The sequence below is a fragment of the Sus scrofa genome, chromosome 10 (assembly GCF_000003025.6).
Source record: "Sus scrofa isolate TJ Tabasco breed Duroc chromosome 10, Sscrofa11.1, whole genome shotgun sequence".
Lineage (NCBI taxonomy): Eukaryota > Metazoa > Chordata > Mammalia > Artiodactyla > Suidae > Sus > Sus scrofa.
In genome coordinates, this window is record NC_010452.4 from 278,372 (window position 1) to 765,958 (window position 487,587).

General features: G+C 43.1%; 4 protein-coding genes and 4 long non-coding RNA genes across 11 annotated transcripts; 4 read left to right on the forward strand and 4 right to left on the reverse strand.

Annotated features, from left to right (window-relative positions):
* LOC110255620 lies at positions 193,496 to 196,112 on the forward strand. Its single transcript, XR_002336168.1, has 2 exons — positions 193,496 to 195,632; positions 195,754 to 196,112. It is a non-coding gene; the product is annotated as an uncharacterized LOC110255620 (long non-coding RNA).
* LOC110255621 lies at positions 235,746 to 288,523 on the reverse strand. The gene is made up of 4 exons (XR_002336169.1): positions 286,122 to 288,523; positions 284,818 to 284,882; positions 237,919 to 238,006; positions 235,746 to 237,328 (listed from the first exon to the last, which is right to left on the reverse strand). It is a non-coding gene; the product is annotated as an uncharacterized LOC110255621 (long non-coding RNA).
* CDC73 (cell division cycle 73) lies at positions 296,704 to 389,247 on the reverse strand. The gene is made up of 17 exons (XM_021064289.1): positions 388,911 to 389,247; positions 386,064 to 386,169; positions 380,590 to 380,659; positions 378,551 to 378,613; positions 378,416 to 378,468; positions 375,169 to 375,257; positions 370,941 to 371,157; positions 367,076 to 367,174; positions 364,871 to 364,949; positions 363,332 to 363,396; positions 320,439 to 320,496; positions 313,929 to 313,964; positions 313,271 to 313,358; positions 309,323 to 309,484; positions 307,223 to 307,323; positions 300,757 to 300,898; positions 296,704 to 299,852 (listed from the first exon to the last, which is right to left on the reverse strand). The coding sequence occupies exons 1-17, from the start codon at positions 389,039 to 389,041 to the stop codon at positions 299,816 to 299,818; spliced, it is 1,596 nt and encodes a 531-aa protein (XP_020919948.1). The 5' UTR covers positions 389,042 to 389,247; the 3' UTR covers positions 296,704 to 299,815.
* Positions 335,093 to 345,216, forward strand: B3GALT2 (beta-1,3-galactosyltransferase 2). Of its 2 annotated transcripts, none has more exons than XM_005656775.3 (2): positions 335,093 to 335,834; positions 339,870 to 345,216. In XM_005656775.3, the coding sequence occupies exon 2, from the start codon at positions 340,588 to 340,590 to the stop codon at positions 341,854 to 341,856; it is 1,269 nt and encodes a 422-aa protein (XP_005656832.1). In that variant the 5' UTR covers positions 335,093 to 335,834; positions 339,870 to 340,587; the 3' UTR covers positions 341,857 to 345,216. The 2 variants fall into 2 exon arrangements, with proteins under 2 accessions (XP_005656832.1, XP_020919949.1); XM_021064290.1 differs by having other exon boundaries at positions 335,094 to 335,834; positions 340,466 to 345,216.
* On the reverse strand, positions 346,525 to 349,032 carry LOC110255622. The gene is made up of 2 exons (XR_002336170.1): positions 347,410 to 349,032; positions 346,525 to 347,105 (listed from the first exon to the last, which is right to left on the reverse strand). It is a non-coding gene; the product is annotated as an uncharacterized LOC110255622 (long non-coding RNA).
* On the forward strand, positions 400,934 to 411,519 carry GLRX2 (glutaredoxin 2). 2 transcript variants are annotated; one of them, XM_021063986.1, is made up of 4 exons: positions 400,934 to 401,039; positions 404,835 to 404,898; positions 407,414 to 407,590; positions 408,684 to 411,519. In XM_021063986.1, exons 2-4 carry the CDS (start codon positions 404,836 to 404,838, stop codon positions 408,813 to 408,815), a joined length of 372 nt encoding a protein of 123 aa, XP_020919645.1. In that variant the 5' UTR covers positions 400,934 to 401,039; position 404,835; the 3' UTR covers positions 408,816 to 411,519.
* On the reverse strand, positions 415,964 to 447,007 carry TROVE2. Of its 2 annotated transcripts, none has more exons than XR_002336171.1 (9): positions 446,829 to 447,007; positions 437,433 to 438,031; positions 434,573 to 434,793; positions 433,637 to 433,783; positions 433,251 to 433,388; positions 427,632 to 427,748; positions 426,565 to 426,678; positions 424,859 to 425,005; positions 415,964 to 423,633 (listed from the first exon to the last, which is right to left on the reverse strand). It is a non-coding gene; the product is annotated as a TROVE domain family member 2 (long non-coding RNA). The 2 variants fall into 2 exon arrangements; XR_002336172.1 differs by lacking the exon at positions 446,829 to 447,007 and adding an exon at positions 438,793 to 439,445 and having other exon boundaries at positions 421,715 to 423,633.
* UCHL5 (ubiquitin carboxyl-terminal hydrolase L5) lies at positions 447,317 to 483,262 on the forward strand. The gene is given in 12 exon segments (NM_001123210.1): positions 447,317 to 447,392; positions 456,386 to 456,449; positions 458,071 to 458,176; positions 467,242 to 467,367; positions 467,489 to 467,550; positions 467,630 to 467,666; positions 467,669 to 467,759; positions 470,208 to 470,271; positions 476,122 to 476,224; positions 477,304 to 477,417; positions 480,735 to 480,833; positions 483,218 to 483,262. Coding segments are annotated over 12 exon segments (987 nt in total).

Genomic DNA, 487,587 nt, shown 5'->3' on the forward strand with positions numbered 1-487,587 from the left:
ACAGGGAAATGGAAGAACGATGCTTCAGGTAAACGGAGGATGATGATGGAAGACAGAGCAGCAGAAGAACAGGAATATTTAAAACACACCAAGTAGGACAGTCTGGTGCCGCAGAAGAGTAGCACGTGACAAACGGAGTAGTTGAAACCAAACAGAGGCAGCCTCCTCTGCCAAGCAGGTGGATGCACTGAATAAAAACCCTGAGAAACATTAAGAACATTATGTCGGCAGCTGCGTGTAAGTCAGGCTAGGCCAGGAGAGAAGGAAATAGGAGATGTCTCTCATTCCAGGAATCATGATGAAGTAGAAAGGGCCACGACCCAATTTACAGTGACACTTGGTTAGGAATTCCCTAGTAAAATACCTTGAAAGATTAAAGACTCTGCTAATGTACTGCAATATGTTTTTAAAAAGAAGACTATTGCTGGAATCTTTGAAGTTTATTGACTGATGCTAAGACCTTGGGAGCTGTGATGAGACTCAGCAGTCTGTAACTCATGCATGTTCTGCAATAAGAAAAACATCATTCCAAACACACACACGCACACACGCCAACCTCACACTCGCGTTTGGTACTTGTTCTGGGTACCCATATATACTGATTTTCTAGACAGCCAGAGAAAGAGGCTCTGAACCAGTAGCTTCCTAGCACTTAAAATTCATAGCTACACCTTCAAGGAACCAATAAGAAAGGACATGTAAGTCACTAACAAAGGTCTGAGGCGTCCTGGGATGAAGTGTTTCTCATGTAGCAAAGCCCCCAAAGAGAAGAACACGGGTCAAAGGGTACACTGTAAATTGTAGCTTTGTGTGTGGAGAATTGATATCAGGAAAAGCCACAGTGGAGGTATGTCCACTGCTCCTAAGGTAGAGAAATGAAAAAAGGACTTGCTTTTACACGGAAGTGCTGGGTTGTCAAAGGTCCAGCTTTTTAATGAATGGGCTCAAAAGTGAGGTGTCTGTCCAGAGCGTACAGTGACCTGACTTGCATGCACAGTTTCTTGTTTATTTGCTAGGTTTGTGTAAGATGCTACTGGGCTGACTTGTCGTCTTACTGACTGGGAAGTACCGTCTACTTAAGAAGAGACCGAAAAAGGTGCTAGAAATTATTCTAAGAATATGCAGTAGAAAAGAGAGACACGTTACTTTGGAAAGTATACTCATAAGAATTAGACTCTTTTTTTCAAAGACAAATATGATGATTGGGTAAAAAAACCCAACAAGCCCACTCACGAGTGGCAATTTAAGACAAAAATACACATAAAATGAAAAGTGAGAGGCAAGTCAAAGACACATCAAGCAGAGCAATAAAGAGCACAACAATCTCTCCATCAGAAAAAGTCAAATTCAAGGCAGAGGTATCCTATGTCATAAAGAGGCTTGTTTTCTGCTATTAAAAATGAAAACTCTAACAATGATATGTCCTGAATGGCTGCATATAAGATACCACAAGATTAAGTATATACAGCAAATGCTTTTCAAATGCTGACAGCAGCACTGTAATAGACAACACACCATCCTCAGATAAAGACCTAGGGTCAGAAAAAAAATGAAGGTGCACATTTGAAAACTACAACTAATAAGGATGATTTCATAGATACTAACCTTTAAGATGCCTAATTTTGAGTCCTCCAAGCACTGACTATACTTCTTTTTAAGGACCTATAAGCATTTTGAAAACAGTGTTTAAGTACAAGAAAAATACTAGCTCAAGAAATGAAAAATATTTCAATGAAACAGCATAAAGAGTTTAATAAGATCTAAAAAAATAGAATAAAAAGCTTAATAAGATCCTAGTGTGTGTGTGTGTGTGTGTGTGTGAAATTATCATATGACACTATGGTATAAAATTGGAATTGCAAATATGAACAGATAAATTAATGAATGCACAATTCCTTAATTATTCTGGAAAACAAACTAGATCCTCAGTTACGTCCACATACAATGAAACATTTGATTAGTAAATTAAGAATAAAAAAATTAAACCAAAAACACCAGTAATAGGAGTTCCTGCTATGGCACAAGGGACAGGTGGCGTCTTTGTAGCACTGGGATACAGGTTCAATCCTCAGCCTGGCACGGTGGGTTAAGGATCTGGCACTGCCACAGCTGCTGTGAAGGTCGCAGCTGTGGCTCAGATCTGATCCCTGGTCCAAGAACTCCATATGCCATGGGGCAACAAAAAACCAGAAACAAAAGTCAACAAGATTTGTTTACATAATAAATTATTTCTAAAAATTAAAAGTGCTGACAAACTAAATAGCTAGTAACAGTACTCTGATAATTATAGTTCATAAGTACATTAAGGAGTCACCAAAATTATACTGCAGAAAAATATCTACTGCTAGAAAATATATATATTGAGAATAAGCAGATGTAAATGATATAGACACACACACGCATGTTGTATTATGTATTCATACACTTAAAAATGGTGAATATAAAATATACATATTTAAATTATAAGTATTATTAGTTATCTACTCTCTATCTGAATATGTGTATGACAACCATGGAAGACAAAAAACATCTAAGTATTTCAAAATAAGGTTATGCTATTTCTATGTGGCGAAATACTATGCAGGCATTAAAAATATGTCCTGGAGAAATGTTTATTACTATAGAAAAAACATTTATGAAGGGTTGAAGAAAAGTCAGGTAAAATCACACATCCAAAATGGGTCTCCCTAGGCTGAGGTCAAAGTGTCAGCCAGGCTGCACCCCTTCTGGAGAGTCCAGGGGAGAATCCATTTTCTTGCCTTTTCTGGCTTCTACTGACCACATTCAGAAGCTTGTAGCCCCTTTTCTATCTTACAAGTCAGCAATCTCTTTCTTCTTCCTCACTCTGCATCCTTCTCAGAACTTTTTGTGTCCCTCTCACATTTAGGGACACCCCTGGCTACACAGGGTCCATCTGGATAATCCAGGAATGTCTCCCTATTTTAAGGGTGATCACTAAGTGAGCAACCTTAATTCCATTTGCCGCTTTAATTGCTTGTTGCCACGTTAAGTAACACCCTCGACTCCAGGATTTAGGAGGTGGACATCTTTGGGGTGACCTACTGTCCTTTTTACTAGAGAGGACTATCAATATTTATAATCAATGGACATCTGTTCTGCTAACTCAACAAATATATGCTGAAACCTGGCTAAGTGATGGAAGTTAGTCTATGTCCCAGGGATAAAAATACCCAGCAGAATAGAAAGGCTTCTTCCAGGAGTCACAAGAGTCTTGTTACAGCATTACTTACCGGGTTTATTTTCCATTTATTTCTAAGTTTTGTTTGAGTGTGTGATACATAGAAAAATCTTGATTCTAATAGGTGAGTCTCTATTAATGACCTCAGAACTTAGTCACCCATTCAAAAAGCATTTACTGACTACTGCCCATGGACTGGGAACCGTGATATGCACTGGAGATTTAAAACATAAACCAGCAAGAAACAGTCTCTTTTCACATGCAGTCATTTAAAATGTCAAGATTTATGAATAAGATGACAGATCTGTTGCAAGTTCTGGCAAGAGAAGTTAGTACCTCTAAGATACCGATCAAGAAACGTATTATTCTGGAAAGCCTACTTGCACCATTGGGTAGTATTTAATGAATATTTTGAGAATGTGTGTTGACTTTTTTTAAAAAGCCTTTTACTCACATGTGTATATAAATACATGTATGTGCATATATATATAAATATCTATCCAAATAAATTTATATCTACATATTGCTTAGTGAAAGCTGAATCAAATCCCTGAAAACGCCACTAAAACTTTATCATGGAAATTTGATTTGAAAGCCAGTACTTCCATTAAACAGATTAGGCTTATTCTAATCTTAAGTTTTTCATATAATGTTGGTGGTGGTTTTCATGCTTTTCTCTTTCATTTTTTCTAAAAGTGTGATCTTCACTCAAGTTGGCTCCAAATACCCTTCTTCTGGGATGGGAACTGAGAATTCTACAAGAGTGAGATCATGTACTGAGTTTCTAACATTTATAAATAGGATTTTGAAGCAAGTCTTGAGAAAAGGATTTTCTATGCTCCTTTATCTCCCTCATCAAAGTATTATTAACAAGGTATAAGGAACTTCCTCCGCAATGCAAGTTTTTTACACGACAGTTCTGAAGGTCAGAAGTCAAAACGGGTCTCTGCCGAAGTCAAGGTAGAGAAAGTACACGTATTTATTACGAAGAGCTGTTCAACAGACTGGAGTGGAAGAGGACGGGGACCCACTCAGCCCAGCGAGCTTGGGACTTTCCATCATTTCCTGCATCTAGGGAGACCCTTCAGTCCCAAACAAACTGGGGTGGTTGATCAGGCTCGTTCTGTTCCTGAGCCTGATGAGGAAAGAAAGAGAAACAGGAGGGAGGAAAGGCAAGCGGTCACAGCGTCCAATAATAAAAAGAGGAGAATATGACGGGCAGACCTGCCACCTCCTAGCCTTGAGCAAAGACCCATTAGAGTCACCATGGTGGGGTCGTGTGGTCAGACAGAAAACTGAGGACTGCTTTCTCCAGCTGCTTTACCCTCCCTGTGCTGCACTCTGAGTGCTCTGGTACTTATAGTCAGTCATCAAACATTTACGTGCCTTGAGGGTACCTACCTAGCGCTGTACTTCGTTCCTGCCTTGCAGAGCAAGGAAAAAAGCTAACAGCTCTTGTCCTTAATTAGTTCTTTGACTAAAATAGGGTTCATCTCCAATTTCTGACTCCCCTTGGATTCATGGAAGCAAGGCTTTTACCCAGAGTGCTGAAACGGAAAGGAAAAAAATAGCATCTGACTGATTCACATACCCACCCAGAGGCTTCAGCATTCTGGCGGCCCAAGAGATCTTTAATAGCTCAGACCCTCTTTGTAACAGCAGTGAATCCTTTAAATCTAGAGGATTATATTTTTCAAAGATTGAAATGGGGAAAAAATCCTCTTTTTAAAGAAATCCTCCTAAGATACCATAAATCCAATAGTCAGTATTTTTGCTTGATATCCTAGAGTCAAGCTGGTTTATGTTCCTTGCCCAAGATATATGTTTACTTATATTTATCAAACATATCTGCCTAGAGACCCAGGTGTCGAATACATTTTCATCCCATCAAAATTGTAAATTAATTTTTTAAAACCGTTTGGAGGTACACTGCTTGCAGCTCCAGAACTGCTCTCCTAACACAAGCCATGCTTTTGCATCCTTTTATCCATCTGCACAGCTTGAGCAAATTGACAATTGGAGGCAGCCAGATCACTTTTGTCACAGAGAAGAAAAATGGTTACTTTTTATAAGAGAAAGGAAAAAAAAAAGCAATTGGCATCCAGCTACTGCATCCAAGAAATCAAAATTTTCTCACACTCACCAACAAGTCAATGACTGCTGACACAATCAGAAGACTGAGAAAAATCAAGACGTGGTTTCTGCCCAGCAGACCCGCAGAAAGCAAGGCCCTCGAAGCTTTGACGTGGGTGATGGACTGCCACAAAGAGGAGACTTCTGCGGATCATAGCCCCAAGGTCAGGGAAAAGACTGGTAAACCAAGGCTATGTCAGTTCTGGCTGCGCCCTCTGACCGCCAGCTGTTCTAGATCCCCAGCGGTACTGACAGATGTTAGGGCGGTAGGAGTATTTACCGTGCGGGTCTGAGACAATGAAATGCACTGCACGGTCCTAGTGGTTGAACAGAATTAAATAAACTGTAGCGAAACTATTTCTACAAGATCATGGACAAGTCATCTCGTTATGGTCTCTGCTTTCTTACTGACCAGGCCATTCATGCAACCAACAGGCCGTACGACCAACAGGAACGGTGCACCTGGGCAAAAGCGACTCAGCCATTCCAACAGTGAAGAGTCTTGAGAAGACCCAGAGCCATGTGTACATCCTGCAAAGGGTATCTTGTTTAGGATGCATTTGAGAAAAAAATGGCTACCTAACATTTAATACATCTCTGTGTATCTACGTGAAATTCCACATAAACCAAGTTTATCTTGTTTAGGATGCATATGAGAAAATGGCTACCTAATTTTTAACATATCTCTGTGTATCTATACGAAATTCAACATAAGCAAGAAGAAATACTGAGACCAAGAGGCATTTGTACATGCCTGCAAAGCTGAGGATGCATTTGAGAAAAAAAATGGCTACCTAATTTTTAATACATGTCTGTGTCTCTATAAGAAATTGAATATAACTTTAACAAAATCAGATTCTTATAAGACAAATTATTTTTTTAAATACTGTGCTAAGCTCTTTCATAAAAATGAAGATCCTGCATTAAAGAAAGTAGCATCGGGAGTTCCCATCATGGCGCAGTGGTTAATGAATCTGACTAGGAACCATGAGGTGGCAGGTTCGATCCCTGGCCTTGCTTGGTGGGTTAGGGATCCGGCGTTGCTGTGGGTCGCAGACGCAGCTCGGATCCCGTGTTGCTGTGACTCTGGCGTAGGCCGGCGGGGTGCCGATTGGACCCCTAGCCTGGGAATCTCCATATGCCTAGAAAAGGCAAAAAGACAAACAAAAAAAAAGAAAGAAAGAAAGTAGCATCTATCTTTTCTCTATATAACTCTCTGACAAATATTAGTCTATCTCACTTCAGAACATGTAATTATCAACAAGTAGATGAAGAAATTCTCCAAATTTGACTTGCTTTGAAACAGAGTAATACTTAAAGCATTTTAGAAATACGGTTTTCTGTTCTATCCTTAATAGCTTCCAAAAAAGATCATGAAGCATTTTGCCTAGTTCTATGTATATATATGTGTGTGTGTTTTATAGAGATATAAATAATTATATGTACAGTATATATAATTTTATTTAGGGACTCTGAAACATCAGATGGAAAGTAAATGGATTGGCAAGGAAGAGGCTATTCACACTGCAAAACAATGCTGAATTTTACATGTACACACACAAATGTCAACTTTTTAAGTAGAAAAATTGGCACATTATAAGGATTTACATGTGAAAGTAAATTTAAGCATTTCTAAGGCTCTTTGCTCTTGTGTCCTTTATTCATTTATTTTATTCTTTTATTTATTTACTTTTTGTCTTTTTAGGGCCATACCTGGAGCATATGAAGGTTCCCAGGCTAGGGGTCGAATAGGCGCTGTGACCACTGGCCTACGCCACAGCCACAGCAGTGCAGGATCTGAGCCACATCTGCACCCTACACCACAGTCACTGCAACACCAGATCCTTAACCCACTAAGCAAGGCCAGGGATGGAACCTGCGTCCTCATGGATACCAGTCAGACTCGTTTCCGCTGAGCTATAATGGGAACTCGTTTGTTTATTTTAGATAAGTGGCCCTCATGGACTGGCTTGGAGGGGAAGCCTGCGACATCTCTTCGCAGCTGGCATTAATAAAAGCGAATTTTATTTTTTGGTTTCAAGACCCCATCCACTCTCTCGTGAGTCTAGTTTGAGGCACCACAGCTGGAGTGGGATCAACTGTCTCACCTGCAGCTGTGGAACGGAGTGGGCAGGAACGTAACACAGGATTCCAGGTAAAGGCAAATGTCACAGGCCAAAGGGACACAGACCGAGAGCCAAAAACAGGTCCCAAAGCAAAGGGCTGGAACCAGGATTAGCCTCCTGGAGCCAGTTGGTAAGGGCGGGGTTGGGGCCCAGGAGCCAGAAGCTGAGCTGGGAAATGCTTCCAGTGTCATCAGTTCACACGGGGAAGATCCCAGAAAAGAAATGATGCCTATTATACATTTCCCAGCCTTTTTCTGTCCATTACAGAGTTGGGGTTCTTTTTCTCCTGAGCCTATGGCACCCTATCATCGTGGGTCAGAAACAAGACCTCTCTCATATGTTTTGTTTCCTTTGACCCTGTTTCCCAATATCCTCTTCTGTAGGAACCCCTTTGATGTGTTTAAAGGCATATTTTTGTTTGTAAGCATTCCTGAAATTCCGTATTTTGTATGTGTGTGTGTGAGCTATAGGTACATAAATGTTCACTTACATAAATGAAGCCTGGCTTTGTGTTTCTTCGTCTTCACCTTTTCAACTGAGAACTGTGCTTAAGCTCTATCCCTATGACTCTCTGTCCATCTAGCCCATGGTACTAGCTTCGGCTCGGTTCTCCATAAGGCGCACCCACCACGTTCCAGCCGTCACTGCCCCTGTAACTGACAGCCTCCCGCTCTCACCATCCCAAACAGTGCTGCCATAAACAGGCTCCAGTATGTCTCCTTTGAGATGTGAACGATTGTGGAACATGTGTCCAGAAGACTAGGTTGTATTCTATTTAACGAGACAATATTTAATACGGCAAGGTAATGCCTGGCTGTCATTTCACTATAGCCTCCTACCTACACCATGCAACAGTTTCGATATTACTCTATCTCTGAAAAACTTGGCACTATCCATTGCTGGCAGTGAAAGTGTTGGCCAACTGTGGCTTGTGGGCTAGCTGCCTTCTTTTAGAAATAAAATTTTCTTGGAACACAGCCAGGCCTATTCAGTTATGAATTGCCCAAGGTTGCCTTTATGCTACAACGACAGAGTAGAGAATTTTGGCAGAGGTGGTATGGTGTGCCAAGTCTAAAATGTTTACAACATGACCCTTCAAGAAAAAGTTTGATGCCCTCTAAGAAGGGACATTTCATTGTTGCTTTGATATTGATTTCTCTGATTCCTTGAGTTTAAGCATTCCTACAAACACTCAGGGTCCTCTGGTTTTCTCTTTTGTAACTTACTCGCTTGTACCTTTTCGTTCTTGGTTTTGGGTTTTTTTTCATTAGCTATTTTATTTATTTTTTTATTACTCAATGAATTCATTACATTTATAGTTGTACAATGACCACCGCAATCCAATTTTACAGGATTTGCATCCCACAAACCAGAGCACCCCCCCACCCCCCAAACTGTCTCCTTTGGAAACCATAAGTTTTTCAAAGTCTGTGAGTCAGTATCTATTCTGCAAAGAAATTTATTGTGTCCCTTTTTCAGATTCCACATGTCAGTGATAGCATCTGATGTTGGTGTCTCATTGTCTGACTGACTTCACTTAGCATGGTAATTTCTAGGCACATCCATGTTGCTAAAAATGCCGGTATTTCATTCCTTTTAATGCCTGAGTAAAATTCCAGTGTGCGTATGTACCACATCTTCTTGATCCATTCCTCTGTTGATGTGCATTTAGGTTGTTTCCATGTCTTGGCTATTGAAAATAGTGCTGCAATGAACACTGGAGTACATGTGTCTTTTCAAGTCATGGGTTTCTCTGGATAGATACCCAGGAGTGAGATTGCTGGACCACTGTTCAACAGTTTTGGAAGTCCTAGCCATGGCAATCAGAGAGGTAAAAGAAATGAAAGGAATCCAAATTGGAAAGGAAGAAGTAAAACTATCACTCTTTGCATATGACATGATACTATACCTAGAGAATCCTAAAGACTCTACCAGAAAACTGTTAGAGCTCATCCATGAATTTGGCAAAGTCACAGGATACAAAATTAATACACAGAAATCAATGCATTTCTATATACTAACAACAAAAGAACAGAAAGACAAATTAGGGAAGCAATTCCGTTTACCATCACATCCAAAAGAATAAAATACTTAGGAATAAACCTACCTAATGAGACCAAAGACCTGTATTCTAAAAACTATAAAACACCAATGAAAGAAATCAAAGCTGACACAAATAGATGGAAAGACAGACCATGCTCTTGGATTGGAAGAGTCAATATTATCAAAAGAACTACACTACCCAAGGCAATCTACAGGTTTAGTGCAATCCCTATCAAATTACGAAGGATATTTTTCACAGAACTCAAACAAAACATTTTAAATTTTGTTTGGAAGCACAAAAGACCCAGAATAGCCAAATACATCCTGAAAAAGAAAAATGGAGCTGGAGGAATCAAGCTCCCTGACTTTAGACTACACTACAAAGCTATAGCCATCAAAACCTTATGGTACCAACACAAAGACAGAAATATAGATCAGTGGAACAAGATAGAAAACTCAAAATTAAACCCACACACCTACAGTCAACTAATCTATGACAAAAGAGGCGAGAATATACAATGGAGAAAAGACAGCTTGTTCAATAAGTGGCACTGGGAAAACTGGACAGTCACATGGAAAAGAATGAAATGAGAACACTCCCTAACATCAGACACAAAAATACACTCCAAATGGATTAAAGACCTAGATATAAGACCAGACACACTATAAAATTTTTAGAGGAAAACATAGGCCAAACACTCTCTGACATAAAAGACAGCAACATCTTCTCAGATCCACCTCTTAGAATAATGACAGTAAAAACAAAAATAAACGAATGGGACTTAATTAAACTTAAAAGTTTCTGAACAGCAAAGGGAACCGTAAACAAAATGAAAAGACAACCCACAGGATGGGAGAAAATCTTTGCAAATGAATCAACTGATGAGGGATTAATCTCCAAAATTTATAAATACCTCCTACCACTCAATACCAAAAAAACAAACAACCCCATTAAAAAATGGGCAGAAGAGCTAAACAGACGATTCTCCAAAGAAGACATACAGATGGCCAAAAAACACCTGAAAAGATGTTCAACATCACTCATCATTAGAGAAACGCAAATCAAAACCACAGTGAGGTACCACCTTACACCAGCCAGAATGGCCATCATCCAAAAGTCAACAAACAGTAAGTGCTGGAGAGGGTGTGGAGAAAAAGGAACCCTATTACACTGTTGGTGGGATTGTAAATGGGTGCAACCACTGTGGAAAACATGGAGAGTCCTCAGAAAATTAAACATAGAACTACCATTTGATCCAGCAGTCCCACCCCCGTACCCTTTTGGATTTCTTTACTTTTCTTGTTGATTGACAAGAATTAAAATCTAGATAGAATTCCTTATGAATATTAAGCACTGCAAATATCTTCCCCATTCTGATGGCTTCCTAGTAATTCTGCACATCATAAAAACTCTAGAGAAAACTTTAATATAAGTATCAAATTAATCATAATGTGCCTTATGAATGGTGACTTTGAGGGTTAAGAAGTCTTTCTCCACAAGGTATTGATCTTTGTCAAGTATGTTTTTGTTTTGTTTTGCATTGATCAAATTAATCATATTTCTCCTTCAGTCTATTAATGCAGTGAACCCCATCAATTTTCTGAATTCGAGTTTCTATTAATTTCCTGAATTTTCTTAATTCCTACAGCTCTTTGTTATCTGAATTGACAGTTTGTATTTGCCTTCAGTTGTACTGACGTGTGCTCTCACACTTGGTATAAATCCTGATGTGGAATGCATGGCTTTCTCTACTGTAAGGGCACAATAATGTCCATTAAAAGTACAAAACTAGACCAAAGACTGTCACGGCCAGTGTGAAAAGGAACCCCATGCACTCCATTAGACCAGCTCTCAAAGTCTATTGTTAGTGTTCTGAGGATCAGCTTTACACCAAACTCAGATTTAAATGGAAAGATACCTAAACATTGCTGACTAGCATTAAAGACTACAGTACTGAGTTCTGCCGGTCATCAACATTTTTAAATTAAATAATCAGAGATGAAATTTTCCTTTTGATGCATCCTCAGCCTGTCAAAATTCAAATATGCTTTATGTTTGCCCCACTACTATTTTATTATTTCTATTAAACCAACATGAAAAACAATAATCCATTAAATGTTTCTGTCCGAAATAATTCTTGCCTGGCCATAACTCTCATGTGCAGATTTCCAAATAGCTTTATCTTAATTTTTATGTCACTCAGAGTTGTTCTCTTCCTTCTTTTTGAAAAGGTCATACAAGAGAAGTTTTCGTTGCCCTTTCTCATTACGTGTTATGCTCACATCGTAATTCTGGGGAAGAACCAAAGACACAAACAGCATTCCCTCCTGGTTTTGCCTGGTAAACCAAACTGAGTTTCAGATTAAGCAACGGCAATGAACACATGATAGTCTTAGTGACACTAAGACACTCCAGTCTACTAGCTCCACACAAACTCCTGCACTCTTTAGGCTTAAAAACTCTAATAACTACCAGCGTTATAAAAGTCTCCTACTTCTACGACAAAGGTTTATGAGCATTTCGTATCAACAACATTCCAACAAAAGGCGAGACACACGTGCTTTTAATGAAACTTTAGTAAGCAAGGTTTAGGGCTGAGATTAAATAGCCATGAAATTAAGAATTATACAGAACCTAACCACAAAAGCTATGAAAATATTCACTTGCTAGGTGAATTTTTTTATTTAATTAGGAAAAATCTCTTTAATTAGGTATGTCTACAATCAGATGAAACAGGTCAATTTCCATTCTCTGATAATATCTAGGAAATAAACATTTGGGTTTTGGTGAGCCCCTAAGATATTACATGGCTTAACAGACCTGTCTCTCTTTTATTTTTTATTTATTTATTTTTGTCTTTTTAGGGTCACACCCGTGGCATATGGAGGTTCCCAGGCTAGGGGTCCAATCAGATCTGTAGCTGCCAGCCTAAGCCACAGCCACAGCAATGCAGGATCTGAGTCATGTCTGCAACCCACACCACAGCTCACAGCAGCTCCAGATCCTTAGCCCACTGTGTGAGGCCAGGAATTGACCCCTGTGTCCTCATGGATGCCAGGCAAATTCATTTCCACTGAGCCACGACAGGACCTCCCTCTCCCTTTATTTTTTCTCTAGGCAATGAGCAGAGTCAGCTTGTGCTGCTCCAAATCAGTCTCGTGCCATTTCTTGCTTCTAGGGATTCTCCATGTTTTTAGGAAAGACAGGCCTGTTGCTCCCCTCAAGGCCATGCTAGATGTCACGGAAGGCCCCAGTTTCTCTTTATCCAGCCCACTTCTAAGGGTGATGTCTTCAGTGAACAACCTTGACAAATGAGATGACCTTCACCTCTGGACAGCCAGCTGGTTGTTTTTACCGCTGGCTCTAAAAGCAGTGGATTCCCCAACTCAGTGCTTCTCAGCCATGACACAAACCCACTTCATGCTTAGCACATGTCAGGGCTATACTGTGTCACTTCCATAGCCCCCGAGGTCAGGGTAACTCAATACCAAAAAACTGAAGCTCCTTTTGTACCAAGAGCCACAAAGTCCTTATTGCTGACCTGGCAATATTTTATTTTTTCCAGCATCCATGAAATAGTAATAGACCAACTTGTAAGCAGGGGGAAATCCGATTTATGATCATTAAATTTTAGATTTCTGGCTAAGAAAAGTCTCTTTTTAAAAGCTATAGATCTAGTATGAAAAGAAGCATGGGAAGTGCTTATATTTCTAGATGTTTTCATTCTCTGCCCGATTTAATGACAACACTTTTTTCAAGATGCTAAAGGACCTCTACCAACTTTAAACCACTTCTTTCTTGTTTCTTTCCACTTCCTCAACAGAAAAGTGCAACTTTAACCAGACTTTTAAAAGGAAAATAAAGCCTAAATCATAACCCTGAAGAGTTTTTCCTAAATTATTTGAATCACAGAGGCATATACAATAGTTCCAAAGTTCAAGATTCTCTGCTCAAGAAATCATTTAAGCCAAAAACATGATTCTTGGGGCAACAGTACAAGCTTAGAAGGTGGAAATGTCAGAAAAAAAATCAATAAAAGGCCATCCATAGAAAGACAGGTTTTAAGATAGGACAGGAAAACAAGAGAAAGGATACTTACTGAAGGCAAATAGAAGCTGATCTGACCTTACCAGGTGTCCAATAGGCCAAATGTTACAGAAATGAAGTTTTACAGGAAATAATGTTTTGAAGAGAAATTTGTCTTTCTGGGTGGGAACATTAGCCCAGAGGTGATAACGATACATGAAGAAGCATTAAAATTGTAATACAAATGTTTACTGTTGGAGCTCATTGATTTAACGAATAAATAGCCATTGAGCTTCTACTATACAATAAGAACTGCTTTAGATCAGAGATTAGCAAATGACCTGCTGGCTACTACCTGTGTTTGTAAATAAAATTTTACTGGGACACAGCCACACTTGAACACACATGTATTCTCTGTGTCTGTTCTCATGCTACAATCAGAGCTGAGTAATGGCACCTGAGATTATATGGTCCCTCAAGCCTAAAGTTTTTTTTTTATGGTCACACAAGCATCATAAGAAGTTCCTGGGCCAGGGATTGAATCTGAGACACAGCTGCAACTTATGTCACAGCTGCAACAATGCAGGATCCTTTAAGCTACTGCACTGGGCTGGGGATTGAACCCACACCCCTGCAGTGACCCAAGCAGCTGCAGTCGTGTTCTTAACCCACTGCGTCATGGTGGGAATTCCCTTAACATCTTTATTATCTGTCCCTTTACAGAAAAGGTTTGTTGATCAGTACTCCTGATAACAGACATCCTACATGAGCAAAACTAGTCACCCCCTTCATGGAACTCTCACTCTAGTGGGGAACAGACAATGAGCAAGTACACACATAAATACATAACACATTCTTAGATACTGGGAGGTGCCATGAAGAAAGAATGAAAAGAGAATATGGGAAAAGAAAAACTTTTATACCAATGTACAGGCACTCGCTATACTGAACAAATATTTCAAGGTAACGTGTATTAAAATCTACTTTTAAAAGGGTACATTTCAAAACTAAATTAATGCTTTTTTAAAAAATGATGGTCCACTAAGTTTCCTTTGCTAAACCAAACTTTGATGACGTGCACAGAAGAAAACACTTTATGGTCCAAATTTCTACCCAGTGTTGAATGACTGTTTCTCAAATAGAATGACCAGTAGAAAACTTTGCTGTCTTCTACATAAGGGGCTGGCTCCTGACACAGGGAATTTAAGGGCATAGATCCTAAAGACAAATTTCTATCAACGATCTTTAGAAAAGCTTAGTGATGCAGGTATGGGGGCAGACGGTATATGGCAAATCTCTGTATCTCCCTCCTAATTTTGTTTTGAACTTAAAACTCCTCTGAAAGAGTGTTACTGTCTTCTAAAAAATAGTAATAACTTAAGAGCTTATCTTGCGTATTTTTTGCCGAAGGAGGAAGCAATAAAGTCCCGGGTAGACAAAACCAACCCAGCTGCCCAGCTGGACGGTGGGAGAGGCAGGCGTGGCCCTGGGGTCTTTCACCCCCAAGACCTCCACGACCACACAGCCACACAAGAGGCAACAGGAGAGCAAAGCTCCCTGCCTCTGCCTTCTCCCAGCACTGATGCAGTGCTAGGAGATCTGAATTCTAGCCTCTATTTTGACACAAACTGGTTATTCATATAATTCTCTTGAATTGCCAGCTCACCCATCAGTTTCTGCATTTGTCCAGTTGTGGTCCCTTATCTTCAGGGGACACATTCCAGAGCCCCCGTGGATGCCTGAAACCACAGATAGGACCAAATCTATACTATGATTTTTCCTATACACACAAGCCTATGCTAAAGCTTGATGTATAAACTAGATACAATAAGAGATTAACACCAATAACTAATACAATAGAACACTTTAAAATTATTATAGTTGATTTACAATGTTCTGTCCATTTCTGCAGTAGAGCAAAGTGACTCAGTTATACATGTATACACATTCTTTTTCTCATACTATCTCCCGTCATGTTCTATCCCAAGAGACTGAACATGGTTCCCTGTGCTTATCCATTCTAAGTGTAAGAGTTTGCATCTACTAACCCCAAACTCCCCTTCCATTCCACTCTCTCCACCTCCCCCTTGGCAACCACGGGTCTCTTCTCTATGTGAGTCTGTTTCTGTTTTACAGAGAGGTTCATTTGTGCCATATTTTAGACTCCACAGGTGATATTACAGGGTATTTGTTTTTCTCTTCCTGACACTTATAGAAAAATACTGAAATAAAATTTATGGGAATGCAGCCTCTCTCCAAATATTTTACAGTACCATCCTCAGCTTTCTTCTTGTGAGGGTGGGAGTGATAAACGCCTAGGTGATGCAAAGTGAAGGGAATGACAGGGTGTTAGACCACCGACCTCCTAGAGAAATGTCAAGAGGCTTCTCTGCCTCAAGGGACCCTCATGGTCGGACATCAGGAGCAGACAAGGTCAGTGGTTGGGGACTCAGGGCAAGACAGAGCAGGATGGCTCAAGATTCCACCCTGCTTGCTGGTCAGAATGGCCCTCACTTTAAGACACAGGAGTTTTTCTTTTCCAGAATTTTCCATTTCACATTTTCAGACCACAGTGGACCATGGGTAAGGGAACCCTCTGCAAGTGAATGGAAGCTGTCCAGACGGAATGTCTCACGCCCCCCCCCCACATCAAGCACCCCAGGGCTGCTGCAGAGCACACGGTGAGCAGGCAGGGCTGCCCGCGGGCGAATCCTGACACGCTCCCTACTCGCCTTCAAACACAGCTGACCCTCCCACAGCCCAGGGTTTGGGACACCGAACCTCTGTGTCGTCGAAAATCCCCATTTAACTTTACACTTGGCCCTCTGGATCCCTGGCTCCGTATCGGCGAACTCGACCCACCGCAGACCACGTGGCACTGAAGAGCCTCCCCATCCGGGGACCCGCTCGCTGGTCAGAGGCTCCCTGCATATCCAGCTGCGAACCTGCTTAGAACCCTGCTGCGAGGTTCCCGCTTCCTTCTCCCTGTAAAGCGATGTGTATACAAACAACCTAGAAGAACCTTCTTCTCCAAAAGAGAGCCAAGTACTCCCCTCGTAGGACTGTTGAAAGAATTAACTTAGGAACTACGTAGAAAGCGCTTTGACCAAACCTGGCATGGGTGCTAACAATCAGGTCAGTTCCTTACAACTGGCTTTTTGCAAGAGGACGGGAGAGCAAGCGTTTACAGTATCTGAGCCGTGGAGAAGCGGGAGTCTCTGCAGACTGCCACTATGCCTCCGCTCCTTCTTTCTCCACACCTCTGTCTTCCTAACTGCAATTCTGGGCATGGCCTAGGAAGCAACACCCCCTTCCCTTCAACTCCTGCACGCAAACATTCCGTGTGTGAGAAGCCCTGCTAATTGGAAAGCAAGTCCTGAAGGACGCGAGGGAAGCAAGCAATTAACCAACAAAGGTTTTATCTGCGCGTCTGCTTTGTGGGCACAGCTTCCCGGTCCGCTAACGGGTAGGTCTGGGAGACGGCAAAAGCCATCTAAACTGTAAATGTCTGTGCAGAATACAGCTCAGCAATGGAATAAAACCCTGCACCATCATCGTAGAACGCCACAGGAAAATACAAACATTTTAAAATCTGCAACAATGAAAATGTTGATTACGGAAGGAGAGCTTTGAGACAATCGGGTCCAATGTGTAAAAGCCAGAGACGGGAGCACAAGGAGTACAGTAATTGTTTTAGGAAAACACAACATAATATTTGAAGTTGTTTGTTTTTTTGTTTTTTGTTTTTTGTTTTTTTTTTTTTTTTTGGCTTTTTAGGGCCACACCCAAAGCATATGGAGGTTCCCAGGCTACGGGTCAAATCAGAGCTGTAACTGCCGGCCTATGCCACAGCCACAGCCACAGCCACACGGGATCCAAGCCACATCTGCAACCCACACCACAGTTCATGGCAGCACAGGATCCCTAACCCACTGAGCAAGGCCAAGTATCAAACCAATGTCCTAACAGATGCTAGTCAGGTTCGTTAACTGCTGAGCCACAACAGGAACTCCTGTTTGTACTTTTTTATAGCTATGTTACTTTCCCTTACCAGGTGTTTATAAAAATCAGCGGACATCACACTCAGCCACCGAAGGTTTCTACTTAGCCACTGACCTCTGGACCCTCTAAAGACAGGAGGGAATTCACGTGGGACTCAGTGGTAACGAACCCGACTAGTATCCATAAGGACATGGGTTCGATCCCTGGCCTCACTCAGTGGGTCAGGGATCCAGCATTGCTGTGAGCTGCGGTGTAGGTTGCAGACATGGCTCGGATCTGGCGTTGCTGTGGCTCTGGTGCAGGCTGGCAGCTGCAGCTCTAATTTGACCCCTAGCCTAGGAACTTCCACATGCCACAGGTGCAGCCCTGAAAAGCAAATAATGATGATGATGATGATGACGACGACAGGAGAATAGCTCATCTAAATGAAAAGCCTTTAACCTACAAAGTTCTTTGTGGGAAAGAAACTCAGTGTTATAATATTTTTTTCTGGAGGTGTCACCATTGTGGTCCAACTCCCGGCTCTCCTAGGTAATAAGCAAAGAAGCGATCATTCAAAGCCCATACCTGCCACAAGTGGGTACATATTCACCCCATGACCTCCAAACTGCTTGGAGCTTTAGAGCCATGGCTTCTCACTTTGGCTCTTTTGCAGAGAAACACTAGCAACATTTGTCATCAATAACAAGTCCAAGGCCTGTGTGTCTGAAAAACTCTTTAATAATGCAGTGCTTCCTAATGATTTTACCAACAAGACAGGCATTGATGAATTTCAATGCTGACCTGGAGCAGCGCAGCCCACACGTCAGTACCGGACACTGTGCTGGAGAGTGGCTGGATTCATTAAGAGTCCAGGAAACCTCTCTCATTAGGTGAGAAGAAATGGGTTTGACAGCAATTTTTAAGGAAGGTTGAAAATATCACTTCCAGAAGCAAACTCTTCCCCAAAACTGGTATGTTCGCTGTTTAATCCCACTAGAAATGAATGCACCAGTTTTCATGATCAAAGAAATTGTCCATTGTGACTTTCAGTGTTAACATTAGCTAGAGAGTATCATAACCACTTATGGAAATATGATATTCAAGTGTTATAACACCAATTGTGAAATGCATCAGCAGCAAAGAATATGACACAATGAAACAGAGCGATACTTTCATTATTAAACATTAGAAAGGAAAGGTAAAATAATGCCTTCAGGTGTATCTGTTTCTATTTTTAAAACTAGGGTGAAAATTTTATGGATCCTGATTTGTGGCAGGGAAAGTTCCTAACTTTCTACGTTTTCTTTGTGGAAGCAGCTTTACATGGTCACTCAGATGGAAAGGTTCATGAGCTGACTCAACATCAAACCTTTCTTTTTAGCCATTCATAGGAATGGCAAAGAACATTGTTACAGTTTCAAGCCATAGTCTTGGCCTCTACATAATACATTTTTAACCTGGTTGTTTTTCCTTAAGTGCCAGCATGGTTTTCTGAGAGAAGAGGAATGACCTGCATTTTTAGATATTGTATATCCATGTAGCTACACCTCAGAATAAAAATAATTGCACCCTACAAAATCTATTATTATATACTATTTATTTATGCACCACTTGAGGACTATTGAACTAAATATGCATTTTATTTACATTATTCATTCTGCCTGGACCCTGGGAGCTTGGCAAGTATCTCTTTTCCACCTTCTCACTCTCCCCCTGTCCTAAGGGATGCTGAAAGATGGGAGACCACAACAGAAATACAAATGTATGTGCTTTTCAGCCCAACGGAAGGGCTGGCAATGGAACCCATTGTCAATAATTTCTCCGGTTCCATGTTCCATGGAGTTCAATTTGAACTTGCTAAGAGTGAAGCTGAGCAGCTGCCGTTTCTGAAACTGTATTTTGTAATTTGGTCACAATATCTTCAGGCACAGATTAAACCCCAAAGTGAGGATATATATCATTAAAGTTTGTTTTTAATCTTCCTTAACTCTTAGCACGTTGCCTTATTGCAGATAAGGAATGCAAAGTGTGTCTCCTGGCACCTGTGAGGGACCTTGAGGAAGCCTCAATGATGTCTACTGCCTGTGCACCAAGAAAATGCTAAGTGGAGAGAGGGGAGAGGCAGTGGGAGGGAGCGATGGGAGCAGGGATTGGAGAGAAAAAAAAAAACACAAAAGGAATCTAAATGAGAAGGACGAAAGCTTTAATCTGTTTTCATAATTAACACAGCTGTGCTATAATCTGATTTTTATTCTAATGATGCCATTTAGCTCTGCTCGGAATATTAAAAATGAGCAAAGTATAAAATTATCAATCACTTCTATCTGGGCTTTATTTCTTGGTCTTCTTTTAAAAAGAGAATGACCTTAATCCAGCAGTCATTCAATATATTAAGGTTCCCTGCTGTGTTGGTAAAAATTTCTGATCTGACGGCTCTACCCCAGACCCATTAAATCAGAAACTCTGTAAATGGATCCAGGGCAAGAGTGTTATTTCTTTTAATTCCTCGGGTGACCAAAACAGGCAACCAGAGCTCAGAAACACTGCTGGCAACCAGATGCAGCCCACTAAGGTCTTTCTTGGGTAAGGAGGGGAAATCAAAGAAGAGTCTCACCAAAAGTCTTTCAAAATTGTCTGCAAGTATTTTCTGGAAAACCATTGCCTGAGGTAAAAGCGCTCAACTCTCGAATAAACCTGAATGCATCTGAGCAATGATTTCATGGATATGAAATGATAATAATTGTTTGCCTCATAAACATCTGAGACATGCTGATAGCAGAAGGTTTGCTGAGAGTTCAAAACTAGATATTTCAAGCATGTACATGAAACAACTTGGAACACTGAACAACTTTTCATCTGGGACATGTGTCACTAACGGTAATTATTTTTAGAAAAACTGGAAAAAGAGATAGAAAAAGCAAGGAGGCTACTTTAGGTCTGCACAAAGTACCCCCAAGGCGAGCTTCCTTATGTTTCCCTTTAAGGTGTCCCTGGAGATGTAGCTACTCCATTCCTGCCACCAAAAGGACTTTGAAAGGGTGTGTCAAGTGCAAGACAGGGACTCATGAACGTGAGTTCAAGTCTCCCTATGGTGAACAGTGGCACCCTCAGTAACCGCCACAAAGTCTGATACGAGAGGCAGAACGTGCAGAGAGCAGACAGCTCTGGCAGCAGACTGCCTGCGGACCCTGGAAAGGTGGGCAATGCCTGTTCTGTTAGAAAACAAGGATGCTACTTCCCATCTCCTGGAAATGTTGTGAAGGTGAAATGTGCTTCTGACACACACTGCGTGCCCAGAACGGCTCCTGGGGTGTGCTCAGTGCTCAGAACAAGTGAATTCAAGATTTTCACTGCCTGGTCATTATCTAAGAATTGACGGATGAAAGGAGGAATGGTGCTTCCAGGTTTCAGCCCATCCAAATCTCTCTTTCACATTCATTCACCCCAATGGACACTAAGGACAACTTACAAATGTCAGGATACATCCTGAGGGCTGAAGCACAGCACGAGACCGGGAACACCAAACAGGAAAGGGACAGAGATGAATCTCCCGTACTTCTCTGTCCCCCGATGAGCCAGCCCTTCAGGGACCTGGACCGATGCCCAGACACTCCCAAAGAACTGCTCAAGTAGCATCGTTTCCAGCCCTGAAGAAATACAGAGCCCAGAGGTCTCCAGAACCATAAAAATACCTCAACAGAATTGTAACAGGCAAACTCCCAACTCTGCACCTGCCATGCTCAACACCCAGATCCGCTATGCAATGTAATTTATCACAGACGTGTATTCGTGAGATACTAAAAAACATGTGAGAACCATCATCTCCTACCCTCTACGCATGGGCCAATGGATCATTACAAAGGCCAATTCATTTCACCTCATTTAACGATGTTCATGGCCAGGTGGACCATGAGAAAAAAAAAAAAAAAAAAAAACTGATCGTTTTTGCATTATTAAACATTCCGAGTATTTAAGCAATTCCATGGCCAGTCTTCACCGGGTTAGGACATTGCCCTCCAAGAAAGACCCTCATGAGCTGAGTCCACCGTGAGGATCATTGCTCAGCTCTGGCCCTCACGGAGGAGGGGTTTTACGTGACACAGGGCTGCCCCACTGCAGTCAGGGACTATCCCAGGTCAGGAGCGCCCACGGTGGCCCGTGAGTGAAGAACCTGACTGCAGCGGCTCAGGTCCCTGCAGAGAGGCAGGTGCAATCCCCAGCCAGGCGCAGTGGGTTCAAGGATTCCACACTGCTGTGGCTCCGATTCAGTCCCTGGCTCAGGAACTTCCATAGGCCATGGGTGCAGACACAAACAAAAAAATGTTTAAAGGAGTATCCCAAGTATGTCGAAAATGGATTCCAATGCTGACACACCATAAAGCACATCAAAGAAAAATCTAACTTTAAATGCATGATCACACTTCTCCAATTCCCCTTTTCTCTCCCCTCCTGTCTACACATCCTAAGATTTTTTTCTATGCAAAGCTCTCCCTCCAATGCTGGCCCTAGTCACTGATGGAGACGGATTCCCTTTCCCATGTCACTGATGGAGACGGATTCAGCCTGCTCTCTTCCCCTTCATTTACTCTTCATTTCCCCCAACTCTTCGGAATGAAAGAGAGCCTAAGGGCTGACCTGCCAGCAGGAATTCTCCCTCTAAGTGATTTGGATGGCTGGGGAAGAGGTCACACAATTTCTCCTTTTTGGCTGCACCCACAACAAATGGAAGTTTCTGGGCCAGGGATCGAATCCAAGCTGTGGCTGCAACCTACCCCACAGCTGCAGCAAGGGATCCTTTAACTCATGGTGCCCCCTGGGGATCGAACTTGCACTGCCACAGAGACAGCCAGATCCTTAACCCACTGCACCACAGTGGGAACTCTGAAGAGGTAACGATTTTAAAGATAAGATTTTAAAAAAAGGGTTTTGCTACCACGGCCATAATCCCCCCAACATGGATAGTTGCAATACTTTAGAATTCACTTCAGATTTCTCCGCTGAATTGTTAAATACAGTTAGAAGCCTATAAATCCAGTTTATCTCTGTTATCAGATAAATAAGTTTTTTTCTCTTTTTTGGCTCAATATTTTAGAATTTTCATCTATAGTAACAAGAGCGTTTTTCTTCTTTTAAAACAGCACCTCACAGGTTGAAGTGTTGGATGGTTAGGACATTTATATAAAGCTCGTCCTCTCACTTGTCTTCCTGAAACTCTTCTACATCTTGTCAGATTTTAATTTAATCAACAGCCTCCCTTCATCGAAATGATTTATTCAAGTTCTAACCTCTTCATTTTTCAAGTAATCCCTCGCTTTTCTCTCAACATTTTGGAAACGAGGAACATGGGAAGTGTGAATCTTTTTACTTCTCCTCTCCTCCCCCAGAGTTTATTTTGGATGTTTTTCTTCCGCATTTTCAAGAAGAGATGGTCTATTTGTGCTCATTAGCTAACTTCTGATTGCTTAGCAATTCCCTTAGGCTGAGTAAAGATGAGCCTTTTTTTTTTCCCCCTGCAAACTTAGTTATGCCTCTTGCTTATCTGCCATCTTTAAGGTATTATGGGTGGAAAGACACACAGCAGAGGTGACAAAAAGAGGTGGGTCCAGAGTCCCATCCCGGCTCAGTGGTTAACGAGCCCAGCGGGTATTCATGGAGATGCAGGTTCGGTCCCTGGCCTCACTCAGTGGGTCGGGGATCTGGCGCTGCTGCGGCCGTGGTGGAGGCCAGCAGCTGCAGCTCCGATGGGACCCCTAGCCTGGGAACCTCCATATGCTGTGGGTGTGGCCCTAAAAAGACAAATGACAAAAAAAAGAAAAGAAAACGAGGTGGGTGCAAAAATAGAAGTAGTCACCGAGATTACACTTTTCCTTCTGACATTTTCCTGGAATGCAAAAGCTCCAGGTAGCACTCCTGGCATCAAAACATCCTCAGCATTACTTCTGACCTTACAAAAGCCCAAGAAGGGCTGAAGTTTACGGACGGATCCAGGAGAATCGTAAACACAGGGTGCAGAAAACAGATCGGGACACCCTCTTTGAATCCCAAATGATCTGGGTTTTATTTCCTAGGTTATGGTTTGGTTCCATGTGGGGCCCCATTTTTTTAATCTTATTTATTTCAAACCATTCTGCTTTGACTTCAAAGCCATGCCTCCAGGCAAGTTGTCACAGCTGCTGGTCTATCTGCGTACCTGCTATACACCTGATGGGTCGGTTACATTAGGGAAAGACGCCACATCTATGCAGAGGTGAAAATTATCCGATCATTTGACAGAGAGGCTTTTTTCCCTCCAAACGTCATTCTCATTTTCCTTCTTTCTCGGTACTACACAAATAGGCATCTGGGACAACACTGTCCCAGCCTTCAAAGAAATAATTCTAGCAAATCCCTCATATTTTCATCATAAAACATAGCAGAGCACTGAATAAGTATTGGGTTATTCTTTCTGAGTAAGAGCAGAGATTCAGGTATTCTGGCAAATGGAACTAGGTAATACTTCTTCCCAAAAGGACCCAATTTCTATTTTGTTTTGTTCTGTTTGTTTCTACACACAAGGCTTTACATGAAGAGGAAACAGATCACCATGCAAAGACAAGGATTTTACTGTATCCACAATTAGGTTTCAGATTAGATCACGTATAAGGGTGGGGTTCGGGGGCTCTGAGAGACAAGCCTCGCACACGAGAGAACTGAGAAATAAATACAGACTCTGGAATCACAAACCATAGCGGGCAGCGTGGCCAGAGGCAGAGGAGAATGGGATTCTCACACACAGGGCAGCAGCAAGAACTGGAGCCTGTCCTAATAGCTACAGTCACAGGAGGGGAACACCGAGGTAAAGAAAAAAGACTTGAAGTGGAGAGAGCTGTCCCACCAAACACAGACACTTCAGGGATGCCAGCCACCTGCCACCTGCCACCTGCCGAGGGGCCCCACAGGAAATCACATGACACAGAGGAAATCAATGTTTATCTCACTTCAAAGGCACTGCTAACTGTTCCTGGCACCGAAGAAGCTGAGAGCAAAAGTGACTGGGGTAAAACAGCAGGGATTTTGGCGGGGGCGGGGGGAGTGAAAGGAGAAGAGGTTGCAAAGAATTATGAGATTCTTTGGTGTCTGAGGAGACACGGTTATGCCTGCCCAACTAATTCACGAGGTTAACGTAAAGCCTCTCACATCTCAGAAACTCCCAGAAACACTCCCATGTTCTACTGCACAGACTGCGAGACTAGTGGAAGCCATCCATAGACCTGATGGGAACAGCCAAGTATCACAGAGGGATCCTCAGCTTTGAGCTGGATGCTGAGGGATTTCGGGTTTTCTCTTTTGGGGAAGGGCTGTGGGGTGGGAAGAAGGCTGCAAGGAGATATTTGATGGCCAGAGAAGAGGAGACTAAGAGAGAGGCTGCCCACTAAAGACGCAGGCTCCCATCCCAAGGGTCACTCCTGGCCAAGGCCATTTCCGGCCCCTCTGGGAGGGACCCTCTCACAGAGACCAAGGCAGTGGGATACGGGCAGGTGTGATGTACTTACACAGTTTCCACACTTGGTCCTCAAAACTTCTAATGCATTTCCCCCTCTCTGCCTTCTGAAAGTCATGCATTAAAGCTGGCAGTGATTCCATCAGCCTGTGTCCCTGAATACTCCAGAAAAGAGAATTACCACCCCTTTCCACCACCACCAAGGGAATTCATGTTGAGTAAGAAGTAAATTTCACCTGCATTAAGACACCGAGCATTTAGGATTCCTCTATTATACAGCTAATGTGAACAAAACAAAATAGTCCATAAAACCAATTTTTTTAATTACCATTTAATCCAAAAAGTGAACAGGGGATAGAATCTATTCTCTTTAAATAAATGCATAATATTTAAATTAGATTAAATCATAAATGATTCAAATTATAATGCATAGAAATTTAAACTTGAGTAAGTTTTAAATATAAGCCAAGTAGCAGAGTTCACTTTGTGGCTCAGAAGAAACAAACCCGACCAGTATCCATGAAAATGCAGCTTCAATCCCTGGCCTCACCTAGTGTGTCAAGGATATATACGTGTATCTGTACGGCAGAGTGACTATATATACACGTATATATACACACACATATATGAGACTATATATATATATATACACACACACACACACAAGGATATATACGTGTATCTGTACAGCAGAGTGACTATATATACATGTATATACACACACACATGTATGAGACTATATATATATACACACACACACACACACACGAGACTCCGTGTATATATGCACCTGGGTCACTCTTCCATACGGCAGAAATTGACAGAACATTGTAAATCAGCCAGACTGTAATAACAAAAAAAAAAATTTAATTTAAAAAAAGAGAGGCTCAAACATCCAAAAGATGACAAGTCAAATCACAATCCCCCAAAGGTTGGTGCCCAAAAAGGGGACCCTTGGACAGGAATGAACTATACAAATAAAAGCACCCAACAAAGAGAGATAATAAGGAAACTTTCCTGACTAGGCACAAGCCATGGGTAGAAAGACTAAAATCTCACCTGAGAATTCTTGACAAGAAGGCTAACTTCATCACGATGAAGAAACAGAATTTACAGCATGTCCAGCCCTCAAGTGGAGAACTCAGTTAAACTAATCCCAATGTGGGGGGTTCTAGATGCCAGGAGAACCCCCCTCTGGAGAAATAACCTCAACCCCAGACCTCAAAGAATTCCCACAGATAAGAAGCTCAGTCATTCTAAGCTCATAAAAATGCAAAAGCACAACAGGAAACAATGCTGCCTGAGCGAGACTCCACAGCAGAAATCAGACCCACAGAAACGACAGCGTTGACATCATCAGACACAGAAAGTTTGAATAATTTAACCAAAAAAGATGAAGAACATGACAACGGGATCGCAAACTACCAAACTATAAACCAGATGTGAAAAGCTTTAATGAAAAGTGTGATGTTAGAAACCCAGCGGTTAAACAACAACTTACTTGACACAGAAGAAAAGAAAATCAGTGAACTGGACAGCAGATGATATCACTTAGATGTGGAATCTTAAAAAAGCAAGCAAATGAACTCTTTGAAGAACATAAATGACTCGCAGACTTTGAAAACAAACTTACAGTTTCCAGGAGTTCCCGTCGTGGTGCAGTGATTAACGAATCCGACTAGGAACCATGAGGTTGCGGGTTCGGTCCCTGCGCTTGCTCAGTGGGTTAAGGATCCGGCATTGCCGTGAGCTGTGGTGTAGGTTGCAGACGCGGCTCGGATCCCACGTTGCTGTGGCTCTGGTGTAGGCCAGTGGCTACAGCTCCGATTCGACCCCTAGCCTGGGAACCTCCATATGCCATGGGAGTGGCCCAAGAAATAGCAAAAAAAAAAAAAAAAAAACTTATAGTTTCCAAAGGGAACGGGACAGGGCAGGGGTGGATGGGGGGTTGGGATTGGCACATGCACACTGTGGTATAGGGAATGACTGCCAAAGGGGACCTGCCGTATAGCACAGGGAATATTCCGTGATAATCTGTATGGGAAAAGAATCTGTACAAGAATGAATGTGTGCATATGTATAAATGAATCACTTTATTGTACAGCAGAAATTGTCTCATTTTAAATCAACTATACGTCAATAACACTTTAAAAGTGAAAAAAACAGTAAACCAGAAAAGGAGATGAAGATTAAATGCAGAATGTGACACAAAAAAAGACAAAGATACACGAAAATAAAGAATTTAGGAGGTTAGGAAACGTGATGTTTGGACTGAGAAAATCTAATTCAGATCCCTTCAGATTTCCAGAAAAAGACTCTAAAATGAATGGAGGAAAAGCACTAAGTCAAGAAATGTTGATGAGGAACCAATGGAAGAAGCCCAAAAATCTCAAGCCCGCTGAAAAGAAAGAAATCCTACCCAGACTTGTTATGGTGAATCTGAGGGAACAAAAAGATCTTAAAAGTCTCCAGGAAAAAAAAAGTAGAACAATGAGACTGAAAGCTGACTCCTCAAAAAGTGAAATAGAAACTCAAAAGCAACTGAACATAATCTTGGAGATAATGACAAAATATAATTTTTAATCTCCAAATGATTTTCCACAACGGTGCCATGACCACTCCATGGAGAAAAAACAATTTCTTCAACAACAAATGGTGCTGGGGAAACTGGACATCCCCTCACAAAAGAATAAAGGTGGAACCTTACCTTTATCCCATATACAAATGGATCACAGGCCTGAAAGTAAGACCTGAAACTTCAAAGCTCTTAGAAGCAAACATAAGGAAAAAGCTTCATGACATAACGTTTGGCAAGGATTTCCTAGATATGATACAAAAGCAAAGCTTTTTTAAAAAAAAAAGTGAAAACAAAACTAAAAACTCTGTGCAAATGACACAAACATCAAGTAAAAAGGCAACAATGGAATGGGAGAAAGTATTTGCAAATCGTCTCTCTGGTAAGTGGACAATACCCAAAATGCATAAAAATGCCTACAGCTTGGCAACAAAAACATGCTTAAGAACTAAAAATCAAGCAAAGGGCTCGAATAGACATTTCTCCAAAGATGACACACAAACAGCCAACGAGCATATGAAAAGACACTCAGCCTCACTAATCATCAGTGAAATGCAAATCAAGACCACAATGAGGCAGCACTTCACACCCACAGGATGACTAGTATTAAAAAGAACAGAAAATAAATGTCAAGGATACAGAGAAACTGTCGAGAATGTGAAAACGGCGCAGCTGCTATGGAAAGCAGCGTAGCAGTTCTTGAAAAAACTAACAGAATTATTCTATGACCCAGCAACTCCACTTCGGGGTCAGCCTTCTGTGCCCATCAGCTTCACGTCGCAAATTCAGTCAACCTCAGGTTGGTTAAGTCCAATGATGTGAAATCCATGAATACAGAGCACCAACTGTATCAATTCTTCCATGCCATTTTATAGAAGGGACTTGAGCATCTACAGATTTTCATATCTGCAGGGGTTCCTGGAACCCATCGTCCGCAGATATCAAGGGATGACTCTGTATCCAAAACAACAGAAAGCAGGATCCCAGAGAGTCACCTGCACGCCCGCATTCACAGCAGCATTATTCACTACACCAAGGCAGTAGAAGCAACCCGAATGCCCACTGACAGATGAGTGGATGAACCAAAACACAGTATGCACATAAAAGGGAGGATGATTCAGCTTTTAAAAAGGAAATTCTGGCAAATGCTTCAACATGGAGAATCCTCGAGGCTATTATGCTAAGTGAAGTAAATCCGTCATAAAAAGACAAATACGACATGATTCTACTTATATGAGGTATCTAGAACAGTCAAATTCAGAGACAGAAAGGTGGTTTCCCAGGGCTGGAGAGGGAGAAAGAGGAAGTGGCTGGTTAATGGATATAAAATCGCAGTTTTGGAGTTCCTGCTATGGGCTCAGCTATCCTGGACTAGTATCCAGGAGGACACAGGTGAGATTCCCTGGCCTAGCTCAGTGGGTTAAAGGATCTGGCATTGCTGGGAGCTGTGGTGTAGGTTCTAGACATGGTTCAGGTCTGGCATGGCTGTGGCACTGGCTGGCAGCTGTAGCTCCGATTAGACCCCTAGCTCCATATCCCGCAGTGCAGCAAGCAAGCAAGACAGACAGACAGAGAAAAAAAAAAGTTGCGATTTTGCAAGAGATTAGCTGAACAATGTGAATATTCTTAATTATTTCTAAGTGAACACTTTAGTAGTATTAACTTGGTAAACTCAATTATACCTGTTACATAAATTTTTTTTTTGTCTTTTTGCCTTTTCTTGAGCCGCTCCTGCGGCATATGGAGGTTCCCAGGCTAGGGGTCCAATCGGAGCTGTAGCCACCAGCCTACACCACAGCCACAGCAACACAGGATCCGAGCCGCATCTACAACTTACACCACAGCTCATGGCAACGCTGGATCCTTAACCCACTGAGTAAGGCCAGGGATCGAACCTGCAACCCCATGGTTCAGATTGGTTAACCACTGCGCCACGACAGGAACTCCCTACATAATTTTTTATGTTGACTACCATCACTCAGGTGTGAGGGCCCAGAATAATCAAGTACTCAAATATTCCAACCAATTATTTTTAGATTTTAAATTTTATACCTAAAATTTACACTAAAGATGGAGATACATATTACTTTATATATGTCTATATTAAAGAGTAAGAACACCAAGGAACCCACCACTATCTTAGGAAATAAAACACCATCGATAAGCCCCCTGTCCTTCTACCCGCTTCTCTCCAGAGTTAGCCACTCCCCTTATTTTTCTGTTAATTATTGCCTTTTCTTTATAGCTTAAACTCAAATGAACTTTTTTAATCAACAGCATGTTGTAGTTTTAACTTTTTGAATTTTGTAAAAACGAAACTGTCTAAACGTATACAAATGTATATGTGCATATACACACTTCCTGAAGCTTGTTTTGCTTCATCCGGATACACGCAGCCAGAGTTCACGTGTAAAGTATTTTCACACTACGCATTATTCCATTGCATGAACCCAACACAATTTATCCATTGCCAATGAAGATGTCTACTTGGCTTGTGACAGCTTCTTTTGTTCTGAAGGATATGCAGGTATCAAGTTTGATGTAATGGTCTCTTGACATACATGTGTAAGTTTCTAAGGTGTAGAGCAGCCTCTGAAGGTGTGTGTTTACCTAATATCTGAAGGAAATGCAAAATTCTCTTCCAAAATGGCTTTACCAATTGACACGTCCAACAGCTATCCGAAAGTGCTTCTTTATTTGAAAGGAACATTAGTGCTTTAATCACATTATCTAAAAATTCGTCACATTTTCCCTTTAAGGTGGGAAGCCTATTCTGTATGCCACAAATAATTCCTTTTGGTTTCTTTCTTTCCTGCTTGACATTGAATTTTAATTTATAAATAGCCTGCTTGCATGTGCAAATTTTCCCAATTCCCACACGTTCTGTGATTTTACAAGTTGTGACTACTGTGAATATATTCCCCTGTGACACTCTCTAAAATGAGGATCTGTTCAAAAAGTTTTAGGGTCAAGGCAGAATTACTGTAATGAATGATCACTATCATCTGGGAAGAAGATGAACATAAACTGTAGCACCACACCATGTTGCTGGGGTTTAAACAAACCTTGGTGTTTGGGGCTTCAAAAGGAAGCCTTGGTCTTTTGAGCCTCATCAGCCCACATGCCTGCCCCAGCTTAACTTAAGACGCTTGTCATCTAAGGTCTACTCCCAACTCGGCTTCGAAGAACCTGTGGGACTTTAGGAACGAGGAAGAAACTTGACCTCCGTATTGTTTGACTGGTGCAATGAATGAAAATAGTCTTGAAGGTCTTTTCCCTTATCTACAATCCCATGCCACTAGCGGGCACTTGACAGGTGAAATCCAACCCACAAACATATTTCTGGGAGGGTGAGGCGATTGATTAGACTTTCCTCCACTCCAGCTGAATGTCGGTAGATGAGTGTGCTCTCCGAGTTTTCTACAGGACCCATGACTTCCGTTAGATCCGGATCCAAAAATATTCATGTTCTCTTTCTCAGCTTGAAACATGGGTGTTTAATCCCTAACTACAGAAAATAGTTTTGGGAATGCCTGTTGTGGCTCAGCGGGGTACAAACCCAACTCGTATTCATGAGGATGCAGGGTCAACCCCTGGCCTCACTCAGTGGGTTAAGGATTCAGTGTCGCCATGAGATGTGGTGTAGACCAGCAGCGGCAGCTCTGATTTGTCCCCCAGTCTAGGAACTTTCATAGGCCGTAGGTGGGGTCCTAAAAGCAGAAAAAAAACAATTCTTATCCACTGAGAGACACTACTATTTACCACCGTAAGGACTAATGCTTTAGGGTCTGACACTTCATTTACACGACTGTTTTCATGTGCCCGACGGCCTCTGTGCCAGTCGGCCTGCTCCTGGTTTCGATGATGAAATATCTGGGTATCTCTGCATTGTTCAATGACGAGCAAAACAGGTGGCAGCTGCACTTGAATAGTCCACAAGCCCAACCTCAGATACTCAGTAGCCGTCTTTTTGGCCTCGCTTTGCGGAGAGGGCCAAAACTCCAGCTGCCAGCTTCCCACTGGTGACGGGTGCACGAAGCCAGGCTCTTGGGGAATGAAGTGGGACCAGGTGCTCTTTAGCAACTGCTTCGCTCTGCCCAGAACCGCTCTGGAAGCCGCCCCCAGACAATGCGGAGGAGCCAAGCCGAGCATATGCTCAAGGAGGGGGAGTCAGGAAACACCCAGGACGTCAAATCCACTTCTTGGCAGGAACAGCTCACCCTTCAGCCACATCTCCAACTTCTCTCCACGGGGAAGGGCAAAGCGAGGCCCACACAGCAGCGAACTTAGCGACAGACCCCAAAACACACCTTCCCCAGATACACGACCCCCCCCCCAACGCAAGGAAGTAACACCAGACATCTGCACGTTGGCACCGTCTCGACACTTGGCTCGTCGCGGGTGAGTGTGTTTATTTGCTGTTCAAGGATCGATCGTCACGCTCACCCACAGGCAGTCAACAGAACAGGCAATGTCATCAGCCAGACGGGCTATAACCATGACCACGACCTCCGCACGGTCGGCCGCCACTGTTTCTGCTCCCATTCTGGATGCCATTCGCCCATGGAGAAGGTTCTTTTCTGTGGGCGTCTGTGTCCACGAATGCCAACGAAATGCAAGGCACTGCTCGATATCTGAAGGAAGGACTTCCTTTATGCAAATTGTTCCAATTTTCCATCAGCCACCTACCAAACAGCGCGTTCACTGCCTACTTTCTCTCTCCCAAGCCTGCCCCAGATATCATGTTCAACTGGGCTAAAAATAACAGTATGGTTTTCAATTAATCAAATCAGCTGCAAGATACCATAAGCGGTCAGTCCGAGGCTGCTACACTAAGTCTCTTGAGTAATAATGGTTTTGCTGATAGAAACGCTCTTCCTGGGTCTCTAATTCAAGATGCAGGAAGGTCATATAGGAAGAGCCTCCAACCACGCACACGGAGCCTGAGAGACGAAATCTTCTGACCTCGGCATCATCCTTAATTCCTCCTTTTCTGTCTTCACACTCCCAAACCGGGACCTTGTGTCAGTTCCAAGAAAAATAACCCCGGAATCTGACCTCCTCTCACCATCTCCACTGCTATAATTTTAATTCAAGACACTGTTACTTCTCACTTAAACTAAAAGCCTCCTGGTGAGCTCTGCTTCCACTCTCCCCTTCCAGGGGTCCATTTTTGACTCAGAGCCAGATCATCTTTGCAAATCAAAAACAAGTTGATAGCATTACCCTGCTAAAATAATCTAGTACGGCTTCCTAGGCAAGGAAAAGTCAAAGCTAAAAGTATCACCTTGCTGACAAGGTCCGATAAGACATGAACCTGACTCCCTGACTCCCGCCTCTATCGCCCAACCTTGTTCACTGGCCTCTGACCAACCGAGCGTCTTTCGCTCCTTCCAACACACGTGGGCCATCCGCATCTCTGGTCTCTGCTTTTTCTTTTCCTTCAGCTTGTATCACTTCTTCTCGCAGCTCCTTCTCATCATTCTGATCTCATTCGAATATCACTTCCCAGAGAAGTCTTCCAGCACCAGCCTAGCTGACATAACCCCTTCAAGTTTTTTGTTTTAGGGCCACACCTTGGCATACGGAAGAACCCAGGCTAGGGGATAAAACAGAGCTGCAGCTGCTGACCTACACCACAGCCACAGCAACATGGGATCCAAGCCACATCTGCAACCTAGAGCACAGCTCCTGGCAACACCGGATCCTTAACCCAATGAGCGAGGCCAGAGATCGAACCTGCATCCTCATGGATACCAGTCAGGTTCTTAAACCACTGAGCCACAACAAGAACTCCCATAACCACTTTGTTGTTATTATAACTTTACCTTTTTTTCTTTACATATCTGTTGACCTGTTCTCCCCCACAGAACTGAACTACCATTAATAGGAACTTGCTGGAGTTCCCGCTGTGGCTCAGCAGAAACAAATCTGCCTAGTATTCATGAGGACACAGGTTCAATCCCTGGCCTTGCTCAGTGGGTTAAGGATCCCGCACTGCTGTGAGCTGTGGTGTAGGCCACAGATGCGGCTCAGATCCCATGTTGCTGTGGCTGCGGCATGGGCTGGCAGGTGCAGCTCTGATTTGACCCCTAGCCTGGGCACTTCCATATGCCATGGGTGAGCCCTAAAAAGACAAAAAAATAAAACAGGAACTTGCATTTTTTTTCCATTAAATATCATACCAGCTCATAGAGAGGTACTCGACACATAGTGTGTGCTCATGAAATGAAGAAATAAATGAATGACGTAACATCTGAAAATGTTTGTAAGAACCCATCCTCCATTTATTTCATGGGGTAGACTACGACCAAATTATAGGATCTTCTGGGGTCCTAACAAGCAGGATTATGTTAGAACATTGGGAAAATCCAAAAGAAGCATCTGTTTCACAAGAGAGAAAAAAAAAAAAAAATGCTGGAAGGCCCAGTAATGAGGGGTCATTTTTTAGTTGTTTGCAGTCACATCTTCAAATAATCGGCCTTTGCATGTTCGGGAGAAGATTTAAAGGATTGACTTGACCGTAGGCACTAGATATGTTATTTACGTCCTTTTTAAGGCTGTTTTCCATACCCCTGCACCCACTCCAAACCCTCTTGGCCTCCAACAGTATGGTCTGCGTGCCACTTGTTTGATTAAAATCCTCAAGACGGTGGACATTTTCCCTAAAAAGAGTTTCCATTTTCAAGTCATCTGGGGTGACACGTAAAGCTGGATGGAATGGGGCTCATTCCTCCAAATGCTCGGAGGGAATAAAGGCATAATTCTACAACGTAAGACACACAGCACAGCAGAAAAGCTCAGAATCCAGAGTCAGGAGTTCCCGTCGTGGCTCAGTGGTTAACAAATCCGACTAGTAACCATGAGGTTGTGGGTTCGATCCCTGGCCTCACTAAGTGAGTTAAGGATCCGAGTTGCTGTTGCTGTGGTGTAGGCCAGAGGCTACAGTTCCAATTCGACCCCTAGCCTGGGAACTTCCACATACTTCCGTTTGCTGTGAGTGCGGCCCTAAAAAGATGAAAGACAAAAAAAAAAAAGTATTTATTTTACTTTTTTTTTTTTTTTTTTTTTGTCTTTTTGCCATTTCTTGGGCCGCTCCCACGGCATATGGAGGTTCCCAGTTTAGGGGTCTAATCAGAGCTGTAGCCGCCGGCCTATGCCAGAGCCACAGCAACGTGGGATTTGAGCCACATCTGTGACCTACACCACAGCTCACGGCAACGCCGGATCCCTAACCCACTGAGCGAGGCCAGGGATTGAACCCGCAACCTCATGCTTCCTAGTTGGATTCGTTAACCACTGTGCCATGACGGGAACTCCAAAAAAAATTTTTTTAATAAAAATAAATTTAAAAAAAAGAATCCAGAGTCAGGTTGCCTATGTTCAACCATTTCAGCCTGGGCAAGTCATGTGACTGCCATGAACCTGCTTTCTTCTTGAGAACAGGGATAGGAAGAGTAATGCAGCTCCGAGGGTTGTTGTAAGATGGATCCATTGCTACATCTGGAAAGGGGCCGCTGGGCAGAGGCTGAGGTTGTCATGCAGCCAGACCTGGACACAGCGGATCGGCACTCAGCATCCTTCTGACTGGTACTTGTCCATTGCAGAAGCGAAACAGTAAATGCTACATACAGTCCCCAGACACCTCGGTAGCCCGAGTTCTGGATGCACACGAACCACCACCAGTGTGACTCACGATGAAATTCTGAATGCCTGAGTCAGAGATGATCCTGCTGCTGCTTGCGCTGGAAGTGAGGCCATGGAGTCCCTCCAAACTCAGCATTCTGTGTGGAGAGCTCTTCCCAGTGATGATGGCACGGCCACTGCCTCTGGCGGCAGCTGTGACTGTGGGTCCTGAACCAGGGTTGCAGTCCTGACCTGCGCTCCTGCAGCCCTCCCCATTTCCTGAGCACCGCATCTTCCGTCTTAAACTCCTTTCTGTCTGAGATACCTAGTGTGGGTCCTACATCTTGTATTGAAATCTAACCATATATTTAGTGATAATAACAACCAAATGTAAGACTGTATATTCACTATATGCCAAATATTGTTCTAAGTCTCGGCATCCACTGACTTATTTAATCCTCTAGCAATCTTGTTAGGTAGACGCTACGCTTATTCTGTTTTTTTAAGTAAAGAAATGGAAGAACCGAGAGAGAAAAGTGCCCCCAAATGAAAAAGCTACTAAGTGGCAGAGGCAGAAGTCAAACAAAGGCAGTTTGGCTCTAACGTCACACTCTTAACCATTTCTCACAAATACAACAGGAAAGTTATAACCCGGCTTCAGCAAGATTCTGGGAAACTTTCATTAAGCCCTTTTAAGAAATATATAATTAATAAAGGAAAAGGGGGGTGAAAACAGAACAAAATGAAGAGGATTCTAATTAGCATTTTAAAACTCAATGTTTACCAGTATTTTAAACTGCATACAAGAAGGTTTGACCTAGAGCTATTACAAGTAACACATCATTTTCATAATTAGATCCTTTCCACTTCAATTTTCTGCCATTCCACATGGCAAAAAGAATGGGAAGTCTCAAAGGGTTAATGAAGTGTAATTTTAAAGAGCTGTCGTACACGGGCTTCGGCAAATGTGCTATATGCATTTTCACCTCTCTGATAATTAGCAAGATGTGAAAAGTTGGAACACCCAAGTGTAAAAGTGCTACTGGGCATTCATGTTCCCAATTTTTTCTGGTTTCAATGATCATTAGGATGCAAAAGCAGCTTAACATTTTCATCTTCATAACTTCAGAATTTTTTAAAAAAGGAAAAACTAAATCAAGCCCATAGATTTTTTTTCCATGCTATGATAAAACATTATCCTTGCTGTATTACAGAGATGACCTTGAAGTGAGCTGGATTTTGAGAACTCTTTCAAAAATAAAACAAGGCACTGACTTGGAGGGTGTTGTTTGTGTGGCGCACTTTTTTCTGAAATTTATTTGCACAACTTTAATCTCTTGGATTGGAATCCGAAATCCCTGATAATTAAAAAAGAGAATTTGCAAGGAGATAACATTTTCTCCCTCTGCCAGATTGCCCAAGTAGCAGCCCGGCTGGGCAACAGCCATCATGGAGAATGATGCAGACAAGTCCCTGAATAGAAATGAAAATGCCAGCATGTGTTTATTCCTCAGCAGTAAATAAAATCCCTGTTATTCACACTGTCTAAAGTGCACCTCCCTAGGGAAACCCATCTTTTCCCCTGCGACTTCAGCAAGAGTTCGCATAGCAAGACGGCAGGTAACGCTGGGAGGGGACACTCCCCAAAACACCCTGGAAAAGGCTGGCTTCCCACGCTCCATCATGAGTCTATGACACACAGACAACCTGGCACTTTCGACAATTCTCTACATCAGAATTCTATACACCGGTTTATTGCGAAGTAAATTGACTGGGTTTTTTTAGACGCATCTGAATTCAGAAAAAGCACGCATTTCCAATAGAGACAGGAAACTATGACATGACCAAAGAGATTCCAGCAGACCCCCCCACTTTTTCGTTAAGTCTGTTTTTGTTAACCCCTCATCAAGCTTTATAAGGGGTTAAATTAAGTTTTTAATTTAAAGTTTAAATCCCTGTAAATCCATTCATTAAGTAAACATTCGTGGACTTACAATTTAACAAACTACGTTTAACCCCCCGAGCTCTGATTAACAAGGGATGAACGATGACCCCCTAGACAAAAGTAAAACTCAAATGCTCGAAAACTGGGTTGTGAGAATCATTGTACAACTACAAATGTCATAAAATTCACCAAACTAAAAAAATAAAAATAAATAAAATTTAAAAACCAAATAGCAACAACCCCCCCAAAAAAAACAAACCACAATGTTGTTTTACGGCGATGTACCGCATCATCAAGAGAAAATGTCTCATGTTCACTAGGCTGGTGGACGCTCAAAGACATCGAGGCTGCCCTGGTGTGCCTTAGACTTCCCCACGCACCTGAATAACCCAGCTTTTTGGAACAACTGGTGCGTCTATTCTAAAAGCAACAATTAAGGAAGGAAATACGCAAATCAGCCTCAGAAACTCAATCAAAACAAAACCCTTCTCAACCTGCAGAATTAAACAGTCCTTGCCTGTTATTGCCAGTGCCTCAAAAATAAGAGGGCTCCGAAGAGGGCAATGGCCTTATTTCTGAGCTGAAAAAATTCAGCACGGCATGAAATTCTATTTGAGAAGAGAATTCCACCTCTTATTGGATAAACAGTAGATAATGCCCCACTCTGCAGGCTAAGAAGCTTTCTGACTCCATTTGGCCACGGCTCTGTGCCATCTTTCCTTTAGGAATGATGAGTTTAGCCATTACAGATGGCACATCCTAATGGCGTATTCGCAGCAACCTATTGGTGGGTTTAACTGCTCCCTCCAAAATCTTACTCAGTGCCACAGAAGGACTCAAATGTACAATCCCAGGTCTTATATTTAGTAACTTGTTCTGTTTATGGTTTACTCACTGAAGACCCAGGGAGCAACCACCCTGGAAACAAGTAGCAATTTCTAAGAAATTATTCATCAGCAAGAGTTACTGACTTGTTTCATGGTTGCCTCCAAAGGCAAAAAAGGCCAACAAGCTCCATTTACCTCCAACAGGCTCCTCATTAACTATATTAACCATCACATTTACTCATGAAAACTATCATTAACCATGTGTTGGCAAATAACAAGCTGCCAGCAAAGAACATTAAGCAATTGCAGGAAGTCAAAATGCTTGGTCTAGGTCTTCAAAAGCTTCGCGTAAATGATCCTGAAGCGCACAGTGACAACACACTGGAAAAAAACAAACACAAAAAACTTCATCGGAGCTTTGCATCTTTTTCAGTATTGGTCTCTTTCACTCTTTTCTTGGTTCAACTCTTTTGGGACCACGTCTGTCTTTGCTGCTTTCTTGTCCTCGAGGCAGGTAAGCCCTGCATCTAAAGCGTTCACCATCAACTTCCCCAAAATACTTTCTTGTGTCATAGTCACTTTTTAAAAAAATTTAATGTTCTCGGAGGATAAATTTGTACCGGAGGGTAGTTGATTTCCAACGTCGTATTTGTTTCAGGTGTACCCTCTAAATGCCATTGCCATCTCTGTGACAGGCTATTCTCACCACTCCCTTCTTCCAACATCTACCTTCAACTTAGTGACACTACGTTTTTCTCCAATCCTTCTACCGCATCTCTGAACCTTTGCTGGTAACCCTCCTTGGTCCCACACATTTACTCAGGAAATCTCCTAAAACAAGCCCTACATCCTCGCCTTTACCGACTTATCTCCAAGGATCTTGGCCTGTGTCAGCCCCATGATCCCCTTCTGCATCTTCCTTCTCCGGACGTTAAAACAGATGTTGTTCAGATGCCTCTGCTCTTACCGTGGAAATTCCAAAAGGATAGAGGTTTCAGCCTGACAGGCAGGAACTTAAATGTCTGGACCACTGGCTCAGAACCAGGTGAACTCTGATCACCCTGAAGGCATCTTCGAATGCAAGGACTTCCTTCATGAGCTGGTCTCAGTGCGTATCTGTGTGCACACAGTGAGTCACACCACAAACCTCTCCTGGTTAGTCTTTAGGTATCCAGAAATGTGCAAACAATGAATTCTGTCTCCACGGTAAGACACTAACCATGGTCCAGGTGGCATTAAGGGAAGACTCCACATGCAACCCTGTTTCTGAGGGCAAGGCTCCTGTAGTCTACAACTTAAATTTTTCAATCCATTTTTTTTTTTCCTGGAAGTGAGAAAGATGAGAAGGGCACTGGAAACTTGAGGATATTTAATACGTTTCTGAATAATGACTTTGATAGATGCCATTAAAAATGAACAAGAATGAATGTATGCCGAAGGCTAGATTTCCATGATTCCATGCCGGTAACTGTTCATCATCCTTCCTCCCAGACAGGAGTCAACAGTTCAGCTAAGACCCTCTCTCTTGCCCTTGTCAAGCTTCGGCCCTGCTGGGGAACTCCCATTTATTTTCCCATTAAAATATTAGAGGAGATACTTAGACACATGCTTGCTCTTCTAAATAAACCACAGGTTAAGGGGGAATTTTGACCTAAGTGTGACTATTGAGGCCCATTCAGTGTTGCTGGGAAATTCTACAGAAAAGTTGGAAACGTCAGCCTCTACTAAAGCTATGTCTCAGAATTCTTCTTGTGATGCAAGGGGATCAGCAGCATGTTGGGAGTCCTGGGACTCAGGATCGATCCCTGGCCCGGCACAGTGGCTCAAGGATCGGTGTTGCCACAGCTGCAGCTTAGGTTGCAACTGTGGCTCCAATCAGACCCCTGGCCAGGGAACGCCATATGCTGCGGCCAAAAAAGGAAAGTCTCATTCAGAGGCTGAATCTCAACCCAGCTTCCTGAGAATCAAAGTGGAGGCTGCAGACAGCGAGAATGAGTTCTCTCAGCCTTCAGAATAGATGTGCTAAAGCTTCAGGAAGCTTAAACCAGAGGCTGGGGAAGGGAAGGCAACGTCATACGCACACAGGACACAAACGTAAGGCAGGATGTGATCACACTAAAAGGATACAACCTGCTCTCCAGCTCTAAAACTAAAACCCCCATATGTTGTTGCCTATTGGGGGCCTTTTTAGGATGGAAATAATTCCTGCCTCCACTACTGTTATGCTACATTTATACTGTATCATAGTTAAAATAGAACAACAATTCCTATGTATTAAATATTTTGCTAGACCTCTAGCACTGTGCAAATCTTTAAACGCATTTTTATTTCATTCGGCCACCAAGCTTCTAAGAAAGTAGATTCTATGGATGAATGAATGAATATATGACTCAAAAAGTCTCTATTGCTCGCCTTCTCCAGCCCAGGCAGGCCTGTACGGTATCAGAGCTCTAGAATGAGGACATAATGTAACCGGGCCTCTCGCTCGAGGGTAGAAAGGTTCACAAAGTGAATTAGGATATCGCACCTTTTGTCTTTACAAAGGTAGACAAGGTAGGTGCATTCATCCCTACTGCTAATGAAAACTTGAGATGCACACACAAAGATTAAGCGACCTCCGCAAAATTCACATTCTAGCTTTCTGAATACAAGTCAGGGTTCTCATTTCATTCTTACAGCTATTTAAAGCAGGGACAATTATTCTCCCTATTTTTATTTATTTATTTTATTTATTTTTTGGCTTTTTGCCTTTTCTAGGGCTGCACCTGCGGCATATGGAGGTTCCCAGACTAGGGGTCGAATCGGAGCTACAACTGCCGGCCTACACCAGAGCCACAGCAACATGGGATCCAAGCCGCATCTGCAACCTACACCGCAGTTGACGGCAACGCCAGATCCTTAACCCACTGAGCAAGGCCAGGGATGGAACCCGAAACCTCATGGTTCTTAGTTGGATTCGTTAACCACTGAGCCACAACGGGAACTCCTATTCTCCCTCTTTTATTATTTTCCCACTGTACAGCAAGGGGGTTAGGTTATCCTTACATGTATACATTGCAATTACATTTTTTCCCCCACCCTTTCTTCTGTTGCAACATGAGTATCTAGACATAGTTCTCAATGCTATTCTCCCTCTTTTAAAGTTTAAAAAAAAACAGCTTAGAGATATGAATACCACTTATTTGGTCATGCAGATGTTAAATCACAGAGCCAGCACTGCAACAACGTATCCACCTGACTTCAAAGCCCATCCCTTTCATTACTGTCATTGGTACAGAGTTACAGATTCTCACATGAAGACTCTGCGTTCAATACTGAATGGTGACAGTTGAAAGAATTAATGTGTTAAAAAAAATTTTTTTTAATTAAAAAAAGAATGGGTGGATATATAAGGGAAACCTACCTTAGTTCCCAATGATGACAAACATAAATCAATGCTCCCCGGTAGTAAGGAAAACATCAAAAGTTTTAAGAGCCAAATACTAAACATATCTTAAGAGTTATAAATCTGCCAGTTTCTTTGTAGGGATAATTCAGTATAAAGGTTTTTAATAAAATTATAAATGTTAAATGTGAAAGTTTATATCAGCAAACCTGTTTTTATGATACAATATTTTTAGTACCTCCATAAATACTTGACATTTTTTTCTTGAGATTTTATAAAAAAAAAAAAAAAAAAAAGATACTCATTTGCAACCAAACTTCAGTTTGTGTAAATCATTCTAGATGTTCCTACATTCTTATAGGCAGCCCATTCTGTTTTTATCCTTGTTCAGCAAAAGCCCGGATTTTGAAAAGCTCCAGTTCTGAAGTGTGAAGCTTAAGCTGTACTTGTGAAAGATCTCATTTAAAAAGGAAAAGATAAACATCTTGAAACTGAGCTAAGGGTTTATTGCCCATGTTCACCTTAAATTTTTAGTCTTTATAACCTCTCTCCTGTGGGTTTTTTTTTTTTTTTATCAATTCAGACAAATGTGATTAAAAAGAAAAATTTATGTAGTATAATGGCAGGTAGGCAATCCTTTTTAAGACTCCTAGAAACCAAATAAGATGACAGGCCAAAGAAAGCAGTCAGTCTTTTCATGATTTTCAGTTCATTTTGAAACAGAGACTAAATTCCGCTTTTAAGAGAACATTAATATTCATTCTTCTGCAACTGGCAAACTCTTAGGTCTGTTTTGTGAAGTCCTGCTCTTGACGTTGCCATGAGAGGTTTATTCCATGTTCAAAGTTCATCTCCAGACTGCTTCTGGCTTTCCAGTGTTAAAACGGGCAAATGATGCGATTGTTTGCAATGTGACAGCCTCCAGGACCCATTTTATACATATCAGCTGTTAGCACAGCCATCAAAGAGTGTTTTTCCTTCCTGTCAACCTTGGAAACTACTAAAAGTGTTGTAAAGGACAGGACAATTTCAATTCAGGGGCAAAAGAATTAGGAAAATTCAAGATTCCAAAGGAGACTTTTTCTGAAACAAATAGGGGAGGACAGCTAGCAAAGCATAAAACTCTCAAGGACAAGTTAAATGACTTTATCTTTAGCAAACATTAAATAATAATATACAACCTTATATTTGTGTGGTTTCTGATGAGTTTTGCAAACACTATTTTCTTTGAAAAACTATTCACAATTTCAGGTCAAATCGGAAGCGCTGTAATCTCATGAGGCTCAAAACAGTAATTTCTGCTTCCATGCTCTTTGCAAAACAAAATCCAACAAACAAACACAAACACATACTCACTATGCATGACCCTGTGCTTTTATGAAGGTTTCCCATTCCTGAAAAAGCCTTTTCTCTGCTGGACTCTATGGCAGGTTCCTTCATATCCCTTACACATCCTTAAAGGATGTCTAAAGCCTGTCTCCCCTGAAGGATCCCCCGCCTCTCGTCCACCGACAGAGTAAATCACCACCCCTTTCGTGCCCCCGTCAGCCCGGAGCGCATTTCTGCTCGGTTCTCAGTCCACCGTTTTGCATTTACGTGCCCGTGTGTGTGTCTTGCTGTCTAACAGGGCGTTCTCGAGGGCGAGAGCCGATTCTCATTTCCTCAGAATTTAGCAGGTGCAACACATACTGGCTGGAAGGAGGATGGGAAAGAGTTTCCACCATCAAGAAATTAAATATTTATAGCAGAAACGCATTTCAATCTACAATCTTAGGGGACCCATGGCTCACTTTTTCCTACACTGAACCCCGTACTGAATCTCAGTCAATTCATTACTTTTCCATAACAACAGTTTCTCTGAAGTTATACCTATTTTTTTTTTTTTTTGGTCTTTTTAGGGCCGAACTGGAGGCATATGGAAGTTCCCAGGCTAGGGATGGAATCGGAGCTGCAGCTACCAGCCTACACCACAGCTCGAGACAATGCTGGATCCTTAACCCACTGAGTGAGGGCAAAGATCGAACCCGTGTCCTCATGGATGCCAGTCAGATTCATTTCCGCTGAGCCATGATGGGAACTCCATTTATTTTTTAATTTACACCTAATTCTAAGTCCTTGGGGAAGGGCATGGGAATTTTGCCCTTGAGAGTCAACTGTCCTTGCGAGAATCCCTGAGACAACCTGTTCTGGCCTCGCCTTTGGTCTCTGCCCCCAAGAGCCTTCTAGGTCTGAGAGGGGACTCATTCTTCCTTCCATGCCAAGCTGAGACACAAGCGATCCTTCTTCTGCCTCCAACTCATGCTGGGCAAAGGAAACTCGGTTCTTTATGCCTCTGTAAGTCTTCCTGGGGGATAGAAGCCGAAGTCCCCCTTGCTCTGGGGTCTCTGAACCTCTCCAGGCTTCCATCACTTCCTCTCACACACTGCAGGGCGCCATCATGGACATCACTTGGAGAATAGCCAGAGTTTAAGGTCTCCTCGCTTCAGGCCCTCTTTCCCTGTCCATACCCCAAACAGGAAAATATTTACTGAGTCTCAGAGGCATGAAGCCCTTGCTCTCGCCACTTCTTGTCCTAGGTGGCAAGGCTCCCTAGAGTCTAGACTGGAGGCTATGGAGCCTTTTCTCTGCCTTCCAGAGCAGAGGTCTTTCTCTGAGGCCATGAGGCACCTGCAGTCACATCATCCTAATGGACACACATGGGGCAACTAGAAGGAACCAGGGAGGAAACAATACAGCGCCAGACCTAGAGTGCAAAAGAAAAGCCATGCACAGGTAAGTGAGCTTCCCTGTGGCAAGCTGCGCTGGCTAGGATCCCATGGCCGACGAGCTCCCAGAGAGCTTGAGCCAGGGCTCGGGCTGCAAGAACTCCATTCCTACTTGTTCTGGGTATCATTTCCATTCTCTCCATTCAGTCTCGAATCTCCAGTACCTGGGAAGAGTTCCCCTCTTCCGTGCAGCTCTGCCTCTGCTTCCTACACCAGGAGGCACAGGGCACTTCACTTAGACATATGGCTTTGTCACGCTTCCAAAACTGAGCCCTACACGGGGCTTGCCTGGACCTCTGAATGTGGTGGGTATTTGGTCAACTTAACATCGAGTCCTTGCTGTACCAGTAGATACCACGTACTGAGATCCCCTAATTGCTGGCATGTCCTGCCCTCATCCCTTTGACCTGCAGTTCTCAACTTGGTGTCTCAATACTTTTCGAATCTCACTCACATTTTTAAGAGATTAAAAATACAAAAGACAAGGAGTTCCCATTGTGGTGCCGGGGAATTGAATCCAACTGGTATCCATGAGAATGTGGGTTTGATCCCTGGCCTTGCTCAGTCAGTTGGGGAGCCTGTGCTCCTGTGGCTGTGGTGTAGGCCAGCGGCTGCAGCTCTGATTCAACAGCTAGCCTGGGAATCTCCACATGACACAGGTGTGACCCTAAGAAGCAAAAAAAAAACAAAACAAATACAAATCAAACCCCAGCATAAAATTATTTGACCTTTATCAAAAGTGATTTTTAAAAAAGGCTGATGTAACAAAAAGACATAAACCTCGAGCATTTGCAGGAGTGAGCACGAAGGGGACCTGCTGCTCCACACTCTGAAATACATGTTAGTCTGGTGATGAGCAAGCACCACTGCCCAGGCGGGTATAGACTATACAGCGCTGGCCTCTGCCTCATCGGCTCTGTGCCACTAACTCAGGGGGACAACTGGGCCATGGAACCAACTTCCAGGGAAAAGAGACTTGCAACAACATGGGTTTTGATTTTTTCCAAAAAAATAAATGCCGCTAGAAGTGGTACTAAGGTGATCATTTATAGCCTTATCCTGCATATGAAATAACGTCATAGTACATTTCCAATTTACATGTTCTGGAAGTAAACTCATACCCATTTTCACTGAATCCTCACTGACATTAAAAAAGTCATTTATGTTCATCAACTTTATAGATAGAGTACCCTCAGTTACTTAAAAAGTTTATTCTTCAATGTTACTGAATCACTGATATGTTACTAGTTAGGTTTGCTATTCTGTGATAATAATAAACAATGTAATTCAATCTTATCAAAAACAAAAAATTTTAAGAAAATCAACATATTGTATTTAGGAAAAAGTTTTAGTGAATGCTGAAGAAAGAAAGTTTGAGATTTTGAGATATACACTTAAACATGGAAAGCTTAGTTCTGGGAGTTGCCATGTGGACTAGCATCCGTGAGGACGCAGGTTCGATCCCTAGCCTTGCTCAGTGGGTTAAGGACCTGGTGTTGCCGTGAGCTGTGGTGTAGGTCGCAGACATTACTTGGATCTGATGTGGTTGTGGCCGTGGTGGAGGCTGGCAGCTACAGCTCTGATTCACCCCCTAGCCTGGGAACCTCCATGTGCCACAGATGCAGCCCTAAAAAAAAAAAAAAAAAAAAAAAAAAAAAAGCATTGTACTATACACTTTTCAATGTATCTAAAATATTCTCTCTGCCTATTACTATTTCCATGACAACGTCCACAAGTCCTTGCTTTGATCACATTCAAGTGCTTGAAACAAAGTTTAACATTCAAAAAAATACATCACTTCCTCTAGGTTACTGGGCAATTCAGTACCTAAGTTCTCCTATAATTGCACCTTTATAACATCCAGATTTTTTTCTGGGTGACACACTCAACACTCACCATTACCTTTTTTGTGTGTTTTGTTTTGTTTTGTGTTTTAGGGCCAAATCCATAGCATATGGAAGTTCCCAGACTAGGGGTCGAATTGAGCTGCACCTGCCAACCTACACCACAGACACAGCGACGCAGGATGCAAGCCCCATCTGCGACCTACACCACAGCTCAGGGCAACGCTGGATCCTTAACCCTCTGGGCAAGGCCAGGGATCGAACCTGCATCCTCCTGGATCCTGGTCAGGCTCATTACCACCGTGCCACAGTGGGAGCTTCCCCTTAACCTCTATTTAACTGAAACCTTTGCCTTTGAGTCAAGGCCTTTCATATTTCTCAGGAATGCTCAGAGACTGCTTGATACAAAATAAAAACTCATCAAGTATTTGTTAAGTGGAGGAAAGGAAAGAAACACCTTTTTCAAGGAGAAAAGGAAGAGGGAGTCAAGTCGATAGCCTTTCAAATGTCCCAAATGTAACTGAACTTTTAATTCTACCACCAGTGAAGCCCAGGAATTTATAGTTTTAATAAGCACACTAGGTGATTCTCACACCAAAGAGGGTTAGAGAACCACTAGCTCAAGAAAAGGTCATTTACATTCCTCCAGGGACGGCAGCGTTCTCCAGAGGAAAGCTGTTTTCTTTAGCCCTCTTCAAGCCAAATACATTCTGGGAGAGGGACAAACTACTTTAGGGAAGATTTTAGGTAAATTAATTTAAGGCAAATTAAATACTACAGGAGATAACATGCAGAAGTGAAGCCCAAAGTAGACTTGTATAAAAATAAGTGGCCTCTGTTAGGCTAAAGATTCTAAAAAGCCTTCCTACCTGAGGATACTGAGAATGACCATACATCCCAGTTTGCACCTGTTGTCCTGGGTACTGGACACTGTGCATTTATTTAGGATTTTTAAGTGGAATAGTATTATTAATAGTTGGGTACAATTCTGCTTTGTATACACAATTTAACAGTCTTACAAAATCTGAAAGATAGGAGTTCCCTGGTGGCCTAGCAAGTTAAAGATCTAATATCGCCACTGTTGTGGCACAGGTTCAGTCCCTGGCCCAGGAACTTCCGCATGCCACGGGCATGGACAAAAAATCCGAGAAGATAAACAGAGGCAACCAATCTATTTTCTTGGCCCGTTTCAGATGCATCATAACTAACCTCTCCAATTCCAGGATTGCATACAGGGCACTTGCTAATTAAACAAAATGTGATCAGACAGGAGAGGCTAGGAACTCAGCTAGAGGGAGAGGGTGTGGTGCTGCTTTCCTGCCAGCTGCCTGTACCATCCTGGCGGGATGTGCCACACACCACAGTCCATGTGCGTAGCATGCAGGAAACCAGGCCACTTCCAGGTGGTGAAGTCAGCGGAAATGACATTACAGGCCATAAATGCAGAGAAAGTGTGTGAAAAGCAGAGGCTAAGCAGTCCTATTATAGAGCATAGAAAATGCTGATGAATGCTCTTGCTACACAGCTTTATCTCTTATGATAGGATGTGAATGTGACATTACTTTTTTGGTTTGGTAGCCTTCTTCAGTCAATTTTTTCAGCAATCTTTTTTTTGTTTGTTTGTTTTTTTTTTTTTGGCTGCACCCACAGCACATGGAGTTCCCAGGCCAGGGGATCAGATCTGAGCCACAGCTGCAACCTATACCATAGCTGCACAGCAACAGAGGATCCTTTAACCCACTGCATGAGGCTGGGGATGAAACCTACATCCTGGCAGTGCAGAGACACTGCCAAGCCCATGATGCCACGGCAGGAACTCCAGCATCAATTGCTTTTTAAAAATGCATTATGAATGAAAATTTACTCTTAAATTTCCTTTTGGCAAGGAGATTAATGACAAAATCGAACCTTCACAAAATAACAGCATTTACCACCCAGCACAAGGGTCTACGGTGTTTATCACCAACCATGGGCGAATCAGAAGATATGAACCTGGAGAAGAACCAAGTTCAGCTTCAAAGGTTACTAACTGGTTCAATACAGCTATACTCAGGGGCAACAATTTCACACTCAACGGCACAAGATGAGTTCATGGATCACTCTTAGAAGGGTGACTTTTCATTTAGAGCAAATGCTATTCCTCTGAGATAATTCTGCTTCTTTTTTTTTTTTTTTTTTTTTTTTTTTTTAGGGCCATACCTCCAGCACATGGAAGCATAATTGTCAAATCGGAGCTACAGCCATCACGTGGTCTGACCTATGCTGCACCTTGCAGCAACGTCAGATCCTTAATCCACAAGGCCAGGGATGGAATCTGCATCCTCATAGACACTATGTCGGGTTCTTGACCCGCTGAGCCACAGTGGGAACTCCAATGTGGCTTCTTTTCAATTCTGAGTTGTTGTTCCAAAAGAAAACTGAAGCAATGGCTATTGATGTGTTAGTCCCATGAGTAAAAGAATAACTTTGTAAATCATTCTATGATACCCATCTTCCATCCTTATCGCTAGACGGTTTTTTAAATCAATTAACAAGGGGAGGGGGAGAAAAATAAGGAAGAAGAGGGAATTTTTAGTGAGGTGAAACGACTCTGAATGAAACTGCAGTGGTGGATACGTGCCGTCGTGCACTTGTCAAAACCCACAGAACAGTGCAACTCACAGAGCAAACACTAACATCCACTATACATTTGAGTTAACAGTGTCGCAATATTAGCATATGAGTTATAACAAATGTACCTCAGTAATGCAAAATATTAATTTAAAACATCAGTTGATTCCAGCCCACTGTGGCTCAGAGGGAACGAACCCAACCAGTATCCATGACGAGGCAGCTTCCATCCCCGGCCTCGCTCAGTGGGTTAAGAATCCTTCATTGCCGTGAGCTGTGGCCTAGGTCACAGACGCAGCTTGGGTCCCGCGTTGCTGTGGCTGTGATGGGAGCTGGCAGGTGCAGCTCCTATTCAACCCCTAGCCTGGGACCTTCCATATACTGTGGGTGTGGCCCTACAAAGACATAAATAAAAAAAACAGTTAATTCCAATAATGGTTCAAGCTCTTCATCCAACTTAAGAAATCAAGGTAAAGTTTTCGGAGATTCACTCCATAGAAGATAAAACAACTTTTGAAATTGTTGTGAATGCAATTGAAAGGCAGTTAAAAGTTAATTAAAATTCAGTTAAAAGTATTTGTCATAATAATGTGAATATATATTTTAGTGGACATTTTGGTAAAACACCATTCTTACTCCATCAAGAAACTCACAAGCAGAAATATATTTGGAATTGGGTGCACCTGCCTTCATAATGTCTCTTTTATTGTTATTTCCCCAACACAATTTTTTTTCCACTGTACAGTATGGTGACCCAGTTACACATACATGTATACATAATTTTTCCTCCCATTGTCATGTTGTGTTGTAAGCATCTAGATGTAGTCCTCAGTGCTATACAGTAGGATCTACATAATTTTTTTTTGTCTTTTTGCCATTTCTTGGGCCCTTCCCACAGCATATGGAGGTTCCCAGACTAGGGGTCAAATCTTAGCTGTAGCTGCTGCCTACGCCAGAGCCACAGCAACGCGGGATCCGAGCCGCGTCTGCAACCTACACCACAGTTCACGGCAACGCCGGATCCTTAATCCACTGAGCAAGGCCAGGGATCGAACCTGCAACCTCATGGTTCCTAGTTGGATTCGTTCACCACTGAGCCATGACGGAAACTCCAGGATCTACATAATTTCTAGCTGCACCTAATAAACGCGAAGAGTCTACCCGTAAAGATAAAACTGGGGGCGGTAAAAACTTACAGATTGCTTAAGACAGTTAAAGCGGAGTTAGAGAAGCGAAAGCTACAGCCCACAGGCCAAGACTGCCCTCCCCAGTAAGTGTGAGTAACATCATATTGGAACCCAGTGTGGTGGACAGAACTGTGTTCTCCAGAAAGATAAGATCAGTCCTGACCCCAAGTATCTATGCGGGTGACCCGAGCTGGAAATGAGCTCTGTGCAGATAGAAGCCAGCTTAGATGAGGTTGTACGGGGTTAAAGGGGGGGCGCTCACCTACTCAGTGGTGTTCTTCCAAGCGATGCAGAGAAGACCCGCAAGGAGAACATCATATGAGGACAGAGGCAGAGACTGGAGCTGCCGGAAGTCAAATACGGCCAACAACCCCCAGCAGCTGAGAGAGAGGCACGGAATAAACTCGCCCTCCGCATCCCCAGAAGGAACCCCCCCTGGCCAACATCTTGATTTAGGAAGACCAGCCTCCAAAAACATGAGAGCAAAAACTTCGCTTGTGTTCAGCCGGCACGTTTGTGGCACTTTGTTACAGCAGGTCTAGGGAACTAACAAGCCCTCTCACTTGGTTAGTTGTCTGTGGCTGCCTTTGCGCTGCAGTGACCAACTTGAGCAGTTGCAGAAGAGACCAGACGGCTAAGTCTAAAATACTTACTGTTTGGCTCTTGACAAAAACAAAAATTCGCTGATTCCTAAGGAAGAATAACCGACTATCACCAAATATTTTCAGTGAACTTGATGTTGAATACAAAATACATTCAGGAGTTCCCGTTGTGGCTCGGGGGTTACGAACCTGACCAGTATCCCTGAGGACGCAGGTTCAATCCCTCGCTCAGTGGGTTAAGGATCAGGTGTTGTCGTAAGCTCTGGTGTGGATTATAGATGTGCCTCAGATCCGGTGTTGCTGTGGCTGTGCCACAGGCTGGCAGCTGCAGCTCTGAGTCAACCCCTAGCTTGGGAACTTCCATATGCCACATGGGCAGCCCTAAAAAAAAAAAAAAAAAAAAAAAAAAAGACAAAAAAAAATACATTTCAGTAGGGCAGTCTCTCTCTTTTTGCTGACCACGAGCAACCAGATTTTAGCAATAATTGTGCCTTTGGAAAACTAATTTGTATATCAAATTACACTTCCAACACTGACTTTTTATATTTAATGATCAGTCATCTAGTGCCCAGGGCTGAGAGGGCACGAGGCAGCAGCTCAGGGTCTCCGGCCTCCAAGGCAGCCTGCTGGGCATGGGGTGAGAGGCTGAGACCTGCCCAGGGCTCTGGGGGTGGAAGAAGAAGGACAGGTAACCAAAAAAAAATGGTTTATCATCATTCATCTAAATGCTGGTTACCTTTTGTTTAAAACCAGTTTGAAACTTTTAATCAAAATACCTAATAAAGGGAGCCTCAAGAAATTTCAGCTTTTGAAGCTTTTAGTTAATTGTAATTATTGAAAACAAATCTTACAGAGAATAAGGATTTAAATTGGCCATATGCAACTAAGGAAAGGCTGAAAAAAAAAAACTAAATGATGAAAACTCAAAATGTGGGCAGGATTGAATTTAGAAACTTAAAAATCAGGCTTGAGACTACTCACATTACAGGAGGACTCTTTCATTAGACACCCTACTTTTATTTTTTAAATTTTTATTTCCAAACCTACAGAAAGACGATAGACCTAAGGTTCAAACATTTATCTGAATTTGGGGGAAAATGTTTAATCACAGAGATAGTTTTTAAATGAGATCTTTCTTCGAAAAATATTTGCAGAAAGGATTAAAGAACTAAACATAAGACCAGAAACCATAAAACTCTGGGAAACAAAGGCAGAACACTCTGACACAAATCATGTTTTTTTTTGGCTCTGTCTCCTAAAGCTAACAAAATAAAAGCAAAAATAAACAAACGGGACCTTATTAAACTTAAAAGCCTTTGCACAGCAAAGGGAATCATCAACACCGTAAAAAAACAACCCAATTAATGGGAGAAATATTTGTGAATGATATGACCGATGAGGTTAAAATTAAACAATGATGAACAGCTCAAACAACTCAATGTCAAAAAAAAATCCAATTAAAATAAGAGAAGAAGTGAACAGATATTTTTCCAAAGAGGAAATACAGATGACCAACAGGCACATGAAAAGAAGCTCCACATCGCTAATGATCACGAAAATGCAAATCAAAACCACAATGAGATTTCAACTCATACCTGTTAGGATGGCTATTATCAAAAGACAGGAAATAAGAAGTGCTGACAAGGATGTGGGGGGAAAGGAACCCTTGTACCCTGTATATGAGACTGTAAGATGGCACAGTCACTGTGGAAAACAACGCGGAGGTCTCTCAAAAAACTAAAAATAGAACCACCCTGTCACTCAGCAATTCCACTCTCCTGAGTGTATCTCTTAAAAAAAAAAAAAAATTCTAATTCAAAAACACACACTCCCTCCAATGTTCATTGCAGTATTATTTGCAATTGCCATGATACAGAAACAACCTAGGTCTTCATCAACAGATGAGTGGATACACACACACACACACACACACAACACACACACACACACACACACAGAGGAATACAACTCAGCCATGAAAAAGAATAAAATTTTGCCTTTCTGCCATTTACAGCAATATGGGTGGACTTGGAGAGCATGGTGCTAAGCGAAATAAGTCAGATAGAGAAAGACAGATGCTCCGTGATTATCACCTATATGTGGAATCTAAAAAAATATAACAAATTAGTGAATGTAACAAAAAAACAAGTAGACTCACAGATACAGACAATAGAGGACTAGTGGAAGGAGGAGCAATATAAGGGTAGGAGATTAAGGGAAACAAAGTATTATGTGCAAAATAAGCTACAAGTATATACTGTAGAACACAGCAAATTTAACCTATATGCTCTAGTAACTATAAACAGAGAATAACCTTTAAAAACTGGGAATCACTCTATTGTACATCTGTAACGTGTATAATGTTACGTATCAAGTATACGTCAATAAGTTAATTAAAATGTTTGCAAAGAAATATATAAATATTTGGGAGCCAAAAGGAGGTTGCCAGTAAAAATATTTTGGCTAAAATAATTATATACATTAGTATAAAAATCTAATTGAGAATGTCATTTAGCGGAATTTATTCTGAGATTATCTAATACCTATACAGAATTTACTCAATTGAAATAAGATCTATAGAGAAAGAACAAATGAAGTTGTCAATAAGTTACATTTTATTAACCTTAAAATGCAAGTCAATTTTATGAGAAAGTTAAAAATAAGCCAATTTAAGGGAAAAAATGCAATTTTTTTAGAAATTATACCATTGATACATTACAGAGAGATTCAAGGAAACATTAAACAAATATAAACCAGGAAGAATTCCCCTGCTTAGGTTAAATATTTAAATTCTGAGTATGAAGGGTCTTTTATTCCAATGGTATATACAAGTATACATTTTTAGAAAGAATCTTAATTTTGAAAATGTTTTTTGAATAAAACTGTATTTTAGGCCCACCAATACAATTTTTAATCAGTAAGTTAAAAATGTTTAAATGACATAATTTCAATTAGTTTAGGGCCCCATTTCACTTTCAAAAATATCTCAGTTTGGTTATTAATTATATAGCCACCCTATGTACAGTATTTTCTCATCTGTACAATTAGTTGGTTTCTCAGCTTCCCCCCAAGTCCTGCTTTTCTCCCTAATTCTACCCAACCCCTTCACTTGATAAGGAAACTGAGGCCCAGATGGGTAAGGGGCCAGAGCCCAAGCAGCAACTGGACCTTCGGACTCAGACAATTTTTGCTGTGTCATCTTATGTACAAAACTTGTAAGGCATTTTCCACCCAAAGCCATTTCTAATTGTCATCATTAAACCAGACTTGAATCTACAAACAACTTTCTGAATATTTCTGACTGATTTTAAGGCTCAGAACTATGGTAGCACCTTTTTTTTGGGGGGGGGGGCATGCTCTGTATATGGAAATTTCCAGACTAGGGGTCGAATTAGAGCTGCAGCTGCTGGCCTACACCACAGCCACATCAACACAGGAGTCGAGCCACATCTGCGACTTACACCACAGCTCATGGCAACACGGGATCCTTAACCCACTGAGCAGGCCAGGGATCGAACTTGCACCCTTATGGATACTATCTACCCAGATTCTTAACCCTGCTGAGCCACAACAGGAACTCCTTTTTTTTTGTTTGTTTGGTTGTTTTTTTTTTTTTTTTTTTTTTTTGGATTGTGTTTCAACTGTTCTATTTTAGCTGAGGATTTTAAAAAATTAAATAAATATCGTTTATTTTCCCAAGCTTCAGAACCTGTCATGCATCCCGTCTTGACTCGGGCACTCCATATTTTAAAGGAAATGTCTGAATATGTACTCAGCTCCATCATCTGGCCTAGAGGTCAATGCACCCTGCCTAGACTCTAAACACATAATTAGAAATACAGGAGTTCCCGTCGTGGCGCAGTGTTTAACGAATCCATGAGGTTGCAGGTTCGGTCCCTGCCCTTGCTCAGTGGGTTAAGGATCCGGCGTTGCCGTGAGCTGTGGTGTAGGTCACACACGTGGCTCGGATCCCGCGTTGCTGTGGCTCTGGCGTAGGCCAGTGGCTACATCTCTGATTCGACCCCTAGCCTGGGAACGAATATGCCGTGGGAGCGGCCCAAAGAAATAGCAAAAAGACAAAAAAAAAAAAAAAATACATTTATCTCAACAAGCTCAGCCTTATTGGATCCTACAGATGAACTAATTTGAATCATTTCTAACATGAAAAACCATTATCAGGCTTAGGTCTTCTTTCTGCTCAATCTAACCTTGCATTTCAGGAAATGAACACTGAGGGAGTTTAGTCAGGGACCCTTATTAAAACCCTAGATTGAAGCTTTTCTCGGGGAAAATATTTGAATAGAAACACACACTCTGTCATTCTGGAGGCAATATTTTAAGCCTGCCACAGTGACACGATAAAATTTAGTCCAGCTGAGTAAACTTGAATTAAAAAAAAAAAAAAAAAAGGAATCCACAAAGAGATAACCAAGAAAAGAGGAAAGGCATAATAAAATTTAAAGAGAAAGTATCCATGTATCTTGTCATTGAGAAGCTACACTTTTATACCTACTTTTTGTTACACCTGTTTTTGGTTCTCTTTGGCTGTGAAATAAATCATTACGAAACTCAGCAACTTAATCATTTAATTCTATCTCACTGTTCTGCAGGTCAAGAATTTCTGCAGAGCTTAGTCCAGCAGTTCTGCTCCTCGTGGACTGACAGGGGGCTCCACCAAGTGACGGGGCTGAGCAGGGGGGCTGGCCTCCCCACACCTCCTTGCAGACAAGGGACCAGACTCCATCTGGACTGTTAGCCTGAGCACCTACACATCTCTCCTCTCCAGGTCTCCTCGGGGACCTTCTTAAATTGTAGCCCAGGGCCACAGAGAGAGTTTTCCAAGAGGCCCAAGCAAAACTCCAAGGTTTGGGGGTATTTTTGTTGTTGTTATTTTTATCAGCTAACCTCAGAAGAAACTATCATTTCTCAATATTCTGGTCAAATAAGTCACTAAGACCAGCACAGATTCAAGGAGAAGAATTCAACGCTGATGAAAATCAAAGACTCTTTAGCCATCTTGAATTTTCTTCGAAAGGACTGGAGATAACTTGCAGGTTTTAAAAAAATTGGGAAAAATATTTTAAGCATTTTTAAACAGCAGGTCCTTAGAAAATGTGTTCTGTCCCTTGTCTTTCTGACTTTTCATGTTTATGCGTCTGAATAGGAGCCTCCCATACAATGATCCAGCCAAGTGGTGACAGCAAGCATTCTAGTTTCACCTGACTTCCGAGAAAACATATTCATAGTTCATATTTGGAGTTACGACATATTCAGTATCATACCTCTAATTATCACATCTTCTGTAGAATTTTTGTAGGTACTCTTATCAGAGTAAGATTACTTCTAAGTTTGCAGACTTTTCCCTATGGATATTGAACTATGACAAGTGCTTCTGCTCTGAGATATGATTTTTCTCATTTGTTCTTTGAACATGATGTGCCATATGGATTCCATGTCTAATATTTGCATTAATATTGAATTCCTGAAATAAATCCAACTTGCTCGTGCTCTACTGTTAAGTTCTATTAAAAAAGCAGCTTGATGCAAGTTCTAATCTTCCACCCAGGATTTTTGCATCTATGTTTCTGAGGGATTAGCCTGTAGTGTTCCTGTTTTCTAGTAACTTTCTCAGTCTTTACGAAGATCTTATTAAGAACGTATGTGGGGGTGGGGGTGGGGGTGAAGCTGTGAATTGGGTTACCCCTCTTCTTTTTCCCCTTCCTTCCTTTACCTTCCCTTTCCATCTTAAGCACTTTGGCGTAGTGCCAGGAAAGCATCCCATGGCAGCTTAGAGAAGACATCGGACTCCCAGCAGGAGAGAGGGCTCATCCGCATAGAGAGATTCCAGCACAAGGTGTCCGACTCTGAGCAAAGTGAAAAGGAGCATTTGCTATCAAATTTTAGCCTTTCTTCTTTCTGCTTTGCTCAAACACTTGAGACCATAGCTTCTCATCTAAATACTGCTTCCATGGGATCCCACAGCAATGCACACACACACACACACACACACACACACACTCGAGGCATGTGTTTGTTCCCCTTACTTTCTGCTTCTATTTGTAGCCTAGATCCCATTACAATGTGTTCAATTTCTGGATTATTTAAAATGTGTGCTTTTAATTTTTCTCTATATGGCAACCTGATTTAAGGATCACATAAGCTCCAAAGCTTTCATAATAACCAAAACATAAAGTGGCTCCAAAAAAAAAAAAAAAATGTTGCAATTCCCTCTCAGCAGTTGGTGGGCAAGCCCATAGTGGGGACGGCGCTAATGCACCAGCCTGTCCATTCTGCTGTTCTCCCAGTCTCTGCCATGTAGTCCACATTTGCAGGGCAAGCTGCCTCACCAACACAGCCTCTGCCTCCCCACCCATGGGCAGGGCAGACAGATAAAAAAGAATTAAAAACCATTTCCTTTTTTTTAAAACATGTCACCAGGTAGTTTTACCAGGGACTTCTACCACCATCTCCAGACCCAGGAGCAAGAGCAGCGGGACCTCTGTGTCCCTGCCTAAACCTTAGAGGGTTCTAGTCTGAGAGGAAGAAGAGGGGGGAGGACACTGGGAGTCATGAGCATTCTCTGCCATGGGGATTTCGTTATGCTCATGTTAGCCCTATTAACTTCAATTGCTTTGTGGGAATGGTGTGGTCTGGAGACGCTCAAACATGTGGAATACACTGATGGCACAATGGCCTCCTCCATGGTCAATTGATGTCAGTGTTTCCTGCGCACTTGAGAAGCACCTGTTCTCAAAGGCTTTGCACAGTGTTCCACGTGTGTCTACTAGATCGATATTGCTGAGTGCATTGTTCAGATCTTCTGTACCCTGATGTATCGTCCTCTCGATTTAACAATTCCAGAGACAGCTGTATTAATTCGCGTCTCCCACCATCAGGGTCAAAGTCCCCATTTTATTTGGGCGTCTGTCGAATGTGGGCTCCTGTATTGTGAAGCTATGATTAGGGGTATGTAAATTTAGTGGTTCTCTCTTCTAGGGGCTTGAATCCTTCATCAAGACCAAGTGTGAGCCTCCAACCACTTTTTCATTTGTTTTAAAGACTGCATTTTGTTATATTTGAAGAGTCGTGTCCCAATGTTTTATGTCTTTTGTAAACAAGACCTATTTTGCTTTTTAAATCTAGTCTCATAATTTTTGTCCTATACATGGGATGTGTTTTTCTTCATGGTGACTAATCATGTACAAATTCATGTCTAACTTTATGCTTTTTATTTGCTCTGCTTCACTGCTGTGTTTTTTTTTTTTCATTTGCCACTTTTATTTCAAGCTCTACCCCTCACTTCTTTTCTATTCATTTTTATTCTATTTTTATTCTCAGAGCTGCCCTGAAATAATTCAGTAAGCATACGTTAATTTTACAAACAGAGAATATTTTTATCCCTTCGGTAAATGATATGACAAGCTTTAGATGTTCTAATCTTTAGCTCCAGTGTGTCCCTATCCATATTCTAGTTCTTTCCTATTTGCAAGACTCACAGACCAGGCATTATTTTTATTTTATATCATCAGTGTTAGACAAATTATTAAAATATTTCTTTCCTAACCATTCCTGATTTGCATTCCTGATACTTTTTTCTGCAATAATATTTCTTCCTGAAGGATGAGTTTTAGGTATGCTCAAAGTTGGTAGAGACATACAATTTTATTTCTCTGAGAAATATATTTTGCTCATATTTTCAAAATTTTTATTTTATATTTGAGTATACTTTACAATTTTCTGTTAGTTTCAAGTATACAATAACATGATTGAATTATACATATATTCATTTTTTAGATTCTTTTCCCATATAGGTTATAGCAGAACACTGAATAGAGTTCCCTGTGCTGGACAGTAGGTCCTTGCTGCTTATATATTTTATGTGTGGTAATACGTATATATGTTAATCCCAAATTCCTCATTAATCCCTCCCCCATTTTTTCACTTTGGTAACCATAAGTTTGTTTTCAAAGTCTGTGAGTCTATTTCTGTTTTGTAAATAAGTTTGAATCCTTTTTTTTTTTTTTTTAGATTCTACACTAAGTGATATTATAAGGCATTTGTCTTTCTCTGACATATTTCTCTTAGTACTATCACCTCTAGGTCCATCTATGATGCTGCAAATAGCATTAGCGCACTCTTTTTTATGGCTGAATAATATTCCATGTATACATGTACCACATCTTCTTCAACCAATCCTTTGTTGAGGGACAGTCTTCTCATACTAGTCAAAATAGTCATCATCAAAAAGTCTATAAACAATAAATGCTGGAGAGGTTGTGGAGAAAACAACCCTCCTTCACTGTTGGTGGGAATGTAAATTGGTACAACCTCTGTGGAGAACAGTATGGAGGTTCCTTAAAAGACGAAATATAGAACGAACATATAATCCAGCAATCCCACTCCTGGGTATCTCTCCAGGGAAAATCATAATTGGCAGAGCATTGCGGTACTATTTACAAAAGCCCTTTTTCTTGAAAGGTAGTTTAACTTATTGGTATACCTTTTTTTGTCTCTCTTCTCTTAGCCCTGTAAAGACACTTCTGTGCTTTGCTGCAATTTGTGTATCTTTTACAAATTCTGCAACCAGCCCATCATCTTTTGTTTCTCCCTTTGGCTACTCTATAGGTTTACGTATCTACTTATCCTTCTCAAAGCAGAGTTCCAAAATCCGAGAAAAGCTGTCTTCCAGCAATTCTAGAAAATTCCCAGCCATCAGCTCCTATTTTGTTTTTTCTGTTCTCCTTATTCTTTCCTTCTGAAATTCTAATCATTTATAAGCTTCTCTTAACCTTTTTTAAAAAAATATATTTCCCATTGCTATTGACTCTACGTGTGATTAATTCTTTCTCTAGTTACGTCTAAACCTTTGTTTAAACTATCCAGTAAATTTTTCATTTCACTTACTGAAGTTTTCTCTATAAACTTAATATGGTGATTTTATGGTCTGATTGGTCATTTTTTTAATTTAATTTTTTTTTTTGGCCACACTTATGGCATATGGAAGTTCTTGGGCCAGGGATTGAACCCATACCACAGCAGTGACAATGTTGAATCCTTAACCCACTGTACCACAAGGACACTCCAATTGGCCATTTTTAATAGTTCCTATTCTTTGATAATCTTTGATTTTTTTCTTTAAACTTATTAGACATTCATAGTTTATATTGTGTGAATAGAATTCTATTGTTTGCCAACTCTGTGAATCGCGTTCGTAGTTCTCTCTTGTGACATACTCATCATAGTTTGTTTCTTCCTTAGTCTCATTACTACAAGCTCATCTTACCCAGAAAGTTACCCACAGAGTATTCTTGAGGTCTGGGTTTATAGTGCATCCCCAAGAAGTGGTGTTGGGGAGATGATTCCCTGTACATGTTCTCACATTTCTGCACAGTCCAGGCTTGTTGAAATAAGTACACTGGTAAGCTCGGTTAAAGGATAATAGTGAATTCCTGCATGGAGAGTGTAGGGCTCCAGAGAGGTCTAGAGACTTGTCTCTTCCACAGCCATCTGTGTACATTTCAGAGCAAAGATCTCCCCCGACCCTCAGGAAGGAGGGGCCAACATGCCAGCCACCCTCGACAAGCTCCAAGTCTCATAACGTTGAGGTTCCTCTCCGTGGTGCAACCACACTCCAAGTGTCCCCCTTATGGGGGAACTCAGCTTGGGGGACCAGTGCAAAAACGCTTTGTGAATAACAACTTGTTTTCTACTCCAGCCTCAAGGTTTCCTACCATAATATCCATAAAATTCTGTGGCAGTCCATCTTAACTGCTTGCAAGTAGGGTAGACTCTCGGACCCCTTGCAATTTCAAACTTAATAGAGCCCAGAACCACTTTAACCTAAATTTCCAGGTTTAGGGTTTTTTGTTTGTTTGTTTGCTTTTGGAACAACAGAGATCGGGTGAAGTTTGACTCCAGACTCTCATAAGGGCCAGTTTATGATTAGGAATCTGTGCAAGAGTTTGTTTTTTCCCCGACCCAGAATCAGACCTGAGGGGGAAAAAAATCCTTTTACTGTCTCCCACTGTGGGTCAGATGTTTTTATTCCTAGCTAACATACAATGTCACCTTCTGTGGATTCTCCCTCTATCTGAAGGGACTTCTAACTCGTATGAACCTCACATTTGCTCCCTGTCTCCTATGTAACATATGAAAATGTGGCATCTAAACTACTAAGGCTCAGCAGATACCTTTCGAACAAACATCTCTGCAGCCTCCTTCCCTCTCTTCTGGTTCTTGCTTTGTCGCCATTTATGGCTTTTAAGAATTTTACTTACTTTTCTACCAGTGCTATCTGTAATAAATAGAACTTTCTTCTCTATTTTGCCTTTTGTGTTCTATGTCATTCTGTTCAATGCTTTTAACAATAAGTTTTACTTACTATTGGTAACGTTATAAATTCTGATTTCTTTTGGTTGGAGAATGCCTGGCATTCTTTTGCTTTAGTGTTAAACTTTAATAATTTTGTGGGTTTTGTAAACAGCATAGATTGAGGTACATCTTATAATTTATACTCTCACACTGCGAAATTTAATCCATTCATATGTATTGCCATGTGTGAAATACTTATTTTCTATTTTTATATTGATTTTTAAAGTTATGATTTCACCTTTTTCCTTCTTTTTTTTTCTGGTTTAATCAAATTCCTCATCAATTGACCCTTTCCTCTGTCTCTGGAAATCCTGACAAACTTGATTTTACCAATTGTTGACTGCTTGCACGCCTAATCAAATACTCCAAGATGACTCGAAAGAAGATACCAACTCTTGTCTTCACCACGATGCAATCTATCTTAAACTCTGTCCCACAAATGTCTTTTCTCTCCTTCCTCCCCCACTTTAAGAAAATAAAGCCTTCCTCTCCTTTATCTTTCCCTATTCCTCAGCATTTGGAAGTTCTTTTACTTCACTCTCACACAGTAGATTTTACAAAAGTAGTTTAAACTTCGTAACATTTCCCTGAGTATCTCTCTAGCTTCATCATTTTTCCTTAGCACTCACTTGACCTCACTCATTTATATTTAATTTATAAACATGACTGGACACGAATACACGGGGACACCCAAAATCAAACGCATCACTCACTATTCTTCAGTCATCTTGCCTCAGCCTGAGATCTGTGGGTACATCTATTGTTTGATTAACGTCTTAAGTCGATTCCTTTCCTTAGACCCTTTACATGGGTGATAATATTAAGGTCGTCATTAAGGCTCTTTCATAAATACTCAGATTCTCTTCGTCCCAGTCACACCAAAGAACTACACTACCCTGCTCCCTTCGAACTGATCATGGCCACATGACTTGGCCAATGAAATGCACTGGTAGTGCTGTGTTACCTCCAAGCTCATTCCCTTCCCACCATGAGTGTGGTCATGTAAGTACTAAAATAGATCTTCCACTAACCTGAATCCCTGAGCAGAGGGACTCTTAGACGCTAACCCACATAAAATGTACAGCAAGAATATGGAGTATCTTTCTGTAAGTTCCCACTGCAGCTCAGCAGGTGGTGAACCCTACTAGTACCTATGAGGACCTGGGTTCAATCCCTGGCATCACTCAGTGGGTTAAGGATCTAGTGTTGCCGTGAGCTATGGTATTGGTCACAGTCCGGCTGGAATCCCACTTGGCTGTGGCTGTGTTTTAGGCCAGTGGCTACAGCTCCCATTTGACCCCTAGCCTGAGAAGGCCCACATGTCACAGGCGCAACTCTAAAAAGCAAACAACCAACCAAATAAATATACACTTTCCTTGTGTTAAGCCAGGGGGATGTTGAGACTGTTGGCACAGCCTAGCCCAGACTGCCCTAAATAACACGTACACTCTGAAATCTTTCATAGCCTCCAGCAGCTCTTTTTCCCTAACAAGTGAATGATTCCTAGGCTGGGTATAATTTTGTTGATGCAGTCCATTACTTTGTCATGTGTAAATGTTATTCCACTCTTCTTTGACTTCTATTATTCATCATGAGATATTTGGTTTCAATTTGGTTGTTGGTAAGATATCTGTTCCACATGTCTAAAGAAAGTTTTGTTTTCAATTGTTTGAATTATTGCCTCTGTCTATTCTATTTTCATCTAGAAGGCCTATTTCCTGTTAGAACTCATACATCCCTTTCCCATGTCACTGACAGCTCCCCTCATGGCCCTCACTCTCTGTTTCCGCAGTGTGCTTTGATGTAAATTCCTTGAAATTTATCTTACAGGTCATTCTGGAACCTCTACAGTAATAGTCTTCCAATTGTGAAGATGGAAAAATGGTGGCTTTACCTTCTAGTTTATTTAAATCTCCTTAAATGTTATTCATCCAAGTTTTAGCACATTCTCCAAACACTATTGCATTGGCAATGTCCTTGTTCTGTTTTATTTCTCTGGCTTCTGACCCTCCCTTAGATGCATTATTATGCTTCCTCAATGGCTCACTGACAACTTTTTTTTTCTTTGAAGTCTCCTAAAAAGCAGGAAACTTGCCAGCAGAAGAAGGTCAACGAATCTCTTCCTCCTGGCACCTGCAGTAGAAAAGCAGCCTCAGGCCTTGGCTGAAGAATCTTTCACGTGTTCTGCTTCCCTATAATCAAAAGTCTCAGAGGCAGGAAAGACTCAGCCCATTCATGATCCCCCCTGACCTCTTAAGGATCAGGGAACCACAGAATTCCAGAATTCTCCATACACAATGGCTTTACAACTCCAGGAATAAGCCTGGTCCACTGGAAGATAAACTTGGCACAAGGATTCTGAGAGTCCAACTCACCCCTGAAGCCAGCTGCCCACATCACAGTAGGCATCCAGTTTAAAATAGGTATGAAGTTTATGGCTGGCAAATAACAGCATCTTTAGCAAGTGAGAATCATCCTTTTTTTTTTTTTTTTTTTCAGTCTTTTCAACTTTCCTTGTCATTCAAGTCCTACATGAGAAGGCACTGCCTTTAAAGAGGCATTTCCTGATCATCCATTCTAAGATAGCTGTCCCACTGTCAACTGCTATCTAATCCTGCTGTATTATCTGCTTTTGTCTCGTTTGCCTATGAATGTGTCTATTGTTTGTTTTCTCTTGCAAAGATTGAAACTGTTTTCTTAGAATTCAAGTATTTCACTTAGAACAAACTGACGCTTTTGCTAAGGATAAAGACACGTGAAAGCAGAAGTGTGCGTGCCGGAATACACTGCCTCCGAAGCCATCAAATGAGGCCCAACTGAAGGATGGGGACCCTGGGAAAGCCAGAGGGCGGGGTGAGCAGTTACACAATTCCTCAGGTTCACTGAGGTGACGAGAGTGGAAATCAGCACTGCCTTTGCAGAGTTCTTCGCATCTGAAATTCACCCAATGGAAGATCATAATAACGCACATTGGAAGGAACAGTTTGACTATAATTCAGCTTACGGTGTTGAATTAACCGCACCAGCTCCAGGCACAGACATTTGTTCAAGATGCAAAAGCAGTTCAAGGATAAGTGAAATTTCAGTTGTATTAAGAATGGCATAAAAAAAATGGTAGAAGCATTATCCTGCGATTATCTAAAGCCTTTTCCTGACTAGTGCCTTCAGTTCTGATTACCACAAATCATAAAGGACACGACAAAACACTTTGCCAAACAGGCAGTGAAACTTATTTGAATATTTTTGTATTCAGCATTCTAAAATGCCAAAAAAAAAAAAAAAAACAGAGCTATTTAGTTGATAAATGAAAGGCCAGGTAAAATGACAAGGCAGAGTCATAGCAAATGGTGAATGGTGTAAGAAAAAAATGCAGAAAAATCACTTCTCCCAGTTAGTAAGGGTCCTCTCTTAGTGAACGTTAATCCTGAAGTCTTTGAAAACAAAAACTTTATGTAAATAACCTTTTATTTTCATTGTAGAACAAGATCAAAAGCCAGTCATTACATGGTACAGTGTTTTTTCAAAAAAGCTGTAGTTACAGCAACATTTTTTTTGAAAATGCTTCCCTAATACAGAGAATACAATCACTTTTCTGCTGATCATGAAGCATAAACTATAACCCCAATTTGGTGTTCCCCGATTTTCATGGACATACACACAGTTTAACTACAGAATACCTTCTCATTACTCTGATGCCCACATTCCCTGAGAGGTCACCAAAATCATGTAAGTATATTCATTATCTCCACGTTTACGTCACTCAACTCTTTCCGCAAATCTGCTAACACCAAACATTATTTATTGGGCTTTTGCCACCTGTGTTAAAAACGGAACCATTCTGACTTTACTCAAGTGTTAATGGGTTTTATCCTTTTTTATTTCCCAAGCATTTTCATGGCTTATCTTGACATTCTTAGAGAAAATGCCCTTTGGGGGAAAAAAATGTATTACACATGACTCAACCACAGTGATGCCCTTCTTAAAGCCATTACCAAACCAATACTATTATGGGCAAAGAAAAAGAAAAAAAGACAAAGCATTTAAATCACAACTCTTAGCAGGACTGTGCCCAGCTTTAAGGTATGGTAAATACAAAAAGAAACCGAGTGATCCTTATTAATTGTGGTAATTTCAGGTAGCATCAATACAACAGTCATCTAACTGATCTATCTGCTGCCCTCATCATTTCCTTCCAAGATGCCTAGGTTTGGGGGGTTTTTCCTAACAGATTGAGACACAGAAATCTTAGATAAATTAGCTTAGAATCCACACACTGAAAAAAAAGAGAGCAAAGAAAGTCTGAGAGAGTACCACAGCCGCAGGTGCAACTCAAGTCTCTACTCCAGACTCCTGCATTTGGATGATAAAAAGAAGAAAACTGCTAGAAGCTCTAAGAACTATCCACCAGATAATCATGACACAAGCGTACAAATAGGGTCCGTCTCAACAGCCATTCATTCAAGTGCAACGTGGCTGCCAAATTCTCCCGTTCTAGGAAATACTTATGAATAGCAGATAATGAATCGTTTGGGAAAACAGCCTCTAACAAACCCGTGATGTAAGTCATGAGCATCTAGGGTCTCTTGCTTTCTAGGTAAGAGGCTGCCTGAGCAATTCTGATGGTAGCGCTTCCAGGCTAGAGAGGCCCGTGGGGAAGATCACACCTAAGGTATCCTGTGCCCTGCCTTCGAGGGGGAGGACACGCTTTCAAAGTAACTGTGAAGGGCTCCCCAGATTTCCATTTCCCACATTATGACAGCTTTCCCACCTTGATGGAAGCAGGTCAAATGTTGGATAAAATATTTAAAATATTTAAAACACACTTTGCAAAAAGTGTTGCTGAGCAGGTAGAAAGGGAGAAAATCTTGAGATGCCAAAAATACAATAGAACTCGGTGGTGAGTGAGCATGACATAACCTTTCCACCGTTAAGTCCCTGCCAAGAGCTTCCCCCGATGGCAGCAGAGGGCTCCACAAGGGACGTGTGGACTTGGGCCCACCAGAAGACTACAGAGTTTCCCTAGAGAAGCTGCACTCTCAAAGCTCACTCCATCCTTCATTGTAAGGTCACAGAAAAAACACAAAGAAATGTAGTTAGTTTCCTATTGCCACTCTAACAAGTTACCACAAACTTAGTTGCTTACAACACAAGATCATTTTTTAAGTCTGGAGGTCAGACGTCTAAAATCAAGGTGTTACCAAGGCTGAATTCCGCCTGACCTTTTCAAGGGATAAGTGATTTCCTTGCCTGTTCCATCTTAGAGATGTACCATAGCACTTAGCTCCTGGCTCTTCCTCATATTACTCCCTCCTCCTGCCTCTCCTACTTTCCAGCTCTGACTCCTCCACTGTCCCTCTCATAAAGACCCGGACATTTATATCACACCACCTGGATAATCCAGAGTCATCTCCCATCTCCACATCCTGAACGAGAGCACACCTGCCAAGTCCCTTCTGCCACATGAGGTACCATTTATAGTTCCCAGGGATGAAGTCATGAGCATTTGGGGGGTGGTATCCAGCCCACCACAAGGTATCCAAGAGGAAGCTTGTCACTTCACTCAAAGAAAAACAACATCCTTTGAAGTTTACACTTTTTCACAGTGGCACACAGCTTGAATTCCCTCCGTGTGTGTAGCCCAGAACATTTCAGAGGGGTTGCTTCAAAGTGGTCACAGGTAGGGAGTGGCTACAACTGACTGGGAGGATCAAATGCATGTCCTCACTGGAGCCGCAAAGCATCAATCTAGGGAACATCTGAGACAAACAAACAGCTCCCAGGTCACGATAGAAAGGAAATGAAGAACCAGCCAGACTCCACAGAAACAACATCCAGCAAAAAATCAGACCAGAAAAATCTCAGCACAGAAAACCACATTTAACACTTTAAATGTTTAATTTGTTAAAAATATTTTTTTAAAAAACTGTATAGATATGAAAAAGGAATAAAGGACCATAAAGAATACCCAAGCAGATCCTTGAAGAACTTTAGAAATTTAAAAAAAAATTAAATTTAAAAGTCAAAAGATGGATTAAACAATAATTAGAACTGAAAAAATAATGATCTGAAGATATTACACAGAAAGCCGCTCAATGACAAGATACAGAAAATACTACAGTTATTAAAAGACCGGATGAATAAAGTAGTAAGTTCTAAAATTCAATTAACTAGAGGTTCATAAAGAGTCAACAGAATGTGAAAAAATATTGAAAGATATTGGCTGAGCATTTTCTAGGACTCATGATAAATATAAACCCCTGTGTTAATAAAATTTCAAAATAATAAGCTGAGAAATCTATACCTAAATACACAATAGTGAACATGAAGAGCATTGCGAAAAAGGATTTTACAAGTAGAGAGAGAAAAAAAAGACCATCTTCCAAATAACAGTCATTAGAGTGATGGCTGATGTCTGCAAAACAGCAACAAAATATATAAAGCAGTAAATGTCTATCTTAATGTGCTAAAGTTTAAGCCAACCCAGAATCCCAGAAGCAATAAAATTAATCCTCAAAAACAAGAACCAAAATAAAGACACTTTTAGATAAACTTTTAAAATTTATCACCAAGAGATCCTTAATGAGAGAACATCTGAAGAATTTACTTCATGAAAAAGAAATATGAGCCCTAATAGAATCTTAAAATTATAAGGAGGAATAACCAAGCAACAAAAGTGGTGTATATAAGAGTAAGGCAAACGACTACTGGCTGTATAAAAGAGTAACAGTAATGTCTAATTTGAGGTAGGGTAAAGATAGATAAAACAGAGATATTGAGGGATATACTGTAATTCTGGGAAGAAGCCATCTAAGGTAGAACCCTTGATGTTGGAGGAGAGTAAACACATTAATGTAAATTAATACAATCAAGAAGTCAAAATAAGAGTTCCCACTGTGGCTCAGCAGAAATGAATCCCACTAGGGAACCATGAGATTGTGACTTCAATTCCTGGCCTTGATCAGTAGGTTAAGGATCTGGTGATGCCATGAGCTGTGGTGTAGGTGGCAGATGTACCTTGGATCCCATGTTGCTGTGTTTGTGGTATAGGCCAGCAGCTATCGCTCTGATTCAACCCCTAGCCTTGGAATCTCCATATGCCATGAGTGCACCCTAAAAAAGCAAAAAAGAAAAACAGAAAAAGGAGAGTTCCTGTTGTGGCTCAGCAGAAACAAATCCAACTAGGAACCATGAGGTCGTGGGTTCGATCCCTGGCTTCACTCAGTGGGTTAAGGATCTGGCATTGCCATGAGCTGTGGTGTAGGTCACAGACATGGCTTGGATCTAGCATTGCTGTGGCTCTGGCGTAGGCTGGCAGCTACAGCTATGATTAGACCTCTAGCCTGGGAACCTCTATATGCTGCGGTTGTGGCCATAGAAAAGACAAAAAAAAAAAAAAAAAGAAAGAAAAAACAAATTAAAATAACTAAGAAAACCCCTTAAAAATAGACATAAAACATAAGTTTCCAACAAGCAGCAGCAAACACATGGAATGATATTAATAGAAAACTTCAACTGAGTAAAAATAAAGTAGGAAAAAAAGCAGGCAAGAGTGAGATAAGTAGAAACTATATAATAAGACAGCAGAAAGAAATAAAATCATAACTAATCACTGCAAAACAAAGTGAATTCAGCTCTCTACTCGAATTACAGTGATGTAATATTGCATGAAAAATAAAACCAGCTAAGGATGATATTCCAAACTTTTAATATTGTACAGTCCTTCAACAGATAAATAAAGAAGATAGGATATATAGGTAAACAGATACATAAAATGCAGTATCATTCAGCCATTAAAAAAAATAATAAAATTTGCCACTTGGAGCAACATGGATGGACTTGGAGAGCATTAAGCTAAGTAAAAAGTCAGACAGAGAAAGACAAATATTTTATGATGTCATCTATAGGTGGAATATAAAAAATACAACAAACTAGTGAATAAAACAAAAAAGGAGCAGACTCACAGATAGAGAACGAACTAGTGGTTACCAGCGGGGAGAGGGGAGGTGGAAGGGGCAATATAGGGGAAGGGGACTATGACATAGAAACTATTAAGTATAAAATAAACTACAAGGAACAAAATAAAAGGACAGCCCACAGAATGTGATAAATATTTGCAAATGAAGCAACTGACAAAGGATTAATCTCAAATATATACAAACAACACATGCAAATCAACATAAAACAAACAGGGGATTAAGATGGCAGAATAGAAGACTGGAGGTCACCTCTTTCATAAAAACAACAAAATTACAACCAAAAGCTGAATAACCTTCAACCAAATGGACTGGCAACTGTCAAAAAGATATCCTACTCCAGAAGACAAAGAGGAGGCCACATCAAGAGGTAGGAGGGGCAGTTACATGACATAAGCAACCCCATACCTACCCCATACTTTCTGACAGACTGGAAAGTAACTGTACCAGAGACCCACCTAGAGGAGTGAGAATTCTGAGCCCCACATCACGTCCCCATGCCAGGGGATCTGCCATGGGGAGAAAGATCCCCCAGAGCACCTGGCATTGAAGGCTAGTGGGTCTTGTGTGCAGGACCTCCACAGGACTGGAGGAAATGGAGACTCCATGCTTGCAAGAAGCACACAGGCTTTCATGTGCACTGGGACCTGGGGCAAAGCAGAGGCTCCATAGGAATCTGGGTTGGACCTGACTGCAGGTCTTGTAGAATCTCCTGGGAAAACAAGGGGGTGAATGTAGCTTCCAAGGTCCTTCCCCCACGATGAGCCACAGTCACTCCTTTTTTTTTCCCAGGAGATACTCCAGTACCTGCAGTCAGGTCTGACCCAGATTCCTATGGAGTTTCTGCTTTGCCCTGGGACCCAGTGCACAGGAAAGCCTATGCGCAGACTTCAAGGGGGGCAGACACCACAAGAAAGAGAGGCTACCATTCTACTGTCTGCAAAAAGGAGACCACACCAAAAACCTATACAAATGAAAAGGCAGAGAACTGTAACTCAGATAAGGGAGCAAGGAAAAAAAAACCCAGAAAAACAGCTAAGTGATCTAGAGATTATCAGCCTCCGGAAAAAAAGACTTGAGACTGATGATGCCGAAGATGATGCAACACTTTGCAAATACACTGGAGGCAAAGATGGATAATTTACAGCAAACACTGAGCAAAGAAATACAAGATTTAAACTTAAGCAAGCAGAGATGCAAAATATAATAACTGAAATAAAAAGTCCATTAGAAGCAACCAACAGCAGAATACAGGAGGCAGAAGAACAAATAAGCGAGGTGGAGGACAGACTAGTGGCAATCACTGATGCGTTACAGAAAAGTGAAAAAAGATGGAAAAGAAATGAAGACAGTCTCAGAGAACTCTGGGGCAACATTAAATGCACCAATGTCCGTATTATAGGGGTGCCAGAAGACGAAGAGAGAGAGAAAGGGACAGAAAAAATATTCAAAGAGACAAGAGTTGGAAACTTCCCTAACATGGGAAAGGAACCACTCACTCAAATCCAGGAAGCCCAACGAGTACCATCCAGAATAAACCCAAGGAGGAACACCCTGAGACACATATTAATCAAATGGATCAAAATTAAAGACAAAGAAAATACTGAAAGCAGCTAGGGAAAAGAAACAAATAACATGCAAGGGAAACCTGATAAGGTTATTGGCAGATTTTTCAGCAGAAACTCTGCAGGCCAGAAGGGAGTGACACTATATACTTAACATGATAAAAGGAAAAAAACCTCCAACCAAGATTACTTTCCCCAGCAAGGCTCTCATTCAGATTTGAAGGAAAAATGAAAAGCTTTACAGATAAGAAAAGATAAGAGAATTCAGCACCACTACATCAGCTTTTCACCAAATACTAATGGAACTTCTCCAGGCAGAAAGTAAAAAGCGACAACTAGAAACAAAAATACCACAAATGACAAGGCTCACCAGTAAAGGCATATATACAGTAAAGGTAGGAAATCATCCATGCACAAATATGCTACCAAAATCAGAAATCATGAGAAGAGGAAGGTACAAATGCAGGACACTGGAGATGCACTTGCAATGAAAAAAATCAACAACTTAAAATAATCCTAAAGAGAGACTCCTATATCAAAATTTCAGGGTAACTGCAAACCAAAAATCTACAATTGATACACACACAAATAAGAAAAATCAACTCAAATACAACACTAATTTAGTCATCAAACCACAAGAGGAGAGAACAGGAGAAGTGAAGAAGAAAAATGAATGTATACATGTATGTGTGACTGGGTGACTTTACTGTACAGTAGAAAATTGACAGAACACTGTAAAACAGCTATAATGGAAAAAATAAAAATCATCATAAATTTTTTAAAAAAGAAAAATAGAAGAAAAAAGAGCAGCAAAAACAAATCCAAAACAGTTAATAAATGGCAATAAGGACATACATATCAGTAATAACCTTAAACATAAAGGGACTAAATGTCCCAACCAAAGACATAGACTGGGTGAATGGATACAAAAACAATACCCATATATATGATGTCTTCGAGAGACCCAGTTCACTTCTAGGGACACATACAAATTGAAGGGAGAGGATGGAACAAAATATTCCATGCAAATGGGAATCAAAAGAAAGCTGGAGTAGCAATAGTCTTATCAGACAAAATAGACCTTAAAATGAAAACATTATAAGAGACAAAGAAGGACATTGCATAATGTTCAAAGGATCAATTCAAGAATTATAAATATATACGCACCCAACATAGGATCACCTCAATACATAAGGCAACTGCTAACAACCTTAAAAGGAGAAACTGACAATAACACAATAATAGTGGGGAATTTAACACCCCACTTACAGCAATGGACAGATCATCCAGGCAGAAAATTAACAAGAAACACAGGCCCTAAATGAAGCATTAGACCAGATGGACTTAATAGATATTTATAGGGCCTTCCACCCAAAAGCAGAAGAATACCCATTCTTTCAAGTATACATGGAACATTTCTCTGTAACTTATCACATTCTAGGCCACAAATCAAGCCTTGCTAACTTTAAGAAAACTGAAATCATATCAAGCATCTTTTCTGACCACAACACTATGCAAATGGAAACAAACAATAAGAAAAAAACTGCAAAAAACACAGACACATGGAAACTAAACAACATGCTTCTAAACAACCAATGGATCACTGAATAAATCAAAGAGGAAATTAAAAAGTACCTAGAAGCAAATGACAACAAAGATATGATACTCCAAATGACAACAAAGATATGATACTCCTATGGGATGCAGCAAAAGCAGTTCATGGAGGGAAGTTTAGAGCAATACAAGCCTATCTCAGGAAACAAGTTCAAATAAACAACCTAATTTTATATTTAAAGCAGCTAGAGAGAGAACAGACATGACCTAAAGTTGGCAGAAGGAAAGAAATCATAAAGATCAGAGCAGAAATAAATGAAATAGGAATGAAGAAAACCATGGAAAAGATCAATGAAAAGAAAATCTGGTTCTTTGAAAAGATCAACAACATTGATAAACCCTTAGCCAGACTTATCAAGAAAAAAAGGAGACTCAAATCAATAAAATTAGAAATGAAAAAGGAGAAGTTACAATGGACATTACACAAATACAAAGGATCATAAGAGACTACTATATGCAACATTATGCCAATAAAATGGAAAATATAGAATAAATGGACAAATTCTTAGAAAAGTACAATCTTCCAAGACTAAACCAAGATGAAATAGAAAAGATGAACAGACCAATCACAAGTACTGAAATTGAAACTGTGATTTAAAAACTTCCCACAAACAAAAGTCCAGGACCAGATGGCTTCACAGGTGAATTCTATCAAACATTAAGAGAAGAGCTAACACCTCTCATTCTGAAACTATTCCAATAAATTGCAAAGGAACACTCCCAAACTCATTCTATGACGTCACCATCACCCTGATACCAAAACCAGACAAAGATATCACAAAAAAAGGAAACAGGCCAATATCACTGAAGAACATAAATGCAAAAATCCTCAACAAAATACTATCAAACCACATCCAACAATACATTAAAAGGATTGTACATCACAGTCAAGTGGGATTTATCCCAGGGATGCAAGGGTTCTTCAAGATGCACAAATCAATCAGTGTGATACACCACATTAACCAACTGAAGAATAAAAACGATATGATCCTCTTGATAGATGCATAAAAAGCCTTTGACAAAATCCAACACCCATTTCTGATAAAAATCCTTCAGAAAGTGGGCAGAGAGGGAACATACCTCAACATAATCAAGGCCATATATGACAAACCCACAGTGAACATCATTCTCAATGGTGAAAAACTGAAAGAATTCCTACTGAGATCAAGAAAAAGACAAGGATGTCCTCTCTCACCACTACTCTTCAACATAGTTTTGGAAGTCCTAGCCACAGCAATCAGAGAAGAAAAAGAAATAAAAGGAATCCAAATTGGAAAGGAAAAAGTCAAACTGTCACTATTTGCAGATGACATGATACTATGCCTAGAAAATCCCAAATACTCTACCAGAAAACTATTAGAGTTCATCCATGAATTTGGCAAAGTCACAGGATACAAAATGAATACACAGAAATCATCTGCAACAAAAGATCAGAAAGAGAAATTATACTATACTATGTAGTTATATCATACTAACAACAAAAGATCAGAAAGAGAAATTATGGAAACAATCCCATTTACCATCACATCAAAAAGAATAAAATACTTGGGAATAAACCTACCTAAAGGGACAAAAGACCTGTACTCTGAAAACTGTAAAACACCAATGAAAGAAATCAAAGATGACACACATAGATGGAAAGACATACCATGCTCTTGGATTGGAAGAGTCAATATTATCAAAAGGACTACACTACCCAAGGCAATCCACAGATTCAGTGCAATTCCTGACAAATTACCAAGGACATTTTTCACAGAACTCAACAAAATATTTTAAAGTTTGTTTGGAACTTTAAAAGACCCAGAACAAACATAACCTGAAAAAGAAAAATGGAGCTGGAGGAATCAGGGTCCCTGACTTCAGACTATACTACAAAGCTACAGTCATCAGAACTGTATGGTACTGGAACAAAGACAGAAATATAGATCAGTCGAACAAGATAGAAAACTTAGAATTAAACCCACACACCTACAGTCAACTAATCTATGACAAAAGGAGGCAAGAATATACAATGGAGAAAAGACAGCCTGTTCAATAAGTGGTGCTGGGAAAACTGGACAGCCACATGGAAAAAATGAAATTAGAACACTTCCTAACACCAGACACAAAAATAAACTCAAAGTGGATTAAAGACCTAAATATAAGACCAGATACTATAAAACTCTTAGAGGAAAACATAGGCCAAACACTCTCTGACATAAACCATAGCAATATCTTCTCAGATCCACTTCCTAGAACAATGACAATAAAAACAAAAATAAACAGATGGGACTTAATTATACTTAAAAGTTTCTGCACAGCAAAGGAAACCCTAAACATAACGAAAAGACAACCCACAGAATGGGAGAAAATCTTTGCAAATGAATCCACTGACAAGGGATTTATCCCCAAAATTTATAAACACCTTCTGCCGCTCCATACCAAAAAAACAAACAACCCCATCAAAAAATGGGCAGAAGAGTTAAACAGACAATTCCCCAGAGAAGACATACAGATGGCCAAAAAAACACATGAAAAGATGTTCAACATCACTCACTCTTAGAGAAATGCAAATCAAAACCACTCTGAGGTACCACCTTACACCAGCCAAAATAGCCATCATCAAAAAGTCTACAAACAGTAAGTGCTGGAGAGGGTGTGGAGAAAAAGGAACCCTATTACACTGTTGGTGGGATTGTAAATTGGTGCAACCACTGTGGAAAACAGTATGGAGATTCCTCAGAAAAGTAAAAATAGAATTACCATTTGATCCAGCAACCCCACTCCTGGGCATCTATCCAGAGAAAACCATGACTTGAAAAGATTCATGTACTCCAATGTTCATTGCAGCAATATATACAATACTTAAGACATGGAAACAACCTAAGTGGCTACAGAAGATGTGGTACATACGCACAATGGAATATTACTCAGCCGTAAAAAGGAAAGAAATAATGTCATTTGCAGCAACATGGATGGACCTAAAAATTATCACTGCTAAGTGAAGTAGATCAGACAGTTAGACACCAACATCATAGGCTAACACTTACATGTGGAATCTAAAAAAAGGACACAATGAACTTTGCAGAATAGACACTGACTTATGGTTTCCAAAGGAGACAGGTTGGAGGGTGGGGCATGCATGGGCTGGGGTTTGAACTGGAAGTGCTATCAAATTGGGATGTGATGATCGCTGTAGAACAATTAATGTAATAAAATACATTTTAAAGAAGTATTAAAATATCATGAATAAAAAGCTTTTGAGCTTAAAAGAAATATGAATGAGCGATCACCCCGTGGCTCCATACTTAATGAAACAAACTAGCATCCAAACTAGCGACCCCCGGCCTTGATCAGTAGGTTACGGATCTGGCGTTGCCATGAGCTGTGGTATGGGTTGCAGCTAGCCCGCAAACCTCCAAATTCCAGGGGTGTGGCCCTAAAAATACCAAAAAAAAAAAAAAAGAGGAAAAGAAAAATACAAATAGATTTTTGTTTTTTAGGGCTGCACTTGGGGCACATGTAGATTTCCAGGCTATGGGTCGAATCAGAGCTACAGCTCCTGGCCTGCACCACAGCCACAGCAGTGTGGGATCCGGGCCATGTCTGCGACCTACACCACACTCACAGCAGCACCAGGTCCTTAACCCACTGAGCAAGGCCAGGGATCAAACCCACATCCTCATGAACACTAGTCAGGTTCATTTCTGCTGAACCACAGTGGGATGCCCACAAAGCAGTGCATTTCTAAACACCATTCCTTTTCTTGTAAATAGCTTGACTGAGGGTGTAATCGATATGCAACAAATTTCACACAAAGTGTACAATTTACAAAGTTTTGATGTGGGTACGTCCGTGAAGCCATCATCACAAGGAAATGAACCTCATTATCACTCCTAAGTTTCCTTGTGCCTCTTCCTGATCCTTCCCACTGCCTCTCTGTCCTGCCCCCATTCCCAGAAGCCACTCATCTCCTTTTTGTCAGGATAGCGAATAACACATACACATGACTATATCAAAAAGGTGATTAATGAGAACCTACCATCTAGCACAGGAAAATCTACTCAATTGTTTGTAATAAGCTATATGGGAAAAAAGAATGGATGTATGTATGTAGGACTGATTCACTTTGCTGTACACCTGAAACTCATACAACATGTTAAGTCAGCTATACTCCAACAAAATGAAGTTAAAAAAAAAGCACAGGTTAATACCTTTGCTAGTTTTCTCTAATACTCCTGAAATGAAAGAATAGCTGTTTACAAATGGGAGTAATCTTAGAAAAGTTGTCCCTCAGTAAGTGTTTATTCCGAAAGTTAAAATAAAATCTACTTCGTCACACATGGAGAACACATGGAGCCTGTGTTAACTGGGTGTGATTGACACAGCAAAGCACAGGATGAATTCAGGGGCATCAAAGCTGCCCGGCACTTTGGGGGCCTTGAGATTTCCTCCTCAAGTTATCTGATGAAAATCCCCTTCCTCCACAGCGTGTACAGATCCCTAGGTTCTGAGTGATAACAGGACAGAGATGCATTTATTTCCCTTTATTGTGCTAACTGCCAGGGCTTGGCTGCTTGTGTTACAATAAAATGTACAGGATAATTGCTGGCAGCTACACACAGCATTTTCCCTCTTTATTGGAACTATAAACCGTAAACTGTTCTTTCCCTTCTAGTTCTTGGATTTCAATTAGTTTTTCACTAACTGCTTTACAAAGAGCAGAGCATAGTATGCCTTTACTTGGCAAGAGTGTGAACAGTGGCATAAACATACCTGATGGCATGGGGTCCAATGACCCTCAGTCCTCAGCCAGGGAACACAATCTGGTCAAGGGTATGGTTCTGTAGGCTGGCGTGCTCCTCTTGTGCTACAGGACACAGACTTGATGAAGGGCAGGAAAGATGCCACCATCTTTCTCTGACTTCATTTAGTATGAGACTCTCTAGGGGCATCCATGTTGCAGAAGACAGACACCATACGATAGCACTTTTATGTGTAACATAAAATAGAGCACCAATAGGAGTTCCCTTCATGGCTCAGAGATTAACAAACCCAACTAGGATCCATGAGGATGTGGCCTTGCTCAGTGGGTTGGGGATATGGCGTTGCCGTGAGCTGCAGTGTAGGTGACAGATGAAGCTCAGATCCCATGTTGCTATGGCTACAGTGTAGACCAGCAACTACAGCTTCAATTCAACCCCTTGCCTGGGAATTTCCATATGCTGTGAGTGCGGCCCCCCCAAAAAAGGCACAAATGAACCTATCCACAAAACAGAAACAGACTCACAGACATAAAGAATAGACTTGGTTGGCGCAACCACTATGGAAATCAGTATGGAGATTCCTCAGAAAAGTAAAAATAGAATTACCATTTGATCCAGCAACCCCACTCCTGGGCCTCTATCCAGAGAAAACCATGACTTGAAAAGATTCATGTACTCCAATGTTCATTGCAGCAATATATACAATACCCAAGACATGGAAACAACCTAAATGTCCATTGACAGAGGAGTAGACAAAGATGTGGTACATATACACAATGGAATGTTACTCAGCCATTTAAAGGAAAGAAATAATGTCATTGGCAGCAACATGGATGGACCTAGAAATTATCATGCTAAGCAAAGTTAGACAATGAGACACCAACATCAAATTCTATCACTTACAGGTGGAATCTAAAAAAAGAACACAATCAAATTCTTTGCAGAACAGATACTGACTCAAAGACTTTGAAAAACTTATGGTTTCCAAAGGAGACAGGTTGGGGCTGGGGGATGCATAGAGAGTTTGGGATGGAAATGCCATAAAATTTGGTTATGATGATTGTCGTACACCTATAAATGTAATAAAATGCCCCAACTATAAGGCATAGACTGGCTGAATGGATACATTGTAAATAGTTGCCGAATTTTCTCTTTGTCTTTAATTTTGGTCCATTTGATTAATATGTGTCTCAGGGTGTTCCTCCTTGGGTTTATTCTGGATGGTACTCGTTGGGCTTCCTGGATTTGAGTGAGTGGTTCCTTTCCCATGTTAGGGAAGTTTCCAACTCTTGTCTCTTTGAATATTTTTTCTGTCCCTTTCTCTCTCTCTTCGTCTTCTGGCACCCCTATAATACGGACATTGGTGCATTTAATGTTGCCCCAGAGTTCTCTGAGACTGTCTTCATTTCTTTTCCATCTTTTTTCACTTTTCTGTAACGCATCAGTGATTGCCACTAGTCTGTCCTCCACCTCGCTTATTTGTTCTTCTGCCTCCTGTATTCTGCTGTTGGTTGCTTCTAATGGACTTTTTATTTCAGTTATTATATTTTGCATCTCTGCTTGCTTAAGTTTTAAATCTTGTATTTCTTTGCTCAGTGTTTGCTGTAAATTATCCATCTTTGCCTCCAGTGTATTTGCAAAGTGTTGCATCATCTTCGGCATCATCAGTCTCAAATCTTTTTTTCCGGAGGCTGATAATCTCTAGATCACTTAGCTGTTTTTCTGGGTTTTTTTTTCCTTGCTCCCTTATCTGAGTTACAGTTCTCTGCCTTTTCATTTGTATAGGTTTTTGGTGTGGTCTCCTTTTTACAGACAGTAGAATGGTAGCCTCTCTTCCTTCTGGTGTCTGCCCCCCCTTGTGGCTGAAGTTGGTAAGGGGGCTTGCTGTAGGCTTCCTGGTGGGAAGGACTGGTGCCTGTCCACTGGTGGGTGGGGCTTTGTCTCTGGGTGAGGTTAGGGATGGCTGTATACATAGGGGGTCTTTAGGCAGCCTGTTTACTGATGAGTGGGGCTGTGCTCCCACCTGGATTATTGTTTGGCCTGGGGCTTCTCAGTGCTGATGGGTGGGGCCAGATTTTCCCCAAAGGGCCACTTCTAGAGGATCACATGCTGATGAATATTCCCAAAAGTTTTGCCTCCAAGGTCCTTCACCCACGACAAGCTACAGTCACTCCCCATTTTCCCCGGAGATCCTCCAAGAACTGCAGTCAGGTATGACCCATATTCTATGGAGCCTCTGATTTTCCCTGGGAGCTAGTTGACATGAAAGCCTATGTACACCTTTCAAGATTAAGGTCTCTGTTTCCCCCAGTCCTGTGGAGCTCCTACACACAAGCCCCACTGGCCTTCAATATCAAATGCTCCAGGGTCTTTCTCCCAATGCCAGATCTGTAGGCCTGGGGACCTGACATGGGGCTCAGAATGCTCACTCCTGTGGGTGAGTCTCTGTGACAGTTACTTTCCAGTCTGTGGGCTTCCCACCTGGCAGGTATGGGGTTGCTCACATAATTGCCCCTCCTACCTTTTTATGTGGCCCCCTCTTTGTCTTCTGGAGTAGGATATCTTTTTGAAAGTTTCCAGTCCATTGGTTGAAGGTTATTCAGCATTTGCTTGTAATTTTGTTGTTTTTATGAGAGATGGTGAGCTCTAGTCCTTCTATTCCACCTTCTTAATTTCATCTCTCCCCATTTGTATTTTTCTTAAAGAAATTTCCCCAAATTGTGTAAGTTTGCCAAAACCTAGATCCCACTCCAGCAAGACAGCCTCTTATAAGAAAGTCTACATTTTTTTAAACTGAGGTATCGTTGATTTACAAATGTTGTCTTACTTTCTGGTGGCCAGCAACATGATTTGGTTTTGTATATACGTATATATTCTTTTTCATTTATTACAGGATATTGAGTAAAGTTCCCTGTGCTACAAAATAGGACCTTGTTGCTTATGTATTTTATGTATAGTACTTCACATTTGCTAATCCCAAACTCCTAATTTATCCCTTCCCCATCCCCTTTCCCCTCTGGTAACCACGAGTTCGTTTCCTATGTCTGTGAGTCTGAAGAAACCCTCTATTTACACATGTGGCTGCCACGGCCAACATGATGGATTTTTCTTCCATCCCATCTTCCCAATCTCTGATGAATGCTTCTCACCGGAATAACCAAAACAGAACCCTGCCGTCAAGGGTAGCTGGTAAATAGTTTCCCCGAAGTAGAAGGAGCAGAGATAGGAAGAGAAAATGGTACCGAAGTGCTTAAGGAGAGCCCGAAAGATAATGGTCCACTACACAGAAAAACATCACAGATCTCCAAGTGTTTTCTTCTCTTACCATCAACCAAAGTGTTGGTATTGATTGATAACGAATTAGTGTAATCACACCTTTTCAATTATATGTCACTTTATCATCCAGCTCATAAATTCATGCTTAAGATTCACTGCAAATATCAGCAGTAACTATAAAAACATCAGTGACATCTTAGCCCTCTTTGAAAACTAGTGGCAGGTCACCATCATAGTGAACAAGTACGACATGACAAGATGCCATCATAAAGCAACTCTATCCTTTCCCCCAACTCTTCCTTTCTCCTCATACTGAAGTACATCTCAGGTAAGACCCGAAGCTGTCTGGATGACTCTTGCATAACACAAAGTTACATCTAATGCCAAGAACATTCCCAGTTCACTATTTACATTTTCCAGTCCATGAAAGGGTCCAAACAGCAAATGTCCTCTAAAATAAGCTTCTTCCCAAACATGCATTGTTCTGTCCACTTTGAGCCAGAAGCCATTAAGGGTCAAGGGAGGGGCAAGGCAGTTTAATTCCAAGGCTTGGACTTTTTCCACCTCACAATTCAAAGCCAACTGTGGCTTCACAGCCTATTGGGTTGGCAGGGGGGAAGGAAAGGGGAGAGCAGGTGGCACAGGATAGCTCCTGCCTGGTACCATCATGAGCTGGAAGCAGCTTCTGGGCTTAGCTGGTATCTGAATCCAACACTCTCTCTTGGAGAACATTGCGAATTCTCTGGAGACTTCTCCAAATGATTCTCCCACCTGCTTTTTCATTAATACAAGTAATGCCCCTCTGGTCAGGGGCTTATGACGTCACCTTGCTCCTCCCCTTAACCCTCAGAGGCAGTCCTCTCAGAGAGCATCCTCTTGCCAGCGGCTAGGCCAACATCTTTACCAGGGAAGAGCAGCCCTGGAGAGGAGCAGGTCTGGATATTTATTAAAGTGGCCTTCACATTCTAAAACAGACGTCTCAGAGTTTGGTTGAGACAGATTTTCTGAAGGTATTTTTAAGACTCCAAACACTAGGACTTTTACTTGGTGGGAATGAGGCAGGAAAGATGCTTAAGACGGAACAACATTGGTCACAAGAAGCAGGAGGGCATGGGGCGCAATTTGGGGAGAGAAGTGGTTTCCCATGGAAAAGCAGCATGTAGTTGAAGGGCCTACGGGACCTTCAAAACAATTCCTGGAGTTCCCAGCGTGGCTCAGCAGAAACAATCTGAATAGCATCCATGAGGATGCAGGTTCAAGCCCTGGCCTCGCTCAGTGGGTGAAGGATCCGGCATTGCCATGAGCTGTGGTATAAGTCACAGATGCAGCTCGGATGCCACATTGCTGTGGCTGTGGTGTAGGCTGGCAGCTACAGCTCCTATTTGACCCCTAGCCCAGGAACCTCCATATGCCACAGGGGCGGGCCTAAAAAAGACAAAAAAAAAAAAAAAAGAATTCCTAAGTATGTCCCACAGTTGAACGGCAGCTTCACCAAGGCCTGCAATGGCTAGTTTGCTTCTCATAAAAGCCATGCCAGGACCAATTGCATAAGATGGTGACTGTCTCCCAATTTCTCCTCCCTCTTCTCTTCTCAACCCCACACAGACACGGCCCATGGGAACTAGAAGGAAGAAATGCAAAAACATGTGCCTAACCAGGCAATACCCACCTCCCAACCTCAAGATGCCAAAATTGTAGGAGAAATAATAAAACAGATCCTGCGGCCTCCCCGCGCTGGGTCCTCCACCCGGCAGGCAGCCCAGGAGGTGAGATTTACATCAGGTACTAGGAACCAACACACGTACACACAGCATTTACTCTATTTCAGGTGCTGTCCTAAATGCTTATGTGTTTGAAGTTCATCCTCAGAGACATGAGGCGGACGCACGTGGCCAGTGACTTTACATAACGAACAGACACAGCTACTGGGAAAAAGTCAGAGCTCTGACTCCTGCGTGCACGAGCCTATCTTCTGTGAAAGGCAAAGTTCTCAACAGGCAGGACTGGATTTTTATCAACTGAAAATCGTTGAGGAAGCAAGGAGACCTGTGCAAAATCGCCATACCAGAGAAGAGGGGGAGATTCGATAAAGACAATGAGGATTCTACCCAATATTCTGTGATAACCTATGAGGGAAAACCATCAGAAAGAGAACGGATGTGTGTACATGTTTAACTGAATCATTTGGTTGTACAGCAGAAATTATTACAACATTGTTCATCAGCTAGACTTCAATAAAACTTTTAAAAAATGGAAAGAACTTTAACCAAAAAAAGAAAGAAAGAAAGAAAGAAAGAAATTAGGAGCTGTGAATGAATGAATAAGAATGAAAGTTCATACTTGGGAGTTCCCGTTGTGATGCAGCAGAAACAATCCGACTAGTATCCATGAGGAGGCAGGTTCAATCCCCGGCCTCGCTCAGTGGGCTAAGGATCTGGCATTGATGTAAGCTGTGATGTAGGTCGCAGAGGGGGCTTGGATCTGGCATTGCCCTGGTTGTGGCGTAGCCTGGCAGCTGCAGCTCTGATTTGACCCCTAGCCTCGGACCTTCCATATGCTGTAAATGCAGTCCTATAAAGCAAAAAGTAAAATAAAATAAATCAAACTTCATACTGAATGGAGACTCTTCAGATAAAGTCATCTCTCAGCCTAGCTGGCAAACGGGCTTCACCAACCTCTTGCAATCCCGAGTTGTAGTCTCACTGTGGAACTGTCAACCACGGTCACAGCCCTGCAGGGCCAGAGCCCTACGGGGCCACAACCAGCCTCTGTGGTACCCAGTGTCTGCCCACATCTCCACCTGCAGCCTCTCTCCAGGTCTCTTCTTGCTCTGACCCTCACTCCTATCTCAGCTGCAGTTCCTAAATCCTGCCCCCTTGCTTAGGTGCCAGCTGATGGCCAGTCACCTTTGTCTGGAGCCCATTTTCTCACGGCTGTGCCTCCTCTCCACCAAAAATACTCCCTGGAGCCTATAATTTTCCATCTCCAATGTCCTCTCCTTTTCAACCTTAAGAACTGTGGACTTGCTATCCATCAGACTATACCATAACACTCTAGCACTAGAAGTTAGGGCAAATTTGGAGGTCAGGAGAGATGACTCGACCTAGATCCCAGCTCTGGAATTCAGCAGGATTTGTGAGCAGTAAAAAAGCCCAAGGACTTCTCCCAGGACCCAGCACGTCAAGCAGACACCGCTATTCCCTAAGCTTCTCTTTCATCCTTACGTCAGAAACAAATTTCCCCTGAATGCTGGAAACACCTTAGAGCACACCTCTGCTACATAAAGACACAACCCCTCAGAATCCTCAAGTTGTATTTACACAGAAAATATAAAAAGGGGCATCTCCCCCAACTCATGATACAGGCACACATGCACAGGGTGTTTTTTCAGTTAAAGTATGTCCATTCCTGGGAAAACTACAGGAATTACGGCGTGCTTACTACTTCTTGAAATGGAAAAGCTTGTCATTTCTTCTTAGAGACTTCCTTGCCACATCAAGAAAATTGGCTTCTCTGTTTTGAAACCATTCTTCTGAGACAGTCAGTGCCCGAACTCCTTCCCCCTCAGTATCATCTCGAGCTCAGGCCAGAAATCCGTATGTGGGTCCTAACTTTGGACATGCTTGGGGTGTTTGCATTTGCATGATCGCATCAGGAAATCTTTCCTCTAAGGACACGTACTGGCCTCATGGCGTATTTCCACTAGTGTGACACTTAAGCTGTTTTCCTGCCATGCAGATTCGGCTCTGTTCGTTGGAAAGCAGGTCCCTTGGCTGCCCTACTAAGCTCCCCCACAACCAGACAGGGAGAAGAAGGCAACAACTCTGCATTCTGCATGGTCTCAAGTGGTGCAGAAATCTGTTTTCCGAGGCCAAGGCCAGTCCTTTCATCGCTGCACCTCGACTTTGCCCAACTCCTATGCAGAAGCACATGCCAGCGTCATTAGGGAGCTGTCCACTGCAGCCAGGGACTTAAAGGGGGCTCTACATCGGGAACGTTATGTTTCCATTTCCAAAGAGTAAGTTTCCTATGCTTCATCAGACATAACGCCGACGTTAAAATAAACAGATTGGCACTATCACCTTAATTGCACCGCCTAAGAGTAAATATTGAGCACCGCATCCCACAGCTCTCTGACAAATGAATGCTTCCAATTTAGGATAGAATTTGAGCTTTTCAATTTTGCTATGTAACACTTCCTAGGCTCCAAGGAGAGAAAAAAAAATATGAGTCTTACTATGCCTATCAGAATATGAGTTGGTGACAAAATTCATTGCTTTTATATGTGCACAGCAGGTCCAGAACTGTTGAAACTCTTAAGGAAAGTTTTTGAATACACTGGCTGTCTCCATGTGATTTTTAAGACATTCAGGGCACTGCTGCCTCTATCGTAACTACCCAAGCCGCAGCTCTTACAAGAGTCTCGTCAGGATGACATAACTTACGTGCATGCCCCCTTCAGGTCATAAACTAACTCAAATGTCCATATAAACCTCTTTCGAGGGTAAGTGATTCTCACAAACATTGATCCAAATCTTGGCACATCCCTGAAAACTGCCATTTCTTTCTAAAAAATAAATAATGCCCTCAGTAAAGAAGAAAAGAATATATCATCAGAGGAAAAAAACGTGTGAGCTAAAAATCTCATTAATGCTTCGTGTGTTTTTACTGGTGTCAGGATTATCACACAATCAATATGGGGGAAACCCAACTTATTTGATGGGTGCAGCGGTTCCGTTAGCATCACAAAGTAAGCAAGGGAGTAACTTCCTATGCAAACTTTTCGGTGTGGAAAACTTCAAAACAAGGAAACCTGTTATATACATTCAGAGGATCCCTGCCTGGTTACAGATACGTGTATTTATCTCCATGGTGCCTCTTTAATTGCTTTGTAATTTAATGATGTTAACAGCCAAGGAGCCTTTGGGGCACCGAAGTGTGCCAGCTTTCCTGCACACATGAGCCTGGATACCACCCCTCCCTGGAAGGCCCCCCATCACAAGACAGGAACAGACAAAGCTGCTCCAGCAGCACTGAGAGGCCACCTTGTGAGAACACAATCTAGAGACTTCTGATCTTGCCATCTGTTTTACAAACAGGGCTTCCAGGTATGCGAGCACTAGAAGAAAGTTTCCAAAATGAAAATGGATTCAGAAGCCCTGCGGGTGGTGAAGGCAACTGTCCGGCAAGCATCACTGCCTCCACCTTCTCCCCCGCCTCTGTCCCCTCTCTCCCCTCCTCTCGTCACCACCAGGATGGATTAAGGTAACTTCACTCAGAGACAAGTCAAACACACCTGCCCATAAAACCCTTTGTTCCCATAGAAACTGTGCACGCCCCCTACCAGGAAGTCTTTGCTGTTACCATCTTACTATTCTAGCAGGATGGCTTGAATCACATTCCTGAAGTTAGAGTTCTCATTCATTTGCACCTGTCTACAAGACAGAAACAGCTCACAGACATATAACAGACAGACCTGCGGTTGCCAAGGGGGAGGAAGTGGGGTGGACGGGGAGTTTGGGGTTAGTAGATGCAAACTATGGTATTTAGAATGGATAAGCAATGAAGTCTTACCAGAGGGCACAGGAACTATATCCCATCTCCAGGGATAGACCATGTTGGAAGATACTATGAGAAAAAGAACGTATATATGCATATGCCTGGGTCACTTTGCTGTAGAGCAGAAACTGGCCCAACATTGTAAATCAACTATACTTTTAAAAAAATACAAAAAAGGAGTTCCCATCATGGCTCAGTAGAAACAAATCTGATTAGCATCCATGAAGACACAGGTGCAATCCTTGCTGAGTGGGTTAAGGATCCAGTGTTGCTGTGAGCTGTGCATGTCACAGACATGGCTCAGATCTGGCATGGCTGTGCCTGTGGCATAGGCCAGCAGCTATAGCTCCGATTCAATCCCTAGCCTGGGAACCTCCATATGGCGCAGGTATGGCCCTAAAAAGACAAAAAATAATAATAAAAAATACAAAAAAAGTCAAAAATAAATCAATCATACAGCCAGATATAGGACACTGAGTCATCAAACCTAGATTAAATGTCCAAAGGGCAGAGATGTTTTAAATATTTTCCTATTCTCCTCTGCATTACTAAAGAAAGTGTTACATGGCTGGATACCTATACCATTAATGATGAGAACTTGACTAGGATGTCACATTACAGCACTCCCTACAAAGTATTCCCATCAAGCATAATTATATTGGATTTGCTTAAACATCCTTTGAAAGAATTAGTACGTCTGTGTTAATATCAGTTTAGTACTCACAGTCCCCGTCGTGGCGCAGGGGTTAACGAATCTGACTAGGAACCATGAGGTTGCAGGTTCAATCTCTGGCCTTGCTCCGTGGGTTAAGGAGCCGGCATTGCCGTGAGCTGTGGTGTAGGTCACAGACGCAGCTCAGATCCCACACTGCTGTGGCTCTGGTGTAGGCCAGCGGCTACAGCTCTGATTTGACCCCTAGCCTGGGAATCTCCATGTGCCATGGGAGTGGCCCTAGAAAAAGGCAAAAAGACAAAAAAAAAAAAAAAATCAGTATAGTACTACTGAAGAATGCTAGGTATATACACTAAAAGTCTGAAAAATTATCCTGTATCACAATAGTTTGTATATAGTGAGGTGAGTGTGATAAAGCATTTAAAGCATGTGACTGGGAGTTCCCTGGCGGTGGAGCAGGTTACAGATCCAGCGTTGTCTTTGCAGCGGCCTTGGGTTTGATCCCTGGCCCAAGCACTTCCAACATGTCACAGGCACGGCCCACAAAATAAATCAGTAAAATGTGTGGCTAGAAATTATAAGCTTAGAATAAGCTTCACGTAACTTTAACCAGTAGAACTCCTTGTTGGGACTGATTTACAGTGTGTGAAAATTCCCACTTCTGCGTACCAAGTACAAAATCACAATCACTACATACATCAACTTTTGAAACACTGAACACTACGTTAAAAAGTTATTTAAATTTTTTAAATAACTTGAGATTTGGGATTTAAGATCATGGCTGTCAGGAGTTCCCATTGTGGCTCTGGGGGTTAAGGACCTGACACTGCCTCTGTAAGGATGCAGGTTGGATCCCTGGCCTCCTTCAGTGGGTGAAGGGTCTGGAATTACCACAAGCTACAGTGTAGGTCACAGATGCAACTAGATCTGGTGTTGCTGTGGCTGTGACATGGGCCCCAGCTGGGGCGCCAATTCTTCCCCTGGCCTGAGAACTTCCATATGCTGCACGTGCAGCTGTAAAACAAAACAAAGATCATGACAAGGCATCAAAACAAAAATGTATAGAATAAGAGATTAATTTCTATTATACACCTTTTTTAAAGAGTTCTTAAATGGAGACGTAAATTGCAAGTGACGGAAAACCTATCCCTAAAAACTTTATTATTTAAAAAGGAACTTGTACTCAGCCATAAAAAAAAGAATGAAATAATGCCACTTGCAGCAATATGGATGGACCTAGAGATTATCATACTAAGTGAAGGAAGTCAGATAGACAAAGACAAGTTATCATATGATATCACTTCGATGTGGAATCTAATTTTAAAAAGACACAAAAGAACTTATTCGCAAAACAGACTCAAAGATTTCAAAATCAAACTGTGGGTGGAGGGCTGCATGAGGAGAATGGAGTAACAGACACACACTACTGTGTACAGAACAGCTAAGTCCCAAAGACCCATACAGCACAGAGAAATCTGCTCAATATTCCGTAACAGCCCATAAGGGAAGAGAAAATGGATATGAATGTATCTCGTTCAATTTGATGTACACTTGAAACTAACATAACACTGTAAGTCAACTACACTGCAGTCAAATTCTAAAAATACGTGAAGAGGCACTAAATTGTGTACTTAGCAAGTCCAGCAATGGGTGAGTCTAAGGGTCCATGTTCTGAGAGACACTGTCTTCCTTGCCTGCCTGTGTTTATACTTTCAAGTGGGCTTTCCCAACAAGGTGAGAAGGATTTTAGCGACAACTTCAAGCGCACAGGTTAGCATCTGAGCAAGCTCAGTGCAAAGAGGGCACCTTTTCCTGATAAGCTCCAGCAAAGATTCAGGGGGTGGGGGGAGAGGGATGCTCGGTTAGCCAGGCCAGGCGCCGGAGGTGGCATCTACCCCATCCTGGCCACATGTACCCAGAGTGAGCAAGAGATGTTCCTCCCAAGAGGAATCCGGTCCTGCCCCCACCCAACAAGCAAAAACAGCGCATTTTCCCCTACATGAAACTGAAAACAGTTCCCAGACCTAATTCTAGCATGTGCAGAGGCTTCCCAACTTCAAAAAGCAATTCTCCTAAGTCAGCAGGGTGTCAGTTCAGTTCTGACACTACCACCCACGGACAGCCTCAGATTCCACAGGGAAAGGGCTGAGGCCCACAAGCCCAGCGTCCACTCGGGGGCTGGTGCAAGATCTCCTTGTTACCCATGCTTCTGACCGACGGACTGCAAGCTGGAGGTTTCAATGACCCCTTCTGCAGGTTTAATCATGTACTTGAACCGCTCAGAGGACTCAGGAAAACTTGTTTCCTCACTACATTACTGCTTTTTATTACAAGCAAAATATTAAAGGACATGAACCAACAGCTAGATGAAGAGACGCACAGGGCCAGGTCCCCAGCAACGGGACTTCTGTTCTGGAGCTTAAAGCCTGGCACAGTGCCATGAGGAAGAATTCTGGTCCCCACAGTGGAAGCTCTCCAAAGGCCAGAAAGTGTTCTTTCAGGTTTTTATGGAGGCTTTATTATGTCATCATGATTGACTAAGTCATTGGCCAACAGCAAATGATTCACCCTCAAGCCCCTCCCAGCAATCAGAGGCCAGGACTCAAAGTCCTAACCCTCTCTCTTCTCAGTGTTGGTTCTCCTGGTAGCCAGCCTCCATTCTCAGAGTCTCGAGAGTCATCTTAATTCATTTAACCCAAGACCCTTGGTCACTCTCACCACTTCGGAAATTTCAAGCGTTTGGGGAGCTGGGAGCCAGGAACTGGGGATGAAGACCAAATGGGAATGAAGGCCAAATACGCCTGAGAAATCTACTTTGGTCATCAGAATAACCCACCATGTGTTTCTTATACATCACAATACTGCAGTCTAACGCCTGGTCTTCCAACAGATTCATTGTAACAGCAAAACAAAAATCACACCACTCCAAAGATATCGGCACAGTTCACTCATGACTAACCATCCAGTCCATCACCCTAACTTGTGAAACTACCTCCCAGGGCGAGGCCACTCAGGTGTGAAAACTTCCACTCAGTGCAGTCAAGTTCCAGAAGCAGGAACGGTCTCGGCGGTACAGCATATGGGTTTACCTTTCACGTCTCAGATATAATCAGGCTTAGAGACAGGGTCATCTCTCACGCTCTGTGCCTCTTTTGAGGCATTAACATAATACTGGATTTCCCTCATGATATGACCCATGTATTCATTGCTTTATCCTCAGCTAGTATTTTTTTTTTTTCTTTTTAGCGCACCCATGGCATATAGAAGTTCCCAGGCTAGGGGTCAAATCGGAGTTGCAGCTGCCAGTCCACCCCACAGCCACAGCAATGCTGGATCTGAGCCATATCTGCAACCTACGCCACAGCTGGCATCAATGCCAGATCCTTAACCTACTGAGCCACGTATCAAACCCACATCCTCATGGACAGTAGTTGGGTTCTTTACCCACTGAACCACAGTGGGAACTCTCTCAGCTACTATTTTTCCTCCTATTTTTCCCAGATATTTCTATCTTTGGCAAGTATAGGAGGTTTGGCCACTGCTGGTCCAGCGGCTGGCAGCAATGCTAGTCTAGCAAATGCCTGCCCCTCATGCTCTCCTGTTCACACTGAGCAGAGAAAACCAGGTACACAACTAGTGGGCTGTCCCCACCACTAGACAACACAGCTGCATTCACTGTCAGCCCCAACTTTGCCAGACGGGGTGAAGGTACAAACCATCCCATCAGGCCCTGAGTGAAGCTGACCAAGAATTTAAGGGTGGCTACAGTTTCTTACGCTCTTGGCACCGTAGTTGCATCCTTGATCCTAGGACCACCACAGCAGGTATGAAAACACTGCGGTGATGTGGGGAAGACGTGAACAATCCCACCACCACCCTCGCTCATCCCTTCTTCCCCAAGTCCTCCCCCACCACCCTCGCTCATCCCCCCCCCCCCCCCCCCCCCCCCCCCCCCCCCCCCCCCCCTCCCTTCTTCCCCAAGTCCTCCCCCACCACCCTCGCTCATCCCTTCTTCCCCAAGTCCTCCCCCACCACCCTCGCTCATCCCTTCTTCCCCAAGTCCCCCCACCACCCTCGCTCATCCCTTCTTCCCCAAGTCCTCCCCCACCACCCTCGCTCATCCCTTCTTCCCCAAGTCCTCCCCCACCACCCTCGCTCATCCCTTCTTCCCCAAGTCCTCCCCCACCACCCTCGCTCATCCCTTCTTCCCCAAGTCCTCCCCCACCACCCTCGCTCATCCCTTCTTCCCCAAGTCCTCCCCCACCACCCTCGCTCATCCCTTCTTCCCCAAGTCCTCCCCCACCACCCTCGCTCATCCCTTCTTCCCCAAGTCCTCCCCCACCACCCTCGCTCATCCCTTCTTCCCCAAGTCCTCCCCCACCACCCTCGCTCATCCCTTCTTCCCCAAGTCCTCCCCCACCACCCTCGCTCATCCCTTCTTCCCCAAGTCCTCCCCCACCACCCTCGCTCATCCCTTCTTCCCCAAGTCCTCCCCCTCAGGAAGAGGTATCTACCCACTGGGAACCCCCCTCAGATGCCCTCGTGTTGAAAATGAGCCCACATTCATGAAGGCATATAATCCAGTCCTTGGTGCCTTTACCTCCTCCACCCCTGCAGTTTCAACATTTTCCAAAGGCCCATCCCAATTTCCTACTGAACTACTGCTCGGCAACAGTATGCAGCATGTGTCCACCTGGTGTGATCTCTCTTAGCCTGCTGTCAGGACACTGCTGGCTGCAGAGTGGGTCCCTGTACCTGGGGACGTGTCAAGGCAGTGGCCCAAATGGTGCAGCACTTTCTTCCCATCCTTCACTGCATTTTGAGCATTTGCATCTGCTGCCGGGCATGCAAAGCCCAGTTCAGAGGAAGCATGTATTCCTGCTAGGACGCATGATGGTCCCTGCGGCTACAGGCATGGGTCCAGCGAGATCACCTGCCAGCTCTGCGCAGAGCCTGTCCCTGGGGATCATCCTCAGAGCCACCTACAGTCTCTGCCCCCCCAGCCCCCCTCCACCATGGACAGAACAGTTCTTACTGGCATTTTGTGCCCTGCAGGGTACAAGGAACATGTCTGGATCAGCCCATCCCTGCACTGCCACAACCCCGTGTCCTCTCATTTCTTAAAGCCAAGTGGCCACCCCAAGGGACGGCACCGAGAGGTCCATCCCTGTCATGGTCTCCACTGTCCATCTACCTGCCCATAGGGCCAGGATGTTGGCTACGGCCAGCCGCCAGTAAAAACCCCAACAGGGGCTTCAACCCCTGCTCAGTCCTTCCACCACTGCTAGGAAAAGAGCCTGCAGCAGCATGTCATCCATTCACCTCAGAACTGCCACCCATAAGCCAAAGCGTCTCTGGTTGTTCAGTTGAGAGCCAGTCACAGGACACTGCCCACATGGCCGTTGGTCCCAGCAGCTCTGCAGGGGGGCTCCAAAGTTGGTCCTAGAGGAAACGAGGCCACCGGCTTCTGGGTACAGTGGAGGCCTCCTCTGTTCTCCTGGACAAACCATTTCTATTTCATTACAGATACAGAATTCTTCTCAGCACTGCTTTTTTTTTTTTCCCCTTCTCTTTAGGGCTGCATCCATGGCATATGGAGATTCCCAGGCGAGGGATCTTATTGGAGCTACAGCTGCTGGCCTACAGCACAGCTACAGCAATGCAGGATCCAAGCCACGTCTGTGACCTATTGCACAGCTGATGGCAACGCCGGATCCTTCACCTGCTGAGCGAGGCCAGGGACTGAACCCGCAACCTCATGGTTCCTCGTGGGATTCGTTTCCACCGCACCTCGACAGGAACTCCCACCGTCCTTTTTACAGAGTTTCTGCTGCATCACTCAAGACATTACAGTCCTCTCGTTCCATGATTTTATGAACGTCAATCATCAAGGCAGCCTCACGTAGCATCAATGGCAGGCTAATATCAGTCTCTCAAATGGTGGGTACCAGGCGGCAACCCCTGGGAATTTTCTGGTCCACAATCCCATCAGTTTCTGCTGGGAGGTGCTCACGGGCCTTTGCTATCAACTCCAATCTGCCTAAGTCGGGGTGGGATAAACTTCCAAACACAGCCGAGTGGAGTCGAAAGGGCCCAAAGGCATGGAGAGCACTACTGCCTCCTGCAATTCAGACACAGCCTGCTTTTGTTCAGGGTCCCCACGTGGACATGGCTTTCTTTGGGGGTGTCTTGTGGGGGCTATGTAAGAAGTGAAGGAGCAGAAAGTTCACGGGAGCCGGGAGAGCACAGCGAGCAGCTCTCATGCCCTCGGATGAGACAGCCCAACACAAAGAGGCCCGTTCTTCCCTGGTGAGGCCTCAGCCAGCCAAGAGCCACGGATTCTCAACTCCTTTTCTGCTCTACGAAAGCATCCTCTTACCTGAAAAGCAATGGGCCTGGGTATATGCACCACGGATTCACTTTGCTGTCCACCTGAAACTAACACAACTTTGGAAGTCAACTGTACGCCAGTAAAATTTATGGAAATAAAGTAAAAACGGAAAATTTTAAAAAAAAGCAAAATGGTAAAAAAAGAATGAGAGAAAGAAAGACAAGAAAGAGAAAGAGACAACGTGTTCTCCTTGCCATGCAGGGAATTGCAACGGTACCGGGTGCAGGCTTCAAGTTGCAGTTCTCTGCCGGTACCAAATCAGCCCATCTTTGAGAAATATCCTGCAGTCTATTTCAGATCAACAGGAGCTGCGCCGTATTTCCAGCCCTGGGATAGCCATTCTCCAAAAGCCAAATAAACCAAGTCAACACCGGGCTTCGCGTTTGGTCCCAGGGAGGCAGCCACAGCAGTTTCCTTCCAGCCACGTGTAGAATACCCCTGGGGGCTTCCGCCTGGGTTTGTTCCTAAGAGCTGTACACTCCAGCCAGGGCTCTGGACCTTTGCTGGATTTACTAGGCAGCCGCAGTTGGAGAGAGGCGTCACCGTTGCGTTAGAATCTGTTCCGACCTGCCCTTCGATCTCCGGTGTTATCAGAATGTGATCCACAGCATGTACTGTTATGCTGGCAACCAAACCCCTTCTGACAAAACATGACAATAAGCCGGCAAGTGCAGATACTCCTGTGGCAGCACAGGAAATGCACTGAGATCCTTCCCATGGGAAGGCTAACTGTGGTCCTGTGGTCCCAGGACCTTTTCTGAGACTGCGATAGAGATGGAAGCACATGCCACTGAAAACCAGCCTCATCAGCCTGCTGTATCGTCTGTGTGCTGAAAGCCCTGTCATGTCTGGAGCTGCTGAGGCCGTGGCAGCACAACTTTATTTAAGCCTCAGTAGTGTCCTTGAACCAGATGTCTTTTGCACAGGCCACCCAGGGCTACTGTACAGCCAATTCATTGGTACCAGCTTCCTGCCCTCTGGCCTATCATTAATTAAACGGCAATTCCTTTATGTCCACCAGGTGTTCAATGATGCTTTCAGCAAACCACCTGCGTGGGTGCAGGCGGCACTAGCAGTTTCTCTCTAGGATGCCCAGTTAAAGCTGGCCTGATGGCAGACTCTCATGCCTTCTGTTTTGCAATGTTAGGTAGAAGAAGAAACCCCCAGTCATACGCCATCCCAACAATGCATTCATGTGAAGGAGATGCAGCCGCCTCATGCACAATCTGCTCAGAAACCCCAATTTTCAACCAAACATAAGCCTGTTAACCACTGCCTGTCCATGTCCTCCCAAGCTAACCTCAGCCCCTGTTAAGATTCGCCAATGGTTTTTGGAATCACCATGCACAGAGCTCCTGGATCGAGTCCCAGAAAGATGCTGATCCCTGCCTGGGATCCAGTCTTGATTCATCTTCCCAAAGACTGCCCCAGGGTTTCCCGGTCAAGCTTCTCCAGTAAACATTGCCTTCCAGCTTTTCATGCTGCTAAAAACTGGGATAGAGAGAGAGGACTTATTTGGGGGACCCAGAGGGGTTCCCATTATTCCACCCAGTCTCTGAGTGCTGCCTCAACCCCTGTGCTTCAACTCTGTCGATGTCCACTGTGTTCACTCCTCTTCCACAAGCATCGGCAGATGCCCACTCTTCAAGGCTGCCCTTTGTCTCTCCCCTTTCTCACATTAAAGACCCACATGTGGAAGCTAAGGTAGCCAATCTGATAAGGCCTCTGGAACTTCTGTTCCGTTTTGAAGCAGTCACGTTACACTGGGCGTCCCTACAACAGGGCCCCCCTCCATCACAGCATTTACCGTAACCTGGAGGGGTGGTTGACCTGGTCATCGTAAAGTCACCCCCACATGGCTTGCAGACGAAGCCCATCACTCGTTTCATCTGGAGTGTACTTTTAGAGGAAATGTTGAGAAACCTGGGTTCCGAGACAAACACACTTCACGGTGGCTTTTGTCCAGACCACCAGGCTGGCTGCTTCCGTGTGTCTGGATCACGTAGAGCTGTGAGTGTTCCATTAACAAGCTGTGAGTCCTGCATCAGCCCAAACGTGATTCCACCCCTTGGCCACAAAACCCCCCAACCTGGTTACTCCCACACTCCCGTTTTGTCAGGGTCCTTCCGGAAGCTGATGCCATGGATCCAAGGAGCCCGTTCCTTCCCCGGGGGTCACTGCTTTCCCACTCTTGCCCTCTTTCTCTGTTAACCACCTTCTTGGTGACCAGAGGTCTTCCAGGTACTTGCTGTTGCCCTGTGTCATTTTTTCCTTTTCGAGGCTGTTTTGGGACACACCACCCAAGCCCTGACCAAGCCAAACTGGAGCTCCATTCAGCATCAAGGCCCAACCCAGGACATTCTCTCACTTCCACTTCGGCTCTTATGCATCACAATAACCAGGGAATTGTGTATTTAGCATGCCTATTATTTTATATCTTCTTATATACCCACTGAGGCAGCTCCATGAGAGTCGGTATCAGACTCCCATTTGGAAGATAGTGTGAGGGGGAAAAAAAAAAAGTGTATATATAGGGTCACTGTGACATACAGCAGAAACTGGCACAACACTGTGAACTATGCTTTAATAAAAAATTTAAAACTAAAAATGAATTCCATCTGTAACTTTCACCTTTAATAACTGATCACAACAGCTGTAGTTTCACACCATAGGTGACTAGGCAGCCAGCCAGGGATCAAAGGTTCCTCCCCTCCAGCCCTTTCATCTTTTCAAAAACCACCTGTGTCCTTGAGCCTGGGCTGATCTAGCAAACCCCACTGCCGACGCCAATTGAGGAGGGTTCCCAGTCCCAAAGTGTGTGTGAAGGCCTCCCCACACCAACGAGCAACTCTCAAAGGGCAGCAGGGTGTCACCCCAGCTCTGACATCCGCCCAGAGACAGAATCAGATCCCACGAGACCACCCTCCTCTTCAGATGCCAACAGAAAGCCCACCTGTCATCGGTGCTTTGCACCAACCAGCTCCACACTGGAGCTTCCCACAGCCCCATCCCTTCAGTTCAATAAATTCGCCAGAACAACTAAGAGAACTCAGGAAAATCCATTTACTTGCGAGATTACTGACTTTTATTATTCCAGGATATTAAAGGACATGCATCCACAGCCAGGCGAGGAGATACACAGGTCAGGTGCCAAGTCAAGGTGCTTCTGGCCTCGTGGGGCCTGGAGCAAGGCAGGAGACCTGCAGAAACTTTCTGCTGCCCAGACGGAGCATTTCTCCCCAAAAGGCCACAAGCTGTCCTTTCAGGTTTTTCCAGAGGCTTCATTACACAATCATGATTGGCTAAGTCACTGGCCAATGGTGACTGACCAACCTTGCCCTCCTCTCCCTCCCCAGGCATCAGCAGGTGGGACTGAAAGGTCCAACCCTCACATCACAGGGTTGGTTTCCCAGCAACCAGCCTCCATCCTCAGGCACTTCCAAACATCACCTTATTCCCGTAACTAAAGATACCTCTGTGGCTCTCAACACTTAGGAAATTCAACAGGCTTTGAGAGCGCTGAGCCAGGAACTGTGGATTTAGACCAAATATCCCTCAAAAAATCGACTTTGGTCATTGCAATGACAACGACGCATGCTCAACCATGAACCCGACAGCAGGGGCGCCAGCCCTTCCCAAGGCCCACCCCTCCCCCTCTGGCCTCGCTGTCTGCCCCCTGCCCCCACCTGTGGACTGCGGAGCTGGCCCGGCTGCCCGGTGTCCTCCCTTGGCCCTGGAGATCCTCTGCCCACAGTGGGGAGCTGCCTCTGGCCCCTCAGCATGGATGGCAGACCAGGCACCAGGCAAACCCTGCTGATCCTGCCCAGGGTGTCAAGAAAGTGCTGGCCAGACGGACAAAAATCGAGAATCTCTACAATGCCTGGATTAACAAAAGAAGAAGAAGAAGGACTTTTCATTAGGGCTCAGTGGGTTAAGAGCCCGACTAGGATCCATGAGGGTGTGAGTTCGATCCCGGGCCTCACTCGCTGAGTTAAGGATCCGGTGTTGTCGTGAGCTATGGTGTAGGCCACAAATGTGGCTCAGATCGCAACCGCAGCCCTGATTTGACCCCTAGCCTGGGAACTTTCAAATGTCACAGGTGTGCCCCTAAAAAGAAAAAAAGCAACAAACAAAAAAAAAAGAAAGAAAAGTCCTAGACAATTGAAACCAATCTCCATCTATCAAGACCAAGAACAGAAGTTTTATTCACCCACAGAGAATACGGAGGAGGCTCTTCGACAGAAAAATGTAAACCTTACCTTCTAGTATATCCCACATGAGCTAAGGCCTCAGGAAGGTTCTTAGAAAGGCCAATTTTAACGGCCCGCCCACAAGAATTAAGTCTGATCAATTACCCATAGAATTCCACTGGCTTTTCATTACAAACTGCAACTGCCCAAAGGCACTATTTCTCCTATGCCGTTCGCTCTAAGTTATATTCTCTAACTGGTATCATTTACGTCTCCACTGGCATTTTTTTGTTTGTTTGTTTTGAGGGCTGCACCTGCAGCATTCGCAGGTTCCCAAGCTAGGGGTCGAGTCGGAGCTACAGCTGCCGGCCACAGCCACAGGGGATCCAGGCCGAGTCTGCGACCGACACCACAGCTCACGGCACTGCTGGCATCCCCAACCCACGTAGTGAGGCCAGGGATTGAACCTGCATCCTCATGGACACGCGTCAGATTTGTTTCCACTGCACCACAACACCAGCTCCATACTGCGACACCCGTGTCAGGACAAGCACTATGACTCACCCATCATTTTCCTCTCAGGTAATGCTGTCTGGTACAGTATATTTTAGCCATTTATTATTTAACAAATATTTACTGATCTGCCTTGATAGTTAATATTATACAAGAAAAGATCTGCTGCTTTTTTTTTTCAGGCTTTCATCATTAGGTCCCATGAAGAAGAGAAACTCCACAAAGGAGCAAGGCGTGCAGGTGTAGCTGTCATCATCTTTAAGAACCACTTCGATTTTCTCCAGAAAAATAAAGTTATTTCTTTCTCTTACATTTGTACATTTGTTGCTTGATGGCTTGGAGGCTGCTTACAATACAAATACAAAAAAAAACTGAATTTGTAAGAAAAACAATGCATTCTTATGCTTTGAGAAGGCATTTTATAGCATCGGGATCAAAATGCAAATTGTAGTTATTTGTTCTAAGTGGTTTCCATTAAGACAACACAACTGTGAAACATTTTTCTCATTTTCTGGCCTCATCTCTACAACAGACACCTCGCGCCGTGAGACTCAGCGTCACGACGCAGCAAGTCCTCTGTGCTCCTCAGAGTTTTGCAGATGCTTTGTTACACTTTCCTAAAACCATTCTCACTCTGAATCCCTGAAACCCACTGTTATTCAGGCAATTAAGTTTAGATCAACGGGGCTGTGTAACTAGTCTCATTCACCTGCAGAAGCCGAGGCTCCACTGAACCATCTATCCCAAACGCTTTTTTCTCAGTCATCAGAAAGCTACATTACCAAGCAACCAGAAAGCCTGTGAGTCTGTCCTCTGCCTGCGGTCTGACCTTTCCCACTGGTCTATTTATAAGACCACATCCCTGCCCGCGTAGGTGGCTGAGCAACATCAGCGTGGACACGAGTGACCACACTGATGCTGAGCCCGAGCAAAGGCCCCTTCCCAGAACGGGCTCCCACGCTGGAGACGCCGGCCTTCAGTTCAAGGCCTTGGAAAATGAGGGACACGACAGAGCCCTGGAGCCGTTGAAGAAAGAAGGACGTGAAAGGGAAGGGGAAGCCACCCCGAGGACCTCATACCTTCCCTTAGGTCGGCCTGGCTGCCCCTTCATTGACGTCCACGAAAAGCAAGCACAGCCCATGGTCAAGAATCCCGGGGTGGGGGGGAGTCAATCACACACAGCATCCCCCCAGGCCTGACCGGCCCCAACCCAGGAGTACAGTCAGTCCAGAGTGGAAGAGGGGGTGCAGGCAGCTTGGCGTGGGGGTGGGTGGCAGGAGTGCTTGTACGATCCCAGTGTTTGGATGCTTCTGAAGATTCGCTACCCAGAGGTGAGTTTTCTATGAAAAAAGCACCACCACATCACTCCAATAGCACATCAAAAAAAACGAAGTCCCTCCATATTAAACGTTACTACACATTTGAAATTGCTTTCCAGGAAAATACTGTATAGTGGGACAGGAATTTATCTGTAGGTAGATAGATATGATCTTTAAGAACAAGACCTTTTTGGTGTGTGTCCTAGGAAACTTTTTCCCTTGAGCTTCCATTCTCTTTCCCCTCAAAGAGTGCCACTCACTACAGTCCTGTGCATTGTTCTGCACCAATACACTGAGCAGGTGACAAACGCAATTGGATTATGAACCATCTTATTTTCCTTTGATTATAGCATAGTCTCCAACCAACGACTACCGAGGGTATTTAAATGCCTTTGATGAGAATTCCAAGGGTCAGGACCTGTGACTCACATAGAGTCATTTCCAAAGCTTTGCAACTGCAAGTGGGAGTCAAACGCTGGAGTGTGCTTCTTAAACATCACCAGCAAATGCCCTCGGGGAACAGCCGGACACTGGGAAAGGTCATAACCCATCCTACCCTCCACTATTGTTCTGTAGAACCCCGATCTGGCCCTCAATATTAAAAGTAATGTAATCTAAGACAGAGGAACATTCTGAGAGGTAAGAGGAAAAGGAATCAAGTCACCCCCTCAAAAAGTTTGGGAAGCACATTCTATTCCACACGACTTTTCCAAGGAAATCCTCAATTTTAAGAGCAGCTCATGCATTTCGGCAGCTTCTCACATGTCTAAGAAGTTGATGTGTCAAGAAATGCCCTAAGGAAGCTTTTGAAAGTTTTTAAACCAACGTCTTCGCCTTTATCTTGATCTGCTGCCACCAGAATACTAACGATAAAATGTGAAAGTGACTGTGTTCCAAGAACTACACTAACGTGCATTTTATGTAAGTAGTTGCAGCAGAGACCACGAGGCCTGCAAAGCCATAAATATTCACTCTCCGGCTTCCTTGGTCTGAAGAAAAGCGTCGACTCCATCCTGACCCAGGCCAAAGACGTTTTCAAGATTCTCCCTGCTTCATGGCTTTGGTTAAATGTTGGCTGATCCTGTTGCTGGAAAGCCAAAGTCTCAGCATTTAAATTCTGCAGCTCAACCCCACTTGCTAAGAATCAACCCTCTCCTGTCAGCTCTCACATATTTACATGTTGCTGAGGGGGAGGAAAAAAAAAGGGGGGGGGTTCTTCCATGCAGCCCTTTTGCTTCTGCACTATAAACCTACCTTCCAAGGACTCCTAGGCTGTGGGTCTCATCTCACGTTTCTGAGGAAGGCATAAGGCCGCCTTGGAGCGCTCCCAGCTGTTCCCAATTATCTAACTGAGCAAATGATTAGGCAATCAGCCACTTTAAAGTCTATTTTTCATCAATGCAACTAGTAAATACAGCTCTAAATTTTAGTCACTCATCTCACTTGAAGGGCAAAGACCCCTCCATGCTTGTTCCATGGAAGCTGCCGTTTTCTGGGCCAACAAGCCCTTTCTAGACAAAAGCAGTAAAACACAGAGAAGGAACCCTCAGAGGGATGGAGGTGGCATATGGAGAAGAAAAGAGTGGAATTCCTGTTGATAATCGCTCCCTTTATCCCCTTCGGCAGAGCAGTTCAGTTCCTGCACCTGCCTGCCCTTCCCTCCTCTCTCTCTTCCTTGTTTTATCTTTTCTGGTCTCCTGGAAGAGCTGAACCAGGTATCTGACAGGAAAGAAATAGAAAACAATAGGAAAAGAATTCGTTTTGGTCCTTCTCTGCTCCAACCCTGGTCCCATCCCATCCCAAAGGCCGACACGGCCATATCTTTTGCTGTGAGATAAATTACAAGTTCAACATGAAATAGCACAAAAAGCAGCAACATGTCCTAGAGGGAGACTTCAGCCACATGCATCCTGTGGGCTCACTAATTAATACCCAGCTCCCAGATGAACCCATGGAAGCCATGAGGTCCAAACCAAAAGGAAATCACAGTTTTCCAACAGCGAGGCTAATAAATATGGAACTCCTGACCTCCTGCTTGAAGGTGCTGTCGATATTCAGATTGCAGGCTGGTCTGAGCAGCAACAAACAAGGTAAAAAGAGGCGCCGTGCATGGACCAAGAGGATTCGAGAAGAGCTCCTGAATGACCTTCAGGAGAAATGACCTTTAATTCTGGCAATCAAGTCTTTGGGGACCTTAGCTAGGATCCCTTCCACCAGAGCAAAGAGAAGCCGGACAGTCACACCCGCTGGAAATATAAGTAGAAACAGAATTTTCAGATCCAAAGGACACAGATGAAAGAATCAAGCTTTGAAACCTAACAACGGGAGGCCCCTTCTCATCCATCTCATTACACTTTTCCATCACTCGGCAACACAGTAACTAATTAAAGGTATAATTGAAAGAGTGGAGGGGCAGAGAAGGAAAGAGAAAAGAGGAGAGGAGGTAAGAAATGCCAGCAAGAATGAGCTGGAGACTCTTAAGAGTGGAAGGCAGAATTTGGGTTGCTGGCAAAGAAATTTAGTGGGAGAAAAGGAGAGCGTAGAGAGAGGGAGAATCCACGTTAAGGGGAGGTGGGGAAAGGACAAGAACCAGAGAACAAAGGGAAGGGCTGTACTGAATCCACAAGAAAACTGAGGGGCTCAGGAGAGAATTCCTGGAGCATTCAGCTAATCCCCAGGAAGAGGAGGAAGTAGAAACAACGGTGAAGGAAAGAAGAGATTAACCCAAAACTATGGGGCTACAAAATACTCGTTTTTGAGACACCACCAGAAATTTTACACCCACCGTGAAATTGCCTATGGGTGTGGTTTATTATTATTACTATTTCATTCAAGAAGAGGTGCTAATTTCCAGCATCTAGGTTCAGGATGGAAGGAGAGGATTAGGGCTAGGCTGAGACTTGAGATGCAGGTGGTGAAAATTCTGTAGCGTTCAGGAAAAGAGACCTCCTTCAACAGAATTGGCTATTCAAGCACAGTGACGGGGGAAAAATCATCAGATGTTGAGGAGGTGTTCTTTTAACATGAGAGTTTTCTTCTACAGGAGAAGAAAGCTTATTTACCAGTCCTTCTACCTCCAGCAAGAGCGGGAGAATGAATAATTGCCTTGTCTCTGTCTCTGTGTGCCCAGTACAAAGTAGAAGCTCATTAAATATTGATAGAATGAACTCATTTCTTTTACTAATGTTGTGAAATAAGTATCCTAAGTTAAAGGACATTTCAAATCCCAATCAGAGAGTGGTAAGCAGCAAGGAAATCTTTCCGAAGCTGTAACTAAAAAAAAAAAAAAAAAAGGAGCCAAATCATCTCTGAGAAACAATGCCTACTTGAACTCCTATGAAGTGTTAAGACAAGACCCTACCCACGTTACATATCATCTCATTTAATTGTCACAGCACACCTGCAAGTTGGGTATTATTTTCTCTCATCAACAGTTTAAGAAACAAAGGTTCAATGAACTTCCGTGTCCTCCCCACTGGTAAAAGCAAGGACCTTTGAGGAATGGATCATGTCCAGACTACAAACCCCACAAGACCAAAGGGGTTGGTCTATTTTGGTCTCTGCCGTTTCCTCTTAGAAAAATGCCAGCCACCAAGAAGAAACCCAGCAAATATTTACTGACTGTCAAGAAAGGAATGCCTGTTTATTATTAGACGGTGAATATGGCTAGCTTGGCCAGCTGGTCTTATTTTAAATTCACAAGGATTAACCTCCAACGCGGGCTCCTGGCCTTGACCTAGCAAACCACTTCCTTTCCATCCATTGTATTTATATATTCTATTGAAAACCTTGAGTCAGGGAGAGCTCCCTTCAAAAGGAGGGTAGGGAGAAGAAACGGTCGAATGTTGACCAGCCGGCAAGGTAAGGAAAAACCCAAAAACTCTGAGAAAGCGGAGCCAGGATGGCAGGGAAAGACCCAAGAGAACACAGTGCCCCAGAAGCAGAGAGAAAGGAGTATGTCCCAAAGGAGTGGAGGACAGGTCAGTTTCCCTCAGAAAGGGAATTCCAGACCTGCGCGTGGACGCACAAGCTTTCCCGGGGGAGCCCTCTCCGGATTAGGACCGGAATGAACTAGAGGACTCCGGCTGGTGCAGGGGGCTTGGCCAGTCTTCCGGGGGCTGGGGCAAGCCCTGTAGACACTGCCCCCGCACCATCCTGGAAGCAAGAAGTCAGCAGCCCCCCGGGCACTGGGCACAGCTGATCTCCAGACCACACCTGACGCTCAGCCTCCTTCCTCTCCTACTGGATGCTATTACCTTTGCCGTGGATGCTAAATTCCTCTCCTGGGCACCAGACCCACAGCTAAAGTCAAGCCCCCATTATCATCCGTCCAGAAAAGCGCCTGGTTTAATGGGAAAGCCAACAGGATTTGACCCCCGAAGAGCCACAGGACATAGCGAGGCGCCCACCCTGCCACACACCCTGTGGGGCCAGGCCTTGGGAGCTCCCCCTCAGGCTCACTGTGTGTGCTCCGACCACGGACACCTGGTGTCCCACGCCCTCTGCGTGAGCGCTGATGCCATCCAACCGCACCCTCGCCCAAGCTTCCCGATGCGGTTGCACAGGAGGCTCTCCCTGAGTCCCCCTGGGTCCTTGGGGGCTTTAACTCCGGGGCTCAATCCTTTGCTCCCCACCACCACCACCCCGTCGGTCCTAATGGTACGCGGGCTCACGAACGGCAAAGAGGACTCCGGCAATACCCTGTCATTTCAGCTCCTCGACCTCGTCCCCTCCCAGGAGACGGTCGCTCAGACACCCGCATCCGCTCGCTCACCGGCTCCTCCGACGCCAGGACCGCGCGCACCCCCGCGGAGCAGCCGAGACGCAGAGGCGCTCAGGACCGAGAGAAGAGCAGGGGACAGGACGGGGAGCTGGCCACTCACCCTCTGTACGGCTGGCGTCTTGGGGTCGCAGGCTGGAACCTCAGGGCTTCCGGTCGGGCAGCTACAGACGTAAAGGGGAGAAAAGCAAAGACCCGTGAGACCGGGGAGGACAGATGGGAAGCCACGGCGGCCTCTGCAGCCTGCAGGACACACACCTGCGCAGGGGTTGGCGGAGATGCAGGGGTGCCAAGGTGGGAGGGGTGGAGGCAGGACGGGGGGCCCCCCCAGCAGGGAGGCGGGGAGCAAAACAGCAACCACGTCCGGGCAGGGCAGACGCCTGCGGAGGCTGCTGAGCCGGCAGGACGCCCCAGAGTTGCTCCCACCTGCCCTAAATAGGAACACGCGGGAAGGAACCCTGGGGAAGGAGGTTCAGCTGGGCCAGACCGGCTCCTTGCAGAATTATTCTGGCCACCACTTGCATTCCCAGAAAGCCCGCCCTGGCCGCCAGCAACTCTCCCCGCAGCCCATTGTCTCCGGAGCTCTGCACCAGCCACTCTCTGAGCCCACTCAGAAGGGCCCAACAATCCATGGGTCCCATCCAAAGTGTCCTCAGCTTTCTTTTTATTGTCACAGGAGTTAATTCCTTTGCAAAGACCTGTCCTTGGCTTTGCTGCAAACGCACCACCGCTCCCACCGGCCGGCCTTTAAAGGGCTTCAAGTTCACCGGCCTCCCCCCCCAGGGCACGCAGAGCTCAGGTCTGGGCCCTGCTCCCTTTCATTCCTGTCTTCATGCTTCAAAGACGTCCTCTCCAGGTCACTCTCAGCTCAGGATCTTGCTCCTATCACATCCTGATCCATCACCACACGACCAAACATTTTACAAGGCAGTGGCTTAACACGAAAAACCACCGTTTAACTCACTCGTCAGTGATACGGTTCTCTGGGTTGGTTACCTGTTCTCAGGTGGGTTCACTCACAGCTGTGGGCCTCAAGTGAGATAGGTGGGAAGGCAGAGGCTGTGGACATGGATTTCTTATCCTCCAGCAGGCTTCCCACTGTGAACGTGAAGACTTCAAGACTTCTCAAGGCCGAGGGTCTGCATTATTACTGGACAAAGCAAACCACCAGGCCAGCTTTAAGACTGTGGAAATGTCCTCTCTTTTTATTTATTTATTTTTTTTTTGTCTTTTTTTTTTTTTTTTTAGGGCTACACTGGAGGCATATGGAAGTTTCCAAGCTAGGGATCGAATCGGAGCTGCAGCTGCCAGCCTGTGCTACAGCCAGAGCAACACCAGATCTGAGCCATGTCTGCAACTTACAGCACAGCTCATGGCAACGACGGATCCTTAACCCACTGAGCGAGGCCAGGGGTCGAACCCGCATCCTTGTGAATACTAGTCAGTTCATTACCACTGAGCCACGACGGGAACTGCAACGTCGTCTCTTGATGAAGGACAAGTTGTGGTGATATTTACAGTTTCCTGCACTGTTTTATTATTTGCGAAAAGACTGATGTAGCACAATCAGGGACAGGAGGCAAAAGAGACACCCTATCCATATTCTTTTATTTCGCCTATTGTATCAATATTCTCACAGAAATACGGATTACAGATATTTACCCAGTGTTGGTGCCATTGCGTTTTACTTTAAATACTGATCGAATCACATACTCGATGATCTACGTAGGGGTCGGCACACGATGGCCAACAGGCCAGATACAGACTATAAATAAAGTTTTATAAATGCAGCTATTTTGTGACTAAGCAATGAGGTGCTCCAGCCCAGAGAACTACATCCAGTCTCTTGGGATAGACCACAATGAAAGATAACATAAGAAAGGGCATGTGGGAGTTCCTGCTGCGGCTCAGCAGAATTGAACCAGACTAGTATCCACAAGGACGCAGGTTCAATCCCTGGCCTCGCCCAGTGAGTCAAGGATCCGGCGTTGCTGTGAGCTGCAGTGTAGGTCGAAGACACAGCTGGGATCTGGTGTTGCTGTGCCTGGGGTACAGGCTGGCAGCTCCGATTCAACCCCTCTCTAGGAACTTCCATAGGCTGCACCTTGCAGCTCCCCCCCCACCTAAAAAAAAGAAGGGAATGTGCATATATGTATGACTGGGTCACTATTCTGTACAACAGAAATTTTCACAACATTGGAAATCAACTATACTTTGATTTAGAAAAGAAAAAGAAAACGAAGCATTTTTGGAAAACAGCCGTGTTTGGTCATTTATGTATGTGCCGCTGTGTTCACACCACAACAGTGGGATAAGCAGTTGTACCAAAAATGGTATCGCCTGCAAAGCCTCAAATAGTTACTATATGGCCTTTTTACAGGAAAAAAAAATCACAAACTCCTTCCCGTTCCCCAGCATCATTTTCCATCTCTGAAGTAAGACACTGATTCCACAGAATTCTGAGACGTACTAGCCATCCCTCAAAGCCCAAAGGTTTATGTGAAATGACTGCCTCAGCAGAGCCACATCTGGTATAGGTTCTAAAACTGTCCTTGGCAGGCTTTTCCGACGCCATAGACAAGGAAACGTACATGACAATAGACCTGAAAATCACCTGCCAAGAACACTGGGAACGGCCGCCTCTTCAACCGGCACAAATCCTCAGTGGAGCGCCTAGACCTCCTTTTGCGTTATGTGCAGGATACAACCATTCCTCAGAGAGAGGAGGGTAACACTTCAGCGTGGGTCTGAAGCATGCTTGTTCTTCAGAATCTTCTGGGAAGGTTACGAAAGGGCAGATTCTCAGGCTCGATCCCTCGGAGACTGTGTCTCAGGGGTACCAAGCGGGCCCAGGACCCTGCACTTTTAACCTGCACTCCCTTGATGTGGATGCCGGTGGTCTACGCATCTCACTTTGAGACACTCCGACCTCCATCCGTGGAGGAAGGAGAAATAAATGGAGCTTCGTTAACCTTTACTTTTCCTCTCTTATTTTCTAGGAGGAAAAAGTGGTCCCCCCAGAGGGGAGCGGGTCATGTCCATTGCATTCTCAGGAGGATTCACTGCAGAGCCATTTGGGGGCACTTTGGAGCCTATTCCAAAACATGACTCTGCCGACTTCCCTTAGACTCTTTCTGACAATAAAATTTTTTAAACTGTCAAAACTTTGGACTTTGCTTGGCATCCTGAAGGGTACTCTGCTATTTCCCCTCTCCACCCCCAGAATCCTGTTCCAGTAATGGTTGCTGCCATTTTTCATTAAAAAAAACCAAAAAAACAGTGAAATGAAATGGAACAAGAATCGAAATTAGAGGACCTACATATGACACATCTAATGTGTGTATGCAAAGCGAAATTCTCACTGGTAACACAAGGGAATTGTATTAACCACTCTTGATTACACCTTAGAAATTTGACAATCTGTGACTTTCTGCTCTTTCCATTTATGTCAGGGTTGTAAAGATTACTTGTAAGTTTCAACACGTAAGATTTATTTGGGGAATAAAAGTGGACCAAAAAAGGTTTTCCTGGAGTTCCCATCATGGTTCAGCAGTAACTGACTAGTATCCAGAAGTACACAGGTTCGATCCCAGGGACTCTCTCAGTGGGTTAAGGATCTGGCATTGTGGTGAACTGTAGCATAGGTCACAGATGTGGCTCGGATCTGGTGTTGCTGAGGCTGTGGTGTAGGCTGGCCACTACATTCTGATTCAACCCCTAGCCTGGGAACTTACTTCCATGTGCTGCAGGTGAAGTCCTAAAAAGACCAAAAAAAAAAAAAAAAAAAAAAAACAGTTTTCCTATCACCACAAATATTGTACTGATCCTCAGTGGATGCCTATACAAAAAAAAAAAAAATAGAAAACTATACTTTAAATTGACATCCTTAGGAGGCAATGGCATTCTTTTTTACCTTTTAAATCCATGAGTAAATGTAAAGTTACACTTCATTATAATTTCAATTTTATATGACTCTATCACTGGAATATTGCTAGTGAAATTTGATGATAGTTTAGGCCATCAGCTCACCTATGAATAATTGAGATATCTTAGCTAGATGAATTCTCATTCTGTGTTGACTATTTTGCTACTACCATAAAGAATATTCAGGCAGAGCTATATGGAGGAAAAATGAGGAATTTTCTGCAGTCTGTTTGATAGCATAGATCTGGAAAGGCCCAAAATTGTTCTCCTTTTTTATTATTTTGCATTTATATAACAACTTAAATGCAACTTAAATCCCATACAAATTGGAGGCATTGGATGGATGCCTGAGAAATCTCTAACAGAACAGGTCTCAGAATGGAGCATAGATGCTCCTGTGATTAGGATTTTATAGACAAAGTCCATTGCTTTTTGCTGTTGGTTCTTCTTCTATCTATGTGCCCATATGCACGTCTGCAACAATGAACCCAGGGATTTCCAGCAAAGGCATCAAATCCTAGTCACAGAGACAAAGCACTGATAGGCTCTGGAAAGGACAGATGGATGTCACCCCCTCAGAGGCCATGGCATTCAAAGCAGATCAGCCCTGAACAAAGATAACAGCAGCAGCGGGAGGTGTAGCAGCCTCAGTTTCTCTACTGCTCTTCAGGAACCAGGTACCAGGCACCAGGCACCAGCTGAAGTATGTTACGTGCATCAGTCAGTCAATGTTTACAAAGCACAAAATCCCTGGGAGGAAAGTAGCAAATCCCCGGTGCAGCCATTTGGAAACAGGGTTGGGTGCAGTTAAGCTGCTGGGTCACGCTTCCATCTCAGCAAGAGGCAGAGCCCAAGAGCACATCTCAGCCTCCGTCTGTCTCCTCCACTCAGGGGCGTAATGACTTTCTTCTTCTCTGGAGGGTTCTCTCCGCTTCCCTCCCACATGCCCAGGATCACTCCTCCAGAGGCCCAGGGCCTCCTTCCAAACCATTTCTAGGAAGGGCTCATCAAACGCCTCAGCACACAACGGGGCCTCACAGGGGGCTGCTCTTTTCTGCCTCTCCCGTCACAATCACTTTCCATCCAGGTGTAACCGTGCCCTGGGGGCTCCTAGGCCCACAAGCCGCTCTGTTCTGCGTCCTCCGTTTCCGGCAGAGCCAGACAAAGGAGCACATGCTCTCCATTCCTTTTCGATTCAACAGCAAACCCAAGCAGAGTGGAGCTGAGCCGTCAGCCATCACCGGTCCTGGGGCCGCTAAACACCAGCTCTGAAAGACCATGCAAGCCTGCCTCTACCCTGATCCTTGTCTGCAGCCCTATTTTCCACTCCCCAAACTATAAAACCACCTCCTTATCCCTTCCAAAGGGGGCACAGTCGTTAAGCCATGATCCCGCTGGGGCCCCCTTTGCCTGGCAAAGCCGTAAAGCTTTTTCTCCTTCACCCAAAACTCTGCCCCCGTATCTCTATCTGGCAATGGCGCACAGAGGCCAAGTTTTGCCAACAAAGGTTCAGCTCTTTGCTGTCGGAAGTCTGGAAGCTACTTGCCTGATAAACATACTCCCGGTAAAAAAAAAATGAACGATGGAAAAAAATCAATATTAATGTGTTATCTAGTACAGTTACATTTTGACAGGATTCCCCAAAACACAATATTCCGTCTAAAGGATTCATTTGCATGCTGCAAAGGGCCAATGGTATAACTGTGAGTGTGTAAGAAGAGCTTAGAATTGAAACCAAGCAGGGCCCCATGGGCTCCTGGGCATGCAGGCCTTTCTGTGTCTCCTATTTCTTGTTTTTAGGGAGTAAACTTCCACCTCCATGACTTTCCCTGAATCCCAAAGGGCAGGTTCAAACAGGTGCTGATCAGAGAAGGGAGGGATGCAGAGACCAGGGAGGAGCCGCCAGAGACAAGAGTGAAGCCTTGGGGAGGATGCTGGTCCCTCCTCAAGGAATATCATGTCATATCTTTGAGCTCTTCTGCAGAAGTAAGCGCCTCAACGAACGGAAGATGGAAATGAAGCAGTCTACATTCCGGAAAGACCACCAGACCACCAAACACCAGCTTTGAAAACAATGCAAGCTTGCCTCTCCCCTGATCCTTATCTGTGGCTCAATTTTTTCTCTCCTAAAACTGGAAAACCACCTCCCAATCTCTCCTAAGAGGGGCACAGGCTTTGGGGCATTAGCCTGCTGTGGCCTCCTTTGCCTGGCAAAGCATACAGCTATTGCTTTCTCCTTCCCAAACTCTGTCTCTGCTTTTCTATTCAGCACCCGTGAGCAGAGGCCGAGTTCTGGCAATGAATGACCAACCATCCCAGCTTGCCCAGATGGAGGAGTTTCCCTGGACGTGGGAGATTCAGTGGGCTCAGACTGGACCATTCCAGGCAAACCACAGTCACCCTAGCTTCTCTGAAACAACTCCAGCGGCATCCCTGGAACGGACCCACTAAGGGCACAAAGGCCATACGCTGTGTTGTCCACCAATCAGACGTATAAACATGAGCTCAGGAGATGCTTTCGGAAGAATGGATGAGGATTTACGTGCGTGGCGAAAAACCAGAAGTACCTCCCTCCAAAACAGGCTTTTAAGATCACTCACCAAATTTCATCTTGAAATACTCAAGAGGATGCTGGTTACAATCAGGGGGCTTCTATCTGATTCCATCACACAGTGAGTGTGCAATTTCTTCTTTGTTCTCCCCTTGGGTAGCTTTCTGTGGAACCTGATTTATTCACCTATTTAAAATGTGTTTCGTATATGTAAAACTTATCTCCAAATTGAATTTACTAATGTCACATATGGCCACAGGCATACCTGCTCTCTCCCAGTATGTGGGGCTAATGAGACCAAGGCAGCTATATATTTACTCTGAAATTTTCAGCGAATTGTTATTTCAAGGTTAAACTCTCATACTGAGGCATGGTTTGTAATTTAGATGTGAGAAAGTAGTCAAGAGTGTCTCCATAAGAGAGCTACCCTTGAAGACGTTATAATAGCTGTGCCCTGTGCCTTCTAGAAATTCTTTTTTCACACATTATATACCAATGAAAATGGAAAATGCAAAGAATTGTTTTTAGACAAAGAATAGGCAGAAGCAGTGCAATTTTTTCCTGAACTTTCTTGAGCTACTTTGCCAGGAAAACACAGCACCTGATGGATTTAGAGCACGGTTTTCCTATTTATAAACTGGAGGGAGAAGACCAAACGGAGGCTGTCAACATACCAAGATCCACCCAAGCTCCAGACACGATGTCAGCTGACCAAACCAACAGGAAACACAGACGCCAGCATGGATCAAGGTCCCAGGACCAAGATAATTTAAGGAGCTGTTAAACCTCAAAATAAACAGAGCCGAAAGGACTGTTCAAATTCACACTTAAGGACCTAAATCCTCCTTCTCTGTTTCCCAAGCCCCCTTCTTGTTTCTCCCGGAGACTAGGTGACCTATCACAGGAAACCTAGCTATAAAAAAGCCCTTGCCCCAGGAGCGGGGAGCCTGAGCTCTCTCTGCTCGGTGCTCCCAGCCACGCTGTTGGTCGATGAACCTGCTTCCATCTCACTGCTCCAGCCTCTGTTTCTCTCCTCTCTGCCGAGCTCACACTAAATTTCCAGGAATAACAAAACACAAGCAACACATGGAGGAAACTGAATGTCCAATTTCAACAGTAAGAGATCTATAAACACTCTGATGTCTGTCTTATAAAAAGAACTGCCATTTCCAAGAACACTTTTTCAGGTCCCTGAGCCTCCCTTCCCTGATGCTGGTTTAGGGAAATATCAAGCAAGAGGGAGGGAGAGAGACAGTAGATAATTTCGTGTCTGTTCACGTGTCCCATCTGTAGCTCAGTGATATTGCCCCGTGGACGTGAGGCAGTGGGAGCTGGGCCAGGAGCGCCAGGGGCTGGGGAGGAGAGTGGGGGAGGAGGTGCAGAGGGTGGAAATTGTTCACTTCCTCCTGAGCCTGAATGCTCACCTCTCCCTCACCACCGCCCAATCGCGAACCCTGCAAAGGCGGTACTGTGCCATCCACACCAAATAACAGAGTGAATAATGAGGCGGGGAAGGCGATCCCGGCGTAAAAGCATGGAGCTCCTTGCATCGACCACCTCTTCGTATCATTTTATGAGTTTTAGCTTTTGAAGCACACTCGGTTTTCATCACTATATATGAAGTGTTGTGATTTATTAGATTTCCAGTGAGTAACTAGGGTTTTCCATTAAACAATAAACCACTGAAAGTTGAACACACGTCCTTAAGTCTAAAATTGGTAGAGGGGGAGCGAAGGGCAAAGGATACCCAGAACCTCTTTCATTTCTGCCAAAGGCCCTTCTTGCCCACTTTGCATCAATTAACACACATTATCTGCCATTCTGTGCTCAGCAACTGGGTCAACACAATGGGAGGAAAGTCACGTGAGAGAGAACTAGCCAAAGCTTACACTTCGGTCAAGCTGTCCACGTGCCAGGCAGGCTTCACGTGTATTGATGCAAGTTAATACCTCTTTTTTTTTATGGATATGTTTTTTTTTAATTTTTTTTTCCCACTGTACAGCAAGGGGGTCAGGTTATCCTTACATGTATACATTACAATTACATTTTTCCCCCACCCTTTCTTCTGTTGCGACATGAGTATCTAGACATAGTTCTCAATGCTATTCAGCAGGATCTCCTTGTAAATCTATTCTAGGTTGTGTCTGATAAGCCCAAGCTCCCGATCCCGCCCACTCCCTCCCCCTCCCATCAGGCAGCCACAAGTCTCTTCTCCAAGTCCATGATTTTCTTTTCTGAGGAGATGTTCATTTGTGCTGGATATTAGATTCCAGCTATAAGTGATATCATATGGTATTTGTCTTTGTCTTTCTGGCTCATTTCACTCAGTATGAGATTCTCTAGTTCCATCCATGTTGCTGCAAATGGCATTATGTCATTCTTTTTTATGGCTGAGTAGTATTCCATTGTGTATATATACCACCTCTTCCGAATCCAATCCTCTGTCGATGGACATTTGGGTTGTTTCCATGTCCTGGCTATTGTGAATAGAGCTGCAATGAACATGAGGGTGCTCGTGCCTCTTTTAAGTAGAGTTTTGTCCGGATAGATGCCCAAGAGTGGGATTGCGGGGTCATATGGAAGTTCTATGTATAGATTTCTAAGGTATCTCCAAACTGTTCTCCATAGTGGCTGTACCAGTTTACATTCCCACCAACAGTGCAGGAGGGTTCCCTTTTCTCCACAGCCCCTCCAGCACTTGTTATTTGTGGATTTATTAATGATGGCCATTCTGACTGGTGTGAGGTGATATCTCATGGTAGTTTTGATTTGCATTTCTCTTATAATCAGCGATGTTAATACCTCTTTAAAGGCACACCCCCAAAGGAAAATATTCTCATTATCCTCATTTTACAGACAAGGATATATTACGTCAATGAAAGCGTGAGGAACTCGCCCAAGGTGACAGCTCTAATAAGGAGGAGAACTGGGTTTTCAACACAGACACCCTAGCCCCAGCTTGGCTGCTCTAAGCCCCTCCCGTGGCTCTAAGAAAGGTGCAGCACAACGTTGAACACAGGCACAAGCACAACGTTGAACTCAGATTCACAAGCACAACGTTGAACTCAGATCGTTAAGAGGCTGTGGATCGATGAGGGCTCTGAAACTCAGGGCAGCCGCAAGATGAATCCCATGCACCATCCGGGCAAAGGCAGCCAGACAATAGAGCACACGCTGCACTGTTCCACTTGGATCAAAGAGCAAAGCCAAGCAGACTGGAGCTGAGCTGTCCGCTGTTAGGAATGGCGATCACCCTGGGACAGAGAGGCAGTAACTGCAGGGAAATTCAAGGAGGGCTTCCAGGTGCTATTCAGCATGGTTTGGTCCTGGGTGTGGATTACGCGGTGTATGATAACGTGTGAAAATCCATCCAGCTGGGTGCTTATGACATGTGCCCTTTGCTGTATGTATATTATATTTCAATAAAAGGTTGAAAGAAGAGGGAATAGGAGCTTTAGGTCACTCACATAAAGCAGGGAACGGTCCTCTCCTGGCTCCTATTAAGGCTCCCTCGCGTGGATTCTAAGGTGGGCCGTCCTGAAGGGTCCTATTCCCTATTATCCCCTCTCTACCCTCCTTTTTCTTTTTTCTCTTTAATCCTCTCTTGTCAGGAAAAAAAAAATTAAGGAAAGTGGCGTTCCCATTGCGGCTCAGGGGTTCAGAACCCGACATTGTGTTGGGAGGATGTGGGTTCCATCCCTGATATCACTCAGTGGGTTAAGGATCCGGCTTTACTGCAAGCTGCTGCGTAGTTTGCAGAAGCAGCTAGGATCAGGCGCTGGCGTGCTTTGACTGACTCCTAGCCCAGAAATTTCTATATGCCCCAGGTACAGCTGTAAAAAGAAAGGAAAAAATAAAAGAAGGGAAAGGTATTTCTACTTTCCTCTGCTACAAAGCCATTTGAATATCCGGTCTCAATTCTCTGAAAGGGTTACAAACGAAATTAAGAAGGATAAAGTTTCTGAACCATCAATAAATGAAGGCGTTGCCAGTGACTGACTAGCTTTCTCAAACATCCAAACTGAGGCATAAATCTGCCTCAACCTCACCGTAAGCCTGTCTTTCCTTACTCCTACATCTCCAACCAACACCAGAGGGAACTTGGCATTGGAAATTTGGCCGTTTGGGGGAATACAAAGAAAAGGAGAAATCCAGAATCCACATGCTGAAAGCCTTAAAAAAAATTTAAAAAAAAAAAGGAAAACTTCTGATATCTCATTTTCATGACTTGAAAACTCTCAGAATATTGGTTTCAAACACTGTATCTAGGTCTCCACACCACCCTCTGGACCTTTTGGGCCTGAGACACCTAATAATGAGAAAAGTAAGGGAAAAAACGATATCCTCAGAGAATGTTTCTAATGGAAACCCAGTTTTGACCACCCTACCACCTGCTTTATATCATTAACCTGAAGGAGACTATGAAGAGGAAGGGGTGGAGGAGAGACGCTGCTAATAAAATATTTAAGAACATCAGGAAGAACCATATCGGGCTTTTAGTTTACCCAGAAAAAGCATCTTCCTAAAGTATCAGTCGACCAAGATTTACTGTATTAATAAAATCACCTTCAGATTTTAAAGGTGGGAGGAAAAAATGCATAAAAGGCAGAGAGAGAACCTATTTTTAAAGTCTGGAAATGAAAGGACAAAACGTTCTAGAAGAAAGGCAATGCCAAGTATCTTGCTCCTTGTGGCAGCACAATTTACCCTGACCCTATCTCTCACCGGTGATTGGTGCTGAACACCAATATTTGAAAATCATCCAGGAGCCATACCCTAACGGGGCAGGAATGTCCACCTGTTATGTAAGACTCAGCATCCCTTGAAACAAACAAACAAGCAGCGACAGTCGTTGTGCAAGTCTGAACGACGCCTCCTCCACAATTACTGTTGCTATGGGAGATGACTGATTGATGGCAGAGGATGGAATTTACCATCTTTCAAATGTGCGTTTTCCTCTTGAACATCGAAATAATTATGGTCCCAGAGAGCCATGCATATTGCCCAATCTATCAGCAGTTTTCTCTGTGTTTGCCTTTCATTCCTCTGCATTTGATTGCTTCCGAAATCATGGTAGCAGAATGGAAAATACTCTTTCTATTTCCCAGGTGGTGTTCATTTGCGACAGATAAGCAAGTGCAATTTTCCCTATTACCCCAGCCAGGGAAAGACAGCCCTGTGCATTAGCAAGCTCCATAAATACAGGGCACAGACTCCACTGGGTACGCTAGCCCACTCGAAAGAGAGGAAACTGGGCATGAAGGATGGCTAAGCAGGCAAAGTCCGCTATCATCCACACCTTCTTGGAAAGTGACTGGACATCCTCTTTAAGCATTAGGAGTGTATCTCTTTCTAATTCTGGGGCCTATTTTCTACAGAGTAAAAATGAGATTAACACAAATCCCATGACTTTTGACCTAATTTAAAGTGAGAAGCTTGAATGATTGTTTCAGGAATTTAGGTTGTCTCTGTCTGCCTTTGGCTCCCCTACAATAGGACTTTTCTTTCCCGTCTCCTTCCCTCCCCCACATAGCAAACTAGACAGTTTTGAACAATGGGAAGCTGTTTTCTCTATGGCATTTCCTATGCATCCCTGACTGCGGAGGGGTCTGTGGAGGAAAATTCTTAAGAGTTTTGCAAGAAAATGTGAGCTGTCAGCCTCACTGATCTGCATAAAATCCGTCCTCAATCTCAGCTACTTTGCTTCTGTGCAGGGTTATTTAAAAGGTGGAAATAACCCGAAGGGGAAAATATATGTCTAGCTGCTTCACTTTGCTGAAAACGTGAAGCTCATACAACACTGGAAATCAACTACACCCCAATAAACTTTTAAAAATAAAAACAAAAGTCCAACCTCAGGCTTCTTTCATTCATATTTTGTTACTTCTATTTTTGGGGCAAGAAAAATTTAATTATGGAAAGTAGTGATAGTTCAGCCCGCTCTTTCACTGATCCACAGCACAGAGAGGCAATTTGGAGGAAGTTAAATACTCAGGGAAGATACTGCTCATCACTACCCCAGGAAGAGCCTCACCAAAAGAAAGATTTCTCTTTTCCTGGTGAATGTACCCGTCATTTTCAGAGCTTTGCAAATGCTCAAAAAAAAAAAAAAAAAAAACAGAGACTTGGGGAAAAATCACTCTCAAAGATGAAAATGCATGAAAATAAAGATATTATAATATTCTTAGAAATTAAGTGAGAGGCAATTCTTATCATTTTAGAAAGAAAATGCCTAGGAAATTGCATCTTCCATGAGACGGAACCCCTACAAATGAAACCATTTCGCTGGAAAATAGCTGAGTGTATGTCAGAAAACCGTCTTCGGAAATAATTCATGCATCCAAGAGCATTTCCAACTAGAAATATATCCCCCCACTTTTGATCCCACTTGAGGCAAAAGCAGTCTCAGGTTGGTGGCCGCATACACAATACCTCACTTCATCACTTTATACTTGGACCATAAATTATTATTAGAAAAATTCCCTAACCTTGAAATACAGGCTGTTCTGTTTGGGTAAATTTGTAATTTTTAGAAAATGCATCCACAGCAAAACTTAAAAGAAGAAAATATAAAAGCCCAAGGAAAGCATAAAGAATATAATCATGGGTAGGATACATGACTAAGGAAGAAGATAGCCCTAAATGCCATGTAAGCAATGCCACTCTAAGTGTCATCATTTTAGACGGCCCTTGGTTCATTTAAGCAGAATAAATCATATGTTTGCAGCATTCTTTTTTTTTTTTTTTCCTTTTTAGGGCTGCACCTGTGGCATATGAAAGTTCCTAGGTCGAATCAGAGCTGCAGCTGCCTGTCTAGGCCACATCCAAGCGGACCCAAGCCGCCTCTGCGATCTACCCCACAGCCTGCAGCATGCTGGACCCATAATCCACGGAGCGAGGCCGGGGATGGAACCCCCATCCCCAGGGACATGGTGTTGGGTTCTTAACCCACTGAGCCACAATGGGACCTCCCACTTGCAGCATTCTTGTCGGACACTTTTCCACGCTCATGTCCATGAAATTGGCAGGCTGAACCTCTGCCACGTTTTCAGGGGCTTGGGATTCCAGGAAAACCTCTAGCTCTGAGCTCCTGCTTCCTACACTCTTTCTTCACGCTCACTTCTTGCTCGTACACCTCAGGCATCCTCCTGTTCCTGCGCTGAACTGAACCAGACATAAAACTCTTTCTCTTTTCGCTGAGTGCCCCTAACAGAACAACTGCAATTTCACTGAAAGTTCAGGAGACAAAGACGCTTTACATCCGGAAAGGCAACCTGAAAACTGAAGTGCCCTCTCTCTGAGCTAAAAAGTGCTTTGGCGAATCATGGCCCTTTCTGGGCAGCCCCTCCCTCCTCTGTGGGTGTTCTCTTCCAAATTCTTTCCTTCCACTTTCAGAGAGGCTTTACTTCCTTTTCTCTGCCTTCAGACCTTGCACCGCAAGTCTCATTTGCCGCCCAGGAGTCAATTGTCCCGATGTTTTCCTTACCAGCGACAGTTCTGGCCCAAAGGGGATTCAGACGTTGCTCAGAAAATAATCGTCTCCCCCATGCCCATCTCGGTTGCTGGCCACAGCCTGGCTTTAAGCAGAACGGGTACTGAGATCATTCCCATGTCACATACAGAAATCCCAGGTTCTGAGAAACGAAGTCACTCGCAAGGTTCTCCCAGCTTTCAAAGACCAGAGCTCCGTCACCTGTGCCCTGACGTCCTCAATTCCTCTCAAGTTCCCTTCTGCAGCCGAAAATGTCGCCTCTGTACGTCGGCCCCGATGAAATCTCGGAGACAGAGTTTTGAGAAAAAGAAAGAACAGCTTTATTGCTTTGCCAGGCAAAGAAGGACACAGCAGGCTGACATCTCGCGACTATGTCCTGACTTGAGAGGGGATGGCAAACGCTTTATAGGTTTAGCTCCGAAGGCAGGGATACTGATTAAGGTGTCTGTTTTTCTTTATCCATAGACAGTCTCAAGGCCAGCATCCAAGGTGTCTGGTGACGGTTCCTGGTTGTCTTCAGGGTTCTTGTCCCTTGTCCTCCTCTCTGGAATGAAGATTGCTTTCAGGGGAGGGTGTTAGGGAGTCTTTCAATTACAAAAGAAAACACTAGCTGCAATATAATTCTAACCAGAAAGTAAACATGAGTCATGAGGTATTGGGCCCAGGCAGGAGGATATAGCATGCTGGAGATGGTCTTAACTCGTTTTTAGCTGTAACAGTATTTCCTAATCTTTAACTCTTGAGTCAGCCTTTTGAGACTGAGGGGAGGCCTGGGAGGCTACAGGAAAGGCCTTTTCCTTCAAAACACAAAGAGTTAGGGTCTGGTACATGGGTTCGCTGCCCCTCTGCCAACTGCCCTTTACCCTCCTCCCTCCAGATAAAGGCCGTTCTCCCTGGGAAGGATAATTCTCCTGTGACGCGGTTAACCGCGTAGCAAAGACACATTCGCGCTGTGGCTTCCAGACGCGCTTTGTCCCTGAATCGACTGCACAGCATCTCCTGGGGGCTTGTTAGAAATGCACCTGCTGAGGCCCGCTCCAGACCTACAGAAGCAGAACCTCTGGGACTGGGGTCCCGCCATCTGGGTTTTAAAAGTTCTTGCCAGGGATTCGGATGTTCTCAAAAATCTGAGAACGACAGGACTAGCTGCTCACTGAACCAGCGTCCTCTTCTCTCCAGGCAGAGAGCGGGACCTCATTTTCCAGACATGCTGTGTGGAGCTGATGGAATAGGAACAAAAGCAAATACACTATTTCCAGGTTGGCCCAGAAGCGTCTCCAGTGAGGGCCCGCCGCGCTCCTTCCCCTGCCAGTGGCTGTGCCAACCCTGAAAGGTGTGGAGAAAAGAGGCTGAGTCACCGGATGAAAGGAGCCTGGCCGTCCAGCACAGCTTGACAGAGAAGCATTCCACGTGTGTAAAGACACTTGCAGTTTGAGGTCTGTCTGTTCAAGCTGCCAGCATTGCCCTGACGCATGTTAGGCGAGTGGTATCTGGGGAGGGCACATCTCCCAGGATTCCAAGAGGGACATTAAGACATGTAGAGGCAGAGTTCCCGTTGTGGCTCAGGGGTGACGAACCGGGCTGGTATCCACGAGGATGTGGGTTCGATCCCTGGTCTTGTTCAGTGGGTTGAAGGATCCGGTGTGGCCATGAGCTGTGGCGTAGGTCACAGACGTGGTTCAGATCCCACATGGCTGTGGCTGTGGTATTGGCCAGCAGCTGCAGCTCCCACTTGACCCCGAGCCTGGGAGCCTCCATATGCCGCAGGTACGACCCTAAAAAGCAAAAAAAACAAAAACGCACAAAAAAACATAGAAAGTTACATTCCTCACACGAGCCCTATTTAGCTGTTGAAGAAAGACATCACAGAAAAAAAAAAATCCTTAAGTGTGGGAATAGGAACAAAACGGCCACAGGGGTCCAACTTACGACTGGTGGGGCAGGGGGCGGGTTATGAGAGAATGTGAGTGGGAAGAAGAGACACTCAGGTGCCAGAAAAAAAGAGGGGGGAGGGCAGAGGCTGTAACAACGGCAGCCATATGCCACTTCTCATAACATTTTGGACCACGTGGAGTCCACGGGTGAATGCACCTGCCATTGGAATAATAAATTGCGGCAATAAAATAATGTCAAAAAATTTAGCCGTGTTACAGACACTAACGATTATCTGATTGTCCAGTGATGTCCTCTCATCTTGCAGAGATTTCTTGAAATGCCCAGGACTCTCCGTGGCCGCACCAAGCCAAGAACCCAGCTCACCCCACTTCAAGTGGGCAATTTCTTCCCATCCTCTAAGATTTTTAAAGCGTTTTTAAACTTTAAGGCACTCGCTTATCAATCTCATTTCCCTCTCTTATATTTGACATGCAGAACGTACTACAGAGGTTAAGGACCCTGAACTTGGCCTGCTGTCAATAGTTTAAGAATTCTGACAGCTTTATTTTTTATAAAAAAATAAAAAATTTTTTTATGTTTTGTCTCTTTAGGGCCAAACCCATGGCCTAAGGAGGTTCCCAGGCTAGGGGTGGAATCCGAGCTACATCTGCCAGCCTACACCACAGCCACAGCAACACGGAATCTGAGCTGCATCTGTGAGCTACACCACAGCTCATGGCAACGCTGGATCTTTAACCCAGTAACACTGAGCAAAGCCCAGGACTGAATCAGCATCCTCAGGGTACCAGTCAGGTTCATTAACCTCTGAGCCCCGACAGGAACTCCCTGACAGCTATATTGACTAGATTTCTACCATAATAAGGGATGCATTTGTCCAGGAGAAGCTACAGGTAGAGATGATAATCGCCAAACCCTCTTTTTTCATGAGGGAATGTGCAAAGCCCAGACAGGGCTGAGAAATGAGACGGCTTCAGGGCCTAATGGAACCCTTATTGAGATCTCTTGATCCAGATGCAACACATTGATGGGCTGCCCAAATCCACATCTGTAACGTTCAGCCAGAAGAAAAAGTGTGGCAACACACAAAGATTCAGCCATGTTGCCACCTGTGATCCCAAGTTCCCAAAAGGGACGGTGACAGCTACTGGAAGCGTGTCCTTAACATGAGAGCTCAGGAGTGTGTGCAAGGGTTCACCTCGGTGAGATCCAGACAGCAACCCAGACTGATTCCACTTCAGAGTCACATGCAGTTTGAGTATCCAGGTTTGTCTGTTTGTTTTTTAAATGTCTTTACTTGTTTGATATTACGCATTGCCAACTGGAGGAAAGTTAGAGAAATAGAGAATTTAGGACACTCTTTTCTCTGATAAGGCTTTATTCCATCGGTCACCGCAATTTCCAACACTATCAGGGCCTGAGTGAATAAAATTAAACAGGTCATATATTAGAACATCAGCATAGCATATGGACTTGAGTTAGACTGGGTTCAAATCCCCGTGTTAGCCCTTAATGCCTGCTTCTTTGGGAAAGCCGTATAACTTACTTGTGCCTCAGTTTCTTCAATTATAGGATGGGGATAATTAACAATGCCTATTTCATAGGATTAAGTTTGTACTTTTTTAAAAAAAAATTTATTATGATTGATTTACCATGTTCTGTCAATTTCTTCCATACAGCAAAGTGACCCAGTCATACATATATATATATATAATTTTTCTCACATTATCCCCCATCATGTTCCATTACAAGTGATTAGATATATAGTCCCCCATGCTATACAGCAGGATCTCATCACGCATCCACTGCAAATGCAGGAGTTTTCATCTCTTAACCCCAGACACCCAATCCATCCCACTCCCTCTCCCTCCCCCGTGGCTTAAATATGGCACAAATGATTTATCTACAAAACAGAAAAGATCATGGATATGTAGGATAGACTCAATTTTGTACTTTTAATGCACTTAGAACAGTGACTGACACCTAAGAAGTGATACAAAAAGGTTTATTTAAAAAAAAAAAAAGATAACTTATACCTGGGGAGCTGAGTCAACCTGGGGGTACATCAGACTTCATAATGACTTAAAGGTTTCCGGGCAAATAGCATCATGAAATAAAGTTACTCAGACTGCCACTAGGTAAAAAGAGAAGAAGAGGCCATTTGGTTTGTCAAAACCAAAAACGGGGTCTGAATATTATTAGGAAAGTCTTTACATCCTACAAACCTCTTCAAGTAAATCTGTAAAAACCACACGAAAAAAATCATGTTTATACGTCTAAAAACACAAAATGTGAGAATGACCAATTTCCTTTATTAGCAGAGATATTTAACCTCAGGTTAGCTAATCTGTGCCACTTAGCAGCCCCCCCCCCACCAATTACTATGTATTCAGGGAGCGCAAACCAATTAACCTGAGCAAACATGAACAAAAGGTAAACCTCCAGAAGATGAAAGCCATACAGTGCTCCCCAAAATAAGTCCTCCCCGTGTGAACTACAATTTTCATTGATTCTCTCATTCCTCCGCCCTTAGTCAGAACGGCTAATCCAAAGGTGACCATTATGATTTCTATATAATGCTAAATGGTTTCTGGAGGATGTGAGAAATAAACAGAGCTAAATATGCCTATATTTAAAAAGCAGTCAAAAGGATGTACCACAGGAAGTCGATAAGTGAAAACCATGATGAGGAATGAAAAAGAATAGAGATGAATTAAAACAAAAACCACTTACCTGAAGAGACGGGAACAAAATAGCCACAATCACGAGAGTCTATATAATTTGTGGAGTCCAGAGCAAAAAGAACAGGCAGAGATCCTTGTTGAAGCTTATAAAAACCTTCAAGATGGCAACAGCAGAGCATTAAACCAAGCATGAGGCTTCCTGAGTTTGGGGCCCACATAAATGCATAGATTGCACACCCCTGAAGACTGCTGCTCATAGTGACACGAGTTTATAAGTAGAATGAGGACAAATAAAGATAAGCATATGGATTCAGATGAAAATCTAGTACTATTTAAGGGACCGGAAAGGAATTGTCAGAAAATTTGATAAATCATACTAGATTAAGGGAATGCCAGGGAAGAGAAAGAGAAGAATAGGAAAAAAAGATGAAAGAGCAAACGGATAAAGAAAGACCATAGAAATATGGATCCAAACATTTATCCAAAGAAAACCATAATTTGAAAAGATACATGCAGCCCAATGGTCACTGCAGCAGTATTTACAAGAGCCAAGACAAGGAAACAAGCTAACTGTCCATTGACAGAGGACTGGATAAAGAAATTGTGGTACATATATACAATGGAATATTACTCAGCCATAAAAAATAATGAAATAATGCCATTTGCAGCAACATGGAGAGAAATTAGTTGGAGAGGGAAAGACAAACATCATATTACATCACTTAAACATAGAATCTAAAAAAAAAAAAGATACAAATTGGAGTTCTTGTGGTTCAGTAGGTTAGGAACTCAACTGTATCCATGAGAATGTGGATTCAATGCCTGGCCTTGCTCAATGGGTTAAGGATTTGGCATTGACACAAGCTGGGGGGTAGGTCCCAGATGTGGCTTTGATCTGGTGTTGCTGTTGCTATGACTCAGGCTGGAAGCTATAACTCTGATTAGACCCTAACCTGGGAACTTCCATATGCCACAGGTGTGGCCCTAAACAGACAAAAAAAAAAAAAAGACACAAATGAACATATTTGCAGAACAGAAACAGACTCAGAGACTTGAAGAACTTATGGTTACCAAGGGGGACAGGTTGGGGGGTTGGGGCTGGAATGAGGGTTTGGGACGGGCAAATGTACACTGTGCTATATAGAATGATTGGCCAGTGGGGACCTGCTGTATATCACAGGAAACTCTACCCAACATTCTGTGATAATCTATGTGGGAAAAGAATCTGAAAGAGTATGGATGGGCATACATGTATAACTGAATCAATTTGTTGTATAGCAGATGTTATCACGACCTTGTAAGTCAGCTATAATACTTTTAAAAAGTAGTCAATTAAAAAAAAAAAGAAATATGGACCCAAAGAACCAAATCCATACTTGGGTCTCCATATCCAACAAACCATCAGGCTGGCAGTGTATATTCACTCCAAGGAAATGATGACTCCACTTACCCATGGAGCCTAATCAGAAGCAGAGGAAGGAGGGGTTAAGCAAATGGCAATGACTAGTGTTATGGAAAAGTTCTATCAAAGTCCCTGAGCAAGAAAACACCTACCTGTGGGTCAACTTAATTTTTAGGATAAAGATGACATCTGACAATGACCATCAGACTATCATCACCAGAAGAGTGATGGAAGGAACAAGGCATTTGAACATGAACAAACAAAAGTATTCATTACGAGAATCTCCCATTGTGGTGCAGAAGAAACGAATCCAACTAGGAACCATGAGGTTGGGGTTCGATCTCTGGCCTTGCTCAGTGGGTTAAGGAGCCAGCGTTGCTGTGAGCTGTGGTGGAGTTTGCAGATGTGGCTCAGATCTGGCATTGCTGTGGCAGCTGTAGCTCTGATGGGACCCCTAGCCTTGGAATTTCCATATGCTGCAGGTACGGCCCTAAAAGACAAAAAAAAAAAAGTATTCATTATGAAACACTGCCTTATATTACACAAAACTCAGGGGTTAGATTGCTATTATATAATGATAGCTAAAATGAATTGCCACCCACTGAGCACAGCTAGGCAGACAAAGAACAAATTCACAAGGCAGAATCAGTTCATAGTTCTGTCATGATTGGGAATCAAAATAATCAACTGCTGGTAGAAGTACAGGCTTTGATGTTTAAACGAAATTTCCAGTGTACATATATGTATCAAACAAGTTGAACCATTCAAGTCTATGACCTTGAAAAAATTATATATACTTGCAGCCTAATAAAGACGTAATTGGCCAGAAAAATTTTTAGAACCTTTTTTTTGTTGTTGTTGTCTTTTTTTTTTTTTTAGGGCCACACCTGCAGCATATGGAGGTTCCCAGGCTAGGGGTCCAATCGGAGTTGTAGCCACTGGCCTACACCACAGCCACAACAACACCAGATCCGAGCCGCATCTTTGACCTACACCACAGCTCACGGCAACACTGGATCCTTAACCCACTGAGCAAGGCTGGGGATCAAACCCGCAACCTCATGGTTCCTAGTCAGATTTGTTTCTGCTGCGCCATGACGGGAACTCCAAGAACATTGTTCTTGATGGATTATTTTTAACCTCCAAGAGTTTCTTGAGTTGTTGTTTTTTAGTCCCAATTCTGGAGAGTGTGCTGTCAGTTCTGAAGGTAAGACAAAAATGGAATTGTTTAAAAGTAATGACACCATAAGGGAGATATTACCTTGTTCCACGTGCTCATAATTTATAAATTTTATGGAATTAGAGAAATCTAGAACTGTCTACAATATCAAAGACTATGTAATGTAGCCTACAGCTTCCTATCAAATGGATGAAGAAAATGGGGCCCCAAAGGACCTTCTGAGGCCCATGTTTGGCCATGCATGGCGATGTAACCTAGCATGTCTTCCCTTGTCCAATGGTCTTTGCACACCACTTGGAACCATTTGGCAAAACCGTATGACCTTCTAGAAAGTCATTGACAACCACAGGTATCATCCACAAACATGCTGAATCATTACCATTTCTGAGAGGCAAGTCAGTCAGTGCTGGTTGTCATGGCAATAACTCTTCATACTCACAGGCTGGTGATTGCATATGTAAAATGCAGCCAACCCAGACAGGAATAAGCCTTATTAAAACAGCATTCTAAAAATGGCATGGCTTACCTGGTTTGCCCACTCTGAGCCCCAAATTCTTGACTGCAATTGTCATCTAAGTCCAATTCGATCTAGATATCTATATTTCACAATATCAGGAGATAGTCTTTGTCTGGGGAATTGAGGGGGGAAAAAAAGAAAGTGGTTGAGAATAACTGAACTCAATATTATGAGACTGAAATCAAAGAGGTTGCTATTTATGCATTAGCATAACTACCCAAAAAATCTGTAAATAAACAATGAGACTCTAATGTTGAATCCCCTCACTAGTAATTAATGAAGCCCCTAGCCTCTTACCTCTGTTTGCTTTTCTTTTATTGCCATTTTTTCCTGACCCCATAGTGTTCTTTCCCCATGCATCGATGTGTTACGGCCAGTCTGTGCCTGCCACCACTCAGAATTCAGACTCAAAATAATGCAGTTCTCTCTTACTATTTCCTAAGGAGAGGTTTTGCCCTGTACAATGCAATCTGAAAATAAATGCCTGGAGCTACCTACTAGAAATGCATTTTCTATTCTAACATGAAAATTTCATTCTCTAGGTTTCCACCCAAACCCTCTTTGCAAAGAGAGCAATTTCTCAATCAAGCCCAATGTAACAGAGAGAAGCAGGAATCCTCTGTGACTCCTTAAGTGAAGGCTAATTTTATCATCCAAAGATTCCATGATACACAAAAGTGATAGTTCAAATATTTAAAACATGTATGCAATGCTTCTGTGTCACAGCATGGTTCTCATATAAATCATTCCCCAGATAGAAAGGCATTTCATAGACTCCTGGGAAGATCCCAGTGAAATCAAGCAGCTCCCGACCCAGAGCAGCAACCAACTTGATACTTCGACCCGAGGACGTTTCCTCTCCTTCCTTATTTCATGCCGCAACCTTCCCTGCTGGCCTCTGCAATGAACCTCCATATAAGCTACCTGCATGCAAGATGCCCCTTAGCCTCTGCTTTCAAAGGAAGCCAGGCTAAGACATTCTCTCTCATCTAAATGATGTTTATATGGGAGGAAAAGGTTAAGCTATTCAACTGTTATTTTAAACATAATTTTTAACTTATAAGTAATTCCAAATATATGTGGAAAAAATGTACATTTTAGATGCATTTGTTTCTTAAAACATAAAACTTGTTAAAAGATGTACACTTTGAGTAACCAGAGAAAGCCACCTCAGAAACCCAATACTGGAGTGTCCACCATCCTCAGCAGTAACGAACCCAACTAGTGTCCATGAGGATGTGGGTTCGATTCCTGGCCTCACTCAGTGGGTTAAGGATCCAGAATTGCTGTGAGCTGTAGTGTAGGTTGCAGAAGCAACTAGGATCCTGCATTGCTGTGACCATGGGGTAGGCCAGCAGGTGTAACCCCGAAACAACCCCTAGCCCCGAAACTTCCATATGCCTTGAGTGTGGCCCTAAAAAGACAAAAAAAAAAAAGAAAGAAAGAAAAAAGAAAAAAAAGAAACACAATGGTTACCATAACAGATGTGGAATGGTCCCCAGCTGTAAAAACGTATGTGTGTGCCTTCGGTGTCTACGGGAAAACTTTCACCTATCTTGTCTGAATTTCATTGCCTGAGAGGGCTTTTCTCTGAAGCTACTGAGAGCCTGCTCCACCTAAGCAAAAAGTAGACCAGACATTCCTGGAATTAACCTGCTGAAGCAACCTTCAACCCATGACTGATAAGAGTGAGGAAGTAAGTAAGCTCCCTAGAGAAAGAGAAGAGAGGATGTAGGTACCCAGAGATGGTACAGAGGTAGAAACACTACTGTGGACTGAATCGTATCCCCTCAAAAAATTCCCACGGTGAAGCCATAACCACCAAGGCGACAGTATTCGGAGATGGCGCCTTTGCCGTCCATCAGGTTTAGGTAATGTCATAAGGGTGGGGCCCTCGTGATGGGATCAGTGACCTTATACATACACTAGAGAATTCGCTTCCCATTTCTGAGTGAGCAGGACCCTGCGAGGCCTTCCCAGCATGGACCCCCACTCATGACCTCCACCCGCATTTTTATCTATAAACAACTTCAGTCAAAGAATCAGTTTAATCAGAGACGTGAGAAAATACAGAGAAAAGGGAAAACAATCCAGCAAGACAGAATAATGAGAGATTATCCATTCAACAAAGCCAAGGACCCTTACTCAGTTTTTCTTCAAGGACGTGAGATAATATTCTGAGCCAGTCCTTGGAGCTGTTTTGCCAGTGCTGAAGCCCCACTGGTTGGAAGAATTCAAGTGTATGCTTCCCACAAGCACATAGACCCCTGACTGGTTGGTACCAGAAGATTGATGAGCTGACTCCCAATGACCTCATCACCCATCAATCAGGAAAATGTCCATGAACGGACCATGCCCTGCTCCTCAAACACTACAAGACTCCTCCCTACTCCCTCCAGGTGGGGCGCAGTCCTAGAGGTACTAGCCTGCTGTGTTCCCCTCTTTGCCTGGCAATTAAAGCTACTTTTTCTCTTTCCCCAAATTCTATCTCTGAGTTTCTATTTGGCATCAGTGTACAGAGGCAGTACCACCACACTTCCTGTATGTAAGGATACAGGAGAAAAGCAGCTCCCTGCAAGCCAGGAAGGGAGCCCTCCCAAGGAAAACGAATTGACCTGCACCTTGATCTTGGATTTCCCAGCCTCCAAAACAATAAGAAATAACTTCCTATTGTTTAAACCATCCAATCAGGAGTTCCTGTTGTGGTTCAGCAGGTCACAAAACCAACTAGTATCCATGAGGATGCAGGTTCGATCCCTGGCCTCACTCAACGGGTTAAGGATCTGACATTGCTGTGAACTGGGGTGTGGGTCATAGACACTGTTCTGATCTTTTGTTGCTGTGGCTGTGGCGTAGGATGGCAGCTGAGGCTCCAATGTAACCCCTAGCCTGGGGGAACTGGAACTTCCATATGCCCAGGGTGTGGTGCTAAAAAGCAAATAATAATAATAATAAGTGATATGAGATAAACCACCCAAACTATGGTACTCTGTTTCGTCAGCCCGAGCTGACTAATAACAGACGTAATACAGACATGTATCCCTCACCCCCGCGATGGGAGATCTGTGGGGTGTATTTTACACCCTTTCCCAGATTTCCTCTGGGATCACATGTCATTGGACCTTGGTAGGAACTGGCTCAATCATGAACCTTGTGCTGGCTGACTTCCCTTCCCCGTCTCTCTTCCCATTTCCTTTACTTGTGTTTCCTTCATTTCTGAAAAGATATATATATATATATATATTTTTTTTTTTTTTCCACTAGGAATCTGTCTCAAAATCTGTTTCTATGGGCACCCAAATGGAAACAGCTCTGTCGGTATGAAAATCTTTAAAGCACTGCCCTAGGTCATATCCAATGAGAACACGACTACAGAGCGAGTTCAGCGCTTTTCCCCACTGGTGTTAAACCAACTTAAATGAGATCCAAAAATGAGAAATCAGAGCTTAATTCACAAGAGGATCTGTGAGAAGAAATTCAGTATGCATGCCTGTTCTTAAAACAATTGTGCCTTAGTGCCTACATAGCTTAGGGCTAAATTGGAATGGGGATTTTTGTTTTGTTTTGTTTAGATTTTTTTTTTTTACAACCTCATGGTAAATTGCATTCACACTCCTAACAAACTGCTTGTTTTAAAATAGTTTTACCAAAGGAATGTGAACCATATTTTCTTCACTGAAGAGCAAATGAAGAAGAGTTAGAATGATCTCGACGGCCTTCTTAAGCTTTTCATCATAGTTTCTTCAAATGTCAAAGCCACAGTCTGAAGTATATATTTTTAAAATCCCAACGTCACCGTGTTTTGCTTAGGACCTCAACCTCACCTTTCCCCACAGACACACCATTTTCATGAAAGATAAAATTAAACCAAGAAATTTGCCTGAGGCAATGAGGTGGAGGGGCTAACTGACCAAGGCTTTGCCTGCCCTACATGAAGAGAAATATAAAGTTTCCTCTCTGGGATTCATCCCACTGAACTTAGTTTTAAGGAGTTCAGCCTTGAAAAACCTCCTGTCACCAAGGCATAGACAAGATTATTCTTTGAAAGCTTTTTTTTTTCAATCTCCATCCTAACTCATCCATGAATTTCCTTGGACTCTAAGTAGAAAGAACCCACATGAGCAGCATAACAGAAGAAAGTACCCAATGGGTAGGTCTCCCCAAAGATCTTATCCAAACCCAGTGACTGAAGATGGACTTTGATGATGGAATGAGATGGGAAAATAAGAAAAGTCACCATTATTCACTGGAGGGATGAGACTAGGGTATAGCTGCTCTCAATAAATCTCCAAGAAAAATATTTACAAATATTTACTGGCTACTTTCTATGTGCTAAGTACAGCACTAGTTCCCAAGAAATCAGTATTTTAAAATTGCACCTAATAATCTTCAAAAGGCTGACAAGTTATGGTAAAAGCAGACAACATAAATCCCAAATTTCATTATAGTTTATAAATTTGACCACCAATCTCCAAGAGCAGGCTCTTCGAGGCAGCCTCTCAATAAGCCTGAGATTCAAAGTGTTGGGATATGGTTTTCTCTCACCACAACTAAATAGAAAAATCCACCCCCCAACGACAACCCCTCCAAAATTTATAGCAATCTAAGGAGACATTTTTTTTCACCATCTCTTTATACAAAGGGATTGAAACAGAACATGTGATGAAAGGAAACAGTGTCAAATACTATAACCCCCTTGCCTGTAAGAAGATAAACTCTTCCCTTGAAGCCTGAAACCCACAAATTTGCTACATCATTTGAGGCCATGTGAATCAAGACAGTGTTCTCCTAGGTTCTGCTCCTCTTTTACCCCCAGTTCAAGAAGAAATTGGTTAACTTCCTTCTTTCCTTTTCCCTCCAGCTCAGGCAGAGCCTCTCCTTTTTCATCCCTCAAACTCTCTGAAGGTCCACAGGCTAAGCCATGATCCATAGAGTCTGTGGGACCAGTTTAGCACCTTGAATCACATCACGGACTACTGCAGACCAGACACCACACCAGGCACCAGAGATAAAGGAATGACGGGAAATTCTATCCCAAGACCTGGAGAGAAAGTCAATTGAGACATGCTTCCTTCCAGCACAAGGACTATGCTAGGATGGAGGCATGTGAAAGATCCCCAGGAGGAACAGACCCCAACAGAAGGGGGAAGAGATGGTGGCAGAAGTTTTCTGGGCGCCAGGGTAGATTTGAGCTGAGTCTTAAAAAGGGGTGAAGTTAACTGTGCATAGATGGGGTGAAGGATTCCTAGCGTGCTGCATTACTTCCCATCTTTAAAGTCTCCTGGAGAACTTGGATGAACCCCAACGAGAAAGAGTAAAAAGCAACTAAAGTCAGATGGTGAGGACTCAAATCCAAGGCCGGTAGCCGAAGAGCTCACAGAAACATGGTAAAGACAGAGGTGTAAAGAGAAACCCTGATTGGCTAGAATTGATACTCTTAGTTCAAATAAATCTCTCTACTCACTCCTACCTGGGCTGACCACTTGGAGAAAAAACAAGTCGTGAGAGGTTTGTAAAATGTCTTGAAAATGTGATGTTCCAGCTATCAACGTACAATACTAATTCCATGGAAGTCAGCAAGAGAGTCTTTCTAAACACATTTAAACTTTACCTTACTAAATACTGGGAGAATAGCCAGTTTTGCAAATACTGGCTGGCTGTACAGGTAGGGAGGAACTTGATTCACAGATGTGGACACATGTTTGAAAGGATATTGAAGCACTTGCAATTTTTTAATGGTAAACAATACTATACGAACAAACATCTTGTGTTCTATGCACTCGTGCAAGTTACTTATAAAACCAGTCACTTTTTTTGTCATTGTCAAGCCTTGAGACTCTACAGGACGACATACCCCTGCCTCCTGAGTAAATATATCATATAAGGACCAACCAAATTATAGAAGCAGTGGCATGCCTTCATCTCATCAAGCCATATGTATTTTAATCAACATACATCATATCAAAAACTGTCCGTATCCTTTATTGCATTGGCAATTGGAGAAAGAAAAAGATTCAAACACAAAATCTTGTCATATGTTTCTCCCTGCAGTGGGAATCGACTAATGTGTGGGCTTCAGCCCGGATCTACCATATAGATATAGATATAGAGGTATAGAGATATAATCTAAATTAAAAATAACAAAGTCGAAGTGATCTGGCCCATTATAATAGCATGTTCATCCTTGATTGGCCTTAATGATGTGAATGAGTCTCTACCCTGTGAAAGAGACGATAGCAGAGAAATATCACCCACGCCGAAGGGTTTAGTGGAAAGCAGCCACAGACTGGGAAAGCAACATTTTAGGATGTTGCCAAAATAAAGTTAGAGCTCCATACCCTAGACCCGGAACATATGAAGTCTATCAGTGGTAATAAATGCAATTAGGAGGTTAATGGCAAAAATGGAAAGCAATTTATATTTAATGCCAAATAAAGTGAATACACTGGCATCTAGGAAATGGTTTCTATCAGCCTTGCAGAAAATCAAGACAGTTTTAAGTCCACAGGCTGATCCTAAGAGTCATACAAGTTAGAAATTTCCCTAACGTGTCTATAGTTTTATCATCAGCTCTCATCAGTTTGCTTTAGAAACTAGCTAGCTGTTCTCAAGTAAATTCATACTCCATTTAGGGCTATGAACTGTTATAAAGGGCAGCAGTGTGGGTGAAAGTGTGGGCCAGCCCCGCACACAGGTAAAAGATCCCTTCCAGCACAAAAGACGCCAATGAATTTTAATGTAAAAGAGCATGAGAAGTTCACTGAGATGTTCTCCGATTCCGCACAGCAACTAACCTTTAAGGAACCTCCACTTACTGAGTGCTTGCACACTATTAAGGAAGAAAAGCCAAAATTATCTGGAATGGTACTGCCATACTCCAGCTCTGTATCTGCATGAGGCTGGATTTCCTTCCTATACTTCAACCAGAACATCGTAGAGCAGCCGATTATATGAGAAGCAGGTGTGAGAACCCAGCTATACCTTCAATTCAACCAGACACTAGGAAGAGTTGTAAAAACGTGAAGCAAAACTATTTTTTTAATAGCCACCTTTGTGACATATGGAAGTTCCCAGGCCCAGGGTCGAACTGGAGCCACATCTGCAACCTACACCAATGCTTAGAGCAACGCTGGATCCTTAACCCACTGAGGGAGGCCACGGATGGAACCCACATCCTCACAGACACAGCGTCGGGTCCTTAACCCACGAGTCACAGCAGAAACTCCAAGGGTACTTTTCTTATACAGCTTTTGTTTAGAAATTAGGTACCTCTCACAATAATACTCGTGTCAGTGCTAATGGGTTTATTATATTTAAATGAATTAATATTCTTCGATTTTCTTTTTTAAATCTTTATTATGATAAACCACAATAGACAGAACTAACAGGAACAAAAACTCCTTGGGCTTGTTATAATTTGTAAAGATTAAAGAGCTCCTGAGGCTCTGATGCAGTGAAGAGCTCATGTTTGACCCCTACCTGTGATACACACTTGCCTGACCATGAATCAGAATGGAACCTCTCAACATTAACTTGCTCATAAGGAAAGTGCTGATAATATTAGCTAATTCAGTGGACAGGTGTGCATTTTCAATAAAATATCTATAACAACAAATAATAATATATTAAAATATAAATATACTGTAGTTATGTTTATATATTATAAACATAAACATAAATGTTTTAAAACACAGTTTAGGAGTTCCCATCGTGGCTCAGCAGTTAACGAACCAGACTAGTACCCATGAGGTCATGGGTGCAATCCCTGGCCTCACTCGATGGTTAAGGATCCAGTGTTTCCATGAGCTGTGGTGTGGGTCGCAGATGCAGCTTGGATCGCGCGTTGCTATGCTCTGGGTAGGCTGTGGCTACATCTCTGATTGGACCCCTGGCCTGGGAACCTCCATATGCCATGGGTACCGCCCTAAAAAGACAAAAAATAAATAAATAAAATAAAATATAGTTTAATATATAAACATATATGTAACTATATGATTATGTTTATATATATAAGTCTCTGTTCTGTAAGCAGTGCTCAGTAAAAGAAAGTTTTTTTTTTGGGGGGGGGGCTTTTAGAGCTCTACCTATGGCATATGGAGGTTCCCAGGCTAGGGGTCTAATCGGAGCTACAGCTGCCAGCCTACACCACAGCCACAGCATCGCCAGATCCAAGCTGTGTCTGCAACCTACACCACAGCTCACAGCAACGCCGGATCCCCAACCCACTGATTGAGGCCAGGGATCGAACCCACAGCCTCATGGATCCTAGTTGGGTTCATTAGCCACTGAGCCATGAAGGGAACTCCTTTCTTTTTGGTTAAAGTACAGCTGATATACAGTGGTGTGCTCCTCCCGCCATGCAGCCAAGGGATTTGCGTATATACCTACACACATTCTTTTCTTGATATTCTTTTCCATCGTGGTCTGTCCCAGGAGACTGGGTACAGTTCCCTGTGCTGTCGTTAGGCCCTTTTTTTTTTTTTAGGGCCCACCCACAGCATATGCAGGTTCCCAGGTTGGGGGTCCATTCGGAGCTGTAACCATCCTACGTCACAGCCGCAGCAACGAAGGATGAGAGCCACATCTATGACCTACACCACAGCTCAAGGCAACACCGGATCCTTAACCCACTGAGCGAGGCCAGGGATCGAACCCACAGCCTCATGGTTCCTAGTCAGGTTCACTAAGGCTGAGCCACAGTGGGAACTCCTGCCCTTCCAGTTTAAATGTCATCTATTGCATCTATTAACCCCAATCTCCCCATTCACCCCACTCCCTCCCCTGCCCCTCAGCAACCACAAGTCTGTTCTCTGTGAGTCTGCTTCTCAAAGTTTTCCTTATTCCATCCCTAAAACACAGGCTGAGTATGTGAGAGACATGGCATGAATAGCACAGTATTGTAACATCCAAGAGACAAAGGATCTTCAAGAAAAGAGATTTATTCATGGGGTGGAAATCTGGAGGAAGCATGAGGTGGGTGCCTGCTTGGTGAATTCCAGAGAGGACAGTCTGAGAAACAGGGTGGTGTAGATGGCCAGCCTGTGAGGAGCTAAGATGCGGGGCCATGAGGACAGGAAGCCTGGGAGCATAACTCCCCTTTTGGAGCCGCCCAGGCAGCCTTGAGTCCTGGAGCGCCCACTCAGCAGTAGCCTTGCCTGTGAAACCCACACGGAGCAGCAGGGGAGCCCCTGCAGACCCCACGTTGCCTTGCAGTGGCTGATGCACGAGGACCCCAAGCCAGTGTCAAGGCTGTAATGACCACATTCAGCCTTCAATTACCATTATACATGGGCCAATATCTCACCTCCAGCCTCTCCCCCTGAGGGGTTACGACACCAGCAGCCTCTCTTAAAATGCCTTTCCCAGAGTAGGCATCAAGTAGAATTGAATTGCATAATTCCGCAGTGTAAACACATACAGGGACCCAAGCAGGAGAATGGCATACAGTTACCATGGAGCTACTCGGGGGGATGCTAGAAAATTTCATCTGGTGCCCTTGAACGGTTTTACTTGATCTCCTGGTCTTCACAACGAGTTCTCTTTGTGGACCTGTAATCACTTCATCGCAAAGACAAAGATCCTATTTTCTGGGTGTGTCTGTGCAACAAAGTTACTTTCTGTTACTAAGTCCTGCAACTCTTTGCCTCTTTGGGCTACTAATGGCTTTAGCAACTTGCTGCATTGATGATTTAGGATTAGTTGGAATTCACATGGTCTGTATAGGACACACATTACACTTTATTTATTTGGATAGTACTCACTCTGATTTTGCCCTTATTCAGGTGTACAATTAAGCTTGTTCTTTTGGAGAAAAGATTTTATAAGTAGCTCAAACTCTGACCTATATCACAATGGTGCATTTCTAAATACATTTATATAAAGTTATATAAGTTTTTAATAAATTAATTTTGAAGCTGTCAGTGTCTTTTTTTATATGTCATTATTCTTCTTTTTTTCATTACAGCTGGTTTACAGTGTTCTGTCAATTTCCTACTGTACAGCATGATGACCCAGTCACACATACATGAATACATTCTTTTTTCTCACATTATCATGCTCCATTATAAGTGACTAGACATAGTTCCCAGTGCAGTGTCCTTTAAAATAAGCAAAATGGATGGGTTTCAAAGAGTGAAATCACTGGACCCATTTGGGAGATTTTTAAAATATGGATTTCTGCTTTCTGCCCCAAACCTCCTGAATTAGAATAAGAATTTTAAATCTCTAAGTGTAAAATGCCCCCCTGGATTAACCAAGATTGGGAACCACTGGACTAAATTATCTTTAAACATCCTTTATTAGTCAATTTAGCGTAAATTATGCCATGCTGACACACTGCTCCGAAATCTGTGATTTACAAGAAAAAAGCCCATTTCTTATTCATTGTACATCTTTGCAATAGTTCACCTGGGGCTGTGCTGGTCTTTCAGCTTCACTCCTGGGCTCAGGCTGATGGAGTGGCTTCATCTGGAATTCTGACTGCCTTGTGGCAGAGGGGAGAGAGAGAGGGAAAACGATGAGCTGGCTCATAAAGCCTTTGTTAGAAAGGGATCTGTGTCACTTCCACCCATGTTTCATTGGCCAAAGCCAATCACGTGGCCACTCCTGAGTTCCACAGAGTAGAATTATGTCATCTTCCCACAGGAAGAGTAAATGAATGATAGGGAACAAAAATAGAATCTACCACTGATCCTTCCAACTCTAAAACATACAGAGTAAAATCAGTGACTCCCATGTAGGCATGAAAAGTGATGTTGCTTATAAAAATTATCAGCCTTTAAAATAGTTCCCATAATAGCCTAGAAACTTAATGTGGGCTTCTACAAAAGCAAAGGACTTAGGGTGAGAGGTGATTTGGAAGATGCAGCCACATGTTAGAAAGGTAGGAAAGTAAGACAGAGAAGAAGAAGAGCCAATAAAAAGCAGGAGAGGCTCAGTCTTGGGGGAGATCCTCTGAGAGACCTTGTGAGACAAACATCAGGAAGGACCAGGACCCTCCCATTAGGGGGCAGAAAGTCTGGGGCATTTGCATCACTTACACCCCCGCGGATTGAAGTTTGCCTCCAAGGGGGTTGCCATCCTTAAACTTTGGTTTAGCTTTTCTTTTTTTTTTTTTTTAGGGCCACACCTGCGGCATATGGAAATTCCCAGGCTAGGGGTCAATGGAGCTGTAGCTGCTGGCCTACACCACAGCTGCAGCAATGCAAGATCCAAGCCACATCTGTGACCTACACCACAGCTCACGGCAATGCCGGATCCTTAATGCACTGAACAGGGCCAGGTTTGAACCCACCTTCTCATGGATACCAGTCAGGTTCATTACCACTGAGCCACAACAGGCACTCCTGGTTTAGCTTTTACAGCTGAGCAAGTTCTAATGACAGGAACCCTCAGGCAGGGAAAGAGGAAGACGCAGGTGCCTAAGATGGGAACCTGTGGGGGTGAGGGGTGAGGGGTTGTCTGCAGGTGCAAGAAAACTCAGGTAGCCAAGGGGATACTGGTGGGCCTTCAACAGCATCTGCTATACCTGGTTCAGAGGTGGCCTCTATGTGCAGTGAGAGCTGTTACTCTCAGACATTTCATTTCTTTAAGTCAATCTGACCTCACTCACAGTGAGTCCAAGTCGATACCTTTTTCTTTAATCACTACGAGCACTTGAGAATGCCTTAGTTCTCACCTCAAGCATCAACTCTGATTAGATTTGAGGGTCTCCCTGAGGCACCTGTTGAAGAAGATCGCAAGTCAGAAGAGATGTTCGAAGACCAAGGATGTCTTTCACCGACAGGGGGCGGCGGGGGCGGGTGGAGAGTGGTCCATCTGCTGCGCATCTGTTATCCTTCAACTTAGCACGACCGTGAGTCCAGAAAAACAATGCTAAGTAAACAGTACTGACTGCCTCGCAGCCTTGGGTATTTAGTTAGATTTCTCAGAATGGGAATTCTGGGTAATGATTATCTCCCATTTGATTCTACAAAGTTAAGCCACATGTGGGAAGTAGGAAGTAAGGAATCTGATCACCCATGGCTGGGGAAAGTCCTAAGGTCAAGAAGAGATGCTCCCTTTGAAAGAGAATGGATGTAGGTACCTGTCTAACTGAATCCTCTGCTACATGGCAGAAATTATCACAACCAACCATACCTCAATAAAACTTTAAAGATGAAAAAGAAGGCGTTCCCATCTTGGCGCCGTGGAAACAAACCCAACTAGGGACCATGAGGTTGCTGGTAAGATCACTGGCCTCACTCAGTGGGTTAAGGGTCCGGCGTTGCCATGAGCTGTGGGGGTAGATCACAGACAAGGCTTGGCTCCAGTGTCACTGTGGCTGTGGGGCAGGCTGGCAGCTGTAGCTCCGATTAGACCCCTAGCCTGGGAACTTCCATATGCCATGGGTGTGGCCCTAAAAAAAAAAGCCAAAAAACAAAAAGCAAAAAAAAAAAAAAAAGAAAGAAAGAAAGGAAGAAAAAGAAAAGAGATACTCCCTTGAGTATCCTTGAAGATGAAATTAGTACCACATTGTCCCTCCACAGAAACACAGAAAACAAAGAAGGAATTCCAGAATGGGTTTGAGTGTGGCCTGGTGGCTTTCTTACTTCCAGACTCCTTGTTAGAACCTTCCTGTTCTCGAATCTGTGAACCATAAGCACATCCGTGGCAGAGTAAATGCTCACCCTCCTCCACTGGCTGCTCAGCAGGCCTCCGAGACGAGGAGGGGCAAGCTGGCATGTCTTCACTTTTCTCACAAGATGTTACTTTTGCAGCTTCCCCAGCTTAAACTTTTTCTCTCCAATAAGGACTTCAGCTTCATTAACCAAATTTTGACCCAACCTGGTGTATGGAATCCGAGTCTAGCACTAGCTGATTTAAAATAGCTATCTCCATGTCTCCTGGGACTGGCCCCCTCCCGGGCAGGTGTTCTATTTGTGGGCTCTACCTGATGCCAGCCTTTCTTCGTCCTGTTCAAGGTTTTGCTGCCTTCTGCACTCATGGCATCCCCTGACCCTTAGTCAGCTTGTCACAAAAATTAAACCGAATAGCCAACCCCTCAGGGAAAAACAAATGAAAGTGTCCTGCCCTTTTTCACAGAGAAATGCATCTTTTCCTCCCTGGTCGAAACACTGCTGCAGAGTGAAGCTAAGAACATATTCTTGCTTCCACAGGAAATGAAATCCTTAAAAATGTGCAGCTCTGTGTGCTTTCAGAGGATGATAAGGCTCATGACCTGGTCATTACTTAGCCAGAAGCAACTTTTTCAAAGGCTTAGGGCATTTGGTAGAGCGCGATTATAAATGTATTTCCAGCTCTCACCAGTGACCCTGAGGTTTTGTAAACTTGCCTGGATCCACCAGTGGGAGGGTTTCACGTGCTTATGAAAGTGATGATGAAAGGTCACCACTCTGGAGTCAGAGACGTCTCCACTGTGTGACCTTGGCCAAGCCACTCAACCTCTCCCCACATTAGTATCTGCATTTGCTACACGGCGTTGACCACAGCCACATCATAAAGGGGTTGTGAAAATTATATGTGGAGATAGAATACACAGAAGTAGCATTTAGCTCTATTGGCCACCACCAGGAAAGCGGAGAAATACGCTTCTATAGAGAGATAAAGCCAAAGGCTAAGGAAGGATTTTTAGAAATTAAATGATTAGAAGTGGTTCTTAGGTTGGTGATAGGTTTAAAACATGACCCTCAAATTCCCTGATTCCCTCCCCTTTAAAGGGCAGGGTCTGAAAAAAATAGAAATGAAAGGCGGATCTATGCTTCCCCACCGCTCCCGTGATTAGGGGGTGGGCTTGTGACGATCTGACTGTGGAGGCTCTGTCATCAAAGGTCGCACCGCTCCCCCCGTGGAAACACTGCCCTTCCTCCCGCCCTCAGAATCCAGCCCCACGTGGCAGAAGCCTGAGCCTCCAGGAGAGGCCAGAGCCCTGGTCAGTTTTCTCAGCTGAGCCCACGTGCCCGGTCTTCCCAGCTGTCACAAGGAGATGAAGAAGCCCCCAGAGGATTCAGCCCCAGCAGTTTCTGCATCTTTCCAGCTGAGGTCTTCCTCATGGTGCAAAGATGAGCCATGCCACGTTGTATGGGGCATCCAGACCCCTGCTTTTAGAATCCAGGAGCATAAAGAGAGGTTTGCTGTCTGTGTACAGAGTTTGCAGAGATTTATGACACTGCAATGCATAACCAGAGCAGCCACACCAGCAGAATAATGGAAATAGTCCAAAAAGAAAGAAGGAATTGGACTCGTTCGTGTTGAATGCTTTGAACTTGAGGACAGGTAGCACTAAATATTGAGATGCAATTATTCACATTTTACAATAGGGTCCTGCCTTAATTTTTGAAGCATTTTTTCTGAAGCTACGTAAATCATTACCTAGGCATCACTGGAGATTCTGCTTGTCAAAGCATCATCATTATTAAGTGTCATAATTCTTTTTACATAAAGAAATTTCAATGATCTATATTTTAGACTTAATATTCACTTAATTAAACAAAACTATAAAAGGGTTTAAATTACCTAGCACTCTGTGGGACAGTAGATTTCAAATTTTAGAGTTACCAGCATCACCTTGCATGGCTGATAAAAATCTGATTCCAAGGCCTTTTCACAGAGATTCCAGTTCCATAGATGTGCATATTTGAGAGGAGATTCTGTTACCAGTGAGATAGAAAAAGACCTCAAAAGCTACTCCTAGGAGTTCCCATCATGGCGCAGTGGAAATGAATCCAACTAGGAACCATGAGGTTGCAGGTTTGATCCCTGGCCTCGCTCCATGGGTTAAGGATCTGGCATTGCCAAGAGCTGTGGTGTAGGTCGCAGATGCGGCTCAGACCTGGCGTTGCTGTGGCTCTGGCATGGGCCAGCAGCAACAGCTCCGAATGGACCCCTAGCCTGGGAACTTCCATATGCCGCAGGTGCGGCCCTAAAAAGACAAAAAAAAAAAAAAAAAAAAAAAAAAAAAAAGCTACTCCTGGAGTGGTGATACAGTACACAGAAGAAGTACGTATCCTAGCTTCTCCCACAAATAAAATGAACAGAAAAGTATTTGTGCAAAACAATACAAAGACAAGTTGTGTTGGGGCTCAAATCCACTAGAGCCAACATTTTTCTTCTTTAATTTGAATTGTCAGTAAGAGGAAAACTAGGCCCAAGGGTGTGAGGTTTTCCCAACTGGCAGAAGAGCTCAAGCAATTTACTTAGTGATAGAGCTGATTCACGTAATTTGTTCCCAACCTCTACAAGAGGTACATTCTCTAGATTGTTAAGAATTTAATACCTTAAAGGTTAATGTTATTTTCTAGGAAAATTAAAGTTTTTTCATGTAGAATCAGTAGCCCAAGAAGAGCTTTGGACTGAACATGAATATGGGTCTTCCTTGACTTAACCATGAGGTTAAGTCCTGATACACTCACTGTGAGTTGAAAATATCAAAGGTCTAAAACGTATTAATGGCTCCAATGCATATTTTCTAAAATGTGTTTAATACGCTTAACCTACTGAACGTCACAGCCCCATCTACCTCAACTGTGCTCAGAACACTCACATTAACCGACAGTTGGGCAAAACCCTCCTGCCCCCAAAGAGGGGCAACATACACTCATGCCAACGTACACATTGGTGACAATTAGTCCCATGGCCATACGCAGTTTCACAAAGAGCTGGCAAGTCAGGTTTCTCATCAATAAGCCTCTTTCCAGCTTCAAATCTATACATGGAAGGGAAGAATGGATTTCCGTAGCTAGCTAGCCACACACGAAGGCATATCCCCATATTTCAAATCATCTGAGATGCAGAGCAGATTCTAAAAGCGTGCAGAGAGAGAAAAGCAAGTCACAAAAACCCAGTAACCAAAATGCCATCAAATTTCTCGAGAAGAATACAGAAAAATGATGGCGAAAAAGCTGCATAATCCTGGAAGAGAATGATGGTCAACCTAAGAGCCTCCACCAGCCGGACCTTCAACGTGTAAATGGAGACAGACCGTGCAGACGGATGCAATCTCAAAAGATCTACCTCCCAGACTCTTTCTTAGGAATCACTAAAAGTGTTCTCTACAAAAGCTAGAGAAGACTCCAAGAAATAAGAGGACATAAAACCCAGAAAATGGAGTATCTAAAAAACAAGAGTGAAATGAATTCCAATAATGATGGTGAAAAGACACTCTGGTCTGATAGCTGTGCAGCAAACCTAGAGAGCAAGTTATGAGTAGGGCAAGGGTCTGCGAAGGTCTCCAAAAATGAAGAGCCAAAATGTACACATGTGCACGCGGGCACACACACACACACACACACACAAACACACAAATTGAGCTAATAGATTTTTTTGGTGTGTTGGACTCTATTGAAAGAAGTTAAAGACCTAGATGTAAGACCAGACACTATCAAACTCCTTGAGGAAAACATAGGCGAAACACTCTCTGACATAAATGACAGCAACATCTTCTCAGATCCACCTATCAGAGTATTGACAATAAAAAGAAAAATAAACAAATGGGACCTACTCAAACTTCAAAGTTTCTGCACAGCAAAGGAAACCCTAAACAACACAAAGAGACAACCCACAGAATGGGAGAAAATCTTTGCAAGTGAATCAACTGACAAGGGATTAATCTCCAAAATTTATAAACAACTTCTGCAGCTCCATACCAAAAAAACAAACAACCCCATCAAAAAATGGGCAGAAGATCTAAACAGACAATTCTCCAAAGAAGACATACAGATGGCTGAGAAACACATGAAAAGATGTTCAACATCACTCATTATTATAGAGATGCAAATCAAAACCACTCTGAGGTACCACCTGACACCAGCCAGAATGGCCATCATCAAAAAGTCTACAAACAATAAGTGCTGGAGAGGGTGTGGAGAAAAAGGAACCCTCGTACACTGTTGGTGGGATTGTAAATTGGTGCAACCACTGTGGAAAGCAGTATGGAGATGCCTCAGAAAAGTAAAAATAGAATTACCATTTGATCCAGCAACCCCACTCCTGGGCATCTATCCAGAGAAAACCACGACTCGCAAATACACATGTACTCCAATATTCATTGCAGCACTATTTGCAATAGCCAAGACATGGAAACAACCTAAATGTCCATCGACAGAGGAGTGGATCCAGAAGATGTGGTACATATACACAATGGAATATTACTCAGCCATTAAAAAGAACGAAATACCAGCATTTTTTGCAACATGGATGGACCTAGAAACTGTCATGCTAAGTGAAGTCAATCAGTCAATGAGACACCAACATCAAATGCTTTCACTGACATGTGGAATCTGAAAAAAGGACAGATGGAACTTCTTTGCAGAACAGATGCTGACTCACAGACATTGAAAAACTATGGTCTCTGGAGGAGACAGTTTGGGGGGTGGGGGGTTGTGCTTGGGCCGCGGGATGGAAATCCTGTGAAATCAGATTGTTATGATCATTATACAACTACAGATGTGATAAATTCATTTGAGTAATAAAAAAAATGGGAAAAAAAAAAAGAAGTTTTAACATTCTGACAGAGGAAGTTCCCATTGTGCTCAGTGGTAACGAGCCCGACTACTATCCATGAGGTTGCAGGTTCAATACCTGGCCTTGCTCATCAGGTTAAGCATCTGATGTTACCATGAGCTGTGGCATAGGTCGCAGATGCAGCTCAGATCCTGTGTTGCTGTGGCTGTGGCTTAGGCTGGCAGCTGTAGTTCAGATTCGACCCCTAGCCTGGGAACTTCCATATGCCACAGATGCAGCCTTAAAAATTAATATTCTATCAGAGAATGTGGGGTTTAATTCCTTATAAGTACATAAAATTAAGTAACTAAAAAGAAAAAATATATTCTAGTAAACTATATGACCCATCTGTGAATTATATATATATATCCATATAGAACACATAGCGGGGACAGTGGGTAAAAACGTATTTCGGGGGGTGAAGTACATAGTGGGGACAGTGGGTAAAAATGTATTTCGGGGGGTGAAGGAAAACGTAAAACCACTACGTCCTCAAGATCAATTGATAATGTCTCCAACTGAAAAATCGAGATACAAGTTTGAACAGGATATTTAGAAAAACAGAGTCTTAACCTGGGTTTCTCACAAGCAGATCCTAAGGCAAAGGCTGACACGCTGCTCCTTTACAGGAGTTGGAGAAGGAGAAATGAGGGAAGTGAGAGTGGTTGCCCAGGTGTAAGCCATTCAGCCGGTTGCTCCCAGACATGACCGCTGCCCCCTCTCACAAGGCCATCCTGGAGAGGCCTTGTAAACGACCACTGTGGTGGAGTTAGAGGGAAGGCGACTTAACCATTAGATGCCCTACCTTACCGGTCCAAGGTTCACTTCACATCTTTGAGTTAAGCAAATGTCACCACCAGGTGTGCCTTCTGATACCTCAGGGCCTAGCGGGAAACTCTCCATGTGAAGCATGAGGCACAGGGTGTGGGCTGGATGGGAGAGAAGTGTCTTAGAGCCCATGCAGAGCAGGTCCCTGCAAAAGATGACGGAAATGAGTAGCCAAACACGCTAGAGACAAGTGAGGTTTTCCTACTCTGAAGCTGCACATAAGGGGTGTTTTATCAAGAATGTATGTATTTTCAAAAAGCTACTAGAAGAATAAAATGGAATTTGAGCTCCCATGAAAAAAGTAAAGAATAGGATAGAACTCTTAAAATGTATTCTTTTTTAAAAAAATTATTTTTTATTGTTATTTCCCCCAACACTTTTTTTTCCCACTGTACAGCATGGGAACCCAGTTACACACACGTATACATAATTTTTCTGTCGTGCTGCATCTTAAGTATCTACACATAGTTCTCAGTGCTACACAGCAGGATCTCACTGTTAATCCATTCCAAAAGCAATAGTTTACATCCGTTAACCCCAAGCTCCCAATCCACCCCACTCTCCCCAGGCAACCACAATTCTATTCTGCAAGTCCATGATTTTCTTTTCTGTAGAAAGGTTCATTTGTGCCATATTTTAGATACCACATATGAGTGATATCATAGGGTATTTGTCTTTCTCTTTCTGACTTACTTCACTCAGTATGAGAGTCTCTAGTTCCATCCATGTTGCTGCAAATGGCATTATTTTGTTCTTTTTTATGGCTGAGTAGTATTCCATTGTGTATATATACCACAACCTCCTAATCCAATCATCTGTTAATGGACATTTGGGTTGTTTCCATGTCTTGGCTATTGTGAATAGTGCTGCAATGAACATGCGGGTGCATGTGTCTTTTTTGAGGAAAGTTTTGTCCAGATATATGCCCAAGAGTGGGATTGCTGGGTCATATGGTAGACCTATGTATAGTTTTCTAACATACCTCCATACCGTTCTCCATGGTGGTTGTACCAGCTTACATTCCCACCAATAGTGCAGGAGGGTTCCTTTTTTCCCACACCCCCTCCAGCATTTGTTATTTGTGGACTTTTTAATGATGGCCATTCTGACTGGTGTGAGGTGGTATCTCGTGGTAGTTTTATCACACCATGCACCAAAATAAACTCAAAATGGCTTAAGGACTTAAATATAAGGCAAGATACCATCAAACTCCTGGAAGAGAACATAGGCAAAACATTCTCTGACATCAACCCTACAAATGTGTTCTCAGGTCCATCTCCCAAAGCAACAGAAATAAAAGCAAAAATAAACAAGTGGGACCTAATCAAACTAACAAGCTTTTGCACAGCAAAAGGAAACCAAAAAGAAAACAAAAGGACAACTTACAGACTGGAAGAAAACACTCTCAAATGATGCAACTGGCAAGGGCTTAATCTCTAGAATATATAAGCAATTTATACAACTCAACAGCAAAAAGCCAACAACCCAATGGAAAAATGGGCAGAAGACCTGAATAGACATTTCTCCAAGGAAGATACCCAGATGGCCAACAAGCACATGAAAAATGCTCAACATCCCTGATTATTAGAGAAATGCAAATCAAAACTACCATGAGGTACCAACTCATACCAGTCAGAATGGCCATCATTAATAAGTCCACAAATAATAAGTGCTGGAAGGGGTGTGGAGAAAAGGGAACCCTCCTTCACTGCTGGTGGGAATGTAAGCTGGTACAACCACTATGGAGAACAGTATGGAGGTACCTCAGAAATATATACATAAAATGTATTCTTTAATTTATGAGTGTTATTAAATTAAAATGATGAATATGATTAAATGTATTTTACATAATAGGTCTTTATCCTAGACACTTATCATTGCAATCAAAAATTACATTTTTTTTTTTTACTGCACCCACAGCATGTGGAAGTTCCTGGGCCAATGATCAAACCCATGCCACAGCAGCAACCTGAGCCACCACAGTGACATGCCAGATACCCAACCCACCATGCCACAAGGGAACACCCCCAAATTGCTTTTAATTTTAGCAAAGGTTAAATCAAAGGGATTTTTTTAAGTTAGGACATTGCTATTTACAAGTTACTAACATATTGAATGTAATCTGTTACCAAAATTTATAGAATTGGCCAGCAATTCTCAAATATTTTGGCCCGAAGACCTCATTATATTGTCAGAAAGTCTATAGGTTTTAGTTAATGATATTTTTCAAGTTAAAAAATGAAATTAAGACTTTAAGAAATATTTGTTTACTGATTAACTTAAAATAACATCAAGAAACCCACTGGATGTGATCAATAACATATTTTTTAATTTCAAATGACCATATTTTCCAAAACAAAATACATCAATGAGAAGAGTGTCACTGTTGAGCTTTTTCAATTCTCTTTAGCTTCGGACTTTAGTAGAAGACAATTCACTCCTTAATTCTATATGCAATTTGTTGTGATATGTTTGGAAATACAGTGACTAAAAAAAAAAAGTGGCCGCTCATAGATATGTTGGAAAAAAGGAGTATTTTAATAGTCTTTTCAGAAAACTGTGGTTATTCTTTCTTGATACAACCCTAAAATGTGAGATTGGAAGTCGTATCCACGAACTCTGTGTGTTCCACTACACTAGACGTCACTGGGCCATCTCGCCATCTGAATGGATCTTTCTGTGAACTGTGCATGATTCTGTCACATGACGCATGAGTCACTTGAATGGTGCTGGCTCCCTGAGATGTTCAGAGCTTCCACAGGCTGACTTACTTCATTGCTCAGGGACAAAAGGTCTCCTTCATTAGGATCACCGCCAGTCTCACCAGAAAAGCCCTTCGCATTGGCAAACTATGTAGCTCATAGTGATGGATACAAGTTTTCTAAATTTCTAATTTTACTATGAAGCCTCAGATGTTTTCACCCTCAGCAATGTCAGTTGCTTCCTTTCTGTGTGTGCGATTTTTTTTTTTTTTTTTTTTTTTGGCCGTGCCCCAGCATGCGGAAGTTCCAGGGCCAGGGATCGAACCCAAGCCCCAGTGATGACAACACCAGGTCTTTAACCTGCTGAGCCACCAGGAAACTCCTCAGTTGCTTTCTTAAAACGACAGACTTGTTTTATGTATTTTCAAGAAAATACCTGCCAAATAAATCAAAATAGCTCTAGTTCGCCTCACAGGTGTTCCTGCAAGTGAATAGGACAGTCCATGGAAAAAAAGCAGCTAGTAACAAACAGTCATGAGTGCTTTTCCTCAGAACAACCATCATGCTTCAGTATGCAACTGAAGTACTTTGTTTTTCCAGCTTTACTGAAATGTAATGGACATATAACATTGTATAAATGTAAGGTGTACAGTGTACCAATTTGATGTATATATTGTGAAATGATATAAGATTAACACATCTGTCACCTCACAAATTGTGTGTGTGTGATGAAAACTTGTAAGATCTCCTCTCTTAGCAACTTTCAAATATGCAATCCAGTACTATTAACGCAACAACCACGCTGTGCATTACATCCCCAGAATTTATTCATCTTGTAAATGAAAGTCTATACGTTTTGACCACCTTCATCCATTTCCTCCATCCCCCACCCTCACCTCCAGCAACCACCCATGTACTCTCTATTCCTATGAGTTCAGCACAAAGTAATTTATGCCTATTTCCTATTTTGTTACATGGAATATTATAGTGACATGCCCTCTAGGGTCAAGATTTAATAACATTAATAATCTTTACTGCTTCACAAAGATATTCTTAACAACTGCAAGTACATGGCAACGAAAACTATGACTACAAGTTCTATTTGGTACCACTGCCTCCATTCATGCTTTGGTTCTGCTTTTTTGCACCATGCTCACAAATGTCAGCCTGATGAAAAATGCAGATAATGTCTTGGTATTGTTATGTATTAGTATTATTATTAGAGCTTTGCTCTCTAAGACACCCAGAAAGGATTTCAGGGACCTACGGGGTCTGTGCATTGCACTTTGAGAACTACTGATGTAGGCACCAAGTATCAAAAGTAATAAAATGATCACAAAACGTGTCCTTAATTTTTACACCAGCTGAAGTAAGAATTAAGTGTTCAAACCTGTGTAGATGGTGCCGAGGTAGTAGGGTGCAGTAGTAATAGTTGGAAGTGGTTGGAATGGGACACTTGATGACAGCTCAGAGGATCTGGGTTCTCGTGTGGGTCATATCGTGGTCATAGGAGCATGAATGAGTCAACTGTACTTCGTGGAGCATCCTCTGCATCTGTATAGTGGAGAGAACAGCATGTACCTCTTACAGTCACTGAATAAATTAGAGCTACTCAAAGTATGGTTCCTGCATCCTCAGCATCGGCATCACCTGGGAATCTGTTAGAAATGCAAATTCTAGGTTCCCAACCAACCTGCATTTGTTGACTCAGAATCCTTAGAAATAAGGCTCTGGAACCTCTCCCTTTTTAGGCTTTTCCAAAGATTCTTAACCATACAGAAACTTGAGAAGCACTGCTGAGGACTAAAAACTGTAAGCACTATGATTTACATTACAATGGTGACAGATAGAAAAGAAAGACCTTGGGTGTTCCTGCTGTGGTGCAGTGGGTTAAGAATCTGAGGAGACAGAGGTTTGATCTCCAGCCCAGCACAATGGGTTAAAGGATCTGGCATTGCATAGGTTGCAGCTGTGGCTCAGATTCGATCTCTGGCATGGGAACTTCCATATGCTGTCAGGGGTGGCTTAAATTTTTTTTAATTTTTAAAAAAGAAAGGAAAGATCTTCCAGGCAAAGAACTGCATGAAGCTAATTATTTGCATCATTAGCTTTAGGATTTTCCCCAAAGTTATTAAACACACTTTTTACATTTGTATCATCCTCTGTATGTTAGTATTGGTCTTCTTGTTGGTATCAAACATACATGTGTGACAGGAGTGCCCGTTGTGGTGCAGGAGAAACAATCCGACTAGTATCCATGGGGATGAAGGTTCGATCCCTGGCCTCACTCAGTGGGTTAAGGATCTTGCGTTGCCATGAGCTGTGGTGTAGGTCACAGACGCGGCTCAGATCTGGCATTGCTGTGACAGCTGTAGCTCCGATTTGACCCCTAGCCTGGGAACTTCCATATGCCGTGGGTGTGGCCCCAAAAAGCAAAAAAAAAAGTATGACAAAGAAATGGATCTAAAATACAAAGCTACGAAATAGTCTGTGGAGTAAGGGAGATGGCGATGAGGATGTGTGGAGAAGCAGTGGGAAGAAATGCCAAATGTGCTTAAGGTATAGGATGCTATGTCTACACGTGCTTCGATAGACAATAGGAACCATTGTAGGTTCTCAGGTGGTAAAGTGACGCCATGAGAGTCATGTTCGAGGAAACGGGTTTGGTTGCCATGACACAACATGAACCGAAGGGTTAAAGACATGAAGGCGAGGTTATCGCATCAGGACCACACGTGTTTTTGTCCCCACAGAGTAAGAAAACCCTCCACCAAATCTGGCTAAGATCCACACCATCATAGGTATTCGTCTTTACGGCTGAAATGAAGATAAGGAAACTCTCAGAGCGAGTGTGTTTCACGTCCATTATTTACCCCAACACAACACTGCACCTTCCTTTCTGTTCCAAGTGTTCTGTTTATTCACTGCTCTCAGACTCTGGTTCTCAATGCCCTTCAACCTGCCCTCCTTTTCCTCAGAAGTCCAAGTGCTTCCCCTATCAATGAAGAAGAGTGTCCCCTTTTTGCTTCCTATCCTGTAACTCCCTATGCCTGCTCCAAGTTCGAACTGATACAAAGATATCTTCTAGGAATTTCAGGGCTAAAGAAGAGGAGCAGTGAAAAAGACTCCTGTCCTGATCAGAGTCTGCCTCTCTTCCCAGACATGTGTGTTGTTATCAACAGCTTTTTGAAGAGAATGCTTCAATTTCAGTGTTTAAAAAAAGGCAGAGAGGGAGAGAATTGGGGGTTAAGAACAAAGAAGGAAAAGAAAACAGGACAGAAGAAATGCCTCAGCAATGCAGCCTTGGAAAGGTTGAACAAGTCAAAAAACACAAGGGCCCTGGAGCTGAACTTGAATTTATCTGTTTGCATGTTCTGGGGACAGAACCAGGTCAGAACGTCCTGCCGGGATTTATCTGTCCTGGAATGGAACTACCCTGGGTAAGACTAAAAGCGTTGAAAGCAGGGTACAGAATAGCAATGGTTGGAGAAGCCCCTCAGGTTTGACCCTTAATTAAGCCAAGCTAATTACATTAATAAAAGATTATCCAAAGCTATTCCTGTCAAAAGCATTCCAATTACCCTGCACTTCTAGCTGCAATTACACAGGGAAGTGGAAGCTAAGAGGACTTAGGGGAGGAACCCACATCATGTGATATTTAAGCTCAGAAGGAAAGAAGAACTTCAAAGTCACTGAGTGGAAAGGAGGAGTTTTGAGAGAGGGGATTTTAGCATCTTTCACAGTGCATAAAGGTGTATGCTTTTACTTAATTTAAATTGAATGCATGCACTCAGATACAGTCAAGTGGGGAGTTATGATGGAATCCAAAGCTTTCTGAATGTTACCTAACTTTTTGGATGAAAATTCAGTGAAAAGACCATTTATTTATAGTCGTATCACATGTATGAAAAATGAAACTTTAAAAAAAAATGTTGGAGAGTATCATCTTTCATTTCACCATCTGAATTCAAAACGAGACCTATTTGTTGGAATGAAAGTATGGTAATACGAACTGTAATCTGCTTGGTTCTATTTTTTACTCATTCATAGATATTATCTAGCATAGTTCTAGGTAACAAAAAATACCGCTATGAACAATGCATAGATATGGTTCCTGTCTTCATGGACTGTGTGTTCTAGTAAAGGAGATGGAGATGGAGAAAGAGGAGTCCATGGCTATAAATACACAAGTATACAAAGTATATTGCAAGTTCCAAGGAGAAACAGTAAGTAGTTAAGCGAGAGAAGAGTTAGGGGGATGAGTTTAAATAAAATTATTAGGGAAGGCATCTCTAAGAAGATGGCTTTAAAGCAGAGACCTCAGCATGGGAAATTATCAAGCACAGAGTGGAGAAAAGCTCTCTCCTGCCAATATGAAAGCAGTGTATAGGCGCTGATGAGGGAAAGAGCTAGACATAGTCAAAGATCTAAGAGAAAACAAGTATGGCTGCAGCCTGAAGGGCAAAGAGGAGAGAACAAAGGATCAGCTGGAGAAAAACAGGGCTCAGATGGGAGATCTTCTGAGCTATGCTGCTGAGAGAGCAGAGGACAATGAGAGCAGAAGGTGTCCAGTAGATCTGCAACCTTGGAGTAATGGGGGCCGCTCACTGTAATTAAATTCAGGGACATGGAGTCTGCATCAAGCCTCCACCAGGATGAGCAGGAGAGAGAACCAGGAGGGACTCAGAGACAACATCTCTGCCCCTCTCAAATTCAGCTAAGAAATGGAGAATTGTTGGATGAAACCTAGAAGGTTGGAAGGTTTGGAGTGTTTTCTGCAAAGATGGGCAAGACCAGAGCATGTCTGTGTGCTCATTGGATTGGGGATGGTCCAGGGGAGAGAGAGAAAGTGATGAGAAGCATAGATGGGGTCCGGAGCACAAGTGAAAGGGTGGACCTGAGGAGAGACAAGTCAGGGGGAAAATTGTATGGATACAGATCAAGGTGTGGAATCAGCGGAGGGAGCTCGGAAAACACTGCGCTCCATCACTCACCTCCTCTGAACCTCGGAAGCTCTGAGCTGTGGCTCCACACTCCTCTACATTTTACCTCCGGAAACTCTTTCTAGATTCAAGCATGCATTCCACATGCTTGAAAGTCCCTAAGAATTCCTTGTAAATTGTTGTTTATTTTCCTAGGTATATAAGTGTTTGCAAAGATTGCACAGCCTAGTCAATACAGGGTTTCGTGTTTTGTTTTTTTAAGCAGAGTTGTCCTAGAATTTTGTTTATGCAATACAAAGTGATAAGCAAAACATTTTAGGACCAAAGATAAATTTTTTGAAAATGTGGCAAGAGCCAGAATCACTACATATAGCTTTCCATACACACTTCCTCAGCATCTTGTTATTCTCTTACCAGGGTCTTGGGATTCATTTCTCCATCCACGCTACTTCCCCTTTTCCCATCACTGGGAGGCAGTCCCGTTGTTCCTTGGATATAACCTCCCCAGAGCTTTGTAGGAAGTGTCCCTTTGAAAATGTGTAAATTTATACATCCCTATATCCTCTCTTTTACTTCGCATTACTAAATTAAGAAAGGAATAATAGGCAGTGTAACATAAAGCATATGCTGTGCTTGTCCAACTATATAGATAGATCATTTTCAAATATAGTAGCAAATGCTGTTTTGGTAGAAGAGAGTTTTTCACTTTTCAAATCCAAATGCACTGAGTTATTTTAAACGCTGCTCCCATCAGTCAGCTGTGGAAGAACATATAACTTAGATAAAGCTGGAGCGGCTGGTGCAGTCACCACAAATCACCAGTTAGAGGCTGCGTGCAACAGTGATACAGGCTGAAAAGTCCCCTCTCCCCCCTGAAAAAATACTCATGAAGAAGTTGATGTGGTGTTAGAGCAAATACCTCATTGCTGTTCAGGCCATCTGTCATCCTGCTGGACCATAAAAGTAGGAGTCAAGAAAAAATTAATGCTTTATATTGACATCACACAATGTCTTTTTTAATGGGCACTGGTAAATTCCAACTGATATCGAAATCCAGAGGTTTCTAAGTAAAAGAAACGAGTAAGAAAGTTTAACGTTTCAAATCTCTCTAAATGAATGAAAATCATCTAAGTTTAAGGACCATTTCTGACCTTCTGTAGAATAAAAGCATTTCTCCTCTATTATGAGTTTGGGTAATTTTATTTGTTCAACTATGTGTTCAACTGTCCCTTTCTTCACTGAGAAACATCGGCCCCCAGAAGTTCCATCTGGGTTTGCAAATTCAGGTAGCATGCTAATTTAAATAACTCTAAACTTTTCCAAATGCCATTAAACTCAAAATGACCTTCCACTATGTAGCCACCAGGATGGCTAAGATTAACATCAAGATAATAAAACTGGTGACAATGTAAAGCAACGTCAACTCTCATATACTGTTGATGGGAATAGAAATTGGTAAACTGGTTAAAAAAAAAAAAAAACAAGTTTGGAAAACTATAAGAAAGTAACTGCTACAGCTAGTGGTATTCCCGTAAATGTTGAGCACCTGATTCTTGGGGGGCGGGGGGTGGGGGGGTTGGGATTGGAGGCTGATGTGTAGAATTTCCTATGATACAAATACTCTCCAATGGCCAGTTTCAAGCTACCCGTGTGACATGCCTGAACAGGAACTTGGGACGCAATGTGCAAAGTTGACTCCTCTGAGCTCCTTCATACCTGTGACTAGAGCTGACCATACATCTGCCCCACAATCCTGAACATTCCCCCTACACAGAATCCCCAAAGAGAGGCTTATGTGTGTTCACCCAAAGCTACACAGGAGAATACTTACGGCAGCAAGACTTATAAAAGTCAGAAATTGGCAACAACCCAGTCTTTCTCCAATCAAGCAGCCACGCACCTCAACTAAGTCAAAGAAGGCAGAGGTAGCATCTACCCATCACCATGGTATCTTCCAGCACTAGAAGAACGCCCAGCAGAGAGTGGCCACTCACGACAGAGCTGATGGTTGGAGAATAGATTAACTGATGAACCAACTTGAGTGTTTCCATCTTATGAGAGCCAAAGGGAGGATCCTTTGGAATAGTCTTGTGTTTCAAAAGAGTTTATGAATCTGGAAGAATGTTAGGGACAATGTGCTAACTACCTTCGCTTTGGGAACCATTCGATCTTGATGTGACAATTCTCATTTCCTTCCCATTTCAGACCCGACTATCAGGACGAGTTCAGGAGCCACCCAAAAGAAAAATGAGGTGTCAAACCACACCTCGGTAAAATGCATTCACTGCACAGAATACACCATTTGAAACTGTCATCACTAAAAGACACTGACTCCCACACATGGGAGGCTGAGTTAATCTCACACATGATTTCTGCAACTTATACTTTTTAGAAGGCTGTGCCTAGGGTCCTTTTTACCCTTGGCTTTCAGTGGAGAAATCGCCAAACCCCTGGCTTCAGCATGGCTCTTTTGGAAGCAGAGCTTCCCACGTTTCTTGGGAAAACAGATCTTTAAAATTCTCAGCCATCTTCCCAGGTGTAAAACGAGCCATCCTTTCAGAAAATCAGAACTATTGTTCAGGGAGTTCCTGTCGTGGCTTAGTGGAAATGAATCTGACTAGCATCCATGAGGATGCAGGTGCGATCCCTGGCTTCGCTCAGTGGGTTAAGGATCCAGTTTTGCAGTGAGTTACGGTACATGTTGCAGATGCAGCTCGGATCCTGTGTTGCTGTGGCTGTGGTGGAGGCTGGCAGCTGCAGCTCCAATATGACTCCTAGCCTCAGAACTTCCATATGCCATGGGTGTGGCCTTAAAAAGACAAAATAATAATAACAATAATAATAGTAATAAATAAAATTTAAAAAATTTTAAACACATTATAAAATGGGTTTTAACATACACAAAAAGCATATGCCTAATAGCAAATATTGACGGAGATGGGCTGGAAACAGGGAAGGAAAGGGTGCAGAATTGTGAAATGCAAACACACAACAAATCGTCTGGAAACCTTATAGACTCAGCCTGGTAGGGTTTCATCTATTTTAGAGAGAATTAGTAAAAGAGGAAGAAAGATGTTGACATCTTTTTTGTTTGCTTGTTTTTTGTTTTTTGTCTTTTTTTTTTTTTTTTTTTTTTTTTTTTTGCCATTTCTTGGGCCGCTGCCTCAGCATATGGAGGTTCCCAGGCTAGGGGTCCAATCGGAGCTGTAGCCACCAGCCTACGCCAGAGCCACAGCAACACGGGATCCGAGCCGCATCTGCAACCTACACCACAGCTCACGGCAACGCCAGATCCTTAACCCACTGAGCAAGGGCAGGGACCGAACCCGCAACCTCGTGGTTCCTAGTCGGATTCGTTAACCACTGTGCCACGACGGGAACTCCAGATGTTGACATCTTTGATCAATGAAAAATCCTGAAGAGGTGAGACGTACAAAGCTCTAGGTTAAAAAGAGATTAAAAGCAAAGTGCTTAGAGGAGCTGGGGTGGCAAAGAGAGCCAGAGATGCTTTAAGTAATGGGAGCCAGCAAACACAGGAACCATGATCAATCTCTCACTTCTCACACTTTGTTCAGAGCTTTCTTCAGAGTGCTGAAACCACATGACTTCAAAGCATCTGCACCAACTTTAACTCAGAAGTGGTTTTCAGACTGTCTCTCGAAAATGAAATTTCCCTTCGATATCATAATTAAATAAATGTTGAGACTCTTACAATGAGCTGAGAAACTAGATTCTTCCTTTCTTCAAGAGGTGGCTTTCTTTTATGGTCCAGAGGGCAACACTGACCCTTATCAACACAAATGAAATTGCACCTATCACCTAAATTGTGTCACATAGTTTAATCCAAGAGAACAATGAATACTAGCAGTCCAGCTTTACACAGAAGGTTCTCCTCAGACAGAAGAAAGAAAACTCATCGGAAAAGACTAATCTGACTCTCTTAACACTGAGATCTGAGTTAGCCATGTAAGTGCTACCTAAACCTAAAAATATAATTTTTGTATCAAACACACATTGCAGGTAACCAAACTAGACCTCTTGCCCAAATTTCAGTTGCTTTAGAGAAAGGTGTCACCGATACCACAGGGCGGCCCAGAACAGCGAAAAATGAATTACAATGAATGAAAAGAAAGCACATTGAGACATTTTGGCCCCGAAATCCAACAAATGAAAAAGTTTTATCTTCCTTTAAAGATTTCAGAAACAGTAATCATTTCATGATATTATGTCAAGTCATTACGCTGTGTATCTTAAACATCTACAGCACTAAATGTCAATTATATCTTAATAAAAATGGAAGAAAAATACACATTTTTAATAATTAAAAAGGAATAACAACACATCTCAGGTGGATAATTATAAAGCTAAAAATTACTCCTTACAAAAATCAAGGGTGAATCACTCTACAGAAAGAACCTCTTGAGAAGCCATCTCCACAATCAGTAAGATACAATTCTGACGAAGTCCTACCAGATGCAAAGAAAGCTATTATGAAAGTTAATACAGCAATATCCATGAGCACACCAAGTCATGACTGATGTAAACTTTAATCCTTTTTCCCATAAACTGAAATGCACTCAGAAAACAATAAGGACCAAACTCGGGATTCAAATTCCATCATGGGGAGTGTAACAGTCAAAACACTACCCCCAGAGGCTGTGCGGGGTACGCCTTAGGAATGCAGATGGCAGAGGCTCCCATCTCACCTCTGCCACCATTGGTGCTGCCCACGTGACCTGGGCCCAGGCAGCCTCACCTGACACAGGGATAACACGGTAGCAGCAACACTCACTGTATGTGCAGGTGCCACAGTGCGGTCCGGCCACTCCACTGTTCTCTGAACTGACCACAATACAGAGCATGGGTTTCTACTCTGCCCGACCAGAAAGCGGGCTTTATCAGATCAGCCAGAGTCCACAGGTTCTCAGTAACAAGGAAAACCACCAGAGACTGTAGGTAGCTTAGAACGCCAGTCCTTAGAGTCCATGAAGTAAACGTGACGATATTCATTTTTCAATGAGGAATCCAAGATTAGAAGCCTGACGGCCTCATGACAACAAAGCAACTGGGTGGCCGAGCTTCTCTGAAACCCTGGTCGGTAACTCGGCAGGACCACCCTGCAGTAATGGTGCCATGTATGTTCTTATTCCACAGGAAAAGTTTGTAAGGATACCTGCCTTTTTTTTTTTTTTTTTTTTTTTTTTTTTTTTTGTCTTTTTAGGATGGAACCTAAAGCATATGGAGGTTCTCAGGCTAGGGGTCAAATCAGAGCTGTAGCCACTGGCCTACACCACAGCCACAGCAACACAGGATTCATGCCACATCTGCAACCTACACCACACTCACGGCAACACCAGATCCCTAACCCACTGAGTGAGGCCAGGGATCGAATCTGCATCTTCATGGATTCCCATTAGATTCGTTTCCATTGAGCCACAACGGGAACTCCAGATACTTGCATTTTCATAGCCTAGCACAGTGGTTGACAGAGTGTGATCTGAAAACTCCTCAGGGTTCTCGAGATATTTTCACGGAGACCATGCCCTCAAAACTACTTTCATAACAATACAAAGACATTATTTGTCCTATGATGGTCATTCTCTCATGAGTCCACAGTGAAGTTTTCCAGAAGCGGCATGACCTGTGATGTCACAACAGACTGAAGGCAGAAGCAGATTTAAGAATCCAGCTATCATCTGTTAAGCCAGACATTAGAGACACTTGCAAAAAAAAAAATCAATGCCACTCTTCTTGCTGATTTTTTTTTTTTTGCTTGTTTTGGAAAATGTGATAACAAAACGTTATTTATATTAACATGTAATAGGTTTTTTAAAAAAAATAAATTTTCTCACTGGATCATCTTGCTGTACAGTAGAAATCTGATAGAACACTGTAAACCAGCTATAATGGAAAAAATAAAAATTATTATAAATGAAAAGAAAAAGAAAAAGAATACTAGGTAGAAACTATGGGAATCTGAATAAATAAATTTGAAAAGTAAAAATAAATTTAAAAAATGAAAAGTAAAAATAAATTCTCTCAGTTCAGATGTACTAAATAACTCTAGATACAATACACACACAGACAAAGGCTTTGGGGAAAACCTCAATAATTATAAAGAGTCTAAGGGACCCTAAGAACAAGAAGTTTGAGCACCTCAAAAGAACATTCATAGTTCTATGCCATCGTCAGTGGAGGTGAGAAAACCAGAGCATAGGTGAGAAAACCACATTATACAAGGAGCAGTTTTGTTTTGTTTTGCTTTGTTCTTTTTAGGGCCACTGGGGCAGCATATCAAAGTTCCCAGGCGAGGGGTTGAGTTGGAGCTGCAACCACCAGCCTATACCACAGCCACAGCCACATGGGCTCTGAGCCGCATCTGTGACCTACACCACAGCTCACCACGATGCCAGATCCTTGACATGCTGAGCAAGGCCAGGGATCGAACCGGTGTCCTCCTGGATACTCGTCAGGTTCGTTACCGCTGAGCCACAATGGGAACTCCACAGGAGCAGTTTTCAATGAGCACCTAATTTAACCTAACAGTTCCCTGTGTCCCCTGAAATTCAGTGCCATTTTTATCTATTCCTGCATCCATGCAAACTGAAGACACTTTTCCATGAAGGAAGAACTCCCAAGGGATTACTGTCAGGTGATGTTGGGTGATTTTTTTGTTTGTTTGTTTGGGAGTCGGGTGAAAGTATGTATTAGAATGTGAGATGTTGGGAATTCCCTTCATGACACAAGGAAATAGAACCGACTAGAATCCATGAGGACAAGGGTTCAATCCCTGGCCTCCCTCAGTGGGTCAGGGATCCGGTGTTGCCATGAGCTGTGGTGTAGGTCACAGACACAGCTTGCATCTGGTGTTGCTGTGGCTCTGATGTAGGCTGGCAGCTGTAGCTCCCATTCAACCCCTAGCCTGGGAACTTCCATAGGCTGTGGGTGTGGCCCTAAAAAAAAGCAAAAGGAAAAAAGAAAGTGAGATGTTGAACGCTTTTATCATATTTTGTTGCACGTGTTTTAACAGAAGACAACTTTTTAAAAGAATAAGTAGCTACCAAAATGTTCAGAATCAAACTAACATCCCTACATACAACACGCCTGTTTAAGTGGAGTTTGCCATCTCTAGTATATCTCCAAAGTAATCATAGAGATGGCCACAAAAACATGAAAAAAATGCTCAACATCACTGATTATTAGAGAAATGCAAATCAAAACTACTATGAGACACCACCTCACACCAATCAGAATGGCCATCATCAACAAGTCAATAAACAGCAAATGCTGGAACAGGTGTGGAGAAAAGGGAATCCTCCTACACCGTTGGTGGGATGTAAATTGGTACAACCACTGTGGAAAACAGTGTGGAGGTACCTCAAAAACTAAATATAGAACTACCATATGACCCAGCAATCCCACTCCTAGGCATATACCCAGACAAACTTTCATTCAAAAAGATACATGAACTCCTATGTTCAATGCAGCACTATTCACAATAGCCAGGACATGGAAACAAACTAAATGTCCACTGATAAATGATTGGATCAGGAAGACATGGTATATACACACAATGGAATACTACTCAGCCATAGAAAAGAACAAAATAATGCCATTTGCAGCAACATGGATGGAACTAGAGACTATCATCCTGAGTGACATAAGTCAGAAAAAGACAAACACCATATGATATCACTTATATCTGGAATCTAAAATACGGCCCAGATGAACCTTTCTACAGAAAAGAAACTTATGGACTTGGAGAATAGACTTGTGGTTGCCAAGGGGGAGGAGGAAGGAGTGGGGTGGACTGGGAGTTTGGGATTGGTAGATGGAAACTACTGCATTTGGAGTGGATAAGCAATGAGATCCTGCTTTTAGCACAGGGAACTATATCCAGTCACTTGTGATGGAACATGATAGAGGATAATGTGAGACAAAGAATGTGTGTATATATGTGTGACTGGGTCACTTTTCTGTACAGTAGGAACTGACAGAACACTGTACATCAATACGATGGAAAAAATTAAAATCATAAAAAAGTAATCACAGAAGATTATTAGAACAAAGATTTTTTTCAATGTTTTATTATTTGTATGATAAATGGTTAAAAAGCATAATTACCACAGCCTTCAAGAAGGAAAATGACAAGTACTGGAGAGGGTGTGGAAAGAAGGGAGCCCTCCTACACTGTTGGTGGGATGTAAATTGGTACAACCACTGTGGAAAACAGGATGGAGGTTCCTCAGAAAACTAAATATAGAACTACCACATGACCCAGCAATTCCACTCCTGGGCATCTATCCAGACAAAACTGTAATTCAAAAAGGTACATGAATCTGTATGTTCACTGCAGCACTATTCACAATAGCCAAGACATGGAAACAAACTAAATGTCCATCAGTGGATGAATGGATTGAGATGTGGTACGTATATACTATGGAATACGACTCAGCCATGAAAGAGAACAAAAATAACACTGTTTACAGCAGCAAGGATGCAATTAGAGACTCTCATACTAAGTCAAGTAAGTCAGAAAGAGAAATGCAAATACCCTATGATATGACTTCTATGTGGAGTCTAAAATATGCACAAATGAACCTATCTACAAAACAACAACAGACTCAGAGACACAGAGAACAGACTTGTGGTTGCCAAAGGTTGGAGGGAGGAAGTGGGATGGATGGGGAGTTTGACTTGGTAGATGCAAACCATTACAGTTAGAATGGAAAGCAATGAGGTCCTGCGGTACAGCACAGGGAACTCTACGCAGTCTTTGAGGAGAGACCATGATGGAAAACAGCATGAGAAAAAGAATACACACGTGCGTATGCCTGGGTCACTTTGCGGTACAGCAGCAACTGGCACAGCAGTATACACTACTAAAAATGTGTTAAATGAAAGGCAATCTAATAAAAAAGAGTGAAAATGATGATGATGCATCCATCAAGTTGAAAATATACCAGCAAAACAATACCATTTGCTAACCAAACGCTGGCACATCCATACATGATCTAGATCGTGACAGAGGGAGAGGAAGAATACAGCAGCAAAAACACCTGCCACCAAAACACTTTACACCAGGCATATGTGCAATGACACAAACTAATTCAAATTAAGTATGCAAGAGCAAAATATGTGAAAGTCACAGGGAAGACAGCAAAAAAGAAACGCATGCCAAGCATAAGGCTATAACCTACCTCTCAATCATAAAGAAAACACTATCAGATGCTGTTGAGTCTCCCACACACACAAAATCGTTTTTTAAAAAAAGGTGGTGGTACGGCGGAAGGAAAGAGATTTGACTTTAATATTTAATGTTATTCGCGTTAGCAAGCATTAACTCAAGACTCTTTTTCTCTTTGATTTACATAAAGGTCAGCCTTTGACTGAAACATTTTGAGTGGCAGGTGGGGTATTTAATTTCCTAGATGACCTCTAGTGGTTGTCCAAGACACGCACTGGCACGTGAAATAAGAGTTGTTCATACTACAAAGAACAAAATGATCAAATAACCCGAAGGATACTGAGAAAATCTTTTAGGGTGAAAGAAATTTCCACTTGATAAAATAAATTTAGAGAATTTCAAAACACTTCAAATGTATACTATGAACCCTGAAATTCTAATTTTAGGAATGTATCCTCAAGAAAGAATTTGACAAGGACTCAAAAATGTTATGAATAGGGAGGTTTACTTCAGGATTGCTTAACAACAGAGTATAACGGCCAACAACACCAATCCACAAATTATGGCACATCTAATGCAGCCATCTAGAAAAGGTGAGGTATCAGTTGAAAAGAAATGTCTTAGCAAAATACTGCTGAATTAAACAGTAAGTTAAAATCAGGGTAAAATAGCATAACTCTTGATACTACCTTGACTAAAAAAATTATGTGGAAGGTATGTGATACATAATCAGATGATGAGAGGTTAACCCTTGGGTAGTAGAGTTATAGACTTTCCAGATGAATTAATTTTCTACTTTGTTCTATAACGAAGAAGTACTGCCTTGTCATAATGAATACATTTTTATGAAATTAACATACAAAACGTGATATTGATCCATGAGATTATAGCCAATTTCACACAGAAGTCACTAAATTTTTTTTTCCTTATCCAACCAGTTTTATCTCTAACAGACTCTGCGAATATTTCAGGACAGTCTTTCTGAATCACTGACGTGTTTTCTTCTTAACCTCTGATAAACTGAAAGACAAAGCAGTATCCTGAACGCACACTTTTCTTAAGTTTTATTTTTCAACTGCACCTTAATTTACCAAGACAAGAAAGCATGTCAGAGATTTATTTTTATTGTTAAGAGAATAAAGTATTTTTTTGTTGTTTGGTATTCTTTTTAGGGCCACACCTGTAGCATATGGAAGTTTCCAGGCTAGAGGTCGAATCAGAGCTGCAGCTGCCAGTCTACACCACAGCCACAGCAACACCAGATCCGAGCCGCATCTGTGACCTACATGGAAGCTTATGGCAACACCTTAATCCACTGACCAAGGCCATGGATTGAACCCACATCCTCATGGGGACCACTGGGTTCTTAACCCACTGAGCCACAACGGAAATTTCAAGAATACATGTTTCTATCAAGGTGATTTAATAGAAGAAAGAAACCTAAATTTAAATACATAAAATAATTGATCGTTTTCTTCGACCGCTGTCAAATGACCTGGAACATGCGTTTCATCCTTTCTGTAATGTTGGAAAGAATCGTTTCTTGAAGGCACCTGAAAGCAACAACCAGCGGAAGCTTCCGGGAGAAAAACAGACTTGATCAGGATTACATGTATCTGGACGCAGAAAAACTTGCTGCGCCGGACTGATTGCAAGTAATCTAAGCAAATAATGGGTAATCAGGATCAATTATTCTCTAAGCAGACCAGCAGATACCCAGAAAGTAAACCTGAGTCATGATTTAATAGGCTGTGTTTATCCAATTGTCCACAGCAATAATGTAAAGACTATTTACAATATTCAGTGATTGAACTACCAACCAGTTATGATTAGGGGCCAATTCTGCCCCCATGAATTAATTTCTTTTCACTCTTGTATCTTGGCCAGTCGTATTGATCCAGCAAGAGGGGAAAGTTAAAACCAATCACCATTTGATTCCTGTGTGAGTCGGACCCACACTAATAGGGATCATTGAAATTGGCAGAGGTTTTCTCTTAAATCTAACTTCCTCCTCCATTGATCCTCTTCATCGGAAGCGCCAACGAGCCAAACCCAAGATCACCTGCACGTGCCTCCTGCAGCTGGGTGACGTGCTTCATTACTGTGCCCTAAATACCGAAACAGAAGAAGCGGTACCCTCCAAAACCTGCCCTTAAGCCAACAGCTAAATTTTAGAATCTGCTATGTTCATCAGAAGGTGAAAACCACAACACTTGAACGGAATAACTTCAACCTAGAACCATCCCTCATGCACAAAACCATTATTGGACTTGGAATAAAGTGAGGCCGGAAACACCACGAAATTTTATTTCCTTTCTCTGGCAAAGTGGGTTAACTCAATAAACTTCAGCCTCACTTTCCTTCCACCATGGCTCACTTGGACACGGAGCCCAGAGTTGCAGGATGAAAATGTGGCAAACTCCTAATCACGCCCGTGTTATCAATGCACCATCCCGAATCACATTCTCCAGGGTTCTATCGGCCCCCAACACACTTTTTGAATCTCGGATTATTTAGGGTGCGGGAAAGCAGTGACAAATTTATATCATGTGAGGTCAGAGACAATTTTCCTTGTCAATTTCCATCTGGCACAGTGCATTTGACAGGGACAATCATCCGTCTCTTGTACAATGTAACTCGCTGTGACTGGGGGTGATCCAGCCAATCAGCTCAAAAGAGAGCGTCCCACGGGAAGCCACGTTTTTCACGGGAAGTGAGAGTATTATAAATATGTGCTCGCCTTCATGTTGCTTGACATGATGTAGCCTAGAGCTATGACATGCAAAGCATTTTTATCAAGTTATTTTTGTCATCTGGCTAGCGAGTAACTATATACAAAGAAATATGCTACCATCCTAATTCTATCACTCTATGCAAAATAAATAGATCAAGAGGCTCAGGCTGGGTGTGGAGTTGGGAGACGGAGAATTATTAGGAAAATTGTGTCTGTTTAAAATGTTGTAGGCGTTCCCTGGTGGTGCGGCAGGTTAAGGATCCAGCGTTGTCACTGCTGTGGCCCTGGACATTTGAATGCTGTGGGTGCAGCCAAAAAAAGAAAAAATTGCGTAATTCTTTGTCACGCTTCATAGACATTTTCTATACTCTATCAGATAAATGGAGTCAAATGAAGCACACCATAGGTCCCCACAATCCAAATTTATCAAGCAAATATTTGGCTTTTCCATTTACCCTTTCTGTTTTTCTGTTTGTTTTCTTTTGTTGCTCTGTAGGGCCTCTCGCACATGGAAGTTCCCAGGCGAGGGGTAGAATTGGAACTGCAGCTGCAGGCCTACGCCACAGCAACGCCAGGTCCAAGTTGCCTCTGCCACCTACACCACAGCTCACAGTACCGCCAGATCCTTAGCCGGGCCGGGGATTGAACCCACGTCCTCATGGATACTAGTTGGGCTTGTTACTGCTGAGCCACAGCAGGAACTTCCAATCCATCCTTTGTTTTGGTCACCTATTGCTGTGTAACACAAGACTCCAAAATGTGGCTTAAAACATTATATGATCTCGCAGTTTCTCTGGATCAGGAATCCAGGCACGGCTCGGCTGAAAACTGTAGCTCTGAGCATCACTTCAGGCTCCAGTCAGCTCAGGGTGAACGTGGGAGGATCCCCTGCCAAGCTCACTCACTGGTTGTTGGCAGGACTCAGATCTCAGCAGGCTGCTGGACTCCGGCCTCAGTGGCTCTCGAGCAGCTGGCTGGAGGTCTCACTCCGTTCCCGGCCCCCAGGGCCCCTCCACAGAGCAAGAAAGACAAAGCCAGCAACACAAACACAGAAGGGACTCACTCTCGAGGGGAGGGGTTTACACAAGAGCGTGACCACAGGGAGGAGGGGTTCCGGGCTCCACTTCGGACGCTGCCCACCACACCCACTTGTATTTTTGGTATAAAAATGAATAGGCCAGGAGTTCCTGCCGTGGCTCAGGGGAAACCAATCTGACTAGCATCCCTGAGAACTCTGGTTCAATCCCTGGCCTCGCTCAGTGGGTTAAAGATCCAGTGTTGCTGTGAACTGTAGTGTAGGTCGCAGACACAGCTCAGATCTGGCATTGCTGTGGCTGTGGTGTAGGCCAGTGGCTGCACCTCTGATTCGACCCCCTAGCCTGGGAACCTCCACATGCTGCAGGTGCAACCCTAAACACATGCACGCACGCACGCACGCACGCACACGCGCGCGCACACACACACACACAAACGAATAGGCCAAATTGTATTTCCTACCCCTGTAATTATCCCATACGAAAGCACGACCCCTCACTAGACAGTCACAGTTAAAAAGAAAAGGATTTGTTTTACAGCGAGTCCCACAGATGCCATCGGCAGGAACTGAAGTTAAAGGAGAAAGTAGAGTCAGCAGCAGATAACAGGAAACAGCAAGCACTTTCAGAGGATCAGGTCTTTCTGGCTCTTGCACCTCCAGCATTTATGTCACGTTCCTTCCTGTCCCTGGCAAGATGCTGCCAAAATTCACATTCAGTGCTGAGAGGATGGGTGACCTTTCAGTGCTGAATGGCTGTCATTCACTTGAACTGGGCTGTGCCAGAGTCTAAAGTTCAGACTCACAAGCAGCTACTTCATGTATAACTCATAGAGCTGGAGGCTCCTCTCTTTATATAGCAAACATACAGTCAAACAGTATACAGAGAAAACACAACTATGTTCCTATAATAACTCATTAATACTGAGTCCTTCCTACGACCCAAACACTGTCCTAAAGCACTTAACTAGTTACTACTCGTATTTACACACACTTATTAATGGATGGACATCTACATGTAAACGCAAGAAAGCCTATTAATTGATGGCTATTAACATCACTGATCTATTTTTAGTGTACTTTCAGTGCAATCAGATGAAAATTACTCAGCTTTTCCAAGCCTACAATTTCTGCCATTTCTTCAATGGGAAGACTGGCTAAGTAATAAAAGATGTCAAAAAATTAGAGTTAGAGTTCCCAGGGTGGCTCAGCGGTAATGAGCCTCACTAGCATCCATGAGGACGAGGGTTCAGTCCTTGGCCTTGCTCAGTGGGTTAAGAATCTGGCTTTGTCCTCAACTGTGGTGTATGTCAAAGACACAGCTCAGGTCCTGCGTTGCTGTGGCTGTGGTGTAGGCCAGCAACTGCAGCTTTGATTTGGCCTCTAGCCTGGAGACTTCCATATGCCGCAGGTACAGCCCTAAAAAGACACAAAAAATACATATAGTTAAGTGAAGTGACTCTACCTACTGTGTACACATATTTTGAAGTTGCTCTTTGAAGAGAAAAAAAAAAAAAAACAGCATGCCTGGAGAGTTGGTTATTCTATTTCTGCTAAAGGAAATTATATTCAAATTCCCTGAATTGTTTTTTTCACCCTGAGGTTATTTGTTTTTGTCCTCCTGTCAATACAAGACACATTTAGACTGACTGTATGAATGTTTTTTTTTTTCATTTACTCTTTCTTGGTACAAAATTTATACTGATGTTATGTAACATATACAGTGATGTGTATTGTCATAGTTTTTAAAAAACTAAAAGAAGTAAAAGCTGTAATCATCAGCTCTAAATGTTAATTGAAGTCCTGCTATATTCAAGGTATTCTACTAATGCTAAAATGTACCTTAAATTTTTCCGTTTTTAAAAATCCTGCACTTTGGTAAAACTTTAATACTAATAAGTTCATATGTTGATTTTTCTTACATAGCAGCAATATAAAAAAAATGTTAGCTTGTTGTAGATTACTGCCTTCTAACAGAGAAACTCAAAAAGACATATCTTACCACTGGCCCTCAAGATTAGCTGGCAAATGGATTGCTACCATCATCGCAGCATCACTTTTTCACCTGCCACTCATAATCCACTGTACTGTGGATATATTTCTCCTTCACAAGAGGAGTCATTTTATTCTGAACACCATCTATGTTTGATATGTTTGAAAGTGGTCTACCACCACTTTCTTTTGCAAAAATAATGTGTGTGTATATATATATATCCTACTAGATTCAACCTTTCCAGTAGTTTCCAGATTACAGAAATTAGAAATACCTATTTAGTCATGGGACAACCCCAGTGTTTTCCTGCTCCTCTCAATGAAACACGTGGAGATACACTGTAACAGGTGTGCTTGTTTGTATGACTTTGAAGAGATGCTTCCACCTTAAAGGACAGAAACAGAAAAGAATATTTCAGAGAATGAAGACTAGTGGTTCTCTGGAGAACTCAAAGATGTTCGTAGAGAAGGTAGAATTTAGAAGGGAGAATTAAAAGGTTTCCAGGATCCTATTAATGTAGAAATATTTCACTTCAATATGGCATCTGCTGGGGAGTTCTCTTGTGGCACAGCGAGTTAAGGATCTGGTGTTGTCACTGCTGTGGCATGGGTTGCTGCTGTGGCACAAGTTCAGTCTCTGGCCTGGGAACTCCCACATGCTACAGGTGTGGCCAAAAAAAATATATATATACATATATAATATTTACATATTTTAATATCACTTCAAATAGATATATCTCACTGCTAAAATGAGTGAGAGATGAAAACGGCTCTGCCAACCTGCACCACCAGGCGCTGGACTTCTCAGAGCCTAAGCTGCTCGGAAGTCAAGGGCACATTAGTAAACAGACTCCAAAGTTCATATGGAAACGCAAAGGACCTAGAACACTGGAAACAATTTTGAAAAAGAATATTGGCACCACCTGATCTCAAAACTTACTATAAAGCTGCAGCAATCCAGACGATGCGACTCAGATCAGTGACACACAGTAGAAAACCCAGAACCCTCACATTTAGGGTCAATTAATTTTTGACAAGAGCATCAAAGAAATTCAATGAAATAAAGGTTAGTCCTTTCAACAAAAGTTGCTGGGACAACTGGATACTTATAGGCAGAAAAAATAAACCTAGACCTGGACCTCACAGTCTCCCCACAAAAATCAACCCACAATGGATCACAGACTTACGTGTCGAAGGCAAACCTATAAAGCTTCCAGAAGAAAAACAGAACAGAAAATCTTTGTAACCCTGAGTTAGGAAAAGGTGACTTAGAAATGACACAAAAAGCAAAACCCATAAAAGGAAAAGTTGTTCAATTGAACTCCATCAAAATTAAAAACTGTTGCACTTCAAAAGATCCAATTCAGAAGAAAATGGAGAATCCTTCCAAGAGGTGGAATAAATGGTAAATTCTAATTCAATAAAATGGTTCAAGAAAAAGGATCCTTGAGTCAGTGCTTCTCAAACCAGGGTTTGAGAACACCCGGGGTATAGTATTAAACACACAGCCACTTTAAAACATTCATTTTATTCACTGGTGATTTTTTTTTTTTTTTTTTGCCACAGCTGTGGCAGGTGGAAGTTCCCAGGCCAGGGACTGAACCCAAGCCACAACAGCAATCTGATCCCCTGCAGTGACAACACCAGATCCTTAACCCACCACCCCACAAGAGAACTCCAACTCACTGATAATTTTATACATTAATGTTTACCATGATTGTTTCATAAAAAAAAAATGTATGCTACAGAAGGTGACTATACATGAAAACACCCCAAATAGGCACCAAAGCTATTTATTCAGAGCTGGCTATGACAAGGGGGTCAGAACCCATCACCCTGGCCAGCATCAGCACCCTGCCCTCAAAGGCAGGCAGGGAAGTAGGAAAGCTTTGTCACACAAAAAAAGGGCAGGCACCAGGTATGTTCTCGCTGGATGTTGTTGCCATGGGAGCTGGAGGCGGGTTACCTAGAAACGGGGCCTCGGATGTGATTGGTCTGGAGAGCATATTTGGCTTTCTCTAGTTGGTTCTGACGTTGGTTGGGGCAAAGAGGAGGAACTTGACAGTTATCGATTAAGTCCTCATCGTTCCAGGCTGTCTGTTGCCCAGGCTGTGGTCTGGCTTCTGGGACTGGTTGCTAAAGAAACTGTGGTTTGGCATCCAGGCCTCTTACGTGGGTCAGAGTCCTTCTGCCATAGTGGCTTTGGTCATCATTTCTATATTCAGCATCCCGAGAGTAAAATGAAAACCTGAGAAGCAAAAAGCACACATCCCCATGCGGTCAAAGAAGCCATGCTTTGCTCCTTCTTTTCTCCTTCTCTCTCAAACGTCCCTCTCAGCCCCTGCAAAGTGACGTCCAGCAGCTGGCTGTACTAGTTCTCCAGGTAATCTGAAGTTGTCTGAGGTTCAAGCCGCCGTTACCACTTCTCCCAAATTGGACATGCGTTTTTGATGAACGAGACAAAGGGTTATCTCTCAAGAAAGCCGTCCGCATGGCTCCGGTCTCTTACATTCTCTCCCTCCATCCAACCCACGGGGAACAACGTTTGGGGTCAAATTCACGTCCTGTGATGTCTCAGTCTCAGGAGACTGCTGTGATCCTTCATGTCCCTTTGGCTGCCAGCCATACGGATGAGAGTAAGAAGAGCTGCCGGCAGCTTTGCAAGCATTCTTTACGCAATCGCATCTTCTGAGAAAAGTGTCACCACCATGCCCTTTCAGAAATCACCGTGAGACTTGGCAAGGTCAAATAATTTACATAAGGTCACCAGGTGCGTGACCTGTCAGGAATTCAGCCCCGGGTTTGTGCCACGGCACCGCCAGCTCGCTCACCACAAGATGGGTTTCCTCAAGGAGAACGCAATGGTTTTTCCAGTTGGAGGTTTTTTCCCCCTGGATTCAAATATAGCAAATCTCTCTCACCTCCTCCCTTCGGCATGGTTCTGAAGGCTCTGAAGTTCTGTTGTCAGCTATTTTCTGGCCTCGCAGGCATGCTCTGTGCTTGGTAAACCGTGTCTTAGGCAATTTCCCTCCGACTTGAAAGCAAAATTCCTGCAAAGATCTCATGGTCTCAGTTATCCGTGTTAGTGGCTGGCAGTTTCTCAACCCTTAACCGTTGCTCTAGTACAAGTATCGATTTATAAAGATACGGATACAGGGATCAGCTTATCTAATTTTATTGGATGGTTATGTGGATTTCTGCATGGGTCACTGAACGTAGCAACCCAAGAAGTTTTCAGAAAACATGCACCCCCTGGCTAGAGCGTTCTCACCAACCCACTGCAGAAATACAGGGAGATGAGTCGGGGGACTGAAGGACCCCAACACATGCCACTGTCCCCTGCATTGTTCCCTGGGCCCAGCCCACACTCACGGCTGGCGCAGCTGACCACTAGTTAGTCTGTGACAGCTTTAGTTTGAGAAGGTCACTCGAGACTCCATGAATGATTCCTAACGAGAAGACATACCCGCTGACGGAGTTCCCGTTATGGTGCAGTGGGTTATGAATCTGACTGCAGCGGCTCAGGTCGCTGCAGAGGCGTGAGTTCAATCCCCGGCCCAGCACAGTAGGTGAAAGGATCCAGCGTTGCTACAGCTGTGGCTCAGATTCACTCCCTGGCCCAGGAACTTCCATTCGTTGTGGGTGCAGCCATGGGAAAAAAAAAAAAAAAGATGTACCCCCTTGGCCCACCAAGTTCTGGCAATAGGATAGGCTTTTATCTTCTTAATTATATTTCTACCAGCAATCTTACTTTCCTGAGGATCTAAAGCTCCCACAAAACTCTACTTGGAGGATCATGTCACCACAGAGAAGCTGCTTGGTTTCATTTACGAATTTTTTTGGGGGGTTGCACCTGCAGCATATGGAAGTTCCCAGGCTAAGGGTTGAATCGAGCTGCAGCTGCCGGCCTACACCACAGCCACAGCAACTCAGAATCCAAGACATGTCGGCCACCTACACCACAGCTCATGGCAATGCTGGATCCTGAACCCACTGAGTAGGCAGGGATCCAACCTGCATTCGCATGGATACCTGTCAGGTTCTTAGCCCACTGAGCCACAACGGGAACTCCTCATTTATTATTAACAGGCATCGCTGGCTGGCTCCTTCCGGCCAGGCTGCTTCTCTGAACAAAGCCTCCTCCCTCTCTCTGCAGCTCCCTCCTGGCAGCAACCCCAGAGGATGTCATGAGGCTCTTGCTCCAATCCTGTGAGGCAGCATCATTCACGAGGCTTCCTCCAAGGGTGTTTGCTCTCTCGCTGTGTAAACTGCCTTCTCTTGGGCTCATGACCCCAAAAATAAAATAAAAACAAAATAAGAGCTGTCATCCCTCAAACATCTAGGTGTCTTCAACGGACTGCATCCTTCGCCATCCAAAATTTCATATTTTTACTTTCCTTTTTTCTTTCATTTTAAGGCTGCACCTGCAGCATATGGAAGTTTCCAGGCTAGGGATGGAATTGGAGCTGCAGCTGCATGCCTATGTCACAGTCACAGCAATGTGGGATCTGAGCAGCATCTGTGACCTATACCACAGCTCACAGCAATGCCGGATCCTTCACCCACTGAGCGAGGCCAGGGATCGAACCCACATCCTCGTGGATACTAGTGAGGTTCACAATCCACTGAGCAACAATGAGAGCTCCCCAAAATTTTCATATTTTTCATCAGTGGAGTGATTCCTACTCTCAGCTCCATACCCTAGACAATCCTCCACCAGTGTGACGTCATGAGTAATGAGGGGTGTTGAAATAGTTTAACAGTAATAATTAGAGTGTCAATCATACAAATGATTTACTTTCTCTGATAAATTAGAATAGATTCAAGGTTATTCCCCAAATAGTCCCACTCTCCCACTCGCTTGCTTGCCGATCTGCTTTCTAAAATTAGAAGAAACAGTTGAAGTTGCAGGTAGAAAGAATTAGACATACCCTGCAATTTATTTCTCCTCTGCCGCATCCCTTACTGAGCCATCATTAGTGATACGCCATTAATAACTATAGCAATTACGAATCGTGAGAGTGCTTTGGGTGCTGATTTTGTATTTGCTTCCATTTTCATTTCCATGTTACCCACGGATGAATTTTTATTAAGAATGGAGTGATGAAGACAGCAGTGCATCTGTATCACAAGCTTTCAAATATCTTCTTCGTAAAGGAAAAGGAAAAACTTTTTTCAGAGTAAGACTTTTGTAGAACCCCAGACTCCAAAAAACACAAACAAGGAATTGCTCTTGTTCAAACAGGGGCAGAGACCAGGCTCCCACTTCACCTCCACCTGCTCCCCTTTGGTGACACGTGAGGCTGGTCCACAGAACCCCAAGATTCCGGTGATCATCACCTAAAAACCAGCGATCTCCAGGGACCTGACACATGAGCCACAATGATACCACCGACACTGACTGACAGTCCAAATCACCAAAGCAAATGAAGATCAGTAATAATGCTGGTGACATGAGCCACGATGCTCTTCGTGGGATGGGTTACAAATCCATAAATATTTTTAATCGGCCAGAAGATGTAGAGAATACTGGAATCTTCTTAAAGATAGCTGTACTCCCACCTTGTTGCAGTCTCATTCACAGTAGCCCGGGTAGTGAAAGCACTTTAGAGCTCCCCGCTGGTCTGTTGGTTAGGACTTGGTGCGTCCACTGGACTGGGAGCTAAAATCCCACATCAAGCTGTTGCACATCAGAGCCAAACAACACAGAACAAGAGCACTTCAGTGCCTATCAACAGATGAATGAATAAAGAAAATGGGATATAGGAGTTCCCGTCGTGGTGCAGTGGTTAACGAATCCGACTAGGAACCAGGAGGTTGCGGGTTCGATCCCTGCCCTTGCTCAGTGGGTTAAGGATCCGGCATTGCGGTGAGCTGCGGTGTAGGTCGCAGATGTGGCTTGGATCCCACGTTGCTGTGGCTCTGGCGTAGGCTGGCAGCTACAGCTCTGATTAGATCCCTAGCCTGGGAACCTCCATATGCCGTGGGAGCGGCCCAAGAAATGGCAAAAAGACAAAAAAAAAAAAAAAAAAAAAAAGAAAATGGGATATACGTCCATGCCTACATATACAATGTGACATATATACATAGATAGAATGTGATACACACAGACACAGTGAAAAAGCCTTCAAGAAAAGAAGGAAAGAAATCCTGCCATATGGAACAACAGGGTGAACCTTGAAGACATTCTGCTCAGTGAAATATGCCAGACACAGAAAGACAAATCCTGCACAATTTCACGGGGACTCTAAAAACACGGAACTCATGAAAGCAGGGAGTAGAAGGGCGGTGGCAGAGGTGGGGCTGGAGGCGGAAATGGAGAGAGAGAGAGGGAGGAGAGATGCTGGGCAAAGGTACAGAGGTATAATTGCGTTTAGCGCTCGTTGCTTTATTTTTCCATAACTCTTTCGGAGTCAACATCCGGATGTGCCCACTGGAGTGCGTTGTGGCAGGAAAAGCACACGGTGCAAGAACCCATTTCCATTGATTGAAGTACTTGTTCTTAATCTACCCTATTTTTATTATCCTTTTATTCAAGGCCTTGATTCAATTGTTATGAAATTGATTCAATGAGTCATCAAAATAGAAAGATGTTCTATTTTAAGCAACGTATAAAGTTAACCACATACCAAAATGTATCAGGAAAGATAATTTGTCAGAGAAGAATATCTTCTCAAAAAGAATCTTTTGCATTTGGAAGTCAGCAGATTAGAAAAACATTGAGAGTTGAGTATTATGCTTTATTTGTCCAAGGTCATTTTTTTTTCTCTAAACCATAGAGTCCAAAATTCAGAAACAATATCAATATGATTTTTCTTCTGCAGTATATCTTTCCTATAGCCTACTTCACAACACTCTCTGAGATGCATAAGTAGTCCCCAAAGAAAGCAAAATCCAGCAATATTCTGTACTTTCAAACTTTATAATACAACTCTTTCAATCCATGTATGCTAAGAGACAAGAGGAAGAAAAATACTTCCCTCTTAAACTTCCCTTAGAAAATGGGCATGGGAAGCAATCATAAATTAAGAATAAGATTTAAAATGCAGATGGCTATTCTATCAAGATCTCTCCAAATCTTCCTAAAGTCTCTCTCTCTCTCTTAAACTAAGGGCTTGCTATTCTTTTCCACATTTGCTTTTTGAATGAGAAAAGCAAGAATCATTTATAGTGTGAAGGAAAATCTTTGAGAAGTGCCTTATACTTTAATTTCCAATTCATCCTTTTTGGGGTTTATCTTCTTGACCTCAAAGAAAAATTCCATTTCAGAGTAAATAGATGATAGCTAGTTGATAAAAACCTGAAAACAAGACCTTGAATGTTGCTAGCTGGGTGGAACCTGAATAATTAGTGCTCAATATACACTTGTTCAATTAACTAATTAATACACTGGACTCTGAAGGGAAACCCTCTTATTGTCTTCATGACACCAATTTGGATGAAAAAGAGGACACAAAACTTTCAAGCCTAAGTTTCCTTCCTTTTCCTTCTGAGCAACAAAAGGTGAAAATGCCTCATCCTGAGAGTTACTGCATAGATTCTTTCCCATTTTACACATCTCTAGGGTTCTGGTGGGTCCACAGAACCTCTCTGCACATAAGTCTTCATAGATGCAGTGATAAATTTTAGATGAAGATGGAAACTATTTGACTTGCTGTAATGTTGGTCTGTTAGCCTTTTCAATACTGTTGTTTAAAGCTGTGCAATTTCTTATCGCTCAATTCATCTAAAAATGGTTGGAAATGTCTTACTTTCCTAAATCCTTGGTCTACCTGACTTAATTAACCATATCCAATACCGTCCCAGGTGCTGTGGGGGTCTACAAACATAAATACAGGGTGTCCTCGGCCTCCAGGAGGCAGACCCCAAATCACTCCGAAGAGACAGTGGTAACTGATATAACAGGTCTACGAGAGTATTTCAAAGAAGAGAGTCATCTACGAGGAGGTCGGCTAAAACGCACGGCCATTCTACTCGTCGCCTCGGGGCGCATGCCAGCACGGCCTCATCTCAACGCGGCACATCTTCTGCATCAGAATATAAACATCTGTGAGAGTTCCCGTTGTGGCACAGCAGAAACAAGTCCAACTAGTTATCCATGAGGATGCAGGCTGCACTCCTAGCCTCGCTCAGTGGGCCAGGGATCCAGCATTGCCAAGAGCTGTGGTGTAGGTCACAGAAGCAGCTCAGATGCTGCGTGGCTATGGCTGTGGCGCAGGCCAGCAGCTGTAGCTCCAATTTGACCCCTCACCTGGGAACCTCCATATGTCGCAGATGTGGCCCTAAAAAGCAAAAAAAAAATTAAAAACTTCAAAAAAAATTTTTTTAAAGAATATAAACATTTGTGTTTAGAAGGATGATGTGAACCATCAAGGTGTGGTTAAACTACTTACTTTTACTCTTTAGACAACAGCTGGAGAGTATACGGTACGATTTTCAGGATTTCAGTATAATTCAGTGAAGAGCAAATCATTTTTTAGCTAACCATTTACCTCGCGGATGTACAGAAATGTCATGAATCTGGAATATCTGATTCCCCAGGACTCTAGAATATGCATAGGGCTGTGTGCTCCTGTTCTTTCACTTCAAGCTTCAAGTCTTTTGAGTATTATTATCTCTAAATAAGAATTCTTAATAGGAGTATATACCTCGCCACAATTCTGACCATGTGGTATAGCATTGTAAATATCTCAAGTATTCATTGTGCAAAATTCACTCAGATGCTATGAACAAGAACATACATGCATTACAATTCATTACTAAAGAGAAAAAAGGAGACCACCTAAATACCCTTCAAGGGAGAAAAGGTGAATAAATTACAGCAGATACATACAAAATATAGTGTTTCCTTTAATAAAAATTGAGATACTTTAATACATACTTACATGGAAAGCTATCTTGCCATTTTTAGCTTCTGGCCAAGTTTAGCTTCTAACAGAAGCCAGATTTAAGTAGTCCTTCCCCCAGAAAGACAACTCACAAAAAGGCCAAGTATATGACGTGGTGGTTTTTAAGACCTTGAACATCAGGCAGTAAAGGACAGGACAATGGTCCCTGAGGACAGGTAGCAAATCCTACGACCTAACTCAGAGCATTCCTGGGCCATGGTACAGGCTTTGGGAACCCAGGGGGCTATTAGTTCCTCTGAAATAAGAAGAGAGACCTGGTCTCTATGACCATGAGTCTGTTCCTGTTTTGTAGATAGGTGCATCTGTGCCGTATACTAGATTCCACATGGTATTTGTCTTCCTCTTTCTGATTACTTCACTTACTAGGAGAATCTCTAGTTGCATCTTTGCTGCTGCAAATGGCATTGCTTCATTCTTTCTTATGGCTGAGCAGTATTCCATTGTGTATATGTACCACATCTTCTTAATCCACTCATCTGTCGATGGACATTTAGGTTGTTTCTGTGGCTACTGTGAATAGAGAATAGACTTTTGGTTGCCAAGGGGGAGGGAGGGGGAGTGGGATGAACTGGCAGTTTGGGGTTATAGATGCAAACTACTGCATTTGGAGTGGATAAGAAATGAGGTCCTCCTGTAGAGCACAGGGAACTATATCCAATCATTTGTGACAGAATGTGATGGAAGATATTATGAGAAAAATAATGTGTGTGTATATATATATGTATACATATATATATGTAGATGTATAATGGGTCACTTTGTACAGCAGAAGTTGACAGAACATTGTAAATCAACTATAATAAAAAAATTTAAAAAATAAAGATTCAAGGGATAAATAAAAAGCATTTTCACTAATACAGAGCTATACAATAATTATTACTATTATAATTGTAATATAATTACAAATGGTAATACAATTTGAAAATTTTAATGTAACAAGTAATTTTGAGATAAAGTATAAATTAGGAAGATTTACTCAGGAAATAAAAAATAGGAATTCACACCTGTGTACCTAGTGTCCATGTGGACCGTTACTGCAATTCCCCATAAGATTTGGAGAGCAAGAGGCACTGATATTAACATGAAACTTATGCTGTCTGCTGTGACAGGAGTAACAAAGTCCTCTGTCTCTAAAAAAAAAAAAAAAAAAAAAAAAAGGAAGAAGAAAACAGGCCTGGGAGTCCAGGGAGGCCACAGTTGGTAATCTGGGCACCGTAAAGCAGAGAGATGCACAGAAAGAGAGCTCTGAAGATTACAGAGGATCCCCTCAAATCTTCAGCCACATGCTCACCAATGCTGACATTACTATCTACACAGAAAATCCAGTGGGTTCTACAAAAAGTTACTAGAACTAACAGATCAGTTTGGCAAGGTTACAGGATCAATGTATAAGATTAACACACAAGAATCAAAGGTAGGAGTTCCCGTCGTGGCACAGTGGAAACGAATCCAACCAGGAACCATGAGGTTGCAGGTCCAATCCCTGGCCTCACTCAGTGGGTTAAGGACCTGGCATTGCCATGAGCTGTGGTGTAGGTTGCAGACATGGTTCAGATCTGGCATTGCTATGGCTGTGGTGTAGGCCAGCACCTATAGCTCCGATTAGACCCTCTAGCCTGGGAACCTCCATATGCTCCAGGTGTGGCCCTAAAAAGCCAAAAAAAAAAAAAAAGAATCAGAATCAAATGTATTTCTATGTACTAGTAACAATTAGAAAGTAATATTTATAATTGAAAGAAAATATCACCTACCTTATGACCAAATGAGACTTAAACTAGGCATGCAAAGCCAGTTCAACATTCAAAAATCAATTAATGTATATGATACCAAAAGTACACAAAAGAAGCAAAAATCAAGAAATGTGACTACATAATGGGAGAAAATATTTGAAAATTATATCATTGATAAGGAGTTAAAATTTAAAATACATAAGGAATTCATACAACTTCACAGCAATCAATCAACTATAACCTACTTTAAAATGGGCAAATAACCTGAATATTTTTGCAAAGAATACAGACAAATGACCAATAAGCACATGATAAGGTACTCAACATCACTACTTAACAGGGAAATGTAAATGAAAAACACAATGAGATGTCACTTTACATCTGTTAGGATGGGCATTATCAAAAAGACAAGAGATAAAAGGAGTGACCAGAGTGTGAAGAAAGAAAAGCCTTGTATTGTTAATAGCAACATAAATTTGTATAGGCGTTATGGAAACCAGTATGGATACTCCCCAAAAAATTAAATATAGAATTACTACTTGATCCAGTGATCTCATTTCTGGGAATACATCTGAAGAAAACAAAATCTGTATTTCAAAAAAATATCTGCACTCCATGTTCATCTGAAACATTATTAATAATAGCTAAGATATGGAAACAACCTAGTGTTCACATAAAGATAAAATTTATTTTAAAAATGAGATACACACATACGCACAAATGGAAAGTTATTATTCAGCCGTAAAAAGAAGGAAATTCCACCATTTGCAACAGCATAGATAGATCCGGAGGACATTTATGCTAAGTGAACTAAGCTAGATATGGAAAGACAAATACTATGTGATCTCAACTACGTGTGGAATTGAAAAAAGAAAAGAGTCAAATTCATAGAACCAGAGAGATGATGAGGGAGATGGGGAAGTACTGTACAAAAGGTACAAAGCTTCACTTATGCAAGATGATTGTCTTAGAAATCTAATGTACAACATAGTGATTATAGTTAATAATACTGTGTTATATTCTTGATATCTGCTGAGATCTTAAGTGTTCTTACCACAAAAAAAGGTAACTGTGTGAGGTGACAGATGCATTCATTAGCTTGATTGTAGTAACCATTTCAAAATGTATATGTATATCTTAACTCAACACATTGTATGCCTTTAAAGAATTTGTACAACCTAAATATGTTCAACTGTTATATGTTGATAATACCTCAGTAAAGCTGGGGAAAACAAAGAAGAGAGAATAAATTAATGTAATCTATCTCATCAACATGCTAAAGAAGAAAAATCACATGATCATACCAACAGATGCAGAGAAAGCATTTGACAAATCCAATATCCATCTATGATTAAAACTCACATCAAATTATGAACAGAGGTAACTTCCTCAACTTGTTAAAGAATATCTATCAAAAAACTGCAGCTAACAACTTAATGGTGAGAACCTAGAAGCTTTCCCACTAAGATCAAAAACAAAGCAAGAATTCACCCTCTCACTATTCCTTTTCAAAATCATACTAGAAGTGCTGGCTAATGCAATAAGACAAGAAAAGGAAATAAAAGCTAAGCAGACTCGGGGGGAGAAATAAAACTGTCTTTGTTCACAGATGACATAATTATCTACATAGAGAATCTGAAAGAAATGACAAAAATCCTGAAACTAATAAGCAATTATAGCAAAGTTGCAGAATACAAGGTTAATGTACAAAAGTCAGTTAGTTTTCTATACACTAGCAATGAACAAATATACTTAGAAAGTAAAAATACAATACCATTCACATTAGCACTTCCCCAATGAAGCACTTAGGTAGAAACCTAACAAAATACTTACAAAATCTACATAAATAAAACTACAAAGCTCTGATGAAGGAAATTAAAGAATAAATGAAGAGATAGTCCATGTTTGTAGATTGAAAGACTTAATAACATCAAGATGTTTGTTCTTGCTAACTTGATCTATGGATTCACTGCCATCCTATCAAAATTTCAGCAAGCTGTTTTTTGGATTGTGACAAAATGACTCTAAAGTTGATATGCAGAAACAAAAGGCCGAGAATATCCAACACAATATTAAGGGAAAAGAACAAAATCAGAAGACTGACACCACTAACTTTAAGACATAATAAAGCTACAGTAATCAAGACCCTGTGGTATTGGCCAAAGAATAGACAAATTGATCAATGGAAGAAAAGAGATCCCAGAAATAGAGCCACACAAATGTAGCCAGCTAAGTTTTAACAAAGGAGAAAAGACCATACAATGGAGGAAAGACAGTCTTTTCAACAACTGGTATTAGAACAACTGGATATCCAAATGCACAGAATGAATATAGATTTAGACCTTACACATTTCACTACAATTAACACAAAATCGATCATAGATCCAGATGTAAAATGTAAAACTCTAAAACTCCTAGAAGTTAACCCAGGAGAAAACTTAGATGACCTTAAGTATGGCAATGGCTTTTTTAGATTTAATATTGAAGGCATAATCCATGAAAGAGCTAATAACCTAGACTTTAGCAACAGTCATCAAGACAGTATGGTATTGGTACCAAAACAGACAGAGAGACCGATGGAACAGAATAGAGAACCCAGAAATAAACCCAGACATCTAGGGTCAATTAATCTTGGACAAAGGAGGCAAGAACACAAAATGGGAAAAAGACAGTCTTTTCAGCAAGCATTGCTGGGAAACCTGGACAGCTGCATGCACGTCAAGGAAACTAGAACACACCCTCACACCATGCACCAAAATAAACTCAAAATGGCTGAAAGAGTTAAATAGAAGACAAGACACCATCAGACTCCTGGAAGAGAACATAGGCAAAACATTCTCTGACATTGACCTTATGAATATTTTCTCAGGTCCGTCTCCCAAAGCAACAGAAATAAAAGCAAAAATAAATAACTGGGACCTAATCAAACTGACAAGATTTTGCACAGCAAAGTAAAACAAAAAGACAACTTACAGAATGGGAGAAAATACTTTCAAATAATGTAACTGACAAGGGCTTAATCTCTAGAATATACAAGCAACTTACACAACTCAACAGCAAAAAAAGCCAACAACCCAATGGAAAAATGGGCAAAAGACCTGAATAGACATTTCTCCAAGGAAGATGTACAGATGGCCAACAAGAACATGAAAAAATGCTCAACATCCCTGATTATTAGAGAAATGCAAATCAAAACTACCATGAGATACCACCTCACACCAGTCAGAATGGCCATCATTATAAATCCACAAATAACAAACGTTGGAGGGGGTGTGGGAAAAAAGGGAACCCTCCTGCACTGTTGGTGGGAATGTAAGCTGGTGCAACCACTATGGAGATCAGTTTGGAGCTACCTTAGAAATCTATACATAGAACTACCATATGACCCAGCAATCCCACTCTTGGGCATATATCTGGACAAAACTTTCCTTAAAAAAGACACATGCACCTGCATGTTCATTGCAACACTATTCACAATAGCCAAGACATGGAAACAACCCAAATGTCCATCAACAGATGATTGGATTAGGAAGATGTGGTATATATACACAATGGAATACTACTCAGACACAAAAAAGAATGACATGATGCCATTTGCAGCAACATGGATGGAACTAGAGACTCTCATCCTGAGTGAAATAAGTCAGAAAGAAAAAGACAAATACCATACGATATCACTTATAACTGGTATCTAAAATACGGCACAAAAGAACCTTTCCACAGAAAAGAAAATCATGGACTTGGAGAATACACTTGTGGTTGCCGAGGGGGAGGGATTGGGAGTGGGGTGGTTGGGGAGCTTGGGGTTAAGAGATACAAACTATTGCCTTTGGAATGGATTAGCAATGAGATCCTACTGTATAGCACTGGGAACTATGTCTAGTCAGTCATGATGGAACATGATAATGTGCAAAAATAGAATGTGTACATCTATGTGTAATTGGGTCACCATGCGGTACAGTAGAAAAAAAATTGTATCGGGGAAATAACTATTAAAAAGAAGAAGAAGATGATGATGACAACGACAAAGAGGAAGAAAGTAGAGGAAGGAGCTATAAGCAAAGGAATGGAGGAGCCTCTAGAAGCTAGAAAAGGCAAGGACACAGGTTCTCTCCCAGAGACTCCTGAAGGAGCACAGACCTTCAGGACTGGCACACTGGTTTTAGCCCTCTAAGATTCATTTTGGACTTCTGACCTGCAGAACTGTAAGATAATAAACTTGTATTGTTATAAGCCACACACACACAAACACAAAAAAAATGCATGCTCTGCAAAAGACACTGTCAATAGAATGAAAAGACAAGTCACAGACTAGGAGAAAATATTTGCAAAACACATATCTGTTACACAAAATAGAAAATAAACAAACAAAACAACAATAACAACAACAAAAAACCAAACCTTAAAACCCAACAATAAGAAAACTAACAACCCAATTTAAAAAATGGGCAGGAGCTCCCATGAGGCTCTTAGCCATAATTAAGATGAGTGAAAGAACCAGATAAAAAGTGACTGCATACTGTATGATTCCACATATATGAAATTCTAGAAAATGCAAACTAGTCAGAAGTGATAGAAAGTAGAGCTGTGGAAGGGGAGGGAAAAAAAAAACAAAGGCAAGGATGACAAAAGGTCACAAGGAAATGTTGGAAAAGATACGTTTGTTCATTTCCTTGGGACCTTTTGTCATCCTTGCCCTGACTCCTTTCTTTCTTTCACTCATCTTAATTATTTGATATTCACCCGTGTTGCTGTGTGTCAGTCCTTCACTTCCTTTCCTTTTCTTCCTCTTCCCTTTCTTTCCCCTTCCTTTTTTCCCTTTTTTTTTTTTTTTTTTTTTTTGGTCTTTTGAGGGCCGCACAGAAGGCATATGGAGGTTACCAGGCTAGGGGTCTAACTGGAGCTGTAGCAGCCGGTCTACACCACAGCCACAGCAACACGGGATCCAAGCCACATCTGCGACCTACCCCCCAGCTCATGGCAATGCCAGATCCTCAACACACTGAGCAAGGCCAGGGATAGAACCTGTGTCCTCATGGATACTAGTCAGGTTCATTAACCACTGAGCCACGACGGGAACTCCTTTTTTCTTTGTAAAAACCACACTTTTATCCATCCACTTATCTACTGATGAACGTTTGGGTTGTTTCCAGGTTTTGGCTATTGAAACTGAAAGTTCTTGTGAATATTCCTGTATGAGTTGGATAAGGGCATATGCTTTCATTTCTCTTGAGTAAATGCCCAGATACGTGGATAGACAGGATCGTGTGGCAGGTATAGGCTTCATGTTTAAAGAAACTGTCGAGTTGTTTTCCAAAGGGGTTGTATCATTTTACCTGCCCACCAGTGCGGTGTGAGGGTTTCAGTTCCTCCATATCCTTGCCAAGACTTGTTATGGCTAATCTGGTAAAATGTTCCTTCTTTTCCTACATGCCAAAATCCGCTGAGAACAAGGTAATACCTATTCATCGTTATCTCCCGGGACGAGCATGGCGCCAGGGGAGACACGTATCTCTCCTTCAGAGAACCGACTGGGGGAATCCTGGTGGGGGGTTTCCTTCTTCGAGTGCTTACATTTTGGTTGGAGAATTTGCAATTCTTAGAAAAATGTCTTTTTTGTCTCGGCCTCAGAGAGCACACACTGTGTCAAAAATGAATTCAAAACCTGAAATACAAAACGCAATCAGAATTTAAGGGGGTTACAGCAAAGCTAAGACTCCAGAGGTCCTTCACAGCCCCCCAGTGCAAAAAAATACTTAACTTCTGCCTCTGTTGTAACCACAGTGTTCAAAACACAAGGTGGTTCGAAAAGGCCTATTACTGGACACTAGGTGACTAAACGGTCTTCTTTTTCCTCCTTGTGTAACTGGCCCTTAAGTGGGTCCCATTTTATTTCTGTGAAAACAAAGAGCAGGTGATTTTTTCAGTTTGCTGAGAGATGTGGTTGGATTGTATGAGCTGAAGAACAGGGAACCGACAGGCCTCCCAGCAGGGGTACGTGATGAAAATAAGAACCAGAATAGAAAGTCCAACGAGAGCCAGGAAGGGCTCTCAGCTTATCAGGGAGAGGACTGATGTGCCTCGTAACCCAAACGCGCATTTGCCACGTTGATTCCATAGGAATTTAAGTCAGCTCTCCAAGCGTCAGGCTCACCCTTCACACACAGGCAAAGGAAATATTCATAGCACCAGCCATAAAGGTAAGCATTTGCACTCAGCGAGACCATCTTCCAAAAAGACTCCTTTACACCTATCTTGTCAGATACATACTCTCTAATTTTCAAGGTGAACCCGAGCTTTATTTCATGAGATCTTCAAAGTCATGGCCTTCGCAGCTTTGAGCACTTCCATGCTACCGGGATGTAGAGAGCCTCAGGATCAAGCCCAAGGTAACACCGTAAACTCATGATGAATCCTGAACTTGAAACCCATCTGGGGCGTTCCCGTGGTGCCTCAGGGGAAATGAGTCCAACTGGTATCCAGGAGGAAGCAGGTTCGATCCCTGGTGTCGCTCAGTGGGTTAAGGAGTCAGCATCGCCGTGAGCTGTGATGTAGGTCACAGACACGGCTCGGGATCCCACATTGCTGTGGCTGTGGTGGAGGCCGGCAGCTGTAGCTCTGATTCACCTCCCAGCCTGGGAATCTCCATATGTCGCGGGTACAGCCTAAAAAGCAAAAAAAAGAAACAGATCTGATTCATCTCTCTACACTCTTTCCACTGTCTTCCTCTGTATTCTTCCCGACCTTCAGGAAACTAAAGGATGTTGTCTTTTCTCAATCTGGGAGAAAAAGAAAAGAAAAGACAGGCCCTGGCCTGATACCCTTGGGCCTCCTGCTGCAGCTCCATTTCTTCTTCTCCTCTCAGGCTCCTAAAGGAAGGCCTTGCGGTCCTTACATCCCTGCCCGGTGGCTTCCACGCTCACCACTCATGAACATGCTCTCTGGAAAATCATCAACCCTTGCTCCATCCATTTACCTTTCTCAGAACTCCTGCATCCACGTCCCTTAGGGCTGCATCCTGGTAAACGCAGCTCGCTCCTTCAAAAGCCTCAAAACCTGCTGGATCATCCGCAGAGGAAGCCTTAGGAAAAGGAAGGGATTCAGGGACTTTTTAGACTTTGACTAACAACAGTCAATTGTTTTTAAAGAATCCTCGCAGCCTTCTGTTTTCGAAGCCAGTGCCAGATGAGTTCTTACAGTGGGTCTCGTTTTATTTTCGCAATAATCCTGGACACAGCCATCGCCGCCTCTATGATACACCTGAGAAAAATTAGACTCAGAGAAATGGATACACTGCAGTCAATGCCATGAAGTCAGTAAGAGGCCCCAGTTCCCTGATCACACTGTTTTCTTCGCCGCATCACAGCTACGTCTCCCTTCCACAACCTGGCACAGTTAGGGAATGAGATGCCTTGTATAAATTAATTTTCCACGTAACTGAAGTTTACCAGCAAAACAGAAATTTTAAACAAAGGGTTTTTTTGAATTTTTTTTACAGATACATTTCCAAAAATGTGTTCTTTTTTTATTTACTTCTTTTTTTTAATGGCTTCGCCTGCAGCACATGGACGTTCCCAAGCTAGGGGTCCAGTCGGAGCTACAGCTGCTGGCCTACACCACAGCCACAGCAATGCCAGATCCAAGCCGCATCTGTGACCTGCACCACAGCTCACAACAATGCCAGATCCTTAACCCACTAAGCCAGGCCAGGGATCAAACTCAATCCTCATAGACACTATGTTGGGTCCTGAACCCATTGAGCCAATGGGAACGCCCCAAAAATGTGTTCTTATACAAATATTATAAACATAATTTAACTTCTCCTTAATGCACAGTCATACTAGGAATATCTATCAATATATTCTGTGCAAAAATAAGGTTCCATGTCTATTTTTTGTCTTTCTGCTTCCTCATTCAGCATTTAGACTCTGGTTAAGTCCTGGTAATATTTTTGGATTTTTATAACTATTTCATACTATATCTATTGTACTTTGGCCTTTCAAAAATTATTAGCTAAGAAATAGAATAGCATTAAGCACAACTTGGAAAATATAAGCCCAAGGCTCTGTGCAAGACTATCAAGAGTATTTTATCTTTGGTTATGTGCTACTTTGAGACGTATTTTGGAGGTTTGGGGGTTTCTTAAATTTTTTGTTGGGATTTTTTTTCCATCTGGTATATCTTGGGGCATTAATAAATATTTCACTAAGAAAGAATCACATGGACAAATATATCTGGACAATGTTGCGTGCTATTCCGTAGTCTTGAATATTCACAAGACATTTGAACTTTTTTAAAGCTGTAAAAATTATCCCAGTATTTTCCAAGCACACCTGATTGCAAGACCCTCTCCTATGTTACAAGAACCAAGTAGGAAACGCTCTTCCCCAAGTGTGACGTTGTTGTGAGACCAATCTCGGGATATGAAGGTTGTAAAAAATTCAAATCATAAAGAATCTTTTTCATGTTATGATCTTCCAGAGGAAAAAAGCAAACTTCACTACTGATACCATTTAAAACTTCCGGAGTTCCCAATGTGGCACCGTGGGTTAAGGCCCTGGCATTGCCACAGCTGCAGCCATGAGACCGTAAACATGTCTTCCACACTCCAGCACCAATTTCCTTATCATCAGGAAGACTAGCAGGGCACTGGCATGTCGCCTTCTCCCGGAACTCATGTGCCTCTCCCCGTTTTGCTGGTTCTAATGGGTGTCCTTTTGCTGTAATAAAACTGTTCCCCGAAGCACAGCACTTTCCTGAATTTCTGTGAGTCATTCCCGTGAATTACCAAACTTGAGAGTATACCAAAAGACCCGCAACTGGTAGGCAGCTTCTCAGAAGTGAGGGTGGCCTGGGGACCCCAAACTTGTGGCTGGGGTCTGAATCAAGAGGTAGCTTACAAAGGACGGTGCCGTCAACCTGCTAAGCCTGGCCTAACTGGGTAGCGCGTGTCACTGCAGCCGCCTGACAACTTAATGACACGGGGGTGGTTTAGGATCCCTAATTTACAGACAAAGAGAATGAGGCGCTGAGAGTCAGCCAGCTGCCTCGTGGAAGAAGCAGGTTGCAACGCAGGCAGGCCTGGCTCCAGAGTCCACAGCCTTATCCTCACCGCGATACTGCAGCAGGCGAAACAAAACAACATAAAACAAAGACAAAACCCAAGTGCAGACACATTCAACATTTTTTTTAATGCTTTATGTTTTTCTCAACCACATCTACTTGGAGAGCAATCTTCTTTAGCAATTAAATTTTATTGCATCTCTGCACGTCATTCCACCTAAATTTTCATGGGAACAATATTTTCTTTTTGCATTTATATTTCACTCCTTTTATGTAATATTTAAATAAATGACATAACTTCAGGTGCAAATGGCGCAAACCTATTTGGGAAAAAACACAATACTCTCTGTCTGCAGACAGGTCAAATAAGGAAGGCAAACGTGTCAGCATTTGCTAGAGTGGGGTCGAACTGTGAGTGTGTGGCACACCCAGGGCCTAGATGTAGGTACAGTTAAGAATTAGGGAGAGAGAATTCCCCTTGTGGCTCAGCAGGCTGTGAACCCCACTAGTATCCATGAGGATTCGGGTTTGATCCCTGGCCTTGCTCAGGGGGTCAAGGATCTGGCATTGTTGTGAGCTGTGGTGTAGGTCACAGATGCAGCTTGGATCTGATGTTGCTGTGACTGTGGTGTAGGCCGGCAGCTACGCTCCAATTTGACCCCTAGCCTGGGAACTTCCATGTGCCACAGGTGCATCCATAAAAAGAAAAACATAATAAGAATCCAACTGCAGTGATTCTGGTCCCTATGGAGGCTCGGGTCCAATCCGTGGCTCAGTGCAATGGGCTCGAGGAATTCGAGTTGCTGCGCCTGTGGCGTAGGTCAGCAGCTTTGGCTTGGATTTAGTCCCTGGCCCAGGAACTTGGTGTGCCATGGGTAGGACCAAGGAAAGGAAAACAGTGACAGGCCTTTTGCCAATTTTTAGCTACTGAGCATTGCTGGAGAAAGGGTTCAACTTGCCCAAGCTATCTGAATCATTCCCAGATTTCTCCAACTGAAAAAACAATTTCTTCTGGGCAAGTATGATGTTTTATAATTTCCCCCTCAGCATGTTCAGATATCTTTGCATATATCTGCATCTATAAACAACAGTCTCCTTAAAGTTACTATTTATCTGTTCAATCAACAAACATTGAACAGACAGTTTCTTACCTATTAGTACTGTGACCTTGAATAAAACACCTGCAGGGGCATGTGCTTGCCGCGTTATCAATATGTTCTGAGAATCACCAAGGCAACGTTTTCCAGAGAATTATACAAATATGCCACCCACAAAATGGGAAGTAAACTCTTCAAAGAGGGAGTTGGGTTCCCATTAGAGTTTGAGAGGCATATTTGCATTATTTTATCAATAAAGGGATAAAAATGGGTATGGATTTCTGTGTCACAATTTGAAGTTAAAGTGAATTGAGCTGCATCTCTACTTTCAGGAGTAAATACAAGCAGTGTCACTGCAGCGTTAGCAATTTAGTTAAGCTTGCTGTCCTCCCTAGAGAGCCCATTTTAAAACCTCACCCTTCAAAAACAACCAAAACAAAAACAACAAAAAAGGGAGTTCCCATTGCGGCACAGCGGAAACAAATCCAACTATTATCCATGAGGATGCGGGTTTGATCCCTGGCCTTGCTCAGTGGGTTAAGGATCCGGCATTGCTATGAGCTATGGTGTAGACCGCAGATGCAGCTCAGATCCCGTGTTGCTGTGGCTGTGGTGTAGGCTGGCAGCTGCAGCTCTGATTCGATCCCTAGCCTGGGAACTTCCATATGCAGCAGGTGCAGCCCAGAAAAGAAAAAAAAAATCCCCCCTTCTTGATTAATTCCTCAGGTAGTAAAATCACACTGTTCTAAAATATTTGAACAGAATAAAAAAGCTCCACTAAGACCATAACCAAGATTTTCTACATTCCCAAAGAGCACGCCCCAATCTCCACAACCATTAAGGCTGGCCACGTCCTCCAGAAAACAGCTCCTCTCCTCATACTTGTTTCTCTAGATCCAGAGGCACAGAACCCACCCCAACGAAAGATCTGCATGCCGACCACCGTCCTTGGCAGGATTCTCATGTTTACAGGACAGACTGCCTCCCTTTCACACGGCCCAGCAGAGCTGCACAAAGTAGCTGCTAGAGAGAGACCACAGGACAAGTCTGACCCAACCTGCACCACTCCCTATTTTGCATTCCACTCCTGTACTTCATGTCTCTATTAACTGCTCCTGGAACATTTAAAAGACACCCTGTTAAGTTCACGGCCTGCATCAATTCTGGGTTCAAAATTTGGCACTAAGGTGTCTTAGAATTTCATCATATTTGAATAAGAAATGGCACTTTTAGAAGCCCCCCCCCAAAAAAGGAAGGGAATCATGGAAGTCTTTTTAAAGGTTATGAAAACTCCTGGTCCTTTTCATAGACTAGCCTTTTATAGACCATATGCATTAGAAAGAGATGGAGTCATTATTCTCCATGAAACAAAAGCTTCATCCTCTTGGGGAGAAATTCTTGACTAAAAGCAAACTGATCCCTGGCCAAATTCAATCTACTGAAAATATATCCATTAACTATTCTGCTGAACCCCAACTTTGACCTGGCCCTACCATCTATTAAAACTGACTCACAATGAAACCCAAGGTTCCTGATTTAGAGGTCACTGGCCATATTCAAAACGGAAGTGAAAAGTTCCCTTTTTGGCTGGGTGTTACTTCTCATTATGGCTGAAATGATGGTATGGACCACCGCTTGACTCCAAGACCTACCTGCATCTGCATCTTAATTACTGATTGTGCAGACTTTGACACACCGCTAAAGAGACAAGCTGGGGAATGGGTGGTACCTGAACTTCCTGTGGTAATCATTTTACAACATATACATGTATCAAATATTATGTTGTACATGAAAAGTATACAATGTTGTATGGCACCTATATCTCAATCTATTATTTCAGCTCTTTGTCAAAATTGGGAGAAAAAAATCAGGAGTTCCCACTGTGGCTCAGTGGGTTACTAACCCCAGTAGTATCCATGAGGATGTGGGTTCAATTCCTGGCCTCACTCAGTGGCTTAAGGATCTTGCACTGCTGTGAGCTGTGGTATAGCTTGCAGACGTTGCTCAGATCCTGCATTGCTGTGGCTGTGGTGTAGGTCGGCCGCTGTAGCTCTGATTCAGCCCCCAGCCTGGGAACTTCCATATGCCACAGGTGCAGCCCTAAAAAGAAAAAAAAATGGGGGGAAAAATCAGCATGAGTGGTTGTGGTAGAGCACCATGATGGCTGTAATGGGATTTAGAATCTCAGGACTTCAGAAGAACACTTATTTTTTTAATTAGTTTTCGTTACTGTGGTAGCCCGCCCCCACAAGAGCCCCCAGTTGCTGGTCCTCACATCCTTGCTGAGTCTGGCATATTCTTCCACATGGCATAGGACAGACATGCGCAACCAAGAGGACGCTGCAGAAACGTCAGAGACTGACTTCCAAGCTACTGATGTCAAAACAGACATCAATTTTTCCTGGATGACTCCGTCTAGAAGAAGCCAGGGGCCACGCTCTGAGGACACTCAAGTTCACGTGTGAAGAACAGAGGCCCCCTGCCAACAGCCATGTGAAGGTGCCATCTTGGAATCAGACCCCTATACCAGCGAAGCCCCCCAATGACCACACTCTCACAAGAGACCCCACTCCAGAATCACCCAGCTAAGTGCCCCCCCAAAATCCTGACCCACAGAAACCATGAGAAAGCTACTTGTCTTAACCCTGGGCTTGGGGAAAACTTGGAAAACGAACTCAGTTACCAACAGAAAAAAATGATTGACCAGGGTAGAAACACAACATTTGGCCAATGAGTAAATACTCAAGTCAGATAGTAACAGATGGTAAAGACCCTTCTGCCTTCTCCTTCCTGATTCGTGGTGACCTCTGGTTTTTAGTGCTCTAACAAAGTCCCTGGGTTTCTGCCCAGACCTGGAGAGATGAGTAGCAAATTGAGTTGCGGGGACAAAAAGTATGGCTGATGACACGTGTTTAAAAGAGAAAAAAAAAAAAAGACAGATACACCATCAAGCCCAAATTGTTCTTAGTCCAAGTGGTATGAAACCCCCCCAAAACATAATGTATTTGCAAAGGACATAAATCAAAAATGAATATTCTATTTGTACTTCAAAAGACATTTGATCCTTTATCTTAATTTCACCAGGTGAAGCCAATGCTGGACTCTGCTTTCATCTTATTCCATCCAGCCTAATGAATAAAAAGCAATTACATGTTCCACGGACAAGAATTCTTTATACTAAAGGGATTATGTGTGTTCATTTTCTTTCCTGAAGATGTAATTGGAAATTTTTTGGTTTCAGAAAATTCTCAGCACGGTCTCTCCAAAAATCCCAAGGTCTGACATTCAATGACATGCTCATCCATCTTCTCATTTATTTCTACCCCCAAACTTCATCAGTGCTGTGGTCCAATCTTGCAGACACCAGGCTTTTCTCTCCCCAGAATCTACACTAGGAAAAAAGATGGCAAAATATAAGAGGCGGTAAAGTTTCAAAGCCTGGCGACATGTGCTGAGATTTCCCTACTGCTGGCATTCTCTGAGGTTCTGCTCTGAATTTTCATTTTACTTCTCTCCTTAGCAGTGTCAGCTTCCATCCTGGTCTCACTTTACCCTTCATCCTGGTGATTCCTAAACTTTTCAAGATAAAAAGGCCCTTGGAGGATTTCATGAAACCTCAGAATCATTGTTTCCAGAAAAGCACACAAAGAAGTTAAATTTTTCAGGACTTCCTACGGTGGCTCAGCGGTAACGGACCCAACGAGCATCCATGAGGATGCGGGTTCAATCCCTGGCATTGCTCAGTGGGTTAAGGATCCGGTGTTGCCATGAACTGTGGTGTAGGTCACAGGTGCAGCTCGGATCCGGGGTTGCTGTGGCTGTGACATAGGCCAGGCGCTATAGCGCCCATTCCATCCCTAGCCTGGGGACTTCCATATGCCGCAGGTGAGACCCTTAAAAAAGCAACATAAAAAAAGTTAAACTTTTCATACAAATTGTGAAGGTTCAGGACACTCCCATATGTGTGCCCTCCAGCTGAAAAACTGCAGCCGAATGTATGTTCCCTGGATGAGTTTAACTAGGGTCATGATTTCAGTCACAATTCAGGACTGTGTTTCCAGCCCATGTACCTATCACTGGCACCAACTTTATCTGCAAAGACCCAGGGGACATCATTGCTGAGAGGCCCTGTTCTTGAGCCAAACTCCAAAATCACCTTCTCTGTGTTCTCTCCTCAATGGAAAGGACCAACATGCATCCGAGGGCCCACACGAGAAGACTAGTCCTCATCCATGACTTTCTGTTTTCCATACGTAACCTATGACTAGCTGATTCAGTCTTCTCAGATCCACTTCCTTCTTTTAACCTCAAATCTCCTAGTTTATGGCAACAGCCTTCTAACTCTTCTTCCTGCCTCCAGGCGTATCCCCTGTGAATGGGTCTGAATCCTAACCTACCACTTTCAAACCAAAGGGAGTGTTTCCCCACACCTCGAAAATAACCTTTAACCTCTCCCCACTTCTTTTAGAAGAGTTAAAAGTCCCAGAGTGAGCGCCCCCACCCACGCTCTCAGAGTAAGACGTCACATTGCCCTCACAGGTGCCATGCCCTTTGTTGCTCTGCCCTACAAGGTAAACAACTCTTAAAAGCAATGCTTTTCATATTAAATTACAAAAGAATCAATGCGCTCGTTGTAATGTGTGACAATGCAAACAAGAATGAGAAGAATAATACTCCCTCTCCCCATCACACCCACATGCTGAAGGAGAAGCGAGAATGGATTGTACTTTTCCATATACCTGTCTTCTGTGCTGTGCAGTGTCTGCACCTTGCAGGCACTCAGTAATTATCCTCTAACAAGTTGGGTGAGTCGTACGGAATCAAGACAGCCGACATCAGAAGGGGGGTCTGAGTTCACTCTAAGCCCTTGTGATTCAGAGCGTGGTCTGTGCGTCAGCAGCCCCCGTGCCACCCGGGAGCTACACTGAGAATGTGAGCCCCAGCACAGACCTAGAGCTTCAAGAGATTCCCAGGGGCACAAAGCAAATGAGGTTTGAGAAGCACTGCACTGCAGCACACTTCAGAGCAGGTGCCCAACCCGACCCACCACGGCCACTCTGCCTAGAAGATGCTGGGAGGAGCCATCTCTCTATGACGGAAAGCAGAGATCAAAAATTACACTGACCAGATTAGTTCATCCTGGAGAGGACTGCCATGGTTTTGGTTTGGGTGCTGAGCCAAAACCCTGCCATCTCTGGCAACTGTATTTAAATTTGGGGGTTTCCGGCGAAAGCTGGTCTTGAGTTATCAAGTAGATTCTGGAGCTCTAGCAGGAGCCACTAAAATCAGAAACTATCAACTCCTGCTTTTATCCAGGAAATGGGTTTCTTTTCATTATAATAATTGAAATGTAATTATTAAACCATCAACACTTTTCAAGTAAGACACACTTTGGAGGAGCTATTAATACATGTATTTTCTAGTACGCGGACTACAAGGCAAAATGGGAAACACGGCCACCAAGAGTTTGGTTGGGGGAAATGTAAATTGGTACAACCACTACAGAAAAGAGGACGGCGGTTCGTCAGAAAACTAAATATAGAACTACCACGTGACCCAGCAACCCACTCCTGGTACATACATGGACAAAACTACAATTCCAAAGGATACGTGCACCCTATGTTCACAGAAACACTACTCACAATAGCCAAGACATGGAAACAACCTAAATGTCCCCTGACAGATGAATGACTTAAAAAGATGGGGGATGCATATGACTCAGCCATGAAAAAGAAGGAAATAAGGCCATTTGCAGCAACGTGGATGTAGTTAGAGATGATCATACCAAGCGAAGGAAGTCAGAACGAGAAAAAAAAAATACCATATAATATCACTTACGTGTGGAATATAAAATACAGCACAAATGAACCAACCTACAAAACAGAAACAGATGCACAGACACGAAGAACAGACTGTGGTTGCCAAGGGGGCGGAGGTGCAGTGGGATGGCTGGGAGTTGGGGGTTGGTGGATGCGCACGATTAGATGGATTGTTTAGTTCCATCGGTTTAGAATGGATGAGCAGTGAGCTGCCACTGAAGAGCAGAGGGAACCATACCCACCATCTTGGGATAGAACATGATGGAAGATAATATGGGAAAAAGAAGGTGTGTATAGGTATGACTGGGTCACTCTGCTGTGCAGCAGAAATTGGCACAACACTGCAAATCAACTATAGTTTAAAATTTCAAAAAAAAAAAGAGTTTGGTTTTTGGTTCAGTCACTGAGCTAACGTAGATAAATATTTAAATGCTCACCTGTCAAGTGGAGTAAGAATATTTACATGATCAGTGGTCACAGGATTAACGTTGTACTTCCTTCTTTTTTTTTTTTTTTTTGTCTTTTCTAGGGCTACACCTGCAGCACATGAAGGTTCCCAGGCTGGGGGTCACATCAGAGCTATAGCTGCCACCTACACCACAGCCACTGCAATACCAGATCCAAGCCTCAACTTCGACCTACACCACAGCTCACAGCCACACCGGATCCCCAACCCACTGAGGGAGGCTAGGGATCAAACCTGCATCCTCATGGATACTAGTGGCATTGTTTCCGCCGAGCCACAACAGGAACTCCTGTGCCTCTCTTTTCTAACTTTTTTTTTTTTTTTTGGTCTTTTTGCTATTTCTTGGGCCGCTCCCGTGGCATATGGAGGTTCCCAGGCCAGGGGTCTAATCAGAGCTGTAGCTGCCAGCCTACACCAGAGCCACAGCAACGTGGGATCTGAGCCGTGTCTGCAACCTACACCACAGCTCACAGCAACGCCAGATCCTTAACCCACTGAGCAAGGCCAGGGATCGAACCCGCAACCTCCTGGTTCCTAGTCGGATTTGTTAACCACTGCGCCACGAAGGGAGCTCCCTTTTTAACGTCTTTTTCTCCTCGCTCTTGAGAGTCCACGCTTTCAAGTGAGGAACGAAGGCTTTGTCTCTGGAGAAACACGTTGTCTAAGGCAACTCCTGATTCCCACTGCGCAGTCACTAAAAGACTGAGGAATAAGTATCAGGCCTCCAGAAGCTCCCTCTGGCACTGACCAATGAGCCCTAATTGCTCTGTCCTGGGAAGAAAATCATTACCAACCTCAGTTTCTCCGCCAGGGCCTCCGCTTTGGAGAGTCTCTGCTTTCTGCATCCCCAGCCCACCCCACCTGCAACACGCACCCAGCCCTAACTCGGTGCTTCTCCTTCTCTCTTCCTCTTTGCTTCCTACAAAGTCTAAGCTCTCCCATTGCAAGGACAAAGGGTGTTCCGGTGAAGGGTTCAGGACACGCAAGTCAGAAATAAAGCCAACGCTGGAAAATTTCTGCGTCAGGTGTTTTTTACCTGGTTGGCCCTCACTTCCCCTTTCATTCAATAAAGTTGAGATGTTGGGGATGTGGTTGTTCGGTTTTGTCCTTGCTCTTTTCTCTCTCTCGCCTCACACCTCTACTCCATCTGCTTCTTCAACTGACCCCTCAGATGAGTATAATTGTTTATTTAATAGTCTGCACGATATTTGTGCTTTAAAAAAACACAAGGGGCAAAACAAAAGAAGGTGATGATAAACATGAAGAACACAACATTTAAGCAGAGGAAACCAAAGTGCTGCCTCCTGAGTGATGTGAGCTGTTCCTGAAGCAGGGGAAGGAAAAATGGGCAGAAGAGATCCCCGCTCGTTGCTAGAAACACCTGCAGGTCCTTAGGGAAGGCCTCCCTTAATGAGCTTTCTCGAAAGCTGTTTTCAGCCTAATTTTTTTTTAATTCCTGTGTTTTAATTTACCTGTTTTCAAGCTGAATCTAATAAACTGTTGGTAGTAGGAAAAAGAGACAGTCCCCAATTTGATCATAATTCACCAGATTTAAACCAAAAAAAAAAAGTTAGGATTAGAGGGAATTTAGTTCTTATTTTTGATAGTCACAAGAAACACATTAGCCACTTTAAATAGTTTTAGATCAGATTTAAAATGTGAAAAAAAAAATTCTTTTATATGCCCAAGCATTTTGTTGAGTTACTTTTCTGGGCAAAATTTCAGGATTTTGGAGCATATTTAAAACTCCCATGACACCAATTTCATTTTCTTTCAGTTACTTAATTGACTTTAAAAAAAAAATTGATGCCAGCTCTTACTTGGCAGAATCTATATATCATTCACAGCCAGTGCTTCACTTTCAAATATTCTTGGAATTAGAGTAAAATTGCCAGCTTTCACAAAGAAAAATTCCAGGATGCTCCGTTAAATTAGAATTTCAGACAAACAATAAACAAGTTTTTTGGTATAAGTATGTCCCAGGCGATACTTGGGATATACTTATACTAATGTATTATTGAAGTGACTTGAAACAACAGAAACGTTTTCTCTTACAGTTCTGGAGAATAGCATCTGAATCCAGGTGACAGCAGAGCCCCTGTCTTCAAAGGCCCTAGGGGAGGACCCCTCCTGGCCCCTTCCAGCTGCTGATGGCCCAGGCACTTCTTGGCTTGTGCTGCCTTCCTCTCGTCTCCACCTCCATCTTCACACAGCGCCCTCCTCCTAAATCTCCTTCTGCCTTTACAAGGACAGGAGTCACTGAATCTAGGGCAATTCGTAAATCTAAGGTGATCTCACCGCAAGATCCTTAATTCCATTGCATCTGCACAGACCCTTTTGCAAATAAGGTGACCTCAACAGGGACCAGGTATTCGGACATGAATATAACTCTTGGGGTCGGGAGGAAGGTCACCACCCAACCTGCTGCCAAGGAGGGGCCTGAGGACCTAAACAGCAGCTGAGGGTGATGAACTCCAAGCAGTTCACTGTCAGAAACAAAACCAAAGGAGGCAAATCTGCATGAGGTTCTTTCACCTGGTTCTCCCATCACCGGCACCAGATTCTTCTTTGGAAGAAGCATAGGAAGGCCACCCAGTCACTCCCTCAATAGACACTGATTGAGCTCTTTGTAGGTAGGCACCGGAGTCTGGGAATCCAGGGTAAGCCAAACCTTTTCCTTCTCAGGATGACTTTTGTCTCAGCAGCAAAACCCATTAACACTTCCTAGGAAATAAAAACAGAAGCTGGGTGATAGAGTCTAACCTTTTTCTTTGTGCTTAGTCTAGGTTCACTGGCTCCCGCAGTGCTGCGTGCAGAGGCCTGGCACCCGGCCCTTCAGATCGGAGCTCCTGGGGAAAACGCCTGGGACGTCTGCAGATGCGGCAAACCACGCTCCATCCAAGACTGCGGCGGCGGCGGCGGCGGCGGCCCAAGTGCAAAGACCTGCAGCACTGAGAGCTGGAGCCTGAGCAAGGCGCCTGTGCCCGCCCCGTGAGAGCCCGCCCCTGCCCCCCACCGAGAGCCTATGAAGCAGCCCCACCCCCACCCCGCACCTTGTTGGGCCAAGCGTCAGAGCTCCAGGGCCCTGTTCACACCTCTTCACTCTCGGATCCAAGAATAAAGCTTTCCTTTGCTTTCGATCCCAACTCAGTCTCCTTCTGTTGGCTAAAGTGACACCAGGCAGAGGGACACCTGTTGGGAAGCAACTCAAAAGGGTCGTTGAGACTTTCTAGAGATCAACCAATCAGTAACAACAGGACTGTCATACAACATAAGTGCAAGCAAGGAGATAAACAGGCGACATGGCAGTGTAACAGGGCAAATGACACCGGGTTTTGGTCTGTTTGTGGCCGCACCCAAGGCACATGGAAGTTCCCCGGCCAGGGATTGAATCCGAGCCACGACAGACCCCAGCTAGGGCAGTGGGACTCTTAACCCGCTGCACCACAGCGGGAACTCCCAAGACCTGGTGCTTCAGAAAACGATCTCAGAAGAGGTGACGGTAGATGAGAGCCAAGGGGTGAGGGTGAACCAGGCTTACGGAGATTCTCCTCGAGAAACCTTCCAGAACAAGGAGTGATGGGTTTAAAGGAAGTTGGGAGGGAATCACTGCGCTCTCCATAGAGGTGGATGCCACAGTGGCCAGAACACAGTGGCCAGGTAAAGAAGTGGTACAAGGGTGGGTCTGAGGAGGGTAGCTCCTGGGCACTGCCAGGTCTTGTGGGACTTCTCATGGTGGGGAGTCTGTACTTGGTTCTGTGTGATGAGATTTGATTTATATACTTAACATTCAGTTCTACCCTGTGAGAAATGACTTAGCCAAGCTAAGAGCCCCTTAGACAGAAGGTCATTGTAGGGAGTTCCCACTGTGGTTCAGTAGGTTAAGAACCTGACAAGTATCCATGAGGATGCAGGTATGATCCCTGGCCTGGCTCAGTGGATTAAGGATCCAGCACTGCCATGAGCTATGTTGTAGGTCGCAGACAAGGCTCAGGTCCAGTGTTGCTGTCACTGTGGCATAGGCCAGCAGCTATTAGCTCTGATTCAACCCCTAGCCTGGGAACTTCCATATGCTGCAATTCCAAAAAAAAAAAAAGTAGGAGTTCCCATTGTGGCTCAGTGGTTAATGAATCCAACTAGGCACCATTCGTTCCCTGCCCTCGCTCAGTGGGTTAAGGATCCGGCGTTGCCGTGAGCTGTGGTGTAGGTTGCAGACACGGCTCGGATCCCACATTGGTTGCTGTGGCTCTGGCGTAGCCTGGCAGCTGCAGCTCTGATTCAACCCCTAGCCTGGGAACCTCCATATGCTGTGGGAGCGGCCCAAGAAATGGCAAAAAGACAAAAAAAAAAAAAAATAGAGGTCATTGTAGTAGCCCAAGCAAGAGATACAGAGTGCTGTGAGAATGTTGAGAGGTCATTTACAAGTCCAATGATCAGAAGCCACTTCTACATTACAGGCTTATGGTAAGAGAGAGTGATGGGTGGCACCGCCAGTTCTAGGGCACACATCTTCCCAGACAGAAACCCAGCCTTGCTTGCAGGGAAAGTGTGACCTTGTAAGGCCTGGACAAGGGGAAGGGAATGAACTGATAAAAGCAACCTCTGGGTCACAGCCACAAAAAGAAAGAAGCTGGCTTTTCATGTCCTCTTTCTCTTCTTTCGAGGGCCGGGAAGTGGGACCCTGAAAGAAGCTGCCTCTGATATGGAGAAAGAAGTCACAGGTTGATGATGGCCAAGCTGTCCCACCACCCAGGACCTTGGATGGTCTCGTTGACCAGGACATGCGACCTGCCCTGGACATTCTGTTATGTGGTAGGAACAGGGTCCTGCCCCATTTCAACCCTGATACTTGGGGTGTTTTCTGCTGTAGCAGCTCAGCTTGTACTTAACTAATACTCTTGGGAATGGAGCCAGAATCCGAAACTCTGCTTTCCCCTAACCCGAATGTCCTGTGCCTCCGCTCTCTTTCTTACCTCCTGACAAGACGCGGGTTCCCCTGCTCTCTGTGACAGTGAGGGCTGGAGCAGAGGGGATCACGAAAGCCATGCTGATGAAAAAGCTCCGTCTTCACAGAGTCCAAAGCAAAAACGAATCCTTGTTTCACAGAGGCATGTGACTGGTCCAATGCGTGAAATACCACCTCAGGTGCACAAGAGTATGGGTGTTCGCTGCTTAAATATTTTACACTAAATAATATGTGATTACACAGGCGCTTCATGTTCAGACTCAAGTTAGAGGTGGATATTTAACATCTGCCTGGGAAGTCTATTGCCTAGAATTCCTGGATCGCAGAACTTAAAACACTGACTGTAAAAAATAAACATTTAGTGAAAGGAAGTATATAAATTATGTAATTGCATACTTATTTTTTCTTTATTCTTGGCTTAAATGCTAAGATGAAATGATTCGTTTTGGTTAACTTTAGCTGTATTCAGAGTATACACAAGTTACAGTTACCTTCTATGTTTAGGATTTTATTTTATTGCAAGTAAATTAACCCCCCCCTCCCACACACACACCTACTCCATCTCTGCTTCTAGGATGGGAACAATAAGAATGACAAGAATCCATTATGACTGGGTCACTGTGCTGTAGAGCAGAAATTGGCGCAACTCTGTAAGTCAACTATACTTGTATTTTAAAATTTTACTTAAGGAATTATCTTTTCGAAAACACGGAAAATAACAACATTTGGGATACTTTAAGGTGCACTTTTTTTTTTTTTGGTCTTTTTGTCTTTTTAGGGCCACACCCATGGCACATGGAGGTTCCCAGGCTAGGGGTGGAATCAGAGCTGCAGCTGCCAGCCTACGCCAGAGCCACAGCAACGTGGGATCTGAACCATGTCTGCAACCTACACCACAGCTCACGACAACACCGAGGCCACTGAGCGAGGCCAGGGATTGAACCCACAACCTCATGGTTCTTGGATTCGTTTCCACTGAACCACAACAGGAACTCTTTTTTTTTTTTTTTTTTTTTTATTCAAATGAATTTATCACATCTGTAGTTGGATAATGATGGGAACTCTTAAGGTGCATTTTTAAATCTCTATTTTAGTTTACATTTGATTAAATAATAGATAATGTTCTGTCAAATATTTTTAATTATTAAATATAATAAAATTAATAAATATAATGAAGATATTTTCATTTAATTATGCCAACGTCTGACTACAAATGAACCCTTAAATATCTTTTTCAAGTAGAATGTTCCTCGAAGGATAGCTCCATGTCTAATTAATATTTGTAAAATGTTTACCCAATGTTCACATTTATAGTTGAAAAGCATCTTTGTGTGTTGCATCCAATCTTAAAGGTATTGTTATCATTCATTTTTTATAACATAAAAACTCAATGAGGTTATATGAATTGCCCAAGTTCACCCGTTTAGCAAACACAAAAGACTGGGCTTCAACCAAGATCTTCCAATTTCATGTTCAGTGCTTTCAATACTTGACACCCCGCTTGGCATCTAGAAAGGCCCAGCTAATGACCTCCTGTCCCTGGATAATCGGTTGTAAGTAAAGCAGGAAATGCTATGCAGTTATTGACTATATTTTCCATTTGTTAAAATCTTCTTAGGTTATATAATAAGGAATGTTATGGGTTTTTTTTTTCTTGGCCACACCCACAACATGCAGAAGTTCCTAGGTCAAGGATCAAACCCGTGCCATAGCAATGACCTGAGCCACCGTCGGATCCTTAACTGCTAAGCCACCAGGAAATTCCCTATAATAAGGAATTTTAAAATATGTACATAATTGTATTGGGGAAATAACAATTAATAAAAAAAGTTTTAAAAATGTACCTATTTGCTATATATATAAAATATATTTGCTATATATATAAAACATAAATATATAGTAATATAAAATATAATACATTCTATAATGTATTTTTACATAAAATATAATGTACATATATAATATTTTAATAATATAAAATACTATACATATAATGTGATATATATATATCAAAAAGAAAGTATGTTCTTTCTCCCCAGTCTTAACCACCTCCTTACTTTGGCTTCTTACAACTACTCTGCCACCGTAAGAATCCTGAGAACAGTGGAACAGAGACAACTTTCTCCCTTCTTCCCATCTCTCCACCTCACTTCTCCCATGAAACATCCCGCCTGTCCCCACTCAGGTGCTGATCCCCTGGCTCTTCCAGTTTGCTCAGGCACTAACCCCAATCTGGCTCCTTGTCCTTTGCCACCCAGTTGTTACCTTAGTGTGTCCTCCATGCACTCGCGTACTAGCTGTTCTCAAGGGCTTGCCCTTCCACTGAATCCGTTCCCTTGGGGCTGATTCTCCTGGTTCACGTTCCCTGCCCCCAGCTTCCAGAGACCAGCATTAGTGCAAAAAGTTACAGAGCTGTGGCAATGTATTCGCTGTGAATTCCCAGTATCTAATCTTAGCTGGACCCACCACTATCCTTTTTTTTTTTTTGGCTTATCTGACAAAACAACAACCACCCCACAATAAGCATTTGCTGAGCACTTTCCTAATGCCCACTGTTGTGCTGTAATTTTAGGATACAAAATAAATAAGATAGGCTTCTTGGAGGAATTCAGAGTCCTATATATGGACCAAAAACTTCTTTGGAAAACTTCCCACGTTCATTCCTTCCTTTCATTACCCATTTACCAAAAACCAAAAGTCTGACAGCACTAACCTGAGTGTCTCCAGAAGGCTTCCACCCCATCCTGAATGTCTGTGTGAGTCAGTTCTCCAAAGAAACAGAACCGCTAGGATATGTACAGAGAGAGAAAGAGATGTAATTGAAGGAAGCGGTTCACCCAACCATAGGGCTGGCGCAGCCAAATCCTGCCAGAGAGGAGTTCCAGTTGTGGCTCAGCAGGTCAAGGACACAGCATTGTCTCTGTGACGATGCACATTCGATCCCTGGCCTTGCTCAGTGGGTTAAGGATCCAGGGTTGCCAAAAGCTGTGGTGTAGGTTGCAGATGCAGCTCGGACCCAGTGTTGCCATGGCTGTGGCATAGGTGCCAGCTGCAGCTCCAATTCAACCCCTAGCCCGGGAATTTCTATCTGCCACAGGTGCGGCCCTAAAAAGAAAATGAAAAGAAAAAGAAAAAGAAAAAAATAGAGTACCTCAAAGAATAAGCATGTAACTCTAGACATCTATGTAAGTAGAAAGACGCAGAAAAAGAAAACAGGCATCGCCTGTCCTGAAAGTCTTAAGATCTTGAATGTTAAGGAGAAGGCTGGCTTGCACAGGAAGATTCAAGAATTGCTGAGCTCCCCAGAGACGCAGTTAATTTGCCTCTCAGTTTTGAAGTTAGCGTGATAATCAGAATGAGAAAAAGTTCACTCCCAAATTGTTCTAGAAAGGGAACTATTAGATAACTTGAGAGCAGGAAATGTGTTCCATAACCTCACACACACCCAAATTAGTTGCGGAAGTAAGGCAAAGGGATATTTATGAATGCTTCGGCAAAATGAGACCATTTTACTCAACCCATTCTGTTTCAGGGGATGTGGCTTGAAATAGCTAGAGCTTTGCGAATGAATAATTTATGAAAGTTCCAGTACCCTTTGAATAACATTTCAACTGAAGTCATTCCTGAATAAGAGGAAAAAGAAGGACTCACTTCAAATTCCTCTAATTTCAGCATGAATTATCAGAGTTTTGATTTAAGGTAATCTAATAACCATTTTAGTTCATTGCACCCGTCTCAAATAAATCCCTGCTTCTGTAGCCAAAGTACTGCAGAGAAGGCCAAGTTCAAAGAAGCTTTGCCTGAAGAAGCTCAACGAAGCCAAGTCCTGGTTTAAACCCATTTTATAAAATTTAGTTTTATATGCATTGGTGCATTTCTTTTCTAAAATACATTCTTATTCTAGATCAAAAGAGAAGACTTAAATACAAACAAGAACTAAAGTTGGCAAATCATGCCAAAAAAAAAAAAAAAAGGACTATCATGTTTACTTATTGTGTCAAAAAAAATCTCTTTTCATGTCAATGACATTCTCATTTGCAAGCTTGTGCTCTAACTCATATATTGGAGTTGCATAATTAGAATATTATCATTGATTTCAAATTAGGTCTAACAGGCCTGTGCCTAAGAAGTGAACAGAATAGAGCTGGACTAAAACAGATATTCTATCTGCTGAAAACAAAGAAAATCATGCCCCAAATAATATAGCAATCAGTCAGGTAACAGTCTGCATTCTAGATGCATTTAAACATCTCATGCTTAACAGCTCACATCTCTCCCCCGGGTTTAGGCAATTTTTTCCATCCGTGCTAGCTCTGTCTCTCGAACCTTCCTATCTCACCATACTGAAAATACTGCATAAAGTTGAATTTGTTTACATGCATATTTACCTGTCTAGATTATGGGAATTCCTTGAGGTACAGACTATTTTATTCACCTCTCGATCCCCAGGACCGAGCAAACTGTACGCTGAAAATCATTTATGAGTTGAAGAGCCATTTCTATATTTGTGGGGAAGGGCGTGAGCACCCAAACAGAGTTCCTGAAAAATGTGGGTAGCCAATGCATTCGTAACGAAATCACGTCTAGAACATCTGCTAGTTGCTTCTTAGCGGGCTGTTGTTTTCTTTTGCACTGTTTTGATTTTTTTTTTAATTATGTGTTCCTCCCACATGAAGGTTGTTAATACTGGGTTTCTTTTTTTTTCTAATTTTTTTCAGCTTTATTGAGGTATAACTGACAAATAAAAATTGCATATATTGAAGGTGTACGACTCGATGTTTTGATATGTGTCCACACTGTGAAATAATGACGACAACCAAGCTATGTAACATATCCATCATCTCACAGTTACTTTTTTTTTGCTGGGAATACCTAAGGTTTACCCTCTTAGCAAATGTTATGTAATACAGTGTTGTCACCTATGTGATACAATGTTCTTCGTAGATCTCAGAATGTATTCCTCTTGCACAGCTAAAACCTTGTACTCTTAAACTAACACTTCCTTCCTTTCCCCAACACCCCGCCCCTGGCACCCACCATTCCGTTCTGTGTCTTCATGAGTTAGACTATTTTAGATTCCTCATCTAAGTGAGATCATGCGGAATTTACCTTTCTGTGTCTGGCTCATTTCACTGAGCCTAATTCCCTCCAGATTCATCCATGTTGTCACAAGTGAAGGATTTCCTTCTTTTTTAAGGCTGAATAATATGCCACTATATATATTACATTTTCTTATCCATCCATCTGTTGACAGACATTTAGGTTGTTTCCATATGTTGGCTACGTGAATAAGGCTACAATGAATATGAAAGTGCAGTTATCTCTTGGAGAACCTGATTTAATTTTCTTTGAATATATTCTCAGAAGGGAGCACAAGATAATATAGCACCGACATAAAAAGAGACATACGGAACACTGGAACAGAAGAGAGAGTCTGGAAATCATTTCACCCATTTATGGTCAATTGATCTTTGATAAGGGTGTCTGGAACAGCAATGGGGATGGGAGAGTCTCTTTAATAAGTGTTTTGGGGGAAACTGGACAGCCAAATGCAGAAGAATAAAATTAGACTCTCACCCCACACCACAGACAAAAATCAACTCAAAGTGGATTATCCGCTTTAATGTAAGCCCCACAAACCATAAACCACCAGAAAGAAACAGGGAAAACCTTTCTGACTTTGACCTTGGCAATAATTCTTGGGATATGACACAAAAAGCATGGGCAAAAATAGCAAAAATAAAGTGGGATTTGCATCAACCCGAAATGCTTGTGCTCATCAAAGAACACAATCAACAGAGTGAAAAAGCAGCCCATGGAATGGGAGAAAATAACTGCAAACCATATATCTGATAAGGAGTTAACATCCAAAATATATAAGGAATTTAACAACTCAATAGCGAAACAGTAATAACAACTTAACAATGGGCCAAAGATTTGCAGTGACATTTCTAAGGTGACATACGAATGACCAACAGGTGCATGAAAGGTGTTCAACAGCATCACTTATCAGAAAAATGGAAACCAAAGCCCCAACGAGACACCTTGCCCTTGTTCAAGTAGCTTTCATCAAAACGACAAAAGACAACAAATGTCGGCAAGAATGTGGCGGAAAGAGAATCCTTGTACACTGTAGGTTAGAGCATAAATTGACACAGCTCTTATGGAAAACTATGGAGGTTCCTCAAAAAAATTAAAAATAGAACTACCATATGTTAGTGCTGGGTGTTTTGTTTTTTTTTTTAAGACTAGAGAACAATTTATCCCTGAAAACTTCTCAACTCAGTTTCAGTCTCTCCATCACTCCTGGGAATGCAGCCAGGCTCTGCCCCAATCCCATTCTGTCTGATTGGACCACTGCCCTGTGCATAGCTACATGTCAATTCTCATTTGCAATGAACAATTCACAACTTGTAACCAAGTTATTTTAGCAGCTGTTCCCCCCAAAGAGTCCCCCAAAATAACTGCCAACAGTGGCTCCTGTGACCCTCCATGCGATTATCTGCTCTTCATTATTCTGTGTTTTAGTTACAAGCCAGCCCAACTGAATAGAAAATAAGTGAAAGGAAAGAGAGAGAAGCCTACCTTATGGCAAGACTCCTTGCCCAGGGCTTTGCTACAAAGCTCCATGCAGACCTCTTATAACTTGGGACCTCGCCTTGTCTTTTCAGCTGGAGGCAAGAATTACAAAGATGAGGTCCTGGTAATGAGAAGAGGCTGCTGGTCCACCGAATTCAGATACAGAAGCTCTTACGTGAAAACATCTGGGGAGTTCCCTTCGTGGCGCAGTGGAAATGAATCTGACTAGAAACCAGAAGGACGGGGGTTCAATCCCTGGCCTTGCTCAGTGGGTTAAAGATCCGGCGTTGCTGTGAGCTGTGGTGTAGGTCGCAGATGTGGCTTAAATCCAGCGTTGCTGTGCCTGCAGTGTAGGCTGGTGGCTTAGGCTCCAAATAGACCCCTAGCCTGGGGATTTACATATGCCGCAGGTGCAGCCCTAAAGAACTCCCCCCAGCCCCCCCCAAAAAATATCTGGAAATTAAAGCCTTGGTCTATTCTATATCCTAGGAACGTAATCTCACCAACCCACACTGCCTCTCTAAGGCCTTGATTCTGGATTTAGTTGGCTTTCCACTTCCACACCTTCTAATTGTGGAATTTCCTTTCATTTGCGTTCTCCTCGGGTCCAAACGCTGATGAAACTAACACATATGGTTTCTAGGATTTTGAAACTGAGCTTCCTTGGCCAGAAGCTTCTTGCCGAGTAAACCAGTCACTCTCTCCTGTTTTCATTGCCAGAAATAGATAGGGCTGGACCAAGGGTGGCAATTAACGGATACAGATTCCCTTGCATTCTCTCTTCTGCACGAAGACAAGACAGAAATCCTCCCCTGGCAACTGCAGGCCAGGTATCAATTTTCCACGAGCTCAGCACATTCCAAGCTAATGGACTTTGGAGACTGGAGTCCAGGGTTAACATATTATTTACATCTCAGAGGTAACCTGACTTTCCAAAACTTGATTGAAAGGTTCACATTTTTGGAAGAAAACGCGCCCACGGCTGCTTCAGAAAAATTTACAGAAAGCGGTCTTTTCAAGCGGACACCCTTCCGTCTCGGAGAAAAAGCAGCCGGCAGGAAGGCCCCGGGACCCAGAGACAAACACATCCATGCTGATAACAAAACCACCAGCCCGGGAGCTGGACTTCTCTAGCCCCTTGAACACATAGGCTTTTCCCTGCCTCTGCCTTTCTGCCAAGAAGCTTAGCTCTCAAAAAACTATTTGCTGAGAATTCCTGTCGTGGCTCAGCAGTAACAAACCCAACTGGTATCCAAGAGGGTGCGGGTTCGATCCCTGGCCTCGCTCAGTAGGGTCAGAGATCTGGCACTGCGGTGAGCAGTGGTGTAGTTTGCAGATGCAGCTCAGATCTGGCATTGCCACGACTGTGGCACAGGCTGGCAGCTACAGCTCTGATTCCACCCCTAGCCTGGGAACTTCTACATGCCTCAGTTGTAGCCCTAAAAAGACCAAAAAAAATTAAAAAAAAAAAAACTATTTGTTTTTTGCTTATGGGTCAAGTAGTACTTGAGCAGGTCTGAAACTTTTCCATATCTAAGAAATCAGAGGTAAGGATATTTTAACTATCTTTGTACTGTCCAACTTAAAAATAGTGTTTCTTCCAGGTTTATTGAGCTATCGTTGACATATAACATTGGAATGGCTTAAAGTATACAAGATAGTTTCAAAGGTATATGTCTTAATGTATTAGATATATATTTCTGTCAGTAAAATGATGACCACAATAAGTTGCATTTGTATTCTTCACCTCCTACAGTTATAAATTACTTCCCTTGTGAGATAAATTTTAAGATTGACTCTCTTGGCAAGTTGTAAATATGCAATCAAGTACTGTTACCTGCTCGTTTGCTCTCTGCTCAGGTGTTGTGAATGCAAGTCTCCACACGTTCATCTGTATGTCCAGGCTTACGGTATTTATCAAGCACCTGACACCATATCCAGGCAGTGTTCTAGGGCCCTGGGGATATTATAAGAAATAAGAAAGGCAAAGTTCATGTTCTCATCTCTTGTTTGAGAAAAAAAAAATTCATAACATCATTTTTTATTATTATGAAATGATGAGCCTTATACAGAAAATAAACTTTCTTTGTAACATCTTATAAAGAAAGTAAACTAGGGATGGGGACGGAGCCTGACTGGGGCCCCTTTTGTGAATTCAAGCTGAGAGCTGGATGACAGGATGAACTAGCACTGGCAAGACTGGGAGCGGAATATTCTAGACAGAGGGTATGGCAAGTTCGACAGGCCCTGGGTTCTGGCGCGTCTGTGTCCTGGTTGAACAGGAAGACGGTCACCGTGAACAGGAGAATGCCCTTATCAGGTGGAAGAGGAGGCTGAAATGAAAATACAGAAGTCCTTAAAGCCACGGTAAAGAGTTGGGAGAGGGAAGGCGTTCCAACAGGTTAGGACGTTTAGTTGTTTTCTTTAAGGTTTCTGGAAGTACAGGTGATTTAAAGTTGTGACCCTTTCCGCTGTACAACAAAGCGACCCCATCATATGTGTACACACACATCCATTTTCTTTCCGATTCTTTCCCCACATAGGTTATCACAGAATATTGGATAGAGTTCTCTGTGCTGTAGAGCAGGTCCCTTGGACTAATCATTCCATGTACCTCAGCGTGGATATGCCAATCCCTAACCCTCAGTTTATCCCTCCCCCCCACCTATCTCCTTTGGTAACCATAAGTTTTCCAAATTCTGCGAGTCTGCTTCTGTTCTGCGAAGAAGTTCATTTGTACCTTTTTGTATATTCCCCATATAGGTGACATCATATGATGTTTGTCTTTCGTTGTCTAACTAACTTCACTTAATACGATCATTTCTTGGTCCGTCCATGTTGCTGCAAAAGGCATTAGTTCATTCTTTTTATGGCTAAGTAATATTCCACTGTATATGTGTACCACATCTTCTTTATCCATTCCTCTGTTAACTGACATTCAGGTTGCTTCCATGTCTTGGCTCTTGTGAATAGTGCTGCAATGAACATGAGGGTTTGTGATTTTTAATTACCACTTTTGCGGTGGAGAATGGGTGATAGAGGTAAGAATGGAAACAAAGAAACCACTTAGAGTCTGTTGCCCATTCCATAGGGGAGACAGCAGCAGCTTGCCCAGGTGGAAAATAAAGGGTGAATAAAAGTAGATTGATTTGAGAATTTGGGGGAGGTAGAGCTGCCTGAACTTGGTGATGAACTTGGCACACAAGGAGTAAAAAAAGTAAGGACACTCAGGTAAGCATTTACTAGAGATGACAAGACATGGACTAAACAAAGAATGGGCTTGGTTTGCGGAATTAGGACGTATGCTGCGGACAATTTAATTGTGGGATTCCTGTTAGACATGCAAGTGGAAAGTCAAACAGGCAGATGTTCAGGCAGGTATGGCTCTCCAAATGGTGCTCAGAAATTCGTCAGGTCAGGAAGGAACACCCTTTCACTGCAGAAGATATCTGCCTCACTTACTGATCCAACGTTGAACCCCTACTGCGTGCCTGACGCTGCTCCAGGTGACAGGAATCTAGGTTTAGGAGGTGACCATTCTCTCATAAAAAAAGACCATCTAATGGGAAGACACAAACAATACACAAACAACCAAGAATATACCAAACAGTGATACACGTCATGATAAAAATAAATCACGGTCACGACCCTCATGACACATGATGGATGATGACTTTAAAGTGTGATCTGGGAATGCATATTTGGGGAAGTGTAGGAAGAGGATTAATATTTTAGCAATAATATTTAGAATGGGCAATCAGGAGTTCCCACGTAACAAATTTGACTAGTATCCATGAGGACGCGGGTTTGATCCCTGGCCTCGCTCCATGGGTTAAGGATCTAGTGTTGCCGTGAGCTATGGTGTAGGTTGCAGATGATCCTGCATTGCTGTGGCTGTGCTGTAGGCCAGCAGTTACAGCTCCGATTCAACCTCTAGCCTGGGAACCAGCATATGCTGCAGGTGCAGCCCTAAAAAACAAACAAACCAAAGAAAAAAAAAGAATTGGCAATCCGTCCTGTTACCTGGTATGGGCTTTCAGGTGAAACACGGGTGCTCAGGAAAGAACTTGGAAATTATTCATAAGCAGAAGAAATAAAAAGATATCCTGCCACAATTTAACACTCAGCCTAACAAGATTATCAGAACTCTTTTTCAAGTTTGTATTACCCCCCCACACCCCACCTCTTCGGTTCTTTTTATGCTTCCAGACAAAGAAACGAAACAATAAAACATTTTTATCTGCTTTTATAACCTGATTCTGTGTGAAAATACCCAGAGGGAACTTCCATTCCTTTTTGCCTTAAAATTCACTGATATTGCTTCTCTCTCGTTTCCTTCTCTTACTCCTTGATGCTTAATTTCTTTCTCTGCAACCAGTAGCATTTCTATCCCTGAGAGAAGGACAAAGGTCAATGCTAAAATAGTTGCGTCTATGAGTGAGAAAAGTCACAAAAGGTCTCAAACCAACCTTGGCAGCTGTTCCTCCAAAGTCAAAGCAGAAAGTGAGAGGAAAACCAATAATATGGAAGCTGATATGAATCTGAGCCTTTTATCTACCTCGGGAAGAACCATATCGTCAGGTATTGGAACACTGAGCTTCTGAAATCACATTTTTACAATCAGCTTAAAATAGAATATTCCAAAGTATAGAACAAAGAAAGTTCTCCTGTGGGACTCCTATTCGATTTTTGATAATAATGTTGTTATGATGAATTTTCACTTCCAAAATAAAAAAGCTAATAAATGCCCATCCTCCTGCAAAGCTTGCAAGCCCATCCTTACTCTCAGTGCTGCACAGTCTATGAAAAAAACACAAAAATAAAACTCCTACAACCTCACTAATCCCCTACAAATCTCCCTCCCCGTAAAACACCAGCAACTAATCACTGGCTTACGTAAAATGCAAATCACAGTTTAACTCTCAAATCAAAGTAGGTTAAAATGATCTTTCTGGTCAAAATTAAATCAGACTATATTGAAACAGCTCCTACACCAATTCCTAGCACCAAATCTTCACTTGTAAAGTTATCATGTAATTCCATAATTTTCCTCTTGGGAATGGGTTTCCCACCAATTATCCAAGTTACAGACATGATTAAAAAAATCAGAATCAGATTGTGATCATTATAAGAGGGAAAGATGGAATGCTAACCAAGAAGTATACAGAACGGAGTACAGCAGAAATTATCACAACTTGGTAAATCAAATATACTTCAATAAAACTTAAAACTTTCTTAGGACTAGGAAAAAAAGGGAGAAATTAAACAAAATTACAATGTTCCACTTAATGAAGATCATATCCTTGGCAAAGTAAAATTTATACTTCAGTATGGATGTCAGTATTTGCACTTCAAAGTTTAGATTTACTTTGAAAAGTCAAAAGGATAGATTCTCCTCAAGATCTTTTGCAAATTTCTTCCATTTTTCCTAATACCCCCAACACAACTAGAAAAAGAGAAATTTTCTTTCTACCAAATATTTGTCTTCTGGCAAACATCTCTGTATTTCCCATTTTTCCGCTGTACCTACTAAAACGACAATATTCTTTTACTTACTTCTTCTGGCCTAAGCATGCCAGCTTTAAAATAACACTGAAAATAAAATAAAATAACATTGAAGCACTGCTCTTAGAAGGCATTCTGTTAAGATGATGAAGCTATAGGAATATGAAATAGAATCCATTCCTATTTGATAGCAAACGAAGGAGAGACGACGACAATAATTCTGAAGGACCACTAATCTGCCACTTGACAATATTAATATACTTAAAGCCCAAGATGTTTAGTAGTCAATGGACATTAAGTAGATTAGAAAATCATCATGTTGTTTCATCCTTTTTTCCTTTCATTAAAAATGTGTGAAATCCTGCCAAGTGAAGACAGGCTTTTAAAGCTGCCTATGAGGTCTTCAAAATGAATCAATCAGCCTATTAATATCATTTCCAAGTTGTTGTGGTTTTTTTTTTTTACTCTAATTTTTTTCAAATTGTATTCCTTCAAAACTGAACCTGAGTTTTTCTGAAAGACTCCTAAGTTCAATGAGACAATTGGAAAAACATAGTTTGTAGCTACATTTTTTCAATTGTCTCAAACTCGAATTGTCTAGTTACAAACTAGAATCCTATAGTTTGTAGTTAAGACGCAGCGACAATAAATGATTTGGCACCCAGGTATCTGCAGGAAGGAGATGCCGGGCACTGAGAAGCAGCAGTCTGCAGCCCCATAGGCATGAGCCTATCTTAGACCAAGTGGAGCCACTAGTCTAGAACGACCAGCTCTCACTGTTGGCAGGATGGTTCAGCTTGCTCACTGGAAGAGCAGAAGCACTCTTGAAAAATCATCATCATTTCTATGAATCTGCCCTCCAGTGTCTCGTGGGACCACAACGAAATCTAAAAGATCTTGGGCAAACGTTATGAAACAGCATTTGTCATCTTTTAAAAGGTATTAATATAGGGAGTTCCCACTGCGGCACAGTGGGTTAATGATCCAGCTCGTCTCTGTGGAGGCACCGCTTTGGTCCCCAGCCCAGTACAGTGGGTTAAGTGTTGGGTGCTGTGTTGCAGCAGCTGTGGTGTAGGTTGCAGCTGAGGCTCAGATTCAATCCCTGGCTCAGAAACTTCCACATGCTGCAAGGGCGGCCAAAAAAGAAAAATAAATAAATAAAATATATTAATATAAACAAATCTAAAATCCATTCAATAATATAACTACTTAAAGGTCAGTTACGATCTATAATTATCTAAAAATTCCCTGGCTAACACAGCTTTCCCCAACAGTGGGACCCATGTTTTTTGGGGAGAAAAGCCAATATGCTAACATTTGGTTAACTCAACAAATATTCATTGAATACACCACTACATGCAAGGCAGTGTGGAATTAAGTGCGGAAGATACAAAAGTGACATTGTCACACTGTTCACAAAATGTCTCATGGGAGGAGTTACACTGAAGCATCTTAGAGAAGAGCTTTTACCTGCGCCTTTGTGAGCGTGTAAAGTCTTCTGGTTGGAAAACAAATTGTCAAAAGGCATTTCAGCTGCTTTACCAACATCGGCTGATACTCACACAACCATTCCTTCTTCAGCCACCAATTTGAGAACAGAAAGATCTGGGCAGCGAGCCTGAGCTATGCTTTTTGAAACATTATTTATCATGGCACCCAATTTTATTTCTTTCTGCAAAATTTTAATACCTGCCATGACAAGCCACTTATTTACCAGAACTCACACCAAATCGCGTTTGACTGATTCCAAAAAGCAAATCCATCCATAAATGATTTTTAAAATTGCCACTACTGAGACAAAGGGGGAAAAAAAAGAAAAAACACCTTGACAAAAACTCTGAAGGCAATTTCTGTAAGGGAATCTCTAAAATATTTTAAGTAATGGCAGCAACATCAGAATTTTTTAGTGTATAGGAGCTCCCATCGTGGCTCAGTGGTTAACAAACCTGATTAGCATCCATGAGACGCAGGTTTGATCCTGGCCTCGATCAAGGGGTTAAGGATCCAGCGCTGCCGTGAGCTACAGTGTGGATCTCAGATGAGGCTCAGATTCACATTGCTGTGGCCGTGGTGTAGACCGGCAGCTGTAGCTCCGATTAGACCCCTAGCCTGGGAACCTCCATATGCTGCGGGTGCCGCCCTAAAAAGCAAAATTAAAAATTAAAAAAAAGAATTTTTTAGTGCATATAAAATATATGTGTGTGTAAAACCCACGTAATATTTACTTACTATTCATCTTATCTGAAACAACTTTTATGTATTATTTGGCCAAATTTTTTATCATGGGACACCTGGCAAGCAAGGACACTAACAAATGCTGTTTTAAAATTTCAGTGTCACAGTTTTTAATGATTCTTCCCTTTCTTTCCTACAAAGCACACTTGTGTGGCACACACAAGTCTAGCAAGGGTCCACAGCCTCTGTAGTAGTTTATGGTGGTTATACTGTACAACTAATCTAGACCTTTGCACCAGTATATGGGTAAGGTTACAGTAGCTCACCTGCTTTATCAACTGGGCAATAATCTGCAACAATAGAACACAGGCAACTGTGCCAGATGCTCTTTATCCCGATAAACGTGGCCAAAAGCTGGAGCTCTACTATCCCATGCATGCTGGCTCTACCAACAATTAGGTGCTGCCGTGAGCCTGGCATGAGGCAAGTCCCTTTCCTGTCCTATCGCCTGAAGGAGCTTGGAAAGCTCCAAATGTGAGTGTGGCTGAATACCTAAACCTAAGAGGCTCCGTCATCTGGAGATGGAAGGACCAATTATCAGGGCTGCCAATCTACTGAAAAAGAAGCCTCTCATATGTCAAAACAGAGGGAACGGTCCCAAGACTGTAAGGAAACAGATGTAATCATCTAAAAGAAAAAGGCTTTTTCCAATAGTCTGGATCCCAGTGGATAGGCCATCGGAGAAGTGCTGGGGAGTCAGTACAACAAAGCAGTCGGCCCTCAGAGGGACCCCGCTAGGGCAGAGAGTGGGGTATCTGACAAGGATGTAGATTCAAAAAGGAGCCAGGGGCAACTGCATGGTTATTTGAGCATCAGAAACTATGCTGAAAATTTTCAAACAAGCCTGTGCTACATATAGATATATAATAGCTAGATACATAGATAGATAGATAGATAGATAGATAGATAGATAATCTCCCTTGATATGTAAGAGAGTTATTTTTAAATACTCCTCTGTGTCTCACATGTGCTGAAAGAAAAAAACACAGAGAAATCCCACAGACAGAGGAGCTACAGGATTCCAGGGAAAGAAGTACAGCCTGGGGGCCAAGCTGGGTCATCCACATAGGATACAAGAGGACGGAAGTGAAGAGGGCGGTCCAGTTGGGGGAGAAAGCACTGGGGCATCAGGGACACAAACACTGCCCCTCTGGAGGTTCTGTTCCAAGGTCCCCCTCATTCAAACCCTGGAGGACCTTCTGTTCTGCTTCTATCAAGAGAGAGCTCTCTTGAAATAGCTCTGTGCTATTGTTTATGATCAGTGTTTTCCTTCCTACAAGCATCATACTGTACAGCAAATAATTTCTTTGCCAACTTTAGGAACCGTATTCCCAAGGTTGCTGTGGAGGCACGTGTTGGAGTTAATTTCTGGGCACCTGCTATGTAAGCCCTCCGGCTGGATCATGTAGACAAATGCCCAGTAATCCATCCATTAAAACCAACACTGTTTATTATACTGTCCAAAGGAACAGGAGTTTCCCAGACTCAAACACAAGAATACCAAACAACTTCTGAAATCAACTTTACCCCAATTATTTATTCATACGGTGACTTATGCTGGAAATGTTTTTCAAAACCACCCCCTAGATTCAAGATTGAACATGAAAATACCTTTAGGGGTCCACAAGAAAACCTAAGCGTGTGAAGGACCACCTGTCAGGCAATGATGAGATGAGGAAGCTGTTATAAACTGGTAGGTACATTCAAACACTGAAAAAGTTTTAAATGATTCATCTGGCCAAGAAAAACATGCCCCCAGGCCAAATCCCTTCAATTTGCTGTTGAACTTCAGTTGGCTGCACAGCACAGTGGCCATCGTGTAAACCATTTAAACTTTAAACCATTGGAACCATCAACAATAAGGAAGAGTTGGCTACCTTACCTGGCACCGAAGCACTAGATTAACTGGCAACGATCAACAGACTTTAATTTCAACAGGCCAGCAAAAGCTGATCTATAATTAACTTAGCCTGACCACCTTTTTCTCCTCAAAGACATGAGCTCCTGGTTTTCCCTTGCCTGTTCTCTGAATGGAAGACCTCGCTCTCCTCTCCATTCCATTTCTTCTCTACATCTTCGCTTCCACTCTCTGATTTTTCAGAAAACCTTTGACCTTGTCTTTAAAACCTCATTCATGAGTCACTTCTTAATAAAGGACACTACCTACCTCTCTTCTTTTTTTTTTTTGCATTTATTTTATTTTTTATTAAAGTATAGTTGATTTACAATGTTGCGCCAATTTCTGCTGTACAGCAAAGTGACCCAAGTTTTATATATACATATTCCCTTTCTTATATTATCTTCCATCATGGTCTATCCCAAGAGACTGGGTATAGTTCCTGGGTATAGAGTAGGACCTCATTGCTTATCCATTCTAAATATAATAGTTTGCATCTACTAACTCCAAACTCCCAGTCCATCCCACTTCCTCCCCTCCCGTGGCAACCACAAGTCTCTACTCTATATCTGTGAGTCTGTCTGTTTTGTAGACCAGTTCATTTGCGCCATATTTTAGATTCCATACATACCTCTTTTCAAGCAAACTTAAACATTTCTTTATTGGATTCTTAAAGCACTCTGTTCATATACCAATGTTCAAATTTTCAAACTATTACAGCTTTTTGTGAGGATATCATGGGTAAGTACTACGTCTCATTTATCTATATGTATTGAAGTCCTAGCACCATGCTTGGCGTGTAATATGTATATTTTAAATGACTGCATAGGTGTTCCCATTGTGGCTCAGTGGTTAACGAACCCAGCTAGAATCCATGAGGACCTGAGTTCAATCCATGGCCTCGCTTAGTGGGTTAAGGATCCAGCGTTGCCATGAGCTATGGTGTAGATCGCGGATTCGGCTCAAATCTCGAATTGCTATGGCTGTGGTGTAGGCCATAGCCTGGGAACCTCCATATGCCACAGGCGTGACCCTAAAAAGACAAAAAGACCAAAAAAATGACTGTGCATAAAGGAATAAACAAATGAGGTTGTTAGTTGGTTTATCACCTAATGCTACAGCAAAATTTAAGAATGAAAAATAATCCAGTTCAATCCCTTTCAGTTTATGGATGAGCAGTAGGTCAAGAGCTGTCCTAACCTGTCTTTTCACCACCTCAGCCCCTTTATTTCCAACAGAAAAAAAACATTTATTAACATTAGCCTATTATGTCATCGTACTAGAATTTCCAGTATAAACTGGTTCAGGTTATCTTACTCGGGAAAATGAAGCTTTCATTAATAGATTAAAATGTGACCTACGTGATATAAAGCTACCTTAAACCACTGTCATCAGCTTATCTGGAATGTGTTAATTAGTGTGTTAATGTTTTTCCAGTCCTGTCCTGAGTTAGGGCTTAAGAGAAATTAGAGCAGAAAAGGTCAGGATCTGCTTCTTTCCTGTTGACCTGTCTCTGAACTTCCAGCTGCTTGAGGCAGTGAACTGGAGCCTCCCTCTGCCCTGCCAATTGTTTAAAGTCATGTGTTTTTTCTTTGTCCTTTTTTTTTTTTTTTTTGTCTTTTTAGGGCCACACGCAGGGCATATGTAGGTTCCCAGGCTAGGGGTCGAATCAGAGCTGTGGCGACGGGCCAACACCACCACCACAGCAGCTCCAGATCCGAGCCACGTCTGTGACCTCCACCACAGCTCACGGCAATGCCGGATCCTTAATCCACTGAGCAAGGCTAGGGATCAACCTCCATCCTCATGGATGCAAGTCAGATTTGTTTCTGCCGAGCCACGAAGGGAACTCCCAAAATCATGTATTTTTTCAATGTGAATATCTAACTAATATTGAAATGATTAAACCCAAAATAATGATAACTTATGACAAAATTCAGTATAGGAAAATCACCATTTAAAGGCCTCTCTAAACTCCCTACACTGCTGGTGGGAATATAAATTGGTACATTTCCACTATGGAAAACTGTATGGAGGTTCCTCAAAACAGAACTACCAGATGATCCTGCAATCCTACTCCTGGGCACATATTCAGAGAAAACTCCAATTCAAAAATATATGTGCACCCAGTGTTCTTTGGATCACTATTCACAGTAGTCAAGACATGGAAGCAACCTAAATGTCCATCAATAGAAAATGGATAGAGAAGATATGATACATATACACAATGGAATACTACCCAGCCATAAAAAAGAAATGAAATAATGCCATTTGTAGCAACATGGATGGACCAAGAGTTTATCATACTAAGAGATGTAAGAGAAAGACAAATATCTTAAAATATCACTTACATGTGGAATCTTAAAAAATATACACAAACATATTTGCAAAAACAGAAACAGAGACCCACTGAAGTCACCAGAAAGCAACCACAAGCAGACAGAAACTATAGAAGATGAGATACTTGTAAGCAAAAAAAAAACTACATTTATTGCGTGAGGTCCACAATTCCCACATCTTTGCTCCTGGGGGCACTTTTCAGACCACGTCTGATGAAAGGTGGAGAGCGCTCAAGCAGAAAGGCAAAGCATTGCTGGATTGAGAAGTCCATGGGTAGAGTTCAAGTCTCCCAGAGTAGCAAGGACTTGAGGGGAAGAATCTAAAAAAGAAGGGAGATGCCCCCAAAATCTACATGTAAATTATCTTAAAAGTCTTGGCTAACCCCTGAACCATGCATAATGGAGAGCCACTCCAAGGAGCTCAGGAGAAGGAAAGAGCCAAAAGTCAAGAAGAGCTGAGCAAAGAATTATTTCCTGCACACAGCTGGGGGCAACAAGGTTTGGAGTTTGAATCCTACAAAACTAGAAGGCTTAGGAAACATGAAGGGCTTTCTGGGGATATGTTACAACAAAACATACCTAAGATTAAGGTGACATGCCAGCAACTGGACTGTCTACAAGAATAAATCATCAACATTCGTAACAGGAAGATAAGAGCGTTGAGTCCCTATAATGCATTATGTAGACTACTGTGAAAATAACCACAAATTATTGCACAGAAAGGGAAAAAATGAATAAAGGTGACCCATAATCAAGGGGAAAAAAGCAATCCACATTAACAATTCCTGAGATGTCAGAATTAGCAAACTAAGACCTTAAAGAAGCTCTGAAAAATATGTTCTAGGACTTAAAGTAAAAAATACATCATAGAAAACTCAAGAGAGAAATAAAAACTATGAAAAAAAAAGCCAAATGAAAATTCTGGAATTTAAAATTATAGTATCTGAAATAAAGATTTCACTGGATGAATGTAAGAGCAGACTGAAAAATAAAAAGTTCATGAACTTGAAGACATGACAATCAAATCCATCCTAAGGAAAAGAGAAAAAAAAAAAAAGAATTGAGAAAAATGAGCAAAGCTTCTTCAGAGACATGAAAGGCAATATCAGATAGCCTAATATCATGGAATTGGCATCCCAAAAGTCAAGAAGTGTGACAATAGGATGAAAAAACTTGAAAAAAGAAGAGGTAAAATTTCTCATAAATGGTTTTAAAAAGTTAACTCACAGATCTATAAGCTCAGAAAACTACTGATCCATGCGACATTAAGGATGAACCTCAAAAACAGAATGTTAGGAGAAAAACGACAGACCTAGAAGAGTATGTACTGTGTCTATTTATATGAGGTTCTAGAACAGGCAGAACTAATCTATGGTGACAAAAAGAACACTGTTTGCCTCTAAGGGGTTGGGAAAAGAAAAGTGAAACTGAGAGAACTTTCTAGAGTGATGGAAATGCTCTGTGTCTTGATTGTTATGTTGGTTACACATTTATCAGTACTCACAACTTATCAGTACATTTATCAGTACTCATCAATTTTCTCAGATGCTTAAGGTCTTTGCATTTCACTCTATGAAAATTTCACTTCAATAAAAAAAAAGAACTCCTTCATCTCAAATTCAGCACTATGTCTAAAGTGTGAACATGGCCCATTCTGAGTGTTAAAACCAGCATTTGAGATAACAGGGAAAATACTGCTTGTACTATAAGTAATCCCTTGTTGAAGTTTATCCACTTTGGACCTCGTATCTTTCATCAGAATATACACGTTTCCTTCTACCCAGCAAGTTCAAAAAATAATGACGAATATTCTTCCAAACATCTCTGAAATAACTCACAATACTTTGAGAATCCCTTAGTAATAAAAAAAAAAAAAATGGGATGGCAGCTGCTGTCTAGCAGAACATGGTGGCATCTCTGATTGAAACTTAGCTGCTTCCTTTGAAAGGACTGCATCCATAGTGCTTTGGGATCAGTGCATCTCCCTCTCCCAGTTGAGCTTGCCCTGGATGTAGCCTCTGATGAACTGAGCATCTCTCAGCAGTGCTGACCAACTGGAAACTGAATAAAGTGCCTTCTCAAAATAGAGAACTAAAGCCATAGTCTAAAAGTGACACACAGCTGGCCTAGCTCAGGCAGGATTCTTAACAGCTGCTTTTCCCTAATGGTCAGACTTGAGTCATGCTGGAGTTGAAGCCAAACAGTCAAGCTTAAGACGTTCATGGTGCTTCAAGCCAGTGGCTACGCTTACAGCTTCTCATCATGATCCATGAAATTCTTCATGTCTTTTGCTTGTCTCTTCATTTTCTACAATTAAGAACCATCCAGTCTGAAGGTGTAGAATTAGAGCATCTATGTGCTATTAGAACTTACCAAGATCCAGATAGGGTCCTGGCCACCTTCCCAAGTGGGTAAAGACTGAGAGTTAGCTGAACACCCAAGAGAACCCAAATTAGGTATCCTGGGATTTCACCTCTCCAAGTAGTTATTACAGATTCACCTCGATTTCAGTCTGAATTGTTTCTCTTGGTTTCCTATATCTGCAAAAGCAAGAGAACTAAGGCATAAGGAGAGAGGCACATCCACGAGTGCTGTCAGGACAGAATGAATCCCTACCCCACTTTCAGCATCTGAGGGAGGGTGAGCTCCACTTACTGGATTAGATCCCCACTCTGCCTACAAATTTAGCCCCGTTATATATTGAAGGCAGGCTGATAGGGAAGGGAGAAAACACAGTAATCAGAACCACAGACATGCTTTTGGAATGACCGTTCTCATTCTTCTCATTTCTAAATGAAGACAGGAAATGTTTATCCAAAAGGGCAAGGTGATATGAGAGATCCTTATAGTTCTGCATCTTTCTATACTTTCTGCGATATCATTTCCCATGTCCGACTTTCATTTATCAGCATGAACTCACGCGAGAGAATGCCAAGTCAGGGTATCTTATTCTGGAAACAAGGCCAGTGCCCACAGGGATTACTGAGAAGCATCAAGTCGGGGCAGTCCCGGCCAAGAAACGCTCTCACTTCCAACAAGGTAAAAGGAAACCTGGGGAGAAGAAGGTTAGCAGCCAGGCAGGACATGCAGCGCCTGTTGAGAAAGTCTATTCCCGCCCCCACCCCATGGGAGAGGGAAAGGAAAAGCATCTACTCACCCCAAGCTAAGTAAAGAGAGCTTCAAGAGAACCTCATCCAGGAACTTGTGAAAAAGGAAAACTGGCATCTTCCTCCTCGACTAGAAGCTTGCTGAGCTGCAGCACTGACCCCATAACCCTTTAGCATTTCATATTTAAATGACTGTCCTTTTATGTAAAATATACATAACATAGCGTTTGCCATTCTCACCATTTGTAAGTACAGTTCTCTGGCAGTAGGTCATATTGCTCTACCACAATTCCCAGGACAATCCCCGGTCCTACTTAAAGGTGCACACGGATTTCTGGGCCACCCAGGTGACACCCTGTGCATCGCGAGACAGATCCGGGGAGAGGGTTCTCTGAGACCCCCTCTGTCCCACTGGAAGGAAAACATGGTGCTTGCCATGAGTACGCTCAGACTTCACAGAGGACTTGAACAAAAGCGCAGATGCCGAACTCTGGTCTTCTGGTGGCGCAAGGCTCACTGGAGGAGGCTGCGCTGAAAGCGCCTGAAAACTGGGGTAGAGAGGGTCTGGGGGACAAAACTCCACAAAATTGGGGGTAAGAAAGAGGAGTGTGGGAGTTGTGTAGCTCCATATAAAGGAACACGGAGATTAGAGAAGGACAGAGCCACCAAGCTCCTCAGGCAGCCATAAGACCAAGCAAACAGTACTCCCAACCCAGGGAAGGTGTTTGAGAAAATGCTGGGGATACCAGAATGAGGCATGGCTCTTCCTCTAGTGCGATTCCTCTGGGACAGAGGGCCAGGTGCAAGCTGCATGGAACCCACATCCGCAGAGGCCACTGGTGTCAAACTAAAGATTGACTACTGTTTCTCCAATCTCTTCTCCCTTCTCCAAAGACTAAAGCAGCTAGTGTTTAGAAGAGGTACAAAGGGGAGATGTCCCCAAGCCAGACCACAACACCATTCTTCAGCTCACCTGAAATGAGGGTTTGAGGCGCGTAGATCGGTGCAGGGCAGTTGGGAATTCAGAGTCAGATGCTTATAATTGTGGCCAACTGATTTTCGACAAAAATGCTAAGATAACATCATGAGAGAGGCCTGTGGGTCTGGAATTTTCTTGTGGGAAGTTTTGTGCTTACTAATTAAATATCTTTCTTTGTTATCCACATTCAGAATTTGTCTTTCTTCTTGAGTCAGTTTCAATAATTTCTGTCTTGCTGGGAATTTACATAACCTCTAAGTTATCTAATATGCTGGCATATAGGTTTTTAAACTATTCTTCTTTGTGCTGTTATTTTTCTACATGCTACTTCTATATATGTTACAAACCCAACAATGCATTGCTATAGTCATTAATTTATATAATTTTATCTTTGCTAAAGAAGCTGACAAAAGAAAAAAGAAATGAAGTTTGGAAGCAAATACTGAACTGATTTTGAGGCCAAAAAAAATTTTTTAACTGATCCAGATATATTCTTAAATACTTAGATTAGGCTGTTCTAATAAAAATGACCAGAAAGTTATGGAATTCTTGATAAAATTTTTAAAGAATGATTACCCAGTGGAAAAAAGGGAACTTGACAGGTGTGTTGTAAGGAAAATGTCAAGAGTTTGTATTTATGCTCCAACAAGATACAATTTCTTGATAAACCTGTTACCTACACAAGGGAGAGTATGTGAAATGGGTGAGAGATGAAACTGGAGAAAGAAAGCAGTGACCAGAAATAAAGACAGTGTTCCAATCCCAGGGAAAAGAAAGCCTCTGAAGGGTTTCAAATAAGTCACAGCATTAGAATGGGAATGTGTGCTCTGAGGTCTAAGGAAAAGTCTAAGCTTCTGGTTCGGTTGTGGATGGATAACAGTGATGTCTCTCTCTGACATCAGAAATATAGATAAAGTTTCATTATGTAATAAGGAAATATGATGGCCAAAGTTCCAGGAATGTAAAAATATGTATATCTTGGGCACATAGTGGATATTCACTATTTATTGAGCAAATAGGTTTAATTGGGGCAAGTTTGGAATGAGATGCTCATGGGACAGCCACGTAGATACTGTTGGTGAAGAGCCGGATTCAGTGATCTTAGAGTTTACCACACGGCAAAATAAGTTGAGGGTCATCAGCACATAGATGTTTGTGGATGAAAGAGCACCAAGGTCAGAAACTTGGGGAACAGCAATACTTCCAGAGCTGGACAAAAGAAAAGAAGGTGTCAAATACAAGGGCCAGGGAGAGTCCCAGACAAGCAATGGAAAATGGTGTATGTCAAAACCCAAGAGAAGACCGAGCTTCCAGGACGGAGTGGTCGGAAATGGTAAATGCCACAGAAAATGAGATAAGAACTGGACATTGCTGGAGGGTGTGGAAACTAGAAAGCCATTGGCAGCACAGTTTGAGAGCAGTTTTAGCACAGTTTTGAGAGCAGATGCCAAACTGCCCGAAGTTGAGATGAGAATGGGAGGTGGAGAAACGGAGTCTCTCAGTGTTGACTGTTTTAAGAAGTTTAAATTCAGAAGTTCCCTAGTGGCCTAGTGGGTTCAGGACCCGCTGTTGTCACTGCTGTGACTCAGGTTGTGGTTGAGGGGCAGGTTCGATCCCTGTTCCAGGAACTTCCGCATGTCACAGGTGTGGCCAAAAAAAAAAAAAGAAGATTAAATTCAAAAGGGAACATGAAGCCTGAATTTAGCACGGCAGTTATGAAGGAAAGGATTAGAAGGGTGGGGGGAGGGTGTGGCACAGAAAGACAAACAGGGTAGACGTGTTGCTTGATTTCCTGGTTATCAGGAGCCACTGAGAATGTTCATCAACTGAGGGGGAAAAGCCACCGGTTGGGGAGAAACCGAAGACGCTGGAGAGAAAGGTAACAAAAAGGAAAAAGTGTACAAGAGACTCAGACAAATCATCTGAACCACCGGCCCAGACACCACAGCCTGAGACACTCGGGTGTGGGCTGGGCGCTGAGACTCAGGCTCCAGAGGCCAGTCCCCGGGAGAGGACTGGAGCTGGGCTGTGTGGGGACAGCCTGAGGTGCCAAGGAGCAGGGCGCCACAGGTGGGGGAGCAGTGCACCGTGGGCTGAGGAGGGGATGCCCTGGCAGAGGGAACCCAGGGGAAGGTCCGGACCCGCAGGAGAGGCAAGGCACCATATTGTTGGGGAGGGGAGATGAGGAGGAGTGGATGCCACAGGAAACTACCTGCACTGGAGCTTGCACGTGCCCAAGGGCTCAGAGCGCAGGGCAGCGAGAAGCCTCTTGCTTGTTTAGGGGAGATTGGGTGCTTCTTGTGCAGGCTACCGGTGGCCAGGCACTTCTTGTGTGGGCTAAGGGCATGAGGGGGCTGAGCACAACGTGGTGCCTCTTGCACGAGCTGCAGGTGGCAGGGACAGACTGGTGGTCATCTCAGAGGCCAGAGGAAGGCGTGGCTTGCCGCCACTGGGGCCCTGTAAGTGGGCTCCACCTGTGACCCCAGTCACCTCAGGGGTTGGCAAAAAAGAAAAAAAGAGGGCACTGCAACCAAGCACCATATGCTATTGCTCTCACTCCCCTGGGAACACACCTGCCCTGCAGCTGCCACTGCCAAATGCTCTGGGCAGCACCCAGGCACTTGATCCCTGTCCCTTCCCAAGACCCTACAACTAGGAGCAGCTGGAGCAGCATCTCCTGCGTGGCCTAAGTGGGACAGGGTTCTTCTTGCGTGGTCTGCAGGCGGCGGGGGCAAACTTCCACCGTTATCCCTGATTCCAGAGGTTGGTGTGGCCCACAGCCCCTGGGAATACCTGAACAAAAATCACTTGCAAACCCACCTCAAGGGCACCACAGAGGAGGGCATTGTGACCGAACACCACCTATTGGTGCTCTCACGCCCCTGGAAACTGCCCCTGCTGCTGCCCTGCCAAACATTCCAGGCAGTCCCCACATGCCTGATTTCTGTCACTTCCCAGGATCCTGCAACTAGGAGCAGCCTGTACAGTGCCTCCTATGTGAGCTAAGTGAGACGGGTTGCTTCATGCATGGTCTACAGGTGGCAAGGGAAAACCACCGCAGTTATCACTGACTCTAGAGACGGTCACGGCCCGCTCACAATAGGGGTCCCTGAACAGGCACCACCTGCGGTTCCAGTCACCTCAGAGGAGGGCATTGCAATCAAACACACAATGTTGTTGCCCTCACACCCCCAGGAACTCACACATTCTGCTGCTGCTGCTGCCAAATGCTCTGACCTTGAAGATCTGCCTAGAGCTCATCACCACTTCCCAGGGCCCTGCACCTAGGAGTAGCCTGTGCCACCTTCCTGCAGGTCCTTGCTGCTGTTGAGAGCCCAATGACCAGGCACGGACTGCTGGCCCTACACATCACCTCCTTCTCCCTGAAAACACATTGAGCATCCTGGGAAGAATGGCCTGCTCACACCAAAGAAAAAGACAGCAAATATTCAAACTCCCACACCAAAAATAAATAGTAACCCCCCCAAAAAAATACAAAGGATTATTCTTGCATAGAAGTACCCTTACAAGACTACAGTTTTGCTTCCCCAAACTCATAGAAAAAGAAAAACACAAGCAAGATGAAGAAGCTCAGAAACCATTCCCAATTAAAGGAGAATTCACCTAAAGCAATCAACAATGAAACAGACCTCTGCAGTATGACAGACACTGAGTTCAAAAGGGAGATAGTGAAAACTCTGAAGGAATTAAGAGAGGATATGAACAGTAATGCGGATTCCTTTAGAAAGGAACTAGAAAATATAAGGAGGAACCAAGACAAACTAGAAAATTCATTTGCAGAGGTACAAACCGAGCTAAAGGCAATAAAGACCAGAATGAATAATGCAGAGGAATGAATTAGTGACGTGGAAGATAGAATAATGGAAATCACCCAATCGGGACAGCAGACAGAAAACCAAATGAAAAAACATGAAAGCAATATAAGAGACCTATGGGATAATATAAAGCAGGCCAATCTATGCATAATTGGAATTCCAGAAGGAAAAGAAAAAGAAAAGGGGATTGAAAATATATTTGAAGAAATTATGGCTGAAAACTTTCCAAATCTAAAGGATACTGACACCAAGATACAGGAAGCACAGAGGGCCCCAAATAAGTTGAACCCACACAGGCCCACACCAAGACCTAGTACAATAAAAATGGCAAAAGTTAAATAGAGGATTCTAAACGCAGCAGGAGAAAAGCAAAGCATTAATTATAAGGGAACCCCCATAAGGCTATCAGTTGATTTCTCTACAGAAACACTACAGGCCAGAAGGGAGTGGCAAGATATATTTAAAGTGCTGAAAGGGAAAAAATTGCAACTAGAATACTCTATCAAGCAAGAATATCACTTAAATTAAAAGGGGAAATAAAGAATTTCTCTGACAAAAGCTGAAAGAGTACAGCAATATGAAACCCATTCTAAAAGGAATGCTGAAAAGGCTTCTCTAAATTTAAAAAAAAAAGGAAGGACTAGGATGGAGGAAACCACAATTGGAAAGCAGTCGCTTAAATAAGCAAGCATAAGATTCAAACATGAAGATGCTAATAAAAAAAAGACATCAAAATCATACAATATGGGTAAGGGAAGTAAGAAAAAAAATTCTTTTTTTATCTTAATGATATGTTTGAGCCTATATGATTATATAAGCTGAAGTAAGATATGATTATATCTGCTAAAGTAAGCAGATATAGAAAGGTGTTAACATACTTAAAAAAACAGGGCAACCACAAATCAAAGCCAAACATTACATTCATAAAAACTGAAAAGAAAAATGCTCAAGTATAAAATAAATGGAAACCATCCAACAAAAAAAGAAAAGAAGAAAAGAGAAAGGGCTTCTCTAAATTAAAAAAAAAAGAAAAAAACAAGAATCAGGATGGAGGAAACCATAACTGGAAAGCAATCACTTAAATAAGCCATCATACAGATCTAAACATGAAGATGTTGGGGGGAAAAAAGACATTAAAATCATAAAATGTGGGGAAGGAAAGTAAGAAAATATAGATCCCTTTTTTATTTTAATGATGCGCTTGAGCCTTTATGACTATCAGGCAAAAGCAAGCAGATATAGGAAGGGGTTAATGTACTTAGAAAACAGGGCAACCACACATCAAAGGCAAACATTACATTCACAAAAACTGAAAAGAAAAGTACTCAAGCGTAAAATAAATGGAAACCATCCAACCAAAAAAAGAAGAGAAACAGAAAATCAACTGGAAAACAAGGTTTAAAATGACAATAAGTACATATCTATCAATAATCACCTTAAATGTCAATGGACTGAATGCTCCAATCAAAAGACACAGAGTGGCAGATTGGATAAAAAAGCAAAAACCTTCAATCTGCTGTCTACAAGAAACTCACCTTAGCCATAGGACACATACAGATTGAAAGTGAGGGGATGGGAAAAGATATTTCATGCCAATGGACAAGACAGGAAAGCAGGAGTTACAATACTCATATCAGACAAAATAGACTTTAAAATCAAGGCCATAAAGAAAGACAAAGAAGGACACTATTTAATGGTTAAAGGATCCATTCAAGAAGAGGATATTACAATCGTCAATATATATGCCACTAATACAGGAGCACCCAGATACATACAACAAACACTAACAGACATAAAAGGAGAAATCGATGGGAATACAATCATAGTAGGAGACATTAACACCCTACTCACGACAATGGACAGATCCTCTAGACAGAAAATCAGTAAGGCAACAGAGATCCTAAAGGACACAATAGAATAGTTAGACTTAATTGACATTTTCAAGAAATTACATCCAAAAAAATCAGAATATACATTCTTCTCAAGTGCACAGGGAACATTCTCAAGAATTGATCACATACTGGGGCACAAAGCTAACCTCAACAAATTTAAGAGTATAGAAATTATTTCAAGTATCTTTGACCACAATGGCATGGAACTAGAAATCAACCACAGGGAAAGAAATGAGAAAAAAAAACTGCTGGAGACTAAACAACACACTACTAAAAAACCAATGGGTCAACAAGGAAATCAAGAAGAAAATTAAAAAATACTTTGAGACACATGATAACACAACCACTCAAAATCTATGGGGTGCTGCAAAAGCAGTGCTCGTAGGGAAATTCACAGCAATACAAGACTTCCTCAAAAAAGAAGAAAAATCTCAAATCGACAACTTAACCAAACATCTAAATGAATTAGAAAAAGAAGAACAAACAAAACCTAAAGTCAGCAGAAGGAAGGAAATCACAAAGATAAAAGAGGAAATCAATAAAATAGAGATTTAAAAAAAGAAAAAAAAAAAACAAGAGAAAAAAATCAATTAAACCAAGAGCTGGTTCTTTGAAAAGGTAAACAAAATTGACAAACCTCTGGCTAGACTCACCAAGAAGAGGAAAGAAAATACCCAAATAAACAAAATAAGAAGTGAAAAAGGAGAAGTCACAACTGATACTACAGAAATACAAAAAAGCCATGAGAGAATACTATGAACAATTGTATGCCAACAAATTTGACAACCTAGAAGAAATGGACAATTTCTAGAGACTTAAAGCCTGTCAAAACTGAATCAAGAAGAAATAGATAAACTGAACAGACCAATCACTAGAAATGAAATTGAATATGTCATAAAAACACTCCCTACAAATAAAAGTCCAGGAGATGGCTTCACAGGTGAATTCTACCAAACATACAAAGGGGAACTTATACCCATCCTCCTTAAACTTTTTCAAAAGATTGAAGAAGAAGGAGCATTCCCAAAGACATTCTATGACACCACCAAAACCCTAATTCCAAAACCAGACAAAGATACCACCAAAAAAGAAAACTATAGGCCAATATCCTTGATGAATATAGATGCAAAAATTCTCAACAAAAGTTTAGCCAACTGAATCCAACAGCATATAAAAAAGATCGAACACCATGACTAGGTGGGATTCATCCCAGGTTCACAAGGATGGTTCAGCATATGCAAATCAATCAACACCATATATCACATTAGCAAAAGAAAAGTCAAAAACCACATAACCATCTCAACAGATGCAGAGAAAGCATTTGACAAAGTCCAACATCCATTCATGATAAAAACTCTTACCAAAGTGGGTATAGAGGGAACATACCCTAACATGATAAAAGCCATTTATGACAAACCCACAGCAAATATAATACTCAATGGAGAAAAGCTGAAAGCCTTCCCACTAAAATCTGGAACAAGGCATGGATGCCCACGCTCATCACCATTATTCAACATAGTACTGGAAGTCCTAGCCACAGCAATCAGACGAACAAAAGAAATAAAAGGCATCCAAACAGGAAAAAAAGAGGTAAAATTGTCATTGTATGCAGATGACATGATCCTATATATAGAAAACCCTAAGGACACAACCCAAAAACTACTTGAACTGATCAACAAATTCAGCAAAGTAACAGGATATAAGATTAACATTCAGAAATCAGGGAGTTCCCGTCGTGGCGCAGTGGTCAACGAATCCGACTAGGAACCATGAGGTTGCGGGTTCGGTCCCTGCCCTTGCTCAGTGGGTTAACGATCCGGCGTTGCCATGAGCTGTGGTGTAGGTTGCAGACGCGGCTCCGATCCCGCATTGCTGTGGCTCTGGCATAGGCCGGTGGCTACAGCTCCGATTCAACTCCTAGCCTGGGAACCTCCATATGTCACGGGAGCGGCCCAAGAAATAGCAACAACAACAACGACGATGACAAAAGACAAAAAGACAAAAAAAAAAAAAAAGAAATCAAATTTCTGTATACTAACAATGAAATTTTAGAAAAGGAATACAAAAATACAATACCTTTTAAAATTGCACCCCAAAAAATAAAATACTGGTTAATACACCTGACCAAGGAGGTCAAAGACTTATAAGCTGAGAACTATAACACACTAATCAAGGAAATTAAAGAAGAAGTCAAGAAATGGAAAGATATTCCATGCTCCTGGGTTGGAAAAATTAATATTGTAAAAATGGCCATACTACCCAAAGCATCTACAGATTCAATGCAATCCCTATCAAATTACCCAGGACATTTTGCACAGAACTAGAACAAACAACCCCAAAATTTATATGGAACCACAAAAGACCCAGAATTGCCAAAGCAATTCTGAGGACCAAAAGCCAAGCAGGAGGCATCACTCTCCCAGACTTCAGGCAGTATTACAAAGCCACAGATGTCAAGACAGTATGGGACTGGTACCAAAACAGACAGAGAGACCAATGGAACAGAACAGAGAACCCAGAAATAAACCCAGACACCTAGGGTCAATTAATCTTGGACAAAGGAGGCAAGAAGACAAAATGGGGAAAAGAGCAGTCTTTTCAGCAAGCATTGCTGGGAAACCTGGACAGCTGCATGCACGTCAAGGAAACTAGAACACACCCTCACACCATGCACCAAAATAAACTCAAAATGGCTGAAAGACTTAAATAGAAGACAAGATACCATCAAACTCCTGGAAGAGAACATAGGCAAAACATTCTCTGACATCAACCTTACAAATGTGTTCTCAGGTCCATCTCCCAAAGCAACAGAAATAAAAGCAAAAATGAACCAATGGGACCTAATCAAACTGACAAGCTTTTGCCCAGCAAAGGAAACCAAAAAGAAAACAAACGACAACTCACAGGATGGGAGAAAAAACTTTCAAATGATGCAACTGACAAGGGCTTAATCTCTAAAATATACAAACAACGTATACAACTCAACAGCAAAAAAGCCAAGAACTCAATGGAAAAATGGGCAAAAGACCTGAATAGAATTTCTCCAAAGAAGACAAACAGATGGCCAACAAGCCCATGAAAAAAATGCTCAACATCTCTGATTATTAGAGAATTGCAAATCAAAACTACCATGAGATACCACCTCACACCAATGAGAATGGCCATCACTAACAAATGCTGGAGGGGGTGTGGAGAAAAGGGAACCTTCCTGCACTCTCGGTGGGAATGTAAACTGGAACAACCACTATCGAGAACAGCATGGAGAAATCTATACATAGACGTACCACATGACCCAGCAATCCCACTCTTGGGCATATATCCAGACAAAACTTCCCTTAAAAAAGACACATGCATCCACAACACATGGAAACAACCGAACAAAGAGAAGGACAAATACCCTATGATATCACTTATATCTGGAATCTAAAATATGGCACAAAGAACCTTTCCACAGAAAAGAAAATCATGGACTTGGAGAATAGATTTGTGGTTGCCAAGGGGGAGGGGGAGGGAGTGGGATGGATGGGGAGCTTGGGGTTAATAGATGCAAACTATTGCCTTTAGAATGGATTAGCAATAAAGTCCTGCTGTGTAGCACTGGGAACTGTGTCTAGTCACTTATGATGGAGCATGATAATGTGAGAAAATAGAATGTATACATGTATGTGTAACTGGGTCACCATGCTGTACAGTAGAAAAAAAAATGTATTGGGTAAATAATAATTAAAAATAAAAATAAATTAAAAATCCTAATGCCCTCCAAAAAATAAATAAAATAAAATAAAAAATAAAACATAAATCTCTAATACCTTATTCAGACCAAAACAAATAAAAAAGTTCTAAACAAAATTTACCAAACTAAGCCTGTAAGTATTAATAAAAGTTAATATACAACTCTTCCATGACTAAGTATGGTGATAGATGTTTAACTAGACTTATTGTGATCATCATTTTGCCATATAGAAAAATGCTGAATTGTACATCTGAAACTCATATAATGTTGCATGTCAATGACACCACAATAAAAAAAGGCAATATAATTTAGAACTAGACGGAAGATCAACAATGATTAAAAGACTTGAACAACATTATAAGCCAACAAATCCAGGCATCTATAAAACACTTTACCCAACAAGAGTAGCATATACATTCTTATGGGCTTATAAGGCACTTTTTAAAGTAGATCATACGTTAGATCATAAAACAAGTCTCAATAAATTTGTAGGGGCTGAAGATATACAAAGTACATTCTCTGACCACAGTGAATGAAATTAAGAAACTGTAATTGTAATGTATACATGTAAGGATAACCTGACCCCCTTGCTGTACAGTGGGAAAATTTAAAAAAAAAAAAAAAAAGAATCTGTGAGGAATGAACAGTTGGAAAATCCACAATTATGTGGAAATTAGACAACACAGTTTAACAAAGAAAAAAATGAGCCAAAAAAATTAGACTAGAAATTAGAAAATACTTTGCAAGAATGAAATGAAAATACAATATACTAAAACCTATAGGATGCAACTAAAGCAGTGTTTGGAGGAAATTTACATGTTTCCTGTAAAATGCCTATATTAAAAAATAAGAAAAATCTCAAAACAGCAGCCTAAATTTCCACTTTATGAAACTAGAAAAGAAGAGCAAACTTAAAACAAGGATAAAAAAGGAGGAGACAGTGATGAAAGCAGAAATAAGTGAAATGGAGGATTAAAAACAATCAAAAAGAAAATCAATAAAATCAAAAATTGATTTTTGAAAAGGTAAAGAAAATTAACACATTTGTAAGTAGAATGACCAGGAAAAAAAAAGAGAGAGAGAGATGATTCAAATTACTGAAATTAAAAATGAAAGAAGAGACATTACTCTTGATCACACAGAAATGAGAGGATTATAAGTGTACTACTGTATAAGCTAACTGAAACCAGCAACTTCCTAGAAACAGACAATTACCAAAATTAAACATATAGAAAATTTGAATGAGCCTAAAACGAGTAAACAGAAATAAAAATAAATAAATAAATAAATAAAAATAAAAAAACAATCAAAAAAAAAAAGAATTAATAAGCAAAAAAAATCCTACAAAGAAAAGTCCAGGATGAGATGGTGTCACTGTCGAATTCTATCGAACATTTAAAAAATTAACGTCAATAACATCAATCCTTTGCAAACTCTTCTAAAAGAGTAGAAATAAGGGAACACTTTCCAATTCAGTCTATGAAACCCATTTCTGATACCAAAATCAGACAAAAATGGCAAAAGGAAAGAAAACTCTAGGTCAATATCCATTATGAATATAGATGATACCTCCTGAATAAATACTGGGGAAAATGTGTGTGTGTGTATATACACACATATATGTATCTACATATGGAGTTCTCCTGTGGTGCAGCAGGTTAAAGATCTGAAGTTGTCACTGCAGTGGCTTGGGTCACTGCTGTGGCACGGGTTCAATCGTTGGCCCAGGAACTTCCACATGCCATGGGCATGGCCAAACATATAGATATAATTATATACCATATCTAAATGGGATTTACCCCAGGAAAATCAATCATGTAATACACCATATAAATAGAATGAAGGATAAAAATCACACATCTCAATAGTTGCAGAAGAAGCATCAGAAGTCCAATACATGCATGATAGAAATATTTAACAAACTAGAAATAGAAGAAAACTAAGTCAACATAATATGAAGCATCTATAAAAACGCATTAACATCATACTTAATGATTAAAGACTAAAAATTTCCCCCTAAGTTCAGGGACGAGAATATCTCCTGACATGTTTTTTATATTATTGTACTAGAGGTTCTAGTCAGGGAAATTAGGTAAGAAGATAAAATAGGAGTTCCCATCACAGCTTAGCAATTAACGAACCCAGCTAGCATCCATGAGGACCTGGGTTCGATCCCTGGCCTCGCTCAGTGGGCTAAAGATTTCGCGTTGCCGGGAGCTGTGGTGTAGGTCACAGATGCGGCTCGGATCCCACATTGCTGTGATTGTGGTGTAGGCTGGCAGCTGTAGCTCTGATTTGACCCCTAGCCTGGGAACCTCCATATGCCACAAGTGTGGCCCTAAAAAGACCAAAAAAATAAAATAATCCATTTATAATAACATAACCCAAATAAACTTCTTATGAATACATTCTTTAGATAAGTGCAAAACCTGTACTCTGAACACTGCAAAACATTTTTAGCAGAAAAAAAATTAAATAAAAGGAAAGACATCCCACGTTCATGGACAGGAAGACAAGGAAGTGAAAACGCCGACGCTCCTCCCACTGATGTACATACACAACCACCTCCTGCCAGAGTCCCATCCGGCTTCTTCGTGAAAACTAACAAACAGACCTTAAATTCACATGGACACTCAAGGGGCCCAAAATGCTTTAAGACATCCTGAAAAAAAACAGAACAAAATAGGAGGAAAGGACGGTCTCTTCAGTAAATGGTGTTGGGAAACTGGACACTCACATGGACAGAAAGAAACTGGACCCCTAGCTTCCACCATAAACAAAGTGGATCAGAGTGGATGAAAGACATGAATGCAAAGCCTGAAACCCATAAACCCCTAGAAGAAAACACAGGAAGTAAGACCTCAGTCTTGGCAATGGTTTCTTGGACTTGAAGCTCTGAAAACAAGCTCAAAAAGATATATGCTGGAGTTCCCGTCGTGGCGCAGTGGTTAACGAATCCGACTAGGAACCATGAGGTTGCGGGTTCGATCCCTGCCCTTGCTCAGTGGGTTAAGGATCCGGCGTTGCCGTGAGCTGTGGTGTAGGTTGCAGACGTGGCTCGGATCCCGCATTGCTGTGGCTCTGGCGTAGGCCGGTGGCTAAGCTCCGATTCAACCCCTAGCCTGGGAACCTCCATATGCCATGGGAGTGGCCCAAGAAATAGCAAAAAAACAAAAATAAATAAATAAATAAATAATGCTAGGGAGAAGATTTTGAAAAAAAAAAAGATATATGAGAATAATTTTTAAAAAATATATATGCTATTGGGGAAATAACTATTGTAAAATAAAATAAAGATATATGCACCCCCATACACATTCCATTTCACATTCATTTCTCTTACGATAACTATGATACGGAAAAAACCTAAATGTCCATCAACGAATGAATGGATAAAGAATATGTGAGACATACACACACACTGGAATATAGTTTGGCCCTAAAAAATAAAGAATTTTTCCATTGGCAACAACCAATGTGCTTGGAGGGCATTAGGCTACTGACATTAGTCAGACAGGGAAAGACAAATACTACATGACCTCACTTACATGTGGAATATACATATTTTTAACTGAGCTCTTAAAGAGGAGATTGGTGGTTGCCAGAGGCAGGGGGTCAGATGTAAGTGAAACTGGGTGAAGGGGGCCAAAAACTACAAACTTTCAGTTATCAAATAAATACACCATGGGGTGCAATGTGCAGATGGGGAATAGAGCTGATAATACTCTACTGCGAGAGTTCCCGTCGTGGGGCAGCAGAAACGAGTCCAACTGGGAACCATGAGGCAGAGGGTTCAACACCTGGCCTTGCTCCGTGGGTTAAGGATCTGGCGTGCGGTGAGCTGTGGTATAGGTCACAGATGTGGCTCGAATCTGGAATGGCTGTGGCTGTGGTGTAGGCTGGCAGCTGTAGCTCCAATTCGACCCCTAGCCTGGGAATCTCCATATGCCACTGGTGCGGCCCTAAAAAGCCAAAAAAAAAAAAAAAAGTCATCATAATAATACTATAGTGCATACTTGAAAGGTACTAAGAGAATAAACTTAAAAGTTTCCACTATAGGAAAAAAAAATTATTTTCTTTTTACAGCAATACCTGCAGTCTATGGAAGTTCCCTGGAGGCTAGGGGTCAAATGGGAGCCACAGCTGCTGCTCGACACCACAGCCACAGCAACCCCAGATGTGAGCTGCATCGTGAACGCTGCCACAGCTCGCAGCAATCCTGGACCCGTAATCCACTGAGCGAGGTCAGGGATCGAACCTACAACCTCACAGACACTGAATCGGGTTCTTCATCTGCTGAGCCACAATGAGAACGCCAAAAAAATGTGTAACTATGTGTTGATGGATGTTAACTAGACTTAGTACGGTGATCACGTCCCAATAATTACAAATGTCAAATCATTATGTTGTACACCTGAAATTAATATAACATTATGTGTCGCATACCTCAATTTTTAAAAATCCAGCTTCAATTAATGTTATTAATAAAAGATCTTGTGAGCACAACACACTATAAATAAAAATTGGAAGTTGTTACTACTCACCTTTATTTAAGCACAGAAAGACCCATGTTGGACTTTGAAACTACAGAACTGTAAGATAATAAATTAGTGTTTTTTAGGCTGCTGGGGGAAAAGAAGATTGCCCACTACCACAGCTTCATTTCAACGCTGGCATAAGGCTTTTCTTATTATTAGTACAATGTCCCCTGGATGACACAGCATTGCCATTAGGAGTTTCTAAAGTGCAAGCAGGGGGAGTTCCCGTCGTGGCTCAGTGGAAATGAACCTGACTAATATCCATGTGGACGCAGGTTCAATCCCTGGCCTTGCTCAGTGGGTTAAGGATCTGGCATTGCCGTGAGCTGTGGTGTAGGTCACAGACATGGCCTGGATCCTGAATTTCAGTGGCTGTGGTATAGGCCAGCGCTGCAGCTACGATTTGACCCCTAGCCTGGGAAACTCCATATGCTGCCGCTATGGCCCTAGATAGATAGATAGACAGACAGACAGACAAAATGCAAGCAGGGGTCTTAAAAGAATCCACTCACAGGTCACTGCCTGCAAACGCGAGTCTTCAGGAAAATCTAAATGAAGCCTGGTAACACGCCCTGCCCCTAGCCTGGTTCCTGGGGCTGGGGGTGTTTCTCCCACACTGCACCCTCTCCCACAGTCGGGAACAAAGACACAGACTCCTCCTCAGCAGATCGTTAGCAGCCATCACAATCAGTGGACCGGAGCTGGCACAAGACACGAAATCTCCTTGCCAATCCTGCTCTCGATGACTGAAACCTGATATATAAAGTGATGGGTACAGTCAGCCCCTGTCTAACAGCATACAGCAAAGGAGAGATGGCAAGTTTTACAGCTGGAAAGTGCTATTTCGTAAAAATGCCAAGGAGCTTTAAAGTACTATTTAAAGAGTTCTCATTTTGGCTCATCAGGTTAAGAACCTGACTAGTATCCATGAGGAGGCAGGTTCCATCTCTGGCCTCGTTCAGTGGTCCAGGATCCAGCATTGAGCTGTGGTGTAGGTCTCAGACACGGCTCAGATCCCAAGGTGCTGTGCCTGTGGTGTAGGCCAGAAGCTGCAGCTCTGATTCAACACCTAGCCTGGGAACTTCCATATGCTGCAGGTATGGCCCTAAAAAGATAAAAAAAAAAAAAAAAAAAAAAAAAAAAAAAGGAAAACAGTATTTAACAAACCTCCAAGAAAACTGGGAAATTTTCCCTAGACTTATTTTATTCTTGATACAGAAAGAACAACTCAAAATTTGCCACATAGTCATCCTAAACTGGCTGTATGACACTTTTTCTTAACGCCTAAGGACCAGACACCAGCTAAAGACAATATAGGACTAGTTTATTACGATGACTAGCTAGCAGCTTAATTGCAAAGACTTGTTTTTATTCATAAAAATTTTTGAAAAAAAAACAAACTATTTTATTTCTCAAAATAATTGGAAAAACCAAGAGTTTTCTTATCATTTCCAAAGGGTTCAAAAGCCATGTAGTTCCTAGAATCTGGATTCCCTTAATCCCATGTATGCCTTTTCTGAGGCGTCTAAACCTCACTAATGAATTTATAAAAATGGAGGCTATTTTATGTTCCCACTTTGTGGCAGAGTTTTTCTATAACAACTGCCTCCCAAAGAGATCTGCTTCTCCACTTTAAAATGAAATTGTTACTTAGTAAATCTGTTCTCATCAAGGGAGAAAAAAAAGCATCAAAAAATTATCCCGGAAGGCATTTCTTCAGGGGCTGACCATCATACACCACTCAGGGGAAAAAAGATTCTGTTTCTGAAATGACCGCAGCAGAGCCTAGCTTTTACCACAAACCACCTTTCCTCAGTATAAGAAAACCCCTAAATGAGGCTGATAAGATTTTAAACATCCCATAGTTTGATAAGCAGAATTTCCAAAGGACGGTAAAGTGTGTCTTGGGCTCTTCCTTCCCCAGGTGACACGTGAATCCGGCCTCCAAGGGAGGGACCCAAGAAAGACGCAGAGACTCCAGATTGCAGGCTGGCAGGCGAGACACCCAGGAACTCACTTCCAAGGCCTGTCTGGGGTGGAGATTCTAGTGGAGACGCAGTCTTGGCCTCCAGCCCCCACTTTACAACCCTCCCTGCCCTGTGCTCACAGCTCCTGCACCCTCCCAGGACTCTGACCCACAAAGATGACTGGGTTCTTACGTGAACTGAACTACAGTAAACAGAATGGGTCAAGGCGTATCACTGGAACGCCGACACCTCAGCCAAGGTCACCCTGCCTTTGAATTAAAGGGAATGAAGGAGACTAGCCCTTTCTCTTGAGCGAGGAAGCAAGACCCAGCGCCTCTCCCCAGAAATGCTTGCTTTTCTCCTGGTCACACCGGGCTCCACCCTTACCAACGCCCTCACGGCATTGCATTTGGGGAGCCTCCTGTTGGGTGGTCCCTGCAACATTTAGAAGCATAGCATCACTTTGGGTGGGACACCCGCCCCAATCTCATCACTGCCCTGAACACCACCAACACAAGGTTCAGTAGAGAGCAGACTGCAACTAAATACTTCAAATCTGGGAGTTCCCATTGTGACTCGGTGGGTTACATACCTGACTAGTATCCATGAGGATGTGGGTTCGATCCTTAGCCCCACTCCATGGGTTAAGGGTCCGGCATTGCTGTGAGCTGTGCTATAGGTCGCAGACGTGGCTCAGATCCCACATGGCTGAGGCTGTGGTTGGCAGCAGCAGCGCCCACGCAACCACTAGCCTGGAAATTTCCATAGGCCACAAGTGTGGCCCTGAAAATAAAAAAAAAATAAAAAATAAAAAAAAAAAAATTCAAGTAATGAAAGGTTCCTCACAACACTGGCAAAGTTTTAACATCAAAGAACTTCCTATTCTTTGCGTTCCCATCCTGGCTCCGTGGAAACGAATCTGACTAGTATCCATGAGGATGCAGGTTCCACCCCTGGCCTTGTTCAGTGGGCTAAGGAAACGGCGTTGCCTTGAGCTGTGGTGTAGGTCGCAGACGCAGCTCAGATCCCACATTGCTGTGGCTGTGGTGCAGGACGGCACCTGCAGCCCCGATTTGACCCCTAGTCTGGGAACCTCCATATGCCGAGGGTACAGCCCTGAAAAGACAAAAGATCAAAAAAACCAAAAAAAACCTTCCTGTTCCTGAAGTCTTTTGGCCCCCTTTCCATTTCGTTTTCTCCCAGGCCTTCCTGAGAGGGAGCCCTCATGTTGTCACCTCCCTCCCCTTTTCTCGGGCTGTTTCCCCCCCTCCCTCAAATCCCTGTGACCTCTGTGGCGGGCCGACCTCTCATCATTACCCATCTTCCAAGTCACAACCTTAAACCTGCCCCCTGCACCCCCCAGAGAAGCCTACCTTGCTGTTGACTTGAAACATAACCGGGGTCCCCTCGACCACAGCACTGGAGCTGGTTATTGAAAGAACAGTTATCATCCTGCCACAGCTGGAAAAAAAAAGAGCTTGTTGGGAAAGTCTATGAAACCAAAGACTGCATTCTTTGGAAGAAAAAAACAATCTTTTGGTGACCCTCCCACCCCAGCTCCTCCTCTAAAGAGGGCCTTAACCCAGGACAGCGGTGCCCACATCCGGCTCCGGAGCAGGAGGACAGGGGAAAGCCCGCCTCGGTGCAACGCCAGGTGTAAGGAAACGTGGGGAAACCAGAGGGAACGCACACCTGGACACGAGAACGCAAAAGAAGCCGAAGCCACACCCAACAGCATGAAAGCCGTTCTTGCTGAAGTAAAACCCCATCTGTCCCACACCATCGTTCTCCCTCCTTCAATAAGATGCCAAGTTACTTTCATCAGATTGGCACAGGACCTGTTCAAGACAGAGCACGAGGGTCTCCCCATGTTTTTTCCCAACTGTGAACACGGGTGATTCCTCCTGCTGTGGGTGGAACCCCCCTGTGAAGGCGGCCGAGTGACTGGCAGGAGGCGGGCGGTGAGGACGTGAGGCGGAGGATGCCAGGATCCACTGCAGGCATTTGCCAGAGTAACGGAGGCTGGCCCATCACGTTCTCGTGCGGCACCTCCTGTTGAACTGGAAGACGGGACGCGTCATCAGGACATGTTATACCAAAGCAGGAGTGCTCTCTGTACAGAGACGACAGGAGCACTTCAAATCTGCAATGTCACGCGTGGAGATTCCAACCGAGGGCACGTTCTGGGGTGACAACCCCAGAGGAAATACAAACACAGCCCCCTGAGACAAGGAATAACGATTTGAGAACAGTCGGCTCCCACAGACAAACCATTGCCCACCCCACCCAACTCCCGCAAGTCCATCCAGCTGACTAATGATGATGCCTTGGCACCTCAAGTGACAAGAGCAAGAGCACGCACATCAAAAGGCAGTCTGTCTGGACTTCCTGTCCTGGCTCGGCAGAAACGAATCCAACTGGCATCCATGAGGATGCGGGTTTGATCCCTGGCTTCACTCAGTGGGTGAAGGATCTGGCCTTGCGGTGAAGTGTGGTGTAGGTCACAGATGAGGCTGGGATCTGGCGTGGCTGTGGCCGCAGTGTAGGCCAGTGACTACAGCTCCAATTCAACTCATCCCCTAGCCTGGGAAACTTCATATGCCAAGGGTGTGTGGCATATGGAAGCTCCCAGGCTAGAGGTCGAATCGGCACTACAGCTGCCGGTCTCCACCACAGCCACAGCCATGCCAGACTCAAGCCTTATCTGCGACCAACACCACAGCTCATGGCAACACCAGATCCTTAACCCACCAAGCGAGGCCAGGGGTCGAACCTGAGTCCTCATGGGTACTAGTCAGGTTCATTACTCCTGAGCCACAATGGTAACTCTCTGAGCCATGGTGGGAACTCCCAATTCATTCATTTTGGGGGGCTTTTATATTGTGATCAACTGAAAAACCACCATGTCTGCCTATCTTATAGTGACCCACCCTATTTTAGCAACTTTATGCATTTTTTTAATTAAAAACGTAAATGGGGTCATTTTCCCGAAGGACAAGGACGTTTCTGGAAACGTGAGGCCCCTGCTCTGTTTGACATACAGCGCCGTACATACTCCTTGGCTTCATCCACCGGGAACACGAGAACATAAACTCCAGGATTCCACATAACGAGCCGTGACCTCACAAGTCCTACGTCGCGCCCTCCTGCTAAGGGAAGTTCTGCTGGAGACCCATGAACTCCTCTATTCACCACGGAAGCTCAATCCTGATGGGTTTATACTTAAACACAACGAAGAGCAGGGGGAATGGCAGACTGAAAGGGTTCATGATTCCTGGGAGTTACATTCTAAAGCAGAGTCAGGTCCCACACAAAAAGGGGCAACCACGATGCGAATAAAGACGAATAATGGCCCCTCGACGGATAAGCTCTTGAGCAAAAATAAACCTTCTGAATTCTTCTACCAAGGAAGTTACATAAAGGTGGGAGGCGTGTCTGAAAGTCAGGCAGGACTGCGTCTGGGTCCCCCCCGGGCTGCTGTTGGCTGTGGGCATCTGGGCAAGTCATTCAGAAATGTTGGCGACCGTCTATTCTTTTCATCCAGTGAAAGGGATAGGCTTGAGTGTCTTCAAAATTAAAGGCTGTTACACCAAGAAAAAGCTCAATAAAGGTGAGTTTCTTTCCCCTCTCTTTCCCCACAGAGGCCATTCAAATGCTCACCAAGGAGCTCCCGTCATGACGCAGCAGAAATGAATCTGACGAGGAACCATGAGGTGGCGGGTTCGATCCCTGGCCTTGCTCTGTGGGTTAAGGATCTGGCCTTGCTGTGAGCTGTGGTGTGGGTCACAGACACCAGCTCAGATCTCAAGTAGCTGTGGCTGTAGGGTAGGCCGGCAGCTGTAGCTCCGATTCGACCTCTAGCCTGGGAACCTCCAGATGCCACTAGTGTGGCCATAAAAAAGCAAGCAGATAAACAAACAAAAAAACCACGAAATGCTCATCAAACCACCAGCCCTGGAGTTCCCTGGTGGCTCGGTGGGTTAAAGATCCAGCATTGCCATGAATATGGCATGGGTTAGCGGGTTCAATCCCAGGCCTGGGACATTTGTGTACTGGGGGTGCAGCCCAGACCAGAAAAAAAAAAAAGATTATAATAATTTGAATAGTCAGATCCTACAATAGGCTTTTAAGGAGTTTACAGTTAACTAAATTCCCAAGAGACTTCACATAAACTGCTGTCAAAACAAATTTTTCCCACCTTCTACTTTTAAAAAAAAAATCGTTGGTTTCAGACCAAGCTGCTAGGCTACTGGGCTCTTTCTGATCCTGCATTCATTCGACATAAGAGCAGGCAGCCCTCTCCCTCCAAGATGTTTATCAACCGCATATTTTATACGGCTACCTTTTCTTTTTAATCCCATTACAGCAAATTATTCTCTGTAAGCAACTGGGGGGGGGTACTTTTGAAGTTGCTGGATGCCCTCCCCTCTCCTTTCCAGCCAGCCTCTCGGCCCTAAATTCCAGGGTAAGGACGAGGCCCCCCAGATTTTGCTATTTCTTTATGGGCAACATTTGTGGAAAAGTTTTCCAGTACAGAGGCAAGAACTCCAGCCCTTTTTGCATCCGTGCATTTCTCCAGACTCTCTGTTTTCAGCTGTGAAGCCTCATTTCTCCATCTTGCCCACAAGACTCTCCGGAAAGAACTCAGCGAGGCTGGTGGCCGTGTGAAAACCAGGGCTGTGGTGGCCACGGGGCGTGCCCGCTGCACGCCGGCCATCATTCCAGATGCAGCACTGATTCAAGGTGACAAAAATCCCTGCCCTCAAGGAGACTAATTCCAGAGGAATGGCATCCAGTGGTGCCTGACCGTGCTGCCTCTGCCAGGAACATCGGTGTATTCTGTGTCTTAGGCTTCTGAGAGGATCTTCCGGTCGTGATACCCGTACAAGTCCCTGCTGCTTCTGGGTGTGAGTCCTGGCTGCCTGGCCTCCTGGTGTGTACATGCCCTTTAAGAGTTCTGAGCCCAGCGGACTGATGCTGAGATGGAGGCCTTTCTCTTCCAGATGCTTCCGGGCCCACAAGCCACTCAGGGCCACGGCGGGCAATACCCTGACCTACCTGCCGTCCTGGCTCTTCCACTGGAAGACAGCCCTGAGGCCAAATGCCTCAGCCTCTCCCAGCCTGTTTTCTCATCTGCCAAGCACGAATGATCAGACGTCTTGAGAGCGTTGTCCTGAAGAGTAAATGAGATGGTATAATACACTTCGGGACACGCTCAGCAGGGATCTAGAGAAAGCCTAGGCGCTTCCGTGGTGGCGCCGCAGGTTACAAACCCAACTAGCATCCATGGGGATACAGGTTCAATCCCTGGCCTCGCTCAGTGGGTTAAGAATCTGGCATTGCTGTGAGCTGTGCTGCAGGTCACAGCCGCGGCTCAGATCTCACATGGCTGTGGCTGTGGTGCAGGCCGGCAGCTGTAGCTCTGATTCGACTCCTAGCCTAGGAATTTCTAAATGCTGTGGGTGAGGCCCTAAAAAGCAAAAAAAAAAAAAAAAAAGCCTAATCCTCTTGATTCAGACTCTCTCTGGGTGTTTCTGACAAGACCATTGAATCTCTTTTTCTCTGAAAGTTTCAATATGTGTTCTAGCTTAAGCGTCACTTCACTGCAAAATATCATATGTTCCCATAGCCCAGGTACCCAGTCCCCCCATAAGGCTGGGGGCTCCATGAGGACGAGGAGTTTGGTGTCCTGCTTGTGACAATCGGAATCCCCCGAGTAGTGTAACAGCTCCTGGCACATAAGAAGTCGTGCAAGGACGTGTGGAAAGACCATTCTCCACTGGGGAAAGTGCCTTCGCCTGCGCTTCCTCCACTGAGACCAACCCAGGGCGGACAAGGCGGGCACCCGCGGGTCCACCCGCAAACCACGCCCTGCATTTCCTTGTCCGTCAGAGGTCAAGACCGTTCTCCCCCTTGAACCCTCTGCGTGTTGCGTGACGACCCTGTCATCTTATTAGACATAAAATAAACTACAGATGGTCCCTGATGTATGATGATTCGACACACCCTTTTTCGACTTTCGTGCAAACGTGATGGGTTCCCTAGAAACTCCGCCGAATTTCGAGCTCACCCGGCTGGTCGTACAGAGCACCACCCTCTCTCGTAACGCTGGGCAGTGGCCACCGCAGCGCCCAGCCAGCCACACGACCACAAAGGGGACCAGCTGGCACACGTACCGCATCCTCTTCTTCCGGTGTGCAAGTAATTCCAGGAGGTGTTCCACACTTGATCACACAAGCGGCGTTCCGTTAGGTGATTCTGCCCAACTGCAGGCTAATGTAAGTGTGCTGAGCGCGTGTAAGGTGGGCGAGGCGAAGCTGTGATGTTGGGTAGGTTAGGGGTATTCCATGCATTTTCAACTTGGATATTTTCAATCTCTGATATGTTCATCACGACCTAACCGCACTGTAAGTGAGGAAGATCTGTTCATTCTTCTTTTCTTTTTCTTTTTTTTCTTTTTTTATTTTTTTTATTTTTTTTATTTTTTTTTTTTGGCTTTTTGCCATTTCTAGAGCCACTCCTGCAGCACATGGAGGTTCCCAGGCTAGGGGTCGAATCAGAGCTGTAGCCGCCGGCCTACGCCAGAGCCACAGCAACACGGGATCCGAGCCGCGTCTGCAACCTACACCACAGCTCACGGCAACGCCGGATCCTTAACCCACTGAGCCAGGCCAAGGATCAAACCCGCAACCTCATGGTTCCTAGTCGGATTCGCTAACCTCTGAGCCACGACGGGAACTCCTGTACATTCTTCTTGAAAGTTTAACACATGCTAAAATGTTTGTGGCCATCATGTTATATTTGCAGGAGATTCTTCCAGTTGTTGTCACAGATATGTTTGAGCACACAAATGTCGGAGCGTTTCCTGTACAGGAGTTTGGGTTCTACCTGATATATGTTAAAAATCTAACAACGGCGTCTACTGAGTAAGCATTTGGTCTGTAGACTAAAGATAGACGTTAATAGTGAAACCCTGGGAGTTCCTGTCACGGCTCAGAGGAAACAAACCTGACTAGCATTCATGAGGACGCAGGTTCGACCCCTGGCCTCTCTCAGTGGGTTAAGGATTCAGCACTGCCATGAGCTATGGTGTAGGTCGCAGATGCAGCTTGGACCCCGTGTTGCGGTGGCTGTGGCGTAGGCCAGCGGCTTCAGTCCTGATTGGATCCCTAGCCTGGGAACCTCCATATGCTGTGGGTGCAGCCATAAAGAGACCAAAAAAAAAAAAAAAAAGTGAAATCCTAGAGATGATAAGGCTTTTGGGGAACAGGGCAGCACAGCATACATAGGCCTAGATCGACAGCTACTTACACGTGTCACCTTTTCCCCAAGTTCAAAAACAGATGTGCTGGTGAGCTTTGCGCATGATTAACCAAATACAATTAGGAATCCAAATCCACTAAAAAAAGAGCTTTTCCCTATTTTTCTTTTTTACGGCCACACCTGCAGCATATGGAAATTCCGCAGCTAGGGGTCGGTCAAATCGGAGCCACATCTTCTTTCTTTCTTTCTTTTTTTTTTTTTTTTTAGGGCTGCACCCAAGGCATATAGAGGTTCCCAGGATAGGGGCCAAACTGGAGCTGCAGCTGCTGGCCTACACCACAGCCACAGCAACCCAGGATCTGAGCCGTGTCTTCAACCTACACTACAGCTCACAGCAATACTGGATCCTTACTTAACCCACCGAGCGAGGCCAGGGATTGAACTTGTGTCCTCATGGATGCTAGTCAGATTCATTTCTGCTGAGCTGTGATGGGAACTCGCAGACCTGCATCTTCAACCTCCACCACGGCTTAAGGCAACTGGATCCTTAACCCACTGAGTGGGTCCAGGGATCAAACCCACGTCTTGTGGGTACCACGGAGGGTTAGTAATCCATTGAACCACAGCAGGAACTCCAAAAAGTAATTTCCTTAAAGCAGTCCCCAAGGAGAGAAAAATCCTAAAGGCCTCTGTACCCTGAAATCTTTAACAATTTTTTGCACAGAGACACTATTATTTCTCAGATGTGGACATTACGACCTGATCTCTCTTATATTATAACTGAATTTTTTTCAGCATATTTTTTCTTGGAGCTACTTGGGTGAATTATCTCTAAGGGAGCTTTTGGTAAACATCCTCAAAGCAATCAAAATTCCAAGTTTGACCATACCATTGTACACTTTAAATATCCTACAATTTTATTTGTCAATTTTACCTCAATAAAGCTGGGGGAAGAAAGATATCGACCATTTAAAAAAATTCCATGTTCGGAATACCACCCCAAATATCAACAAACTTATCCATAAAATAAAATCATTTGAGGTAAGCGTTAGGAGGTAAGTAAACAGCCAACAGGTACCAAGCATCATGTACTATTGAACCTGCCAGGATCGAGCAGGATAATGTAACGTGGGGGTCAATCTGGCCAGTGCTGTGTTTTTGTAAATGAGGTTCAGGCACCGCCTGGCTCTCCCCTGTTACAATGGCAGCATTGAGGCTGTGTGATACTCAAAGCCAAAAATATTTACTGTCTGGCCCTTTTTTCAGAGTTTGCTGCCTCCTGCTCTAGGAAAAATAACGAACGCTCTGACAAAAAAAAAACTTCTGGTCTGACCCGCAGCTTGTATTTTCCTGTTCTAGATACTGGCAGTTTCAACCGTACATGAGGCTTGGTACCTGTTTGCCATTGAGTTACCTCATAACACGTACCTTTAATGACCTTATTTAGTACTTTTCGGGGAAAAAAATGAAACAAAACAAAATAACTCTTTAGTAATCTCCACATCCAAATCAGATTGATGGACTATTCAGTGGCAAGCATTATAGCTATAAAAAGACTTCAGTAAACTCACTAGTTGGAGTTTCCATCACAGCTCAGCGGAAATGAATCTGACTCATATCCGTAAGGACTCAGGCTCGATCCATGGCCTCACTCAGTGGGTTAAGGCTCTGGCACTGCCGTGAGCTCTGGTGTAGGTTGGCAGCTGCAGCTCTGATTCAACCCTTAGCCTGGGAACCTCCATATGCTGCGGGTGAGGCCCTAAAAAGACAAAAACAAAATAAGAATGAAGTGAAAACCAAGTAATAAACCATATATTAAATAAATAAATAAATAAACTCACCCGCAAACCATTCGAGTCGATATTGACTGTCTTTCCACCTTACCCTGGGTGCCCTGGTGGCCACTCTGCACACATCGTTGCTAGTTTTCAGAACCCACCCTCCCTGCGGCTATTGGACAGATCCATTTACCAGACAAGGAAACAAAAATAACGCACTGCAGCCACACCTGTCTATCCAGCTCCAAATCTTGCATTCGGGGGTCTCCTAAGCATTAGACAAAACTGGGAACCCTCGACAAGCATGCTGACAGACTCGACATTACACATACGGCCGCGTGCCCCTGCACCCAGAAAAAGCTAATCTGAACAAGTAGTTCTGGTGACTTCTGGTTAAAAATGGAGGGGAATAGTTATTCCTGTCCACTCTCCCCTTTGAAACCCGTTGAAAAATGAGACGCCAAATGATACACAGTAACTAGAGATACGACACAAGTCGACACCATCCTTAATGAAGAAGAGCCACCACGTGCAGTGAAACATGATTTACATCCTGGGAGAACATTAAGAGCAGACACAGGGCGCTGTTGTCCAATAGTCCGTGATCTACTTCTCCGCTGTGTCTTTCTCTCCCCCACCCCACCTCTCTAGCTAGGGCTGCACCTGCAGCATATGGAAGTTCCCAGGCTAGGGGTCGAATCGGAGCTACAGCTCCTGGCTTATGCCACAGCCATAGCAACACCGGATTCTTAACCCACTGGGGTGAGGCCAGGGATCAAACCCCCGTCCTCACAGACACAATGTCGGGTTCCTAACCTGCGGAGCTACAACAGGAACTCCTTAATTTGTTTTTCTTCAAGTCTTTGCAGAGACAGGGCTCATTTTCCCCATGATCTAATCAACCAAGTATATCAGTCTACACATCTTGTTCAATCTACCACAAATGCCTTATGCAACAAACTCAGAGGTGTAAGGCAGAAACAACTTTGGATATCAGGAAGGAAGGAAGGAAGGAAAAAAGAAAGAAGGAAGGAAGGAAAAGGAAAGGAAAGAAAAGAAAAGAAAGAAGGATGGAAGGAAGGAAAAAAGAAAGAAGGAAGGAAGGAAAAGGAAAAGGAAAGGAAAGAAAAGAAAGAAGGAAGGAAGGAAGGAAAAAAGAAAGAAGGAAGGAAGGAAAAGGAAAAGGAAAGGAAAGAAAAGAAAGAAGGAAGGAAGGACGAGAAAGAAAGAGAGAAAGAGAGAAAAAAAAAGAAAGAAAGAAAGAAAGAAAGAAAGAAAGAAAGAAAGAAAGAAAGAAAGAAAGAAAGGAAGGAAGGAAGGAAGGAAGGAAGGAAGAAAAAGAGTTGATATTGGTTGTCTTCCTATCATGTTCTGGGTAAAATGGAAGGAAGGGAGGAAGGGAGGGAGGGAGGAAGGAAGGCAGAAGAGAAATTAATTTATCTTAGTTGTCATAACACCCTTCTATATTCAGCTCTTCCCAACTTTTCTCTCCCCTTAAATCCTCAATCCCTGCTCTTTTCAGCATATGATCTTTCCTCTTACTTTCCTTCCTATTAAACAAGAACCAGTAAGAATAAACTACTGCTGTCATGCCCTTTATTACAATTTTTAGTTATTACATTAAAATCACTAGGTTGTCATGCGTCTCATACTCCAGTCAAAGGGGCCACTTGGTGGTCTTCTTCTTTAAACTAGCAGTAATTTATTGAGATACAATTTAGGTACAGCAAAATGCATAAGTGCTCCATGAATTTAAGTACAGACCAATTGCATCACCCGAGAAAGTTCTCCCGTGCCCTTTGCCAGACAGTTTACCCCCACCCCTCAAGGCAACGACTACTCGGATCCCTAACAACACAGGTGAGTTTCGTCCGTTCCAGAACATCACGTAAATGAAGTCATTGAGTGTGTACTCAGGTGTCCGACTTAGCTAGCTCAACCAGTCTATGAAATTTATCCATAAACATTACACGTTTACGCTGCATGTTATACAGCCGATTTATTGTATAAATATGATATAAATTGTTCATCCGTTCTCCTCTTGATGAGAATTGTCCTACCATGAGGGAAGCTAATATGAATATTCTTGGGAGTCTTTTTGTGAACACATGCATGTGGAATGTGTGGGTGAGAAATTAAGGTATTTGTTTAATTTTAGTAGAAACTGGTACACAGATTGCCAAAGTGATTATGCTGAGATTACTGTTCTTTAACGCATCATTATTTTCTCAGTTCTGCATCCTTATCTGTTCTCTCTCCTTCCTGGAACGCCTTTCCAAGGCTTATGTGTTGAATTCTGCCATCCATTTGGGCGCAATCCATTGGCTTCATCTTTCACGAAAGTTTTCCGCCCAAGCTCATGTCCTAAGGAGTCAGTCATTTTTTTTTTTCCTGTTTTAATCTCTCTTTGCATTTTTGGTTACTTTTCCTGTGATCTTTCTCAGTCAGCTTTTTCTATATTATATCCAATGAAAGCAATGTTATTCTGTGCCCATTTGCATCCCTCTGGCCCAGCTCACAGACAGTGCCAAGCACACAGCAAATACAGACTAAAGATCTGTTGAATGAATAAATGGTTTTATATACACAAGATCTCTCTCCCAAGACTATAAACTCCTTGATGGCAGAAATCATGTTTTATTCATTTCCTTAATACCTAAAATTCCTTGCACTAAAATAACTGAACAAATATCTGATGTGTGCTTATAATGACTTATTAAAATACATGGAAATTATAATTAAATTAGATTCAGTGGATATGCAAAATAATCAGCGGTTTTATATTTTTTTCTCATGGCTCTAATAATCTGACTTTCTCATTGGATTGAAAAGCTATCTTTTTGTTATAAGGTGAAAGTGGAAGCATATAAATGCCCTGCCCCAAATCTTTATTTCAACTCAGAGCTGATTTCATATACTGTTTTCATAATACACATATATGCAAATGTATTCACAGAGATTCTTAAATATTAATCAAGAGCACTTGAGCATGTGGTTGTTCCAACTGACTCTCATTTAACAGGAAATTTAATTTTTTGAAAAGGCTGTTGTCTTACAACTCAATTACTTCCTAGGATACAGTCATATTAATGCTCTTAATTTTAAATTGCCAGGCATTGTGTTAAATGACAACAATAAAATTAATGTATAATTGGGTGAAAACTTCTGGCTTTTAAAATAAAGTGGTTTCACTCCAGAGAAATCCTATAAGGTTATTTAAACTCATGAAGTTAGGACTTATTTTAGAAGTAAGAAGACAAAATAACAATTTCTGAAATGTTGTTCCATTATCTAGAATACCCATTCACCCCCTGAACTCCGGGGAATACTTTAGGATTCTGCCAGATAAAGCTGGTTATTAGATGTCTTCTGGTATTTTATCTGCTATTCCAACACTTAACTCTTATGAGAAATGTCATAACACAAAACATATTTTGTTGTCAGTGGAAATTTAAGAGGAACAGTGGACATGACATTGAATTCCAATATTTTATTTAACTTGTCTAGGAGAGGATTTTCAAATTAAAAAAGAAGAAAAAGAAAAAAATGAAATTTTAAAAAAGCAACCCTTAGCAACTTTTCTTGGTAAGAGAAAAATGCAAAATATAGATACCTAAATCTTTGGTCCTTGTTTTGACAAAAATAATGTCTTAAAATTTTGATTTGCATTTCTCTAATAATCAGGGATGTTGAGCATTTTTTCATGGGCTTGTTGGCCATCTGTCTGTCTTCCTTGGAGAAATTCTATTCAGGTCTTTTGCCCATTTTTCCATTGAGCTGTTGGCTTTTTTGCTGTTGAGTTGTATACGTTGTTTGTATATTTTAGTGATTAAGCCCTTGTCAGTTGCATCATTTGAAAGTTTTTTCTCCCATCCTGTGAGTTGTCTTTTGTTTTCTTTTTGGTTTCCTTTGCTGGGCAAAAGCTTGTCAGTTTGATTAGGTCCCATTGGTTCATTTTTGCTTTTATTTCTGTTGCTTTGGGAGATGGACCTGAGAACACATTTGTAAGGTTGATGTCAGAGAATGTCTTGCCTATGTTCTCTTCCAGGAGTTTGATGGTGTCTTGCCTTCTATTTAAGTCTTTCAGCCATTTGGAGTTTATTTTGGTGCGTGGTGTGAGGGTGTGTTCTAGTTTCCTTGATGTGCATGCAGCTGTCCAGGTTTCCCAGCAATGCTTGCTGAAAAGACTGTCTTTTCCCCATTTTGTGTTCTTGCCTCCTTGGTCCAAGATTAATTGACCCTAGGTGTCTGGGTTTATTTCTGGGTTCTCTGTTCTGTTCCATTGGTCTCTCTGTCTGTTTTGGTACCAGTCCCACACTGTCTTGACATCTGTGGCTTTGTAATACTGCCTGAAGTCTGGGAGAGTGATGCCTCCTGCTTGGCTTTTGGTCCTCAGAATTGCTTTGGCAATTCTGGGTCTTTTGTGGTTCCATATAAATTTTGGGGTTGTTTGTTCTAGTTCTGTGCAAAATGTCCTGGGTAATTTGATAGGGATTGCATTGAATCTGTAGATGCTTTGGGTAGTATGGCCATTTTTACAATATTAATTTTTCCAACCCAGGAGCATGGAATATCTTTCCATTTCTTGACTTCTTCTTTAATTTCCTTGATTAGTGTGTTATAGTTCTCAGCTTATAAGTCTTTGACCTCCTTGGTCAGGTGTATTAACCAGTATTTTATTTTTTGGGGTGCAATTTTAAAAGGTATTGTATTTTTGTATTCCTTTTCTAAAATTTCATTGTTAGTATATAGCAATGTGACTGCAAATCAAAACTACCATGAGATACCACCTCACACTAGTTAGAGTGGCCATCGATAATAAGTCCACAAATAACAAATGCTGGAGGGGGTGTGGGAAAAAGTGAACCCTCCTGCACTGTTGGTGGGAATGTAAGCTAGGAATGTACAACCACTATAGAGAACAGTATGGAGATATATGTTAGAAAACTATACATAGATCTACCATATGACCCAGCAACCCCACTCTTGGGCATGTATCTGGACAAAGTTTCCTTAAAAGAGACACATGCACCCACATGTTCATTGCAGCACTATTCACAATAGCCAAGACATGGAAACAACCCAAATGTCCATTGACAGATGATTGGATTAGGAAGATGTGGAATACTACTCAGCCATAAAAAAGAATGAAATAATGCCATTTGCAGCAACATGGATGGAACTAGAGACTCTCATGCTATGTGAAGTCAGTCAGAAAGAGAAAGACAAATACCATATTATATCACTTATATCTGGAATTTAACATATGGCACAAATGAACCCCTTTCCACAGAAAAGAAAATTATGGTCTTAGAGAATAGACTTGTGGTTGCCAAGGGGGTGGGGGAGAGAGTGGGATGGATGGGGAACTTGGGGTTAATAGATGCAAACTATTGCCTTTGGAATGGATTAGCAATGAGATCCTGCTGTGTAGCACTGGGAACTATGTCTAGTCACTTATGATGGAGCATGATAACGGGAGAAAAAAGAGAATGCGTACATGTGTGTGTAACTAGGTCACCATGCTGCACAGTAGAAAAAAATTGTATTTTGCATTGGGGAAATAACAATTAAAATTTTTTTTTAATTTTTTGAAAAGACTTATTTAGTAAAGGTTGCTTGCAGCACATTGGGTGCTTGGTCTGATGATTTTAAAAGTGTGTTTTCGTCGTGTAAACCACAGGTCTCCAAACTTTATCTGGAAAGGTCCAGATAGTAAATGATTTTTGCTTTGCAGTCTACAGAGTCTACTGCACCTACTCAACTCCACCTTCAAGGCTCAAAGGAAGCCATGGGAAGTCTGAAAACACAGGGGCATGGCTGTGCTTCTGTAAAACTTTATTTACAAAAATAAGCCAGGCAGCCACCCGGATTTGACTCATAGGCTATAGTTTGTTGAGTTCTGATTTATATAACACAAAAAATAAAGTCCAATAGGATTTTTTTCATTCAGTTGCAAACAAATTCTACCTACTTCAGTGTTGTACCACTTCCTAATGATAGACAAGGTTTACCTAAACATGATATGAGAGGTGGTTTTAGCTTATCTTTTGTATCATCACTTCCCTGATTCTAAGACCTTGACACCAAGCAGTTTCTCTTTTGACCAGCCTTTCCACAGAGAAGTTAGCAGTTATCATAGCTTAGTTTAAGATTCTGCCTATGTTACATCTCTAGAAATTTCCAACCATCTGATTGAATTGCTTCAGCTTTCAAATGATAAAACAAAATTTCACTTTTGTGCAAATATACTGGTATCTTCTCAACAAGCCCAAAGAAATATGAACAAGGTTCTATTCAAAATACTGAACAGCATGGAGTTCCCGTTGCGACACAGCAGAAGCGAATCCGACTAGTATCCGTGAGGATGCAGGTTTGATCACTGGCCTCAAACCTACTTATATCACAGGGAACTATATTTAATATCCTGTAATAACCCATAATAAAAAAGAATACAAAAATAATATATAAATATATTTTTAATATATCATATATAAAAATAACTGAATCACTTTGCGGTACACCTGAAACTAATACAACATTGTAAATCAAGTCTACTGCAATTTAAAAAATCAGACCTCATAAAAAATCAGACAGAGAAAGACAAATACTGCCTGAGCTCACTTATACATGAAATCTAAAAAAAGCGAGAGAGCTCATAGGTAAAGACAGAAAGCAGACTGGTGGTTGCTAGAGGTGGGGAGGGGGAGGGGAGCCAAACGGGTGAAGGAGAGCAAAAGAGACAAATTTCCAGTTGTAAAATAAATAAGTCATGGGGCTGTAATGCACAGGATGGCTGCTATTATTCAAAGTACTGTATTTGCATATTTTAAAATTCCCAAGACAATAAATTTTTAAAAGCTCTCATCAAAAAAAAAAATCTGTAACTATGTATGGTGACGGATGTGAATTAGAAAAAAAGACGTGACTGATCATTAGACCATCTCAGAAAGATGAAAACTGAATTGTTGCCAGTAGACCTGCCATGCAAGAAACAGTAAAAGATGTTCTTCAGAGAAAAAGAAAAGGATTTAGGTCAGAAACTCAAGTCAAACTATTACCTTTAGAATGGATAAGCACTGAGGTCCAGCTTTATATCACAGGGAACTATATCCCATCACTTGGGCTAGAACGTGATGGAAGATAATATGAGAAAAAGAATGTGTGTGTGTGTGTGTGTGTGTGTGTGTGTGTGTGTATGACTGGATCAATTTGCTGTACAGAAGAAATTGGCACAACATTGTAAATCAATTACACTTTAAAAAAGAAGAAAAAACACTCAAGTCTACACAAGAAGGATGGTAGAGAAGGAATAAAGATTGTTTCCAAAAAAAAAACAAAAGATTGCTTCCGAGTTAAGACAGTTATTAACAGAGCTGCTATAAACCTCCGTGTGCAAATGTTGATATGGAAGTGAGCGGTGTTGGTGTTTTTTTCCCTCTTTAGGTAATTCCGAGGAGTACAGTCGTGGGATGATTGGTAAGAAAATGATCAGTTTTATAAGAAACCCCCAAACTGTCTTCCAAGGTGTCTGTACCATTTTGCATTCCCATTTGCATTGGGCTCCAGAAAAATCATTTATCTTGAAAGCAGGGCTTCTTCAAAAGAAAACAATGCATATTTCAAAAGGATTACTTTTTGCCTCCGTCTGAAGCAGGTGAGACTTTTCTCCTGTCTTCCCTGGGAGAACTGGAGATAAAATCCGCAAAGGCAAGGGACTTTCCTAAGACTGGAGTTTTTAAGCCTCACATTTGTCCCAATGGAGCCTCCAGCCAACCATTAAGAACAGCTCAGATTTCCCTTCTCCAGCCCCAGTTATCGTGGGTGTTTCTGCTTCAATAAGTGTGACTCTCTGTATCCCCCCATCTGTCTCTCCAACTGGGAGGGCAACGCGTTGATTTCCAGCATGTTCAGTCTGCTACACGTTATAACAGTGACAACTTCCAAGCTCCTCACACACTGGACCAGAGGCCAGTGTCAAAGAAAAACAGTCCTGAGCACTTGTGCAAGACAGCAAGACAGATTTGATCCAGATTCCTGCAGAAGGGGAAAGCAACCATAGCATAAGCCAAGCTCAGCTCCAAGTGAGGCAAAGGCCACTGAGGTTTTTAAAGGGAGGACAGAGGGAAAAGAAAAAGGAAACTCCAGGGAAAGGAAAAGGAGAGAAGAGAAATGGGACTGGGGGCTAAGAGGAAGCGGAAAATTACAGACAGGGAGCCGTGGAAAATTACCGAAAGTGGTTTGGTAAGGTGGATGGGAACACGGAAGCTCTGCGGTTTGGCAGCATTGTGTTTTCTTGTGCAAACACACCGTACGGGAGCCGAGGCCAGCACTGGGCACTTGGCTCCTACAGGTGGAAGCCAGGCTCGAGTCAGCCAGTCTCTTTGCACAGCTCCGGGGCGAGCCCTTTAGTCCTTCATGCTACGTGGCGGTTCACAGCTCACATAGGGTGTCTTTTCCTTCGCAGGTGTATCCTGTGTTCTTATGCTTTGCTTTATCATGCTTCCCGGATGTGTTGCTATTCAAATTGAGGGTATATGGCCACTCCGCCTTGAGCAGGTTTATGGATGCCATTTTTCCAACAGCGTTTGCTCAGTCCTTGTCGCTATACCCCAGTTTGGTCGTTCTTGCGATATTTCCAGCGGTTTCATTAGTATTGTATTTGCTATGGTGACCCACGGTCAGTGAGCAGTGATCTGTGATGCTGCGCTGTGAACCGCTAAAGGATCAGATGAAAGCGTTTTTTAGCAATAACGTGTTGTTTAATTGTGTACATTGTTTTTTTAAGACCTATCACTAACACTGTACGTTTAACAGACGACAGTATTTCCAAACGCTGTTGGAAAAATGGCATCCATAAACCTGCTCAAGGCGGAGTGGCCATATACCCTCAATTTGAATAGCAACACATCCGGGAAGCATGATAAAGCAAAGCATAAGAACACAGGATACACCTGCGAAGGAAAGGACACCCTATGTGAGCTGTGAACCGCCACGTAGCACGTAACACACAGCCAGTGTGGCTCAGCAGGTTAAGAAACCACCACAGTGTCCCCATGGACACTCTGTTGGGTTAGATCGCTGGCCTCGCTCTGTGGGTTGAGGATCCTGCATTGCCGCAACTGGCAGCGTAGCTGCAGTGCTGCTGTGGCTGTGCTGTAGGCCAGCAGCTGCAGCTCCAATTTGACCCCTGGCTTGGGAACGTCCATGGGCACAGGTATGGCTCTGAAAAAAAAAAAAAAAAAAACAACAACTATACGATAAACAGAACTTTTATTTGCACTGGGAAACCAAAAAACTTGTATGACTCACTTTGTTGTAGTCTTTATTCTCTTCATTGCTGTGGTCTGGAACCAAACCCACCATACCCCCAGGGTAAGCCCATATGCATACTGACTAACAACACAAAGCTGGTAATCGTGCAATTTTATTTTTAATTTCTGATATGGCGCCTTCTCAAAACAACTAGGAGTATAAACTATATGAAGAGACAGTCCACAGGTCATTCAATTTGCCCGTTCAAGTGCGTCTACAAATTTCACCAGGAAGCCATGAGGCCAGATGCACTTGGGAATTCAGGATGTTTTCAGATTTTAGAAAAGTACTGTGGTACATACACTATTTATCATGTATCACCCACAGCAGGGTCTAGAAAAGCACTGCAGAATGAAAGGCATGAAGATTTTTGCAGCACAAGGTACGGATATTACGCAAAGTGTGATAAATAAAAACACATATCACTTCACGTCATTTTGGGTCAAGTTTTATACATGCATTTGGTTGCCAAATTTCTGGAATGCTTTCACTTTGCCAAGAATTTCAGATCTCAGAATTGCAGATAAGGGATTGTCCACCCTAAATGCGGTACCCTTGTCCTTCCTACGCTGAAGTCTTTCAAAACGGATTAAAACCAGCATGAGAATGTTGCAGGAAAAGAAAAAAAAAAAAGAATTTCAGCTAAAGAGTCTGCCTAATAACTTGTAACCAGACAGGCTGAGACCATCTTTTCCTGCTGAAATTCATTTTTATTGGAGAAGGTAAGGCATCCTTTCCTTTGGGAGAACCCTGGTGTATACACTCACACTGATTTGGGGGAGGGATTCGATTTCTTCAAGGGAAATACTTTGTTTCCTCTCGGTTGTAATTGTCTGCATGCCCGTGCGTGACAATGTCTGGTCCCTGTGCTCCCCGAAGCATACAGCCTGTCAAGCAGCTCCTTGGCTGGCTCTCTCTTGGGCTGATATTTTGACAAGCATCTGATATGCGGTAGCTCTCAGAACCCATGTCTTATTCGGTAAAGGCGTTAAGAGCGGCCACAGGTTTCAGGAGTCCCCTGGGCCCCTCCTGGACACCTTCCTTTCAGAGGTTTGCTGTGACAGGCAGGTTGGGAGCATCCTGCTAAGAGACGGCCCGCCTCACCCCCAAACGCTACTGAAATTTAGTGTGAACTGGACGCTCTCGTCCATGTTTCTCCCAATAGAAGATGTCCTTCCCCATCAAGCTTTGTCCATGCGTTTATCACGGTCAGAAAAAATGAACGGCAACGTGATCACACAGGGGAATGTGAAATCCCCATGTTTTCGTATTTTGAGAGTCACGTGCTATGATTCTTCATGGAAACTTTCAAAAAGGCTGTTGGTGAGTCTGCAGTAAAATTCTGCCCTGGTTCAAAGTCTCGATTTTCCATTTGCCTGATGACCTCGTATAAGCCGTGTGGCTCTTAGTGTCTCCTGTACATCATGGGCAGGTGTGAGGATGAAATTCGATAATACGTATGAAGTACTCAGAACAGACCCTGCATGTTGTAAACACTCAATAAACATTTACTATTATTGGCAAAATGTATCTGCCTACAGAGTTCTCTTCCATACATAAGGCATAAAAAAGAAAAATACATAAAATGCACGTCTCAAAACATATAACCTCTGCGCGGTGACTCTCTGACTCCATTTTTCTATGATGCTATAAATTTGTATGTGATTCCGGTGCGGATAGAAGTCATAAATTACTTCTCTGTGCATGTACCCGGGACTCAGCAATTTCTTTTCTCCTGACTCTAAAACAGAATGATTCTGAAGGTGATGCTCGCTCTCTCCTGGGAATGGCTTTCCTTTATGTGGTTTCAAAGTTAATCTTTGGTTATCCCTTTAGAGGAAAGCTGACACTGCCTCCAAGAAGTCTTCAGAGATTCTGTCTCAGCTCTAATTCCCTGTCGAATCTCTATAACTGTTCATCTACATTGTTTAATCAGTCTCTATATTTCTCTCTCTTCCATCGGCTAAAGAGCAAAAAGAACCTTACTCATCTTTTTCTTTCTGATCATTTTCTTTTCATTTTTTAAAGTTTTATTGCAGTATACAGTTGGTTTACAATGTGGTGATAATTTCTGCTGTACAACAAAGTGACTCAGTTACACACGTACACACATCCGTTTGCTTTCCGATTCTTTTCCCACATAGGTTATCACAGAAGAATGGGTAGAGTTCTCTGTGCTGGTCCTCATTGGCCAGTCACTCCATATACCACAGTGTGCATATGCCATTCCCAAAGCCCCAGGACATCCCTCACCCCAACTTCCCCCTTTGGTAACTGCAAGTTTGTTTTCAAAGCTTGCGAGTCTGCTTCTGTTCTGCAAAGAAGTTCATTTGTACCTTTTTGTATATTCTCCATATAGGTGACATCATATGATGTTTGTCTTTCGCTGTCTAACTAACTTCACTTAATACGATCATTTCTTGGTCCGTCCATGTTGCTGCAAAAGGCATTAGTTCATTCTTTTTATGGCTAAGTAATATTCCACTGTATATGTGTACCACATCTTCTTTATCCATTCCTCTGTTAACTGACATTTAGGTTGCTTCCATGTCTTGGCTCTTGTGAATAGTGCTGCAATGAACACTGGGGTGCATGTATCTTTTCGAATTATGGATTTCTCCAGATGCCCATACAGCTCAATATCAAAAAAAAAAAAAGAAACGACCCAATCAAAAAATGGGCAGAAGATCTAAATAGATATTTCTCCAAAGAAGACATACAAATAACTAGAAAACACATGAAAAGATGCTCATCGTTGCTAATTATTAGAGAAATGCAAATTCAAATAAAAACTACTCTGAGGTATCATCTTACACCAGCCAGAATGGCCATCACCAAGAAGTCTACAAACAATAAATGCTGGAGAGGGTGTGGAGAAAAGAGAACCCTCCTACACTGTTGATGGGAAGGTAAATTGGTACAGTCACTGTGGAAAACAGGATGGAGGTACCTCTAAAAACTAAAAATAGAACTACCATTTGATCCAGCAATCCCACTCCTGGGTATCTTGCTTATGATTTTTATAACACCTGGCACATCATCGTAAGATGAGGTAGGGGATACGGGAGGAATAAGCCAAGGGGATACAGGATGCGTAAGTCACTGAATGAATGAAGTGCACCAACATTGTGTCAAAGCAAAATACCAACAACTTCCTACCATACTGGCTTCAATTTACATACATTGCGTATCTCATTCAAAAATATTCTGAAATAACTGAGAGGATTTAAACTCAAGCAATCAGGACTAAATTGTCCAAACTATCTCACTTTACCTATCTTTTTCTTTCTTTTCACAAATAAGAGCACTTCATACAATAAAACAAATTAGGAAAATCCATTTTCTCAATGCTTCAGCAAATAGAGCTGGCCTTATTGACAAATAATACAACAAACAAAAGGTACAGGTAAGACTTTTGGAAACTGCATTCAGAAATTCCAAGAAACCAGAGTCATAAGCAATCATGGCACCTATCTTTTTTCAGCTAAAAACTGATTCTCTAATGATATGATATGCCTTACCTTAATCTGAACTGTCCACTTTTAGTGATAACACTTTTTGAAGGATAGTTGATTTACGATGTTGTGACAATTTCTGCTGTACAGTAAAGTGACCCAGTCATACATATATACATTCTTTTTTAAATACTATTTTCTGTTATGGTTTATGGTTTATCACAGGATACTGAATATTCTGTGCTATACAGTAGAACCTTGTTGTTTATTCGTTCTATATATAATAGCCTGTATCTGCCAACTCCAACTTCCCACTCCATCCTGCCCCCAATTTCCACCCACTTGGCAACCACAAGTCTGTTCTCCATGTCTGTGAGTCTGTTTCTGTTCTGTAGATAGGTTCATTTGCACCATGTATTAGATTCCACCTATTAGTGATATCATATAGTATTTGGCTTTCTCTTTCTGACTTACTTCACTTAGTATGAGAATCTCTAGTTGTGCCCATGTTGCTTCAAATGGCATTATGTCATTCTTTTTTATGGCTGAGTAGTATTCCATTGTATATAAGTACCGCATCTTCTTTATCCATTCGTCTGTCAATGGCATTTAGGTTGTTTCCATGCCTTGACTATTACAAAGAGTGCTGCTATAAACACAGGGGTGTGCATATCTTTTTGAATGGTAGGTTTTTTGTCTGGATATATGTCAGGGATTGCTTGGTCATATGGTCGTTCAATATGTAGTTTTCTGAAGAACCTCCCTGCTGTTTTCCATAGTGGTTGCACCAACACTACTTACATTCCCACCAGCAGCTTAGGAGAGTTCCCTTTCCTCTCCACTCTCTCCAGTATTTGTTATTTACAGACGCTTTAACGATGGCCACTCTGACCAGGACGAGTTGGCACCACATTATAATTTTGATTTGGATTTCCGTAGTCATTAGCGATGTTAGGTATCTTTTCACGTGCCTTTTGGCCATCTGTACAGAACATGTTCTTGATCATCCGCCACCCTATTCCCCCGTTGTAAATCTAAGTCTTTTGGCCATTGCACCCAATACTCCTTGTCTTAACTGCTAAATTAAGAATTAAATCCATCTCACTAAAGTTAACACCCGTGACTTCAAAGACGTTGTACAAAAAATGTAAAATACTGTATTAATCATTTTTGTATTTACTCCACGTTGACCTTTTGGATCTGTTGGGTTAAATAAAATACACCATGAAAATGAACTTCCCCTGGTTCTTTTTTACTTTGACTATGACTGCTGGGAAGATGAGACATTATATACCTGACAGAGCTGTTCCACAACATGTCTTTTAAAGTTCAGTCCTATTCTCATTCTCCTAGCTTCGGAGGCTTAGAAATGTATTCCAATAGCTCTCACCCCATCTTGTTTGGTGAGAGTGCCTGTAGTTTTCAGCTGTGTGGGTGACTGTCGGAATGAGAACCACTGTTCCCAGCACCCCTTGCAGCTGGTGTGGCCCCTGGCTTTGCAGTGCAAATGGCATATGTGGTTTTTACAAAGCAAGGATGTCCCCTTCCACGCCTCTTGATTCATTCCCACTCCTGGGCAGAACTGAGACAGAGTGATGAACATCCGTGGGCCTTGAAAAGGAGGACAGAGGCCTCCAGATGGCAGAGCAGCCGGATCAAAGGACACGGATGCCCTGGTGACTGTTCAGATCAGCCTCTTCCATCTGAAAGACACAAAACTCAATCTTTTTCAAGGCACCGTTAATTTGAGTTTCTGTTGCAAGCAGTCAAAACAACTTAGCAAAAACAACTGTTGATTATAATATATCAATTTCCTGGTAGCTTCAGACAGCACATTTCAATTTTTCAAACGTTTCTCGGGGTCTCATTTGATCTTCACAACTCCTTCAGGTCACGAGAACAGATGTTACTATCCTGACTTTATAGATGAGAAAAACAAAGCTTAAAGCATCTTGGGACCTGTCAAAAGATGAGATGGTGAGAAATCCTCACACCTGGAATCGCTGCTTAGATTTTCTGAGTCGTGCGCTAATGCTCTCTCCACGGTGCCACCCTACAGTGGGAATGAATTCTGGATCACACCCATGACACACACATCTTGCACATTTGATCAAGCCTTTTTAAAATGAAAACAACAGATTGTTCTCAAAAAACCTATTCTGACTTCCTCTACACAAAGGGCATTTAAAACCAGAGAACAGGAGGGCAAAGATGGTGTGTTTTCCATAACCCACATCTCCCTTGGCATCCAGCCCTCTGCCCAGTGAGTCACGTCAGTGAAAAGGAACGCAGAGAGGTACAGAGGCATCTCAGGGACAAAGAAAGGACTGTAAGTGACATATCACAGGTAAAGCAGGATACAAATGAGTAGAATAAAAACAACCTGTGCCATGGAGTTAAGCCACAACCAGCTGCAGGACTTAACGACGAGGGATATTACAATTCAACGGCAACCTTATACTCGAGGAATTAAACGATTGATACCTAAAAGGAAGGCTATCGCTGTCTTTCTCTTTTTTTTTGTTGACTATTTTTATTACTCAATGAATTGTATTACATTTATAGCTGTACAACGTTCATCACAACCCCATGTTACAGCATTTCCATCCCAGACCATCCTCCAACCTGTCCCCTTTGGAAACCGTAAGTTTTTCAAAGTCTGTGAGTCAGTATCTCTTCTGCAAAGAAGTTCATTGTGTCCTTTTTATAGATTCCACATAACATGCAATTTTAAAATGGCAACTTCCTCAGTTTTGATGTTTCCAAGATCTTAGGGCCAAGACTCAATCTCAGGTTCATCTCAAAGTACCAGAGGCATCCCCTGCTGTCCACAAACTCTATAAAAGCCAGTTACCCTACACATTTGACCTAAGAAAGGGAGCTCGGCCCTGAGATAATGGCTTTGACTACATGTATTGGTGAGATTCATTCTACAGCTGTCTTTCAATTTAGTTATTTCTTGTTTCCAAATACAAGATAAAAAGAGAAGGGGAAGATAAAAATTAACCACAATTAAGTGGGACTTAGGAATCTTTGCATCAGGCATCGTTTCTTATTAACCTGAATTTTAGTGAGGTGTAGCTCGAAGCTGTGAAAACAAGATCCTTGTTTCAACAATTGAGGTACTGGAAGCTCCCACACTACTTGCCCCCTAGGCTTCTCAACCTGTATCCAAGTCCAGGCTCAGGCATAAATCAGTGCTTGAGTTTTTACTCTTTCAGCTTCAGCCCCAGTTGCTAAGACTGCCAACACGGTGGCTATTACAAGAGCAATTTAGGGGTTGAAGGCATTGGTCTATAAGGAACTGAATTGAGAACGATTCATTTTACACAATACCCTGTCATCAAGTGGTATAATTCCATCTCTATCAAGCCATGACAAAATGGGGAAATGCTTGAATTCCCTCAGGAATTGAAATCTACTCCCTACTCATCTACATCCTTTTAAATGTGAGTATTTTCTTAATTGGAATATTGCTAACGAGAACATTTAAAATCACTTTAGGGAGAATATAGATATGTATCAATTTTGTAAGCTTAAGATTACAGTATCCAGGTTACTGCAAAAAATTGTTTACAAGTAATTATGCCTTGTTTTATGTATTTATTTATGTTGCTTTTTAGGGCCACACTTGCAACACATGGAGGTTCCCAGGCTAGGGGTTGAAACGGAGCTGTAGCTGCAGGCCTACACCACAGTCACAGCAACGCAGGATCCGAGCCACATCTGCGACCTGCTCCACAGCTCATGGCAATGCTGGAACCTTAACCCACTGAGCAAGGCCAGGGATCAAACCTGCAACCTCATGGTTCCTAGTCGGATTGGTTTCCCCTGCACCACAACAGGAGCTCCTCCTTATGTCTCGTTTTAGCTGACGTGCTAAGATCATACTTTTTCAAATTCAAAGTTCTGAACTTAAGCAATGACAGTTCATACACTTCCACAGATGCCTTCTAAGTTAGTGAGAAGAGAACGGCGTAATTAATTTTGAGCTGAAGATCAGTTTCCACATGAGACAAGACAGAAACCTTGGCGGCACCCTTGACATCTGCCCATCTTTCATCTGCTATAGCCAATCAGTAACCAAGCCGGGGCAATGCTCCTAAAAGCTCTAGGATCCATCAACCCGCTGCCGTCACTGCCAATGCCTCAGTCCACGCCAGCACCACCCCAGCGCCCAGAGGACCACAACAGTCTCCACTCCTCCCACAGCCACTCTTTCCTCCCCTTCGTTCCATTCAACAACGGAAGCTAGAAGGACATTTTTTAAACATGAACTATCATCAACAGAAACAGACACGTACGCTATTTACCAGGAGACATCTACAAGAACTAGTGTTAACTATTATCTAGCATAGTGTCAAACCACACACAACCCAAAGGTCCCTAACAGGAGGAAGGGTGACACGGAAATTCCACACGTCAAGGAAAGGAGAATGAGATACAAGCAGTGGCGCGTTAGGACAGCTCTCAGAGACAGGATGCAGAGTGAAGGCCACCAAAGAGGGGCACCTGTTTATAATGCCATGTATGCGTACATAAGGTTCAGTACTGGGCGAAGCCATGGTGTTCCTTCTCTCCAGGTTTCCTGGGGTGTAACTGACAAATAAAACTGTATACATTTAAAGCGTACAACCCAATGATTTGACGTATGTATACTGGTGAAATGATTATCACCATCAGGTCAGTGAACACATCTAACACCTCACCTCACAGAGTTATCGTGTGTGTGTGTGTGTGTGTGTGTTAAGATTTACTACACACTGAAGATCTACTCTGCCAGCAAATTTCAAGTACACAATACAGTACTAATAACTATAATTATCGTGCTGTATCGTAGATCCCCAGAATTTATTCATCTTCAATTGAAGACGTGTCCTCTCTAACCAATGGCTCTTCAACTCTCCCACCTCTGAGCCCCTAGTGACCATTCTATTCGTGTGGCTATGAGTGTTGTTTTTTTTTTTTAGCTTTTGAGAGTCACACCCATGGCATGTGGAATTTCCCAGGATAGGGGTCAAATCGGAGCTGCAACGGCAGGCCTACACCACAGCTGCCGCAGCATGGGATCTGAAGCCGCATCTGCAACCTACACCACAGCTCACGGAAAGGCCAGATCTTTAACCCAGTGAGTGAGGCCAGGGACTGAACCTGCGTCCTCACTGATACTAGTCGGGTTCATAACCTGCTGAGCCACAACGGGAACTCTGAGTTTGGCTTCTTCTAAAAAAGATCCCACCCACGAGATCGTGCAGCCCTTGTCTTTTCCTGTCTAATTTCACTTTGCATTTTGCTCCCGCGGTCCAGCCGTGCTGTCCCAAATGGCAGAACTTCCACATACACCGTATCTTCTTCAGCCGTCCATTCACGGGTGGGCACTTCGGTTGTTTTCATATCTCGTCCATCCTGAACAACATGTAGCAATAAACGTGAAAGCGCATGTATCTCTCTGAGATCCTCTTTTCACGTCTCTTGGACCTAGTCCCTGGGGGGCAATTGCTAGATGAGGTGGCAGTCCTACTCGGAATTTCGGGAGGAACCTCCATGCTGTCTTCCATGGCGGCCGCACCAGCTGCGTTCCCACCGGCAGTAGAAGAGGGGTCCCTTCTCCCCACATCCTGGTCAGCCCTTGTTAACACTTCTGTGTTTGATAAAAGCCTTGCTGACAGATGTGAGGTGGGAAGACACTGCTGCTTTGGCTGGCATCTCCCTGGTGATCAACGATGCTGATCACTTTCATGTGCCTGTTGGCCATTTATCTGTACATCTTCTTCAAAACGTGCCTATTCAGGTCCCTTAGGCGACATCCACGTGTGATTTATGGATGACTGGTGGCCCTGGCGGCATTGGGGAGGGGGGACGATGACCGGAAGTGGGAATTCTGAGTATCAGCTACGTGAGGGGAGTCCCCTTGACAAATTCAGTAAGCTACACACTTAGGAGTCACACTCTTTTCTCTACAAATGTGACACTTCAAGAAAAATTCTCAAGGAGTTCCCATTGTGGCTCAGCCAATGAAGAACCAGACATTGTGGCCATGTGGATGCAGGTTTGACCCCTGGTGGGTTTAAGGGTCCAGCCTTGGGAGCTGCGGTGTAGGTCACAGATGTGGCTCAAATCCCGCGTTGCCGTGGCTGTGGCACAGGCCTGCAGCTGCAGCCCCGATTCAGCCCTTAGCCTGGGAACTTCCAGATGCCACGAGGATGGCCATGAAAAGAAAAAAAAAAATTCTACTTAAAAAAAAATGAGTCTGATCATGCCACGGTCCTATTAAACATTAAGTAACTAGTCTGAGGACTAAAGGTCAGCACCTTTGCGACACGACAATTTGATGGCCTTAGCCTCGCACCACTCCAGGTCCCTGAGCGTCACGCTCCGTCTCGGCTTATGTTTCCCCAACTGCACAGCCGTCTTTCCCACCCAGGCCAGCTCACAGGAGTCCCTCTTCACAAAGATCGCTTTTCCCGCCTTTTACCCGGTTGCCGGCTATTCACCACTCATATCTCAGCTTCAGGTGATTTTCAGAGGCTTCCCCACTCGAGAGCAGGGCACATCCTTCTGTTAAGCCTTCTTATCGCTTCTCGCCCGCACCTGTAACCTTTGCTTCATTCATCTGATCGGAACATAGTTCTCTCTCTTCTCTCTGTCCAGCTAATGGCCAAGACCTGTCCAGCCCCATTAAGAAGGAAATCAACCATCTCTTTGTGGGGTCTCCCCCTCAGCGATCTGGGTACACAGCAGTGCACTTAGGCCAGAGGGTTTGTGGCCAAATGAAGAGCAGACTAGGGTCGTGTGGCCCCCACTGCGTCTCCTCCCCTTCTCCGTGTCTTCACACAGGACAGGGCCCAGACAGCTAACTGTCCCCTCTGCTGCCCAGCCCCTGGCCAGACAGCAGTGGCACACAGATGTGGCTCAGCTTCACTCGCACAGCTATGATTCTCCCAGGCAGCAGACCTGCTCCCACCTTTCCCACTTACCGTGGAGCCCCAGTCTGTGGCAGCCCACAGGTCCCTCAGCCTGCAGAATGGGGATTTGGCCCCAGCGGTGTTTGCTCTTGGTCTGTTTATGACTGCCTTTTCAAGGTCAGGGGAAGCCACATGAAAACTGAGAGTCACGGCATCTCTTGAAAAGGCAGCAGCTCTTCCAGCAATGGACCCACTTTCTCAAAGGGCAGCAGTGGGGGGAAGCTGAGCGGCAGCTGCTCCCTTGCATACAGCAGACATGTATACAGCACATGTCCCTCCAAGATCAGACTGTGAGAAAGGACTCCACCTGGGGTGCTTGCTCTCTCTCCCTCTTAGAGGCTCAGTCCCAGGGAAGCGGGTGGCCAGGCTGTGAGCATCCCCAGGGGGCAGGTTTACCTGGAGAGGAACGGAAACCTCCAGCCAACAGCCACAGAAGAACTGAGACCCACTTGCCTTGATATCCATCAGCTCAGAAGCAGAGTCTCTCCTGATACAGCCTGATCGACAGCTTCCCTGCATCTCCAGACAGACTCTGAGCTGAAACCACCCAGCTAAGCCCCTCCGGGCTTTCCGACCCTCATCAGTGGTGCCAGATAATAATTATCTGTTCAAGTTTCTTTCTTTTTTTGGCTGTGCCCTCAGCAGATCAATCAAACCCACACCATAGCAGAGACCCGAGCCACAGCAGTGACAGTGCTGGATCCTTAACCGCTAGGCCGCAAGGGAACACCTAATTGTGGTTTTAAGCTGCTAAATTTCAGAATGCTTTGATACACACCAACAGATAAACAGTGGAGAGGGACTGCCAAGCACAACCCCATCAAATCGGTAGCCCTCCTTTTACTTCGAATCCAGTAGTTCTCGCTGTTATCTTTCTTGTGATGGTCTCATATCTCCCCAAAGTCTTAGTTTTTCTTGGGAATAAGTATTACATAACTTTTTTGATGCCTCTAAATTTGCAGGATGCCCAGTACATAGTGAGGGACCTATCAATACTTGCCCAATTCATTTTTAATTCCATTTAATTGCTTTTAATAGGGCGTACTCTGGAATGTTTGTTCACCTTGTTGCAGTTAGAAAAAATTTTTTTCTTTATCTTCTTGTCTTTTCTAGGGCCCCTCCTGTGGCATATGGAGGTTCCCAGGCTAGGGGTCTAATCAGAGCTGTAGCCGCTGGCCTATGCCACAGCTACAGCAACGCAGGATCCGAGCCATGTCTGCAACCCACACCACCACTCACAGCAACGCTGGATCCTTAACCCACTGAGCGAGGCCAGGGATCGAACCCACAACCTCATGGTTCCTAGTTGGATTCATTAACCACTGAGCCACGATGGGAACTCTCAGAACATTGTTTATGCAAGGGGCTAACAATTGGATCAAGAAGGATAACACACACACAGAAACTACTTCTCTCCGAAGTTTTGATTCTCGACACCATTCCAGTAATTTGGCGCCAGGGGTAGTTCCTCGGAAGAAGACCCCTGACGAGAATCTCTGTAACTATGATTCCTCTTTCGTGCAGTCAAAGTGGATAGAAAAGCATGTTTAGGAGAGGAGAAACTCCGCAGGAAGTAAAAAGTCACAGATGGAGGAACGTGACAATTAGCATGAAATATTGCTACGATGCTGAATTATAGACATGCAAAAAGAACTATCTAGAGCAAAAGTTCTTGAGAACTTGCTTAAAGTAGCGCAATAAGTCTAAAAGAATAATAAACAAAAGGAACATTGCTCTGAGTTGAGACCTGCTTGTTACACACCGTTTGCAGAGAGACGATCTTCAAAGCTTTGTTTAGTTCATGATACTCCCACTAAGATTGCTTGAAAGTGGAGTTCCCATCGTGGCACAGTGGTTAAGGAATCCGACTAGGAACCATGAGGTTGCGGGTTCGATCCCTGCCCTTGCTCAGTGGGTTAACGATCCGGCGTTGCCGTGAGCTGTGGTGTAGGTTGCAGACGCGGCTCGGATCCCGAGTTGCTGTGGCTCTGGCATAGGCTGGCAGCTACAGCTCCAATTAGACCCCTAGCCTGGGAACCTCCATATGCCTTGGGAGCGGCCCAAGAAATAGCAAAAAGACAAAAAAAAAAAAAGAAAAGATTGCTTGAAAGTAAGCCATGTCACTAACACTGGGCCACCAAGCAAACTTTTAACATTTACAGAGCAAGGACTTACTGAAATCCTTTCTTATTCCGAATGTTCTGTCGCTTGCCGTAGGTTCAATGTAGCAATGTACCTGAATGATCTGTCAGATGCCGTAGGTTTGATGTGGCAACAGTGGGTTTCTCGGATGATAGTCTGTCTTGGGGGGGGGGGTAAGTGTAGGCAGTTCTTTCATCGCTTTCATCCCTAGATCATGATTTACCAAGTGAACACAAGGACCGGGCTTTACGCCACAGGTATGACAGGGCAGGATTCAGATGATCAGATCCGAGTCTTCTGAGTCTGAATGCGCCAAAAGGCAAGAAAATGCTCAGGAAGTCTGCTGGGAGGTTGTCCCCAGGATGCAGGAAATAACCGGAAGGGCATCCCGCAGCCAAACGTGGGACAGTAAGAAATTACAGGCCATTGAAAAAAATGCAAATTCGGGAGTATGAACTGATAACAAGGGATGGACATCTAAGTAGCCAGATGGGAGCGGGAAGGGCTCCTCTCCCACGCGCCCCAGAGTTCCGAGTGCCGAGTAGGGAGCGTGGCGAGGCTGCCGGAGTTAGACGGTGACTATTTCGCCCTCGCGGGAAAGATGAGCTCAGGCAGGAAACGTCCGTGGGTGCTACAGCTACCGGGAAAGTCTGGCCGAGCAGCACTGTGTTTGCACAGTCCAAGTATCTTTCCACAAACGGCTTGTTAAATCCAGGAGGAAAATGCACTAAAAATACAGTGGAGACAGGTGATCCAGAGTATCACCGCCAAAGGGGACAAATGGAGGCCTCGGGATGTGGCACCTGGAGAGGCCGCAGAACTACAGGTGTAGGAAAAGGATGACGGCCCGCAAATAGTCATGAGGAAACACCTGACCAGCCCAGGAGGAGGAGGAGCATTCGCTCCCAAAGGAGGGCTTGTCCCCTTTAAGCATGTCAGTGTCGTCAAGGCCTGGCTAACTCTTCCAGATGGAAGAATAACAGTCGGGACAATTAAACGGATAGATGATCCCAGACTTGACACTGTCCTGGAAGAGGAAAAGGCATTAAAAGGACATCATTCGGCTACTAGACAAAGTCGGAATAGAGACAGTAGAGAAAAGTACTGCATCCACATGAAATGGAGGAATTTCCATCATGGCTCAGCGGTAACAAACCCGACAACTACCCGTGAGGATGCAGGTCCCACCCCTGGCCTCGCTCAAGAGGTGAAGGATCCAGCGTTGCTGTGGCTGTGGCTGTGGCGTCGGCCTGCAGTCGCAGCTCCGATTTGACCCCTAGCCGGGGAACCTCCGTATGCCACAGATGAGGCCCTAAAATCAAATATATGTATTAGTTGTATGTATAATGTATGTATTATATGTATTATTTGTATGTATAACATATGTGTTATAACGTATTTACATGGACAACTATACTGTGGTTACTTCGGAAAATATCCCCCTTCTTAACCAGTTGCTGGTAAATCCTAAGACAATGATACCACTTACTCGCAGGTGGCAGGAAAACTCTGTAACATTGTTAAAATATATCAAGATTATGTAAATCTGGGAGTTCCCCTACGGTACAGCAGGTTAAGAACCTGACTGGTATCTATGAGGATGTGGGTTCGATCCCTGGCCTCGATGAGCGGGCTGAGGATCGGGCGTTGCCACAGGCTGCAGCATAGGTTGCAGATGTGGCTCCGATCCCACACTGCTGTGGCTGTGGTGTAGGCCTGCAGCTGAAGCTCTGAATCGACCCCTAGCCTGGAAACTTCCATATGCCCACAGGTGCAGCCCTAAAAAGAAATAAAATAAAATAAAATATCGTGCTCTTCAATTTTAAAAAAATTATGTACGTCTGGGAGTTCCCTTGTGGCTCAGCAGGTTAAGGATCCAGCATTGTCACTGCAGAAGCTGGGTCACTACTATAGTGAGATTCAATACCTGGCCTGGGAACTTCCACATACCACAAGCAGAGCCAAAAAAAAAAAAAAAAGATTATGTAAATCTGTGTAAAGGATATTTGGGTTTTCTTAGTACGTTTCCTACACATTTTCTGTACATTTGAAATTATTTCCAGATAAAAATTTTTAAACACCAAGTCTTCATAGAAAGTCCAAATATCCAACTTTCCATAGGTGAAGGGTATGGCATGGAAGCCATACCTTAAGGAGGCTCTCGGCAACTTGTCAATGATGAAAGCTGGATGACAGACCTACGTGCTTTTACTGTGAAGTTTTTCTAAGTTTGCTGTCTATGGGGAAAAAAATTTTAAATAAATAATCTTCAGAAAAAATAAAATTAAAGAAAATCTAAATATGTAGACAAAGGGACTCCTGCAGCAAACATTAAATATTAAAACATGCACATTTTGAGGATGCTAACTTCTCTAAGCCACGTGGACAACTGGTGTGAATATAAACCAGGTCCTAGACCACGCACGCATTCGGGAATGACCTCAGCTAAAATAGTTTTGATGTACGCAGCCACTTCGTTTTACGCTGTCCAGGATTACGCTAATATTGTACGTGCATTTGAGGTTCACGAGTTTCAAAGCTGGGCGTGAACTTGAGTATGTTGGCATCACACACAGCCTTTGATCCTGATGCAAGAGGACGGAACCCCGCTGTCGAAAACGTGCTTCACCGAGGGCAGAGGCCTCCTCCGACGTTTCTTCTCTACGAGCCCCTTCCGTGCTACAAGTTCACGAAAAGAGTGCGGCCGTGACTGGCCCCTGTGTTCTTGTCACTCTTTCCTGTCCAACACATAAGTCAGACCTGGACGCTGAGGAACTGGTGGGGCCCTTTGTTCCCTTCCCGTGCTCTCAGCCACGGCCTCTCTGCACGAGTGCATCCCTGGGGTGACAGAAGCTCGAAACCAAAGGCTTCATTCCTCCTCTACCTATAAATCAGCGGTAATCACCCTTTTCCTGCCACATGGTGTTCAACCATCGCATTATGAAGTATTTCCAATTCCTTTTTTTTTTTGCTTTTATATGGACGTTGCCAGACGAGGGGGTTGAATCGAAGCTGTCGCCTGCAGCCTACGCCCCAGCCCCAGCCACACCAGATCTGAGCTGCATCTGTGACCCGCCACCGCTCACGGCAACACCGGATCATTTAACACTCTGAGTGAGGCCAGGGGTGGAACCTGCATCCTCAAGAATACTAGGCAGTCATTCCCACCAAGCCGCAACAGGAACTGCAGTACTTCCAATTCTATGAGCCCAAGTCTTTTTTAACCTCTCCATCCCCACAGCAACTGCTCTCTGAGTTCAGCACTAACCATCCTACGTTCCCCCAACTCCAGGTGCGAACTACCCCAGCCCCTCCTCCAGACCCAGGGCTGGCCAAGCGTCTCCAGAAACAACCAGGCCGATGCCTGCACCCTGTGTGTGGCAGCACCATCACCGACAACAGCAAGAGGGACAACAACCCAAGGGCCCGTGGACACATGAAGAGAGAAGGAAACACACAGCACGGAACACGATTCGCCCTTACAGGGAAAGGAAGTCCTGTCACATGCTGCTCTCTGGATCTTGAGGACATGACGTTAGGTGAAATAAGCCTGTTGCAGCAAGACGAATACAGTATGAGTCCAGTACTATGAGCTAGCAAAAGCAATCAAACCCACAGAAACAGAAAGTCACACCGTGGTTACCCCGGGCTGGGCGGGTGGGAGGGAAGCAAGGGGTTGCTGCTCAGGGGGTGGGTGCTTCAGATCTCCAAGGTGCAGACTTTCAAGGGACGTGTTTCACAGCAGCGTGAGTCAGCTGGCACTGCTGGACTGCACGCCTCAAAATGGCAAAGAAGGTAAATTCCACATGATATGATTCTTACCACGATTGAAAAACTCATGGGCCTGTCATCCTTTTATTTAAAATTTCTCAGAGTTCCCTTGTGGCTCAGTGGAAACAAATCCAACTAGCATCCATGAGGACGCGGGTTTGATCCCTGGCCTCGCTCAGTGGGGTCAGGGATCCAGCATTGCCTGAGTGTGGTGTGGGTCTCAGATGCAGCTCGGCTCCGATCCCATGCTGCTGTGGCTGCGGTGTAGGCTGGCAGCTGCAGCTCCGATTCAACCCCTAGCCTGGGAACCTCCATGTGCCACAGGTGCGGCCCTAAAATCCATCCGTCAATCGATAAAATTTCTCAATAGTTTTTCCATCACCTTTGGACAAGATCCAAACCTCTTACCATTTCAAAGTCTGCGTGATCTGGCCCCTGCCTGCCTTTCACTCTCGGTTCACTCTGGTGCAACCACTTACAAGCAGTTCCCTCAATCCGCCCTCTCCCCTGTTCCTTCTTGCTTTGCCCCTGAGGTGCCTCTGCCTACAACAACCTTTGTCTTGAGTTCTTTGAGATCCCCCAGCTGGAGGTAGGCCCTGACCACAGCCTCCTCTCGTCTCACCCCGTACACATTTCAACTTCACACTCGACACAAGACAATCCCAGGACTCACTGCTTGTCTCTCCGAATGGCAAAGATGTTGAGAAGAGAGAAGGTGCAGACCTGCTGTTCCTGGGGCTGTAACCCTGGCACGGCGCCTTATACAGGGTACCAGGTCAGCTTACTGAACGAGTGAATCCTAATCAAACTTAAAGAATCACCTCACTTCTTTTTAAAAACCCTCATATTTATATATTTTTCAATATCATAAAACTTAAAAATTGTTTTTCCTTTTTTCAGCCACATCTGCGGCATATGGAGGTTCCCAGGCTAGGGGCTGAATTGGAGCTGCAGCTGCTGGCCTGAACCACAGCCACAGCCACGCCAGGGACTGAACACAGCTGCACCTAAAATAACCACCCACTGGTTACTCTTCTGAGACCCGCACACAGCAGTTGCTTTTTGCCACAATAATGTCGTGGAACCAACTCCTCTAAAACTCAGCTCCTTGAAGGAGGAAGCATTTCTGTGGCTCCCAACCCACAGGTGGGTGATTGCGGCTGGGCTCAGCCGAGCGGTTCTTCTTGTCCTGGCTGATCTTGTCCACACGCCTGGCGGGGAGCTGGCTGTTGAAGGTGATGACGGGACACTGGGCTGTGTGGCTTCCTTCCTAGTTGGCTGGCCCAGTGATGACAGCGTAGTGAGAGCCAAGGACACGATGGTGCAAAACGTCTCAGCTTTTGCTTCTGTCGCGTTGACTGACATCCCCAAGTTCAGCCCAGAGTCAAGGAGAGGGACAGAAAGCCCCACTCATAGTGGGAGCATATGAGGGCAGTTCCATGACAAAGCGTGTACGCAGAGCGGGAGACCGAGCATCCCGGCCGGCTGGACGATCTGTCTGTCACACACAGCAGCCCAAAGCCAGTCCAGATCCTCTGCTTTTCCCCTTTTCTCCCCCTGGTGGTTGACGCATCCCTTTAATTCTCTGAGCTCTCCCGTGCCCTCCAAGCTTTGTGCCCATCTTAAGTTAATTACAACTGATTTGGGTTTCTCACCGCCAAAAACATGAATGTAAGCTTTCTTAAAGTTTGGTATAAATATGCTTACTGTACATGCAGTTGCATTCTTTTATTTCCTTGGATTTTCTAAAACGAGAGTAAGAAACTTTCTTTTTTTTTTTTTCCCAGAACAGGGGTGCCTCCATTTGGCGTTTTTTTTTTTTAATCATTTTTATTTTTTCCATTATACTTGGTTTACATGGGTTTTTTTTTTAACGTGTGTAAATTCAAGATTGATTTTTGAACACCTCAACTTTATATGTAATCAGCAATCCACAGTAATTTTAATGAGCATCTGATATATATTCGTGGGAATGGTAACTAGTACACTTAATTTCTCCACCATCATTTTTTTTTTTTTTTTTTTTTTTTTGTCTTTTCTAGGGCTGCACCCGTGGCATATGGAGGCTCCCAGGCTAGGGGTCGAATCGGAGCTGTAGCCGCCGGCCTACACTAGAGCCACAGCAACATGGGATCCAAGCCGCATCTGCTACCTACCCCACAGCTCACGGCAACGCCAGATCCTTAACCTACTGAGCAAGGCCAGGGATCGAACCCACAACCTCATGGTTACCTAGCTGGATTCGTTAACCACTGCGCCACGAAGGGAACTCGTCCACCATCATTTTTATCATTTACCTTTAACACTAATGACAATGTAAAATTATTCCCTTGTTACTTGTTAGGAGCCTTCACCCCAAGATGTGCGCCTAGTAAAAAGAGTCTGGTCTGTTTTGTTCGCTGTATTCTCTGCACGTAGAACAATGTCAGCACACAGGGAGCTTTCATCCATATGTGCTCAACTGACTTGAATTTGAATTCACTTGGGTAGATTTAGCACAGTTTTTTGTTTGTTTATGACCGCACTTGCAGCATATGGAAGTTCCCAGGCTAGGGGTCAAATCAGAGCTACAGAGGAAACCTACGCCACAGCCACAGCAATGCTGGATCTGAGCCACATCTGCAACCTATGCCACAGCTCGCAGCAACACTGGATCCTTAACCCAGTGAGTGAGGCCAGGGATCGAACCCGCATCCTCATGGGTACTATGATGGGCTCTTAAGCCGCTGAGCCACAATGGAAACTCCCAGCATACAGTGTTTAAAAACAGTAGTTGTTAAGCAGATTCACAAACTATTACCATTGTTAAGTTTTCATTTTCTAATTCAACGGTAAGTCAAAATTTTATTTGTGCCACCCTGTAATATTTTGGGGGGAGAAAAGAAACAGCTTCACGCTCTATAGCCCAGGGAACTATAACCAATCACTTATGATGGAACATGATGGAAGATAATATGAGAAATTATCATAATGTAAGATAATATGAGAAAAAGAATGTGTGTGTGTGTATAAATATATATTGGTCTCTGGGTCACTTTGCTGTACAGCAGAAATTGCCAAAACATTGTAAATCAACTATAATTTAAAAAACAAAAAAGAGCTCCATTGTACTTATCATAATTACTAACGGATGTGGGCTCTAAACCCCACAAAGATGAAGGAGATATGCTGATTAAGGACGGAGGTGAAGAAAATGACAGACTACGTAATGAGATTCTGTGACTTTATTCTGAAGGCAAAAAAATAAATGCAAGCTCTCAAGTGGCGTACGTTTGCCTTACCAAGAGGTTGGTTTTGACTGTCTTCAATGGCAGCCTCATGGCAAAACGAGGAGAGAAAAGGAGGCTAAGACACCTGTGACAGGTCACAGACATGGCTGCAAAGTCCTCTGTTCCCATACGCGCACCCCTCAGAGGAGTGACCGCACGGCTCCTCCCGCTGAGAGAGACGGTCCACAGCTGCACGTTTTGAACCTGCGTGTGGCTGTGTCACTTGTTTCAGCCCACGAGACGCCCATGTCCATGACGTAAGCAGAAGTGTGACAGGTGCGCGGGCACTGGAGCCCTCACTGCCTCGCTTGGTTAGGACCCAGGACCGCCAAGGGAAGAAGCCCGTCTAAGCCCACGTGATCATGAGACGCCGCAGGCCACAGAGACAAGCTCCATGCTCCCAATCAAACCAAGCTTCCCACCAAGGAAGCATCTAGAGATGCTTTTCAGCAGGACTAACCAGACCAGGGATGGCCAGTTATGTGAGTGATACCTCTGTCAACTACGCAGTCCTAGCCGAGCCAGCCAGACCAAAAGAACTATCCAGACAACTCCAGAACCATGAGGAATAACAAATGCTTAGTGTCTTAACCACTAAGTTCTGCTGCGGTCTGTTACGCACCAAAGGAACTCATCCTCTGAAACAGTACATGGCAACGACGACAGGGCAAAGAGCATCGCCAGTACCAAAGCGGCGGGAAAACTTTTAACGTGGAGTTAGAAATAGAACAGCTGGAAAAGCGTGGTCACAGATTCAAGCAGGGTTTATCGGATGACTCTTTTAAATTCTAAGACATCGGTTTCTTTAAGGGGCTAATCAAAATACCCTTTTTAAAAAAGGTTAACTGAGAGTTCCCCATTGTGGCTCAGCAGAAGCAAATCCGACTAGGATCCATGAAGCTGTGGAATCGATCCCTGGCCTCATTCATTGGGTTGGGGATCTGGCGTTGCCACGAGCTGCAGTGTAGGTCACAGATGCAGCTTGGATCCCATTTATGGTTGTGCCTGTGGTGTAGGCCAGCAGCTGTAGCTCCGATTCAACCCCTAGCCTGGGAATTTCCATATGCCACGAGTGCGGCCCTACAAAGAAAAACGAGAAAAAAAAAGTTAACTACACCTACGCACTATTACATACAAAACAGAAAACTAACAAGGACCCACTGTAGGCACTCCTGCTGTGGCACAAAGGAATCAGCGGCATCTCTGCAGCTCCAGGACATAGGTTCGATCCCCTGCCTGGAACAGTGAGGTAAGGGATCCAGCGTTGTTGCAGCTGCTGGGTAGGTCTCAACTGTAGCTCAGATCTGATCCCTGACCTGAGAACTCCACTCCACCCCGTGGGGTGGTCAAAAGAGAAAACAAAAAAATAAGGACCTACTCTATAGCACAGAGAAATCCACTCAATATTCTCTAATAACCTAAATGGGAAAAAAGAATACATATATAGTTATAGGTATAGCTGATTCCCTTTGCTGTACACCTCAAGCTAACACAACGTCGTGAGTCAACGGCATGCAATAAAAATTTAAGTGAACTACATCTTGGTGACAATTCTGTGAAGGCTAAGTGCTAACGCCCACATTTTTACATGGATATTGTTTTGTGATAACAGATAGGGTTTGTTTTCTCAAATGACCAAGAAATCAGATTTTCTTGGAAACGGTTATTTTAAAAAGTGATATGATTAAGCAAAGGACTAAATTTTTTCCATTTTCCTGCCCTATGTGGCAGAACGAATAACAAATTTAAAGTAATTCCCCACTGTGTCAGTACAGAATATTAGCCTGACCATGTAGAGCGTAAGCTGATACAAGCCACTAATAATACATTTTGGGCTTTTTGGTAACAGAACGTAACATTTTTTTCTCTCGTTTTTAGCTCAGAAGAGATTTTCTCATACGCCCTCTTGTAGCCTAGGAGACCCGAGATAAGCTCCTATTTTCCACATTCATAACTTCAGAAATTCTGATGACTTTCCTCTGAGAAAGACAGGTAATCAGAAATGTAACAGAATGCGAAAATGAAAGTTTTGACTGAGACAGAAGATGTAGGAGATGTGAAATTCCAAAACGCAGTCGCCATCTGCCAAACTGATGAAGCCAGTGTGAAGAAATGGTTCCGATAAAAGAAAAGGCCCCGCGGAGAGAGGAGAAAGTTGGGGGGTGATCAGCTGCAGAGGGCCGGTGGCCACACTGGGACCGAGGGACGGAGCTTGGAGGCGGCTGTTTCCCTCCCTCAAGCACAGTGAAGGGGGTTCTCGGGACTCCGGGGAGAATGAGCATGTTCCCTGTGGCCAAAGGTCTCGGAGAACTCACACTTCTTCACACCTGGGGGGGGGGCAACACCGATGGTACCTGAGCCACAGCTGTACAGATGTTTCCCGTGGACCAGATGCGGCGGAAGAGCGAGCTGCTCTGACCTTGGAAAACGAGAAGCTGGAGGTAAACACGGTGCTCCTGGGGGCGGAAGAAGGCACTTCGAGAGGCCACCAGGAGCAAGGCAGGCCACTGTCCGCTGCAGAAGCGTCACCCAGAGCCCCCAAGTGACACCTGTAACAACCAAAGTCGGCTTTACACCCACACGGGCAGGCAGTGAAAACTAGAGCAGCTGCCCCACCTGCTAGGTGCTTCCCAGCAGCCAGAAAGAAAGGCGCTGCGGATGTGGCACCAAGTTCGAGTTTTGGTGATGCTTTCTACAGCTTTTCCTTTTTTTTTTTTTTTTTTTTTTTTAATTTTTTGAAGTCTAGTTGATTTACAAGATTGCGATAATTTCTGCTGTACAACAAAGCGATTCAGTTATATGTGTCCACACATCCATTCTCTTTCGGATTCTTTTTCCACATGGACTATCACAGAATTGGGGGTAAGAGTTCTCTGCTATACCACAGGTTCCTGTTGGCCAATCATTCCATATACTTCGCTGTGCGTATGCCAATGCCAGACCCCCAGTCCCTCCCTCCCCCTGACCTGTCTCCTCTGGAACCGAAAGTTTTTCAAAGTCTGCGAGTCTGTTTCCATTGTGCAAGTTCATTTGTATCCTTTTTCTAGATTCCACATATGAGTGATATTGCATGTTTGTCTTTCACTGTCTGCCTTAACTTAGTAAGATCATTTCTAGGTTCATCCATGTTGCTGCAAATGACATTATTTCAGTGGTTTTATGGCTGAGTAATGTTCAAAGGAAACGTGTGTGTGTGTGTGTTGTCTTGGGTACTGTGAACAGTGCTGCAGTGAACACTGGGGTGCATGTATCTCTTCAAATTACGGTTTTCTCCAGACAGATGTCTGGGAGCAGGATCGATGCACTCTGCACTTTAATATCTGAATTCAGACTGCGTTTACGACTTAAATCACTACAGTATCGTAAAGTAAGACAGAGAAGCACAGTGAGGGGCCTGCTGAAAAGTTTAACTGGAGACAAACGAAAAGCTTACACAAGACAAACTGCAATGTGGCAACATCACAAGTCCGCCCTCTTTAATGTACTGATTATGCTTCTAAGGTTTGGTTTATGGATGCTATCGTGTAAATCTATTTTGTAACAATTTCCATTTGGAGAGCTTCTAAAGGACTGTAGGAGAGTAGAGGGAGCTTCTTCCTACTCAGCACGTGTGAGGGGCTTCATTGGGCTCCCCCCACCGAATTCATGTGAAGTCCTGAACCCCGGGTCCTCAGAATGCAAGTACACTGGGAAAGAGGCTGTAAAGAGGCCATGAGGTTCAGATGAGGTCACTGGGGTGGGTCTGAAGCCAATATTTCTGGTGTCTTCGTAAGAAGAGGAGATGAGAACACAGACACACAGAGAGGGAAGGCTACATGAGGACAGAGCCATCTCCAGGCCAAGGAGAAAGCACTCGGAAGAAGCCAACCTGGCCGACACCTTCATCCTTGACTTCTAGCCTCCAGAACTGTGAAGATAAGTTTCCGTTATTTAGGCCACACGGTCTGCAGGGCTTTGATATGTAGCCCTGAACACAACCCTAACTGCACGCAAAGGGCGAGATACTGAGTGTCTCGATGCAATGGTCCCGGGATTCGTCACCACTGGCGCACGTCCTGCTCCAAAAAAATAGATCGGAGGCTCTTCGGAGCTTTCATCAACTTTTCATTATCACCTTTGATTCTCTGAGCAGGAGCCATCTCTCTTCATCAATCAGTCGTGGGTATGGGGGGGGCTTCCCCAGAGTCACCATCAATACATGCTCCTGGGGCTGGACTGGAAATATCATTCCCGTCTGCTCTCAAGGGAATTAGGTTTGATATCACACAAAATTACGATTCTATTTTAATTCACAGTCCACTTTCTACTGTTTCTAGGGTTTTGGCAAACAACTCAGAATCATCTGTGAATTGGAAGCAAGTTCAACAACTGCAGAAAACATTAAATGACAGGATTTGTCTGTGATGAGAAAGGGTTGTTTAAACGCAGTTGGACTTGTTATATAACTACTGTTAAAAGATACAGCTCCTTCAAACTGCAATCATTGTGTTTTACGGGCATTAGCCAACATCTAATGGACTGTCTTTAATAAACTCATTTACCAGGACAATTAACTCATTAATTTGGGAATAGTTTTTTTTTCAGTTAAATTATTCAGGAAGTTCTATCAGAAATTTTATTCACTGCACAGTTGAATACATACTGAGGTTTTTGCATAGGTTATAAGGTCGATTGTAAAAACCTACCTTAAAATATTTTAAATTAATTCTAATTCCACTTCCACGATGTGCTTGGGCCAAGGACTTACACATGAGCACTCAAGCAGATCCACAGCTATATTCTGGGGGTTGGGGACACACGCGATACTTGGTGGCATCTTTGTTGATACTTGCATGCAAAAATGCAAAGCTCTAGCTAGCAAACAGTCAAGCGCTTACATTTTTACAGAGAATGGCAACTCCTTCAGTCAAACAGCATCTATTTGGAGATGAAAATAGAAGACAGCCCTTACCGGAAACAGGAGAGGGATGGATAAATTAAGGGGTTGGGATGGACATGTGCACACTTCTATATGTAAAAGAGATGGGTCACAAGGACCTTCGGGACAGCACAGGGCAGCCTCCTCGGTGCTGTGTAATAACCTATGTGGAAAAAGAATCTGAAAATGAACGGACATTATATAACTGTACAACTGATTTACTTTGCTATATGCCTGAAACTAACACAACTTTGTGTCAACTACACTCCAATAAAATTTATTTTTAAAAAAGATAACCCTTATTATCAATAATATTACAATATTCATTACGTATGACAAGAATTACGGACAATACGTGAAAATGTGGCTCCTCTCTCTAGGACTGAGGGCAAGTTTCTCCTGTGTCTACGTTTCTCACCTGCACAAGAGGAATAAAAGCATATATATCACCAGGTTCCAAGAATTAATAAGTACATATATACATATCTTATGCGTAAATATATACAGAAGGAAGTACATACTAATTACACACAAGACATTCTTCCAGAGAAGGAGATGAAAAGATGAAGAGTCATCTCAGAACTTAAGGGGAACCCCCCCACCTGCTTACAGTAGGTGGTTTGCAGAGATGGTCCCAATTAATGGTTGCCCTGCTCCCACACCCCTTGTAAAATACTCCAAGTGTCTGTTCTACCAAGAGGTAGAATCGCTCTCTCCTTGCCTTTCAGTCCAGGCTGGACGGGGATTTGTGATAGCCAGCAAAAAAGTGGTGGAAGTGAAAGCAAGGCAGTTCTGAACCCAGGCCCCAAGACACCTGGCCTGTTTCTGCTTCCTCTGATGCCTACGTCTTTGCCCTGAACACACCTGCAGTCCTCCCCGGGAACATGGGAGACATGCAGCCTACGTACCTGATGGTGCCCTAGTCGCTGGCCAGCCAGCTTCACACACACGACCAAGTCTGCCCTAGACCAGCCAGACCACAGCCACCAGCCAAAGTCAGTCCCACAGGACCCACGTCAAGAGCAAGCCCAACAGAGACAACGGATGCACAGACTAGTCGTAAACACTAGAGTAAATGGTTTGGGGCGACAGGCGATGCATGAGTAGCTAACTGATATAACATCCTTTGCCAGCTAAGTCTTAAGCCCTAGTTCAAGAACAAGATCTGATCGTAATCCCCAAAGCAGGGCTCTTATTTGATACAAGCAGGATATAAATTATCCTTCAAGGCCTGTGGAGTTCCTGTTTTCTTTGAATACATTTCCACACAGAGATTGGAGACCAGTGATATCCAGAGTCAAATCCTAACCCTGACCCTGACCCTGACCCTAATCCATGTCAAATCCTTGAAAATGCGTTTTGTTTCGCCAGCAACAAAAACATGCGTTTTAAGTCTTGGATTTGATTACTCTTAGGAGGTTCACATATTCTTTAGTTTACTACGTTCCCGCCAATTCCTACTATCTTCGTCAGCCCAGTCAACTTACGTGCTGTTTGCCTGATCCCAGGAAGGAGTATTTCAGATTGCAAGACCTGCTGTAGACTTTGACTGCAGGCTCTTTTTTAAAAATGCAGTGTATCTCTAAGTCAATATTCTGATGGGAATTCTAAACAATGCAGTAAGGCAAGAAATAAAAGGCACACAGATTGAGAAGGAAAAAGTAAAACTGGCCCTGATGGCATAAAAATCTACAGAGAGGAGTTCCTGTTGTGGTGCAGCAGAAATGAATCTAGTATCCACAGGGATGTGGGTTCAATCCCTGGCCTCGCTCAGTGGTGGGGGATCCAGCATTGCCGTGAGCTGTGGTGAAGGTCGGAGACACAGCTCAGATCCTGTGCTGCTGTGGCTGTGGTGTAGGCCGGCAGCTACAGCTCTGATTCAACCCTTAGCCTAGGAACCTCCATATGCTGCAGTGTGGCCCCGGCCTGGGGGTGGGGGGGAAGAAAAGAGAAGAAAAGAAAAGAAAGAAAGGAAGGAAGAAAAGAAAAAAGAAAAAAATCTATGTAGAAAACGCCAAGAATCTACAAAAAACAAAAATTTCCAGCACTGCTGAGTGAGTTTAGAAAGGGTACAGGATACAAAATCAACACAGAGACCTCAAGTGTATTTCTGTAGACTAGCAATGAAATTAAGAACACAATGCCATACACATTAACTTAAAAAAGAGAAACAGGTATAACAACTCTTGTATGCTGAAAACCATAGACTGCTGATGGAAGAAATCAAAGGAAAAAAATAAGGAGAAATACATACTGTGTGCAGAGATTAGAAGACTCAACACAGTGAAGATGTCAGTTCTCCCCAATTAATCTAGAACGTTAACAAAAGCTAAAATCAGCAAGTTTTTGGGGGAAATATAAGCAAGTTGGTTTTAAAATGTATGTGGAAAGGCCAAGGAATTCGACTAATACAATTCGGAACAAAAAGAGTAAAGTGGGAGGAAACGATTAACCCAACAGTGAGTCGTAACAGATGGCTACCTCATCAAGGCAGAGGGATAAAGGCATAAGTCGGTGGGACAGATTAGAGAATCTGGAAATAGACGCATACATAGATGAAGATCTGAGAGCTGATTTTCGAGGTGCAAAAGAAGGATGCGAGCAGGGAAGAACTCCATTCAACCAAAAGCGCTAAAGCAACTGGACATGCACAGGCCAACAAAGAACAAAAACAAAAACATGGACCTAATTCTCACACTTTATACAAATGTTTACTCAAAATGGACCACAGATTTAAACGTAGAGCATAAACTTATAAAACTTTTACAAGAAAACATAAAATCTTTAGGACACACAGCCAGGTGGAGTTCCTAGCCGTGACACCAAAAACATAATCTATAAAAGAGAAGAACTGATAAACTGATTCCCTTCAAATGAAAGATCCTGCTAAAAGGATGAAAATTTAAAATGGATAAGCAATGAGGTCCTGCTGAATAGCATAGGGAACTGTATCCAGTCTCCTGGGAGAGGCCACGATGGAAGGTAACATAAGAAAGGCATGTATGACTGTGTCACCGCGTACAGCAGAAATTGGCACGCCACCGTAAATCAACCATAATTTTTAAAAAAAGATGAAAAGACAAGCTGCAGACTGGGAGGCAAATATTTGCAAACACAGGTCCAACAAAGCATGTGTACCTAGAACACACAGGGAGCCCTGGCTTTGCCCCGGAGGGTGAAACCATCAAGAGGACCGGGCACGTTACAGTCACACAATGCAGTCTTCACCATCGGTGGCGGGGTCGGGGGAGATGCCGCTGTCCCATGGCTTGAATATTTGCGTCAAAACAGTAAAACTTTCTTATTTTTAGTAATAAATCTAGAAACATTGTACACGTAGAAAAGCTCTTCTTTCGTACATTCTAATTTAAAGATGAGAAACACTGATAAAGCATTTTATTCCTTTGTTAAAAACTTCACCAAAAGTAGTTTGAGCGGTGCTTACCTTCTAATGTACAATACAAAGCAAGCATCTTTTCCCTGTTTTGGTGAATTGTCATAATCCTTTCTCAGTGTGGATCAGCTTCCAACATTTTGTCTTTGTGTTTTCAATGTCCCAAAGCATCTCCGAGAGCTCCTCCAGGAGTGCCTTCTCCTCGGGACACCTTCACTGGCTCCCACCACCATTCTCCTTGTTAACATGAACAGGCTCATGGACACTAAATTCCTCGGTCTGCGTATCTAGAGTCTCCTGAATGGGAGCAGGATCAAACATTCTCATAGGCAGCTCCTGCTTCTAAAACTCCATTTATGGTTTAGTGTCAATTTCATTACCAGTAGTGTAAGCTTGTGTTTCTGCACTGAACGTTCCTCTCTGTTGGCCAAACCCTCTTTCAGTTACTCGTTTTTATAAAATGTCATATGGGCTTATCACTGGGAGACAAGGAGGTCACATGGTCACACACTTTGCTTTCCATCTGAATAAGCAATGTGCCTGATCAATTACCAACAGCCTATGAAAGTAGGGAAGTGATTGGTCATTGATCATGACGGGCATCTATTATTGATGTTGCAATTCGTGGCGGAAGAGCTAACAACAAAAACTGTATCTCTCTATCACTTCTTGTTAATATACCATGGTAGCTGAAGTGTGAACGGTGTTATTTAGCTAAACTGTGGCAACTCAAACTCATGCATAGAGAGTGACATCATCAAGGCATCACAGGAGGGGACTTCAGCCCCTGCCCCCCCCCACTCCCAAAGGGCCACAATTAGACAGCTAACCACAAACAAAAACAGCCCTGGGAGATCTCTGGCGTCCACCTAAGAAGCGTTAGCAACACAACAGAACAAAAACAACTGCACCAAAAGGAAGGAGGAACAGTTTCATTGCCTGATCATCCCATCCCCAGGCCAGCACTGTCCAGGCCAAGAGGGACAAACCCCAAAGAGTTCTCCTTGCTGGGAAAAGGAGGTGGGATGAGACACCAGCTTCCCCAGCTGTTCAGGCTCTCCACAAGGGACCCACCCAGATCCCAGCTGGGAGTGAGGGCAGGGACCCCCAGGACCAGCCACGCAGCAAGAGCAACTGTGGTTCTCAGGGGTCCGTCCTACAGAGGACTCAGCAGGTTCACCGCTGGAGAACCAGGGCTGCTTCAGACTCTGGGCAGATTTTTCCGCGAGCTTTCCCCTCCACAGGTCTTCAGATTTGCGGACACCAGATGCCCGAGTCCCTCTCTGCTCCATGCCTCAACCAGAATTCAGATCTGCACCTGCAGCCATCCCCAGTCTCTGTGGCTGCCTTTGTGCAAGACGTCAGCCTCGCCTCTTGCAGCTGATCCCCATCAATCTGTATGTGCTCAGGGCTGGAGCCTGCACCTAAGCATCCGGACCCAGCTGGCCCAACTCCTGTCACCAGCATTCAGTGCCAAGCAAGCACCTGTGGCGAGACCTGCAGGCACCTGTGGTGAGAGCTGCAGCCACTGGAGTCCATGCTGACAGCCAAAGCCACAGCAGCTACTGTGGGTCCAAATCTGGCCATGTTTCATGTCACTGGCCTTCATAGCCGGGCTCACCTGCAGGCCCTGTTGCTGTGCACCTGCACCCACACTTGGTCCCGTCCCTCACCACTACGCATGGCCCCTGCCACCACGGAGGTTACCTGCAGCTGGCCTCTGCAGCCAAGCGTGTGCACACCACCAGCTCTGGCCTCCCCCAATGCCCACACCAGTCCCTAGCTGCTTGCCCAATAGCCTTTGCAGCTACTGCAGAACCCTCACAGCTATGACCAAAGATTCCACAGCTATCTAATAAATAGACCCTGAGCTGACAAAACATCATCCTCCCCCAGACCCAGAGCTGTCACATGCCCCCACATTTAACATCCTGCCCCACTGGATCCAGGGTCAGAGCTTGCTCCAGTCTGCCCCCACCCACCAGGAAACGTCTTTCCTTACCCGTGTCAGTCCCTAGAGTCTGAAAGAGGTGATTGCTCCTTCAAATGTAAGAGGAGTTCTTCAAGCTGAAACGAAAAAAAAAAAATTTGATAACTACTAACGACTGGTAAAGATAAGTACGCGGTCAAATTCAAAATATTCCAATACTATAATATGGTGATGTGTTAATCACTTAAGTATAAAGGCTAAAGGACAGAAATGTTAAAAATAAATATAGCCGTAATAATTTGTTAAGGGATACAAATTATGTGTAAAAAGATTTACACTGGGACATCAAGAACAAAAGGGGTATATAAAAGGGTAGAATTTTTGGATGTGATCAAAGTTATTATCAGTTCAATATTGACTGTTATAGCTTTAAAAAAAAGTAAAATAAATTAAGAAATGAAAAAGGAGACATTACAACAGATACCACAGAATATAAAGGATCATAAGAGACTACTATGAATAATTATAAGCTAACGAATTGGAAGACCTATAAGAAATGGATACGTTCTTAGAAACATGTATCAAGTCTGAATCATGAAGAAATAGAAAACCTGAACAGACAAATTACTATTAAACATATTGAATCAGTAATCAAATTCATGCAACAAAGAAAATCCCAGGATCAGATGGCTTCACTGGTGAATTCCACAAAACATTTGAAAAGGAATTTGTGCCAGTTCTTTGCAAACACTTCCAAAAAACCAAAGGGGAGAAAATACTCCCAAATTCATTTTGTGAGGCCAGCGTTATGTGGGTACCAAAGCCAGATAGGGGTACTCCAAGACAAGAAAACTGCAGGCCAATATCCCTGATGAATACAGATGCACAAATTCTCATCAAAATACTAACAAACCGAATTCAACAGCACATTAAAAGCATGATGTACCATGATCAAGTGGGATTTATCCCTGGAATGCAAGGATGATTCAATACACAAATCAATAAATGTAATATATCACATTAATACAATGAAAAATAAATCTCATATGATTTCAACAAATGCACAAAAAGCATTTGACAAAATTCAACATCTTTTCATGCAAAAAAAAAAAAAACTTTCAACAAGGTGTGTATAGAAGAAACATACCTCAACAAAATAAAGGCCATATTGGACAAGCCACATCATACTCAATTGTGAAAGCAAAAAAGCGTCTCCGAATCTATTAATTTTGCTTTTTCAGACTCCATGTATAAGCGATACCATACAGTATCCATCTTTCTTTGTCTTATTTGTCTTGGCATAAAGCCCTCTAGGTTCCCCCCATGTGTCACAAATGGTAGGATTTTCTTCTTTTTTATGGTCAAATAATACTCACATTTCACATCTTTCTTCTTTATCCATTTATCCACGGATGGGCATCTAGGTTGCTTCCAGATTAAGGCGACTGTAAACGATGCTGCAGTGAATGTGTGAGTACAAGTATCTCAGGTCAGTGATCTCGCACCCTTGGAATATACATTCAGAAGTGGAATTGCTGGGTCATCTGGTAGTTCCAGTTTTAATTTTTTGAGGAACATACATGCTGTTTCCGTAGTGGCTCTACCAGTTTACATCCCTACCATCCACGCACAAGGGTTCCCTTCTCTCCACACCTTCGGTCACACTTTTAATCTCGTCTTTTTGATAACAGCCATCCTAACAAGAATGAGGTGACATTTGAATTGCATTCCCCTGACGACCAGTGATGTTGAGCATCCTTCCATGTGTGGTGGCCATTTGAATGTGTTCTTTGGAAAAATGTCTGTTCAAGTTATTTGCCCATTTTTTAATCAGACTGATTTTTTTTTTTCAGTTACTGTTGTATGAGTTCTATATATTTTGGATATAAACCCCTTATCCGATACAAATTTGCAAATATTTTTTCCCATTCAGCACGTGGCCTTTCTGTTTTGTGGTTGGGTTCCTCTTCTGTGCAGAAGCTTTTGAGTTTGACATAGTTCCACTTGCTGATTTTTGCTTTTGTTGCTTATGCTTTTGGTGTCACATCCAAAAAAATTATTGCCAAATGTCAAACAGCTTTTTCCCTATGTTCTTAGAGTAGTCTTACTGTTTCAGGTCTTACATTTAAGTCCTTAATCCATTTCCAGTTAATGTCTGTGAGTGGTTGAAGAAAGGGACCCAATTTCTTTCTTTTCTGTGGACATCCGGCTTCTCTGGCACCTCTTTATCAGAGACCTTTTCTTCACTAAGCATCCTCGGTTCTCTTACCAACAGTTAGTGTGTGGGTTTATTTCTGAGCTCCGATGATGTCCCTTTGGTCTATGTATCTGCCTTTACGCTTGGCTACTACAGCCTTGTTGCCGGGGTCCAGCCCCAGCAGCCAGGAGACGACGAACAGGAGGAGGGGCTACAAACAGGCGCGGAAAGAATTGGAGCCAACTCCCTCAGCAAGTGCTGCAGATGACCCGTTTATTGAAAGGAGAGCATCAGCTTTTATACATTTTACTCTTGTGCATGATTATACAAAACAACAATATATGCTAATTTATTATTCCAAACTATTCTTTTAGTTTTAGATTTAAAATAAAGATTACGTAGAAAATACGTACAAACTGTACTTTATTCTTAGAAAATAAGTAAATAGCAAGCAGAATAATAGGTATCTAATTTTTGCTTTAACAATGATTTGGCATAAGGTGATAGATATTCTTGCCTCAAGCTACCTATTGTGCTCCTCTAGCAGGCATGAACAGCCATTGATGGGGAGTGGGGTATTCACACGTGGCTTGCTTTCGAGGTCAAGCTGACCTCAGACCATTAGCAGGTTGTGGGAACATAAACTGTCTTAAATAAACCTTATCTATTATAGAAATCTTTATTAATTATAAAATCTATATATCAAAAGAATCTTGCCAGTTATAATAATAATTTCCACCTGCTGGGTCCCAACAGGTAGTGTTTATTGTAGAAAAAAATATCTTGCCTTATAATATTCACAATTTTGGGGCCATGGGCAACACCCAAACCACCCCCTAATCTGTCTCCATGGGGACGGACCAAAGTCCAACGAAGATCTCCAGGCTTACGTGGCAGTTCTGCGTAATATTTACTATTAGTCCTCTGAAGGGAAACCTCCCATTCTTAGGAAAGTTCTTCATGCATGGTTCAATTGTTTTCAACCTATTAGACAAGGGCTTAGGTTTATAAGTAGGTAATGGCCCATGCTTGGGTGGAAGCTCAGGAATTTGAGAAGGTTCCCATATTTGTATGAGCCAAGAATGACTCACAACACACATAAACATCAGGAAAGAAGCGCAAGAATAGGAGAGAAAATCGTATTTCAGGAATTTTTACTAAACAGAATCAGCTGGGGGACTCTTCGAAACTGCTTTGCAGCTTCAGTTTCTTCAGCCTCTGCTGTAGCTTTGCTCACAGTCAGGCCTCACGCAGGATTATTCTTCTTAGCCACTTTGTGGCTCCCAGCACCTTGTAACAGATTTTGAAATCAGGAAGTGTGATGCCTCCAGTTCTGTTCTCCAAGATGGCTTTTGCAACTCGTTTTTTGTTTGTTTGTTTTCTGTCGTTCCATGGACTAGTGGGTGGATCTCAAGGGAATCAGGCAGAGCGAGACAAGCCAGTCTTACATGTTATGATTCCACTTACGTGATAGTCTCAAAATGGCAAAAGTATAGAGAGGAGAACAGATTCGTTGGTTGCCAGGAGTGGAAATGGTTATGGCAGAATACAACAGAAACTAGGAACTTACACAAGCCACCCTCCCCCATCGCACCCGACCCCCGCCCCACCCCAGCCCCACCCCAGCGCCGAGATTCAGAACCGGCTGGGGAGGGCCTGGCTGCCACAGGAACAGAGACTGGCCACGGCGGAGACAGAGGGCAGAGCCAGCCTGGCGGGACCCCTCACCAGGTAGTGGAGTCCGGTGCCCAAGTGAAACACAGCACCCGGGACCAGAACAGCAGCTCTTTCCTCATGCGCTGGCCCCACGTTATCCCTCCAACGACAGAGCCTCACGTCAAGCCCACTGGCAAAGGAGAAAACCGTGCAGGGGCCAGTTTCCACATTACAACGCAGGCCCAGCCCAGAAGGGTGGATTTGGAGCTGACAGCCAGCCACTCGGTTCTTGGGATGTGGCTGGTTACGTGTGGCGAGCGCTCCAAGAGAAGGGTGTGCAGGCGCCATGCAAGTACAGAGGAGGAAAGACGGGAGGCTTTAATTCCTCCTTCTTGATACTGGTACACGCTTGCCTAGTCGTCTGCACCTATTCCGTTTGTACTGCGGTCATTTCTGCAGAGACAGCCTCCGTGACAACCCTCACAGAGCAGATCTCTAGGCGAGGGGTCGGAACCCATGGGTGGGAAATGACCAGTCAGCACACGGGTGACGCTGGTGCCAGCTCTGCTCTGTTCAACTGGTTCTAAGGGCATTAAGGTCAGTCTGGTTTGTGCTTCCCACACGGAAGGGTACTAACAATGGCCAATACCTTAAGCTGCTCACAATGGGCAGAAAGAAATCACAAAAAAGCACACATTATTTGATGTGTATGGATGTGAATTCGAACTGAGTCTTGAAAGGTGGGAACACCTTTTTCAGGCAAAAGGAAAACAAACTAGGGCCAGGAGATGTGTGAAGGGAGCGTGTTGAGAGGCTGCAAAGCACGACGACCTGAGTCTTGGGGAGGAAAGGGTCGAATGAGATTGAAAAGATGACTTGGCTTCAGGTTTTTACTCAATGACTCTCAAAATCATACACCTACGAGTCACAAGCACATCTTGTTGGATGTATAGATGTGTATGCTCCATTCCGGAAAAACCTGCTCAGTAAATCTGGGACAGAGGCGGAGGCATCTGCGTTGGCACCATCACACCATCCGGCCCCGCGGTGAGATGCCCCTGGACCTTCACACCACCGTCCAGTCACTTCTCAGTGCCGCTGGTCCCCGGAGGACAGGCAGGCACACTCCAGGAAGCGTGCGGGACGCGGGAGTGGGAGCGGGAAGAAGACACTAAAATGCCCCTCTGCGTGTAAATCAGGCTTTATTCACAGTTAACACGTGGGCTGACACGGACGCAGCCACTTGATCTGCATACAAGGGGAACTAGGGAGGACAGTACCCGACGGCAAGGTCCTCCCTCCCTCCTCCAGCAAAACCACGACAGACAAGACCTCGCAGACGCCTTCCAACGTGGACAAGCGGCATAAAACATCTGAGAAACACACAGCCCGAGATTAAAGTAACAGCAGTAACAGAAGGGGGTGGGAACAAGACAATTGAGAGTCGAACTTTCTCCTAAACCTATTTTGCCCAGTTAGGAGGCTAAAGATCACAATCAGAACGCTGTGAATGAGACGTTCCCATGTGGCCCAGCAGGCTGAGAACCCAACAGCAGCCATGAGGATGCAGGTTCAATCTCTGTCCTCGATCAGTGGGTGGGGGATCTGGCATTGCTGTGAGCTGTGGTGTAGGCCGGAAACTACAGCTCTGATTCAATCCCTAGCCTGGAAATTTCTATATGCTGCATGTGCAGCTGTGGGGGCGGGGAGTGGGGAGAGTCTGTGAATGAGTGAAAAAGTACTACTGTTGGGGAAAAAAATTATACTATGGAAAGAACATTTTGAAAGTGGGTATTGGAAATGTTTTGTGCTTTTGAGGTTGAAACGTGTATAATTCATACCTTCTGAAATTTGCATGTCTTCACAAGTTGGAAATAATTTCCTGACCTATTACAAAATCTCCAAAACCTTAATACCTTTTAAAAAAAAATATTTCAAAGTGCTTCAGTGGGTTCTAGAAAGTTATCTGTCAGAAACGTCTAACTTCTGATCAGCTGCAACCAGCATCGTTCCTCTTGCATGAAGTCACTTTCCTTCGTGGGGATGAGAAAGTGCGAATGCTTTTCCTGACTCTTCTCCATGCCCGACCCGGAAGTGAGGGCTGGTAGCTTGGCACCTGCCATTCCTGATGGGAGTCTTCCACAGGGTATGTCCTTCCCACGGGGAGAGAACTTTCTAGGCATGTCCCAAATGCCCACTCTATCACCGAAGGTGCTTCAAGGTGCTGTTTCAAGTTTCGGGTGCATTTTCCTCTCCTTCCTGGGGAGACATAGTCTTTGGACTGTGGCCCAGCCTCAAGATAAACGATCGCAGCTGGGAAGGGGATTCTTAGTTATGGTCCTTCCCTTAAGCCTGGAGTTTTCCTTCTCCCTCTTCCTCCCTTGTAAATTCCTCTTTTCCCTGAAATTCAGGAACTTGAGTGTGTCCTCCAGCCTCATGAGCATCTCAGACTCCGCATCCCAATTAAGCCACTACCACCGGCAAACCTAATCCTTACCGCATCTTTCCTGTCATTAAAGCACAAACTCCATCCTTTCCAGCTATTCAGGCAAAAGCGAACCTATCGACTCTGTTGGTTACCGCACACCTTAGCCAATGCACCTGCTTTCAAAATACGTCCAGAATCTGCCCACGTGCCCTCCCTCCCTGAGACGCTGGTCCGCGCCCTTGTCCTTCCTCACCTGACTTACCGCAGCATCCTAGCGACCTGGTCTCCCTGCTTTTGCCCCTGTTCTCTTCCAACAGTGCACGAGAAGCCACGCCTCGGTTTCCCACGGGCGCCCAGGCCTCCTCGGAGTCCACAGAGGCCCTCGCGAGCCTGCTTCCTGCCGCTGCTTCACCTCCTCCTCTGGCCAAGGGGCCTCCCTGCCGGGCTTTGGAGGGTTCTTCAACTGCCGCTTCCCACGCGGGGCTGTTGCCCGCGATGTGACCGAGGCTGGCTCCCTTGCTTCCTTCCCACGACTGCTCCAGGGTCGGCTTCCCTGAGATGTCTCTGCCCACCTGAGTCCAGCGCAAACCCTGCCCCTACCTCACCCCGACACGGCCTGGTCACTCTGCGTCGCTTCCTTTTGTTTTGTTTTCTGTCCCTCCCTCCCGCCTGATGTCCACCTCTCCCACACACCAAGGGAGTGGCCCGATGCGTTGCCCACCGCGTACCCCTGAGACTAAAACAGTGCCGTTCATGGCACGGAGTAGACGATGGTAAATATTCCAACGAAATGTCTGGGAGCGTCTCCTCCCAATGTCGCCTGCAGCCTATAAAGCAGGAGCCCTTTCAGACTCACGTTCACTAATGGTGCCTTTTTCCCTTCCGGTTCTTTGCAGTCAACATGCTAGACTTGCCTTTGAGATGCCGCCGTCGTTGCCACGATTTCCGTCTCCTTGGGGTTTGCTCTCCCAAAGATAATTACTGCTACACACGTTTCCAGGCCGCTGATGTGGCCATTTCCCTCCTTTCTCCACAGTTCGTGTTGCTGGGTCTTTGTTTGAATTTCTGGAAAGCTTATCTTACACACTGAATTTCCTCGTGCGCTGCGTCAGAATTAAAGCTGTCACTGATCCCCACAGCAGTTCTTTTTACAACCACCCATTTCTGAATGTTTTTCCTCTCTAGATTCTGGCTGGTTTTCTTTACACTACTTTCCCTTTGTCGCCTGTTTCCCCCTCTGGCACACATCAAGCTGGGGGACACTTGAGCGGCAATAAACCCGTGAGCAACAGAAGCCAGTTCTCAGCCCCAGGGGCTGATCAAGTATCGGGCCAGCAGGGTGCCGGCCCCACCAGAGACACGAGAAAACCTCCTCTTCGTCACGTCCTCTGTTTACACGGACCCGCCCCCGACCCCAGCCTCGTGGGAGGATGTGGGGCTGAGCCCACCCCTCGGCCACCTAGCAGGTACCCAGAGGCCAAGGTCACCTGCGGATGACAGTACTTTTCCTCCAGGTCCAGGGATCTTTGAGAGCGAGGCTCTCACAGACTCAAGCCACGTCCCTAGAATCTCGTTTAAGACGAAAGGGGCGACCAAGTTGAAAGGGGGGTGGAAAGGGGTGAGTGCAAGGTGCCGAGAAGAAGCTACGAGCTGCAGAGCCAACAGCAACGGTGCAACGCTCGTGCCAGTGCGGGAGGCCGTGGGAGCACTGGGAGGAGCAGACACTTCCCTGGCGGGTGAGAGGACGTTTAAACCCGGGCGATGGGAAGAAAGAAAAAAGAATATTCCACGCATACCTGCTGGTGAGACAGACACAGGACTGGAAGTCCAGACGAGATAAGGTCACTTCTGGGTAAAGACGGTCAGGTAGGGCAGGAACACAGCCGGGAGGGTGGGAGGAGGGAAGGCTTTGCGCTAGTACCAAGAAAAGGCAACCACCTCCCGCTAACGGCGAAACCAAGAAACAGGTTCCGGCTCAAAACGGCATCTCGCTCTAAGACTTTTCAGCCAGAGAGGACAAGTAAACTGAGGCCACAAGAGGCTCCCTCAGAAAAATCGCTGAAACCCCCAGGAAGGAAAAATGCTTCCGCCCCGGGCATCCTTCTCCCAGCCCCTCGCCTGCAGCCTGGGAACGGGGCCTGGCGCTCTCCCTTAGTGAGGAGACGCACACATCACGGGGGCAGCGACCTCGGGGGAGGGCAGGGCTCGGGTCTCCCAAAGCACTTAGCATCCTCGGCATCGAGGGCTCCAGAAGAGCGAAAAGTCCAAGAACGAGCCCCCCAGGGAAGCAAACGGGAAGACAACACATGGCGAAGGCGGGGAGGCCGCCGTTAGAATTAACGCTTCGTGCGTCCAAGGCCTCATTGTAATCTGCGCTAATAGGACAAAAAGTGTGTTTAAGGGAGACACGGAAATGACACATACCGTTTTTATCATCTTAAAATACCTGAACGTACATTCACGGGTCTCTCACTAGAACATCGCGGATTTGCTCTGCGCACGGACCCCTCAAAGCTTCTTGCTGCCATCACCCCGGCCCCTGGCCTGTGGCTGTCGTCCGTCCCCCACGCTCATTCTCAGTTACTTCAACACGCACGGCGACGACCCGGCCTCAGATCCCCTCCACCTCCTGCTCCCACCTCGGCCACGTCCCAGGTCTGGACTTCCCAGCATCAGGATGCTACGAGCCCGACAGCAAGTGCTCACACCCCCTCCCTCTGACCCGCTCATCCTTCAGCCTCAGGTCCGGGGCCTTTCCGTTCAGACTCAGCGTCGCGTTCCCGAAATCCAGCACCATCCCTCCTTCACTCCTTGAAGGGCTAAGGTCATCACCTTATGAGTATCTCCAACTCTTTGGCCTGCTTCTACTGCCATCAAAAGTCAAAAATCTAACTACGTCTTTCTCTGCACCTGCAGCAAAGCACTGCTGGAGGGGGAAAAAAAAAAATCATAGCACAGGTTGCCTTGTTTCACTTAAATGTACGACCAAACCTCCAAAAGGCTACGTCACCCCTCGAATCCTACCCTATTCTCCCACTGAGACAGACTTCTCACACCCCTTCCCAAACTCCTGTGTCCACTGGCTTAAAACTACATGAATGCTCTTTATTTTATTTCACCATCAGTTAACTCTCACATTTACTTTTTCTGCTCAGGGGTGCATTATGGAATGAAAATACATAACTGAGGGATACAAATTCTTCAAGAGAACTTTATAGTCAACACCATAAACATCCGTGAGGCCCAACGGTGCTAAAATAACTGAACGAGCCAGGAACAAGCTCACGCGATGGTCCCCAAGCTTTACACACGCTGACTTGATAAACCTTCAGACTATTCCATCTGAACGGAAAACACGTCCACGTTATCTCACAAATTTTAAAATAGATGCCATTACCAATTTACATCTTCAACACTCTAAACTCCACGGTGGCAGTTCTGAGTATATTACTGTATTTTATCACAGTGAATGCTGTATAACCCAATGTGTTTCCATTTTTTTTTTTTTTTTTTGGGGGGGCAAATGAAGCACAGCCCAATAAAACATCCAAATATGATACACAGAAGTCCTCGGATGTCTTCTGTTTCATATGGCTTCAGCCCTGTTTACATCAGTTATGTGACATAAATCAACGTTCTCTAGATAAGGGTGCATTATAAATAATTCCATGCCAAAGGATCTACAGATAATCATGGGACAGACTCTATCTACACAGACTTCTCTAGAGCTCCTTTTAATGGTTTCCACGGTCATTAAGAAAATGGAGAGGAAAAGCCTTTTAACCCCCCATAAATGTTGATCATTACAGGATTAAATATAAAAGGAAAGTTTTAGAAAATGAGAGAAAAAGAGCTTATTTGGCAATGTGCCGTTATTTATATACTAGCACCTTCGAGCCCTAAAAAAATTCAACATTTACAACTCATGCTATGGCTACTTTAGTGATGCGAAAACTCACCCAAGAACAGACGATCAAAGGAACAGAAAGCAGAATAAAAGACATATTTAGCGGGCACTTATGAACCGGAGGGAAATTAAGCTCAAACATGGCCCATTAAGCTCTTCATTAAAGAAATTCCGTTGCAGAAGAGTCCCGTGACTACCGGCACCACCAATATGCTGCTGCTGCGAAGGATCTGATTACGAGGGAGGACAGTTTGTTTTGAGACTATGTGACAATCAAGACGCTCAAACTGGAGATAATGCAATTTACCAGGACACCCTCGTAGTGCCATTGCAAGGACAGAGGCTGTGACCACAGCCAAGGTGCAATTCAGCTCGGCGGCAGCACGTACCTGCTGCCTTTATGAAGAGTTACGACGCTCCGTATTATTTCATTATCAGAAAAAGGTGACTAGAAATGTACTTTCGGTAGTTTTCAAAGTCAAAACTTAAATTGTGTTTACTTCCAAAACAGAAGAATACTATGCCAGAAAAGTCTCATGAATCATCTCACGCAAAGGCTTTCATCATCCACGTCCTACCCTACAATCCAGCTTCCGCCCTCTCTGCTGAATGGGATTTTTCTGGCTGGGAGAATTATGGCTGGGCAGTCCTCAGGACTCTTTAAGGTACCTCAAAATGTTTTCCTCCCAATTAAACCTGAAACTTAAAAATCCACTGAGAATAAATACTCAGTGGAATGAGTAGAATACTCTATCACATTACACAGTCCAACTTTCAACTCCATTTAAGAACCACTTTCTTGAGAGATAGTAAAATTGGTGGTTAAACCATTATTTAGAGTGCCTACACCATGTACACGAACTGCATTACATTTTGAGCGCTATAATCAAACTTGGAGGTTAAGAGGCATTTAGTAAATTCCAAGTGGATGGAAATGGAACTCAGTGGCAAACAAAATTCTCAGAGAGATAAGATCATTTACTTGAATTTGACATAGTACCACCCCACTTTTTCAATTTTGGCAATAACACTAGTTTTATTTCATTGGCTTGACTCATTTAAATGGCACACATTTAGTTATAACTCCCAGGATAGTCTTATAAACACTATCTAAAGTAATACATAAAAGCCCAAACAGATCAACAACCTGAAGGTGTTATTACCCCATTATGCATTTACTAAATATAAAAAATTCTTTATACATCTATTACACAGTTTTAATTTTTCCTTAGTTATTATTCCAACACATTAATATAGAAACCATGCTGGGGTCAATATATATCCAAAGAAGGTAATGAATCGGCGAGAACACACAGGACGCGGCGTTTCAAAATTTCCAACTCAAGCCCTAAGTCAAACTCAGTCATTCTCCCTTATTTATTTCTCAAGTTAACGCATCACGGTTAGCGTATCGGGCTGAATGTCAAACCCAAGGGCATAATAAAAACTCAGTGAAGTCATATTAAGGCTAATGAAATTAACCCTATTTTTCATGTCTCCTTTCCTTCTGACCAGCTTCTGTCATTGTCCTCTTTGTCATATTATAGAATATATGGTTGTTGGACTCCAAGAATTTTACCAACTCATCAGTCTGACATCTGAGACCTACGTAACGGTGATCTGGCAAAGTGGCACCGCCGTACGTCTCATCATCACTGTCTCCACCGTTAACACCAACAGAAGGCGACTGTTACACAGGAAGAAATACAGCACCTAAATACCCTCGCCGCCCCACCCTCCAAAGAACAGTGTCATCACCTTCACGGCATGAGGAGTCACAAAATTTTTATTTAGGAAAAATATTTCCTTCAATGTTTATTAGATAAGGAATTTGATTTAAATGAATAATTGACTTTTACTTTCCTGTGCAGACCAATTAAAAAGGACGCCTCTTCCCTTCCATAAGCAAAGTCTATTTGTCTACTTCTGCACAGCAGATGAGAAATGCTTTACTTCCTTCTACTTTAGAATTAATGACGAAGTGGTCCTCGTTATGAATCGGTTATTTCTCTATATGGACTGTTGTCACGCTGCTGTTAAAAAAAAAAAGTTAGGAAAGGATATGGACACGTGGGAAACAAGTCATAAACTACAACACCAGTTTATAATGAAATATATTAAACATTGTTTAAATATTAAACAGCAAAATATTCCTGTATTAAATAAATAAGACTTGAATTTGTCATGTGGAACGACAGGCCAATACCACCAAGAACAGGGACAGACAGCCTAGCGCAAAAGGCGACCGCGAAAAAAAAAAAAAGAGGAGACAACATTTAATACTGGTACTGTTTTCATAAGGAAGTTAAACCAGTGATTCTCAATCCTTTTCAAACATAAAATTACCTGGTCTCATCCCAAAGTAAATGAGAAACAGGATTCAGGCAACGGAATTTTTTAAAGGTCCCCAAGTGATTCTAAGGTAGAGTCAGGGTTGAGAGCTGCGGACTGAAACCCACCAGCTTCCTGCTGTCACCTGACTCAGAAAGGTGTCGGATGAATAAAGAAGGGGAGCTTTCTTTTAACTGGCGGGACAACACAAGGGTGTCTCCAGTTACCTATGGCTAAGTTTAGTTTATCAATGTGTACTTCACTTCCACGAAAATATTGGCATAGGACTCTGCATTCTCTCTTATTCTGCATTTTTAAGCTCCAAGACCAAGGAGAGTCAAAGTACTCTTTTGTAATAAATCAGTTACACTGAAAAGCCATCAATCCTTCCTGCACATACATATTTATTGAACACCTACTATGTGCAAGGCACTGTCACAGGTGCTCCTACAGGACCTGGAGTGACAGAGAACCAAGAGTGATTGGCTGAGAGCTTTTTTTCCTTAGAATTAATGACTATAAAATGAATCACACCGACCTAATAAGGGAATAAACTTTCAAAAAGGGGTGGGGGGGGGTAGACAAAGAAAGAAGGTACATAACCAAGGGTCTGATTTTAAAATACATGAAATAGCATATTTGTACTTTTCCTCATGTTATTTCCAGAGCCTCTGAATACATGTAAGGCAAATTCAAGATAGAAAAATAAACCCTGTTTAAAGTAGATGTTCCCAATTTTAACCACACTCTGTAAAAGTAAATTTCATACATAAGTATAAATACTAAAAATCTTTATAGAAAGGTAGTTCACATCCACTCGTAGTAGTCTTAACAAGTAATCTTACATTAAAATATTACAGATTCTAGTCCTTGACTATTTCATCATGGAGAAAGTTTATACAATACATAATTTATTCTGAAAACAGATTTATGTGCTGAGAAATTCTAATGTGAACAAATTTGATTTTTCTTTTATTTTCAAGAAGAGAAGATGCAGAGAAGGGAAGAAAGAGGAGGCAGAATCTGTTCAAACCTTATAAATATCCTAAAACCTAATAAAACGGTGACTGCTTTTCTTCCCTAAGAACCTAGTGAATTCCAAATGCATAAATACTTTTTCTATTCATTATTGGCATGGACTTCTGTGGTTACTTTAAAAATAAATAATAAGTGCTTCTCATTTTTATGATAGCATTAAATTTCAAAATGAGGCTAGGTAATGTCAGCTTAACACAAGGAGAGGCTAAATGTTTACAAAAAAATATGTTAACCTAAGAGAGATTACTGGCGGGGAAATGACCTAAGATTAATGACCAGCGACGATTCTAGTGGCAAAAACTCTTCAGGGGAGTAAAGGCTCCAAGCTGCCCTTAAGGAATAAAAAGGGGGAATCGAGACTCAAGAAAAATGCTCATTCATTGTATCCTGGATGCAACACTCTGTCTAAAGCACAGAAGTAGTAAAATATTTTACTAAGTTAAAATATAGGTTTTATATTTTATATGATATTGAATACGCACATAAAAATACCAGTGTTTTTTTTCTTGCTTCTGTTCAGACACTTATTTAAGCAAATGTGTTCTTTGGTGTCTGGAAGAGTTTATCAATATTTAAGGATAACGGACGGTAAGAACGTGCCTAGAAACAGAAGACTCCAAATCCTATACCATATAAAGAAAGAATCAAAGATGGACTCATGAGAAAAGATAGTTAAAATTTGCACTGCAGTAGGACTAATACATTTCGTTCCCCCAAATCATACTCTGGCTCCCAAAATAAAAAGTACTATAGCCTATGAGGTTTTCAATCTGTGTTGTGAGATTTTCAAGTGGAAAGATATCACAGATAGAAATCTATCATTCTAAGTTTTAAAATTACCAAAGTCAGTGAGCAGGATGTACATTCATTAGATGTATTCATTATAAGTAAAGAAGTCTGGAAAAGCCCAACAGTTCAACCAAAGCTGAAGAATTGTTCTTGATTTTTCATTATTCCTTCTTAAATAAAGACAAAGTATAGATATAGTACACATACAGGTTGACATTTTGATTCATTCAAAATAGTCACATCCCTTTGCTTGGTTTTGGAAGTTTCAGAGACTAAAATTTAATACCATTCATAACATAGTATTTTCAATAAAAGGAAGTATAGAGCAATGAAAAATCAGAAGCAAGATGGCTTAGAGAGCCTTATAACCTCTAAATATACACACATTTTGTAACCTGCATTTATTTTCTAAAGAAACAAATTTTAAGTAATGCTAATATAACCAATGGAGAAAAAACTTCTATCAAAATATACAATTTCCATTACAGACTAAAAGGCTAATATTAAAAAAATAGTTATAAGCCAAAAAGTTTGCTTATATGGATGACAGGCATCACCCCTTTGAAGCATAAATCATCAAATAAGGTTTTATAAAAGATCGATCTGTAACCTTCTTCATTTGTAAGTTCTTGATAAATTCATAAAGCTTGAGTCTCAGTCTTTAGATCAAGGTATATCCATGCTTCTTAATCCAGATTTCCAGAAAGGGAGGAAATCAAGTAATTCAGAATCTCAAATGGGATTTGTGCTTTACCATGTACCTGGAAAATATTATAAGAGATTATGAGTATAGGGATTCAAGAATTCTTAGAATATTACGTGTAAAAAATAAGTTAACTTTTTTTAAAAACTTAAAGTCAACAGTGGTACCGGATGCTTTTGCTTCCTAAAAAACAGATATTGTAATCTTTGGTAATAGAAGGGTTTCTGAAGTAAGCTGGAAAAAAATCTTCTGATTAAATTCTATAATGTAAGAGCTTCTGGCTAGAATAATGAATGTTTCTCTTTAAAATATTATCAGTTATAACCACTGGGTTACCTCAATCATCTCTGATCTTGAGGAAACCCATAATATGCAGTGAGAACAAGAAAGTTACAGATTTTAAAGAGCACCTCAAATAAGAGCAATAGATTCAGCAGTCTTGTGATCATACGTTGTTGTTAATTTTCAATTATACAACTGGTATTCTTGTAAAAGGCTTTGAGAACTCAATTTATACTAGTAATTAAGATAAATTTAAAAAACTGAATTCCTTTCATGAGCTACCAGCTACCCGTAACTCCAGTCCAGAGACAGAGACCTTTTGGTACTGCCAACAAACGGAGACACTTAATCCAAGTTCCTTGGATAGACAGGAAACAAGGTTCAGAAAAGTCACACAGTCCATTAGAGCCAGATCCCAAAATCAGGACTAAAACGGAGGTCTTCTGATTCAGATTTCGTGTTCTTTCTACGGAGCTAGAAGCCCTTTCTCCGTCTGCTTCTCAAGCCACCGTAACAAAGATACTCATCCGTTCCCTACCTCAGATCAGCACCAACAACGGGCAGTGTTCAAAAAGAGGAGCTGAGGACATGGTCCACGGCTGCAAGGAACTTAACACCCGAGGAGTCAGGAAAACTACACAATAAGGCACGAAGTAACCGCATTTTAGGATCAGAATTACCTATCCAGTGTCTCCCAGAATCGTAAGAAAACGGGTCTGTCCAGGTGGCGTTTGTGGTAGCTGAGTTCCAGCACTGTCACGTCCCACTTCTGAACGTTCGGATCCAGGCGAACTTCGTCATACTTGAGATGGAAGGCTTTAACTACGTGGGGAGAAATGCTACTTTATTGTAACTGTAATCAAGATTATAAAAATATTTTATTAAAAAAAAACAGACATTAACCAAAAAAAATTTTTTTTAAATGTCAACCTTTCTTCCACCAGTCAAAGCTGTATCAGAACCAAAATCTTTGAAATAAGGCTAAGCACTGGTATCCCCTAAAACAGGCAATTCAACAAAAATTTACTGAGGCTTATACATGCCAGCCTCTCGGGACTGAGATGAAGAATAAGGCAAGATAAAATGCACATGACCCAGTGAGGGGTAGTAAGAAAAAGAATACTGCTGAACAGAACAGTGAAGGTACTAGAGTCTCACACGAACACAAGAGAGTACCTGACCAGACCCCGGAAATCAGAAACGGCTTGGAAAGGTGGGGTGGAGTAAAACCAGGCAAAACACCGAACAAAAGTGACCCGGTTCACAAGAAGAGCATGCTCAAAGAGAAAATGGTTTAGCCTAGGAACTAAAGAAATTTCACGCATCATGCAAAGTGACAGAAGGAATGAGGCAGAGGTTACAGACGGAGAAGTTCAGAGCAATGCTGGCCTTGTATGGCCTGAGTTTGGACTTTTATCCAAGAGCCATGGAGAATCACTGCAGGCTGAGTGTTTAGCAGAGACTAGTGGTACCACACAGTAACCTAGAGGAAAGAGGACAGATTTGCTCAGTTGGGTAAAAGACAGACACAGATATGACACGAAAGATGCAAGAGACAATTAAGGAGTGAAAACTAATGGGACTTGGAAAGAAATGGTGAAAAAGGAAAGAGACAAAAACTGGAAGGCCTCTGGAGAAGGCTCCCTGGGAGCAGCTATTCACATGATATAAAAAGAGTCTAGCAAAGATCTGGAAGAAAAGGGCTTCAGGCAGAGGGAACAGACGGCACAGAGGCCCTAAGGCAGCAGCAAGCTTGGAACGCCCACAAACAAGAACAACTTTTGTAGGCAACGTCTTATACATAGAGCCTTTTTAGCTGCGGTCAAAACAAACAAACAAGAAAAATCGGAATGTTATTCCAAATGGGATAAGAAACTACTAGACAGTTTGGAGCAGGAAGGCGAAATTCTCTGATGTTCATTTTCAAAAGCTACCTCTGGTAGTGGGCAGATAGAAGACTCTAGGACAGGAGTTCCCATCGTGGCACAGTGGCTAATGAATCCGACTAGAAACCATGAGGTTGCAGGTTCGATTCCTGCCCTTCCTCAGTGGGTTAACGATCTGGCATTGCCGTGAGCTGTGGTGTAGGTGGCAGACGCGGCTCGGATCCCACGTTGCTGTGGCTCCGGCGTAGGCCAGTGGCTACAGCTCCGATTTGACCCCTAGCCTGGGAACCTCCATATCCCGTGGGAGCGGCCCTAGAAAAGGCAAAAAGTCAAAAAAAAAAAAAAAAAAAAGAAGACCCTAGGACAAAACCTCCTAACAGGTGCGTGCTGAAGAGGTTAACAGGTGACCTTAAAATGCTGACTCTGAATCCTTCTCCTTGCTCATCTACCTGGACCATCCTCGCAGGGTTTACTGCATTTGTAATCAGTGCGTCATCAGTGCGAGAATTAGTTTTAACCTGTGCACAGGGAAGATGAAAGTTAACTTTTCTTCCAGTTTTTAAACTTTTTCCCTAACATGTAAGATATGACTGCTACTCTCACCATTATCATCTAGTGTCAGGGGTTTCGCAAGAGAAAACAACTGACTGTTACTTTTTGTGACAGCTACCTTATCAACTGCCTGCTCCATACTGCTTGCAGGCTACTGGCTTTTGATGTTAACAACTATTCAAGGTCTAATTCTTGATGCAAATCCAAAATAAAACACTTGTGCCCCCAACCCCCAAAACACATAAACACCATGACAAAATCATTTGCTTTTATAAAGGTCTCCTCATTGAACAATTAATTATTCATTTTTAACTTAATTCAAATTAATGAATTTAAACCATTTTATTAAAGGGGCTATATGTTACAGATTCAAAAAATCCATTTTCAACACACTTATTATTTATACATGTAAAAAATATTTTTTAAGTTTCTTTAAACTTTTTTTGGTTTGTTTGTTTGTTTGTTTTGCCTTTTTAGGGCCACACTTGTGGTACTTGGAGGTTCCCAGGCTAGAGGTCGAATCGGAGCTACAGCTGCCGGCCTACACCACAGCCACAGCAACGTGGAATCCAAGCCACGTCTGTGATCTACACCACAGCTCACGGCAATGCCAGAACCTCAACCCACGGAGCGAGGCCAAGGATCGAACCTGCGTCCTCATGGATCCTAGTTGGATTCATTAGCTGCTGAGCCATGAAGGGAACTCCCTCTTTAAATTTTTAAATTAAATGAAGTCAGTACTTCAATACTCTCCGTTCTGCTTAATACATATTTCTCTCTTCTAATCTTCTCAGTATGATTTGCTTTAAATCATTCTTAAAAACACATGAGCTATAACTTCTGAAATTATTTATCTAAAGCCATAAAGGCCTACTACAGTCACCCTTAACTAATTCCAATAGATTTAGTTTGTAGACCACTTATTTTTTCAACAGAAAACATAAATTTTTAAATTAAAACTGGAACACCAGAGTCCAGAAGGTTGAAGTCACAAATGAGGATACATAAGGTTTCTCTCATCATACAAAATATTTTATTAGCATGAAGCAAACTTATACCAAGATATGCATTATCATAAAACATCTTTCTTACTCAGGAAAAAAAAAATTTTTTTTTTAAACCTTAGCAAAAACAGAAGAAGTCAAGCTCTTTCCTAAGAAGCTAGTTATCTGGGGGCGATGAGCACGAAAGTGAAGCCCACAGTTCAGAACTGTTCACTTTCTGCAAACTGCCTGAATGTTGTCAACGCCTTTTTTTTTTTTTTTTTGCAGGAACAAAGAAGGAAAAGAAATAGAAAAGGCGCTCTTGAATAATATTTATACATACAGGGTGGTTGTGTCAAATGACAAAGGGGCAACATAGTACAGATTACGGAATGAAAACATTCTGTCAATGACAACTGAAATATCTGAAGAAATCATTATTAAAAAATCCTGATCAACAAATGCATGTAGCTACTTCAAGCACAAAAAATTAATATTTTTAAAAAGCTACATCTAGTTACAAGCTCAAATTTCTCATAATTTTGAAAAGATTTTATTAGGCAATTTTGTACAATGCAATATTTAAAATCTTCTCTGAACCTTTGAATTGTATTTTATGCAATATGAAAAAATAAAATTTTTTTTACCAAGTACCCCCAGGTCCTCCCCCTAAGCTATAGAGATACTAACATATTCCATGTGGGTTACACGGTCAAGGTGGGATGAGAGAGGGAAAGAGTAGAAGCAAGGAGACCAGCTAAAAGCTAAGACATCACACATTTCTAAATTCCTGGCTTAGGCAAATTACTAAAAAAAAGGAAAAAACTAAATGAGGAAAAGCAGCAGCTTCAGGAGGATAGAGAGCAGAAGACAACAGACTCCTTTGGCAACAGGCTGAGGCTGAGGTACCCCTGGGGCCTCACGGGGCATTATCTGGTCATCAGCGAGACAGCAAGCTAGGGACCTAACTCTTCGAATCAGAGGATGTAGGTGGTAACTGAAAGCTATCAGATCTCCTTGAGAGCGTATCTGTAATTAAAGAAGAAGAGAAACAGAACGTATACATGTCGTTGAAAGCCAGAGGAAAAGCAGCTAGAGAGCCTGAGAAAATGTCACACGCCCTCGGAAGAGAACATTTAACAAAGGAGGAAAAGTATCGAGAGAATAAGATTCTGAAAAGGAGATCAGAAGTATCCAATATTTGGGTCACTGCCGAGTCGGGTGGGAACAGTTCAGAGGGAGCGCAGGAGTCGCCAAGCAGAGGGCGAGCCAGTAGGACCATCCTTTCAAAGGCTTGGCTGCAAAAGCAAAGGAGAGGGAGCTGGGAGAAAAGGAGAGGCAAAGAGGAAGGGCTTTGTTTTTAATATTTCATTTTAAACGTTGCTAGGTAAAGAAGGAAGGGTGAAGAGAAAGAGGATAACTCACTGAAGAAAATCAACCTCAATGACTTTTTAAAAACTCTCTATGTTCTTATCTAAATTTCGGCAGACAAACAACCTGAACAAAACAACAATTAAAACACTCAGAGTTCCCACCGCAGCGCAATGGAAACAAATCCAACTAGGAACCACGAGGCTGTGGGTTCAATCCCTGGCCTCGCTCAGAGGGTTAAGGATCCGGTGTTGACGTGAGCTACGGTGTAGGTAGCAGACATGGCTTGGACCTGGCATTGCCATGGCTGTGGTGCAGGCCAGCAGCTGTAGCTCCGATTAGACCCCTAGCCTGGGAATCGCCATATGCCCTGGGTGTGGCCCTAAAAAGACAAAAGACAAAACAAACAAAAAATACACTCTTACATTCTTAATGAAATGTAGAGATCATTTATATCTTGAAGACATTATCATCATTTTTTATGACAGTGCCACTCAATAAGGCAAGTAAAACACAACAATTAGCGTTCACTGACATCTTACTTTCATTAGAATTCCCATTCTCTCTCTCTTCGACTTCTATTTACCAAATGTGTGCATGACTCATATTTCAGAAATAACATAAAAAGCTATTATATTAGTAATGTTAGAATTCATTTTGAAAACAGAATCAAGGTAGAACAAACAATTAAAAGCTGTCAAGCTTGGGCAATTCCTAGCCTGGAAGAATGGTGGTACCACTAACAAAAACTGACATGGCTTTAAAAAAAAAAAAAAAGCTGGATTTCCCAGCAGCACAATCTACATTCATAATAACCGAAGTTGTTATTTCTAATATACTTGCTTCATGAGTATGCGCTTTAGAAAGTATTTTTACTACTATTACCAACTTGAACAGGTGCATTAATAACAACGGACTGGATCCCTATTAACAAGAAGACCGGCTTAAATTCATCTACCTTTGGTACATGAATCATGGCAAAAAAGTGCTCCACGACAGGGGTAAGATACGTGAAGTCTCTGCACGTGCCAGGTGCCTACCGAGAGCCAGGCTCTGCTCTCTGCTGCACTGACGAGACGAGGGCAGGCCAGGCTGATCGGGCTGGAATCGGCCCCGGAGCCGGGGAAGACTTGCCATACACATACTATCAAGTCAGCTAATGTCAGCAACAGTTCAGTGTGACCATCGGAGTAACTGGGAGGAAGCAATGGCCACTGCAAGGATGGTCAGAGAAAGGTTCCCGAAAGGAGAGAAGGCTGGCTGAGACCTGACGGAACAGGCAGAGCCAGCTGAGCCACGACCGTCGCAGACGATGGGAAGAGCCCGCCAAAGTCGGCCGCCCTTTCTGTCACAGCGACACTACTGCTCAGCACACATCACCCCATTTAAAGACTGGCTATCATGTTAATAAAAACCCACAGACTTGTACAACAAAGGAATGATTTCCAAGCAACCTAAAAAGTAATTATTGGAGTTCCCGTCTCAGCGTGGTGGTTAACGAATCCCACTAGGAACCATGAGGTTGTGGGTTCGGTCCCTGCCATTGCTCAGTGGGTTAAGGATCTGGCGTTGCTGTGAGCTGTGGTGTAGGTTGCAGACGCGGCTCAGATCCCGCGTTGCCGTGGCTCTGGCGTAGTAGGCTGGCGGCTACAGCTCCGATTCGACCCCTAGCCTGGGAACCTCCATATGCCGCGGGAGCGGCCCAAAGAAATAGCAAAAAGACCAAAAAAAAAAAAAAAAAAAAGTAATTATTAATGTTGGGGATAGATAATAATTCACTATTAGATATTAAGTACACCAAAAAATTAGCATTCAAAAAAAGGCTTTAAAATATTTCACAGGTGCATAAAAGTTAAACCATATATACTATATACAATATTATTATATATTACTAATAATATATCATTTATTTTTATAATAATTTATAACTTAAATTATATATAATAATAATTAATAATCTATAAATAATTTTTTTGCCTTTTTAGAGCTGTACCCGCAGCATATGGACGTTCCCAGGCTAGGGGCTGATTTGGAGCTGCAGCTCCCAGCCACAGTCATGGCAGTGCCAGATCCAAGCCGTATGTGGGACTTAGACCCTCAGCTTACAGCCACAGTGGATCCTTAACCCACCGAGCAGGGCCATGGAATCTAACCCGTGTCCTCAAGGATACTAGTTGGGTTTATTACCACTGAGCCACTATGGGAACGCCTTCATTTTTTTAATGTATGGTATTTATTAATAGGAATGCTTTGATAGACATATCACACATGCAAAGCCACCACCAGTTCTTTCTCTTCAATAAAGCAAGAGCGTTTCTATATTAGATGAGCAGTAAAAATAAAGAGAACCTTACTTTTAGCAAATATGTCCACTGGTGATCCATCAGGCAAGAGCCAGGGCCAGCCTTTGAACTGCCACGCAGGACCCTGCACGAAAACTGCCACAACCCGGTCCCTGCAACAGAAAGAGGGAGGGAAGACAGGAGACTGAGGGTCTCAGAGAGTCTGGTTACTGTGATCCCACAGAGCTCCCTTCTTATCCGTGTGGCACAGTCTCCTGGCAACACTCCAGGAGGCGACCGAGGGACTGCACGGCCGTCCCAGTACTCCGCTGATCACCGTACCTCCCACGCACCGGCTTTTCTACACCAGGTGAGTTAAGCATCAGCACGTGCACAGGCCTGTATGTGATCCTGTTAAGCCTGTTATCTCTGCCTCGTCTGCTGATTAGAGTAAAGGCTCCTTTTTCCAATGCAAGAGAGAACACCAGTTCGTCTGATAACTGAAAAAATTGTTTTTTTGTTTTTTTGGGGGTTTTTTGGTAGGTGGCAGTTTTAATAAGCAAGAGAACAAAATTATGAGGTTTTTCTTGGGAAGCCCCAAGAGAAATATATCTCTACACTTGTCCAACAGAATCTTAAAAACACACATAAAGGATTATTTGGGTTCAGTCACATATGTGGTCCAGACGGACGCAACAAAACCTTAAGCTCTCAAGGCTATGCCCTTAGAAAAATTCCCACTGTGGGAAGAGTAGGCAGAATGTATATTCAAAGCACAGAGGAGAGGGTGAATGAATTCTTTTTTTTTTAAAAAAAGAGGATCATTTAAAATTCAAATGCATCTTGTGAGGTCTCGCTGTGGTGCAGCAGGTGAAGAATCCAAGGTTATGCTCTATTAAAGTTATATACCTACGTCAATGATCGAAGTGACGGTGAAATTCTTGAAATTCTACACCTGCTCAAAATCTCTAAAGCTCAAGGTAAAGAAAACATTCCCTCCTGTAATGGGATAAATGCCCCGTGTTGCCAAAACCACCTCTGAAATGGAGCACACAATGAAATGGCCTCTTCATTTTACGACGTAACTTGCATCACACAGCAGCTGAAGACCCAAGGAGCCTGCCCAGCTAGAGGGAATGTGCTAGAGAGCGGTGACCTGGAACTACCAGGGCGCCAAGGATTACCAGGGGAGCTGGGTAATAAAAATACTAGTCCCAGTGAATTCTTGAAAAGACAAGTGGAAGAAAGGCAAGGAAAAAAGCATTATCCCTAGGTGAGGACGCCAACGTAGGAGCCAAGCTAACACACAGAGCACGACAACGGGGCACAGGGACGGCACTTGCACACGCCAGGTTGTTATCATTTTCTGCGAATAACTGCAAACATATAAATGAGGTAACTTCCTACTCCCTACAAGTTTTAAACTTGATACCTGAAATTCTCATCTTACATTTTCACATATGACGCAAAGTATCTCTGTTAGGTACCAGGGGAGAATTCTAACCTAATAACCCTTAATTCTTCAGCAAATTTTTCACATACTAATGATCTCAATGGCTTGGCTTGCTACCATCTGAAGATGGAGGAGTACTTCAAAGGTGAATTTCAGCCACCGTGTCTATGTGTTACGCGCTCTGTAGAAGAGAGATACACACGACTCCGTTTTTACTCCAGCTTAGCATGTGTCTGCATTTACAGGCACTGGATATTGTAAACAGCTTAGTATTTCATTAACAGACGTTTCAAGGCAAGAAGAGAGTTGAACCGGCGTGATCATGTCCTTATTTGCAGTAAATTATTCCCTTACAATAAAGGGAACAATGCGTTCACTTATTTCTTACCAGAAAATCTGAATTCTCCCAGTCAAAAGTCTAAACTATAGGCCTTCTAAAACAACATCAGTCTATCTGAAAGTTTCCTTCTTGTTCTAAAAGTTTTGTTCTAAAACTGGAAAGAATTTTCACTCACTAATTTCGTGTTTCTTTTTTAAGTAAAATAAAGTTTAGACATCCAAAATCCATTTACCGGGGTATTACCAGATGTTAACATTATTGGTGGCCAATGCGGACTGTAATGGAAGCGTCAAGGACAGGGTCTGTTCCGAGCGCAACGAAATGTGAGACTTGGTCATTCCACGCAAATTAATGACCACGAAAAAAAAGAGAGACTTACCAGTCTTGAGGCATTAGTTTAAGGGGCTGGTCTACTACTCTGTAGGGAACTGTGACACTAATTGCAGTGCCCCCTGGTTGCATCTGGTCTTTTCTTCTCTGTATCAGGGTTTCATTTTCTCGTTGGCAGCCTTGTTTCTTCTTTTCATCTGATGGGACAAATCTTTAAAAGAGGAAATATGAGAAAAGGTCAAATGATTCCATAGGAATCAGTGAATGAGAAAAAGAAACTGTTACTTTGAAATTATTTTTTAAATAATGATAATTTTAAACCGAAAACATTACTTTTAAAATAACCTGCCCTGCATGTACAGGTATCTATGCCTGAGGAGTATGGGCCTTCCTCTGCACGCCAAGCAGAGTCAAATTCACTTAGACCAGAACTCGCAATTCACCTTCCTTCATCCACTACTTCGCATTCTCAACTGGTTACACAAATGGCCACAATAATCCCTGATTTCGCAAATGCCAGCAAGAGGGCAACGTTACCATAAATGACGAGTCACTGGAAATGAAGCTGCTGTGGTCACCTGGGCGACTGCAGCCAAGAGTTTCACAAAACGCCATTTCCACGTTTTAAACGCCCCTCCCATCAAGATACAGAACCCGCGCCCCGAAGCAGCAAAGGCCCTTGTGCACCTTCCAGGACATCCCCGTCCTGCTCCCCCACCAGACAACCACACACGTCTGCCTGCCATCGTCACAGCTGGGCTCTGCCTGCTCCAGGAGTTCAAGTACGGGGACGCATACGGGACTGCGCCCTTCTCCGCCTGGCCTCCTTCACTCAGTTTAAGGTTTCCGACACTCCCCCATGCTGAGGGACGTACTGGTGTTCACGCTTGTACACTGCTGAGTCAAACGCCACTGCGTAACTAGACCACAAGTCGTTTACATAGTCTCCTGGAATGGACGTCTGAGTGGTTCCAAAACCGGGGTAATTACAAACAAAGCTACTACAAATAATCCAGTTTAAGTCTTTTTGTGGACATTTGTTTTCACGTCTCTTATATAAATATCTATGAGTGGAACTGCCGGATCAAAGGTATGTTTAACTTTAAAAGACACTGTCGGAAAGGAGTTCCCGTCCTGGCACAGTGGTTAACGAATCCAACTAGGAACCATGAGGTTGTGGGTTCGAACCCTGGCCTTGCTCAGTGGCTTAAGGATCCAGCGTTGCCGTGAGCTGTGGTGTAGGTTGCAGATGCGGCTCAGATCCCGTGTTGCTGTGGCTCTGGTGTAGGCCGGCGGTGATGGCTCCAATTAGACCCCTAGCCTGGGAATCTCCATACGCCATGAGAGCGGCCCTAGAAAAGGCAAAAAGGACAGGAGGAAAAAAAAAAAAAAAAAGAAAAAGAAGACACTGTCAGAAAGTTTTTCAAAGTGGGATTAAAGTATAAACAACGTCTTACAGGCATCTCTAAGCCACCTGGCAAGAAATAAAGAATTCTTGAGCCAAAGACAGAGTCAAGAAGGGAACGCGAAGAGGTCAGAATAGCACTGCAGACGCTTATCCACGGAAGAGGCACCGGCAAACCGGCTAAACGCAGGCTTGGCCTTTTACTTCATTTCACGAGACTCCAGAGGAGGGGGGCAGGGTGGGGCAGAGCGGTAATAATACCTCAAGAAAGGAGAGCCAAGACTTTCCGAACTGATGAAAAGCACAGGTCACAGATTTAATTCTGAGGAATCCCAAAGTGGGATATGCAATGTAGCTGCACTCGGGTACCACAGGTAAATGTTAAATGACCTTCCAAATAACATGAGAAAGCAGATGTCCTTCCCAGGACAGTCTACTGCTGCTGACCGATCATCATCCACGAAGGCAGCCAGGACAGGAGGCTGCAGTGTCGTCAATAAGGAGGAAAAAACAAATTCACTCCTCTAAGCTTCTCCAAAGTGGGTGCGACACTGCACGCTGCCTGTGGCTGTTGGGACAGGAACGATTCGCAGCCCAGGGTAAGCTGCACCGGCTGCCCTGGCGGTTTCTCCTCCAGGCCCCGCGGAGTCACCGCGCCGGCCTGTGCTGAAGAGCAGGCGCCCCTCGTCGGAACTCCGCCCCCCGCAAAGTACCGCCGTGGCCAGCATGGGCAGGGCCACTCGAGCAGTTTAGTTTGAATAAACTTACAATCCCAGGGAAACTCCTCTCGAGACCCTGTTTATACACGCGAACTGTGCTTTTTAAAGACTTCCATAATAGAACCTTAATTTCGTTTCTCAGAATGTTAAAGGTTACGGCAGGTTTTATCTTGTTTCGTTTCATTTACTTATTGACGGGCTAGAAAACTGAAGAATCCTCAATCTTACATGAAACCAAACAGAATCTATGCCAACATGAGCTATGGGTTACAGCCAGTACTATAATTGTGTGGAGGAGGTTTCAATTATGCATTAATTACATAGCAAAGCCTCCAGCTGACTCAACTCTAGGGGAGATGTCAGCTGCAATGAGGTGTTAAATAATAAAGGGAGGGTTTTAAACTTAGAAGAAAAACGAGGAAGGATCTGTCCAAAGAATACAGTCTGTTCAGTTGTTTGGCTTCTCTACAGTAGGACTAAGGAGAGAGAGACGAAAATTTAGTTATTTCTATGCACTACTTACTACCCTTTCTTTCTTTTTTTTCTGCACCTGCGGCACTCAGAAGTTCCTAGACCAGGGATCAAAGATCAGATTTCCACTCAAAAGTAATTGGAGTTCCCTTGTGGTGCAGCAGCTTAATCTGGCATGTGGTGCAGCAGCTTAATCTGACATGCAGTGGCCTGGGTCTCTGCTGTGACAGAGGTTCAATCCCTGGCCCAGGAACTTCCACATGTTGTGGGCACGGCCAAAAAACAGTACTGAAGAAGAAATACTGTATGAATATACTACTATGTGCCAGCTGTATAGGTTTTTAGACAGCTTTTGAAGTCACAGACACTTAAAATTCAATTCTGCATCTGATAAAACCTGGAATCAGCAAGTATTACAACTTATTTTGCCATTCTTTTTTTTTTTTAGGGCCACGCTCCAAGGCATATGGAAGTTCCCAGGCTAGGGATAGAATCAGAGCTGTAGCCGCCAGCCTACACCACAGCTGCAGCAATGCTGGATCCAAGCTTCATCTGCTACCCACACCACAGGTCACGGCAACACTGGATCCTTAACCCACTGAGTGAGGCCAGGGATGGAACCCATGTCCTCATGGGTACGAGCTGGCGTTCATTACCACTGAGCCGCAATGGGAACTCTCACTGCTACTCATGTTTAACTAGTCCTAGGTTATTTAGAGCAGCATGGTTTTCTTTTTGGAGGTGAGGTTATTTTCGTTTCTTTTTTTAAAAATTGCCATCATTATTTTACTGAAAAAGTTGAACATCTGGGAATTTTAACAAAGGACATAGATTTCATTCTCACGTCTTCAACTGACTTTCACTAATGTCTAGGTGACAAAACGATGGTCCCCCCTCCTCTCCCACAGGGCATACATCTAATAATCATAAGGTCGTATGACTTTTCTGGTTCTTCATCTGGAACTTGGAAGCAGGGAGAAAACAACAATCTGAAATTTGTTTTAGAGCCTCTTTAAGCTCTTCAGCCAAAGCAAAAAATTCGTATTTAAAATACAACAGTGCTCTTTTTATTAAGACTTCAGCTGGAGTTTCTATAATTTTCCCTAAAGGATTCAGACATAAAAGAACATACTGTTTGGAAAATTTTCTTTGAGAGTATCTGTGAAAGCCTGTATAGAGGCCTGAAGCTGCAATGTGTCTTCTTGAAATGAGAAATACCGACTCAAGAACGGACAAACAACAAGGTCCTAAGAGTCAATGTCCCGTGATGATCATAATGGAAAAGAAAACAAAATAAAATCCTACACACACACGCACATACATACACACGAGAAATGAGTAACTACTAACTCCCAGCAACATCTCCAGATCCTACCAAAAGGACGGTTTAACAATTACTCACTTCAGGTCCTGCAGAAGGTCCTTTGCGTTAAGCATCGTTATTAAAGAAGTGGTAGCTGCAGGAATTATGATAATAGGTGTTCGAGATCCTATAAAGACAAAATTTTGACAGTAACAAACAGGTTATTAAAAGAAATTAGTTACTTTCCCATTTAACAGTTAGAAAGTTTGTGAATGTGTAACTTCAACTCCTTCGAGCCAAAAACTATTGTAAGTCAGCAGCGGCGCTCAGAATACGTCATCCTCAGACAGCTTCAGCACTGACCCGTCAGAACGGATCCCAGACACAAACACTGGGTGTAACCGTGCAAGCATGCCATCAGCCCTGGCGCTGCAGTCTAGCTACTCACATTAACTTTTTCCGGTTTCTTTTTCTTTTAAGGGCCTCAGCCTCAGCCTATCAAAGTTCCCAGGCTAGGGGTTGAGAGAGAGCTACAGCTGCCAGCCTACACCACAGCCACAGCAACGCCAGATCCGAGCTGTGGCTGCGACCCAGGCTGGAGCTGGAGGCAAAGCCGGATCCTTAACCCACTGAGTGAGGCCAGGGATTGAACCTGCATCCTCACAGTTACTAGACAGGTTCTTAACAGGCCAAGCCACAACGGGAACTCCCACATTTATGGTTTGAAGTAAGTATAGAGTCATATGCAGAACCTCACCTTTCTTCTGATTTGGGGGAGGTCTGGCTTGAGAAACTGTAGGAAAGAAAAAGGAAGCAAATAAATAATTTTAGAATTAACTGATTATAATGGAATAAATGCAAACACAGAGCACGAGTCCATGTAACAGTGGGTGGAGGGCAGTTGGGGGCGGGGGGGGATGTGCTTGACCATCTCAGAGGAGAAAAAAAAGGAGTTACTGGGAACTAAGACCTAAAATACTTATCTTTTTCTCTCTCTTTTTAAAATTGTTTTTGCTTTTTTTATTAGCAAAAGAAAACATAATAGGCAATGAGTCAGGTGAAGGTCTGTATTCTGGAACTGCCCATGTTATAAATAACTTTGAATATATGTTATAAAATGTGAATATTCATAGATTTTCATTATTTCTATATACAACAGACTTTATAACATACAAAAATAACTGTTGGCATAATAATGGTAATATCAGCCTAGTTCAAGGTTACCACATTTTAGGATAAAAAGTGCTGTATATAACATACAAAAATAACTGCTGGCGTAATAATGGTAGTATCAGCCTGGTTCAAGGGTAATATATTCAGGATAAAAAGTGCTGTATGTTCAACTTTCAGTACTTATCCACACAATAAATTTTTATTGACTGCCTTCTATGTGCCATGTGCTCTGCTAGAACTTGTTTTGTAAAATCACAAAAAGATAAATAAATAAAAATTCAACAGTTTAAAATTCTAATTCAACACCAGCTGTTAGAGATACCACTTTCAAAGGAAAGCATACCTATATTTGGAACATATTCTATTTTAAAAGCAGTAAAATGCCACGTTTTAACTAATACTTTTGCACTCTTTGTATAGCTATTCCATTGTGGTAAAATAGTATGGAGCCCAGTGGAATGATTCTTCTCAACAGAGAGCAGAGAAACTTACATACAAATACAAGTTCATACACATATTTTAGTGTGCTCACCTTTCTTCTTGCTGAGAAAAAAAACACTAAAGCTTTCTTAAATTGTTTTTAAAAACAGGACTCAGGGATATATCTGACATATTCATAGACAGAGCTAGGCAGTGTCCTTTGGAATATAATGTAATCTTAATAAACACTTGGAATTTGTTGGAGGGATAAAGTAAGGACAAGCCGGGTAGAGAGAGGGATAAACTGGAGACAGGAGCTGCTAGGAGAGTATGTGAGAACGATAAAGACACCGTCAATTAAAGCATCACTATCTGCCAAGGGAGCTCCAAGTGGTCTCAGGGATCTAGGAAAAGAGTCACTAAAATCAAAACTGAGAAGACCTAATGTAAGAAAAAGCCCGCAGAGTAAAAAACTAGCACAGCAAACCTTTACATGTTCAGTAAAACTTACTGGGATTGAGGACCAAGGCAGGGGCACTGCGATGAACACGCTAAGAATAAGCAGAATAAGCCCGACTCAAAGGGGGAGGAAAGAGCCGGATGACCTGAGTCCACATGGAGGGGGACTGAGAGCAAAGAGTCAGCACTCAGAGAAGCTCAGTTCTACCCCCATCTTGCCGCTTCCTAGCAAATCACCCCGGCAGGAGGCCAAAATGCACGCCTGCGCAGCTTCGGCTGTCCACGCCACAAAAGAGGCATCACTGTTTCCCATCTTGGCCCTGCTGTAAGGGTCTTAAAAACACAAGGGCAAGTCAGGTCCTTGCCCAGGTCTTGGCACTTACTAGCCTTTTACTGAACCTTGTGGTCCAGGTGGTGCTTACGAACCACGGCAGCTTCTAGTACCACCAGCATGACCGCGGCCCTCACCAAAGGCAACGAACGGCCTTTACAAGCTTAGAATAGGCAACTACTGCTGCTGCGCTTCATTTCAAACTCAACTGCATTCTTTACTTAAACATTTACTCAGAGCCTATGCGCAAGGCACTCTCCTCGGTTCTTTTATAATGCTAAAAACAGAAATACTTCCTGCCCTCAAAGAACTTTCAGTAAAGTAAGGGGGCCAGACATAACAAACAGGCAAACGAACACACATAAACAAATGTGAGTAGGCTATTACGGAACAGAAAGCATGTATATGGATATTAAAGTGTCCTTTAGGCAGAATGCTTAGAAAAAGCCTCTCAAAGGAAATGGCATTTAGGCTGAGATTTGAAGGATGAAACAGAGCCAACTTGGAAAGAAGAAGTGAAAGAACAGTCCAGATAAGAGGCAGGAATGTAGGCAAATGCCAAAGGCAGGAAGAAACTGTTGTGCTGAGGGAACTGCAAACGCGCAGACAGACCGACGGCCCAAAAGGAAGAGCGGAGGAGACGAGGTTAAAAATATACACAGGAGCCGGTTTATGTGGGGCTTTCTACACAATGTTATGTGCGTATTTAAGGACCGATGGAAAACCCCATAACGTTTAAGCCAGAAAGTGGTACAATCTGATTTTCACGTCACACCTTTCGTAAGGGAAAAACAGTAAATTCAGGTAAGGGATCAAAGTGGAGACAGGCGTGAGAGCAGGCAGCGCAGTTAGACTTCACCAAGTTTAGAGCGGTGCTACTCAAATTATGCGTGGTTAAAGATAAGGGTTTACCGGTAAGCTTTCCAAGGCCAACCGAGTAAGATGCAAGACCAACCAACTGCGGGGAGACTGCCTGTGCACCTGGATGCCACGGCAGCAGCGTATTCCAGATTTCCACCTGCATCTTGCTAGGACCCAAAATCATCAGACCAGGAACTAATACTCTGCGATGCACTGGTCTAGAGGAAGGGTGGTGGTTTCGACTTGGGGGGCGGGGGGTGGAAACAGAGAGAGAGCAGATAAACCGGGAATACAGAGAAGTTTCACAGAACTATTGAGATATTAGAGGAGAGGGTCAGGCAAATGTGAAGAAGGAAGAATAACTCCTGAGTTTCCAACTTAAGAAACAGTTGGCAGGGGTGCCACTTAAGCATGAAGCAGCAGAAGAATGTGACGTAAAACAACTGGGGCAAAACATCAGGGAACAAAGACCGTTTTAAGATGCCTACGGCACATCCAAATGTAAGCAGCTAACAGAAGACACCAGAGGTGAGAACAAACACCCGAACCGGAGACCCGAGTTTGAAAACCATCAGCTCCCCCGGTGATGAAGTGGATGACAGAAGAGCAGGAGAAATCCTTTCAAAATGTACAAACGGCCAACTCTCAAGCTCATGGGAGCAGTACAGAGATTAGCCAGAGCTGGAGAGAAGACCTACGAAACAGAAGAGTGGAAGCGGAGAAGTGAAGGATGCATCGACTGCATCAGACGGGGCAGGAAGGAGAGGGAAGGGCCAAGGGATTTAATCGGCATCAAAGGAACCAACATGAAGGTCCAGGACTGCAGCTCATCAAAGGCTTGAACTATTAATTCAGTGGAAAACATGTGCCTCTCGCTAGTCATGTTCCCTAAATGAAGGTTTCAAAGTTGGGAGTAAGTGTAAACATTTTAAAATATTAAATTTACCGAGGGACATGCCTGGCACATTTAGTGCTAAATAAATATTTGATGAAAGAACAGATAAAAAATTAAAAAATGATCAACAATAAAGCACCACCCTTGAGTTCCTTCACGGAAGGAAAAAAGCAGCAGCAGTTCAGTCCCCTATTTCCAAATAATTCAAACTCTACCCCAAACCGTACAGATCTATGGTTATAGCTGTCTCATCTATAACGTTTCATTGCCAGAAACATTCTGGGCATTCATTTTTTTCAATTTTAGCAAGATAATCCCGGTGCACATGCCATGTATGACACAATATCCCTTCAAAATCGGGCAGCGTCCAATAAGTATTTCTGCAAAAGGAAAATTCACTCATCAAGACAAATAAAGACAACAAACTGCTAACACCCGCTCCAGTCAGGTCTTACTGACCAATGAGTGCTAAAAACGTTATCGTCCTTTGCTCGTGGAAGGGTGGGTGGGGACGGCAGACCTACGGGAGTCGATCGGGAAGTGGAAGAGGAGGAGCCCTCAGCTGGACGGGCGTCAGAATATCTGTCATGTTATGAAACAGTGCACCTTGGTAAGACAATCGAAACAGAATGGGGGAGTATGAAGAGGAGAAATGACCCCAAACTCCTTATGTCTCCTGTGCCCTTTTCTAAGATCACATAACCAGCTGGCAGAACCCAGCTCCAGGCACATCACTGTACCACACAGCACGTGCGAACCACCAAGCTTCCTCAGGTGCTAGGCCATCCCCACCCCTTCCTTTGTCTGCCAAATGAGTTTGAGAAACTGTGACCTGGAGACAATTATTTATCACATAACGCAAAACAGAGTTAGTCTTTAGGAGGTCATGTTTTCCTTTTCATGCCATTTCTGAGTCTCTCACGGGATCTTCTTTAAATGACCAACTACAGCCTGCCACCCTCCCTTCCAAGGGAGAGCAATTCTCTGTCACTCCATTGCTTCCACAATAGTCCTCTACTTCGGGGGCTGTCTTCTCTGGATCCAGCTCAGTCTGCCCATTCCTATCTCCTGGACTTTCGTCTTCCTTCCTGAAAATCAGAGCTCCTTTAGCTCCTCCGAGTTTCTGGCACTGAGTACATGGAAGGCATTCAAATAACGTTTGTTGAATTCAATTGCTCTTCCTTATGCTCTCCCAACAGCTTGTGGTAGAGTCCTCTCTACTGAAAAGTCCCATGGTCCTGTCGTCTGAAATACATGATACCCAATGCGCCCCAGCTTGAACAAAAACTTCAGACAAACCCACTGTCATTAAAAAAAAAAAAAAGAAGAAGAAGAAACAGAAAAGGGAGTCATGTCGAGATCTAGGTGTCAGAACCTGGGACATGGTGACATCGTGCACAAACCATCCCAGTGAAACCCTCTGAACGCCGTACTTTTAAAATGTTTCCAGAAATGTTCAATACCTAAAACTACATAACTGATGAATTAGCCTGTATGTGATCATACTACAAATAAAAAGATATCCAAGCCTGTACTACTGACACTAACAGACTGAAAAGGAAGATCACCCAGTTAAATTCCTGCCTGTGCCTTTCAAATCTTCACAGTCACTTTCAACAGCACATGCTAAATGCAAAATACAACAAATGAGCACCAAAGACAGCCCAAAGCACCTGAAATGAAAACAGTGTTGGTTATCTATATGCATTTATAAAGATCAATCTTTTTAGGTCCTAGGAAGAGGAATTTACGTCTAAAGTTCAATACCACCTGTGCTTATCAACACACATTTTTAAAAATGACTATAGAACCTTATATGCTCAATAACAGAGAAATCTGAAACTCCAAACATCAAACCTCCTATCAGACTAGTGAAATTATGGTTCTATGCTTCTATAGGAGAAGACAATCGCATCCACACACCCTATCATGGAACTCGAAGGCGGAATTGAGGAGGGATGGACACATACAAAATAGCTGTTTTTTTTAATTTTTTTCCCTTCCTCCACTTTATTTAAGTCCTAAAAACTGCCCTTCCAAGTGGGCTATTTCTTTCTCACAGGCTTTCAGAGCCCTGAGGCCATGCTACCCCACGCCGCTTCATTCAAACACTCAGCTCCCCACACGTCACGTCATGACAGCATTCTTGCTTTTTTATCGACCCCTGCACTTCCGTACTTACGAAGATAAGTGTGTGTGTGTGCAAAGACTGGTTTTTCCTTAAGGTTCCCACTGCTATTCCTTCATTTGTGCAGGAAAATCTTGCTTCTTTTCTGGCTTCACTGTTTCTTTCTCTCTCAACCTATTCATCAATTTATTATTTCTCTATCAGCCTATATCTTTATCAATTTATTATTTCTTTCTCAACCTATTTCTTTATTAATTTCTTTATCAATTTAATTTACTTAATTTATTACTTTATTTATTTAATAAATTTATTAATTAAATTATTAAATACATTAAATACATTTCTTTATCAATTTATTATTTCTTTCTCTCAACCTATTTCTTTATTATTTCTTTATCAATTTAATTATTAATTTATTAATAATTTAATTTATTAAATATAAATGATTTAATTTATTAATTAAATCATTAAATACATTAAATAAATTTCTTTATCAATTTATTATTTCTTTCTCTCTCAACCTATTTCTTTATCAATTTATTAATATCCCCACATGAAGTGTGTATAAGCTGTCTGCTCATAGATGGTTTCAGGCCACAGAGGTTACCTAACACAGCAAGCAACAAAAACCGACACTTTACCAAGGCAGCCGGGATGACTCTCACCGAGAGCTTCCTTAATAGCAATCGATCTGCCCGCCTTAATTCACCGACCTTGCTTTAGATCAGTCTTCACACCGGGTGTTGATTTATTTATTTTTTTAATATTTATTTTTTTATAAAAACAGCTTCTTAAAACATTCTTCTAAAATCTTAAAAACATTTTCTTAAAAATTTTCTTTAACTCTTAAACTATACTTATTTACGCAAGGAGACGTTCTTATGATACTAGTTTGGAGGTATTTTAAGTAAATTTTCAATTCCTTCAAAGAATTATACATATCAAAAATTTTCACTGTTGTGGTTATAAAAGAAAAAAACAGAAAGTTTCATATTTTTACCTGGTCTTGGTACTGGTTGTGCTGCAGGAGTCTGTGTCTTACGAGCCGATGCACCCTCCTTTAAAAGAATAAGAATTGCTATGTCACATTCCTTTGCATAATAAAAACTTGCATTTAATCACTGAAAAGAAATTCCATATCTCTGTCTCTCCATCACTCACTCCACTGAACATGCTGGATCCCAAGAGTTTAAAAAAAGAAACCCTCCCCGTATCTTTCAGGCTATGTGGTTGTGGGGTAGTGAGAGAACACTTCAGTGGAAAATACACGTCAATTGCTATCCTTCAGTACTTATTGTAAATACGCAATACTTTTCAAATATTCAATGATTTGCTTAATTAGTGACAATTTTAACATTCTCAGACATACCATGACTAGTTTTAAAACTAAGTCAATTTTTTTTCCCTTCAAGAGTCTCAAAATGACTAAGTGATACATAATCTCACATTAGAATGATGTGAACAGTGTTACTTCAGGTGCATTAAAAACAAATATTTCGAATCAAATGCCTTTAAAATATTCAGAGAAAACAATCCTATTTACAAAGATGAGATCTGTTACATTCAAGAGTGGCTGAAAGTACCTTAAAAACTGAGGAACAAATTTCAACTAATTACTAAGCATGTAATATATCAAGCAAAGATGCTAAGTACTGAAGTACATCAATTATACACTTAATTATATACTTAAGCCTCTGAAATGCTTAAGATACTTCAAAAGTTGTCTATCTTTAGCGCAACAGCTTCAACCACATTCACACCAAATTTTTCATTAAAACGTTTTTCTTTATAGAAAAACTGCAAGTGTAAATTTCAAAACAGCTAGTAGCTCAAGATTTTATTCTAGTTGTACTCAAGGGAAGGAAATTTGACAAATGTCAGGAAAGTTACAAGAATCCATAATAAAAATCATAGAAATATTTCTAAAGAAACCCCGCTAAGTAATATTAATTTTAATATTACTACATTTTCTTTAACATTTGAGATTTTACACGGTAAGGTCATTTGGAATAGTAATCTATCCAACAGCGCCTTTTTTTTTAATGATTATAAAAATCAGTGCTAATAAAGAGAATGCACTTCATTTTCAATACAATGGAATTCCTGGCATTCAGTTTAAATGCTAAAGAAACCATTCTTTACTGCAAGAAACAGCAGCAGCAGAGGCACCTAGCAAAAACTCTTTGGGTGAGGAAAAAAAAAAAAGCATGTGAGGACAGAAGAACAGCCTTTTCCGGTATTTTCACTATTGTGCATTTCATTATTCATTCGTGTGGTTGAGACTGAGTCACTTTGGATGCTGGTTTCATAGATGTGCTAAGTTTGTCCTTTTACTGCAAGTAAATTGTATTCAAGTAAAGTTTGATTTTTTTATATTTTTGATTTTTTTGTCTTTTTAGGGCCGCACCCACGGCACATGGAGATTCCCAGAGGTTGAATTGTAGCTGTAGCCACCAGCCTACGCCACAGCCACAATGCCAGATCTGAGCCTCATCTTCGACCTACACCATAGCACACGGCAATGCCAGATCCTTAACCCACTGAGTGAGGCCAGGGATGGAACCTGCGTCCTCCTGGATGCTAGTCAGATTCGTTTCCACTGAGCCAGGACAGGAACTCCTCAAGTAAAATTTTAAATGTAAAAAAAGTGAGTCATTATTAAGGTGGAAAACATATTAAGCATTTAACTTCATGTGTTGAAATTTTTTGTTTATATTTTTCTCTAAGTTCATGTCAAGGGACATAACTGCTTTTACTCATCTTTGTAAATCCAGTACCTATAACATAGCAGATACGCAGCAAATGTTTCTCATGTGAACTAACAGATTTTTAAAAATCAGAAGCCGAGGGATAATCATTACACAGAAATCCAAGAGATTTTTAGCTTTCTCTCCCATATTCCGCTATAAAGAGGAATCAACTAGACACTGTATATACTGTACAATAGGATAACAAGATTAAGCTGTAACCCCATCCCCTACGAATTCCCGTATGTCAACACCGACTCACTGGTGAGGGTGAAGTAGCAGAGGAAGAACAATGAGCACCGGCAGGGGCGGACGGGGGGCAGAGCTCCCCGTCTCATCGGACCACAAGGCCGGCTGAATCCTAATCAGAGCCCTTGTCTTCTCAACAGAGCAGACTTAGACCAAAATCGCTAAAATACAGATAGCACCATGTGTGTGTGAAGAGAATTATCCAAACCAAAACCGACCCACCTGACTACTAAAACATACCTACTCTACATTAACCAAGAGTATGGCTCTCACAGCCTCGTCAGCAAAAGGGACGTTTAAACCTATCTCCGCAAAATGGGAAGAAGTCTTTTCTGCCACAAATTCGAACTCTCGAGTACTTGTGTCTACTTCTGAATAAATTCAAAACTAGACCCTTGAAAATACCAACAGTGGGCATTTTTCTGTTTGCCAAGTAAGCAATCTTTGCTTGACGACCCTTTTCCATTCCCGATGATTCCATTTTGGCAGTAAGCTTCTCACGCCCGGTCACTGGGGAAGACATGCCCAAAGCTAGGTCTATCAAGAGTTTGTCTCTGATGCTTGTTTTATAAATTGGAGCTATTAAATAGCTAGAAGAAGGTAAATCTAAAGTCACAGATAATCGTACCTCTTGACTCATGGAGAAGGACATAATGAGGTTATTAGCATGCAGGAAAAGAAGCAAAATACAACATCCCTCAGAACACCTATCTAGTTCTCGTGGCCGGTAAGACCTACTTTCCTCTCTAACTCTTCCTGATTTTAAGAGCCATTAACATCTCTCATCTTATTCCATGCACCCCACACAAGCACTTTTTTGTCTTAATTAGTTGAGAAGGATCTGTTTATTGCAACCAGAATAGTTTTATGTAATTCCGTCCTCTCAGAGTCACTGCAAATTTTGAGTTGCCTAAGTTATTAATTTGCTTAATTTCAGAGTTGGTAAACACACACACACACACACACACATCTATGATACTCCGGTGGGCTGTGAGCTCCTGAAATGATAACCTGGACGACCTTCGCTAATCATATCATTAGTTTACGGCCACTTCTAGGACTCTTCAGCTAACACTAAGAGCTAAAAGCTCATTCTACTCTGATCTGCGTTATTTTGAAATAAATTTGGGGAAGTCATTTCATAAAGGACCTCAGACATCATATAATCCAAGGCCAGCACCCTTTATTCTAAAGAGGAAGAGGAAGAAGTAAAGTAGTTTTTCAAAGGCTACACACAGAGCTCTGTCTGGCATACATTAAGAAAAAGAAGTAATTGGCAGTAATATGGAGTAGACTGACAGTTCTACACTTGCAAAGCTATCTGGATTGGGAGGAAAACACTGCCCAGCTGGGAAAAGAAAGGTATCAGCACAAAAACAACTAAAAAAGCTGACAAGTTGTGCTAACTGGAGAGGAAAGTCTGCTTTCTCTTGAAAAGTTGGAATCATTACAATTTCACCAAGACTCGAGGCATTCTAGAAGAGAAGTAACTGCTATAAAAGAGATAGGGGAAATTGTGAGAGAATCATATCTGCAAAACATACCAAGACAAACTGTTTATAATCCCTCCTTGCCTTCTTTTAGCAAGTGAGATAATCTAAAATCTTCTGGTGTTAGGGGAGAGAATACTGGTATTTGCTGCTTGAACAAGTAGAAATTAATGACCTAATATAAAATATCATCAAAAATTTTTATTTGTAACAAATATCAACATAAAAAATATACTATACTTAATTTTGAAAAATGCTGTTTACAGGAAACAGTGAAAATTCTTAATGAAAAAAAACATACAGAATATATACGCAGATTCCAGGAGTTTATAATCTACCTTTTTGACTATTGTATTTATGACAGCAAAAGTAATACATTTTAAAAAGTGAATAAATACTAATTGTAAGGCTCGCATGCTTTTGTCTTTTAAAAATGTAACGTATTCCCATGAAATCTGGATTTGATATTTAGAATTCCCAAATATTAGGATTTTTTTTAAGCAAATGAATTTTTAAGTACATTGAGTGAGTGTCTAAAAAAAATACTTTAGTAAAACTATGTAGAAAAAGGAAACTGCAATTCTGAGCAAACCATAGTGAGGCTGAAAAACACTAAAAATTTTAGGAACAAAACACTCCGACACAAATTCTAAGTACAATTTGTTTTTTTCAGACTTGTCACAACCTGGAGGCCTATGTTTACAAGGTTTGCCAACCGCGAAAACAGGTGACATTTCTAAAATACACTGTAGTGCATCTCTACAGGCACACCTCCGAGCTGCTGCAGGGTGTTACCACACTACCACAATGAAGCTAATACCGCAGTCAGGTGAGTCACTCAGATTTTTTGGTTGCCTAGTGCATACAAAAGTCACGTTTACACTGTATTGCAGTCTGTGACATGTACGATAACATCGTGACTTTGGAAAATGTACGTACCTTAGTTAAAAAATACCTTATTGCTCAAAAACACTAACCGTCCTCCGATAATGCAGACCTGCCACAAACCTTCCACTGAGAAAAACATGCACTACCTGCAAGGTCCCACGGAGTGAAGCACAATAAAATGAGGTATGCTGGGTAAATACCAAGCACCTATCAAATGTCTCATTACGCTAATATATGTAAGTCTTATAATATATCTAAGTCTCTCAACCAGACCACAAATTACTTGAATTTGGGGACTATCTCATCGCATTTCCAATGCCCTTTTATTAAGTAATTAGTTAAAACAAACCCAGTTGCCTTACCGTTACTATTTCACTACTGTTACACTGGCTAAACTGTTTTAATCTATTAAACGAAAATGGTAAAAATAACATAAAAGATTACTGAGATTAAACAAAGTGTGTTTATTCATTCCGCATATATTCAGAGTATCAAAGAAGAGCACAATCAAGAGTAAAGTGTTTCCTGTCCTTTGAGACCTGCAGTCTAATGGAGGAGGCCAGCGAATGTACGAATGAATGAATGAATGAATGAATAAAAGTCTAAAAATTAGAAACATACTACATATGTATTTAACCATGTATAATGTACATATGCGTATATTTGCCTATAAAAGTGTCTATGTGTCTATATGCCTGTCTGTCCAGTTCACTGACTAAAATAGAGACTGGAGTTCCTGTCGTGGCTCAGCAGTGAGCGGACCCAACTAGCATCCACAAAGGATGCAGGTTCAATCCCTGGCCTCGCTTGGTGGGTTAAGGATCCAGCATTGCCATGAGCTGTGGTGTAGGTCACAGGTGCAGCTCGGATCCCGTGCTGCTGTGGCTATGGTGTAAGCTGGCAGCTACAGTTCCAATTTCATCCCTAGCCTAGGAATCTCATATGCCGTGGGTGTGGCCATAAAAGGACAGAAAGACCAAAAAGATAAAAATTAAAATAAAGAGAGACTAGTAACTGTTCAACCATCTTCTTTCCATAGAGAAACATTCTCTACATAAGGATAAGAACTAGCAAACCAAATTCAACTCCATATTAAAATAATTATACACCATGACCAAATGGGATTTATTCCTAGAATGCAAGGATGGCTCAATACATGGAAATCGATCATTGTAAAATCACGATAACAGAAAGAAGGGAAAATAGCTTCATGATCACCTGAATAAACGCAGAAAAAGCATCTGACAAAAGTCAACATCATTCCATGATTTAAAAATAAAAAACCGGAGTTCTCATCGTGGCTCAGTGGTTAACGAATCTGACTAGGAACCATGAGAATGAGAGTTCGATCCCTGGCCCTGCTCTGAGCTGTGGCGTAGGTCGCAGATGCGGCCCGGATCCCGCGTTGCCGTGGCTGTGGCGTAGGCTGGTGGCTACAGCTCCGATTAGACCCCTAGCCTGGGAACCTCCATATAGCCCGGGTGTGGCCCTAGAAAAGACAAAAAGACCAAAAAAATAATAATAACAATAAACAAAAATAAAAAAACTTCGACACACCAGGAAAGGAAGGAAACTTCCTCAACATCATAAAGGCTACATATGTGAAAAGCCCACAAGCTAAGACCATGCACGATGATGAAAGATGGAAATGTTCCCCTAAGATCAAGAACGACATCCACTCCCCTTACCTTTTTTCAACAAAGCGTCTGAAATTCTAGCCAGAGTAGTTAGTCAAAAAAGAACTAAAAGGCATCTAAATTTGAAAGGAAGTGACGCAATTATCAGTTTTCAGATGGCAAGATTTACATGTAGAAAACCTTAAGATTCCATGGGAAAGGATCTGGGGGCTGGGGGTGGGGGATAACCCTGCCACAACTAATAAACTATTTGAGAAAAACTGCAGGACACAAAATCAATACACAAAAATCCACTGTTTCTATACACTACCAATTACCAATCTTAAGAAGAAATTAAGAAAATTATTCCACTCGTAATGGCATTAAAAAGAATCAAATACTCGGAAATAAATATAACCAAGAAGCAAAGAAAATCTGTAGAATGAAAGCTACAAAATGGTGCTGAAAGAAATTAAGGCTGTAAATGGAAAGGCACCCGTGTTCATGGACTGCTAGGAGTAACAGTACTGAGATTTCAATACTACCCAATGCAACCTACAAACTCAAGGCAATCACTATTAATATTCCAAAGGTGTTTTTGCAGAAAGAAAAAAAAAAACAACCTAGAATTCATATAGAATCTCAAAGAACCCCAAATAGCCAAACTAATCTTGGAAAAAAAAAAAGAACAAAGTTGGAGAACTCAAACCTCTGGATTTCAAAACTTACTACAAAACTATAGTAATTAAAACACCATAGCATGGCATAAAGACAGAACTAAAGATCAACAGAACAAGACAGCTCCAAAACAACATACATGGCAAACTGATTTTGGACAACGGAGCTAAAAGCAGGCAATGGAGAAAGGACAATCTTTTCAATAACTGGTGCTGGGAAAACTGGACAGTCCCATGCAAAAGAATGAAGCTGTTAAGCCCATTACCTTACATCGTATACAAAACAGAAAGCAAAAGGAAAACATAAACTGGACTTCATCAAAATTAAAAGCTTTTCTGCAGCAAAGGACACTATCCACAGAGTGAAGACAACCCAAAGAATCGGAGAAAATATGTGCACATCATGTACTTGATAAAGGATTAATACCCCAGACATGTGGTTAAAACACCATCCTGGATGTGTCTCCGAGGACATTTCTGAGACGAACACGTGAATCATCAGACTGAGGAAAGCAGACTGTCCTCCCCAGTGGGGTTGGCCTCATGCAATCTACTGAAGGACTGAAGAGAGAGAACACGAAGGCAGGAGCTCCCGCCGTGGCTCAGTGGTTAACAAACCCAACCAGGACCCATGAGGACGCGGGGTTCGATCCCTGGCCTCATTCAGTGGGTTAAGGAGCCGGCGTTGCCGTGAGCTGTGGTGTAGGTCGCTGACGTGGCTCAGATCCCACATTGCTGTGCCTGTGGCATACGCCGGCACTACAGCTCCAACCTGACCCCTAGCCTGGCAACCTCCATATGCCATGAGTACGACCCAAAAAAGACCAGGAAAAAAAGTTGGGAGCGGGTAGAAGAGAATTCACTCTGCCAGGCTGTCGTCAAGCTAGAACATCTGTATTTTCCTGCCTTATGGCTCAGTCCCAGAATGCAGCTTACACCAGAGACCCTCCTAGTTCTCAGTCTTTCAGGTTCAGACTGGAGCTATACAGCAGCTTCCAGGGGTCACCAGCTCACCAGCTGCAAATCCCGGGACTCTGCAGTCTCCCTAATTACAAGTGCTAATTGCTATCTACCTACCTACCTACTATCCATCCATCCAACTGATTTTTTTATGTACAGCAATGAAAATATGGACCAAAGGAGAGGAAAAGAGAGTGAGACAGAACATAAAATCTTTTTTTGTGGTATACAGAGTTCCAGGGCCAGAAATCAAACACACACCACATCAACGACCCAAACCATAGCAATGATTACACCAGATCCTTAACCTACTTCAACACCAGGGAACTCCAGAACACAAAATCTTTAAAGAGTTTTGGTATTCTTTCGTACTGGGAAAACGTGAGATTTTTAAAACGGTCTTATCTAGAGATTTAAAAACGACGTTCATGTGAATGGGGATGAAATGCTAACCACAGAACCGCAAGGAGAAACCAACCAAAGCGTGTGTGCTGAGCTCCGTGAACACCAAAGTCTGTGACGATCACATAGCTTCTGGCACAAGGGAACGATTCTTTCCTATGTCTCCCTGAGGTCTGATAAGAGCATTACCTTTCTCACGGAAAACGGGCAGGATTGCTTTCCTCGTGGCAGGGGGACACAGGTAAAGTGGGAGGTCTACAGGGTCATCTCTGCAGCTCGTGGGTCCAAGGACTCGAAACAAATAAACTGATGTAACTAGAGACACAGCAAAGCAGTGCAAAAAAAAGACAAAAACCAAACACGTGATTTACAAGTCTTCAGCTCAACATTCTAGCTTGGGCTCTGCCACGTTAAGAGTGGACCTTTGAGAAAAATCACAACTTCTCAGGGTCTTAGTTACCTTGCTTGTAAAAGGAGGAAAGCAGATTTCTCGATGACATCGAAGGTCCAACTCCGCTCTGAAATGCCATTATCCTACGGTAAGTAATACCTTTTCACCAGCAACAACTCCATTACAGCCCAACCTCAAGTGCTCAATTAACTGATTAAGTTTGAAGACCTAATTCAATATGGGTTTGTTCAAACCCGTACACTTCTAGTTTTGCTCCAGAGCTTACAAATGTGTTCTTCTTTTGTTTCATGTGAATAAAAACATTCTCCTGCCCAGCTCCCTCTATCAAAGGTTCTATGTTTGGAATTAAATTGGTTGTTTGGGGAATCAAAGACTTAAAGCTACTGGCAATATAGGTAGAAAGAGAATTACCAATACGATAAACTTTAAAAAAATTATTCAGTGCTTACTGACTGAAGAAACTGACTAAGGAAGCTAACACAAATCACCAGCTGTACCGACTTAACTATTTGAAACCACATGCACTAAAACAGCAATCTTCATGCTGCAACGCTATAAATTCCCAAGGTGTTAATACACCCGTATTCTGTGAAGTCAGATAAAGTACTAAGAGGATACTTATGACAAAGGAACAGAGTCAATACGTGAAAAGTGATCAAAGAGATACTAAAAATGGAGGGTACAAACTGAAATACATAAATTTTCACTTTTAATTTCAGGTGACTAAACCTCAGCAACTGTGTCATATGTGAGGCCTCTTCTTCTTTATGAAAAGGGGATAAAAATACTAGAAATACGGAATTCAAAGGATTAAATGTAACCCAAAAGTAACTACCAGTGGATAGATGGAAATGGTGAAACCGGGTGACACCACAGTGAACTGAAGACGACAATCTGTACCCAGAGGGAAAAAACGTAAATAACTAGTACTTACTTCCAGTTGCTCTGCTGGCTTTATTATGATCTCTCAGTTCCTAAGGATGTACCAAACCTCCTATGCCCCGTACGTATTTTTAATCAACTTTTATGAAAGTATAGTTGATTTACGACGGTCCTTCAGCCTCTGTCATACAGCAAAGTGACCCAGCCACCCATACATACCCGTTTTTTTTTTTTTTTAAGTATTACATCTATCTGAATTGTTGTACTTTGCAATGAATTAATACTGTTACAATCTTTAAGTGCTACAATGTGCTGAGGAGCAGGGAGTTGGGAGTAAGAGGCCTGAAAAAATTTAAAGAAACTGACAAGTAGGCTTCACAACGCTTACCAAACTCAACACACCCCCTTCATGTAAGAAATATCTTACACTGGTCCCTCTGATAATCTAAAATGAAACACCAAAGGTAATATAACTAACCTATGTATATAAATTTTTAATGGAAACCATTTAATTATAAGGATGCACGCGCGCGCACGCACACCCGCACACACACGCACACACACACACACACACACACACACACACCCCAATGAGACATTCACAAGTCCTGCATCAAAGGACTGGTCTTTATTATTTTCTAAAATTGTCCCACACACTACAAACTACCTTCCTTGGCTGCTCTCACTAGATGTGCTTCAATTATTTTGTCACTCAAAACACTTTCCCCCCCAACTTCTAGAATACCTCCTAGGAAAGCAGAATCAGGCCCAGTACCACCCTCCCAGAAGCCCAGAATACTCTTAACCAAGAGTATCCTGTGCATGCCAAATAACAACGGAAAAATTCTGGGTGATCTGTGCTAAAATGAAATAGCTATGCTACTGAGAAACATACAAACATAACTTGTTTTATTGCACTTGACAGATATTGGAGGGGTTTGTTTGTTTGTTTGTTTGTTTTGGCCGCACCTGCAGCATATCAAAGTTACTGGACCAGGGATCAAATCTGAACTGCAGCTGCAGCAACGCCAAATCCTTAACCCAATGTGCCGGGCCAGGGCTCGAACCCGTGCCTCAACAGCAACCCAAGCTGCTACAGAAACAACACTGGATCCTTCACCGTGGGAACTCCAACAGTGTATTTTTTTAGAAGTTGAAAGTTAGTGGCAACCCTATGCTGTCAGATGATGGTTACCATTTTTTTTTTTTAGTTAAGATACGTACCTTTTTTTTAGACACAATACTATGATCAAACAACTCTTCTATGCATGAGGAAGCCACAAAGTCAAGTGACTCATTTTACTGCAAAATCTGCTTGTTACAGGAAGTACTTTGCAAAATTACTACTGATTTTAGATGCTTTCTTTTTCCCCTAGGATCAATAATAGTTTGTCTGAATTAAAACAGATAAAGGTGTTTGCAGTTAGTTTTGAAAGACACTTAAATTTTGTTCTGCTTTCCAGTCAAAAGAAATTCCTAAACAATGTGAGCAGCTGCTGCACAAGTTTGTGAAAACTGAAGGGAAAGAATAAGGCAGGCAAACACTGACACTTGTGGTCATTCTGAGATTGCTAATTTGCAATCAGCTAATTCCCACTCTGTGAGTTCAAAGACAAGTAGAACCGGCTCATAAATCATCTACTGACTTCAAAGGAAAAGTCAAAGTATTAATAAACACAGTATTTTTTCCAAAAAGGGAAAATTACGAATAATAAACAGCCAAAAACAAGCCATTTGCAGGAACTTCTACGTAGTGAAATAGATGTCACCTGATTTGAAGTCAAAAGTCAAGAGATAAATACGTCCAAGCAAATACTGGTTTGCTAAATAAATTGCTGATTGATCTCAATAAAACTAAAGCTGCTGTCTAAGTAACTGCGTCAAGTGGAATTTTTCAGAGGACTATGTTGGAAATTACGCCTGACCCAAACATTAGGATTTTTCTGCAGCACTGGAAGAAAACACAGCTAGTTCTTCAGGTGGGAGAAACGACCTGCACTTAGGGATCAGCCGGTCCGACCAAAGCGCACACTGGGGTGGAGACGGTGCAGGCAAAGCCCGATTCCCGTCTTCCTCCCCATGTGGAGATGGTGCAGGCAAAGCCCGATTCCCGTCTTCCTCCCCACCTGGCTCCAGGCTACCTGCTCAGTCCTCCGGGGGCGGAGCCTCCGCCCCCCTCACTCCGTCCTGCGCCTCCTTCCCAGCGAGGACGCTCCGCTGAGTTTCTGCACCCGGGTGAAGAGCCAGTGAGCCTCCGCTGCGAGGCAGCGCTCACCAAGTGCTCTACCTCTGGGAGCAGAGGACTACTTCCCACCGCAGTAGACGGCTCACTGGAGTATAAAGAAATTACTGTCTTTACTAGCACACAAGGAACAAATCTACAGAGTAACCACTCAAGAGCTATTAATCACATGCATTAAAAAGTAACAACTATTTCTGCACCCAGAAGCAACTAAGGGTTATTAGGCGGCCTAACAAATCCCTGTCTAAATTCTGACTGCCTGAGGGATATTCTAGACGTGCCCAGGAAAAGCCTGAAACCCCCTGGACAATCCTGGCCACAAGACACAGAGTAACAGCCACCCAGTTTCCCACCGAGGATGTATTATAAAATTAAAAAGCAGACCCAGGCAAGAAAAAGTTACAAGACATTGATAGCTATAAAACTTAACAAAATAGCTGCCAGTTTGCTGAGTATGACAAAGAAACCTGTCACATTTACTGAGGAGGTTTAACCAAAGAATTCAGATGTTAAAAGAAACCAGACTAAAGCAAGAGTTTCTACAAGCTTGCCTGTCGTAAGATTTTTACAGTTTCTCTGGGCTAGAAACATGCAGGTTGCTAGAAAAAGTCACTAGAGGAACTTTTATCTTCTGTCTGCTGTTTATCTGTATGTTATGTGAAGTTCCTAACCAGCTCAACAAGAAGCAGAACGCGGTTGCACCTAAAGTTTAAAGTAAATGCTGATTAAATACACGGGCACCTTTTGGTCAGCTTTGGGGAGTCTCGTTTGCTATATCAACACCTGCCCCATGGTGAGCACACTTGAAAAACCAGTGCACTGTGAATTCAGGGTCTCCACCTACTACCACAGGGAACCACCAAGCAGCAGGTGAGGCAGCAGGTCACCCACTGAGTTCTCTTAAGAATCAAGATCCATGAGGAGCTCCCCTGAGGTACAGGGGGTTAAGAATCTGGCATTGCTGCTGCAGCGGCTTGGGTCCTTGCTCTGCCATGGCATGGGTTCAATCCTACTCCCCACCCACGCCCCCCGCAAAAAAAAGATCCATAAGAAATCCAGTAGGGCATCAAAAAAAGAGTCCAATTAAAAGAAAAGCCAAAAATAAGTGTTTTATCCTTTCTGGAGAAAGGGCAGGGAATGTATCTAAACCATCTTGGTATCTCTAACATTTCATAAGCTGGGCCTAACTACAAATGTTGGCTGGCATGTAGTAGCTGAATCAGATATATATTTGTCAAACAAGTAAATAAACTGAAAATGTTAACATCCATTTATACTCATATGAATGATTTCTGAGTATACTATGCTAGTAACAGGAAAAAATTCCCCCAGTTTCTCCAGCAGTGCCATGTAGCATAATGATTAATAAGAATAGAGCATAAGGATTTAGATTATTTTGCTTTAATTCTCAGCTGGACTCTTTCTCATCACTAATGATCTGATATTTGGAATAATTATTTTACAACTCTGAACACTAGTTCCTGGAGTAGTGCGTTAAAAATCCGATTGCAACAGCTCAGGTGCAGTGGGTTAAAGGATCGGGCGTTGTCACAGCTGAGGCTCAGATTCAGTCCTTGGCCCAGAAACTTCCGTATGTCATGGTGCGGCCATTAAAACAAACAGACACTAGTTCCTCATCTTTAAAATGGGTATTATAATAATAAAACCATTATGAGAAAAAAAAATCATTTGTGTAACGGCTCAAGTAGGCTTAGCACGCAATATGAATTTGGTCACTGCTGCTACTTGCAGAGTCAAATCCTATGTCAGGAATTATTGATAAACAATAATCTACTAAAATCCACTTATATGTTTATAAAATAAGTTATTTTCATAAGCTATTTGGCATTACTCTGACACCTAAATTTAATTGGGGGGGGCATGGTGCACTTAGGAACTAAATGCCAAGAAACTTGGGTTTGAGTATCTCCTTCACACTCAACTAGAAGTCAAAGCCCAGGCCTTAGGTTTCCCATTTACACGTCTTCATGTTCCTTCTAACATTTCTAGGAGAGTTACATATACTCCTAGAAACAGTCTTAAGATTCCTAAAACTACAAAACACATCTCATCAGCTACACTAAAAAATACGGTTAGGACAAAAAAATTAAAAATGAGAGAAAACATAAATTATATTTGCAACAACACACATTACTGAGGAAGATGGCTGAGATGAAAAATACATGATTACAAACATACAGCTTCAGTTCCAAAACAGTAAATTTCTATGACTTTGTGTCCCTAAAGTCTCAGAGAAAAAACTAATTCAGGTTGTTTAAAAAAAAAAAAAAAAAGCCAGTGCTCCAGTCCTCTGCAGAAAACAAGCAGCAAGGTGCCCAAGAGACAAACCATTACACATATTTCAGAGTTGAGTATCCAGGGCTTACTAAAAATGTGCTTGATGACAAATTACTGAACCACCCTGAAAAAATATCGGGCCAAATAAACATGGTTAGTAAAACCCTCATTACCCACGGAGAAGACCCCAGCCAAGTGTGCCAGGTCCAACACACCGCCGTGCTGCATTCCACCACACATGTAATTGTAAAGAAAAGGAAAAATGAAACGTAAATGCTGATGTTAAAAAGTGCTTAAAAATAAAGCTCTGCTGCCTTCAAGAACCCTAGAAACCAACCACCCAAGAGTTCAAAAGAAAAAAAAAAGCGGCTGTATCACACCCTGAGGCCGTAAAGCACTCCGCGGCAGCTGCTCCATGTAAACCCCAGAAAGTGGGGAGGAGGGTTCCTATGTTACAGATTAAAAATGGTCTGAGTCATAACCAGGTATCAGTAACATTAAAATTAGAGAAGTCTGTGTGGGGGGGGGGGGGACTTCAAGGGAAGGAGTGCAATGAAGGGGTTAAATTATACTAAGTTACACTTAAAAGCTTATATTGGTTACGCCCTATAAAATCATGCAAGCAGCATGAAAACCAACATCGGACACGGAAAACATTTAGAAAGCCTGTGCTTGAGCATAAAGTTAAAAAAAAAAAAAAAGAAGCTGGAAAAAAATAAAATTATAACCATTCATTTAATAATCATCCCATTTTTCTATTCTTCACTCATCAGTACACTTATGCTGAAGATATATAATGTATCACACAGAAGCAAAGTCTCTAGGCTTCTCCCTACCTTGGGTTTTTAGTCAAAATGAATGCAAACAATCACGTGGGATTCAGCCAAGCAGTGACGTTAAATTCTGCTCTGTCAGAGAGAGCATCTGTCAAGCCCACATTTAAACTGCTGCCTGCCTGCCTGTGCAGCAGCTGAGGAACCGTGGATTTCATATTATAGACTAAAACCCCAGTAACAGGGCTCAAAATCCTTCCTGCAGCTGCCAGGCGACGAGGAAAGAGAGTGAAATCCTACTCTTTTGCGATACAGTCGAGGCACTCCATTCTCGCTCTGGCTGCTCTGCCCTGCAGCTCAGTGTTCGCACCAGAAATATGGATACTGAGACGAGAACACAGCACTGCATTGTCCGGCCAGGAAAACAGCAGATGTAAAAAGCTTCCATGCATCAACTGTCGGCAAGAGTCGACAGTGCTCCAAACAGCACCAACAGCTACAGCCCTTTTGTTTAAAGAAAGAGAAAGAAAATGAAAGGAAGGAAAAGCCTCGGAAGCCCAGGACCTCTATGAACGAGGAGGGCGGCTCGGAGACCAGCGGACAGATGGACACTGTGGACGCGGTGGGGAGCAGCCGCGGGAGGCAGGCTCTGGGGGATGCGCCCGTGCTCCACAGCATCTTCTGGCTGAAGCGATGGCGTGTGCCAAAAGTATCTTCGGGGGGCATGATCCTCTCCACGGCAATGGCCTGACCAGGGAAGGTATGTCGCTGTCTTGTGTGTGATGTTCATTTAAACGTCCAGTACCTTTGCATAGCCCCGGGGGCACTGATATCTAATAAACAAGTTCAAACAGATCACTGTCCTTGAAACGACGCAAGGGTTTCCTAACAGATGATTTTAAAATGTGTTATTGTTTAGAAGACAAGCCGTCACTGCTTTATGCAAGTAAACGTGTGGCTTGGAGTAATTACGGATGACAGAAAAGGCAAATAGTAACGAGATGTGCCTAAAGGATTCTCTGAAAAATTAAACTTTAAAAAAGATTTGTAGCCCTCTAAAGAAAACCTAGCAACCCTCGATCAAATTAGGTCAAACTGAATCCTGATGCAATAAATTAAAGTGCTCTCTTAAAAATGGCTATCCAAAGAGTCAATGCAGTAAGATGACATTAAACAGTATCAAAGATGATCCTAACATTAAGAGCTTTTTTCAGTCCTTTGGAAACAGAATCTTGGTATGTAACACCTTTAGGTAACCTCACGAAATCTTCCCTCCCATACCCATCTCCCTAAATAAAGATGAGTACAACCTCTAAGCCTATCAGCCAATTTTAAGTATCACCAAGCTGTGAGACACTCAAAAGAAAGCACTGCTCGGGATCACATGAGGCAGGTGAGTTTATGCACAGCACAACACCACGGGGGACTTGCATGTCATTACCGTGCCCGTGAGTACAACGTGAAACAAAGAAATAGCAATAGCTGCTGAAATCACCCCCTTTTCAAATAGTGAGCCTTTATTGTAAGCCACAGCCTGATTCTACAGGATCAAAATGTAAGGCTGTTTTTGGTGATCATTCCTAAAGTGCAATTCAAAAACATAATATGAAAATACTTGGACAGAAAAATATCTATGTCGCAGCAATACAAGGTCAAAAATGAAACATAAATGTAACGACTGTGCTTCCAGACTATACCAATATGTAGTAATGAACTACTGCCACAGTATGTGTGTGCAGGGCAGAAATAAATCTAATAAACTATTTTAGCAACAATCACAGAATCGTAACTCACAGCTCAGAAACTCAGCTATTTCTAAAAGCTTTGCAGATCATCAAAGATCCTGATTTTTGCTCCATTTCACAATACAACTCAACAACCTATTACTAATCATCACAAAAGGCAAATATTTTTAAGACATATATAAGCATTCCGTTCTAAAATTAAGATTGAACAAGTTTATCAGGCCCTGTTCTTATTATAGCTCAACATCAACTCTCACTCAGAGCATGAACTTTTATTCCAGTAAAGAATGCGATGGTATTAAACCAACAAAAAATACGACTGTAAAAAACCTCAAGTCTCTGTTAGTGCCTTTATCTTATCTCTCAATGGTAAAGCCACCGATTAAACATTTCTATAAGCGAGGTATCTCAAAACAAGAGGGTAGAGTGTTTTCCTCAAGCACTCCTTCAATCGAGAACGGTTCCAAGGGACTAAAGACACCAACGCTTTTAAAAGCCAAATGATAAAAACAGTGCGTGTGTGTGTGTGTGTGTGTGTGTGTGTGAGAGAGAGAGAGAGAGAGAGAGAGAGAGAAAGAGAGGGAGAGGGAGAGGGAGGGAGGGAGGGAGGGAGAGAGAGAGAGAGAGAGAGAGGGAGGGAGGGAGAGAGAGGGAGAGAAGTAACAGAACCACATTGCACAGTAACATTCTCTCCAGGAACTTCAATCCCTAAGATGTAAAGACATGTTAATAACTTGACAACATTACCATAAAATCCGGAAGAGATAAGTCAAAGCTAAACAGCTGAAAATGTAAAAGGACAAAACTACTTAGAATGCCAAACTATCTCACCTTTCTGGTCTTGTTCCCAGAATTAATTCATTCTTAAGAATTAAAGTACAACAGGAAGTAACTGGAGAGTAATTTTATCATTTAGTAAAAGGAGGAACAGTGACTTTTTACTTTCTTTTTAACAGAAATATTGTGATAAATAGCTGAGAAACTTTCAATAAAGAATTTTTTTTAAGGCTAGACACTTGCACTTACATTTATCAATGGGAGATGAACAAATGAGTGTGTATATAGTTCAAGCCTGAGCAGCTTCATATTTACAAACATACTAATACCATGAATTTAAATTAAGATGCATCTCCATTACCTATTGCTACAAAATATATAGGACCATAAACTACGACGAGGTTTTTCTAGATTACAATATATAATAATCTGCTGTTTTCTAAAACACTGAAAGACTTTATAGAGACCACTTCAGGCATCATGTTCTCATAAAAATACAGTTTACTAATTCATTTTTTTCAGTCCTTTATGCAATCATTCATTCAAACATCTGAACTTATATTTACTGCTTCTTAAACCACCAAATTTACACTTTTAAAAGATCTAAATAAAATGTCAACCAGATTCCAAGCATTCTTATGTCAACAGAAAGCTGATCCATGTGATTTAGTTTGGGAATGTTTAAAATGGATGATCAAATAAAATTGGAAAGCAACTTTTGTTTCTTTTACATTTACATGCATAATCCTTTTATCCACCGGCTACCAGGTGGAGGAAGAATTACTACAATTTATCAAATATTTTACTTGAAAAATAGAAGCTTAGCCAGAGTTTCCTCATCTAAACAGAATGGCCAATTATTTATACGCATAAGGAAGAAAGAAGGGAGTTTCCAAATCAGAACACTCAGCTTTATTATTTTCAGCTTAGCTCACGACACAACTATGTTTTACTGGTACAGTGAAGTATCTCAGTCTTCATCAGCGTAAAGTGAAACTAAAATTCATGCAAACAAATTCTAATAAATAACTAGAGCCTGTATTTTTAAAACTCCAAAACTTGAAAAAAAAATCACTGCTTGTTTCTCACAAAATGATTAAATCATTTTTTACACTTTAAAAATACCGTAACTTCTGAAAGTACTACGTAATTTCAGATACTAGAAATTAACAAAAGCTGGCACCTATACTATTACACTTCAGAAATCTGTTCAAATTCCCACCCACTTGCTCCTCCTAGTGGCTGTTACTAGAACAGGAGCACTTTCATTCATACATTATGTCGAACACTTTAAATCATTATTTCAAAATACTTCACATTATGCAAGTGAAGGTTATTCTGCAATTATTCAATTCTATTCGGACTTCCATGGAAATGCCATTTTTTCCCAAAATAACTAAATTTCATATTGAGATTAAGCAAAATTTGGTATCAGCCATAAATCTCTCAATGTCCCAGGCTAAACACATTCATACATGTATATATATTATAATTTCAAATAAACAAATACCCCTACAATAAAATTTTTAATTGGCCAGTTTTCTTTTACTTAAAGAAACACTCCTCACAATAAATTAAGTTGAAAAAATTAAATTGACACATTAGTCCCCTTCTCAAAAAGTTTTTTTCCTCTTTTAATAGAATTCAAGCTACAGCTCCTTCCCCATCCTCTACCCCCACACCGTGTTTCAGAAAAACTAAGAACAAACTGAAAAACGCTGAAGAAATGTGTGCTAAACACTGAAAAAACGTGTTCAAAGACCACTCCTTAAGATGGGGTGTCATGAACCTCCCATACTGACACCTCATTTTTTTCTAAACCTACAGTCCTGAGTCTCATGCTAGCAGAAATCCTAAAAATGTAATAAATTCTCTACATGCTAATTTAGAACACAGCATAACTCAAAAATCTTTTTAAAATGCATTTTGTGAAATCTCAAATGTTAGCTAGTTGGCTGTAACAGTACCTAGCGTCTGTATTTTGTAAGAAATCTGAAAAGACTGCTCAGAGCAGTTCTTTGTTTAATTCTAACGTGGGGATTCAACTGAGACATGCGACAGCACTCTGTGAAGGTCAGAGATAATTGAAGATAATGAGCGGTTATATTTTAAACATCGATCTTAAGTCTTAGTAAAGGACAATGATCTCCTGAACACCTCATGTCTGAGGGAGAAGGTTAAAATCAGGAAAGAGTACTTGAGAATGTTCATCATTTATTCCTGTCTTAAAATCCTGCATGAAGTTACTGAACCCTGAAAATTAATTTTGACAGGTGCATCTTCTCATTGACTTTCTCCACACAGTAGGGGCCAATGGAAACATGCCAAGCAGTGTCCTGTGACTAACAGAACCCGGTCATGATCAACCTTGCGCCGTCTGTCCCACACCTGATACATGACCATTTTACAAAAAAGGCCGCTGACCATGCACCACACCGCCCATGTTATGTCAAATCAATTTTAATGAATGCCAATAAACTTTCCATCTGCTCTCAGGCCTTCTCACACAGCCTCTCGGGAACCTAGTAACGCTCTTCTCTTCGACACGTGCACAACTTTTCATCTTTAAGTCAAAAGTACAAATGACCAAAGCTACTGAGATGAGGAAGTCAGTGGAAGCAAATTAATCCATCACCTCTCTTTAAAGTGTTCACTGTGCTCCGCAGGCATATTTTTAAAGAAATGCATCCTGTTCTCAGGATGTTACATGTTGCCAAGGGAAGACAAATGGTAAACTCTGTTCCTGGGTCAACGTGTTTTCATGGCTTAAAAATCCCCTTGGGCCCTGATTTTATTAGCATCCAAAGTCTCTCTCGGGCAGTCCTGCATGCGTGGGCATTCTGTCAACTTTTATACTTCATCCTTACAGACAGGCAGCAAGGGAGACGGCACGGCCAGACGAGAACATGATTCCCAAAGAGCAGCACTGATTCAGGAGAGGACACATCTTCTGCCACTGGGATCTCACGTCCCACCGCTGGCTGTCGCAACATGCTTCAGCGGAGGAGAAGACACTGCTGCTTTGCAAAGATGAGCTGGAGCGCCAAGAGGTCTCTGTTCCGGACCCGCCTCACTGCCGTTCTTTCTCTGGTCTTTCTGTTCGCTATGTTTTTGTGTTTCAACCACCATGACTGGCTGCCAGGCAGAGCTGGATTCAAAGAAAACCCTGTGACATACACTCTCCGTGGATTTCGTTCTACAAAAAGTGAGACAAACCACAGCTCTCTTCGGAACATTTGGAAAGAAACAGTCCCTCAGACTCTGAGGCCTCAAACAGCAACTAACTCCAACCACACGGATCTGTCCCCACAAGGAGTGACCGGGCTGGAGAACACGCTCAGTGCCAACGGAAGTATTTACAGTGAAAAGGGCACTGGCCACCCAAATTCTTACCATTTCAAGTACATTATCAATGAACCTGAAAAATGCCAGGAGAAAAGCCCTTTTTTAATACTACTAATAGCTGCAGAACCTGGACAAATAGAAGCTAGAAGAGCTATTCGGCAAACCTGGGGCAACGAAAGTCTAGCACCCGGCATTCGGATCACACGGATTTTTCTGCTGGGCGTGAGTGTTAAGTTACAGGGCCACCTTCAACGGGCAATACTGGAAGAAAGCAGACAGCACCACGACATAATTCAGCAGGAGTACTTAGACACGTACTACAACCTGACCATTAAAACGCTGATGGGGATGAACTGGGTGGCAACATACTGCCCGCAGAGTCCGTACGTTATGAAAACCGACAGCGACATGTTTGTCAACACCGAATACTTAATACACAAGTTGCTGAAGCCAGACCTGCCTCCCAGACACAACTACTTCACGGGTTACCTAATGCGAGGCTACGCTCCCAATCGCAACAGAGACAGCAAGTGGTACATGCCCCCAGACCTCTACCCCAGCGAGCGCTACCCTGTCTTCTGCTCCGGGACCGGTTATGTTTTTTCTGGGGATCTGGCAGAGAAGATATTCAAAGTTTCGTTAGGCATCCGTCGTTTGCACTTGGAAGACGTCTATGTAGGGATCTGCCTTGCCAAGCTGAGAATTGATCCTGTGCCCCCCCCCAATGAGTTTGTGTTCAATCACTGGCGAGTTTCTTACTCGAGCTGTAAATACAGCCACCTAATTACCTCTCATCAGTTCCAGCCGAGTGAACTGATAAAATACTGGAACCATTTGCAACAAAATAAGCACAATGCCTGTGCCAACGCAGCAAAAGAAAAGGCAGGCAGGTATCGCCATCGTAAACTACACTAGGAAAGACAACTTTGTTCTTTTTCCCAAACGTGCAATCTGTAAAATATTGCTAAAAGCATGTGCAGTTAAAACGGATTACATTCATAGGACAAGTTTTAGTTAACTCATCACATAAAGGGAACGAAAAATATTTGACTTTCTGAAGAAGGTAATTATTCAAAATACAACATGATACGACAAAAAGGTATCCCCAAAGAATCTACTGAAATCCCACACACGGGGATCCCGTGTATTAACAGGCAGTAACAGGCAGGAGTCCATCAATGGTTCAAGTCTTATGCTAGGAGCCAACAAGATGTATCTGCATATATTTTCCACAAAAATTTTAATTTAAGAAATGGAGACATTCAAAAGACCCTTTGTTTTAGATTCAGTTTTTCATTTCAATATATAATTAAATGTAAATAAAACATAACTGTCGATTTTAAGGAAACTTTATAATTGTGCGAAGGACAAATTTTCTGACCTATTCTAGGGTTTTAAAAAAAACATTTTCCTTGCAATAAGATTTAGCTGAGTTATTCCATAAACGTATTTATAAAGTTCAGATGTTTCATCAATGCAGTTCTCATCTAAGTATTTACTTTTTAAGAACAGCTGAGATATTCATTTTCTTTTCTAAATATCCATATATTGGGGGAAATTATTTTGACATGACGTGATAAAATGTGAAAAATCAATGTGTCTCAGGCTCAAGTTTTTATAAAAAAAACTAAATGTTTCAAAATAGTAGGTCTGTTTCCTCGGTGGTGTCCAGGGCCAAGCTAGTGCTTGGATAATTATTCAATTAGCCAGTCACCATACTCTTAAGAGGCACCACCACTTAACTTCAAGCATATCTGAAAAAACATATTATCTTCCTCCAAAAGTGATACCTTCCAGGCACAAAGAGAATGCACTGCTGAAAGAGATCAAGAGTACAGCAGTTTCATTCAGTACATTTCAAGACGCATGTCTGCCAAACTGCAACATATGGGAAGTTTATTTCCTGACAGCAGGTGTACACATGCCAATACTTAATCATTTTATGGCACCTACTTCTCTCTCTGAGTGCCAAGTTTACAAACCTGCAGTTTTTAATTTGGTGGATGACAAATACTCTGCACCACCGATTAAAAGCTTGTTGGGGAGGGTGGGGGAAAACTACAGATGTTTGATGAACACCTGATTCCAGGATGAACAATGTATACAACGCACTTTCATCAAGTTTTTAATAAAAAAAGGTAAACAAAAAACTTTTTCTGAGTGTTATGGTCCAAATATTTCACAGTAATTTTGTTTGGCTCCATTAAAAATTTTAAAACCAAGAAATACAAACCCATGAACTTTAGTGTTTTTCATTTCTTGTAAGTACCAAAATTTATCAATTGTAATTTAGTCAGGATGTTACTTAATCCTAATTGTAATAACAATCATTTTTTTATCCTTAATTCTATTCTAAGAAGAGCTACCGGCTAAGTGGTTTTCACTTAATCTGATCTGTATCATTATAAAAAGACTAAAATTACTAAATACCAAAATTCCTTAACAAAGGTCACACATAAGAGGATGATACCAAACCAGGCCGCTATGATGAAAGACAAAAGAACTCCCTTCCTCACTACAGCGTCTTCTCGTTAACACCTCACAAGGCTTCTTTTTTGAAAAGTGTATGTCTACGCATGTGTGTGTGCATAGGTATGTTCTCAGAAACAGAATCCAAGCACTATTTGCCCAAATTTTTTTTTTCCTTTTTTGCTCACCCTGCAGCATATGCAGTTCCCAAGCCAGGGATCAGATCTGAGCCATAGTTGCAACCTACACCGCAGCTGTGGCCACACCAGCTCCTTTAACCCACTGTGTCAGGCTGGGGATCAAATCTGTGACCTGGTGCTGCAGACACCACTTGTCCAAATCATTGCTATAGTGCAATATCTTAAAACAAAGTACTTTCCTTCCAGAAAAAACTCACGTTTAAAAAGATGACTTAAGGAAAACGGAATTCATAAAAGACAACTAAATTCCCATCTAAGGCATCAACTAAAAATCATTTCTGTATCCCTGATAATACTATCTTGAAAACTGATGGGCATCTGATAACCTTCTGAGTTCTCAAAGGGCACTGGGATCAACTAATAAAGTGTTTTAGTGCTGCTAAAAAAACTTTATTTTAAAATAAATTCCTCCTAATTCATTTATTTTTGAACTTCCACTCTGAATATGCAAGCTGACTTCTTCAGCAAAATATGAATTTTCATGTTACAATATTTAAAAATATGATATTTAAACATAGTGTGCCTTATTCACGCACAGTACTACCTAATTTTTATTATACATGAAAACATCATTTTAAATGACAGCATTGCATTTGGTCAAAGAAAAAACTATAGGGACAACTATGTAATCTTTATGTCAAAGTATTAACAGATATTTTAAAAGATAAAAATATCAAACCTTTCAATAGTTACACTGATTTATTTTGATCAACATCACATGTGATGAAATTCTACTTCAAGCAAATAATTTAAATTTCTCACCTCTTAGTATACATACAGTATAACTACATATAATCAACTGGAGTCTTACTAACACCTATTACCAAAAACCCCTGTAAAAATAACACCAGCAGCAGCAGGAGCTATTTACCGACTGAGCCTGAGCGAACACTGTGTGCCTGGGACTGCGTTCAAGCGCTAGACACACGGCAGCCCTGTGGTGCTTCTGTGTAACCCGAAGAGACGCGAAAGACCCATTCAGGAGGTTCAACACCTAAGATCACACAACTAGAAAAGCGGCAGGGTTTCACCTCAAAGATTCTTAGCCGTTACTCTACTCTACTCTGCGGCACAGCCCACACACGAGACCCGCTAGAAGCTGATAAGCAAAACCGGCCTGGCCTCTATTCTCCTACCCTGGGCTCTCTGCCTTCTGTTCGGGCCTCCAGTCTTCATAACTGGCTCTGCACACGAGAGGGACAGCTGGCGTTGGGCGCAAATAAAGAGGAGAGAAAGGAGAGAGAAACGGATCCCTCTGTTACTGTTTTCTTCTCCTTTTCATTTGTTGATGTCCAGGGGCCAGAAACTTAGAAAAGCTAAGAATCACTGCTTATCTCTTGCTCCTCTGGGCACTGAGACACATCTGAAAAGAGGCCGGTGGCACTTAGAAATTATATAAAAGGGGCTTGCTTTGAAGTACAATTGGATCACTTAATAGACAAGAGTAGCACTGCCTCCACTCACTCTGCTGCTTAGTCACCCACTGCTTTGTGATGAGGGGTAAAACCCACTTATCCAGCTGATTCGGGCTTTTTTGCTAGTTTTCAGTTTTTACTGCTGAAATACAAAATTTGACCATTAATACAGACTTAAGGCAAAAGAAAAAATCTCTCCCATGCCCATGTGCTCACACACCTCACAGAGCATCAGTGCACCATGTAAGCGTATTCTCAGAAGACGGGCGGTGTGCCCCCAATGCTAAAAAGGGGCCTGAGTTTCAGCTGAGACCTCCTGCTGTACACACGCCATGGGCACCCACGCCCTCCTTCAGGCACAATGCAGCCCATACTACTTTCAAGATACGATTTGCCAGAGAAGGAAGAAAACCATTTCTTATCTACAGGAGCTGTTTCCAGCAAACATCTGAGCTAAAGGACAACTGGAGTGAAAGCAACTGCCTCCGTCTGCTTATTAATCTAGTTATTTCAACTTCCAACTGAATCCTACAGATTCTAAATCTGAATTTCACTTCAGACAGTATTCTAAACATTGAAAAAACTGAAAATAAATCAACAGCATCACAAAAAAAATATTAAATAACAGAAAGCTGTAACTATACGCAAAATCTTAAATTCATGCTTGTATAAGTTTTTAATCAAATGTTTAAAAGATATTAATTCATACAATATAATAAAACTAATGGAGTTTTTTGCTTCACTGTCATACCTAAAATGCTATTAAAAGCACATATTTTGGAGTTCCCGTCGTGGCGCAGTGGTTAACGAATCCGACTAGGAACCATGAGGTTGCGGGTTCGGTCCCTGCCCTTGCTCAGTGGGTTAACGATCCGGCGTTGCCGTGAGCTGTGGTGTAGGTTGCAGACGCGGCTCGGATCCCGCGTTGCTGTGGCTCTGGCGTAGGCCGGTGGCTACAGCTCCGATTCAACCCCTAGCCTGGGAACCTCCATATGCCGCGGGAGCGGCCCAAGAAATAGCAACAACAACAACAACAACAACAACAAAAAGACAAAAGACAAAAAAAAAATAATAATAAAAAAATAAAAGCACATATTTGAATACAGATAACAAACAGAATTAGCATGAGATTCTGATGACAACAAGAACTTTTTAACATATTGGCAGGTTTTATTTGGGAAGTTACTCTACCCTCAAATAAGAAAGTTCTAGGAAAACTTTCAATCAAGGGACCCTGCCTTGCAGTAGTCAAGCTAAAATAATCTGGGACTTGCTCTTCTACTGATCTGAATCCCGAGGGGAACGCGCACGCGCGCGCACACACACACACACACACACACACAAAGACAAGGGCTGGAGCTGAGTCTCTGGAATCTCAGAGTGCTGCAGAAATTACACATTAGTTCTTGCTCTCCAGATCCCCAGAGCTGCTATGGTTCCTGTCCCTTCTTACCACTTGGCTCTTTAATTTTATGAGGTCACCCATAACATTACAATACTTTTTTTTGGCTTCTGTTAGTCAATTTTTACTTTAACACCAAAGAATCCAAAGTGACAGAAAACGTACCACTAGCAAATTCTGCAGAAATAACGTGGCCCTGGGTCCTTCGACGACTCCAGAGCACTCTAGGAGACCGTGCCCTCTATGTGCTCTGCCACCTGAACGAACCAGGAGTGCACCAGGATCCCAAAACAACTTTTCTTCAAGAAAACAGGCTGAAAATGTTAGAGCCATTCAGAACCCATATTCATGGCCAAGCCTCACAAGAGCCACAAAGCGGTTTCTGTGCCTCTAACATAATACAGCTGAAACACTGTTGCTACAGACACGTTATCACTGAGGAGGGGTCCGGGCAACAGGTGAGGGGAGCCTTGTTTCTAAAGTCACCCCCCCCCCCCCCCCCCGCCATGAGGGAGAGCCAGCAGGTGGCCACCAATACCGGCTGCCTGGGTCCGCTCTGCCGCAAAAGGCTGTCGGGGCTTAGAAATTACACAACAGAGAAGACTGGACCACACCTTCACATCCACTCTTTAAAACTCCATCCCAGGAGTTCCCATTGTGGCTCAGCAGGTTAAGAACCTGACTAGGAGTTCCCGTCGTGGCGCAGTGGTTAACGAATCCGACTAGGAACCATGAGGTTGCGGGTTTGGTCCCTGCCCTTGCTCAGTGGGTTAACGATCCGGCGTTGCCGTGAGCTGTGGTGTAGGTTGCAGACGCGGCTCGGATCCTGCGTTGCTGTGCCTCTGGTGTAGGCCGGTGGCTACAGCTCTGATTCAACCCCTAGCCTGGGAACCTCCATATGCCGCGGGAGCGGCCCAAGAAATAGCAACAACAACAACAAAAAAAGACAAAAAAAATAAAAAATAAAAAAAAAAAAAAGAACCTGACTAGTATCCGTGAGGATGTGAGTTCCAGCCCTGGCCTGGCTCAGTGGGTTGGGGACCCAGCGCTGCCGCAAGCTGCGGTGTGGGCCGCAGATGTGGCTCGGATCCCGAGTGGCTGCTGCGGCTGTGGTGCACGCTGGGCGGCCCCGGCGCCAATTCAAGCCCTAGGCTGGGAACTTTCGAATGCTGCAGGTGTGGCTGTAAAAAGAAAAAGAAGAAAAAAAAAACCTGTATCCCTTCATCAGAGATTTCTCCGTCTCCTGATAAGGCTTTTTTTTTTTTTAATAAAAATAAAAATAAAAAACAAGCTACAACTGTCTTCCCCCAAGATTTATGTTAAAAAAGGGAAGAGAATGACTGCCTCCTCTTCAATGAAAGGAGAAAATTAATAATTGGGCAAAAAAAGACAAGTTAATTTTTATAAAAATAAAATGAAGTGCAAGAACAAGTTCATAAGCATAATCCCAAACCGAAGGAAGCTGCATGTCTGAGAGCCTTTCCCTTCACACATCTGACGATATATTTAAACCCAATTATTTTCTCCTGACTGCAAACTTCGCAACTTTTAAAAGAGGAACATTTCCTGTCTGGCGAACGGCCTTATCCAATCAGTGGCCACATCGAAATACCAAGCGCACCCTCAAGGCTGGCTTCCCAGGGTCACCACCCACTCCCCTGCACCCACCCTCCAGCAGCTCAAGTGAGCGAGGCCGTCAGGACCGGCTTCTCCAGAGCCACACACTCTCTCCCACACCCCAGCCAGAATGACACTTTCAAGACCACAAAGCCAGTCACATCGTCCCACTGCTTCAACGGCTCCCCAGGGTTCTCAGGATACACATCCAAATCCCCAAAGTCCTTGGCTGCTACAGGGTCCATGAATAATTCTCTCACTAAAGCGACTAGCTCTCCTCAATCTTTTGACCCCAGTCCTGCCTTCTACTTCATTCTATAAATTATCCTCTCTCCTCTTCAAGAATGATTTTAAAAGCAATAAGCAAACAAACAAAAAATCCTACATCAGAAACGGTGAACTGAAATTTGACTCAACCAAGCACCTCACCTTTCTGGTTTGGAACATTTTCGTCTTATTTGAAAGGAAACTATTTTTAAGGTGTCAAATCAATTTTTCTCTAGAGTAGTTAAGTCTCAAGAACTGATTTGAATATGGGCTCACCCACTTTGCAAATAAAACAACATACAAGTAAATATATGCTGATAAAAAGAAAGTACAAGTATTCTGGAAATAATTACTATAATCAAATTTGAAGGTCCCCCATATGACAGTGCACTCCTAAGCGGGGACCGTGATGCTGAGGAAGAGCAAGAAGCGTTACCTGGAGTTCCCACCGCTGCACACAGGGATCAGCAGCATCTCTGCAGAGATCTGATCCCCAGCCTAGATATGACCTCTGGTCCAGGAACTCCATACGCCACAGGGTGGCCACAAAACCATAAATAAATGAATACATAAATACATTTAATTTAAAAAAGAAGCTTTAACACTCTTCAGTATAAATTCAACACAGATGAAACCACTAAGCATCGTTTCCCAAACAGACCCATTTTACATGCTGATTTCCAGAACTCTTTTTTTTTTTTTTTTGTCTTTTTTGTCTTTTTTTTGTTGTTATTGTTGTTGTTGCTATTTCTTGGGCCGCTCCCTCGGCACACGGAGGTTCCCAGGCCAGGGGCCGAATCGGAGCTGCAGCCACCGGCCTACGCCAGAGCCACAGCAACGCGGGATCCAAGCCGCGTCTGCCACCTACACCACAGCTCACGGCAACGCCGGATCGTTAACCCACTGAGCAAGGGCAGGGACCGAACCCGCAACCTCATGGTTCCTAGTCGGATTCGTTAACCACTGCGCCACGACGGGAACTCCTGATTTCCAGAACTCTTAAGCTAACAGGTATTCTTGAGTCCAGGCCTCCTTAGCACCGAAGAAACAGCCAACAGGCAGTCCACCCGCTTGATGAACATTTACTGAGAGCCTAGGCATTAAGACATGCGCTGCAGACAGAATGACAAATAAAAGCCATCATTAAGTTGCTAGGACAATACTTCTTTGACAGAGAAAGCCACACATCAGATCCTCATACAAATAAATGGAAAGGATAACTGTGCTATGTCATGAAAGGAAAAACACAGGGTTTTGCAAGCATGTAACGGGGAATCTGACCTAGGGTCAGAAAAGCCTTCTCCGAGAAAATGTTTGTGTTAACGCATGAGATAACTAGATGTCAAGAGGCCAAAAGGGGACAATTTTTGAGGGACCAACAGGTGCAATGGCCCTAAGGTTGGAGTAAAGCGTGACACAAAAATAAAAAGGACGATTAGTGGAGTTCCCTGTGGCCAAGTGGTTAAGGATCCAGTGCTGTCACTGCTGTGATGTAGGTTCAATCCCTGGCCCGGGAACTTCTGCATGTCGTGGGCACAGCCAAAATAAATAAATAAAAAGGAAGATTGGTATGAGGTGACTGCAGAACGGTTTAAAAAAAAAGAGACAGGTAAAACCACATGAAGATTTGCAGAACATATTAAGAATTACAGCTTAATCCTAAAAGCAATGGAAAGCTATTGGAGATACTGAAGTATTTGGAAAACAGCAGGAAAAAAAACCCTGAGGCTTGCTCATGCCTCAAAGCATCCTAGTTGCAACGTGAGAATAGATGAGAGACAAGGAGTGATGTGGAGAAGACCAATTGTAAGACTACTGCATAATTCAGGGAAGATGCAAAAATAGCTGCGCCAGGAAGGATGGCAGCGATAGGGAGATAAGGCATTGCAGAGAGGTTAGCACTTAAGGTCAGCAGGCCCTCATGGTGGGTGGATACTGGAGGTGAGGGGGAGGGAGTACGAGGCAAGGCCTCGGACCGTGGCCTGGGCACCGAAAGGATGATGAGAGGGCAGACACTGTGCGAGAACCTGACTCACCAAGGACAACAAAATAAAGAGCAATTTAAAAATGTACAGAAGTCAGAAAGAGAAAGACAAATACTATATGATATCCGTTACACCTGGCACAAATACCATATGGTATCACTTATACGGGCACAAATGACTCTCTGCACAGAAAAAATGCAGGGCCATGGAGAACAGACTTGTGGTTGCCAAGGGGGGAGGGGGGGAGAGGGAGGGACGGGAATCGGGGTAAGAGATGCAAACTATGGCATGGGGAGTGGATAAGCCATGAGATCCTGCTGTAGAGCAGTGGGAACTCTCCCTAGTCCCTTGTGATGGAGCAGGACGGAGGATAATGTGAGAAAAAAGAGTGTAGATGTGCACACACACATGTACGACAGGGTCACTGCTGTACTGGAGAAAACTGACGGAACACTGTAAACCAACCGAAATGAAAAAATAAAAATCATTTTTTAAAAATCTATAGAAGGGCTGTCGAGTGGCACAAGGGGCCTTAATGTAACAAAGCATCAATAACAAATTTTCGGAGTTCTCTTGTGGCTCAGTAGGTTAAGGGTCCAGCCTTGTTCCTGCAGCAGCTCAGGTAACTGCCGTGGCTCGGGCTCGCTCCCTGGCCTGAGAACCTCCTCAGGTGTGACAAATTAATTCATCTGTGTATTTATTTCAAAATGATCTTACTTATTGAGTAATACTAATAATAAATTTTAAGTGCTATTCTACACATATATGAGAGAATGGAAAGTAACTAAAAATGCACGGATCAGTTGAGATGAAGAATCACTCATTCGATACTTCTCAAGCAACACCTATGTGCCCAGCGCTTTGTCCTCAGCACTGGAGAAAGAGTGGAGGGCAAGAAAGATGTGGCTCCTACCTTCGGATCCTCACATGTGAAGAAAACCATCATGCGAAAAAATACGCATTTGTATACTGTATTATAACAATATTACCAGAAGAAAAGAACTGGGAGGTCTTCCTAGCAAAGTGACCTTTAAACCAAGACCTGAATTCTGAGGAGCCAGTCTTATTAAAAGCAAGAGGAAGAAGGATCCAGGCAAACAGAACTACAAAGAAAAAGGCCAGGAGGCTGAGAAGAACTTGACGAGTCTGTAGAAAAATAAAAGAAGCCAGTGAAACACAACTGCAGCCAGGACCTTTCTTAATGCCTTTATTCCAGAGCAGAGAGGGCTGTGGATGCAATTCAGAGGGTGCCTACCTCGGATGGGGAAAAAACTCACAATTTTACTTTCAGCAACCTCTAACAGAAATTGGCATTCCCTTCTCTCATGAATGTAGGAAACAAACCACAGTACTATTAACAACGAGTGTAACTCTGTCCCCAACAGAAGTGAAACGTTCTCCTATCCCAGTACAACTGTTACACATGTCCTGAAATATTATGCATGCTCACACTTTAAAATTCTGGTATTGACTAGATTTTGTCACTAGATCTTGTTATATAATGCATTAGTAAATGCAGCACAAAGTACCAGGCATAAATCTGTAGTTCCTAAATATCTTTATAATCTTATTTTATACAATTGGTTAGCTTTGTTATCCCATACCTTTTGTTTTCTGCATTAAAAACACTATTCAGAGAGAGGATTCATAGGGTTCACCTGTCTACTAAATGGGTCCATGCCACCAAAAAATATTACGAACTTCTAATCTAGAAAAAAAGAAATGTAAGATTCCTATTAACTAAATGCAACTCTTGGTGTCTGTCTGCATCCTATCTTCAACAAGTGAACTACAAAAAGATTTTTCAGAAAAATAAAAGAAGCTAGAAAATACACTGAGAATTAGATGATACCAACAAATTATTATTTATTTTGTGATATGAAATAATGCCTCTGTTCCTAGGTTTAAAAAAAAAGTTCATGATTCTTAGAAGCGCCCAGTATGGAGGAACAAAACGTCAGCATCTGGGTTTTGTTTCACAAGACTTCCGGGAAGAAGGGAGATGTGCGACAGCTTAGAAAGGATACAGAATCTTGGGAGTTCCCGTCGTGGCGCAGTGGTTAATGAATCTGACTAGGAACCATGAGGTTGTGGGTTCGATCCCTGGCCTTGCTCAGTGGGTTAAGGATCCAGTGTTGCCGTGAGCTGTGGTGTAGGTTGCAGATGCGGCTCGGATCCTGCATTGCTGTGGCGTAGGCCAGCAGCTACAGCTCCGATTAGACCCCTAGCCTGGGAACCTCCATATGCCGCAGGAGCGGCCCAAGAAATGACAAAAAAAAAAAAAAAGAAAGAAAGTATACAGAATCTGTGCGATGGGTGGATTAAATAAAAAAACATGCATTATTTTCCCTGATTACATTTGTTTGAAATTTTTCATTATTAAGAAAAGCGGGAGTTCCTGTCGTGGCGCAGTGGTTAACGAATCCGACTAGGAACCATGAGGTTGCGGGTTCGGTCCCTGCCCTTGCTCAGTGGGTTAACGATCCGGCGTTGCCGTGAGCTGTGGTGTAGGTGGCAGACGAGGCTCGGATCCCGCGTTGCTGTGGCTCTGGCATAGGCTGGTGGCTGCAGCTCCGATTCGGCCCCTGGCCTGGGAACGTCCATGTGCCGCGGGAGCGGCCCAAGAAATAGCAACAACAACAACAACAACAAAAAGACAAAAGACAAAAAAAAAAAAAAAAAAAAAAAGAAAAGCGAAGGGGGCATTCAGTAATTACTTTGCCAAACAGAGCCCCTCAGAGGGAAGAAAGTTGCCTCGGGACACTGCTGCGAACTAGAAGCAGCTGCTCCCTCTCGGGGCTCATGCAGCCTGAGCCCGGGACCTGAGGGTAAAAGCTGGGGGACCTTCCTCCTCCTCCCCCACCGCCACGTCCAGGGAAGCCAGCAGGCAGCAGCACGGCCTGCTTCGGCATCATTCGCATCCTGTGAGCATGCACTACCTGTCTAATGGCATTCATTTCAGAGAGAAAAATAACCTATTTCCCATTATCCCCACTCTCCGGGCCTAGAAAATTAGTCTTTGATCAAACTAACACATCCTGGCATTAGAAATAGCGGTGGTTTAGGAAAAATAATAAATTATAGTCTTAAGCTAACAAGCACTGATGGCATTCAGGCTTTATCCTTAGGAGAACCTGACAATTCAGAAGAACGGGGTGGGGGGAGGAGCGGGAAGGTAGATGGCTTGGAATACACACAAACAACGCCAGGCCGGGCCACTGTCCCTTTCACGACTGGCAGGAAGCCAGGAGCTTCGGGGGGCGCTGGGGTGATGCTGCACGTGTTTAGGTCACTGAAGCCACTGAACCACACAAGATGATTCCCAGGTTGTCAAAAAATGACTAGAACCAACAGGACCCCTACCCCTTGGCATAATGGGAGTGGGCTTAGCGTACTCAGCATAGGAAGAGTAACAAGGCCTTGCCCTGCAGGAAGGGGGTGCACTCATCTCTTCGCACACCTGTCACACCACCCTGTCATTAACTCGGCACACTCACTGTGTCTTCTCAGCCTGGCTGACAAAAAGCCTTGTAACTTTGTTTCCCAAGTATCACTGCTGTTACACACCAGGCAGATGCCTTAGCAAAAACGGATATTCTTTCATGCATTAAGAGAAATTTTCTCTCTAAAAAAAAAGCACCAAATATGCATTCTATCTGGATTTAAGCAATCAAAAGTTCCTGATTATGAAAAATTTGTTAATAAAAATTTACTTCCTTCAGAACGAGCAAATACATCTTATTGTCTCACTGCTCTTTGTCTGAAACCCAAATCCATCAGGGATAACATAGACTTGCATTTCCTAAGACGAACAGAAATAACAGTTTTAACTACAGTACGGAGGCAAGAGCCATTATGCAAACACCTCCAACACTTCTGAAATAAATAGAAGGGAATGAGATGCTCGTCTTGAGGTCAGTAACTTGTCCATCTAAAGGACCACATCACATCCACCTGAGAGACGGCAGTCAGACACACCAACAAAGAGAAGTTGCAATGGCGGAGCCCCCCAAGCCGTGCCCAAGGGTAAAGGTTTCCTGGCTGTGCCGCAGAGCTTCCTTTACTGAAGAGACCTCACCATCAAGCTCCACTATCATTAAACGTGTGCAGGATATAATTCAGAATGTACTCACTGGGCAAGCGGATCATTATACTCTGATTTTCCAAGTGGCTTCTCCTAGATAGAGGAGCTGAGTGCCCAGTGGCCTTGGCAATTACATTTCTCAATGTAAATTAAGATATCAGCATTGAGGAGTTCCCATGTGGCACAGCAGAAACGAATCTGACTAGGAACCAGGAAGTTGCTGGTTTGATCCCTGGCCTCGCTCAGTGGGTTAAGAATCTGGCGTTGCCATGAGCTGTGGTGTAGGTCGCAGACACAGCTCGGATCCCACGTTGCTGTGGCTGTGGTATAGGCCAGCAGCTGTGGCTCTGATTCAACCCCTAACCTGGGAACCTCCACATGCCCCCCGGTGGGGCCCCCAAAGGCAAAAATGAAATAAATAAAGCTTCTAAAAAAAAAAAAAAAAAAGATATCAGCATTGAGCATTTAAAATGCTACTGTTTCATAAGCTGGAATCAATCTCTCCCAGTACATTCAAACTACCACTTCTCACCCTTCCTGTGGGCCACGGCAAATTCCTTAAGAAATACCACCCTATGAGGCAACTTGGGATCCACACGACTCATCTTTGCTGGGGAGGAGAGTAGTGACTTCTGCACCGCTGCTCCTCCCCAGCAGCTACTTGTGCCCTGACCTGCTACCTGGCAAAGACGGTGGTGAAAAGTCTTCAGGGCCTTAGAAGCAGACTGTATGACCAGGGACTGGTCTTCGGGGATCTACGAGAGGGTTCCCATGTAAAGGAGATGGAATTCTACCGCTACCGGCATGCCGTAGTGAAGCAGGTTTCATAAAATCTACCATCCGACCTTTATGCTAAGGTTTAAAGCTTTAAAAAAAGTTACATAAACTTTTCAAAAATACTAATAATGACTCCGAAAGTTTAGAAATAAGTCAAATGTATATCAAGTCTCCCCAAAATTGGTTTCAATGTCTTTAGAAGGTATTAGATCAATTATATCTATTATACTTAATCCAGATAAAGAAAAAAGTGTTCCAAGTCAATTTATTTAAACAGCTAAATTTTTAACATTTATTTTTCCTGTTAATGTAACTTGGAGAAAAGGGGAGGATGTGCTAATATCTACTAAAGTTCTCGATAATTTTAATAAGTCCATTAATTTACTATCAGAATGGTTCGTTATTATAATATAGCTCTCTATGTTAAAAGCCAACAATTCCTAAAGGACACTATGAAGTATTTTGAATAGCCTTTTAAGATAAATTATAATACTCCAATCATATCAGAAGCCACATTTCTTTATGCCAGGGGTGGCATAAACAAAACTAAAAGCTGGAGTTCCTATCATGACTCAGTGGAAACAAATCTGACTAGCATCCATGAGGACACAGGTTCAATTCCTGGCCTCACTCAGTGGGTTAAGGATCCAGCGTTGCCATGAGCTGTGGTGCAGGTAGCAGACACAGCTCGGATCTGGCATTGCTGTGGCTATCACGAGGGCTGACTCTGGTTTGACCCCTAGCCTGGGAACGTCCACATGCCACGAGTGTAGCCCTAAAAAGACAAAAAAAAGAAAAAAAGAAATCTAAAAGCCTTTCACGTCACAGCAGTTAAAATTCTTCTGGTCAAAGAGATGCTTAATTTTATCCTCACACTTGTGTATTAAAATATATAAGGAGTTGAATTCCAGAATGTTCATAGCAACATACATGAAAGATAGAAATGACAAAAATACACTGCATCAAGACTGAAGCATCTATCTAAAATATCAAAATTGGGGGTGAGAGGAGTTTAAATAATTAGACTGATAGTGTCCAGAATTCACTGTTTGTAGATGATGATAAAATACTGAATCAACTCTTTCTGACATAAATGGTAATTCGAAAAAATGTTAAACTGACTTGATTTCAAAGTAATTTTGTGTTTAATCATATACGCTTCTACACAAACTTAAATGTTAAGGAACAAATGCTTTTCAGTCCTATACGACTCCAACAATGAGGCAACTACCTGAGTCCTATACGACTCCAACAATGAGGCAACTACCTGAGACCTACAGTGCGAATTTTGTCTCCAATTAAAACAAAAATAAAATCTTAAAAGGCTTTAGTTCCTTAGCATTTCAAGTGAATACATCTCCACCTTTTCCACAGCAAAGCTCCCTTCTGAAATCTCAAATAAGAACTTAGTTTCTAAACAATAAAATTTGCCCAGACCAGAAACAGTTAAGAATTTTTAAAAAAACAGATATTTAAAATAACGTGGAACAGTCACTCACAGAGGAACATGAGAAGCAGGAAAGAGAAGAACAACATAAAAGAAACATCCATCAAGAAAAAGACCTGGAAAAGAAACCAAAACTTAGAATTAAAGACCCACTGAGGCTGGCAGGGTGTGGGACAGAGGGGAGGGGAAGGGGCAAACTGACAGCACGACCCAATGACTATTAAGACGAAAACACGAAAATGCTAGGAAAATAAAAGCTGTATGTAGGTTTCATATAAAAGATCAAAAATTCACTGAAGATTTAAAAATATATAAATTTTAAAAGATGCAGAAATTGATAAAGCAAACTAAAACTTGGCCAACAGCAGACAACAGAAAAGTTCCCATCAAGAAAATACCTAATCACCCAATTTAAGTATATTAATATACTACACTTTTTCAAATGAATGAGCTAATTCAAATCATGTCATGAAAGTAAAAGAAGTATTACATATTCATCTTTTTCCTTCAAATTAATGAAGAAAAAGATATAAAATAGTATCTGCAAGTTCCCACTGTGGCTCAGCAGGTTTGAGGACCCGCCGTCAACTCTGTGAGGGTGTGGGTTCAAACCCCGGCCTCACTCTATGGGTTAAGGTCTGGCACTGCCACAAGGTTTGGTGTAGGTCGTAGATGCACCTTGGATCCACTCTTGCTGAGGCTGTGGCACAGGCCACAGCTGCAGCTTCAATTTGCCCCCTAGCCTGGGAACTTCTACATGCCACAGGCATGGCCATAAAAATAAAAAAAGGTAACATGACAAAAATAAGTTTTAGGCATTACAATTCCCTGACATTTATTATGTTCTGTAATATTACTCATTTTTCTCTAAGTAATTAGCATCAAAATGCTGATTCTGCTCATTAAATATTAAGGTTAAAAGGAGATTTTAACACCTTTAGGAAGGGATCACTGTAAAGTGACTGAACCCACCCAAGTTAACTGCTCACTCTGCAGGTCATCCTGTTCATCCAGAGGGGGTCCCTCTGCGTTACTCGGTATAAACGCTTATGAGACGTGTACCGTACGGTAAGCTACCGGCGGCGCTGAAGGAGACAATGCCACACAGGCCCCACCTGTGCACATTAAACCGTGAAGAAATCCCAGAGGAAGTTATCACAATACCACTTTTCAGATGAGAAAACCTGATGCCGTATGTGCTGCACAAAGAGGCACACAAATCGTAATAGCAGGCTTTCTGTCTTTCCTGTATCGAGGTATGCTCCAGATCGATAACGAGCACCGTACTTATTTATTTATGTATTTATTGGTCTTTTCTAGGGCGGCATATGGAGGTTCCCAGCCTAGGGGTCGAATCAGAGCTGCAGCCACCGGCCTACGCCAGAGCCACAGCAACACCAGATCTGAGCTGTGTCTGGGACCTACACCACAGCTCACAGCAACGCCGGATCCTTAACCCAGTGAGCGAGGCCAGGGATCAAACCTGCAACCTCATGGTTCCTAGTCGGATTCATTAACCACTGCGCCACAACGGGAACTGCTTTTTAAATTTTATTATTATTATTATTTTTAATAATAAGCACATTATTTAAAAAAAATCCCTCAGGGAAAACTACTATATAAAAGGCACATAAAGGAAGTTGTGAGTAGAGAGAAAACAGCATTGTTCAATTTAGTGATGAGAAGTCTATGAAATGCAGATATGATTTAAAAAAAATAAGCGAAGCACAAAACAGCAATACGTTAACACTTGAGTATTATTTCATGTTAACAGGTAATGAATACATAAAATTAACTTTCAAACGCTTAAGACATATAACAGGTTCTGACAGAAAACATACATTGTGTTTTATTTCGGGGTGCCCTTTACACTGCTCTGGCTGACACATCAAGAGAGGCAACACACTTCTGAAAATTCTTTCAAGTGTAACATATTCTCAAGCAAAATCAAATGCCAACTAAATGTAGACTACAGAAAGTTATTATAAAAGTAATACTCATAATTCTGCGGTACACATCAAAATTTTAACACTTTATATACTTTTCAGATCAAAGTAACTAACTGAAATCTAAATAAATTACATTTCTTTCTCTATATGAGCCCTAACAGATAAACAGCTCTCTATTAACCTAGCTAAGCAGTCACACACCTAGTGTAACTCTTTCGCAGCAATCTTCTCTCAAAGGCTAAAGAACTATACAATAAACCTACAGAGCCAGAGTAAAAAATATTCGTTACTGGAGAGGGAAAGGAGTCTCATAACATTTAAATAAACGCATCTGCATAGCCTTGAAGGAAAACTGTATCATTAAACACATAAAGAACATCACTGAAGCTACAGTTGCCTACATTTACCCATGAAACCGACATTATACATAAAATAAAGGTAGCTACCCTTTATTTATTGAGTCCTTTTTGTGCTAAGCATTCTACAGAGTCTCTTCAACTCATCGATAACGCTGCAATGTGAGTGCTGTTAGCCTCACTGTAACACAGCACCGAGCCCGCCCATAGGAAGGTTCCCTGCGTTCTCGGCTGCAGGTGCGGCAGAGGAGAGGGCGGGCCGAGCGTCAAAGCCAGCGCTGCCCTCAACGCCGCACCTCTGCAGTGCTTCCAGCCGACGACCTTCCAACGAGCCAGCGCCGTCTGGAGGCAGAGGGTCGTCGGGGGAGGAGGGGAAGCAGCGCCGGCCGGGGGGCCGAGGCCAGGGGCGAGCTGGGGACACCCCCCCCCCGGAGGCAGCGGGCCCAGGGCCCCGCGCCGCTCCCAGAAGCTGCACGCGCAGCCCCGCTGTGCGCCAGGCTCTGCCGTCCTCGGCGCTGGTGAGTAAAAGGCGCTCGGACAGCCGGCGGAGGCGGAGGCCTGCGGAGCCACGGGGGGCCGCGCGAGGACGCGCAGAGGCCCTGGCAAGAGTGGGGCGGGACGGCGCGGGTTGCGGGTTGGGGGGGGTCAGCAGGACGCCGGAGAAGCGCCCGGGTGGGACGAGCCTGGCGGGCTGCCTTCGAGTCCACCTCAGGTCGGCTCCCACTCCCACTCCCCCACTCCACGCGCCACCTCCTCGAGGAAGCGCTGACGCCCACAGAAAACCCTCCAGGTAGGGGGCTCCCAGCAGCGGGCACCTCCACACACCTGGCCCAGCCCTCATTTTATAGGGGAGAGACGGACGAACGTGTCTCTCCAACAGACCAGGACACAGCCCAGGAGCACGTGCCGGGTGTGGCGCATGCTGCCCTCCCAGCCCGTGGCTCAGGACACGGCACGCGCCAGGGCGCTCTGCTGACCGGCTCTGAGGACCTGACCGAAGAGTAGAGGGAGGGGCGGGGAGGAGGGAGGGGAGGGGAGGGGGAAGAGGGAGGGGAGGGGAGGGGAGGGGGGAGGGGAGGGGAGGGGAAGAGGGAGGGGAGGGGAAGGGGGAGGGGAGGGGACGAGGGGGGAAGGGGAGGGGACGAGGGAGGGGAGGGGTGGGAGGAGGGGGAGGGGTGGGGAGGAGGGGGAGGGGAAGGGGGAAGAGGAGGAGGGAGGGGAAGAGGAGGAGGGAGGGGAGGGGACGAGGGAGGGGAAGGGGAAGAGGAGGAGGGAGGGGAAGGGGGAAGAGGAGGGGAAGGGGGAAGAGGAGGGGAGGCAGGAGGGAAGGGGCGGGGGAGGGGCGGGGGGAGGGGAAGAGGGAGGGGAGGGAAGAGGGAGGGGAAGGGGGGAGGCGAGGAGGGAGGGGAAGAGGGAAGAGGAGGAGGGAGGAGGAGGAGGGGAAGGGGAAGAGGAGGAGGGAGGGGAAGGGGAAGAGGAGGGGAGGGAAGGGGAAGGGAGGAGGGGGAGGGGAGGGGGAGGCAGGCGGGAAGGGGCGGGGGAGGGGCGGGGGGGGGGTCTGTCTCCAGTCAGAGAGTCGTAATGGACTCTGGCCATCTTCGGAGGCCCAGCTGGCGCCCCAGCCGCAGAGCGTTCGGGTGCAGCGCACGCCCGCGACACTTCCCGCAGAGCCGAACAAGCGACCTGACAACCAAGTGAGAACGGAGGCAGCTTTCAGAACCGGGACGGGGCGGTCACTGACGGGCTCATGTACGCACTCCCCGCTAAGAAGGTAAACTTGTGGAGACTGAGATTCTGGATCCTTCGGAAAAGGAAAAGTTGATGGTACTGGAAATCCACCCGAGTTTAGTACTATCAGGAAAATGATTTTTTAAAAGACAGATTATGACAACTAGAGTGTCTGCTGGAATTGCTTCAAATAATGACCTTAAAGGAAATCTGCAGGATTTCACAGTGCAAAAGTCTCCTCAAAAATGAAGACAGCACGGTAATCCCAAGTCAGTGATATTCAGGAAGAAGGAAGGAAAGAATAAATAGGAGCCAGAACATGTCGTCCCGTTCCCCCCCCAACATGAATAAGCCAGATCAGTTCCAATGCAGACTGAAACTAATTTAGTAACTATACATCAAAACCCTGAAGAACAATGGCAGCAAAATAAGCTGCAAGTAACTTAGAAAGGAAGTTCAATCTGTACCACAAAGCCTTTAACTGCTTTATATGTCTGGGTGGATCTTATAAAAGAAATGTCCTTAATCGGAGAAAAAAGCAGAAACTCATAAGCTTACAAACAGGTCACCATTTCAAAAGGAAAAAAAAGAGGAGAAAAAACATTACACCGAAAGGATAAGTTTGAGATTCAACTAAAAAGAGAATTAATTCTTTGAGTAATTTCAAGGCTTTCATATTTCAAAGTTCTCTATGTTCTACTAACAACTACTAAAATCAATCAAGTCACATCAGCACAGAGATTCAAACTGGGCTTTAAAATATTAAAAATGCTAACAATGCGACCATTTTTAATCCTTCTGTTGCACTCCCATCCATGTTTTTGTGTGATTAGCTCTGGAAAATCACACACCATAGGTTTGTTTAAATTTGCCTCTTGTTACATATTTTTAGGAACAAAGTTTCTGATAAGGAAGCAGAGCCACAATGGCATTCTCACACTGTTTAATTAAAAAGCTGTCCCTGGATTTCAGAAAAACTGTTCTGAAAAAAGCATCTATTAAAAACCAACACTGGAGTTCCCATCATGGCGCAGCAGAAATCAATCCCACTAGAAACCAGGAGGTTGCGTGTTCGATCCCTGGCCTCGCTCAGTGGGTTAAGGATCTGGCATTGCCGTGAGCTGTGGTGTAAGTCACAGACAGGGCTTGGATCCCACACTGCTGCGGCTCTGGTGGAGGCCGGCAGCTGTAGCTCCGATCTCTAGCCTGGGAACCTCCATATGCGGCGGGTGCAGCCCCCAAAACAAACACACACACACACACACACACACACCATCAATGACTTTACTCCTGGTATAGAAGCTCAGACATGAAGTCAATTTCACAGCATTTCAGATGAGACGAAAGTAAAACCAACGACAACAGCAATAACCACAAAACCCTTATTTTGATGGCTACCAATAAGAATAAAAACATCAGTTTCATGACAACTCATTTGAGGAATGGCTGGGAGGCAAGTTCGGAACCCAAGGAAATGTCATTAAGTGAGGCTAGAAGAGCCTAAGTTAGATCTCACAGCTCCCGTTACCGTCTGAAGTCAGGAAGAACTAGGCAGACGTCATGGAAGAGGCTACCTAGTCCCTCACCCCTCTCCTCAAGCACTCGACTCTGGAGACAGCGGCCCCGGTGCTGCCGCCACGCGGGCCTCAGCCCTGAGCCCTGCGGGCCGTCACGGAATCCCCTTCAACCGTCACCACCCCAGAGGGGTCGCCCCTCAGAGGGCTGCTCTGACTCCGCACCGAAGACGCCCGGCCTGGCTTGGCCACGGCAACCGGGCCCGACACAGGGACTCAGGAAGCACCTGCTGGACAAGTAAGGAGTCCACACACAACTCCACTAGGTCAAAAGCAAGTCTGCTGACAATTATGAATGTATCAGCAAAACAGAGGTGACGAAAGACAAATGTCCCGTGACTTCATTCACATGTGAAACCTGAACAAAAGAAACGAACAGACGAAGCAAAAACGCAAAGATACCACGACTGGCGCGCAGAGGAGTGACGACCAGAGGAAGACGCCACGGAAGGTGAGGGAAACGGCTCAGCCACACGAGGACGGCTGGCGACCCGACCCGGGGCGGGGGGGGATAACGGTGTCGGGGGACAGACGCAGACTTCCAACGCCGCGCAAACCAAAGTTCTCCTTTAAAAAACAGGGCTTGGTCAGATCATCCAGAAACAGCCATCTTCGGGCGGTTACAAAATGAAGAGGAATGGCTGCTGTAAGTGAACCAAAGGCTTATAATCCCGGACATCCAGTGTTTGCTTTTGTCAGGTGTGCCCCTGGCAGCACGACGTCACCCGCTGCCATCTGTTCCGTTACAGTGTGAGGCACTGCATCCCGAGGGACCTACGATGTGAGGGCAACTGGGAACGCTCCCAAACGGAACCTCACGGCTCCTCACTGGCTTTCAATTCTCTAACCAGGCAGCATCCAACCTACTTGCAAATTAACCAAAACAGCTTTTATTGGCACACGCTCAACTCAGTTTCAAAAAAAAAAAAGACACCCGTAAATCAAATCATCACCTCACAGACCTGTCAACACAACCGGTCACTAGAGAGAAAAGCCTCAAAGGGGAAACACCGAAGAGCAGGGACCTCCTTCCACGCTGCCCCTCACACGCCCTGCGGGAACACGCCTTGCGGGAACGCCTTGCGGGAACGCCGGAACCTCCGCGGCCAGCGCCACTTACCGTCACCGACTTGAGCGTCATCCCGTGGTAGGTGCCCATCGTGTCAATTTTGAAGCCTTCCGTTTCTGTAAAGAGAAGGGAGGTGCCATTCAATCTTATCTAAATTAACCACCTGCTTTACAGCGGGCCGCTCCACAGAGTTAACAAAGCCTTGAATCTACTAAACGAATAAAGCTAAACTACATACCTGTGAAGGTAAAAACCTGACAAAGAATGAATGACAGTCTCGGAAATCTACTCAGTACCCGCCCGGGAGCCCAACCGTGCAGAGGCGGCGAGGACGGCCTGCACCGAGAGCCACGGAGCTGGCTGGGGATGTCGGAAAGGAGGCTGAAGGAAGGACTTCGCCACCCCAAGACGCTGGCCTCGCGACGTGATTCGGAGAGCAGCCATGTGGGGCAGAGCAAGAGGGCTCCCGGGACAGAGGCCCGGCAGAGCTTCCCGAGTGTCCTGGCAGGTACTAAAGGCTCTGCAGACAGCGAGCCAGACGGTCTCCATCACGACCCCGACTCGGGCAGCTGAAGCCCAGGAGCAGGACCAACTACGCTGTAAACAAACGAGCGCCGCCGGACTCGGCCCAAGGAGGTTGGGTCTGGTCGGTGGGCTCTTCCCCGCCACGCCCGACTTTATGTAATTCACTCCGAAAGGATCAAAGAGTGGACAACCGCCTTTCCAGGGCATGTGTTCAGCGCCTGCCTTCAGCCAGGAGGTGGAATCAGGCCACAGAATCCACTGCCTGAGGGCCCTATACCCGTCAGAAAACGTGAGCGGAGGCTGCAGATCAAGCAGGAAAACACCACCAAGGTGGAACTTCCCGGTGCCCCTTCTCATCTTTCATGGACGAAGCTGAGATAAACCAAGCTCCGGGGACGAGTCGCGCTGACAGGAGTCCCACCCTCACACACCTCCTGCCTCGCTGCGGGGAACTGGGCCCCTGTGAGGCAGCCGTGTGGCTGTGGCAGAGCAGTGCCCACAGGTCCCTGCTCCCTGTGCTCCCAAGATCTCAAGGTGCACACTTATAACGGGGAGGGTTACCAGCTGATACACAGAATCTCCACCGCAGAGTTAACTTTGAAAAACAGAATTCAGGCAGACAGACAATAGCCGTTATTTACAGATAACTACTACCTACCCGTCACTAGTCTAGGGACCTTCTTAACTCGCTGAATCCCCACAGTAGCCCTAAGAGAGCGGGACTACTGCTCATCCTGCCTTCTGCACGGTAGCCACACACAGGACGAGACACACACAGACTGCGGTTCAAGTAACGTAGCACAGTTATTCTATCAGGTGCCAGACGGTGCTTTTGGGCTTTGCCGGCCGCATGATCTCGGTCACACTTCAAGACGGCTGAGCCGGCACTAGAGGAGCCGTGGAGAATACAGCACCGCATGCGTGTGGCTGTCACCAGAAACATGCAGGGTACACACCCGGCCTGTGCACACGCGTGTGCCACGCCCCACTGTGACCATCAGGCCGCACTGCCTCTCAAGTTCAGCACAACCACAGTGACGGGGAGACAAAAACGAAGTGACTTGCCTTCTTTCCCTTTGAATCTCTCCTGGTCGTATCTGTTGTAGGCAGCTGGAATGGGCTGTTTGGTACGCAACGTGGGATCCTGTCAAAAAACACAGCAACTTTGAGTCACACATTCGAACTGTCTAAAGAGTCACTTAACACTCAGAAGAAAAACCACAATAAGCCTTTTTCTTCCTATAGCCAATAACAGGAAGGAGCAGACAAAAGTGGGGAGTCATTTGAAGCTTCTTTTCAAGAGACTACTGACTCCTGGAGAATCACCATCCCCACCAGGAACAAGGCAAGGGACCCTCGGCAAATGCGCCCCAAAGTAAAAAGCACAATCTTAGAAAGTACAAAAATAAAACGGGTATACTTATTAATTTCACTTAATTACTTAAATTTCTTTATAAATTAGTAAACTCCTTCCAATCATCAATTATCTTTCTTCAGCAACAGCAACAACAAAAAACCTTATAATTCAAAGTTTACTGAGCTGACATTTTGGAGCCTTTAAGCTAATTATTTTCCAAATTATTAATACTTAAATAAGACAACAATGACAATAAACCCATTTATACACATGCAGTGTAAGACTGCAGTTAACGAAGACCTTATTTTTTAAAAATACTTAGAAAAACTAGCCAATCTAATGACCTATCATTTAATTCACAAATACGTTACTTAAAACTCAGTCTGTAATAATCTTAAAAAAAATGTCTTTAAATATTCCCAAAATTGCCTGGGAAGTTCACGGTATTCCTAAAGACGGCAATATTCTTCATTCTGTTACAGTAGGACGTTACTCTAATTTTTATTCCAAATAAAAGATACTTATTCAAGACTGTCACCAGGCGTACACTTCTACAGCACTGTTCTAAGATGTTGACGCGTTTCCTACTAATTGCTATTCAAGACATCCACCAATTGATAATTATAAGCACCTTGTATTTGACCTAACAACTTGTCCCATTACCTCTGCCTCATCTGTACGTCCCACTAGACCCTAAGCTCAAAGAGAGCAAAGGCTGTGGACTTTTAGTTCCTCTCTCACTTGTGTCTTTGTCAGCTCATTGCCTGGCAAATAGAAGGCACGTTAATACTTGCCAGAAAGTCACTTCAAACATTTATCTAAATACCAGCAAAAAATTCACTACCTCTAAAAAGTTAAACACGAAGGACCTGTGAATTAAACTAGCAGTTCTTGGGAGTTTCTGTTGTGGTTCAGCTGGTTCAGGACCCAGCGTTGTCTCTGTGAGGATGCAGGTCTGATCCCTGGCCTCACTCAGCGGGTTAAGGATCTAGTGCTGCCGCAAGCTGCAGTACAGGCCTCAGCCGCAGCTCTAATATGACCCCTGGGAACTCCTAGACATTTATATTTTTAACATGGTTAGTGATTCTCCCAAGCAACAAAGAGTAAGCCAGCTACAGCTTACCCACACACAGGACTTCTCCAAACTAACCCTTTACAGGTAATAATCCAGGTATGTCTCCAGTTAAGCACAGCTGAAGAAACTTTTGAATGGAGGGAGGGTTTCACACCCCCATGTGTGGTGAGGCAGTAAAAGGCTCAGAAGCTACTGATTTTACAACTCTAAGGTCCCTCATCAAGATGGTGGAATCGGAAGATCCCGAACTCAGTCCTTCCCACACAGGCCAAAACCACAAGCACACACAGACCAGCTATCTCCGAGAATGATCTGCGACGAGCAGAACAAATTTTCTACAAGCAGAATACAAAGAAAAGGCCACATCAAGATGGGAAGGAGTCTAGCCAGAGAGACAAAAACGAATACCGTATGATTTCAGTTACATATGGAATCTAAAAACAACAGCAACAAAAAAACAAACAAAACAAAACAAACAGACTCACAGATGCAGAGGACAAACTAGTGATCACCGAAAAGGGCAGAGGGAGTTGGGGCAAAATAAGTAAAGAGGACGAAGAGGTGCAAACTTCCAGTTATAAAAATGACCAAGTCACAGGGCTGCAATACACAGAGTAGGGAGGAGTCAGCAGTCCTGCAGCAAGTCTGTGTGATGAGAGTCTCAGCGATTTGTACCATACATAAATATCGAATCACTATGTTGTGTGCCTGAAACTAACATAATATTGTGTGTCAACCATACATCAATTTTAAAAATTAAATACGTATTTTAAGATGTTTTCAACAGTGAGCAATCACTTTAATTAAAACCACCACGTAAGGAGCAAACCATTCTTACCACAGGTGCCGCGTTCGGGGCCGGCCGCTGCTCGGGTGCACGCCCTTCTTCTCTGGCCTTCACTGATTGAAGAATTGCGAAAATATTCTTGGAAAAGTTCTAAAACACAAATGGATTTTAATAAGTCCACTTAAGACTAAATAGTCAAAGATGGTAAGTTTATTTAACAAATAATTTCAGCCTCTGTTTTCTTCCTATCAATTCTTCCCTACCATATCATAACGAGGTTTGATTATTACACACATAAGTAAAAATCAACTACTACTAGGAAATTCATCCAGCAACTAAGTACTTTAAACTGTGTTATTCATTTATTTTCATTTTACTTAAAGCACATAATTGGCTATAAATGTATTCATAATCTCCATTTATTCAAATTTGCAAGCAGGAAACAAGTTAACATTCTAAAAAAAAATTAAAATATGGCAGGTCTGTTGCCAACAGGGCGTCTTAATTCTGAAAGAAATCAACTACCATATTCTCTTAAAGATATAATAAGCTCCAGCGCTAATTTCAGACTGCTAGAATTTATACGAGATGCTGAAAGTTTTGAAATACTGTTCATTAGGAGTCGATACGCACTTTTCAAAATTTTGGAAGTTGGGAAGCATCGTTAAACTTAATGAACTTTCACATGAACAACATGAGCAACAATGAACAAAGCTGGCTGATCTGACTACTCTTTCCTTCATCAAATACTCTTTTTTCTCCTGAGACTCTCCTTCGGTTCCTTTGGGGCTCTCCTAATTCTGCTTGCCAATCACATATCATTTTAAGCAATATGCATTATTATCAGCCAAACACCTTGCTTGGCACTCGCATATAACGGTGACTAGACACAGCTCCTGTTCTCGTGAACCTCAAATGCGACCTGATTTCTCTTCTCCAAACAATTAAGAACACCATTTCCTTGCTTGGACCAAGTTTACATAGTTCACAATATCTATACTTACACAGCTTACCTAGGTTACTGTATCACATTAGAAATTTAAGCTGAAACATTTTAAAAATATTAATTAGTTCAAAAACAAGGGGGAAAAACCATTCGTGTGAAAAAACATCTTTATGAAAAACTATTCTCCAAAATGTACAAAAAAGTGGCACTAAGTTTAGCAAACTGTAAAGGTCTCAGTAGCAAAAACAAACCTCCCAAATTCTGAATTTCTCATGAAAGTTCACATTTTATTACTGGAAACATATACTGTCAGCTGCATTTCTTGAAGGAACAGGCTTTCTTCCCTCATTTTCAAAAAAAAAAAAAAGTCAGCCAAATAACAAGTCTGAATAACTTAGTCATTCAAACAACAAAAAGGTTTTCTATGAAGAAGCAGCTGGGTCAGCATGAAACTTAATGCACAAGTGCTCTTCATGGGAGACAAGCACCCCACTCTAACTGCGGACGTGCTCTTTGGTTCCGACTCATCCCAGAAGATACTACAGAGACATCTGCTCAAAGGCCAAGACTCGAGAAAATTAGTAAATTTTCAAATTTCACCAAGGATATCATTAATGAGTGAAGACCAAAATGGCTTTGGGCAAAGTTTGGTGCCAATGCTTTGATGCATTCCTAGATGCCAGCAGTAAACCAACCACTGCTTTTGCACCAGCAGTTCCAAGGTCAATACAGGGGAACATGCAAATAAATCCTATTATGAAAATGGCTGAACAAGTGAAAATCAAATTTCATTACTTCGAAAGTAATGAAGTACTGCATGAGAGAAACAAACTCTAGAAGAATCCATCAAAATGTTACTAGCTATATTTGTGTAGTACAATTACAGGTGATTATTATCTTCTTATAATCTTTTTATATATTTTTCAATAACGAACAAATACTAGTTTATGTAAGTTTAAAAGTATATTTTTAATGGCATTATTAAAAAAAAAAAGGCTGCCTTAGGTGGGGTGCTTGCAAGAGTAATAACTAGAAAAGTATGTATTTGTATTTTCTCATGGAAATTTTGAACCTGTCTTTTGGTCCCAAAACTCAGAAAATAAGAAAGCCCTGATACCTGATAATAATGAAGATCTATCTAAAATCATAGAGCCTCTTAGGGCTGTTAAGTACCTAAAAAGTTTCTTAGAGTTTGGCAGGTGAAAACAGCATACAGAGAAACTAAAAGTCAAAATTGTTGTTTTTGATTTTAAAATGTTAATATTCACAGAAGCAAACCTAGCTACCAAACAATTCTTCCAAGTATTAACTTACTTGTAAAATTACACACTGGTGCCAACGACATTAAATTAAATTAGACACTAAGTTTCGAATGGTGGTACAATCCTGCCACCTAGAGCTCAAAGAAAATTGTTCATTTCAAAAATTACAATGAACATTGACAGAACAATGTAAGTACGAATATTCAACTATTAGCCACACTAGGCAGTAAAAATGAATACCAGTAGATCGCCTTATTTTAAATACAGAGAAGAAGGTCCACCCACATTCTCAGATTTCTCCATGATTTTAAGCTCAGGAGAATGATTCTTGATCTTGACCTCGAGTACTGTGTGAAACAACTCTAAGTACAAGAGAAAACGAATTCTTTCCTTCATATACTCTCCTCTAGTGGTCGTATTCCTACTAAAACAGCACAGTAACTAAGGCTGGAATCCAAACAATTCTGCAGACAAAACCAGCCTGCCTAGACCAATGCTAAAGTTCGCTTCCATCAGTCACCTCACAACTTCTATAAACCTTCTCACCAAATCGCCACCGCGAACAACTGTGCATCGGTGAAGAATTAACATTTAAGGGGAAACTGGGATGTGGGCGGGGAAAACAGCTGAAAATAGGTAAGTGAAAAGGAACTGATGCAAACTGTTTGGGGAGCTACTAAGATACGGAACATTCAGTATCTTTCAACTTTTTATCGTTCAAAATTTACATATCTCCTTTAAACAACAGTTCACTTCCAGGAAGTAATGCTTCTGCTATATGCAGACATAAAGGCATGAAGGTGTGTATGTACAAGGACTTTTTTCAATGCAGCTGTTCGCAATCATGGAAAGGAAGGGAAGGAAGGAAACAGCGAGAAGGAAAGCGGGGAGGAAGGGAAGGAAGAAAACCCACAATACTGCAGCAAAAACCAACTCCATTAATCAGGAATAAACAAATGCTGTTACCTCCATACAACAGAATATATCAAATAGGAGTTCCCGTCGTAGCGCAGTGGTTAACGAATCCGACTAGGAACCATGAGGTTGCGGGTTCGGTCCCTGCCCTTGCTCAGTGGGTTAATGATCCGGCGTTGCCGGGAGCTGTGGTGTAGGTTGCAGACGCGGCTCGGATCCCGCGTTGCTGTGGCTCTGGCGTAGGCCGGTGGCTACAGCTCCGATTCAACCCCTAGCCTGGGAACCTCCATATGCCGCAGGAGTGGCCCAGGAAATAGCAACAACAACAACAACAACAAAAGACAAAAAAAGACAAAAAAAAAAAAAAAAAAAAAAAAGAATATATCAAATACACTCAAAGCATGTTTGCTGACTGATTTTCCTAAGTTCTCTCCTTTGTGAGGAAAACATTAACAATGGAATTAATGCCTAGAGAGCTTGCTACCAATATTCCCTGCTCATTAGATTTAAACAAAAACCTCATGGGCGAGAACACTGGGCCTCTGTTTGGATTTGCCAATGAGGTGGACATCAAGGACCTGCTTCTGATTCGGACTTCTTCATCACCTTTTCTGGTGACCACCGACCAACCACACCCTAGACTGGAACGGTAAACACGGCCACCGAGAAATCTACAGCATGACTCATGTTGCACAGGAGACTTCAGCCAACTTCGTAAGCAATCACAGCTTGCACACACACACACGCGCGCGCGCACACCAACTCTCGAGACGCAGTGAGCTACTCTGACTACCTTCCCCGTGCTCTGTAAGATGGTCGTTCGAGTCCTCCACACTCGCTCTCTGCTGACAATATCTCGGGTCACGTCCACTTCAGCATCCACGAAGCTCCTCTGCTTGAGGGCTGTTATATCATCATCTAAGTCCGTCTTGATTGTAGATCTTTTCTTAGCCATAATTTTGGCTTTGATTGCGGCAATTTTTTCCACTGACATAGCTTCAGACAAAGACCTGAAAGCAATTTCTTTTTTAGTATGTGTATAGCAAGGATCGCTTGAGTACATCATAAAATATTTTGCTGCATTTACAAGCTCCTGATAATAACACTTTAAGTGGCCATAATTAAGATTTCCTTCTTATCTATAAAACTGACAGACTTGATGACTTATAACCATGTAAAGGAGAGTCCATGTAGAATTACTGCACCATACGCAGATTAGTAATTTCTTAGGAGGAACAATACAAAAAATTTTGCGTTTTTTCATTTTGCCCCCTCAAAAGCATTCACTAATACGGCCTTTTAGATTAATCACCATCAACCAATCAGAGAATTCTGCACAAGTTGATCACATACCCTGGGACACCCCTCCCTCACCTTGCATTTCAAACTGCTTTGCTGAAACCCTTTGAAGAGTCTGGGTTTTGGGGGCATGAGTTAGCCATTCTCCTTGGTTGGCCCTACAAAAAACCTTTCTTGGGACCCCACCCTGCCCCTGCAAAAAAAAAAAAAAAAAAGTCTTTTATATGAGACCCGTATTTGCTAATCCTCCCAGCCACACAAATTACACAAACACACACGCATGTGTAAGCATGTGCACACCACCACCTTGGAAGGGGGCAAAAATACTTCATTCTACAAAAAACAAAGTTCACACTTTCCTTGAAGTTTATTTCAAGGTTTCAAATCTGTGTCATAGTGTAACAACACATCAATTTTATAGGTGACAGAAGCTTTTATATGCCACGTAGAAAAAACTTTTATTCCCTTTAAGGTATGGAAGGTAAAACAGTATTCTGAAATTTTCCTTTTCTTTTCCTTTATTTCACTTTCAAATAACATGTAAAATGGCAAACAGAAGCTATGATTTCATAACTATAAAAAAAAGACTTAATGAAAATAGATTTCATTAAAATGATAATCTTAGGCTTAGCCGAATTTTTGACAATGTAATACAAAAAAAGGGTTCAGATATCTCAACGGCAGTTGATGAAATTATTACTCTCATCACAAGATGACAATCCTCAAATACATGGAAACAACATGTGGGAAAAGGTCGGGAGTTCGGGCAGGTTCAAACACAGCAGTGTCATATATACGCTATTTCATTTCCATTAGGCGTGAAGGGTCTTTACAGCAGATGCTCAGTGCACATCAGCGTGTGACTCTTTTCCCTTAAAAGCCAGAGCACACTGGCATACCTTGTGCCAAAGTCAAACACCTTCCCAAGTTATAGTCAAACATGCCCTGGACAGCCAATCTCTGGACGTTTACTTCCAGACAAGACGAAGCAACAGGAACTGGATTAACCATCCTGCCTTGAAATAACAAGTCAAAACATACCAAACAAGAGCTTACTCCAGATGTGACGTCAAGCAGTGAAAGACAGTGACCTCTGACAAATAAGCCCTATGAATGCCGCAGTTTATGGCCTTGAAAGGTTCCAACAAGGCATAAGCAAAGAACCCAGGCAACTTACTGGACTCCCTGATTTGAGAAAATGGAACTTGGATTCCAGCAAGAGGAAGGAGCGTGGAACCCACGGGCCAGCGTGCTGAGAAGAGAGCTTCCCCACCCAGAACTCTGGCCGAAGACTGGTTAGCACCAAAGAGCGTGGGAACTACAGCAAGGAATAAACCACCCAGGAGGGTTCGAGGGAACAAGGCGCCCACACAGAACCAAGACGAGCACCTGCTCCCACCAGCCAGGCTGCAGACCTCCGAGCACTCCGGGGCATCCGGGAGCATGTTCAGAGCGGCCTTGCTGCAGAAGCGGGGAGAATGCTTACCCTAACTGACCAGCAGTCAATGAACAAACCTTAAAATCAAGACCTGAAAGGAACAAATTGTTTCCAAGTGATTTAACCACGTCCCAAAACGCATGTAGCACTCACAACATAAAATATAAAATGTCTGCTATCCCAAGATGAAGTGGCAGGTGAAGGAACAGGACAATACGAGCCAGAATGAGGGGAATTAAACACAACTGTACAGTGACACAGATGCAGGAGCAGTAAACAAGAACATTAAAATCCTTACGAAATAACTCCATATGTTCAACAAGTACAGACACAGACTGTGAGGCGAACAAACTTGTAGAGATAAACAATACAGTGGTGGAGACGCCAAACGCAACGCAAATGTAACCACAAAAAAATATGAGTGAACGAGGGAGCTACAGAAATTATCCAAGATGGAGAGGACAAAGACTCCAAAAAAAAGAGAAATTAAACAGAAAAAAAGAATCCACAAAAAGGGAAAAGAACATAAGACTGGCTATTGGGACTTGAATCAGAGTGTGAGTAATCAGGCCAGAAGGAAGGAAAAAGAAAAAAAAACTTTGTAGAAGTAATACCAAAAATTTCCTAAATTCAATGAAAATTATGAACCCCAAAATCCCCGGAAAAAAGCTCCATGGGCCTCAAGCACAAGAACCATGAAGAAAATTCCCTCAAGCCATGTGATAAATAAATAGCTCAAAAGAAGCAATACAGAAATGTTTAATGTAGTCAGAGGAAAAAAGACACAAAATATAAATTTAAATTCTATACATTTAATTCTTTAAATTTTTGTCTAAAGAAACAAAAATAAGGATCACAGCTGGTTTCTAATCAGAACCAATACAATCAAGAAAGCAGCGGTACAACCTCTTTAAAGTTCTTAAAAAGATGTAGCTCAGGCATCCCGCTGTGGCAGCAGGTTAAGGTCCACTGCCGTCTCTGCAGCGGCTCGGGTCGCTGCTGAGGCTCAGGCTCCATCCCCGCCCGGAGCAGTGACTTAAGGATCCAGCGCTGCCCTGACTGCAGCTGGAATTCAGTCCCTGGCCCAGGAACGTCCATATGCTGCGGGTGTAGCAAAAAAGAAAAAAAAAAAAAGATGCAGCTTAGAATTCCGCATCCAGTGAAAAACCCCTCCCCTCGCCCCGTAAAAAAAGGGGGAGCGGGAATAACTTTTTCAGAAATCAAAAAGCTGAAAGAATTCATCACCAGAAGACCTACCCAAAAAGAAGTGTTAAAAGAAGTCTCTGAGGCAGAAGGAAAAACTCGGTCGATGGGTCTAGGGCAGGAGAGAAGAGGCGGGCAGAGCCCAGCAAAACTGCCCCCCACCCCGCGACTCAGAGCTCCTCCAAAGAGAACCGTTCGACCAAGGGCCAGAACAGCACGCGGTACGCTGGTGACCCGCGCAGGAGCAACACCGCTGGTGCTGGCGGGACCTACCTGCAGTTGAGGTCCCCCCTTCCCCCCCCAAGGGGTCCAGCAGAGGCAGCGAGGTGGCCGCACTGTCCTGTCCCAAACCAGGCTCACTCAGCGCCCTGCGCACCCACAGCACCAACAAAGAACAGCACCCACGGCCAACCCAGAAGGTGTCATGGGATTACAGCATGTACTCCTTTAACCCCAACGAAGTCCCAGAAGAGGATAAAGAACAGAAGCGACGAAAAAGAAAGCAAATCGATGCGCTAGAATCAAACTTACCGATGATAATCGTATTAAATGTAAACATGTGTATCACGTTGCACACGTAAAAGTGCATACGCGGTACCTGGCAGAGCAGCGTGCCCACCACTGCTCCAGCGAGTGGCTTGGAGTCACTTTTTAAAAAGAAGGGTCACGGCATTGCCGTGAGCTGTGGAGTAGGTCGCAGACACGACTCAGATCCCACGTTGCTGTGGCTGCGGTGTAGGCCGGGGGCTACAGCTCCGATTCGACCCCGAGCCTGGGAACCTCCATATGCCGAGGGAGCGGCCCTGGAAAGGGCAAAAAGACAACAACAACAAAAAAGAGAGGTAAAGAAAAGAGAAGGATCGATGTGATGCTGGAAGCAAGAAGATCTTCCAGAAAGTGTAAGTGGCACAGTGGCCTCCAACACCCCACCTTAAAAGAGGCTCAAGCGCCTTCTTCTGAACTGACGGCACAGGGGCCTATAAAAAAGGCGGCAGGGTGGGCAGAGAGCACGTGAGCGTCCCTTTTTCTATACTCACTCCCATCATCTCGACGGCCCACTGCCCGCTGACCCAACTCTTACCTGATCTGCTCCGTCTGGACAATCCCTTCCTTGTGACCCTCCAAACGAGCAGCCAGCCTCTCCTTATCAAGGCGCACGCACTCTTCATCCTGAAAATAATCACTCACGAGTGAATATTCAATTTCTACTTAACTTTCAGAACAATAACCAAAAAAACCACACGTAACTTTTCCTTAAAAAAGTTCCTGCCCAAGAGTTTTAGGCATCACTGGCCCTACATCAACTTTAAAATACTTCTAGTTACATAAAGACAAAACACTAAACAATATGCTGATCACATAAGATTAGAACGAAAAGCTTATAAATAAACTTTAGTGAGTCTTCTTTTTTTCTTTTTTGGCTTTTTAGGGCCTCACCTAGAGCATATGAAAGTTCCCAGGCTAGGGGTGGAATCGGAGCTACAGCCGCAGGCCTACACCACAGCCACAGCAACATGGGATCCGAGCCACAGCCACATCTACGACCTAGACCACAGCTCATGGCAACACTGGATCATTAACCCACTGAGCAAGGCCAGGGATCGAACATGTATCCTCATGTATCCTAGTCGGGTTCGTTAACCGCTGAGCCATAAAGGGAACTCCCCAAGTTTTATGAGTAGGTGGTCTTCCTATAATATACGATAGCTACTTTTATTCAGAAAGGCATCCTACGACAAATAAATTCCTTCTCTTCAGGAGTTTAGAACTAAATTTTATGAGAAGTCATCAAGAATGTCACTTTCAGAGTTCCCGTCGTAGCACAGTGGTTAACGAATCCGACTAGGAACCATGAGGTTGCGGGTTCAGTCCCTGGCCTTGCTCAGTGGGTTAAGGATCCAGCGTTACCGTGAGCTGTGGTGTAGGTTGCAGACGCGGCTCGGATCCCGCGTTGCTGTGGCTCTGGCGTAGGCCGGGGGCTCCAGCTCCGATTCGACCCCTAGCCTGGGAACCTCCATATGCCGCGGGAGTGGCCCAAAGAAATAGCAAAAAGACAAAAAAAAAAAGAATGTCACTTTGGATCTAGATTTTTTTTTTTCCATCTGTTGCCCCAGGTCCTGAATCTCTCAGCACAGAACAAACTACCAGAAGTGCAGCCATGATGGTTTTCAAAGTATGTTCCTCAGAACCCCAGGCGCTTCCTCCAAAGTGCCCGTGAGCCACTTCTTATCGAAAAGGAACCTTGGCAGCTCAGCTTTCATCTCTAGATATTAGAATCTCAGTGTCTGGTTACTTAGAAACAACGCTTACTAAATCTGATCCAGTTCAGTTCCCACATTCAACAAATAAGGAAACTGAGACCCAGAGTTAGAGTTTACAGGTAACATCAGGAAGTTATATAAAACCATCAGTATATTCAAGATAGCCACAAAGATCCAAAACCAGGCATACTGCTGAGGTGAGTGCAAAGATTAATACTTTAACAAATGCTTTAAAGTCTTGCCATTTGTAATAAAGGTTTAACACATATTACTCAAGTTCCTCAGGAAACTGATTTTAAAGGCAACTACAGCCTAGATTTTAACAAGCCTTCTCTCCTAGCACTGTGTCTAGAAGGTCCTCCATCTACATTTGCTGAACTAAAAACTGTTTATGTAATAGAGCTATTTATGTAATTCACTTTGACTCTACAGATGCTCTGGAAAGAATTCTATTATGCTATTTCAGGCTGATTTTTGAAGTTACTAGAATCCCAGCAAATGTGCTTTCCTAATAGGTGCAATTTGTTCAAATAATTAAACCATGAATTTCAGCTTTTTCCAAATAACTGGTCTCTCTAAATTTACTCATTTTGTACACAGTGGGTCATAACTTCCTTTCGCACAGAGAGTGGGGGGAAATCCCAGTTTTACTGCCACAAGCTTGTCTCCAGCAGAGGGGAAAGGTCAAGGCTCACATGGCCTGGGCCTGAACCCCGGCGACGGCGACACACGCCTCAGCAAGACCCTCCTTTCTGAGGCTGTCTGCTCTCAGGAGCATGCCCAGGACCGTCAATTTCGGGAGGGGGCGGTGAGGATTACGTGAGTCAATAATATACAGAAAGCGCAGAGACTATCACCCACAGCACCGCGTCGTAACAGCAAGGCTAATTACCATTATCATTCTGAGAAAAGCATCAGGGCCACTCTACGCTTGAGGAAAATTACAGAATCACAGCATGGCATTTTGTCAGGGATTTTCCTGCAAGTACTTAAAGCCTGCCCTGTCCCTGTGTGGCTACCCTTCTCACCCTCCCTTAATTGTGGATGCCCTGCTATTCACTAGCGTGCAAAAGGCACAACTCTTTGATTTTTCCTACTAGTGTGAAACGAAAAGACTTCAGAGGTCCCGGCACTGTTAGCACTGCTGCTGACTACAAGTGCTATTCCTTGTTAACTGGTGTTAAGTGATAGGTAACCAGTTTCATCCCTTCCCAGATTTTAAGTGTGCCTCTAATGCATGTTGCTCCATCTTCAGAGAGCTTCACATGTAACGGACCCGGGACTCGTTACAAATTTAAACACACAGTACTGTAATCCTACATTTTAAATTCCTAAGATTTAACTGTCTCACACAGTACACTCACCAGATGGTCAACAAATTTCCTTTCCAACGTTAACTGCATTTCTTACCTATCTCCTACTTAAGATGAACTATATCCTTGTTTACCAATACAATATTCCACTTGCTGGCTATTAAAAGCTACCAAAAATCAACAACAACAACAACAAAAATACCACGTAATCTGACACGTCAACATTTTCGGAAGTAACTGCAATAAGCAGTACATGTTCACAGCTCTGCAGAGGGAAGCAGACCCCGACTCCACCTTATCGCAGGGGTAGGCAAACCGAATCACAAAGGCCAAATGTGGCCTGAGACCTGTTTTGTCAACTTCTAGTGGAGCACAGCCTCGCCCTTCATTCAATAGCATCCATGCCCGTTTTCACACAAGCCGCAGAGCAGAGCAGCTGGACAAAGACGAAGGCCCCAAGAGCCTAGAGCAGTTCCATCAGAATCTTTATAGGAAAAGCCTTCTGACCACTGAGCTCGTCTAACCATTTCCTCAATAAGGACATAAAGACAAAAGAAATAAAGTGATCATAGAGCCTGTTTGTAAGAGACGGGAAACTACAGGTCAAGCTACTTACCAATCAGCTGTTCATTCTAAGACAAACACTTTTCCAGAAAAAAAGCTCTTAGGTCTACTACGAGCAAAGAACTCTCATTACGACACAATTCCAATCTCCACAACACAACCAAACACTTTTAAAACAAAGTTTCATTACCTCAATTCGTGGTTTTTTTGCTTCGGCCAAAACTTCATCTGCAGCTCGTTTGACTGTAACAGAAGGCAAGGAAATAAATGTACGGTTTGGGGACACGTTTTTGAAAGTTCCATATAAACACACAGCAAGACGTACCTTGCGTAGATCTCTGAAGACCTATTTCTAGAGGGGCGCTTCTGTCTATACTTGCCGACGTTGCTGAAAAGGCAAAAAGATTGATGTGAGACACGTATCTGAACAGACGTCACTGCCTATCACAAGGGAAATGCCTGAGACTTGCTGAATGTCTTACTTTATACACAGGGATGTTCCTAAAAACAGTATGTTTTTAAACAGGTTTGTAGAAGCATTTTATTATAAAGGTTAGTCTGTATTAGAAAATCTGTAAGAGGACAAACTATTTTTGACCATTTAGTTTACAAACTGAGATGATCTGACTGAAATCAACTTCATTTCTTTTTCTTTTTTTTTTTTTTTTTTGGTCTTTTTGCCATTTCTTGGGCCGCTCCCGCGGCATATGGAGGTTCCCAGGCTAGGGGTCCAATCGGAGCTGGAGCCACCGGCCTACGCCAGAGCCACAGCAACGCAGGATCCAAGCCGCGTCTGCAACCTACACCACAGCTCCCAGCAACGCCGGATCCTTAACCCACTGAGCAAGGCCAGGGATCAAACCTGTGACCTCATGGTTCCTAGTCAGATTCATTAACCACTGAGCCATGATGGGAACTCCTGAAACTAATAAAGAACATCCTCCAGTGTCACGACACAGGTACACAAAGTGGATACAGACATAAATAAAGACAAACACACATGTACAGGAGGGAAGACCATTTGGGCTCGGAATGGAGGGGTAGGAGCGAGCCATGACAATGTAGAGAAACAAAATGTAACACCGAGGGGACAGAAAGTACAAAGGCTTGAGGCTAGAAAAGCTACAAGACCAGTAAGAGGGGACCTCTGCGAGCAAAGGCAGACTGCAGAAGGTGAGGTCACGGGGCCTGGAGAAGCATGGTCGCGGAGTCAGGCTAAGGCGCGTGAGCTTTACCCTGCGTGTGATGAGAAGCCACAGGGCGGCCCTGAGAAACACCATCAAGATGATGCACTTTTCCAAACACACGTCACCAACGGCTAAGCAGAGACTGCACAGCAGAAAAGACCCGCGTGAAAACCTTTCAGAGGGCTATGCAACAGTCTAGAGACAAGGATGGACCAGGCTGGGAGCCCAACGGTGAGAAGCTGTCACAGCTTTACAGGGAAAGAAAGGGCTTGCTGATGGAATGGGCGCGAGCGATGAGAAATGGGGAGGGGCTCTGGCCTCACCACTGACTGAGACAGGAACACTGGCAGGACAGACGGGCCATGTTAGTTCTGCTTGCAGGGCAGGGAGGAGGGCCCGGCACCCTAGTTCGGACACACTAAACATCAGGTGCCTGTTCAAGACCCAAGGGGAAATGCTGATGGTGCATTTATAAACCTGAGCTCAGGACTATGTCAGCACTGGTGACAAGGAAGGAGGAAACAAACAGAAATAAGGCAGACAATGAGAAACAAGACCCTCAAGAGTCTGGCGCCCAAAAAATGCCAAGTAAAGCGAGTAAGGAGTCCACAGCATCATACGCGACTGTGTGTGAAGAGGAGAAGCCCGAGGATGTGGCAGTCCTTGGGCCAGGGTGGACCTTGTCAGCGTGACTTTAGGGAGATGGTGAGGAAGAGACTCAGACTGGAGTAGATGGTGGGAGACTCAGCGGGAAAGAGGAAGGAGACTCTTGCAAAGAGTTTTGTAATAAAAGGGAGAAGACACAATGGAGCAGCAGAGAGTAGGAAGGCGGGGGGATCAAAACAAATCTTGATGAGAGACCCTACCGTGTGCATTCCAAAGGGAAGGATGCAGAAGAAAGGACAAAACTGATGAGGCGAGGGAGAAGCGACAGTTTAAAGGCACAATCTCTCAACGTGAAAGGAGGCGGAATCCATACAAAGGGAGGGGTGACTGGCCTCAGCAGCGAAGACAGTGCATCCACCGCGTCAGGAAGGAAACGGCGGTGTGCGGACGGTGGCAGGTAGGGTCATTTTCCAGTGGGAACACGAACTCTTTTCCCACTGACTCTTCCTTCCCAGGGAAGGAAGAAGGCCCAGTGTCAAGTAAGAAGGAGAACAGTTTAAACTTTACTCACATGCTTCACCATTGAGATATCCAAGCAGGTCTTTTCGATCAGGTCTTCTAACCACAGGAATATTTTCAGTCTAAAGTCAAAATTTTAAATTAGATATAAAATCAGTAACAATTTTAAGAAATGTGGTAAAGATAAATACCTTATAATGTCTGAATTTTATTCCATTGTCTCTTGGTGACATATATTTAGAATCATGTTTTTAGAAAACTTAAGGAGGCTAAAAGAACTTTATAATACCTTGAAAATTTTAAGCATATTACATTTTGGTGACTTTATTCTTGAAATTTCAGTAAGCTATACAAAGATAAGCGTTAGAAATAAACAAAAACCGGGAGTTCCCTTCGTGGCTCAGTAGTCAAGGACCTAACATTGTCACCGGGAGGATGTGGGTTTGAACCCTGGCCTCACTCAGGGGGTTAAGGATCTGATGTTGCTGTGAGCTGCAGTGTAGGTCGCAGATGCAGCTTGGATCTGGTGTGGCTGTGGCATAGGCCTGCAGCTGCAGCTCGGATTCAACCCCTGCCCTGAGATAAGCACATGTAGCCGTAAAAATTTAAAAAAAAAAAAAAAAAGGAAAGCAAAAACCCTATCCCCCTTCAAAATAACAATTACAGACTTTCTCCCCCTTGACTTATTCTAAGTATTTATTTTACAATTTTAATCATGATGTTTTACATTTCAGGGCAAGTTATCTTTTTAGGCCCACTGCTTGCTCATTTTATTCAAGGTTCCAAAATGCTTTCTTCCCCCACACCCACATCAGACCTCATCAAAATACTGTACTGAAGCTCTTTCAAATAAACTAAGTTATCCACCAAAACTAAATTTTCATAATTAACAACAAGCACATGTTCCAAGAATATTTACCGAGAAAAAGACTGGCTCTTCATGGAGTTCCCGTCGTGGCTCAGTGGTTAACAAATCCGACAAGGAACCATAAGGTTGCGGGTTCGATCCCTGGTCTTGCTCAGTAGGTTAAGGATCCGGTGTTGCCATGAGCTGTGGTGTAGGTCACAGACGCGGCTCGGATCTGGCATCACTGTGGCTCTCATGTAGGCCGACAGCTACAGCTCTGATTGGACCCCTAGCCTGGGAACCTCCATATGGCACGGAAGCGGCCCTAGAAAAGGCAAAAAGATCAAAAAAAAAAAAAAAGACTGGCTCTTCAATAAATGGTTTTGGGAAAACTGGACAGCTACATGCAAAAGAATCTAACCAGACTGCTTCCTTATACCACAGACAAAAATCAACTCAATACGAATTAAAGCATTAAAACTCCTAGAAAATAACATAGGCAGTACATTCTTTGATACAGATCTTAGCAATATTTTTTTGGTTCTCTCTCCTCAGGCAATGACAACGAAGAAAAAAAAAAAACATAAACTAATGGACTACATCAAACTGACAAGCTTTTATACAGCAAGGGACACTATGGACAAAAAGAAAAGGTAATCTCGCAAACTAGAGAAGATATTTGCAAAAAAAATAGACACAATAACCAAAATATGCAAAGAACTCACAGAACTCAGGATCAAAAACAACATGATTAAAAAGTGGGCAGCCGTGAGCTGTGGTGGAGGCTGCAGATACAGCTCGGATCGGGTGTTGCTATGGCTGTGGTGTAGGCCAGTAGCTGCAGGTCTGATTTGACCCCTAGCCTGGGAACCTCCGTATACCACAGGATAAGCCCTAAAAAGTAAAGAAAAGAAAGAAAAAAAAAAGGCAAACAAAAGAAGTGATGAGATGATGTGAGTTTAAGTCTTTTTGTGGACATTTGCTTTCACGTCTCTTATATGAATACCTATGAGTGGAACTGCCGGATCAAAGGGTATGTTTAACTTTAAAAGACACTGTTGGAAAGGAGTTCCCGTCCTGGCACATCGGTTAACGAATCCAACTAGGAACCATGAGGTTGTGGGTTCGAACCCTAGTCTTGCTCAGTGGCTTAAGGATCCGGCGTTGCCGTGAGCTGTGGTGTAGTTTGCAGATGCGGCTCGGATCCCGTGTTGCTGTGGCTCTGGCGTAGGCAGGTGGCTACAGCTCCGACTCGACCCCTAGCCTCAGAACCTCCATATGCCGAGGGAGTGGCCCTAGGAAAGGCAAAAAGACAAAAAAAAAAAAAAAAAAAAAAAAAAAAAAGATGACGGAGATGAAGAGGCACAAACTCCCTACTATAAGAGAAGTCAGCCATGGGAATGTGAGAGGACAGCATAAGGACCACAGTCGGCAATGCTGCAGGAACTCTGCAGGGTGACAGATGGTGACCAGACCTCCTGCAGTGATCCATTCACAATGTGTATTACATGTCATATCATCACGAGGTGCACATGAAGCTAAGGCAATATCGTATGCCAACTATACTTCAATTAAAAAATTAAAAGGAGGAGTTCCCACTGTGGCGCAGCAGGTTAAGGATCCAGCATGTCTCTGTGGCAGTGCCATGGGCACAGCTCTGGCACAGGTCGAAGCTGCAGCTCAGATTTGATCCCTTGCCTAGGAACTTCCATAAGCTGGGGTGCACCCAAAAAATAAATAAAAATATCTTTAAAAACCAGTATGTATTGTTTAGGTATGGAGAAAAATTAGATTATTCAAGAAAGTGGCTGGGTTTTTTTTTTTGTTTTTTTGGGGTTTTTTTGGCCACACCATGGCATATGAAAGTTCCCAGGCCGGGGATCCAATCTGAGCCACAGGTGCAACCTGTGCTGCAGCTGTGGCAATGCCTGAGCCCTAAATCAGCACGCTTGGGCCGGAGAATAAGCCTGAGCTTCTGCAGAGACCTGACCTGCTGTAGTCCTTAACCCACCATGCCATAGTGGGAACTCCTATGAAACAATGTGAATGGCAGTTATTTACTTTCTATATTACATATTTATTTTATTATCCTTGAGTGTGTACAAATTTTGTAAGTTGGTGGAAAAGACTGAAAACTAATTTGGTAAAATGGGTAATTTTCCTTTAATCTCCTATGTTAGCAATTTGTAAAGAGGTGCACAAAACAAAGAACACAGTATACTTTAGACACCAAGTCATCTCTGGTCCATGAATTCAAGGAATCGTGTCATTACACTCTCCCAAATCATTTTTATAACATAAACAAACAACAAGGGCGTACAGGAAGACAGGTGCTTACAGGATTATATAGTTACAGTCCCCTTTTCGCATGATACAAGCACAATGAACAAAAACCCTTAATATCTTCGGCCACTTATACTGAGTAGTGATTACATTTCATTGCACTAAACATTCGCCATATTCTTCAATGACAGAGATGAATGATATTTAATCCTTTAAAATTACTGTTTCATTAAAAGTTAGATTCACTCTCAAGTTCTGCTTTTGAGTATAAGCAAGTAAGACCCCACAGATTAGATTTTCTCTTTCCTTTCTTTTTTTTCCTTTTCAGGCCACCCTTGTGGCACATGGAAGTTCCCAGGCTGGGGTCGAATCAGAGCTGCAGCTGCCGGCCTACACCACAGCCACAGCAATGCAGGATCTGAGCCACGTCTGGGACCTACACCACAGCTCATGGCAGCACTGGATCCAGGGATCGAACTTGCATCTTCAGGTGTACTAGTTGGGTTTGTTCCCACTAAGCCACAACAGAAACTCAAAAACCCACAGATTTCTTTGGGCTTGTTTTTAAACTAGTCTGCGTAAAATACTATAAAATTATTCAAATATCTTAGCCGTTTCAGTTCCCGTGTTGGAGGTATAACGATACGCTGCATCATTTGGTCACTTGTGAAGGATGCGTCCGTCACCAGCAACAGGAAAAGGTGAGTCCACTCACACTAAATCAGGAGTCTGAGTGGGGAAGACTCGTTTCAGAAGTGGTGTGCTCGCAAGAAGGAGCAAACACCACAAAAGGAGGTAGAAGGAAACAAACCAGAATTTTAGAATCCTGCACTTTCATCAGCCTCTCGAATATTTAAGACAAACACCGAGTTCAGTCCTATGTGACCAAAGGCCGAGGACCACGGTCGCAATGACAGCATCAGCTACGTGCTACCGTCACTCAATGGGGACACGATCTACATCCAAACCAAGTATCTGGGTCATCCCGATCACCCCAAAATGAAGGCCCCCATATGCTGCAAGTCATTCCACTTAGGGCCTGATTCGGTCCGGAAAGATCTGACATGAGTTAACACAGCTTTACAGATGGAGACACAGCTATTTTATCCCATTTCCCAAGGCCCACATAGTTTTACCCTATGTATTATTTTTTCAATATATATACCTGACACTAAATACGTATTTCTTGTTCAGAAAACCAGCGTTCAAATACTCAGATGCAGAAAGCAGGCATCTTTCCAGCATCTGAAAACAAATGAATTTGTCACTGAAGCATGAAAAAAGTTTATTATTGACTAAAAATTCATTTTAAAAAGTTGCCTGTTACTCTTGATTCTTTCTGATGCCAAAAAATGTTTCCTTTCTTAGGATTAAACCAGAGTTCTGTTATCAGGGTCCTTCCATAGGCTCATAATTTTTTTTTTAATTTCTCATAATTTTTTTAAAACATCCCTACAAATGGCATTGAAGCTTCTGTTGTTATAAACATTATTCACATCTTTGACATCCTTTTTTTTGTCTTTTCCAGGGCCACACCTGCAGTATATGGAGGTTCCCAGGCTAGGGGTCTAATCAGAGCTGTAGCAACCTACACCACAGCTCACGGCAACACTGGATCCTTAAACCAGTGAGCAAGGCCAGGGAACGAACCCGCAACCTCATGGTTCCTAGTCAGATTCGTTAACCACTGAGCCACGATGGGAACTCCCTATCATTTACATCTTAAGTGTAAAAAAAAAAAAAAAAAAAACACAGACTAAAAATCTGCATGGATAGGAGTTTCTACTGCGGCACCGTGGATCAAGAATCCAACTGTAGCGGCTGGGCTGACTCTGCAGCATCCTGGGCTGCTGCAGAGGCGTGGGTTCAATCCCCAACCGGGTATGTGCAGCTCAGATTCAATCCCTGGCCTAGGAACTTCCAAATCCCGAAGGTGCAGACATAAAATTCTTTTAAAAAATTTGTAATTAAAAAAAAATCTTTAAATCTGCATAAATCACAGTGATCTAATTCTGACACTCCAAGAGACTTCCATACAAACATTTCATTCTTTCTTTTTTTCTTTCTAGGGCCTTACCTGAGGCATATAGACATACCCAGGCTAAGAGTCGAACTGGAGCTGCAGCTGCCAGCCTACACCACAATCAGAGCAACGCCAGATCTGAGTATCATGCACAACCTACACCACAGCTCACAGCAATGCCAGATCCTTAACCCACTGAGCCAGGCCAGGGATCGAACCAGCATGCTCGTGGATACTAGTCAGGTTCGCAACCAAGACATGAGCACAATTCCAAACATTTTGTTATTTTGATCTGAAACCCACGAAAGAAGTTATCCATGAAACATGATACCAACTATCAAATCAAAAAGGGTTTTAAATGAATTCTACTTACAGCTGCACGTCGGACATAAACAGGATGAGACAGGTGTACATTATTCAGCAGAAACAAGATAGAATCCAGCGTGTAGTACTCTCTGGGTTGGCCTTCTTTTCCAGTCCTGAAACAATTCCGACAAGACTTTTTACTCACAATTCTAATACAACTCCTTGGGCTTAATCATATGTTTGTTTGTTTTTTTCCTTCTCGGCCTAACTGGCCTAACTGCGGCATGTGGAAGTTCCCGGGCCAGGGATCAAACCCAGACCACAGCAGCAACCCAGCCGCAGCAGTGACAATGCTCAATCCTAAACCCACTGAGCCACAAGGAAACTCCATCACACGTATTAATTTACCTATACCAACTCTGCCATCCAAAACCGGATTTAACGTGGCTTAAAAAAAAAATACGTATGGAGTATGAAATCGAATTAGTGACACTGTCATCAGGGCAAAAGGAGCGCAAAGAGAGACAATCATAAACAGCAAGAAGTAAGGAAGACACATCACAGTCATACTGTATCACTCCAGACTTTTTACAATTTGGTCCAGCTTAGGTTCCAGGCTTTGCCAATAGAGAAACCTAATCGGTTACAGAATGGAGAGGATCCATAAGGGAAAACAATCAACCTGATCAGAAAAAGCACAACCACTGATGCTGAATTTAAATGTCTCCTGTCTCCTAAGTAAGATACGGCTGAACACCACCCTTCAACAGAATTAATTTCACAAGTATGTTTCTTACACCATCCCTCAAATTAAACCGATGATGTAAAACCAAAATGAATTCCACCTGTGATAAAGCCTGCCGTTGACGGGAGGAAGCTCTTCAAGGCAAGCACATTCTTGTTCAGCAGCGTTACTGTCCAATCCCAGCCTTCCTGCTCCATTCTCCCCCAAACCTACTTTCCTAGCCTCTTTTTCCACTTTTCCTCGTAACCTATGTATTTCAAACCACACGTCACTTATCAGTTACGTTAGTATGAAGAATATATAGATAACAACTGGCGTCTCTTCATGACATAGAAAAACACAATGCGTGCAATTAAAGTATTGCTTAATGTTATGAATGTGTACATATTTACATGGGCACAGAGAAAAAGTAAACAAAATTGTATCTGCTGTGAAAGTTTGAAATCTACTATTCTAAGCATGCCTCCTTCCTACTGGCGTCACTGAATGGCTCTCAAAACCTTTCTTTTCCAGCTCTTCTGCCTCTAAGCACGGTTTCCTCATCCTGGAAGACCCAACCCACCACTTCACCCTCAGAATACCTCTCCATTCCTTAATGCTTATTGATTTGTTCAGCCATCTATTCAAGTAAACGCGCAGCGCAGCACAGCTACAAGACAAACACACTTCTCTGAAACCTTTCCTAACACCCCAGCTACAAGTGACTGCTCTCTCAAGAGCTGGAATGTGACTCTTGCCAAAGTTAGGTTTCTCTCTCTCCACTGAGGTAACCTGCTTTGATGCACCGACCAGGGTCCTGAGAACTTTTTCTAGTTCTCAGGTTGAAGGGCCCTACACCTTGAGTACTCAAACCATTTTTTAGAGAAAAACCCATCAGTGAACAACCCCATCAGGGCCTTGCCCTTCTTACGGGTGGGGCAGAGGACTCCTAACCTCTTCTAGCTTGGCACTGCCCAAATCAAACCCCCACAATTTTAAAAATCTAATCCAATGTGATTCTGCCTGTGCAAATTCCTTTTAGAAGGGAAAAAAACACAGAATGATCTGTCCATCATTTCATAAAGTAGTTAAATCACAAGCCCTAGCGGAAAAAAAAAAAATTAAAAACCAATCAACTCGTCTTCCCCTAGCTCATCAACCCTCAACCCTTCTAAAGCCAATCAATTGCTTCCATTCAATCAGACAAAACAAGTGTGAAAGTTCTGGCCCAGAGTGCCAGCTCTCCAAATCAAACACCAATGCGAAACACCACCCAAAGGCCAAAAAAAAAAATTAAAAACCAATCAACTCGTCTTCCCCTAGCTCATCAACCCTCAACCCTTCTAAAGCCAATCAACTGCTTCCATTCAATCAGACAAAACAAGTGTGAAAGTTCGGGCCCAGAGTGCCAGCTCTCCAAATCAAACCAAGGAGCGACATCGCTCAAAAGGCCCCAAGCGAGGATCGGACCCCCTCTCTAGACGTCTCCCTCCGGGACTTAAATGCAGGACACCCCCACCGCCCAACCGGGATCCACACTCCTAAACACTCTCTTTAAAACACACACACTTCCCCAGACCGCACACTCCATCAATGTCTCGCGGAGATCTGCAAAGTCTACTCCGTTCTCAGCAAGAACTTTCTGCTGAGGGAAGCCTGCCTTCACGTCCAACACAGACCGCGGTCACGCTTCCAAAGTAACCGGACCGCTTTGCCATCCTAACTTCACCGGGCTGGCCCCCTTCTCTCTCTCGAGGGGACCAGGAAAGGACAGGAGACAGACGGACCGGCAGCTGCAAGGGCCGGCAGAGCGAGGTGCAGAGCAGCCTCGGAGAACGAGGAGAAGCTCGAGAGCAAAGACTGACGTCCGGGGCTGGACGGTGCGCCCCTCGGCGCACCTCTGCGCAGCGGCGGCCGGCAGAGGCGCAAAGACCAGCTGGGGAGCCACGAACTCCCACCGCACCTTCCCCTTCGGCTTCGCGGGGACGGAGGTGGATGCACCGGCCCCGACGCGCCCCTCCCGTGCCCGCCTCACCTGCAAGTGCAACTTCTGCTCCCAACAAAACTTTTCCCGGGGCACCGGTCTCTCCCCATCCCCGAGGGGGCGGGGGGAGGGGGCGGTAGCGGGGGCCGGGGGCGCCCCTCTCCGCCCCGCCGCCCCCGCCGCCCCCGCGGCCGCGCCGGACTCACCCCCAGACCACGTAGTTGGTCTTCACATTCTTGGGCCAGGAGAACTCGCCGAAGATCACTTCGTCCCCCTTCACCACAATCTCCTTCTTCTGGATGTTGTACTGTCGCAGGACGCTAAGCACGTCCGCCATCTTCGCCCCCTCGCCGCCGCCCGCCCCGGGCCCCGCCGCCGCCGCCGCGCCCGCCGCCCCCTTCGCCTGCCGTCGGGCCCTCCGCCTCGGCCGCCGCCGCCGCCGCCGCCGCCGCAGCGAACCAACTGCAGCCGCACTGGCAGCGGTCCGCGCCTACGACAGCAGCGGGGGAAGGAGCCACCCGGGCGCCGAGGACCCCGCGCTGGGAGGCAAGGCCCCGCCGCGGGCTGCCCGCGGAGAACGCCTGACCGCGCGCCGCCCGCGCCGCCCGCCGCCAGGGGGCGCCCCGCCGCCCGGGGAAACGCCCCTCCCAGACTCCCACGCGGCGCGGGGCCGACTCCCGGCCCGAAACTCGGAGCGCGGGGACGCCGCGCCCACGTACGGCGCACGTACAGGGAGCCGTGCCCCGCGCACGCGCGCGCGCGCGGCACGTACCTCTTCCGCGCACACAACCCCCACGACGCGCACGCCGCAGGCGACAGGTGCGCGCGCACCTGCGCGAGCACGCCGCTGCTTCCAGCCCCAGCGCGGGATGCTCCACGACCCACCGGGAGTGCGGCCCGAGGCCCTCGAGTCTCTCCTTTAGCCGGGATGGAGCTCGGCAGGAAGTTTGCAGAACCAGGATGACCTTCCCAACTAGATCGCCCCGCCTAGCAAGTGTCCACTTAGTTATTAAGGTTCCTTTAGCAAGGGAGAGGTTTGGGAGGGGAGGGCTTGGTTTTGAGGAGTGGGTTTTTATGTTTGTGGGTTTGGTGGATTCATATAGTGAAAAGGCCTGGGTCCAGTGCAAATCAATACCTCACTCGGGTGTTGGTTACCTGCCTTTTGATGGAAGTCAGGTTACGCGCTTTCTCACAACATCAATTGGTTAGTGGAGGAAATGGAGTTGGTATAAGAAGGTGAAGACCTCTCGTAAATCATCAAAATATAAATGTTGGATCTTACCTTCAGTTCCTTAGATGGTGACTTTTTCCATCCTGTCCCCTTCTCCCCACCAACCCCAAAGGGCTACATTTGAATGACTGTTCCAAGATGCTAATAGGAAAATGAGAGGATGTAAACTCAATTTATTAAGATAATTATAACTGTATACCTCAAACGCATCCTGTGGCCATTCTTTTAAATTCCTTTTACTATAGCAGAAAGGAAAAAATTCAGCTTTGTGACTGACATAACCAAATTCTTAGATCTGCTTTAAAAGGAACAGTTTTCCTTATGTGCACTGCAGAGAAATATATAGAAGTATGCAGTTCATTTTCTATACTATATAGCCATTTTGCAACTGAATTTGAGAAATTTTGGCTATCCTGCAAATGTTCCTGTTACTGCGACACTTTTCTAAACTTCCCTGCAGACATTTACATTAAACAGAAATTTTCTTACTTATCCCAGCAGTATCTACTTTTTGCACTTATATCAGAGCACCCAGTGCTACCTGAATGCATCCCCCTACAAAAGTAAAGGACAATAGACCTGTGTCCTCCTATCGAAGTGTCTAGCACATTATTTGTCACATTTCTTGATCCTTAAAAATGTTAAATCAAAAAGTGTATAGATGAGTTTTAAAAAGTCAAAGTTTTATGATAACTTAGAGTCAATTACTGTCCACTCAAAAGATGCTTAATGTTATTTCATACGCAGTGACTATGTTAGACCATTTAGGCTGCTATAAGGGAATGCTACAGACTATAAACAAATTTATTTCTGGTAGTTCTGAAGGCTAGCAAGTCCAAGACCAAAGTACCTGCAGACTCAGAGTCAGGTGAGAACCTGCTTCCTGGGTCATGCTTTATGTTGCATCCTCAGCTGGTGGAAAGAAAGGAGCTCCCTGGGGTCTTTTATATAAGGTCCTAGTCACCACCCCTAAAGGTCTCACTGCTAGTACCATCACCCTACAGTTAGCATTTCAGTATATGAATTTGGAGGGGCCACAAGCCTTCCGTTTTATAGCAGTGACTAAACAGTCTCTCTCTTGGGGTAAATTATGTTTTTTGGAGGGTATTGATTTTTTTCTTTTCTAGTATACTTTATCACAAAGTAGCGAATATTGTTTCCTACACCATACAGTAGAACCTTATTGTTTATCTGTTTTACATATAGTAGTTTGTATCTGCTAATCCCAAACTTCTAATTTATCCCTCCCCACCCCCTTCCCCTCTTGTAACCATGAGTTTGTTTTCTATGTCCCTGCGTCTGTTTCTGTTTTGTAAATAAGTTCCTTTGTATCATATTTTAGATTCCATATATATGTGATATCAGAATATATTTGCCTCCTGTTGCCTTTGGAGTGGATGAGCAATGGGATCCTGCTGTATAAGCACAGGGAACTATATCCAATCACTTGTGATGGAACATGATGGGGGATAACGTGAGAAAAAGGATGTATATATGTATGTACCACTGGATCACTTTGCTGTACAGCAGAAGTTGACAGAACATTGTAAATGAACTATAATAAAAAATATATGGCAAAAACATGTATTTGCCTTTGTCTAACTTACTTAGTAGGATAATCTCTGGGTCCGTCCATGTTGGTGCCAGTGGCATTATTTCATTATTTTTTTATGCTGAGTAGTATCTATACACACACACCATAACTTTTTTTTTCTGCCACACCCACGGCCTGTGAAAGTTCCCGAGCCAGGGGTTGAATGGTGCCATAGCAGCAATCCAAGCCACTGCAGTGACAACCAGATCCTTAACCCACTGTGCCACAAGAGAACTCCGTACCACATCTTCTCAATCCATTCATCTGTCAATGGACATTTAGGTGGCTTCCACGTCTTGGCTATTATAAATAGTGCTTCTGTGACCATTGGGGTGTACTTTTTTTTTTGTTTGTTTGTTTGGTTTTTTTTTTGCTATGTCTTTGGGCCGCTCCCGTGGCATATGGAAGTTCCCAGGCTAGGGGTCCAATGGGAGCTGTAGCCACCGGCCTACGCCAGAGCCACAGCAACGCGGGATCCGAGCCGCGTCTGCAACCTGCACCACAGCTCACGGCAACGCCGGATGGTTAACCCACCGAGCAAGGGCAGGGACCGAACCCGCAACCTCATGGTTCCTAGTCGGATTCGTTAACCACTGCGCCACGACGGGAACTCCCCTTTTTGAATTAGAGTTGTGTCCAGATATATACCCAGGAGTAGGATTGCTGGATCATACAGTAACTCTATTTTTAGTTTTTTAAGGAACCTCCATGCCGTTTTTCGTAGTGGCTGTGCCTGTTTACATTCCTGCCGACAGTGCGGGGGGGCGGGGGGGTTCCCTGTCTTCACACCCTGAGGATGACGAGTCTTAAACTCAATGTAAGGAGGTAGGTCATTCGTCACCTGTTGTTAACAACAGTTAAAGGACCAAAAATCGCAGATCACTTTGTTTTTAAACCCCTTACAATTAACCAACTAATGTTGGTTCAATAATAGTGCGTCCAATTACGATAAAAGGCAAGATCAGTACTAGCGTTGAAAAGTTAGAAAATTAACTAGAAAAAGTTTGGAAAATTCATTGTGTCTCTTTGCTTTGGATAAAAGCTGCCTACTTCTCCAGTCATCAGTTTCTAAAGAACTCCTTGCAATCTCGGTTTGAAGTCTCCTGATAGGATAAATCTCCGGCAATGAGGAGAAAGTGGCTCATCTTTTCAGTCAGAAGCTGCGGGTCCAAGATGATGACCGTGGGCTTTTACCACTAAGTCCTCTGTTAACAAGACCCGATAAGGACCTGCCCACCAATGTCCAAGGGCAGTTTTATTCTGATGTCTTGTATTGATTCACCTCCAGGTTTTAGATCAGGAAAGGTCTGTTTCAGTAGGTATTTTGCTTTGTTTTGTTTCTGTTTTTTAAGTGCCATGCCTGCAGCATATGGAAGTTCCCAGGCTGAAGTCGATTCAGAGCTGCAGCTGCCGATGTACACCACAGCCACAGCAACACCAGATCCAAGCCATGTCTGTGACCTATACCACAGCTCATGGAAACATTGATCCCTAACCCAGTGAGTGAGTCCGGGGATCGAACCTGCATCCTCATGGATACTAGTCGGGTTCTTAACCCACTGAGCCACAATAGGAACTCCTCAGCAGATATTTTGGAAATGCAACTGGAGCCTGCTAGTGATAACTCTGGAGGCGCCATAAATGTCTTATTTATTCACATTGGTCTGTAATGGATAGAATCTAGGCTTGGAAGCAGAATTTTTTTCTTTTTTTTTTTTTAGGGCCACAGTCTCAGCATGTGGAAGTTCCCAGGCTAGGGATCAAATTGGAGCCACAGCTGCCAGCCTATACCTCAGCCACAGCAATGCGGGATCTGAGCCAAGTCTGCAACCTACACCACAGCTCATGGCAATGCTGGATCCTTAATTCAACCTGCGTCCTCCTGGTTCCTAGTCGGGTTCGTTAACCACTGAGCCATGAAGGGAACTCTGGAAGCAGACTTTTCAAATACAAGGGGTGATGGAGGTAAAGCATGGAGTTGGGGGTGGTTGTTGACTCTTGAGATGCTCTGTGGGCTCAGGGTTGGGGGCGATCTTACTGCCATCCAGGGAAACGGGAATACAGAAGGCCATGGAAGTTCCGTTTCTGACAGCTTTGCTAGTTTCAGTTTTAGAATACTATTAATTTTCTTGGGTTTTCATTAAGCTTGTGAAAGGTGGAAAATGGAATTATAGCCCCCCACTAAGGAAAACCCTATGCCTGCCCTGAGAATAAACAAACAACATGCACATATTCTTAGCTCATTGCTAGAGGAGTTTGTGCAAAACCCTCCTGGCAGGGTTCACAGGGGCCCCAAGGCTTTGGCTTCTGGCCCTTTCCTCCCGTTACAGTGGTGTCCACTTTGCCCACAGCTACAACATCCTAGCAGAGCACGCCTGAAGCCTTTTCTTTTCTTCCTGATAAAGCTTTCCCACATCCCTGCCTGCCTTTGAATCTTTATCAAACACAGCGATAGTTGCTTTCTTGCTATGGCAAACTCTCTAAAAAGAGCCTCTGTTTGGAGTTCCTATTATGACTCAGTGGGAACAAACCCGACTAGTATCCATGAGGATGTGGGTTCGATCTCTGGCCTCGCTCCATGGGTTCAGGATCTGGCATTGCTGTGAGTTGTGGCGTAAGCCCCAAAGGTGGCTCGGATCCGTTGTGGCTGTGGCTGTGGCTGTGGTGGAGGCCGGCAGCTATGGCTTCAATTCGACCCCTAGTCTGGGAACTTCCATATGCTGCAGGTGTGGCCCTAAAAAGCAAAATAAAATAAAATAATATATTAAAAATCACCTCAGTTTGTTTTCACTTGGAGAGTCTGTATTTATTTTTACAGTGGGAAATTATTTTCTAATTATAAACTCGGCTTTTGAATTATAACTGTCTACTTTTCAAGAAATAGTTTTTATGATAACTTTATTTAAAAAGTTAAATTATTCGGGAAATCAGAAAACCCAATGAAATCAATGACGAGTGCATACCAAAATAAATTTACTTTATATCAAGGCGAATAAGTACAAAGACTGTATGTGATGACAAGAATTATAAGATGAAAACAGGAGTTCCCGTCATGGCGCAGTGGTTAACAAATCCGACTAGGAACCATGAGGTTGTGGGTTCGGTCCCTGCCCTTGCTCAGTGGGTTAACGATCCGGCGTTGCCATGAGCTGTGGTGTAGGTTGCAGACGCAGCTTGGATCCCGAGTTGCTGTGGCTCTGGCGTAGGCCAGTGGCTACAGCTCCCATTGGACCCCTAGCCTGGGAACCTCCATATGCCGTGGGAGTGGCCCAAGAAATAGCAAAAAAAAAAAACAAAGACAAAAAAGAAAACAAAACACCCCAATTAAAAACTCTTGCTATCATTTTTTTTTGCTTTTTTGCTTTTTTAGGGCAGCACCCGTGGCATATGGAGGTTCCCAGGCTAGCGGTTGAATCAGAGCTGCAGGTGCCAGCCTACACCACATCCACAGCAATGCAGGATTCAAGCTGCATCTTCGACCTACACCACAGCTCACGGCAACGCCGGATCCTTAACCCACTGAGCAAGGCCAGGGATAGAACTTGCTTCGTCATGGTTACTAGTCAGATTTGTTTCCGCTGTGCCACCATGGTAACTCCTGTTGCTATCATTATTAAAGAAGCATTTAATAAGGCAAATAAGTACGAAGACACCACTATATGTAATGACAAGAATTATAAGATGAAAGGAGAACATCACAATTAAAAGCTTTTCTTATTTTGGAGTTCCCATCGTGGCTCAGTGGTTAACGAATCCGACTAAGAATCATGAGGTGTCGGGGTTGATCCCTGGCCTCGCTCAGTGGGTTAAGGATCCGGCGTTGCCATGAGCTGTGGTGCAGGTTGCAGACAAGGCTCGGATCCCGAGTTGCTGTGGCTCTGGTGTAGGCCGGTGGCTACGGCTCTGATTCGATCTCTAACCTGGGAACCTCTATATGCTGCCGGTGCAGCCCTGGAAAAGGCAAAAAGACAAAAATAATAAAAATAGTAAAAATAAATTAAAAAATTTTTAAAAAAAGGTTTTCCTATTTTTACTTAAGAAGTATTTGTGTGTTCAAGGTTTTTTGTTTGTTTGGCCCTGCCCGAGGCATGTGAAAGTTCCTGGGTCAGGGATCAAACCTGCACCCCATCAGCAACCTGAGCCACTGCAGTGATGACACCAGATCTTCAACCCGCTTAGCCCACGGGGCCACAGAGAACACCCGCATGTTGAGGTTTTATTCATTGTAGCAGATTTTCAGTCTGGGAAAAACCTACGCAGCTGCTTCATTGTAGAACCCATCTCCCATATGCTTAATATCTTTCCACTTGAGTATAGATAGCTTAACGTTCACAACAAAATCACCCCAGCTCACAGCCATGCCAGATCCTTAACCCACTGAGTGAGGCCAGGGATCAAACCTGCGTCCTCATGGATACTAGTCAGATTCCTTTCCACTGAGCCACAACGATGGGAACTCCTGTAATAGTTTTAACATAATGATTCACTATTGCAACAATATGTGCTTTCAACTTGTTTTTTACAACTTAAAAGGAGGTTTAATTGCTACTAATGGCAATTAAAACACTTTACACTGTCTGAGATAGGAATACTTATATGAGATACTGTAATAAAAATTCTATTTTTCAAAAGACAGCTCTGAATATGTTTTAGTGACTGCTAAATTAGAACATTATACTCTAAACTAAAATGTAACATAATCACATATGTACTAATTCTTTGTTATATCTACAGCATGCTAGATCCTGTTCTAAGACCTGGAAATGCAGCAGTGAACCAAAGAGCTGAGGTACTTGCCTTCATGGATCTTACATTCTTTGAGGGAAGACAGATAATAAATATAAATACAAAGGCACATACAGTGTCAAGAGGTAATAAATGCTACCCAACCATAAAAAAGAATAAAATTTTGCCATTTGCAACAACATGGATGGACTTTGGAGGTATTATGCTTAGCGAAGTAAGTCGGAAAGAGAAAGTCAAGTACTGTATTTATCACTTATGGAATCTAAAAAATACAACTAGTGACTATAACAAAAAAGAAACAAGGAGTTCCCTGGTGGCCTATTGGTTAAGGACCTGATGTGGTCACTGTTGTCACTGCTGTGGTTCAGGTTCAGTATCTACCTGGGAACTTCAGTATGTTGTGGGAAAGAAAGAAATAAAGAAAGGAGGGAAGGAAGAAAGAAAGAGAGCAAGCAAGAAAGAAACAGGGTCACAAAGATAGCAAACAAATTAGCAGTCACCAGTAGGGAGAAAGAAGGTGAAACAGACAACATAAGGGTAGGAGATTAACAGAGCCAAACTGCTCTGCAAAATAAATAAGCTACAAGGATATAGTGTACAGTACAGGGACTACAGCCACTATTTTATAATAACTATGAAGGGAATATCATCTATAAAAATTTTGAATCACTGTGGTACACCTGAAAGTTAAATGATACAGTAAAACTATTATATCTCTATTTTTAAAAAGTAAAAATTTAGGAGCTCCTGCTGTGGCGCAACGGGATCTCTGAAGCCCTGGGATGCAGATTTGATCTGTGTTCTGGCACAGTGGGTTGAGGAGTGGGTGTTGCCACAGCTTCGGTGTAGGTTGCAGCTCACATCTGACCCCTGGCCCAGGAATTCCATGTGCCGCCGGGCAGCCAAAAAAGAAAAAAAAAAGGGTAATTTTTTAAAAGAGGTGATAAATGTTCTCAAGGAAAATTAATCAGCAAACGATACAGGAAGCGCAGAATGCGTTAGCTACTCTATATAATGTTATCAGAGAAGACCTCTTTGATAAGCTGGTTCATTAGGTAAAAAAGAGCTAGAAAGGATTAAAAAGAGCTCCCATTCCTTTGCTCTCTTCCCTCCTGTATTTGTGTTGCAGAATATGCATTAAACTAAGTTATCCTATTCAGTATAATTTGTAAAATCATTGTAGTTCTTTTTCTCTGAAAATTGTCAGCCTACTGTTCTCATCAAATGTTATCAAATTTCCATTGTGAGTTTACGTATCCCTTATTTTACGCCATTTATTAAATTCTAAAATGCACAGATTTTTGCTTTTTTGCATTATTTCTGCAATTATGATGAAAACAATGCAGTTTTTAAGTAAACTTAGGTGGGATCCAGCAGTGAAGAGAACATTTTCCTAGCCCTTTGGTGCTTTCATTCTCATGGAGCAAGAGACAATGAAACACAGGTATACCTAGGAACCTAACTACAAAAGCAGTTGGTGATAAGTGCCCTGGAGAAAAATAAAGCAGAGCAGGAGTTCCCACGGCGGCACAATGGGATGGGTGGCATCTCTGTAGCACCAGGATGCAGGTTCAGTCCCCAGCACAGTGGGTTAAGGCCTCGGCATCATCCATTGCCGCAGCTGCAGTGTAGTCATGTGCCACAGGGTGGCCAAAAAAGAAAAATAGTAGTAATAATAATAATAATAAAGCAAAGCAAAGATGTTGCTAATTTAGATGAATTGATCAGGTCTCTAAGATTAGCAGGGAATTCAATTAGGTTTAAGGGAATTTGATTAGATCCACCACCCTGCTGCACTTGTGTCACCTTTGTATCAGTCATTGCGTGTTAGGGAGTCAGGTTTAGTGGAACACATCTGCATTATAGCTTTTGTAAGAAATGCCACCGAAGTTTCCCAGTCTTCAGTCTGAACCAAGTAATGTTACTCACTTTGGTATGTGAATTTACTCCCTCACTCTGGGTGGTCAGTAAATTTTGCAAGACAAAGATTTTACTCATCTACATCCACAGTTCAAACTTCCTATACTATTCAGTGAATTTTTTTTATCTCAAATGTAAATACATTCACCAGTAAAATCAAAAACATAGCTCCTCATTCATTCTCTCTTTGAAATGAAAAGAAAAGAATATAGGAATAAAAATACAAGTTGAGCTCCTCTCAAGGAAAGATATAGACCAGGATGACAAGGAGCTCAATGTCTTTGAAAAGACAAAAGCTCAGGAGTTCCTGTCGCAGAGCAGTGGAAACAAATCCGACTAGGAAACTTGAGGTTGCAGGTGTGATCCCTCGCCTCACTCAGTGGGTTAAGGATCCAGCGGTGTTGCCATGAGCTATGGTGTAGGTCACAGACACGGCTCGGATCTGATATTGCTGTGGCTGTGGTGTAGGCCAGCAGCAATAGCTCCGATTCAACCCCTAGCCTAGGAACCTCCATTTGCCATGGGTGCAACCCTAAAAAGACAAAAGACCAAAAAAAAAAAAAAAAAAAAAAGTTCTAGCAAAATCAATATGGCAAGAAAAGGAAATATATTTGGATTGGAAAGGAAAAAATAAGAAAACCCTCCCAATTTACATGTGATGTGATTTACTATGTAGAAATTCCCAAGGAACCTACCAAAAAAAAAAAAAAAGAAAGAAAGAAAAGACAAAAGCTCAGAATGCAAAAGTTAGGAAACATCTATCAGAAAATGCTGTTTGTTCAACACCAGATGGCACTCAGTTATTAATTTGCCTGGTGCAAGGCTCATAGAAGACTAGAGACCTTTTTTTTTTTAAATCGAGGTATAGTTGATTTACAATATTAAGTTTCGTGTGTACAACTTACTGATACACGATTTTTTAAAGTTATACTCTATTTATGGTTATCATAAATATTGGTTATATTCCCTGAGCTGTACAGCATATTCTTGTAGCTCATTTTTCTCCTTTGCTTTTTAGGGCCGCACATGCAGCAGGTGGAAGTTCCCAGGCTAGAGGTTGAATGGGAGCTGCAGCTGCTGGCCGACACCACAGCCACCTCAACAAGGGATCTGAGCCATGTCTGTGACTTACCCCCCAGCTCAGGCAATGCTGGATCCTTAACCTGCTGAGCAAGGCATAAATACTAGCCGTAGGGTTCTTAACCTGCTGAGCCACAACGGGAGCTCCTTGTTTGAAGTGCCTTCACTTGAGATCCCTTTTTAAAATATCTTTCCAGGAGTTCCTTTCGTGGCACAGCGGAAATTAATCTGACTAGTATCCATGAGGATGCAGGTTTGATCCCTGGCCTCCCTCAGTGGGTCAGGGATTCAGCATTGCTGTAGCTCTGATTCGACCCCTAGCCTGGGAACTTCCACGTGCCCCAGGTGTGGCCCTAAAAAGACAAAAAAAAAAAAAAAAAAAAAAACCCAAAAAACAAAAAACCTGTCCAGTGATTTATGTGCTTAACATGGGCCATCAATACTATATTAAAATTAAATCGTGGCATGATTATTTTACCTCTCAATACACAATTTGAAACAATAAGGTAAAATTCTACCTCAAAACAAAAATGACACAGTAAATTCCTAAACAGCTATCTTTCAATTTCAAAACTCCACAAACCCCACAACACTGTTGATAACATATCTTATTTTTATTTTTTTACATCTTATTTTTAAAGTTAATTTTGGATTTACGAGAAATGACTTTACACTTTTTGGGGTCTTCGTTTTTGCAACTACCCTTTTATCCTTTTATGAAGTAATGAAAAACGTGGCCCACTTGAAAGCAGGGAAAAAAACTATCAGAAACAGAAATGCTCATTTTGTAACTTGGTAACATGAATCTTCAGTTTAGCTAATTGAGCATGAAGACTCAAAAAAGGCCTGGATTGTTCCAATAATTGTTTAGAATTTTAGACACCATCTGACCTTTGACCTTAACAAATAGATTTCAATGTCCTGGTCCTCAGTAAATAAAAATAAAGGCTGACCCACCTCTTTTTATAAAGCAACGCACAAAGGGCTATTATTACCACGACTAAGGACACGATGATGTCATTAGCAGCACTCAAGCCATCAGACCCCTCTGGGCTATATTTAGTTTTATTTGCCTAATTTCATTTTGAATACACTATCTTTGTTTTCTTTGGAATGAACGTTCTACAACGGATCACTTTTTTTTCTAAAATCCAATCATCCCACAACTTCTGTGAGATCTTTTGTAATGACATATTTAGGTTGTTATTTCTCCAACACAAAGACCTGCCCGACAGGAAGTTGTAATTATGCTACCGTGCTATGTAAATATCCCAGGCACTTCGATTCGGCGTCAGACAGATTATCTTTCTCCTCCGTTTCGTCAGAAGGTTGACCACCATCCCCAGCACTGACGACACGTGCCCGCGATCCTTTAAGAGCGTCCCTAACCCTAAAGGAACAGGTGCAGGGCTTGGATGAACCCTGCAGACAGGCAGCCGAGGCACCTGCGGGCCTCCGACTGCCCTTCCCCAGTGGGTGGGCCTCGCCGGGATCCCGCCCTCCGGCCGCGTGGGAGGCGGGGAGGGGTAGGACCGGTCGGTGCGGTTGAGACGGGCAGCGCGGGCAGCCCGGGGAGGCGTGGCCGGCGGGCGGGGGCGTGGCTGGTCTGCGGACGGAGGCGGGGCCGGCGGCGGGGGCGGGGCCAACGGGCGGAGGCGGGCTCTCCCGAGGGGCAGTCGTCGGCGCGTCTGCTTGCCGCGGACCAGCGCTGCGACCATGTACTGGCGCCGCGCTGCTTTGGCGGGGACACGGCTGGTCCGGAGGGTGAGCGGCTCGACGGGGCGGTTTGGCGGGGCACCGGGAGCTTCGGCCTCTGGGTAAGGGGAGCTGCGAGCGGGAGGCCTCGCGGGGGTCTGGACCTAGCGGTGGGCGGGGGCGCCTCTTTGCGGCGCCGAGTGTGGGCCCTGAGTCCAGCGAGGCCCCTTCGAGTGCGGAAGGCCCAGGACGGGTGGGGAGGGAAGGGTGCCCTAAGCGCTCAAGTGGACTTAAGGATCAGGTGACTGTCAGGTTGAAAATTCTGAATCCTGTGCGCTTGGACCTCCTCTCCCCTTTGATTGCCAGATAAAATACAAGATGCCCTGATTAATGGGAATTTCAAATAAACAGCTAATGATGGTGCGGTCTACGAATATCCCCAGGATTGCAAGGGACGTGCTTAGGCTAAACAGATATTCGCTGTTTGTCTGAAATTCTAATTTACCCGACCGATATGCACGTTCATTTGCCAAATCTGGCAACCCTGCGGCAGGAAGTGAAAGTGACGCTTTCTACTAAATGGCCCAGTCTTTGAGGATAGGACGGTGACTTATTCCTGCCGGTGTCGCTCCAGCTAGAGCAAGGGCCGTGCTTCCCCTGCGCTTCCCCACCAGGAATGCCTGCGGCTCGCAGGCCTGCGGTGTGAGACCTCCTGCCTAGGCGGATGCTCTATCTGCCGCACTCGCGCGCGGCGGGTCGAGGCTGTCCTGCCAGCTCACGTATCTGAGTAGCCATCCCTCTTTCTGGAAGTTTCTTCCTACCTACTTGATCTGGTACCTCCTACTAGTTTTGCAAGACTGCCGGAACTCGGTTAATTTTCGGCACCACTAGAGACCTTTTCCAGAGGGTGCGCATCACGCAGTGTAACTGTTTGACTGACAGGTCCTTGAGGCTCCATTGCGGTTTTCCAGTGATACGTCTTTGGGGGTATTTAGCCCTTTGCCTGCTTGGCACAGAGTAGGTGCTCCATAAAAGTGGCATGGCTAGTGGGTACTCCATCAGTGTAGAAGCGAAACGTTTATTGTACACTTCTCAGTTGATGTCCCTTTCCTTAACAGGTGGCAACTTTTACCAAGCTCCACTAGAATTGGAGAAAAGTGCCTTCCAGAAACTTTCTCTTTTATTTAGTTGCGAAGAGGGTGGTATTTCAGAATGCACCTCCCACCTCCTCTCAGAACCCAAGAAAACATTCTCTCATGAAAATTTTGCTGAAACTTCAATCTTCCATAGTAGAGGCAAATAGTAGATGGTTTCGGGATGATTATTAAATGCTGGAATTGAGATGAAAAGGACGTGTTTTCTTAGTTGGTAAAACAAATAGGTTGTTTTCCACCAAAGCTCCTGCTTAGGTCCAGGGCAGCACCCCTTGACCTCCTCTGTCTGCTCTGGTTTAGTTCTAGGAAGCCCGCCTGCATTTTTCCTTCTTTCCTTTTTTCTCTCAATGAATTTTATTGCATTTATAGTTGTACAGCCATGGACACAATCTTTCAAGTCCCTCTAGAATGTTGGACGGTAGCGTCCAGCCTGCGTCTGTTTTTCTTAAAGCTGCACCTTCCACTCTCCTCCTGAGTTGGCTGAGGTCTCCGCAGCGCACTGCATTTTTCCAGCTTTTCCGAGATAAGCACACAGGCCCTTTTTGCTCTGAAGGTTTTCTTGCTGATCTGTGGGGAAGCATGGACTAATAGGCTGGAAATATTGGGGTGATAGGATGTTCTAACGGAGTAGTTTCTGTCTCTAACTCTGTTACTGCTGAGGGTTTTGGTCGTCACGGCTTCCTCATTGCTGAGAGTGCAGGCATGGCTCTGTGTCCAAGGGTAACATGTAAAAAGCTACTTAAAGTGGATTCTTTTTTTTTTTTTTTTTTTTTTTGTCTTTTTGCTATTTCTTGGGCCGCTCCCGCGGCATATGGAGGTTCCCAGGCTAGGGGTCGAATCGGAGCTGTAGCCACCGGCCTACGCCAGAGCCACAGCAACGCGGGATCCGAGCCGCATCTGCAACCTACACCACAGCTCATGGCAACACCGGATCGTTAACCCACTGAGCAAGGGCAGGGACCGAACCCGCAACCTCATGGTTCCTAGTCGGATTCGTTAACCACTGCGCCATGACGGGAACTCCTAAAGTGGATTCTTACAATGCCACTAAAAAAGTGTCAATTGATACCTTTGAGAAAAATGAAACTAAACATAAAGAGTAGCTTATTTTTATATTTAACGCCATATCAATTCTAAGAGCATTCACAATGAATGAAGTGCTGACTTGGAGGGAGAAACTTTCCTGTTAAAACTTGAGCTTTGGGAGTTCCTGTCGTGGATCAGAGGAAACGAATCTCTCGTATCCTTGAGGACTCAGGTTCAATCCCTGGCCTCACTCAGTGGGTTAAGAATCCAGCCCGCTGTCACTGTGGCGTTGCAGCTGGTGTTGCTGTGGCTGTGCATAGGCCAGCAGCTGTAGCTCTGATTCAGCCCCTAGCCTGGGAACCTCCATATGCCGCAGGTAGGGCCCTAGAAAGACAAAAAAACAAAACAAAACAAATTTGAGCTTTGCGGCATAATCATGAAGAACATCATTTTAAATATTTGAAGCCTCAGTTCTTTTTTGGTTGTGACATGCAGTGGTTCGATATGCAATCTCAGTTCCCAGACCAAGGATTGAACCTCCAGCCTCAGCAGTGAAAGTGCAAATCCTAACCGCTAGACCACCAGGGAACTCCCTGCAGCCTCAGTTCTTTATCTTACTCTCTTAGTCCTTAGATATTTGAATAATTCTTTTCTGAAGCCCCTATTACCTCATGTCCTTTTGCACGATTTGTGAATTCGCTCTGCAATTATTTAGCATCCTGGTGTTTGCTGTTGTTTCACAATCAGCAGGGCTTGACTGATCAAGAACTGTAGTAGCCGAGGAAAAGCTCTGGGGAGTTGCTGATATTAAACTGGTCCATTTTAATTCATATATTCCTGTTGCAGTGACTGCATCCCTTTTCAAGGATCCGGATAATAAATACTGAGATAATAAGTGTTCCTATAGTCAGAAAATAAAAGGAATACTGTCAGACATTTACTGTGGTTAAGGCACTGATCTTCGTGCTGTGTATCAATTCATTTAATCTTCCCAACCCCCCTGAGGACGGGGCGACTATGGTTCCCATTTTACAGATGGGGAAATGAGAGCTATGGACCCTTGTGGCTGAGATAATCTTAGTTTCCTTAAAAACCTTTGAATATTTGTAGGTTCTCTGTTTCACAGAGTGTTCATAGAGTTTTGGCATGTCTTAAGAAGAAAAATGGAACTATATATATATTTTTTCTTCTTCTCCTTCTTCTTTTTTTTTTTTCCAGCAACACCCACAGCATATGGATGTTCCCTACAAGAATCGAATCCAAGCCACAGCTGCAACCTGCGGCACAGGCGAAGCAATGCTGGATCCTTAACTGTGCCACGGTGGGAACTCTGGAAACTGTATGTTTAAATTCATGGTCAGGTCTTAGGGCCAGTCATCACGACAGTCCATTTGAAATTGGCTTTCAAATAGAAGTGAGAGCGTACCAGGCTTTAAACACAGTGAATGTGGTTTATCAAATAATTAAGGTTATTGGGAGCCTAGATCGAGGAGCCCGCAGGCCCTTTGGATGGTGGTAAATGAATACTTGGTAAACTAATATTTTGTACTGATAGTAGCCTTTTTCTCTTCTAAAAGTTTTGATATACATTTGCATATCAAAGGTTTTCTTCAGTTTGATCTCATCTGATATATTATCTCCAATGTTTAATAAACCGCACTGCCTTTGTTAAAATTCATTTTAGGATGGGGAACCACACGTCATCTTCTTTGGGGAACACAGCAGCTGCTCCCGTGAATCAGATCCAAGTGAGTGAGGGGGACGCGTGAGAAAACCTTTCCTCTGCGGAAAAAGAATCATCCTATGTGTTTATTTTTCATTTGTAAAATTTTTATTATAGTTGATGTCCAGTGTTCTGTCCATTTCTACTCTACAGCAAAGTGACCCAGTTATACATATATACACATTCTTTTTCTCATGTTACCATCCATCGTGCTCCATCATGAGTGACTGGATAGAGTTCCCTGTGCTGTACAGAAGGACCTCATTGCTGAATTGTCTTACATGCTTAATATGCTCATTCCTATCCTAACCTGACATAGTCCAGCAAATGGATTACTCGTACATTGTAAGGAGTTCCTATCGTGGCTTAGTGGTTAAAGAACCCACCTAGGATCCATGAGGACTTGGCTTCAATCCCTGGCCTTGCTTAGTGGGTTAAGGATCCGGCGTTGCCGTGAGCTGTGGTGTAGGTTGCAGACTCGGCTTGGATCCCGCGTTGCTGTGGCTGTGGCGTAGGCTGGTGGCTACAGCTCCGATTCGACCCCTAGCCTGGGAACCTCCATATGCCACAGGTGTGGCTCTAAAAAGCAAAAGAAAAAAAAAATATATATATATATGTTTTTAAATCTGCTATCAAAATAATGCATGTGACAGAGAAGTTGTCGTTCATTCTGTTAAAATTTATGAGATTTCTTCTTTTTTTTTTCTCCTTTTTTGGCCACCCCATGGCATATGGAATTCCTGGGCCAGGAATCAGATGCCAGCTCCAGTTGTGACCTACGATGCAGCTGCCAGATTGGGAATCAAACCTGCGTCCAGAGCTGCAGAGACGCCGCCTCTCCCATTGCGCCACAGTGGGAACTCCTATGAGATTTATTCTTCATAGACTTTTCGCTCCTCCTAAGTTGGGTCTGTGACGTTGGTGGCTCTTTGCACCACACCCAGCCCAGGTCTACTGTTGGTGCCGGTGCCCGTGCCGGTCAGACTGCCCGCAGCCAGGGAGCCTCTTTGGTTCTGGTAGGGAAGCTGTCTCCCTAACCCAGAAGCTAGTGTGCAGCAGTTGCTCTGCGCCACTGCCTCGGGGAGACTGTGCCCTCCTGTGCCCTCCTGTGCCCTCTGGTCTTCCCCTTGCTCTCACTGCAAAGCCCAGTTGGTTCTCCTCAGAAATTCCTCTTGCGTGCGTGTTTTCTTCCTTTGCAGCCTACAGGACTCACTCCTCAAATCTGTCTCTCTGTTCCTCGCCACCAAACACCACCACATCCGTAACATTACTGCCTTGGACTTACTTGGCTCTGAAGCTGTTTACTCACAGCTACCGAATGTAACAGCAATGCAGGAGACCTCTAGTGAGGGAATTGCTTTCTTTCTTTTTTTTTTTTTTTTGGCTTTTTAGGGCCACACCTACAGCATTTGGAAGTTCCTGGGCTGGGGTTGAATAGGAGCTGCAGCTGCTGGCCTACACCACAGCCACAGCAACACAGGATCTGAGCTGCGTCTGTGACCTACATCACAGCTCAGGGCAACGCTGAATCCTTAACCCACAGAACGAGGCCGGGGATGGAACTCGAATCCTCATGGATACTATTCAGGTTCATTTCCGCTGCACCACAACAGGAACTCCACTTCAGTCTTTTTTTATATTTTATTTTATTTTATTTTATTTTTTGTCTTTTCTAGGGCCGCACCTGCGGTACATGGAGGTTCCTAGGCTAGGGGTCGAATCGGAGCTGTAGCCACCCGCCTACACCACAGCCACAGCAACGTGTGATCTGAGCCGCGTCTGCGACCCACACCACAGCTCACGGCAACGCCAGATCCTTAACCCCCTGAGCAAGGCCAGGGATCGAACCCCCAACCTCGTGGTTCCTAGTTGGAATCGTTAACCATTGCGCCACGACGGGAACTCCCACTTCAGTCTTTTTTTAAAACAAAGAATAATTAAGGTGGTAAAAAAATTAATAAGTTAAGAAAGAACGTTAAGGCAGGTAAGGTGTTAACTCCCAATACCGACTGAGTATTTGAGAAGCAGCACGACAGAGGTTAAGTGGCTGGACTGTAGAATCAGCCTTTCCTGAGTTCAAATCCCAGCTCGCCCGCTTACCAGCTAAGGACCACGAGTAAGCTTTTTACCCTCCTCCGTGCCTCCCTCTGCTCATCCGTGAAGTGGAGGTGCCCAAAGGACCTAGTTCAGGTTGTAGTCACGTTTGAATGAGCCAGTAGGGTGTTGGGAATTGTGTCCGCATATGGAAATGTTTGCTGCATAGGGAGTGGCTATGCCTACTGGTGTGGTTACTCCCTGCCAACACTTGCTACCGGTTAGATCCTCTTTTCCGAAGAAGGTTCCTTGGGAATGAATACTATTGCCCTCAATCTCTGGATGGGAAAAGCGATGATGGAGGCGAGGTCCGAGGCCTCAGTGATGAGACTCCAAAATCCTTACCCTTCCTCCTGTATCATGATTTCTTTCCAAAAGGTAATGTCTAGAATCTAAAGAGATTTCTTTGTTTTTGTGTTTGTCTGTTTTGGTTTGTTTTACTGCAGGAAACAATTTCTAATAACTGTGTGGTGATTTTCTCCAAAACATCTTGTTCTTACTGTACCATGGCAAAAAAGCTTTTCCATGACATGAATGTTAGCTATAAAGTGGTGGAGCTGGACCTGCTTGAATACGGAAGCCAGTTTCAAGACGCTCTTTGCACAATGACAGGTGACAGGACTGTGAGTATCCCGGTGTAGCGCCTGTCCCTGAAGGAGGCAGTGAGCTGGGTGCCCTGGCGAGGGGGGCACCCTGGTGAGCAGCACGTGAGCCAGCCATTCTCTGAGGATCTTACATGGATGAAGAAATGGCGAGAGTTCCCTGGTGGCTCAGCAGGCCAAAGATCCACTGTTTTCACTGCTGTGACACAGGTGTGATCTCTAGCCTGGGAACTTCCACATGCCGAGGGCAGGGTGAAAAAAAGAAAAAAGAAGTGGCAGATCCAGGGACCATAATCATAGAGTAGGAAACAGCAGAGTTCATTCATTTTATTTATATATTTTTTGCTTTTTGGGGCCGCACTGGTGGCACATGGAAGTTCCCAGGCTTAGGGGTCCAAGCAGAGCTACAGCTGCCAGCCTACCCCACAGCTACAGCAACTGGAATCCGAGCCTTGTCTGCCACCTACACCTCAGCTCACGGCACCACTGGGTCCTTAACCCACTGAGCAAGGCTGGGGATGGAATCCCCTCATCCTCGTGGATGCTAGTCGGGTTCGTTACCGCTGAGCCGCAGCAGGAACTCCCTCCCTTCTTGTTTATGTGGGCCCGGGTGGAATTTAGTGTACTCTTTCCCTTTAGTAAACAACTATAAGAAAGAACCCCTGGCCATTATTCATAATTGGAGATCGCCTTATTTTACCTTTTCTATGCCATAGTGATGAGGAAAGGGTTGAGAGTCAGATTGTCCTGGATTTAAATCCCACCTGTCATTTACTATCATTGTGACCTTGGGGGAGTTCCTGTGACTCTTTTGGTCCCAAAATAAGGCTGAAGAGGAGTTCCCTGGTAACTCAGTGGGTTAACGATCTAGTGTTGTTGTTGGTGTGGCTCAGGTTGCTGCTGTGGCACGGGTTTGATCCCAGGTCTGGAAATTCCACATTCCAACAGCACAGCCGAAACCAAAGCCAAAACCAAATAAAGCTAAAAATAGTACCTCCCTTAAGGGTTGTAAAGTTTAAACAGGTACAAACAGTGTGAGCATCTGTTACTCTCATGTAAATGGCCTTATACATCTGAAACTAGGGTGACATCTAATCTTTTGTTTATCCAACAGGTGCCAAGAATATTTGTCAATGGAACTTTTATTGGAGGCGCAATGGACACTCATAGGCTTCACCAAGAAGGGAAACTGCTTCCACTAGTTCACCAGTGTTACTTAAAAAAAAGTAAGAGGAAAGAATTTTAGTGATAGAGGCGCTTACAACTTTGCTAGTAAAATGTTGGCTGTAGGTTTTAAGTGACAATGTCTGATAATGCCTTTTACATATTTGGTAGTGTTTTAAAAATAGGAATTATCTTGTTGAAAAAGTCATAAAAATAATGAGCAATAAATCACGGTGGAAACCTTCTCTTCTTATTTGCCAGTTCTTGAGCAAAAGGGATGACATTTGAAACTGAAGGAGTGGAGATGCCTCGAAAGATTATGAAAGAATGTCTTATTAGGAATTTATGAGTGCATTTTACAACCAAGAGCTAGAAAGCAAGCATTTGGGATTCTGTGTTGTGTCTAGTGTTCAGAAGGAATTAAGTCCTTTCCATTACTGCTTTCCGTGGTGAGTGCTGGAAGTATATTGGATTTGGGGGATGGAATGAAATTTACTCTGGAAAACCAAATTATTCATCTGATGACTAGTAGTTCTAGATGACAAACTGCCCCTCTGGGCAGAAATTAAAAGGAGGAAGATTCCAGCATTGTATGAGGATGAAGTTCCGAAACAATTTAGAAATAAGTGAGTTAGCGTGCGAGATGAATAGTTGTGCTTTCCAGAATGTGATGGAAGCTGTTGGAAATGTTCCATTAAGGGATCAGGTATTGGAAGTGTTATAGGCTTCTACTCCCCTTGAAGGAGCTGAAACCCCAAAGCCTCTGGCCAGGTCTCACTGTAATGCCCCTTCCTGGGCTGCTTGCTTCCTGCTGGAGAAGGAATGTCACCCATTCCTCACCTGGTCACCATATGACCTGTTTCCCATGCAGATAAGGTCTCCTGCCCAAGACCAATCAGAAGACCAAACGGGGTCCCTGGTCCACATTGTGGGGTATAAAGGCTATTGCACTGTGAGTCGGGCCCTCTTTTTAGCCAGGAAGCACATGAGTCCTATATTCCTCTCTGAAAATGTACTTTGCTTTAATACATTTGTAAAACGTCCACCATTGCAATGCTTTGTTATGGTGAGACGGGGACCGGGAGACTGACAGTCACGGAAGGAGATGAGACTGAATGTCCCTGAAGTGCCTTCTGAGGGAGTTGTGCTTCACTTTTGTGACTGGGAAGACGAGTCAGACTGATTTTATTTCAGAGACTTAGCACATAGGATTTCTCTTACAGGAAGTCTCACTGTAGAATAGTGGATAGTACTTTGGATACTCGATTAACCAAGTCAGTATTTCTCATTTCCTTCCATCAAGGATTTTTTAAGTGCCTGAGGAGTGGTTTGTTGTTTTTTCTTGGCTTTGAGGGCCCCAGGGACAGCCTGTAAATGTTCCCAGGCCTGGGGTCAAATTGGAGCTACAGCCACTGCCTACGCCAACGCCACAGCCACCAGGAGCTGAGCTGCGTCTGCGACCCACGCCACGGCTCAGGGAATGCTGGGTCCGTAGCCAACTGAGCAAGGCCGGGAATCAAACATCCCCATGGATGCTTGTCGGGTTCTTACTGCTGAGCCACAACGGGAACTCCCCCAAGGAGTGTTTTTCTAGCTCATCCCACAGGGTCACTAGGGGCAGATCTACCAGATGCTGGGAAGAGAAAACTCTTCCTCAAAAGTGGATGGGAAACAAATTTTAAGAGAAGTGTGGTGTGTGTTCCCGTTGTGGTGCAGCAGAAACGAATCCGACTAGGAACCATGAGGTTTCGGGTTCAATCCCAGGCATCACTCAGTGCATTAAAGGTCTGGTGTCCCCATGAGCTGTGGTGTGGTTCAGACTCCGAGTTGCTGTGCCTGCGGCGTAGGCTGGCAGCTGTAGCTCCGATTGGACCTCTAGCCTGGGAACCTCCATATGCCACGGGGGCGGCTACAAAAAGACAAAAGACAAAAAAAAAAGTGTTGAGTTTCACTTTCTGGTTAAGATGTGCCAAAGGGGAGTTCCTCTTGTGGCTCAGTGGGTTAGGCACCCAGCGTAGTGTCCCTGAGCATGTGGGTTTGAACCCTGGCCTTGCTCCGTGGGCTGAGGATCTGGCATTGCTGTGAGCTGCGGTGTAGGTGGCTCAGATGCTGTGCTGCTGTGGCTGTGATGTAGGCCTGCAGCTGCAGCTCCGATTTGACCCCTTTGCCTGGTGTTGACTTAAAATGCACCACATGACAGCTGAGAGTTTAAGTTTTATTTGGGGTGAAATTAGGACTGAAGCTTGGAAGACAGTATTTCAGGTAGCCCCGAGAAATCCGCTCTGCGGAGGCGAGGGGGGAGCTGGGATACAGAGGATCGAGGTGAGGGGAGACGCCCGCGGCCACTCACGCATTTTACAAACATTTGCTGCTGGTCTCACGAAGGTTACTCCTGGTCGTGAGGAGCGGACCTCGCCATGAAGGGTTCGAGTTGTTTTTCTAGATATGAGGAGACGCAAGAATTGGGCTCATAAAATCTCCTAAAAATATCTAGCTATCTGAAGGCCTGTTCCTCCAGTCTGCCCAGAGCGCAGAGGGCCTCACTCCCAGTCTCCTCCCTGGAGCTCCACCCAGGAGATGCTGCGGGCTGCCGCTGCAGTGGTTTGTGGTTTAATTGACAGACCACTGTAAACCAGCTATGATGGAAAAAAATAAACGTCATTATATAAAAAAATAAAAATCCACGCAGGGGCTGGTGGCAGTTGATGGCAAGTTCCACACTCCAGTTCACACAGGGACCTTCCATGTGCCACAGGCATGGCAAAAAAAAAAAAAAAAAAAAAAAAGATGCACCAAGGAAGCTGGGCTGGTTCTGCAGAAGACAACAGGTGGCTTTTATTATTATTATTATTATTATTACTATTACTATTTGCCATTTGCCATCACTGATGCTTCCTACATGGTTTGCCCCTGTCGCTAGACCTTGATAAAGGGAGGATTTGGACTGTTTCATTCTCCTGGGATAAGTTATAACGCTGGCATGGAACAGTGGAATCACTTCCCTTCGTGCTTTATCTTGTGTCATGGCATGAGGAACTCCTGTTTGCTAGCTCTCTGGTAAATTCTTTGGTAGAGCAGAGGGAATCTGTCACCTGTGTCAGGTGAGTTATAGTCTTCATGCCCTTCCTAGCAGGCAGCTCAAACCGCTGGAGTATCTGATGCTGTTGAAGTGTCTCTTGTTAGGTTAATGAGGTGACTTTTAGGAAGCCCCTAGGTTGGACGCTGGTGGCCATGAGAACCAGCCTTGGAGATTTTAGCCCTACCCCGAGCCTCTGGGGAGAGGAGAAGGGCTGGCGATTGAGTTCGGTCGTCAGTGGCTAGTACTCGCTCATGCCTCTATAAAACCCTCAAGGACTGGAACTGTCAAGCGTCTGGGTTGGTGAAGGCGTGGAGGTCGGGGAGAACAACGTGCCTGGGGGCGGGAGGCATCTCTGCCCTTCCCCCACCCCGTGCCCTCCAGGGGGTTTACAGCTGGCTGTTCCCAAGTGGTACTCTTTTATAATAAACCAGTCCTCTAGAACGTAAAATGTGTCTCTGAGTTTTGTGAGCTGCTCTAGCAAATTAAACCCAAGCAGGGGGTGGCCGGAATCCCGTCTGTATCTGGTCAGTCAGAAGCACTGGTGACGTGGACTTGGCATCCAGGCTGGCATCTGGAGTGAGGGCTGGAGGGTCCGTCTCGTGGAGCCGGGCAGCTGCCCTGCTGACATGCAGTCCTGGATGACCAAGAGCTTTGGTTTTAGCGGGTTATGCGGGGGCTGGCTACGAAGTCGAGGGCTGATTATGGAGTTCCGGCTGTGGCTCAGTGGGTTAACACTCCAGTGTCGCCTAGGTTTTTGTTAAGTTTTCTTCATCTGTGAGCACAGGAGTTGAACAGCACAGGAGTTGGGGCTCGGACACCCTACTTTGAAAATCTCTGTAATTTACAGTCAGCCCTCTCTTTCCCAAGCTCCGCATCCCTCCCCAGATCCAACCCACCTCAGGCTGCGTAGTACTGTGAAACTTCCTAGTGAAGAACCCACGTGTAGGTGGGCCGCACAGCTCAGACCCAGGTCGTTCAAGGTCCGTGGTAGACGGCAGTCTTCCTTTCTGCATCTCCGTAAGATGCCTGTCATCCTTCGGTGGAGAACCATACCGTCAACACGTGTGCAAAGTTTTGGTGGGTATATTCTGACCTAACTTGTTCTCTTCTTTATAACCTACAGCCCAGACCTTAGAATGTCCTTCTTTTGGCTGTGCCCACGGCTTATGAAGTTCCGGGGCCAGGGATCAAACCCCTGTCACAGCAGCGACCCAAGCCACAGCAGTGACGATGGTCAATCCTTAACCTGCTGAGTCACCAGGGAACTGCAGAACTTTCCATTTGAAAGTTTTATGGGAATTCAGAGACATTTCTGCAAATTGGCACTTAAAATACTTTTATTTGCACAATTGACTGTTACTATTAACTTTTGCCAAAGGCAACTTCGAAGAGGTTTTTTTTTTTTCCACTAGAGAATCCTATTTTACAACTCAAATTTTTAATAGTGTGTATTTATACTAAATCTAGCTGTTTTGATCCTACAATTAAAAACCCATTGGGATGGAGTTCCTGTCGTGGTGCAGCAGAAATGAATCTGACGAGGAACCATGAGGTTTCGGGTTTGATCCCTGGCCTCAATCAGTGGGTTAAGGATTCAGCGTTGCTGTGAGCTGTGGTGTAGGTCGCAGACACAGCTCAGATCTGGCGTTGCTGTGGCTGTGGCGTAGGCCGGCGGCTACAGCTCAGATTGGACCCCTAGCCTGGGAACCTCCATATGCCGCCACTGGTGTGGCCCTGAAAAAGACAATAATAATAATAATAAAATTTAAAAATTAAAAAAAAAATCCATTAGGCGATTTCCTGTCATGGCACAGTGGAAACAAATACAACTAGGAACCATGAGGTTACAGGTTCGATCCCTGGCCTTGCTCAGTGGGTTAAGGATCCAGCGTTGCTGTGAGCTGTGGTGTAGGTCACAGACGCAGCTCAGATCTGGTGTTGCTGTGGCTGTGGCATGGGCCCGCAGCTGTAGCTCCAATTAGACCCCTAGCCTGGGAACCTCCATATGCCGCAGGTGCAGCCCTAAAAACCAAAAAAAAAAAAAAAAAAAATTGGACAGGAACGCCCAACCATGTATTTTATCTTTACTGTATATATATACCTTGACTGGTGAGCCTTGTCATTTGTGGAATTTTTTGTTTCCTGTTGCTGTCTTTTCTTTTCTGCCTAGAGAAGTTCCTTTAGTATTTGTTGTAAGGCTGGTTTAGTAGTGCTGAATTCTCTCAACTTTTGCTTATCTGTGAAGGTTTTGATTTCTCCTTCAAATCTGAATGAGAGCCTTGCTGGGTGATCTTGGTTGGAGGTTTTTTCATCACGTTAAGTATATCATGCCACTCCCTTCTGGCCTGCAGAGTTTCTGCTGAAAAATCTGCCGATAACCTTATGGGGGTTCCTTTGTATGTTACTTGTTTCTTTTCCCTAGCTGCTTTCAATATTTTCTCTTTGTCTTTAATTTTGGTCAGTTTGATTAATATGTGTCTCGGTGTATTCCTCCTTGGGTTTATTTTATATGGTACTCGTTGTGCTTCCTGGATTTGAGTGAGTGGTTCCTTCCCCATGTGAGGGAAATTTTTGGCTATTATCTCTTGGAATATTTTTTCTGTCCCCTTCTCTCTCTCTTCTTTTGGCACCCCTATAATACGGATGTATGTACGTTTAACATTGTCCCAGAGTTCCCTGAGCCTCTCTTCATTTTTTTTCAATCTTTTTTCTCTTTTCTGTTCTGCATCCCTAATTTCTTCTAATCTGTCCTCCACCTTGCTTATTCATTCTTCTGCCTCCTGTATTCTGCTGTTAGCTGCTTCTAGTGAGTTTTTTATTTCAGTTATTATATTTTGCATCTCTTCTTGTTTAAGTTTTATATCTTGTATCTCTTTGCTCAGTGTTTCTTGTAAGTTATCCATCTTTGCCTCCAGTTTATTTCCAATGTCTTGTGTCATCTTCAGCACCAACAGTCTAAAGTCTTTTTCCTGGAGGCTGAGAATCTCCTGATCACTTAGCTGTTTTTCTGGGGCTTTTCCTTTCTCCCTCATCTGAGTTATTGTTCTCTGTCTTCATTTTTGTAAGTTTTTGGTGTGGTGAGCTTTTTACAGATAATAAGGTCGTAGCCTCTCTTACTTCTGGTGTCTGCCCCCCTGTGGCTGAAGTCAGTATGGCAGTTTGCTGTAGGCTTCCTGATGGGAGGGGCTGATGCCTGCCCCCTGGTAGGTGGAGCCGATTCTAATCCCTCTGGTGGGTGGGGCTTAGTCTCTGGATGGGATTAGAGGCAGCTGGGTGCCTGGGGGTCTTTAGGGAGCCTGTTTACTGAGGGGCAGGGCTGTGATCCCACCTGGGTTGTTGTTTGCCCTGGGGCTTCTCAGCACTGACTGACAGGTGGGGCCAGATTTTCCCCAAATGGCCCCCTCCAGAGAAAGGCAGCCGCTGACTATTCCCAAGAGCTTTGCTTCCAATGTCCTTCCCTCACAACAAGCCACATTCACCCCTGTTTTCCCAGGATGTCCTCCAAGAACTGCAGTCAGGTTTGACCTAGGTTCCTGTGGAGACCTCGCTCTGCCCTGGCACCCAGTGCACGTGAAAGTCTGTGTGCACCTTTTAAGAATGGGGGTGTCTGTTTCCCCCAGTCCTGCGGAGCTCCTGCGCACAAGCCCCACTGGCCTTCAATGCCAGATGCTCCAGGGGCTCTTTCACCCAGTGCCAGATTCCTGCACATGAGGGTTTGATATGGGGCTCGAACTCTCAGTCCTGTAGGTGAGTCTCTGTGAACCAGTTAGTTTTCAGTCTGTGGAGCTTCCCACCTGGGAGGTATGAGGTTGTTTATATCACAAAATCACCCCTCCTACCTGTGGCTGTGGCCTCCTCTTTTTCTTCTGGAGTAGGGTATGGGTTTCCGGTCCATTTGGGTGGAGACTGCTCAGTCTTTAGTTGTGAATTTTGTGGGTTTTAGGAGAGAAGTTGAGCTCCAGTCCTTCTATTCCGCCATCTTAATCCCGTCTCCCAACCATGTATTTTAAAGAAATAATAGTTATATGCAATTAGAGGCATTTTTAAGACCACTGTTAATGCTCACACCTTATCTATTCAAATACCATAACAGACTGCGAACAGCCTTCCTCTTTTTAAGAGAGTTCTTTAAAGAAATAAAAAGACAATTATTTGATGTGCATAGAATTTATTTGGTACATCTACCAGTTTCTACAAGAATATAAGTGACCAGAACAGTTCGTACAGGGCCTACCCGCCCTCTGTGTCCAGAATGATTTGTTCAGTATGGGGTTTGGCAGGGCTGGAAAGGAGAGTCCAGATTTCACAGTATCAGTGAAAACTGTTGTGTAATGAAATAAATTCCATACATTACCATTTCGTCCATCTTCTGTTAGAAAACAGCAACATTACATTGTTAGGTATGTTATTTACAGTGAACTTGGAAGACTCAAAGCATCAGTGAGTTCATCAACAGACTTAGGAAGCCCCCTGCCTCTCCTTTCAAGGTCTTTTCCTTTGAAATGGAGCTTGTTACAGATCAGACTTTATGTACTTTAAAGCACCAGCTTGACGATTTAAAGTTTTCTCTCAGTTTTATAAAATATCCCTGCTTTGAAAGGCATAGTGAATGTAAAAACGTTCATATAATTAAACATCACTGGCCTGGATACTTCTTATTGCAATAGTCACAATGTTCTACAGCTGTATTCAGTTCTTTGAATGAATTTGCTTGTAGGCTTTAAACAAAATTTTTGCCTCTTCTCTCGAAAAATTCCCGTAAAAAAGGAATCATTTTTGATTGGTACATTTCTGTAAATCTGTACTTTTTCGCTTATAGCGTTTAAATATGCAACTTGGTCCTTGAAGATCCTATTACATAAAGTCCAGCTTCTTGGATAATCTGTTATACAAAACAGTAAAAACCTGAACTACCACAAAACAGTACTGAGGTTAGCAAGTCACCTGTGTGTAACGCATCAGTGTGCCTAGATTATCCCGATAGTGGGTGCTTCAACTACTGATGTACAATCAGGCTTTAATACTTAATAGTCAAATTTCTGTCCTTTATATAAAAGTCCCTTTGAGTCTATGCTTCAGAAACCCTGGCACTATTAAGGCATTACTTAATGAACAGACCCTATGCAAAGGAGTAGTATGCCCGTGTGGAGAGCTGGTCATCGTTAAGGCAGTCAACAGTTTCATTTAGTTCACTTTAAGGCTCTTGCATACTTAATTTTTATTCTATGCAGGCATTAGTCTATATCATGAAAATGTTTATCGAGTGGGCAAATATGGACACCGAAGCCTTTATATGAAGCAAATGGACAGTTCAGAACTGGATTACAACACCTCCTCCCCAACCAATTTTTTCTAAAAAAAGATGATTTCATGTATTTATGTCAGAAACTGGAGAAAGTCTTCATTACCAGAAGCTGGCAACAGAGGAGGACCTTGTAACGCCAATGCGTGACACGCAGTTCTGTCTAGTTACACCACACACCAAATGACATGCACCCCATCTTCAGAGTAACAGTGCAAGAAAAACATTTTTCTTGGCTACTATTCATTAATTGTGTAATATTTAATTTGTATGGATTCTAAGGCGTCTGCACTGCAGCTGCAGTCTAGTTAGTATTTTAACACAAGTTTTGATGCCATGTTTGTACTAATATAGTATTCCATCAATTGTAAGTGGTAATGGTAAGTAAAATAGCAAGGCTCTAACCAGATTAACTACCCTAAGTGTTCATTAAGTGAAACCGGTGAAACATAGCTAACTTAGTACAGATTCTGATAACTTCTAAAAGGAGAGAAAGTTAAATGTATTTTAAAATGAAAGAGTATCACTTATGTTCATTAAATTAATATGGTGCATGGCGGTGCTAAATTGAATAGAAGCAAAAGGGAAAAAAAATCTCCTAAGGCTCGGAAATATCTTTTTATATATTTTCGTCGTATTTATAAAATTAATTCTCATTGAAAACAATCATCTTAATTTCAGTAATTGAATTTTGCAACATAATTCCTAAGTTTGATTCTTTCTACCAATTCCCTGTATAATTTGGTATTTTCAGGGTTTAGGAAAATGTGTCATTTATTATAATTCTACTCCAACAGTATGTTTAACTACATTATTAGTTTTCTACATGAAAAATATTACCATAGGATTAATTTTTAAATTGTCTTACTAATTATCAAAAGCAAATAGAACATAAAAAATGTGAATGTTATGTTAAAAAAAGGTTGAAAGTGGATACAGGTAATTTACAAGATCTTTTATGCTACCCCCACACATATACATAAGTTCCGTGAGGTACTTGGTGGGCCAGAGATTTTGAGGGTGATCTTTCTACTTACGGAAATGCAACCACTGAGACAGTCTATTTTCTGAAAGAGTATTTGATTAATTATTTTTTAGAGTGCTTTTTCTAAGAGCTAGTTCCATCTAGTAATTGCCAACAAGAGCTGAATAATTCGTTTTACTGAAAGGCCACCACATTTCTGCAAACGCCTAATACAAAAGGTACATGATGTCACTGATTTGGGGAGAGCATTTATCAGCTCGGTTTTTGTTCCAAGAGACCTGCCCGTTATTAACTTGGGAAAAAAAAAAATCTTAAATCACCATGAAACAAAAAGCAATCAGCAAAAGATGTATCCTGAACCTGTATTTGGGTGACTTTCCTGTCACTCATTTTATTACCCAAGTAGAGCAGGACTAGAAAAACCAAGACAAAAACGTTAGAAGAAATTTTAAAGGAAAGAAAAGGTACAGAGATAATCTTCCAACAAATAAGACATTAAAGAGCAGATAATTGGGATGTATTAAATAAAACCCACACAGTACCTATGACTATTCGAATCGTTTATCCTTTTTTTCAAATTCTCCCTTGTACGGGTTTACACGGAAGCGCTGACATTTCTCCAGGAGGGGTACACCCCACATCTGTGGTGCACAAGACTAGAACTTTTCCTTTTTGATTTTAACTGTAAGGGATTTGCCAAGAAACCTGTGGGTAGATGATCTTTGGGTCAAATTAGAGTCAGTCCAAAAAGTGAGCACAATGGTTTCCCATTAATTGTGTAGCTAGAACTCTACTGTGCTTCTGAAGATGCTTCTCACTTAACTGTCAGATCTTGAAATGCACTAAGGAATTCTGTCTTAAATTTCCAAAACAATTTTAAATTGTTTTTGCAGAATCTCGGGGGAAAAAAACCTGATGAACCAACCTTCTGCCACTGGTAGATTTAGCTGCTGTTTTAAATCATTGCGCACAGGTTCCTAAGAGCATCCTTCTCATTTAGGGTTTGTTTTCCTTCTGTGCAATGGGATCTTAGACTTGGAACATATTCCTTCTTTCTCTAATCAGGGAATAGTAACCTCTTAGTCATTCGCTTCTCTGTTAAAGTTCTTCTTTCACATTTTCCCATTCAGAACAGGAGTGCTCTAAAAAATGACTGAGCCTATTGAGCTATTTTTCAGAAACATTTTATCTTTGGAAACATATATCCTATGAAGTGTTTTTAAGTTTCAAAAGTTCTAACTTGTATGGCAAGCCCTCTTCCCAACAGAAACTTTACAAAGATATAATTGCCCTAGGATCCAAGCATCAGATATGTTCCTTTTTAAAGGCGGTCTGCAGTCACACACAGTAAGTTAGATGAAGCGAAGGAGGTTCCAGAGAGTGACGCTAAATAAACCCCACTCCGATCACCTTCCTAACGCTCCCATCCGATGGTTGCTAAGCTGAATAATACGTAACAGGGTTAGTGAGTGGAATTCCCAAGAAATGTCAACTAACGAGGAAGGAGAGAATTAGGAGTTTTGGTTTTACTAAGTACGACTATATCCTGAAAATATTTACGTATTTTCTAGGAAATAAAGTTGATGTTTCTTAGGATTGTTTTTTAAAAGCAACATTTTCCCCATCAGCAAAAAAGCTAAAAGTAATTCGGAAAATAAAACTTCTTGGTCACTTGAGCACCTCTTACTCATAACGGGGTGCAGTTTTCTTACTCTTCCTAAGGAACTACGCTGCGTCGCAACACGGTTATTAAGACATTAATGGTGCTTGAGGGCTGCTGTGAGCTACAGAGGTTTACATGTTCTCAACTCCTCTTTCCCCTCCGGAAGCAATCAGGTATATACATTATTTCCTAATACCTAAGAAGATAAAAGCCTGGAATCATTCTGTTTTACCCCTGCTCTTGCAAGTCAGTATCTTCCCGTTTTGGCGGGGAAACGCATACTGGAATGAGAGTGAAGAGACCAAGCATTCTAGATCTCTTGCTCCAAAGCCACCCACTCTCAGACCTCAGATCCCTGTTCTAAATGTAAAAATGACCTTTTGGAGGTCCTGCTGTGGCTCAGCGGAAGTCAATCCGACGAGTATCCAGAAAGATGCAGGTTCGATCCCTGGCCTTGCTCGGCGGGTCAGGGATGGGGCACTGCCATGAGCTGCCACCGGCAGTTCCGATTTGACCCCTAGCCCAGGAACCTCCATATGCCTCGGGTGCAGCCCTAAAAAGCAAAAAAATTGAAAAGAAAAAATTTACCTTTTAAATGTCTAACCTTTCTTCCAGCTCCAAAGCGCCAAGATTTGAAAATAAAACTACCCCCTGTGGTTGCTTTTCCTTCTTTTTTGCTTCTTAAACCTGACCCTCAGCCATTTAATAGACTTACCTATGTGACTTGTGAAAGGTCTTATCTAATCTTACTTCTCTGACGGATTTAATATTAGTTCCTGAACATATCTAAAAGCAATGTAGAAACAGTACTTAACGGAAGGAAATAAATATTCTATAGTCCACTTAAAGTTTCTACTATGCATTAAAGGTTAGCTCATATTATAATTTTTCTTTTAAGACAGTAGGTTTACTTGAATTCAAGTACTAATACATAATGTTACTAAGTTCTTTAAATTCAATCTGAACCTAGTATTTTAATGTATCAAAAGTAGCTAACAATCCAATGCCTGACAGAGGGTAAAAACAGAAAAATATGAGAAGCAATGTGTTTGGGGCGGGGGGAGCTGTGAGGAGTGGTGCTACTAACTTTGCTGACCAAAAAAAAAAAAAAAAAAACAACAACTCATGTCAATCACAATATTTACAAATTGCTACCAGTTGCCTTGAAAGAAGGGCTGCATATTAGAGCCAGCATTATATTATATCGAGTAAGTCTGAAAGGAACATTTTCTTGTCACTCCCAGAGCCCAAATTTCTCAGGGAACAGAAGGAACTGTCTATGCCAACGCTGACATTCCTAAGTCCCCCTTGCCCCATAAGCTACAGCCTCTAACTCCCAAGCACACACAGGTCTGTAATTTATATTTACTAGTTTGACTTTTCATATAATAGTGAGAAGGGCTTTATAAATTCCCAGTAAACCTCTAATTACAGTTAAAGAATAATACATAAAAACTGAAGTTTTCTCTGTACCTTATTTTAGACAACCATGATATAATTTTGAGCAAATATACTGGCATTTCAACAGGTTATACCTGCCCACAAAGAAGGGCTATTTGCTCAAGAAAATAATGCACTTTATCATGAAGTGGAGGAGTTCCTGTTGTAGCTCAGAGGTAAAGAACCCGACTAACATCTCTGAGGACGCAGGTTCGATCCCTGTCCTCACTCAGGGGGTTAAGGATCTGGTGTCGCTATGGGCTTCTGTGTAGGTCACAGACACTGCTTGGATCTGGTGTGGCCATGGCTGTGGTGTAGGCCAGCAGCTGCAGCTGATCCGACCCCTAGCCTGGGAACTTCCATGTGCCTCACCTGTGGCCCTAAAAGGACCCAAAAAAAAAAAAAAAATTATGTATATATAATAAAGAGGAAGTTTATACAAATAAACAGAAAAAATTAATTTCTAACAGGCTTGTTAGTGGTAATATGCCACTCAAAAACTGCCTTTCAAATCTGAAAGAGCAAGCTCACTTTATTACTTTTTTACGCTATCACAACAAACGAATAATGGACAAAGAGACAGGAGGCCACTGACATATTTACAGTTAGAAGGATCTAAAACTGGAGTTCCTGCAGTGGCACACTGGGTTACGAATCTGACTGCAACAGCCTGGGTTGCTGCGGAGGCCGGGTTTGGTCCCCAGCCTGGTGCGGTGGCTTAAAGGATGCGGCCTGAGCAGGTGCAGCATTGGTTGCTGCTCTACCTCAGATTCAATCCCAGGCCCAGGAACTTCCATATGCTGCAGGTGTGGCCATTAAAAAACAAACAACTATCTAAAACTCATTTACAATTGGATAAAAAATTGTTAAAAGTAAAACAATACTTTTAAAGTAAGGAAAAAGCTAATCTGATTAGAGCTGAGATTTTATAACTGTCACACTTTCAGATTATGAGTTAAATCACTGAAACATCTTATGCTTTCATTTAAGAGTATGAAAAACAGGAGTTCCCGTCATGGCTCAATGGTTAATGAACCTGACTCATATCCATGAGGATGTGGGTTAAGGATCGGGCATTGCCATGAGCTGTGGTGTAGGTCGCAGGCGCGGCTCGGATCCCAGGTTGCTGTGGCTGTGGTGTGGGCCGGCAGCTGCAGCTCCTATCAGACCCCTAGCCTGGGTACTTCCATATGCCGCGGTACGGCCCTAAAAAGACCAAAAAAAAAAAAAAAAAAAAAAAAAAAAAAAAAGCATATTAAAACCAGAGCCTGTGCCTACACCAGCAATGTCGTTATAAGTGAGAGGAAACTGTCAGGTCATGCCCTCACTCACAGCAGGAAACAAAAGCAAACCACACAGACTTGCTCAGCTGGCACCCATTTTAGACTCTCCACCCAGGGGTCTCCCACTCTGTTTCTGGTTAACAGCAACAATTCCACAAGTGTAGATAAAACACCAGAGGAGCCCACCAGGGCAAGTGGGCTTGCGACTCGCGTCGCTGTGGAGGCACACGTTTGATCCCTGGCCTGGAGCAGTAGGTTAAAGGATCCAGCATTGCCACAGCCATGGTTCCCATTCAATCCCTGGCCTAGCAACTTCCACATGCCACACGTGTGGCCACTGGGGGGAAAAAAGAAAAGCAAAAAAAAGATGAGAAACAAAGTATTTTCTTCACTAAGAAAGCTGCTATTTGTGTGACTGTAGAAAACTGTTAAAGGAATTTGTAAAACTCATAATTTAATCGAACATCTTGGTTCCGTTTTAACTCCCTCGGTATAAGAGTTTACAGATGAGTTTCATATTCCATCACAGTTACATGGTCCAGTGCATTTCAGAGAATGGGGACATTATCAAAGCTGTCCTTTACCGATGAAAACATTTAAGAAAACTTTAAGCATTTCTCAAACAGGTGACAGGATAGGGAACTACTTACACTTTTGGCTCTCGTTTCTTTTAAGTACAAATGTGATTATTCACCAAAGCAAAACTATTGTACAGTGTCTATTAACGAGTTCTCTCTTAGATAGAGGGGCTACAGTGTATTCTGAAGCTATTTCCCAAGAGCTAGTTTAGGAGAAACAGAAAGAACTTTGGGCTCATCGTACTTCCCTTCCTTTCTTTTTTTTTTTTTTGGTAAGGTAAACTTTCCATTTTCCCACTCTATACCATCGCCTTACTCTGTCTGTTGGATTAAGATCAGCTGGGAAGTAGCTGCGTATTTTTTTTTAGCGCGATCACTGCTGGCAACGGACCTCTTGGATTGTGCTGGTGCTGGTGGTTAGATCACATCTAACGTGAAGTTTCGAATGACATCCAGGGCGCCTGTGTCAAAGCCACACATATCCAACATGCCTCTGTCATCTGGGTCGGCAATGGTGAAACCATTGGATGCCATTCCGCAAACAATCAGTTTAGCCGGAATGCCCATTTTCTGTAGGAAAAGATCCACACACATATTTCAAAAACAGTAAACAAAAGCAAATAACCTCCGCAGTTAAAACACGTTAAATTCTATCACAGCTTTCCATTACAAAGTCGATTTTTTTCCTCCATAAAATCTGTCAACCTTTGAGGGCGAGACCATGTGATCTTCAGAAGGGGAGAACACTGAGTATGTAAACAACCTGCCCGAAATCCCTGCCTCCCTGTTCTGCCTTATCACTCGCTTATGAGCACAGAACACACTCCTGAGCCGCAGCGGGCTCTGGACTTGCGAAACCTACCAGGATATTCGGGGTCATCAGACATATTTTTACCAGCATATCAAACACTGGGGCAGTGTGGCCGGGTATTATAAACATAAGGAAATAGTTCCCTGCAATGATCAATTTTGGGTGCACAACTTTGCTGTGTATAACACAGATAAAGTCACAGGTGACAACACGTTCTCTGGAGCTGTGATTTAAGGGTAAAATAGCCGCGTTTCTGAGAAACTCCAGCAGTCACCGAGTGTGCGCTACGGCAGACACCCTGGCCCTCGAGGCAGTTTAGCGAATGTAACTGTTACAACAGCCCTAGAAGGGGTGGTCCTCAAAACTACCACGACACACAGCACAGCAGCGGAATCGGACGATTCACGCGGGTCCAGTTAGTCCAAGAGAAGACCCGACTCAGACCCCGGGCTGGCTTGACTCCAAATTCCGTCCTCTCACTCGTTCTCCAACTTCAGCATCACCAGAACCCCCGGGAGGGCTCGTGAAAACTCAGTTCCACCCCCAGAGGTCCTGATCCGGCAGGTCCCTCCCACGGGGCCCAGGAATATGCATCTCTAACAAGGTCCCAGGAGATGCTAAGGCTGCTAGTAGGGAGACCACGCTTGAAGAACCACTGCTCTTCAGGCTCTGTTTCTGCTTCCAGTCACACTCGCCACAGTTCAGGCGCTCAACGCCTCACGCAACCAGAGAGTCCATACTGGACAGGGGGCGACAGAACATTGCAGAAAGCTCACCTGGGGAGCACTGGCCAGAGCAGAGAAAGACCCATAAACTCAAAACAGAGACTACAGCTTTGCTTTAATGGTATGCGGTCCTTGGCAAAACTCAGAAATGATGCTTGACGTGTTCAAGGAGCACACGGAACCATTTTCTGAAAAGTACAGTGAGTGCCTGAGAATCGCATCTTACTTGGGTGAGAAGGAATATCAGAACTTCTGATACCTTTCGATACTCCCTCAGAGCGGCAGCAGGGTGGACACTTCCAGCAAAGGTCTCATTATCAGTGAACACAATGAAGACGTCAGCAGCTGTGTTTGTCTTCTGAGCCCAGATCATTGGAAGAGAACAATCTGTTTCCCCTGCTGGGATCTAACTCAGAACAAAGAATCACGGATAAGAATAAACAAAAGTGCCCTAGTTTTCGTACTGAGATGTATGAATTAAATAATTAAAAATACTGCTTAGCATGTCCTTTTGTTTAGAGCCAATACACAGGCTTTCCCAAAGCCTGTACATGTATTTGAACTTGGTCGTCATGAGGAAATTGAAACAATTTGTTCATACAAATTTATTACTATCAGGCGTGACATCAATATAAAATTAATATTTAACGCATGTTTAAACTTTTTTTTTTTTTTTGGCTGCACCCATGGCATGAGGAAGTTCCGGGGCCAGGGAGCAAACCAGCAGCACAGCTGTAACCACGCCAGATCCTTAACCCACCAAGCCACCAGGGGACTGCTGTGTTAAGTAAACTTAATAACACTGGAGTTTTGGTTGCAGCTCAGTGGTAAAGAACCCGACAAGGATGCAATCCCTGGCCTTGCTCAGTAGGCTAAAGGATGCAACATTGCTGTGAGCTGTGGTGTAGGTCGCAGATGTGGCTCGGATCATGCACTGCTGTGAGCTGTGGTGTAGGCTGCAGATGTGGCTCGGATCATGCACTGCTGTGAGCTGTGGTGTAGGCTGCAGATGTGGCTCGGATCATGCACTGCTGTGAGCTGTGGTGTAGGCTGCAGATGTGGCTCGGATCATGCACTGCTGTGAGCTGTGGTGTAGGCTGCAGATGTGGCTCGGATCATGCACTGCTGTGGTTGTGGTGTAGGCTGCAGATGTGGCTCGGATCATGCACTGCTGTGAGCTGTGGTGTAGGCTGCAGATGTGGCTCGGATCATGCACTGCTGTGAGCTGTGGTGTAGGCTGCAGATGTGGCTCGGATCATGCACTGCTGTGGCTGTGGTGTAGGTTGCAGATGTGGCTCGGATCATGCACTGCTGTGAGCTGTGGTGTAGGCTGCAGATGTGGCTCGGATCATGCACTGCTGTGGCTGTGGTGTAGGCTGCAGATGTGGCTCGGATCATGCACTGCTGTGAGCTGTGGTGTAGGCTGCAGATGTGGCTCGGATCATGCACTGCTGTGGCTGTGGTGTAGGCTGCAGATGTGGCTCGGATCATGCACTGCTGTGAGCTGTGGTGTAGGCTGCAGATGTGGCTCGGATCATGCACTGCTGTGGCTGTGGTGTAGGCTGCAGATGTGGCTCGGATCATGCACTGCTGTGAGCTGTGGTGTAGGCTGCAGATGTGGCTCGGATCATGCACTGCTGTGGCTGTGGTGTAGGCTGCAGATGTGGCTCGGATCATGCACTGCTGTGAGCTGTGGTGTAGGCTGCAGATGTGGCTCGGATCATGCACTGCTGTGAGCTGTGGTGTAGGCTGCAGATGTGGCTCGGATCATGCACTGCTGTGGCTGTGGTGTAGGCTGCAGATGTGGCTCGGATCATGCACTGCTGTGAGCTGTGGTGTAGGCCAGCAGCTGTAGCTCCAATTCGACCCCTAGCCTGGGAAGCTCCACATGTCGTGGGTGCGGCCCTCAAAAGCAAAAACAAAATAAAACATCCAAAAAGCAAGCTTGATAAAACTGGTCCTTACCTGACTCATAGCCATTAGAACCTGCTGTAAGGTCATATCTGTAGTCAGTGGACAGGGTACCATTTCATCTGAAAAAGCAACTATGTAAGAGTCGCTTTCTGTTCGTGTGACCACCTGCAAAATTCAATAGTAGTAATTTTCAGTAGAATTGGGAGAAATACATTATCTTAACGTTCATGAAACTTCATCTTCAAAAGAAAGTACCGTATGATGCTTATTTTATTTCTAAATTTACATTACTTTGTTTGGGAACTATACAGATAACGGCAGGAGAGCTTTCAAAGTACTTTCCAAAACTCTTTAAAGAAACTGGTTTTCACAACAATCCTTTGAAGCAAAGAGAGTATATATTATTCTTCTCATTTTATTAAATAAGGAAGAAAGTCACAGAAGAGACGCCAAAAAGCTCACCTGTGATTCATTTACTTGATACTCAGTGGCAGAATCAGGCTAGAACCAAAGTCTCTTGGCTGTTATTAGTTTCTGATCTTTGAACATCATTAATTCATCAAAAATTTCTCTAAACAATTATCTATTTCCTTAAAAATACTGGTAATATTTAATACGTTGTTGTAAAATTTAAGGTTGTTTTTTTTTTTGCTTTTTTTAGGGCTGCACCTGTGGCATATGGAAGTTCCCAGGCTAGGGATCCAAACGGAGCTGTTAGCCGCTGGCCTAAACCAAAATCACAGCAACTCAGGATCTGAGCTGCGTCTGCCGACCGATACCACAGCTCACAGCAACACCAGATCCTTAACCCTCTGAGGGAGGCTAGGGATCAAACACGCAACCTCCCGGTTCCTAGTTGGATTTGTTTCTGCTGTGCCACAATGGGAACTCCCAAATTAAAGTTTCTATTCAGACTTTTCTTTAGACATGCTTTTTCAATATATCTACAAGACTGTATCATACCTACGTATATATAATTATATAAGTATACTTGAGGACATATACAATACTTAAAATTTGCTTAAAACAAGTGAAAACAGAATTATTGATCGTCTCTAACTTTATGGTTTCGTCCCGGAGCGAACGTCTTGGGGCGGCAAAATTCTCGGGGTTCTCACCATGCACATGGCTGCAGCCACTGTGCTAGCGCTGAGGATGCTGCCCAAAACCCTTTGCTCCATAGACCCGCTGACATCAACTGCCAGCAGGAAACGCTTTCCCGTTGGCTCAACCATCTGGAAAGAGAAAACGAAAGTCATAAAAAGCAATCCCAGAAATTATAAACAGATTATATTTCTAACAAAAAATATTTACTGAATTTTCATTCAAGACTCCAAAATTTTGAAATTATTCATTTTTTTTGGTCCACAGACACGGCATGTGGAAGTTCCTCGGGCAGAGATTAAACCCGCACCACAGGGAGTTCCCATCATGACTCAGCGGTGAAGAGCCCAACTAGTATCCATGAGGATGCAAGTTTGATCCCTGGCCTCGTTCAGTGGGTCGAGGATCTGGCGTTGCTGTGAGCTGCGGTGCACGTTGCAGATGTGGCTTGGATCTGGCACTGCTGCGGCTGTGGCTGTGGCCGGCAGCTGTAGCTCTGATTCGACCCCTAGCTCGGAAACTTCCATATGCCATGGCTGTGGCCCTAAAAAGCAACAACAACAACAACAAAACCGTGCCACAGCAGTGACCCAAGCTGCTGCAGGGACAATGCCAGATCCTTAACCCCTGCACCGCCAGAGAACTTCCATAGGATCCGGTTTTTGCCTTACCAATCGACAGGGAGTTACAAATGCTTCGCTTTTACTAGAGGTAAAACAGGTAAGACGGCCTATTCAGCAACGTAAGGAAGTTGACCGTCTTCCTTTTTAAAACAGTCTTTCCTCACGACGTAACCTGGGAACTTCTTACAAGATTTTTTCTGTGGTAAGTACAGATAACCTAACATTTCCTTTTTAGTCACCTTAAGTGTACAACGTGGTGGCGTGAAGTTCAGTCACAATGTGGTGTAACCGTCATTACTACCTACTTCCAGACCCCTTCATCATCCCAAACAGAACCTCTGGATGCACGACACCCCGTTCCCATCGCCCTCCAGCCCCAGGCAACTCCCATTTCACTTTCTGTACCCGGGAATTTGCCTATTTTAGAGGCATCGGAGGAGTGGAAACAGAGCATTTGTCCTTTCGTGTCGGGCGTATCTCGCCCAGCCTCGTGCGTTCAGGGTTCGTCCACGTCGCGGCCTGTCCCATAGTCGACAGTCTGTACGGCTAAAAACTCCACCCTGCGTAGATACCATGCTTCGTGCATCCGTCCACCTGCTGAGGACTACCTGGGTTGTTTCCGCTGTTCGGCTACTGCAACTGATGCTTCTGTGAACAGGTGTGTGCGAGCATCTGTCTGAGGTTGTGTTTTCAACTGCTGGGAGCAGGTACCTAGATGGTGAACACGCTGGCTGCTACAGTGATCCTATGTTTAACTTTGGAGGAACAACTAAACTGTTTCCCACAGGAGCTGCACCAGTTTACATTCCTGCCAGCCGTACACCATGCCCTTCCAAAAACTAGTTATGTCTCATTTTTGGGTAAGAGCCATCTAACCAGGTGTGAAGTAGCATTTGAACTGTGGTTCTGATTTGCATTTGCCAGACTAAGGATGCTGAGCATCTTTCCCTGCACTTCACTGACCATTTGTTTATCTTCCTTGGAGAAATGTCCATTCAAATACTTTGCTCACTTTTGAATGGGGTTGTTTCTATTTTTATTGGCGAGTCGGCTACTAGGAGTAGGAGTTATCTATGTATGTATTCTGGTCACGAACCCCCTGTCAGATCTGCAAATATTTTCTCCTATTCTGCAGGTTATCTTCTCACTCTCTTGATAGTGTCCTTTGATGCACAAAAGACTTAAATTTTGATTAAGTCCAATTTATCCACTTTTTCTTTTGTTTCTTGTGCTTTGGTATATCTAAGGAACTATTGCCAAACTCAATGTCATGAAGCTTTTATGCTGTCTGCTAAAAGTTTTATAGTTTTAGCTCTTACACACAGGTTGTGGTCTGCTCTGAGCTACTTTTTGTATGTGGCGTAATGGTCCGGCTTCATCTTCTGCATGTGGATGTCCAGCTTCCCCAGCACCCTTTGTTCAAAGACTCTCTTTCCCCTGTTGAACTGTCTTGATACTCTAGTCAAAACTCAAGTGACAGGAGTTCCTGTTGCGGCTCAGCAAAAACGAATCTGACTTGCATCCACAAGGACGCAGGTTCGATCCCTGGCCTTGCTCAATGGGTTAAGGATCTGGCATTGCCATGAGCTATGGTGTAGGTCGCAGACGCAGCTTGGGTCCTGCGTTGCTGTGGGTGTGGTGTAGGCCAGCTGCTGAAGCTCTGATTTGACCCCTAGCCTGGGAACTGCCATATGCTGCGGGTGTGGCCTTAAAAAGACAAAAACAAAAAATCAAGTGCCACACACATGAGAGTTTATTTCCAGGCTCTCTATTCTATTCCATTGGTCTATATGTCTGAATTTATGCCAGTTCTACACTGTTTTGATTACTGTGGCTTTGTAGTAATTTCTGAAATCCTAAGTTTGGAAGTGTGACTCTTCCAACTTTGTTCTTTTTCAAGATTGGTTTCACTTTGGGGGTCCCTGGAGAGTCCATACAAATCTTGGGAAGGCTTTTTCTGTTTCTATAAAACTTTCATAAGGACTGCAATCGGTAGGTTGCTTTGGGTAGTCCTGTCATCTTAACACTATGAAGTGTTCCTAACTATGAACATGGGATATTTTCCTATTAATGTATTTCTTCTTAAACTCCTTTCAGCGATGCCTTTTAGTTTTCAGTGTATAAGTCTTACACTTCATAGTTCAATCTGTTCGGAAGTCTTTCATGCTTTTTGATGCTACTGTAAATGGGAACATTTTCTTAACTTTCCTTTTGGATTGTTCACTGCTAGTGTATAAGAATACTACTGATTGAAGTTCCCATCGTAGCACAGTGGTTAACGAATCTGACTAGGAACCATGAGGTTGCGGGTTCGATCCCTGGCCTTGCTCAGTGGGTTAAGGATCCAGCGTTGCTGTGAGCTGTGGTGTAGGTCAAAGATGTGGCTCGGATCCCGCATTGCTGTGGTTCTGGTGTACGCCGGCGGCTACAGCTCCGATTCGACCCCTACCCTGGGAATCTCCACATGCCGCGGGAGCAGCCCTAGAAACGGCAAAAAGACAAAAAACAAACAAACAAACAAATAAAGAATACTACTGATTTTTGCTTCTTGAATTTCTACCTGTAACTTTGCTGAGTCCATTTGTTAGCTAGCTCTACTATTATTTTATGGATTCTTTAGGGTTTTCTACATATAAGAGCACATCATCTGAGAACAGAGATATTTTTTCTTCCCCTTTTTTTTTTTGCCTCTTTTTTGGCTGCCCTGCAGCATGTGGAATTCCTGGGTCAGGGATCAGATCTGAGCTGCAGTTGTGACCTAAGATGCAGCTGCAGCAATGCTGGATCCTTAACCCACTGTGCTGGGCCAGGGATCGAACCTGCGTCCCAGCGCTCCCAAGATGCTGCTGACCCCACTGTTCCACAGTGGCATCTCCTCCCTTCCAGTGCGGATGCCTCTGATTTCGTCTCCTCTCCCAACTGCTAGAATCTCCAGCGTGCGTGGAGCCCAAGCGGGAAGAGGAGGCATCCTTGTCCCATCCTGACCTTGGAGAAAATGAGGCCGGTCTTTGCCACTGAGCACGACGACGGCGGTGGGTCACGTGACTTTTATCGCGCTGAGGACGTCCACTTCGACGCCTAGGTCACCGAATGGTGTACAGCGTTGTCTGTTTTTCCTTTTTCTCCAAGGGCCACAGCTGTGGCATATGAAGTTCTCAGGCTGGGGTAAAATCGGAGCTGCAGTTGCAGACCACAGCCATGCCAGATCTAAGCTGCATCTGTGACCTACACCACAGCTCACAGCAATGTCAGATCCTTAACCCACTGAGTGAGGCCAGGGATCGAACCTGCGTCCTCGTGGCTGCTAGTTGGGTAGGTTACCGCTGAGTCACAATGGGAACTCCCTGAGTGGCCTGTTTAAAGTCAGAACGGGTACTGCTGACTTTTGTCAAATGCTTTATCTCCATCATTTGAGATGATACGTGGCTGCTTTTTAATGTGTTTGTTGCACTGATTGATTTTACTTATACTCAATGATCTCTGCGTGTTGAGGATAAGTCTCAACTTATTTTGTTGAATAGCAAGACTTAAAAACTAAAAGTTTACCTGATGGCTCTGAGATAGAATTTCCATTCCTAAAAAATGACTTTCTATCAAAACAGAGGAGATCCACTACTGATTAATAGGAAAGACAGAGGAGCAAGTCACAGGATCCCAGAGAAATGCAAATTTTTATTTATATTTTTATTTATTTGTTTGTCTTTTTAGAGCTGTGCCCATGGCATTCAGAGGTTCCCAGGCTAAGGATCCAGTTGGAGTTGTAGTCGCCAGCCTATGCCACAGCCACAGCAACGCGGGATCCGGGCCACGTCTGTGACCTATACTGTAGCTCACGGCACTGCTAGATCATTAACCCACTGAGCAAGGACAGGGATCGAACCGGCATCCTCATGGATACTAGTCAGGTTCATTAACCACTGAGCCACAATGGGAACTCCAAAATTTTAGAGTTGGTAATTTATTTTATTTAATTTTTTTGTCTTTTGTCTTTTTAGGGCTGCACCCGCGGCATATGGAGGTTCCCAGGCTAGGGGTCTAGTCGGAGCTGTCACTGCCAGCCTACGCCAGAGCCACAGCAACAGCAGATCTGAGCCATGTCTGCGACCTACACCACAGCTCACAGCAACGCCAGATCCTTAACCCACTGAGCGAGGCCAGGGATCAAACCCAAAACCTCATGGTTCCTAGTCGGATTCCTTTCCACTGCGCCATGATGGGAACTGTGAGTTGGTGATTTAAAACTTACCAAAAATCTTAGCATAACTGGTTGTTGTCTAAAGGTAGAGAGATATTTATTCATAAACTTACAATGTTAATTATTATTGTTATTTTTTGTTTTTTTGTCTTTTTAGGGCTGCACCCGTGGAATATGGAAGTTCCCAGGGTAGGGGTCTAATCTGAGCTGTAGCCACCAGCCTACACCACAGCCATAGCCATGTAGGATCTGAGCCATATCTTTGACCTTTACCACAGCTCACGGCAATGCCACATCCTTAACCCAGTGAGCAAGGCCAGGAATCGAACCAGAGTCCTCATGGATTCTAGTCAGGTTCTTTTTTTTTTTTTGTCTTTTTGTCTTTTCTAGGGCCGCTCCCACGGCACATGGAGGTTCCCAGGCTAGGGGGCTAATCGGATCTGTATTAGCCAGAGCCACAGCAACACAGGATCTGAGCCGCGTCTGCGACCTACACCAAAGCTCATGGCAAGGCCGGATCCTTAAGCCACTGAACAAGGCCAGGGATCGAACCTGCAACCTCATGGTTCCTAGTCGGATTCGTTAACCACTGAGCCACGATGGGAACTCCTCTAGTCAGGTTCTGAACTCCTGCGCCATGACGGGAAATCCTACAATGTTAATTACATACTCATTTTCAAATGAACTAAGGAGAAACAAATGAATATCTAATCAAAAATGGTTAAACTACTAACACCATCTTTAAAATATGTTGTTACAGAAGATTTTAACTCCTAACTGGGGCTTTTGTTTTAAAACAAAAATCAAACCATTACCTTAAATGTTTTGTAAAAAGCAGCATCCAAAGCTTGCAAAATTTCTTCATCAGGGCGCCACTTCAGTTTTCCTCTGAGCCCGTGACCTGTTTTATAAGTTTCTAATGCAACTAACACATGAAATGGATGTATCCGAGCCTAGAAATACGACACAGAAAGTAAATGTCAAATTCAAGTGAAAAACAGTATGTCTCTTAGATTTTTGTTATTGTAGCTAATAAGCATATTTCATAAAGAAGGCGAAAAATGAGGACACATGAATCTTAGAGTCAAAATGCAATGTGGTACAGTAAGTCTCAGAACTCCTAAGAAATGTGCCAACTCTATTTCCAAAATTTAGGAGCTAATATTTAAAATTAGTACTAGCTAACTAAGCTAATGCTTACCTTTTTTAACAGCTTCTCATTACACAGTTTTTCACATACTAAAGATACTTCTGAGTTTCCTGGTTCAAGCACTGAATTCGCGGTCATTTTTCCAAGGTTTCTTAGTAACGCTGTAAGAGGCATTTCTTGTAACAAAGCTTTCCATACCTGTTGCATAGGTAGAATGTAAGGAATTAAGGGGAAATTAATAAGTATACTATATCAATTAAGAACAGGGTCTTTAAAGCTTTCTTTTGGGATTCAGAGCACTTTTTTTTTTGGCTGCACCTGCAGCATATGGAAGTTCCTGGGCCAGGGATCGAATCTGAGCCACAGCTGCGACCTATGCCACAACTGCAGCTGTGCTGGTTCCTTAACCTACTGTGCTGGGCCAGGGCGTGAACCCACCCTGCTGCAGAGACAGCACCAGATCCTTAACCTGCCGTGCCACAGCAGGACCTCCTCAGAGCACTTTCTAAATAAACATTTCTGTGAACTGGTCAAAGGCTCATTAAAAAAAATCACTCGCTCTATACCAGAGTAAGAAGGCGATGTTTGTGAAGGAACTGCAGAAAAGAATTTCAGTTATTTTAATTAGTAAGGCAAAATTATCCGACAAACATTTTCGGGAGCAGAACTAACACTTATTGAATGCTAACTACATTTGGGCATTGTGGGAGGTGTTTTACATAAATGTTACAATTTTTTTAAAAAGTATTAATGAATATATAGTTGCCCTACATTTATTCTTTTAAGACATATCGTAAAGTTCCTCCTGCCTAATCACATGCTGTAGCATCATTTATTTACTTCTTCATTTAATTTTTTGTTTTGTTTGTTTAACGTGTGGCCACACGTGTGGCATGCGGAAGTTCCCTGCCACGGCAGCGACCGGCGCCAAGACAGTGCCGACACCAGGTCCTTCACCTGCTAAGCCACAGAGAAGCTCCCACTCACCTCTTTGGACTTGAGGTGATTTGTCAGGAGATGCTCCCGAACCAGCCTGTGCTCTTCTATCAGATGGATGACTTCCAGTTCGTCTCTGGTGCGTTTCACTTTCTCCACAGCCTCCAGGTACTTGAGTAACCTTTCCGTCTCCACGGAGAGGGCTTTTTCTTTGTATGTGTCATGGACCTCTTTCCAGCCCTTGGTGATGTATTTGGTGACAATAGCAAGTCCTTTAACAAAACAAAGACGTGACAAGGCATGTAGGCTTAGCAGGTAAGGACAGGACGTGTCGCTGAGGCTTTTAGGGGAAGGCACCACTAGATGCACAGGAACTGAGACCGAGATACTTTCTGGGAAGACAAACTCATTTAAGCAAAAGGAGGCAACTATTTTTGCCTATTTCATCAAAACCGTTTTCATATGAGATTCTGGAGGGAAAAGGCTGACATCCCAAGTCATTTAATACCGAGTTTTTGTCTTTTTGCCATTTCTTGGGCTGCTCCCGTGGCATACGGAGGTTCCCAGGCTAGGGGTCTAATTGGAGCTACAGCTGCCGGCCCATGCCACAGCCACAGCAACGCCAGATCCGAGCTGCGTCTGCAACCTACAGCACAGCTCACGGCAACGCCAGATCCTTAACCCACGGAGCAAGGCCAGGGATCGAACCTGCAACCTCATGGTTCCTAGTCGGATTCGTTAACCACTGAGCCACGGCGGGAACTCCCTTAATACAGAGTTTTTGCTTGTTTTTTAAGACACTAGCATCATTGGTAGGCAGTGCCTCTCTCAGGTCCACAATCTCAGAACAACTCAGAGACGACAGGTTTCTGTCAGTTAATCGAAAATTCACTTGCACATTGCTCCTGTAAAGTTCTGGCCACGTGTCTAGTTCAAGAATCTGAGCATAAGGCATGACCAGCACTGTCAGTGAAATTTTAAGTGTTAATAAAATAGTATTATATTCCTAAAAAATAAAATAAAAATAGCAACTCAATAGATAAAAAAGATACAATATATTAAAAAAAAAAACAACAACCAGTAAGCACATGAAAAGATGAGCTTTTGTCCAAATACACAAATTCAGATTCAAACAAGGTTTTTTTCTTTCTTTTTTTTTTTTTTTGCTTTTTAGGGCCACACCTGCAGCATATGAAGTTCCCAGGCTAGGGGTCCTATCAGAACTACAGCTACCAGCCTGTGCCATAGCCACAGCCATCAGGGATCCAAGCCGCAACCACAACCTACACCAGAGCTGACGACAATGCTGGATCCTTAACCCACTGAGTGGGGCCAGGGATCAAACCCTCATTCTCACGGAGACTAGTTGGATTCTTAACCCGCTGAGTCACCATGGAAACTCCCAAGACTAAAAAAATTTTCATCTATCATTGGTAAAGATTAAACAACACTGGTAATAACCAGTGTTCAAATGTGGGGAAAAAGTGGCCACTTTCATATGCTCTGTGGATTTAACTATTATAGAAATTATAGAAAGAATTATGCTATGCAAATTTTTTGCACTGTAGTATTTTTGTAATGGTATAAAAAACAGAAGCTACTTAACTGTTATCACCAAGAGACTTGTTAAAGAAATTATAATATATTCATGTAATGATATATATGCATTTTTACTGACCTGAAAAAATATCAGTGATATACTTTTAAATGAAACAAAGAATGTTTATAAAATTTTTAAAAATAAAACATAGCATATATTTAGGAAACACTGAGAGTAATATACACAGTGACTTCTTTTGAAGAGCAGGATAACTTTCCTACATTATTATTTTTTTGTATCACCCAGTTATCTTAAGACAAGCATGCAATTTCTAATGGAAAATAAAAATGTAAATGTATTTGTATATATATAAATATTTACAGTAATTTATTGCTTGAATTTCATTTGAAAAAGTCTATTTCTTTTAAAAAAAGGGGTGAATTAGGAATTACTGAGATTCTATGCATGAAGATATCATTATACAAGATACGTGGGAGGGAACCAGCACTGCCCTTTAACCTGTGTCAGGAACTGTAAGTATTTTAATAACACCGTCACGTATCGTCACAATCATTTTAAGGGTTATTCCCTTTCTACCTTTTCGAATAGATGAACATACAGGGATTCAGAAAGGTTAAGTCACTTGGCGTAAGGACACAAAGTAATAAGTAGAACTGAAATTTGAACCCACCTGAGGGGCAATCTTTTCAAGTTTCACTTCTGGTGTAAAAAAAAAAAAATGTCAGGTTTTGGACATGCTCATTTTGTGAAAGTTCACTTAAAATTATTCCTGCGCAAAAGGTTTGCTTATTTCCCTTCTAAGAGGGACTAAGGAGGCATCGTAAATCCACCTGACTTCTCAAAAGTCTCTGCCCAAAGACACAGGACAACTGCCCCGCGTTCCCCTGGCTCCTGGCTGGCTGCTTGGAGGCAGTTAACATCCTGCATTGTTAGTTCAGCACTAGTTCCAGTACTTTCAGGAACACATGTCCCAGGAAGACGGGGGGAGAAAAACGGCCTGAGCAGCACAGCCTGGCCCCTGCCATCCACTGACCGGCTAGGAGCGCTTTGCTTCGTTCAATCACGTCCGCGCTGCTCTCAGACTCCGCGGTCACCGGGCGAGCCTTCTGGCCAGCACAGGGACACGTGAAGATGCAGAAGAGTGACCTGTGCATCGGTCATTTGCTTCTCAATCATTAATGTCTAGGTGCTTACTTCCAAGTGGGCATCGAACACACATGAATTAGTCAATCAACGGCCTTGGAGAAGGAAAGGCTAGTCCCGAAAGTATCACGCAACTGACGGACACCCAGTGAATGCTGGCTATTGCACGCGTGCAGCCCACACCCCGCAGCAAGACCTTACACTTACCTTCACTGGAAGGCTTGAGGTGCGACAATCTTAAGAGATCTTTGTGAGACCAGCCATTTCTCTGTTTGTATTTTGTAACTGCCAGGGCGAGGGCCATGCCTCCTTTTTCGTTGTACCAGTCGGCCACGGCCTTGCGGAGGGCACGACCCCACATGCCGCAATGCATGCTTTCCTTGAGATCTTTCTTAAACTGGATGAAGGTAAAGAGATGTGTGGGGATGCGACAAACTTCGGGAACAGCTTTGAAGGCGGCTTGCTTGGTGCTGGTGTCGGAGCACTGGGAGCAGATGGCGAGTGCAAAGAGCGTGGGCTCCTGCTTTGCGTTTCTGCCCTCCTGACTAAATGACTTTATTTCCTGTATCACTTCACATCCCCTGCCGTCTTCAATCAGTCGAAGTAAAGCTTCAGCGTTCTGGAGGCCCAGCCTCTGTTCTTGGATATAATACGTCCCACCTTCGGAACCAAAACATAAGAAGCGGTGCAGCCGATTCATGTCAGTGACCTGCCACACGTATCCACCTTCGGAATTGGCGAGCTGCGTCTCGTGCATCGGCTGCATTTGGCTTACTGATTCCTCCATCTTTCTGCCTTTTAGAAACCTATCAAAAAGCAAAATGTGGTTACAGCTAGAGAGGAACAATAAAATTATAAATTATAACAAGGAAAACTATTAATCTATATGTATTGAAATCTGCCATGAAATCTTTTAATTTAAAGACTTTTTTAGTCTTTTTTTTTTTTGGTCTATTTGCCATTTCTTGGGCTGCTTCTGTGGCATATGGAGGTTCCCAGGCTAGGGGTTGAATTACAGCTGCAGCCGCCGGTCCACGCCAGAGCCACAGCAACTAGGGATCCAAGCAGCATCTGCGACCCACACCACAGCTCACGATAATGCCGGATCCTTAACCCACTGAGCAAGGCCAGGGACTGAACCCGCAACCTCACGGTTCCCAGTCGGATTCGTTAACCACTGAGCCACAATGGGAACTCCTAAAAATATTTTTTAAGCTCCGTTAGGTGGTGATATGATACTCAGAAGCAACAACTAAGAAGCTGCATTGTTGGGGTACGGTTTGTTGCTGCAGAGCCTGAGCAGACAGCTAAGCACGGGGTCCAGAGGACCAGACAGAGGAGAATAAGGGGGTGAGGCAGCAGCTGTGGCTGACACTCCCTTTACTCCCTGAATCACCATGCAGACATCCGACTGTGTCCTGGCAGCTGTTCCTTCCCGGCCCCTTCTCTCTTCCCCTTTCCTGGTAGGACTGTCCCTTGGGGGGACCAGGCCTCGCCCCAGCCCCAAAGGACGAATCTTGATTGCTCTGAGCCGGTGGTTCCCAAGTTCTGTGTGCATCGCAATCACCTGAAGTGCTCGTTTGGCTGCAAAACGACGGGTCCTCCTCACCACCTCCAAAGCTGCTTTCTTTTCTGGCCGCACTCTTGGCAAGGCGAAGTTCCCCTAGGACCCGCACACAGCAGTGACTTGAGCGGCTGCAGCAACACCGCCGGAGCCTCAACCCGCCGCGCCATCAGAGAACACCTAAAGCTTCTTCCCCAATTCAGCAGGTCTGGGTGAGGTCGAGCACCTGTACTTATCACAGGTTCCCAGGGAGCACGCTAACTCCCTGCCGTGTGACTGGCACAGGTACTGGGCAAGCGTCCCAATTCCAGCCACTGAGACACGTAAGTTTGCTGGATATGCTTCTGAGGTTGTCTTTACTCTTAAAAAGCGGCTTGGGCTCTTACAAAGGAATGTTCCCCTTTCTGCCCTGAGACGGTCATTGGCACAGGATGCCTGAAGCTGGGTCAACTACCTTGAGCCACGCGCTGGGGGAGCCAGTGTAAGAAGAGACGTTAATTTACGAGGATGGCAGACTCAGGGCGGGGGGAATCTCGGTCGCTGAGATCATCAGGTTACCTGGAATTTCTTAATGTATCGTAAGCGTATCTTTACTGTTTATGCCATTTATGTTTCTCTTACCTGTAGCCGAGAGCATCCTGCTTGACATCCCGTATCCACAGTGCTCATCTACAGCTTATGTCCCCTGTGACTACCCACGGCGCGCCTGCCATCACCTCTGAAGCTGCTACGACTAGCTGTCTCACAACAGTATCCCCTCTTCTCTGCCTACTGGCGTAACCACAATCATCCACTACTTATCAGTCCACCACTGCCCTCACCACAGTATCATGTTTACCCTCAGGTCTCCAGCCTGGACCACAACAGTGCACTGGACTTCTCTTGACGGCAAACGACGACACAATGCAACCAACCATTACTGCATACTATGTGTACACACAGAGCTTTCTGTTCCGCTCAAAAAATTACTTTTCCTGTTCTTTCGGAAATCAGTCTATTTGATGAGGTAGAAACGTACAGACAATACAGAGCAAACGGTTATCAAGTGCTTCAATACAGAAGTACTGTGAATGGGCAAAGGAGGATAAAGAAACGCTGGCTCAGAAAGCCCGGAAGACTGAAAAACTGGTGTCTAAAGTCTGGGGAAAGCATTCCAGGAAGGAGTTTCTGAAATCTTGCTCTGCCTTTAATTTTAGAAAAGGAACTAAGTATACTGACATATATGACATATAGACAGAAATACTAAGTATACTGCAAGGAAACACTGACAGGTAAGGTAGGCGCTTAAAGAGGAACACAGGTGAAGAATTTTGTTGGGAAGATGATACAAGCTTAAGCATGTGTGTTTACTGTGGGGAAGGCTAAAGACAGAATCCTTTGAATATTAACAATTAAAAGCTAAGAAGCGGAGTTCCCGTTGTGGCTTAACACTAACAAACCCAACAAGTATCCATGAAGATGTGGATTCGACATCTGGCCTTGATCAGTGGGTTAAGGATCTGGCATTGCCGAGAGCTGTGGTGTAGGTCGTAGATGCGGCTCGGATCCTGTATTGTGGTGGCTGTGGTGTAGCCCAGCAGCTGCAGCTCTGATTTAATCCCTAGCCTGGGAACTTCCATATGCCTTGGGTACAGCCCTAAAAAGCAAAAAAAAAAAAAAAAAAAAAAAAAAAAAAAAAAGCTACAGAGAAGAGTGCTCTCTAAAGAAAGGAAGGGGCACAGAGATTTAGCGAACAGGGGGAGAGTGAGAACACAAGGAGTGAATGAATGGCTGGTCATTTCAGAAGCTCAGCAGGCAAGTAAAACAAGGCTGCAACTGGCCCAGCACCGCTGAGGAAGGGCAGCTGGGGAGAACACTGCAGGAAGCAGCTGGCCCAGCAGTCAGGAGGGCCTGCAGCAAGGAGACCTCACAGGCAGACGGTGCTTTCCAGAGGCTGAGTCACAGAGAGAAGGTAGGAGAAGGGGAGGGAGCTGGAGGAAGACTCTTTTTACCTTTCCAGATGAGAGAACACTGAGGAGGAAGCTCTGGAGAGTTGAAGACCTCGGAGAAAGGCCTAAGGGAGGGAGTAAGATCCCTGAGAGCAGCTTTAGAGCATTCGGGGTGGGTCTGGCCCTTGAGAGCAAGAGAAAGATGTCACTCACGGGGGGGGGGGGTGGTGAAGGGATGTTCGAGGAGGGAAGAGGAATAAGGAAATTGAGGGGGTTCCCACTGCGGGGAAGTCTGGCGAGTCAGGAGCAATGCCTGCTTGGGTCTCGGAGGGGGAACACGCTGGTGTGGACAGGTGCTTGCGCCAAAGCCTCCTGTTTTGACCATGACTGAGGACAGCGACGTGAACTGTGCTGTAAATATGGGTGTCCACCTTCCAAATCAGGCTCTGATAGAAAGTAGCTGATGCTGGAGCAGGCCCCGGCCTCAGGTGCCTTCAGAGGCAGCGATCACGTGACATGTGTCTCCGGGGACCCACTGACAATTACTGAGTGCAGCACAGGCTGCAACTCCTCCTGCAGCAGCTGATGGCTTTTATTCTTAACCACTTTCCACTACGGCATCTACCTCTGCCTTTCAATCCAAAAACACCGACAGGCTTCTTAAACACTGACACAATTAACTGCAGTTCCGGTAGAAAATATTATTTCAATCTTTACACTGGATGTGACACTGCCAGCCTCTCCTTTAGATTTTACAAAAACACACTCTCTCTGGGGTTACTTCCACCTGGCTATTTCCTGCTTATTAGCTATATTTGTTAGAGGAATACTTTTTTTTTTTTGTCTTTTTGCCTTTTGAGGGCTGCTCCCGCTGCATATGGAGGTTCCCAGGCTAGGGGTCCAATCGGAGCTGTAGCTGCCGGCCTAGGCCAGAGCCACAGCAATGTGGGATCCGAGCCACATCTGCGACCCACACCACAGCTCAGGGCAATGCCGGACCCTTAACCCACTGAGCAAGGCCAGGGATCAAACCTGCAACCTCATGGTTCCTAGTCGGATTCGTTAACCACTGCACCACAACGGGAACTCCTAGAGGAATACTTTTGAAGTGACATTCAATTATCAGATTATATTACCATGTCAGTTTCCCGGCACCAGGGCCCAAGTGGTGAGATTTCAAGGTTCCAATTCAAACCTCAAAATCCCCTCCTCCAAGTTCTTTCCCTTATTATTTTTTGTGAGCATATCCAGCTGACATCATCGGCTCCTTTGAGAACAGGCACCAGGTCTTATTTGTGAGTCCTTCCCCTGGCCCTGAGCCACCACTTTTAAGTAAGTAGTAGTGTATTTATAGTTAAGGATCATGAAGCAAGATTAAAGTTGATTTTCTGAATCATTTATCCAAGAATTATGCATGATTGGCTTTTTTTTCCCCCGTAACACATTTATTTTGAAAATAAGACTCAATGCATGAAATTAAAAATATAATTCAAGCCTTTAGGATAAATTCTGACATCAGCATAAAATAACAAATGTTTTATATGCAGGTAATAGAAATACAATCAAAAATGAAACGTGGAGTTCCCATGAACTTGTATCCCTGGCCTCACTCAGTGGATTAAGGATCCAGTGTTACCACAAGCACTGGTGTAGGTCACAGATGTGTCTTGGATCTGGTGTTGCTGTGGCTGAGGGTAGGCTGGCAGGTGCAGCTCTGACTGGAACCCTAACCTGGGAATGTCCATATACTGCGGGTGTGGCCCTAAAAAGAAAAAAAAAAACAAAGGAAAACATGAAAAAGTTACAAAGTTATGAGCATCGAGTAAAAACGTCACCTGAGAATCGCATTTCTCTGTCAAGTTCTTCATATACATACATGGTATATAAATATATTTTTCTTTTCAATTTTTTTCTGGCTGCACCGACAGCCATGGATCGAATGCAAGCCGAAGCTGCAACCTATGCCACAGTTGCAGCAACACTGGATCCTTAACCCACTCACTGCACCACAGCAGGAACTCCCAGTCTAATTTTTAACATGTAACTTAAAAAACAGAACAGCAGCATGTCCCAAGCTACTCTGTCACTGAGTGGTGATATACAAATTAGCCTTAAAATTGGGTAGGTGATGAGACACAGTGGTATAATAAAGAATATCTGGAGTTCCTGTCGTGGCGCAGTGGTTAACGAATCCGACTAGGAACCATGAGGTTGCGGGTTTGGTCCCTGCCCTTGCTCAGTGGGTTAACGATCCGGCGTTGCTGTGGCTCTGGCGTAGGCCGGTGGCTACAGCTCCGATTGGACCCCTAGCCTGGGAACCTCCATATGCCGCGGGAGCGGCCCAAGAAATAGCAACAACAACAACAACAAAAAAGACAAAAGACAAAAAAAAAAAAAAAAAAGAATATCTGGCCTCTTTTGGAAGCATAGACTGTTAAGTGTAAGACAGGCTACAAGGATGTGTTATTACACAACACAGGGAACACAGCCAATAGTTTGTAATGACTGTAAATGGAGTTAATAACTTAAAAAATTGTACAGAAAAAAAATCTGGTTTTTGTTCATGATCTTCACAGGGCTTCAAAGACCACTCCTGAATTTTTATCAAAAACCCCAAAACACTAATTCAAAAAGATACATGCGCTGCAGTATTCATAGCAGTTATTTACAGTAGCCAGGTATGGAAGGGATCTAAGTGTGAATAAGAAGATGTGTATGTACACACACACACACACACACACACACACACACACACTGGAATACTACTCATCCATAAAAAAGTGAGATTGTGTCATGTGCAGCAACATGGATGGACTTGGAGAGCATTATGCTAAGTGAAGTAAGTTAGATAAAGACACACTTTTTGATACCACTTCCATGTGGAATCTAAAAAAAATACAAACTGTGACCCTCACAAAAAAGCAGCAGACACATGTATACAGAGAACAAACTACTGGTTACCAGTAGGGACAGGGAAAGAGCAGGGGCAATAGAGGGGTAAGATATTAATAAACGGGGGTTTTAGGGGATTATATGGAAGTGTGGGTGTGCAACTTTTGAAAACTGTAAAGCACCATAGAAGGTAAAGAATCTTTCAATAAAAAAAGAGATAAAAAGAAAATCCTGAAATTTCCTTCCTGGGGGGAATGTCTGTTATGCTAATGAGGTGAGTCCTTCTGGGCCTTTGGATAGCTCCTGGATGGGGTCACCAGAAAGACCAATCATTTGATTCGAGGGTTGGAACTCGGGCCAGATCAATGTCTCCGGGGAGGAAGGCCGGAGACTTTGCTCAACCATGTGGTCAATGATTTAATCAACCATGCCTAGTCATGAGGCCCCATCTGCAGACTCTGGACATCAAATTCAGTGGAGATTCCAAGCTAGTGAATGCGGGTGTGTGAAGGGAGGGTGATGGGCCAAGCAGGACCCCACAAACAGAAGGAATCCCCTGTCTGCCCCCATTGGCTGCCATCCCTTATAATAAAACTGTAACCGTACACAGAGTGCTTTTAGTGAATTGAGGTGTTTTATTGAATTACTGACCCTGAGAGGGTTGTAGGACCCTAAATTTGTCGTTGGCCAGGCAGAAGTGTGAGCAGACTGCAACCCAACCAGAAGCTGTTTTCCGAAATAAGGGCAATCCTGCTGGGGATCAGAGATACACACAGACACATACACGTGGAACCTTAATTTCTTCCTTCCCCACCTGCCGCCATCTCCCTTCTTCAAGCTTAAGCTCTACTGTCACTGGTTTAATAGGCTGTTGGGCAGTGAGTGAGGTCAGAGACTGGTCACTAGTTAATGCACTCCTGAATAATCAAGTGTTGTAAATCCAGATTAACAACAACAAAAGAGAGTTAATTCTTTCGGTTGCCTGACCTAGTCAGTGCTCTGAAAGCACAGTCCTTCAAAGAAATCTAATACCGCTGAAGCTGTATTAAATGTCTATAAAGTAAACCTTTGGGGAAGAAATTAAACAGATCACTCTGAAATTATCCACTTCTCTTTTTATGCTTATTTTATACATTGCCCGCTTCTTCTTCCTAATTTTGGATGCGAAATCAGTGAGTACTAGTAATACACAGTATGTAACAGCACTTCTTTCTGCTTTTTATTCATTGAAACTAGAACATCTACAGTATACCAGCACTAATGATACACTACTTCTAAGGAGTCCTATGTTTTTCTTGAATGTACACTTATCTAAATGTCTTTCCAAAGCTTTTTGATCACTTCATCCAAAGAGGTCAAACAAGTTTTCAGTTTATTCTTTTTTTTTTTTTTGTCTTTTTAGGGCCGCACCCACTGCACATGGAAGTTCCCAGGCTGGAGGTCGAATCGGAGCTGCAGCTGCCAGCCTATGCCACAGCCACAGCAACACTGGATCTGAGCTGAGTCTGCAACCTGCAACCACAGCTTGTGGCGACAATGGATCCGTAACCCACTGAGCAAGGCCAGGGATCAAACCTGCATTTCCATGGATACTAGTCAGGTCCATTACCGCTGAGCTACAATAGGAACTCCCAGTTTATTCCTTGTAAATGAAGTCAAAGCTGACTTACATCTATGAGAGAGGGCAAGACAGCTGTAAAAGAAACAATACCACAAAAACTGGGGCCACAAATTCAGATCACTACCACTTAGACTGGTAACAGACATGAGTGGATCAAGTCAAGTGAGACTGCAATAAAAAGCTGTGAGGAACTGTTGCACACAGGACAGCATGGCCCGTTACTGCCAGATCGTCTCGTTTTTTCTCAAACACCCAGAAATCAGGATTTTTATGTGAGCTCTTAGAATTAAATGTTAACAACATAATTAAAGAAATCCCCCCCCCACTTCCTGATTACTTATAAGTTGTGTCAAGGGCTGAATTTTCAGTTTGGTATTTCTACAACATGCACCATAATAAGCCGGTAGCAGATGTTACTTCTGATGTATTTATTTAGCGCCAAAAAACACTTCCAAGTTCACACCAAAATTACAGATTAAAAAAAGACCACAAAGTACTGCAAACAGCTCTGGGCTCTGATGACACTCATTCTAGGTATGGATGATAAGGAAATAAGGCTAGACTCCTGTGCCTCACAAACTTTCCCATCTAATTACACTTAACAGAACAGACGTCCCCCCACCCTTTGCTCTCCACCCCAGTTTGAGGTCGAAGTCTCCCGGGAATAAACTTCATGAAAATTTCCTTTTTTTTTTTTGCCTTTAAATTTAACACTTGGTACACACGCTGGCTTTCCCTCTACAGTATACCCATTCTTGGTTTAATGTAAAGCTACTGTTTCCCTCAGTAAACTACATCCTATTTTGTGGCTTCACGCAGTCCTGAAGCACAAAGTTTCCTTATTCCAAGGAACGGACTACCTGTCTGAGAAGCAAAGAGTCGGAGTTTCAACAAGGCAAGAATTTTTTTTCTGGAAGCCAAGGGCCCTTCTTGGAACTCAGAGCCTTAAGGAGCGATGCACAGACGATACTCCTGTTGCAGACGTGAGTCTTACTTAGCACGAGCTTTCCGCCAGAGGCGGGTGAAGGAGGGCGATTTCGGGATTGGGGAAGACGGGCATTTTTGATTTAACACCTCCTTCGGCCTCACGACTACTACAGACGTGTTCGGATGAACACACAATTTTCCAACCTCAGCTCCTCGGAGGCACCGCCTCCCCTTGCACTTGTTTATCTTCCCCCGGCCCACCGGCAGCGGCTTCTCCCTCCCTCGGCACTCCCTCCCGGGCAAACTCGTCCTCCTCCCGCACAAAGATCCGTCTTCCCGAAGCCCAGGTCCCGGCGACGCCTCTCGGCGCGGCGGCGGCGGCGGGGGGCGGGGAGGAAGAGGAGGAGTAAGCGGCCCTCCCGACGCCGGCCTGCGGGAAGCTCTGCAAGTCGAGGGCCGGCGGGGGCGGCCCGGCGTCCGGAAGGGCCGGAGAGAGCGAGGATGCCCCTCGGGGAGGCAGGTTCCGCGCCCCGGGCCAGAGGGCGCGAGGCCGGGCGGGCGCCGGCCCCGGCCGCGGGGACGCGGGCTGCGGCGCGCGGAGCACCGGACGCGTCCCCGGGGCCGCGCAGACCGCACAAAGGGCCCCGGCCGGCTGCCCGCAGTTTCCTCACCTGTGCCCGGCGGCCCACTCTCGGAAGCTGCCGCGCCGCCGGGAGAAACGCTGCGCCTAGCCGCGGGACGACGACGCGCGGCGGCCTGACGGGCGGTGACCGCTCCGGCTCCGCCGCCAGGGCCTCCGGGTTCGGCTCCCCGAGCGAGCCCCGCCCCTCGCCGGGCCCCGCCCCCGACTGGCGAGGAGCCCGGATGTTCCCTCCTCTGGCGCCCGGAAGCCCGCTCTTCCTCCGCGGCCCCGCCCCTCTCGCGTCGGCGCCGGGTCCTCCGCGGCCCAGGAAGAGTTTCGGCGTCTTCTGGGCGGCTAGAGCGTCCTCCCGCCTCTGTCGCGCGGCAGGTGACGGCGCCCGGAGGCTGTCGGGAAGTAGGCGGGGTGACGTGGGCTTGACGAGCCAGCGGCGGGTTTGCCGAGCTCAGGGGCCGGCGGCAGCTGGAGCCGGGGTCGGCCGCAGCCGGAGGGGGCGCGGGGCGGCGTTTGGCCGGGGCCATGACGGGCAATGCCGGGGAGTGGTGCCTCATGGAAAGCGACCCCGGAGTCTTCACCGAGCTCATTAAAGGATTCGGTGAGAGCCGCGGGGGCCGTCCTGGGTCGGGACTCACGGGCGGAGGCCTGAGCCGGGCACGGGGTGCTTCCGTGCGGCCCCGCCGCCCCGTGTCTGCGGAGGAGGCGACTCCCCGGACCGTGGGGCCGGGGAAGGGAGAGGCAGGACTCCGGCCCTCCTCGGCCGGGGGCAGGCGCGTCCCCGGGGCGGGCTGGGGAGCCACCCCACGCGGTCAGGGTCGTGGCGGTCCTCGGCCCCGCCGTGTCTCCGCGACTCGGCGCTCAAGTCCCAGCTCCCTCGACCCACGCAGCCCCCGTCCCGGGCAGGTGTGCCCGGTGCCCGACTCCGGCCCCTTGCCGCGCAGGCAGAGTCAGGTGTGCCTTGTCGAGGGTGGGGTCCAGGGCGCCCAGGAGCCCGACCTTTCTGGCTGCTGGCGGCGGCGCAGCGCGGGAGGGGACGGGCCCCTAGGACGTCCGCTCGGACTGGCTGCGGGGGACGCCGGGGCCCCCGCGCTGGTTCTGCTCATTCGCGGCTTCCGGCGCAGGGTGCCTTCTCCAGCCGGTGCTCGAGACTGGAGGCCACATGCTTGCCTCCTAATTTCCTTCTGGCTCTAGTCCTTGTCTCTCATCCCAGGTGATCAGCATACTGGCCTCTTCAGCCTGCCCTGTCCCTCTTGTGCCCACCTTCCTCTTTGGCAGTAAGACTTGTGTGTAGCTGTTACATTTCCTCAAGTATTACTGATTTTAGCTGATGTGTTGAAACTTGTGCTGGGGTAGACATTCTCTGTTGATGTAGATACTGTCTGTGGTACGTAGCTGTCTATTTGGATATCATTTATCAGGTCTGTATCTCAGACCCGCCAGTAGGGTTTGGGAATTTTTGATTTTTGATTTTAAAAACTGTAATTAATTATTTGCTTATCTTGGCCATGCCTGCGAATTGCGGAAATGCCCGGATCAGGGATCAAACCTGTGCCGCAGCAGTGACGGCACCGGATCCTCAGGATCCCTAACTGCTAGGCCATCGGGGAACTCCGGGTTTGGGAATTTTTCAGGTGAATAAAGCAGGACTGCTGTTCTAAAGAACTAAGAAGCAACTTGTAATAGGGTGTATTAATTGCTGCTTTAGAGTATGTGCACATAGGTGGTGAGAACATAGGCAGATGAAAAGGCACAAACGGTAGTGAGGCTAACGTATATGGCTTCGAGAACAGCTAAGGAAGGGACTAAAACATGGTGTAACCGAGTAGAGGAGTGTTTGAATCGGAAGCCGAAAGGGTAAACTGAGGCCATGTTGGGCAGTGTGCATTGCCCTGTAGTCCCTGGGGACTTAACTGTCAAAGCTATCTCAATGCTGAAATAACAGCTTTAAAAGTAAAAAATTTACTGTGTGTGGTGTGCAGAGTGGATTGGAATGAAATGAAAGAAGCTAGAAGCTTCTCACAATGGTCCTTTTCAGATGATGGGCTTGACATAAAGTCGTCAAGACTTTAGAGAGGAAGAGGTAGGTTCAATCATTTTTGCCGTATTTAAATCCACAGGACTGTTAACTGACTGGGTGTACCCCAAAAGAGGTGAAAATCTTCTATGGTGTCTAGCTTGGGAGATTGGGAAGTACAGGCACAAGGGAAGAGTAGACTTGATGGACAAGAAAATGGGTTCAGCTTTGGACATTCACTGAGTTTGAGATGTCTGCAGATGTAGCTCTAAACTTTACCTTCAAAGTTTAACTTTTAGGACATATCAACGTTAACCCTAAGAAATGTTGTACCAGGCAAGTTTATTGATTTTAAAATTAAAAAAAAATAAAATCAGTCCATTCTATCAACAGCTACTGTTTCAGTTTCACATGTGCAGAAAACTTGAAATTGAAGATAATTTTGAAATAAAGACATGCCATAAGAGACTTATGGCTCTGTACCTTTTCTACCTGCATATATGAAAAGTGAAGCTGTAGTTATTCATGGATTGACTTGATTAGCCAAAGAACTTTGTAAAAAGTTAAGTGATGGTAGTTGTGTGTCGTCATCAGATGCTTCAAAGAGAAAATAAGTTTATTCTAATCTTCCCCTTTTTTTTTCTCATCCAATTCATGGATTTAAAAAAGCTTTTTTTTTTTTTTCTTTTGTCTTCTTGCCATTTCTTGGGCCGCTCCCGTGGCATATAGAGGTTCCCAGGCTACGGGTCGAATTAGAGCTATAGCCACCGGCCTACGCCAGAGCCACAGCAACACGGGATCTGAGCTGTGTTCTGCAACCTACACCACAGCTCATGGCAACGCCGGATCCTTAACCCACTGAGCAAGGCCAGGGATCGAACCCACAACCTCACGGTTCCTCGTCGGGTTCGTTAACCACTGAGCCATGATGGGAACTCCTCAAAAAAGCTTTTGAAAGTTCTTTCTTTCAAGTGAAACATCTTATTGTACTATGAACGCTAGTGTAAATTTAAGTTTCTTCCTGGAGGAGGGAATTATTTGTGAATTCAGTGAATATATAAAAATTTTGGTGGAATGTAATGTCATGGTAAAACAGAGTTTTTATTAAGAAACTGATGGGAGATCCCTGGTGGCTGAGTGGATTTGGCATTGTCACTGCTGAGGTGCAAGTCACTGCCATGGCATAGGTTCAGTCCCTTACCCAGGAACTTACTCATGCCACAGGTGTGACTGAAAAGAAAAAAGATGGAGGAGTTCCCGTCGTGGCGCAGTGGTTAACGAATCCGACTAGGAACCATGAGGGTGCGGGTTTGATCCCTGGCCTCGCTCAGTGGGTTAAGGATCCAGTCTTGCTGTGGCTGTGGTGTAGGCTGGCAGCAGCAGCTCCGATTGGACCCCTAGCCTGGGAACCTCCATATGCCATGGGTGTGGCTCTAAAAGGACAAAATAAAAAAAAAAAAGAAAGAAAAAAAAGATGGAGCAGAACTAGACTTGTAATTGATACAGTGCATATATACTTCATAAATACAGCAAAACAAATTATGATAATCTACTAATTAAAAATAGAAGCTGTGAACTTCTAATTCCATCCAAGATGGAGTAATAAGGAATTAATTTACCATGACAAATCAGTGACTTCAGCTTTCACTTCAAGAAACTAGGAAAAGGAGTTTCTTTTGTGGCTCAGCAGGTTAAGAACACGATTTTGTGAGGATGCAGGTTTGATCCCTGACCCACCTCAGTGGGTTAAGGATCTGGCGTTGCCACAAGCTGTGGCATAGGCCTCAGCTGCAGTTCCGATTCAACCGCTAGCCCTGGAACTTCCATATGCTGCAGGTGCAGCTGTAAAAAGGGGGGAAAAAAAGAAACTAGAAAAAAAATGAGCAGATTAAACCTAATGTAAGCAGATTAAAGGAAATAGTAGCATCAGAGTTGAAAGCAGTCAAATAGAAAGGAGAAAAATATTAGAGAAAGTCCGTGAAAGTAAAAGCTGATTTCTCAAGGATCAAGAAAATGGATACACCTCTAGTCAGGGTGACTGTTAAAAGGAGAGGATACAGATGACCAATATCAGGAATAAGAGAGATGACATTACTACTGATTCTACAGATGTTAAAAGGATAGGTGAATATATATATATTTTTTTATTTTTGGCTGCCCTGCAACATACGGAGCTCCCAGGCCAGGGATCAGATCTGAGCTCAGTTGTAACCTAAGCTGCAGCTGGGCAATGCTGGATCCTTAACTCACTGTGCCAGGCTGGGGATGGAACCCACACCCCAGCGCTCCCAAGATGCCACCAGTCCCATTGTGCCACAGTAGGAGCTCCAGGATCAGTGAGTGCTCTAGGAAATATTTATGCAAATAAATCTGAAGACTTCCTTTAAAGACAGAAATGACCAAAGTTCACTCAAGAAGTGGTAGGTAAACAGTGTAGCCTTATGTGTATTAAAGAAAGCGAAATGTTAATTTGGAACTTTCCTACCCAGACAAATGGCTTCACTGGTAAATTCTGTGGAATATTTAAGGAATAAGTAATACCTACCAGACTTTTCTGAAAACATTGGAGAGGAAGAAACAACTTTCCACTTCATTTTATGAAGATCATCATTATCCAGACACCCCAATCCAAGATGTTACAAGAAAACTAGAGACCCATATCCACTATCAACACGGGTGTAAAAATTCTAAACAAAATTGTAGCAAATCAAGTCCATAATATATTGAAGACAACCTATCCTGACTGAGATGAGCTTGTCACAGGAATTCAGAGTTGGTTTAACATTTGTGATTCAGTGTAATTCACCGTATTAAGAAACCAAAAAAACCGTAATGTGTCTCAGTAAATGCAAAAGTATTTGGAAAAATCCAACATCTGTTAAGAATCACGAAGTGTTAGATTTTATCCTGGTTGCCAGCTAAAAAGTGTGCCTGTCACCGCTTTGTAGATACTGTCAGACAGCTTCAGCTTTAAGGGACAGAATCACTGCTGGCAAAGTCGGCAGCAGGACATTTCCATTTGCAGTGGTTCCTCAGTCCTCCAAGTCCATGGAGTGGAGCTGGACACAGGTGGATGCTGTGCGTGAGAGTCTCATGGCTAAGGAACTCTGAGCTTAGAGGGCTCTCTCTCTCTCTCTCTTTTTTTTTTTTTTTAATTTTGGCCTTGCCTTTTGCATGAAGATGTTCCCTGGCCAGGGATCAGACCCTAGCCATAATGTGGGATCCTTAACAACTAAGCCACTTGGGAACTCCATGGAGCTCCCAATTTTATAAAGAGGCTGCTAGCAAACTCAGTCAGCCTTTGGCTCTCGGAGAATATAAGTCTTCCCTCTGCCTCAGAGGGTTACACTGTCTCTGCCTTTCAAGTCTGTTTATTATTTTGACATATACTCTTTGACATTATTATTTTGAGAAGAGAGTCCTGCACAAATCTGGTAAATTCTTAGAAGCAAGGAGTAATAGGAGGACTCTATTGAGAATTGTCTCCCAGCAAAATCCATCCTTTCTTTCTGTACGAAATACGCCCCTCCCTCAGCTACTCTGACTGATCTGACCTGACCTGCAGGGCTGGTGCCAAATCTGTTTATCATTTGTCTCTTGAAGTGTTGACGTTAGGAAGCCAGGGGGCTTTCTCATGGTTGTGTTGACGTTTCCTCTTGGTTTAAGGCATTAACTCAGGTGTAGCAGTGGGCGTTGGTGACCGTGCAGACGCTGCCTGGGTCTGCGGGGAGAAATCTAGCAGAATTCCCTCATCCTCAACTCTGGCCTGTGAGTTCAGGCAGATCTGAGTGACCCAGGGCCACGGTGGTGTTTGCATGAAGGTCTGTTTCAGCCACTCCTAAGGTGCCTGTCACTTTGTTTTGGGGGAGAGGCAAGTTAATACTTGGCTCTCCCACCAGAAATCAAAGTATAGTTCGAGGGTGTACACAGTACCTTCGAAGGCAGGTGCTGATTACAATCGTTGGGACCGTCTTAGGGGTCCAAGTGAACAGTGGCTCCAACTTAGGGCCCCCTGCTCATGTCAGATAATCGAATCTAGTCCTTGTTTTTGGAGAGGTTGCCTGAGAACCGATGATCCGGTTTTTCCTATTTAGTCACGTCACCAGCTTTAACATTTGTCATGCCATGAAATTACTGAAAACAGGGTTAGGGGATTCCCGTTGTGGTGCAGCAGAAACAAATCCAACTGGTAACCAAGAGATAGTGGGTTTGATCCCTGCCCTTGCTCAGGGGGTTAAGGATCCGGCCTTGCTGTGAGCTGTGGTGTAGGTTTCAGATGCGGCTCGGATCTGGTGTTGTGGCTGTGGCATAGGCTGGCGCCTACAGCTGTGATTCAGCCCCTAGCCTGGGAACCTCCATATGCCACAGATGCTGCCCTAAAAAGCGAAAAAAGAAAAAAAGAAAAAAAAAAGGAAAGAAAGGAAGAAAACGGGGTTAGGGAGGACATAACTGGGGCTGTTTTTTGTGGGAGGTGCAGAAGCTGGGGTCACGCCTGCTGCTCCGGGTAGACCTGTTGATAAGGTTCGGGAACTAGCAGTCCTGTGCTCAGCGCTGTTGGAAGACAGCACCTGAGGCCCGCATACCTCAGATGCCATCCCAGGCACTGCAGCAGCTCTGGAGAGCCTCAGCAGGGGAAAAAGGCTCCAGGTATATTGTTGAGAAGATTGTTTTTGAAATAAGGTTTGTAATAGAGCTATTTTAGAGCCACCAGTGTTATAATAAAAATGCATTAATCAAATATTTTTAAGCATTTTAATTTAGCGAATTAATTACATTGTACTTAGTATTTTATAATTTAAAATCAATTTAATAATAACAGTGTTCTGATTTGAATGACAGCTTATTTGGTCATCCTATTTGAAACTTAATCCAGCTATTTAATAAAGTTTTTTCTAATCAGCGGAGTCTTACCTCTTAACTTCCAGAAGGTATCCTATGTACCTTTCATATGCAAAGTATGTACTGTACTGTCTTTGAGTTATATGTTCTTGTCTTTGATTTATATGTTCTTGTTTCCTACTAGATTAAAGTTCTTAAGTATTGTTCAGATAGTTTGTTATTTTCTGTCTTGGACTTGGCACCTGCAGTTGGTTGAATCCATGGATACAGAACCAGCCGAAAATATTTGTTAAATAGCGGTGATTTGTTAGCTTTTAAAGCCTAGCCTCCCCTCAGCTTTTTGCTTAGTATATGTGAGAGGAGTCAGCATTAAGTGATGCCTTGAGTTTAGTGTTTGAGAATGTTTACGTCGCAAGAATTGTGTGGTTTGGAGGAAGCAGGTAGTATCCTTGTTGTAAACATGAGGAAAGTGAGGCTCAAAGACCTGTTCTAGCTCAAGGTAAAGAACTCGAAGGCAGTACTAGAATTAGAATCCACGTCCTGATTATCGTACATGAGGGAATTATGAGAATTGAATGTGCAAGGAGATAGGTGCTGACAGTTGAGCACACAGTTTTCCTTGCACAGCAGTGTGTATGTGTCTACCATGAGATCATTTAGACGGTATTACCACTTGAAATTGCATTTTTCCAAAAGATTTTGGGGCTCTTTTAATTCAGTGGCTTTTGTTGTGTTTTTGTGTGAGATGCGCAGTGTTTTAATGTTTGGTCTTTTATAGTTGATTTGCAGCAGCAGCATCAGTGTTAACAATTGCCTTAGTGTCTTTTCGTGCCCGTCTCCACACTCGTAACTGTAGGTTTACATTTATAAGGTTTTTTCCGCAACTTAGTGTATGTGGATGTTGCACCCTGTTGTAGACATTCTGATTGTTTCTCGTTCTCTTCTCCTGCAAAAATGGAGTAACTCTCCTTACACTTGTATCTTTAATAAAACTTGAGTGGGGAGTTCCCGTCGTGGCGCAGAGGTTGCGGGTTCGGTCCCTGCCCTTGCTCAGTGGGTTAAGGATCCGGCGTTGCCGTGAGCTGTGGTGTAGGTTGCAGACTCGGCTCGGATCCTGCGTTGCTGTGGCTCTGGCGTAGGCCGGTGGCTACAGCTCCGATTCAACCCTAGCCTGGGAACCTCCATATGCCGTGGGAGCGGCCCAAGAAGTAGCAACAACAAAAGACAAAAAAAAAAACCAAAATAAAGAAATAAAGAAATAAAACTTGAGTGGGCGCTAAGAGATACTTGCTGAACAGAGCAGATCGAGGTCCTGAATTGCAAGAGTGCCCGAAGTCTCAGGGTTGGTCCAACTTTTTTTTTTTTTTTAAACCCCTGGCTTTTGTAGGTGGTCTAAAGGCTTCTTCAGCTCTCACTTGAAGTATTCTGGACTATTAAAAAGTGCCCAGACTTTGGAATCAGACATGGGTTTTAATTAGTTTCTTGACATTTATTAGCTGTAGTGAATTAGGTTAACCTAACCACCTAATATCTCTAAGCCTCTTTCATGTGATACTTGCCTTGCAGGGATTGGAGAAAGTGCATTTAAAGCACTTTATTCGTAGAAGATCCTGGTAAATTTGGCTCTTTTTTTCTGCTGTGATAGTGATACCAGCTGACATTTAGCGAACCCTTAGAGTGTGCAGGGCAGTGTGCTATAAATGTATCTCATGCAGAGTAAATTATCTAAAGAGATAATAAGGTAACTCGTTTATACCTCAAACCAGCTCTGTGAGTATGGCGAACAGAGCGGTTCATTGGTCCTATAACTAGTAAACAGCAAGCCAGGGTTCACATTGGAGGCCGAGCTCTTAACGAATTCTCCATCACTGCACCGTGAATTACTGGAGCAGGGTTCTTGACCTTGGTACTTTGGCCGCGCCTTGTAGTGATTAGACACTTGGGTTGGATAACTGATTTCATCCTAACACTTCGGGCCAGATTGTTCTTTTTGTTGTTGGCTCTCCTGTGCTTTGCGTCCCCACCCTTAAGTGACAATGGTGGCAGTAAAAATGTCTCCAGATGCTTTGAAATGTTCCCCAGGGAACAAAAAATTACCCTGGTTGAGAACCTCTGTTCTCGAAGAAGAGCAGGTTTAGTACGGGATTCTGATGTCGTTGAAATTAAACTAAATTTAATTTTAAAATGTATAGAATTAGGATTTAAGATGCAGTTGTCATGAAACATGTGATTTGAAAGTCACTGTTAGGTAGTAGTTAACTATTACGACTTAAAAAAAAGCATACAGTAGGAAAATGAGAAGGCCGAGAGCAGAGCTGTGGCACCTCAGCAGCTGAATGAAGGGAGTGGGTGGAGAGGAGCCAGAGATTGAGAGAGACTGAGAGGGACAGTCATGGGGTGGGACATACGGAAAGTCTTTGAGCTTTTTAAAGTTAGAAAGTAGTATGTTCCCATTGTAAATAATTAGAATATAATAAAGGAAGGAACAGGACTCAATTGTGAGTTTTATCCATTTTACTATTTGTCATGTCTTACTGCTCCCAAATGTGCATCTGTTCCCTCCAGCCCTCCCAAAGGTTCATGGACTTACAAGTGGTGGATTGATTGATTTTTATAATTTATTTATTTTGTCAAAGTATATTGATTTCAAATGTCCATTTCTTTCAGTTAGGGTTTTATTTAATGGCAAAGAAAGAATGAGTTATTTTGTTTTCTCAAGAAATAATTTCTTGTTTCAGGTTGCCGAGGAGCCCAAGTAGAAGAAATATGGAGTTTAGAGCCTGAGAATTTTGAAAAATTAAAGTAAGTGTATTTTTAGTTATGTTAGAAAGAATATGTCTGTATTTACACAAACTTTTGTCTGTTTATTTTACTTGGATTTCCTTATGCTGAAAACTGCCTCCTTTAAGGTTTTTTTCAGCTCTGTGAGGTATGGGTGTTATTATTCCCATTTTATAACCAAGAACCTGAGACTCATAGATGAGTAATTTGCAAGGGTTTCAGAACTGTCTGTGCTTCCAAATCAACAGTGTACTGATCGATTGATTTTTTTTTTTCTAACAACATTCACTTATAGATCAATAGTGTTAGAACATGGAACGCATTTTAACATAAAACGCATGAATAACAGGTCACTCTACAAAGCCATGCTTAATAGATAATGTATGTTAATAGTACTTCAGAATTTGTTTATATGTAATTACATTGCTTCTTGGGGAGGTTACTATTCAGATTCCAAACGTTCATGCCAGAAAGTGCCTTCCTCTTCGCCCATCCCTCTGACTAGAATCACTCCTCTGAGCCTCTTCTTATTCCCCCACCACCCAACCTGCCTGCTCTGAAGCCTTAACACCCTGTATTGCAAATGGGGGTTGGAGGGGCTTTCCCTTGGGGAAGCGTTCTCTGAGTCCCAGGGGGGACTGCCAGGATATTTTTTTTAATTGTTCCCCTCTGTTTGCCCTTTCCCCACAAAAAGAGCAATCATTTTAGATGGAATAAGAGATAAATTCTAGCTGAGAATTTATCAGGGAAGGTTAATTAAAGATGCATCATTTGTTATGTCTTTAGGGGACAGGAAAGCTTTTTGTTGCATGGAAGGCAGTGGTGAAAGATAGGCTGAAGAGAACCCGAAAGCAGATTTAAGGGTTCACGGGGGGCATTCCTCCTTTTGGGAGGTGGATGACTTCATCATGCAGGAGGTGCAGCATCCAGTCAGGTCTTAGAAGAGTTGTGTGAAGGTGACTTCCTCTACTTCCTACTGTGCATGTTCTCAGCCACTTGCTTGTGAGCATCCTGTGAGAACTTTGTTCGTGTATACTGGGACTCAGTCTAGAGTTAACACTTTCTTCTATTTTGTTATGTTCTTTCTGTTTTTAAGTGGGGTGATAGAAGGTAGAATTGAATAATCGACAGATTTGACAATAAACCTTTCATTACAATTCCATTTTAATTGATGTAATTTCAAGTTTTTTAGCCTTGTCTTGGGCAGCATTCTACTAACTATGGGTGGCAATAGAAATCTTTTTTTTTTTTTTTTTGTCTTTTTGCCATTTCTTGGGTCGCTCCCACAGCATATGGAGGTTCCCAGGCTAGGGGTCTAATCAGAGCTGCAGCCACCGGCCCACGCCAGAGCCACAGCAATGCAGAATCCAAGCCGCATCTGCAACCCACACCACAGCTCACGGCAACACCGGATCGTCAACCCACTGAGCAAGGGCAGGGACCGAACCCGCAACCTCATGGTTCCTAGCCGGATTCATTAACCACTGCGCCACGACGGGAAGTCCTAGAAATCTTTTTAACAAATGTTCAGATTTACTTCATTTGCATTGTATTTCTTAAGTAGCTGACTAAAACTTAATATATTGACAGTGTGTTATAAGAAGCAAGATTTGGTGTCCATAATTTGTATTTTATTTTGTAGGCCAGTTCATGGGCTGATTTTTCTTTTCAAGTGGCAGCCCGGAGAAGAACCAGCAGGCTCTGTGGTTCAGGACTCCCGACTTGACACGATATTTTTTGCCAAGCAGGTATGGTCCTTGGATATGCTGACGTCTCAAGAGCAACCCTTTTTATCAACAGGACTCTACAGGACTCTTTTCTACCTGTGAGTCTCTAATGTAGTGGTGCTCCAACTTTTTGGTTTTACACTTGCTTTTTTTTTTCGTTTTGTCTTTTTAGGGCCCACCCACGACATATGGAAGCTCCCAGGCTAGTGATTGAATCAGAGCTGCAGCTGCCGGCCTACACCACAGCCACAGCAATGCGGGATCCAAGATGCATCTGCAGCCTACACCCGCAGATCGAACCCGCATCCTCATGGATGCTAGTCAGGTTCTTAACCTGCTGAGCCACAATGGCAATTCCTACATTCTTAAAAATTATTGGGATCCCCAAAGAGTTTCTGTCTGTGTGGATTATTTATTAATGTTTGTCATTTATACATTAAAACGGAGACATTTAGGAGGGTTCCTGTTGTGGTTTGGTGGGCTAAGGACCTGATGTTGTCTCGGTAAGGATGCGTGTTTGATCCCTGGCCTAGCTCACTGGGTTAAGGATCTGGTGTTGCCACAGCTCCAATTCAGCCCCTAGCCTGGGAACTTCCATTTACTGCAGGTGTGACCATGCACAGAAAAGAAAAGAAAAAAAAAAAAAACCTAGACATTTAAAATATTTATTAATTGATTTAAAAATAACAATAAATTCCTTGTATTGTTAATGGTAACATATTTTTAAATGAAACATTATATTGCAAAATAGTAGTGATAGGAAGGTATTGTTTTACATTTTTGTAAATATCTTTAATGCCTGGCTTAATTGCACACAGCTGGATTCTCCTGTCTGCCTCTTTATTCGTTCTCTTGCAGTGCTTTTGTTTTATTTTTGGTTGAAGCTCATGAAGAAAATTCAGTGTCCCGTATATGTGTAGTTGGAGGGGGAAGAGTATGTTAGTTTCTTATTAAGGAAATTATGGATATGTTTGATATTATTTAAAAAACACCAGAAATGTTCCACTTCTAAAGATTGGTTGTAATATGACATCTGAAATCATCAATGAGCTTTGTATTTTGTTATATTAAAATCTTTTGGTTTATCTTGCTCTTCAAAAGGCTCTTTTACTCATGCAGGATCTGATAACATCATGCACTGGTCGTTTTGAAAATTTGCTGACTTACACAGATCTTCTAAATGTGGACTCATTTGACTATTTTAGTTATATCCATTGTCAGTAAAGCCCAGTCGTTAATATTACCATTTATGTCATCAGAAAAGTTGTTAAGTCTCATGAAACTCAAACTCACAGTGGCGGATTGAAGTCTTAAAAATCCTAATTTTCACTTGAAAGTGCTGATTTTATCCAGGACAACAAATACTGTCAGGTGTTTTCCTTGAAGTGACAGACTCGTTTCCCCTGTTTTCAAGAAACTATCTGCCAGACACCCTGTCTGAACAATGGTGTGTGTTTGCCGTATGTCCTTTCAAGTCAAAGCGAATGTTCCAGGAAAACAGCAGCCGGCTTAGCCGACAGCTCAGACGGTCGAGCTCGTGGCCGTCCTGGAGACAGCCAGCACGTTTGGGTTTGCAGCAGAAGGGCTCTGCTTGTGCTGTCTGTCTCATTCACTGGGGCTTGTGCTCTGAGGTAAAAATGGAAGAAAAATAATTTTGACTGCTTTAGCAAAGACATGCTTCAGTAAAACTAATTTTTTGTCTTGTTAATATAATGTATATTATTATAAGGCCTAAGTATTTTTAAGGTGTAGAAAGTACTCTAGGAGTTCCTATTGTGGCTCAGCAAGTAAAGACCTAACATAGGATGTGGGTTCAATCCCTGACCTTGCTCAGTGGATTAAAAGATCCAGTGTTGTTGCAGGCTTGCAGTGTTGGTCACAGATGCGTCTCAGATCTGGCGTTGCTGTGGCTGTGGTTCAGGCCAGCAGCTGCAGCTCCAATTCAACCCCTAGCCTGGGAACATCCATATGCTGCAGATGTGGCTGTAAAAAAAAAAAAAAAAAAAGGAGGAGTTCCCTTTGTGGCTTGGTGGTAACAAACCTGACTAGCATCCATGAGGATGCAGGTTCAGTCCCTGGCCTTGCTCAATGGGTTAAGGATCCGGTGTTGCCATGAGCTGTGGTCTAGGTTGCCGACATGGTTCGGATCTGGCGTCGCTGTGGCTGTGTCGTAGGCCAGCAGCTACAGCTCCAATTTGACCCCTACCTGGGAACCTCCATATGCCGTGGGTCTGGCCCTAAAAATAAATAAATAAATAAATCCTAGAGTATGGATTTATAATTTTTAGAGTCCCTTGATATTTTTCTAGTTCTGTATTACGTTTCTGCCTTACTATAATGTTTTATTTGTATTGCATTGGTCCTGCCACATTTATTAATATGTCAGATTAGTGATTTCCCATAGTTTCATATTTTTATACTATATTATGCCCGTTTCAATTAAATTGATCAGTACTGCAATGCCATCTATCAGTCTTTGTAGTGTATACCTCCTCTGAGCATATGCTAGATAGTTTATAGTGTGTATTGCCTAAATATATAATCCTTGGTTGTAGACTTGAAGAGCTGATAGTAATGATTTCCAATCCAGTGTTTCTAGACTCAGAGGAATACTTTCAGGCATTTAAGGATTTTGATTAAAATTATATTATTTGTGATGAGGTCATACAGATTAAGTGTGTAGTTTTGGTACTTGTGGATGGAGTTGCATCAGTTCGTAGAGATAATGCTGGCTTGTTATCTGCTGATCATATGCTCTAATTGAGAGTGTGCATGTGTGTGGATCACGGATTAGCAAAATACCGAGCGAAAGATACTGTCTTCTAGTAATTAAGTTCACGTATGAGGATCCAGGAATGACCTTCTTGGTGACGGTTCTCTGCAAAACAGTGTTGTCTTGTTACCCCTTCAATGATGAGAAAGCTAAGGTCTGTCTGACTTACTGCCCAAGGTCATGTAGCCTTGCTTGGTGCTGGGTTTGTGTGTTTCTCCACCTGTTCAGTCTTTCAGGAAAGGATGGTTGAGTGTCTGCAGTGTGCCAGGTGCTGTGCCCATGCTTGGGGAATGATCCCTCCCCTCTAGGGTGTTTCGCGTCGAGGGGAGGAGATGGGTATTAATCAGCGAAGTGCACAATTACAGGGGTAACAGGTGCTCCAGGGAGTGAGGTGAGAACCATGTTCTGAGGTTGGAAACAATCTGTTAAGACTGTCTTCACTCACACACCAACCGCAGGGGTCACAGTCCCCCAAACCACCGTCACCTCTGACACCTGCAAGTTTAGCAAGTCCCCAAGACGCCCTCATGTTCTGTAGTTTGTTAGAAAAGCTCATTGACCTCACCGTTGTCGCTTACGACAGTGAGAGGCTACAGATTCAATCCAGCCAAGGGAAGAGACGCCTGGGGCAGAGTCCAGGAACGTTCCATCTGCACAGCGTCTGGTTGTCTTCTCCCACGGGGGTCACAGATGGCGGTACCTTGCATGGAAGTGGCGTGTGACAGTGTGCAGGGTGTTGCCATTCGGGCCATCTCGGCCATTCCTGGTATCTGGAGTTTTCTTTGGCCCTCCATCTCCAGCCACCCTGGAGGTTGAGCTGATACTGCTGACCCAGAACCCTAAGCCACAGTGTGCCCACAGCCCCCAGGGAGACAAGACGCTTTTATGAGGCATGGCTTTGCAAGAGGTGAGAGCTCAGCTGCCAGGAGCCAAGGCGAAGGCCAGCCTCTCTGGGGGCCGGATTCAGCCCTTTACTGCACACATAGACGTGGGACCCATCCCTTGAGAGGTCTGAGAAAGCGTCTCTGAATGAGGGACGATTCAGCCGAAATCTGAAGGTTAAGCGGGTATTGTCTGGGGAGAGAGGCTGAGGGTGGTCCCAGATTCCTAGGAGCTTCATGGCAGAAGAGAGTAAGACTGTCAAACGTCCTTCGGTCGGGCGGTGTGACTGGGGCAGGGGAGCAGGCGCGACACCCGGGCCGGAGATGCGCAGCTGGAAGAGCGGCCTGTCAGTCCGCTTTCAGGGCGGCTCGGCGGAGACCCGGCGGTTCGTAAGCACCGCAAGGAGCCCTCTTTCACATCCACTGCGGCGCCTGTCCGGACCACAGGCCCTCTCGCTTTGTTCCTTTGTGTGTGGTTTCTAGCCCAAAGGGGACGTCGTGGTCCCGGCGGCTGATGGCGCTCCGGCCGTCCTGTCTCGGTGCCCCCTCCAGCCAGCAGGAGGGGCTCCCCTGCCCGCTCCCTGGCGACACTTGCCGGAACCTGCCCGCGCCCACATGCTTTCTCTTTGGCCAGACCTCAGTCACGTGGCTGAGGCGAGTGGGAACTGCCCTCATTCCAGGGGACATGGACCCAGATACAACTTGGACCCTCTGTTCGAATGGACCAGGCAGAAGGTGGCTCCTAGAGAAGAGCTGCCTGCGCCCGCCGCAGAGTCGGGTCACGCAGGACGTCTTGGGCCGTGCCCGAGGCTTTTGTCTCTACCCCAAGAGCAGTAGGTCCCTGAGGTGTCTGAGGAGGGGACTCGATCAGGGTTCTTCTAGAGGAGATGACTTGGACTCCAGTGTGGGGGGTGCAGCGGAGGAGGAGGGCGCGGTGCAGGACGCGAGATGGCACATAGGTAGGAGGCTTTCGCAGCGGTCCCTGCACGACTGCTCCGAGGGTAGATGTGAACAGGGTGGGAGCAACCTCCCCTATGATACGCCCTTACCGCGATGGTTGGCTACAGAGATGCGGGAAGAGAGCATACCAGGGAGGATGCCTGTGTGTTTCCTTTTTCCCTTTAAAAAATGATAATCCTTGATCGATGACACACACTCATAGCCTCCTTTTGTTTATTTATTTGGCTACTTTTAAGTGCTCACCACCCCAGTAAACTTTAACTGTCCTTTCCCTCTGTCCCTCCCTTCATCCAGGTAACCCCAAGGTTGAATTCTCTATACTGTTGCCTTGTTTCCTTTTACTGTATTTTTTTCTAATCTTCAAAAGGCTGTGTTTTTGTAAAAAGAATCATGCTTTATGTAGTTTCGGAGGACTTATTTTTTTGACTTGATATTAGATATTATTATTATTATTTTTTTTTTTGTCTTTTTTGCTTTTTCCAGGGCTGCTCCTGCAGCATATCATATGGAGGTTCCCAGGCTAGGGGTCTAATCGGAGCTGTAGCCACTGGCCTACACCACAGCCACAGCAACATGGGAATCTGAGCCATGTCTGCGACCTACACCACAGCTCATAGCAACGCCGGATCCTCAACCCCCTGAGCAAGGCCAGGGATCGAACCTATAACCTCATGGTTCCTAGTCAAATTTGTTAACCACTGAGCCACAACGGGAACGCCGATATTATAGATGAGTAAGATTTATCCATGTTTATTATGATAGTTATTTTGCTGCTGCAAATAGTAATTGCATGAAATACATAAAGAGTGTTTACTCTCTGGATCAGCATTCCACTTTTCCACCTGCCATTTCACTTTCTAGGTTTCAGCCAACTCTGACTGAGAATATTAAATGAAATAAACCGGTTTTATTTTATTTTGTTTGTCTTCTGGTCTTTTAGGGCCGCACTGGCAGCGTGTGGAGGTTGCCAGGCTAGGGGTTGAATTGGAGCTGTAGCTCCTGGTCTACACCACAGCTCAGGGCAACACCAGATCCTTAACCCACCAAGCAAGGTCAGGGATCAAACTCGCGTCCTCGTAGATGCTAGTCAGGTTCATCAACCACTGAGCCATGGTGGGAACTCCCTAATAAACCAGTTTTAAATCATGTGCTGTTCTGGATAGTGTGATGAAATCTCATGCTGTCGTTCTCTGTCCCATGTGGGATGTGAAGACTCCCTTTGCCCTCGTGTGTACTGCCAGCCCGTTAGTGTAGGGAAAAATATCATATACATCAGGGGTTGGTACTGTCCATCTTTGAGGCATCCACTCACCAGGGGTCTTGGAAGGTCTCACCCAAGGGTAATTGGATTCTTGTGCTATATATAGCATAACCACTTGGTGGCGCTAAACTCATTTTAGAACCAGCAGAGCTGTCTTTTATAGCCATGACTGTTCACTCATGCACAAAATGAGCTTAATAAATTGTGGACAGCGTAAATCCTTATTTTATTTATTTTTTTTTAGAGCCACACCTGCAGCATATGGAAGTTCCCAGGCTAAGGGTCTAATTGGAGCTGCACCTGCTGGCCTACAGCCACAACAATGCCAGATCCAAGCCTCATCTGCAACTTACACCACAGCTCGTGGCAATACCAGATCCTTAACCCACTGAATGGTGCCAGTGATCAAACCCACATCCTCATGGGTACTAGTTGGGTTTGTAACTGCCGAGCCACAATGGGAACTCTGCATAAATCCTTATTAACATCAGAAGACCAGTATCCAAAGATCTTTCTTTTCCCTCCTTTAAAAAAAAAAATTTGAGAGAGAGCGAGACAAAGAAGCAGCTTTGGAGTTCTTCTTGTGGCTCAGCAGGTTAAGAACCCAACCATGTCTACAAGGATTCTGGGTTTGATCCCTGACCTTGAAGTTCAGTGGGTTAAGGATCCCGCATTGCCGCAGGCTGCTGTGTAGGTTGCAGATGTGGCTTCGATATTGTGTGGCTTTGGCATAGGCCTGCAGTTGCAGCTGCAATTTGACCCTTGGCCTGGGAACTCACATTTACAACAGATGCCTCTGTAAAAAGAGAAAAAGCTTTATTGGGGGTTCGCATTGTGGCTCAGCAGAAACAAACTTGACTAGTATCCATGAGGACTCGGGTTTGAGCACCAGCCTCACCCAGTGGGTTAAGGATCTGGTGTTGCCATGGGTTGTGATAGTATGAAGACATGGCGCAGATGTGGTGTTCCTGTGGCTGTGGCTGGCAGCTACAGCTCCAGTTCGACCCCTAGCCTGGGAATTTCCACATGCTGTGGGTGCGGCCCTAGTTAAAAAAAAAAAAAAAAAGACAAAAAGAAGCTTTATTGAAATATAATTGATACACAAAACCTGCACATGTTTAATATATACGGTTTGATGAGTTTGGAAGGCAATTTTTTCCTAATTCTTAAAAAATAAATTGTTAGAGCGATGGATTACTGATTTGTAGTCCTTAGATCATAGGAACATTTGATAGTATTTTCTCCCATAGCCTCAGCATCTGGCCTAACATTGGGTACAGATTATGGCTTTAGTGTGTCATCATTTTGAAAGAACGTATGAATGAGTACAAATTTTAACTTTTGCTGACTTCCTCCTACCAACCCACACTCGGATAATTTTGGTCCAAGATAAGGGAGCATGAAATCTTGTTTCAGTTAATGACCTTTGTGATACCGCCTTTAATCATTCCAAATATTCATCCAGATTTACTTAAGAACTGTGATTCAGGTCAGGATACGTATTAAAAGAAACAAGCAGCAATGTTAATTGGATTCTGGATCTCCTGTTACATTCCCTAATTGGCAATCATAAGGTAGTTTTGTACAAAATTATTAAGAGAAATTATGGGAGTGTAGTGGTACCAATGTTTGAGAACTGTTCTCTACTTCAGAAAACAGTCTTGTCAGGGCATTTCTCAAACATACTGCGGTGAAAACCTGAGCACTGGTGGATGTTCACAGGACCTCAGAAGGCTCTGGCAACAGAAAAGTAGAGGAATATAAGAATTAATGAGGGAAGATAATTGAAAATTTTTCTTTTGAAATCAGTCAAGATAAAAATAATTTACCAAACTGTAAAATCATAAGCACATTAGCATTTTTGGAAAGACTCTAATAGAAAATGGTATTTAATTACAAAATAGTAAAAAAAAATAATAATAATAAAGCAGTAGAACTAAGCTGTACTTCAAAAAAAATTATTTTTTGAATTTCCTGTTGTGGCCCAGTGGGTTAAGAAACTGACAAATATCCCTGAGGGTGCAGGTTCAGTTCCTCACCTTGCTCTGGGCTAAGGATGATTCAGCGTTGCTACAAGCTGTAGCATAGGTCACAGATGCAGCTCACATCCCATATTCCTGTGGCATAGACCTGCAGCTGCAGCTTCAGTTCGACCCCCAGCCCAGGAACTTTGATATGCTGCAGGTGCGGCCCTAAAATGGAGGGAAAAATCATTTTTCAGGTTTAGATCAATTAACTTTGCTGGTGTTCGCACTGATCCCCTGTGCCTCTTTCCATGTCTGTCATCTCAGCCCAGTGTAGATGCTGTAGGGAGTGTGGCAGAAGCCCTTGTCTGTAAGTAGGTGATGGTCTTGTTGGAGAGACCACATGCGTCCAGAGCCAGCCTTGAATGGTGGGCAAGTGCATGACGTTCTAGAACCAGATCACCTGCCTCTTGCTTAGCTCTGTGCCCTTGGGGCAGGTTGTTTACCTCCTTGTGCCTCAGCTTCCACAGATGTAAAGTGGGGATAATAGTATTACTCCTTCATAGGTCGTTGACAGGATTGAAAGAATTAATACATGTGAAATGCCTAGCAAAGTACCTGGCACATAGTAGGTGCTATCTAAATGAACTCTGACTAGAATCTGTCAAATAAACAGTATTAATTAACAGTTAATACCTGTTAATAAATTGTTAAATAAACAATGGCTAGATGACAGTGCTGTAAAGCTGGAAAATGTGTGGGCCGTGTATACACTTCTCAGAATTCAAATGAGGGAAGAAGCTAATGTGAGTTGTTGGATAATTTCCGTAAGAGCCAAGTAGGTGAGTTGGAGCTTGCTGCGGTCCTATAATAGGGGTTGAATGTTTATAGGTAGAAGTGAGCTTAGGAGGAATTGACAAAGAGGGAAGGAAAAGCTCTTCTGGCTTATTAATCAGATGTGTTTTAGACCGGGAAAGAGTGGCCTTGCTACCCTAACCAGATTGGTCTTCAGTGAGATGATGAGTTCATTTAATTTATTTGATTTCCCAGAATCTTCAGTTCCAGAATTGCAGCAAATTGCTGAAAAGAGATCAGAATGGAAATTAATCTTGTTTATCATACTTACGCTAAGACTATGCGAAATAAAATTTGGAAACTTAATTTTTTTCATATTTGGAGGATTACTGTCATCAGTTGAAATATTTTTTTTAACAAATTGATAATATTTTTGCTTTTATATTTTACAGGTAATTAATAATGCTTGTGCTACTCAAGCCATAGTAAGTGTGTTATTGAACTGTACCCATCAGGATGTCCATTTAGGAGAGACATTGTCAGAGTTTAAGGAATTCTCACAAAGTTTTGATGCAGCTGTGAGTATAATTTTATTATTCCTAAAACGCCCAATTTGTAGTGCTTCTTACTTTAATAGGTTACTGTTAAAATAAGTAAAGTGTTAAGTGGAAATAATGTATTGATTATTGTTTATTTCAGATGAAAGGTTTGGCCCTGAGTAATTCGGATGTGATTCGCCAAGTACACAACAGTTTCGCCAGGTAGAGACGCCGTGTGTTCAGTAAATACTGTTTCTTTCTTTGCTTGTTTGTCTCTCACTTTTTTTCTTTTCCACTGTAGACAGCAAATGTTTGAATTTGATGCAAAGACATCAGCAAAGAAGAAGATGCTTTTCACTTTGTCAGTTACGTTCCTGTGAATGGAAGACTGTACGAATTAGATGGATTAAGAGAAGGACCGATCGATTTAGGTAATCTGGTTCCTATTGCTGGTATTTCACCTTTGACAAGGAAGAAAGATTGGCTGTTCACCTTTGTTTCAGCCACAGTGCTGCCTGAGTTTGGAAAGGGGAGAGGCCTGTAAGATGTAGTATCAAGCAGGCCCTAAGCTCTTCGGTACTTTAAGAAATTAAGTAGCAGGTACCAAGGGCAGAGTTGACTGCTGTAGTGCATTTAGTTTGGTCCTAAGAGAAAAAAATGTTTAACCTGTAGATTACATAATTTATTTTTTTTTATTTTTTTATTTTTTATACACTTTTTTCATTTTTTAAAATTTATTTTTATTTATTTATTTATTTTCTTTTTTTTTTGCTATTTCTTGGGCTGCTCCCACGGCATATGGAGGTCCCCAGGCTAGGGGTCGAATTGGAGCTGTAGCCGCCGGCCTACACCAGAGCCACAGCAATGCGGGATCCGAGCCATGTCTGCAACCTACACCACAGCTCACGGCAACGCCGGATTGTCAACCCACTGAGCAAGGGGAGGGACCGAACCTGCAACCTCATGGTTCCTAGTCGGATTCGTTAACCACTGCGCCACGACGGGACCTCCCATAATTTATTTTTTATTTTTCAGTTAACTTGTGAAAACTTCTTTTAGTGAACTCAAGTTATTGTCATTTTTAACCTGTCGATAAATACTAGCTCTGTCATCTTGTATTCAAAGTATTTTCCTTTGGATCATTCAGAATCACTGTAATTCAATGTTTAACACTCTAAAAATATTTTCCTTTAAAGTTTCTACTTAAGTAGGGCATCAGTGTGCCGCCCTTTGTGCCAAAGGGTGGATTTATGCTGATCCCACCCATGTCCAATCTTGAGCCAACTATTAATTGGTTATTGAGACTGAGGGTACAGTTGGTGGTTCTGGTACAGCAATGAACTAATAGGCCCTCAAAGGAATTTTAACTCCGTATTTTTACCTCATTAAGTTTTCTTTTTTTAAAATTAGCTTTAAGTCCTAATTTTAAGATCTATTTTAATGAAACCTATTTTAATGGAATCTAACATTATCTGCTATTCATAAAACTTTATGCTTTGAGATTTTTTAAAAAATTAACAGGGAGTTCCTGTCATGGCTCAGTGGTTAGCAAACCCAGCTAGCATCCATGAGGACACGAGTTCAATCCCTGGCCTCGCTCAGTGGGTTAAGGATCTGGCGTTGCCATGAGCTGTGGTGTGTGGTGTAGGTCACAGAGGTGGCTCTGATCCCCCCTTGCTGTGGCTGTGGTATAGGCCGGCAAGCAGCCATAGTTCCAGTTTGACCCCTAGCCCTGAAACTTCCATATGTCTCAGCTGTGGCCCTAAAAAAACAAAAGACAAAAAAAAATTTTTTTTTAATGAAAAAATTTAAAATTTCATTTTGCTTGTACCAAAATAACCATGCCCATGTCTAGAACCAACAGTTCATCTAATGAAGAGTTACATGTTTAAAAATACTTATTTTTCCTTGTGGCTCAGCAGAAATGAATCTGACTAGTATCTATGAGAATGCAGGTTTGATCCCTGGCCTCGCTCAGTGGGTTAAGGATCTGGCATTGCCATGAGCTGTGGTGTAGTTCACAGACATGGCTTGGATCTGGTGTGGCTGTGGTGTAGGCTGGCAGCTACAGCTCTGATTCGACGCCTAGCCTGGGAACCTCCATGTGCTGTGGGCGCAGCCCTAAAAAGCCAAAAAAAAAAAAAAAAAAAAAAAACCACCAAAAACTTACTTTTCTTTGTTTCACACAGAAAATTAATAGAGTGTTCTTTTGATTCCCTGGAAATTGATTTCCTCTGATTTGGTGGTTGATCTGATCTCTGCATTTTTTCTCTTGGTTTCTATCTGGTCAGCCATTCTCTATTCATTAGATGGATCAGATATGAAGGAAATAAAATGTCAAAACTATTCTTAGCCAGTTTTGTTATACAGCTGGTGGCTATGCTAAAATTTGGCTGAAAAAGAGGATTGAAAACAACTGGCTAAACTTAGTTTTGCATTATATGAAGACTTCAGGTTTTGTTTTGTTTTGTTTCTCTATAGTTATGGTGGTGAGGAGCCAGACAAGGATTGACTCCTTATTTTGCCACTAGCATGTGTGCTGGTTTTTCTTAGCCCTCAGTTTTCATCATCTCAAACGTGAAGGTAGATAGCCTGTCTTCAGAGTCATGAGTTTTAATGAAATAATTCCCTAATTCACTGCGTTCTCAGACACTTGTTTAGCACTGCCAAGTGACACAATAAGGAGCAATGCAAATGATGATAATAATCTTTCCCCAGCCATGACTAGGAAAGAGTTGAAGCTTAGCACAGTTATGCTAAAAGGTTTTTACTGTCTTGAATATGCTAAAATATTAGCTGAAAAATGTTTTGGACCAAACTATTGAAATAATGTTACTGTTGATATTGTTCGACATAAATGCTTTTAAATTTCTTTCTAGGTGCATGCAATCAAGATGACTGGATCAGCGCAGTGAGGCCAGTCATAGAAAAAAGGATACAAAAGTAAATGCTCAGCTCGTCTCATTGGAATAACTAATGCTTCGGTTTTTCAACGTTCTGTAAACCTTTATTGTATTGTTGTTTTAGCAAAACTTATTGAATCTCTCTCTTTTTTTTTTTTTTAAATGACTGCACCCGTGGCATGTGGAAGTTCCTGGGCCGGGAATTGAACCCAAGCCCCAGTTGCAACATAAGATCCACGGCCCTGGATCCTTCACCCCACTGGTCCCACCTGCACCTTCACAGAGACCCGAGCTGTGCAGTCAGGTTCTTAACCTACTGTATCGCAGCAGGAACTCCTTCACCATCTCCTTTTGATGGGATTAGTATGCTTAGGAAATCCATTCAGAAAATCTAAATTCTGCATAGCAGTCCGTCATCATGTCTTTATAGAAATTATACATGCACACCTCCATTAAGTTAGATATTTTGTACAGTTACTTTGTAGTCTTGTTTTTAGGAGTATCTTTTTCAAACTAAACTTTATTTTGAGATAATTATATATTCACATTCAGTTTTAAAAATAAATCACCGAGGGAGTTCCTGCTGTGGTACCAGGGACTAATGATTTGGCTTGTCTCTGTGGCATTGCTGGTTTGATCCCCAGCCCGGTGCCATGGTTAAGGATCCCGTGTTGCCGCAGCTGTGGCCTAGGTCAGGAGCAGCTTGGATTCAGTCCCTGGCATGGTAATTTCCACAGGCCGAGGGTACAGCCAAAAAAAAAAAAGAAAAAAAAAAAAAAAAAATACAGTGAGGTCCTATGTACCCTTTACCCTGCAGCGGTAGCATCTTGCAAAAATACGGTCACAGCCAGATCTTGACATTGATGTAGCCAAGATACAGAATAGTTCTATCACCACACTTGCTCTTCATGTTGCCTTTTTAGAGCTACACCCACTCTTCCCTCCCACTACCACCCCCCATCCTTAATCACTAGTTTTATAATTTCTGTCATTTACAGAATGCTCCATAAATGGATTGATGTAATATGTATGATTGGCTTTTTGAATTGGCTTCTTTCACTTAGCATAGTTCTCTGGAGATTCTAGGCCGCTGATGTGGCAGTAGTGCATTCTTTAGCCTTAAAAGACAGCTGGATTGTTTCCAGTTTGGGGCTATTATGAATAAAGCTGCAGTAAAAACTTGCATGCAGATTTTTGTAAAAATGTAAGGTTTGGTTTCTTTGATTGCCTAGGGGTGCACTTGCTGAGTTGTATGGTAAATGCATGTTTGATTTTTTAAGAAATTGGCAGACTCTTCCAGGGTGGCTCTACTATTTTATTTTATATTCCCACCAGCAGTGTAGTATGAATGATCCATTTTCTCCGCAACCTTAGGTAGCATTTGGTTTTGTCAGAATTTTTTATTTTAGCCGTTTTGATAGGTGGGTACTGATACGTCATTGTGGTTTTGGTCTGCATTTCCCTAATGACTGATGTTGAAAATCTTTTCCTGCCTTGTGTTTATTTTGTAACTGGGTTGTTTGCTTTTTGACTCTTGAGCCTTGAAGTTCTTCACATACTCTAGATAATTACTCGTCCTTGGTCATAAGTGTTGTATGAAGATATTCTCCCCCAGTCTACAGGCCGTTCTTTGATCCTCCCGACGTGGCCTTTTGCAGAGCAAACACACTTAACTCTAACAAAGTCTCATCTGTCAGTCTTTCCAGCTATGAATTGTGTTTTTGTTATCTAGTCTAAGAATTCTTTGCCTCTCCCTAGACTCCAAAGGTTTTCTCCTCCTTTTTCTAAAAGGCTTATAGTTTAACATTTTTACGTTTAATTCTGTAATCCATTTTGAATGAATTTTTGTGTGGTGTGAAGTTTATTCAAGGTTTATTTTTTTGTCTCCGTTTGTCCAGCTGGTCTAGCACCATTTATTAAAAAGGTTGTCCTTCCTCTACTGAACTGCTCCTGCATCCTTGTTAAAAAACTGTTTGCGAATTCACTGTTGTGTCCCAGGTCTTTGTCTGCTCTCTGCCAGTACTACAGGCTTGATTACCATAGCTGTACGTTGTGAAATCAGGTAGCTCGATGCCTCCAACTTTATGCCTCCAGTTTTATTCTTTTCTCCTTCAAAATTGTTTTAGCTGTTGTAGTTACTTTACTTTCCTGTGTAGATTTTTAGTGTAATCTTGTCTGTCTACAAAAGTTCGTCTGGGACTTTGATAGCAACTGTGTCAAAGATCAATTTTGGGAAAATTGGCATTTTTACTATGGCATTTTACCTTTTTTCTTGCAATCCATGAATTGGTGTGTCTCTCCATCTGCTTGGATCTACTCTAATTTCTTTCATCAGCATTTTTTAGTTTTCAGCATACTAGTTCCATACATGTTTTGTCATGTTTATACTCAAATGCTTCATATTTTTTGAATGGTTACAAAAGGTAGTGTGTTTTTATTTTCAGTTTACATGTGATCATTGTTAGCATAAGAAATGCAGGTGATTTTTTTCCTTTGTCTTGTATCCTTTGACCTTGTTGAAATAATCCACCATTTTAGAAGGGGTGTGTGTGTGTGCGTGTGTGTGTGTGTGTGAATTCCGTGGCATTTCCTACATAGATAATCATGTTTTCAAAGAGGGACAGTTTTGAATTTGTCTGTTTCTAATTTTAATTCTGTCGGTTTTGCTTCACATGTTTTTGCAGGTCTGTTTGGTGCATAAACATCTATATTCACTGTTTCTTCTTGGTGGATTTTTGACCTTTTCATTATTGCGCAATATCCCTCTCTAGTAATTTTCTTTGCTTTGAAGTTTATCTCATAGTAATATAGCCACTCCTGCTTTCTTTTCATGAATGAAAGAAAAATATGCATGAAATACATGGACGATGTTTTTTTTATATCCTTTTACTTTCAACCTATTTCATTGTATTTGAAGTGAATTTCTTACAGGCAGCATATATGACCATGTTTTTAGTCTGCTCTGCCATTCTCTGTTTCATTTGGTGGGTTTAGCCATTTCCATGGAATGTAATGGATTTATAAAATTACATGTAAAATGAAATGTATTTCATAGAATATGTTTAATTAATTAATACAATATAATAATAATGATATGGTTTAAATCTACCATTTAAATTTTTTCTCTTTTCTTTGTTTCTTTGTTTTCTTTTTCCTGCTTTTCTGTGAGTTACTTGGACATCTATAATAGTTTTGAGTTTATTTCATTGTATGGCTTTTCTCATAGTTTCTTTAATTTATTCCAGTTTGTTGATGTTAACATTTTCCCAGTTTGAATGAAGTAGAAAACTCTTACCTTCCTGTGTGTACTCTTACCGTCCATAGTTATAATTATCTTAAATAATTTCTTTACGTACATTTAGGACTTTATCAGACAATATTATAATTTTTGTTTTAACTGTGAAACATATTTAGAAAACTTGAGAAGGAAAATACATTTTATTTACTCCTATTTTAACTGTTTGCATTGTGCTTCCTTCCTCATGTTCCAGAACGCAATTCTTTCATCCTTTTCCGTCTGTTTAGAAAACGTCCTTGAGCCATTCTTTGAGGGTGGATGTGCTGTCAACAGAGTGCTAGTTTTTCTTCATCTGCGAATGTCTTGATTTCCCTTTCATTCTGGAAGGTTATTTTCACTGTGCATAGGATTCTGGGTTCACAGTCTTTAAGCACTTGGAAAATGTTATTCCACTCCCCTCTGGCCTCCACTGTTCATGATAAATCCACCGTTTAAACTGTTTATTACCCTTTACATAAGGAGATGTTTCTCCTGTATTCCTCTCAAAAAAAAAATTTTTTTTTTTTTTTTTTTGGTTTTCGTTTTCATATATTTGAATATGATGTGTCTTGGTGTGGATTTCTATGCATTTATGCTCTTTGGATTTTGTTCAGCATCTTGAATCTGTGGGTTTAAGTCTCTTGTCAAATATAGGAAGTTTTCAGCCTTTGGAATTTGGAGCATTTCTCCAGCCTCACCCTCTCTCTCACCTTTCTAGGACTCCAGTGACAGATATGTCCCTGCTTTAGTCCCACAAGTCCCTGAGGCTCTCTTAACTATTTATTTTAATCTCTTTTCTTTGTTCAATTGGGTAATTTCTATTTTTCTATCTTTCAATTCACTAATTCTTTCCTCTGTCTTCTCCATTCTGCTCTTGAGCTTAATCACTGAACTTTTTTTTAATCATTGCATATTTCAGTTGTAAAATTTCCATTTGGTTTTTATTTGTATCCTCTGTTTCTTTGATGAAACTTTTTTTTTTTTTTTTTTTTTTTTTTTTTTGCTGCACTCGTGGCATATGGAAGTTTCCAGGCCAGGGATCAAAGCCAGCCACAGCTTCTGCCTACACTACAGCTCTGACAATACCAGGCCTGCCCCCGCCCCAAGGGCTCAGAACACTGCAGCCAGATCCTTAACCCACTGTACTACACCACACCAGGAACTCCTGTATCTTGATTTTCTTTAGGCTGCACCTTTAGTGATTTTATTTATTAGTTTGAAGAGTTTGTAGTGGAATCTTTATGGTTTTTTATATTTAGTATCATGTCATCTGCAGATAGTGAGGTCTTTGAATTTGGATGTCTTTTATTTCTTTTTATTGTATAATTGCTATGGCTAGTATTTTTAGTATTACTTTAAGTAACAGTGGTGAGCGTGGATATCGTTGTCTTGTTCCCGATCAAGGCAAAGCTTTGAGCTTTTCACAGTTGAGTATGCTGTTAGCTATAGGTTTGTCGTAAATGGCCTTTATTATATTGACGTATGTTCCCCCATAACAAGTTTGTTGAGAGTTTGTATCAGGAATAGATGTTGAATTTTGTCAGATGCCTTTTCTGCCTCTATTAAGATGCTCATATGACTTTTGTCCCTTTTTTTGTTGATGCGGTTATCACATTGATTGATTTATGGATATTGAACCATCTTTGCATCCCTGGAAATAAATACCCCATGATACCTCACGGACTATGATATATACATATAGATATATCTATATATATAATTTTTTTTTTTTGATCTTTGTCTTCTGAGGGCCGCACCCGCGGCATATGGAGGTTCCCAGGCTATGTGTCTAATTGGAGCTATAGCCGCCGGCCTACGCAAGAGCCACAGCAACAAGGGATCTGAGTCGTGTCTGCAACCTACACCATAGCTCACGGCAATGCTGGATCCTTAACCCACTGAGCAAGCCCAGGGATTGAACTTGCCGCCTCATGGTTCCTAGTCGGATTCGTTTCCACTGCGCCACAGTGGGAACTCCAAGGACTATGATATTTTTAAGGTATTGTTGAATTTGGTGTGGTAATAGTTTATTGAAGATTTTTGCACCTGAGTTCATCAGAGATGTTGGCCTGTAATTTTCTTTTTCTGTAGTGTCTTTGTCTGGTTGTCGTATCAGGGTAATGTTGGCCTTATAGAATGTGTTTGGAAGTGTTTCTTTCTCTTGAATTTTTTGTAATAGTTTGAGAAATACAGATACTAACTGTTGAAAAGTTTAGTAGAATTCCGCTGTGAAGATGTCTGGTCCTGGACTTTGCTGGGATTTTCTGATCGCTGGTGTAATTATGTTGCTGTCAGTCAGTCTGTTCAGATTTTCTGTGTCCTCCTGGTGCATATTCTTGGAAGGTTATTTGTTTCTAGTGATTTATCCATTTCTTCTAGGTTGCCCTATTTGTTGATATAGCTATGATTATATTTGTGATGTTGATGGTAACTTCTCTTTAAGAAAGCTTTTGGAAATGTCAGTTTTTATTATTCGCTTATTGATAGATTGGTGTTCACCTCAGAGAATAAGGGGGTAGCCACAATAGATTATCTTAATTGGCAATAGATTATCTTAATTGTAATAATGTTACAATTCTTTATTACGTTATAAACATTAACTTTTTTTTTTAGGTACAGTGAAGGTGAAATTCGATTTAACTTAATGGCCATTGTGTCTGACAGGAAAATGATATATGAACAGAAGATAGCAGAGTTACAAAGACAGCTTGCTGAGGTTTGTGGTCATGTTTTTACATATAAATTTCTAGCTTAGTTATTCTCTCAGGGAATAACTTCACTTTTCTTTTTTCCTTCCTTTCTTTTTTAAAAATATAGTTACTCAAGTCTCTTTAGTAGTGGTTAAAAGAATACACTCTGGAGTCAGGCTGCCTAGATTCAGCTCCTGCCTTTGCCAGTTAAAGGAAGTATGAATTAGTGTGTAATTCTTTGTGCCTCGGTTTCTTCATGTAAAATGGGGATAATATTTACTTTATAAGGTTGTTGTGAGGATTAACTGAGATAATATATGTATAAACCACTTAAAAAAGTGACTGACAAATAGTAAGTGCTAAATAAGTGTTAGCTATTATTATTATTATTATTATTATTATAAATTACTGTATTTTTATTATGTAATTAAGCAAGTTAGAATATATTTCTCACAGAATTAATTGGGTACATTTAGATTCACATGTAGTCTTTACATAATTGGAGAAGACCTTTTTTTTAAACACACCTTTGAACACTTTTTGTTGTTGTTGTTGCTTTTTAGGGCTACCCCTGTGGCGTATGGAAGTTCCCTGGCTAGGGGCTGAATCAGAGCTACAGATGCCAGCCTGCACCACAGCCACAGCAACGTGGAATCCGAGCTGCGTCTGCAACCTACAGCACAGCTCACAGGCATCACCAGATCCTTAATCCACTGAGAGAGGAGGCCAGGGGTCGGACCTGCGTCCTCATGGATACTAGTTGGGTTTGTAATCCACTGAGCCACGTTGAGAACTCCCTGATCACATTTTCTTCAGAGTATAAGCACATTTATGTATTTGATAGCTGAATAGAAGGGGATAGCAATCAGTATATTATAGCATAGGTTGTTTTTAGGTAAAAATTTATGTGTTGTTGTAGAACGTATAAATTTGAAAGGTGCTACTTAGGGTTTTGTCTTTTCATAGTGCAGTTATTAAGTTGGTATTCTGTCATCGGTATTAAGATGAAAATTTGGGAGTAACTGTACCATGTTTATTACTTAAAAATATTTTAAACATAAGTCTCAGTCACTAGGGTGCGCTGTTTCTTTTTCTTTCCCCTAAGGAGGAACCCATGGATACAGATCAGGGTAGTAACATGTTAAGTGCTATTCAGTCAGAAGTTGCCAAAAATCAGATGCTTATTGAAGAAGAAGTACAGAAATTAAAAAGATATAAGGTATGTGTTTTCGATTTGTTCCTTTAATGTTTTAATACAGAGGGGCACATTTTAGCATGAAGGTATATCAAATGCTTGATTGTTTGCCGCATCACTTACACATTTTCAGAATAAAGAGTTGATTCCCTGGCACTCTAGAAGAAAGGTAACTAGTGAGGTTTCTTTTTAGTTTTTAAATTTATTTTTATTTATTAATTTTTTTTTCTTTTTAGGGCCACACCTATGACATATGGAAGTTCCCAGGCTAGGGGTCAAATTGGAGCTGTAGCTGCCAGCCTACACCACAGCCACAGCAATATGAGATCCGAGCCACATCTGCGACTAATACCACAGCTCACGACAATGCCAGATCTTTAACCCACTGAGAAAGGCTAGGGATCGAACTCGTGTCCTCATGAATACTAGTTGGGTTTGTTACTACTGAGCCACAACAGGAACACCTCGTTTTTATTTTTTTAAAGGATAATGATGAACAGATTAAAAAAAATTTTTAAATACATTTTATTGGTGTGTAGTTAACTACGAACAGATTTTTAACATACTTGATGCTTCAGTTCACTGAAATTATTGCTGATGCTCAAATTATCCTATCTTTGGCCATTAGAAGCCCCTTTCAGGCTGCCTCCTCAGTCCTTTTGATGTGACTCTTCATCTTTGATAACTTCCTCGCTCTCCACTATGACAAGATGTTTCAAACTCCTCTGTACGTCTGCTTCAAACTTGGAATCGTCTGCTTTTTCAAGCAGTCCTGAGTGGTTTTGGTGAGAAGTGGTGTTTAGAACCACTCTTTAGATGCTCAGGGTGCTCAGTGATTGGTCATGATTTCTAAGACGTTTAGGAGCTAAGAAATCCTTTTAAAATATATTTCCTGTTTTATCTTTGAAGAGAAAAATACGATGTGAATTCATACTAAGACTCAGATTTAGGATTGATGCGCTTTATGTTTAAAGTCAAGCATTTGTATATTTTCGTTTCAGCTGAAATATTTGGTTTCTAACACGTTAATATAATGACTTGCTTTATGCTACCTGTATGTGTGTGTACGTACATATGTGTATCTAAGCATATACAAAAAGGTTCAGAATAACAGTATTAGTGACAGCTGAGAAGATTTTTCTTAAGTTGACTTTTCCTTAGGGTGTATTTCATTTGGGATGTACAATCAAATTAGTGCTTTTTTTTTCTTTTTAGGCCCCCACTCACAGCATATGGAAGTTTCCAGGCTAAGGGTCAAATCAGAGCTGTAGCTGCTGGCCACAGCCACAACCACAGCAGTGCCAGATCCACGCCACGTCTGCAGCCTATACCACAGCTCATGGCAGTGCCAGATCCTTAACCCAGGGATAAAACCCATGTCCGCATGGATTCTAGTTGGGTTCATTAACACTGAGCCTTAACACTGAGCCATAACAGGAACTCTAAATTAGTGCATTTTTTTAAATTCACTTGAAAATTTTTTTCTCTTGATTTTTTTTTAATCACCAATTTATATTCAGATGGGTTCATTTGTTTTATTTCATTTTCCAGTTTTTTAGTGTTTTAAATTTTTATTTAATTTTAATTATGTCAGACATGTAACTTGGAGTCAGATACTAAGCAGGGCTGTCTTTATAATGTCTTTCTCCTTTACTTGCAATCTGTCTGATAAGCTTTTTTTCGGAGAGTGAAGGGAACATTGGCTCTTGTAGGACTTTGGGAGTGGCTGTCACAGTAAAAAGAGCAGGTTTGCATTTGAAGTTCAGCTGAAGGCAGGGAGATTGTTCTTTTTCTTTTTGTTACTTCTGCAATGTGGGCATAGTGCTTTGCAACATAGTAACCAGCAAACAAATGATTGTTAAAATAAATGCACCTTGGACTAGTAGGATTTCTTCAGCTGAATGTGGTAGGGGCTGACTCCAGAGTATTCCAGGCAGGAGAAAAGAGGGCCGGATTCATGGAGACAGGAAAGTAAGGGTTGAAAGCTCGAATATTATCTTCTATTTTACATGATACAAAAAGAGAACTATTGATTATTTGTATATTCTTATGCAGTGTTTCTACATAATTAACTAACTGTATTTGCCTCAAATAAAACAAAGTTTTTAGAATCTTTTCCTGCTACGTTGTTTGAGAATGCTTTGTTCAAACAGAGATAATAAACTGATTCTCATGCTGATATAAAATGAACACCTGTTAAGATTTTATTTAGTTTTTTAATTAATGGAACGAACTTGTAAGTTGTCACAATGAGTTCAAAGGAGAAGTCAGAGAAATTCGAATTTATATGAAGTAAAGGAATGTTGAAATGAATTTGCAAAAGATAGAAATTGTTGTTTTTCTATGGAAAAGGAAGTAAATTGAACTCCTCCCAGACAATATTTAATAGCTCAGTGGCATGAAAGGCTAGAAACATGTAACTTGGGAGAGTGTGCTTTAGATGCACGTGGTTTTCCCATGAAGCACAGATTTTTTTCCATACAGTCTGTTCCCTTTTGGTCAAAACTAATTCAAAGGAAGATTGTTCTTAATCACACAGTAAAGCTGGTTTCATTACATGTGGCCTGATTATTATTATAGGTATAGAAACAAGATTAATTTGTTATGTGGGCCTTAAATTTGCTTTCATAAGTTAATTTTTCAAAAATTATTTCAGATCGCACCTTTTTAAATTGAAGCACAGTTGATTTATGAGGTTTCAGGTATAGAGCAGTGATTCCATTCTGTTTGTGTGTGTGTGTGTATTCTTTTTCAGCTTTTTTTCCATTATAGATTAACACAAGATACTGACTATAGTTCCCTGTGTTGTACTGTAGGTTCTTGTTTTTTCAGATTAGACTTTCAGAAGCCTCTGTTATTTGCTAAGCCAAGAGTAGGAAGCTACAGCCAAGGAACTCTCTCCATATGTTTTATTGAAATAGTCTTTATTCTCAGTGGGAATGGAGTCTCATTTATTTCTAGTATTTTCTCCTATGAAAATTGAGTATTTTCTTCCATTTTTTTTTCTTTTTTCTTTTTAGGGCCGCACTCATGGCATATGGCAGTTCCCAGGCTAGGGGTCGAATGGGAACTGTTGCTGCCAGTCTGCGCCACAGCCACAGCAACGTAGGATCCAAGCCACATTTGTGACCTACAGCAAAGCTCATGGCAACTCAGGATCCTTAACCCACTGAGCGAGGCCAGGGATCAAACCCGCAACCTCATGGTTCCTAGTCAGATTTGTTTCCACTGTACCACGATAGGAAGTCCTTTTCTTCCATTTCTATTTTGAGTTGGCTGAAAAAATTATCAGAAACTTAGTGAAAATGTAAAGGTGGTGTGGTTTGATATTTTGTTTGCAGATTGAAAACATCAGAAGGAAGCATAATTATCTGCCTTTCATTATGGAACTGTTAAAGACTTTAGCAGAACACCAGCAGTTAATACCTCTCGTAGAAAAGGTAAGTATTTATTGGTAAATTCCTAAATTAGATTGAGATTTTCCAAAACACCTTTTTGGCTTGAGTAGAGATAAATTTGTTGAAGCTTTTTAATATGCACTTTTTGCCTTTACCTGTTGCTTTACATACTACATGAGATTAGTTCAACCTAAAATTGGAAGATGAAAATAGAGGGTTGTGCACTGCTTCTGTAGTCTTCAGGAATCCCGGTTGTGTTACATTAGAATGAAATTTAAAACGTTTTCCTTTCTTTAAGCTGAAAAGAGATTATTGATTTTAATAGTTGAAGTAAGAGATTTTTTTTCGTATTTAATTTAGCAAAAGTTTAAATTATCATAGACTTAGAACTAGAGTGGATATTGAAGGGGGTGGGGGAATGTAGCTTAGCCGATGAAACAGGTTTTCTTAATCCTAAGAGAGTATTTTTTTTTCACTAGGGGAAAACTAGTATAGGTTACTGAAAAATTCTGACTCCTAAGACTTTTTTCCTTCAGCATAAGGCACTTTAATAAAATTTTTGAATTTATGCAGATTCAAGTTTATTCTGTGTCAGTGTTTTCAAGTTTATTCTGTATCAGTGTTCTGAAAGTGGCGACTTTCACTGGATACTCTTTAAAATACATGTTACCTGGCCCCTCCCCAGATACTCTGATATGGGGAAAGAATCTTTAATAAGTTCCCCCAAGTGATTCTAATGCACCTGGTCTATTTACCACATTTTGAGAAATACTTTGAGAAGGACTACTAGGCAAGTAAAATTTGGAACCATTAACTTAAAGACCAGAATACATGGTAGGTATATTTTTCTTATTAATTTAAAAGTTCATGAAGCAAAGATACATTTCAACGCAATTGTTTTATATCATCATACCTTCTAAATCATCCAAGATGTGAATTGAGGTTTTGGTGTACACCTTATACAGCTTAGATCCAACGTTTAGCATTAAATGTAGGAATTATTGCAAAAAAGACAGCTAAATCTTCTCTTTTCCATATAGATTTTTCTATTCATGGGTCTCGACATGTTAAAGTCATAAAAGTCCAAGATGGGAAACATTAAAGTTTTAGGTTAACAGTTAAGGTCCTGTGACTCTCAAAATTGGTTGGTAGCAGGGTACCTAGATACTGTGTTCTTTGTATGAAGCACTGTGGAATGTTTCTTTCTTTTTTTTTTTTTTTTTTTTTTTTTTTTTTTTTTTTTTTTAGAGCCACACCCACAGCCTATGGAGGTTCCCAGGCTGGGGTCTAATTGGAGCTGCAGCTGCCAGCCTACACCACAGCCACAGCAAGGTAGGATCCGAGCCGTGTCTGCGACCTACACCACAGCTCACGGCAACACCGGATCCTTAACCCACTGAGCTAGGCCAGGGGCTGAACGCGTAACCTCATGGCTCGTAGTCGGATTCGTTTCTGCTGCACCACGATGGGAACTCCTGAAATGTTTCTTTCTTGAAAATGTTAAACAAAGGAATGATAAGGACTGTGGTGCTAAATCATGTTACCGGGTTTTAAGTGTAGATAAATGTATTGAGACCAAACGTTACTAGAGACATTTTAAATGTATGTATTTTCTTTCAAATTGGTCTATGAATAAACATTTTTGTGCAAATTAATAAAAGGCCCATTCTTGTTTGATTTTAATGACAGCATATTTTCTTACTTTTTAAGAGGAAAGTTAGAGTACAAACAGCTTTTCCGCTTTTGGGTTAGAACCATGCTTCCCTAGTTCACATTATTTTGGACACACGGTGGCAGTATATGAATGCCTAGTGTTGGTGGACTACCAACTCAGTGTTCTGGTGTTTGTATTGGTTTTATTGAAAAGGTCGTTACTGACTTCCTAGCTTTTGTCTGTTTCTCCATAGTGGAAAGAGCATAATATTCTAGTCTTCTAAAAGCTTGCTTCTCAAAGTATTGCCTGAGGACCAGCAGAACTGTCATTACCTGAGAGTGTGTTAGAAATTTAGATCCTAGGGGCATTTCACTGAAGCAGTCTGCGTTTAAACTCTTATGTAAAACTCATTTATTCAAATATGCAGAAATTAATACAGAATTTTGCTCATACTCGATTTGTTTGATAAATGGGCACATATGTAAATACATTGTTCTGAAATAGTTGTGAACGCGTATGAATTGATGGAATGAATAAGTGTATTTTTATTATAATAACACATTTCAACTTCAGGTAAGAAAGAACTGCAAACCAAACATCCTTGGAGTAGTTTGCTCCAGTTTGCAAGCTATAAAAGATAATGCTCTAGAAATCTTACAAACAGTGCTTTTCAAGCCTTTTAGTTTAAGAATGCCCTCTTAGACACATTCTATTTTAATATCATCTAAGACAGATTTTTAGGTTTTTATAACTTACTGTCTTTAATTTCTAGGCAAAAGAAAAACAGAATGCGAAGAAGGCACAGGAAACCAAATGAAGAACATGCTTTGGGATGTGTACGCATTTCTGCTTCTGCACTTATTTTCGTGGAATCCATTAGGTATAAAGAACTTTGAGCAACATTGGAATTGACTCTGCACGTTTGGCGGTAGTACCAGTCTGTCTAGTCCATTATTAATGCATGGAGTCGCAAGCTCTCCCTATCTGCATCCTGTGCATGGAGTGCATTTAAATAAAGGTGATGTTCGGAGTGCTTGCCCCCATTCCATTTTTTGACATTGGATCTGAGAACTCCTGTTGGTTCTCTGCATATATAATGTACACCATAATGAACCTAGAAAATGAACAAGTGATAGTCTCTATCTGTAATGGTTATGATTAATCTTGCAATCTTTTAGCTTGGTTAAATGCGTAAAATTTATAAATACCAGACCTTGAGTGAACTGAATGTCTTGTTTTCATCATCAATGAGAAAAAATCAGTATTTCTGTGTTTGGTATCTGAATATTTTGAGGATTTCAAAACGATTATCTCCTATATGTCAGTTATTTGGAAAAGCTTGATTTTAATGCAGATCGTTTGAAAAAGAGCAAAAGAATAATTTCTACTGATTTTCATTGCTACTAGTAGAAAAAGTAATAAACATCCCGATTTTATTTTAGCAAACTTTTTTCGGTGCTTGGGGTTCTTTCTTTATGTATTACAGAGTTGTTTCAGGAAGGTGTACTGTATGTCAAAGAGAAATTTTAGGTTAAGAACAAATTGTAAAAGATTTCTGGTGTTACTTTCAGTTTGGCAACATGTTTTCAAGCTGCTAAGATGTATCTTTATTAGTTGGGGTTCGGTAACCAGGCTACCTATCTGCTTCTTTTTAGAAAAGGACGGTGTGGTAGACGATGCTTCTGTGCCAGTTTGAACAAGTTAGTACAGTCTCGTAGTGTCCAGGAGCCCTCTGCAGTTTGCCCACAGTGGAACTTTTTTGGAATTTTTTTATTTTATGAAGTAATATTATATTCTTGCTCTTAATCTGCCTTTCCAAGTTAAACTTTAAAGAAAATTTTATAAAACTTTTCTTTATAGAGGAAGTGATCTTTTTTTTTTTTAATAGGTACATTTCTGAAATTAGTAGATGACTTTTTAACATTTTTATTGTGGAAAGATTTAAACATGTAGAGGGGGCTGTGTATGCATGAATATTTTAAGGGTTATTATTAAGCTTACTTACCGTACTTTGTTGTTGTTGTTGTTGTTGTCTTTTTAGGGCCGCAGCCGCAGCATATGGAAGTTTCTGGGCTAGAGGTCAAATTGGAACAGCAGCTGCTGGCCACAGCAATGCCAGATCTGTGTTGCATCTGCAACCTACACTCCAGCTTGTGGCAGTGTCGGATCCTTAACCCACTGAGGGAGACCAGGGATTAAACCCGCATCCTCATGGATACTAGTCAGGTTCTTAACCCACTGAGCCACAGTGGGAGCTCCACATTATGGTATTAATAAATAAATAATGTGAGAAAACTTGATGGGAAATTGAGTGGTAAAATTAATGAAATATTTTTTGTACATAATTTCAGTTGAAGGTCATGAAGAAGAATTTGTTCATATGTTTGTGGGTAAATATATTTTACTTTGGATGTGAGAGTGATTATGGAGTGTTTTCAAAGCCATGATGCAGTTTAAAAATGACTTCCTAAGAATTATTTTAAGCTCATCTGGATCCCATACATTTATTTCAACTTCATTTATACACCCTCTTCTGTAGAACCTTAGATTTTGTGGCGCACTGCTAGGAGCATTGTCGTAAGTGGTATCCGGAGTGATGCTGGCATGAGGATCAGGAAATACCTCGGTGGACTAGGAGGGAGAGCCTTAACAAACCTGCATTCTTACGGTCACGTGATCTGAGACAAAGCTATCAAAGCAATCCAAAAGAGAAGGAAAATCTTTCCATTAAATGGAGCCAGAACAGCTAAATAGCCCTGTGGAAAAAAATGAAACGTGATCCCCTACCTCACACAAACTAATTTCAGATGGATCATACCCCTAAATGTAACAGCTGAAATATAAAGCTTTATATAGGAAATCAATATCTGGATAGTAATGACCATGAAAGAATTAGTGTTCATGAAAGTGAAAAACTTGTGATTGAAAGATGTTTTTAACAAAATAACTAGTTAGTATCAAATGACATTTTAAAATAGGCCTTGAGGAGTTCCCACTGTGGCACAGTGGGAAGGAATCCGACTAGTATCCATGGAGATGCCGTGAACTGTCATGTAGATCACAGACATGGCTTGGATCCCGCGTTGTTGTGGCTGTGATGTGGGCCAGCAGCTGTAGCTCTCATTTGACCCCTAGCCTGGGAACTCTCATATGCTGTGGGTATGGCACTAAAAAGCAAAAAAAAAAAAAATTTTTCATTAAGAAGATAAAAAAATAAAATTAGACTTGCACTCCCTCCCATTGTGGCTCAGTGGATTAAGGACCCAGCATTGTCTCTGTGACAATGCAGGTTCAATCCCTGGACTTGCTCAGTGGGTTAAGGATCTGGTATTGCTGTGAGTTGTAGCATAGACCCACAGCTGCAGCTCCAATTCGACCCCTGGCCCAGCAACTTCCATATGCAGCAGGTGCAGCCATTAAAAAAAAAAAAGAAAAATTAGCCATATAAAACCACTGAGTAAATAGATATAAGGATATTTTCTTAATCTGAATCTAATAAAATCCCTCGATAGTCATTTCCATGACTTCAGAATGGTTTATTTGCTGCTTCTTTGATGATTGCAAATGCATTGTGACCCTTCATATTAATTTCTGCCAGTGAATAAAGAAGTATGACTAATCCTTTTCTGTGTCCTCAGTTATGAAGCTAGTGGGCAGAGAAAACGGAGGAAATACATAAATGTTATGTGGAAAATTTTTTTTCTTCACAATTTTTTGGTGGGGGGGGACTTGAACCCATTGTCTTTTCTTTGTTTTTTAATTAATTATTTTTGTGTGTGATTTTTAGGGCCACACCTGTGGCGTACAGAGGTTCCCAGGCTAGGGGTCCAATTGGAGCTACAGCTGCTGGCCTACACCACAGCCACTGGGTTTCAAGCCAAGTCTGTGACCTACACCACAGCTCACAGCTGTGCTAGATCTTTCACCCACTGAGCGAGGCCAGCAATTGAACCCACATCCTCATGGTTCCTAATCAGGTTCGTTAACTGCTGAGCCACAAAGGGAACTCCTTGTTTTTAAGTTTTTTATTATAGTTGATTTACAGTGTTGTGCCAATTTCTGCTGTACAGGAGTGACCCAGTTATACATGCATGTATATGTGTGTGTGTGTATATATATATATATATATATATATTCTTTTTCTCATAATATTTTCCATCATATTCCGTCACAAGTGATTATATACAGTTACCTGTGCTGTACAGCAGGACCTCGTTGCTTAATCACCTCAAATGCAATAGTTTGTATCTACTAACCCCAAACTCCCAGTCCCTCCCCCTTGGCAAGCACAGGTCTGTTTTCTCTATCCATGAGTTTGTTTCTGTTCTGGAGATAGGTTTATTTGTGCCATATTTTAGATTCCACCTGCAAGTGGTAACATATGGTATTTGTCTTTCTGACCTACTTCACTTAGTATGAGAATCTATATTTCTATCCATGTTACTACAAACAGCAGTATTGTGTTCTTTTTTATGGCTGAGTAATATTCCATTGTATATATGTACCACATCTTAATCCATTCATCGGTCGATGGACATTTAGGTTGTTTCCATGTCTTGACTATAGTTAGTGCTGCAGTGAACATAGGAGTGCATGTATCTTTTTGAATGAAAGTTTTATTCGGATATATGCCCAGGAGTGGTATTACTGGATCATATGCTAGTTCTATATTTAGTTTTCTGAGGTACCTCCATACTGTTCTCCATAGTGGAGGTACCAATTTACATTCCTACCAACAGTGTAGGAGGGTACCTTTTTCTCCACACCCTCTCCAGCTTTTGTTATTTGCAGACTTTTTTTTTTTTTTTTTTTTTGGTCTTTTTTTTTTTTTAGGGCCGCACCTGTGGTATATGGAGGTTCTCAGGCTAGGGAGGTCGAATCAGAGCTACAGCTGCTGGCCTACACCACGGCCACAGCAACACCAGATCCGAGCCACGTCTACGACCTACACCACAGCTCACATCAATGCCGGATCCTTAACCTACTGAGCAAGGGCAGGGATCGAACCTGCAACCTCATGGTTCCTGGTCAGATTCGTTTCACTGCACCACTACGGGAACTCCTGTGGACTTATTGATGATAGTTATTCTAACTTGTGTGAGGTGGTACCTCATTGTAGTTTTGATTTGCATTTCTCTTCTA

Bases quoted from the DNA above. Each gene is read 5' to 3' on its own strand.
- CDC73 (XM_021064289.1), bottom strand. From the start codon at position 389,041: ATGGCGGACGTGCTTAGCGTCCTGCGACAGTACAACATCCAGAAGAAG. The intron at 363,397-364,870 runs GCAAGTCACTTC...TTCTCTTTACAG, and splicing joins GAGATTCAAAGGGAAAGAAG to AAACGGAAGGCTTCAAAATT. The intron at 307,324-309,322 runs GTAAGTCTCTCT...TTTCTGTTGCAG, and splicing joins AAACTAATGCCTCAAGACTG to GGACCGGGTTGTGGCAGTTT.
- B3GALT2 (XM_005656775.3), top strand. From the start codon at position 340,588: ATGCTTCAGCGGAGGAGAAGACACTGCTGCTTTGCAAAGATGAGCTGG.
- GLRX2 (XM_021063986.1), top strand. From the start codon at position 404,836: ATGGGGAACCACACGTCATCTTCTTTGGGGAACACAGCAGCTGCTCCC. The intron at 404,899-407,413 runs GTGAGTGAGGGG...GTTTTACTGCAG, and splicing joins CTCCCGTGAATCAGATCCAA to GAAACAATTTCTAATAACTG. The intron at 407,591-408,683 runs GTGAGTATCCCG...TTTATCCAACAG, and splicing joins CAATGACAGGTGACAGGACT to GTGCCAAGAATATTTGTCAA.